This window comes from Manis javanica, chromosome 9 (assembly GCF_040802235.1).
Source record: "Manis javanica isolate MJ-LG chromosome 9, MJ_LKY, whole genome shotgun sequence".
NCBI lineage: Eukaryota > Metazoa > Chordata > Mammalia > Pholidota > Manidae > Manis > Manis javanica.
In genome coordinates, this window is record NC_133164.1 from 118,189,624 (window position 1) to 118,642,799 (window position 453,176).

Here is a 453,176-nt window from a genome sequence, read left to right on the forward strand (position 1 = left end):
ACCAGAAGCCTTACCAATAACATAGACAGTCAATTAACACAAACTTTGTATATGTATTATATACCACATTCTTACAATAAAGTAAGCTAGAGAAATGAAAATTCTTTTCAAATTGTTGCAAATCTGCCCCCAAATTTTCCACTAAATTTTTTTTAATCTGCATATATATGGATCTGTGCCATTCAAACCCACTTTTCAAAGGTCGACACTGTATATCAAATTTCTTTACCCATTCATCCATTGATGGACATTTGGGCTGTTTCCATCTTTTGGATATTGTGAATTGGGCTGCAATAAACATGCATGCACCTATTCTAATTTGTGTACCTGTTTTTAATTCTTTGGGATATATATATAAGAGTGGAATAAAGGGCTGTATGGAAATTCTGTGTTTATCTTCATGAGGAACTGCCAACTCTTTTCCACAGTGGCTGAATAATTTTGCACTCCCACTAGCAATGTAGAGGTGTTCCAATTCCCCACATCCTTTCCAACACCTGACATTGTCTGGATATTATTATTATTATCATTATTATCATGACGGAGACTGACACCTCTTTGAGGTATGGATTTACGTGTGCATTTCCCTAATGACTAATGACTGAGAAGCATCTTTCATGTGTTTGGTCATTTGAAATCTTCTTTGTAGAAATGTCTATTTGCATAGTTTGTCTATTATTTAATTAGGTTGTTGCTCATTTTGCGCTGAGTTGCAAGAGTTCACTTTATGTTCTGGATACTAGCCTCTAGCTAATAAAAGATGTGTAAATATTTTATCCCATTCTATAGGTGGACTTTTCAACTTCTTGACAGTGTCTGGTGCACAAAAGTTTTAATTTTGAGAAAATCCTATTTTTCTCTTTTTTCTTTTGTTGCTGTGGTTTTGGCATTATACCTAAGAATCCTGCCAAAGAGCTCTTTGATTTCATATTGCTATTTGTCTTATAGGACTTTAAATACCCTTTAAAAATGTTCTTCCTTCACCACCCAATTTCCAAAGACTATTTCTTTTTGCCCATTTTTCTTTGCTGGAAGTTATGTATTTCAAAGACTTCTCATTTAATTATTCCTGTCTTTTTAAATTATATATGCTTAAAAAATAGTGCCTCGTTCTTTAAATGACACCTGGGCCTTTAAGTTGAACATACTTACAATCATTTCCCTTTGGTCTGTGCCCACATCTTCTTCCTAGATCCTTTTTCAAACTCTTCTTGCTTAGGAAAGGTTTAACCTTCTTGGTGTTTTGTGTTTTTCCTGTCAAATTACAGTGTGGCTGTCATTAATCGACCTGTTCCCAGTCTTTCAGTGGCTGTGTTGACCAGGAAGCCATAGAACGAGGTGGAGAGAGCTCTGCAACATGAGAGAAAGCAGGATGGGATTTGGTGATTTTGTTTCTTTTTACTCAAACTTATTTTGTAGTTGCAGCATCTTTGTCTTCAGGCTGTGCTGAGGGTATGGTTTCATGTAGAATTTTACTTTTCTCTTGGTTTTACTTATGGTTTGAGAGGGATATTTTTGGAGATATGTAGCTCTGCTGGCACCATTATCCCCAGCTACTCAGAAGTCCTTCTTCAAACACATTTTTATGATATATTTGCAAATAAGATAGAGAAAATAGTTGGATGATATTACTGTTACCTGAATTCATAGTTATGTAATTCAAGTAGTATTGCTTCATGACCCATCTTATCCCAGAAGTACAGAATTAAAAAATCTAAGTTAAAATGAAGGTTTGGTTCACTTTCCCAGCGATTTCCTAGATTAAGGCAAAGGAAATGTGGAAGCATAGTGGAAAAAACAAGGTAAAAATACCCACTAGTGTCTCAGTGTGAGTTACAGAAATGACGACCAGGAGCCAGGCATTCTTTCTCTGACTGTAGTGTGTATCCATCCGTCTCCCATTTTCTTCCCTGCCTCCCTCCTGTTATCTTTTCTACTGTCCTTGTAGTAGTTAATTAGCAATTCAGATTTTAGGAAACTGAATGTTAAGTTGGCACTATGAATTTTAAGAGTAATCAACACAACTCAGAAAGATAATGGAATCATTATCTTCCTCAAAGATGGATGGAATGACCATTGGTATCTTGCATCTCCTCAGCTCAGGGAGGGAAGGTCTCCACTTGCACATAGTTTCATATTTTTAGATGCAAACATAATGATTTTTGTTGTATGAAAGTTCAGCTATGTATAGATGCTAAGTAGCCAAAAGAAGGTACACTGCCCATTAAATTACTGTCTCTAAGCTTCAACCCTCCAATTCTATGCTTGTTGAGTGAAATTGGGGCCACTGTGTGACTGGATCAGGCAAAGAATGGAAGCAAAGCCAGTGGGATACTACAGCCCCAGATCCTGCAGGCATGTGGACCACAGGAAGAATCTGACTTTTACTCAAAGTGCAATCAGGAACCACCGGGGAGTTTTGGGTGGAACAAATCCTCCGTGTGAACTCTAACCACACTCTGTATTGTCCATTTATGTGCAGAAACCTGTCTCCTAAGCTACCCAAACCCCCAACTCCATCTGCACCTTCCCCAGCCATTCCTTCATCAGTTTGATCTGCTAATTGGCTCTTCCACCACATTGGCAATCACTGTTTCTCCATGAACTTGGCTCATACAACTTGTTTTCTACATAGTTATAAAATAATTAATAGCTCTAAGAAGGAATATTTTCTTATACACCAACTATCTCCTTTGATGCTATGGTTTTGTTATTTCTCAGGCTATAAATGTCTGGGCAGAAGTCTGTTAAGACTGCCAAAATCCTCCCCCCAAAGCTGGTGATGTGCTGGGGAGAATCCACACGTCTCAGAGCAGATACAGAACCGAAAGCTTGAAAAACTACGCTTAAAGTCTGGCTTTCAGTTTGCAAGAAACTGAACGGTTTCTTACTACATTGCACCCTGGATTTAACTGTGGCTGAAGTGTTCATTACCTTTTCACGAGGCTTACACAACATAGGTTCCTTTTCCTTGAGTTCTTATTTCATTTATACTTCATTTATAATTAAAACAACAAACAAATAAATGCATTTTAACTCCTCTTCATTATAGACAAATTTGGCGTGCTTTTAGCAACAGGTAAAGGTAACAGTTGAGAATCTTAGCAATGAAAAAGTGTTTTTTCCATTTTCTTTCTTCTGCCACCCCTGGTATTTCCTTCTTACCATGAGAATTAAGTAACTCATCATTTACAGCCTTCAATTAGTTCTTCTGACACAATGAAAGCATGTGGTAAATCCTCTTAGGTAGAGTTCATAAATTTAACTGAAGCAAGCAGAAAATGTCTGTGGTAATTTTACCCCCTGAACCTTTCGAAAATGCTTTTCTAGTTTCTTCATGTATATTATTATTAAGGGTAAAATTCCTGAATTCTTTGTTGGCATGTTTCTAGTTTCAGGCAAAATAGCATATAATGTGCATTGGGCAAAATAGCATGTAAATGTGCAGATATTCAGAAGAGAAAAAGTATTTTTGAAATTTTCATGTGCATAATTAAGTCAGTCTTGAATTTGGAAATATTATTTATGTTGTAGTACAGGTCAATCCTAGTGTAGATAAGATTTTTTAAATCACACTAAATCAATTGATAGAATCCATAATAAACTTTATTTAATGATTGCAGAAGCTTCATACAGTATTTTCTGTTATCACTGGGGTAGTTTATATGTAAGTTGTTTGCAAATTATAAACTACTTTGCAAATGTTAATTATAAATTTGTTTCGGGAGTACCAGAAAAAAATTGTGCAAACCTGCAATAAAATACCTGTATTTTATTAAAGGTGAATGTATTTTAAATACATTACAATAATTTCCTGAAGGGACTTAAAAGAAACGTTTCTTCCCCTAAATAGTGAGGGAACCCTAATGGCCAAAGAACTGCGAGGACAAGTCCAGCTTGGCATAAATTAGTTTTATAAAGGGCCTTCTTCCGGAGAGGCGGACCACATTCAGGCAGCTGCTCTACTGAAGCTGCCACTGCCGTCCCCACCCATTAGGAGAGCTTTAACGGAGTTGGAGGGGCACTGTATGCAGGGATTCCACCATTGCAGGCAGCAAAGCAGGTAACTGGTGGAGTGTCTGCCTCTTGTATTGACTTTTTCCTTAGACACGCAGCTCTATACTCCTTGCGCCTCGCCCTTCCCTCCAGGAACATGGCCCAGCAACTTGATCCAAAATGTCATCACACTGGCTTGGCTTTGGGGGACCACCTATGCTATAATTTCCTTAAGAATCTTAGCTGAACAGTGGTCTCTGATAGATTTACATGCCGTAGTGAAGTGGTTAATCAGACTAAAAGCAATAAATATAAGAGCCAGAGAACCATCTGAGCTATGAGGTCTGTTGAGAATATAGAATTTCATTCTTTACTAGCTAAACTAGCACAAAATATAAAAGTGTCCAATCAGACTTGCACATATCAGAGATCTTGATATCCAGTATAAAGCTTTTCTAATGAATTCAAGGAAACAAACAGTCAAGAGACCTGGGTAAAACAAGGAAAGGTCTGGTACATCGGGGACTCTTTCCCTGGACCTAATTTCCCACATGGACAAGCTCTTTAGTCCAGAAAAAGAGATGAGAACTTTAAGGGAGATGATGCCTCTCAGACCAGAACAAATTTAGGTTAGCAAACATCTTTATTTTATACCCAGATATGCTTAGCTTATGTGTCATTTTCCAGAGAACTGTGCCTCATAAAGCTACACATTACAGTTGTGTTTATCGTAAGCAATCCTAAACCAGGACACCTTGATAGGAACATGACAGAGGTAGGGGCTCTCCGCCCAGTGTATATCTTGAGTTTATTTTTAAGGAGGTCTTCTTATCAGTGGGTTCACAAGGAAATTAGAGTTACTCACCATCTCTGTTTCATTGTAGCACCCCAACCCCTAGAAACCATTTTTTATGGTCTCTGCAGCTATTTAAATAAGCTACATGTTTTTGATGATGTGTCAGAATTCAACTGGTTAAAATAATTGATCTGAGTCCCTTTTGGAGAATAGAACTTTCTTTATCTTTTCAAATTTTTCTTCATTTCTTTATTCCTGTTGTTCCAATACATTTTCTGCCTCTTCTTTAATCTTTTTGTCAATCTTCACTTTCCTAAGTAATCATCCCTCTCAGCTATAATTCCAATTGAATCAGCATGAATTTTTTAAAAGTGATCTCTTAAAATTACTTTCGATCTCATTTTTATCTGTTTGTTTTGTCCTCTTTATTATTCTTCAGTTTTGCTTTTGTTTTTCTCTTTTATTTACACTGGATCAAACCAGCTAAAATTGGTTCTTTCAAAGAACAATTTTGTGGTTGTACGTTAAAGTATACTTATTTTTACTTTTTAATTTCTGTTTTATATTAATTCCTATCCATTACTTATTTTTAATTATTTTTAAGAGTAGGTTGTGCTATTCAATTTTGTATTAAATTTTATATCATGTTCAGAGAATAGATCTTTTTGATCTTACCTTTTTAGACTTCATTGTGTCTTTATTCCATGTCTAGTAAATTGCCAGTTGTTTCAATGTTTTTTGGAAATTAGGAAAAATTTGTTTTCTCTGTTAAGACCTAACTTTTCTCCACAGAATAGACACTGGTATATTGACAAGTAGATGTCCCACGTCACTTTAAAAATATGAAGTTAATTATTTTTCTGGCTTGGATTTTTAAACAAAGCTGACAATATCCTTTGTCCTCCCACTGAGAAAAAATGTCTACATAGTTGTAATACTAATTTAATTGTAAGATAATTGCTTTCTTGTTTCTTGTTTAAAACTTTTATTTTTTATGTGTAGGTCTGTGGGAGGGGGTCTTCTCACACACAACACCAAGCAATTCTTGAACAACAACAGGGTGTCACTTAACTCAATTCTGATACTATCTGCCCTGGGACAGCTCCAGATTCCCAGGTTAAGGGTCCGTCCTACAAGACTGCCCCCCTGCCTGGCTCCAGATGTGGGTCGCAAGCCCCAGGCAGTTCCCTATGCTTCTGACCTACCAGCTACAGACTGGAGGTTCCAACGACCTCCTCCTTGGGTGTGATTGACTTTCTAGAGCAGCTCACAGAACTTAGTGAAACACTTAACGTTTACCAGTTTAGTAAAGAATACCATAAAGGATGCAAATAATAGCCAGATGAAGAGAGACCTAGGGCAGACTCAGGAGAACACTTCGGTTTACCAGGGTAATAAAGGATACCTTTATTAAAAGAAACAAATTAACAAATTAACAGCCAGATGAAGAGAGACCTAGGGCAGGCTCCCAAATGAAGGCGCTTCTACCCTCGTGGAGCTTGGGGCCTGGCTCGGCGGCACGGGAAGCGTCCTGGCTCCCCAAGCATGGAAGCTCTGCCCTACTGAGCAGCGGCATCCAAGAGAGCAGGACGTTTGTCTAAGTTGTATTCGTGACTTCACCAGCTCTCTCCTCACTGGCTTAACACACAGTAAAAAAAAAATTTTATTTTTTATGTGAATTAAGTTAAAAAGCTGTTTCTCAATAATAACTTAGATTTAATGATACAGCTTCCTGATTTTTAGCATAGCCTATAGTTTCCCCTTGGATTTATTTTGCACATTAACGGAATCCATCCTGTCACCTTTTTACAGAAGTGGGATGTGACGGTAAATTTTGTGATTTTGTGTGTAGGAAGAAGTCATTTTCGGTCACTATCAGATGCTTATTTGGATAGCCAGAGAATGTTAGATTCCACATCATTTGCTCTCAGAACACCAACATTTTTCTCTAATATTCTGTACCACTAACAAGAACAGGAAATATATGCATTGAATATTGAGGAAGTCTTGTGAAATGAGTTAATGTGCAACCCATCTACAGCCTATCTCAAGCTCTACTTCCACTCTTACATGTACACATTCCCACCAACTCATATTTCATGCAGGCATCTTAAGGGATTCCAGCACACAGAATTTTGAAACCTCAAACCCCAACAGGAATAATGCATCATGTACATCTTAGCTGCTAACAGCACAGGCAGCTGAAGCCCAGATGCTCTCCCCCTAACTGCACAATGCTACATCAGGCCCCTGGGACGTAAATGCTGCCCTGAGGAAAATGCTGAATTGACCACCAACCACTACAATTTGAAAATAACACTCCTGCCATATTTGCAATAATTTTCATATATTGATTTGTGTTGTTTAATACTGGTGTTGCCTAACAGAATCTTAAACTTCATAAGAAACTGATAATAACTGTGATTATTTCCTGTTACGTTGTGTCCCTGGAATGTAGTGGGTGCTCAGAAAACCTTTAAGGGTTTTAACTGAAGAAACTAAATTGAACATTTTGTGAATGGTTTACTCAGAGAAACACAATGGCATTCAAAAAGCAAGATTCTCTGCATTAGGAAAAAACTTTTCTCAGCCAATGTCTGAATACAAAGTAGATGTTAAACATGTATTTTCATTGGACAAATTACTGACTTGCTTTTCAGTATAATGGGTGTTGTAAGTTGGCTGTCATTGAAAAAGTAAAGCAGATCAAGGTTTATGATGAACTAAATGTAGAGACACTCCTAGCCTATGTTCAGGCTACAGAATTCAGTGAGACCTTTAGCATTTACCATTATGGATGGTGCCAAAGATTTGATTGCAAACTGTTAGTGTTCTGGTCACCACCTGCTGCCACCTCCCTCCCTTCAGGAAAGATGACATATTTCAGGCAAATTTTTAGGTAGTAGTACACTACTTCACGCTTACCAGGTTCTGTGTCCGTCCCACAGGGTTAAAGCAGCAATGTTTCTTTCTTACTCTTTCTGTCCAACAGCATTCTTCTGGGGGCATCTGCTCTGGTTTATCTTCACGAGAACCTGTTCACGGAGCACACCTGCCTGGGTTCATTTGCTAAGGCTGCTGTAACAAAGTACCACAAGTTGGGTGCCTTAAAACAACATAAATTTATTGTGTCAAAGCTGTGGAGGCCAGTGGTCCACAGCCAAAGTATCACCAGGGTTGTATTCCCACTGAAACCTGCAAAGGGGGATCCCTTTTTGCCTTTTCTCATATCTGGTGTTTACTGGCAGGTGGTCCTTGGTGTTCTTTGGCTGTAGGCATGTCATATCCCTCCCACCTCTGTGTCAGTGGCACAGGGTACTCTGTCCTGTTTGTCTCTCTCTTCTCTTAAGGACAGCAGTCATCTTAGAATAGGCAGAGGACCACCTTACTCCAGCATGATCCCATTTTAACCCAACTAATTACATCTTACATCTACAATGATCCTATTTCCAAATAAGGTAGCATTTTGAGGTACTTGGGGTTGAAACTTCAACATACATTTTGTGGGGACATATTTCAACCCATAACACCATCCAAATGCTGATAGTTGCTGTTTCAGACTACGTATTTGCACCCCTCCACTGCCCAAGATTCATTTGTTGAAGCTTTAGCCCTCAATCTGATGGTATTTGAAGGTAAGGTCTTTAGAGGTAATTAGGTTTACATGTGGTCATGAGGATGGTGCCTCCATGATGGGATTCATGCTCCTGTAAGAAGAGGAAGAGAGAGATCTCTGTCTCTCTCTCTCCAGGAGAGACATCATTTCCTTTCTTTCTTTTTTTTAAATTCTTTATTAAGGTATTATTGATATACCCTCTTATGAAGGTTTCACATGAAAAAACAGTGTGGTTACTATATTTATCCATATTATCAAGTCCCTCCCCATACCCCATTGCAGTCACTGCCCATCAGTGTAGTAAGATGCCACAGATTCACTATTTGCCTTCTCTGTGCTACACTGTTTTCCCCGTGACCCTTCACACCATGTATACTAAACATAATACCCCTCAATCCCCACCCACCCTCCCCCACCCCTCCCCTTTGGTAACCGCTAGTCCCTTGAAGTCTGTGAGTCCGTTGCTGTTTTGTTCCTTCAGCTTTGCTTCGTTGTTATACTCCACAAATGAGGGAAATCATTTGGCACTGACATCATTTCCTTTCAATGTAAAACAATAATAGTCTTCATCTTAAACTTGAGTTTGTTTAGGCACCTTCAATGCTACCATCAATATTGCCTCAGACATGGTCAATATCCTGCCATAAGTCACTTAGATTTCCCACGAGTCTGCCGACACCCATGGGGAACCCTCAAGTTCTCACCTCCCTCACAAGGTCTTTCTGCGTCTCTGGTACCTGGAGCACTTGGCCAGACCACACACAGAGAGTCTCAGAACTTCTGGAGAGGAGCTGTGCCCTGGGCGGCAGCCCTGAGCCAGGGGGACAACAGTACACATGGCCCAGATTCCTCACCGCTCAAAGCCGTCATTCTGAGGCCAGTGCTACCTGGCTGTTCAGAGAGCCCCTGGGGCTGATCTCAGTGCCCTGGAAGGTTCTAGAGAGTCACCCCCTTTAAAACACCCCTGGTGGCCTCTCCACCCTCCATCCTCTTCTCCTACCTTTGCCTCCCACACTGGTATTTCCTGCTTATCCCTCTGTCTTTGATTGGGTCAGCTTTCAGGAGAACTGAGGTCAGAAAAATCTCAAAGCTTGGAATAATTGTGTGTGTGGAGACAAAACATTTTATTTTTTACTAAAAGGTATTAGATTACATTGCATTTACCTGAGTTTCTTTGTTCTTCTGAATATATTTGTATACATGTATACATACATGTATATGTGTACATATACATATATATTCATATTTGTATCATAAATCTCAATGTTTTTGCTCTGTGGCTTAAAATAATGTTTGCATTTAATGTACTGAGCACCTACTACAGAAGGAAACAGTGACTACCATACTTGAACTCATCAACCAAAATTTTTGGTTGAGAAATCATTTCTTTTTTACTCTCCAAAAATTATTTTGCAAGTAGTTGTGTGCAAACCCCTTTTTGTTTGATTTTTCTCAAATTTCATGTACCTTTTAACACTTTGCTTTGCCATTTGTAATTTTCTTGTGTTCTGCATTCAGGAGACCTCCAAGAATCTGCATTTCTTTGTGGAACTGTTAAAGCTGAAGTTGGAGAATACCCTCGGTGGTAGCTGTTCCTCAGTGGGGGAAGGTCATGCAATGTTTGGGGCAATGCTGCGTGTCACTCTACCTTGGCTCTTGATATTTTTCCATACTCAGCTCCCAGAGTTTCTTCTCAGTTGCCTGGGGACCAACAAGATCAGACATCCCTTATTGCAGATACAAATCTCTGCAGGTCAACCTCCTCCCAAGATCAATAACTTTGGATTCCTTCCCCAGTATTGCCCACCAATACTCTCCAGGCACTTAAGTATTCCACACAGGGACAAGAACTCTCTCCGAGAAACCCACAGGAAGGAGCCCAAAGCTTCACTTCCCTCTTCCAACCCTAAGCCTTGGCCAAATTTAGCCCAGAAGGTGAGAGGTTGGAGTGGAGAATGAAAGGGAAGATGGGTGAAAACGCGTTGGGCCAGCCTTGTCTCTTTGCACCCCTCTGGGGCCCTCTGGGCTTTTATGCCATTATCTTTGTTGTTTTGATTTTGGCTACATTTTCAGCAACTGATCTTCTCACCAGGGCATATAACATAGTTGTTAAGACACAGTCTCTGGAGTAGGATTACACGGATTTGAGTCACAGTTTATCTACTTACCTGTGTGATCCATACATCATAATTTCAACTAGATGCTTCTGTTCTCTCTTTGTACTATGATAATAGTGCTTACGGCTTAGACTTTCCCAGGGAAGGAAGATCGTTCAATAAAGACGGCACTTTTCACCAGATTCTAAACAGTATGAGCAGAGATTACAACTATGTTTGTCAAAACATCAAGTTATTATGGAAGGTAGATTGAAGTGTGTAGCTTGGCAAAAGACAGATGTCAAACAAACTTCGGAATTATGAACGCTCACTACCGTTTGCCAGAAAAATATGTCCTCACTAAGAATAGCTGGTTCCCAAAAGGAAAAAGGAGGGCAGAGCCGTGCTACGTGCCCCTCTTTATTTTTCCAAAGTTTACTAATTGTTTCCCAAGTTTGTCCACCTCTCTGTAGATGGAAAGAAGAAAGAACATGGTGTCTCTAACTTGTGTGATGAAAATCCCTCTTCATGGAAAGGAGAGAAAGCAGGTGATGGTTCTTCCCTCTCACGCTGAGAATTGCATCCATCTGAGACGGTGTCTGTTCTGAGAATTCTTTGTGCCTTTCATTCTTCCTGCTGTAAAGAGGAACTTGGGCTTCCATGACTTTGGAGATGAGCCAGTTATCGAGGCAACCGTATGTCCACCATCAGGAAGCTGCTTCTCTTAAGCCAAATGCAGGTCCCTCGGCTCCCCCACTGGGACCTCTGCTGCGAGACTCAGTCTCTCTCAGGCCTCTAACATGGGTGAGGAAAATACATGACTTGAATGAACTCCCCAGTCATCCCAGTTCCATTCTATTCCTTTCCTTATTCAACATTTCGTCCAGCCACACAGGATTCAAAGCCAACAGTAACACGAAATGCATAAAACACAATATATAAACTCCAGTTAAAAATATCAGCTGAGATATGCCCCTGACTTTAATCCTATGCAATTATACAATTCCCAGGAATAAATTAAAGGTCAAGCATGTAAACCCTTTTCAAATTAAAATCCAAAGGTAAATATTTTAAAGTAATTAAAGTCAATTATTTCACTCTTATAAGTTAAAAATCTAAAATCTGAACTTACGTTAAGTTTCAGAAAAAATTATCCTCCTGAATTTCTTACTCAGTTTCTTCTCATTCATGAACATTCTTGATGACCGCCTACGAGTGTGTTCCTCACAGCGGCTCGAGAGAGCTGAGGTTGTCTCTCATTCTAACGGGTGTGGTTCCTTCAGGGCCTGAAATCAGAGATACAAGGAATTCCTCCAGAGTTTCATGTCTATTAGTTTAAAAGGCTCATGAAACACTGAATATTATCAATTTGATGTGCCCATGCCCATAAAATTTGGAATCCAAGCCAATCACTAGCCCTGATCATAGTGACCTCAGGCAAAATCACATCCTAGAACTCAGTACATATTGTTCCCCAAATCCATAGCAGAAAGCAAGTGAAGGTGGGTCTCCAGGGGCTGGAGGTACCCAGTCCAGAATGATCTGTTATTCCGAGTGACATTTCTGTAACTCAGAATCCACGCTCTACAAATTTTCATGTCTTTGGAAGCAAAGTATTATTTTTGGTACTTTGTAATTGTTAAATCTGAAAGAAAGATGTTTTTATGCATCTATATACTACTTCATTCCCTGGCACTGAGGCTGTGAACTTCTGGGAAGCCTAAAAAATCCCAACAGAAAGGGCACCAGTCAAGAGATTGTATTTGTAATGTCTTCCTTTTACAACCCAAACTGAGCATTGCTATTTATGTCCTGACTCAAATATGTGTGACCCAGTGTTACACTGAGGTCAGCACCTTTCTGAGGCAGGATCTACTCCAATACCTCATTTGGGGTCAACTTCAATCCCATGAAACTCACTTGGTCCACATGCTTGTCTTTATGCCAGTACAATACTGCTTTAATTACTGGGTAATATATTTTGAAATAAGGAACTGTATCGTCTCCAGCTCTATTCTTTTTTTTAAAAAAAAACCGTTTTGGCTATTCAGAGTCTTTTGCAGTTTTATGTGAATTTTAGGATTTTTTTTTCTATTTCTTCTGTAATGAATGCCATTGAGATTTTGATAGGGATTGTATATTGAATCTGTAGATCATTTTGAGTAATACAGACTTTTCAACAACAATCCACGAACATGGGTTTTTTTCCACTTGTCTATTTTAAAATTTATTTCATTAATATTTTATAGTTTTCAGTTTACAAATCTTTCACCCCCTTGGTTAACTTCATTCATAAGGTGTTTTTTTCTAAACATGCTGCTGTAAAAGGGTTTACTTTTTTAAATTTCCTTTTCAGATAGCTCATTGTTGGTGTGAAGAAATGCCACTGATCTTTTCTATGTTGATTTTGTATTCTGCAACTTACTGAATTTATTTATCAGTTCTAATAGTTTTACTTTTGTTTTTGTTTTTGTTTACAGAGTCTTAAAGATTTTCTATATAAAAGATCGTGTCATCTGCAATGAGAGATAATTTTTTTTCACCATACTAATGGAATTGTCCTCGAAATATTTCTATAGAAGCGTAAACCCTAAAACAAATTGTTTAGTCAAATGGAAGTTAGTACTTTCCATAATTGGCTACACAATCATTTTGGATTATTTTATTATATGCCTAGAATTCAGTGTTAAAATCCTATTAATATATTCAACAACATTTCTTATTAAAAAGCCACTTGTCATCCTTCATCATGAAATCCTGAAACACAACCATGGTTATTTCTTAACAACGACATTGAAAACTCACTTGCGGAATACAAAGGTAGATCTGTAAGCATGGATGAGGCTGACTTTTGAAAAGTCTAGATAAACTTTTCCAGCTTAAAAATCAGCGGAGACCTTAGAAAACTGTCAAATCTAACATGGCCAAAGACCTCTAGTATGACAGAGAACTCTACTGTGGAAATGAATCTATCGAGCCACAGTTCTGACCTGACTTTATAAATGTTATATTAAACCCATAGAAAACAAGGGTTTTCTACCACCCTTTAATGATCTTCAGAATTGCTATAACAATCTTCTAACCCCTAATTTTAATCTTAGTATGTTATGTGTCATCATATAAATTGTCAAATGGGAAGCCGTGCAGCTTTCAGCCGGAATCATTGGCTGAATGCCGAGACGGAACTTTGTGGACATATATTCAAATGTGTGAAGAGAAGAGCAACTTTACTGGTCATATAGTTCATACCTGAGCTAACTGTATACCTGTGCATAATCGACCCCATCTCTCTTTCATCTAAACTATAATCTGGGCTTTATTTAGTTATCCATGCTTTACCACGTTAAGAATTGTAAACCACATTTTACTTTCTTTCCTTTTGAGTTTCTTAATAAGCAGTATCTCTTTAAGCCTCATTAAAGCATGTCTTTCTTACTCAGCTAACGTTCTTTCTCTGACTCGGGTTGTTTTTTATTTCTCTCTACCTTTTCTCTTCTTCTTTCCCATGTCTTTTCTTCTTTTGATTCCTTTTTTGTCTCGAAACCCCAGTAGAAACCAGCATTGATGATCCACCACGAATCCCAAGTGTGCTTGAGCTCAAAAGATGGTTCCCGTCTCCGCTAGCTCACACCCCACTTGGCCCGCAGGGAAGCTCAGACAGTGGTGGACGAAACCGTGTTTCTAGTTGATACGGATCAGCCAAAAGGACCATTTCTCAAATCCAGTGTGACAACTCCCACCTGTCATACAGCATCAGATTTTTGCCCTGACAAGTTCATTCTCAGATGCCTGTAAAAATCATCCTAAAATCAATATCCAGTTCATTTTAGTACTTGGCAGCAATGGTTTCCTTAAAATAACTTTCCAGAGGTTTTCACAAAATGATGAACATTTAGATCATGTTCAGAGTTTTTTTTTTTTGGTTTGTTAATTGATTTTTACTACCACAAAGTAACTTTTGCATTAAGCATCCATGCATGTAACTGTTACTCCCAGTTCTGTCATTTCCACATTTCCATAAATGACATGGTGGGGGGAGGTAAAAACGATTCTGTAATTTTAGTTTTAACATATGCAACCAGATTGCTTTCTCCAGCATTTTCTCTAAGTGCTAGTTCACCGCATTTTCTCTAGCAGTGTCTGAGAGGAATGGAGTGGCATGAATAAAGGGAGATGGATGCAAGTCATACAAGAGATGTATGTATCCAACATGTATCCAACCTGTTAGCCCGAAAGATGGAAGTTTGGTTTATTCTAAGTTAAAAATAAAGTATTGATGGGCTTTAAGCAGAGGAGTGACATGATTTTTAAGATACTACAAAAAACTCTAATTTAATTTGTGAGAAATGATTTTGGGAAGACAAGGGTAGAAGCAGAGAGGAAAGTATAATGAAAAATGATATATATTTCAATTATCTGGATTGTGAAGATACTTTGAAATGAGTTCCTAATATTATAGGAATCCTCTGAAATTTTTATTTGAAGCAGTTACACCAAAACTTCTGTTTAACCTGTGTAGAATATATCCTATATGCTTGTTTTTAATAAGTGGATTCCAAAATACATGTTCATAAAATATAAGAATGGTAAGTGAAAATAAATAAACAGGTGAAATGCATTAAACAGTACTTTTGGGAGCGTCTGCCCTGATATCCCAGTGGGAAAGAGATCTTCCCCTCTGTCATGCTCTTTCATATCAAGCATTCTGTTTTTATTTTTGATCATAACACTTCACTGATTTTGTAATTATATATTCATTTGCATTTTTATCAGTGCAGCATCCATCTTTCTATCAGACCCTGCCTCCATGTATGTCTTTCCCAGTGTATATAGCACAGTGAGAGGGGCAGGACAGATGATATACAAAAGTAAATATTAGCTAAATTAAAAAATCAATATTTATACTTGAGGACCACAGAGCAAAACCTATTTATCTTCATTTCCATTGCTCATACAGGAAGGCATTAGTGAGACACTTTCACTATCTAAATAAAAGAAATAACAGAATCTACCAATTTAGGAAGATATCTTATGCAAATTGATGTGTCATTCTATTTCATACAGTTGAATATATCAGCTTTGGGAAATAACTAATGCAGATGTATTTCCAACTGACATCATACTTGTGGTACATAGTCATTCCTTGATTATTATTTGCATATACTTTGTCTATCAAAATATAATTTATTTTCTAAATGACTTCTGCCTCCAGTCAGTGTTCTTCTAAACAGCTTGTCCAAATGGTTATAGGGAGATAGGAAATTATTATTGCATTTGAGAAGTAATTAGAAATTAAAATATATTGGATGTGGTACATGATGGAATTTAAGGGTGAGGAAGGAGTTCAAATGAATCTCTGCAAGAGTTAGATAGAGAATTTGGGAGTAGAAACTTTGCCTAAGAAGTCTGTCTGTAGCTAACAGGTTGGATAAGTTCACAATGTTGACATACCTTGGCTGCTTCCTGATGTTCTAAGGTGCTGTCATGAGATATGCCAAAAAAAAAAAAAAAAAAGGAAAGGGAATAGAATTTTGCCAAAGGAAGCTCCTTCTGCTATGGACTTCCATATAAATGACTGAAAACCCAACTGCACGTGTAACCCAAGAAACAAGACAGGGTTTTCTAAGAGCCGACCCACTCGCACAGATCTACTTAAGTGTATCTTCTATTTTCCCACATCTGTCATTTCACATGGCCCCAAGGTAACTGCCGTCAAATTGGTGGGGAGAGAGATGTGCAGACACATTCCCAGTAAACAAAAGGGGAGATTCATCAGGTTTCAGAACTACAGGTGTGATTAACTTCACGTAGAGCTTATTGAAAACAAGTCAACTTGAAGCCTACCGAAGTGTGAGGAAACTGCATTGACGCAGAAATTAGAAATCATTACAAAGACTGTATTTATTTCATTCTTAGAGTTACCTTCTGTACCATGCCTGCACCAGCCCTCAGGAGGTATCTGTCTTGGACTTCAGCTTAGAACACTGAGGGTAAACGACAAGGAAGAAGCCCCCAGAGTCTAGGAAGGACACCATAGAAGCAAGTTGCTCACAGACAGCGAAAGGAGAAGCTGGAGGAACCACCCAAGGAATCGGTGTTTGATTTGGTAACTGCCACAGGCCGCAAACTCGTTCTCCTTCCTCTTGCTTCTAACACCTGACCTCCTTCTCCAGGACCCTTGAGTCTGGTACTCATTGGTTTCCATTTCTTCATCCTAAGGTCTTGGTCTTTGCATAATCATAGATTTTTTTTGAATGATGTTGTAATAATAATTCCATCTCTTTTCATTAATTACTTGTTCAATGAATTTATAATTACAGCATCAATGCGTTTACTTTCCATTCAAAATATTTCCAAATTTTCTCCATTTTGGCATGTAAATTTCTCCTCTATTCTTTAGAGAATACTCAGAATTACTTATCTTAAAAATGCATTATTTGCTTGAAAATACATGTCTTTTCTGTTGCCTTCTCACAAAGTTCTTCTCACAGGCTCAGTGTGATAGGAAATACAAAGCAAGTTCAATTTTCATCTTGAATTTGGTCCCCAGACTTTTATTCAATATACATGTCCACTTTATGAAAATATTTTTTAAATGCACTTATACAAAGACCAGTAAAATTAATTACTATGGGAATAAGGTTTGCCATCCAATATGATCAAACACATGATTTAAAGGCTACTATGAGAAATTTCCTGTACCCAAATATTTTTCCCATAAGGAATATATTTACTTTGCTGCATTGCCTTCTGGGAAGAGGTGGAGCTTGTGCTCTGATGTAAGTCGCTGATATAAGAGGCTTTAGAAAGAAAGGACATTATAGATTCAGGGCAGTAGAAAATGTGATCCGAAGTGCCACATACTTTAAATACTGCTCTGAGTACGCACGCCTACTTCACAGCTGTGCCCCGATCTGCCTTTTTCCAGGCCTTCTCTTGAACTCTCAGTTCAATAAAGCCAGCCTTCCCGCCGCACCACCCCTCACACATGTTCCAGCTCTTTATCTTAACGTGACTTTTCTTATAGAGCAAGAGTTGCTTGGGAAAATATATTGTGGAAACAATTTTTTTTTAAAGTAAGGTGGCATTTAGAATTTATTTTCCACATTGACTGTAGCCAAAGGACAAATTCTAATCTTCCTCATAAACCGAAAGATGAAATGCCTTACTCCTTTTTATCATATTTTCATTTGGAAGAACAACAAGGCTAAATGTATTCACAATTTACTGCTCCCTTAAAGAAAGCAGTAATAGGCTTTCAGAAACAACCTTCAGAGCACACTTAAATACTTTAGCAACATTAAAGCACTCTGTTTCTTCCACTCTAATTTAATGCTTCTAGTATAAGAATTATCTCCAAGAATTATCCACATACAAATACTTTCATGTTGAATACTTCTATGTTAGTTACTGAATTAAGGCTCAATTAAATAAATAGGAATCCCTATTATGGGGCGGAATATTCTAGGTGCTAATTAAAATGCATGGAAGTCATTTATAAATTTTTTTAAATTGTATGAAGGCAGGAGAAATATAATAGGAGGAAAATATGTCACTTCTCTGTCTCAACATCAGCGCCAACCTTTCCCCTTCTCCTATTGCCCCCACTCATTTCTGCTCTGCATGGACATCTTGGATTCCCCAGTGTGCATATCTGAGAATCTGAAAAGACCATCTTCCCAGTTCGATCACACAGCCTTTTCCGGTGAGTCAGTGTGTGTGCCACAGCTGGTGTCACATCCACTCCTCTGAAGTTCTCCCGAATGAGCAAGTGCTGATGCATTTTCTTTCTTCTGTCCGCTTTCGAATTTCCATGTTCCTCATTTATTGCTTTTATAATTAAAAATTAAATGTGTGTGACACAACTGTTACTGGGAGGTCATGCTCAATGAGAATTATGGAAAGGCCAGTGTACTTTATGATTTTTCACAAAAAAATAAAGGGTCTAGGTAAACACCCCTGGTTCTGAGGACGCCCGTCCCCGCGGGAGAAGTGCAGCCGCAGGAGCACCCTGGACCCTCGAGTCTGAGTGGTTCTTCCCAGGGACGCAGGGCAAGAGGGCCGAGACACCCAGCCCTTCGCTGGGAGCGCCCTTCTCGTGAGCTGGGTTGTGCTAAGCTGGAGCAGAGGCTCCCACAGCCTCCTCCCCGTGGAGTCAGTCGGCCTGGAAAGACAGTGTGATGAGAAGGAAATGGGGGTGCGCAGTGGGGCAGATACGCCGAGACCTGACCACGTAACTCGGTTGAAACTCAGCTTTCCTATCAATTCGGTGGGGACAATAAAGCTTTTCTTATAAGATTTCCAGGGTAATTAAATGAGAAAGCAAAGAATGTGGGAAGCGGCCCCCAGTGACTGGCAGTTCCTTCCTCGGCCTCGTTTCCTTAGGGAAGGAATGGCAAGCCCGCCTTCGCTCCGTGGCAATGGGCCGAGTTGGCAGCAGAAATAATGAAAGGAAGAGAGCGGCAGGAAGAGCCGATGGAACAGCCGCGGCTGCAGGGCGGGTATGTGGGCCTCCAGGTAGGGCGCCGAGAAGCGGTGAGCGGGACATTCACCAGGCTGCATAGCAGGGATCGGAAACGGGTGCCGCCAGCTGAGAACGACAGGGCCGGGGGTGCCCTGGCGCGGCGGCAAAGACTGGCACCGTGTCGGGGACGTGACAACCTCCCCTTAAGAAAGACACAGAGTGTCACTGCCCAGAGGGGGCAGTGGCCACCGCACTGCAGCGGCCAGAGCAGCCGCAGCACGAGCTTGCTGCAGAAGAACCGCTGGGAGGGCACGGGGTGCCCCCCAAACCCCTGGGGTGGGCAGAGCATCCTCATTCCGCTTTTAGCCTAATGAGGCCTACAAACAGATCCAAGGTTATCAGAAATCATGTAAAAGCCATTTTTGTGACACTTAGCCTTTACCCAGGTAAGCTTTTAGCTGGGGAAGGATTGTAACTGCACAGTTATTTGTTGCTGAAGCAGATATTTGTCAGCTTTTGCTGTTCGTCCGGCATTCATTGCCCTGTCATGGTCAGCAAGTCAGTTTTCCCATGTTTCTAACTCTCTCCTTTATATGCAAATCCAAGTGCTTCTCTTCCTCTAGAGGAACCGAAGGGACAAATCTTCCTTAAAACTGGGTGAGGGAAGAAGTCAGGCAGTGCTATCTCCTTGTCTGGCAAAACATTGAGTCTTGAAACAGGGCTGCTAAAACCAAAGGAAAGATACTAATCTGAGAAGCAGGGTCTGAGGAGCCTGTTCTGACTAGAAGGGTGCCGGGCTTCATATCCCCGCATCACCTTGGTTCCTAACCATTATCACGACTCCCGGAGTTCTGGGAGCCCCGAGATATTGCCAGTAAATTCTGTCATGCTTGAATTAGCAAGAAGCGGTTCATGCTCTTGCGTTCAGTGCACCTCATCAGTGTACCATCCAGAACACACCGCGGGGAGAACTCTTGCCAGAAGCACGTAAATCGGGAAGGCAGCTTGCATGCATTCCCAGAACCAGCAGGGATTGGAAAATCACTGCCTTATGATGCAACCAATTCTATGTCCAGATTTATCTAATTTTTAAAAATCTCTTCCCAGTAGTATACTGAACTTTCTTTCCTGTCACATCTTAGTCAGTGAAAGATGAAATGGAAATGAGTAGGTTATTTGTGACTTACAAAATGAGACGTCACTGAACTTAAGAGACAGAAACTAAACTGCCAAGGGTTGGCCTGGGTGAGTGGCGTGGACGTAGAGGCGAGAGAAGCGAGTTGGTGACGTCAGAGAGAAAGGCGTGCTAGTGTGAGGAAGTGGCCAAACTCAAAGAGCTTCAAAAGGCAGTGAAAGCCAGTAGATTTGTAGGTAAGTTAGGAGTAGCTGATAGGGCTGGGCTGAGCAGCTGGAGGGGATAAAGAGGCAGAGGAATACAGATGCAGAAAAAAGCTCTGGTGAGCAGAACGGACCACCGTGTGGGGAAAACGGCATGACGAACAAGATCAATGAAGGTACAGGATACCAAAGGGATCTGAGAAACCCTTGTGAAATGTCTTTGAGTTTAGGAAGGTCTTCCATGAATTCATGGTCTGTAAGTGATCTGAGAAGCATCTAAAACAACCTCCCAATGAATGTGTGCATTTCTCCTTCAAAATTCCAGGGAAAGAGTCAAGCAGTTTCTTCCTGAAACCTCCATTGGTAGGAAAATACTATCTCATGAGATACTATAGATTGTTTCTGAACAGCTCCAATTGTAAATGGCTATAGTAAGTGAAGAAAAAAGTCCTTTCATATATTTTCCATCTATCTTTCCCAGTTTTATCCTCTAAGACCACAAACATTTCAATTTCTTTTTCAAACATTCTCTCCAAATTCTTACTCGAGGATAATTGTAATTCTTACTTGAGGGAAGGAAATCATTCAAACATATCTTTTAAAATATAACTGTGATTGATACAGTGAACCATTTCATTGGTATTTCCTTCCCCACAGTGTCCATACTTTCCATTTTTATAGACCACTCCATGTCCCTTGTTCATTATTTTCTTCGGTCATTCTTTTATTCATTCAGCAAATATTTATGGAGCACTTGTAATGTAATAGGCTATTCCCAACACTTGGGAAAACAGTGGTGAATAAGACACACAAGAATTTCTGCCCTCAGGGAACTGATATTTTAGTGAGAAAAACAAAACAAAACAAAATAACTAAAATTAGTAGTGTTTTAGATTGTGAAAACCATAAATTTAACTCAAAAGGAATCAAAGCATTCAAACTATTTCTGCCAATATCTTTATAGGATGTGTTAGATGGTTCTTGCAAGAGACATGAAGTAGGTACAGTTATTGTTATGTTACCGAGGAAAAACTAGCCTCGGAGAGATTAAATAACTGCCAGGGGACACCCAGCTTGTCAGCCAGTAAGCAGAGATGCAACGTTCAGCATCAGGTATCTGAGAACAAAGCCTATTGTGCACCATATTTGCATTAATACCAAACTCAGTATTAAGGGTTTTCATTATATGTATAGACAGCAAATGTTGCCAAATAAATTTTATCATCCACTGAAATGTCTGTGTACATATTCCATTTTGACTACTTGAGAAGAATTTCCTAATGACCCACTCATACATTTCTTGGATGAAAAGAAAATGTCCAATCTCTTATTTTTTGTAACAATTTTAATTTAACTGTTAGCATTTCATTTAGAAATTTTATACTAATATTTTATTAGTTGGTATTCTTATTTGCAAGAAACAAAACCTAACTATAGATCAGTTACGAGGAACTTGTCAGGAGGATATAGGGGACGCACAGAATGGTTGGGCGGCTGAAACCAGACTCATAAAACAGAAACCAAAGGAGATCCGATGGTAAGATAGCAAGTCACAACCCAAGGCAAACAGAAGGAGCAATCTTGTCCTTAAGCCGAAGTGCCTCCTCTGAAGGATGTCACCAAAAGATGCAAAATCCCCAGAGAGAATGTATTACTAGCCTAGCTTCAGTGTACGTCGTTCCTTCGATGATCTAGGAGACCCGTAGATGGGTTTGTGGAGCCTTGACTTTTCAAGGAGAGTCATGCCCTGGGAAAACCAAGCTCATTAAAACCATCCGCAAGGAGGGATTTCCCCACAGGGATCCTAACTGCTGATAGGGACAGGGCTGGAGACCAGATATCCATTGTCACCATAAATATCCCTTTAATTATGTTTCTTACAGTTTCTTTCCAGACTGTCCTAAAAAATATAAAATTAATAGCTATACAAAATATATTTGAACACTTTTTGTATTTATTTTCTCTAGCATCTTGTATAATATATGAATAAACAGTTTTTTTTTACCCCTGAAAGAACTTACCAACAAATTATCTGGTCTTAGATATGTGTTGGACTCATCAACAGATTACTGAGAAGTAATTCGGTGCTAACTTCTGCCATTTTAGCCACAGTAGTTGGTTTATTCCTTCAGACTGTACTTAAAAAAATGAGGCCTGGAACTATGTCTGTCTTTCTCACAGCTGTAGTCCCAGGGCTGAGGACAGTGTCCAGGCTATTATTGCTGTTAATTAATGATTTCAGTGAATGTATAACCTTAAGGCATCTTGATCATCTATCTATAGGGAAATGTTTCCATTCATTAAGTTGTTTGGCATAACTATTTTCTTTCATTAAAAATCATTATGTACTTTGCTTTATTTGCATTTCCAATATATAATTCATCTCCTTTTGATGATTAGAGCAGTGTTTTCAGAAAATAAACTCCTGGACTTCTTCAGTTTTACTATTTAGCTCCTTTTTCTTTATAAATACTTTCCTTACATTTGGTGTGATGATCCTTCTATTTTCCTTAACTTTAAATGGCACTTTAGTTGAATAATTAGTTTCTTTATTTCCACTCTTGAAGAAGAAAACCACTCGAGTAGAAATGCCAGGTTTAAATCCAGAGAGTTAAGGTGCATCAGAACTGTGTATTTAGAGCAGGTCACTTAACCACTCTGCTCCTTAGTTTCCTCATCCACAGAATGGTGATAAAACCTTGCAGGGCTCCTGTAAGGGAGAAATGAGTTAATACATGCAAAGTGCTTAGACGAGTTCCTGACACACAAACAAACCTCAGTAAGTTACGTACCATTTATTACCTTTTATTTTTAACAGTGACATCATTTATAACCATGGATGTGATCTCAGTAAAGCTTGGAACATATGACCCACAGTATTTTTATATAGCGTCCCTTCTTTATCCATTTTACATAGTCTATTGAAATGTAATTATTTCTTTGACCAAAGCAGTCTTCGATTTGTCTAAGAGTTGTCAAAAAAAAAAAAAAAGAGCAGTTGGAATTTAAGTATTTTGCTATTAATGTATAATTTTATTACTAGTCATTGCAAAATGTTGTTTATTTTTGTCTGATTTTTGCAAGTTTATTGATACTTTATAATTTCATGTCACATGTTATACAGTTTTTACTTTTTTTCCACTTATTGAGACATTTAACATTATCTAGAATATGATCACATTTGAATTACAAATGTCTTATGGATCTTCTGTAATTTTTATAAGGTATAAAATATGACATACATTTAGTGAAACAGTCCAAATTCACTTAAAGCCATAACTTTTGACAGTAATTCTTTTTATCTTTTAAAAATGATTCCCCTTTTTGTGATTCCCTGCCTTTTGTTTTATCTTCTGTCTTTGCTGGAAAGACTATTTTCAACCTCCTATCTTTTTCAGAGAACCGATACGATGAAGATCTTAAATTAATCTTAAAGAGCTCTAATATTCAAATAGCACTGAGTGAACTCAAGAAAGCAGAACACTTTGAATTTGTTCTTTCTCTACTTATCCACCATGGATCTGATGTGAAGGCATAAATGCAGAATAATCTTGAATGGCCGGGTGGTTTCACAGACATTTTCCAATTACCCTGTTTTCCTTTCTGTTGTCTGAATTAAATATTATACAATGCACCTGATACTTACTGGTGTTCTGGTAAAAACCTGCTCCAACCGATATTTTAAATTCAGAGAATAGGAGCAAGATGAGCTCTGACCCTTTCCTGACTCTCTTGTGTTGTATGAATCACAGGCCTAATGAGAAGGGACTGAAGAAGGAAGACATTGATGAGTCACTGGGCTCTGAAACCTTGGTGAGAAATCACCTCTCCGAGTCATGGTGTCTCAGGGGCTTGTCTGGGGCCCGTGGTGTGGTCTGTGCTATCTCCTGTGACTCATAAAGCTGGAAAGCCTGGCAGCCCCAGTGTATGTTGGGATACCCTCAGAGGGAAAAAAAACCCCAAAACTACCATTTCTTTTTCCTGTTTCATTGTTCGAATGCTCCTCAAGTACAAATGGTTTCCCCCTGATCTGAGTGTCTTTCATGGTGATACTGACTTACACTTGAAGTTAAAGTTTTAAGCTTCTATTTTATTCTTAATTTCTTTCTTTAATCCAGCTCTATTTTAATACATGAGATCTTCTCTTTATTTAGAATCAATATTCTCTTTCTTTTAAAAATATGTTGTAAACACCCTCCATAGGTAGCTTTGGCACACTTCACTTGGGTAGCTATTTCTATTTGTTTAGATGGCTCTCTATGTTCAAGGGCTCATACTGGATATGTTGAATTTTTCCCTCACACACACAAGATATCTGTGATATTTGTTTTAAGTGTGCAGTGAGAGTTAAATGCAGTCTTCAGTGAAGTGAATGTTCTTGCTCCCTCATCCTCTAAAAATTTTCCATCGATTCGTAATCATCGACATTACAAGTAATGCAGTTTGTAACAGGCTTTAACATTCTGCTACCTTCATTCAACTATCCCTTGATCATCATATCAGTTTTGTTTGTATTCGATACTGCTATAATTTTACCAAAGAAACTTGAGAAAAGATCAATGATTATCCAAACTCTTGCAGTTCACAGAACTTACAGGTTACAGAAATAAGACCCTAAATGAGACAATGCGATTTCAAATCCTATAGTGTTTGTTTCGTTCCAAGTTGCCTCTCTGTTGGATACATTGTCATTTTAAGCATAACACAGCAGATCTATATGGAACTATTAATAGTGTTATTTATTACACTAACATTGGTAATTAATGTATATACAACAGTCAAAGATCTGAGTATACAATATCTGTGAATAAACTAGAAAAAACATTTTGACTGCAATTAGTCATTTATATACTTCATCTGCTCAATTATATATACATTTGGACAAGTCATTAGATTGAAGTAAATAAGATACTTCAATAAAAGTTTATTTCTCGAAGTTGAAAACAATGATGATAGCTACAGAATAACATGTAGATGACATTGATTGTCTGATTCAAGATTTAATACCTAGAAACTTATGAGAGGATAAACACTGATACCAAAACAGTTCTTTAGGATAGAAGAAGACAACTGATATTCATCCCACGTAAGTGACATGAAGGGCACTGTGTCAGGGATGTCATATCACCTAATATTAATAGACATCTCTAAATTACTGACATTCATTTTTGTACACTGGAAAACACTGAGGCTTATGGAAGTTGTATTTTGTCTCACTCTGATGCTTATGCTATTTCTACAACAAAGTTTCAGAGATAAAATATGAGTGGCAGAGATAAACGATGTTTTGGCAAAATGGAGAAGAGGTTGAACGTCATATGTAAGAGTTAGCATCAAAGATTTTTTGAAGAAGCTATTAGAGACAGAACAGGGGTGTTAAAACCTTTATTATGGCCAAGACAGATCTCAAACACGGTGTCTACCAACTCCTAATGGGAAGTCAGACCTCAGGGGTTGTAGGACTCCAGCACAGGGAATTTGCTATCAATCATTCCTGTCCATGTTTTCTGTTTCAAGGTATTACGTGCATCATACTTCCCAACTGAAAACACTTCCCCTGATTTGGGTTCTTTTATATCTGTCATACTTCAAAATATCATTCCATTATAGGAAAATATCTGGATTAAAATAAAAATCCCTAGCATGTTGTAAACAAAACTGCTAGTTTTATGAAATTAGATATCTCTGGCTAAAAACTGAGGAGCTATTTCTGCAACTCCAACTGACTAAATAATTTTATTTTTCTTTAATTACAATGTAGCATTGTCAGGGGGGAAACATTGGTTTTAATTGGGGGAATTAATCAGTGAGTTATTTCTAGTAGATTAATTATGTGTGTTGGCCTTAAAAGACAAGAAAAGGAAAGGTATTCATTAGTGTGATGGAAAAGTACATTAAGCTTCTAAATTAATAAGGGAAAATTGAACAAATAAAAAACAGATGAAAGAGGGGATATTGGGAAAGTACAAAAATGTGTAAGAAATAATGAAATACACACAGATGCACACACATGGTATGGTACCTGAATGGGTTTAATTGATCATCAGTTCATACTTTCCTATAGTTGGTTTCACATGAAAATTAAAAATAATAATAAAGGAACATAAAAAGAATGAAATCTAGTTTAGTTATCATGTGTGAATTAAATGAAAACTTTCAAAATGTGTCAAAGAATGTTGTTAAAATGTAGAAATCTTCTGATTAAAAAAACCCACACACTTAAAGAAATTAAAAGGATGAAAATAAAGTTTGGAAAAGAGAAAATAAAGTTTGGAAAACCTAGCAAATGCAACAATAAAAGAGCATAGAGAGCAATGATTTTAGCAGGCATGCTTTGAAGAGCGCCAAAAGGTATAAAGGACATGAAGTGATTTCAAAGGCATAATATCTAAGGAATCTGTAAAATTAAAATATTTGAATGTAACAAACAATAGAGCAGCTTAAACACATAAACAGAATCTACTGATATGCAAAGAAAACAAACAGAAAGGAAATTATATTGAAAGAACTCAATGTATTTTTCTTAGAATGACACAGACATAAGGAAAATACGTACTCAGTTTAATAGATAATCACTGAACTTTTACCACATAAATACTTGGTCACAAACGAAAACCTTAGCAAATGTTTAGAAATAGAGATTTCTATTGGCTACATTTTCACAGTATATGCCAATAAATTTACTTCTAAATTTATAAATTCATTTGGCAAAAGTCAAGTTCCAAACATCTCCTCTCTAGAAAGCAATGACAGGAAGAATTTTCACAAGATCATCTGTGAAAAAAATGTATATATTGAATTATGTGAAACAAAAAACAACGTTGGGTGTTGACAGAATTGCAGATGGAAAGGGCCTCAGACCAATGACCATTGTCTCCCTTGAAGAAATGTTAAATTCTGAAGCTATGCAGTGAGGTTTGAAAAGTGTAGCCAAAAACTTCTAAAAACTAACATCAACTCCCTCACAATCTCACCAGTTTTTAGGAGTCAAAAACCCATGAAGTCTTTGAAAACACAGCAGGCAAGAAGGTGTTTAAAGCAATAGAGAAGGTGAAAGCAGCCATTTTTTTCTCTATAGGCATTTGGCTATATAGATACATCTGGAGACTGAGAATTATTTCTTGCTCCCAGCAGAGAGCCAGGGCAGTGGAAATGAGAAAGCAAGTGAAATTGTTGGAACTGTATGGGCCCTGAGTAACCAACTGCAGACTTGCAGGTGTTTCAAACACTATCTTTTCCTCCAAACATTTGTCATTTGATAAAACTCAACATCTGTGTGATAAAGTCAAATAGAAAACCAGTAGTGGAAACATCTTCTTAAGAAAGACTATTTATTAACATAACATCATAATTAATGTTGTAATTTTAAAAGATTTCCCCAAAGTGAGGAACCACACAAGGACGTCCAAGTTTATCAATTCTATTAAGTATTATTTGTTAGATCTTAACAAGTGCAAGAATAAGGATAAGAATGGGAGGAGAAAGAGGGAAATGGACATATGAATGGCAAGGAGGAAGTAAGACCATTTTTATTCAGAGTTAGTATGATTGTATATGTGGAAAACCCCAAATAATTTACAAATATACTACTAGATCCAATACTTGGATCTAGCAAGGTCAATATAAAATGTCAACTCTATTATTGTGTCCTAAAAATAAATTAAAAATGACATTTCAAAAAATGCCACTTATATTGGCATTAAAAACATCAAATATCAAGAAATAAATTTAAAGAAAGATACGAAGACCTCTACAATGAAAGCTATAAAGCATTCAGGTAACATAGTATATTCATTTAGTAGGGCTGCCATAATAAAGTACCACTGACCAGATGACTTAAACAACATAAATTCATTTCTCATAATTCTGGAGGTTAGTGATCTGAGATTGTGGTGTCTGTAGAATTGCTTTCCTCTGAGGCTTCTTTCCTTGGCTTCCAGATGATCATGTTCTCCTTGTATTTCCACATCATCTTCCCTGTGCACATGTCTATGTCCAAATTTCCTCATCTCACAAGCACACCAGTTCTACTGGATTAAACCCACATTAATGACCTCATTTTAATTTAGTTACCTCTTTAAAGATCCTATCCCCAAGCACAGTCACATTCCAAGGTATAGGGGAATTAGGTCTTCAATATAGGAATTTTGCAGGGGACACACTTAGCCTGAAACACATAATGAAACAATGGTGGAAATAAAAAGAGTGACAGAAGTATTCATATTTGGAGAAAACAGGAGAGAGTTGAAAGGTATGTGGTGTCAATGAGTCAAACATGTTTATCCTGAAAGAAAATAAATACTAGTTGAATTTAATTGAGAAATCAAGAAACAGTAATATAAGCATATCATTTAACAGTATGGAACAACCAATGACTAAAAATAAAATTCTCATTTAGATTAAAAAATGTAAAGGAACTGCTTTAGCCTCTTTCATTTAATATTGTTCCAGAAGTTATATCCATTGCAATAAAATAAAAAAAATATTACCGTAAAAATACTGAATAGGAGATATTATTTTTATTTGTAGAAGAAATACAAAAGAATCAACTTATAAGGAATTGTAAATAATAAGTGCTTTCTGTGATGTTTTAATAAGAGCATTTCTAAAATCTAATAAAATAATCAGTTTTAAATTTTAATAAAGGATATAATGTTATTTGTGATAACAAAAAAAGCACCAAAGAATAAACTTGAAATATATAAGCATGATGCTTATGGGGAAAACTGCAAAATTTTACTAAGGTGCATGACTTTGGAAAGAGAAAGCAAAGTTATGTTTCTGAATGGGAAAACCCAATATTTTAAATATATATACATTCACCCAATTTTTGATAAATGTAATTCATATGATTCCAAGCAAGTTCATTTGAAAATTTGTAGGAGAATAAGACTCTAATATCTCAAATTTTGAAAAAGAAAATAATAATACATGCCCTGGGGTGAAGAATGGACTTGCATTACCAGATGTTGATCCAATTATAAAAACAAAACGAATAAAAATTTATGGTTCTAAAATAAACTATTCTGTTCAGCTGAGTAGGAAGTACAAAAACAAAATATATCTTCCTTTTTAGTATGTAAATATTTAGGCAATTCAAATTCAATAACTGTGATTAAACCTTAGAAGAAATGTAGTCAAATCAGTACTACCTCCAATAAACATAAATGAATGAATTAAATATTTGAATATAACAATCTTCAATCACAAATGTTTTATAAAGATAGAGGTAGCTATCTGGAAGATGGTATGGATGTGGGGACCAACATAATTTGAATATCCCATGCCTCATACATAAACAAATACGGCAGCCGGATAAAAATGAAAAAACACACCTATACACAGTTTCCTTAATGAAACGAGGTGACGAGATACACAAGAGAACTGAATGTAAGGGAGGGAACGTCCAATCATCAACAGTAGCCAGCATCTCAGGGGAAAAGTGGTTGGGTAAGAGAAGCTAAGATAAATAGAAAGATCTCTGCCCTAAGAATCAAAACACTAAAATGTCCCCAAATAACACACCTTCAAAAGGAAGGGTCCCCACTAGGACTAGAGAGTTAGGGTGGAGCTTCAGATTTTTCAGGTGAATTTGTGGGAACTGAACTGTATATAGTGACATGAGTAGAGTTAAGTGGCCTGAGCTTTACTCTTTGGAAGTTAAAACCCCAGTTTGAAAACAAAACAAAGTAAAACCAACTCTTAGGAATAGAATAAAAATGAACCAGGGTAAGAATTCTGACTGTATGGGAAGAAGTAGATTCATATATAAGGGGGAGGAGACCTGAACAGGTAACTCTCAGAATGTCTTCAGAAGTGAATACACTGAGAAGCTTTATCTTTGACTATTTTGTGGTACATGAGAAGAAGGAGGTCAAGGGGTTTGTAACTCAGATTCTCCCTTGATAAACTAAACTTATCCCAATTCTTCAATTGGGGGAGACCCAATTCATCAAAAATGAGCACCAAAAAAGAACTGTGGTGTATTTTCTATTTCCATTGTTTTTGAGTTTGGTACATGGATTGGGTAATATTTTTAGATGGCTTCCATGAAGAAAGGGTATGGCCATTCTGCACATGAAGGGAAGGATGGAGAGAGTTCTGCAGAGCTAGGGAAGACATCCATTCTTTTGATAACCTAATCTTGGAAGTGACATCCCATCACTTCTGCCATACAGTATTTGTTAGAATTCATTCAAGAAATGCCACTCATACTCAAGGGGGAGGGATTACAAGGAGGTGGCAATCTTTATCATCCTTCTTAGAAGCTGCCTGCAATGGTCTGCCCAACGGATCCCACATACAAAATATGCTTACCCCCTCCCCAAGCCCCTCAATTTCTCATCCCATTGCAGCATGAGCTCAAAGGACAGACTCTGGTTCTATAAAACAGGTGCCGGTGTCAGAAGGTTCCTCAAGTGGAGTATCTTAGGTACAGTTTTTCAACTATGGATCGTGTTCTCCAACTGTAGACCTTTAAATCTCTGAGACAAGTAATCCATCTCCCACAATTCCAAACATGCAGTGGTGTGACAAGCACGGTACAGCAATGCACATTCCTGTTAAGAAGGGACTCAAGAAGGCACAGAGAGCATGAGTCCGTAACAATCCTGAAATCCAAATTGGAAAATGTTGGGAATTCCCATATTAGTTCTCAAGGTCAAGGAATATTTCTCTATGATTCTTGGCTCTTCCCTCTAGGCTCTGGGTTCCTCCCAAGGATCTCTTTCTGAGTTCACTCACATAGTTGTTAGGCAGCCTCAGAAAATCTTCCTCTAAGGTCATTCACAGTTATCTTTCCACAGGATTGCTTCATATTGTGGTAGCTGGTTTCTCCCAGAGCAAGCAATTCAATGAAAATCACCCAAGAGAGAAGTCATAGTCTTTTTATAACCTAATTTCTAAGGACACTTCATCACTTCTGCCATTCTGGTCACTAGAATGTAGTCAAAAAGTCCAGCCCACACCAGAAAGAGGAAACACACAGGACATCCTATCAAAAAAATGGGAATCTTTGGGGCCCAGTTTATTGGCTATTACAGCACTAGAAGTGTAAACTGTATGCTAATCTTGTGTAAGAAAAACAGAAATAGGAGCACATGTGTGTTTCCTTATACTATCAGAAAGAAACAGCGGAAGGATAAACCACAAACTAATAAAAATGATTTCCTTGAAAGATGCAGAAAACACAGAAGAAAGGAGAAAAATTGGAGCTATTTCTCTAATGTGCTTTGTTTGATAGGCTTGACACTGAAAGCTTCACATAATGAAAACCTCAAAAGAAAGGAAGCCATCTTTAAATGGTATGGAATCTCTTAACATTAATTGGAATTGGAGATATACATAAAAACTGAGTATTTTCCTCTTTTAATATATGTTTCTAAAATAAAAATATTTTGCTTCTTTGTTACTGAAAAGCTTAGAACCATTAACAAAAATAAAACCCTACTAATAAAATTACAGGAACTGAATTTCCTTTTACATTAGAATAAGCGAGGTTTCCTCAGAGAAGTAATGGATTCCAGGTCAGGAGTTGGAAATGTACAAGATGAGATGGGATATCTTGTGATCGATCACAACAAAACTATTAAAGTCCATGGGTACTTGATAAAACACAAAAATATCAATTGAAGCCAATTCCTCTGGCCAAGGCTGGGACAATTAAAACATCAAAAAGGATAATGACTGATAGATAGAAATCACATATACAAAGCTCCTTTTTCTGATGATTCTCAAAATGGAGCAGGGTTTCCTTTTGTGTTTGCTAGAATCCATTCAATATTTCTGAAAAATGTTTGATAAAGGCTAAAAAGCAATCATATTCTCTGCTCCTTTCATATAAGGAATCTATTTCAGGGCGATCCTGAAGTTTGCAAAGGAAAGTTTTGTTTTGTGAGAAAATGACTTATAAAATCATGTTAGAAAAATCACAATTTTACAATCCCTAGTGAAATAAGGTATCTATACAAGAATCACTGGTGGCTGAAAAACTATTAGGTGGAAGGCTGATAGAGCATTTTATAATGTATGGATCAGGCTGATGGCATTTGAAACCCTCTAATCAAAGAGACATTTTGCTCTTTTTGATGTGACTAGATGGCTATATACAGCAAATCTTATGAATTATTCTTGAGAAAAAGAACGTACTTACATTTCTTAGTCACATTACTAGTTAACAGAAAGTTTGAGGCTTATGTTTGATGATATTTGTCCAAATCCAGAATTGGTAAATGTACATGACAAGTAATCTCGTTCTTTCAAGGGGCAAACAAACAATGTAAGAGAGAGGTTAATGTGCTATAGGCACACACACACACACACACACACACACACACACACACACACACACACACTACTGTATCAGAAATTTAAGAAACAAAAGTAACTGTAGGGGAATATTTAAATAATCTTAGGGTATTATAAAGACCTACATAAGCATATGAACAAAGGCACAATCATTATATAATCATTAAAAGTCAGATTTAGGAACCATTCCTCACCTTAAGAAAACACTAAGATAGTTACTGAGGCAAAATTGTCTCTGGCTTCAAATGTCTCGCAACTGGCTTCTGGAAACAGATTATTATATGAACAATGGTGGAAATGAGTGGTCATGGAAATCATTGTGAGACTCCAAACCAATCTTGAAATTGCGGCTCTGCACCTAAACATCTCTAGGCCTCAGTTTCCTCAATTAAATGGCAAGTATTTTTTGCTGAATACATGGGGTTGCAAAACGGACTGAATTTAATAACGTATTTAAAGTATCTGCAAATCTAAACAATCTTCATATAAAAAAAAAAGATAGTAGCCATGTAGTATATGTAAGAGTTACACATGAGTGGAATAGACAACATGCCCCCAGGTATTTTGTAGGAGGTGAATCACACTGAGTTTTTGTAAGATTTCTGGGAAGGTCAGAGTTTGAGCTCATTCAAGGGTGACTAGAGGTCTTCCCATGTGAGTCTAAGTATCTGCCTCAAATAAGTATTGGCTGCGTAAATAAATGAATAGGAATGGTAAGCTGTTAAGAAAAGTTGAGTTTCCAGTGGGTTATATGGACACTAGATGGACACTCTTGCTAATGACAGGACAAAAACCACCCTTGGGGAGGCCATTTGGTTGGGGGAGGGGCATGCTGCTTTGTCTTCAAGCTTTTGTATTTTTTCTCCTCTCAATCAAGCAGTTTCCTTTCCTGCTTAGTATTATGTTCCTAATAGGGTTAATAACTTTTACCCGGAAACATGGAAAAATCAACATGATCTTTTGAACTGTTATTAAGTGACTCTATAAATAAAGGAGTCACATAAGATTTTCAATCTTTATACTTTTTAAAAAATTAGAAACATCCTAAGCCACTAGGTACTAAATATTCTTGCTTATAGCAAAAATCCATACATTGCCTCCAGCCAAAATCCAGTACCACTTTTCCAGTGGCATCTCACAAATATGAGATAAATTTTAAATTAAAATGTCTTTGCAATAGAAAATTGCCTACTTCTAAACGTCACGCGTTCCTACATTTGGGAGAGAAAGTTCTTCGTTGTTTTGTCCTTACAACTTGAACATTTCAATAAATCATTTACATCCACCGGTAATAGCTATGGTCTCCATTTCCGCTCCAAGATGAAAAGCCACCAGCCACTTTTAGCCACAGTTAACTCAGACGCGTGCATAAATCAACCCACTCGGGGCCTCGCTGCTTGCCGGCGAGGACGTGCGAAGGGCTGCCTCGGCTGACTGCTCGGGCTCCCTGGCGGCGGGGGGATCAGACACATGCGCACCGTTGGCCTCTTTGTTGCACCAGGAAGGGCTCGGCGGCGATCAGCGCTGCTAACCGGGCAAAGACCGGGAACGCGAGCGTGTGTTAGGGAATAAAAATGCACCGTGAACACGGCCACTGAAACAAACCATTCTTTCTCTCCCGATTGCCCCTGGTCGGGAGCATCCCCACAGCCCTTCCCCCGGGTCCAGGTGGGATGGGGCTGGAGAGCCCGGCGGGAGCAGCCGCGTGCCCGGAGCCCCACGCCGGGAGGGCGCTGGGGCCGCGGGGCCAGGCGCGGGCGGCGGACGGAGCTCGCGCCCGAGTCGCGAGTGATGGAGCGCGTCTCGCCAGCATCCTGGAGCGCCGCCGCCCCCGGGCCGGGGGGAGGGAGCGCACGGCGAGTCCGCCCGCCCCCCCGCCGCCCCTCCCCCGCGCCGGGGCGCCGCGCCGGTGCACCCCGGCCAGCCGTGCGCCGCCGAGCCGGGCGCCAGCCAGCGGGCGCTGCCGGGGGCGGCGGCGGAGGGGAGCACCGGCGCGCGGAGGCGGGCGCTGCTCGCGGCGCCGGCCGCCTCCCCGCCCGCGGCCGCCCCGCCACCCAGCCCGCGGCCGCGCCGGCGGGAGCTCGGGGCCCCGGGCGGCGGCGGGCTGCATGCGAGCGCGGCGCGCCTCTGGCGGCGCACGGCGGCTGTCGCCTCCGGGAAGCCGATCGCCGGGCGGACGGGCCCGCGCGCGCTCGCCATGGCCTCCAACTTTAACGACATAGTCAAGCAGGGCTACGTGAAGATCCGCAGCAGGAAGCTGGGGGTGAGTGGCGGGCCCGGCTGCCTCCTTCCCGGCGCCCGCGCGGCGCGGCCGAGGCTGGGGGGCGGGGAGGGGTGACCGCGCGGGGACGGGGCCCGGGGCCCGGGAGGGAGCCGGCCCCCGGCAGGGGCCCGCTTGTTGCTCGGCCGGCGGGGCGCCCGCCCCTGCCTCGGGGGCTCCGCACAGCCGGCGGAGGGCCCGGCCGCGCCTCGGTCCCGGTTTCTCTTGCGCGCGTGGCTGGCTTGGACCCGGGCTGAGAAGTCCTGTAGACGAAAGGGGTTGTCAGGGCCAGCATGAATGTGCCCGGCGGGGTTTTGTATACCGTGCAACCCACAGTGGTCTGTTCCCCAAAGTGTGCGCCTGTCGGGTGGAATCGCTGTGTGTGCGGGAGGCGGGCAGATGCTCCTGTGTGCGGACTGAGAGTCTCCATCATCGGTCCCCGTTTCCCGAGCCCGTTTCGGAATTCTTGATGCCCGAGCCGAGCCTCGCGTCCCCGCCGGCGATTGCCAGGGAGGTTAACGCGCCTGAGCAGCTAGCTGTGCACGGCAGGCGCCCTGGCCGCGTGCGCCCGGACAGGTGCACCTGCGCCCGCGTGCGGGCAGGTGTGTCCCCACGGCCGCCGACACGGGAGCGGTCGCGACAGCTAAGCTGATGGAGACCTTTCCATAGTTTTCCTTGAGAGATGCTCTGCCTGACTCGGGAGAGAAACAGTGTAGACCCCCCAGGGGGTCCAAAACTTGTCTAGTGACCGGACCATGAGGTAAGCGCGGCGCGCTGACGGTCTTCGAGGGCCTGGGGTGCGGACAGGAGGGGACAGGACAGAGGGGCGGGCACCGGGGCCGAGTGCCTCCCAGACTCGGCGGGCGTGGGGGCCGGTCGACGCGCAGGGGGCCGGGGCAGCGCGATGGGGGCTGGGCAGCCGGGCCCGAGCGGGTAGGGAAACTCGATCTGGGGAGCGAAAGCGCCCGCCTCCCGGATTCCCTGGGCGCCTCCCCGCCCCAGCGGTCCAGTTCTGCGGAGCTCCGGAGCCCGGGGCACAGCGGCCTGGAGCCGGCACAGTCCCTGAGCTCCCCGCGGGGTGCCAGATGCTCCAGTTTGGATGCGGGTAGGAGGGGGGAGAAGTTCGTTACTTTACTCATTTAAAAAAAGACAAATGATAAATATATCGTTAGAAAATTGAACCAACGTAGGGCAGAGTCCCCGAAAGGGCAAGGATCACCGTGCACCCAGAAGTCGCGCCGTCGGGAGTTGGTGGGCGCAGGTGTTGGGGCGGCAGGAGGGGACCAGGCAGACTGCGCCGCCTCTGCTCGGCTGCACGTAGAGGATGAAGACTGCACCCCAAGGACACGAGGGGTCCAGTCTCGAACTTGGGCAGATTTTTGCAAGGCGGGACTACAAACTGCATCCCTCCACCGCCCCACCCCCACCCCCCGCGCACTTTGCGCCCGGTGCGCTGCTGCGCGCCCCGCGGGGGTCAGAGGACAGGCGCGGGGGCAGACCCGCAGTCGGGCTGCTAGGGCCGCTCTGGGGGAGAGAAGAGCGCCTCGTGATTTTCCGGGAGATGAGGAAGAAGCCATGTGAAAAGCTGCAGTTGCCCAGGAGGCTGATGGCTTCTGACTGTAGGGACGCAGTGCTCAGACCTGTCACCCGCACAGCCACCAGCGGCGACAGGATGTGCGGAGCTAGAGCGGGAGGGGAGAACCATTTCAGGGACTTGCCCTTCGAAGCCCTTTGCTCGCCCACGGGCTGCTTGCTCATCATTCTCGCCCTCCCTTCTTCTTGGAATCCCAATTGTGTCTGACACCTCAGACATTATAAGCTGAGGGGTGATTCGGGTCCCCGGGGAGATGTGTATCTGCTGCCACAGAGTCACTGTGTACGTGAAAGTGAGACTGAGGAGTCACACTGAGAACGCTCCTCTCACGCACTTGGGGCCCTGGAGTCTAGGATTCCTCCTCCATTCCCCATCTGAGCTTTCCAGGATTTCGTACAATAGAAACTGAATGTGCGAACTAATTAAAAGACAGCATCCAAGGAAAAGGCACAGAGTGCTTTTAGGGAGCTGTGGCCTTAACAGCCTTCTACACGCCCTTTTAGACACCATTTCCCCCGAACATGTGTGCAAATGTATACGGTATTTACATTTCCAGTCTATCTTTCCATACTCAGTGTTTGGAGCAATGCCTTCAAAAAGGACAGCCTTCATAGAAAACAGTAAAAACATGTTTATCTACAGATTCACTGCTCTTTGTCTTCCATTGCTATTTGAGAAATGTGAGCTTAAGAGTTTGATAAAACAGTGTTGGTCTGTTTTAATGTTAAATCAAAATAAACTAAATTAACCTTGACTACTTTGGAGAATATTTTTATTTAAAAAACTTGAGAGACTTCCTATTCAGAATAGCCTAGTATTCAGAAGGATGGATTTAAATGACAAAACTTCACACAAATGGTTCTTTAAAGTTTTTTAGTAAGTTAAGTGGTTCTCATAAGTAAAACTAAACAAATGTGTACCTTAGAAATAAAAACGTATAGTCCTACTAAAAATCCTAGAAATAGGAACTGTGAACAATAAAATTACATTTTCATAGTTAATAATTCATGTTACTAACTTTATAGACTCAGAACTATAGACTTTTCCAAATAAAATTGTATTTTTAATTCACAAGATACATCATTATTCTTCTGCAGTTGATATTCAAAACTAAACTTCAAAATAAAAATAATTCTAATGAAATATGCCCCAATAGTTGGTTGTTACGTACAGAATTCATGCTTTCAAAAACCAAGTTTTAGAATAGTCTAAGGGGACAGAAAAGCCGGGTTTTAAGGCCAGTTGTATCAGGGATTATCATGGCATGAAAATATTTTGAGAGAATGTTCTAATGTATGCTAATGTATGCTTTGCCCCTCATTGGAAGCTCCGTCTGATGCTGAATGAGGGTAGAAAACCTTTCCTTCTTGCCCCTGGGGCAGTGGGCCAGCCCATGCAGAGGGGCTTCCAGTAGAAGTGGTGGAAGGCCATTTGCCATGTGATCCTTAGAGATTCCATAGCTGCCTGTTGAGGATAGTTCCTTAGCCAACTACTGGGGCCAAGTAGTAATTGTTTAAAATTTTTTTTCAAACGTTTGCTTTGCAATTTGTCTCATTAATCAGCTTTTCTTCCATTTGGGAAAAAAAAATTTTTTTTAAGTAGATAATATTTTCCTAAATTTCCCTCTTGTCCTTTAAAAATATGTTAATACATCGTGAAATTTTTAAAGGCATTACATCATTAAGACTATAAAGACATGACTCTGACAGTCATTTCTTTAAATCCTGTGTTAATTTTTCATTGTAACGTATTATTGTTTCTATGGATATATGGTTTTCCTTTGGCAGGATTTAGAAGCCCTTACAATGGTTTAGTCCCCCCTCTAGCCATCTTATCTGTTGCATGATTGGTACTATAATTCCTAAAGTACCATGTGGGTCAGTATTTTTTTTTTTAAGAAAAGGCATTGAAAACACTAATAAACCTAAAACAAAGCAAAAGTATGTTGATCGAGAACTGTTTTTCTCTTAGAATTTGCTATCTATTTTCTTCCGACCACTGATGGGTTAACTTTAGTTAGCAATTATAAAATATCCAAGGTGTCCTTGGTTTGCAGATGAATTAGGAACTCAACCACTGATACCATTAATAACTTCACACTTGGCTTATGGGCTATAATGTAGCAAAAGTAAATGCAACATTATGGAGTGACACCACCATCACCACCACTTTACAAATTGCAGACTGCTACAGTTTACTAATTCTAGACAGCCCTCACTTCGTTTACAAGGAATTCTATCCAAATATATCAATGTGCATTTCCACAGGCACCTTGTACAGAGACAAATAGCATTTTCTAAAATGTTAAAAAAATTATTCTCAAAGCCAGGTGAGGGATTGGTATTGATTTGTGTGGGTATCAGAGGAGTGTCTCAGGATAGAGTGCCATTTACACATTCAACAAACAGTCAAATGATTGTGGAGCATCTACTGTTTATTAGGCAGTATACACTGGTGTGGGGGGGGGGGTCTGTGAATATTCCAGATTGACACTGTGTTAACTGAGGGTCATTAACAATAAATACCTCCTGCATCACTACTACTCATGGTGCTTTAGGGCCAGGAAAGGTCACTGCCCCAACCTAGCTGTAAGGGAAACAGCAAAATGTTTTAACAACTTACTGTGTATTCAGTTACATTTTGCCATTCTGCTCTCTCTCTCCTTGATTAAAACCTCAAAACACTTTCATTCCTGGCTTGGTGATTATTGATCCTCTTCCTGTAAAGTCTTTGAGTTTTCCCACCCTTCCACAAACAGCTTTTCTCTAACGATGGAGCGGGAGTAGTTTTTCATGAGAGTTGTTCATGAAAACTTACCGCTTTATGGGAGTTCATTCATTAATATAAATGGGAATTTTTGTGTGTGCATTTGAATATAGTTTTGGTCTATTAGAGCATTTAAAAATTTCTCTGGTCTCCCAAATCTGTAGAAACCATTTTGTGAAGACTGATTACATCTTGTATGACATGCATTACCAATTTGCCAAGAATTAGATGCAGTAAATGTGTTTAAGATAATTTTGACCATTCAGAAGTTCAAAAGAACTTTCGGGATCATGACCGCGGATACGAATTCTCAGTTTAGGGATTTAAGATGTGAGATGTGGAAGTTGTATTGGGTGTGTTTAAGACTACTCTTTCTAGAATATTGCAGATCTTGAGTATTGCTTTCTGAAATGAATCTGTTATATTCAGAGTTATCTATCATTCCTTTCTTTCTCATTAAATGTGGATTTAAAATGTCTGAATATTCTGATTATTTGCACTGTTTTATTTTGGATATGGTTCATGGTGACTGTTACATATATATTTAACACTATGTGTACGTGCCAGTTATTTCTATATCTCTATATGTATAAGTAAATAGAGATACCTACAAAAGTCTTTGGTTCTTGGAATTTTAGAGGTGAAGATGATTGTGTATACCTTCTATTCAATTCCTGTGTATTAATTTATTTGCAACTGTATGTTTGTGTGTATGACATTTTAGGTATTCTTAGAAACTCCCATTATCTAAATTAGTGAGATGTTTTCCTTTTTTAAGAATCCCTCTGTGTCCATATGGGCATGCCTGATGTTCTTTGACTTTTCAAAACCTAAAGCTAAAAACCAAGAAATAAAAGGAAGCCTAATTGTAGAAATCAGACCCAGACATTTTGCTAGATTTTGATATTAAGTGATTATACCAACGTAGTACCTGGGGGCAGCCATTAAATCAGGGGTGAGATATAAAAGTTCACATCTCAGTTTTGATCTTGATAGATTTACACATGACTGCTGGCAAGGTGAACCTTAAAAGGTGACATTCCCTTGGATCACAAAGATTATACTCAGTACTTAGGGAAATCTCATGTGACTGAAATAAATTGTCAGTAGGATAATCATCAAGTGGTCAAATACCTTTGTAAAATTTACAATCCCAATTTCCACAGTGTCTTTCAAAAGTGCTCAATAATGGTTGATATTTTGGAGCAGTCTAAAACAACATGAAAAAGTAGTTTAATTTGAATCCTATGTATTTGAAAATAGCTGTCATCCTTTTGAAGAATTATTTTTGTAATGTGTTCTATTTGGATCATAATAGTCCATGTGAACACCATTGAGTAGGACTATTAAGTATTCATATTATTGGTCTGTTTCTATTTATATCCACTTCATTATAGAAACTCCAGAAGATAAAAAGCAAGCAATACAAACAAAATTAAAATTACCTATATTCTCACCACTTACAGATTATTGTAGATTTTGTAAATTTTGAAACACTAGTTTTAAGGAAAAAGTAATACCTACCTATCAAATGAGACAAATTAATTAGAAAAGAGGATACTATAATTTCTTCCCCCTCAGCTTTATTGCTCTTGCTTCACTTGCTCACAGTATATATTTTTCCTTCAGTTTTTGGTAACTTTGTCTAGAGATCTCAAGAATTCTAGACAGAGAACATTTTCATTAACTTTCTGCATTAACCTCTGTTAGTTTTGTTTGATGGTACAGAGCAGGATTATCCTCTGAGTAGTCATTTTCATATTGTAAAACTTCCTCAATGAAACTATGCACCTGTCAGTCAGATTGGGTAGAATAAGGAATATTTTGTTATTAGCAGAGATCAGAAATAAATTTAATAAAGAAACTATTCTTTCCTGCAGTTTGAAATTAATGGTGGTTGCAATTGTTGAACATGTGCACAATTTCTTGCCTGTTATCATACTGAATTCATTGTAAAAAACTTGACTAATATTTTGGCTTAACTGTACAATGACTCAGAGGTCAAACACATTAAGTCCAGCTTGAGACTTCATAATAGTAACATAATCATGTTGCATTTTTGTGTACCAGGCACTTTACAGCTAAGAAAGAATTTTCAAAAATATGATATAATTCTCCCAGCATGCTTTTGAAAGTATATTTAATCTTACTCCAATTTTATACTTATAATAAAATTCAAAAGAAGTAAAATGAATCAGCAAGAGCTACAGAAACACAGATTGGATTTGTGTGTGTGAATGTATGTGTTTACTCAAATCTAGGTTTTATAACTCCATGTTCAGTGTTATATCTACTAGCTTCTACTTTGCAGTATATTTAGGTAACAACATAGCTGTGTGTATGATTCAAAGGAAATGTTTGTCTTAAATTGATAACATAGTGTGAAGCTAATATCATTCACTTGACTCAACTTTCAGTTATATATATTTCAGACAGAAGTGCTATTATTGGTGGGTGGGAGGTGGCGGAAGTGGCTAATGGGGGTCTAAAGTAACAAACTACCAACTATAAGATAAATAACTTCTGGAGATGTAATGTACAGCATAATACTGTATTGTATATTTGAAAGTTGCTAACAAAGTAGATCATAAAGGTTCTCATCACAAGAAAAAAGAAACTATCACAAGAAATATGAAATTGTTTTCTCTGACCATCTGCTATTCTTTAAAATAGGTATGTATGTGTGTATGTATATATGTGTGTGTGTGCACATAGAGACATCTATATGTGCATGCATGGATGCATACATATATATGTTATATATTAAATAGTGTATATATAGATTCCAAATGACATGTTAGTGCTCATACATACTGAATTGCTATCCTCAAGAGAAGAAAATGTTCATAAAAATGTCTTAGTAGCATACAAGCTAAGTTTTTATTGTAGATATTGTTACATGTTCACATTCTTTGTTTGGAAAAAATATTTGATATTAGTCTAAAGCTGAAATTTAGCATATCTTTCAATAACTATAACTTTTACAGGTTGGCACCTGGTTAGAGAAAATCCTGTACTTCCCTGTTAATAGAACTCCTGTAAAATTTCTCACACACTATTCAAGAAAAAGAATACAAAGAATATATTTTACATATCTGAACTTGCTTTGAAAAAGTGCCTTTTCATTTCACTTACTGGGAGATAGGAGTACTTAAGGACCCAGGGGCTGAGCTGTAGGAAGTATCCATGTCATTTTACTGATGCTTTTATAGGCTTCATTATGCTCTAGAATCTCTAAGGTTTAGCTCTAAGTCTTCTAAATAAAAGTATGTCAAGTGCCAAACCATGGTGTTGAGTTTGACTATGTGAAATGCATTCTTCTATATATTTAAAATGACATCTGTTTAAAACTTTGAATGCTACTTAATGCACATACTGTTGCTTTCTAACACTTTGCATAATCCTCTTTATTACTTAGACCTGGGAAAAAAATGATTCTCCACCACGCCTGCATATTGGAGTTATCTATAGAGCTTGGGCTTTTCCTTCTTGGTGGTCGCTGGGTTTGGAGCATGGATATGCTTTTAAAGTTCCCCAGGGGTTTTTACTGTGATGTCAGGGCAGATAACTATTGCCATACAGTGGTGATTTGGTGGAAAATAAAATATTAGATTACTATAAACTACTAAATACATGGTTGTTAGTGCTAAGACATCTGAATTGGCATTCCTGAAATACAAAGTTAGTTGTCCAATAATCAATCACATAATATTAATTTACTGACAGTTGTTAATGCTTTATGGTGTGAACACAAAAGGGATAAAATGCAGATTTCTTTGCAGAAATTTACTTTTAAAATAATTTAGTGGGCTTAGGAAACTTCCCTAAGAATCGCATCATTGCGCATGTCATCTTTCCTGCTACCTGGCTGCTGTTCCTACCAGCACCGTGACCACTACCGAAACATTTCCCTTTCCTGACTTCTGTGTTCTAATCCAAGTCATTAAATACCAGGGCTGTTAGATTGTACTGAAGACTCAGTATGTTTTGAATGACGCTAAATTATTTTCCTTTTTGGAGATTCAGTGCTTCAGACTTTGTTAAAGAGCAAAACTCTACAGCTCGGAGCCAGTTTCATGTCCTTCACAGGTCTGGGTTTATGGTTACTGGTAGTATCTGCAGCACCTCTTTCCTGGTATCTAAGGGGTTGCTTTTGTTCTTTCTTTACTACTTGAGGAGGCAAGGTATAGATGGATGGGTGGGGAGAGAGAGAATTGAGGTAATATGTGGCCAATACATAGCGAGTCTAAGTAGGCAGCACCTGCTGTTGTTGTTTACAGAGAAAATGACCCCCAAGCTGAGAAGTCATGAATGAAGAAGGCTTTGGTAAGAATTCCACGCAGGAGGAGGAGCCTAAATAAGAACCTAAATAGGTTATTATTTAGGAAATAATAACCTAAATAATAACCTGGGTCTGGATGGTGTGGAGCATTGAGGTGAAGGTCCCGAGTAAAGGGGCTGGCAGTGTTCCAAGAACCCAGGACTTCCCTTACGCGTTTCACAGGGTTTAAATGTTTACTCTCAAATTAGCAACATCGCTGAATCGTGGGTGTATAGAAGGTATTGTACGGAAGTGGAACTTGATGAGGAAGCCAACTAGGGGTGAGTTGTGTATCTTGGAAAGGCACTGGGTAATTCAGTGACTGACTAACACCAACGTATATAGGAGTGTTTTTCTCCAGCACTGAGAAGAAATACATTTCTGCCTATTACTGTTTGCATCGAGAAGTTAGTTATTGGTTTTATTGTCGGCTTTTGAAAATCAGTCTTTTTTCCTCTGAGTGCTTTTGAATCTTCTTCCAAATATTGAGAGAGTGCTCCCACATTATCAGCTACAGATGCTGAAGACAGCAAATCATGCCGCATATTATAGGAGATCAAGTGCCAGAAATATGCTTTCCATTTGCTGTTAGGGCATGAGAACTGAGCTAGGTATTGCCAATTTCATAACCAGACTTTGAGTTAGTGGTAAAAAAAAGGTGATGCAAAGGAGAGACCTTCACAGGGGGTGACACAGTAGTCATTTCTACTGGATCAATTTACTGATGCAAAATCAGAAACAATGCAGACTGTTGCACCTAATGGTAGTGGTTTCATCAAGAAATTTTAGTGATTTTTTAAGGGATCAGTCATGATTATTTAATCTTGAACCTGGTTCTCCAGCCCACTGTTCCTAATTTGAAGTAATGAAAAGTTTAATAAATTACCTTCTGTCTAAATCAGCCAGTCTCAGCTTCTGTTACAACTAATAGCAATTAATACATCTACTGGATAAAATGCTATTATTGGAAGTGACCCACTTAAATTTTAGAAACAATATATTAAATAATAATTATTAAAGGAATTATATAGTTGTCTTTAACAATATATGTAGACACCATAATTAATTTTCTATTGTAGTCAATCCTCACTTGGATATTTAGAGCATCACTAGTTAATTATTCTTTTCACCAATGGCGGAGGGTAGGAACTTTGATGAAAGCATATATTTATACCACAGAATTAAGAAAATGTTTTTCTGAAAAAGGAATCCATACAAATATTCCTAATGAGTTTTTGGCAGAGATACCAAAACAATTCAATGAAGGAAAGGTACCTTTTCAACAAATGGACATCCCTAGGCAAAATGAAGGAATTTTAGCAGAAACCTCACACCTTGTAGCTATGAATAGATCATGAATTTACATGTAAAAAGTAAAACTATAAAATTTCATCCAAAATGTAGATGATGATCTCTGGGAACTAGGACTAGGCAGAGAGTTTACATCAAAGGCATGATTCATAAAAAGAAAAATTGATAAAACCTCATCAAAATTAAAAACTTTGGCTCTGTGAAAGAGTCTATTACGATGAAAAAAAGCTATAGACTGGGAACAACATTCAAAATGTACATATTATCTATAAAATAACTGGTATAAAAAACTTTTAAACATTATAGTAAAATTAAAAAACAACAATTCACCTAGAAAAGAGACAAAAGACATGAACTAACACTTCACCAAAGTTGATACACCAACAGCAAATAAGCACGTGAACAGATATTCAACACTCTTACCCATGAGGGAGATGCAAATTAAAACTCACCCTGAGAGAGATACCAATATACACTTATTGGAAAGGCTAAAATAAAAAACAATGACAATGCCAACTGCTGGCAAGAAGGCAGGAAAACTAGACCACTCATACAGTGCTGTTGGGAATGTGAAATGGTTCAGGCACTCTTGAAAACAAGTTTTCTGTTTCTCACACAAATGAATTATGCAACTGCTGTATGACCCATTGATTGCACTGCTGGACAGTCCCAGAGAAATGAGAACCTCTGTTCATACACAAACCTATACACAAGTGTTCATAGCAGCTTTATTTGAAATATCCCCAAACTAAAAACCAGCCAGATGTCCATCGTTGGATGAATGGTTAAAGAAACTGTAGTGCATGTCTGTCATGTAATACTAGCCAGCCACGAAGAGGACTAAAGTATTGATACACACAGTGATGAGTTGTGAGAGAATTACATAGAGGGAGTGAAAAGAACGTCCCCAAGAGGTTATGTGTGATTTCATTTGCATAACACTCTTCAGATTCAGAATGATGGAAGTGGAGAACAGGTTAGTAGCAGCCAGAGGTCATGGCTAGAGATGAGGACCTACCTCTTCTCTGTGGGGGTGCGGTGGTAAGGGGCAACATGAGGCATCCTTGTGGGGAAGGAAATGCTCTGTATCTTAACTGTATTAATGTTGATTTTGTGATTGTAATATTGGACTTAGCTTTATAAGAAGTTACCCTGGGGAAAACTGTGTCAGGGGTGTGCCGGGTAGCTCTGCACTACTTCTTAAAACTGCAATGGAACTAATTACCTCAAAATAAAAGTTTGATTAAAAAATGTAAGACGGGTGTCAAAGTGTAGCCCTTTTTTTTAACAAACGTAAGTGATTTTTTCGGGCACAGTTATAGTGGGAGTAATTTAAAGAGAGTGACCTTTAGCATCAGGCAGCCAGATTTAATTAGTCACTGCCAGATATACTTGTGTGACCGATGGGAAATTTCAAATACGTATGAGCCTCACTTTTTGTATTTGTAAAATGGGTTGTAAAACCTCATTGTGCTCCATGAACATTAAGTAAATATATTTTACAAGATGTAAAACAATGCTTAGTCTGTGATGCGTCAGACCCTTGAAAGAGTTTGTTGACAGATACCGCAGGCTCCCTGAGACAGCCCTTTGAAAAGGAACACACATGTTAGCAGCCCTCTGAACAAAGAAAGCATATTGTGAGTAATGCTGCAGTCAGTATGGGGATACAGATAATTCTTTGAGATCCTGATTTTACTTCCTTTGGATATATACCCAGAAGTGGAATTGCTGAATTATATGGTAGTTCTGTTTTTAAATTTTTGAGGACCTCCATGTTGTTCTCCACAGTGGCTCTACCAGTTTGTATTCTAAACAACACCGTACAGCGGTTCACTTTTCTCCACATCCTCTCCAATACTTGTTATTTGTTTTTTGATGATAGCCTTCTAAGGTGATATCTCACTGTGGTTTTGATTTGAATTTCTCTGATGATTGGTAATGTTGAGCACCTTTTCATGTACCTGTTGGCCATTGGCATGTCTTTGGAAAACAAAGTCCTCTGCCCATTTTTTAATTATTAGGTTTTTTGCTGTTCTGTTGTGTGAGGTGTTTATGTATTTTGGATATTAACCTTTGATCAGATAGATGTTTTGCAAATGTTTCCTCCCATTCCACAGGGGGCCTTTTCATTCTCTTGATGGTGTCCTTTGCTGTGCAGAGGCTTTTTAGTTTGCTGTAGTCTTCCTCTCTGAATTATAAAAACCATAAATGTTGATCATTTTGCAGTGGCAATTTAGTGTTCTCTGTGGAATGAGGTTTATATAAGCTGCATTTGCCCACAGGACACCTTAATTAACTAGGAGCCAAGTGGCTTGCACACTCCATCGACTCCAGAAGCAAACAGCAGTGCAAAACTTTTCCCTGCCTTTGACATGGAGCTGTAGGTGAGCGCCTTGTTCAGATCTTAGAAAACATCCTTACTTAGGAGAAGATAAAGTTCAGCAGCATATCAACAATAAAATTTCATTTTTTGTCTCCAGGAAAAGGTCACTTAGCTCTATTTCCATCCAAAAAGTGTCATTAGGTCTTCTGATGCTCAAGGTGGTATCGGGTTGCAGTTCCTTTTCACGTAGAAATATAAAGTATATAAATACACTTTATATATAAAGTAAATAAAGAGTAGAAAGTATATAAAGTCCCAAATAAAGTCTTTAAGTAGTTTCAGTTGTTATGCTCTTTGCTGACAGGTTTATTTCAGTTACTGGATAGAAAAATGAACGGGGAGCAATACAATTACTTAAAACAATGGCACAACGACACCTAAAGCATTTGGACATACACGATTTGTCCAGGGTCCAGAATCGACGATGAAGGAAATGCTGTTCTGCTGCGCATAGAATCTGTAACATATTTGGTACATTTTTTTCAATTAAAGAAAATCAAGGGTATATTAATATGTAATGTATATTAAGGATATATTAATATTAAATATATCAAGGATGAAGCAGTGCAAAGAAGTGAAAGAAGAACTGGCATTAAAACCTGCAAGCCCAGTGTGTACCATGTATAGGGGATAAAATGATGCATAAAACCCAGTGACAGCCTGGTATAAAAGAGAGCAATCAATAAATCTTTGCTAAATTAAGTAAAGTATACATTCAGAACTGTGCTAACCATGGGCTTGATTGACATGTACAGGAGTCATGCCTGGGGGCACTTCGTAGTTGCTCCCTTTGTGATCAGTTTTAGAAACACCAATTTATTTGCAATGCAAAGGCTGTCGGGTAGTATATCAGCCCGGAAGATGTCTTATATCTTACCTAAAAAATATGCTATTCAATGCTTTATTCTTACAAAATATCTATTTTTAAGGTCACCTAAAAACATTTTCTGGAAAGTCTTTGAGAAAGCATTACAATTTAGCTTCCTTAAGAACAAACCATATAATGACTAAAAAAATCCCAAAGTGCATTAGTTTTTTAGAGGGAATATGTCGTTTTGGTTTAAAAGTTACCTAAATTAAAACAAAAAGCTCTGCAGTGTTATCTTTAGATGTATTTCTTATTTTTGATGTTTCCTTTGTTGCAGTTGCTAGTTCGACTATTCCTTATGCATGTATTTATTGTTAATATTGATTGAAAAATTTCAATAATATAGAATTAGAACCTGCGGTCACTGTTTTCCAGCAAGAGGAATTTTCCATGAAAAATCATACCCACAACTTATGTTTTTATAGTATTTTACAGCTTAAAGCATGTTTTTACATATAGTCTCCCTCAAAGTAGCACACTCCTCAGGGGGCAAGGCAGAGATTTATACCTCTGGTCTTCATTTTATATTGGAAGACTGCGATTTTCAGGGAGGTGCGTTAACACACTGCGTCGAAGGCTCGGTTCTTCTACATGCATTTCTAGTGCCGTAAGATTCCTCTCCTAACTTCTGCACATGTTTTGAGGACAAGTGTATTCAATAGCATAGGATGCCTTTTTCTTATTAACCTATAAAAATTCTGGAGCTCCTACTTTACATAGATTTCCCCCCATATATAGTTGGGAACCATTTAATGCTTTGGTTCCAATGCTCAATCTCTGCCGAATGTCTCGATTCCTAATCTCAGAGGGGACGTCAGGAGGGCTTCCTCAGATCTCTTTATCACTTCCCGTGCAATGTGTGCAGTCTGCCAGCCCGCCTGCCCTAAGAACCGGGCCTCCCTCGCTCTAAATGACATCTGCTCAGCTGTCTTTATTTTTAAACATGAAAAACCTTCTCAAAATGATCCTATATGCACAAGTGTAATTCTGAAGAAGGCTTTCTGTCATCGTACTGGTGTTGATTTTAGGACGTGATTTTATGACGTGGAGTTGATCGATCCCCCTCTTCTACCAACGGCTTTATTGCTTTTGTCTTTGAAACAACTCTCCACAGACCCGTGCTTCAGGAAAACCCGGTATTTCAGATTATTGACATGATTTAAGCCTCTGCTTGAGAGTTCCAAACTGACCCTCCCCAGGGTCACTGCAAGCTGTAAAGAGGAGATAACATGCAGCCTGGCCAGACATGAGATGAGAGACACCCTTGGCACCGCCGTTTACCTATAGATACTGTTATTTCTGAACAACAGCACTGATTTGACTTGCCACAGTGAGGGAGGAATATCATTTTGGAATATTTTATATTTATTGTCACCTTTGGGATGCACACCTCTCTGTGCCTTCGCCAAAACTCTTTTCTGGGTTTTACATTTGATACCAAGTGGCACAGCACGATAGGACTTTAATCCAAGGCGATTAATTTGATTAAATATATTTTAGACATATTAGCCTGACGACAAAATGATGTGCATGAATTGACGCGCGGGAAGGGATGGGAACGGCCGGCGGTTGCTGGGGTGATGGTGCCTGGCCTGCACCTGCACTGGGCTGCTGTGCCTCCTCGCCTGGAGTGCCGGGCCTCCTGGTCTGTGCCTGACTAGCTCTTCTCTGTAATTCAAAATTTGAAAAAAAAAATGGCACTTCAGTTTGTGTCAGCTACCAGAATTCAGGCAGGCCACTCCGCCTTCCGGATCTTTTCCACGATATATACCTCGCCCATTTCCAGCCCAAAACACACGCCCTCTGCTTCTGATACCTGCTGTCACATCTGCAGGGCATCCCTGCCCCACTGCATCTCTCCCGGCTTCCGCTCCCCTCTACCCTCTCAGCGCCCACCATTGCAGAGTTCTCTAAATGGTCTGTGGTTTGAAATGCATCCTCTTTCCCAAAGAATCCTTGTTTAGTCCTCAGCCCTGTGGTTTTAGGCCCACTGCTCAAAAGACTTCTCTAAAGTAGACACTTTAAACTTCAATCTCACTTCCGTTCTCCAGATTTGCATGCCCAAATTTCTACGACACTTCTCCTGCTTACCTCTAGTGCACTTCAAGCCAAGGAGTCTAAATAGAACATAATATTTTTTCTTCACAAACCAGCCACTTCATCACATATAAATATATATAAGTAGATATTTTTATTAACACCGCCACTCATTTCAAAATGACTCAGAGTCACATCCAGAGACAACACTGGCTCTTGCCTTCCTGTGATTCACTATGAACAGCCCAGGGCCGCAGCCCCTTGGTGCTGCCTGGGAATGTCTGTGTCATCTGGGGTCTATTTCCAGTGGACATTCTGTTTCTGTAACTTTAGGCTGAAGTGTTGGCGAGACTTCCCAACGGTTCTTTTTTACTGCTTGCTCGATTATCCTTGTACTCCTGCCAGATTAATTTTCTAAATTTCAGTTTGAAGCATCTAATTCCTCCCTCTTAAAATTCCCCATGGTTTCTCATTACCTAGAGTATTAATGAAACTTAAACTTGTAATTCAAAGCTGTCTCCCATACCTTCCATTGTTTCATTTAGGTTTTTTAAATTATGCAATATTTCAAACATACTAGAAAAACAGAATCATATTACAAGCCACCATATGGGAACTGCCCATGTTTTACCAGTACTTTTTCTGGTTTGAATGAAGATAGAAGAATGTTGAGAGTTGAAGACCTGTTTGAAGCTCTTGCCATTAAAACATTCAACAGTTGTATTCAGGATTCATCTAGTTTGCTCATTTCAATAGTTGCATTGTCTTGTAGTGCATAAATAAACAATGCTTCCTCTGTTAATGGACATTTATGAGGTTTTTCCACTTTTTGCTATTATATAAACCATATAATTCTCTTCAATCACATGTGTCCAAGTTTCTCTGGGCTATATGGATAGAAGTAGAGTTATAGGTTTTTAAAACATGTACATTTTCACTTTATTAGATGTTTTCAGATTGATTACAAGTAATTGTTCTAATTTATAAGCTCAGAATTAAGGAAATGACAGACCTCTTATCACGTCCTCAGCAGCAATTGATATTGCCGTATTTCTTTAAAGTATGAAGTATTTCAAGCATACAGTAAATATAAAACTTCCCTGAAAAGGTAACATTTTGCCATATTTGCTTCAGATTTTTAAAAAATAAATAAAATGAATAATGTTGAAGTCCTTTGTGTATCCCAACACAGTAACTTCAGAAGTAAGCTTTATATGTTTATAATTCTATGAATAATTTTGTACATTGATTATATTTTTATATTTAATATATGGTGTTGTTTTGCGTACTTTCAGCTTTCAATAATTGGAAACATACATGTTGTGGCTTTCGGAAACATACTAGTTTTTGCTCAATATTATGTTTTGAGATTTAATCATTTTAATGGAGTTCCACGTTATTCATTTTACTCCTGCATACTATTGCATTGTAAAAATACTCCACAATTTATATTTTCTAGTGCAAATACACAAGAGTTTAAAAATTTTCTTTTATATGCTTAGAGATGGATTTGCTGGATATAGGATGGCACCTGCTTACTAAAGATTAGCAAATCATTGCCCGGATGGTATATACAAATGCACCCTCTCCTGAACTTGAGTGCCCTTTGCTGTGCTTCCTCCCCAACATCTGGTACTCTTAAGTGGACCTTTTTCCTCTCTTGGGTTAATGCATATTTTAAATTTACATTTTTTTCTGCAGTTTGAACACGTTGTCATATGATTACTGACCCACTGATGTTCCAGGTTTCCTAAATTACCTCTGCCCACTTTTCTATGTGATATTTTTTCTTAATGGTTTATAGGAATTCTAGCTATATTTTGAATAGTATTCCTTTGTACTTATACATTATACAGCTATCTTCTCTTATATTATGGCCTGCCTTTAAATTGCTTATGATTTGCTGTGTCTTAGTGATATTTTAAATTTAATGAAATCAATATCTATTATGTATGTGGCATGTACCTTTTATGTCTTATTTAAGAAGCCACTCCACACCATTAATGGAAAACCGGTCTTCTCTATTTTATTCTAGTGTGTTCAGTATTTCTAAATACCCTTCAATCAACCTGTAATTAATCCTTGTTTTAAGATTTACATTTGGAATCTGTTTCCACATGGATAGCCAACTTTTCACCAGTGTTTATGAAATATTCTTATCCATGAGCTCATTCAACAAGTTCAACTTTTGATGTTTTCATATATGTATTTCCAATATTTTGTTGTACTTACTTAATGCATTTTAACATTTTTACCGTTGTTTTGAGTGAAATTCTTTTTTTTTTTGTTTTAAATTAGATTTTCTAACTGGTTACTGCTGGTTTAGAGAAAAGCTGTTTTTGCATATCTTGTTCAAACACTGATTAATTGAGTATTGAATATATTGAGAGCTTGCTCTGTGCAGGCACTGTGTACGTGCCCAGGATACACGAGAGCAAAGAGCATGACCCTTACTTTCTTGGAGCACATCTAAGAAGGGGTCAAAAAGGTGAACATACGGTTGTCACACAAAGTCCCACACGCTTGCAAGGGGAGATGGTAAGAACGCTGTGAGGGAACGTTGAGAACCAAGAAGGCACCAGAAAGGTGGAGGCATCCAAGTTGGTTCTGATGGAAGAGGCAAGCCCACCAGGTGGGTGTGGAGGGAGGAGAGACCTGGCAGGGCAAAGGGACCTCGGAACGTCTGCAGCCATGAACCTCAAGGATTCCAGCACCACCCTGTATGTAAAGTGTCCGGACAGGCAGGGTCCGATTTTAGAAGACATTTAAAATCAGAGGTACTCAAATTCAGGAGAGGGTGCATTTGGGTATTACCATCTGGGAAAAGATTTGGCAGTATTTGGTAAGCAGGTGCCATCCTATACCCAGCAAATCCATCTCTGAGCAAATAAAAAAATTTTTTTAACTTGTGTATTTGCACTAGAATTTATAAATTGTGTAGTATTTATGCAAAGGAATAGCACGCAGGAGTCAAATGAATAATATGGAACTCCATCCGACCTTAACGCGCAGTCCTTTGGCTTTTAGAAGAGGATTTTCAGCAGGAAGTAATACAGTAACTATTCTGCATGTAAGACCCGGATTGGCAGGCGGGATGCTATTGACCAAAAGTGCGAAATAGAATCAGCCTGGGCAGCAAAGGTAGAGAACAGCTTTAGTGTCATATTCAGAATAGTGTCTTTTGTGTATTGCATGATTATGTGTAAATAGAGAAATATCCCCTTTCTGGCACTTAGATTATACATATTTATTCTATATAATATTTTTTATCCTACTCCCACTCGTTACAGTGCTGTTATTTAAGACCACTTAAAAAGTCATCTCATTTACAGAACTTTGTCTAGAATTCCTAAACAATATGTTATTTTCCCCCTCCTCCTTTAAATTATTTGTAGTGCTTTTTTCTTAGATTTCATTTTATTTTTTTGTCCATGAAATTAATTTTTCTCAATTATCCTATAGTCACATTTACTTTATAAGATAGTTTTAACTGATATGTATTCACGTAAACTTTGAATTTAAAATATTGTATTCATTGTATCACCATTAATGAAATTTTTTATTTCTAAAGAATAATTTTTTAAAAATGCAGTTCTTTAAGCAATCTCTAACCTGATAGTTGCCATTTTAAATCAAAATGATTCTGATTTAAAATGTTGAAAAACTATTTCTGCATTAGAATTAAAGAACTCACACAAATTATTAAACAATATACTTAATTTTCTGATTGTCTCTCCCTGACTGTATTTATCTATCTTTTTATTAAAGAATTGGGAAAGATTATCTTTATAACCATTTTAACTATAGCGTTCTATAATTATATATATTTATGTTTTTTTTTAATTCTGGAGAGAGTCTTTTCTGACCTAAAACTATAAATAGATTCTCCTACATTGCATTCTAATAGCTGCCAGTTTTAATTTTCTTATGTAGGTTTTTAATTCACTTTAAATAATTCTTTGTTAATGTGAGATAATGATCAAATTAATTTTCTAATTATCACTGGCCAATTTTCTCATCACTATTTGTTAAATAGTCTTCCCTTTTCCACTCACATTCAAAACTATTTTTTCCATACGCCAAGTCTCTCTGTTTGTTTAGATTATATCTGGGCTCCATTCTGTCCCATTGTTTTGTGGTCCAACCACTTTATCATTCCTCTCCATAATTTTCTAGGGTCTTTTAATCCTTTATTTTGTCATTTGCATTTTAGGATCTGTTATTAAGGTACATTAAAAACTTTGCTGAGATTTTAATTCTAATTTCATTGAGTTTTTAAGTTAGAAACACAATTATAATTGAGCTTTAGACATTATGTGACTCAGCTTCTTAATATTACAAATATGGAAATGAGAGCCCAAAGGAGTAAATTCAGATCGCCTATAAAAGCCATTTGAGTCTAAATTTCTATGGACCATGTTACTAAACATAAAGCATTGTAAAACATTGACTACCATTAAAAAATAATAAAGTGGAAAACAAGAAAATCTATGAAAATGAAGTATGCGTTAGTACAATGAATTGTTTAAAAAGACTGTCAAATATGATCATTTGAGTAAACATCTATGCGGATTCATTCATTTTGGAGATTATGAGATAGTTCACATTCTGATTATTTAATGACCCTTCCCACATCTAGGCATTCCTAATTCCCTCCAGTCTAATGTGTTTACCCAACTTTTAAACCTTTTTTCAGTTTGTTTAGAACTCTTAATGGCCCTTAGCTTAGTCTCCTGTTTATTATACTAATGTTTAAATTATATAAATCCCAAGAATACAGCGTCTATATAGAAGAGAATACAGAGTATGAAATATACAGCAGACTTTTATTCCAGCCCAGTGAATGGCAGGATCAATATTTACACTGCAAGATCATTTTTACTTTCTCACGGTAAAATACAGGGTCCCACAAATTTCAGTTTTCAATAGGAGTGCCACCTATTTTGTTTAACAAATCCCCTACTATTGGATTCCCCTCGTCCTCCTTTGTATAATTAATGTCTTATAAGTGGAATTGTCTGGCAAAAGTTATATACTTTGTAACTTTTAAGTTTCAGATAATTTTACACAAAAGGCTAACAGAAAACTCACAAAAACAGTACAGAGAATTCTGTAGACCCTTCAATCAGCTTTCTCTATGTTTATTTACATAATGCAGAGTAATTCTCTATCTTAATTTTTTTACTACATGTATTAAAAATAGTATCTTACATTTAAACATTGTAATTCTTTAAAACCATAGCTATTAAACCATAGGAACCTTTATAAATAAAAATAACCAAAGTACAGGAAACAAAAAAAGGAATTTGAAAATATATTACAATTAAACATATAGTCCATATAATAATTTAAAATTAGTGAAAATTTTTTCTAAAACTTATTCAACCAAACAAGTATATCATGGCAATTCTACTAAAATGGGTTAAAAGATACCAAATTGATACATAAAATGAGTGAAAAAGAGCTTTTCAATCTTTTCATATTTTTCAGACTTTCAGCTGTTCATACAAAATACTATTTTGAGAAAAGAGAGGGCACAGATCAGCAGATTTTTTATTTCAACAAGGTTTCAAAATGCAAAACCAATCATGTTCACAGTTTACCTCATTATTTAAATGCTGACTACTGGCAAAAAGTAATACATTTATTGGTGTTAATGCCTAGTAATTAGTGTCCAAAGTTTACAAGTTTAAGCTTTCCCCTTAAAAAGGTAAGAAAAAAAAAAGGATAAAAGCTACTAATGGAAGAAAACAAAATTTTATTGAAAACATAAAATAATACAATTTAAAAAATATTTCATTGAGAAACACTTCCTTGTGTTGTGCTTGAAGGACATAAAATGAGTTAGTTAAGCTAGAGTCACTTCCTAGGATTTCATAATTAAAGATAAAGTGAGTGTACATTTTTATTTTCTGGCCAAATAAGTGTTATTAAATCAAGGCTTTAAGGCTGTGGACGTGTCTATGTACCTTCAAAACACAGTGATTTGCTCATTTTAATGGTTTTGATTATTTCGAAGTCACAGAACTGGCAGCCTCTGAAACTGTGATGTGAGTAAAAATGTACATGCTGTCCCCTACCTCATTTAGTTGTATTTAAAGGGCTTGATTCTTTGTGCGCTAATGGGTTTGAGTCTAGTCTTGTTAATAAAATTTGAATTGATTTTTAAATTGAATAGAACACGTCCGAGGTTTCTAGATCTGTTAGGCGCTCTGTGCACTATGCTTATTAATGCTGGCTGAACAGTGCTCCACTTGAAGAATGGGCAGTAAAAACACCGTTAGAAAGCAGGTTTCCATTTACCTCCTTGAATTGTTTTGAGATTCAGTAAGGCATTTTTAAGTGTTTCATTGTTCAATTGAACGGCAAAATCTTAAGAGGTTTGTTATCTGAGCTTTCACTCAGATATTTTGCAAGAACCACTGACTCACCGTAATAGATATTTCAGGGCAAGTTGGAGATGTGTTTTAGGTGAGCCATTTTTTTAATATATTGCATCAAATTTTGTAAGTTAATTGTAATGGAATACAAATATTTTCAATTTTGATTAAAAAGCATATTTTAACCAAAATAACACCTTAAAATTACCACCAATAGATAGAGATAAACACATAGACATTCAAGTCTCATGCTTGAAAAGTAATGTGAGTCCTTGAAAATGTGAGACCCATTTCTTGGGAAGAGGTCCTATGCTGGTATCTTATTCTGAGTAGGACTGAGCAATATGTATACAGTTTCTGAGGCTTTGCTCTGTCTTGGTCTTATGTATACATGGCAGAGAAGAAACCAGATATTCTTTCCTTTTTAAAGACCTGGATATAGTTAGTTTGGAAATAAATGTAGTGTTTCTTCTCAAGAACTAGTTAAATATATAGTTACTTATATGACATTAAAATAACTAGAAAGAGCGCAATAGGCAAAAAACACATTTGGAATTTTGTCATCTATATTCCTGTGCACTTTTTCAACTCAGATTTCCTGTATACTCTTTTTCAACTCAGATTTCCTGTATACTGCAACGTTTTGCCAAAGCATAGCCCATGGCAGAAGAATATGATATGCACTGATTTTATAGTGCCAAATATAACTAGGTTTTCTATATAAAAACCACAGAGGATCATCAGCCCCCCTTTCCACGGTGCCTTTTAACTATTTCTCACTGACTTTTGAACTTCTTTTCTGAGCCTAAGTATGAGAGGTTGAGTGCAGTGGGCTGTGGAACTTCAGGAGGGTCTGGGTCTCCTTGTGGGAAGAGTGGAGACCAGCTCACAGCCAGGAGGAGCTGTGTCCGGCATATGCTTTCCAGTTTTTCATTCATTCCACAAATAGCTGTGGACTTCAGGCCCTTTGAATCCTCTTCATTAATGTTGTGCCGGGGACTCCCTGTGTGATCTTGGACAAACCATTAAACACTTTGAGCTCCTTATGAGAAAAATGAAGAAAATGATTCCCCTTAGGCCGGTGGAGAGGCTCAGGTACAGTGAAAGGAGATGATCTGTGCCACATGCATCATATGTGTGCGGCGATGTGCAAGGAGAAGGTTGGCCGGGATTGCTCTCGGGTGATGTCTGAAGAAGCCAAGAAGGTAGGACGGGTAGCGGGAGGAGCTGGTCCACTGCGGGCCCTGACACCAGGATGGATTGCAGAATGACGCAGAGGGGCCAGACCTGGTCCTGCTGCAGCCAGACCCCAGCCTCAGGCTGTGTCCCACCCCTTCAACGTCCAGTGGTTTTTTAAGTCCATGTCATCATCCATGTATCAGATACTTTCTTCTCTGCAGTCTATTGGAGGTACAAAGACAGAGGAGACATGGACCCTTCCCTTAAGGAGATCACATGGAACTGGTGGGGGTGGCCTAGTGAGCCAACTGTGGGTCTTGTAAAGCTCGTAATAAAATGAAGGTATGTTCTGTGCATCGGAGGGCACAGAAAAGGGCTTTTCCTTTAGGTTGTGGACATGGAGCAGAGTGAGCAGGGATTCCTTGAAATGTGGATCTTAAACTGGGGCTTTGTTTCCGTAATGTCTGGATTGATGATGAATTGGTGAGAAGTTCAAGTTGCCGAAAAGCATTAAATATTTGCACTTTAATGAATGTATTTAAAATATCCCTTTTTGCTTTTTTTTGGCTAAAATATTTCCAATTGATTATTATTTCTTTTCAAAGAATACATGTAGGTAAAAATACCTACAAGGAAAACTATATATGTTTTTAAGTATTTTCCTCTCTCTTGTTTAGTTTTGTCCTCCTGAGGTTTATTTACTCTTTGGGTTTTGTTCATATGTGCTTTTACTTAGATACATACAGACGATATTTAAGATAACTTAGTATCTCATCTTTTTTTCTCTGCTATGAACATTGACCAAGATAGCTTCTCCATCTTTTCTTCCTGATTTTTGCATTCTATCTAACTTGTTAGGGTTTTTAATTTTTACATCCTGTCTTGTAATTAATTTGTTCTACACCTTTTAAGACTTCAGTTGTATATTTAAGTCTGTGTGATATTTGCCATCATGACCTCTCCATTCTTAAATTCTTTACTTTGATAGGCATCCGGATTAGCTGGAGTTCATCACTAAATAGCTGTTTTCAAGAAAATATTACAAATAGTCATGACTATGTTCTCTGACCTAATGCACACTTGAGAATGTCTGCCTGGCACTTTTATACTTGTAAGATAACTTGGCTCCAAATATACCTCTTAGAGATACATATGTACATATCTTGTGTGTGTGTGTGTATGAATGCACATATATACACACATATATATATACACACATACACAGTGTATACAATACACACACAGTATGTATACACACACATGCACAATATATATTATATATATACACACACACAGAATATATATATATTTATATATATACACACTATATATACATATGCACAAACACAGACTTTTTCACTGAGACCCTTGTGGACATTGTGTCCACTATCTTCCAGCATTTATTATTTCTGTGGAGAAATTTGGTCTCTCAAGTATCTCCTCTTTTCTAAAAAATTGCCTTTTTACCTTGGATTTCCATTCTTGTTAAAAAACATATTTTGTTGGCATTGACTATAAAAAACATTGACCATGAAATGAAGAAAAAATGGACTTTATGTAAAATTGTGATCTTTGAAGAATAAAACAACTGTGTCTGATTGAAGCTTTAATACATGTACTGAGTGAATGGGTAGTAAAAGTCACCAGCTTCTTGAAGTATTTCACATTCCACTATGTGATTCTCAATCAGCTAGTTAAAAACTGACTATTTTAAGTTTTTGAAATTACAAAGAAAGAAAAACACTGATTAAACTTTTCCAATTAATTTTCTATACCTTCTTAGTCCTGGTAAATTTTGTGTGATTTTTAAAATTTGTATTAAATCAGTCCCAATGGTCAACATAAAGCACCCATCTATCAATATAGTTAAAGTAACATTTCATTGCAGTTACTATTTTAATACTGTGTTGCTGTCAAAAATGGTATGAAAAGTGTGACAAATACTCTCATAGCACTTAAATTTTGAAATTCAATAATTACGCTGTTCCCTTTCTGTCCGTCTTACTACCTTGTTCTAGGTTTTTCCCTTTCATGATCTCAATTCTTTGCTGTCTGTTGAAACATTTTTGCCATTGAAGACATTGGACAAGAGGAAATAAACTCAATAAGACATCTTTGTACATAACATCTATTGTACAACTGAAGTATGAATTACTTGTTTTGAACTATATTTCTTATAAAGAAAAATTTTCAAAGCCATACCAAACCTACCCCCAGTGACTCATTCATGCATGGCTGACATAGTTCACTTAAATTTACAAGATATTTCTGAATCAGAGGAATATATTCTTGGGCCCAACAGAACGTGCATTGGACAATGTAGCAATAACTAGAGATGTAAGTCTGTTGTTCTTTTTTATAATTGAAATATCAACAGCGTTAGGATGTAAGAATCATTGTTCTTTCAACAGCTGTTGTATGTGAGAAAACTGCAGGTGTTCTGTGATATAAAGAGAAGGCTTAGGTAAGAATAAAACACCAGTATGCATAATGCAACAGGGAATGATTTGAGTCCATAGAAAGACACAAGAGTATTTTGGATATTGAGAGAAAAGAACAAATTGTTCTGGCTGCAAGGAGGGCAGAGTTCAGAAAGATACTTTAGAAAGGGGATAACATTTAAGCTGGGGATTAAAATATGGTCACCCTGGGATATGCCAAGACATGGTAAGAGGACAAAATAAAGGATTCTGAGGATTTCGATAATCCTAAAGTGCGTATAAACCTTGCATAATTAATCTTTTATCTTGTGCTTTTTTTATTTTAACATCAATGTTATTTTCGACTGGTTTTTTTCTCTTTCCTTAAATGGGTGATTTGCTTATCTTATGAATATTAACAAAATTAATTGGAATTATCTTCATGTGCTTTTTATTTTTAAATCTTTAAGGATCCTTAATATGCTTTGCAGTTATTTTTCAGCAACAGAAATTTAATTTCTGCTTCATACTTTTTTGCTTGCTGATTATTGTCTTGAAGCCTCTTGTGTTTTCCCCTTGTAACAAGTATCACAATGTATCTGTGTGAATATTTTATTAATGGGTCTCTCTCCCATGAGATGCATGAGGTTAAGGACCACTTTCGTTATTCTTGCTACATTCTCATAGCAAAAGGCTGGCCCATCGCAACTGCTCAACAAATACTTTGTAAATTAATACACAAATAAATGGGGGGAAATGAATGTTCCTTTCACTCATTTTATCTATAAATAATGAAGATGATTCAATTTTTTTCATTTTGTAGAGAGAGAGAATACATATAGGGTGGTCTACCTCACCATGAATGTATCCATACATTCAGGGCATGATTTAATTTCTTTCAGAATAAAAAATTATACTTACAGGGAAACTATGGAGTTCTGAACATGATTTCCACATGTTGATTTTCAAAGATCACTGTATTTATAGATAAATTTTAGTGTCTGAATATGAAATTGACTACTCAGCAAATAACTAGAGACAGCCTTTAAGAGCCCCAGGGCGAACACCAAAGCAGAGGGGTTAAGGGTTCAACTGAAGTGTGATATTCAAGTAGCAGGACTGTCTTGGGTTTAGCCCCAGCTCCAGCACCCACTGGCAGTGCGACCTGGGGAAATGCATGTCTCTTCGTTCTCTACTTTTTTCCTTGGCAAAATGGTGTTGGGGTGATGATTAAGTGAGTTGAATTACATAAATCACTTAGAAATGTGATACAAGTAAAGTGCTATAAAAGTCTGTGAAATTACTATATTATTATAGGTGCCAGGGGGACCCAAATCTTCCAGCTACAGCAAATGTTAGGGAGGATGTGGATACATTGGAATTTTGGTACATTGCTGTTAGAGTATAAAATGGAGCAGCCGTTGTGTCAAACAGTTTGGAGTTTCCTCAAAATGTGAAACAGGGAATTCCTTAAAAAAGTGATACCACTCACACGTATATATTTAAAAGAATTTAAAAAGGTGTCACCAAAAACTCATACACATATTCATAGAAGCACTATTCACAATCACCAAAAGGCTGATGGGTTAGGATGGAGGTCACTCTTTCTAAGGCAGAGAAACCTGAATCCACACCTGCTTTTGGCATCCTATATCAGGATGTGTCCTGTCTGTTCCATTTGCTCCACATTCTGTTATCTGACTTGACTCCACTTGAGATAAGGTCTAAACTCCTATGCCTTTCTTTAAGACCATTCAGAATCTGTCTCTTGCTTGTCTTTCCAGCCTTTTCCTGCGAATATAGAAATAAAGATGGCAAGTTTATATGAATGGTAGCTCAAGAAATAATCATTGGAGGTCTATCAGGATGGCCGGATTATTTGTAAAGAACCAAAGAACACTTGTGAATATATGATGCCAGGTAACCATTGCCTTAGTAACTATGCAAAAAAGGCACCATATAGAGTTGATACAGTTTGTGGCCATTTTCCAAGAACGCATTTCCCAGTCACCCAGCCCTACACAGGAGCCATGCCTATTCTGTAATTGTTTCTCTGAGGTTCACTTGGTTAAAAGCCTCAGAGGGAAGAACTTGTCATTTTTATTTGTCTCCTCAGTGCTGAATGCCATGTTGGTTATTTTATTCTAAAAAAGAAGTACATATGTATTATGTATATTATATGCCAATATATATTTTATATGTAATGTGTTTGTTTTATATATATATATATATATATATGTATTTATTGAGGCCAAATCCACATAGTATAACATTAGCCATTTTAAAGTGTCTGATTCAGTGGAATTTAGTACATTCACAATGTAGCGCACCCATCATGTGTCTCTCGCTCCAATGCATTTTCATCGCTCCAAAGGAAAACCCTGTCCGACACCCAGACCTTCCCCACTGCACACTCCCCCAGGCCCCGGCAATCACCAGTCTGCTTTCTGCCTCTCTGGATTGACCCATTCTGGATATATAAATGAAATCATGCAATATGGGACTTTTTGGGTCCAGCCCTTTCGCTTAGCATAATGTTCTGGAGGTTCATCTATGTTTTAGCACGTCAGTATTTCATTTATGGCTGACTAACATTTCATTGTATGAATATGCCACACCTTGTTTGCCCATTTATCAGTTTGGGAACATTTGGTTTATTTACGCCTTTTGGTGGTTGTGAATAGTGTTTCTGCGAACCTGTGTACGAGTTTTTGGTGATACCTTTTTAAATTCTTTTAAATATATATGTATGAGTGGAATCACTTTTTTAAGGAATTCCCTGTTTCATATTTTGAGGAAACTCCAAACTGTTTGGCACAATGGCTGCTCCATTTTATATTCTACTAGCAATCTACAAAATTCCAGTTCATCCACATCCTCACTGTATTTGATACTTTCTTTGTTGTTACTGTGACTGTGATTGTGATTACGATGATGGCCATCTTAGTGGGTAAGTGGTATCTCCTTGTGGTTTCTGTTTCATTTCTCTGGTGACTAACATGTTGAGCATTGTTTCATGGACTTATTGGCCATTTCTATATCTTTGAAGAAATGCTTACTTACATTCTTTGCACATACCGGGGGATGTGGTTGTTTGTTTTTTGGCTGTTGGGTTGTAATGTTTCTTTATGTATCCTGGAACCTAGACCTTTAGCAGAAACATGACTTTGTCTTTTCACTTTCTGGATAATATGCTTTGATATACACACAAAAATTAATTTAAATAAGTCCAATTTTATGTCACTTGTGCTTTTGGTGTCATATGCAAGAATCCATTGCCAAATCCAGCAGGTTTACCCGTATGTTTTCTTCTAGTATTTTTGTACTTTGAAGTCTTACATTGGGTCATTGATTCATTTTAATTAATTTTTTCATATGGTGTGGGGTAGGAGTTCAATTTCATTCTTTACCAGTTGGATTTCTCATTGTTAAGCACCACTTCTTGAAGAGACTAATCTTTCCCCATTGAATAATCTTTGCACTGTTGTTGAAAATCAGTTGGCCACAGATGTGTGTGGATTTTTCTTTCTAGACTGTCTGTTCTATTTCATTGATCCATATGTCTATCCTTATGACAGCATCACACTGCTATGATTATTGTAGCTTTGCAGTAAGTTTTAAAATTGGGGAGTCCTCCAACTTCATTCTTTATCATGATTGTTTTGACTATCTGTAATTAAGTAACTGCAATTCTGTATGAATTTTGAATCATGAATTTCTGCAAAAGGCCAATAGGATTTTGATAGGAATTGCATGCATTATGTAGATAATTATGATTAATAGCAGCAGGTGGGGTATGGCCATTTTAACACTACTAACTTTTCTAATGAACATGGGATGTCTTTCCATTTATTTTGGTCTTCTTTATTTTGACAATATTTCATACTTTAAGCATACCAGTCTTACATCTCCTTGGTTAAGTTTATTCTTAAGTATTATATTTTGAGTGCTATTATAAAAGGAATTGTTTTCTTAATTTCATTTTCAGATTCTGCATTGCTAGTGTATAGAATACATATGAAAGTCTAGACATCCTGTGTTCATGGATTGTTCCAATGTTCATATTACCACAAGCAGTCTATAGGTTCAATGTAATCCCTATCAAATCCCAGACATTTTTTGTAAAAATAGAAGAAATAATTCTGCAATTCGTATGGAACCAGGAAAGACCACATGCAAATAACCAAATCAATCCTTAGAAAGAACAAAGCTGAAGGCATAATACTTCCTGATCTCAAAAGATGTTATGAGACTATAGTAACCAAAGCAGTATGATACTGGGATAAAAACTGACATATGACCAATGGAACAGCATAGGAAGCCCAGAAATAAATCCACACATATGAGGTCAATTCATTGTTAACAGTTATGACAGGAATATTCAATGTAGAAAGGACAGTCTCGCCAACATATGGTGCTGGGGAAACTAGTAGATACTCTTCTAACAATAATTGTAATGCCTCACAGGATTCCAGTCAGTCCCTGAACTCCATACTTTCTGGGTGAAAATTCATTTGATCTACTTTCTCTCTCAAGTTAGCACAAAACCTCTACACTGAGGTTCTGTATATTAATTTGTGTGTGTGTGTGTGTGTGTATAAAGTGAATGTTGCTTTAACTATCTTAATAGAAACATATAATTTATATGTATTATATATTCATATATTTAAGTATATGAATACTTAATATTATAAAATATCCCAATATGTTCATTTTCAAGTGCCTTCTCCTTTTTGGTGTGTGTGTCATACAATTAGAATAGTCACCATTGTATGTTGGGAGATATTTGATCAGTATAGCAGTTTGTTTTCACATAAGGATTTGAAGTGAGATCCATGGAGACTTGGGATTTTGATTGACAGGATGAGATGCAGAGAGCATTTTGGGGGTAAATGCCACAGCATAAAATGTAAAATACTGGCAATTCTTCATTTTCAGTACCTGCAGCAGTATTGACAAATGACTTACCACTTACATTCAAAAACCTAAATTATGGGCAATTTGAACTCATTTATCTTTTTTAAATCTACGCAAATAATGACATCAATCTTTTTTTCTCTAAAAGAATAAACTAGCTTAAAATGCCAATTCTCCAAAGAAATGTACACTGACTATAGTGTATCCAGATTAAAAAAACAGAATTTAAAGGCCAATTAAAGACTTCAAATGTGTTTGAAATAGAGGAGACACAGGATTTCAAATTTGTTTCCACCGTCTAGGAGTACACTCGCATTCAGACATCAGAGTTATGAATCCTACTTTCCATACCCAAATGTGCTTTTTTTAAAAAAAGATATTGAAACATTGTTTTTATTCAGAAATGTATTAAAAAATTCTTATGTTGAAGTACCATTTAATTTATTGTATTCCGAACTAAGTAAAGGAAACTTCCATAGTGACTGCAGTGCCTCGTATACTGTCTAGGGCTCATCAGTTTTCTGAATGGTTTGCACTTTCTCTCATTTTTAAATCTGCTCTTCAGGTTTTTTTCTTTCTCTCTTCGCTGTTCCTCATGTTACAGTAATTATTAATGGCCAACATTTATTGGATACTTACGTCCTCATCATTTCACCTTTCAAGTCACTTAATATTCCCCTTTCTTTTATTTGAGGAAAGCCGGGCATGTGGTTGGTGACTAGCAAATTCTAAAGCAAGGTTAAAGCCCAGCCTGGTCCCCGGAACGTGCGCGCAGCACCAGCCTGCCGCCTGCCTTTGGTGGTGATGCGCGCGGAGTCCCGTGTTCTGCCTGCATGTTTATGTTCTCTGGGACTAAGCATCTATCATTGGAGCCACAACTTTCCTGTCATTGAGCACAGGAAATAATATTTCATAATCCACATTCAGGAAAAAGAAATCTCAACCAGAAATACGGAACTTAGCTTACAACTGCTGCGAAGACAAACATTTTAGATAGTTTTCACGAAAGACTGTAACACTATGTTGATGTTTATATATGGATAAAAGTCACCAAATTTGGAGCTACTTTACTATGAATATGTTATTTGTGGTTAAAAATGAATTTTTCATACTTCTTTAATATCACTTACAGACTCCTTTTAAATACTCAGTTTATAATAATTCCTCTCATTATTCATTTTGATGTTTAAATCTTCCCTAGTGTGGCCGGTGAGAGCCTCTTCCAGCTTGCTTCTGGGTGTCCTCTTGACATTTCCCCATCAGATTTTACATACTTCCTGACTTTCTGGCATAGTATCTGAGGAGTGACAGGGAGAGGAGAAAGTTCTTCTACCAAAATATGACCAATAAAAATGCAAAGTGGGTGATAGAAATAGAAAAAAATAATGTTATTTTCCATTCACCAAATTAATAATTGAAGCACTCAGGTATCATCAACCTTTGGGTGAAATCAGGAAAGAAGCTTCCCATGACCAGCAGTGGGTCAAATGGTATTACAGATCCTGAGACACTTCAGAAACAAGGATACATGTAAATCAATAATAATATATCAATAATATAGTACATTAATAAAACATAAATGTATTAGCATACCTATATATTATATATATTAACATCAATAGGAAAGATACAAAAAAGTTTTATGCAAGTGAAAAATATACAGTCATACTTTATAGAAAAGACAGGATGGGCTCAATCAATGTATTTATACATAACTATGTTAATGTTTACATGTACACAGTACATATCCTCAAACAGTAATTAAATGTGAAGTCATTTATATCTTTTTATGGACAGTGAAGAAATTGCAGCAAACTTCATAGATATCTGGCAACCTCATTGGTATAAGAAAGTTATATGAACTGGCACCTTTGTGAATTTCTCACTTTCCAACTAAGCTGGTGGATCTGTGATTTTTTTAACTTGTACAGAACTTGTACAGAAATAGGAGCGTCCATCCTAAAAATGTTGTCTTCTTTTGATATTCCATAAACTTTGTTTTAAAAGCTCACTTCTGTCTTTCTTAAAAGTCTCATCCCAAGCCAGACCGTGGCCACGTTTGAATCCGCAGAGCGGCAGCACTTTCTACTTCACATTTGGTCCTTTTAATTTGCCGTGTGTGTGTGCGCGCGTGCGCACGGGCGCGCAAGAAATCCTGGTTTCCTCACAGCGTTGTGCTCACTCTCCCGTGTCTCTCGGTGTCATACCTGCCCCTCCTTTTACTTATGAACCACCTCCCCCTCTTCTTCTCTTGTCTGATAAGCTGCTAGTCACGTTTTTCCTGATCATCATTTTTCACGTAGTTAGGATATCTCTTCTTCTACATTATCTTCCTTGATATCCAACGGGTGCCATATTCCTGTCTGCTCACATATGACTCCGTGTTGTGTTGTGTTATGTGCTCTTATATTACGTTAGGTTATATTGTCTATTGATTCGTTGGTATTTCCCGTTACCCATAACGTTTGTGGAAGCAAGCCTCCTGTGTATGCTTTCGCCTGTGTTCTCAAGATCTAGCTCAAGCGCTGGCAGGTGGGAGCCACTCACTCCCCATTCGTAAAATGAAATGCTAGGTGTCGTTCTTCTTGCGTGGAACTGTTGTGTGTTGCTTGTGTGCACATGTGTCCTCAAACCTCTCCTTGCGCTATGATGGTTAAGAATATTCACGAAAAGTATCGGCAGACATCAGCTTTCCATGAATATTTTTAACACATTGTTGCTTCTTTCCTCTTTGGCATTAGAAGTTCTAAATGTCATGGGTATTCAAAGGTCTATTTATTCAATCCGTCCTTGTATATGATAGAAAGGCCCTGTCCTGTTTGTGGTAGGTTTTTGGTCTTTATTTTTATTAAAAAGCTTCAGAGAATTGCTTCGGCTTTAAAAACTGTTTTGACAGAGCCTTCATGTAGGGTATTAACCGATTAATCCTTTGGCTGGAAGCTTACAAACCCCTCAAATCTCTGCACAATTCAATAAATCCAGATTAATAGCATTTAAACATTGGAAAGGTGATTTCCCTTGGGAGCTTAAGCAATTATTTTAACTCCGTGCCCAAGTAACTCGAGCCGTCAAGAACGGTCCTACCTTTTCAATCCTCTGAGCCAGGAGGGGTGACTGTAGCCCTGACTGGTCTTGTTCCCTTGATCAGAGATTTCTTCTCGGCCTGGCCCTTGGAAGTCAGGCAGCGGCTAAGCGTCACGGAGCCGTGCCCCCACTCCCACGCCTGCTCTGCTTTCCTTCTCCTGGTGAAATGTCACCGTGACTGTCTATACGGAAATGGACAGCAGCATTTATAGGACGGCTGCTTGCTGGGGGCCTCTCCTGCTCTCCCCTCGCCCCCACTTAGAAATGTGTTCTGTTACTGAAACACTAAAGTTTTGTCATCCAACTAATGGAAACATTTAACTAACTTATTCCTGAATATAAATAAGTCTACAGAGCACTTGCCAGTTCTGTGTGTTACCAGTAATCTGCCTTTCACCGTCGTGTGTGTGTGTGCGTGTGTGCGTGTGTGTGTGTGTTCTAATCTAAATTGTGTCCTCTTAGATTTCATGCTACTGTGCCTGTATCATCAGGATGGTGCTTAGCAGCCTATTGACACCAAATAAAGCTTAAACTGTAATCATTGTAATTACTGCAGCTTTTGTTTGAAAATAGTATTTACTATAGACTTTTGTCAATATTTTTTCACTTCAGTTGCTTCCTCTTGTGTTTCTAGCACTGTGAACCCTGGACTTATAAAAGCACAAAGATCTGGGCCATCAAAAGACAGCGCAATTTGTAAAGGGCCCAGCGAGTCCTGGGCTTCAAACATAATTGTAAATTGTAGCACACTTAATGAGGATAATAGCCTAACCACATGAGTGTTGTTTTCATAAACATGTTTGCATAATGACAGACTCACATCTGAAAAGAAATCATCTAATCAATGTGAATTCCAGTAATTTGTCACATAGCCTGATGTGGGATTGACATTTTCTAAAAAACCTTTTTAGTTGAAAGCCTGTCTCAGGAGATTGTAAACAAGATGTGCCTCCTGGTGGAGGGGGCGTATTTATTTCTGCTGTTTAAATTTTTGTTATTATGGTCCACTTTCCTGTGCTTTAAAGGAGAAACCTATTCTCAGGGTTGGCTGCATCTTCATCTTCAGAAACGCTGACAGTTTGGTGCAACAGTTTGATATATTTTTTGAAATGGGACTTTATGTTAGTATCTTAGAACCTGAAGCGAATGCATAATGACGTTCCTATTTCATCATCTTCAGCCTCAGACAGACATGTTCAGTGAAGAATTTCACAGGGACAAAGATATATAATCTATAAAATTCTGCAGCTAAAACACAGAGGACATCTCATATTTGTCGAAACTCTTTGCAATTTGGATTAATTGTGAGCAAAGTCAGTCTGAGTGAATAATGTAAATCATGCAATACCTTCAAAGATGTATAGTAATATTACATAAAGTAAATCAGGGCTTGAGGGGTCTGCTTCTAAGAACCATAAAAAATATTAATCTCTATTTTTAAATTTCAGATCACACTTGTTAAAGTAAATGCTTTTCAAATATACTTCAAATTAGCTTTTATTTCAAATTATTTATGTTTCCTTGTACCATCTTTATAACTTAATTGGCGATTAAATACTTCTGCGCACTAAAGAAGTTAAACTTGACTTCATTCAATACAATTTCATGTTAATTAAATTCTAAAAGTTGTTGAACTCAAATATGGGAAAAACGATTGTAAACACATACACATACATAATGAAGCCAATTCATTAATTTTATTGTACAGCATGTTCAATTTCTAGCCTGGACTAGAGGATCTTTAATTTTCTAATATTAAAATAATGGAAAACAGATATTGATGGATTTATATCTTCATTTAAGACAGAACAAATTGAACTTGGCTTTTTGTAATTTCATGATATAACTCAAAGGACAAGCGAAATTCCTAATAAAATCATTCTGCTGGCTATAAAATTTAAATTTAATATAAAATTGTACCTATTTTCCTGCCTGTGAAAAGTTTTAAAAACAAACAGAAAAAGCAGGATGAAGAAGGAAGGATCCTCATCTTACTCAATGATCAGTTAACCACATACTTAGTGAGACGTAATCTTAAGGGGACAAAGATGAGAGAGAAGGGAAGGGAAGGAGGGGAGATGGACCAGGGGGGCAGGGGGAGGTGGGCCCTTCTCTTCTGTCTATGAAGTAGCCTCTGCTAATGAATAAGATACTGACACAAGGTGCTTTTATGTTGATGCTAGGGGAAATGAGGATTTTCTTTTCTATCTTTCACTTTCTTTCCTAATCCTTTCTTCATAAGTAGGAAAGAGGAAAGATCATGAAAGCACTCCAGGCCTAGAAGAGGTACGACCTCAAAGTGGCCACTAATTTTAATCTTACTGATTTTTTCTTTTTTTTTGGCAGAGATCCCTCTTCCCTGCCTGCTATTATACAGGCAAAATGTTAGCACATTATCTTATTTAATAATGTTATGAAGAGGAGGATGAGATTAATAAATGTGTGGAAAAATGATTAAAATATACTATATTCTATTATAGCTGCTAAAAGAAAAGAGGTTGTATGGCAATCACAGTAATTCCTAAAGTGACTGATAACTCAACGTGTGAGATCAGAGGACCATTTTTAAAAGATGAACATAAATGTAATACAAGAGGAAGTATTTACTTTAGCATGAATAAATAATTGTTTATGAACCAACCAAGTAAGAATTCTTTTTGATTCAGGAATGTGAAGAGGTCCAGTTCTGGAAGAAGTAAAATGCATGAAACATGAGTGGTTTCGAACACTGTTGCATAGTTTTTCAAGGAAATGCAGTTTTCTTTCCTCATCTGTGCCTCAGCAGAGCTGTATTTGACTCGTAATATTGTATAAATTGATAATTCTGCATCTTTTCTGTAAAGCTATCTAAAATTACAAACGTCAGTTTTTCTTATATCTCTTACATAATGGGGAACTGTGTTTTAAAAAAATTATCCTTCCATGTGCCACCGTATAATCACACACTTACTATATATCAGAATTACCCAAAAAGTCAGTGTAAATATGCAGTTTCTTGTATCATTTGTGTTAATGATTTTTATGAGGTACACATTAAGTGTTAGTCCTGGTGTTTACAATTAGTGTTGTGATATTTGCATTAGGAGTGATGGGCAACATAGTAACTGAAAGGATTTAAGAGAGGGTGATAGCGCCTTAATTGTACCATGAGTAACAGTATGGAAAAATCGCTTGCAGCTCTGAAAATCACTATGGCATGCGATAGGCAATGGTTTAATTTTGAAGTCGTTTTATTACATTTTCAAATGGAATGAAAATTCCCTGTGTTTCTTTTGTGTGTGCCTCATTATTAATTCATAATTTATCCTCCTTAAGGATTATCATGATTCATGTATCATTCCCTGGCTTGTGTTACATACACAGTTGCCATTATATAAAGGGGACAATTTCGTATTTCTCATTACAGTGGAATTGCTTTCCTTGTATATAGTAAAGGAGGCTTCTGTATTTCAGGAGGCAAATTATGAATACTTATTTAACAAATAGGAACATGTCACTGAGCAGATTCTCCCATTACATTTTGCTCCACTTAGAATTTGAAGCTCAGTTAAGCTCATCACATTAATAACACACACAATAAATTTGATCACCTCTATGCACCAGGTCTAGAGATAGGCAGTGACTATACCCTTGAGAAATATATGGGTTAGGAGATGGGATTTCTACTGCATTTCGTGTGTGTGTGTGTGTGTGTGTGTGTGTGTGTGTGTGTGTGTGTGTACGTGAGTGCATGGGCCAGGTGTCAGGCAACTAGACTCTATGACCTTAAGTGTACCAAAATGATCAAAACTAGCCAATCCTAGACTAGAGCCCCTGCCTGGTCTTGCCTCTCCCATGGGAGCCCTGCCGAAGGCTCTGGCCTGTTTCCCTCCCTCCTGCCTCTGCCTCCCAGCTACCCTGGTGCTTCCCCATGTGCCCCGCGTGTGCCCTGCCTCCTGCCTCCAGGACCTGGAGTATAACTGGCTTTGTTCCCCTGAGCCTCTCCTCCACCTCCTTAGTGGCTGCACCCGCAGTAGCTGCCCCATATATTCCCATCAGTTCATCTGTCCTCTCCGTCCTTTTCTGTGTATCTGAGAAGCGGAGATGAAGGTGGATAGAGAAACAGAAGCGGAAAGACATGAACTGTCTGACGTTTAATCTGACACACCGCAGGTCTGGGGCTGTTCGAGGTTTCAGCCGGAGCTGATGGTAGGATACAGGCACAGGTCTGAATGATCCAGGTGCTACCGTGCACAGGTGGGCCGGAGCCCTTGCTGGAATAGTTGGTGATGATGGAGGGGAAGGAACGTGAGTACAGAGACCAGCTGGAATACCAGGAGGCAAACACAGTCTGGGTAGGAATGGGGGTTTTGTGGCAACAAAATTGAAGGAACGACCTATGATACACTTCAGAGCAAGCGACATCAGGATTTGTTAACTACTTGAACATTTGGGACAAAGGAATGTGGGTGAGGAATCGTTTTTGAAGATGACATCTTTTCTATCTGGTAGATCTGAGGATAATGATGCCACTGAAGAAAACCCGGGTGTGGGATCTCAATGAGTTTGATATTGTTTATACTGACTTCACTGGAAAAGGGAAAGCAGTATGGAATGGCACCCAGAAGTTATGGAAAAGACCCCAATGAGTGACAACTAGTAATACAGATTTCTCTAGTGTTTGCTGAGTACTGATAATTTCATAAAGCCAGTAGATTTTACTTTGTTCTCTTATTAGTTTGCTCAATTAATTCTAGTTTTATATAGGTATAAGTAATAAAGGATTTTATCCTTATCCTTATTTTAAATAACAAGTACTTTAAATCCAAATTACTTTAATTTGTGTGTTTGCTTTGAAGGATGGAGAGAAAGAATAAAGTAGTAGAGATGGTCACTGAACTTTAGGGGGGTGGTTTTTGAAAATACATATAATTTATGAACTACTCCAGAAAGTTGTATGGAAAAGATGTTCAAAAAGGAGTAGAAAACAAAGCATAAGAAGTTTTTCATTCATTCAGCTCATAGCTGTGTAATTTCACTTATGTGCTGGAGTTAGAACCTTTGAGTTCTGTTCTCATAGAGTGGTAGGATGGAGACAGTGAATAAATAATTAACAAATAAATAAATAGATGAAGATCAATGCTGTCAAAGGATTTTATGTGTGATAAAATAGTGGGTTTAAGAAGGGCATTCTGAACTTAGGGAAACTTACTTGAGAAACCAAAAGGAAGCCAGTACAGTGTGATGGGAAAGACAGGGGAGATAAATCAACCAGGGCTTGTTGCTTGGATTTTATTGGAAGTTTTCCAAAAGAACACCAGACTGTTTTAAGCAGGGAATTGTCCTTACTTGACTCACATTTTTCCAAGATCTCTCTGGGTGCTGTGTTAAAAGTAGATGGGGATTGAGGGGTCAAGGAGAGAAAGGAATTGGGGAGACCCTTTAAGATGTGGTGCACTCTTATCATACCTGAGAGAAACCCTAATCAGTAAATGATGAATGCATGAATGAATGAATGAATGAATGGTCTTTTGCTTCTGGTATCTGAAACAGAGAACAGTTACTGGTTGAGTGGGAAATACAGAGAAACTTTCAAAACACCAGATGAAATCTTCCCATCCTCTTACTGACGAAATATTTCAGCCCATTTTTAATGGCAAGTTTCATGAGGTTTCTTTGTTGCCTCCATTTCATCATCACACTTACCTGACAGTGTTGATTATGGAATAAGAATAAGAATAAAATTATTATCGTACTACTTTACATTTCTTGGGCAGGGACTGTGATCAGTGTTTTACATGCATTATCTCATAATTTTCTCTAACAACCCTGTGAATTAGGAAACACAAATGTCCCCGTTTTACATATGAGGAAACTGAGGCATAACCTCACTGAAGAATGGTTTTTCCAATTCCTATTAAATAAAATCCAGAAATCAATATCAGAAAGCCACTTAGGATGCATCCCTCGCTTGACACTTAGGAGACAAGAAACACAGGCGAAGCCGGGTAATCAAGGGCCAGGTCCTGAGCAGGACACTCAGCCCAGAGACGTGGCTCTGCTCTCAGGGTGCTGCTCCAGTCTCAAGAGTGTCCCCATACTTAGGAAGCCCCCAGAGACTTGGGGTCTTTCGAAGAAAAGGTGGCAGGAGAATATTCTGGCCTTTGGGTCTTGGTTTCTGTGCAGCCCCTGTGATGGCGCTGCTGGGATTCACATGTTCTTGTTGTTGACACGTGTTCCTTCCACCCCTTCCTGGCTCCTGGGAGCTGCTCATCTGTATCCTTAGGCCCAGGAGGAGGGAGATCCTGGGTTACCTCTAGAAACTTCTTTTTTTTTGTCTTCTTTCCCATTGCCTCAACCAGAGGAATATTTGGGGAAAAAGCACACATTTGATCCCATTAGTTCTTCAAATAAATATATATTTTTCCCTTACCATTTGTCCTCGGTCAGCACATCTGGCCTAGAGGCAGACAAATTATCCAATTCACAAACTCCTTCGTAAGAAACAGGACTTCAGGCATTATTCTGATGGTGTTGTTTTCTGCCCTGTTATCCACGTTGAAGAGTCTCGTGCTGTTTGAAACCTCTGCAGACAGAAGTGCTGGCGCTGGCTTCCTCTGTTTCACAGCAGTATTAACGTATAAATCAGAAGGAAAGCACATTTTATGTTTACCTTATGTATTAGAATAAAAATTCAACAAGTACAGACTTGGGTGGGAAAAGGAAACAAATATTCCTTATGTGCCTAATGTAATCATGCTTTCCAACTCCAGGAAAAAAGTGCAAACTTGGTGCTTAGTTGCAATGAGGCTTGTCAGTTAGAATACAGGATCCGTGCTTCAGTTTGAATTTCAGATAAATGATGAATTTTTTCCTTAGTATGAATGAAGCCCATCCAATATTTCTATTTCTTTGCTACATCCTACAACCCTAATTATAACCTTTATTGCAAAATTATTTTCAGTCAAAAATTAAAAGGCCAGAAAACAAGGTGTTACAATGTCTCCGATTAGTTTACATGATTGTAATGAAGTGATGTTCCCTGACACAGTCCCTGTGGGTAGAAGGTCCTGTCGGGGTCACAGCCCTGCAGTCCACAGACTCGCCTACTTGTCAGCAGTGAGGTTCCCTCCAAATCACACTGTGTCTTCCATCTGTCCTTTGTCCTGGACCAGCGACTGTGAGTCTGTACTGGGCTCAACCAGAGCCCCCCATGTCCTTGCTAAGTAATATTCAAGGACTTGGGGTCCCTTCCATGTCACACACTTGCTGAGGGAAAAGAGATTCAATGTGGCTGTTGCATGTGTTCTCTTGTCTCTGATACTTGCTGGAACTATGTTAAATTGCTCTGGCCTCATAGCTTGCTGTGCAGTCCTCTCCAGAGTGGCCTCCTACAATCACCAGCGGTACCAGGGCACAGGCATGCCCCTCTTACTTTCAGCCCCCCTTCACCCCCTCTGGGCCTTTCTGCCACCCTGCCTGGTATTCACACTTAATGGGGGATCGGAGAAACAGGAATGCAGGGGAATTCTTCTGGGGTTGGAGGAAACCTCTGGAATCCTGCCTTGTTTTTCTGCCTGCTCTCTCTTCCTCCAGCAGAGGGGCAGCTCCCTGTCAGCAGTAATGGCCCCTGTATGCTGGCTTCCCTGTACCCCAGCAATGGCTTAATGCTTTGCTCTTGAGTGGTTAAATGGGCTTTTAAAAATGAGGGATATTTTTCTTTCCCAACATACCCAGGCTTTTAAGATTCAGTAAAAGTCAAAGAGAGCCAGCTTTAGGATGCTGTGACCCCTTTATTTCAGGCGGTATTATCCTTCCTGTTGAAGGGCTGAGAACTATGGCAGAAGCTTCATTACAATAGAATTTTCAGGAATTGAAAATATATTGCAAAATTGTTTTAAAAATCCTCCATAATACAGCCTTGATTATGAGTGTGGGTGTGGGTGTTCCTTCCTTCCCTACCTCTCTCTCCCTCTCTCATGTGCACATAAGTGCATTCCCTGCTCTTTTTTTGATGCTGTATAATTATGTGGCACAATTGTAAAAGCCACACAGCCCTCTAAATTTTAGAGAAATAGAAAATCATTTGAAAAGTTGAAGAACCCTGATACTAATTTTGAGATAAAAGGCAAACTCAGGCTGCTTTATTTTAATTGGAATAAGAAACATTCAGTTCATTTAGATTCATTCAGAAAAAAATGTTCTTAGATCTTTAACATTTTTACTTACAAGGAATTTGAATTTGACCATTGATATGGTTCCTTTGAGGTTTAATATATTCCAAGGGCCACTTCATTAGACTATGTGTTGAAACTCTTTTTAATTCCATCTTTCAGCCAACTTATATACAGCTCCCTGGGGAATGCGTACACCTTCTTTGGCAAGAAAATCTTTGGTCACAGCATAAGGAAAATAGTTCCAAGGGTTCCCAATTGTAGTATTTTATGGTCTGTGTACTCAGAGCTAGGGTAATTTTTGTCAAAAACAAAAACTAAAGTGATCTTGTAATTTTTGTCAATAACACAACTAATCTTTTCAGAAATACTACAGCCAATGATATTAATTATCTACAGGTAAAAACTTGATCCAGATCAAAAGGTGTGACAGAAAGAATTGTATAATTAAACACTAATGTGTCTATTCCAGATTTTCTTTTTTAAAGTTTATCTCAGGTAAAATTTAAATATAAAAACCCCTAAATAAAACTTGAAGTAGATAGACCTTTCACTCTTGAGTTCCATGTGAGCACATTTGTATTGAATTTTACATATTAAGGAAAAGTTCAGTAAACTAATACTAAAGAAGTAATGTAGCTAGTAAATAGCAATTGTGTACCTTGGTATTTTGATCTACTTTAGTATAAGAGGAAAATTATTTGTATACCGTATTCAACCATTTGGAAAAAAGAAACTGTCATTAAGTAGAAGATAATATTGGAATCTTATTTTCACTGGGAAAGTTGGAAAAACAAAAAGCATTTATCTTACCAAGAGTCAGTAGTTTATAAGTCATAAAGTAAAACTAAGCATTAGGATTAGGTCCTATGGAAATGCACTCATAGTGATCACAAATACCTACTTATTATTTGGTGATAATTGGCCCATAATAAGAGAGTAAAAAATGAAGTACTTTGAAATTAGAAGTATCCTGCAAACAAAAGCAGGGAACATTTATCACAGAATTGGCAAATAGTTTATTTTTATATTCTGAGGAGAGAGATTTGAGGTTTCTGTGCTGTTGAAAATTGCCTCTGACACCTTTGTATGTGAGTCCTCATTTAAATGACCCCAGCTTTATCTGAAATTGCGTTCCTGAAAAGAGGGAAGTGTGTCTCAGGGGCATAGTACTGAGCTAGATATGTGCTTGAATATTAGTTATTTTCCTTTGGACACAGCCAGCTCTTCTAGTAAATATGTAATAGCCATCCCTGTCTTGTTTTGCACTTGAAAAACTTAATTTTTCTCCATTCTCTTTTATAAATGATCTTCAGTTCCTACTAAACATTAAACAATATGCGCTACTGATCAGAAATACCAAACATTTTAAATTCAGCTCTCCACAGACAGTCTTTTGTGACTTTAATGTTACTGATTTGACCATTTGTCAATAGCAAGAGTTATCTTCTCATTGGTTTTCTTTAGTGCATAGGAAGTTTTTTTTCTAGATACATGCACATATATGATTTTTTCACATATGAAGAGTATATGTAACAGCAAGAAATTTTCTAGATCTTCTTAAACCGTGTCTCATAATGAATATGTTTCTGAGAACTCAGGATTTTTGTTCTTATTTTTCTCAAGAGTGGGACAGCAATCAGAGGGGTTCTTGGGAGGCACACAAAATTGTCTTTTTGTCAGTCAGGATTCCTGGAGGAAGCAGATGGCACCCTGAAAAGGGGGATTAGGGAAATCCTACTGTAGACAAGGCACCTATGGACGCGTTAAGAGAAGCCAGTGAGGCACATGAGAAAGTGAAAGTCAGCTTCTGCCGGCCTTAGCTCTGAGGGACAAGACGAGGGATTGGTGACCCTGTGGAGCTGAAGTTGACCCAGGGGCCACCCAGTGGAGTTGCTTTGGGGACTCAAGTGAAACCAGCTGGAAACCCAGAGAGCTGCTTTGCAGGCCTCGCAGATCCGCCTCTGTGATGCAGAGCAGCCGGAGAGCAGCAAGGGGGAGGGGCTCTGGAGGGGCCAAGGGAGCATATGGCAGCATCCCACTCTCACAGACACAGTAAGAGACGGCTTGGCATTACCAGCTCAAGTTGTGAGTATGTGGGTCTCATTAATGACCCTATCACGGAGTTTATTCGCGTACAGGCTTCATAAATAGGCTACCTGGAGGGTGAGAACAGTATTGTGCTTAAAGGTGGGGTTCCGTCTGTACAGTGATGACTCTGTGCATTGTTGTGTGTTTCGTAGAATGCACAGTAACCCTATCATTACTGAAATACAAATTTAAAGTTTGAAGCAAAGTTCAGAACTTTCTTCTTTGGTGAATCCTAGTGCCAGTAGGCTTTACCAAGGAGTGAAGGATATAGTGGTGGTGTCTTAAAAATGCTATGAGCTTAACAGTCCCCAAGCTTTTTCTAGATGTACAATTTTATGTTTTGTTTTCCTTTTTATCTGGACCACTTTGGTCCAGCATGGTTCCATGAGAGCTAAAATGTGAGAATGGAAGTCAATGAAGAATTCTAGACTAAGGAACCCAGAGAGGATGCATCAGCATAAGTTGACATGCAGTGTAGCAATAGCTACACGGTGCACCTCACAGTGGGTCAGAGTGAGTATGGAATGACTCCCACACCTTGCGCTCAGTATATAAGGGGTGTAGAGCCCTGGATGATGGTCGGTAGGAAATACAGAAGCGAGTTTTGAAGGGATCTGGAGCAGTAGGAATACAATCTTTTTCTCCACTTACATTTTGCTGAAGATATGTTTTCTTTAATACAGTCACCATAGTAAATCTTTAGAGATTTAATTTATGAGCTATTTGGAATGAAAATGGTCCATTAATACAAGTTAATATATGTGCATTAAAATATTCTTCTCCAGATAATTAATTCATTAACTTTGGTATGTTTTTACAAAGAAAAAGATGGGGGGAATACTCTGTCACTTATGGTATCAGTTAGAAGGGAATTATAATTAATTCCCATGAGGAGAAAAAAATTGGTACTCTTAAATATTGATATAAAAATAACTTAAGGAAATACTTGCAATTCATAAAGATTTTTGAATGAAGGATGACACTAACATTTCTTTCATATCTGCTCAGTCTCGTGCGTATGTGTTAGTGATCTAATTTTAATTTAATTATCAAAACTACTAAGAAATTTAGACATAAATCAAAAGGGAGCAAGTCAACTTCAAGAGTTATTAATAAATTGGCACACTCAAAGCTCATTTAATTCCTCAACATCTAAACTAATGAGATGGTACAGTCTATTTGTTGACTGACGTAATACGTAGCTGAACTCATTTTTATTAACCAAATATGCAACACCTGGAATGGTAAAATGTATTTCAATAGTCATGATACCTTTCCTCAAAAAAATTTTAACTTAAAAGCTGAATGATAAAGGTAAATTTTAAAATAATGGCTTGTGCTCTATGCTGTTGTTTTAAGTGTGCTTAATAAATCGGCAATTTGTAAGGTTAAAGCTAGTAAATACTACAAGTGGGAAACTGTTTCTTTTTTCTTTAACCCAAATTTCATCTAATTTTTGAGATAGTAAAATGTTAAAGATGTGAATATTAACAGACTATAGTCATGACAGGAATCTAACACATTTTTCATTTGTTAGTTATACATCCTTGATTATTTTATTGACGTGGGATAGCTCATCCAAAATTTCTGTAGTCTCTTCTATAATTAATATGATTCTCTGAATTTATATAATCAAACTAAAGCTAGTAACATATCTCGTTTGTTTGGTTAATTAAGCGTATCAGGTTTTTTTTGCAAATGCATGATAACTAGATATCCATATTAAAGTAAATAGATAACATCTTTAACTTCAAAAGCTTTAAAATCTGGGATGTAAAATATTGGTGCTTGTAAACAAGCAAATGACATCAAGGTAAGTGAAGAGCTTAATAAACAACTTCAAATGCTTGTAATTTTTTTTTGGACGTCTACCCTAAACATGTTGGCATTGAACTGGACAGAACCTTTGTGTTGTACTGTTTAAAAGCATCTCGTGGTAAGAAATGTCTTGAACATGAAACACATGTGGAAGAAGGTATGCCTTTCATATAATGGGTGTCAGGGTACAGTGTGAGGACTTGAAAATAGACACAGGCATATAGACCCAGGGACGGTAAGAATCCAGGTATGTGATACAGGTGATGGCAGGTTTGTAATTTTCAGATGGTTGAGTGGGATAGGGAGCTGTGCATGAGGAAAGCCCCACAGGACCCTCTGAAGGACTCACATGGGCCCAAGATGGTTGGATGGCCAGTCGCCCTCTGCCAGAGAAGCACAGCTTCTTACTTCCAAAGGCAGAACTGAAGGGAAGAAGATTCTCTTCCTCTTCTGGTATTGAGCACCGAAGGGCAAGGCTTCGGCAAAGGACTTGCAGGCCCCGGCCCAAATGAGAGCACAACTCCACCCATCAGATGTCTGAGTGAGGGGGAAAGAAATGGCCAAGGCCTTCTCATGGAGAGGTGAGATGCCCATCAGCCATGAGATGGAGATTTTAACCGTGCTGGACACAACTCTTCATAGCTGAAACTTACCCCAAAATTGGGCAGTCCACCCACCTGTTATAAGTGGAATGGGACATGAAAATTTGAATAAAACACATTTGGAGGAAAAGACTGAGGAGGAATTAAGTGCATCTATGTTTCTATGCCCGGGATTTAGGACAGTCAACATGCTCATTACGTGGATGATAGAAGGGATTCCGTTCTGGGGCTGAGGTCTTGTTAATATGCAGTCCCCACTGCCAAAAAAGGGGGATATGGTAAAATGGAAATGATGAAACAGATTTATAGTTCATAGCAGTATGAAAAGAATCCATTTTAAAAGTTTTGCTTTGCTTAGCTTATGCCTATCTCTGCTAGCTAGGTCTTTTTGTTTGAAAAATTATACTAGAAGATAAGGCACGTTATGAAAAAGGGTGAAATCCAAGAGTTGTACAAGAAATATGAATTATTTAAAAGAACCTCTAAAGATCTATTTACTAATTGCTGTCCTTTAATGATACAAGGCAGTCAAGTAGTTCTGAGGCCCCCTCTAAGAAGGCTTATTCTGTTTACAAAATGGAATCTCAGAAGACCACTCTCTTGGAAGGGATCTCAGGCAGCCTGGGTGGAATAGACCTCTGTCCTTCTGTAGAATTCTACCAGACTGGGCTAGTCACTTGCGGCTGCTTTCTTCTGATGCGTGCGTCTATTGGCTACTGCTCTTCAGAGTACTTTTCTCTTATTGGCTACAGGTCTTGCGAACTTGTGTAGCGGGAGAGTCTTTGCATCTCCTTTGTCCTCAGTAACTGCAGGTGATATTCAAACCACAGGGCGCTCTTCCTTCCTGACTGCACGCACGACTGCACAGGACACACTTGGTAAATGAAAATAATGCCTTAACAGCATCATAGGCTTTACTCACACGTGACATAGCACAATTGTAAAAAGACATCGGACAGACACTGATCTTCGTGTTTTATTCATACTTGCTGTAGAGTCTCTTTTCTAAAGTTAATTGCCTGCTTTTAATGATTAAAATTATATTTCTAGCCATAACCTGTATGCCAAATTAGGTTTGAGCATTTGATTAATATAAGTATTTACATCTTTTATTTTTCAAATAAATGTTTACTACTTAAAAATTAATCCTAACATTTACTTTATCTCCATTGTCAAAAACCAACAGGTTGATGGCTTTCTGCTCTTTGCTGACATCCTGTGACCTTAAAATATAGTTGACCCTTGCACAACATTGGGGCTAGAGACACTGACCTCTGTCAAACTTGAAAATCCACATATAACTTCTGAACCCCAGGAACTCTACTCATAGCCTACTGCTGACCGGATGCCTTACTGATAACATAAACAGTTGATGAACACATAGTGTGCATGTTGTATGTATTGTGCACACACATACATGCATAAAGTAAGGTAGAGAAAAGAAAACATCTTTTCAAATTGTCACAAGTATTTTTTTGAGAAAAATCACCAAAAATGTTTCCAATATATTTATTGAGAAAAGCCTTCATTTGAGTTGGACCTGTGCAGTTCAAATTTGCATTTTTTAAGGGTAAGCTGTATACCTAATTGCTGTTTGCTTAATTTGTAAACCTTAAGACCTGAGCCTTACCTCGAAAGACAAATCAAATAAGTCTCTAATAACCAAGATTTTCTTGTAAAATACTTTGATGAACTGTTTTATGTAATATGTGTGTGCTTCTTTAAAAAAAATCAGTCTCTCCACTGTAAGCTACTGAAATATTTATTTTATAGAAGGAATGCAAATAAATGTCCCAGCTTCATAAGTATGCATAGAGATACTCAGTTGATTTATTTTTGGTGATGGGAACAAAACCTAAATTTAGAAGCTATCTTTCTTTTACAGGGAAGTCCTAAAATACTTCAGACATTTTCGGCTTTTGTATTGTCTGTGTGTTCTATGGATTAAAGAATTAATATAGAAAAATCTAGAAGGATTTCAAGCTTTGTCCATCATCAGATAATATATTTTAAATATTTTTGTTTCTTCCTGACCCTTTAAAAACTAAACATATGAGAACTGTATTTTTGAAATAAGGATAAGGACTATAGTGATATGCAAATGTATACCTATATGTAGATATTAAAAAATAGGGAATTTGTGGAGCACCTGGAGGAGGAGATAGAATGACTCCAATAAATGATTAAGTCAGCACATTCTTGAAAGAGCTGTACTAGGCAGATGGCCGATGATCAATTTGTGTGTCACGTTGTCAAAAAGTAGTTAAAGAACAGGAGAATGTTATTAGGACAGAAGATCGCTGTTGTATTTGAAGAGTTGAAGTCATTATGTAACCTAAATGTCCTGGGTTGGTTAGGTGCCTGCACCGTGAGTTCAGTCAGCTGATCGAAGTGCCACCATGCTGTGAACGTGCCATTTGGAACAGGTGGTCTCCTTGGTTGTCATCACAACCAAGAATATTAAGGGACTGTAGGGTGTTGAATAGGCTCTTCATTATCTGAACTGAAGGTGACTTGACTTGCTGTTACCAATTAGCTGTGGTGTGGCCAGGAAATGTAGAGAGCAGCTGGAATGCTGGGTGAACAGTCTCTCCCACAGCAGAAGAGAGGTGATGGGGATGGGACACTGTTTATAACCTGAAAATGTTTTGCATCTGGTCCTTAGGTCAGTGTGTGTTCCATGGCTTGCTTTGTAGGCAGTGGACAAGTACAGATACCTTTTTATGGATGACTTTATTCTTAAACACATTGTTCACTCTATAGAATATATTGATATTCATTAGTGATGCTAACTGATCTAGCACAGTGGTTTTCACGTAGCATGCTTAGAACCCTAAAATATCTACAGAAGTGCTTTGGGAGTGATCTCAGCAGTAAAGGGAAAAACCAAGAGGGCAGGAATGTGGCCAGTCCCCAACCTCCATCCCCTAGAAAAGAGATCTCATCTATTTTATTCAGTGCAATTATGAGGAAGGTTTTGTTCCAAAACAAAGTTTCTGCTATTGAGAAATCATTTGAAAACCAATGCTATTTTACAAAACAAACACCAAACAAAAAAAACACTTCATACTTATCACTAAATTGATTTTAAGATCTATTATGAAAAGATGGAATTTGAGGTTCGTGACAACTGGCCCTTTTGAAATTTCAACAGACTGTGTTCACATACATTGTTTGAGGGGCTATTCTTAGCATGTGATTCCACCTGTGATAAATGTCTTCCTGTGTACTTGATGTTTGAGTATTTTAATCATCTACTTCTAGTCTTAGAATAAATTTGCTGATTCACAACATATATATATATATGAGTTGGGTTTTTCATGAAGTAATCAGTGGTGACAAAACTCTTAATCACACACAGAAAGAGCAGAAGTTATGAGAGTTTAACAATTTCATAGTAATGTATATTATAATAAACAGAAAATATAAAATTTTATATATATAAAAGATACCATAGTTAATAAAGGAAAAGGAATTGTAACAATGTAGTACTGCCTTTCAGTAACATGGATCAAAAGAGTTAAAATAATAAAATCTTATTAAAGCATCTATAATAGATTTTGAACAAGCCCTTAAAGGTAATTACCCTTTGAAAAGATTCCATTTCATTCATACCAAATGCATGAATTTTACTTTCATGTAAACTAGGGTATGTAAATATTTGACAGTGAAGTCTAAGTCATTGACAGAAATAACTGTAGTGCTGTTGGAGCCCTTGACATTTATTTCCCTTGGTAAACACATTTGTTTCCATTGTTTAAAATTTACAATATCCTGCAGATTAAAAGTCTAAAGATGGAAGAAAGTCAATTGATAAATAAATACAACGGCCTCTGGACTTTGAGGAAAATACTTTATATTTAGTATCTATTAGAAATCTCTTATTTTTCTCAAGTATGCATTTAATATGTTGAGCCACAAATATATTTAGGAATAAACTCAAAATATATTACTATAGGTAGAAGTTATGTGTAAGAAGGTAAAATGAATAAATTTGACAACCAGATAAATATTCAGATTTTTAGCCATTTTTTGCATATTGGCTAATAAGCAATTATCCAGTGACTTTTCTTAGCCTACTGAATTCCTTTAAGCCTAAGACAACTTTTTCGGCATCTAGGGAGGAGGCATGTAATGGCTAGGCCATGTCCCTTGGAATATTGACCCACATGGAACTGTTTATGAGAGTTATATGCCTGGGAAAACCAAGCCTCTGAAAAATAAGATAGCCCCAAATAACATAAAATCATTAGAAATAAAGAAAATATGACTTTGCTTTGCTTCTCTAATGCAGTGACATAAATGACTCCACAACTTAGAGGCTGAAAAGGATGATTTTAGTTTATTCAAATGTTGCCAAGATTGGAAAGGGCTTTTCTGGGTGGCTTGTTTGGATACCTTTTTATGGATGACTTTATTCTTAAACCCATTGTTCACTCCATAGAATACACTGATATTTCTTAGTGATGCTAACTGATCTAGCACAGTGGTTTTCAAATGGCATGCTTAGAACCCTAAAATATCTACAGAAGTGCTTCAGTGAATGTCAGCAGGATGGCTGAGGCTGGGGAGCGATTTACGAGATGCCTGGCTCCTTCCCTCACAAGCTGGTTGCCTTCTGGTGCCTCGATCCTTATGCTCTCCCCCTGCAGGCTCCTTGTCCAGGGCCTCTACCCGCGGCCCAGGCCCCTCGCAGCTTGGCATCCTGGTAGACTCACACCTTCACGTGCCAGCTGGCTCTCAGGAAGCAGGAGCAGCAGATCTCAGTCCGGCTCACTGCTGAGCCTGGGACTGGCAGGCTGATGGTCAGAGTGGTCAGAGGGGCCACCCAGCTCCCAGGAGGTGGAGAAACAGACTCCTTGTAATGCGAAGGAAGCAAGGTCACACTGCAGAATTTATGAGAAGGGCCATAGGATCGTGGCTGACTTTGTAAACTAAAATGCACAAGTTTTAATCTGAAAAAAATGTGTATTTTAGAAACTGACATTCTCCAGAAGGATGTGTCAAATAATGATCTATGGAGAAGCAAAGAAGTGAATAACTATTAATGCCATTTAATCAGACTTGACTGTGTAACCACCATATAGTGTGACAATGCAACATTGAGGAAATTGTGTGCTTGTCATTAGAAATATGAAAATTCCTGAAATAGACTTGAAATTAAGATTAGAAAACAGAGAGAGGACATTCAGATATGCATCTCAGTTTGAGGAGAGAGGATACCACTAACTCTACACTAACAGACTCTTATTCTAACGACTCTAGAATGAAATACACATTGTCAGGAAATTGGGTTTCAGGAAGCATCTGCCTAAACATCTTAGTCAATCCAGTCCATTCCTTGAGCCACGGGCTGAGGTGCTGCCTTGCTTGACCCCGGGGGCCACCGCTCCTGCCTCACCCTGTGGGGGTGCCTCCCAAATGCTTTTGCCAAAATTCCTTCTGGTCCCGGCACAGTCTGTGCCCCTTTCAGTCCAAAAACAGCCTCATGTTCCACTCACGTAGGGACCGTGTGCCTTAATTACCTTGGGCCACCCTAACAAAAATACTACCACCTGGGTGGCTTCAACAACAGACGTTTATTTCTCAGTATGGAGGCTGGGAAGTCCAAGATCAAGTGGGTTGCATGGAAGGTTCCATCAGGAGGCCTTTTGGGTGGCCTTCTGGGCCTGTAGGTGACCGCCATCCTCCTGTGTGTTCACATGACTTCTCTGGGCGCTCTTGGGAGAGAGAGGAAACAAGCTCTCCAACATTTTGTCTTAAAAGAGCACAAATCTCATCATGAGGGCCCCACCCTCATGGTCTCATCTAACCCTCGTTTCCTCCAAAGGCACCCAAGACATTGGGGATTTCGAGGAAAACAGGGAACAATTTGCTGGGTAAGCTCAACTAGAAACTGAGAAAAACAATTTGTCATTTGATAAATACCATTTAATTGGTTACCATCAGTTGTTCTCAAAAAAGACATGGTGTACACAAAGCACTCAGTAAACGTTAGCTGTTACTGGTAATAACAAGCACAATGACATGGGAATTTTTTTAATTAACTGAAGAATGTTACTGGTGCAGAACATCAAACGAGTTTATCTAGACTATTGCTAGATATTTGTCTTAACTGACTGATTTCTAGAGGAAATGAATAATCTTTATACTTAACTATCTTGATTGGTTCAATGCCCTTCACAGCAGAAAGTAAGCTAATTATTGAGGAATTCTATTGCTTATCATTTTCTGAGATAATAAATACATGTTTTGTGTACATTATACAATAGGCTTTTTGTGTGATGTTGAATTCTTCTTGGGAAAATAGCTGTAGGCATAGAGAGTGTTTTCTAGAAATTTGGTAGAACTACATGAGGCTAAATTTCAGATTCTGAAATGTCATCTCATTGTATTACATGTCCTTTGAATGCTATAATTATGATCATAAATTGGCAAAATGTTTAGCTCATCATCAGTGTACTTCCTAAAGAAGAACTAGGCGTCTGTGCTTGAATGTTAATTCCAGCCATGACTGAAGGTTTTCTAAATTGCAGTAATCATTTACCAGGGTATTAGTTTGCTTAAGACCTTGGACGTGAGGTTGTTCACTGTGTCTGTTGAGTTTGCATTTGTATAGAAGAGGTTGCCCTGGCATGTTTCAGAAATTTAACCATGCTATCTAAATATATAAATTATCTTTTTCTTTTGGCCAACTGGCTACACATTACTACTCAGTAAATGGCAATCAGTGCACAGAGAAACAAGGGAATATTAAGTATGGACATTTCCAAACTGAGAGCCCACAGAGATTTTTGGTGATATATTTGTTGGAAAGTGTTCATTCCCAAATCTATCTTTATTTTTTGCAGAGATAATCATATGCCAGCAGCAGGTAAGAAGCTGCAGAGAAGAGTGGTATGCATGTATAATTCTAATTATCTTATTTGGAGAGAAATACACCATGTAGAAAGAATGCATTTGTAATATTGAAAATACAGAGTAGGAATTATAAAAATCACAATATTGTTTACATGAGAGCATGGTGACACACATGTATTGATTTTAACCTCATGGATATCACACTCGATGGGAAATAGTGTTAGACACGTCACTTCCTTAAATAGCCAAGGGCAATAATGACATCAGAACAGAAACATTGGCACCATGTGGGAACTTGTTAGAGATGCAAATTTCCATTCCCATCCAGACCTACTGACTCAGAAACTGGGAGTGAAGTGCTAAAATCTGCTTTTTTATAAATATCTAGGTGATGTTAATGAATGCTAAAATGTGAGAGCCATTGCAAAGTGGCTAAGGATAACTGTTAAAATATGAACAGCAGCCAGTTCACAGTGATGAGTTTTGTCAAATGCACAGATAATAGACCCATTTTACTGGCTTCCAACTTCCTTAACCCAGCCTTACTTGTCTTTATAGCTATATAATCACTACCTGATGAATGCTTCCTCTGGAATATAATCTAGATGAGGGCAAGGACTATGTCTCCTCTATTGCTTGTTACCTCAGCACCTGAGACAGTGCCTGGTATATAGAAGGTAATTTAATACATATTTATTGAATGAATAAATTGCTGAGAGTTCAGTAATTTAAATAAACATTAAAATATGCTCATGATAATATTACCATCGATTAGTTTTTAAGATAAATACAGATAAATAGATGTGTTCACCTTTATTAATAATATGCAAACCTTGAATCAACTTGGAATATAAATTAATTTTAGTAATATAGTTTGACAAGTATAGTAAAATGTTATTTACTATTTAGAGTCTGTGTAGTGGGAAACCACCTTGTTCATAAATCTACACCTACCGTCAAGACAGGTGATGTGATTATTTTAAAGCATGTGCTTTAGAATTAGTTTGTAAAATGGAAAAATGTCAACAGACTGTTGTTTTGAGGGTGTGTGCTGAAGTGGGTTAGAGTACTGCCTTCACAAAAAGGATCCTCAAGACAGAAAGGCAGCCCTTACAAAATGGGGTGTTCAACCAAGATGCAGGTGATAAAAAGAGGTTGAAGTCATTGTGGTTAATAGCACTTCCATATAATTTCCAAAATGTCTTATTCACTAGCAACAAAATTAAATAGTACTTTAGACTTGGGCAGCTCTATTTTTTAGGACTAATTTTGTAGGACAGTTTGAGCATCTTCAAATTTATCACTTTTGAATGACCTTGAAAAATATTTCATGCTAACTTGATGCTACTGATTTATTTTAACTGGTTAGTGATCTAATCTGTGTAAATTGCTCACTAGATGATCAAGCTTAGAAGAAAAAAGTACAGTTTTCAAAATTTACATTGTAGTTGAAACAAGTACAACATATATCAGAACCTAATATCCTCCAATTATTTTTCACCTAAGGGTGTAATCTCAGAGTGAGTTGTCTAATCCAGCACCAATTAATGTCTTTTCCTCTCAAGGAATGGTACCTATGGAAAGTTGTGGCCCTCAAAATATAATCTTATTTGCTACAAAATGCCTGACTACAGTGGGACACATGGTTCCCCTTTAGGTTTTCCGACAAGTTTATAACCATGCACATCACAAGGGGATAAAGAAACACTTATGTCAATTGATGCAATGACTAATAAAAAAATTTCCCGGTAAAACAGCATGCTTTATACTTACACTGAATTCTTTAAGACATTTTTATAAATGTTAGAATATTAAGACTTCGATCCAGAGTTTAATAAATATAAAAATATGAAATGCTGGGTTCATTGTTATCATAATCAAATCCCTATCCTCTTTAATGTGGCGAGGGGGGAAGAGAAACAGGAGATTTGGAGCAGTTGTCTCCAACAATAGAGTAACATTTCTCCCTTAATATCTTCAAAAGAACCAAGGGAGCTGTTGTTTCGGAATTGCTTCTGTTTAATATTAAAATAGGTTGTTTTCCTAAAATTAAAGAGTGTCATCAGATGGACTTTTCTAGTGGTAAATTGGCTTAAAATGGATTGGTAATGTGCTAAATAAAAAGCTGCATTACTGGCCAACTTCCTACAAGTTATAGCATTGTCAATTACCGGAGCTGCGCTGGAGGGATATGATTTTTGCCTTGGAAAGGATGTTGAATTTGAATGCCTTTGGGAAACTTAGTGGAAAATATGCAGCAGATGAAGGTTCAGGAATCAACCCAAGAAAACTATGAAAGGGGAGGAGATAGTGCTCGGGAAGATTATTAAGAGAAGAACTCTGGGCTGAGAGCAGAATGAGGGGAGCCACTGATATTTCAAAAGCTGAGAAAGGAGAAATAATCCAGGAAGACAGAAATGAAGTAGCAAAGAAATACGAAGATTCTCAAAAGAGCTGAGATTCAAGGATGCCAACGGACTGAGCTTCAATGAGTTAGTGGTCAGAAGTGTCAAATGCAAAGGAGAGGCTCTTACAGCGTCTTGAGTTTACTAGAGACACAGCACAGTGTGTCACCACACTCCAACCCTAGGGAGAGAACAGTGGTCCTGGCGCAAGCTCACATTCCACGTTATTTATTGTGGAACAAAGAACCTCACGCTCTGCAGGTGTCACCTACCCGTGGTTGACCTGGGGATCTTAGTCAAAACATGGGCTTCATAAAGTAGCGTAAGTAATAATGTTACACATTAGTTTCGTCGGTGAAGCTGGTGGTGTTCAAGAGATGTTAGACTGCTGAAATGTTTTTAAAGGTACTCCTTGATAGAGTATAATAATATATCAGGTCTGCAATATGTGGTGGATGGAGCCCGTAGATCTGGGGAGGGGAAATCCCGGGGCAAATACCTAGCTGAAACCGAAGTCAGTCCAAGGGAAAAATAAAGTTTGAAACTCATTTATTGCTTACAAACATCTGTCCAGCGTTTCTCTCTGTCCTGCTGCCGCAGAAGTGAGTGAAGGTTCCCCCTACGCTCTGTGCTCCAGATAAGCCCTCTGTCACCCAGGTAATTACCCACTGATATGGAGATGAACTGCCTCTCTTCACCCCTTGGAAACACCTGTAGATACAGAGGTGCACTAAAGCCAGGTGAGAGATTCTGGAAATACTCCAATTTTAACCAAAAGCCAATGAATTTTGATTCTATAAATTGCCCTGTGTCTGGCTGTGAATTCCAAGGATTAGTCTTACTTGAAGCTTGCAAGGAGTATTGTCACATTTTTCTTAATTGAATCACTCATGCAAAAACAAGTTTCTGGATTGTTGGATTTCCCATTAATCTGCAATCTGCTTTATATGATTTTTTGTGTGTCTGCTTGCTAAAATACCTGTATAATAAATAGCTACATGTGGAAGAGATTTCAATCTGGGAAACTTTTATTTAACCTGAATATATGGCTATAGGAATCTCAAACATTAAAGCAGAGGTCATTATAAACTATCTTCTACAAAGAAACAAGGACTTGTGCATAACTAGCAGGCTTTCCAGTTCTTAGGTGAGCTGAGGACAAAATTGTGCATTGGAATTTTTAGTCTGGAGGCTGTTGTTGATATGTGCCAGGGAAGTTACATTGTTTTTATGGGAGCATCAATCTACCTGCAATTGACTAGGAGAAAATGAGAAGTCAGAAAGTGCTGAAAACGTCCAGGCTGAAAAAATCCCTCTTCTCATGGCCCCGTGTATTTGCTTTGTTTGATAAATAAAAGTATGTTTGAATTTTCCTTCATTGTAAGGTTGAAGAAAACAAAAAAATACTTAAAATCATAGACTTTAAAACAGGCACATTTTTAGACTATGTCTTAAAATAGCATAAATACTTGTTTTTCAGGTCCATATATGTGGTACCTTTAAACAATAATTTCCTTTGGGCTAAGGAGTCTCTCCACATTAAAATGCCACTACTTTAAGAAATATAAAATTGTAATTCCAGTTACAAAAAATAATTTTAAAATGTTGTTTGACAAGTATGTTGTCTGGTATTGAATTACATTTTTAAACCAATGTATATTGTATTCAAAGACAGAAAAAGGAGTGCATAGAGTCATTCTTTTTCCTGAACAATGGAAGCAAAGCTATATTCATATGTCTAGAACATTGTCTCAAGATAAAAACCTTTTGTAAACTAAAGAACTATTTAGGGTTCTCAATGACTTAGGTAATTTTTATAACAGCATCTTGAGTCATATCCTCCACATGAACTCAAAATGGAAAATTATAAAACAGTAGGTTTCCATGTCAAATATTAAGCTAATTACCAATCGAGGTGATAGCCACCTGTCTACTCTGAGAGTTGATTAGGTAAGTTTAATGCAGAGAACTGTCATTTCATCTAGGTAGCTAAGCAAATAGGCATGCTCCAAAAAAGAGTTTTAGAAATATGTGAAATAAAACGATGAATTAAGTTTAAACCTCTAAGTGAAATTGAAACTGTCCAAATTACCACATTTTATCTAACAAACTGTGAGCAAGGGGATGACACCCCAACTGCTTAAAACAAATGTAAAACTCTTTCTCACAAACACAATTTTTCATGAAATTAACAAAGAAAGTATATATGTAGATTTATATTGAAATGTGTGCCTCATATTTATCTGACTTTAGCTTCTGTTAGGCATATTTTAATGTTTGCTGTTATTTTTCTATACCCTGAGCAAGGGACTTATTAGACACACACAAACATTTTGCATCCAATGATATTATAAATGGAAAGAGGACATAATGGACAATATTCAAATATAAAAATGTATTATAGAGTTGAAAGTACTTATTCCTTAGCCATCCATTCAAGAAGAAATGTATTTGTTCTTTCTTAAATAAAAGTGACATCTTTCTTGTGTGTGTTTAATATATGAAATAACACTTTGTGATGGCTTAAACCTACCTTATGCTATTAAGACACAGGAGTAATTAAGATAAATTTCAAGGATTATTTATAAATCTTGTGCTCTAGGCCTTTGAGATTCCTCATGAGAAATAGTTAACAAATATGTTTTCCCCATTTTCCCACCAGGATCTCAATTTTATTACAATAAAGAGTTGATGGCTTTGAATGTGAAATTATGTAACAGAAAGAAACTAAATGTTTTCATACTGCCACACAGAAATGCTTGATTAATTCTCCCCCCCGCCAGGAACACATTCATAATTGTTCACTTAATAGATAAGTTCATATTTAAATAAACTATGACTGCTCCTATTTAAATGAAAGTCCCACAGAACTTTATTCTTGGGTGAACACAGCCAAGTTGCAATTATGCTACGGCTGAGGTTCTTGGGGGTGTTGAGTATTCATTGCCATAGCACATGGATTTGAAATGCTGTCTTTATTTCCAATCTTCAGAACAAAAAAATAGCACCAGCAGTTTTTTGCTCATAATGTTCGACTTGATCGAACTGCTCCACCTGCATGGTAGTTTCATTAAATCAGTGTCTCGGCACACAAGTCTAGACAAACGGTAATTTGGTGTAAATTTTATCCTAGGATTAGTCTCTGAGGAGTTTAATACTCTGACTTGCGTTTCATGAGCTTATTATTATTTTAGAGTCATTTGGCTAACATTTGAAAATTCTTGGAAACAAATGAATCCCAGAATTCTTATTAAATGCAGAGAGCAATAAAATATAGATTTATTATACTGAGTTGGAGCTGCTGGGTATTTTCTGTTTAATTCTTTATTACGTGTATATTTCTTTTTGATGCTATTGGAATTGTACAATGCTGCTTTTAGGTAGTATCAACCATTAAACAGTTGAAAATACCTTCCGTCACTTGAAAGAATGCCTTACCTCTCACTGATCATACCATCAATTTTGCGTTGGTGAATATGGTCTACTGTGTTTCTGTTAAGTTCTTCACTGATTGCTTTTAAAACATTCATGCCAAATAATTTTTGTAATGCGTGAAATGAGCTGGAGTTTTGTTGTTAAGCCTAGTTTGTTTAAACACCAAACACCGAGCCAATTATCTTACAACTTCTCTATGGTTTTCTGAATGGGAATTATTAAAGTGAATGTCGCCAATTCATATTTTACCCAAAATAGGTACTTTATGTTGGCCACAATACAAGGTATTAACATGTTTGAGATTATCTTTACTCAACATATAAAAAGTTTCCTGATTGTAAATTGGTAAAAAAAAAAAGAGGAAGAAAATCAAATTCAATGTAGTCAATTTGGTTAATCATTTCGGAAAAATGTATTAAACAATGAATTCCAACTCAAGGGGTTACATTATTTTAGTGATTTAAAAAATTGTTTTAGTTTTAATTTGCTTATTTTTGCTTTTTCTTCTCTTCCTTTCCTTTCTTTTTTGTTCATCTTCTCTCTCTCCTCCTCTCTCTTTGGCTAAATTATTTTGTTTTTGGACAAAATTATAAATGCTGCCATGTCATAGGTAAAGTTAAGTAGGGGAGTTGAGGAAGGATATGCATAATTCTGGCAACACTCCCTTATTTACGAAATAAAAAAGTAACATTAAAGCTTGTTAGCAGAGGAAGTGAAATTTTGAAGAGAGGTGATTTGAGCAAGCAGATGGTTCCATCCCTGTTTATTTACATTAAATGGTGCTTCATCTCTTTTACCCCCTATTATTACATATCTGTTCATAGCTGTGTGACTGTCTATGACCTCGAACCATCTTTCTCTCTTATCATCTGCTGTTTACTGTTGGCACGTTGCTCTCACGTGTTCTGACATTATTTTTTGTTGTTGGAATGCGTATCAGTCAGGAACCAGGCACAGATCTGTAATGCTTGGTGGGAGACTATTTCTTTTCAACTCTCTTGCTCTCAACCTTAATTTCGTTTGGGAGTTAAGATCTAATAACCACATGCGTAGGAACTAAAAGCAAGGAATTACAATGAGCAGCATATCCTGCAAAATATTAATCAATGAGGCTTGTTAATTGTCACATGTAAGTACCTTAATATCACTATTGAAACTATAGCTCTTTCATCAAGCTCTACTAAAATCTGGTTCTCTTGACCTTCATTCCAAATTAAGCATCCAGTAGGCTACAATTATTGCACCTATAATAACCCATATGACAATGTCAGATAAACCTGAGAAATAAGCTGGGTCGGTGCGGCATGGATGCAGAATGAGAGAGCGATTTGTTAGGTGATACCAGGTGAGCTACGCTTGGGCAGATGCAGCAGTTGAACCCCGTCAGTCACAGCAATGCCACAGGGAGCAGACACTAGTGATCGCTGCGGTCTCTGCACCCTCGCCTCACAGTGTTTGTGTTTCGAAGGCATTTTTCTTTTTATGGAAATCACATTGCATAGTTTCAGATAGGTCCACCTGGTCTCAGAGCTCCCCCAGCCTCATCCCCTGCAGAGACAGACACGAATGTGCCACTTGGGCCTGTCTAATCAAGATACTCTTTTCCGGGCATAGTATTTTATTCAAGTGTGACCATTTAGTTCAAGCCTGTTTATTGGAGTCTCCCCTTGGACTTTGCTCCTAAGCAACCAGAGAGTTTATTTTGATAATTGGGGAGAAAAAGAAAACTTAATGTAATGACAAACTGAGCTCTTCCTATTGTTTTAACAGCTGATATCATCTTCGATAAGTCAACTAATTTCTCCATGACTCATCTCCATCTGGGAAATTGAGGATTTGGTGTCAGTCAGTGGTTTCTATGATTATTATCCTTAAAAATGGTTATTTTATTTTAAAAAAACCCACTAGTATATGCATCCCAACTATCTTAATTTCCTTTAGCTCTCTTGCATGTTAGATGTCTTGCATTTCTTAACTATTTTTTAGTGCAAATTTATATCACTGGAGGTAATGCTAGGTAATTTTTTAACCTTATTTTCATTTTGCATCACACGTCTGGTTTTGTTAAATATGTGAAGCATAGTAGTAAAGTATTGTTGAATTTAATTTTGAGCTCTACTTTTTTTCATTTTTATAGATATAATTAAAGTAGAACAATAAAAGCATTTCACAAAAGTGATGCATGTTTCCATTTAAATATTTTATATTTTAACGAGATGTACTCAGTTCTGCTAATTTGTTTGTATTGAAAAAAATCAATACAAAATATTGAAAAGCTTAAATGAATTAAGTTCCTGCTAATATGTAACTCCGTGAGACATATACTCTGGCACACACATGCTCAGGTACCTGGAACATTCACCCACACTCCACGTACCATCAACCCCAGTACATTTTACCATGCTGCACTTACGAGAATCTAGTCACCCCCAGATACTGGAGATTTCCAGCAGTAAGTAGTCTCCAGAGAAAGAGAAAACCCTTTCTTTTCCAACCAACCACGCATTAGTAAAGAATAGCATATTCCTTTTAGGTTCAAAACTACATTATACTCTCTGATAAAAATATATGGAGACCTTTTCTATCATTTGACAATCTTGCATAGCAGGAGAGATTTTTGGCAATTTATGCATTATGGTAAAACTCTGGGGCGGCAAAGCAATGTAAAGGTAGTGTAGAGTTCATTCGAATGACACTTTAGGTGGGCTGAGATGCTTAGCAGTAAGTAAATGCAATGAATAAATAGTTCTTGCTTGCCAGGATCAACATAGTTCTTGGTATTATAAAACTGCAATATTATAATTTTATCCAAAAAAATGCTAAGCCTGTGAAAATACTATATATAATTAAAATGCTACTGTATTTCCTAAAAACTAAGCTCTTTTTAATAAAATACATCTCTCATTTCACATTAATATTTGACAGATTTAAATTTAACAAGTACTAAGTCCATCTTAAGATTTAAATATGTATTATCTATGGTTAGATTTTATTTAACTCTGTCAATGCATGTGAACTTACTGAATGTATATTTAAAGATACTATGTAACAGTCATTCAAGAATCAATACATGCAAAGAATGAAGTGCAACATACTTTTTCATTTAAATTTTTCCCCTTGAAATCTTCTTGCAATTACTTGATTACTTCAACTATGTAAATACTTGAAGTAGGTATATATGTATTATTTTAGTATTGATTTACCATATACTTTTTACTGGTCACTTTGAGATTAAAATACTGATTCAAACATAAGAATAAAGACTGAGGAAAGAAAGAAGGAAGAAAGAGCAGGAGCGAGTGAAGAAGAAAGAAATTTGTAGTATTTTAAAACAATGGTTTCCTTTGCTTTCATCTTGGAAATTGATGGTAAGAATTGCCTTAAGCGCTGTGTCTATTTTCACATCTCCATGTGCTGAATGTCCAAAAGGGAAGAAAGTGCCATTCCTAAAAATTTTAATAGACTGTTGTGTTGTAAAACTGTTTAGAAGTTAAATTAGTTCAGTGAATCCTACATTGTAATGAACAAACCTTGTAGTATATTCAGGACTTTTAAAATGAGAACTGAGGGCTCATGTAAGTCATATTGATGCCACTGTGGATAATAAACAAGTAGGGGTTTAGTGTATTAATTTCTACTGTGAGCAAAATCATGATGGATATCATTTGACCAGCAGGTATATTAATATTTCACACATCTTTCATCTTAAAAAATAAGGTATTTTTTTTGGAAGGGAATCAATTTCTATATCAAAATCAGGCCATAGTCCTTGACGTCCTTGACGGCAGTAAAGACAAACCCCCACGTAATTCTGCAGTACCTTGCCTTCCCCTTGGTAAACCACTCATGGGTGAAGTGCCCCATTTTCTTGGAAGACACAGGTCATCAGTGCTACTGTTCAGGCTTTGCAGGCAAAGCCATTTGACTCAACACTCATCTTTGTCCTCTGTCCTTAATCCCAGATTAATTAGAAGCTCTGCTCAGTTAATGGGATGACATGGTGGAAAATTGTTACAATGATTGATGATGAATCATTAACGCCTTCAGATTAGCTATTTGGATGTGGGATGCTCATGTTAACATTAGGGTGATGTCAGTCTTCATTTTTTTTCTTTCGAAGCCCTTACCCTAGTTTCACTACAACATTTAAAACACATGAGACAAGTATTTTTACATCAACGTTTTGTACAGTGGTCTGAGTCGTGATTTATTGTGTCTGTCATTTCTTCCTACACGTCTTTTAGACCACGGAGGCAAGAACAGCAAAGAGTTGCTGTGTAAATATTTGTAAGAAAGAGAAATTTCCCATGTGTTTGTGGTCAGAGAACCTTTGCATATAAAAGGCATGATGAGCTTTTTTCCCTGATTCTAAGGAGAACTGATAATAAATCCATCAGCCCGTCAGCTTCAGAGTTCGCTGATGGTCACTGGGTAACCCCCTTTTGGTTGCTGCTTCAGCGATCATTTGTCTTGTCTCCCTGTGCTTTTGAGCCATCTCAGGGTGTCATTATCACAAAGCCGGTGACATATGAAATAAACGAGGGATCCAGGCAAGAGCTAAAAAAGCATAAAAGCTATTTTAAATATTCTTTGTTTCTGCTACAGCTCAGATGAAACAAACAAAAAATAGACTGGGTTTGAAAAAGTAATGTCTAAACAGAGACAAAGGGAGAAAAATCAGAGAAGTCTAAAGAGAAATAACTCGGAACTGAGAAATATTTGGATACCAATCTTTTTACTTTCATTATAATTGAATAACTTTACTTTATGTCAGGACTTTTTTGGGGGAAAACCCTTTTCTGTTAAGACTAGACTCATAGAATAATAATAGATTCTCTGTCCCTAACGCCGCCCACCCCTCCACCCCTGTCATCTCTCTCTCTCTCTCTCTCAATCTGTGATCAAGTAAGTTTAGGAAATCTTATAGTTAAGGGAGTGTTGCATTATTGTAGACTTTTCAGTTTTCAAGCATGCTAGCACAAATTGTAAAGTTCTCATACAGATGTGTGGTCATTCATTTTTAAACTCTTTAGACCACAGATTATTTTCAGCAATACTCCCTTTAGCCTATGCTGTTTTGGTTTCTTTATTTAGAAAATGTTGATGAATGTTTACTTTTCTATGATTTTGTAATTCCTACCATGATTTCAATTTCTCTTCCGGAGAGGTTTACAAGAAACTTACAAATCTGTGTAAGTCATTAGTGGCATAACACAGGTACAAATAAAATCCTGAAATCAATAAAGTTCTGCATCTTCCATGGGTGACCCAAGGCGAATGACAGAAGCAGCACATGGGGAAAGAAATCAGCTTAACCTATAAGAATTATTTTATGAAAGGTGGATAATGAGTGAGACAAAGTGATAATATACTGAAATATTGGAATGGAATTTCTATATTGGCATTTTAACATTTATGTTTCATGAGTGATTCCCAGACAATTATCTTTCAGAAAATAAAACAGGAGGCATAATGTATATACCTTATTTGAAAAATAATGTATTGTCCATCTTTATCATCTGAAGAACCAAGCCTAAATTTAAACTCTCTAAAATTGGTTTAGTGTAATACATGTTGTGGAAATGATATATAGGGTTTATCCAAACTTTTCTATTTTGATTTTTTTTAAAACGCTTTATGCGATGGTTAAAAATATTTTCACTTTAATGGTTTTTTTCTTCAGTGGAAATATTGATCTGCTACCAAAGGAAATATTATTTTCTCTACACAAAGTTTTTGTCCCTGTCTCTTTGGTTTTATTTGTTTTGTTCATATGTTTTTGTACCTGAGCCAAGAAAATACTGCTTTGTCAGCACCAGTAATATGTGTGCTGCTGATAATGCTATGAAATCTCTTTTCCTTATATAATAATGCATATAGTCATCTGACCTTCAGCAAACATATGAACATAATCTGCAAATGCATTAGTTGAACATGATCTAAAAGCAAAACATTGACTTTGAAATTGATCTAAAGTTATTCCCAGTTCATACATTTACAGTCCAAATGTTTTCCCAATGACCAGCTCAATTTTTCAGAAATTGAGCTAGTGAAGAGATGATGTCTGTGAATGCACAGGAGCAAAGTCTAGTTCTATGACAAGAGATTTTGTCCATGGCTGTGTGCCTTACGAGGTGACTTGTATCCTAGAATGTGTGAGATGCATTGTGCTAAATTTGTTTTAAGAAACACTGATTTTGGCGGGAGCCAAGATGGCGGCGTGAGTAGAGCAGTGGAAATCTCCTCCCAAAAACACATAGAGCTATGAAAATATAACAAAGAAAAATCTTCCTAAAATAGAGACCACAGGACACAGGACAACATCCAGACCACATCCACACCTGCAAGAACCCAGCGCCTTGTGAAGGGGGTAAGATACAAGCCCCAGCCCGGCGGGACCCGAGCGCCCCTCCCCCCGGCTCCCGGCGGGTGGAGAGAAACCGGAGCAGTTTTTTTTTTGGCGAGCGCTTTTTGGAAGCCTTAGAGGGACGGGCCCCCGTTGCTGGGGAGGCGGGGTGGCGGGACCGGTGAGGAGGTGCCTGGGAACGGCGCCGGAGGACAAAGAATATCCCGCGTTTCTCCCTGCGAGACCTGGGGGCGGGTGCCTGAGACCGGTGCCTGAGGACGGAGGAGGTCGCGCGTTTTTCCCCTTTTTTTTTTTTTCTTCTCTTTTTGGCAAGCGCTTTTTGGAAGCCTTGAAGGGACGGGGACCCCAGTGCTAGGGAGGCACGGTGGCGGGACTGGTGAGCGGGTGGCTGGGACCGGCACCTGAGGACAAAGAATATCCCGCATTTTTCCCTGTGGGACCGGTGGGTGGGTGCCTGAGACCAGCACCTGAGGACGGAAGAAATCGCGCGTTTTTCCCCTTTTTTTTCTCTCTTTTTGCCAAGTGCTTTTTGGAAGCCTTGAAGGGACAGGGACCCCGGTGCTAGGGAGGCAGGGCGGCGGGACTGGTGAGCGGGTGCGTGGGACCAGTGCCTGAGGACCAAGAATATTGAGCGTTCCTTCCCTGCGGGACCGGTGGGTGGGTGCTTTTTGGAAGCCTTGAAAGGACAGGGACCCTGGTGCTAGGGAGACAGGGCAGCAGGACCAGTGCGCGGGTGCCTGGGACCGGCACCTGAGGAAAAAAAAAAAAATCGCGTGTTTTTTCTTTTTTTTTTCCTTTCTGTTCCCTCTCTCATTGTTGCTGTTGTTGTTTTGGTTTGGAGAGTGCTTTTTGGAAATCTTAAAGGGGCAGGACAGGTCACTTAGACCAGAAGCAGGGAATCTGGGGATCTCTGGGCACTCTAACCCCCTGGGCAGCAGGGAGCACAGAGGCCCCTTACGGAGATAAATAGTCTCCTGGCTGCTCCCCCTCTAACGGGGCTCCACCATTTTGGAGGAACAGCCCCAGCCAGGCCAAGCCCACAGCAACAGTGGAGATAAACCCCAAAGCAACTGGGCAGGAAGCAGAAGCCCTGTCTGCGCACAGCTGCCCAGCACAAGCCACTAGAGGTCGCTATTCTCCCAGGAAAAGGCTACAAACCAACAAGAAGGGAAGCTCTTCCAGCGGTCACTTGTACCAGCTCTGCAGACTATCTCTATCACCATGAAAAGGCAAAACTACAGGCAGACAAAGATCACAGAGACAACACCTGAGAAGGAGACAGACCTAACTAGTCCTCCTGAAAAAGAATTCAAAATAAAAATCATGAACATGCTGACAGAGATGCAGAAAAAAATGCAAGAGCAATGGGATGAGATGCAGAGAAAAATGCAAGAGCAGTGGGATGAGATGCAGAGAAAAATGCAAGAGCAGTGGGATGAAGTCCGGAAGGAGATCACAGATGTCAGGAAAGAGATCACAGAAGTGAAACAATCCCTGGAAGGATTTATAAGCAGAATGGATAAGATGCAAGAGGCCATTGAAGGAATAGAAGCCAGAGAACAGGAACGTATAGAAGCTGACATAGAGAGAGATAAAAGGATCTCCAGGAATGAAACAACACTAAGAGAAATATGTGACCAATACAAAAGGAAAAACATTCGTATTATAGGGATACCAGAAGAGGAAGAAAGAGGAAAAGGGATAGAAAGTGTCTTTGAAGAAATAATTGCTGAAAACTTCCCCAAACTGGGGGAGGAAATAATCGAACAGACCATGGAATTATACAGAACCCCCAACAGAAAGGATCCAAGGAGGACAACACCAAGACACATAATAATTAAAATGGCAAGGATCAAGGACAAGGAAAGAGTTTTAAAGGCAGCTAGAGAGAAAAAGGTCACCTATAAAGGAAAACCAATCAGGCTAACATCAGACTTCTCAACAGAAACCCTACAGGCCAGAAGAGAATGGCATGATATACTTAATGCAATGAAACAGAAGGGCCTTGAACCAAGGATACTGTATCCAGCACGACTATCATTTAAATATGATGGTGGGATCAAACAATTCCCAGACAAGCAAAAGCTGAGGGAATTTGCTTCCCACAAACCACCTCTACAGGGCATCCTACAGGGACTGCTCTAGATGGGAGCACCCCTAAAAAGAGCACAGAACAAAACACACAACATATGAAGAAGGGAGGAGGAGGAATAAGAAGGGAGAGAAGAAAAGACTCTCCAGACAGTGTATATAACAGCTCAATAAGCGAGCTAAGTTAGGCAGTAAGATACTAAAGAAGCTAACCTTGAACCTTTGGTAACCACGAATCTAAAGCCTGCAATGGCAATAAGTACATATCTTTCAATAGTCACCCTAAATGTAAATGGACTTAATGCACCAATCAAAAGACATAGAGTAATAGAATGGATAAAAAAGCAAGACCCATCTATATGCTGCTTACAAGAAACTCACCTTAAACCCAAAGATAAGCATAGACTAAAAGTCAAGGGATGGAAAAACATATTTCAGGCAAACAACAGTGAGAAGAAAGCAGGGGTTGCAGTACTAATATCAGACAAAATAGACTTCAAAACAAAGAAAGTAACAAGAGATAAAGAAGGCCACTACATAATGATAAAGGGCTTAGTCCAACAAGAGGATATAACCATTCTAAATATATATGCACCCAATACAGGAGCACCAGCATATGTGAAGCAAATACTAACAGAACTAAAGAGGGAAATAGACTGCAATGCATTCATTGTAGGAGACTTCAACACACCACTCACCCCAAAGGATAGATCCACCGGGCAGAAAATAAGTAAAGACACACAGGCACTGAACAACACACTAGAACAGATGGACCTAATAGACATCTATAGAACTTTACATCCAAAAGCAACAGGATATACATTCTTCTCAAGTGCACATGGAACATTCTCCAGAATAGACCACATACTAGCTCACAAAAAGAGCCTCAGTAAATTCCACAATATTGAAATTCTACCAACCAATTTTTCAGACCACAAAGGTATGAAAGTAGAAATAAATTCTACAAAGAAAACAAAAAGGCTCACAAACACATGGAGGCTTAACAACATGCTACTAAATAATCAATGGATCAATGAACAAATCAAAATAGAGATCAAGGAATATATAGAAACAAATGACAACAACAACACTAAGCCCCAACTTCTGTGGGATGCAGCGAAAGCAGTCTTAAGAGGAAAGTATATAGCAATCCAGGCACACTTGAAGAAGGAAGAACAATCCCAAATGAATAGTCTAACATCACAATTATTAAAACTGGAAAAAGAAGAACAAATGAGGCCTAAAGTCAGCAGGAGGAGGGACATAATAAAGATCAGAGAAGAAATAAACAAAATTGAGAAGAATAAAACAATAGCAAAAATCAACGAAACCAAGAGCTGGTTCTTTGAGAAAATAAACAAAATAGATAAGCCTCTAGCCCAACTTATTAAGAGAAAAAGAGAGTCAACACAAATCAACATAATCAGAAATGAGAATGGAAAAATCACGACAGACTCCACAGAAATACAAAGAATTATTAAAGACTACTATGAAAACCTATATGCCAACAAGCTGGAAAACCTAGAAGAAATGGACAACTTCCTAGAAAAATACAACCTCCCAAGACTGACCAAGGAAGAAACACAAAAGTTAAACAAACCAATTACAAGCAAAGAAATTGAAACAGTAATCAAAAAACTACCCAAGAACAAAACCCCGGGGCCGGACGGATTTACCTCGGAATTTTATCAGACACACAGAGAAGACATAATACCCATTCTCCTTAAAGTGTTCCACAAAATAGAAGAAGAGGGAATACTCCCAAACTCATTCTATGAAGCCAACATCACCCTAATACCAAAACCAGGCAAAGACCCCACCAAAAAAGAAAATTACAGACCAATATCCCTGATGAACGTAGATGCAAAAATACTCAATAAAATATTTGCAAACAGAATTCAACAGTATATCAAAAGGATCATACACCATGACCAAGTGGGGTTCATCCCAGGGATGCAAGGATGGTACAACATTCGAAAATCCATCAACATCATCCACCACATCAACAAAAAGAAAGACAAAAACCACATGATCATCTCCATAGATGCTGAAAAAGCATTTGACAAAATTCAACATCCATTCATGATAAAAACTCTCAGCAAAATGGGAATAGAGGGCAAGTACCTCAACATAATAAAGGCCATATATGATAAACCCACAGCCAGCATTATACTGAACAGCGAGAAGCTGAAAGCATTTCCACTGAGATCGGGAACCAGACAGGGATGCCCACTCTCCCCACTGTTATTTAACATAGTACTGGAGGTCCTAGCCACGGCAATCAGACAAAACAAAGAAATACAAGGAATCCAGATTGGTAAAGAAGAAGTTAAACTGTCACTATTTGCAGATGATATGATACTGTACATAAAAAACCCTAAAGACTCCACTCCAAAACTACTAGAACTGATATCGGAATACAGCAAAGTTGCAGGATACAAAATCAACACACAGAAATCTGTAGCTTTCCTATACACTAACAACGAATCAATAGAAAGAGAAATCAGGAAAACAATTCCATTCACCATTGCATCAAAAAGAATAAAATACCTAGGAATAAACCTAACCAAGGAAGTGAAAGACTTATACTCTGAAAACTACAAGTCACTCTTAAGAGAAATTAAAGGGGACACTAATAAATGGAAACTCATCCCATGCTCATGGCTAGGAAGAATTAATATCGTCAAAATGGCCATCCTGCCAAAAGCAATATACAAATTTGATGCAATCCCTCTCAAATTACCAGCAACATTCTTCAATGAATTGGAACAAATAATTCAAAAATTCATATGGAAACACCAAAGACCCCGAATAGCCAAAGCAATCCTGAAAAAGAAGAATAAAGTAGGGGGGATCTCACTCCCCAACTTCAAGCTCTACTACAAAGCCATAGTAATCAAGACAATTTGGTACTGGCACAAGAACAGAGCCACAGACCAGTGGAACAGATTAGAGACCCCAGAAATTAACCCAAACATATATGGTCAATTAATATTTGATAAAGGAGCCATGGACATACAATGGCAAAATGACAGTCTCTTCAACAGATGGTGCTGGCAAAACTGGACAGCTACATGTAGGAGAATGAAACTGGACCATTGTCTAACCCCATATACAAAGGTAAACTCAAAATGGATCAAAGATCTGAATGTAAGTCACGAAACCATTAAACTCTTGGAAAAAAACATAGGCAAAAACCTCTTAGACATAAACATGAGTGATCTCTTCTTGAACATATCTCCCCGGGCAAGGAAAACAACAGCAAAAATGAGCAAGTGGGACTACATTAAGCTGAAAAGCTTCTGTACAGCGAAAGACACCATCAATAGAACAAAAAGGAACCCTACAGTATGGGAGAATATATTTGAAAATGACAGATCTGATAAAGGCTTGACGTCCAGAATATATAAAGAGCTCACACGCCTCAACAAACAAAAAACAAATAACCCAATTAAAAAATGGGCAGAGGAACTGAACAGACAGTTCTCCAAAAAAGAAATACAGATGGCCAAGAGACACATGAAAAGATGCTCCACATCGCTAATTATCAGAGAAATGCAAATTAAAACTACAATGAGGTATCACCTCACACCAGTAAGGATAGCTGCCATCCAAAAGACAAACAACAACAAGTGTTGGCGAGGCTGTGGAGAAAGGGGAACCCTCCTACACTGCTGGTGGGAATGTAAATTAGTTCAACCATTGTGGAAAGCAGTATGGAGGTGCATCAAAATGCTCAAAACAGACCTACCATTTGACCCAGGAATTCCACTCCTAGGAATTTACCCTAAGAACGCAGCAATCAAGTTTGAGAAAGACAGATGCACTCCTATGTTTATCGCAGCACTATTTACAATAGCCAAGAATTGGAAGCAACCTAAATGTCCATCTGTAGATGAATGGATAAAGAAGATGTGGTACATATACACAATGGAATACTACTCAGCCATAAGAAGTGGAAAAATCCAACCATTTGCAGCAACATGGATGGAGCTGGAGAGTATTATGCTCAGTGAAATAAGCCAAGCGGAGAAAGAGAAATACCAAATGATTTCACTCATCTGAGGAGTATAGGAACAAAGGAAAAACTGAAGGAACAAAACAGCAGCAGAATTACAGAACCCAAAAATGGACTAACAGGTACCAAAGGGAAAGGAACTGGGGAGGATGGGGGGGCAGAGAGGGATAAGGGGGGGGAAGAAGAAGGGGGGTATTAAGATTAGCATGCATGGGGGGGAGGGAGAAAGGGGAGGGTGGGCTGCACAACACAGAGAGGACAAGTAGTGACTCTACCACATTTTGCTAAGCTGATGGACAGTAACCGTAATGTGGTTGTTAGGGGGGACCTGATATAGGGGAGAGCATAGTAAACATAGTATTCTTCAGGTAAGTGTAGATTAAAAATTTTAAAAAAAAAAAGAAAGAAAGAAAGAAAAGGGGGATTACTCCTTAACAGGATAAAACTATTGGTAAATCAAAGATCAACGCATGCTTTAAATATCCTTAATGTTGATCACTTAAAGGGTGTCAGATGATCAGCTATGGAGGTACTCTTTTCTGATAATATTCCTTTCTCTTAATTAAAAAAAAAAAAAAAAAAAGCAGTTACTGTGTGCTGACCTCCAATGAGTTCTGCACAGTGGTATAGAGGGCATGTCAAAGTGTGGGCAAAGGGTCTGTTTGTTTCTATGCAGAAGATCAAGGCCTAGCTTGGATACCCAGAAAATGAACTAAGATACGATATGAGGAGGAGCTTCCGGCATCAGCACTCTCTGGAGGACTCGTGCCGGGGGATGATCATCAAAAAGCCTCCACAGGGATCCGGACGATGCTGCGGTTGTGGCTGCATCCAGCCCACCGTCTCCTGGACTTGCCATAAGAAGGAGGAGGGAGATGTCTAGGCTGGCATGTGCATACAGTGAGACAACGAATTTGACTGGATCTGTACTGTTGGAACTCAACCAGGAGTTGGGAGGGGTGCAAGTTGTAGCACCCCAAAATCTCATGACTATAGACTATCTATGGTTAAAAGAACATATGGGATGTGAACAGATCCCAGAAATGGGCTGCTTTAATTTGTCTGATGGTTCAAATACAGTTGGAAAATATCCATCATATCATAGATAAATTTTCACAAATGCCTAGGGTGCCTAAATGGTTTTCTTGGCTTCACTGGAGATGGCTGGTAATTATAGATTTGCTTTGTTTATGTCACCGTATTCCTATTATGTCAATATGTGTGTGCAAATTAGTTAGTAGTTTAAAACCTATACATACTTAAGGTACTATACAAGAAGATATGTCAAAGAAATAATCAATCCTCCCAAGTTTCCTTCATATGCTACATCTATAGCTTTTCTTCTTCCTTCCTAATTACAAACTTTAAATAGAATTCGTGCCTCATATCGAATTTACCGAGTATCATAATTCCTCCAGGTGGTAAAGATACCTCGAGACAAGTGCTGGGCATAGAAGCCACAGGGCATAAATCTGCAAAGAAGTAAAAAGCTAACCTTTGCAAACAATATGGCTTCTCTCTCACTTACCAACTTTACATTTCCCTGTATGGCCCCGGAAGATGACTGGTTAGCCAGAGACGGGTAAGATTCCTCAAGGGAGGAACAACCTAAGACAGGCACAGTCGCAGGGGGGCCATCAGGTGAGAATTTGGGGATCAACAGAGGTGAGGCTCAGAACCTCACCCCCCCTGCTTTGAGAGAAATCTTCTGCATCCGTGGATGTCTTGCTGCCCTTGTCTAGCCTGGATTAATACTTAGTCCATAGGCACACACCTGATCATCTGATCATCTACATTTGCCTTCTTACAGCACTAAACTATGTTTTCTACCTTTATCTTGCATCTACCTACCACTTCAGCATTTTATTAAAAATAAAAATAATAATAATAATAGGAGAAATGTGGGATCAACATATAAATCAAGTACAAAAATCAAATGAATATTCATATTTGACCTGATGGTTTATAGGTCATATTGCATGATCAAAACCGAAAGTTTCTGTGATGACTGCCCTTGTACTGTTCACCATGTAAGAATTTATTCACTCTGTAAGAATTCGTTCACCATGTAAGAACTTGTTCGTTATGCTTCAGAAGATTGGAGACTGACGAGAATTAGGCTTGAGATGGATTAATGATTGTACATTGAGCATTGACCCCCCTATACTGAATTTTATTGTTGTTAACAACCATTTGATCAATAAATATGAGAGATGCCCTCTCAAAAAAAAAAAAAAAAAAAAAAAAAAAAAAAAAAAACTGAGGTCAGTCAAAGGGAGAAATAAAGTTTAAAACCCGTTTATTGATAAAAAAAAAAAAAAAAAAAAAAAAAAAAAAAAAAAATGCTAAGTAAATGCTTGCTAAACAAATTTTAAAATAAAGGATACAATACCTTTTATCATAAAAAAAAAAAAAAAAAAAAAAAAAAAAAAAAAAAAAGAAACACTGATTTTGAGAGTTTGTTACTATTTTAGTCAAATTGGAAATGCAGTCAAGTCTGTGTAAGAATTCAAATTGTGGAGGGAATTAATTATTGAAAATTAAGAACTTGAAAATTCTATTAGATCAAACAAACTAAATAAAAAAATGAAACAAGCAATATTTTCCAACTGTTTTGGGTATCATAACACCTTAGCAGAAAGTATATTTTATTAAACATTTTAGTTAATCACTTTATTAAGGATTATTCTTCTTTCATGTGATATTTTATGGAATTTAAAGCCTTGTTAATAACATTTCTATGGAGTCATTTGAAGCCATGCTGTCACTTTCACTGTACCACATGCCAATGTAAGTCACTACATTAAGTGATAATAAATTAGAGAGAGTGTGGACAATGGTATGAAGTATCTTATAGTTTTCTGGTTAAGGTCTAACTATTGTTTACCTTAAACAGTTACAATCACAAAGAGCTATTCAGACCATTCAGTGACTTTAGTATTTTAAAATTTTTATTTTGTAAAATAATGAAAAAGTTTCATTTGAAATAGAAAATAAAGTGAAGAATGTCTCATTTTGAAGCAGCAGACTTGATGGCTTTATTGTGTGAATTATGCAGAATTTCCATTTGAATTTTTTACATCAAACAGTCATCCAGTAGCCTGACACTATGAAGCAAAGTTTTGAAAATAGAAATGAATTCAATTGTGTTTAATTAATTTAGTTTGTTTCTAAAGAACCATGGGAAGTTTTTTTCTTGTATCAATTAGTATTATTTAATTTTTTTTCAATTCTCAATCATAGACTCCTTGTAATTACTAGTCAACTTTTATTGCTTTGCTTGCAAATTCAGTGGAGAGAGGAGAATACCATTTTGAATAAATTGATATCAAATGACACATTTTAGTGGAAAAAGAGACCTTAATTCTCATAGTATATATTTCATATAAATTACATTACATCTGAATTAGGTCAAGTAAGTCAAACAATGTATCTTACAATCCCTTTTAGGTAGATAACTGGAAATGACTAAATTTTGAAACCTAAAAACTACATAAGAAAAACTGTCTTTGCAAACTAATACTTGTTTCTAGTTTTGAGATAGACATAATATTATAATTTTTCTTCATTATGTGCAACAAAATGTAATTTATCTATGGTTAGCATTACTCCCAAATGCCAAATTATTCCAGTCTAGAAACTTAACATTTTTACATTTCAATTTAGCATGTATTTTTCTTTAGATTTAAAATTTTTAACCTTGATGTACAGGTGAAGAGTGTTTGGCATAATAATTTGGCATATTTCTGCAGGGTTTCTATTTTATATTGAAGGTTTGGGTGCAAGAGGCTTGTGACAGAAGAATGATTCTACTTGTGGCCAGGATCAGGGTGTGAAGGGAAAATCAATGAGTAAATTGTCCTACTGTTCTCTTGAACTCAAGTCCAGTATCTCTTTTCCATCTTCAGGGCATTTGGTCTGTGCAGGCTCACACCACCACCCTTGGCCATATCATTCACTGCACTGGGCTACTCTTCGTGATTGGAAACTTGGGCAATTATGTTTTCTGCAAAAGGCCAGATGGTAAATATTTTAGGCTTTGTGGGCCATAGAGTTTTGTCACAGCTACTCAATTGCCCCACTGTAACGTAAAGGCCACCTTAGACGGTGAGTGAATGAGTGAGCATGACTGCGTCCCAGTGAAACTATTTATGGACACTGAAATTAGAGTTTCATATAATTTTCACTCATCCTAAAAGAGTCTTCTTTCATTTCTTTTCAACCATGTAAAAATGTAAAGAACATTCTTAGTTCTGAGTCATGTGTAAGTCTGAACTGTGGCCTGTTTTTTGTATGGACCCTAATACAGGCACAATAAAGTTTGAGAAGCTGATCTGTTCATTTGGTCATATTTATAGAGATACGTCATTTCATAATAAATGTGTACATAGTCCTACTTCCCTTACTAAATTTTGATACCAGCTTTATTGAGATATAATTCACCCATCATACAATTCACCTATTCAGTGTGTACAATTCAGGAGTTTTTAGCATATTCACAGAATTGTGCATGAATCACCACAGTCAATTTTAGAACATTTTCATCACTACACACACACCAAAAAAAAGAACATTACATCCCATAACCATTGACAGTCACTGTCCATTTTCTCCCAATCCCCCCAACCTGGGCAACCACTGAGTAATGATTTTTATCGATTTGCTTGTTCTAGATATTTCATGCAAATGGAATCATACAATATATGGTCTTTTGTGACTCATTTTGTTCACTTGGTATCATGTTTTCAAGGTTCATCAATGTTGTACATGATTCTCTATTCCATTACTTTATGTTGCTGAATAATCTATTGTGTGGATATCCTACATTTTAACTATCCATTTGTCAGGTAATGGGCATCTAGGTAATGGGCAACTATCAATACTGCTACTATTATCATGTTCATATATGTTTTGTTGTTTTGTGTGGATATAGGTTTTCATTTCTCTTGTGTTTGTATATCCTTAAGTGTAGAATTGCTGAGTCTTATAGAAATTTTACTGAATCTCTTTTGTTAGTGATTTCTGATTTCATTCCATTGTAGTCTTAGAATTGAACCAGATCATACCGTTGCTAAACAGCAGAGCTCAGGTCTGTGACCCAGAGCGCTCTGCAGCCAAGCACTCTATTCTGCTGCCTGTGGTTCATCTTGTTTTCCTGTGACTTCAGGGTTATCGTTTATACTGTGGGAGTTGAGCAGACACCAGGTGTCTTAGTGACGGTAACACTTCTTAGGACCACTCGAAGCTGGCTTTGAGGGATATTGCTCGCCCCAAACCGGCGTGTAAATCTGTCAGGATCTGAAGCTGAGTGTAGGCTTTGCACACGTGAGGTGTGGTTCTAGGCAGGATGACCAGGGCAGCAGAGTTAAGTGAGAACCAAGAAGGATGAGACGTGTCCAAGAACATTGCGCTGGACAGAGTCAAACAGACCAGGGAGACTTTATCCAGATTACTGCAATGGGGAAAAGAGATTGAACTCAACTACTTGATGAAAAAATAGGATTTTTAAGCAGTGGGTGGGCTGGAAGAAAGGTAGTGAGGGCATTAAGAGGAGCTTGGTCAATGTGATAAGACTTTCAGCATTTGCTAATTGGTGCTTATGAAGTTAGACCCCTACCCTCCTACAGAGAGTAGAGATGGGGTCCTCCTATCTCTCTTAATGATTACATTTCAAATGGATGGCTCCCATGCCCTTGGGAAAGACATTCTTGAGAGAAAGATCTACATCTCAAAGAGGGAGAGAAAGAATTTGCAGTTGAAAGTTTTCTGAAGCCAAGGATCTAAGAAAACCAAGCTCAGAGACAAACTTCAGAAGTTTGGTCAAGCTGGCATGGGGAATGCTAACTCTGTTTGGGTCAGAAGTCACCCTAGTCCAAAATACATCCTTAAATCAGTGGATTCCAAGTGCATCAGCATCTCCTGGAGGCTTGTTGAAACATGTCACTGGGCTCCAGCCCCCAGGACTCTGATTCATAATTTGTTCCCGAGTGATGCCTAACAGAAGGTCTAATCACCACACGCTGGGGCCACGGCCCCAGAAGGCTATGTTCACGGCAGTTGGTTCACTCGCTTACCCTCACTGCGAGGGGTCGCACACAGACGCAGTCTAAACAGCTACAGCCTACACAGCTTTTCAAAGTTAATAAGAAAATTAATTGTCCAGGTACATGTAGGGTTTTTCAATGTAAATGATGGGAAATTATAGAAATACAGTAACTTTTTTGATGGATTCTTACATATAGCTCTGAATTGATGAATGTCATTTATGTATGCTTGCTGGTAACTTAACATTTTCATCTTTGTCTAAGCAGAAAATCAATATTGTATCACACAACGAAATTTCTGAAGAATATGATAGCTTTTCCTTTTTAATTTTTGCTGAAGGAATTTTAATTCGCTAGTCTTTACCCAACAGGTGTAAGTCCATTACCAACCAGTATTTCAATGAGTAAGTCCATTTATTTGTTTACTTTACTGTTTGAGAATTTCTTAAGTGAAGGACATTACCAGTCGTTAAGAGCCATTCATAAGCAGAACCCCTTATTTCTTAAAGATGTTTGAATTTCATAAATGAATTTTTCATTGGGAAGCTAACTTTCATCAGGAATACTTTTATAGGCTACTGGCACTCCTCGGGAGCAACCTGCTGATTTCACACCTTAATATTAATTTAAGCTGAGACCTTTGACATGTATGCCAAATTTAGTTTCTTAGTTGGCCACTAATAAACTCAAAACTTCTCACCCCGATGATGTCAGTATTTCCCTTGCCCCCTCTTTCTTCTATCATGTTCTCAATAACAAATTCACTAACGGCTCCCAGCACACGCAGATCATTTATTTCCCCATCTGTCCTCGTTCATCTCCGTCACTACCATTCCTTCCGTTCTCGTGAAAGCTCTCCACCATGTATCTCATCACTGGAGCCCCTGGACATCACCATCTGTATGGTCCTTTTCCTCTTCTTCAATGAAGCCTTAGCATTTCCATTCTCAGTAACATACTGTCATTATGTTGAGAACATTTAGATGCTCCTTTTAAAGGACATCTCATAAATTTCTATTGAAATGAGGTAATACTTGGGATCACGCTTTTCTGTCTGAACCACAACCTCTGGTCCCTTCTCCCAGTTTTACAGCCATGGGGATGGAGGGCATTTATCAAGATGTGTTGGCAGAGTTCTTAATATCATTTTCAGTCTACACACCAATACTTTTATGATTCTGTGCAAAACAATATCTGTTAACCACAGAAGGGGCATTTTTTTCATTTTATAAAAAAGTGAAAGTAGAAGTATTTCCTGCCCATTCTGTTCAGAACGAATTTAACTATTCAAAAGTCTAAGCATATAAATTAGGTAATGTTTTTCTTTAAATGAATATTGCTGTCATTATCTTTGAGATATTTATGGAAGTAAAATTGTTTTAAAAATCCAGTTTCAGTGGTGGTTAAATACTCATGAAAGTATACATTGTTTTCTCAGCAAACAGTGTTACGAGAAACAATCAATTTCAATGTCTCCTCTTTCGGGATCCTATAGATACACACAATCATTTTGAAAGGTGACATTTGCGATGCTCTGAAGAAATAAGGAGAAATAATGTTACAAGTTTGTTCTTTAAAAGAAAATCTCACATGTTTAGTTATATTTACTCCATATTTTATCCTCTTCCAGAAAAAGATGATGAATTACTAACACAAAACACTCAGTCCTCCACATTATGAGGAAACTGCTTCAAATTTGTGTTAAATTGTAAACTACATATGAAAATAAACTTACATATAAAAGTACTCATTACTGACAATTCCAGTATTAACTCAAAATGAGGACTGAAAATTATCCTTCTTTTACAACCATCTTCAATTGTGTCCTCATTATCTTCTAAAAAAATTATTTTTAGTGTGGCTTGTCATGCCTTCCATAATACAGAATAAAGCATGTCTAATGTTACACCAGCAGGTTTTCCTTTTCAGTCAAATTAAATAAAAATAAGGTACTAGGTATTATATCATGGAAGAGTATAAAAATGGAATATATTCATGTTATGCAAATATAATCATTAACCTGACAACTGTAGGAAAGGAACTTCTGTAATTGTCTTATTTGAATGACTAATGCTAGAGTTTATGTTAAAGTACATTCCATATGGACAAAATAATTATTTTCTTTGAAGTACCCAAAAGAAAAATAAAGTACTTAAATTTAAGGTATGAAGAATTCTAAACTTTAGAAATTTAGATCCTTACCAAATAAATTGGTTAATTTTCTGCTTTAAATTTCTCCCTTGGATCGAAGTCAAATTTGGTTTTTATACTTTCATAGAAATGTTTGATTAACAGCAGATCCTTGGTGACTGAAGGATGTGCAGAACCGCCCCAGATCCCTCTGTGTGTGTGTGTGTGTGTTTCTGTGTGTGTCTGTCTTTGCATTTGTATGTATGTGTGTGATTCAAAGAGTAGGTGGTTAAAGAATACCACTCATCCAGTTAGGTCAGCCTTGTTTAGATCTATTCTTTTAAGTTTTCTAAAGTAAGAAAAACCAGCTTTTGCCTGTGAACGTGACTTGCGGATGTATCAAATCTGATTATTATTACAGACATACACTCAAGAACTCCATTCTCCAGATACTTAGAGTAACTTAAAATAATTGGAAAGGCAGTTGAATGAAATGCAACATTATCTGTGGTTCTGTATGTTTCTGTGTACACCCGAATTACAGCAGTTAATTATTTCACAGTTGGTGTAGCTGATCTACATAGAACCGAGCCTTTTGTATCCATCTCTCAATACCCAGTGCCCTGCATCTGAGTTGTTTTTCAAAAAATGCTGGTATATTTTAATGTAAGGCAATCAAATTTATTTACTTAAGAGTATGTCAGCTTAGTCCCTTCTGAAAAGAAACTGGGGTAGTAAGGAACACTTAGGACAAATTTATATATGAATTAAACCTTTTATATGCTGAAACACATATAGACTCACACAGACAGTCTTGGCTTACTGCCATCTGAGTGGGCCATAATCCCTAAGTATAACTAGGGTATTTAGGAAAATGGTTTTAAGAAACATAAAATGCAATTTCCGTTCTAAGTAGTGTATTTATAAAGCAAAGAACCCAAATCTATAATGTAAGTCATATGCATGTGCCTTAGCCATTAAGCTCGAATTAAGTAACTCTAAAAGTCTAGGGTTCCCCAGAAACACACAAGCAAGTGAGCAATTCCTGTCATATTTGCTCCTAAATAAATTGGGAATATGAGCTCCTTTCCTTTTCCTTTATCTCTGATTGATTTCTGCCTTATTTCTTGGCCTGTCTACAGCGATAATCTCTAGCAAATATACCCATTAGCAGAATTGCTGCTCGTTGGGAATCTTAACTATATATGTTATAACAAATATCCAGTTTTCAAAATTGTTTGTACCACTTACACTATCTTCAGCAGTGTATTAGAGTTCCATCTCTTTTAAAAGCTTGTTTCAGTTGTTCTAGGTCACTTACACTTACATATAAATTTTAGAATGACCTTGACAATGTCTATTAAAAATTGTGCTGGGATTTTGATTATAGTTCTGTTGAATCTGTAGGAATTTGGAGAGGACATAGTGTATCTTTCCATTCGTATGATTCTTCTTTACTTCTGTCAAAAATGTAGTTTTCAGTATAGACATCTCTGGATTTTTTTATAACTAGTTTATGTTGCTTGCTATTATAAAAGTTACTCTTTCATTTTTTATATTTTATTTTCTAATTGGTAGTTGCTAGTACATAGAAATGAAGCCATTTTTGTATTTTACAATGTATTTTAAACATTGCCTTTAATATAGTTCAATTATGAGCTCTAGTTGGTTGTTCTTCGGGGATTTTAGAATTGTATAATCATTATGTCTTCAGTTTAAGTCTTCATATCAAAAGAGAAAAACCTGTACCTCATATTTCTGTGACATCTGACACAATTTTAGATTTGCAGAATTACCCAGAATACTATGTAGGGTTCTGGTTGGAATTACATTTATAGATTAGCGTGAGAACCTTTGTGAATCATTATACTGTCCATGTATCTCTTTACGTCCCTAGGACCTTAATATCTTTCAAAAAAGTTATTTTCTCCTTAATAGTCTTAATCACTTTTCTTAGATTTATTCATTCTGTTTTATGTTTTTCATGCCATTGTAAAACTTACAGAGCCCCCTTCCATTTTCCACGTCCTGTTGCTGTTGAGTTGGAAAGCAATTCTTATTACTGCACCTTACGGTTGGTTGACCTGCTGAAATAGCTGTAATTCTAATAACTTGATATGGATTCACTTGGTTTTTCACATGTAGACAATATAATTTCCACAAATAATGACAGTTTGGGTTTCTTTTACATTTTTTAACCCTTATATGTGTTTTCTTTTTTCTCAATTAGCAAACTTTGTTACACCTCTATGTATAAAGGAGACATTGCCAGCATGTTCCTGAATTTAAGGGTATTACTTCGGTTTTGTTATTAAATATAATGCTTGTGCTTTTTTCCTCAGCCAATATTAACAAATAAGTGTTTAGAGTTCTTCAGGTTTCCAAAGAGAAAAGAAAATGACTGAGAATGGGATCATTGAGATGAGCCTCACATTTCTGTATGAAACTTTGGGTTTCAGAAAATAATGTATCAACACCTGCAAAGTTCTGAGTGATAGGAAATATCCAGCATATATTATAATTGACCAAGTTATTTTTCAAATGTCAATGCAACAGACACATTTCTTTAACATGAGAGATCTTAGGAATTACAATGCCTAGAGAGACTTCCTCAAAAATAATAATGAAATACAAAATCCTGCCAAAAAATAAATGGAGGTGACATAGGGAAATGACAAGCGCCAGACTCAATATTTACATAATTAGCACAATGTCTTCCAAACCTCACACAGTTAAGCATTTACCAAAAAATTTAATGCAACCAAAGAGTAGATGAATGTAAAGCAGACCGTGGCCATACTCAAGGATATTAAGAACTCAAGGAATACACCTACAAACCCGTCTAAGAACAAATAACTTAGCAATAAAATCAGGTCCACTGAAACATGTATGGGTATAATTACCAAAGGAATAAAGAATCCATGGTAAAAGGTTTGGTAAACATTAAATCCCTTGATCTTTAATTTAGTCAATTATAAGCAGAATGCAAATTAAATGTCTTAGAATTTGATAGGCAAAAACATGGCTAATGAGATACAAACTGCTGAATATTGTTAAAATGAAAATATTAAATGAATCTTCTGCTCTTATTAAGTACAGTCTTAGTGAATATATCTCATTTTTAGAAAATTAACTCTATCCACCCATTTATCTATGTACATGTAGACAGAAACTATGTAGAATGTTGGTTATTTTAATAATTATAGTTATTTCCAGTTGGTGGAAGGCTTTTCTTCTTTGCATTTATATGGTATAATTAGTATAAATGTCATAATTTTTAGAAAAATCATCACATCATTATTCCTAATTACTCCTAAATGCAAGAAATGCAAGAAAACATGCCTCTTTCTTGCACGTTAATGTGTATATTCTTTGCATGATAATCTTGATGAATTAATTTAGGATATATGAACTTGATCTCTTGTCCATTCAATTACTAACCAACTAAGTGACACTGGACAGCTTCCTGAACCACCTGAGCCTCCTTAATTCTCTCCTGTAAAATAAGGGAGCTGCAGTAAATCACTAGTACGAGTCCCTTTAAAACAAAAACTTTTGTGATATATTGTGGAGACACAGGTTGTATCTCTGCCTTTCATCGTACAAATTTAGGAGGACATTTGAACTTTGGCCTTCTGTTTTCTGCCTCTCCTTTCGCCTGGCTTACTCAGTCTCCCACTCACCACTTCCCTTCATTCACCTTTTCCTCCCCAGGCTGTGTCGAGCACCCCTCTTTATCTCTGTCCACCCTGAGAACATGACTATCATGGCGCTTAATTCAGTGATGTGAATTATGTTTGTACATTGTCTGCCCTGCTTGACAAATTATTTCAAATCAAGATCAATTCATTATCCTATGCCCCAGTGCATACCACTGTGGCGTATATTAAGTGCTCTGTGAATATTTGTTGAGCTGAATGAATTACATATAGGAATCTATACACTCAACTAATTATGAGCGTTTACTATGAGCAAAGCACACTGGTAAGAGCTGGATTCTTCCTTTTTGTTCAGAACAGTGTATGAAATTTACACAGATATGCAAACTTATACTCCTGGTCTGATTTGAAGTTTTTGAACAAGGAATAATTTATGACCTCTATCTGGTAAACACGTTTCAAAGATATCATCAATATTACCTGTCCAAGATGCCGATAAAATCTCTTTTGCAGAGGGAATTCTCTCTGCTTTTATATGATTTTTATAACAGTATGTCTTAAAAATGTATTGACAGTATAGTCCAATATGTCTAAGATGTATCAGATATGGCTTCTAGTAAAAATAAGCTCCTTAGAAAGCTTTCTGTATTGTTATCTTTTTTCCAAAGGCATGATTGAAGGATTTTTAAAAAGGACTTGTATCTAAGCAGAGATTTTAAAATAAAACTGTCATGTTCAACTTGATGTTTTATGATAGCAACATATGAAAAATACTTCAAAGTTACAGGGCTATCATTATGTTATTGAAATACTAGGTAAATAGGCTCTTTGTCCATATATCTTCTTGGTTGGAAAAAAATGTATTTTGAGAGTAGAAATGTTATTTTGATATATGAAAACCTACATAGAAGATAAATGTGAAAAGTGTGAAGAAAGATAAGGCTTATAGCGAGTTGTGCGGCACTCAGGTTATAAGAGATCATGGTGGGGCTGGTGTCTAATTATTAGCATCATTCCTTTTAAGCAAGCTACACGTTACCTTTTATTTTTCACAACAGGAATGGTTAAAATAGGTACCTTTCCCATGCAAAATACTGTCCTTGGTCCTCCTAGGTTAGTAGAAAGTTTCCGTGAGCCTCAGTTGTATGATCTGTGCAAAGGAAATATTAGGAGTAGCTAATGCACGGTATTGGTGGGAGGATTCAGCGAGAGAGTGCTTGGTTTAGCACACTTGTTTAATGAGGATCAGCTGCTATTAGAAGTAAAGCTAACGGAGGGATCTTCTTGCCTCAGACTTTTCTCCTCATCAGACTAAACTACTCCTGTATCCAGCCACCATTCTCAACTATGATGTGACCATGGAGTCTTCAATGGCCGTCCATATGAAATGTCTTTAAAAGCTAAAATATCTCTATGAAACATTAAACACTTATTGATCACATTTTAATATCCCTTACAGCCAGATGAGGAATGGTTTCTGGTGCATAGTTGATAAACTGAGAAGTTTCTCCCATACTCTTATCTTGGTAGGCTCTACCCGTGAATCGTGCAGTGGAAACCAATTTTTAAAGTTCTTTTTGATATTTCTAGTTCTTCTGATTTATGGAGATCCAAAAAATATGGCTATACATTGTTAATTTTTCTTGCCCATACAAAAGGCATCCATGTGTGAAAACACATGAGTTTTTAGCATAAACATATTCTAGAGACATTTTCACATCAGTGCATAGAAAGCTTTCTTATTCTACTATATAGATGTGCCATAGTTTTCTTAACAAGATCCTTGTCAATGGATATTGGTGTTATTTCCAATTTTTTGCTATAATGTATGCACATAACATTGTTATGAATGCAGCTGTATCTCTGATGTAAATTTTAGAACGTGGGAATGATGGGTCAAAGTCACATACATTTAATTTTGATGTTGTTTCAAATTTAAAATGTTCATTACCCTTCCTGCATTGATTTGAGATGCCCACCTTTGTCATCATATACTCTTATTAGAATTTCTATTCTGTCTATTGCTCTGATTATTCAGGTGCATAACCACACTTTTAATTATTGGGGCATTATAGTATGTTTAAATACCTGTTAGGTCTCCTCTACATTACAAGTATTTTTTTTGAGCTTTTGGTTACTCCCTGTTTGGCCATAAGTTAGTGTGTCTAGTTGTAAAATAATAACTTAAGGTTTATTGCATTAAACATATTAACTAATATAGGAGAATTTATCTGCCACCACAAGCACACGTATCTTGCGTTAAATCATAGTTTATGTCCTCCAGAAATGTTCTTTTGTGGGACTTGGCATTTTTTTTAAGTATCTTTCTAGACTTTTTAACATTTATGTGACTACTGTAAACAGAGTTTATTCTCTTCCATCATACTTTCTAAATGATTGTTGTTTGTTATTTTAGGGTTTTCTGAAAACGTTGTAAACTCTCACCTTAGTGAAATGAATTCCCTGTGTTCTGCAATAGAATTCAGGTGGTTCTACTGTTTTTTATAATAATAATAATAATTTATAACTCTAAAACATGAGTTAATGCTTTCCACCAATATATATTGAGCCCTTATGGAAATGTATTGTGCAAGAAGTTGCTTAACATGGAAAGTTGAACTTTCCACAAGCATGCACTCCAATGGGAGCAATGGATCTTCAATATTATAATTCACAAAACAAAGGGGTAAAATAACTCTCGTGTTTGCAGCATACAGACCATAAGGACACAGAGACTGGGGGCATCATGAAGAACAGGCAGGCATGATCTGCCCAAAGCTTCCTCCCTTGAAAACCAAGTATTGATAGAAAAAAGTTATCAGATTGACAAAGTGTCAGAACGTCTGGAAAACACAAAGGCAGTGTTGAATGTATAGCACAGAGACGGTAGCTAACAGTACTGTGTACTTGAATTTTGCTGACAGGGTAGATCTGAAGTGTTCTCACAACAGCAACAGAAAAGAATAAGAAAAGCAATACCTATGTGAGGTGATGAACATATTATCTCAGTTCACAAAATCATTTCTCTTTTGTGAGACTAGATCATTTCACAAAATATAGACACATCAGAACATCAAGCTGTACAGCTTAAATATATACAAGTGTTGTCACTTGTACCTCGGTTAAAGCTGTTTTAAGAAAAAAAGAGTGTCAGCAAGAAGTTGTGAGTCCCTAGAGGGCTTGGTTTGATAGAGAGAAGAGATAGGGGCAGAGGCGGGGCTGAGGGGGATGTGGGAGGCTTTGCACACTTCCTTCTGAATTAAAATTCACCTGAGATGCAAGAATCCGTCAAATGTGTCATTGAATTGAGAAAAACGTTAGTATGATTATTTTGATGGCAACATACAGAATAGGTTAGATAGAAAGCAGAGATAGGAAGCCAATTTAGCAAACTATAGCAGTAATTTACTCTTGTGCTGGACTTTAAGAAAGATAACTTAATCTTTCTGCCTGAGAATCTGATTCTGTAAACTGGGGTAATTATTGCCTACCTTATTGCATTTCGGTATGGTTTAAAGTACGTTAATATTTGTAAATCCCAATTGTATGATCCCATAACAGTGGGGACCATAATAAGCTCTTTAGATACTAGCTGTTAGTATTGAAAGTCTAGATAGCTGCTATTATGTGACAGGAGAGATGCCCAAAATGTTGACCCCAGAGGAAACGCCAGGTTAAGCCACACAACTAAGATAATACAAAAAGCACCCAAATCTAATTATGTAGCTCTGAATAGAGGGACAATACATTTTATAAACAGCAGCCAAAATTTAACTGGGGAAAATGGTTGAAATAAAAATGTGAAGGAAATAAGAAACACTGTGTAGTTTTTGCAAAGAAATTTACTTTCTTTCTGAATGAGAACTCTTGCTCAGAACGTTTCATGTCAGGAGAGCTTTATACATTTGAAATCGGTCATCCTTTTGGCTGTTTCTTCCCCGGGTTTTCTAACTCCTGAACCTTTCATGTCTTTCTCCTACTGTGAGGTGAGAAGCTTCTGTTCAGCTGCTGAGCACGGATTAGTGCCCAAGGCCTCAGGGTGTTCTCACATACCATTTAGTTTAGATCTTGACATTTTCTTTTACTCCTTACTTTTTGTAAAGAAGTAATTTATCCCTGCACAAGATTTGTGTTCTTAAAATGAAAGGATACAACACTTGTCCAAAAGGGTATTTTCCAAACAGTCTGTCTGAGGACAAGAATCTAACTATAACTAAGCACATGGATTAAAGAGCTCAGCATTGGTTTAATCACAAACAAACCCAGTATTGGTCTTCAGGTTCCCCCAGTTTAGAAGAAGGAAAGTTTAGTTTCAGACCCTTTCTCTTTCCACTCTTTTCTTTTTTGGTGTCTCCTGACTGTTCGGTTTTCCAACGTGAAATGTTGGCAATTGAACCAATATTCTCAATGTATGAGAATAAATGGGTGATTCTCCTTCCCTGGTGGGCTTCCAATTCTCAAGAACAAAGACTTCCTGGTAGATGTTCAGGATCTGTTTCTCAGTGATTTAGATGAAAAGACGGTAAGGGGTGAGTTTGAGGAAGATGAGAAAGAGGCATTTCCCACACACAGGTGACTCTAAAAAAAGAATAGACAAAGCATATACACCACCCGGCACCACTGCAGCTCCATTTCTGTGTTTTTGGCATCCTTTCCCCAAACCCCAGGCACAAGCTTTCACCTCTGGAGAGGGTCAGCCTGTTCTCCTATTTTGGTGTAAGCTTTTCCAGCTTTAAAATCAATACATTAATGCTTTGCTTGTTTAAGGCTCAAAAGACATAATGCAAAAGGACATAATATAATTATAAACACAAGCTCTGGAACTAGATTATCAGGACTGGAATCCTATATCTCAGATACTGATTTTTTAAAAAAAAAACATTTCTGTGCCTTGTCACATGTAACACAATGGTAGCAATGTAGCCTAATGATGTTGTTTGATGGATGAAATGAGTTAATACATCTTAAAAATTTAGACCAATGTGTGGCCTGGAGCACATGCCCACCTTAGTAATTATAAAAGAGCATCTATGTATAAGGTACTGATGGATTCTTCCAATGGTTTTTAAGTCGGCACTGTGTTATGAATGAGTTTGGGGAGAAGAGAATAATGCAGCGACCTGTAAAGCATGGCTCCTTCTGGAAAGGAGATTAATTTTCAAAAGACAGCAAAGGAAAAATGATAAAGGAAAGCAGGGTAAAGAGATGTCCCTTTTGACTGGTCTCTCCACGAGAGAGGTAAGACTGAAGACAGGATTCAAAAGGTTTCTAAAGATTGTGAATTAAAAGATAAGAGAATTTCAGGTAAAGAATATGAGGCAAATAAAGAAGTGACAACAAATATATTCAGGAGGGTGATGAAGAGTAAACCAGTACAGTTTGAGGAGAGGATTTATAGAGATGTGACAATGTTTCACAAGAGTTTGGCATTCGTTCATGAAGGTTCTTGAACAGCAAGCTGCAGAACTTGATGAGAAGCTTTGAAAAGTTTGTTGCTATTGGTACATTTGTTTTTTGGTCCAAAGAGATATGTAACCAGGGCTGTCCTTTAGGACATTATTAGGGCAACAGTTTTTAAGTTGGAATAAAACAAATGTGACAGCAGGAGATCAGCTGGTTCCTAGAACAGTATTTTGTTAAGTGGGACTCCACTAGTTTTTATGAGTGAAAATGGGAAGTAAGGGAGATGCGTTATGCACGGGTGGTTAAATGCATTTGTCAACTAAATTGTTCAAAGGGATGAAAAGGTTTCAAAAGCTGCTGAAGAAAAAAACAGGAGGCAATCTAAGAAATGTGGTTTAACACATTACAGAGTAGGAATATAGTAAAACAAGGATATTATAAATAATAAAACCAAAAAATGAGATGATGAAAAGGTCAGATAGATCAGTAACCCCATAAATGTAAACAGATTTTGCACTTCTATTAATAAACAGAGGCCATAAACATAATGCCATAAAGAATACCCTATGAAACTGGTGAAACCAAAATAGGAAATTGACAAATTTGTTTAAATGAGAACTTCTGCATGAAAAATTAAGTTATATAAAAGTGAAATGTTAAACTACAAAATAGGGGAAGGGATTTCCAACTCTAAGGGATATAGGATTTAAAACTAAAATACATTAAAAAATTCCTACAAATCAAGCAAAAGCAAAAAAATTGCATCACATATATCAACAGAAAAAGCTCAGTCATATAATTGGAAATGAAAATTAGGTCTTACAATGTGTTATGATGTTTTACATTATTACTGCAAAATTTTAAATTAAAACCTAATAAATATGGCTTATGAAGGTATAAAAATACAGTACATATGTTAGTCTTTTATTAGGAGGATGCACATTAACTTTAAGATAATATGTTTAGTACATATATAAAAAAAATTTTAATTATTAGTGAAATTAGCTCTGAAATGTCTTTTAAATCATTGTCATTAACATTTTAATAATTCCTTAAATTTGTTATCAAATCTGGCAGCTGTTCATGGTGAATTGAAATAACAGTAACTTCAATTGTAATCAGCTTATTACCAGAAAACTCACATCAGTCAAAAACCAGAGTAGAATCCCTCATTAGAAATCAATGAATGTCACCAATGTATTTAAAGAGCAGCAGATTATCAGAGGCATTGAATAATTCTGTTTCAGGTTTTTACATTTCATTCAAGACAATTCCAAAGGTATGTAGACTTAAGCTAAGTTGATATACTAATTTGAAACAGAAGTAATAGAAATGCCTTCGCTCATTTGATCTTTTAAATACATTGAACTTGTAGTTTTTAAGAGGCAGCAGAAGGCTCGAAGTGTTGAGAAGCGAGGGAGAAATCAACATTAGAAGACTGCAAATTTCTATCATGAAACTGAAGTAGGATAATACATTTCACAAGAAAGATATAGTTAACACTGAGAAATTGTTCTAAAAGGTAAATTGGAAAGTATCCATTTTATAGGAAGACCTCAGTTTATTACTTTGTCAAGAGCAGTTTTGGTCATGCAGATATTTAAATGCCATATCAAACTCAATAAACTGATAACTAAACTCATGTCTCAGGTTTTCTGACAGTCACATAAATGTCATCATTCACTTAGAGCTGAAGGTGTAATAACTTAGATATGTCTTTTATTCATCTCTCCCTTCACTCATATTTAGTTCATAGTGAAATTCTAAATTTTTTCTGTGATGTTTCTCAACTTGGGTTCCTCTTCATCTCTCCACTGTCCTCAGCATAGGCTGAGTTGCCATCTCCTCTGGCATGAATGTACCGCTTATCTAATGAAAAATTTCTGTTTTCATAGTCATGTTGCTAGTGATCTAATATTCTTTTTTATTTTATTTTTATTTTTTTAATTTTGGTATCATTTAATGTACAATTATATGAGCAACATTATGGTTACTAGACTCCCCCATTATCAAGTTCCCACCACAAACCCCATTACAGACACTGTCCATCAGCGTAGTAAGATGCTGTAGAATCACTACCTGTCCCTGTGCTATCCTGCCCTCCCCGTGCCCCCCGCCCCTCACTACATTATGTGCGCTAATCATAATGCTCCTTTTTCCCCCTTATCCCTCCCTTCCCACCCATCCTACCCAGTCCCTTTGCCTTTATTAAATGTTAGTCCATTCTTGGGTTCTGTGAGTCTGGTCTAATGTTCTTTAAATACTATTTCTATAATATCAATCCTTTAATAACCTAACCATTGACTCCCATTTTCTGCTGAATCAGATGAAAATTCTCTTTGATTTTTAAGGTCCTCTACCATTAAATTTTTATTCTTCATTTCTTCCCTGGATGTGCTTTTTTTTTTTTAACTCAAGCCGTTCTCACTGTATCATAGGGGCACCTCCCTTGAGGGTTTTGCCCATAGACTTTGGGACGGTTTAAGTAAAGGAAGAGAAAAAAATCTATGGCAACACCAAGAGTTGAAGATTCTCTGATTAAAAATACAAAAATAAATGAAAACAAAAAACCAGGAAGAGAAATAAAATGAAGAGGAAATATTCTGAGCTTTGACTTGCACATTTGACTTTTACTTCCAGGTGAAAATGTCAGTTTGAAGCTGTGATTGTGAAACTCTTTGGGGATCAGGTCTTGACATGACTGAGCCCTGTTACTAACTTGGTCCATGAAATAAAAGCAAACTGGTTGTACATGGAATATGTTCACTGATTATTTCCACCTGTACAACTGACTGATAAATTAAACATGATGAATTTTATTGATATAAAGCCGAAGGATATTCTGACTTTAGAGAAACTAAAACCTAGCAGACATGGTTCTTTCCTGGAGACCTTGAGCAAAGGGAAGGGGTTTTTTGTTCCCTATCATGTCCATGGACTTTGGAGCTGGAAGACCATGATTGTCCTCTGGGGCTGTTATTGTTTCCAAAAGCTGCCACCTGCTTGGGGTACTGCTCAGTGGCCCACTCTGCAACTAGCACATTCATTTTGATCTTTCCAACTACATGAAATGAGAAAAGTGGAGATACATATTGCTCTTTAAGCATTTTTTTCAATGTTCATGGACAACAATATTTATATTTTGTGTTAAACAATGGTGAATAATGCAAAGCTCTCAAGTTACAAAGTTGGTGAAAACTTTCTCATAAAAACTGAACACTCATTGAATTATGCTCCTGTTGCTCCAGGGGGAAGGGTGTTCCTGGCTGGGGCGAATACCCTATGAAACTGGTGAAGCTGAAATAAGTCAAGGGAAAGGATAGGTTGGAGAAACTTGCATTGCTCACAGCTTGCTGGAATTTGCTGGCATCTCCTCCAGCCACTGCTCATGCTGTCCCCTGGCAGGCTCTCTGCTTGCTACCTGCCCCTTCGAGGGGGGAGCCCATTAGCAGATTTTTGGTGATGGTAGACACCAGACCAATTACGTACCAGGAATGGAGGAGAGGAGAGAATGGTCATTTCTCTCCACCCCTTGCTCCAGATTGTCCAGAGGTTCTGCAGTGGTAAACAGCTATTGATATATGAATGAACTAAGGCTAGGTGGGAGATTCTGGAAATTCTGCAATTTACCCCATAGCTGCAGTGAGAAAGGAAAGAAGTTTTAATTTTTTTGTCTTGTGATTTATACTTACATAGGCAAGTATTTAGACAGGCAGAGGTGAATACATATTTACGTTTATTATTTATATACATATGTGAACTGAAATTTTAAATATCAAAAAGGTGTAAGTACATATGCATGTCTATATAAATACGAATGGAGTGCCACAGGAGCACAAAGTGACAAGAGTGTGCCTCTGTCCCTCTCATTGCTCATGTCTCACTTTCTATCTTTGCATTTTTTTCAGTCACAGGTTATATAACCTAAAACAGGAAAGGCCAGTAAAAATAGTTTTAAAACAGCCCTTGAACTAGGGACACTGATTTGTACACCTTATGAGATGCCAGTGAGTTTTTTTCTAAATTAAGCTATTAGCTGAAATAAATATGTGTAGACTAGTGGATATTTAATAAAATACATCTCCAGCAATAATGTGCTCTTTTATACTGTGGCCTGCTTGAAGCTCCTTGTAACACCTTTATAATTACCTTTGACTCATTCTTAACTATTTCTAATAAATTCACAGTTGGAGAAAAACATTCTGTGCTTTATATTTATCAGAGAGCCACTGCATTTATTTCCAAGACTTTAGCAGACTAACTATGTCAGAGTCACTAGTGCATACAAAGGCGGATCCATGTGGGGAGATGGAACTCCAGCGGTCTGCACTCCCAGCTGGGCACACAGGGCCATCCAGCCACAGACACTGCGATTGGCAAAATGGTGATGGACAAAAGCTGCAAAGCTTACAGTTTAGAGGAGACATGTAGCTTGAAAAATCCAGGCATTTAATAGATATGAACCTGAAATATCCAGTATCCGCGTGGTCTGGCATATTCCTGGCCCTCTATGGCTGTGTTTAAAATTTGATTTATAGCTTTTAAGTGTTCTAAGTTGCCTGGTTAACATCTACCTTAACCGGCAGAACAAGTTGATGCTACATGGAGTTCTGAATCTTATTTCTGTCTTAAGCAAAGATCCTTCCCCACCTTAGCTCCCCCCGACCTTTCTGTGGACTCCTACTGCCCTTGCTCTGGGCCACTGCCCTCAGCTCCTGGGCCAGTTCAGGCAGGGCTGCACTTCCATCTCCACAGGGAAGCCCTCCTTCCTGGATGCCTGTGTCACCCTTCTCCCACCCCCTCGAGTGTGTAAATGGCCCCTGGGAGTGAGCGTGCTCTCACTATTCTCTCCATTGCACTTAACACCGTGGAAAAGCCTGTGTACCAATTCACGTATTTACCAACTGAGTACCACCTGTCTACCCCATTGAAACAAAAGTTCCAGGAGGCAGGAACTTTGTGTCCATAAGGGCAGAAACTTGGTTTTTGTTGTTTTTATTGTTTTAGTTTATTTGCTTGTTTTTAGTATTGCATCCACCAAATATTTTTGAATGAATTAACAGATGAATGGGAGTGATTCTGGTATTGTTATATATTTAACAGTGACTAAATATATTTAGCAGTATTGAAGCTCACACCTATATTGAAACAATAACAATAGCTAGAGCTATGTTCATTAGTGCATTAAGCTTAAATCTGTGTATTAAGTATTTTTTACCAAAACGAAGTGACTTTCAATAGTGCGGTACATAACTGGTGAAGGGATAAAGATTCAGGACTCAGCAACTGAAAATCCTCATGGTATAAGCCTGCAGGAGCTACTCCTGGATGGGCTTGGCTTTTTTATTTGTTATCTTGATATGTTCATCTGATAGGTAGTTTTATAAATAAATGATTAAACCTTATACCTCAAGTTCTCATTTTGTATATAGGATTTTACTTTCAGAAAGAAACACAAATATACGCTGCTCCAGATATGCCACTTTCTTCTGGGTTTTCTAAAATCTCCAGAAATGACATTTCTGTGACTCCCTTTAGTGCAGTGGACCCACTGGTTTGACAACTCCTGTAATCAGAAATTCTTCCAAGTTTTCAACCAAAATGCCATTTGAAGTGCAGAGTTCATTAGGCCAGCATCTGGGACCGAGTAAGCCCATTAAATCTGACTTTTGGTTAGGGTAAAGCTTGTGAATGAGTCCTGGCTAAATAACGTAATTATGGCTATGGACTAAAGCCAAGGAACTGCCATGTACTTCACAGTGAGTCTTACATGGAGAAAGGATGTCCTTTGTGTAACATCACCGTGAAAAGGAGAAAGCACTAAGGAGAAGAGATTGCTTTGAGGTAAAAGGGTTTTAATCGGAGGGAAAGGATTACGAGGGTATTTGATTACGGCAGGCAGGCTGGCTGGCTGGCTAACGCTGTGGAAAACCGAGGTGGTGGAGCAGCTGGGGATCCTGGGGGTTTCTGGAGTCTTGGCAGCAATGTGGAATTTTCTAGAAGGAAAATCTTCAGGGTATCCAGGGGCCTATTTGGTGAGACACAGACATGCTTAGGAGATAACTCTTATTGAGAAGGTGAATCAATTAATTCCTCAAATAGAGAAGTGACAGGGCAGGCAGGAGTGTCACCCGCGAAGGGACAGAACACGGGAAGGTCAGCCGCCTTGTGAGAGATCCGTTCTGTTGTAACCAGTGAGCGATTCCCTGTGCCTTTAGATGCCCTTGAAGAGCCAAGCAGTGTTTGCAAGATGGCACCATCTCCCCCACGTACTGCTAACGAAGGGCATTTATTTTGTCTCATAGGACAAAATAAAACTAAGGTCCCTCATTTCATTTATGTGGCACTTTCATATACTCAAAGAATCCCTATCTTTCATCTGTAAGCAAAGTAAAACCTATTCCTTAATTTTTTTCCTCAGAGGGGTGATTTCTTGATGGCCAGCAATGATTCTTGCGGCTCCTCTTTGGTACGTCCCCAGCACACTCACATAAAGGGTCAGTTCTAGAGCCCAGAGCAGAACAGAGCACACAGAGAAACGAGAGGCCGTGTCCTCACGGCCCCACCCTCCGTACGCTTCTGCTCCGCAGGTTTTTCAGAGTGCCGACGCCTGCTGAATTGGGCTTCACGTGGGCACTGAATGGCACTTCCAAATTCTCTGTGCCACAGCCCTTTTTATTATCTAATTCTATCACAAAGCAAATTATCTTTGAAAACTGTGAAAAACCCCACACAAGCTTTGCATTATAAGCATGTATTAAATGACTATTTTATTAAGTTTAAAAACTCAACTAGACATCTGATCAAAATATTACTAGTTTAAAACTAGGAAGAATTCCTATTATTTTTCCCAATAAATTATTTGTTTTAATCACTTTATGGTGAGATTTTTTTTTTAATTTGACTTTTGAAATATCAAAAATGACCTAAGACAGACAGAAGTTGAGGAAATTTATGCAAAATACCTGACCAGTAGTCTTTTAATCTGTCAAGGTCATGGAATGCAAAAAAAACAAGACTGAGAAGCTGCCAAAGATCAGAGGACACTAGGCAGATAGGACAAGTAAATTCACCGTAGGGTCCTGGATTGGATCCCAAACAGAGCAGGGCATTGGGCAAAAAAGCTGGCGATTTTCGAGTAGAATCTGTAGTTTAGTTAACAGCATTTTGGCAGTGTTAAATTCATAGTTTTGAAAAATGTACCATGGTTATTCAGGATGTTAATAATAGGGGAAGCTAGGTAAAGTCTATTTGGGAACTGCCTGCACTATTTTTGCAACTGTTTTATACATCTAAAATTACTCCAAAATAAAATAATAACTTAAGAGGCTTGGCTTGGTAAACAGTCTATTACATCAAGTCTTAAAAATCAGTTTTGTCTCTGTGTGGTTACCTCTGTAAATGCAGTAGCAAAAGGAGATAAGATACTACAGAAAATACCGAATCTATTTTTCCTTATTATCCATTATCAGGTTTACCTATCACAATATTGAGGGCCGACATGGAAATACTTACGCTTTCTAACTTCTGTTCAACTCACTTTTTAATAGAGAACAACTATAGTCACAGGGAACGGGCACTGCACTCAGGGAGTGTGTGTGTCTATTTCCATGAATATTACAAGGCTTCACTGGACATCACCATGGTTCCTGAGCTAGGAGCAAAAAAGTGCAAAAGGTGCAAGGAGAGGCCTTCCTCTGTCGGAAAAAACAAAAACCATATTACCAGGGATTTGGGTCACAGAGTCTTCCTACCCCAGCTAGGATTCTAAATCCATTGGTAAATAGCCAGGAGATAAATACTGATAATCTATATATATCCCACTTTGCAAATGATATTTTTATTTATCTGCCTCTTATCTCTCACATTTCTATTCATATTCATGTAACTGTTCTTCACTTCCACAATATTACTCCTGTGACAATTGCTTCTAAGAACCGCCACTATCTCTGCTTATAAAAATAAAATCTAAAAGTATTTGTCTTAGCTGCCATAACAAAATACCATAGACTGAGTGGCCTGAACAACAACCATTTGTTTTCTTATGGTTTGGAGATTAGAAGTCCAAGATTAAGGTGTCAGTATGATCAGATTCTGGGGAGAGCCCTTTCCCTGGCTTGCAGAAGGCCACTGTCTCACTGGGTGACTGCATGACCTCTTTGTTGTTAAAATGGGCAGAGAGTGAGTCAGTTCTCTGAAGCCTCTATTTAGAAGGACACCAATCCCAGCCTGAGGGCCACACCCTCGTGACCTAATCCTAATTACCTCCCAAATGCTTCATCTCCAACCTATGAGTTTAGGGGGGGACACAGTATAGTCCATGGCAGAGTCCCAAACCCAAGAATTTCAAGTAAGAATGTGTGGACTACATTTTAAACACCTGTGCAACTTTAAGAGATATACTGACCTTGACTTATAGATGAAGAAACTAGCTCTTAAAGAAGTTAAAATAACTCTTGCAGGACAAGACATTTAAAATAGCAATACCTGGACTAAATAGCAAGTGTTCTGACTAAAAACTGTGTTCTCAGATATTATAATAAAATACTCTCAACCCTAATATAAGGTTGTGGGATTTATAAAATGACTGAGTGAAGTGATTTATCCTATCCAAAAATTAACTCATGCTATGTGGTGGAAAGAGTAATTTTAGGAAATGAGTAAATTTGATATAATCTTTTTCTTTTTCTTTTAGCTGCATATTGATAAATATAAATAGCTGTATTAATAATATCCACACCATTCTGAAGTTAGCAGGAACTCACTTGTATTCAACAGAGTATTTAGGCAGTTTTGTCTACTGATATCATATATAACGTAACTCCCCTCATTTCTGGTATTATCCAAAACCTTTAAAGATATATTGGTACCAACAGTGATTTTTACATTTTACGTAAATACCCATTATGACTGCAGATGTGCTGAACAGTCTTCCCCTAAAGGGTGTTATATCTGTTTTGTATTGGACTAGCCTCTGTTCGCGATTCCTCTGTAAGGCACCGTGACATGAACTTTGTATGTTTCATTTATTTTTATTTTCACGACCACATGATCTGTGATATAGGCAGTGGGTTTTCCCCAAGTGAAGAGAAGGACACAAGCCTTGCCCCGATTTACACTTGGGGGTCTGAGCTGGGATTCCAAGTCCAGTCTTACTAGGTCTATAGTCCCTATATGGAGATCATTAATACATTTCTATTTATTTAAAAAAGTTCTTATACAGCACACTAATTGCTTTGAATGCAGAATATTTGGATCTGAATTTTGTTAGAACTACATGACCTTAGTAAAGAAGTGTGCCTACATATGACTGTCACATGCAGCATGTTGCACCTACTTTGTAAGTAAAAGGGGCTTGAGAAATGAGCTGACCCTTGTTAGAACCTTCTGGTCACTAGAACATGAGCCCATCTTGTTGACTCCACCCTCTGTCACATGAGGTACCTTCTTTGCTACATGACACTTTCAATACTGTGTCTAAGGTTGCACAGCTAGTTAAGGGCCAGAGCCACGAGGTAAACCCAGGTCTGTCTGATTCCAGAGTGTTGACTGAGAGGATGTGACCACAGGCTGACCCACCAGCTGGCTCTGGGCAGCCAGAATGTAATCCCTGCCCACTGTTCGACAGCAGGAGCTGTTTCCAAGGACACAGCCTTGAGAGAATAAGGGGTGCTGAGACCGTCAGGTGTTGAGACCGAATAGATGAATGGACCCAGTTAAGCCCTCTCTATAAATTCAAGGTTCTGGTGGGAGGGTGTGAAGATCTGCCCATTTTGCTACCACCATAACAAGGCTGCTTTGTAAGTCCCTGTGCTTGTTAACCTGCCATCTACCCATCTGGAATGGCCTGCCTCTTTCCTGGTCTCTCCCTACCCTCTGTGTATGGGGCTCAGTTTCAGATTTCATCTGGGAAGTTCCCAAGTTTGCCAACAAAAGCCTTATTAATTTCCCACAATACCAAACTATCTTTTCTTGTAGGTTTGTGTTTTCTAAATTTATTACTTAAATTTACTTAACATATAAGCACTTTTTATGAAGTTCACAAAGCATAATTTTACATTAAATAAACCCATGTAGAATTGAATTAAACACACCATATACTGATGTCATATTATAATCACTATTTGCACTGTATCATTTAAGTATTATTTTACCTTGGGGGTGGAGATCAGCAAGGAGCCAACAAATAAATAAATAAGTTAAACACAGTGTGCCCAACACAAGTGTGCAGAAAGAATACTGGGGGCCATGAAGGATTAATTTAATTCTGAATTTCTGGGCACATGGTTAGGAACCATGGACAGAGAAGGCATGCGTGTCAGGCTAGGAAGAGAGGGAGAGACCCGTGGATGTGGGCCAGAAGCTCAGGGTTGTCCCTCAGGGGCTTTTTGAAGCTACTGGCAAGGAGCTAGGACAGGTAGCAAGAGAAAAGCAAAGTGTGAATTTGCCTTATTATTCTGTTTATTCTGCTTTTAGCACCAGAGGCTTTTATGTGATCTGCCAGTGCCTTTTAATATGGGAAACACTGTCTTCTCAGGAATGAGAGACAAGGCACACTACGAAAGAATGGAATCATCTGGCCTGTGTTAGTCAAAAAGAGCATAGGATAGCAACTCTGCAGTTTAAATAAAGAAATAGAAGAGAAATCTAAGTTTCTGCAATTTCCTTCTATGAATTTCCTTATGGCTACAGAGAATGCATACTCCAGCAAAAAAAATGCTAAGTATTGAAATATAAAAGTTGTGGCCAATTAGTATTTTTAGACCTCTTCAACCACTGAAAGGAGGCTCATTTTCTTTCTTTGCCTTCAACACACCTGTGGAGAAGGATGGGCACCAGGTGACAATCAATCTCAAGGTCTGACATTAGTTACTGTTGTAAGATATGGGCAAAGTCTAGAGATGATGGTTTGTGTGTGTGGAAAGAGTGGCTCTGCTTTTCTTACCAAAGCTAAAGAGATGTGTGTTCAGGTGGAAGTGTGTTCAAATCCTGACACTGTCACTGTCTTTATCTTAAAATGGAAATAATGTACTTCATATGGTGGGTGTGAGGATTAAGTGGGTATGTACATTTTAAAATGTATTGCATGTAATAAGCATTTAATGAATGCTGGTTACCATAAAGATATAAAAGAAGAGACAGATGTGTCTATTATAAAAACATTGTCTGCTTTCTAAATTAATATGTATAAATATGCTTTTTAAAAAATTTAGTCCTACAAGATTGATTTTTAAATGTGATGTTTCTTCAAACATAGAATTTTGAGCTTTATGAAAGTGTTTAATCTTAGTAAAAAGTAACTGCATTAGCATGGAAAACAGAAAATTGTCACTAGGATGGTGAGAATAAATATTTTATATTTTATTGACATTGAGATAATTTAATTAAAGACAGTTGAAGCCAGCACATTGAGAATCTCATAACTTGAAATATTTTCTTAAAAAATTCATGTTTACATTAAATAGTTTTAAAAATTGCTGTAATTCTAACACATAGCATGGTTTCTGACTTAAAAACAATCTCTCTGTAAGTGCATTTAATAAAGTTTATTTCCAATGGATTAATTGAGTAAGTTCCTGATGGTACATAACTCGTGTAAAAAGTAGATAATAGGCTTCTTTTCATTGCTTTCAGATTTTCAGACGATGCTGGCTGGTTTTCAAGAAGGCTTCTAGTAAAGGACCCAGAAGGCTAGAAAAATTTCCGGATGAAAAGGCAGCGTATTTCAGAAACTTCCATAAGGTAAGTCACAGTCGTGGGAGTCACTGGGGAATAACGCGACTCTGGGCAACAACTTGTGGAGAATTTTCCTTTGATGGATGAAAACTGAAGAGGCAAAAATGCATGACCAGGATAAAATGTTGCTGTTCTGATAAAACGCAGAAGTTATTTTTCTCCTTTATTCGAATCATCTGCTGTAAATGCCAGTGGCACCTTTGCAAAATGAAAGACTCATTTTTATTGCTACTTTGCAAAATGAGATGACTCATAACTCACCCAGATCATTTTCCGAAGTGCTGAGTGGGCATTTCCCCTCTGCTCAGGTTAATTGTGCATTTGTTACTTCGATTTAAACTGTGGGCAATACTTAGGAGATAAAACTTTTGAGGCTGGCGTTAGCGGTGCTGAAGACACTGTCCCTGTACATGGTTTACAGCCTTAACCAGAGAGCCATCATCAAATATGCTGATGTGCTGAGATGTGGCATAAAATCTGTGAAGAAAATAATCCATTTCTTAAGATTTAAAAATATGTTAAGAAATAACCCTCAAATGATACTGAAGATGCTAGTTAAGGTTATCCTTGGGGATAATGTCAAAGCAGAGCTAAATATTTGGTAGTAAAAAGGAGGATTCATGAGCAGAACTCAGAACTGTGAAGGAGTATTGCTTGCTGGTAGAGGCCTATGTAAGGTTGGTACGGATTCCGATTCCACATTGATGATAATCCAGAGTAAGTTACCCTGACTGATGTAATGAATTTGTGGATTTATTTTATGTGACATATAGTTCTGATTTTCTCTTTTATAAAACATAGTCCCTGCCTGGGATTTAGGTGGGCAGGAGGGATAGATAGGCAGAGCACACAGAATTTTTAGGACGTGAAACTTCTCTGTATGATACTATAGGGAACTAATTAGTATAAGGCGCTAACTAATATTTGACTGTAACTATCATTATACATTTGTCCAAACCATAAGAATGCACACCAAAATTAACCTTACTGTAAATGATGGACTTTGGGTGATTACATTGTGTCCAAGCAGATTCATCCATTATAAAAAATGCCCCACTCTGGTGGGAGATGCTGATAATGGGGGAAATTGTACGTGTGGTAGCAGGGTGTGTGTGGGAAACCTCTACTTTCTACTCAGTATTGCTGTGAACCTAAAACTGCTGTAAAAACTAAAATCTATTAAAAATTGGCTATTCAACAATAATATGCTAACCAATTCTATTACACCAATAGCAAAAAGCTGTTTCTTTAAAACAGTGAGTTTAACGATATGTCTTAAAACATCATATAGTATACCTTAAACTTACATGTCATGTGTCAATTATATTTCAGTAATAGAGCTTGATTAAAAAAGAATCTTAATCACATTACACAGTGGGTAAGATATTTAGGCTCTATATTTAATGGCTGTGTGAACTTGCATAAGGTATTTAAATTCTATGTACCTAATTTTTCTCCTCTGACAGATTAAGATTATAATAGTGCCTACCAAAGAGGGTTATTGCAAGCACTAATTGTTACTATGGACATATAATGAGATTAAATATAACTGGATGTTGAGCATCTTTCATTTGCCTGTTGGCCATCTGCATGTCTTCTTTGGAAAATGTTCAGGTCCTCTGCTCATATTTTAATTGGATTATTTGTTTTCCTGGTGTTGAGTTGTATGAGTTCTTTATATGTTCTAGATATTAACCCCTGATCAGGTACGTCATTTGCAAATGTGTTCTCCCATTGAGGAGATTGCCTTTTCATTTCATTGATGGTTTCCTTTGCTGTGCAGAAGCTTTTCAGTTTGATACAGTTCCATTTGTTTATTTTTGCTTTGTTTCCCTTGCTTGGGGAGACATACATAGAACAAAATTGCCAGTATTTTCTATTAGGAGTTTTATGGTTTCAGGTCATTGTTGAGGTCCCAACACCATTTATTAAGAGACTGACTTTTTCCCATTGTATATCCTTGCCTCTTTTATATGTGGAATCTAAGAAAATAAAACAAACAAACAAACAAAACAGAAATAGACTCATAAATACAAAGAATATAGGGGAGGGGGCTTGGGAGACAGACAAAATAGGGGAAGGGGATAAAGAGGTACAAACTTCCAGTTATGAAATAAACGTGTCATGAGGGTGAAAAGTGCTGTATAGGGGATATAGTCAGTAATATAGTATATCTTTGGTTGGTGACAAATGGTACCCACTTATGGTGGGATTTTCATCATGTACAATTATGAAATCTCTATGTTGTACCCCTGAAGCCAACATAATATTGTACAGCAACTATACTCCCATAAAAAACGTAGCAAGAATAGGAAAGTGAAGAATAAAAAATATAACTAGATGTTATTAATACACAAAATTGTATTGCTAAGCACATAATTACTTACTTGGGCAGATGATAAGCTAGAGGAAAAGTTAGCCATCCTTAGTGTCTGTGAGATGTGATAGTGACTTGGATGAAGGGTGCTGGTATTGGAGGTGGAGGTCGCAAGGCAAACTTTGGATGTGATTTGTGAAAAATTGCCAGGATTTCCTTAGAATTAGATGTCAGGTGTCAGTGAAAGGTAGGACTCTGGGTGATTCATGATAAAGATGCGCTTGAGCAACAGAGATGTAAATGGTGCAGTCTCTGCAGATGGGGAAGACTAGAAGAGCAGGTATTGAGTAAAAACCACAAGCTCTCACTTTGTGTAGGTTAAATTTGAAGTGACTGCTAGGCATTCAGACTAAAATGCCAAGTAGTCCGTTAGATGAGCAGGTGCTGCAGGATGGAGGGGCAAGGTTAGTCCTGTGGCGGTGCTGCCACACTGAGGGTGCTGCGTTCTGCAGCGCTGAAGGCAGCGTCCTTGGGAGGGAAAGGCACAAGGGAACAGTAACGCTCCAACACTGCGACGACTGGCAGACGTGGAGGAGCCAGAACAGAAATCTGAGAAAGCAGGCAGGGAGCCGGGAAGAATAACGTGAAGAGTTAACTATTGGAGACCAAGAGAAAACTGTTTAAGAAGTTGAACAAGTGGTCATCTCCGTACCGGTTGAGAGCTTAAGGAGGATGACGAGGACCTACTGGACTTGCAGCACGGAGGTCTTTGATGGTTTGCCAACAGCTATGTCACAGCAACACGGGGACCAATTTCACGTGGAGAGGCTGACACAGGACGAGAGGTGAGGAAGAGACAGCTACGCAGGCCGTTTATTTCCAGTTTTGCTGTAAAACTAAGCCAAGGCGTGTAGGAGGTATGTTCTGAAAATATGGCATATATTGGTAGAACACCTGTATGCCAATGGGAATGATCTAGGAGACTGAAAATGTAACTAGAAGGTTCCTGTGTATAATTACGGGGTTTGGTCTTCCACAGCACCAAGGATTGTACATTTCAACAGAAAAGAAGGAATAGAATATGAGTATAGATATGAGTAGGATGGATAATACTTAATACTAGAAAACAATGGCTAACTCTTCCCAGACTTATGTGTGTGAGCTTCCTCTCTCCAGTCTGAAAATTAAGCAGCAAAAGACCATAAGGAACACAGCGAGAATAGGAATAGCTACTCTTGGTAAATAATGAAACACATGTCATCGATGGTTATTTGAAACTCCCTAAGGCTCTGTAATAACTTGATTCAGTAGAAGTGACACCTGAAATTCACCTTTCTCATGGCAGTGTTGTGAGGATTAAAGTTTTTACTATTGCAACTTGTTCTTCCTAGCATTTGGGAGACTAACCAGTCCTGATGGGGAAAAATAATTTGGGCATGACTCACCAGTAATAAGAAATCTTAAGGGTTGTTTTCAAGAAAGCATGTGAATGATCTTTCTTATTTGATTCTGTTTTAGAAGATGTGTTTAATGCTTCTAACTGGCGGTCTTATATGCAGGCTTTGGGAAAAAAGCACAAGTTTTCACTTTGTGTATACTAAGTTTCAAATGCTTATTAGGCATGCAAACCAAACTGTTTATGTCAATCTCACTACTCTTCTTTCTATAATCTTAAGTAGGTTCATGACCCTGATTATTGCTTTTTTTCTTAGAATGTACATCTAACATCTAGTGTTTTTTGGGATTCTCTTTTATCATCCTGTTATTATTATCATTATTATTCTGTTATTCTCTTCTATTATTCTATAATGCCATTCATCACTCAAATGTCATTTGTTCCACCTGGTCATCAAAATTGTATAGCCCCTGAGACTGAGAGATGGGGAAGCTCTTATTTATGTACTAGGGACAATAACTGTCCTACTCCTCCAGGACTTTGGGAACAGTAAACAGGGTACTATACAGGGACTTTGAAAAAGAGGGGGGCACTCAGTAAGTGCTGAGAGTAGTTATTAGTGTTTGAAGGATTTACGGTCCAAGGAAGGATCAAAATAGCCAACTACAGTGAAATATAATGGGGCGCAGAGTTCAGATAAAAAGTATAAGGGAAGAGTGAATTTTGCCACTGGAAATTAGGACTTTCAAGAGAAGCAGAGGGTTACTCTGTTTTGACAAAGCAAAATAATGGAGAGGACTGAATCATATGAGGACAAAAACGTGTAATTCTGTGTACTGAAAAGTCACGTTGCGTGGTGACTTAAATACAGTGTTGGCAAACCCTGACAGGAGGGCTGGTGTGCAGAAGATACTCCCGAATGAAGTGGGCGGGGCACACGGAGGGTTATGAAACCTTCACTCATGGGTTTAGTCTTCATCCTTCAAGCAAAAGAGAAGTTGTGAAGGGTTTTAAATGGTTTCTCCTATCTTCAAATACACATTTAGAAATAAATATTTTGTAACGCATCACATCAAATAAAGTGATAAGGAGACTATATACAGAGAATCAAGTTAACTGAATATCGTAATATTTCCATTTCCCCAAGATGGACAACAAAGTCCTGAATAAAGAGAAAGTGAATGGAAAGGAGATAGATTTTGGTGTTATTTTCCGTGTATAGTCATGTAGAATTAAAAAGAGCTGGTAACTATAGAGGGGATATCAAAGGAGAGGAGTAAGAGTTTATTACCTTTTTAAGATCAAGTGACCAATGAAGAAGGGTTATCTGCTCACAGGGACATGAACCGTGGAAGGTAGAACAATTTCCAGAGGTGAAGAAAAGAAGTCATTTTTGGCAAGTTAGATTAGGCACGTGTGGTATATTTAGGTAGATATATTCATTAAACAGTTAGAAACACAACCCAATGGTAGTGAAATTGCCCAGGAAATTTACTGAAGAGAATTAATATTAAGGTAGGTGTAATCAGTACCTCTCTGTGAAAGCCTAAACACAAAAGAAAACTCATTTCTCTGCAAGACATGGACTTTGGTACCAGCCCTGCAGTGACATCAAGCATATTTCACAGGCTTTTCAATTCTAGGTGTATCAAGAGTTCCAAACCGGAAAAAGTTGACACTTGACTGAAACAAACAGCAGATTCAGGAAGTGATAGAAAAACTTGCAAAGTGCCACTTGAATGAGGAACTGCTCTTAGAGTAAATGTTAAAATGCTAAGCATAAAATTTAGAGTGATTATCAAGACTCTAAATATACTCCTAAGTGAAAATTTTAATGATTCTAAAGAGAATTATTTTGCCAAAAAGAAAATCAATGCAGCAGCCCAATTTGAAAAAGACAGATGCACCCCTATGTTTATTACAGCACTATTTACAATAGCCAAGAAATGGAAGCAACCTAAGTGTCCATCAATAGATGAAGGGATAAAGAAGATGTGGTACATATACACAATGGAATACTATTCAGCCATAAGAAGAAAACAAATCCTACCATTTGCAACAACATGGATGGAGCTAGAGGGTATTATGCTCAGTGAAATAAGCCAGGCAGAGAAAGACAAGTACCAAGTGATTTCTCTCATATGTGGAGTATAAGAACAAAGAAAAACTGAAGGAACAAAACAGCAGCAGAATCACAGAACCCAAGAATGGACTAACAGTTACCAAACGGAAAGGGACTGGGGAGAATGGGAGGGAAGGGAGGGATAAGGGTGGGAAAAAGAAAGGGGGTATTATGATTAGCGTGTATAATGTGTGTTGGGGGGGCACAGGGAGGGCTGTGCAACACAGAGAAGACAAGTAGTGATACTACAGCATCTTACTAAGCTGATGGACAGTGACTGTAATGGGGTGTGTGGGGGGGGACTTGGTGAAGGGGAGAGCCTAGTAAACATAATGTTCTGCATGTAATTGTAGATTAATTATAACAAAAAAAATACATTTGCAGGAGGCAGAGTGGGGCAGTGGCAGGGCTATTGTCTTTGGGATATACCAGACCTAACTGAGTTCAAGCCTAAGTTCTACCATTACTAGCTAAATTATAAATAAATGATCATGTTATAAAAAAAATACATTTGCAGAGAGGAAGAAGTGAGAAGACAGACCTCACAGGCTGTGGGGCACCCCTCCGTAGGGGAAGGCGGGTTGTGTTCTCTGCAGGTCGGATGGTGACAGTTTGCCCAAGCCATAGGCAGGCAGCCATCAAGGCAGAAAAGCAATTGCAAATGTTCGTAATATTTTTATGCTGAAATGCACTCCTGCTCCTGCAAAATCAAGACCAAACTGTCACTTTTAATGGCTTTTTTCATTCATAAAACTATGAATCTTTTTTTTCAGAACTGAACCCTGGCAAAGCTATTAATTTCTGATAGTTCCCTCTGACCATCAGGGAAATAAAGGAAGATGCTCCTTATGGAAAAGGCATATTTTAAATCCTTGTTTTTCCTTGGGTAATTAATAGTCAATTCAAACATCGGATCTCTACAGTTGAAAAAAAATCCTTCATTTGCAAGATGGCTTAAAGAAATATACTAGTGTGGACTTCCCAAATCATTCTGTTTGTTAATGTTTAAATGCTTTAAACTTGCAATTAGTCAATTATTTTAATTTGCCCTCAAATCTGCTGCAGTGCTTACTAGCAATAAATCAAAATGATCAAATGAGTGAATTTTCCTAAGTGATGGACATCTGAATGATAAGCTAAGGACACAATAATTTTTTTTGCCAACTTTATGCTATGATCTATCTGGAACAGATATATTATAAAGCTTATGAGTATTAATGGTCTCATTTAGACATTTGATATGTTTACTGTGAGAGAGATCTTGCTGCATAAATCAATTTTTATATGAAACTGCTGTAAAGTGCTATATACTTTTTTTTTTTACTTCTGGTAGAAAGAAATTTGAAATTCAAATCACTAGCTACTGAAGGAAGTTATTAAAAATGCATTAGGGTTGAAAATGCAGCTGTATATAATTGTCATAACAGATATTCAAAACATATTTATCCTCAATGAAAACTAAACTAAAGCAATTTACAAAGAATCAGCTAATAAATTTTCCTTAATTTCCTAAGCAGATGAAAAAGAAACAGTTCATAGAAATTTTAATAAAATAAATATGAATGCTATCTGTAGGGAGGAAAATATAAATAGTATCCCTTAGAAGGATGAAGGGAAATAGATCTGTGTGAAATTCCAGTGATGACTACTATGGGATGTCAGAAAAGGTTCCTTGGGACCAATCTTACTTTTAAGTCCTCTTTAACCTGCCATTGAAAATATCATTTTATCCTATCTGCTTTACTCCTATTTGGAGTTGTCAGTATTTATCTTGATATAAAGTAAACATCTGAGCAAATTAGGAAGAAGATGAAGACATGCTTAGGAAAAACAGTTGCCTAGAAATATCGAATATCCTTAAGCAAAGAAACAAAATCATTTGTAAGCATGGAAACAGCACACGAGTACCGATGTGCTACGTTGAACATTTCGTTTTGCTTCTAGTGGCTGTAGGCTTGGATGAGCACACACTTATTGGGGTGTGAAAGGTGTTCCAAGGCTTGGTGTCTCTTAAAATACCTGTTGTAAATTCTCAGAGTAATAATCTGAGGCATTTCATCCATTCGTTCACTCGTTCATACATCCATCTGTAATCTTTTATCTTGAAGAGGTCTCAGTCTCTTGAACATAACCCTGGGAGAGTCACAGACTAATCCATGATTTTTGATTGACTGTCTTATTCATATTATCTGATCACATACTAGTCACTCAGGGAAGCCTCAAATAAATGGAATATGAAAAGATAGGAAGAAGGCGGAAATGCCGAAGGCGTGGTGCACTGTCTGCGCAGCATCTCTGGCAGATGTGAATGGGTTGTGAATGGGCAACTCTAAAGCCAGGGATTAGCAGGAGAGATAAGGTGTTAGGACCTTCAGATGGGCGGTCCGCAAAGTTGTGATCTCGGAATAATAGGGAACTCCCAAAGTTAAACTTGATCTCTGTAATATTTTCATCAAGATTCATTAAAGTTGTACACATCGATGGTATTGCCAACACGGTTCACTCTGTGCGGCTTAAGGATGCCACGCAAAGTCAGGATCACTCAGCAATCAGGATTTTTGTTTATAACCTTGTGCTCCAGAACAGATACCTGTTCACTGAGACTCTCAATCCTTAAGATTGATCTCGGCTTGACTGAGAGTGCACAGCAGTATGCTTTATGTTAACAAAATGCTATCTCGATTTCACTTTTTAAAACTATAGTGTGTGTGAGGCAATCACCCATAATGGTACTATATCAGAAAACACGTAGTATGATTTAAACAGTGTCTTTCTTTCACTTCCTATCTGTAAAATGCAAATAATATCGTAGTTCACAGAGTAAGATGATAATTTCATGTAAGATAATATGTAAAGTGTAAAACATCTATGTTCTACAAGTCTTCTCTGCTTCAGATTTCACACCTTTGAATCCAGGGAAATAATTCATACCAACATTAGAGAAATTTTGACACCAATTTGCATGATAAAGTAACTTGTAATTTCAAATAACATATTCTATGCAGTAAATCAGGTAGAAAAAGCATATTTGGTAGCACAACTCTGTTATGATTTCTGAAGGATCTTTACATTTATTTAATGTATTTAAATCTAATGTCCTTAATTATTATTTCAGAATATCATCAATGCATTTTTGGTTTTAAAACTCTCTTCTTTATCCATTAACAAATCTGGCAAACTGTGCAATATCTGACAGATGCAACAGGAGAAATGCTTATTGCATAACGTTCACTGAGGACAAATTGCTTTTCTGCCATTAATAAGTTATATATTATACCTCAAATATTGAATGCATATTAATTTATAACTTACAATTTGAAAAATATTAGTGAGAATTCATTCTTGAACCAATACTTTGTATCTCATAAATACGTAGCAACTTTTATTTGTGCTGTTTTATGTTTATTTCAAATGCATATAATATTTAAAAATGTTAAACACTCTTTACAGCTAATTCTTCTATTAAAAACAAATGTAAAATTCTGATAGATCATTAATAATCCCAGGTTACATAGCAACTACTTGCTTCAGAGTTCTTACAGGAGAAAAGTAAGATGCTGTTTGTTTAAATCAGTGGCCAGCAAACTTATCTGCAAAGGGCCAGATCATGAAAATTTTAGGCTCTGCAGATCACAGTATCTCTGCTGCAGTTCTTCAACACTACATAGGTAGTATATTAAACAGCCATAGACAGTATATAAACAAATGGCCATTCTGTGTTCTGATAAAACTTTATATAAAAAAAAGGTGGTAGACCAAATTTGACCCATGGTCATAGGTTGCCTACACCAGATTTTGATCACTGATAATTGAATTTTCTATTACTTGAAATAATATTTTTTAATTTATTTTGAATTAAAAAGCATAAGTAATCCTGGATATTATGTCTAGATGCTCTAAGTATTTAGGTAAACATTAGCTAAACATGGCTGGTAGTTGATTCATGGATCCCACCTAGAACTGATGTCCTCAGCTAAGGAAAGTAACCATAGTCTCTTTTAGCTTTTTGTACTCTTTGGAATAGAAATATAGTAATCATATCAATGCTCCTTTTCTGCTCTGTGTTCTTTACTTGAGGAACGTAATTGTTCCCATTAGTTAGGTTAAGAGGTATCATACACCAAGCCATAGAGAGCTGAGCTGAAGACCAATTCAGAGCATTGACAGGTTATAATAGTATTATAATTGTTAACAGAGATTGACCTGCTACAATTTCACACATCATTCAGTTGGCTTTTCTTTGGAAAGCGGATTTTCCTCCCTCCCTCCCTATTTATTTTTCTGGTGTGGTAGTACTCAGCTGCAGAGATTGAGTTAATCATATTAGTAAATGGCTGCTATCATCATCCCTTCCTATAATATTTGATTGATTAATTTTATTCCCATTCTTTAATCCTATTCATCTCTCCTCCTCCATAGATAATCACTACAATTAGTTTGGTGCAAAACTTTGTATGATTCTTGTAAATGTGTACTGTTGATTTCTTGAACATGTACTGCTTTGTTAATTCACTTAATTACTATTGCATTAAAACTTACTATGTGTCTTATGTTATTCATGCTGTTACGACTCTGAAGACCTGTTTGCCTTTCTGTATGTCCATCTCGCCAGGTGCTTCTCTGACTGGCTTATGATACCCCATAGTTTGCAGCCATTATATGTATTTTACTTTTCCATTTTCCTATGATAGAAACTAGATTTGCTAGCAACTTCTAATTACCTCAAATAATGCTGTGACTCAGACTTTTGTACTGTGTCTTTACAACCCAATGTGAGAAATTTTCTGGAATATATAAAAAGAACGAGATCATTGAGTTAAGGATATATGAATACTTAATTTAAATACGGGCCAGCAGATGGCTTTCCAGAATGAAGCTCCATTCCGCACACCTCCTGGGCTTGAGGTTCTGTATTCTCACATTCACACTGGTATTTTCCATTATTTATGAACTTTCCGAATCTAGTGAGAACAAAGTGATATTCGGTTGTGTTGTAACATGGATTTTTCTGTTCACAGTGAATTACAGAATTCTTCCTCTGCATGTTTGCTTTTGGGGTTTGTTCTTCCAGGAATTTCCTGATCATATCATTTGTCCGTTTTCCTACCAGAGTTCCTGTATTTTTCTTGCTCTTTTTTAAGGTTTGTTCATCTGTTGTAAACACTAGTCTTAGTTGAATCTTAGACATCGTCAATCTCTCTGCTGACATTACAGCGTCTTGCATTAAACAGAAAGCTGCATATTTGGATGCATTCAAATTTGTCATAAGTTGGGCTTCAGTCACTTTCTGTACGAAATACCTCCCACCTCAATCATCATGATGTATCCGCCTATGTTTTATTCAGTTAGCCTCATAGTTTTGCCTTTCATATTTTTGCCAGGTCCAGATTTGGATATGGAATTAGGAATTGCATTAAAAATACTCGGGGAGCTGGTTTCCACTAGCTCATTTATTAAGCCTTCTACCCTTTCAAATATTGTAATGGCATTTATTTTATGCACACACACGTTTTTCTCCAGTTTCTCTATTCTGTACCATCTACTTGCTCTTCTGCCACTAAAATACCATCGTCTTAGATCTGCGGTGTCATGCTGTGTCGTGACACTTGGTCAGGCAGCTGTTCCCCAAACCCACCTGGCTCTTATCCTCTCGAGATCCCTTAGCGACTTACCAGAGAACATGGAATGTCCTCTTTGCACTCAGCTTCTCTTTTAGGGTTTAAATTTTTCTCCAATGAAACTCCTAGATACTTTATCATTTTTTTTTATTATTGTGAAGGTATTGTTTTACTTTATTTTACAGTGAATAATTACTAGTGTAGAGAAATCCTGTTGGTTTTTTGTGGTGACTGTATTTGACCATATTACTGAATGCTTTTATTTTTGCTACTCGTTTCTATGAATTTATTTTTCTGTTTTTCTGTTAGCACTTCAATGTCAGTGATCACATTGCCCACAAATATTGATAGCTTCACTTACACCATTCCTTGTCTTTTTCCCTTTTTCCTTCCTCATTGTCCAAGACTTATGTCACATTAAAATATTGAGAGCACACCTCTGCCGTGTTTCCAGCAATAACTCGAATGTGTGCAGCACTTGTATGTGAAGTAAAATAAGTTTTGGTATATAACCTCTCAAGTAAAGAAAATTCTTTTCTGTTCTTGATATATTAACGGATTTTTTTTTTTTACTGTAAGAGATGTTGAACAATGATGTTATTTCTTTTGATCTGCTAGGGCAATCATGTGATTTTTCTCATTTTGTCTATCAATTTTAAGAAACATGTTCGGACACTTTGTGATGTTAAATATACTTTTATTCCTGCAATAACCTTACTTGCATGTTAGTATTTTCTTTCATTAGTAAGTAAAATACAGTCATATAATTGTTTGTATTTTTTTATATCTTATTTTAGAATCAAAGTTAGGTCAGACAGACTCAGAAAGCTGTGCAGCTTTTGCTTTTTTTCTGAACTATCTTGTAGAAGATATTAATTAACCATTCCTTGAAAGTTTGGTAAAACTCAATTATGAAAGAGCCTTGAAATGGGCTTTGGGAGATGAGTATATTGTTTAGTTCTAGTTTTTAATTTTTTTTGCCACCAATTTTGACATTTTGTACTTTACTAAATATATATATTTATGTCTTTTGTATATATACTATATATATATATATATAGTACATATATATGTCTTTTCATCTGTTTTCCAATTAGTTAGTATTCAGTTATTCACAGGCTTCCTATTAATGGCATTTTTAATCCAATTTTCCCTTTTTATCCTGTACTTGATTTCTCTCTATTCTCTTTCTTTTCTCTTTCATCTAAGTTCTCAGAAGTCTCTTTTATGAATCCTTTCAAATGGACCTTTTGCTTCTGTTAAACTTCACATTTTTTCTGTCATTTGATTTCTGCCCTTATCTTTATTATGACTTTATTTATAGAAATGATCCATTGCCTTTTTTTACCTCTTCAATTGAATGCCTAAATTCTTTTCAACTTTTCTTCTTCATGAAAAATATTTTTAAAGCCATATTTTTAGGCACTACTTTATCAGTGTGTCTCGAATTTTAGCATGTACTGTTTCATTTTCATTTAAACGTAAGAATTTTGAAACTTAGTTTCCCTTTTAACTCATATGGTATTAGAAATATGTTGTTTACTATTTATAGGTATGGAATATTTAATTATTCTATGTTTTATACATTTTTAATTCCATTGTGTTATGGGCATATAATGTAATTATATAATCTCATTCTTTTGAATTTACTAATACTTTTTATCTCCTGAAACTTGTTAAATTTTCATAAATAATCCAACTGTGCTAGGAAAAAAGTATCTATTTAGTTCATTGTTAAAGTAGATATGGGTATGTAGGTCTGAATAAGTAATATAAAATAGCTAGACTCTATTCTACTTTGCAGAACTTCCATGTCTTTGCTTCTCTGTGGAACTTATTTACTATTTAACCTTCTCATCAACTGTTGGATAATTTTGTTACCTGTGATTAGATTGTAATTTCTCCTTTATTCATGTTGGTTTGTATGACTTACTGAACAAAAATAAAAACCCCTTAGTTTTTGCAAAACCCCTTAGATTCATTGAGCTACTTTTAACATCTATGTAACCTTGCCTGCAAACCAAGTTCAGTGGGTTGTCTATGTAGCCATGATTTGAACTTGTGTACCATTCATACAAGGTTTTGACATGCAAGCTGTTTCTCTTGTGCTTTTCTGTTCTTGTTTCCAACAGGAACCTAGCTTCTGTCCCTTTTAAAGTTGATTTGAGTCGGCGAAGTTTGCACCTAATCATAGACTGTCTTTTGAACAGTTGAACAGCATTTTTACAACCAGGGCCCCTAGAGCTGTTGTCAAGTTTTTTTCATGCCATCACTATATCTTCTTTCTGTACTATTACCCTCTCGTATATAATAGAAGGCCAACCATCTTGGTCAACTCACAGTAATTCTTCCCAGCTGTCACATATATACAGGTGACATATAAGTTCTTTGTTCAACAGGTACCTAGTTCTATATTTTGATTACAGAAATGCCAAAAATAGAGTTCCAAAAAGCAGTTAGTGTAATGACCTGCTTAAATATTAGCCAAGAATTTCCTGATTCTTGTGAAAATTACCAACAAGTTGAAGATGAGAGAGCGTTTAAGACATTTTTGCATAGATGTTTGATTTGTTTGAAGAGCTCACACAGGAGACCCCTCCTAATTCCACTGCAGAAGAGAGTGGGAGCTGTCAAGTCCTCTCCCGTCTTCACCCTGGCATTTCAGGCTGATGGCAGGTCCCCTACAGGGATGGTTTTCTGTTCCCTGTGAATGTGCCCAAACCAGTGAAGACAAGTTATTTGTTGGCTACATATAGACTATAAACAAGGCAGACTATAAACAGAAAGGACCCAAACCTGTGCAGTGTTTGGAACTTCTCTGCTGGACCTTTAACTGCTTCTCTCCACATGGACATCCCCCAGGCTTAGTCACAGGGGCCCCAGTCAAGATGAGATTAAACATCCCAAGGCCCAGGAGTTCACCAGCTCAGCATCAGGTCAGCCTCACTGGCCAAATATTGAATTTTGCAAGAAGAGGCTTCGTGCTTTGTTACCACTGCACGTGGCCGGGAACCCCGGCCTGCCAGAGGTCACTGGCAGGGAGCACTTGCCTGAGTGGGCCTCCTCCCACCACGTGGTTGAGCATCAACCATCTGCCTGGACTCTTGGGGAACCACATTACAGAGCTCTGCGGACTTCGGATTAATCAAAAAAAAAAAGAAAAAGAAATAAAAAAAAAATTTAATGTCTTTAGATGGCTCAGCATTAATAGTATCCCTTGCTTTTTAAGCTACTAATACCTGATCAGAGAATGAGGCTATATACAACATTTGCATGATTTTTGTGTCATTCAAGACCTTAAATCAAGACTACTAACTTTATCACACAAATTGGGCTATATATCTTCAAGTAATCCTGTATGGTTGCATTCGTTTCAGAGGGGTGGCCTAACCAACTACCACAAACTTGGTGACTTAAAATCACAGAAATCTAGTCTCTCAGCCATTCTGGACATCAGAAGTGAAAAATCAAGGTGTTGCAGCAGGGTTGAATTTGCAGAGCCCCTGGGGGAGGCTCTGTGCTTGCCGTCTCCAGCCTCCTGCGGCTCCAAGGGTTCCTGGGCTGACAGCAGCTGAACTGCAACCTCTTCCTCTGCCTCAGCTGCCCCCACCTCACCCCTCCTCAGCGCTCTCTCTGCTCTTCTCATATAAGGACACTTGTCATTGGGTGTAGGACCCATTGAAGTGATCTCCTTTCAAGATCCTTAATTTAATTACATCTGCAAAGAGCCTTTTCCCAAATAAGGTCACAGTCACAGATTCAGGGGTTAGGATTTGGAAGTATCTTTTTTGAGGGACCAGTATGCAACCCATTACAATAACTGAGTTAATTTTGTACATCTTCTAAGGAAAGGGGTGGTAGCGGTATAGTCTCTGTTGTATCTGTAGTGAAGTTGTAGCTCTCAGAAGTAGGAACGGCGTTACAGCCGACTGAGCTGTTTCAGGTTTTTTGTTCTTATTCAGCGAAACATATTATTAGACAAGCTGCCTTCACACACAGGGAATGAGGGAGAAGTTGGAGGAGGAGGGAGAATAGAAAGGTGAAGAGAGGAGGGAGCGAAGGGGAGAGAAAGAAGTATATAGATTTCCTCTTTTAGTGCTTATTTTTCAATGCATTTTCTGCACTTCTTAGACCAAAAGAGAGATTATCTTCATATTGATAATAGACAATTTAGAAATAATTTAGAAGTGATAAGGTAATGAGGTTTCCTGGGATTTCTCCCACCATCCCTATGATCTGAGTCTATTTTGGAGTTCTCCTTTCTGTAACAACTTCTTGATTAGCCATTATTTGCCATTAATAAATCGCATGACTTTCAGAACAACAGCTATTGCTTTAGTTGGTGGAAAGAGCACTCCCCTGGGAAATCAGGAGTCACGGCCCTGATTCCAGTCATCACTTCAACTGTGTGGCGGCCACCCCGGTAGGGACAGCCATTTCTCATTGTTAAATGAAGTAAGCTCAGCTCTGTGTTTGCTTTATCAGTTAGAATGCTTTCGGCTGCAAGTAACAGAAGCCCCCATCAAACAACTTGCAGAAGAGCATTATCAAATCTGACAGCATGTCCAGAAAGACAAACTGGCTTCAGGATTGGTTGCTTCTATACCTCTCGCTCAAGAATGAATATTTGGGACCTGATTTTTTGTTTGGTTGTTTTTTGTTTTTGCTAGCTTTGCTCTGCCACCAAGGGCTGCCTTCATCTTTAGCCTGGTGGGATGACAGCTACAGCCCGTCTGAATTATGATGTCCTGAAAGGACAACATCCACTGGAGAAGAGCGCTGGATTTGTTCAGGCTCCCTTCAAATCAGCAAACATTGATCAGAAGCCACCGGAAAACTTCTGTCAACCTCATTAGTTGTAGTTAGGTCATATCCTCTTTCCTAAACTAATCGCAAGCAGGGAGATCACGCCCCAGGAATAACAAGTTCTGCCACGATACCAGGAGTGAGAGACGCCACCATTCAGAAAACTGAACAAAATCCGGCTCTGGTCAGAATGAAGGAGCTGGAAGAGTGCTGCCCAGGCAGCCAACAGACTATTATAGTTAGTTCCAAGTCTCATATGAGTTCATCCATAATTTATTTTCTAGATGATGCCTTTCATAATGTGGTCTAATATTTACGAGTCCTTAGATCTTTCAAGATACAAAAAACAAAGCTTGTAATTACTGATAATGAACATGTTGGGATAGCCAAATAGGAAACATTGGAGGGCCATGTCAGAGCACATAATATCTGTCACAGGGAACTTAAGGAGTTATACTGCTTTTTCCCAGTGGTACACATTCCTATTTCTCACCTATAGGAGACAAATATAAGGAAGCAGCTACTGAAAACTGATATAAATTCTATTGGAAAGAAGCCATTATAAAATTCCTTTAAAAATATTATCATCCAAATATTGGAGCATGCAATGTATAGGGTAATACCTGTAGAAAGTTACTATTGTGAAAGTTTAGGACTCAAACATAGAGAAGTTGAAATGTATTACTTGCAATTAAAAATATTCATTAAAATTCCCATCTTCTTTTCTTACTAGTGAATAAATACCCTCTATCTTAATAAAGTGAAGTTTTACTAAACTAGTCCCTAAAATATACCATTTTATTCTCAAAAATAAAAACTTGGACTTAAAGCAACTATAGAAAATTAGTAAAATACCAGGATTCATAAGAATTATTAGTAAAATTAATGAGTGCAATTTCTAATTTATGTGAATCATGTGAAAAACATCTGAACAGTAGCTGTTTCACTTTATAAAATATAATTAAGTTTAGAGAAAGAAATTGAACCTATCAATAGGCAGGTATCTCATCTCAATTTCCATGACAGTGAACTGATAAAAGGCACTTTAAAACTAAAAATAATTTCAGGAAATATGCTATTTTCACCTCAGTCCTTTGTCCATGTTTTAATTTGGTTAGCTGGGGGTTTTTTTTTTGCTATGGAGTCACATAACTTAATACATAGATCTGTATGCTGACAACTTTCATTGATGAAGGGCATTGAAGACCCAAAAGGAAAAATTCCATGTTCATCGATTAGAAGAAATAATATTGCTAAAATGTCTATCCTGCCCAAAGTGATACACAAATTCAATGCAATTGCTATCAAATTCCAATGGCATTTTTCAAAGAAGTAGAAAAAATCTAAAATTTGTGAACCACAAAAGACCCTGAACAGCCAGAGCAATCCTGAGAAAGAACAAAGCTTTGCACATCACACTTCTTCATTTTCAATTATATTATGAAGTAATCAAACAGTTATGATAATGACATAGAAACACACACATAGGCCAATGAAACAGAATAGAGAGCCCCCAAATAAACATGTGATGACAAAGCATACACGGTCAACTAATTTTTGGTGAGAGTGCCAAGAACACACCATGGGGAAAGAATAACCTTTTCAATACACGTTGGGAAGGCTGGATTTCCACACCGTACTCACAACATCCTCAAAAATCAACTCAAAATGGATTAAAGACTTAAACAAAAGACCTTAAACCACAAAACTCTTAGAAGAAAATATAGGATAAAAGCTCCTTGACTTTGATCTGTGCAATGATTTTATTTTTCTTGGTATAACACCAAAAGCTCAGTCAACAAAAGCAAAAATAAACAAGCGGGAATATAGTCATTGTATCCTTTACCATCATGCACTCGTCAGATAAGTAAATAAGCAAATACATATGCCAATTTTATTTTCATTTTACTTAAGAATGACCTTGATGAAACAATAAAAAATTATTGATTTTATGAAGTCTAGACCCTTAAGTATGTCCTTTTAAATAATTCTATTTGAAGAAATGGTAAGAACGCATAAAACACATCTGCTGCATACTGACTCGCAGTGGTCATCTCCAGGAGGAGTTCTTGTGTGACTGTTGAAGTTACAAGCAAAATAGCTAATTTTTTTTTCAAAGACACCTGCTTTAATGAAAGAATGATTGACAAACTATGATCCTTCAGACCTGGGTATTTGTCAGACTTTTTCTCAAAAATGAACTAAATGAACCTGGCTTCAAGGAAACAACTGGAAGTATTTATTAACAATGTTAAATTTAAGTTTTCAAAGTGAAAATTAAAACTTGGGAACCTTGTGTCTGCACTCATGAGCTTGACAACCTTCAGAATGTACAGAATTTTCTGCGGAAATCAGGGATGATATTAATGAATATTTTTATTGATAAAAAATATGGCAACATATGTAAGATCTTCATAACTCAGTGAATCAATATTTTCTCAGGGACCAAACATGGAAACAGGCCTAGGCTTTTAATGTAACAGTGTAAAAAGTGTATGACATGACTCCCCATAGCAATAACCTTTTAAGAAAACATCTGTGAAGTTTCGAGGTAGAATCATCTTTATTTTAAACATTTTTATTTTAAATAAGATATTTAAAAGATTTATAAATTTGTTTTGAATATATTAGTGAATTAAAAATATTCACATTATATATTGTATGGCAAAATGTATTTTTAATGTTTTCATTTTATAAAGCATTTAAAACCATTATTTTTAAATTATCCTCCTTTAGGAAACTACAATGTTACCTACTGTATGTTAAATCCATTTAGTACTAGGAGTGAAAGTGAGGATGAAAGAGTCAGAGCTATGTGATCGTGTCCAGAATTAATTATGATTCGAAATATTTTAAACATTATATTTTAAATAGGAGAGCAACAGTGCCAGAGACAGACGAACTCCGTAGAATAGCTGCTGGTATGATTTTATAACATTTCATAATTTCGCTTAACACTTGAACTTGCTAAGCAAGACGATCCGAGAAGCAGGATTTTATGCCCCTCACGGGTGTTCTGCTTTCCTGCACCTCTTTACTGTCCTAGGGCGCACGCTAGAGCAGATGGCATCACACCACCGATACACAGCCGAAAGGCCCGCACGTCCTGGAACCCAGTGTAACAGTGTCTGCTTGACGAGGTTATCTGCATTTCTGAATGCACACCTCACAGAAGAGCAGACACTTCGGCGGAAACGGATCATCCGTCAGATTGCCTGAGGCACCGGGGTTAGAATATGCCTCTGCTGCATTTTGCTAGGTTATCCATTAGTTTGTTTTGTTGATTTTTGCTATGAAAGGACAAAATGGATTCCAGAATGTGCTATTTTTTTTGTATTTGTAATTAAAAATACTTGGAAAAGGCCCTTGAGAAGCATAACACGTTTTTATGATTTTGTTTCACACAACTAGATATTATCATACGTCATGTAGCTTACATAGCAGCATAGCACTTTTATGCTCGCCTGACATAAATTGCATGAATTCCTAAGGAACACATGTCTTCATTGCTTTGAGACTATTTAAATTTGGTAAGATCTTTTGTTTAGTTATAATTCATAACACATAAAATGGTATCCCTTTTTCAAATATAACTTCGATTTATTATGTTAGAATAAAATTTGGTTTAAATATTATTTGAGTCAGTTATCAAATCATTTAAAATTTTAATACTCTAATTATTTGAGAATATGCTTTAGGTACTTTTACTATGATATGTGAATTATTGCTCCAAAAAAAAATTCTCATCTTTCTCCCTAGGATATTAATCCTCAGAAATAGTAAGATATTGGTGTCTAATTATTCTTTCCTGGAGGAAGAAATGAGTATTTCAGATATATTTCATATCTATATAAGTAGATATGAAATATATATGTATTTGTATGTGTATATATAGCATATGTATAAATACACATATGTATATATATGTATTTTTATATATGCATATATATGAAGTGAGCCTTTTTCCTTTATTTTACTTAAAAATCACTAATCTTACCAATTTTAATTTAATTTTGTGAGACAATTACAAGTAGAGAGAAAACCAAATGTGAAAAAGAATATTTTAAAATTACTTTTCCAACAAAGTGACAGAACTTTTCTGGACAACGTACCCAGCAATGGGCTTGTTGTTTTGTGAGGCTAGAGGTCTAGGTCACTACAGATTATAGAAGCAAATGTGACTAATAACATCAAGCTCTTTAAAAAGTGGTTACATAGTTTTTTTACAGATATGATTTTACATAATATGGGTACAAAAGTACAATTGATACTTTTAACTCTTCTATGCTATCATGTCCTAATAAACATCAGAGGTCTCATCTTCAAAAATGAAGGACCAAGATTTTAAAAATATATGAAATATATCTGCACATTTTTCTCCACTTAGAACACTTAGGGATTGATAGTGCTTCTAGTGTGGCATTGTGAGTCATGAATGCAATTAAGTATTTTCTCTTCAGCAAAATCCTTTACTTGCAGTTAAAGCATGTTTGATAAAGTGAAAAGCACTGAACATTGATCAAACAAGCCAAAAGTGGTAGCCTTATCAAAAACAAGGGAAATACCCCATTTCTGCCCACTCTAACCATCCTCTCCCATCTATCGGAGAAGACTGAGAAACATTTGTTAAGTTTACAGTCCAGAGCACAGGCTCCCCAAAACCTCAGACCTGATCGTAGGATGATAGAATACTTCCCCTCCCACCACACCTCACCACCACATTACTAAGGCCTATTTAAAACAGTTCCTTTTACCCAGTATGTCATATCTGGATATCAAGAAAAAATTACCAGTCATAGCAAAAGGAAAAAATACAATGTGAAGAACAGAGAAAGCATCAGAACTAGACATGCCAAGGATGCTGGAATTACCCAACAAGGAACTTAGAACAACTATGATTAAGCTCTATATGCTAAGAGCTCTAATGGATAAAGTAGACAGCATGTAAGAGTAGATGGCTGTGTAAGCAGAGAGATGGGAATTCTAAAGGAAAAAAATTAAAAACCTTTATCAGAAATGAAGAATGGACATGGCTAAGGACAGAATCTTTAGGGTAATCCTGGACGATACCTCAATGAAACCTCCAAAACTGAAAAGCAGAGAACAAAAACTGAAAAAAATGCCAGAATACCCAAAGAGTTTGGGACAACTACAAAAAGTGTAGTATATGCATAATGTGAAAACCAAGAAAAGAAGAGAGAAATCAATACAAAAAAATTCCCCAAATTAATGTCAGACACAAAACTGCAGATCCAGGAAACTCAATGAACACTAAGCTGAAAAAATGCCAAAAAAAAACAAAAACAAAATACTACATGTAGGCATGTAATTTTCAAACTATAGAAAATAAAAAATAAAAAAATCCTAAAAGAAGCCAGAGCTAAAAAAAAAATACATCTTACCTATAGAGGAACAAAGAATCACATCCATTTTTCCATCAGAAACCCTCCAAGCAAGAAAAAGTTGAGTGAAATACTTAATATGTTGAGATAAAAAAAAGAACCACAAACAAGAATACTGTACCCTGCAAAATTATCCTTCAAAAGTGAAGCAGAAGTTAAGATTTCATGAGATAAAATCAAGAGAACAGGTGCCAGTAGACCTACCTTTCAAGAAATGTTTTAAAAAGGTCCCTGAGAGAGAAAATAATATAGGTCAGACATCGGATCTATATAAACGAAGGAAGAGCATCAAAAAAGGAATAAGTGAAAGTAAACCAAAAACTTTTATTTTTCTTATTCTTAATTGATCTAACAGATAACAGTTTAAAATATATTAAATTTTGTATAATTTTATATATGTATCATATACATGTAGCATATACATATGCACATTTATATGATATATACACACATGTGCTTATATATATGAGAAAGAAATGACAGAAATAATTCAAGGGACGCAGGAAAAAAATCAGATTATTTTGTTATTAGGAACTCAAACCACAAATGAGGTGGGATAGTACGTATAGTTTGAAGGTAGACTTGGATTAGTTATAAATGTATATTTTAAATTCTAGGGCAACAACTAAAAAAAGTACAGCAGATAGCAAACAGAAAACTAACCAGTATGGCAGGTATTAATCCAACTGTATCAGTGATCACTTTGGGCATCACTTAAGAGACAGAGATTGTCCGAGGGTATCCAAAAACGAGACCCAACTCTACATTATCAAAAAGAAACCCACCTTAAATATAAAGACACATATAAATTAAAAGTAAATGGATGGAAATATATATATACCATGCTAACGTTAATCAGAGCCAAATAAGAGTAGCTATATTAATTTCAGACAGGGCAGATTTCAAAGCAAGGAAAGTTATCAGGGATGAAGAAGGGCATGATGTAGTGATAAATTGGTCAATCCTCCTAGAAGACACAACAATCTGAATGTGTGTACACCTAACAACAGAATGCCAAACATTGTGAGGCAAAAACTGATAGAGGTGCAGAGAGAAATAGATGCTTCCACCACCATAATTGGGTCTTCAACATCCCTTATTCAGAAATGGACAGATCCAGCACTGGAAAACTCAGTGAGGGCATAGCTGAACTCAACAGTACCGTCAGTCAACTGGGCATAACAGACATCAACCGATTTCACCATCAAAGAGCCTTATATGTTTTTCTCAGCTCCCATGGAACATTCACCAAGATACACCATGTTCAGGGCCACAATACATACCTTAAGAAATTTAAAAGAATTGAAATTATACAGCTATCAGGTCACAGTGGAATTAAACTAGAAATCAGTAACCAAAAAATACTTGGAAAAACCCCAAAATGTGGAGATGAAACATGATACTTCTAAGTAACACATGGGTCAAAGAAGTTTTTAAATATTTGAATTCATTGAAATTGACAGCAAACCTGTCAAATCTTTTATATTAGAAGAAATAATGACGTTCAACATGTTGAGAAGTGAACTTAAAAAATTAAGTCATACGTTAATAAGTTGCAGTGTTGTGTTGGCAGAGTACTTGAGGAAATAGATGTTTGTCCATGTGTATGGACTGTGGAGAAAAATAGAAGATGCAAAGATTATAGCAGAATGCGGACCCATAAGACTTTGGGAGCTAAAATGCATAAGTTTATTAAACATTTATTAGTTGCCAAATGGCTAACAAATTGTTAACTTGGGTCCACAGATCATGGATGGGCCTTGGTGAGGAAGTGAGAAGGGTGAGGGGAGTAGGGATAGATGGGCCTGTGTGTTTTTCTGGGAAGCCTGTCCACTGCTTATATTTAATGACTTCAAAATTTTTGTCATTTTGTCTGTCAGTAGACAAGTTCTATTGAATATGACTATAGTTCTACCAGGAACTTGCATGATGGGCAGTAGTAAGAATAGAGGTGCGATATTAAACCCAATCAATATTTAATAAATTTATTGAGAATATTCTACATGCCACACCCACTGTTGTTTGTGGAAGAAACAATTTTAATAGAAACACAGAGTTCTTGATTTCAGGGAGCTATTCTACTACATAATTTTTAGACTATTTCAAAGTTCAACAAACGATGTCCAAAACTGAGAGCGTAATAGAGGACATCTTTTTGTTCTGTATTGTTTTTGACTGTGGTTAATTAGAAATGAATACAAACATCCATTGGGAAGTGGTTTGAGAGAATGATAACTGATCATTTTGTTTAAGTGTTGTGGTGTATAATGTATATTGTACACTAAGTTAAAAACATTTTTCGTTTAAGGTAACTGAACTGCACAATATCAAAAATATAACCAGACTGCCTCGGGAGACAAAGAAGCATGCGGTGGCAATTATCTTTCATGATGAAACGTCAAAGACATTTGCCTGTGAGTCAGGTAAGCGATTATAGCCCTGTCTACAGCTTAGGAAAATTGGGTTTCTTTTGAGGTAAAAGCACAGACGGATTAAGATACACCGCTGAATAGATGGCTTACTGTGATGAGGATGTGCTGTAGTCTTGAGTGGGAAGTGCGACATATTGATTTCTACCGATGTTTTTGGTGCTTGTTTATTATCTGTCTGTGTCTGGATTTTGCTCCCAGGTGGTCTGAGGACTCTTAAAGTTTCCATTCAAGCTTGGAGAATTAAGTAAACAATGCCTGGGAGATGTTGTTAGGGCAAGCTTGTGACTTGCATTCTGGTCCTTACTGAAGTGTAGCTATAGGCGTTTTGTGAGGGTGGTGGGCAGTAATAATGCTGCCATGTAAAAGTGTGGTGACCCACAGCCTAAGTCCCCAGACATTTCAACACCGAACTTGGAGCAATTGGTTGCTGTCACGGATTCTCAGTACTACAGGTTAAATACACTTCAGGTTGAATTTTAGCATCCTAGTTCATAAAGCACTCTGACATCATTGAGACACAAGGCAGTTTATAGCTTCAAGTTGCAGTAGCCTTCATTTTTGAATCCCTGTTCTCTATAATATATTAGTTGGCTTATTATAGCTTTTTAAAGATTTTGCTCAATGAATTGGTGCATTCATTTTATAATGGATAGAAGCGAAAAACACTAGGGTTTGAGAAATGTGAATTTAAAATAATGGCTAAGTCTTTAGGAGAAGCTTTATTGAGTATTTTTAAAAAGGAAATAAACCTTATGGATTTAGAGTTTATAGGTATAATAACAGGTTACATTCCACTAAAACTGATTATGTCACTCGCCTAAATAAAATTGCTCACACCTCCTCACCTACATTTATCTTAGTTTTGATCAACTGAAATAGAATTTATCAGTGTGTTCCTCTCTCCTTGAATGCCTTTATCCCTTTTGCTGTAATTTTCTTTGCTTGTCATCTGACCTCATTTCATCATTTAAAGTTGACTTTTGGGCATTGCTTAGGAGTCTGCCATCTGGTAATATAAATCCCCATTTTGTAATAGAATCTATCCCGGCCTTGCGGATTCCATGTATTACTGTCCAGAAGTTTTTGTGCTTTCTTGTTCTCTGCCTTAAAACTATCTAGTTGTTCCACTTTTCTCTGAGCTCTTACATAATGCCTCATGTTAAAACTAATCGCAACTAGAAAATTGGTTTTCCAAAATGGATAAAATACAATAGTCGCTATTGTTTGTATGTTTCAATTTTCACTGTTCTTTTACATTTTTGAAATTGTGCTGAACCATACTGAGGATACATAGGAAACACTGGAATCTATTATTTCAGATAAGAATGATATTGAATTTTGTTTCTACATAATTCTGAAATTCAGACTCTTGAGTTGTAACCCACAAGCCTGAAAATAGATGCTTTAAAACTTTTTTGTGTGTAGTGGTTTCATGGTTCATGTAAGATTTTTGAGAAATGAAAGGTTCTTCATTAAAGAAAATGAACTTAATTTCCAAGAGAATTTCCTTACAATGAGACAGATTCAAACATAAACATAGAATACTTTTATTTGAGTTTCTAGCAAAGAATTTTCTACGAGCTTAAATTATGACTTATTTAAAGTCCTGTTTGGTTTTTTAAAACCACTTGTTAGGTGTAGATTCAGCAGTCCAGTTGAAGCTAATAGCCTAAGTGTTTAAGAAATGATGGTACAATTTTCAAAAGTTATCTTAACCTCATGGCACATGACAAAGGAAAGAAAGAAAATATTTAAAACACATAAACAAGGAACTTGAGTATTTTTGCTTGCAAATTAAATTTTTTAGCTAGATGTTAAGATCAGTAGTACATATCTGTTGGTAAGATGACAAAATTATATGGAAAAAAAAGACAGACTGTAAAGCAGTCACAGATGTGAAAATCAAAATACTAGTAAGGTTAAAGCTGAGATGAAAAGGTGCTCTCTCATTTGCTTCTAATGCAAATGCAGATCAAAGTGCATTCTCATAAAGAGTAGTGGGAAGGTGAATTGTTCCAATTATCTCTTCAACAAAACCGACAACTGCTAGTAAGCAAATATGCATACCCTTGACTTCTTTGGGAATCAGTTTGGGAACACAGCCCATATAAACATATGCACCAGTACCTGAGGATGTAGGTTTAAGTGAATTTTGTGCAATGACAACAAAATTGGAAATACATGACTGGCTGTGGAGAAAAGAGTTGAACAAATTATGGGATATTCTTATCATGAAATATTATACAGTCACTAGAAAGAATTCTAATGAAGCCAATTAACTTGAAGACATTTCCATGAAGCTTAGTGCTTCAAGCAAAACAACCAGCAGAGAAGTATATACTGAATCATACATTTTGCAAAAGCAATAATGACAGAAATAGTGCATTGTTTTAACAAGTATCACCCGGGTTGAGAGGAGATGATAATGAGATGGATGGAAAAGGAAGATGGGGGGAAAAGGCAAGCAGAAAGGAAAAGAAAATGAAATGAACAACAAAAAATACTCAGCACACAAAAAATACTTCCATTTATATGAAATTATGCATATGTGAACATGTCATGAGCATATCCAATTTTTTTAAAGTAAGTTAGTCATCAGGGAAATGCAAATTAAAATCATAGTAAAATATCACCATGTACGTATATCAGAATAGCTAAAAAAAAATTTTAAATGACACCACCAAATGCTTGTGAGGTTGCAGAGAAACTGGATCACTCATACATTGTTGATGGCAATGTAAAATGGTATAGCCACTCAGCTTCCTACAAAACTAAGCATATAATTATCCCTCAACTTAGCAAATGCACTCTTGGACATTTATCTCAGCAAACAACTAAGTTCACACACACACACACACACACACACACACACACACACACACACACACATACACACCTACCTGCATACAAATATACATAATAGCTTTGTTCATAATAGCCCCAAACTGGAAAGAACCCAGATGCCTTTCAACAAACTGTGGTTCACTCACACTATGAAATGCTCTCAGCAATAAAAAGGAACCAACTACAGATAGATGCAGCGACCTGGATAACTCTAAAGTGAATTATGCCAAGGAAAAAGAGCCACTCCCAAAAGATTACATACTCCATGATTCCATTTATATAACATCTGTGGAATGACACATTTTAGCAATGGAGTACTGACTAGTCGCCAGAGATCAGGAATGGGGCTGGGAGTGTGAGACGGGGCATATGTGGTCATAAGAGGGCAACGTGAACTTGTACTGGAACTGAGCAGTTAACCGTGATGGTGGTGGTGCATACACAAACCTACACTTGTGGTAAATCATAGAGTACCTAATACCCACAAATAAGTACATGTAAAACTGAGGAAATCTGAATAAGATCAGTAGACTATCAATGTAAATATCTTCCTTGTGACATTATAATTTGCAAACTGGTACCATTGAGGGAACTGGTCAAGGTGTACATAGGGTCTCTCTGTAGTGTTTCTCATGACTGCATGTACATCTACAATTATTTCATAAAATTTGCAATAAAAATAACATATCTGTAGCTATAATCTGCAAGGTCATCTCTGATGTGTTTTAAATTAAAAAATAGATAGAGTGTTGTAGGAGAAAAATGCTTGGTATTTGCTGACACAGTAGAGAAAGCGACATCAGTAATGACAAACAACAAAAATGATCCTGAGTGTGTGCCCGTGCAGCGTGTGTGCTTTATGGGCACAAAGAAACACGTGCGGGAGTACATAACCTGTGCACCTTGCTCCTCTGAATATGGAGCCCTGCAAGAGCTCCTGCAGCCGTCTCAGTGCCCCCTGTGCACACCCCACAATGCGAATGAATTTGTTGAATTAATGATTTAATGACTGTGCATAATTTCTATTGAAGTTTTGTTATGACGATGTATTTATCATTTTCCTTTTTCAAAGAGATCGTAGATTTTCAAAACAAGTTTTAGAGACTAACTTGGCAGCCCCGTGGAAAAAGCTGTTTAAGTTGCCAGAGAACAGCTTGTGTGTTTGTGATGGAGGAGTGCATGGTCATTGTGTGTGTGTGTGTGTGTGTGTGTGTGTGTGTGCCTCTGTGTGTATATATCGCCATGGCCCACCAGGTCTGCTGCAGTAACTCCACGAGGAAACATTGTTGAATATAAATGAGAATTTCCACAGTTCCTTGAAAAGAAAGCCCTTGTTCCTTGTTTTGAGTATGTTCAACCTCAAGCCAATGCCTAGTAAATGATGGAGCAGATGGTTTAGATGTTGGAAGCCCAGAGTTTGAGTAATAGATTCTGTTTACCTTCATTAGGGCTCAACTATGTCTGGCTCTGGCAGTAAAGAAAATCTGAAAATTTATCTCCAAATAATTTGAGGCAAATAGCATTTAAAGTCTGAACAACCTGATTAATTTCCTAAATAATTATTTGAAGCATTGAATTTATTCTCTGATACAATAGTTTTTATTATTTCTTCCACCCAAAATATGTAATGGACTATACATGAATGGAAGAAAGTCCTCAACATTAAAAATGAAAAAACATTTGTGTAAATCCCAAATCCCAATATATCCATATATTTATCAATAATATTTTTAAGTTTTGCATAAGTATTGCTTTGTACCTAAAAACACCTGGAGATTTGTTTATTATGTTCTGGTTTATTAATGTTATATTTCCCAAATTCTATATCATTATTTCTAAAAACATTATTTTCCAAAGTAACTTCTTTTCCCCATAACTTGCTTATTGGTCAGTAAGATGTATTTCTATCATACATTATTATTACTGATTGTTTCATGAAAAAAATATTTCCAGAGAAGTCTCTGTGGTTTTTGGCTTCTCAGGCTTCACATAATCTTTTCTACCATAAGTAAATCCAAAGAAGATGCAGTCAAAAATCACTCTTGAATTCAAAATGAAAGATAATAGGCATGCATTGAAGTCCTTATTTTGATGAGCACTTTTATTATATGCAACTATAAAATCTGTGTTGGCTCCAACCTGTGGCATAGAATATGTAACATTATAAATGAACTTGTACATCTGTGTCAAACCTCTAAACACTAGACAAAGAATCTGTTATTGGACTGAGATGAATAGAACCTGCTGTAACAGTCCAATTGCTATTGATTAATTTTATAGTAAGGAATATATATATATGTGTGTGTGTATTATTTCACTGGAAGTGTTTTTTTATTTTTTTAAAAAGCACTCCTATTTCCTAATTAGGAAATCCTTTAAACCATATAGATTAATTTTGGAAGGACTCAAACTATACTTAAGAATGAAGGAAAGGTCCCTCATACAAAGGTTATATACTTTAGGCACACACCCCAGATTATACAACTTTTCATGTTTGTGGTAATAAAGCTAATTTAATAGGACTAAGCCAGCAAAACAACTAGGAGATTTTAATGATTTTTCCATTGTATAGTCAAATATGACTTTAAATTCTTAAAATATAGTCTATATAACCCAAAATAAGAGCTGGTCTATATCTAGTAAAAAGGAGGAAATAAAATTTTATTGCATTTAAGAAGTCAAATAAGGGTGTGACATTAGAAAAATATATTCACTGCTGTTGCGCAGGGTTACATGGTCTGTGGATAAATAAAATACTTCAGTTTCAAGTGATGTCAGTCCAGAGCTTTTATGAGCAGTCCATTTACTTTAGGGATAACAGGAGACATTTCTGTTTACTGATTGTTCAGTACAAAAGACAACTTCAGTGAAGTTGGAACAACTTATATTTCTAGCTGACTCAGTCACTGGGGAATAGAATTGCTGGTTTATAACCATCTGGTTCTTAGCTATGCTGCTAAGAGATTTGGAAGAAATCATTAAAAAACAGAATCTAGTGGCCTTATGTGATCTGAAATGTGTTGAGATTTTGGAGTTACTTCTTTAGAGAAAGTGAAATGCTGTGTAACAGTGACAATGTAATGGCACCGAATTTTTAATGTTCTTTGCAGACTCACAATGAATAAAGATACCAAACCTTAAATTATACCCTCTCATAAAAAGACTAAATAAAATTGGTAACTTGGGCATGGTTTTGTAAGGTTAGTATGATCAACAAGTCAGAGACAGAACTGATTCGAGCAAAATTTTATGACTTCCTACCTTGCAGAGTCCCAGCACTGCTGTGTGGTGGAGGTAAGTGACATGGTCTGGAGAGTCCGTGGAGCGCAGTCCCTCCTTAGGCACCAAAATCATGGCTGAAGTGAGTTGACTCTACTTAGGATACATGTAGCTAATGCACCATACCTGAAAGAGGTTCTCTGATTTGGGACATTGGAAACAAAGAGTAATTAGTTTACTGTCAGAAGAAAATGCATAAGCTGATTAACAATTAATGTGAGTCTATGTCATGAGGTGTAACATGTATAATGTTGATGTATCCTGATGTAGCCACTCACTAAGGACTGATAAACTCTAGAAACTGATGTCTGAAAGATAAAATCTAGTATAGATCTGCAGAGCATTCTCTCTCTGCCCCAGTTCCAGCAGGGAGATCTTGCCTTTGAACTTTGTGAGCGGTAAGAAAAGCTGCCGCCTATTGGCTGGCCATCTGCTGCATCAGCACAATGTGTCATGTTGTTACTCTGTCCTCACACCCAATGCACTGCCCTTCCTGCTGGGCAGCCTCTGCCCATCATTTCACACAATGAAGCACGAGCTAACTCTTGTGCCCTTTGCCTGAGCCAAGCAAGCAAACTCCCTGAAAGTCAGTCAAGCTCCAGAAAGCACTTTACAACTAAATACTCTCTGTGCAAAATATCTTTCAAGTTTTATGAACAATTAACATAGAGTGTCAGCTGGAAAATGGTCAGAAAGGAGGTACCATTCCACATTCCTGTACATTCAGAAAATGTACTTCTGCTTTAGTTTTAGGATTTTCATAAAAAAATATTACCTTTGATGTGTCGTTCTAAAATTGTACCATATGCTACTCTGTTGTACAGAACTTCTCTCTACTAAGAAGTCAAACCATCTACAATTGGGTGCCAGACTTTTTGAAATTTTTGAAGCAGAAAAATGTTTGAATATTTTATGAGAAAAAAAATCCCGTTAAATTTGAAATGTTGAATGAGGACTTAAAAATTGAATATGTCTCTTAAGGTGTCAACTAATCACAGTACACTAAAAATACATAAGACTTTTTTATTTAAACTTTCTGGAGAATGTTTTAACAATTAAAATTCAATAGTTGCAATAGGCCTCAAGACTGAATTATTTGTTTTATGGATTTTTTTGACCAACTTACTATTCATATATTTGTAAAATATATACTATAAAAGGATTAGGATGAAGTCTTAGTACACAAAGCAGTGGTGGCACAAAATGGGGTGATATGATAAAAAGAGCTTATAATGGGTTGAATTATGTACCCCCCAAAAGATATATTCAAGTCCCAATACTTGTGACTTTGTTTGGGGACAGGATATTGACAGATGCAATCAAGTCAGGATGAGGTCATAGTTGATGAGAGTCAGATACAGAGTCGCAGATGAAACAGAGAGAAGAAAGCTGTGTGAAAATGAAGGCAGAGCTTGGAAAGATGAAGCCGTAACCAAGTAATACCGAGGATTTCCGACAACCTCCGGAAGCCAGGAGAGAGGCACGGAACAGATTCCCCAGACATCTGCAGATGTCTGGATTTTGGTCTTCCACCCTGTTAGAACCGTGGAAGAACAGATTTCTGTTGTTTTAAACCACCCAGCTTCCTCTGATAATTTATTATAATAGTCCTAGTACTAATACAGAACTCTTCTAAATCATGTTTTTTTTTTTAAATTCATTTCTGAAGGACTTTGAATGGGTTGCAACAGGTAAACAGAGAGAAAAAGGAATTCCGTGTACAAACGCAAACAAGAAATTGTGACTCAATTCCTCCATGTTTCTGAAGTAGTTTTGGGAGCAGAGGATGAAGAGTGGATGTGGCTGAGAGGGGTTTGAGTCTAGACTTTATTCAAATGTAAATGGAGCAAATTAAAGTTTTCTTTTTAAACTACAAATTACTTTTTCGGATTAGCAAGGTGATGTAGGCTTTCTGTCTCCAAAAAACACAAACAAGAGCTAAGTAAAATATAATAAACATTTAAATGCATAGTTCATCTTACAAAAAAGAAAAGAGATGCCACAAAAAAACTAAAATAAAGAGACTTTTTAAGAGGAGTAAATTGGAAATGGGAGCTGTGGTTCATATCTGTAATGAACACGGAACCCGCGTGCATCTGCACAGCTGAGACTGCAGCAAGAGACAGTGCCTCGACTTTTGCAAGTTGGATAAACAGGATTGAAAGATTTCAGTAAGAAGTGATTAAAGAAAAGAAAAACATCAAATGCAAGCAAAGAAAAATTGCCTGGGGACTTCCTCTTCTAGGATAGTCTTACGTGAAAATTTCGGTCCCACACCTGCCTTTAATGTCAATTTTCTATGCCACTGATACCACCTTCATAACCCTGGAGACTGAAAGCCCGGGAGTTTATCTGAAGTGGCCCAGCATTGGTAATTCTCCTGCAGTCAAACATGCTTTTCAGGATTTTCACATGCAACCTCTGAACCAGGGATTTGCCAGCAAAGATCACAAAAAACATAAGTGAACAAGTACCATGGAGTAAAAGTTAGAAAATAAACACATTTATTTATGAACATGATCATTGCAGTGCTTTTAATAAAAAAGAAAAATTCATGACTAATTGTTCATCAATTTATCATTGATTTAAGAAACAAAATAATTTGCAGCAATTTAAACTGATGATGTAAACTTGTATTTATTGACTTGAAAAAGTGGAGATCATATGTTAAGTGAAATGTGCAGTTTATAAAACGTACCATAAAATGATCCCAATATTTTGAACATACGTGTAAACACACACACATGTGTACACACACATACATGCACATACACACAAATGTACCTGTGTGTCATAAAGCGTAAAGTACTCACATCAGTGAGCTTGCCTGATTTATACTCTAAAAGTTGTTTAATTAATAGGCATTGATTTTTTTAAATATCATATATAGATAATATAAAAACACCTGTGAACCTATCAACCACCTTAAGAAATAAATAAATCAAAAGCAGTATAAATACATGATGTATGCTTTGCTATAATTATATAATCCCTAAAATTTTATAATGATTTCCATGTTTTCTATTTACTAAACACTTGTAACTTAATACTTTTATTATATTTATATTTGTAGAAATCATGGTTTATTGTTTTTTACATAATTTTGAAATCTATCTAAATATAGCATATTCTATTATTTGGCAAGTGGCCATTTTTCCTCATTGTCACATTTGTGGACTTACTCTACTTTGATAAATATGGCCCTTGTTCATTTATTTTATGTCATTACAGGGTTATACCATGTTGGATTTCTGGTAGCTAAGTTATATTCCTAAGATAAGTCCACTTACTGCAAGTTGGCATCTATCAGTGTAACTACATGATTCTTTTTCTTTTAAGAATTAACAGGATGAATTATATTAATATATTTCCTGCAAAGTCATGGTCAGGAGCACAGTCTAGAGCCAGACTGTCTGAGATGAGATCCAAAGACAATTTTACCTCATGGATTTATAATAAAGATTAATATCCAAAGATCAATGCCTAGCGCATGGCAAGCTTTTGACAAATGATAGTTAATATGAATCTGTATATTTGAAGAGTCAATTCCAATTGGACATATTGAAGCATTATTCATAATACACTTTTACATTCCATTTTCTGTAACCCACAGGATTTTCACAACTATATTCACAGATGAGACAGGTCTGCGAATTCCTTGTACTTTCTTAGACAGGGCTTGGCATCAGGATATTGTCAATGTTCATAAAGTGAATGCCAAGTGTTCCTACTTTTAAGCACTGGAGCAGTTTGAGAAACAGATAAAATATTATTTTAATGTTGCTTTTGAAAACATCTTAGCCTAGTATGTTTTTAAGAGATACTTGTTTACAAACTTCACGGCCACCCAGGCTTTTTACATCTATCTGAATGCATCGTGGGAATCTGACTCTCCTGGGGCCCTGTCCATATTATCCTGATTTTCGAATTCCTTTGTATGGGACCAGCCAAGACCACAGCCTGTGGTGTGGGCCGGGGTTCAAATGCTGGCTCCCCACTTTCCAGTGATATGTTTGGGATAAAGTGACTTTCCTTCCAGGTGCCTTGGCCTTGACATCTTCAAAAGGATGATTATAGAAAGTACACAAGTTGTCTGTCACCTAGCAGGGGGACTGGAGCTTATAAGGACCCTGCAGTGTTAGCTATTGTCACCATGTAACTTAATTTTCTATTCCCTTTCGTTTGTATACATGTTCTCTTCTCATTACTAATATTGTGTACTTGTGGGTCTCTTTCTTTTTCAACTATTCAGAGTCTTTAGGAATGGATATATTTTCCTGTTTTATTTTAGTAAATAAATATAAGGAAGCAAGGGAGAGAGTCAGGGAAGCTGGTTTTGCATGACTGGAAGGGACTTTAATGGTTGACAGTAGAGCTCAGGCTGGATAACTGACACGACTGAGGACATCAAGGCAGTGATTGAGTTTGAAAATAGGGTAGGATCGGCAGTGGAATGGCGATCTTGATGGAGGTCAAAGAGTGTTGGAATTGAGATACTGGATGGAATAAACTAGAAAGGTAGGAGATGCTAGTATGAGGTAGGAATGTGTGAAAATAGTTAATGAAAAAATGAGAACCTCAGCTATTTTCAAGTTTTTCTTACAGGAAATAGTTAATTCTTCAATAATAAAAGATGATACCTTGTACATACTGGTTTCACATAAAATATAAGTTGTTTCTTATCATGTGTTTGGAAACAAAGAATATGACCTTGAAATGTTTTTTAAATAACATAATTAAAAATTCACCTTATTGTATTTCTTGTGTTGGTTTCTTTGGAGGGTTTAATTTTGACAAAGAAATACATTAACCTAATTTTATGACTTACAAATACTCTACAGTAACAGGTTCTGTGTTAATTTGTTTTTTGAAGTTTTTAGTTTCAACAGATTTAGATGCCAAAAACATGTAGCACACAGTGTGCTTGTTAATGTGTTAAGAAAGATAACACAGGAAATCCCATTTAATTTTTAAACAAATCCTCTTTGTTTGTTGTGTTTTCTAGGCATGCACCTTCTTATTAGCTTATAAACCCATTGCCTTATTTTTATGACTTTCTCTAGTTCTACAAGGAGAAAAAATAGAGACTAGAGAATTAGATTTAAGTCCACAGTGTGATGACCTTTGTCTCCTGTGAATTCAGGCTTTGTATTATGGAAGCACATCATATTGACATCTGCAGCATTTGTTTTGATAACTCTAATTTCTTGGGTAGAATATATCACAAAGCTGCCTCTTAATGTCTACAGCCAAAAGCATTTTTCTTTAGTGTGTCACTGGAAATGCTATGAAATAAGCAATAGGATTTTGTGTTAAGTACTCTGTTGCCATTTGCTTCAGGCTATATTTTCCTGTCTTTAAATGTCCCACTTCTAACAACATAGCTGTGGTTCACTAAATCGCACTGAATTTGTTTATAAATAGTGAGGCAGATGTCAGCAGCAAATCAGATTTAATGCAGGTCACCGCGGCCTCCTTACATACAGGGCTTGCAGGCGTTAAAAGGAAATTGCAGAATGACACAAAGAAAATTGAGATTCAGAGACTTGGACAACTGGTAGCTGCAAAATCTGCTATTATTATTTAAGGGATCCAAATGTAAAACTAAAAACAATTATTAACCTTGAGACAAGTTCTCACTTAGGAACTTAAGGAAGATAAGAATTTATAGGAGTGTACCTGAATGAGAAGAGAGAAAAGTTATCAAGTCCACTACTACCACTGCTGAATGATATGAAATAGAATAAGCCCATTTGAGATGGAATGGCCATTTCCCCAATGCAACAACTCTTTGTTTATAGACTATAATTATTGTAGACACTCCACACATTATTATGTTCAGGGAACTTTTCCAGGATATGGAAAAGGTGATACAATCTACTTAGAGCACAACTGGGAAGTAGAATTCAACTGAGGTCTAAATAACTTATTGGACATCTGTGTTATCTGGATGATAATTGACCCATAATGTGCATAGGCACGTTTCCAGGAAAAGTTCTTTGTCTTCTAAGAAAGTGTAGCGCAATGGAAACAGATGAATCCAATTTAGCCAATTGTTAGCTCTGCGACTCTAGGCAAAATGCTAAATCCTCTAAAGGATGGTTACTAATATTTATCAAATACTTTTGTGAGTCTGGTCCTGTGCTCTACACTATGAATTCATTTAAATCTCGTAATAATTCTTACAAAATTGGGCCATTATTCCCATTTTAGAGGTGATGGAATGAAGACACAGAGAGACTGTGATGCTCAAATCAGTAAGCGCCAGAGCCAGGATGTGAATCCAGACCCTCCACTTCTAGCCACCATACAACATAGTCTTAGTGTTTTCACTTGCAAAAGGGAATGATTTATAGTGCTGTTGACAATTAGATGTGACAGACAGAAAGCCTCTGGCACTGAGTGAACCCTTAGTGAATGGCGACTACAATTATTTCGGCCTCAGGTACCTACCTCTTTTATCACATCTTGATGTAGAATGAGGAACAATGCCATCTCATTTTTTGGGCAGTTCTCATGTTCAGTAAATCTGAAAAGAGTTTCAGCAGTGAATGTTTTATTTATTGGCCTCTGAAATTCTCTCCCCTTTTTCTGAGTCTGTGTTTAGGTAAAGAGGTTAAAGGAAATTCAACATCATTATCAATCATCCTCTCAAACTACCCAGAGGTTTGGTGAGTCATCAGAAGTTTTCCTTCTACCTCTGATTAATTGAGAAAGACAAATGTCTAATTTTTAAATGTTCAAAATATACACTTTTTAAATATAAATTTTAAAGTACAGCACACTTTTGTAGCCACTTCTGTAACAACTACTAGCAACAAAGAAATAAAACCTGTCAAGTTGTAGTCCTTTGTAGTTGAAAAGCAGGTAGAAATCTAGAACTTCTCTGAACTTTTCTGCAATCAGAGAAAATGTCCTATTAATCATAATTCTTTGCAAAAAGTTGTTGGGTGTCACTTTTCACGAATACAAGTTCTCTCCTTTTAATCCTGCTCCACATACAATTAACCAAAAAGCTTAGCCAGAGATGAATTTCATGAGAGAATTACAGTCTGATTCTTTGTAGGGGCCATCTTTTCCATTTAATTAACTGGTTCCTAAGGATGTTTTCCCCTTAACAATGCTATTTTTATTTGTCACGCAATTTATAATGAAAACCCTAGCTTTTGAATCACTTGATATATATTCTAGAAGCAAGTTCTAACTTGCACGTATCAAATAGTGTTTCTGGGCACTGTTTTACTTCACGCTGCAGGGATTATACCTAATCTTATTAAATATGGCCTAAATTCTCCATCTGCATTTATGAGCAGTTTTGAAGATCAATGCTATTTTAAGCTCCTATACATCCCACTCATCTATAAAATTTAATTTTTAAGTGTTGCTATCAAAGTCATTATTAAAATATACCGAAGGCTGAAATACATTCTAGAAAAATTGGACTAGACCATTCTAGAAAACATCAGAAAACTACTTTTCTCCTATTTTTTTCTAGCACCTTCCGTGTCCTTATCACATAGGTAAATGAGGTAAATGTCCAGGTTGCCTTTTAAAAATACCATAAAGCACTGTAGTAGGTGACCTAAGAATGGCATGACTGGTGTCAAGACCAAATTGGAATTCACTTAAAGGTCACAAGTGGGAGTTGTTTTATTATATTTTCATGAGTCCAAATCCTAAGAGATACATGTTTTATGGCTGGAGAGTTAGTTTGTTTTATAATTTATCAGAGAAACACAATCTATGGCTTCATCAACTTCTCAGGTAGTGCATCTTGGAAGAGTGTGTCATGTTTAGTTGCTTTGGTTGATACATCTGCTCTTGAGAATAAATTCCACAGTCATGCACATACATCATAATGAGGGCCTCTTCACACCCAGCCCACCCTGCAGTTGACTCATTCTGTATGTTACTGATAATAAATATTTCTATTTGGTCCATAGGGTAAGGTCAATTGCGCATGCCACCTGTGTAGTTCAAACCCTGAACATAAGAAAAAGTGCTCAAGGCTTCTCAAATATATTTTTTTAAAGCAAGCATCTTAATTGCTTCAAAAGAGATGCAGATCATTAACTATGTCCTATGTCAGCAGCATCATTGGCATTTATCGTATCAGGTCTTCCACTCAGTCACATACAATATTGGGTCACTATCAGAAAATGTGCATAGGTTCAGGCTCAGTTACTGTGAAACCTGTTTAATTTTTTTTCTTTTCTTTTCTTTTTATTAAGGTATCATTGATATACACTCTTTCATGCCACCATCTTTAATCTCCCCAAAACCTGTTTAATTTTTGTTTCAAAAACATCATAAATACCATCTCCGAGAAAATAGTCACTAAAGAAGCAATGGAACAGTACAGAAGCCCACTGTGGCCTTCAGAGACCCAGCCAGTAGCATTATTTCTAAAATTTGGTCATTGTACAAGAGCTCAGATGGAAGTCTGCTAAGGTTTGGAATCCAAGATATTAAAAATGATTGTGGCTTATTTTTATATCATACAAGATCACCATATATTAAACTGGTTATTGACTTATTTCACATCTCACATACTGTACCTAATTAAAAGACTGGCAGTGTGACAGGCCCTTTACCTACATCTTTCTTGCTTCCTGAATGTGTCATTCTTTTTGAAAGACTTGTAATATAAATTTATTGTAATACTAATTTATTTAGAAGTAGACTAAAAAACAACATTAGGGCTTGGCATTGACCTGGTTAACAGTTTTATGTCGTGAACTGCAGTGGACTCAGTGTCCTGTGTGAGTTTCCATGGGGGATGGCCCTGTGGTGATGGAACTGTGTCCTTCACCTAAGGGACTGGAATTGAGGGTTGCCATGGAACTAGACAGGTCATGTCAACATGGCAGTAAGAAGAGAGAGTGGTACATAGCAGGAAGTTGCTGACACCCTGCCCCCTGTAGAATTAGACGTTGGTGTCCCTCATTTCCATCGAAGGCCTGGTCCCAAGGAGCTGTGCCCATCCTCAGGACTGGGCCTCCCATTCACGCCTTCCTTCGGAGCTGGAGCATCGGTAGGCCTCACCTCTTCAGCACACTTCCAGGAGAAGCTGACGCTGCATTTGATAGTAACTTTCAACAATTTCTCAATTCCTGATGCAAGCCCATTGGGTAATGCAAGTGCATATCCCCCTGGCATAGATCTACATACGAGCAGCAAGCAGCCAAAATGACTCCAAAGACCTACCCAAACCTTGATCATTGCAAAGAAGATGTTTCCAAGACTGACTGGAAAACGGATCCTGAGCTTCTTGACTCCGTTGCTCCTGTTATTGTGCCGCACTTCTTCGGAATGACAGAAAAAATTTTAAAAAGGGAATTAACCTCCCCCCATCCATCAAATTTTCATTCCTTTGGATTTTTTGAAACATCTAGTAGCATTTATGGGAAAATGTATTTTGCTTTAAAACTTTCTGCATGAGTGAGGAAAGCTATATATTTCTTCACATTCGGTCATTTATTATTCATGGAATCAGAACACAAATAGACTGTCAGAATATAGCCAAAGGGCTGAATTTAGACTAAGAAGCTTGCTGTTACCATGTAAAGTGTTATAAAAAAATTGAAATCATAATAATGGGGGGTGGATATAGACTTCTTCCCAAGGAAATGTCCCCAAGTTTCACAAAGCATTAATCATTATATTCATTTCTATTTCCAAAGCTCCAGGCATTATTTTGGGTTTCTTTGTTCTCTCTTGAATGGTCATATTATGCTCTGACTGCACGTATTGCATTGTACATTACAGATCTTTGTTGAATTCCCATGAAATGCTTCTGTAAAATGCTTTGGGTATTGCCAGACACTTTTTTGTGTTTTTCTGAAAAATATAAATTTATAGGCCTTTTCTTAGGATAGTTTCTTAAGGCTATGAAAAGTAGACATCCCCAAGTAACTTCAACATTTAGAAATGTAAGTAACTATAGGGTATCTTGGCAGCCTGGAGGAGTTTAACTCAAAGTGTTAACATTTAATGTTCAGGGTGGTATATCTGTTGTTGAATTAGGATGCATTTCTTTGCCAGGAAATTATTCCTATATTAATAAGGTGTCTCCAGCTATGTTTACTTTGAAAAAACAGTTCCCATCTTTGCATTTAAGCACATTTTTCAGTATCCCTCCTGGATCAAACACCAAGGAAACAGACAGAAGACCAAGACTATCTGAGAAACAATGTTTGCTAATTGTCTTTTTGGATGACAAAGTTTGATCATGAGTGATTTGGAGAAGGTACAGTGTTAATATATAAACACAGTGTCTTCTGAGGCTGCTAGAGAATTTCCAGGCAAGAAAATGCTGACAATAAATTGTGAGCAGAATTTGAGACATTGACGGATAATGTATGACTGGCCTTTAACGGGTAACATGGTAATTGACTACATACCCCTTGAAGCACCAGCTCTCATCACCCTCCATCCCTGCTCAGCCTCATCCAGCCACTTGGCTCAGATGCTGCAGATGGTCTTACACACAGACCAGCTGGCCCACCCATTGCCCAACACCCCCTGGGCTCTGTCATCATCACTGAGTGAAGAAAGGTCTCACCCAACCAATCCACTAGTCCTGTGGGCACCTGTCAGCGTAGCAAGAATACATCGCAGGTGATCCAGATGCACTTCTCCACAATATTATATGTTTGGTACCATGACTACACCCACAAGAGAAAATGGTAACTGACCCTTACAACCATCTGACTTGAAGACTACTGCTAACAAATGTACTGCTGTGCATCCATGTAGACAGTTTGTCCAAAAAACAGAAGCATTATCCTCTAGACTTCACATGCCTCTTCTTTGAAAACACTCTTGTCTATATAAACCCACTTATTTTGACTTCTAATCCTTTTTACCACTACCCCCTAATATTGACTCAGTTTGGAAATCCTTCTCTTGGTTGCACGATGAAACTTTGACTCATTCGGTGCCTTCAGCATTCAAGTAATATATTTTCTTGACTCCATGATTATTGAATAAATGCCAGTGTCCCCAACCCTAAATAGTTATCCTGGAAGTTAAAGAAATCTTTACCATTAACTCAGTAATTTAATAAGTACATCTGCATTTCCCTTGAGGATTTTGCAATAAAGTATAAAAACTTGTATACATTTTATCCCTTAAAAAAAAGTAGATTTGGTTCATTTGTCTTAGGAGAGTATGTTGTCCCAGCTAATAGCTGATAGAACTTCTGATGATAGTCAGCTGAGTGTAATGTATGATGTAATCAACAGGTAGATGTCCTGGTGTGTAGGGTTGGGGAATACTTTTGTGTATTTTCTAGTTCTTCTGAACTTTCCACTTGAGACCTTTAAAGTGGATTTTTTAAAATTTATGAAAGTCCTGTGTTCAGTTTTTTTCCCTCTAAAGTATTACTAAAATAATCTTCTTACTTCCAGGATTAGGTGTTCAGTTGCCTTGTTGAAAGATCCTTGTTTCAGAATACCGTGTATCAGATGGAACCGAGGGCCACATCCTCTCATAGGTATAAATTTTAAATATGAGAGTAACTTGATGGTCTCTGACAACTAAGATGACTGTAACAGTAGAAGCTGTCATCTTCTTACTTGGTAGCAAGATATTTGAAAGTAAGATCTCCTTGGGTATGGTTCTCAATATTTGGAAATGTACAGTTTTGGTAAGCCACTTTTTAGTATTTTATTTAAAAACAATATTGATAAATTCATAACTACACGCATTTTATAAATTCCTATACAATAAATATAAAAAGAATCATTTGGAGCAGAACAAAATAAATATTAGAATCCAGCTAACTGAAGAAGCAAACTGTAAGGTGACATTTTCTTTCCTCTGGTATTGCTCATAAACCATGATTACTCACACAAACTAGTTGGATCAGATACAGTCCCCCATAGCCACCACCAGCTCTCCAGTTGCCATGTTCTCAGAGCATCACAGGTCACATCGATTTCAGCCATGTCTTTCCTTCATTCAGCAGCAGTTACTAAGCTTATAGCTTTAAGTCGGAAATTTCACGGATGGCCCATGTACGAACTTTAGGAAATCCATATATTCCCCAACCTTTCATTTTTCTAAGGCTTTCATCAATTTGTTAAAAACTAATATTGTAATGAATAGTTGTCTTCCCAGTGTGGGTATAACACTCTTACAAAAATAATAATAGCTAACAACTATAAAGCACATGCTATTTATCAGTATGCTTCTAAGGCTTTGGCTTGGATTTACTTATTTTTCTCTGAATAATCATAGCAGTGAAGACCCTGTTTTATAGATGAAGAAATGGTTGTTAGTTGAAGAAATTGCCCAAGTTAAAACATCTAGTAAGTGACAGAGCTAGAATTTAGACCCAGAGACTCCTATCCAGTAATATATGTGGGTCATGGGGAAGGCAGTATGGCACGGAGAAGACAACTAGTGACTCTATAGCATCTCCCTACACTGATGGACAGTGGGGTGTGGTGGAGGGACTTGATAATATGAGTGAATGTTATAACCACAGTGTTACTCATGTGAAACCTTCATAAGAGTGTCTACCAATGATATCTTAATTTAAAAAAAAAAAAGTCAGTGCTGGTGACCATGAAGCTAAATGTCCTGAAAGTAAAGCGTGTCTGTCTTGCAGAATATATTCTTTCCTGTGGGTCTCCATCTCTCTGCTCCCAGACTACAGACCCTGCAGATTCTAGCTTGTCAGTTATTTTGGCCACAAGAGATTTTTATTGAACAGGGATTTTAAATTTAGTAAAATTAATTTAAAATGCATTTTTTTCTTTCTTTCTTTTTTTTTAAATTTAAACAGAGCCCATCTAAATGTTTTAACTAATTAAACACAACTATTTACTTATTGGATTAGAGGAAGGCATGTAACTAATCACTTAGTGATACCCAGAATGCCATTTTCACTCTTGAATTCTGGCATAATATGTGAAGACATGTCACAATGAGAGGTTATGTTGGAGAGGTGATAGTGAGAACATTTAACAAATAGTTCAACTTCTGTACTAAATATTGAATGGGGGGGTTGAGAATTTTAGATGTCTATCTTTGGCTTACCAATGGTTTTAGACTCTAAAAGAACAACAAAAAAGAACAAATAGGGGCAACTAATATTTCTTGAATGAGAAGACAGAAAAAACAGACTATTAATTTAGGAGTAACTTTGATCTGATCATAACTAGAGGAATTTAAGAAAGTTCTCTCCCAGCCAAAAAAGTACAGTATGTTTCAATATCCTCCCCTCTTGTAAAACAAGTCCAAATGTGAAACCTCTTAAGATGGAGTTAGATGACCTGAATTCAATGCCATGTCCAGCAAAGGGTAGTATTATGGCCTTGGGTAGACCAGCTGGGCGTTCAGGCTCGTCTCTAGATAGGGAATTGAAAGCCTCGTTCCCCTTTGTATCATGTGACCATAAGAACGAAGTGAAATTTTCCCTTTCGACAACTCTACGATACTCTGAGATGGTCCTGTGCTTCCGTCTACCATTTTAAATTCACATCCTCACCCAACCCCCCTCCCACCCCACAAAAGTCAAAGAACTGAGAATGCTTTTTGCCGTGTGCAAGGAAGTCTGGCCAAATGGTTGTAAAGGTACCTGATTTTTGGCCCAGCTCCTTCACTAACTGAGTTGTGACTGTAGCCTGTCAGTTAAGTTTTCCGGTTCTCAATTTCCTCCTGTGCAATACGGGTGAATTAAATCAAGTGATCTCCAATATGTATTCCTTTTCTATGAGTAATGAAGGGAAGAAAATTTGGTTCACCAGAACTAATTTTTTTATTGGTATTGATTCATCAATAAATATTTGCTGGCTGCCTATTCTTTACTTGGGGTTAAGAAACGATCAAGATGGATAAAACCCAGAGTTGGAGAACATTCTAGGTGGGGAGACAATGAACAGGTAAGCAAATGAATGTGTGACTTCAGATAGTAATATGTGCAATGAGCAAAACAAGGCAAGGTAAGACACTGGGAAGTGACTGAGACCGAGGGTACAGAGGCATTTTTCAGTGAGGTGTTCAGGGAAGACCTAAGATGGTGACAATTGAGCAGAGGCCTGATTTGAGCAAAGGAATCATCTCTGGGAAGAGCTAGAGATTCAGGAAGGGGCAACTGCAATCCCATGCAGCAAGATGGCAGGGCTGTGGGGAGGAGTAAGTAAGGGAGATAGCTGGAGGGATGGACAGGTCTGGGATCCTTCGGAGAACTTCTGTATATGGAGTGAGGAAGAAGTCAAGGTTCACTTTTTCCATACAGATGTGCTGTTGTTCCAATGCCATATATATATATTTTTATTAAACTATCATTGATAGACAATCTTATGAAGGTTTCACATGAGCAACATTGTGGTTTCAACATTCATCCATATTATCAAGTCCCCACCACATACCCCATTACAGTCACTGTCCATCAGTGTAGTAAGATGCTATAGAGTCACTACGTGTCTCCTCAGTGCTATCCTGCCTTTCCAGTGACCTACCTATATTTTGATTGCTAATTATAGTGCCCCTTAATCCTCTTCTCTCTCCCTCCCCACCCACCCTCCCCAACCACTTCTGTTTGGTAAGCACTAGTCCCTTCTTGGAGTCTGTGTCCGCTGCTATTTTGTTCCTTCAGTTGTGCATTGTTTTTATACTCCACAAATGAGTGAAATCATTTGGTACTTGTCTTTCTCAGCCTGGCTTACTTCACTGAGCATAATACCCTTTAGCTCCATCCATGGTGTTGCAAATCATGGATTTTTTCTTTTTATGGCAGAATAATATTCCATTGTATGTGTGTACCACATCTTCTTTATCCATTCATCTACTGATGGTCACTTAGGCTGCTTCCATATCTTGGCTATTGTAAATAGTGCTGCGATAAACACAGGGGTACATATGTCTTTTTCAACCAAGGATCTTGTTTTCTTTGGGTAAATTCCTAGGAGTGGAATTACTGGCTCAAATGGTATTTCTAATTTTAGCTTTTTGAGGAACATCCATATTGCTTTCCACAATGGTTGAACCAATTTACATTCCCACCAAAAGTGTAGGAGGGTTCCCCTTTCTCTGCATCCTCACCAGCATTTGTTGTTTCTTGTCTTTTGGATGTTGGCCATACTATTTGGCATGAGGTGATATCTTATTGTGGTTTTAATTTGCATTTTCCTAATGATCAGCAATGTGGAGCATCTTCTCATGTGCCTGTTGGCCATCCGAATTTCTCCTCTGGAGAAGTGTCTGTTCAGATCCTCCACCCATTTTTTTAATGGGGTTATTTGTTTTTTGGGTGTTGAGGCATCTGAGTTCTTTATATATTTTTTATGTTAATGCCTTATTGGATAAGTCATTTATGAATATATTCTCCCATACAGTAGGATGCTTTTTTGTTCTGCTGATGGTGCCCTTTGCTGTACAGAAGCTTTTAGTTTGATGTAGTCCTGCTGTTCCATTTTTTATTTTGTTTCCCTTGCCTGAGGGAGATGCGTTCAGGAAAAAGTTGCTAATGTTTATATTCAAGAGATTTTTGCTTATGTTTTTTTCTATGAATTTTATGGTTTAACATCTTATATTCAGGTGTTTGATCCATTTTGAGTTTACATTTGTGTATGGAGTTGGACAGTAATCCAGTTACATTCTCTTACATGCAGCTGTCCAGTTTTGCCAAAACCTGTTGTTGAGGGGGCTGTCATTTCCACATTGTATATCCATGCCTCCTTTATCAGATATTAATTGGCCATATATGTGTGGGTTTATATCTGGGCTATCTATTCTGTTTCATTGGTCTATGGGTCTGTTCTTGTGCCAGTACCAATTTGTCTTGATTACTGTAGCTTGGTAGTAGAACTTGAAGTTGGGGATCATAATCCCCCCAACTTTGTTCTTTCTCAGGATTACTTTGGTTAATCAGGGTCTTTTGTGGTTACATATGAATTTTAGAACTATTTGTTCTAGTTCATTGAAGAATGCTGTTGGTATTTTGATACAGTTTGCCCTGAATCTGTAGATTGCTTTAGGCAAGATGGCCATTTTGACAATATTAATTATTCTTATCCATGAGCATGGGATTTATTTCCATTTGTTGGTGTCTTCTTTAATTTCTCTCATGAATGTCTTATATTTTTCAGAGGATAGGTCTTTTGTCTCCTTGGTTAGGTTTATTCCTAGAAATTTTATTCTTTTTGATATAATTGTAAATAGAGTTGTTTTCTTTATTTCTCTTTCTGCTAATTCGTTGTTAGTATATAGGAATGCAACAGATTTCTGTGCATTAATTCTGTATCCTGCAACTTAGCTGAATTCAGTTATTAGTTCTAATAGTTTTTTAGTGGAGTCTTTAGGGTTTTCTATATATAATATCGTGTCATCTGCAAACAGTGACAGTTTAACTTCTTCCTTACCAGTTTGGACGCCTTTGATTTCTCTGTGTTGTCTGACTGCCGTGGTGAGGACCTCCAGCACTACGTCCAGTAAGAACTGTGAGAGTGGGCATCCTGCTCCAACACCGTATATTAAACAGACCCTCCTACTCTTTGAAATATATTATTAGGGCCTTAAGAAAATCCCATCAATTATCTGTGCATGGCTCCCTCTGCGGATGTTCTATTCTTCCCCCTTGATCTCTATGTCTATCTTTATACCAAAGCCACTTTGTCTTAATTACTTAGGGCTTTATTTATAGTGAGTCTTAAAAATTGGATAGGGTAAGTGCACTAACATTCATTTTTTCAAAAATTGCCTTGGCTGTTCTTACGCTTGTCAAACCACCATGGGTGGAGGTGCAGCTCCCTTGACTCCCCCATCCCACTGGCCTTCCCAAGTGCATCCTGTGCCAGCAATGAAATCCTGCATCATTTTTTACTTGCTCTCTTCTGAGGGACGTAATGCTAAGAAGAGTCAAAAAATCACACTAAAGTGACTAACGTCAATCAGATCCTCATTGCTATTTTGCCTTTGATTCATTTTGTATTGATTTCCTAGCATGCTGCCCACATCAGGTGCTGCAAAGCTGAAATGGTCTTAATGCTTAAACTACTTTTAATCAATTCTTAGCAGACTACTCCACCCACGACATGACGGATAGAATTAGGTATATTTCATTAATTTTTTATTGTCCTCAAATTTCTTCCCCTCTAAGTAACCCCCCCTCACTCCCTGTAACTTAATGCCTCATTATCCCCTCCTGTCTCTCTGTTCTTGGGCTTCTTCCTGTCGCCAGCAGCTCACGCACACCCGTCTCTCGTTCTAGCCACACCCACCAGCACCATGTGGGCTCCAGCTGATGTCGCCCAGGCAGGAGCTTCCCATGAACTCACTGTGTGGCTCTCACCCTGCCCCATGGCTTTCCTGTTGACACTAAGGTTTCAGAGACTGGGATCCTGACTGACATTCACGCTTGGCAACTGTCAAGTGCAGGGGCTGCTAACAGCCCATGTGTGCTCCTTCCCCCAGTGGGAGGTGGGAACCAGGGGTTCAACGTGCTGCTCTTTTTCTCGCTATGTGGATTGGCTTACGACATAGGTTTGATGGCATTTTCGAGGACAGCTCTGTCAGACGGAGAACCGCTGCACCCAGAGGTGGCCCTTTCCACAGTCCATCTCTGTACTGGCATTGCCTTTTCTCCTGCCTGCTGCACTCACTGCTCTGTCGGTGACTGGGTCTGCGGATGAAGTAGTATATATACGCCTTTGCTTCGAGCCTTGTTTTTGCAAACTACTTGTGCTGCCACAGAACCAGGAGTGGCTTTGGACAGCACATGCTCAGGATAGGGTTTAGGAATTGCATCAATGCCCTGACCAACAGCAGTGAGGATCAGATGCAAATGATAGCATCGTAGTTACTGAGACTAGGATGAGGTGCAGAGGGAAGCAGAGGTTGGGATTCTCAGCGGGGCCTGTCCAGACTTCCCCACCCACACAGGTGGTGCAATGTTACATTTAGCATCTCCCTCTGCTAAGAAACCATTCGGCTTCTTTGGCTTTTGGAAACATATTTCAGAATATTTTTCCAAGCCATTTCTTGATTTACTCGGAAGGTTGCCAGTTTTCAGTGGCATCCAGAGCCAGAAAGGCCTGTTCAGCCTGCGGCTGGGCACAGGCATTCCTGTGTCCAGAGCTGTGTGACCCAGCAGGTGTGATGGAGCTGCAGTGTCTGGTGTGTAAGACCTCTGACCACGGGCTCTGCAGAGCCCCAGTAGGAATTCTGCAGGGCAGAGACATAGCAGTCTGGAACAAGTTCCTACCCTTCATGGAGGACTGCTCTCTGTTTTTAAATTTCCCTGAGCATGATCCTGGCCTTAGGGAATAATTGTTGGAGCCCAGGGCACAAAGTGCCTGTGTGGCAGGAGCCACCCCTTGTGAGCTGGATATTAGTAAACCTACCAGATCATAAGGGGAGGTGGACTCACAGCAGTGCACTTTACGGTGGAAATATTCAGGATCAAGTCCTGACAGGTAGGGGATGACCCCAGACATCACAGGACAGGTGGCACAGATTCCCCCATCCCACATCTTTCTTGCCCTGGCACCTTTCTTTCAATCCATCTCTGTGGCCTTATGGAGGATTCTCTATGACCAACTAAAGGAGAAGAAAACGAACCAGGCATGGTTCACAAGTCAGTGAGCAAGATAAGTCTCTTCTAGTCAGGGTGGACATCTGCCACATTACAGCTTCACTCACGGGTGTCCCTGAATGACCAGATAGAGAAAAGTCTCCTCAGTGATCCTGGATGTTTGCCCCAGGCTCTGCTTTCTGGGGTAACACGGGCTAAGACACTTCCTTTAGGCCTTCAGACATTTGCATACTTTTGTTAGCCCTTCTACTGACTACATTTTAAAGTCACTTCACCACCTTTTGCAGCTCCCAGTAATTTCCCAAACCTTTGATCGGAGCTGCCAGAGATACTATGCATCACTCACAGTTCATGTTCCAGTTTGGCAAAACACGTACATTCATGCAAATGAAGCCTGGTTAAATGAAGTTCACAGTCATGTCATCTTAAAGACCAAAAGAGGTTGGAAAGGCAGAAACAGCCTGGGGAGTGAGGATGTGAGTAGGGAAGTGACTGAACTCTGATGTGATAGACAGTACGGTTCCAGGATGACACGTGTGTGTGTGTGTGTGTGTGTGTGTTAAAAAAACAGTTTGGCTTTAGTGCTGAATGGGAGAGCCCCCCTCCTCACCTCCAAGCCCCTCACGGGCTGTCTGGCATCTGGAGTCATTACCTGGAGCCTTCAGGAGAGAGCACCCCCCCACACACACACAGGCAGCCTCCTGGTCTGCCTGATAACCAGATTACTCTTGCCATTTTCACTTTCATTCTGTCATAAATCTACCTAACAGCCCACTGGTCATCATTATTTAAACTAGTGTTTCCTGTAGAAAAGAGGTCACAAGAGATGTTCAAGAAAGTGAATTGTCATGGTCATATGAGTTTGGGAAATACAATGTACTATGTCTTCCCTTTGGAAAATTCATCAGGCACATTTACATAACAAAGGCTTTAAAAAGAGTAAAAACACAATGAAAAGACACTTTTATCCTTATTGAATTCAGCAATTGCCAAACGTATGGGCCTGAACAACTCCAGTTTATCTTTGTTTTAACCACTCTTTCCCTGCAAATGTCTCATGGCCTCCTCTTCATTCAGGGGGGGAAAAAAGTGAAGTGATCACAATAATTTTGAAGTATTCATGTGGTACATTTTTGTTCACAGAATTTCACAATTCAAAGGGAACTTAGAGAACGTCTAAACTAGTGGTTCAGAAACATTTTAACACAAAAAATCATTTCACTTTAACCTCTCCCTATATACCCAAGTGTTAAAAGAAGTGTTCCACCTACCGTTTGGTAAGTAATCATGATTTTTCCTTTTTTATTCATCAAAGGGTTATTTAGCTACATTTCAAGGCCTTGATGAACGTAACTTAGATATTTACATTGTCGTGTTAGTAATACTTTCAGCAAAACATCGAAGGATCTTGACAGTTTAGTTGGCAAATGTTTTAAGATTTTAGGAAAAAAAATGACTTCTCATTTCTAAGATCTCCTATGTAGGAGATTCTATTTTAGCCTTGCTCCATTACTTACTAATAGCATGCTTTATTTTCAGAAAAGTTCCATGTCTTACCCAAGGCCCACTGCTCCTGGTAGAAAGAGACTATAACTTAGAGTTCCTAAATCCCTGATCAATAATCTTCCTATTGTCTTTGATGTTTCTCTACAGTAACGGTTGGTGGACTCTTTCTATTGAAAGCCAGCTAGTAAATATTTTAGGCTTTGTGGGTCACACATCTCTTGAAACTACTCAGCTTTGCAGTTGCATGACTGTGTTCTAATAAAATTTTATTTACAAAAGCAGGTGGCAGGCTGGGTTTGGCCCAGGAGCTGTAAAGTTGACCAGCTCCCCCTGCAGCATACCCAGCCACGCCCTTGCCTACTTCCAGGAGTCCCTTGGGGAAAACTACAGATTCCACTGTCTCTTCTATAATTCTGGTTTATGGTGAGGTCCAGAGATTTATTTGCTTTTCAAACACATTGGGTGATTTTTTTTTTCACGCCAAGGGACAAGTTTGGGAAACACTGATCTAGGGTATAGTTATTCTTCCCTTTGTTATATTAGAAAGCCACAAATATTTATTCCTAGTTTGAACTGATTAATACTAATTTTTCCAACGGTGTCAGTTCAGGGGTGAGTTAAAAGAACCTTAATATTTGGCTTCAGTTTGGATTAGCAGATTAATTTTATTCACATCATTGATTTGTGGTTTAATTTACATTCCTGATGTAGATATGAACTCTTAAATGATTTATTCCTGGTTCTTTTGTGGTTCTTCCATCACAGCAGCTCAAAAATAGATTGAGAATCATCCTCTAAAGGACCAGATGCTCGCCTAAGAAAATGTAAAATATATATATATACATATATATATATATGTCACAGGAAAGATGATGACTAGTCAGAAATGGGGTTTTATAAAGCAATTAAAAAGTAATCAACATTAATGTGATTACTTTTTAATTGCTTTATGTGGACAAGGAGTTATTCTCCCTTGATATTTATAATCCTGGGAGGTAGGCAGCTGTCTTCATTTTGTAGCTGAGAAAACTAGGGCTCAGATCACAGAGGTGGGAAATGGATTTGGGACATAAAGCCCAGGACTTTTACAGTTCCTAGTTCTGCGCCCTGTTGCCTGCAGTTGAGGAAGTGGGAATAAAAGAAAGATGGCAACTGAAACTAGCAAAAGACACAAACAAAGAAAAGCCTTTATCACAGTGTCCCTTTCTCCTGCCGTGTGAATTGAAGGAAACCCAAGACTCTTATGGGTACTTCTCCACTGTCCTGGGGGAAACTAAGAACCAAAGTTAGAAAAATATCTCTAAATGTCCTCCAACCCCATGACTGTCTTCGAGCAGATGCTTCAGAGCAGCGGAGGACCCAGTCAAGAGTCTGCCCTTGATGGGGGGCAGGAGGGGTTTGGGAGGAAGGACAGTGCTGTGAGCTCAGCAGAGCTGGCTCCCCTCCTGTTCCTTATAAAGGGTTCACTGTCCTCATCGCCCCTTTTCTTACCTGTCCTCTTACAAGACGCTATGGGATCCTAATGAGATGCCTTATGTATTTATTGTTTTATTCCCTACTAGTTAGGGACTAATCAAAGCATAACATCTAATGTATAGTAGTGACAAATGAATGCAAGAAAGAAGGAAGAAAAAGAGGACAGAGGGAGAAAGGGGAAGGAGAGACAGAGAGAAAGAAGAAGAAGGAAGATGAATGCCAGTGGGGCACAGGAGCGGTGTCTGCGTTATTAATGGGCCAAGGAGCACCTAATCGAGTTTCTCTACCCATTATATAACTCTTTCTTTCCTGCCCCTAAACTAAGCAAAAGTGGAATTATCTCCCCCAATGTCCTTTGTCCTCTTCTGCTTTTTGTGGCTGGGTCAAGGTCCTGTAAGTTAATGATGGGCATCTCCCAGGTAACCCTGGGCACCGTTGGCACAAGGTCCTTTCCTTAGTGATCATTTTAACTAGATTCCAGCCTCCCTCCTCATGTTGCCACACAGGCAAATGCTGGATTAACCCACAGCATAGTCCTAAGCAACACACAAGGCCTTTGTTATCACATTATCACCTAATAAAATCTGAATATTTTGGCTTTACCCAATGCTATTCTCTGATTGCCCACCGACTGAGAAATTGCTGTTCACAAACATGTCCAAAACGTCCCCTCAGGCTGGTGTTGCCACTCTTTTCCTTGTCGGTTCACTGTTTTTCCAAAAGATTCTCAAAAGCTGTCTCAAAGAAAATCGCACATCCTGAAGCTCCCTGTTCAGTTTGTTTTCCTGTTAAGTGATTTTTATCTCACAAGAGGAACAATTGTGTAAGAAGAGCACTTTGGAGTCAGAAAGACAGGGGCTCTTTGCTACACCCGGCTTGATGCTGCTGGACAGGTTGCCCAGCCCCTTGCAGCCTGCTTCCAAATCCGGACAGTCATTTCAGAGCTCAGGGGTGAGTTCATTTTTTCATACACAGCAGCAACTAACAAATGACCCAGCTTGTAGCCTGGAGTGACAGAAGCAGTAGCAAACTGGGAAAACAAGAGAGAGGTAGGGAGGGGAGAGTATGGGGAACGGGATGGCTGGATCATAGATGGGCTTCCATTTTTGTAGAATCATGACATTTAAAGTTTATTAAAGGAAATGGCAGAGTATCTTTCTTCAGTGTTATGACTAACAACACGCTAGAAAAATTTCCTACTCCAAAAACGTGTAAGAAATATAACCATAACCATCAGACATGCTTTCAGAAAGTTTTCCATTATTCTTCCCTTCTTAACAGTGAACTCTTCATCTGTTTTTAACAATGCTAACACCCCAGTAACAAAGTAGTATAATGGCACGTTAGCTCCTGTTTTAAAACATGTGCTTTCTGCTTATCTTCATAAAAAAACTAATGACAAAATAAGAAGTAGTGATAATGCTTTTCCACAAACAATTTCCACATAATCGTTGACTAGACCGATGGTGAAAATATTTAATGGAAGAATTTAATTGCATTTATTTTTATATTTGAACAATAACAATAGCACCTTATGCCAGCTGGTCACAAATCTCAACTGAGTGAAGTTACTGGGAGAATTAGATAAAAATTTAGAGTCTGAAGCTATCCCCAGAATTTAGTTTATTATATCTGGAACAAGACCTAAGCATTTACATTTTCAAAAAAACAGGTGCTTAAACCATAACAACAATTCAAGCTTTCTATTATTGTGCTTTTTCACACCTACCATAACCATTATTTGACTTGTGAGCTAGATGTCAGCTGCCCATACTAATTATAGTGCCTGGAAATCTCTGCAACGAGAATGCTGCCCCCAATGACTGTTACTTTAAAATGTGGTTTCTTGACTTGAATTTTCAACTAGCTCCTTAAAGAGAACAATGTTTAATGGCACAGCATCCTAAATTCCCCGACCTCCAGCGGCCAGCACAGCCATCCTTCCGCGTGCAAGCAACAGTGTGGAAAACGTGGGAAGCCTTCTGCAGCATGACTACCCGGGACGGGAAACTGTTCTTTTCTCCCCCTCTTACCACCCTCGGACTATTGAGAGCAAAGAGGACAGTACTTTTTTCTTATTTCTTTAGAGGCATTTAATAATCCATAAACTTTTTTATTTCAGAAAATAACAAACTTCAGAAAAGTTGAAGGAACAGAAATATGAAGAAATATGAATTATCTTTGAACTCAGAGGTTAATATATTGCAATATTTACCTTGTTTCTCTTTCCCTCTCTTTGCCTCTATTTACTTACCTCTCTGTACTTTGTAACTAAATTCTTGAAAATTGCAGATGTCGTGATAGGTATCCTAAATATATTTGTTACCTAATTAAAGAATCTTCTTTTACATAAATAAAGAGCACTATCACCCCAAAGACATTTAATACTGATAAAATAATACAGTCCCTATTCCATGTTTCCTTCCCCCCGAGACTGACCAGTAGCCATTTTTATTTTTTGCTCCAGATTTCCCTCTGGAATCACTCACTGCATTTGGCTGTCATCTCTACTCTCCTTTCATTTAGCTGAATCTACCTTGTTTTCTTTTCATTTCCCTTTTTCTTGTCTTTGTTTTGTCTTCCAAGATATTGACATTTTGGAAGAGTACAGGAATTTGTCTTTCACAATATCCCCTAACCTGGCTTTGTCACACTTTTTTTCCCTCAGATTGAACATTTTTCCAAGAATAACTCTGTAAGTGATGTTACATATTTCTCACAGCCTGATATTAGAAAGTATATAGTATCAGTTTGTCCCCTTACAGGTGTTGATAACTTTAGTCATGGATATGGTAGATTTTGCCAGATTTCCCTATTGTAAAAGTAAGTTGCCATTTGAAGTTAATACTCTTTTCCTTACAAACATTAACTCAGCAGATTAAGAACCTGTTGATGTACATTGCCTGAATCAAATAACTCACTGATAACTGTAAAACAGACATTCTAGCATTACTTCTGTTTGTTCAGGTAGCCTAGTGTGTAAAGAAGAGCTTTCCTCATTGCATATGTTTTTTTTTGTTTTCTGATTTTAATATCATTATGGACTCATGGATTCTTTTCAAACTCAATGAGTTATAAGCCATTACTGTTATTGTTTTCTTAATTGAAATTTTTATTGAAGTAATTGTACATTCGTATGCACCTATAAGAAATAACAGAGAGATCTCAATAGTTGCATTTTGCAAAATGATAGTATAATATCACTACTGGGATATTGATGTTAGAATTCCCCAGTCTTCAAGTTTTCTGAAACTTTTCCTCATTTGTGGTATGTGTTGTGTGTGTGAGTTTAGTATTAAGCACTTTTATCACCTGGGTAGGTTTGTGTATGTATATCCACTGTCACTGTCCAAATACTGGACAGCTCCAACACCTCAAGGATTGCTCCTGGTGCCTTTCATAACCACACCCAAGTCCGTCCCGCCCCTCCCCACTGCTGTCCCTTGCCCTTGGCATCTGCCCTGCACTTCTAAAATACTGTTCTTTCAAAATAGTACATAAATGGAATCATATGCTATATAATCTTTTGGGATTGTCATTTTTGTATTCAACAGAATTCCCTTGAATGTTTTTTGATACATTCTTGTAACCAGTGGAATGATATATCCATGCATGTATCAGAAGTTTGTTACATTTACTGCTGAGTATTCCATGGTGTGGATATACGAGAGTTTCTTTAACCATAGTCCGTTGAGGGACAATTTGGTTTCTAATTCTGGGCTATTACAAATAATGCTGCTATGAGCAATGATGTGCAGGTTTTATGGGACATAGATTTTCATTTTTTCTGGATAAAGGCTCAGGAGAGCCATTTGTGGATCATAGAAGGATGTGTTTAGTTTTTTAAAACTAAGAAACCGTCAGACTGGTTTCCAGAGTCCCTTTAAAATTTTACATTCCCATCAACATGTATTTTGCTTTGTAAACCAACCTGAAAATCTTTTTTATTTAATATACAAAATAGACCCTTTAAAATCATTGCTCTATCTGATCCAGTTGGTCTCTACTTTGTCATATTATTTTTTGTTCACTGTGTGCATTACATTGACCATTTTTCTTTCTCCAAATGATACCATTCCTTTTCTCTTTTTTTCGAGGGGGTTCTTTTGGGGAGTAATTAGAAAGGTTTGAATTTGTGTTATAGTTATAATATACAGTACCTAAATATACTAAACACTCAAATCCTTTGTTAACATTTATCTTCATTGGATAAAGCTTCTCCTCAAGGAGATTTCTGAGGACATTATTTTCTGAATTTTTTTCCATATTTAAAATGTATTCCTATGGCTTTTAAAGTTTAGAGACCCTTATACACTTTCATTCTTCGAGTCTTTCCTAGTTTGTGGTTGAGAAATCTGTTTCCAAACCATTTTTCTTTCCTTTGTAAGTGACTTAGTCTTTTTACCCGAAAGACATTTCTATTTATTCTTAAAATCCATAGTTTTACTAGAACATATCTAGGAATTGGTGGTTTTCTCAAACTTCCTGTTCACCATAGACTGTTTCACCATATAGATTCTAATTTCCTTACTTTTGAGCAAGTTTTCTTAGGTAAATACTAGTCCTGTTCTGTTATTTTCTCTTCTTCAGAGATTCCAATTATGCATATCTTAATTATGTTCTTATTTGTACATCTGTATCTATATTTTCTCCGTATTCGTTCCAAGATTTGACATTCTGATATCAGGCACTTGCTTCAGTCTTGTCTGCAGTCACCTGTTCGAGGGTGCTAAATGCAGATATGGCATTGTGTCACAGGCTTCCTCTGCCTTCTGGTTATTTTTTAAGAAAATAATTTTCCCCAGCTGATATGTGCCATCTCTTTTTCTAATTTCTTCCTTTCGGAGCTCTGTATGGGTGTTGACTCACTTTTCATTCATTATTAAATACTGCAGTTTCCAAAACATCGCAGTGAGAGCAGGGATACGGGCACTGAGTAGCTTCCCAGGCTTGATTCCTAAGGGCCTCTCCTTGTGGGTGTGCATTGGGTGGAGGAGGCCTGGTGGCTGCACGTCTGCTCATTTTAACTCTCTTTCATCTGTAGGAATATTGCTTTTTTGCCACTTGGTTACCTCCTTTCCTTTCCCTCCCAACCACTAAGAGGGGCTTCCCTCCACCTGGGCACAGGGCGCTCATGACACTGTCCCCGCCAGTCCTGCCCACTCTGAAGCCTTTTCCTTTGATGCCTCCACAGCCAGGGCTCTGTCTACCTGGTCACAAACCCACACATGTTATCTGTTTCTTCCCTTCAGGCTGGAAACCCCTCTCGTCCTGGGAGTGAACCACACAGTCTCTGTCCACCCCTCTCTCCATTTGTGGACTCCACAGCTGGTCTTCTACTTGGAGATGGTTTTCTGTTTTAAAAAATATACTTGTAAAATGAAGTGTATGGCATTGTTGTTTGTGGCTATGTTACAAGCATGTGGTTTTATTTGCTGCTCGGGTTGAGGGGTGTGATGTTGCAGCATGTGTGCAGAAATAAGGCAGCCACTTGTCATCTTATAGGAAACTGGACACCCCAAAGCCACCAGAGATGTTGGTTCAAAGCACATCGCGTCCAGTAGGTGATTGTGGAACTACGTGAAAATGCGGACAGACTGAGCTGTGAGATTTGAAATGCCACCAGGCTGAGTAAGACACCTCAGACACCTCAGACTTTAAGCAGAGGTGTGTGTACATGTGTGCACGTGTGTGTCCCTGGACTCACATAAACTTTTGGGCAGAATGCATGGAAAGGAGGAACAAAAAGCATTCAAAAGTCCTCAGTGACAGGGAAATGTGTCTCCTTCTGGTTTAAAGACTGTTCTGAGAACTGAAGTCCCATAGCTAGCTCCGTGCCATCAGGATGCGAATAGCTGACAGCAGCAGTGGTGAGGCGGAACACTGGTTGGGAGGCCGGGAGAGCCCCCTCTCTGACTGCAGGCAGGGACATGCCAAGTAGGCCTCTGCAGGTGAAAGCTGCCGTTTGCACCTCCCAAGGGGAATCGGAGTGAACTTACCTCTGCTCACCTGTTCGTGTACTGCTGTATTTTAGAACCAGTTTACAGTGACTAAGAGGCTATCAAATACTTGCTTAGGTTTAGAACCATCATGAAGCTAGACACCTCAGTTTTTTCTTTTTCTTGTTGAAAGCACACTCAAAATGTACCTTTTACCTTTTACTCCACAGATGTGCAAAAGGCAGCAGGGCCACATTCATATTGTTGTGAACACTTGAATTCCCTACGGTCATTTACTATAATAGTTGAGGTGATTATTAAAAAGAAAGAAATTCACAACATTATTGTGCTGAATATCAGAGCTTTGTCAGTTAGGTGCAAACCAAGATTATGATGTATTATGTCCTGACAAAACAAAGCAAAAAGGCACTTTTCCTTTCTCTTTTCCAGTGAAGGATTGAAAATGTTTTCAACATCCATTATTGAGCATTTGTGGAAATGACCTCTTACCAGGGAATTTAAGATCACAATAAATGGCATATTAATATCTCTAGAATAAGGAACAGAATTGTAAGATGTGAGGTATAAAAATGTGTGCCCTGAACATCCCCTCTTAACTGGTTGGTAGAACACCCATGCCTGGGATTCAGCAGTCCTGCGCAGGCAGCTTATCTTTGGCTGAGTGCCAGTCCATGTTCTCGGGCCTAGATAAAGTTTATAGAAAATAATCAGAACAGCCCCCTGTTGCCATCAGCAATAAAATAACTGTTTATGCAATTGGGAGCAGTAGTGAATTATTTTTTATTTCTTGATTCCTATGTAGAAGGTCAAATCCCTAGCCAATTTTGGATGTACATTATGAAAAAAAGGTCTATAAATTAGATAGAACATGAGCTGAATCTCACAAAGAGAGAAAGAGAGAGAGACATGGTTTGTGCTACTGAACACATAATCCCACTGGATGTGGTATTATTACAGCAGAGCATCCAGATGGCATATTCTTGAATCCTAATCATTCCCTAGCAAGCAAGTTTTCCTGATTTCTCTTACCAGCCACACAACTTCTCATTTGAGGAGCCTGTGAATGTGTCCCTCTGAGAACACACCCAAACACCAGGCATAGACAGACACTCGTATTTCTTTTTTAATGTCTGTCACTCATAAAATGTAAAAGGCTCATCTAATTATAGAAAAGAAAAATAGGAAATCTATATTCATTTTTTAAAGATACAACAAGGCTTTTCAGAAAGCCATTGTTTCTACAATGAAAACATCCGAAGAGAAATAATTCATGACTAAGCCAAGTCGCCTTGTCAGAAGTCTATAAAATGATGCACTTCCCTTTATAGCTGAATTTCCACAGATCCATGGCAATAAGGAGGAAACGGGTCTGTTAGTTTGGGATGGGTCCTGTGCTTTCATCCTCTTCTGCCAGGGGTGTGTCCACTTCTTTTACAATGAAGAAACTTAAGTTATCAGCTCAAAAGATAAGCTTAGAGCTTGGCAATTAATGTGTATTGCTGTGAGGAAATCCTTCTGCATAACTTTTTTTTAAATAGTTGAGTCACCACAAACTGTATGATTGCATAATTAGAGACTGCATAAACAAATCAATTGAAAATGGATTTGAACTAATGAGTTTAGTAAAGTGGCTTGATAAGATCAATATACAGAAATTAAGGACTTACTTATAAAGAAGCAACAAATATCTATAAAAGGTAGTGGAAACAAATTATTTCCAATGACAAATTCCTATAAAACTCCTAAGAGAAGACAAACTGAGAAATGTGCAAGACCGTAATAAAAAATATCTAGATCTTTATAGAACATCAAAGTTGTCAAATCTTCCTATATTGCCTCTTCATGTAATGCAATCCCAATAGAATTTCCCAAAAAAATAAAACTCGACTACTAATTCTAAAATAGATCTCATAGAACAGCATCCTTTTAGAGAGTTCCCTAAATGAAGCTTAGAGGCCCAGACATCACCATGTAGTGAGCATCCTTTCTAGGAATAGGTATACATATAGGATTAACACTCGGTTCCTATCGTCTGTTGTTCTTGGATAAAGGGTGTCGATGTGACAGGTAGCACGTGGGACAATAATTTCCCTATAAAATTCTCTTCTTGTTAAAAAAAATTTAGTTGGTTGAGTTCGTATCTCTGTAAAGAAAATATAGGGAATATGGTTTCTGGGTGAATCAAAGACTTTAATATACTTATAATTATAATATAATATACTTACAATGGGAGTTTCAACCTCTGAGCTAGGAGCTAGAGGGATGAGAATAGGTAGGAGGAGCCCCAGGTTCTGCTTATCCTAGAGTCTGCTGTAGAAAGTGGGCGGCGCCTCATTCACCCCCCATTGCAGGGTGAGCCAGCCAGGCAGAGGAAGGAACAATGCAGGAAATGCCTGGGTGTTACTTGATATGCATTTAATAAGGAATTAAAGAAAACTGAAAAGCTTTTCACAAATTTTACTCTTCTTGGCTTCCCGGATTTTCAGTGATATTTTGGTAAAAGTGTATCAGAAATGATCAGATCCAGTGAAGGAAAGTGGCCCTTGGTGTTGAACAGGAATAAAGTTTTCAGGGACGTAGGGTAAATAAGGTCTGGAGACCTGCCCGTAGATAACAGTACTGTGTTGTTCACTTACAAAGTTAGGACACTAGAGCTCATGTTAAGAGACAAATTTAGAAAAAAGGAAAAAGGAAATATTCAAGAATAAACAAGAAAATTGTGAAAAAGAATGAGAGGGAAGGGGAGACTTTCCCCACTGGATATCAAAACATACTATACCCATGATTAATCAAACGATGTTTTGAGAACACAGGAGGAGACAAATAGGCCAGTGACAGAATGAACAGCATAAAAGACTCATGAATATTGGAAACTTGGTGGATTGTGTATGTTAGGAAATCTGTTGATTTTCCCTTAAATATAAATCCATAAATTATTTAGGCATAGAATCCTAAATCAAAAATAATTTACTACACACACACACACACACACACACACACACACACACACACACACACATATATATATATATATATATGGTATGATAAATATTTATATTTATTAATGAAATGAGAGGTTTGGCTCTTTTATTACTATTCATCTTTTTAAAAAACTTCCAGCAAATTCATGTGTCTATTTAAAGGAGAAACTATATATAACAAGAAATTTATTTTTCCTTTTCTTTTTTTTCTTTTAAATTGAGGATTTGACATAACATCATATTAGTTTCAGGGGTAGAACTTAATGATTCAATGCTTGTATATAATGTGAAATGATAACCACAATAAGTCTAGTTAACATCTGTCACCACACATGGTTACAAAAAAAGGTTCTTTTGACCTTATAACTTTGAAGACATTTCCCCATTGCACACTTGCTTGTAGTGTTGCAGCTGAGATACCCTAAAGCCTTTTCTGAAAGGTGATCCTTGTATGTGGCATAGTTTTTCTCTCACCCAATGATTTCTGAACCATCATATTTGGTTCCAGGGCCCTCAATTAATGCCTTTGTTATTGGGCATTTTTACATTTTTCAGTATTATTTATATGAAAATTTCCTGTTAGTCTCAGTTCAGTGATTTGGGGACTTCTAATTATATATTGAGCCACTTTGACAGAGAGTCTAATTACTTTTTCATCCCCTATTTTTACCTCTTGGTCTATTTGTTTTACTTTCTGTAAAATTTTGATATTCTCAGTTTTGTCTTCCAACCCCTTAATTATTATTTTTTTTACTGCTGCCATTACTGTGCTTTTCATCATCTTCATTTTGCTTTGATTGCTCTATGTGCAACCTCCTGCCCATATTTTACTCACTGCAGTGTCTAAATGCCCTTCATCAGAGGAGTAGTTAAAATTTAGGTCCATTCAATACGGAATAGTCTCTAGCCACACACTCTCATGAAAAATTAAAAAAGAAATAGTCCTGGACTCAGTGTGCACTGATGTATATTGTCTACCAACAAAAATATACTGATAAACAAAGGAGTCTCTTCTTTTTTTGCCACAGAGTCAACAGAAGTCATCATTCTAGTACACTTCCCATTACACAGTAAACACGCACCTGCACCCATCCTCTCCACGAAGCTTCTTGTTATAACAGGGGAACCAAAATAAGGTCAGATCTCCACCTGTGCTCTTAGTCTTGCTACCTGCTTGCAGCACAAGGCATTTTTCTTACCTTTTATCCCATGTTAACCTAACTACTCCCTCAAACCTGGCTGTTTCCTGTAAGGTTTTAGGTATAGTCAAATTCTGTACACTTTTTTTCAAAACTTTTCCCCAGACTTCCCTATCAGACAGCCCTTATCTGTATCCAATTCTCCCTGAACTGGCTTGAGAGAATCAGCCCCTTCAAATCTATTTTCTGTTGTGTTTCTTCACAAAGAAGACTAAAAAAATCTCTCTGTGAGCTGCATTTGTTAAAGAAAATAAATATTTTGCAATCATTTTAGTATTCAGAATGCTGTTGATACCATAGAAAAAAAAGGAATTAGAAGTTAGCCTTAAAAAGGACTTGATTTAAAAACAAAAAGAACAAGGGGAGATTGGCCTCTGAGCACCATCAATGTCCACGTGATGCTCTCTGCTCTGACCGCCTTGTGCTCTGGCTGCCACGGGCAGGGAATGTGCATTCACTCACATCATATGCACATCGTGCGTACCTGGGCGTGCTTTCCTTTCACCACCACTGAACATCAGTGTGAGTAATTTTGCTTTCAGCCCCATCCATTAAACAAGAAGGGCTAGGATGGGGAGTGAATTCTTACATAATTTCTAGAGAGGCTGCTTTTTAAATTGACACTAAAAATATAAGAAGCACATATCTCATAAAATCTGGAATCAACTTTGAATTTTTTTCACATTTGTTTTAACTCTTGGTTTTGAAAAATGAACATTCCATATAAATATGAGACTTTAACTCACATGGGCCCACATTTCTTTACAAAAACATGCTAGTATGTAAAATACAACAATATTTTTTTACTACATAGCTAAGCATGAAGGAAGCAAAGATATTACTCTAGCTGCCAGAAGTTTCAAAAAGATCTATTTTGAATATTAAGAATAGTGGTTATATGCCAGTTCATGGTATTTTCAGACTCATGTATATTGCATAAGGATTGATGTCTGTATTTTTAGAGATTTACTAGAGAATTCTACTTTTGGCTATGTGAGATTAGATTTTTCACACCAATACTCCTGCTAACAACACATATAAACAATGGATAATGTGTTTTTGAAAATCATCTGTTTGAAGATATCTGAAAAATAAACATGTCAGTTGGATTTAGAGGAACCAAAATCCAGAATAGAAAACAAATGCATTTAGGTGAACCCCGACTTTGAGAACCCGACCATGAGTTGAATTTTTTGCCAACTCATAAATAACAGGTCCCAAAGGCTGATATGAAGGCAGAAAGAAGAGGCTATGAACAGATAGCTGAGAAGAGCTTTAGACAGTCTCATGCATGGAATTAGAAGACAAAAGTTGGAGTTAAGATAGCTACAAAGGCAACCAGGGTTTTATTGAGGGGACAAGATCCTAGAGAGAAGGAAGCATCAGGAATTAATCCTGATATTTGACTGCTTTGCTTCACAAGGCACCTATTGATGGTTAAGTAGGGTTGCGAAGCCAGGTTGAACATGGGGCTAGGAGAGCTTTCAATAGCCTCGTGATACTGGGAGTCAGATTTGGATGTCAAGGTCTACCAAGGAAGAGGCACCCTTGTAAGCATTCCAGATTCTGATTGGATCCTGAAGTTCTATACCCCAGGGATAAGGGCAAATTGTACATAAACCAGTCCTGGCAAAGACAGAGACCCAGATTTGAATCAGCTGAGTTGCAGACTGAATACATTTTGTATGTCTCAATCTACTTGCAAGAAGCTAATCTGAACCCTCTCTGGACAAAAACAACATCAAATTATCTCTGCAGTGTATCATATATACGTTCCTGCATTCAATCAGGTATCACCGATCATACCAAGAAAAGGAGCCAAGAGAAAAAACAGTCAATAAGAGCAGTACTATAAGCCAATACTGGAGTTAACTAATATACCAACACAGGAATTAAAATAACTATGATTAATATGCTCAAAACTTGAATGACAAGGTGGAAAATTTCAGGAGAGGACTGGATCCTATAAAAAGGAATCAAATGGGAATTCTGAAACATTAAAAATTAATTTAAGAATTTAATTAATAGATCTAATATCTGTTAAAACTAGCTCAAAAGTATATTAGTGAACTTAAAAATAGGTCACTAGAAATATCTAGACTGAACAAAGAGGGAAACAATAAAAACAACATAAATAAGAGTAAAATCTGAATAACATGCAGAGAAAAGACCTAACATGCATGTAACTGAGATTCTAGAAGTTAAAGAGAGAAAATATACATGCAAAAGAAACATCTGAAGAGACAATGGCTGAGAGTTTTCCAAATGTGACACAAGATTTCAAGGTACAGATTCAAGAGTTATTGAGTCCTGAACGAGGGATGGACACACAGAAATACACATACACACATAATTGTAAACATCAGCGGGGCAGGATATAGGACATTGACATTGCACCAACATGGAGGTAGGAGTCATGGACTTGAATTCCTTGCATAAAATCTGACTCTTCAAATTCTCTTCCCTTCTCAGAGAAAGGAACAATGCACCTTGACCTGATGCTCTGAGAAAGCACTGCAAAGAGCCAACTCTGGCTCAGAGGTGGGGTGCAGAAGAGGCTCACGCCACGTGCGGATGTAATGTACTAAACTCACTATTTGTTTAAGGAACAAATTCCAAGCTGATACTGACCTCAAAACTCACCCAGACTTGTTCACTGCTCTAAGGCTTTGAAAGAGGCATTATTGAAACTGTTTTGTTGAGAGGATTTAAGAATCTCAGGCTTACGAGATTTCCAGAGTAGAGAAAAACTTTCTGAAGGTGAGTTTACAATAAAACGGCACAAACCATGTGAATAAATCCATGAGAGAAAGTTAGCTGAGGAAAAAGGAAATTAGCATCCCCAGCATTGTAAATATAGGAAAAGTTTAAAAATATATATAAAATAATTATACTTACAATGAATAAATATGGTAAGAAAGAAATAGACATGATATTAGAAGGGCATAAAAATATAAAAAACATGTAAAATAAACTGCTAGAACTTCTAGCTATATTTTTTTAAAGCCATTGAAGAGGAAAAGATTGAATAAAATTACACCATCTGAGATTACTAGTGAATTAGATGAATTGGAGAAATCAGTGCAGCACAAAATATGAATAAATAAAAATACTAAGAAATTATTCTAAGATATGAAAGATAGAATTGAAAATGTCCAACATATGTCCAACATATATCTGATAGCATATCCAAGGTGAAAATTAAGTGTAAATAGAAGTAAAACTCAGTAATAGCTGGAAAAAAAATGAAGAAAGACATATCTTCTAGTGTTACATCAAACCAACAAGTGGACATATTATGTCAAATGTGCAAAATTAAATATAAAGAAAAAAATCTTAATAGCATTCCCAAAGAAAACCAGACTACTTTTAGTAAGAAATGACAGGCGAATAGATGACTCATTATTAGCAACAGTAGGCAGAGGATTCTAGAAAACTGTTTTCAAAATGCTGGAGAAAAATCACTGTCAAGTTAAATTATCATCCAAGGGTGAAGGAAAAAACACATTTTCAGAAATACAAAAACTAAGGAAATGTATTAACCTAAGTCTTCCCTAAAAAGTACTAAAAATACATTCTTTAGGAAGAAGGCAACTAAAAGCAAAAAGGAGGGGGATGTGAATGGCAACACAGTAGCATGATTAGGATGTGGGTGTGATGAGTCAGGCAATGCTGGGTAACTAAGAGCAAATCACTTCACTTCTCTGTGCCTCCATTTCTGAAGGAAGGTTTGACAAAATGGTCCATAAAAATCCTCATCAATATACACACCTCCCTGGTTTCTTAAAAGCGATCTCAAATTGGATTTAAAAATCTAGTTACAGACGTCTTACAAAATAAATGCACATAAAAATATGGACCCAGAGTGATAGAAAGGGATGGGAAGAGAGGACTCTCACGTGGTAGATTGCATCACTGTTTCCAATTATTGCCCACCTTTCTCTGTTAGATATTAAGCCTTCGTTTCCATTAATAATTGCCCTCATCAGTTAATGTGGGGGCAGTGAGGTGCCGCATCTGCAAGGTTGTGCCTTCGCGGTTCTGTCCTGCACCTGGAGACCCGGGTAAAGGCTGCCCTTTCGGCCTGGTCCCAGCGGGAGAGGGCCCGGGGCGGAGCTGAAGCTGACCTGCCTCCGACACGGTCAGGGGCAGGAAACCACCTTTCTGTTGCAGAACTCCTCTGAGAGGGCAGGGCTGTTCCTTACCACAGTGTAATCTAAGCAAAAGTTGGTTGATGCCGAAGAATGTAACCAGAAAAGCCCAAACTAGAGAAAGCTGATGCAATGGAATGAGACTTTTGAAGTTAAAATGCTTATTAGGAAAAGAATCGAATAGCCCTCAGCCCTTTACACCCAACAAAAGAGTCTCAGGACAGAAGCCAAACATTGATCACGGTTTTTTGATGTCAGACATTTCAGTGGGGGGGGGAGCTGACCCAGTCCACGAGGGAAATGACGAATCCACCGGTGCCTCGGGAGGTCTGCACCTACATCTGCTAGGTCTGGAATGAGCTCTGGGATTCTCTCTGACCCCAGATAAAAATTAACCGGACCCTTTTGTCCTGGATAAGAGCATTGCTGGGGTGGCTAAACGCCAGGACTTCACATGCTACACGCGTGCCCGGGGAAGCTTCTTCAAGCCTTGGGCCTCGGTTACATCATCTGCACAGTTGGGAAACTAGTGCCAAGACCGTGGCACCGGGAGGATGCTAACACGAGTCAGTGCACATGCATTCTCAGGGCGGTGTGGGCACCTAGTAAATATTTTACATAACAACTGTTTTCAATGATTAGATTAGAGGACCACTACTACTATTACTTTTGTTATTATTATTATTATTATTACAGTTCATGCTCATTTCATTTCAGAACAACACGAAAAAGACACCAGAGTCAAGAGCTGCCTTTTCTTTACTCATTTTCCTGATCGGTTCCCAGGAGCAGCTCCTGTATTCCTCCATTTATTGCACAAATCGAAAACAAATCTTTTGCTGGTGTCTGTTTATTCCTTCAGTATTCCAGAATACAGCACACGCTTATCGAGAGAGACCCAGAATGCTTAACTTTGGCACATAGGATTTCTTTTTCCAGTAAGGAAAAGAGTTCATTGGCAACTGGGTTTCCAATAATTCACCGTCTCGGTGCTCCTGGCTGACGCGACAGCAGCTATAGCGCCGAGGGTGCACTAAGGGCGGAACGCTGTCCCTTAGCAGCCGGTAGCGGAGAGCAGCTCTGCAGAGTCGCCGCAGAGTCGCAACATGCGTCTGGCTAATTCCCTCATGAGGGATCTGTTTTCTACTCTGAACATTCGGAAACACATTAAAACCAGTTGCACCCCGTTTGAGAACTTCCTTCCCTCTGCAATGAAGTGGTAGAGCTATGTAAACATTTCATCCCCGGTCTGGCTCTACTGCCATCAAACCCAGAGGTGAGGGGGTGGCACTGCCCCACTCCTAGCCCCCTCAGCCCCGCGGAGCTCTCTCTGCTCTCTCATTTGTTCAGAAGAAACAAGCAGCGCCCAGCTTTCCTATTGCATAAGGGAATTTTTTCAAAAATCACTGTTCACATTCACACGCGATCTTCCCAAGGAGGCACAGTCAAAACTTTGAGAAAAAAAATAGTGTCCAATAAGGCAGGAACACATTAAAACGAAGGCCATATGTCATTTTATAAAAGAAGATGAATCACGTAATAGTATGTTTCTGCATGGTGTATTTCTTTGTGTTTTTATTTAGGAATAAATTCCCTGAGAAATTGGACATTGCTCACATTCATCAATGGAATTTTGTCCATTAAGCAACCTTGAGATAAAGTCAAAGGCATTTTGGACATGAGCAAGCAGGTCATTACACATATGACTGGAGGACAGTGATCATGCGCAGGGGGGTTTCCAGCCGTGATGCGCTGTGGGATGTCTTGGAAAATAGCTAAAAGGGACCTTAATCTGAGTGGACCTGTAATTATTTGTTAGGATATTATCTCTCTTAACATTGAGTAAATGCTAGATTTTAAATATTGTTAGATGAACAAGCAGAAATCCTGGTGTTTCTAAGCGGTGAACCATAGAACCTATCGATGCAAATGATTTGGGGGAGTCACAGCTTTGCGGGGAGAGCAGGTAGGTACCTCTGCTGTGCCATCCAGCCCCCTCGTTGGGTCTGGTTGGAAGGTGCATGTCAGAAACAATCAATCATAACGCTGGCTGAGGGAACTCTGTGACTTCCTTCCTAAGGTCGCTTTTAACTCTTTTCACATGGTTTCTGTGCTTCTGAAACAAAATGCTGTGCAGGTGGTTTGGCATGTGCCTGAATTGTTCATATTTGCAGACAGAGCCTTTAATCAAAAGTTTTTGTTTCCTTTGCTATGTAGAGGAATAGGGTGTGATTTTCTGTTTGTATATTTATTTAAATAAAAATTAATGAATGTATATTCATCAACTTGTAAATTTTGACTCTAACATATAACATACAAATCTCAAAGAGGGTGACCAATTTGTCTCATTCTTTGTTTTAGGATAGTGTGTGCTGATGCAGGGTACTGACAATTTCTTTTCAGATTGGTCTAATGCAATCACTAAAATAATTTCATATTTCTTTCTCAAGTGATGCATTCATCAGGACTAAAATTTTTTCAAGGATCCCTCCTCAACTTAAATTGAGCAGATTTTGGAGCTTTCACAGGGTCCTTAGAAGCAATATATTCTTTTTCCTATTTATCCTGGAGCTATCTTAATCCATACTTGATATTTCTTACACTTGAGTTGCAAGTTCAACTGAGGAGAGAATAGATGTAGAAAGTCTAAGAGATAGAAGTGGCACAATAAAATTTATCCAATTACGTGCATAAGCACTTAATTACAGTGAAAAAAAAGAAGGATACCATTGGCATCTCCTAAGAAATTGAAGTTCAGAAATCCCAAAATACTTCCTCAGAAAGCCTTGTGGAAAGCAGGTCCCCTTCCCATGACTTCCTGTGATAACAACTTAAGGTTCCTTTCTGTGCAGTTTCAGGATAATAGTTCTAAAGTTGAGCTCACCCTTATCTGAGATGATGAAAACGGAGCATGTTAATGATCATCCAGTTAGCTTTGTTTTTCCTATCTAAAATCAGTGTTTATTAAAATACAGTTTAATTTACTGAGTTGATTTTTTAAAGTGAGGACAAACAAAACTACAACATAAAGGAAAAATAGAAAGCTTACATAAAATACGTTACATGGACTGTCACCAATCACTCCTAACTGTAAATACACTTTATGAATGTTTTCTTACTTGTCTGAATTGGAAATCTGAATTATACCCGCCTTGCGGCCACTCTAAAAAGCTGTGGACTTGTGGACTTAGCACAGGAATAAACAGTAATCAAAAGAGGGGTAACTATCCTGTTTTCCACTCAAATTCTTCTAAACAAACCCAGAATTTAATCTGTCTGATATTCAGTACTTGGATTCAGAACTCCAGAAGCTAATCTTCATTTTCTTCTGTCTCCCCTCTCCTGTTTCTCCCATAGTTCTGTTTGAGACTCTCACATTTTCGTCAGAATATACAATTCTCTTAGACACTTATAGCATGCTTGCTTTGATATAATCTACTGTTTTCTTTACCTCCATTTCTTATAAAGAAGTCTCTGTCCTTGAAAATGTTTTTCTCCTAGCCTACTTATAATACACTCCAAATCCTAGGGTTTTTCCTCCTGTTTATTTGGGTCTTCTACCTTAACATCTTTGTTGTGAGATGGATATTGTCTTTTAACAAACAGAAAGTATTTGAACACGGTTTCACATTGATCCATTTTAATCAAGTCAAATTTTGCATGAGTGTGCAACTATAGATTTCCAATGAGACTTTTAAAAGTCAGCTTGAAAATCTTTACTTTAGAAGAAAATCAACTATGATCTATAAATAAGCAGAATGGTAATGATTTCAAGATTAATCTCCTGTACCTTCCTATGCACCACTGTCCTGTTGCCGACTCTACGACGATCGAAGAGCCATCCTAAACTGATGGCTACAAAACCGATCTTCAAGCCAAGTTGTTAATAGTTGCTTTCATAGAAATACTTACTAAGGACAAATGGCTTGAAGCAATAGGACGATTCAACCTTCAAGGTGACATTTCTCATCTTCGCTCCAAAGCCAAACCATCCCTAAGCCGTTCGGAAATGATTTGCTGATACTTCCTCGCAACGGTGTTTCAGTTCCCAAGGGTCTTAAAAGGTAGTGCAGTTCATCACAAAAACAAGGGTGTGAAAGTCCACTTCTACCTGTAGATTCCACAGGAAAGTGTGTCTCTCTTGGGGACATAGTTAAGAGCTGGAATGGGTCGACCAATTCCTTCGGTTCCAGGGAAATCCCTAAACCGTGCTGTACCCTAAAGCCATTCTACATTCACCCCATCCTGCAGGTTCTGTGCTCCAGGTCCGTGAGTCCTACAGGTTTATTTTAAGATCTTGTAAGAGAAATTGGAAATAGCCGGTCATTTGAGAAGAGGAAGTCACTCAGCCCCAAATGCATCTGGACTAGGAAAAGTGGGTTCCATGGAGAGAGAATAATTGAATGGCCCATGTGTGATCCTCAGGCTGATGAGGACAGAACAGACACAACCATGGAGCACTGCTGATGGGGAAAAATTCAACGGAGAAGTTTTGCAGATGTATCGTTCTAAACAGCATTGGGGAATTTTGCTACTTTTTTCCCCAGGAACGTAATGTGTTTTGCACTGACTACAGTGGAGCTTTTAATTCAATCATGCTTTATTACTGGGCAATTATTTCCCTACAGTTTTCATCTGGTAAGCTCCCTTCTGAAATTCTTAGTAATTTAAAAAATGATTATATTTGCATGTTAAATGTTAAGGAAGGACATTTCAGTTTTGATCTGAATGTGACTAAAGGATATGGAACCAGAATAGCAAAAAAGAGTCTGCATTTTGGGGGTCTGATATGTTTCCCCCTGGTTATTGACTTCTGTCAAGTTGCCCTTTCCTGCTCTATAACCAAATCATGATTCCCAGTTCACGTTTTGGTCTTAGACTTAGACTTGTATCGCAGATCCATCCACCTGGGACTTCTCTCCCTCTCCCTAGCTCAGACCTGAGGAATGATGGGGGTGCACAATCTTTCTGTGATCTCCTCACCCCCAAAATTCTGGTTGCATGCTTGTATTTAGTCCTAAGGAAAGGAGGAGTAAAAAGGTGCCAGCACCTCTCTGGTTGGTCAGCCTGGCTGCCATGCTGTCTGGGATACCTGGGGTCTCTGTGTGGTAGGGTCTTTTGGGGGGACTTGTGGGCCCTTTGGGACATGCTGGAGATGCCCCCTCACTGCCCAGACCCAGCTGTGAGTGTACATGTGCTTCAGCTGCCTGCCCTCTGCTCATCTCTCTTCAGAACTTTCAGTTGCCAGCCAGCGCCAGAGGGCACCCCCTTGGGCTTCAGCAGGGTCTACGTGGGACACACTAAGTTCTCTAACTTCTGCCATCCGGTGTGTGGGATGCAGGCCTCCCCACAGTGCCACACTTTGCTCTCTTTCTAGTCTCCTCCTTCCCCTCATCAAATTGACAAGATGCAGCCCAGCACGTCTGCTGCGTAAGCGGATTTCCAACCAGGAGTGAACATCGTCCCGTCTCCCTGCGTGTCCTAGAGACACTACCGTCTCTAGCTCTCTTGCCATCCTCTCATCTCCACACATCTACACACAGGGATGCATATGAACCCACGTGCCCTTGGTGGGAGGGACGGAGAGTGGTTTCATGCCTTCTCTTTCAAAATTAGGGAGAGAAATGGCCCTCTCTCCGGCAGCCTAAACTGTACTCAGATAATTGCCTTTATTGTTATGGCTGTTGTTGTTTACTTCAGCATATGTGGGAAGGAATTACAATAAGAGAAGGCAACGAGCCTGTTCTTGTACCTCCCATTTTATGCAAATTTAATGTGAATGAGTATGGTAGCTCACTTGAGAATGCTTTTAGAATGTGGGGTATTTCGTTCTTTTCAGGTAGTAGCTTTACCTGGATCTAAATGCAGGAGGACAAATCCTACTTGACTGTATTATAAAGTTGACTTCAATTCCTTTTTTATATGAAATACATTTCCAATTTAGCCCATTTCATAAGCCATTGATTTAAAGGAGGATTGTTCAACAAATGCATTTTTAAATAAATTACTATGTAATATTTGAATTGGGAAACAAAGGTGAAATAAAGACTGAAATTTAAAATATGCTCTGCATCAACAAGGTATAGTAATTAATTTCACAATCAATTTGGAAATCCTTGTACTTCTTTTTTTACTTGAAAATAATCAGTTAGGTTTTTCATAGCTTCTGTATTTTTCATTCAAATCATTACTATGAAATAATTTTTCAGATCCATCTAAATACTTTTCTGCAAATAATATATTATCTTTATTTCTAGTGATGGGAAATTAATTTGAATATAATATTTATTATATGTTCTTATTTTGATGGTGGCTTTTGAAAAGCCATCTTTATGAGTTGCATAATACTTGACAATCATATGAATAGAACATACAAATCTTAACCATCATCTTGCTGCAAAATTATTAGGATAATTATCATTTTTATGCTTCTCATTATTTGTATTTTAACATCAGTGGTCCTTGTGCTTTCTTCTTTTATGAATGTATGAGTAGAATGAAAGAAGAATTCCAGGCCACAGAATAGTTCAAACCACTGGTCTGCTCTTCTTAGAGAGAAACAAACATGCTCATCATGTTCGTCCCATCTATGAATTACAGCCAGTGCCCATCTATGAATTAGAGCCAGTGCCCGCCTCTGAATTACAGCCAGTGCCCGCCTCTGAATTACAGCCAGTGCCCATCTCTGAATTACAGCCAGTGCTCACCCCATACACTCTCAGAGTGGCTCAAACTGTGTGGAATTAAAGGGAACGTTGTGGGAAACGTTATTGCTTTCTCATTCATTCAACAAATACTCAATGTGCCAGGCACCAAACTCCAAAGAAGAGAAAGTGCCATTTTACCATATGCCTAAAAGAGGATCCAGCTGCCAAGTGCACTGTGCAGAGGACTCCCGCTAACCATGCTGCTGGTCACCGAATACCCATCCAGTCTTCTTCCTAAGCACAGGATGCATCCACTCCTCCCCAAAGCACACAGCCAGTGTCTCATCCAGTCCTGAAATCCAGTCAATGTGCAATTGTCCCTACAGCAACTTCAGATGTGGCTCTTCATGGTAGAAACCAAAGCCCTCCCCACACACACCCTCCACCAGTGCACAGGGTGGCATGAGACAAATCCTGGTGCAGAGCCCTCCTACTGTGTGGAATGAGGCCTTTTCTTGATCAGGTACCAATTTTTCTCCATCTCAGTTCATTGTAACCTGAAACCTATGCTCTCACTTTCAGGGAGTTTCCCGATTTTCTTTCATCTGCCTTGATTTGACATGCAAAGTGAACATGGGGTATACACCTTATAAAGAAACATTCTATCACAGCTTTCTGCCCTAGAAGCTCGAGTGATCACCAGCTCTAAATAGCACCCAGGTTTGGGGGAGAGGCACCGTTGGTACCTTCCCCTTGAGCCATTTCTCCAAATGAACAGATACTCTGGGCAATGAACCCTAGGCTGGACCTTTACTCCAGGAATTGTCAGCCAAATTATTGCAGGTGACATTTTAACCAAATACTTCATCTCTGCATAACAGAGATCAGCATATTTCCTGTGCCCCGTGGAAGCTTCTCTGTCCCTTGCTGACTGACCATGAAGACAATGACACATTTTAAGATTTTTGTTGACAGAATCATCCACTTCCATTTTTAAATTCTATTAAATTCCATTTACCTTTTAAAATTAGGCAATCTAGGAGTATAACCATAAGAAACAAACCCAAAACCTGTGTCTTTACCCAACAAAGTTTTTTTTCTCACCCACACTGTGTGAATCTGTAGACTGGCGCTGTTAGTCATGGGCATGGGGAATCCAGACCGATGCAAACACTCTTTCGTTACTTGCTGTTGTATCACTGCATCAGTGAGGGAGGATAAAGAATCGTGCATGCGGCTCTAACAAGTTTCACACACAAGTGTCACGAGGAATTTCTGCTCATAGTTCATTGATCAAACCAGTGACTAAACCAGATGTTAATGGGTCAAGAAAGCACCATCACACTGTAAGCCCTGAAGGGAAAAACTGACAGACTTGGTGAACAGCACTAACCGCTGTTACAGAGCAGGTGACTAGAAGAAAGAGAGAGTTGTTAGGATACTACTTTCCAAGATAGGAAAATAAAATATGCAAATGTTAGAAAGTATGGAAAGGGTTAAAGTGGGAAATAGAATGACAGCATCCACTTCCTGCATCGAAGTGTTTCATGTTAGAAGTGGGAGTGACGGCTGCTATAGGAAGGTCATGAGGAAACTTTCATCTCAGCCCAGCACTAAGAAGGAAGCAGAAATGTAACAGTGGGAAGGGGAAGGAGTCATTTCTGAGAAATATTTTAATGTTACATGTGACAGTGGTTAATCTACAATAAGACTTCCTTGACTCTAAATGAGCCACCACAAATGCCTGACTCTGTCACTCCCTAATTTAATCCTTTCTACTGCTTCACTGTCCATTTCCATTAGAATATAAGCAAGAAAGAAGAGACTTTGTTTCTCTCCAGGACGTTAAATGGTGCTTTGCACATAATGGGGATAAAAATCATTGACTGATTGGATTGGGTGATATGAGATGGAAGGTATGGGATGAGTTAGACAACACAAGTCAAAGATGACCCCAGAGTTTGTCAGATTGACTAAGAAATAATTGCCTGCTGATGGCCCATAGTCTCCTCTAGGAAAAACCAGGAGGAAGACACCGGTTTGCTGTCCCTGTTCAACAGGGATTAGCTCCCACTCAGAGCCAGACCACCCTGTGAGGCCTTCATGGACAGTAATCAGGAAATATCTCACTGCCTTGGGAGTAAATCTGCCACCTGCAGGCTTCTCCATCAGCAGGAGCCACCAGGAAGCCCCAGACCACCATGTGCTTCCAGGAAGATACCCCCCCACCCTCTCTTCCTCTGATTCATCAATACTCTCAGCATGAGGCCACCAGAACTAATTATCAAACAAAAGTCTTGTTCTCACTTTCCCTCCAGCTATTGCGCCATCTCCTTCCCTTTATAAACCAAAAAATCTTCTGAATAAAATTGTCTATATTTACTGACTCCAATGTCTGTCTCTTCTATTTTTCCTTGCACCTATTCAGTCTTCTGTTTCCACCAATTTAACAATACCTTTCCTTATTAAGGTAACTAATGCCTTCCACATGGGTAAACTTTGTAGGCAGTTTTGCATTTCATATTACTTAAGCTTTGCTAGTATTTAAAAGTCATGTGATGATGTCTCCTTGTGGTTTTGATTTGCATTTCCCTGATGAATAGTGAGGTTGCGCACCTTTTCATGTACCTGGTGGTCATTTGTATATATTTGTATGTCTTCTTTGGAAAAATGTCTATTCAGGTTCTTTGCCCATTTTTTAATTGGGTTATTTGGTCTTCAGCTACTGAGTTGTATCAGTTCCTCATATGTTTTGGGTATTAACCCCTTGTTGGATATGTAGTTTGCAAATATTTCCATCCATTCCATAGGGTGCCTTTTCATTTTGTTGATGATTTCCTTTGCTGTGAAGAAGCTTTTTAGTTTGATGTGATCCCATGTGTTTATTTTGTTTTGTTACCTGAGTTTTTGGTATCAAATCCAGAGAATCATAGGCAAGACCAACATCAAGGATATCCTCTATGTTTTCTTGTAGTTTTAAGGTTTCACATCTTATGCTCATCTTCAATCCATTTTGAGTTGACTTTTGTGTACAGTGTAAGATAGGGCTCCAGTTTCATTCTTTGCATGTGGATATCCAGTTTTCCTAACACTATTTATTAAAGAGACTATCCTTTCCCCACTGCATATTTTTTATGCCTTTGCAGAAAACTAATTGACCATATATGCAATAGGTGAGAGATAATAAATGCTGGCCAGGATGTGGAACCCTGGCCACTTGTACACTGTTGGCAGGAATGTAAACTAGTTCAGCCACTATAGAAAATAGTACGGATATTACACAAGAAGTTAAAAGTAGAATTCCATATGATCCAGCAATCCCACTTCTGCTCAGACACCTGAAGGAAATGAAATCATTATCAAAGTACCTGTACTTCCATATGCATTGCAGTATTATTCATAGTGGCCAAGGTATGGAAAAACCTAAATGCCCGTTGATAGATGAATGGATAAAGAAAATAACACTTAAAAAAGAAGGTAATCCTGCTGTTTGTGACAACATGGGACCTTAAAAGCATTATGCCTAATGAAATAAGAATATTTCATATAAGCAAGACAAATACTGCCTGGTATCTTTAAATGTGGAATTAAAAGAACAAAAAGTTGAACTTAGAGAAACAGAATGAAGAAGGATTGCCAGGGACTGGACAGTGGAAAAAATGAGGAGAGGTTGATAATAGGGTACAAACTTCCAGTTCTAAGATGAATAAGGTCTTAAGATCTAATGGACAATATGGTGACCATATAGCTGATAATACTGCCTGTATAACTGAAATTTACTAACACAGTAGAACTTCAACGCTCCCATCAAAAAGCAAACAAAAGATTAAACATGTGAGATAACCAGCATTTTAACTTGATTTGGAGAATCCTTTCACAATATATTAAATCATCATTTTGTATACTTTATATATATTACAAATTTATTTGTCACTTTTACCTCAGTAAAGCTGAAAAATTATTATTTGTAAACTTGAAACAAAAAAATTATTATTTGTAACACTTGAAACCCTTGTTGCCATTGGCTTCCACCATATTATAGATTTTTGATTTCTTCTTCCTTGAATGTCTGTTCCTTTCTAAGCCTCCATTCCTCCTCTTATCCCAGATCTCTTACTGTAGAAGAAGCCCAGGTTTTAGCCCTTACATGTCTTCTCTTTTCTATCTACTTAAACTAGGTGGTGGTCTCATAGGGATACATGGCTTTAACTAGTGTCTATAGGCTGTAGACCCCCCAGTTACAAATCCACTCTGAACTTCTCTTCTGAACACCAGGCTTCTATATCCAATGACCTACTCATCTATCCATTTCTATACCTAATATGCATCTAAAACTTATTTCTAAAACTGAACTCTTATTTTCTTCCAAATCTGTTTATCCCCCAGTTTTCACCATCTCACAAGAAGACTGTTCCATTATCCAGTTGCACAGGCAAAAGTCTTTATATTCATATTTAATTTTGCTCTTTCCCTTATACTCCAAATACTTCAAGCTACTAAAATGTCGTAGGTTCTTCAGAATAGATCCTGAATCAAAACAATTCTCATCACCACCATGTCCACTCAGCTGGGACGTTGGTCCAAGCCACCTCTATCCTATGCTTGTTACCCATGTCCACAACTTCTCTCTGACCCTTTTTATGTCTATTTTTATGACAGTTCTATATTCTTACTTTGGCCAATGCCCCTTAATAGATTTCCATTTGAGTCTATTCTTCCTTTAGCACCTGGTGATTTTTTTTTTTCTGAGTTGTCTCTTTTTCTTCCACTTCTTTTCCAGATTCATTCCACTCTTAACTTTTCCTATCGCTGATTTTTTTTATATCCACAAATGCTTGCTTGAATATATTATTTCTGGGGTGTACATTTATCATTTTATTCTGCTTTATGTTATCATTTTTTGGTAATTGGGTGAGGTCAGAGGTGATTTTCCTACATTGATTTTAATTTGTCTGAATTTTCATGTCCCGAATCTCTGCAGTAGTTCTCTATGGACTTTTATTTCCTTTGCCGATTCTTAGGAATGGGATGTTTCTAAGAGTCCTAGTTCAATTCGGTTCTTTTCTGCTCTTGTAACAAGGTCCAGGTAGCACACCAAGCGTGTGTTTGTTTGTGTTGGTGGGTGGGGGAGGGATTCTCTCCTACTACAGTTACCTTTTGTCTTACAGGGTCCTGTATTTTCTGCTGTTTCTTCTTTTCTGCTCCCCGACTCAGTCGCTGAAGTCTTCCTTTTTGCCTTTTTTCTCTCTCGGAAGCTATGAAACTGGAAGACTATCCCTGAAAATCAGTTTCCCTCCCTAAACCCAGTGTGTCTTTTTACATCATGTTTGCCCTTTACATGATGTGGGGTCCTTTACCTGGTGCCTCCTTTCATATCCCTGCCCCGAAGGTCACACCCCCGACTGCCCAGTCCTCCCCTATTTAAGATTCAAGGCAGATGTCGTCCTGGTGATTGCTCCCTCTCCCTGCAGACCCTCTGCCCACCTCTCCTCTCTCTGCCCTGATGTTTTCCTGGTTGCCTCTTGCAGGTTCCGTGTTCTCTGTCCTGAGACTTCCCACCCAGTGCTAATGATAGTAAATCCTTCCTGATTATGTAATTTATTGAGCTTCAAGCTGATTTAATCACAGTGTTCCATGTGTATATATATATATACCCCACAACCAAGGTTTTTTGGATCACATCCCATTAAATTCATTTGCTTGCTTAGAGGTTTTCCTAGTAGAGGGGAATAGACTGTTTAACCTTCGTGTTTGTTCAGTTGCTGATATAACAAATAACCAGGCATAGCGGCTTTAAACAGCACAAATTTATGACCTCACAGGTCTGAAGGGCAGAAACCCAGCACCACTCTCACCAGGAAAACATCAAGGTGTTGGCAAGGCTGTGTTTCCTTCTGGAAGCTCTGGGGATGAACACACTTTAGTCTCCTCAGGGTCACTGGCCAAATTCAATCCCATGCTCAATATGAGACATTGTCAAATGTTCCTGTCATAAATCTGGCTATGTGTAGAGAAACGATTTAGAGCTCTATGTTTTTACACTTAGTATTAGATAATATTTTCATATTACACCACACATCTTTCCTCTACTCATTTTCTTCCCCCATTAGTCCCTCCCAAGCACCTCCTGGCTGTTGCATAGAGAGGAATTGCTTACCGGCCTTACGAGAACATGATTAGGAAAAGGTACTGACAGCAGCTCTTCTTCGGAAAGTTCCTTGCTTCGTAATTTGTCCTGTGAGAACCTTACAACATGTGAATCAAATATTCTGTAGGTATCGATGAAGAATTCCACACATTGGAAAAATTCCCACCCTGTTGGTGGCTTTTCATCTCAGAAATGCACTCACTCTCAGCTGGGCTTGCAAAGGATCCTTTCTACTCTTGCTTTTTTGTAATATTTGAATATACTGTTTCCATCTCCACAACATACACACACACACACACACACACACACACATACCATGCCATCATTTTTAGACTATTTGTAAGTGTTTTTTCTTATTTTCTCCAAATTGTTTTAAGCTCGAGTCATTTATATAAACCTCCATGTTAAAGTATATTGCAACAAATTCCAGCCAGGCTAAGAGCACCACATTTGATGGTTCTGTCATTTGCTGCTATTTGTCATTTGTTACGAGGATGAGCAGGGGCAATTTTCTCTTTGGTCACATCTGAGTGCCTAACCTTGCTGCAGAATGACGTGTGCTGTGCTGAATCCAAAAATGTACATGTTAACCTACTGTTAAATTAAGGAGAATAAGTTGTGACTATGTGCATAAAATAATAAACTAAGGTAGTAACTCATTTCCTTGGTTCTACATTGACCTTTTCTAACTTCTATTGCCATACATCTATAGAAAATAAAAATTTGATCAGGTGTTTATCACATATGGAATCAAAGGGAATTTATACAAGACTTCCATTTTGGCATAAATACTACTCTTTGGGTGAAAAGAAGAAGACGTCTTATTAAAATAAGAATCTATTGAATGGGAGATATTTTAGAATTACTGAAGCTTGGTAGGGAGCCATATTTGATATTTCTCCTTCCTCCCCAGTTCAGAGATCTCTGATCTAGACAGGCCAGCTGGGAATAGCAAAAGTTAAATGGAGATCCACTTAAATGGGGATGAACAGAGACCTCAAAACATCCAGAAAACGACTACGCTCCAGACCATCTGCATTTGGTTCTAAAGTTCACCTTAAATTTCTGGGAATTAACTGCAAATCACATCTACTTATTCATTCCACTTTTATTTATTAGTTTACATATCCAAGTGCTGCGCCAGGCCCAGAAGAGACTGAACCGTATCTCCTGTGCCCTTCTATCTTAAATGTATTGGTTGCAAAGGACAGACAAATAACTTGATGATATACAGGCACTATGATAAAAGTATGCACAGAGTCTTGGAGGAATACAGAGACATGGGTCGAAAGGCTAAGCTATGAATGTCATATTTGAACCAGTTTGAAAGGATTAGAAGGGGTGAGGGACTGTGAAAGGGAAAGTAAATAGATGGTCTCCCCCCTTGGAGAAGAAAACTGAATGTCCTCCACCTGGAAACTGACCAGTCCTACCAACCCTACTTCAACAGGGAAGGCCCCTCCCTGTGAGCTAATCAGAGACACACTCCTTCCATCTTTGCTGAAGCAAGTGATTTGGAACTAAGGATTTCTTGTCTTCCTACTACCGAAAAAGTAACAGAAAAAGAAAAGTCTATAAAACAACCACAAGGCCAGTTAAGCAGCAAGTATGTGCCAGTTTCTGAGAATGGAAGTCATCACTGCATCTATAAATTCCAAATGACAATAGGAGAGATCTGCACGTTCTTTGAGCAATAGCATGCGTGGAGGTATACTTTTCTTAACTTTGCAGCAAAGCATGTATTTAAGAAAACTCTAATACACATAAAAACAACATTTATTGCCAAATCATAGCAAATCTGCATAGAAGATAAGGATTAGGTATACTTAAGAAGTGCAAGGGTTGCTGCAGACAAAACAGGATTATTTTGCCCAAATATTCCTAAGGTTGTTAATAAAAGCTAAATCCAGTGAGGACTAAATACAATAATTTCTTATTGCCACACAAAACTAGTCATGCCTGCATCTTACAATCCATTAATACAGAATCGATTAAGTGCTGCTTTTATATGATTTGGGCTGATAGCCTATTTCACTGTTTTCAAACAGAGCTCATTTTGGACCATTTAACTTTCATGTCATTATCTTATGGCTGAAATTTAGTGAAAGTAATAAAGCTCTAATCATTTATTTAGCAAGCATTTATTAAGGGCCCACTAGGTAAAGACTTCTTCTGATGCAAAGGAATATAGCCATCCTCTCCCTACAATTCCTTTAAAAAGGGATGGAAAGGAGCTCAGAGCAGAGCCGCCCACCTCTGACTGTATTTCTGTTTTGCACTATGGCTGCACATCCTTCTCCCTTCCATTTGTCTCATAAGTCACTCATTTAGTTTAGTCTCTCTTCCCCCTTTATTCAATTATTCCCAAACATCTTTGAGTTTCTCTTTTAGAAATTACCTAATTTCTTCATTTAACTAATCCTACACATAATGAAAACTGTATTTGGGTTCCTGTTCTAGAAAAAAAGTGATTTGCCTGAACTGAATTTGAGCATAGCTGCATGCCCTCTGGAAAAGACATCTTCACGAACAAGCACTTCCACCATGAACGGAAAACCAGAACACACTGCAGAGCATTTTTATGCCTTTAATCCTCCATAAAGAAATTTAATTATTTACACACCATGTGTAGTAGAAGTTTGAAAGATAAAAGACAAAAGGCACAGAGCTTATGGGAAGATAAATATTTAAAAATACAGTGGATTCAGAATATAGCATTTGTGTTTAATCTCCATAGTTCTGCAAAAATACAATATGGAAAGGTGAAAGATGAAATGTAGTTCAGAGAAAAATGCTAGTTAAGTAATAAAGAAACAAAATAAATTAACACGCAATAAAAGATTAAAGGACTTGAATATTCAGAGTTTGGTACCGGAAGGGACTTAGCCGAGTTTGCCTAAGAAAGAACAAATGTAAAGCACGGCTATAATTTTTTGAAAGGCGACTATCAAAAATAGATTTTAAAAAACCAAAGCTAGTGCAATACTCAAACAAATTCACTTCATCTGCAGCAGAATGGTTAGATGGAGCATGCAGGCTACAGAGGCTAATACTTTTGAGATGAAGCTTTGGGGCTGATCTAATCGAACTAAATCCTACACAACCACGAAAACCACGGGCATGTCTGCCCGCCTCTCCAATTTCACTACATGAATGCGGGGCCGTTCCCAGGATGTCACCCTCACTGCCCTAGAGGTTCCCTTCTGCCTCGGCCCCTCTAAGCCCAGCCGGTTCCTCCGACACACACGCACTCACACGCAGACAGCCTCTCACTCATACACACACTGAAACGCATTGACACACAGTGACACACAAAACACACTAGCAAACGCATTCTGTCACACACATGCAGACACATACACATACAGATGCACACATATTCACACTGATACACATTCCACATGCACATAGACACATACACAGATACACACTCACACGCTCACACTCAAACACCCCCACCCCCACCCGCAGCCTTCCACCTGCCTGCTCTGCCGGCCTGGTGGGTCCCTTCTATGGTGCTCACCCTTTGCCAGAGCTCCCAGTTCCTGCAGGCCAAGCCAGCTGCCTCCAGATGCACCTGCCCACCCACCAGACCCTAAGATTATTGGGAACAGAAACGGTCTTCTCCACAGACCCCCACTAGCATGGTGTCTGGCTTACAGTGAGTGCACAGTGAGTGTTTCTTGAAAAAGAAACCAACCCTAGTGAGATCTGCTTTGTACTGATGTGTCTCTTGGTGTCTCCGTCTCTTTCTCCTCCCTCTTGTCTCTTTCTTTCTGAAATAGTTTACAGTTCAGTCATTAATGTGACTTTTTCAGCTCTATTTTTATTACTCTTGCTATTTCTATTCAGATGTGCTACGGCATTATGAGCATAAGACTGGTTGCAAAGGACGTCTTCACCTGCTGGTGGAAGCCCATGAGCACCTTTCTTAACGGTGGTGGGACACTTGCCCAGAATGCCACATGGAGTTCCCCGTGAAGGGGCTGGCCCTGACATCCCAGAAGCCCTTCACTGTGTGCTTGCTTTCTTTGTATCATTACATCCTGTGACAGAAGAGTCAGTAGAGGGAGGGAGTGACATATGTCTTTAACCTCTGGGCATGCACTGACTTAGTATTTAAAGGGAACATTGGCACAAAGGTGCTTTGTCATATTTAACATTTTAATTTTTACCCCAAAGAGTATATGAGATATTTCATCTCCATCTACAGAATACTGGTAATACCATCAGGCAGAGTCATGCAGACGAGATATAAATTGCACATGAATTTACTGGTGATTTTTAAATTGTGGAGTCCTGAGAAATACTCAAAACATTAAAATGTAAAAAGAAAATTTATAGTTATATCATCTCCCTTAGCAGAATGTCGAGGATTTCTAGAGGCTCAGTTTAAGGTTTTGATTTTTTTGTTAGAAAAGCTTTAAAAACTTTTATAAATTTTACATATCAAAGCTCATGTATCTGATGAAAATTATTTTCAATATATGCTATTGTTGCTCCTGTTAAATTTTCCTGTGAAGGCTGATATTCCTGCAATAGAAGAAAAAAATATTCTTTGGAAAGCTGTGAGCCTCAGCAAGTGGCTTCTATTAGGAGCCTTGTGACTGGGAAGGATCATTTTCTAGGTTCCTAAAGAAATGCCCCATCAGCCAGCCCCAGCTTCTGACTTCACCTGAGTGTGGGGCCAGGCTCACGTGAGAACCCACTTTCTCCTTGACCCAACTAAGTGGAATGTCTCTCATTACCAAGAAGATAACCCTGAAATATGCAAACCATACCTTTTGTAAAGAAAATGCCTTTCATGATTGGATATATGGAAACTACAATTTTCATTAGAATAGCATGGCACAGGATGGGCAGGGACTGCGTGCTCTTTCTCTTTATTTTCTAACAATATTTTATGGTTTCAGTAAAACTAAAAATAAATGACAAATTTGTCTTGACATCTCATTGATCAAACCTATTTTTGATGCTAAAGTGATGTGACTCAGCACAGGAAGAAAACATTACTCAGGTTTGATGGTGTTGATGGTGGAGCAGAGCAGTTGATATTCAAATCCCTTGAGTCATGCAAACCTGTCACAGAAAACTTCTTATGGGGAGTTTAAAATGCTAAGACAGAGGTTGAAATGTCATCCATGGAGAGAAACGAGAATTTGAAGGAAATCTTTATTAAGCTGTTCTAGTTCAGATTTATGCTATGTGAAGAAGCCAGAAATTTCTCTGGACAAGTATCAGGAGAGAGTTCTTAACCATTTTCTGTACAACAGTTTGGGGCTTGGCCTCAAATTTTCAACCTCATACTTTTTCAGATCTCTGTATATTAAAATACCTAGAAGATCTGGGTTCTAATTCTTTCTTGGTGCTGAACAATGATACAATAAGGGGCCCAGGTATGACACTAACCCTTAGCCCCCTCAGCCACACAGGGCTTAGGTTAGAATCAGATGCATTTATGTTTCTGAAAGCATTAGATACTACAAGTCTGTGAGATGTAAGATATTCTAATGTTTCATGCAAAGAAAACACCTGGGAATATAAAGAAGTGAGAGATAATCTGAGTAAAAAGAGTGATCTAATCAATATCTTAGGTAATTGGAGTTTTCTAAAGGGGAAAGTTACTTTAAATATCCTATCCTCAATTTTTTTAAGTAAGGATAGCTCATTTTTGATTCCTATGAAAGAAAAATGCAATTCAGAATGACTTGAGTATCAGACCTTCAACCCACCCAGATCTAAATCACATTCAGGAAACCATTGACTGGTTTATTCTAGTCTGACGGTTTTCAACTATTCATTAACATATTTTAATTTTATGTTTAACTGTTTTTTTTCTCAGTAATATACCTCCAAAATTTAAGTCTGTCTAGAATATGCTAGTCAGGAAACAAATACTCTCAGGGTATTTGTAAAAGAGATCAAGTAGTTTGGAATAACTTAAAATCACTTTAAAATAAAGCATTGCAACATCAAGCCATGGGAAATAATCGTGGGGATTATTATTTTTTTTCATTTAAATACAGCTTTTTTTGCTGTCTTACGGTGGATTTTTCACTCTGCCCACTGACCTGGGAAAGGGGTTCGGGAAGCATCCCCTCCCTTGGTTCTCACACCGTGTCGCCTGATTTCGGTGACCTGTGCTTGTTTTCAGAGCTGGAGGCCGAGGAGTGGTGCAAGCACCTCTGCGTGGAGTGTCTGGGGACCAGGCTGAACGACATCAGCCTCGGGGAGCCGGATCTCTTGGCGGCCGGGGTGCAGCGGGAGCAGAACGGTGAGCGTGAGCTGCTTGCTTCATTGTAAAGTGCGCCCCGGGCTGTAGAACCTCGAAGTTGGAAAGGACCTCAGAACCGCCGCAGTCCATTCCTTTGTGTGGCTGACTTCTGCTGCTGATTGTGGACGGAGCGATTGTGATCTTGTCACGACTCCTAAGGTCCTAGCCACCACCACTGCCTCAGAGCCCACTAAACTACTATTTTTTTTGTTTGCATCTGAGAAAAACAAGTTTTCCTCACACTAACTGATTATGCTTATGTATGGGCACCAAATATTGCCTGGGTCCATAGTTTTCAGAAAGTCACAAAGGTGTTTCCGTGGCCCTTTTCCAGCTTTCTGGCCATGTTCTGATTCCTCCCACGCTCTTGGATGCATCTCTCTGATGGGTTTTCTGAGAGCTCTGCTAACTACAGAACATCTGTAATCACGCTGCTTAAAGTACATGCTCACTCTCAGGTTAAGGAAAAAAATAAAAAACCAAAAAACCTACTGGTGAACGTTTGTCAAGTACTACCTAAAGGAAATAAAAAGAAAGCGAATAAATTAGGCTGTGGGTGGAAGCGTGCTGGTGTGAATTGTAGGCGAGCATGCTGGTGTGAACTGTATGCTTTCAACCTGGGCCTTGCATATGGTCACCATCCAAATGGGTGATGCGCTCCTTTGAGGTACCCTAATTTTTATTTTAATTTGATAATAGTGTTGAAGTAATTTGCCTAGAACATAAAGGGATATTTTTTCAGGTACATTTTTTAGGATTGGATGAACACAGAATTAAATGCCAGAGCCACAGAAGAAGTGCAGTCAGGTAGCCTGTCAAAGAGCCTTCTCAGGCCATAGTTTGAATGTAGGCTACTCCCCGTAATTAGCTCGGACAAGTTACTCACTCTCTTCCAATTTGTTCCCTAATACGTGAAAACTAATACTGTCTCAGGGTGCTGCCATGATGGTTAAGTGTGATAATATAAAATAAAGACTCGCTCTTTTACTTAGTTCAATTATTTTTAGAAGCACATGTTTTTTTAAGACAAACAAAAACAAAGAAATCAAAAAATAATTCCTACATATGCTTTACAGAAATTATAACATCCAGTCCATAAATACTTCTCTTAGAGCATTTTGCTTAATAATCCTGACTTCATACAAAGGGCTATATGTGTTTTTAAAAACACATTTTTTTTAATTTTATAAGGAATTATTTAGTTAGAGATGGTAGTTCATTCATTTAAATGAATCCCTGAAAGTACATTGTACCCTGTAGGAAATTGGCAGTGTTGCTTAAACACAACACAGACACACACACACACACACACACACTTCTGATGTTTAGTATTAAAAGGAAAATCCTTGAACGGAAGGATTATCTTTCCCCAAGAATCACCTTCCTCTTGGGTTGATTTCTCTCTTTGAACACCAGGCCCGTCCAGTCTGCGCACACTTTCTTTAAAGTGCTTCCTTAGGTCTAGGTAACTCTTGGCCCATTGAAGGCTAACTAAAACTTTTTAAATAGTCATGCATACTGTAGGAGGACAGGAAAACATACATCTCTACAGAGTATCAAGCCAACTCTACATCACTCGCTCAAAAATTCCGGTGTGTTGTGTATATTCATGCTGCCTGGAAGACACACACACACACACACACACACACACACATACACACACAGATTGGCATACTTGTTACTTGCATACCCCAATTTCTCACTTCCTAATTGACAGACTTCTCCCATAAATATGAGAATTCCATTTTAGGGATCCCTGAAATAAGTACACTGGTCTGTAAAAATCTCACGGTGAAGACAGAATGCTCTTTAGCCAGCCTGATCCCTCACCCAAACCTGGGCCCTGTCTTTGCCCTAGGGACCCACCTGTTCCTTAGACACTGTAACCGTTCATTTTATTCTGTGTAGGGAAAATATTTGTTGTCTCAGCTAGCTAATTTAAGTCTTTTAAAAACAGTATTATCTTTTAAGCTGTCCTCTCATGGCTTTCAATAACTATTTCAGATTCTTTGAACATAATGCCTCCTAGAATAAACGAAATCCTTCACTTCCTAACATGTTTGAAATCACTAATATGTACAGACTGGAATAAATCTTTTATGAAGGATTTGTCATTACAGATTTAGTTTCTTAAAGCATTAAGCATTTTAGTATTAAATTAATGCAATTTATTCCTCATCAGAGACATTATTTTCCTGTTGTATCAATGATGTGCTTGGCTTCCGCCTGAAATTTCTTCTAAGAGATGCGATACATACACATGCAGAATTGATGTGATAGGTTACATTACCATGGCACATGCTGATCTTGAGATGTCCTATCATCCTGGAAGGACTCAGAACTCAGTCTTGTCCACAGCACTTTTTTTTTTAACATTCAGAATTGCTACTTCTTCTTGTGTTTTTCTGACCCTTCATGCAGTTTGCCCTTATTTACTCTGAGACTAGCTAAGAATGAACATCTGTGCAAATAATTTTTAAAGGCATAATGTGTGTTGCAGAGATAAAAGTGATCATCGATTAAATTCTTTGCTGTAATCATCCTTATCTATTCTGTCAGCTGCTTTCATATCGACTCAGCATCCCACACAGTACAGAGGAAAGTAAGATAACACAAGCGCACACACCACACACAGGAGCGCAAACTCTTAGGCAGGTAACACTGCCTGCCACAAGAAAGCAGACATTTTGAACGTTAAATTCTTACAAATTTCAGAATCTTTACATCTTTCAGGAGCACTTCAGATGGCCTACACTGACCTTAGAAAGTATTCATGTATGCTGTTACAACCATAGCTATTTATAAAGGATCCATGATACATAATGGCAATTCTATAAAACAAATGTTACATGTTAATCATTAACAGCAGAAGTTAGCATCATAACCAGGAAGCAACTAATTAGAAGAAAATTTCTGCAGTTGCCCTTGGAAGTGGACTCAGAAGGTATGTCCAATTTGCTGTTGCTACAAGAGATCACCATCTGGAACGACATGGAAAAGTAACCTCAGACTTTCCATCCAGTTAATGCAGAGACAGATCAGAGGGTTTGTGTAGGACCTAGTGTGATGGCCTAGAATAGGCATAACTCTTACTTTTACCTTGAGAATGTGTATCACCTTTCTCCAGAACCAAAGCAGTACTCCAGTGTTATTCCTAAATCATCCACCTGGTGGCCACAGTAACCATGCCCCAAATCCCACTCAGACACCCTAGTATGTCCACCGTCTACCCATCAAACATTTCTGAGGCTATGATATATAAGAACTAAGCTGAGAAAATACAGAATTATACAAAATACGGTCATTACTTTTAGGAAGCTCACAGAGTAGTGAAGGAGACAAACCTAAACAAAGTGTATCAGTCATTGTTTTTTAAAGTAATGCTGTGTTATTGGTCAGAGTCCCAGGAGCACAGACCTGGAAGCATCTCTCTATTGTTCCTGCATAGGTGGGTGGAGTAGGGTCCAGCTGACTCAGGCTGCGTGCTGCTGAGCTTGGCTCTGAGCTGCAGGTGCGTTTCATGTCTGTTCCACGTGTCTCTCATCCTCCTTCCATGAACAGCTACCCAAGGTGTGCTCTCAAACAAAAATGCTAGGCAACAGCGCAAGCCCAAGCATACAGCACAGTTTAAGTCCCTGTGTGTGTCATGTCCACTGACATCCCATTGGACAAAGTGAACTATGGCCAAGCCAAAGTCAAGGGGCTCGGAAGTACACTCCACCTGTGAGGCCATAACATGGGTTAGAACATATGATCTAATAAGGAGAGGAAGTGATGAGTTGAGAAAATGTGATCCCATCTACCATATGAGGTATAATAAAATACAAAAATAGACGGAAAGCATTGTGATATAGGTATGATTCACTTCTAATCAGAGCAACCTAAGATGTTTTTGTTTTAAATTACTTTTCATTGCCCCGTATAAGCTTTCTCAGTCAGGCAAGTCTGTAATTGTTAATTCCTTCAATAGTTAAACCCAATATTAGCAGGACTTTACTCATGTGGAAAATGGCCATTTAATGACAAAACAATGACAACAGTAAAGATGGACCTCTTCCTCTCTTAAAGATCTTTTCCCTAGTTTTTTAAAAACTATATAGGGTGAAGCATGTTTACTCCTGTATGTAGTCTTTATAACCAGTAATGACTTTTTCGAGGCTTATTCATTTCTCCACAGGATAACACTGAACAAGACCAAATTTGCATGGGGAAAAGAACCTATGCATTCCTTTGTTTGAGCTTCTGAATGCCATCCATGTCCTCTAGTATATTCCAAAATGAGTTCCAGGAAATACTACTGCTATGAGGACATGCTCTCTGAAGTGAGGGAACCGGTGGGGTAATTTAATACTGTCACACTGTTGTGGGTTAAATCTTGTCTCCTCCAAAAGAGATATACCGAAGTCCTAACTCTAAGTACCTCAGAATGTGACCTCACGGAGATTATCAAATTTAAATGCTACCATTGGAATGAACCTTAATCCAATATGACAAACAGTATGTCCTTATAAACAGGGAAAATTTGGACACAGAGACAGACTCATACAGAGGGAAAATGGTATGTAAACCCACGGAGAGAAAACGGCCATGTGATTGTAGTGATGCATCTACAGCCCAGAAAGGCCAAGGAGAGAAAACGGCCATGTGATTGTAGTGATGCATCTACAGCCCAGAAAGGCCAAGGATTGCCAGCAGCGCCGGAAGTTAGAAGAGGCCAGGAAAGACTCTCCTGCCAGAGCTCTGGAGGGGACATGGCCCTGCCAGCACGTTGATTTCAGGCTTCTAGCCTCCAGAACTATGAGATTTTAATTTTCTACCCAGTTTTTGGCCATTTGTTACAGCAGCCCTAGGAAACTAATAACCTTATTTCATGCTCACCATATACATGAGCAGGGGAAAGCCACTGAGAAGTCCTGGAGTAAAGATCTAGTTTAACTTTTTCTAATGCAACATTTTCCAAACTCCCTTTACCTATGTGTCTTTTTCCTCACATGACACCTATTCATATCCTGTGGAACTTAATGTTCCATGAAACACATGTTTAAAAATGCTGATAGAATCAACAGGCGTGAGTATCTACAGGGAAAACTGAAAGGGGATGGTGATGGGGATGGGATCCCCTGGCAGGAATGAGATGACATCCGGGGATGCAGCACAAAGTCTTGAATGGGCCGAGCTATTTGCGTAGCCTTGCACTGCAGTGCTTTAACTTTATTACAGCATCGACATAGACACTGCATATAATTAAAAAACCAGTTTTCCCATATGGTCTCCAGTATGCCCTGCAACAGGATAAAGGTCAATGCCAAATGGCAGTAGGTGCTGCAGGAGCCAAAGATAGTTTGTAATGTTTCTCTTACCATTCTGCCAAATCTAAGCGATCTGTGTGTAATTCTAACCGTAGTGTCACAAAGTGAGACGCACTCTGCAGGAAACATTTTGAAACACCAAAGAACGTTGCCCTAAAACAGCCTCTCTACAAACATAGTGAGAAGAAACGCAGTGAGAAGAAATACAAATTTGCAGATTTCAAAAACATGCCTAGTTACGTGAAAGAAAAAGGCCTGGGGGAGAATGCGAAAGCCAGCATTGCTGGTCCTTGCCAGCGGCAGGCGGGAAGGAAAGGGCGACTCTGACATTGAGAGTCTCAGGCGGGCAGCAAGAGCCTTGCCCTTGGCCTTCCGTGGAAGTTTGGGTGGACAGAGACGCTCGCTTCTGTCTCCTCCTATAAACTGGAGGTTACACGTCAAGAGCAAAGACTAGAATTTGATCCTCCAAACTGGGTTTGATAATGAGCATAGGAAGAACAGTGGAGGGATGTCAGTAGAGCCCAGAGAAGGGATAAGAAGATAAGACAGCCTCAGTTGTCTCAAAACTGCATGTGGCACAAAGTGGGTGCCTATGCTTTCTGTGGGTCCAGATCGGACCCCAGATGCTATCTGGAAGCACGAGTTGTCATATTTACAGAAAAGCAAAGTGAAGTGACTTGACAGGGATCTGGGTGAGTACAAACTAGGTAGGAGGACCCGCGTCTCCTCTGCCGACCCCGCTTTCCACTCAGCCTCCATGTAAAGGGCCTGAGGAAGCGCAGACGTTGAACTTTGGTCAGAAACTGGGTTAAACGCATCCTCATTCGACAGAAAACAAACATACACACAAAGAAAAAAACAGAATCTTAATTGAATTCCATATATAATACCGCGATGTCATTTTTGATACACCCAAGGCTCTGAGGATCTGCGCTCTCCTGCTACAGTAGGACAAACTGTAGTACAGAGCATGGAGGTCAAACATGTCGTCTGACAAAACAGAAGCCGCCAAACAAATGTAGTCTGTCATGAAGCTCCCTTCCACGAACAAGCTATGGGGCTGCGGTCCACGTATGGAGGTTCCCTAAATCTCAGCTTCCTACCCTTGAGGATGGTAATGGCTGCACACGTCCGCAGCACGGTGAGGATGAACGAAAAGGCAGCATGCAAGCAGGGGGCACGGTGGCTGTCGGGGAAGGCGGCGTTTCCCTGGGATACCGGTGAGTGTCTCCGCCGCATTCACATCAAGCGCACGTTAGACAAGAACATTCTTGGGCCCACCCGCACGCACAGGGCAAACATCTCTGGGATTCGCGGCCAGACGTCTACAGCAACCTCAGTGACCCTACTGTGCCCTAGTGTTGAAAACCTGAGCCAATTAACTGACAATTACAATTGCCTTTGAAAAAAATCTACCAGCGATTTTAGGAATTGATCATTTTTTGTTAAAAGTTTAAAAAGTTAGTTTCACAATTATTGTGACATAAATTTAATCACAGTATCCTTTATTGTCTTAATACTTATTTATACTGTAGTGAGATCCACTTTTTTACTTCATATAGGTATTGCATGGCTTTTTTAAATCTTAATAAAAATCAGAGACTTATACTTCATTTCAGGATGTTTTAAATTGTATTATTTTCTGCTCTAATTCACTTACTAATCACTCATTACTTGCTTCACAGTTTTGAGTTTAATTGCAAGGTTTTTTTCCCAGATCTCTTGAGGTGGATATTTAGATCATTAATTTTGAACTTTTCACATTTAAAATACATTTTGTAAAGCTCTGCATTTTTCTTTTAGCACAGTTTAAAATCCTAATGGTAACAGTATCATTCCCAGAGTGCAGATCATAACATGTGTTAAAATTAAAGGGGAAAATGTTTTTAATTTACATCTGCCATAAGGCAAAAAAAAATTAAAGTATTATCTCTGATTATAGCCTTTATAAATAAAATTTAACATAGAATTTAAATTTCTGAGGTTCACTGGATAAAAATACTTGAAAGATACTAAAAGAAATGGTTAGGAACCATACAAAATAAAACAAGGCAATAATTTGAATATTTAAAATAAGGTATTAATAATTTGATAATAAATTGATAATTTTGAACAAATTAATGTTTATGAAAGCAGTTTTTCTCAGACTGGATTAAAAATAATCTAATTTTTTGCCATTTAATAAAGATTCAGATTACCTAAACTGACCCAAGAAAAAAATAGAAAAATCTGTCTCCATTAAAGAAGTTAAAATTATTATTACACAACTTTCCATGCACAAACTCCAATCCCATATAGTTGCACTGTTGAAGTCCAGCAAGCACTGCAGGCTAATATGTTCTATGCATAAACTCCTTTTAAAATTAGAATAATGGAATACTAAAGCATTACGTAAAAAAGATAATGCACCCTGATCAGCATTGGTATGTTTGAAATGCAAACCATCTCAGATATCAATCAATATGTCTTACTGTATTAAAAGATTAAGGGAAAAAATCATATGATCATGACAATTGATCCATAAAAAGCATTTATGATAAAATACAACATGCATTTATGGAAACAGCTCTAAAAAATCTAGGGGAAAAGAAAAACAAAAAAACCCAGGGGTAGAAGGAGACTTTCTCAAAGTAGTGAAACACATCAGTGAAAAACCTTCAGAAAATGTTATTCTTAAAGATAAAATATTGAATGCTTTCCTCATAAGGTTGGGAATAAGACAGAAGATATCCTCTTTTAGCCTTCTATTCAATGTTCTGCTTATTCTACTTACCGCCCTAATGACAAGAAAAGAAAGTAAAATCATAAAAATTGATAAAAGGAACTAGGATGCTAGGATTATGTACATGAACAACACTAAGGAATCGGTGAGAAGCAACACCGACTAAGTGAATCCAGGGATGTTACAGGATAAAAAGATGACATGCAAACGTGTATATGTGTAAACATTATGTAGCTATAACCTGGACAATTACAAAATAAAACATAAAATTATCATGTACAAAACCATCAAAAAATATCACATACTCAGGGATCGAACTGGCAAAATTTATAACCAGACCACTACAATAAAAACTGAATCTTGCTGACAGAAATTAAAAGAGATGTAAATAAATGGAGTGATAAACCATGTTCACAACTGGAATAGTCAATATTGTTAAGATGTCAGTTCTCCTCGAATTAACCTACAAATTCAGCACAATCCCAATAAAAATCATAGAAGTCGGACACTTTTTATGGAACTTGACAAGGTAGTTTAAAAATGCATTTGGAAGGCAAAGGACTGAGATGAGCCGAACTGCCTTGAAAAGGAAGAACCCTTCCCTAATTTCCGGACCTCTCGTAAGTGACAGCAATCAAGACAGAGGATAGATGAAATTGTCTATGGGACAGAATAGAAAAAACAATGATCCATACATATATGGATCAGTAATTTTTGACAAGAACCCCAAAGCCCTTTTTCATAAGCTTATTGGAAAGAAAAGGAGAATTTCTTTAATACATCGTTTTAGAGTGAGTAGATATCTATTTGGGAAACAATGAACCTCAGTCCCTACCTCACACCATACTCAGATACCAATTGCAGATGGATACAACTTTGGGATAAACTAAGATTTCTTATAGAAACCACTGAGAAAGAAAACTATAAAAAATACATAATTTGAGCTTCATCAAAATTCAATCCCATGTTCATCAAGAAAGCACCGTCAAAAAATTAAAAAGAAAATAAACAAAAAACAAAAATGGAAAGCTACAAAATAGGGAAAGATTAGTGATGTCTTGAGGCTGGACGCTACCAGATCGTAAGAGCCTACGAGAATAGGCGAAAATAACCTACAGTGTTAGCAATCAGGTCAGTGGTTGCCTCTGTCTCTGTGGGCATGCGCAGCTGGGAAATGGCATAAGGGAATTTCCTGGGAGACAGAAAAGTTGTGTCTTGGTATGTCTTTGTCAAAACTGAAAGAGCAATATAAGTAAGATAATGGACATTTCATTGCTTCAGTATAGTGTAAGTTCAGTATACCAGGTAATGTAAAAAATAAAATGCTAAGACTACTGTGAGAAAAGTAGAATAATTTTAATCTTCTTTCAATAACAAAAGACTCATTAGAAAAATTAAAACTATTTTCCACCTCCTGGACTTAGATACAGTCACAAACAAAATTAAGGAAAATCTGAGATGAAGTAATTGTTATAAACACAGTTAGAAAAATCCCTAGTATATAGAATTTTCTCAATCAACAAGAGATACAGTAAATGCAATTTTTAGAAAAATTTGGCAAAGGTTATTTATATAAATGAATATACAAAATCTACATTTTAATGGGAATGTATATTTGGTGAGGAATTTCTAGAAATCAATTTGGCAGTGTGCGATTCTTAAAAGAATTTATGGCATTAATCCAATGATTCAGATTTTAGTGCCCAATGTAAGTTAATAATCAAAGATATTAAAATGATCCAATATTTATAGACTAGAATAAAGTAAACCCTATGACTCAACACAAAATGAATGAATTACTCAGCAAATTGAGGTGAAAGTTTATTATTTTATTACAGCCTAATTTATATTAGAGAAAAGTTGGCTTAACTTCAGTATTCTTTGAATAGGTAATTATTAAGTAAAATATGGCATAGCTATACAGCAGAATATTACACATTTCACTAAAAATCATATCTCCAAGGAATATTTAATAGCATCTGAAAATTCTTATACTAAGTGCAATATAATGGGTTCAATACATTATATTAAGTATATGACATTAAATGGAACAATTGCATGTGCATATATTTATATATTAAGAATACATTGTATTTCTGTAAGGTATAAGGGCAGTTGAGTTTTGTGTTTTTTTTAAATGATTTTCTGTATTTCCTACAATGAACATGATTTACTTGGACGTGCAGGTAAAATGCCATCAACGGTCATTTCTTGTAAAAGGAAAGAAAGAAGAAGAGGGCAGGGAAGGAGGGGGGAAGAGAACTCTACAGGGATTGAAACATTGCTGGTATTTTTTTTAATGCTGTCAACTGATTCAAGGACGGCCAGTGCTCCAAATCACAGTGGCCAGTGAGCAGATGGCATCTGGCAACTGAATTTATGGCTTTTGCCCCATTATAATAAAGTAAATGTTGACAAATTTCAGCACTGTGGTGGAAATAGAATAACAATTTCTGAAGAGTTCCACAAGTTTTGACAAGCAGAAATCATGCTTTATAGGATTTCTGGTTTAATTGCATCACACAGACCTCAGGATGTGCAAATCTCGCTTTCTCAGGCTCCATTTCTGAAGTTGCTGAACTTGAAGGCTGACCACTGCACTATCCCAGCATTACAGAACTTTGGAGATAAGAATATGAAATTCAAAATGATCTTGAAAACACTTATATTATCTGGATACTATCTGGTTCTATTTAATTCTAAATACCTGGTTTTATTTAATTCTAGATATTATAAAATGAGTTTCAAAGATAAACAAACTTTAACTTTGTTTCGGTTAAAAACGAAGCAGGTAATATCAAAGGAATCAGTGGACCCAGTTTCCAGACAAATTCCAGATGAATGCTCATTAATAAATTCCAACACTCCTAAGTTATGTTCAGTTTTTCCAGTACCAGGATCTTGTGGACATGTTCATTAGTGCTTAATATTAGACCCATGACCCTGGTCCTTTGACTAAACATTTAGTAAACTGTTGATTGATTCAGTATTAATAGTAAAGTTTCATATTTTGAATTGAGCTGCAACAATTGTCGTATAGAGAGCACAGCGTGGGACTTTCTTACTATCTCAGAGCCATGGATGATGGGCGAAAAGCACCATGGGAGTCTGAAGAGCAGGTTGGAGGGGTAATTGAAGAGAATTCTTGGGAGGTTTTCAAAGGAGAAGGGCATACACGTGGGGGCACATCCCCTCTGAAGTACAGTGAAAGGGGACAGGCAGAGAACTGTCACAGAATTTGGGCCATTTGCCACACTGGGAATCTGAATCTCAACGCACCCAGGCTGGTGCCCAGGGGGCACCAGAGCAGTGAGATTTGGGGACAACCTTGAGTTTGCAGATGGAGTGACCTCAGTTCTCATTATGCTGAATCCTAGGGCAGGAGGCGGCCATGGCTGTTGATGATAGCCAGATATGGAGAGGGAGGTCGCCACTTCTGCATGTGATGTGACAACCAAGTTTGCGTCTTTCAATGAACTACCTGCTGAGGTCATCAGTTTAATTGAAACAGCATCTTCCACAAATACTGGGTTTTCTAATCACATGACATTTTGAGATTTTTAAAAAATTGATCCCTCTTGCCAGAAGATAATCTCAGTTGTCTTGAAGGTGGTTTTGGCCAGGAAATTATATATAGAGTAAGTCTAAATTTATGGAATAATTGGCTGATAAAACCAGCTAAGTGAATTCATATATTTGTGAATTAAATTATTTACAGCTATTACTAATGATTACATAACCAGTTTATATTTATGTATATATAATAGAGTTGATTACCAAGAAATAGTTGGAATATACACATCTTGAATTGTAAATTATCTTTCATATGCTTCCTTTCCTTCTGAGCCTCTCTCCCTCCTTTTGTTCTAATTGGCATATGGGCTCTTTTGTGCCAAATCAGTCATGAGTCTACTGGGCGGGATTCGTTTATTGAGCAGAGAATAGAGCATTCCTCATGGTTCCTCAGGGCTGCTACTTCCTCGGCAATATGCTAAAGTGAGTTTCACAGAGAACCGTTCTCAAAGCGTGGTCCCCAGCGGAACAGCAGCATCACGTCCCGAGAACAAGTGAGATGTCAATTTTCCGGCCCCAGCATGGACCTCCTGTACCAGAAACACTAAGAGAGGAGGAAGCCCAGCAATATATATGCTGTTTAAACAAGCCCCCGGGGGAATTTTGATACCCACAAAAGCCTGTAAACCAGTACTCTAAGCTGTAACAACCACATGGAGATTCTTAAATAAGAAAGTAGCGTGATTAGAGAGTGGCTTAAAACAACCGCCGGAAAGAATTATTTCACAAAAGTAAGCATTTTAAAAAGTCATTTTAGAGGAGCCATTTTTACCTACTCCATATTGAAATGGTCTTCCAATGGTGACCATAACAAATTTTAGTAAAACACGCTTTAGTTACTAAGGACATCGTATAACTTATTTATAGCGAATGCAGAAACTTTCCTTCTATTATATTGGAATTCAAAGAAGTATGATTTACTAGCGAACTTCATATACCACCCTCATCTTTATATGCCTAATTTTGTACTGAATTAAAGTAGTTTACTCTTTAACGGAACCTCAAATGCTTGGAAATCAGCATTAGAGAAAAATGGATTTTTGGATATTTAGAAGTTGAAAATAAAGTTTCTTGGAATAATTCCTTTTGTAAGATGCAAGAAATAGCTTCAAAAGGAAGGTCGGTGCTTTCTAAACCATAATTAAGGGGGCTTCACTTGAGCTGCTAGGTCACAGAGTGTGTTAAGACCGGGAAAGTGGAAGGAGGGCAAGAGAGAGGGGACGTCACCCCTGCTTTATTGCCTAGATCTGGCCCTGGAAGGACTCCTCCAGGGCAAGTTATCCAGTCACCTTGTATTTGTTTGTAAATGTGCCGCAGTAATATGTTGAGCTCTATATCACGTGAATCTTACTCAATTCACCTGCTCATTGTTTCCCAGCTTTCTCCAGTGTCCACTGTAATGGTTATGTTCCTTCTCTGTTTATTATTGCTGTGTTTTATCTGCTAACATTATAGCGCCCAGACATCTCAGTAAAAGTGTAATGGCTCTTCTGCATCCTCTTAATTCTCTGTAGGTTAAATGTAATGTTTCGTGTACCATCCATTTGAAGGACACTCAGTGTCAGGATTATTTTTTTATATGTTCTGTTTTTTTCCAAAGGCCAGACTATGGGTGTGACTTATCAAGGGTCAGTGTAGCCATAAGCAGCAGTAAGATTGGTTAAAGATGCTTATTTCAGTATTTTAGAAGAAGTGTTGTTATTTCCTGGCATTTTAGCAATGATCCTTTGGTTGCTATCTTAACAATCCGGAAGTGATGGTAAGGAAGGAATTTAGAGGAAAGTTTTCCCTTCTGCTTCTATGACGACAATATTTTCCCTATGCACAACCGACGCATGATCAGTGCCAGATGCAGAAGCTGCATCCCATCAAAAGGGTTTTGACCAAAGAAAAGGAGATCGCTGTTCAGGCATTATTGATATTCACGGTCACACTGTTGGGCCCAAGTTTCATTCATACTGCTAAATGAGATCACGTTCCTTTGATTTACTATGTGTAATCCCATTGGAGTGGGAACCGCAGTGGCAACGTAAGTGATGAATTAACGCTAAATGTTGATACCCGACTTGGTTGCACACAACTTTAAGATTTATGGATATATACATATATAAACTATACATATGTGCACACACATACACACACACATATATATATGGTTTTATTGCAGGTAATTAATGGGGCAAAGTTCTTCCTTCGTTTTTTAGCTAGACACTTTATCTCATTTTGTCCATTCTTTAGGGAATGAATGTGAAATCCATATACGTATTAATTTCATGGGTCAATAATCTAAGTAAATAATGAATCATTAGATTATTTTTATCAAAAATATCTAGGCACTTGAATGTAAGTATTGTCCATGGTGGTTACTAAATTTTAAGTTGTCATGTTCGAATTAAATTTAATCCATTTAGAAACGGAATTTTTTTTTTTTTTTTGCATCCGCAAACCCTGACTCTGCAAAATATAAGCCACAGTAAAGATTCTTTCTCTGTATTTTATAGACAATTCCATCTCAGCACCAGCGAGCATTCGGTGTTTAAGACCATGGCATTTTGATGGATGATAGCACATTCCTAAACATATCAGTCCTCTTCCAACTGCAGCTGGCACCATTATGCCTCTCAAAATAATTAATTCAACACTGCCTTTAAAGCACTATTTACAATTAAGTGCAAACTCACAAAGATGTATCTGCCAGTAATTCTTAAGCCTTTTGTTATCATGACTCATTACTTTTTTGTAATTTCTCAATTCTTGCAGCCCACATTCATCATGGAATATATCTATTTCATTCATACAGTTAGCCAGGATTTCTTGATGACTTACTATAAACCAAGAATATGGTGCTTGGAATTAGGGATATTTTATAGGGCACTTTATAGGTCATACCAAGTTGATTACCTCATATTTTTAAAATAAAGTTCATAACCTTATTTTTAAAAATACAGTGCATCTAATGCATTTAAATGGGGATCAAGGGCTGCAGAATTTTGCAGTAGCCTTTGAGATACACAAAAAGTTATAGAACTGGGTTTGGAATCATTGCCTAATCATTGGATTTTCAACATAGAGTATGCAGGAATGAAAGCCATTATGTATTTTTATTTTGCTTACCAAAACAATATCTAAAGTTCTGCAGCAGGCAGTAATGACTATCTGCAATTATTGTAGGCTGAATTTGACCTTAAATAACAGTGTGTCTTGAAAGTCAAAGTGTGCATTAAATACTCATTCCACAAAGGTGGAATTGAATAAATTCTTGCTTAAATTAAGTAAGACATTCCTTGTAGGAGTTGTATACATAATATCCACCTAAGATGTGTGAAGAAGCAGACAGTAAACACCATTTGTACAGAGACCCTGATTAGCTTTTACCTTTCTTTCCATTGTACAGCTTAACCATTCACTCCTGACAGGCAACAAAATGAGAATGCATGCAACAAAAACTTGTAGAATGAGTGAGTGAATGAATCAATGATTAAGAATATTTTAATCAACTCCATTCCTTGTCCACCAAATGGAAAAAGGTAGTGTTTTGCAGTGTATATTGATGTTACCAAGGCACATGCTTTTTAAAGGCTGTAGACAGTACAGAGTAATACAGTGCAGCCATAGAGTCATACCTCTTCGCTTAATTTTCTCCCTTCTTTGTTTCTTTGCAGAGAGATTCAATGTATATCTCATGCCTACACCAAATCTGGATATTTATGGCGAATGCACAATGCAGATCACTCATGAGAATATCTATCTCTGGGATATCCACAATGCCAAGGTCAAACTGGTGATGTGGCCTCTCAGCTCATTGAGGAGATATGGGCGGGACTCAACGTGGTTCACCTTTGAGTCAGGAAGGTAAGCTCCAAGTGCCAGGAGATGTGTGACAAATAGTCTCCCTCAAGGCAAGGGTTTGTCCACTGGTGCCTGTGATAACTGCTGTTTTTAAAAAGAGTAGAGATCACCAAATATATCATTTCTTCATATTCTTGTGGATAATCTGAATAAAAAGTGTTATTTCTATGGCAGTTTAATTACCCCATTAAAAAATGTCAGTCTCTTGCACTGGCATCAAACTAGGTGCTTAATTATTTCAATCATGCAATATATTTTACAACAGTATTGCAATACTGTATTTTTGGTGCAGTAGGACTCCCATAAATTCCAACATGTCTTTGCTGGCATTATTTTTGTGAGTTTTTTATAAGCAAACAATTTTGAAAGGAGTTTTATACAAAATTGTTTCAATATTACTTTTTGAGATAAATTTCCTGCAATATTCATTTACCCAGATGTTTATGTTCATAACAGTAGTTAAGTATAAATATTAATTCAGAATGACTGAAGAAATGTTGGCAAGTCTGCAATTTATGAAACGTGTAACTCAGAACTTTACATTTAGTATGTCAAGGCAAATATAGTGGCTTCTTCATCACAGCATATGGTTGGAATCCATAAATATCTGAAATGGATGCTTGCTTCATGAGCATTATTTACAGATCTGGGCTTAGACATGAGCTTCAACCAACTAAATCAATGTCTTTGGGCTATGACCCCTTTGTGATATTGTCACACATCCAAGATAAGTCTTAAGTTTAGGGATTCAATATAAGAGATGTTTGATATATCAGTCTTCACCCTGGGGACATAATTTATTGCATTCTGAAAATGAACCTGTGGTATTATAAGGTAGTTATTGTGAAGTTTTTGTACTTGATACAGCACTTTAAATTTCATAACTTTCTTCTTACAAAACTATTAAATATTAATTCAAGGTCAGATTCGAGTAATATCCATCTAGGGTAGACTATATGTCTTTTTAAATTTTAAGGAGAAAAAACAAAAAACCTGAGCTGAAGTAATTTTATAAGTTCGGAGCCCTTATACTCCAAGGTAATACTGAAGTCTCCACCACACTGATTTCTCTAAGGGCTTCCAATCCTGCCTCCGTTGTGGCCGTTGAGTTCACTCAGCCACCTAATGCTGTCTGTCTAGGGACTGAGAGTGTAACAGCAATGACATTCTAACTAACGAGTAGGAACTTAAAATTCTTACAAGAAAATTAATATTTTAGACATATATACTGTAAAAGTATATTGCTGTGACAAGGGGATTATAGCTTAGGGATTCACTGACCTAAACTTCATACTTTCTTTTTTTTACGAGACATAAAAGTTAGTGTGTGTAGAAGAAAAAGGATGGTTTATCTTCTTCGTCACTGAGCAACATAACCTCCCAGAATCCCCGCCCCTGGATCTGTTTCCTGGATGCTCCCATTTTCCTCTTTTCAGTTAATCAGTTTAACTACCAGGTCTGTCACCTCATTTCAGTAGGTATCTACTCAGGATTTTAAATAAGAAGGAAGGGTTTTTTTTTCTTTTATAGTGGTTATTGCAGAATTTTCATTCCATCTACACCTGGCCACCTTAGTTTTTAAGGATTTCTTGTTCCTTCAGAAACTCTTAGGGAACAACTGGCTTGTCACCAAAACATCAAACTACCCTACATGCAACTTGGCTTATCTGACAGTCTTAACTGGTCTTCTATGGTTTTGATGATTTTGAATAATTTTAAGATACATGAAAAAACAAAATATACCAGAATAGATAATGCTTATAATCCTCAAGGTTTTTCTGTTTTTGTTTTTGTTATTTTTGTTTTGTTGGTTTTAGAATGTATCTTTTTCTTTGTTCATCAGAATAACTTCTTAAAAAATAATGTCTAAAAATCATGTGACCCCCATACTCCTGTGTGCCCCTGGAATAAGAGAGAGCTAGATTTAGGTCACACCTCTGTGACTTATTAATAATTCAAGAGGGATCATGTGACTTCTCGGGCTTTCTGTTTTCTTCTCTGTAAAAGGGAATTATGATCTCTTCTTAAAGATTGGAGAGACTGAGTGAGTTTGTGAATATAAAACCGCACAGGGCACACTACGTATAGATATATATACATATGTAATGGGCATTTCAGAAATCACGATTACCTACTCAGAAATTATATAGTTTGCCTTTTTCTAGTGTCTGAATGAAGCTTCTATTTATTTCTGAAGAGCTCTCTTCCTAGAAAACTCTGCTAAAGTATATCTTCAGCCAAAAAAAAAAAGACACTGGAAAAGTGGGGATAGATAAACCAAGAAGAAAGCTTGGGAGAAGCTTGCATTCAAATGCTGAAGAGATCGTTATATGCTTGATGTCTAGAAATAAAAATCAGTATTACCTGTCATGAGTTAGGAACATGAGGGCAGGTGAAAAAGGTTGGCGCAGTAAGATTTTGTAGTACAAATAAAGGGAAGATAGTGACTGGCTATTTTTATACTAACTATTGCTGGGAGCATAATTTCATGGGTTAGTATGTATGTACTTCGGTGAAGAATCAGCAGACATACTAGAACTCTCTAATTTTTCATGTGTAATTCTTTGGAATGAATTTACACTCCAATATTATTGCCTGTGAAGAGCAATGAAATCAAACTTCCTTACCCTTAAAAATAGTGATAAAGGAATCTCAACAAAAAGCTACTAGAACGAAGAAGCAAATTTAGCAAGGTTGCGGCATATATATGGTCAATAGACAAAAATCAGCCTTACTTTATATACTAGCAATGAATATTTGGAAGGAAAAATTTTAATACCTCTTAAAATATCCTCAAAAATATGAAATATGTATAGGTTGATTTAACAAAATATGTGCTAGGCCTGTACATTGAAAACCACAAAATATGACTAAGAGAAATTAAAGAAGATCAAAATAAATGGAGTAATATACCACACTCCTGAATTAGAAGACTCCATATTGTTAAGATGGCAGTCCTCCTAAATCAATATACAGATTGAGCGCAATCCCAATAAAAAACCAACCAAACTTTTTATGAAGTAAGTGACAAGTTGATTCTAAAATGTTTTTGGAATTACAAGACTTAGAAGAGCTGAAACATACTTGGAAAAGAACATATTTGATGGATTTCCACTACCTGATTTTAAAACTTGCTATAAAGATACAATAATCAAGACAGTGTGATTCTGACATAAGGATAGACCTAATGATGAGTGGGATAGAATGAAGAGTTCAAAAATAAATACATGCATATATGGCCAATTAATTTTTTTAAATATGCTGAGAAAATGCAATGTGGAAAATAAACATATGGTGCTGGGATGACTGGACACCCACAAGGGAGGAAAATTAATCCCAGCTCTAATCTCACTGCTATGGACTGAATCATGCCCACCCCATTACCCCCCAAAAATTGTGTATGTTGAAGCCCTAATCATCAATGTGATGGTATTTGGAAATGGGACCTTTGAGGACAATTCAGTTGAAATGAGGTCATGAGAGTGGGACCTTCATGATCAAATTAATGTCCTTCTAAGAAAGACACCAGAAAACTTGTTCTCATTCTGTTTCCTGTCATGTGAGGACACAGGGAGATGGCCATCTATTAGCCAGGAAGAGAGTCCTCACCAGAAATGGACCCTGTCAGCACCTTGATCATGGACTTACTTCTACCGTCCAGAGCTGTGAGAAAATAAATTTCTGTTCTTTAAGCCACTTTTGTCTGTGGCACTTTGTTGTGTCCGCTCAAGCTGACAGGTCACATCTCCATACCTCCACATGGATATGGACCTAAATACAGAAGCTAAAATCATGAAACTCATAGAAGAAAATGTAGAAAAATATTTACAACCTTGAAATAAGCAAATATTTTTTAATATTACACCACAAGCACAAGCTATAGAAAAAAATATTGCTTAGTTGGTCCTCATCAAAATTAGCAACTTCTACTCTTCAAAAGACATTCTAAAGAAAATGAAAAGGCAAATCATAGACAGGGAAAAATATTTACAAAACATGTATCCAACAATGAGTTTTTATTCATAACCCTTAAAGAACTCTAACAACTGAAAATAAAAAACAAATAACCCATTAATATGATAGTCAAAAAAGATTTTGGACACGTTATAAAAGCAGCTGTACTGATGAATAATCCATGCAAGAAGATTCTCATCATCTTTAGTCATGAGGAAATACAGATTAAAACCACAGATACCAGTACATCCTGTCCTGTACCAACGAAATAAAACAAAAAACCCTGGTAGTGTCAAGGGAGATGGAGCAACTCAGACTCTTTCTCTTGGCTGATGTGAATGGAAAATGTAACACCACTTCAAGTAATCGTTTGGCATTATTTTGCAACAGGTGACAGATGATTTTACTCCTAGATATTTATGAAGCAAGCATGCAAAAGCAACATATAAATACTTAGGTGCATAGAGAGTCAAAGCAGATTTATTCTTAACAGTCAAAAACTGTAAACAATCAAAATGGCCATCAGTTCATGACGGGATACAATGGAATACTGCTTACCAATGACAAACAGTGTGGATGAATCTCAAAGACATTATTCTAAGCACTATGTATGATTCCATTTGTGGAAAATCCTACAACAGGCAAGACTGAATTCATAGTGACAGAAAGGCAATCAGTGGTTGCCTTGGGTGAGGAGTCGGGAGAGAAGGGGCTGCAAAAGAGTGCAAAGGAAATCTTAGGGGTGCTGACATTTGTCAAGACACACAAACTGTTTTAAAACTATTAGTATTATCAGACGCAATGATACCCCAGTGTTTTTAGTATGAAAAAAAATATGGGGAAAGAAACTAGAAGGAGATTTACTATTCTTATATTACATTCTCTCATAGTTTTTGAATGTTTGGCAATGAGCATTCATTACTTTTATAATAAAATATTTCCTCTGGAAAGAAGGGAAGGCCAAGGAAGGAGAGGGTTCCCTAAGCATGCTCTGAATGGGGTGTCTTGAAGTGGATACAACCAAGCCTTTATTTCTTGGTAGGTACAGTAAAGTCAGCAATTTGTTTTCATAATCTGGACAGGTGTTGCACTTTTTACATTTTCTTTGTAAATCTCCATTTTTCCTTAGTATTGAAATTTTGTTTAATACCTTTTATTGTATGATTAAAAGGTTAATACAGACTTTCAATGGAGAAGTTAGAAAGAAACCTTAAAATTATGCATAATTTCTCCATCTTAAGATAATTGCTCTTAAAATTTTGATGTACTTTTTCCCAAAATATTTTAAAATCAATATAAAGATATTTATCCTATATTTTCATTTAATATTATACTGAGAAGTAAACTCTGAGTCCTTTAAAAAAATCAAGATTCTTGATAAAGGCTGTATGGTATCTGAACATATGGCTGTGCCATAATTAATTTAACATCAAGATGTTTCCAAAATGAACTATTATAAATAAAGTCACACTGACCATCTGTGAAAAGATGTGCAAATCTCTGATTATTTTCTTAGCTAAGCCTTTTCAAGAAGAATAACTGGGTCAAAGTATGTGAACATTTTCAAGGTTCAGAATATAGCAAATTGCTTTCAAAAAAAGTAATATCCCTTATACCCTCTAATGGTGCAAAGAGAGTCTTCTTTTTGACCCCATATCCACAAGCATTAAGATGATGATTTAAGATGTTTCTATTTTGATCACAGACTTTGAGATCTCATTTCTTTCTTTTCTCTTGTTTGTTTCTTTACCTTTGTGACTGGAAGTTTGTCCTTGTGTTTTCTGTTCATTTGTATTTTTTCCTTGTCTGTCCTTGTGTTTTCTGTTCATTTGTAGTTTTTTTCCTTGTCTGAATTTGCATGCCCTTTGCCCTTTAATAATTGGGAAATTGTCCACTATCCTGTCCCTCAATTTTGTGAATTCCAAAATTATAAAGGCAGCCAAGGGCAGGAGGTTTTATCCGTACTTAATCCAGAGAAATAGAAGCAGGACATTGTGTCCTTGTGTCAGGGTTTGGGGGTTTGGGGGCTTGGGGTGGGGACACGGGCATGAGTGATGAGGACAATCCAAAGGACAGATTGGCAGGTGAGACTGGCCAGTCATCCTAGCAAACCTTGGGCTGAAGATTTTCTGGGTTTTAATTGATTAGCTTTTTGCACAAAGCATATCATTTGGTAGCAATTTTTAGCCATTTATTTATATTACTGCATGTACTGGAAAGTAATGAAATTGGATATGTCAAAATACTCTTTTTTCCCAGAAAGGCTTTTTTTCAAATATATTGTTAAATTCTACTGTACCAACAAAATATAAAAATGAAGAGTAGGAATGGACCTAGATCGTTCTTTCTGGAGGAACAAACCTTGTACATCTTCATAAATATAATCACGCACCATAAGCTTCAGGGAGCGCACAGCGAGTGCAGAAACGGAGAACACGGACCGGGAAGCTTTCAGTGAAAATCATCCTCAGAGAGGCGTGGCATTTGGGAGATGAATTCACAGTCTCACTCCAGTTTAGAGCAATTGCTCTTTTGCCACAGCAATTGTTAAGCTTGCATTTTAAGAATAAAAAACAACCAATTTGCCATGCAAGCTTATTTTCTCAAAAAGCCAGAAAAGATATCCAGACCTGCCGAAGAAGTCACAGGATTCATGATTGTGTGCGATTTTATCTTGTGAAAGACAAAATTACGTTTTTAACTTCTGATGTGGCATCTTCACTTCCTATAATCTCATAGTATAGTTGGGATGAATTCAAATCACTGCATAACAAAATTCAAGTGAGCCCTAAATCTTTTTTTATAAAATTCTTGTTCAAAAGATGACCTCCCATTTCAACACAATGTTTAATATAACAAAATACTTGCTTAATATATATGTTTTACTAACTTTGATAACTGCTTAGAGGCTGGGAAAAATGTGGTTACAGAGTTTTAACAATTGGAAATGTAAAACAATATTTAAATATTGCAATATGGTTCCTATGGGATGAGGGTTAATGGAAGCAAATGCTAGATGCACTATAATCAAGGATTCTGTGATGTCATAGACAGAATTAATTTATTCCTAAACAGTTTCTTGTTAACAAATGACAAGAGAAATCCTTCCTTTGCTAATGCATGACCAATTAGTTAAAAAGAAAGGCAAGACAGAGGGTTCTTTAATGTGATACAAAAACATAACACTCCCACCACCAAAAAAAGATAAACTGGAGTGCATCAAAATTTAAAGCTTAGCTCTGCAAAAAACACTTTTAAGGGAAAGAAAAGATTAGACAGATACGGAGAAAAGATTTGGAAGTCACATATCTGACAAAGTACTTGTATCCAGAAAATGTAAAAAGCTTCAAAATTCAGTAGTAAGAGAAAACACAACTTAATTTTTAAAATAGGCCAAAGATTTGAGCAGACATTTGACCAAAGAAGATACATGGTTGACCCACAGCCACAATAAAAGATGCCAAACCTAATATATCATTAGGGAAATACAAATTAAAACCCCACTGAGATACTACTATTATAATGGCTAAAATTAAAAAGAAAAATCTGACAATAGCAACTGATGACAAGAATGCATGGCAAATGGAACTCATATGTTGGTGGGAATGAAAAATAGTATCATTATTTTGGAAACCAACTGTCTTATATACATATAAACTTAACGTATATTTAGTGTATGACCAAGCAATCCTGATCAATAAAATAAAGATATATGTTCATACAAGTATTGAACATATTTGTACATTATGTTTAACTTGTACATTAAATTTTATAGCTATTTTATTCATCACTGCCCAATACTGGACAAACCCAATATCCTTCCATGAAAGGATTAACTGTGGTAATCCATAAATTACTCGGCAGTAAAAAGGAGCAATCAACTGATAAATGCAACAATGCAGATATATCACAAATGCATGATTCTGAAGGAAGCCAGATCCAAAAGACAGCATGTTCTGACTCCACTTCTGTGAAATTCTAGAAAAAGCAAAATTATAGGGATAGAAAAATATCGGTGACTTCCAGAAGGTGGGCTATAGAGAAGAAATGACTATGAAGAAACAACATAAGGGGATTGGGGGATAATGAAACTATTCTTTATCTTGATTGTGGTGGTGGATATGTAACTATACATTTGTCAACATAGGTGATCCTTGAGGACATTATGCTAATTGGAATACACCAATGACTAAAAAACAATTACTGTAAGATTTCACTTATATAAGTTGCTTAGAATAGTCAAGATCATAATAGAAATACAATGGTGGATGCCAGGGGCTAGGGGTAAGAAAATAGGGAGTTATTGTTTAATGGGTACAGATTTCAAATCATAAGATGAAAAGAGTTATGGGGATGGATAATGATGATGGTTGCACAATATTATGAATTTTAATATCATTAAGTGTATACCTAAAAATAGTTATAATAGCCAATGAAATATTGAAGAAAAAGAACAAAGTTAAAAGACTGACACTATCTGGCTTCAAGACTTGCAAATTAAGATAGTGTGGTATTAGTGAAAGAATAGACAAATAGATCAATGGATCAGAATACATAGCCCAGAAATAAACCCCATATAAATATGGCCAACTGATCTATGACAGAGGAGCAAAGGCCAGCCACTGAACACAGATCTTACACATTTCACAAAATTAACTAAAATATGAATAACAGACATAATATAAAATGTGAAGCTATAAAACTAAAAGATAACATACAATAATTCCTAGTTGACTTTGGATATGGCAGTAGCATTCTAGGTGCAACACCAAAGGTACAATCCATGAAAGAAATAATTGATAACCTGGACTACATTAAAATTAAAAACTTACACTCAGCAGGAGAAAATGCCAAGAAAATGAGAAGCGAGCCACAGACTGGGAGAACGTACTTGTGAAAGCTACACTGGATAAAGGACTGTGATCCAAAATATATAAAGAACTCTTAAAACTCAACAATAAGAAAACAAAGCCCCAAATGAAAAATGGGTCAAAAGACCTTAAAAGACATTTCACCAAAGAAGGTAATACAGATATACAGATGGCAAATAAGCTTACAAAATGATGTTTTATATTATATGTCATCAGGGAAATTGCATATTAAAGCAACAAGAGATACCATTACACTTAATATCATTAAGTGTATACCTAAAAATAGTTATAATAGCCACCTGTTAGAATAGCCAAAATCCAGAACACTGACAGCAGCAAATGCTGATGAAGATGTGGAGCAACAAGAACCATCATTCATTGCTGGTGGGAATGCAAAACAGTATACCACTTTAGAGGACAATTTGGCATTTTCTTACAAAACTAAACCTACTTTGACCATATGATCTAGCAATCACCCTCTCTGGTATTTATCCAAAGGAGTTTAAAATGTATGCCCACACAAAAGCCTGCATGTGATATATATAGTGGCTTTATTCATAATTCCAAAACTGGGAAGTAACCAAGATGCCCCTCAATAGGCAAATGGTTAAAAAAAAAATGTGGTACATCCAGATAATGGGCTATTTTTAAGCACCGAAAAGAAATGAACTATCAAGCCATGAAAAGATACGAAAGAACATTAAATGCATATTAGTAAGTGAAAAGCCAGTTTGAAAAGGTTACACATGGGATGATTCCAACTCTATGACATTTTGGAAAAGGCAACATGAAGAGACAGTGAGAAAGAGCCGTGATTGCCAGGGCTTGGAATCGTGGGATAAGTAGAGCACAGGACTTTTTAGGGCAGGGAAGGACTCCAGATGATGCCACATGGATGGGTTCACGTTATACTATCATCGAAACCCACAGGACTCACAGCACCAAGAGCGAACCTAATATAGACTCTGGACTCTGAGCAATAGTGGTATGTCAGTGTGGGTCCATCCATTGTGCCGAGTGTCCACTCTGGTGGGGGGGATATTGATACTGGGGGAGGCTGCACATGGGTGGGGTCAGGGGGTGCATGGGAAAATCTCTGTACCTTCCCTTCAATTTTGCTGTGAGCCTAAAACTGCTCTAAAAAAATTAAGTTTGAATAAAAGAAGTTACATTGCGCCCCTTAACTATATCTAATCTTTATTTGTCTATTATACCTCAGCGAAGCTGGGCAAAAAAGAAATCTAGGGTCTGGAAGTGCTGGAATGTATTTTTTGTTCTACCTTCTACGCTAACATCATTTCTGATTATCTAATACCTTTAAAAAGAGTATGGTACATTTCCATCATCTATTAGTAATTCCCCCTGGAAACAATGAACATCCATCACACAGATACTTCTTTTGACTTGCAACATGGAATCTGAGATGTATCAGGAAAGTTATGGTGGGAGAACACGTGTTTTTGCAGTACTGTTAAGATCTGGGTTAATATACTGGTTCTCCTATGTATTTGATCAAACTGATTTTCATCTTTGGGTCTTGTATCTCTCATTTGTGAAAATGAGGACCAAAATACCTATTTTGTAGCCTTTTGATAATGTCTGTGAGAATGAGCTGTTTGAAATGTGTTTAGTATTCAAAAATTATGAGACCGTTTTTCTTTTAATCTTTAACATCATCTAATCTGTTTCATTTGCTAATTGATATTATTTAGTGTAATAATTTTTTTTAATCAAACGGTCAGGAGCCTATAACATGGTGAAATCAAAGCAAACAAAAGTATTAAAAGGAAATATGGAAGAAAAGATCTTTTGAAACAGCTGATTTTGACACTATTTCAACATCCTTCACAACATACAGTTTTTTCTCTGTGCTTTTTTGTGGCTGCTTAAAAAACAGGTAATTCTAAATCTTTGAAGTTTAGTACAGTATAAGTCTAGCTTAAAATACACATCATGAATTATCATTATCATGTGTATGTATGTTGTGTGTCTGTAACAAAGACACTGATTAATTCACCATCTTTATCTAGAATTTATTCAACACCAAAAAAAACATAATCTTATAAATACAAAAGTAGCTATTATTTTTATTCTCTTCCTAGACTTATGTTGTGGAAAGTTTAACATTTGTCCAACAAAACTGGATGACTTTAGTGCACATGTATGGATCTTTTTTTTTTAAGTAAACAATTGCAATAAAAAAGGTAAAAAAATTAACTTTTGCCTCTTAGTAAAACTTCTGATAACTTGGCAGACTGCCTGACTAATGAGCTATGAGGCTGCAATGACATATACAAACTAAATATCAGAGGCTTAATTCTCTTTGTTGAATATAGGGAAAAGCTTCATCCCCTTTCAGAGAGCATTTACTTTAAGTAACTTTTCATAGTAAATACTTTCTTCTCTCTTTGAGATATATAAACATTTTTTTTAACTAAATAGGTATTTTGTCAGTTTTAAGACCCAGGTATGCCTTTCTCCAGGCCTCAGGAACCCTCTCTGAAATGTAAACATCAAAGGAGAGCGTGCACGGTAGGGGCCTGGTGTCAGGAGGCACCTTGCTCCAAATTGTAAAATTCCTTCTGTCATAAAGTTGTGAAGTTTTTTTTTTCCTCTGAAGAAAGCCAATTAGCTGACATAGATTGCCATTCCCATCACATGATGCTGTGTGACAAATGGTACTGTCAAGTCTTCTCATTTGAGACTAGCTTCTGTTTATCTTGAGAAATATATAGGTAGTGGTTTCTATCTGCTTGACTATAGAAAGTGTGAGATTTCTTGGTGTCTTTGCAATCTCAGCAAACTGCCTGTGATGTGCATCAACTTTCACTTTAATACATATAAACTAATAAGAATGTGTTCTTTCTCTACTACCGCTGTGGAGAGGATTTGGGGACTGGGAGATTTTGTTTTTAATTGTATTTCCCAACACCATCTGAGGGAGGGAGTTAGAAAACAAAACGTTAATGGTGTTTGTTAACTGGAAAGATAGTACAAAGAAAGGATTTCAGGAAAAAAATTGAGAAATTGCTAGCAAAAACGAAAGGGATTTGAAAAGCACAAAATCTTGCAAAACTGGAAAAGATAATTAGGTTGAGTTACCAAAGAGAAGGAGGTACAATTAAGAGAGTCTCTAAGTGACAAAAACAAGTTAAAACAGCCTCAAGAAAAAGAAGATTAAGTGGGTTGTCTCCACATCTTTTGCTAAAACTTCTCAATTTATTAAGTTATATCAAGGTAAAAAACAGCTTAAGGGTATGATACCTAGTATAATCTTTTAATTAGGTAAAAATGGCCCAGGGTGAAGAAGTGATTGATTGATAGTGTTCTTACAGAACTTAATAAAGTCAAGGTAGCTCCTGAAAATCAAAATAGAGTTTTTCTGGGAGCAATTTTCCCAGAAAAGATGATTACGGCAGAGACCATCATGCTTAAAAATACCTACCTACTCTCCTATTTACCTGCTGCCTTGTACTGAGGGGTTGGTCAGGGGAGTGCATGTGCGGTGGTGTTCTGACAATAAGCTTTTAATGAAAGTAACATACATTGCCTATGTGCCCAAGTATTTAAATGTCTTGTATAGCTGACTTGAGCTACCATAACAAAATGCCATTGATGGGTAGCTTAAACAACAGAAATTTATTTTTCACGCTTCTGGAGGCTGAGAAGTCCAAGACTTAAGTGCAGCCCGTTTGGTTCCTTGTGAGGCCTCTCTTCCCAGCTTGCAGACAGCTGCCTTCTCACCGTGTCCTCATATGGTGGAGAGGGAGGGACAGGAAACAAACTCTCTGGAGTCTCTTCTTATAAGGACACTAATCCTATTGGATCAGGGCCCCACCCTATGACCTCATTTAACCTTAATTACCTCCAGAAAGGCTCTATATGTCCAAATACAATCACATTGGGGGTGGAGGCTTCAACATATAAATTTGGAAGGGACACAGTTCAGTCCAGATCATGCCGGATAGATAATTTTCCAATCCTTTTACCTGATGTGGTTAACTCCAGTGGTCTGGTGTTGAGATGTCTGAGCCCCCAGATGGCAGCAGCCTACATTTCTGAATCCCTTTGCCTGGCTATTTGCCCAGACTCACTACAGACATAGCTGGTGTGAGAAATCAACCTTTGTTGTGTTAAGCCATTGAGATTTGCAGTTGGCATTGTTATTACTTTTTAAATTACACAGCATAATTTAACCTATTTTCCTAATACATAACCCTTCCGTGATTTTAATACCAATTCACTATGTCTCTTTTATTACATTCCTATATTATATTGTAATCATTGATTATCTGTCTCTCCAAGTACCCTGTGAGCTCGTTAAGAACCAGGATTGTGTGTCAGCAATCTCTGCTTCCCCAGTTCTTGTCAGGGTATTTGACAAATGATTAAAAGGATCCCAGAGAATAAATGGGGTCTTTGATGCCACAAACAAGATTTAAATCATAGATGTTCAATTAGGTTTTAGTTACCTGGCATAGGGAATAAGAAAGGCCTCCTCCTTGAAAATGTACATCAGGGATGTATGTGATATTTTAAAATCATGCATCTATAGAAATTCTTCCTTTAATTCCAAAGAAATAATACTAAAACAAAGCCTTTTAGGAAATTAGTGCCTTTTTCCCTCCTACCTCTAATGGTAAATCTCTCACTACTATAATACTGGGACTAGTTTTTTCCCCTAGGATAAAACATTAATTAAATGACTTAGGAAACAGTTCTTACAAAGAAATGGAGGCTCTGATCTTAATTTTTGCTCCATTAACTTTAAAGTTCAATACATTTTTATTGAACCCACACATACTTAGTGTGAATTGCTTTTCATTAATTGGTCTATAGGGATCCCGATGACAGTTTTGGCCTTCCTTTTAGGTTTTTTTATTCTCCTTCAGAAAGTTCCTAAACTTTAGTAATAGTCATTAAATCAAGGAGTGATTGCTGGAAACCAAGGGAGACAAATCAGCGGGGAGAAGTGTGACATTCCGGTTTGACGTCCTCCCCAGAGGGGGGCAGATCACCGGCCCCACCCATGAGACTCACAGCTTGCAGGACACCACTCCCGCTGGCTCCGTGGGAACAGAGCTATTTTTTTTATTTTTGACTCATTCATTCGAAAGATGCATGTATTTTAACATTTCTGAAGCTGGAGTATATTATATTACTATTATGATATATGGAACGGCATCACTCGTTGGCTGCTGCCAGGGCGTGGTGGTGAGGGACGTGCCATTGCCTGCACGCACACAGCCTTGTCATAGGTGCTCATGTCTTCCTCATTTTCACTGAGGTTCTGTGCAGTGTTTGTGCTCCACCCCTTGACTTTGGCTATATTTTGGTTTACTTGTAACTCTTCAGTGTGTTGGTCAAGAAACCTTTTAGGACCATTTGAAAAAAGAACATGAATCCTGGATGGTATCTAAATACTCACAATGAACACCTTCTGGTAGAGAAAGTGCACATCAACCAGCATAAAACGTGTAGAACAGGTGTCAGTGGTTTTGAAGGAAAACTTGAAGTCAAGAGCAGCATACTCCTTAATGAAGAAATGTGCACCACTAACTCCCCTGATGGCAAATTAAATGATCTTTTGTGGAAAAAGAAAGGTATTGGTAACTCTGGGTTGATTCACATGAGTTGGACTCTGCATGTGCAGAAGTTTGAGCAATTCCTCAGCTCAAGTATTTTACTTTTATTTTTGTGCATGTACATCTATGACAAATGAACCTAAGTTTTTCAACACATATGAAAGTTTTTAAGTGGTTAAAAGAAACATTGTACGATAGTACAGTTGGCATATTTTTCCTGTAGTGATATATAAAATGAGGATGGGTCTTATAATCTTGGTTTTCTATTTTACAGGAATAATAGTTATTTTGTTCATTTTATATGCCAGGCATTGGTGTAGGTGCTTGGGAAACCTTGGGGAACAAAGATCCCTATCTTCATGATGCTTACAGGCTATTGAGGAAGGACAGCAACAAAATAAATTAGTATAAACACACAAAAGATATCAGGTGTTGATGAGTATTATGGAGGGAGATAAAACAGTAAAGGGAGAAGCATGCTGCGATGGGTGCTACTTGACAGAGTGGCCAAACAAGGCCCCTTATGGACAGTGATATTTCAGTAGATGCCCGAAGGAAATAAGGAAGAACCTTTGTAGGTGGTTATTTGAGAAATAATATTGTTAGCAAGGCCGTGTCTGATCCAAAAGCCCAGCACTTGCGTATTTAAGACAGACAGTGTCACCAGAGCAGTATGTGAGGGAGATCTAGGAAATGACATCAGGTAAGTCGTGTGGACCAGGCCCAGCAGCATCTTTGGGGTTATTTTAAGGCCTTTGGGTTTTATTTTGAATGGAATGGGAAGCCATGGGGGGCTTGGGTCACGTGTGATCCAGTCTCACTCACATTGTAAAGGCGATCACTGCAGAATGGGATGGAGCCCAGACTACAGGGGAAAGGCTAGGACTCCGTAGCAATCCAGGCGAGAGATGGCAGACCAAAGGTGCAGCAGGGAGAAGAGAGGAGGTCTCCAGACTTTAAGTCAAAGTCTGGGCAGATGTGTAAAGTGAGAAACACACATTAATCATATATGACTTCAAGAATTGGTCCAAGTAACCAGAAAACTAGGATCACCTTTTACTGTAACAACAATATGGAAGGGTTTTGTAAAAGATTAGGTCGAAAATCAGGAGTTTGTATTCTGACGTGGTAAATCTGACATACCTCATAGGCTTCCGAGCGGAATTTCCAAAGGTGGCTACATATGTGTGCCTGGATATCAGGGGAGACTTCTGGACTAGAGAGATGAATTTGGGGGTTACTAGCATCTAGATTGACTTTAAAGTCATGCACTTGGAGGCTTCTGTGGATCTCCTTAAAAATCCAGTTTCCTAGAACCCTGAAGCAGAAAAATTTACTATTGATTTGAATATGAAGCCACAGGACCCTAAATTTAAATTAATTCTAGTGTCTCTAATAAAAAAAACTTTCCAGAAAACATTCACTTTCCTCCCCACCAATTATCTTATATTGTGGTATAGCTCATATGACATAAAATTTATAACCTCCACCATTTCTCAATAAAGGTATTAATGTTAGAGCTATTTTAAGTTTACAGAAAACCTAAAGGGAAGGTACAGAGAGTTTCCACATACACTGTCCCCGTACACCCACAGCCTCCTCCATTATCAACATCCTCCACCAAATGGAACATGTGTTCCAGGTGATGATTGCACATGGATATGTCATAATCACCTACAGCCCATAGTTTAGATTAGAGTTCACTCTTAGTACTGTACATTCTATGGGTTTGGACAAGTGGATAAGGACATGTATCCATTGTTACGGTATCATCCAGAGTATTTTCACTGCCCTAAAAATGCCCTGTGCTCTGCCCATTCATCCCCCCCATGACCAACCCCTAGCAACCATTGATCTTTTGACTATCTTCACAGTTTAATCTTTTCCAGACTCTCGCATAATTGGAACAGACAGTATGTAGCCTTTTGAGACTGGCTTCTTTCACTTAGTGATACGCCTTTAAGCTTCCTGCCTTCTCATTTCTTTTTAGCACTGAATAATATTCCGCTGTCTGGATGTGCCATCCACTTACTGCAGGACATCTTGATCCAAGGCAATTATGAATAAATCTGCTGTAAACATTCATGCACTCGTTTTTCATAGACATGAGTCTTCCACTCTTTTGAGTAAATATTAAGGAGCACAACTGCAAGATAATATTGCAAGAATATGTTTCATTTTGCTAAGATAACATCCAACTGTCTTCCAAAGTGGCTGTACCCATTCTGCATTCCTACCAGCAATGAATGAGAGCTCAGATAAACCGTAAAGGCCACATCTGTGTGTGTGTGTGTGTGTGTGTGTGTGTGTGTGTGTGTGTGTGTGTGTGTATTCTACCAAAGACACGTAAGCTCAATATCTGTAAACTGTATAATAGTTTGTTGGTTGGTTTAGTTTTATAACAGACTTAATTCACTTTGGTTTTTCTTGTGTAAAAACTATGGTGGCCACAGCTGAAGCCTGGGTCCTCTGCATGGAGACTCTGATGTGCATCTTTACAAGATGGCCAGTGAGCTCCTGGTCCACAGACTTGGTGAACACGGCCTCTTCCCAGAGGCCAGAGGCCAGAGAGCTTGGAGGTGGCATCAAAGGTGGCCTTGGAGAAGCTGCAGCAGGGACAGTGCAGCCCTGGCAGAGCTGTAGTAGCTAAAAGTACTGGCCATCAGCAGCATCTTGCTGGGCCTGCTGCCTCTGCGGTGAGGATGAGGCTGCAGCCTCGCCATGGGGGGACAATGGAGAACTTGGCCAGGATGATGGCCCTACTGATGGCAGTGGCTACCTCCCTGGGACACTTAATGCCCAGACTGACATGACCTTTGCAATCCCCATTTGGTGTTTTCTCGAAGAAGCTTTTTTTGTTCCTGCTTAGTTAAAAATCTATTCAACTATATTTTATATTGTTTACTAATATACTCCTATTACTATTAGCATATAATTGCAAATAGCATTACTTTTATATTACATATAATTACAAGTAGCACTATTAAAACTGAAGTAAATATTATATATCTTTTATTAAACATGCATATTCTACCAAAGCCTTTGGGCATGCCAAATAACTTTATATACATATATGTAGGAAGCTCACTTCTCCAGAAATCCATAGTACATGAAGTGCCAACAATAGCATTGTATTTTTTGTAATTCAATTGCAAATTGAAAAAGCAATAAGAAATATTGCTTTCAAAATATATGACATTCAGTTTGTCATTAAAACTGTAATTGGAAATTTAGAAACACTGCATGCAGGTGATCGCATGTAAAATACATTGGTCTTATACAGATGGTCACCAAGTTCCTGCTATTTGAGGGAAATAAGGTATGCCCAGCTCACAATCTGTCTGTAGCATGGTTAATCTGGTTTGGGGGAAGGCATGACAAAGAAATAAAGAGCAGAACTTGCTATGACTATAATATAAGGAGATCTAAACATCATAAATATTTTTGCTGAGTCAAGGAAAAAAGACTCAGAAGTGTGCAGCTGCTAAAAAGCCAGAAAATGTTCATCTCTGACCTCATCGCAACACAATGACATCAGAGAAAACTACTCTGGAAGGTGCATGGTTAAGGGCATGGGAATTGAAGATGGACATAAGCCAAAATTTTGGTCCCATCACTTACTGGAAGTGTAATTTTCAGGTGGAAATTACTGTTTCATGCATAAATTCCTATAGTTTAAAAACACAGGTTTAAATATAATATTTAAAGATCAAGGTGTTGAATCATTATTAGCCAGTAGCAGACTGTGAAGATGTTATTCTCTACATTTTTTATGTATCTTTATTTCTGTTGCACCTCTAACTAAAAAACTTTTAGGGCACAATCATTTCTTCTATTTATGTTAAGTGTTTTCCAGAGCTTCGGGTCTACGGAATGCGATTCCTTTGATACAAGGATCATATCCTGTGGGCCGATTTTGCTGAGACACCAGTTAGGAAGCTACAGCTTCAGGACCCATTTCTAATCAGAGGGGGTCTTTGCAGCCCGTTCATATATGTGATCAACATTCTTGTCATTTTACCCATATAAAATATTCATTTTTTCTTATTAAAATAAAAAGGCTGCCAGATTCATATAAATTTTGGGTCAGACAAAGCCTGGATCCGTACTACCTGTTCACTCCTGAATTATTTCCCCAGTAAGGGCGCTGGATTTGTATAATTACATCTACCTTCTCCATACCCCTTCCTTTCTAAATGGAATCCATAAAACTCCCTCCCAAGACGGTGGCCTGCGTCGGTATTCCGGCACCTCACCCGAAACATTGCTGCCCAGGTCACATAGGAATTTCACCCTCCATCTTGGCCCTTAACTTCGCAGCACTAGAGGTAAACCAGCCAAGATTAAGTCATAGACTCAGTAACGTCTCCCACTACGGAGAAGAGAGTTAAAGCTCCTGGCCTGTGATCCATTTCTCTCCAGGGGGACAGAAAGAAAGCAAGTGATCCAGTCTAACCTTGTAACCATGCTAGTGACCCCCTGGCAAACAGACAAATGATATTGCTGGGAACAGGTTCCCCAGCTACAGAATCTCTTAGAAGGATGCTCCTAGCTTAGGAATGCCTATGGCAAACGAACCTACAACCCATAAACTTAGGAGGCAGAACCTCCTAGAAAAGGCCACTTCAGCTAAATATTTGGAACACAAACTAAAGCTATTTTGTACCCCAAAGCTCCCTGCTGGGTGTCACGTCCTTTACTTAGGGACCTCATGCATCTGGGGCAGATAGTGCACATCTGCCAGAAGGGAGGCTCTGAGGAGCTGCCCTGTGTGACCCAGACCTCTTCCAGCTTTGCGTGCGCCCCTCAGTTTTGGGGAGATTTAATACCTAGTTGAAGCTCTGAACATTCTGACCCTTGGGTTGGCTCACCCCGTACACTCAAAAGTAGTTGACAAAATAAGTAAAATAAATTCAGAACAGAAATGATGATCCTTTAGTGTTCCTTATAAATGAGTATTCCCTAAATATAAATTGTTTTACCTATATACTGAGGTCAGACAAAAAAAATAATAAATTCATATAGATGTTTACTAACACCTAGTTGTATAAAAAGAGCTGAGACGATTTTGCAGTTCACCTTGATCATTAAATATTTAGCAATGTTTTTATATGATAAATATTTTATGTATGCACTGACATTCTCCAAAATGTGATGAGTGTATTTGTCAATACATAAAGAACTTGGGTAAGTTGAATTATTCTTTTGCTGGCTCACAGACTTACTCTAAGAATAACTGCATAAATTCAGTTACTACATGAATCAAGAAGGATTTGATATGAATAATACGTGTGTGCACTGGTCATGCCACAGAAACTCATTTTATATATTTATTTATTGATGTTATTTTTGTTGTAATAAATATAATTTGGAAAACACCAGGACAAAACAACTTCTTTTTATCTGACCAAATTTGGCACTTACAACATTATACATTCCTCACACTCAGGTCATGTGATGAAGTTTAGACAAGAATATGAAATTACAGCTGATTCTGAGTTAATGTTTCTTTGTGCAAGATATTAAACTCTGTGGAGCATCAGTTTCTTCATCTGAAAAGTAGAAATTAATTTTTCCCAGACCATGGGGGTGTTTTTAGAATTAAATGAGATAATGTACCTAGAAGAAATTATCACAGTGCCTGGCATGCAGTGAGCATGCAGTAAATGGGAGCCACAGTTATTACTAATTAGACCCGTTGATGTTGTTTTGTGAAATTTCCGGCAATTTCTGAACTTAAAGGACACTACAGATTTTTATTTTAAAAAAGAGACTAGAAATCAGGTCCCAGGGTTTTGCACATGAGTGCTGAATGAAGTAGCATTTGGCCTGACAAATGCTTTCAAACTAGAGGCATCTGTTTCCCAAACCTGACACCCTGTTCTGTGTGGCAGAACTGTCAATCAACTGCAAGGTTAACCTCAGGCCTGATAAGGAATGGAAAACACAACTTTTGATATTTGGCTTTGCAGATGAATAAGCTCTTCCAAACTCACAGTCTAAAAAAAGGAGTTTCTCTAGTTACATGTGAAAGACTCATGCTCCAATCGCTCTGTAAACGGATTGTATTTGAAACAAGTGAAATCACAGTTTGAGTTGGTCATGTAGGTGTGGAAAGCCCCCATTGAATTTTTTATTTGCTTTCCTATTAGCACTCTGAACCCATCTATTGCACATGCTATATTTGCATTCATTGTGTTACTATTAATACAGTAAAAAAACAGGAAATCCCCCCAAAAATTGGGGGTAGTATGGGAGATGGTAGGAATGGGGGAGCACAAATTCCTAGGATGATAACTGTGTTCTGAGTTTTGAATAGGTGGTAGTTATGCTGGTGTTTGCTTTCTGCTATGTTATTGAGCTCCACATTCCTATTTTATTTTATTTCATTTTCTTTATACAAGTTGTTCACAACTAAAAGCTTAATATGAAAATATTAAAATTATATTTTAAGAAATTTGTTATTTTTAGATATCAAAATTTTCTTAATCCTACTTAAGGATATTGAAAGATAGAACATAATGATTCTATAGTGCATATCTGTTAAAATATTTTGCTATTAAGATATCAGGCCAACTTTGAACTCATTACCTTTACCTTCTAATTTCTTAACTGTTAGGAAAATTTGCTGGGTACTAATATGATAACAAGCAGTTATGTCAGAAACAATTTGATGTTTGTATTTCACTGTTCACCCCATATTTACATGCATTTGCTTAAGACAATGAAGAAAGAGTCAGGTGAAAAGTAGAAAATCTTAACACAAAATGCATATCATTTAAATCTAAGTTACTCTTAGCACAGAATATCAAAGTTGATTCTTTCCTGAAGGATAGTCAGATAGGAGTGCATACAGTAGAAGGTCTTCCATACAGCTTTCACCATAATATACTTGCACATGATGCTAATCAAGTCATTTGTTTCTTCATATAGTCACAACATTTCAGCGACTGGGTTCTGGTTTTTGAAATAGAGTTAGCATGGTGATTTAATGGCCATGTTCCCTTAAAACACTGTATCTTGAAATCCAAACCAAAGCTTCAGAAGATTGACTGTAAGCCGCTCATCAAGAGTGACAATTTTAATAAAATGAATACAGTTTAAAACTAAAGAGGAAGAACCACCGAACTCCTCCGTGAAGGATCAAATACAACCAGAAAGGCAGGGTTTTCCTGTGTTCTTAGAAATGCCCTATATACAACCCACCCCAAAAGTGCACTTGTAAATTCAACTTTGACTTCCTTATACTTTTTGTTTTTAATGTTGCTCACGTTCACTAGCTCAAAGATTGCACATAAATCCCAGTCCTGGCCTTCATCAGGCCATAAGTAAAAGAGCCTGTCCTCACATACCTCGGATATTATTATACCAAGGTCTACGTTAAAGAGTTCTATCTGGTGTTATTGTCAGAAACTCACTTCAGTAAGTGTTGTGGAGTATACAACTGAAGTCCTTCTCTGAATGTCCCTTTCTCCAACAAGCACATGTATTCCTGGCACATACTAAGCACACAAAAAATAGTTCCTCAATTATTGACAGGTATTTGTAGCCTAAGTCAAATATTTATTGAAGAACATGAATGTTTAATTTTGGCTTACCTCTTCTTCGAATGGCAGACTTGATGGAGCCTCAGCAAGGTTCCAAGCCAGCTGGAGATCTGGACGAAACTGAACATAGAAATAAGTATCGGGTGTCAATAAAAATGTATCTATGACAATACAAACTATAAAACTTGGAAAAACAATGCTTTGCTTATCTAAAACAAAAAAAGTAAGTTTAATTTACTTTCCTTGGCCACATTATGCCATTGCATGCAGTACACGTTCAGGTGTATTCTCTGACTGCAATAAGCATGTTCAGCTCTCTGTCTTGACACTAGTCATCCATCAAAAAATGCTAATTATATTAGTTCTTTCCTAAGAAAAGGAAAGAACTCCCTTGACAGGAATTGTCAAAATGGAATGGAAGGCATTATTATGAATTTACTTAAAGTCTGTATTTTTTGATTGAGAGAATAAAATTAAAGAAAATAACCACCTAACCACCGAAGAATTATTTTCCTTGTGGTTACAAAAGACAACCTAAAAATATATAAATAAATAATGTCAACAGCTCTGTCTTTTTAAATAGAATGAAGTTAAGGGACAATGGAAAGTTTATTCTCTCTAGCGAGAACTATGAATATCCCATATAAAACCTGCGTGATCTGTCTTTAAACAAAGTGGCTTAATTTATGAGAGACTGTTTAGGCTGCAAAGGGTCAGTTCAAGGGAAAGTATAGGTTTGGGATATTATGGTAACTTGGGGAAAATGAAAAGCTCCCTCAGAAAAGATACGGTGTTATTTCAAACCTCTTTTTAACAGAGATCTTAATTCTCTATCATAAAATGAGATCATGTGTTTGGACCTATATCACTCTGGGTCACTGTTAAAGAGCGTTAATATTCTTAGTATGCTCTTCAGGGAAGAAAATTATGTTTTATGATTTTCACACTTTAACTTTTGAACTCTGGACTTATACTTATAAAAGAAGGTATTATCCAAGTAAGTTATTATTCTTATCTTCAAATGAGTGCCTTCAAACAGCCAGGCAGCCCCTCACTGCTAGAAAGGACATCAGCCTTGAATGGAAGCCTGACATGTGAGTCTGGACACATTTTCCCTTTGATCTGAAGCGAGGGAGACATTAATGGCTAAGCTTTAGAGACGACGATGATGTCTTCTCGCCAAAACGTCCATCTCTTTGGCACTTCTGTCAGAGACTTGGCAGGGACTAGAAGAACATATCTCTAATGCACTTAACATCTGATTTTAAAAATGCTCTTGAATATCTCAGTGTGGTCCTTATCACAATTTTCTGGAGGACCCATAAGGACTACCCTCTGGGAACTCATTCTCTCCAGGTAACCGTTGCTCAGGATAGAAACATATTATATTAGGGTAACATGTATTACCATATTGTTTGATTTAACTGAGGGCTAAACTTCCTGTCCCGAACACATGATTACATGGCCTTAGCTTCGATCTAGAGAGCCTCTTTGACCTAGCTTGTGAAGTCTTCTATGCCAAGGGCCTGGTGTATGTAAATTCTGTATTCTCTCTCTCTTAAGATGAGAGTCAGCAAAAACATTTCTCTTCTGCCATCTAATTTCTTCTTTTCAGGTTCCTTTAAATAATATTTTTTTTAATTTCTAATTTTAACTAATATGCAACTCCCAAAATCATCTGTTGACACACTTCTGACTTTGGAAACACATATGTTAAAAAATTTCCCCCTGCTTAACTTCCTGTGCCCTGTGCAGAATTGCTCCAGCTGCTGTGGACACGGAAACACATCTCCCTGAGATCTTCTCAGAGCACCAGTTTTCTGCCATCATAACAAACTGATAATCATATATGATAAAAAAAAAAACTCATTTATATGACACAATATTTTAAAATAATTTTTGTATTTGCCAAGAATGGTTCCATCAGCTATCTGCTGCTTTGTGACAAATCATCCAAAATTTAATGGCTAAAACAACAGCCATTTATATTCATGAGTCTGTACATCATCAGTTCTGCTCAACTGAACCGGGTTCCACTGATCTCGGTGGGCCTGATTGCTATTCTGCTGCCAGTTAGCAGCTTGGCTGGAGACGAGATGATCTACTGAGATGTCTCCTACTGGTCTAGAGGCCGGCTCAGTGACCAGGTGAGCATGACTGGGATGTGTTTCTCACCATCTGGCAGGCTACCTGGGCTTGTTCACACAGCAGCAGGCTTCCAAAGTGGCAAGCCAGGAACCTGGCTGGAGAAGCAACTCTGTAAGTTGCCCATCGTGTTTCATTTTCTATGTTCCCTTTGGCCAAAGCAAACCACAAAGTTGGCACAGAATCAAAGGCTGGAGGAAACTGCCACCCGTGGTGGGAGGAGCTTTAAAGGCCTGTTACAAGGGCATGAATGCCAGATAGGAAGTGGCTTGTGATTTTCCCATTCCGTTTTTGCATTCCACGAGAAATGGTACTGTGGATAGAGGGTGAGCTTTGACGTAAGTGCATAACGCCTGCCGAGTGGAAGCTTCGTAGGGGTACTGTTGCTCATCTTAGCAACCCTCTGACATGTACTGGACTGATATGAACTCCTTGCTTAGAAATGAGAAAACTGAGACTCAGAGAGATTAAATACCTTGTTAGAAATTAAGTTTAGGCCCAGCAATACAGAAATGACCTACTCAATGAATGAGGAAATGCAATGTGGGAATCAACGGGTGTGGGTATGATTAGGGCACAAACACGGTGGTGGAGCAGCCCAAGACTAGCAACAGAGAGCAGCTTTTACCACCCCAGGCCCAATAGAGCAGGGAAACCAGATCTAGAGAGAATTTGGGTCGTCTGAAGACAGACCCCTGGCAAATCCACAGAGCTGACACAGGACGGACAGAGGGGAACTTACCTCGACTGCTTGATCCCGCTCTACCTTCTGTCAATGCCCCGCATTGGCCAGAGCAGAAGGCAGACAAGCCTGGGCCTGTAGGAGTCAGCTTCCCGGGGCACAATGCCAGACACACATGCTGGAAAAGGATAGAGACAGGTGTCAGGGTACAAATAGCAATCAATACATTCAAAGTCACACACATAGTTAACACATCCAGAAAAGACACCCAGTGTACAGAGCCTGAATCCAGAACTCTCTTTTTTCCAACTAGAAGACTTAAGAGGTAATTATTAGACTTTTTTTGTGTGTGTGTTTGCATTAAGAGCAACATTATTCATATCACTAAAGTTAAATTCAGTCACATTTTTGTTAATTTAAATGTCAATAACAAATACTCAGCAAAAACATCTAAAATGACAGCACAGAATCCTGAGGGAATATATGTCATTGCTGTATTTACTAGTAAAACTGGTTCAAATGAACCCCACAACGATATAGAAAACCTAAAGAAATTAGAAATTTTCACTGAAAGAAACTGTTTTCTTACTCTTTGTGCCAAGGTCAACTGCCATGTTTTAAATAGAACTCCAGAGAAAAATACATTAAGTCACCCAAACTTAAAATCAGACACTAAGCCTCTCCATTTATTCCAGTCCTTATCAACTGTAAATATCTTTTGCATTTTCCCCTAAATATGCAGAAAGCTAACAGTAGGACTAGTAATGAGTTGTTTTGCCTGCAGTTCTACGTACATCATGCACACGCTCTACCACACCAAATATGCCAGAACTCGGCATAGGGGGAAGACAGCACAGCCCCCGAGAGCAGAACGAATTTCAAAAAAGGCAACATTACTAGCATTAGACAATCAGAACCTTCCACTGCGGGAGAAACAGGTTGGCAAACAACCTTTACGTGAACCAATGAAGGAGCAAGTATTTCTTATTCCCACCTCAAATACTGTCTGTGTTGGTAGAAGCAGAAGACAGGTCCTCCCTGTGGAAAGCTGCCCCCTTCCCAGGGGCAGCCGTTTTTCACAGGCAAATTCTCTGACGGGGACAATAGCTAGTTTGACAGCACATGCTCGCTCTGATTGGGCCTTGCGGATCACAGTTTGAGAACAGGAAACTCCATCTCCAAACACAGGAAGTGCATCCTCACCGGGGCAGTAGCAGAGGCGTTTGATATTCAAAAGCACAGCAAGGAAATACTGCCAAGCAGGATGGTTTAGCTCTCCAGACACTCTTGTGAAACCATCTGTCATGATTTCGCTAGCGCTGTCTTTCATTTCCCAGCCCTTGACGGTCTGCAAAGGGCTTTCACATTGTGATCCACATGGCAATCCTATAAGCTGTGTAAGGTGCGTAGTTTCATAGACCAGCCGCAGACACTGCAGGTCAGGGGACTTCTCCAAGGCCTTCCAGCCCTTTGGCTCCTCCTCCCTGTGTCTGCCCTGAACCCGCACACCTCCTGTCCTTGCACGCTCTCCTCATCCTTGTTAAATGCAACCTGATGCTGCCCAAGCTCTTAACCCTGGTCTCGAAACCATTACCACGTCCTTTGACGTCAATACTAACTGAAACAAAACAGAGATTTGCTTTTCAGTCTCCCTGGTTTTTGACCTTGCTAATTCCTTTCCCCTTGGCTCTGTAGGAAAATCTAATGAAAGCAGCAAAAGAAATAATCATGGGGAATTGAAATGAGGAGTCAATTCCTATGAAAAAAAAAGTATGAATTATATAAACATAAGATAACTTTATAGCTCAAGCATTTAGAATTGTAGACAACAGACAAATACAGAACATTATACAATTGAGATTCTATGACATCCTTACATGCCATAAGAAAAACAAAATCATAGAGATATGACTTAGCAGCAAATGATATTTTGTTCATAGGAAAGATAGCACTTAAAACGAGCACTTCACAGAGTTTTAACAACCAGAGAAGCTGAAAGGAATATTTTTCACTAAGATTGCTTTGATCCACAGGAGGTATTTACAGTATGCAGCCAAGGGCTTTGACCAATAAGAAAAATAAAATAAAATGTATACTGCTCGAACTCCCATCAGATTTCAAGGGTAAAAGTGTAAATTTCTCTCAACTACTTTCCTTATGGCATTTTTATTCCATTCTTTCCAACAGCTGGTACTGAGCTGAAATGGTAGAAAAGGTCATGGGAACTCCCACCTCCCTCAGTATTTCCTCCAGGCTGGGACCCAGCTCGAGGGGCTGCTGGGCAGAGAGTTCCTCTGTCTCTCCCTCTCTTCCTGGCCACGCGAGCAGACACTCTGAAGGCCCCTACAGGGACCAAGTTCTTAGATTAGCCACCTTGGCCACCTTACCCAGCTCTAGCCAAAATTATAAGGCATGTGAAGTTGGCATCATCAGTGACTTAGAATTTTCTCATCTTCTTTCTTCCTCGTGACCCACCAGGAAACAGTGTGTTCAGGCAGCCCTCTGGCCAGCAAAGCCAGCACTGCAGTGGCCTTCACTTCTAAAGGCTGGAAGTTGCCCTCTTCAGAAAAGCAAAACCCTATTTCTATAAATACTTCTCAGTTATATAAGTAATTAATTCATTCCTTCTAGCAGCTTCTTAACTCTCTGAAGGCATTTAATTAATGACTGAAGATATTTCTGGAAACAAGACAGACATGTATTTGGGTCCAGGCATGAAGCCGTGATGAACTGGGGGTGGTAAAATAAAAACTACTATAAAGAAGCATCAGAATTTTACTCATTTGCATAGCTTTTCCAAATCGCTCCCCATCAATGTGCAGCTATATACTGAGCCAGGCCAAGTGCCTAGCATACAGTGAATAACAGATCAATTTTGTTAAGTGAATAAAGAAGTTAATGAGAATTTCATCCTGTGAAAGGTTCTGTGTGACCCTTAGTTGTCTCCTACATTCAATGAAAGAGGAAACTCTCTGGGCCTGGACTTGTTCTAAAAGCACTAGTTTCAAACTCAAATATTCAGACATGTCACTTGGAGTGCTTATTTAAAACATGCACCCACTCCCCATTATTTGAAATCTCATGGACTCCAAACACATGAAACAAACTATACCTGGCATTAGACAAAATGGGACAGAGATCTGAAATTTCAGGAAGAGGCTACGCCCCTGCCAACATCTGCTCGCCTTCTGAGTCCCTCCACTGCTGAACACCTAACACCGATGTCATCACCCCGTGTCCCACAGTTGAAGTCACTGAACAGGGAGAATTGGGTCGCCTCACCTGCCTGTAGCCTAGCTGTCAGGGAAATGCAGTCAGTACACTCATCTGGGGCCATGAGCAGAATGAGCAAGGAGAGATCCATCTAGAATATTCTCTGAGAATGGGACTCTGATGATTATTTTTACCATTTAAAATAAATTGACCTCTTTGCTCTGTTCTGATCTTCACTCCCTCCTCTCTGGCTTCTGGGACCTTTTCTGTCCTCAGAATAGAGCTCGTGTTCACTGAAAGATGCCCCTATTTGAAGTCACTCTTCTGGACTCAGTCCTAGTTGGTTTTGGTCAGTCTGCTGAACCAAACCACCTCTCAAGACTGGGTGTGGTCAGTTCCCTGCAACAAAGCATGTGTGCTCTCTGGGTGAACCCTGATGACACACTAGATCATACTAGAATCAGGCTCCTTTTCACTTGCACTGTGGGCCCTAACTTGGCCTTTGTCATAGGAGCCAGTCTATCTTCCCTTCTGTCTCAGCCCTCCTGCTGCATTTGCTCTTCTCCAGCATAGAGAACCTCAGTACCTTCAGCTGACCTGCAGGGGAACGTGTGAGCCTTTCACATCAGGCACCCTGTGTTCAGTATTGTCCTCACAGCAGGACACCCAAAACTGGGCCTGACTGCCCAGGTGAGGCATTTGCTTTCTTAAGTCCTGTAGCAGATCCCTTGCACAGAGCTCAGCCCAACAAGTAACAGGACCCCTCATTCTTGCTGGAATTCATAAGAACCCTTTCTTCTGACTGTGGGGAAGAGAGACTGGACATAGGAGAAACCAACCCATTCTGGGTTTGTTTGGTTTTCTGCCTGGAGATTCCATGCCAGGCCAGGCTGGCCGCCTCTATCCTGTTATCACACAACAGGCATCTCAGGTTTGGCGGGCTGTCTGCTAGCCTCAGTACTTGGCTTTCATCGTTTGGGCTGCCAGGGGGCTGCAAGGGCCTGGCAGCAACATTGCCTCAGCTAAGCAGTGCCTGCTACCTGTTCCCCTCACTCCCAGGGCAGACATGGAGTGGAGCCACACTAACTGGCTGAGGTTTTCCACCTGGTTCTCTGTTGCAATGGCCCTGTCACTGAGCACTCTAGACTTTCCCCGTGGTTTTTCTTTAACTTCTTATTTGCTGCTTCTCTCTCCTTTTCTCTCCTTTTCTTTCTTTCCCTGTATTGCTTCTTCAGTTTCTTTCCAAGCATTAACCCCACCTGAGAGAGTGCTCCTTCACCTAACTCATACTGTCCCAATTCCAGGTGTGAAAGGATTCCAGTGCCCAAATACACCCTTCCCTGGTGACCCTTTCTTCAGGTGGACTCCTGAGGTGGCTGACAGCTAGGTCACCAGAACCCGTTCTGGCACATGTCATCCGAAAAGCTCAACATCTACGAACACATTTTTGGTTTTGCGTCTTTCTATGGTTTTCTGCCAAAGACAAGAGCCTCTTTAGTAATAACACCAATCAAAATAAAACACATTCAGTTCGCTATCCCTTCAAGTGATTGTAGTGGCCAGGAACGATACAGGAAAAAGTGTGGGCAGGAACTTGGGGAAAGTACTTTCCACACACATTCATGGAGACACTACAGGGCTGACCTGAACACTACATAAACATGAGATTTGCAGCAAATGAAAACCTCTGCCAGTGAGTTTTCACACACAAGGAAGTGAGGGTGTTACTATTTGAAACTGCAAATATTTCACAACTATATCTGGCTCAACAATTTAATGCAACTCGGTTGAGCAAAGGAAGTACAGACTCTTTATTCTCTATTTCGTATTTCTCATGAGCCCCCTGCCCAGTGAGAAGGAGGAAATTTTAACTGGCTCTTTTAAATTGTCATGTTTGGATGTCCCATGTTGGTGAGGTGCTGGTTTCCTCCCCCTTTTTTTCAGTTGATGTAGTTTGGTGTTTGAACATTCAACAGTCTTACAAGGCCGTATGTAGTAAAGGAACCTCAGTGGCAAGCACCACCTGGTCTGGTCAGTGCCAGACTGGCATCATCTGCTGATCTTAACCCTACCCATTGGCCTTCAGGGCAATGCCAGCACTTTCCCCTGGAACCACTAACCAAACACATTTTCCTCAATCTCAGAGTGTGCACACCCACTCTTCCCCAGCATAGGACTACGCAATTGTCTGCACAGTACCTCCTATACGCCCTGCATGCAAACGTAAGCTATGGGGGCTCAGAAGTGTAGCCTCTGGCTCACTCAACAAGATGTCAATGCACCAATTCCTGCTTTCTTCCGAATTTCCACTCAGGTGACATATCTGGATATACTCTTTCTCTACTTCTTATCCTTCCCACGGTGTCCCAGATCCAGGGGAACAGGGTCCTCTCTGTTCAGGGTCATGTCCTAATTTCTCTATAGCCATAATTTACAGTAAAACTCTGACTGAGTCATCTAGACCTGACTTTAGAAAAGTCATAAACATCTGCTACATAGAGACTTAAATCTTATTCTGAATTTCAGAAGCAAAATATTGACTTCATATTTCTTTTCCCATAATCGTTCTCCTCAAGGTAAATAAAAACTCTTAGCAGATTAGGGAGAAAGTCTCCACAATGTTTTCTCAGTAGAGAAGAAATACATAATACACTGAGAAACAACAACAAAATTTTCAGTTAGACTTGAAATCTTCTCTCGCCTTGATATCCAAGTCTTGCTGTGCTGAGAGGGCTGTGTTTGGGTTGGAGGAAATGGTGCCTTAGGTGCGATGGGCGGTATTTCTCTTATCTCTCCACTATAAACCAACTCAGAAAGTGAAAGTCTACATGGGTCTCAGCGGAAAGAGAACTATGAGCTATTTCCATATTGAAGCAAGAACAGAAACAGAAATAAATCCATCTTTTAAAATCTACTTTTCTCCATTCTTTTTTCTCTCAGCTGCCCACATGATCTTATGACAGGTCACTACAGGGATCTCACTCACCACTCTCAACCTCCCCAGAGTCGGGATGTCAAATTTCCACCTGCTTGGAGGGTGGGGGTACAAAGTTAAAAGGCAAAGATATGCCTGCTGTATGAGGCTTCTTTACAGAAACAGACTAATTGGAGTTTTATATATACAATTGGGATATATAAGGAATTGGCTCAGGTGACTGAGGGCCGAGGAGTCTCATTATTCAGTTGGCAAGCGGGAGGCCCAGGAGAGCTGGTGGTGTTAATTCCAGTCCAAGTGCAGGAGGACAGAAATGTCCCAGCTCAAAAATAGCTAAGCAGAGTGGAAGTCATTCTCCCTTACTACACGTTTTGTTGTATTAAGGCTTCTGGTGGATTGAGTGATGTCACCCACACTAGGGAGGGCAATTTGCTTTACTCTGTGTTCGATTCAAATGGTAATCTCAAAATGGAAACACCCTCACAGATACACCCAGAACAATGTTTAACTAAATATCTGGGAACCCCGTGGCCTAGTCAAGTTGACAAAGACATCCGACACACATGCCATGAGGAGCGGGCTGCTGCCTGTCAGGATGCGAGGGTTTCCAGGAGCAATCATGTGACTATTGAAGACTTATAAATGATGAACTGATCTGAAAGGGATGGAAATGAACCAGGGTATCAACTGCACGCTGAAGTCCCGACGTTCTTGTTTCATTGACCCCTGAGCGGTAAGATGGCTCCAGTGAGCTCCACTCTCTTTTCCCTCACATGGAAGTGACTGAGCAGGAAACCACAGCACCCAAGGCAACACCGAGGAAACACAACATAGTCAATTATGTTGTCGTGACAGCAGCTACCTTTCAAAATACAATAAATTGACGGAGTTTAAAGCAAACTAACCCCTTAAACGGAACTGTTAGTCAAACTTAGTTAGGAACTTCCGCATTTGAAAGAGACCTTATTAATCATGTAGCCGAACCTTCTTACTTTAAAAACAGGAATACTGAGACTCAAAAATGGGCATGATAGGATAAGGAATAATTTTTTTCATTTATGCCACTTCCATTTCACCTCTTTTTTAGAGCTTCCAGAACCACTGTCTCTTTTGTCATTTGCTTTGTTTCATGGCTTGTGTGTGGAAATCTAGACTTCACTTGAGGTAGACTGGATGCGAAGGTACAGCAGAGGCAGAGATGGAAAACTTGTTCAAACATTAAAAGGAACTGTATTCTCAGGAGTCAGCTCTCCTAAGAAACACTGCACTGTTTCTACCACATCATTTGTAAAACCAATCGGTGTTTGCCCTCAGCATCTGAGAATGACTTGTATTGTACCCTTTTACTGAGTGCCTTGATTTGAACATGGCAATAAAAGACTAAAAGTTGGACTTCATTAGTGATGTCACCTAAATATCTCCAGAGGAAATTTTAACCCAATACAGATAACCAGTTCCATAGTTCTTATTCTACAAAGTTTGTTCTTACACTATGTATTTCATATAATCATCTGTTCTGAGTTTTTAAATGAAAAGATATATATATAATGAGAACAAATGAAATTCATGAGTTAATATTTATTATTGATTTTGTTTTTAAATGTTGCCCAGAAGCTAATACAATGCCTGATGGCTTGTGATGCCCCCAAAAATGCCAATGAGTGAATAAATAGAGCTTAAGAAGAAAAGGCAAGACTTAATCAAAAAATCATGTATAATCTTAAATTTCATTTCTATTTTGGCTGTAGTTTAAACACTTTCCTCCATAGTCACTTGAGACACTGAAAGTTATCTTTAACATAATTTAAAAATTACCTTCATTAACTATAGTTAGAGCAAAGAGAAAATGAAAATGTAATTTGTAAACCCTGGTTACAGGCTCTTTGGCTCTGAGGAAGAGAATGATCTCACTTTAAGTTCCTCTAAAAATGGTGAAGAGGAACGTAACTCTTTTCTAATTCAGTGATTAAATAGTGGTAACTTGCATGTTAAACTATAAAATTTCCCAACCATAACTTGGCAGTCAAATTCACTTTAAAAGGGAAGTATAATTTCTGAATGATGGAATTTAAGCTTTCACTTGACTTGATTTGTTATTAACTCTTTTCCAGAAAGATAGGTTCAAGTATATATTGGTAGCTGCTTCATATGATATCCACACAGCCTCCCTCAAACAATTTAAAGATAGAACAAGTGTACATCAGCTGGAAACGTAAGAATGAATCCATTCTGTTTCCATTTTGACTGGCCTAGTCCACACAGAAAAATATACTAGCACTGTGGAATTGTTCTTGAAAAAATAAAAAGCTTCTCTCTTTTATTATTTTTTGTTAACAAGAACTACAAATTAAGACCTACCAGGTAGCCATCATACTGATAATTTTAAAGTCATTTCAGTCAGCAAACATTTATGGAGTTTATGAGGTGCTTTGGTGATGACACTTCGGTGTTAAGGATGTTGAAGCCCCGACCCTCAAGGAGAATCCAGTTTTTACAGTAAAGCCATCAGAGGTCTGTATATAGGATGATATAAAAGTAGCTGTAAATAATGATTTTTTCCACTAACAGTTCATAAACATATAACAGTATAATAATAATAATAATAATAATAATAATAATAATAATGGTAGTAATTTGTGAATATGTTTTGAGGTACTTAAATAGCAACTAAAGTCTCATGTCTTTATATCTTCACATAGTGGATTTTTCCATTTTTGAGGCAGCAAGGAAAGTAAATAATGGATATCTTTTCAAGGATTTACTAAAGTGAAAACTTCCCACTATGTCAGGGAGATTCGACTGGCTTTTCCGTTGAGTTGAGAAAACACAAGAGTATTTCAAAGTAAGAAAAATTAAATAGAATAGAATAACAACTTTGAAAATATCAGAAAAGATGGAGATATTTTCCTTAGCGTGATTGTGATTCAGCCATTACTGAGTACACAGGTGTAGGTGGAAGAATGGTAAAATTTTAGAACAAATTTATACCTTCGAGATCATTTAGATCACCTTTTTCATTAAAAAACTGAATTTATAGAGGATCAAAATGGCATTTCAGAAACCTAATTTTCAGCAGAGCCTGGACGAAAATCAAGATCTATTTATAGGCTCAGGTTTCTTGACTTGCTTGAGGGAAACCATTCTAGCCCTTGGTTACTAATAGTAAAATCAGCCAAGAACAGCCACCACGACTAGAGGAATCCGGGCAAGAGGCAACGAGGCTGGCAAATGTTCTGCCCTACTTCCTCCACACAGAGGACGTGACATGAAGTTGGGAGTGCAGGACGGTTTGATTCCAATTCGACTCTGTTACTGATTCACTGGTTGATTTACTTTAATGGGCTGTTTACTGGTATACCTGTTGAGGTCTATTTCTTGGGAACCTGATTGGAAAGAAAAGGGACAGTGGCAAAGAGGCAGAAAGCCTTTACAGTGTTTGATCCCAAGCCCGGTTCTAAGCTCTCTTGCTCCACTACAAAAAGTTCCACAATTCAAGAATTCTGCATGCTTTTCTGCTTCTCATCTTAAATGAATGAAATCTAATTTAGTGATAATGAGCTTGCCCTCCAAAATCACATGTCTAGGTTCAGATCACCTCTCAGCCATTTAAATTTTAAGGACCTTGGGACATTCTTTCACTTCCTAAGGACAGTGTTTTCTCCAATGGGATGCAGGAAGGGCCTTGTAGGGTGTTTAAAGCCCAAAAAGATCATGCACATGATGGGTTGAACACCGTGCTTGGCATAAATCGATGCTCAGTGAATGCTCTGTTATTATTCTCCTCATTGCTGTGACTGTTGTTATTTCAATTCACTACTAACCAAAATTCTGTAAACCTGGTCCTCATATGTGTGTCCTACACTGGAAAAGATTAAATGTGTGTATACATGTATATGTAGTGTTTGTGTGTATGCGTGTATGTGTCTAAAGCGGAAGGGAGACCCCTAATGATCAGTATAGCATTTTGCAAACATGAAGAGTGCTTGGTAAGCGACAGAGACTGAGCTAGAAACATTTTAAACACTGCATCTTCACAAAATCCCTGTGAGGACCCTTGCTTTAAAATTTAATGCTAATTTAATTTTAATTAATTAAATTCAATTAGTAAGTCAATAATATTCCTTTATTTAATTTGATCATTTACATAAGGAAAAACAGTGTGTCCCTCCCATACTTATATTCATCTGTCAGGTTCATTTCACCCCCAATGAACAACCTGGTCTCTAGTTTCTGGTGAATTCATCCAGCATTTAACGTACACATGAGCAGAGATGTTTGTAAGTTCTTCCCACACTTAGATTTTTTTTTTACAAAAAGGTTAGTACAGGATACATATTATTTTTACCTTGTTTTTTCATTTAGCAATATGTTTTATATATTTAACTATGTTAGTACTGTAGCAATAATAGTAGTAGTCCTATGATGAATAATAATAAAAACACGGACACTGTCTTAAGATTTACATATATTAATTCATTTAATACTGTAACAATGCTATGAAAAAAGTACCGACATTGTACTTGTTTTATAGATGAGAACTTATCAGTATTGTGAGTTTCAAACATCTTTCTCAGCTTTTATTCACCTTCAATAGCATTTATTTATTTGTTAAAAGATTTTTTTCAAAGGCAGATTCATCCATTTTTTTCTCTTGTCACTGTTTGCTGAGCTCACCACTTATAACTCCTTCCTCCTTCTTAGTTTATATTGGTATTCTTCCCTACTTCTTTTAGTATTTTTTTTTTCATTTGCTTTCTCTGAAATTTGTATCAGTGGAGGCAGAAACATAGATTCAAGTATTTTTCTCAATGACCCGTGTCCAATGCAGTTTATTGAAGAGTCCAGCTTTCCCCCACAGATTCCAGATTCCCTTATCATCACATATTTAACCCTCATATGCTTTGTGCCTATTTCTGGACTATCTATGGTATGGCTTGTGTCTGTCGGTCCATTTTGCTTTTAGTTTCTTCCCACAGGTCAAAGTCTGACTTGCCACAGCTCACAGACAGAAACTACGGACTGCTCATAGCTTCTAAGGGAAAGTCAAATGCCAGCATTTTTACATGACGATAAAGATTAAACTCTTAACAGAATAAAAGGGTTAATTGGTTTTAACTGCTCTGCAGAAAAGCTGTGCTTTTAAGAATTTCATTACTTTCTTTAATTAAACATTAAATTTTAAATATTGAATAAAAACACTACTGGGTTTTCAGGAAAGAGCTCCCGCTCTTCTCCATTGCCAAGAGTTTCGAGTTTCTGTGCCATGAAGGATATTCGGTCATTAAATACATATATACACAATATTGCATGACTTATAGTGAGAATGAAATTATGTAGCTGTGAAGACGGATGAAATTGCCAAGGTCTACAAGTTCATCTGTACTGAAATTGTATCTAAAGACCCACAGAGAATTGTTTAAAAGTAAAATGTTACCATGACTCTTGATTTGGTCAATTTAGTTTGCTTGTCCTTTAGAAGAATCACTTGAATTTTTAAGCCACCCTTTCATAAAGAGCTATGTTTGAGAGTTAAAGGTAGAAAAAGAAGGGCAGTGAGTGGTCTGACGCTTACATGGTAGGGGCTTTTTCTCGAGTGAAGCTGCCTCCAGCGCACCAGATGTTCGGGCCGTTCCTTCCCTTAAAGGAAAGTGTTGGAACCAAGCCCAGTGGTGCAGCTCACTTGGAGGAGTTCAGTGTCCTGTGAATTCATATGAATCTAGTTATTCCTCATTTATTAGGACACAGCAGAGACTACACTGGTCGTGCTGTCATCTCAGGCAATTCTGGGCATGATAAAGTGGGCCAGAGAAGGACAGGATACACTCCTAGATCCCTAGAAGAATGGAATTTGAAAAAGAGCCACTTAGGGAAAAAATTAGGAATTTTTAGATTTTTTACTGTATCAAACTATGTTGACAACCTTCCACATGCCGGTGGTCTTGAGGGAAGGGTCCCAGAGATCACCCTCAGGGGTGGGGATTCTCTAGAAAGACTCTCAAGATTCAGAAAAGGCAATGATACAAACAGTTATGGTTCATTTCAGTGAAAGGTACAGGTGAATATCAACCCAGGAAAGGCCAGCTGTGGGGTCTCCCTCCCAGGGCAGTCACGTGGGGACTGTTCTCCTGTGCTCAGTTCTCCCGGCAACGGTGTGGGACCGCACGTGTGAACTGTGGCTCAGCAGGGAAGCCAGTGCAGACCTGCGCGTCCAAAGTCTCTCCTGAGAATCTGTCTGTCACACAGGCACAGGTATCAGGGAATCGACCTCGGCTTCCACCAGAACAAAACGGGTACATTATTAGGATAAACTTCTCTGGTCAAACCGATAAAGCCCGGCTTAAGAACTGGGGCACACAAAACCTCTTCTCAGGCGGGGTATTTCAGAGGCTCAGAGGTTGTAGTCACGAAACTGGTCAAGGGACCTTCCCTAAGTCAGGCCTTTCTTTGGAATGAGCAGGGGTTGGGCAGCCGGGGCTTGCTGAATTAACCACTTTCTGCCCACTCTCACTTACCTTACTTCATTTAATTAAAAGAAAAAGAGAAATCTTGTGACAGCCTTATTGTCACTATTTTATAGAGGACGAATAAATAGGTAAAATGACTTGGCTCGGTTCACCCCCCTCGTGGCCCTACACTTCTCTGGGCTGGCACTTACCGAGGGGTATCATTCTTGGAATAATGTTTGCAAAGCCTCGAGGCAATGAACCAAGCCTATTTTTCCATCTTTTTCATCTCCACAGTCAAGACAGTGCCTGCTTATTGCACCAACTGGATAAATATGTGATATATGAATACGGTAGGCCATGACATGGTGGTTGAAATTTAAGCTCTTAGCTTTTAAATCCTCTACTATTATAATGTCCCTTATCACAATGTCAAAAACAAAAAGCAAAATCTGGAAATAAGTGTGTTAGTCCTACATACATCTTAGAATTTTTATGAGACTGTAGACTATTCCTTAAAGCTGAAAGCATCCTTAGAGATTATACTCTTTAACATTTTATTTTAGATAAGAACAAGTGTTAATTTTGTGCAATTACCTTGAGTATAAAGGGAGATGACATTTGTAATTGTCTATAAATTTAAATAGAATTCTTCCACGGAGTCAGGACAGACATGCAAAATATTGTCCATATTTTCACCTTTTCTCCAAATAAATGCAACTGAGGAACATGCATGCTGGTGGCAAGGGGGTCATAATATTCAGATGTAACTAGCACCTCTTAGTTCTTTTAGTATTTTTGTTCTTTTTGTCATATTTCTTCCTTTCTTAACTTATGTCACAGCCTTATGCTGCACAACTACTGCTGCAAATTTGTCCTCCTATGGGTCCCAAGGAGCATCTTCCCTTCCCCTCTGTTCACTGGTGGGAAGAGCCCTGCAGGTCGGTGCTTCTGCAGCTGCACCGTGCGTGTGAATCCCCAGGGCGTCCAGTCGGCTGGTCCGGCGTCCCGACGCCGGTGCTGCCGGGCCGAGGCCGGACCTTGAGCAGCAAGGCAGGAGCTGTCAGCAGCACTTCCCCTTTCACCTCCCGTCCTCCACGCCGCTGGCTTGCTGCCACAACACTGCTTCGACATGTGAGAAAACAGTCTCCACATCTGTTCCTGACCAGCCCCAAGAGACCATGTTTTAAAGAGCAGCCAGGGAGACGTACCCTGTCCATTCCAACACTACTGACAAAAGTTGTCCATAGGAGCCAATTTTACTGAAGAAGTTTGGCTTCAGCTTGGCTTTAAGCACCTGTGTTGAGGAAAAAACACCTTCTATCTAAATATTCTTTGTTTTTTTAGGATGGCATGTCTTAATTCCTTGCTTCTTGATCAAAGGATGAACTTTACAGTAGTTTTTATTTCAAAGGCTGGCAGAAAAAAAATCTTTTATGGGCTCTCAAACTCACTAGACAGAGTGACGTCCCAGGAAGAGGATATGTGTTGGACCTCTGCATCTCAATGACTGAGTGTGAAACAACTTGTGTCTTCATGATCTCATCTCTGAGGGCTAATAAGCAGTGTTCTTTCAGACCACAATAAACAAAAGTCAGTTGCAAACAAGAGGTGTCCCCTGCTTATCAATGGTTTTCCTGCCTCTGCTGTTGGACTTCTTTACTCCTCTGAATCAACAAAGAAAGCTCATTTGTTTCGCTTTGTGAAAATGTTTCATTTTCCCCCTAGACTTTCCATTTCACGCTGTCTGAATTTTATTAAGATCTCTTTCCCAGAAGCTAAGTGCTGGCTCTATGGGGCCCTAAGGGAGGGCAGTTGCAGCCTCTGTAATGTCTGAAGCCTCTTGAGACATTGCTTTTCTACTGAAAATTCTTGGGAGAATCGTAGGAAAGAATCCAAAATCATTCTGGTGCTTGAAGACAGAACACGGCCTCATGAACAGTTTGTGCAGATCTTTTGATGTTATAACCTGAAAACCAACAACACAGCAATCCACATAACAGCCAATATCTGAATAGTTAACATCGTATTGAAATTGAATAGGTCTTTCCAAAGGCCTCTACTTATTTTAAAACCTGCCTTAAAATATTTATTTAAAATATTTCTCATTTTAGAACTAGTCTTTGTTAATAAAAATTACATATAAAACTTATTTACTGTTACCTAACAAATTGTTAGTGGTTTTATTCCAATAAAAAGTTATATTTTAAGGTAGTATTTATAATTAAAAAATTGAAACAGAATTTGTATTCTATTTTTTTCCTCTGGAGTTGACATAATAACTTTTAATGTTATCCACTCTCAGAAATGACATGGTAATAGCTGTACAATAGTCCATCAGATAAAAATGCTATAAGTAAGCCAACTAAATCTCTACGGTGGATATTCGGATTATTCCATACTTTCTCTTTTTTTTAATTAATCAAATGCTCCACACTGAATGAGTGTTGTTACTATCTATCAACACAGAAAAAATGTTCTAGAACTATTGAGCATATTTGCTATGCTGTACTTTCCTCTCCATGACTGAGTTATATTATGAAATTTTGTGCTTCATCCCTTTCACCTATTTCACCTACTTCACATACTTTCTCTATGACAAAAATAGTAATAGCTAACACTTTTGAGCACTTAATATAAATTGAGCACTATAAATATTTTGCCTATCAAGTCTATCAGTTGCCATGAGGATCTGATGAGATGGGTAATATTACTTGTCCAGTGTTAGTGATGTGGACAGGAGATACAGGCAAGTTACTCAACTTGTCCAAGGTCTCCTTGTGGTAAGTGGCGGAGCTAAGTTCAAACCAAATATTCTCCTATGCAAACAGGTCTCTTGTATGCCATGTTGTTTCCTAGGCTGTACCACGATTTACCTGAGGATTACTCAGTTGAAATAAATGCTTCAGCCTGTGAATGCAAATCCAAAGACAAAAAAATGTATAGTGTTTTTAGTTCCTACTGCAATAAAGATAAAGTTGTAGATTTTTCTTAAGTTCTTTAAATTTCAAGAGCTATCAAGTCATGGAAGATCATGCTGAGATATCACAAATGTGGAAGTCCTGAAAGAAAACAATGATTTACTTTCATTCTTTAAATGCTGGTGAGACATGCACTGTAATGACCAATATCACTTGTATCTGTTCCTTTACACTGCTGTGAACTCTTCACCTTTGGAGGTCCAAGTGGACATGGATTTTCATCATCAGTCCTGTTGTCTTAGTACCATTTAAAGATGCATTTGTTGGTTAGTTTGGGCAAAGATGAACTTGCTTCGCTGACTCCTGTGAAGGTTGAGGGGGGTAATAGGGAAAGGGCTCTTTTACATGGAGGACTGCTTTAAGCTTGAACACGTGGAGACCCATCTCTTTCTCTATCTCTGTTCTCACAGAATGTGTGACACAGGAGAAGGACTGTTCACCTTTCAAACAAGGGAAGGAGAAATGATCTATCAGAAGGTCCATTCTGCGACACTGGCCATAGCTGAGCAACATGAAAGACTAATGCTAGAAATGGAGCAGAAGGCCCGGGTAAGGCTCCTTCTCCGGTGACCTGACAGCTGGGAAATGAGTGTCCCCGGAGGTCTGATGCACATCATGTGTGTGCGGGTCTGTCCATGTCAGCACCCTGATGTCCACCCTAACCCTGGCCCTGAGAGCTTGCCCCACTTACTGAATCCCATCCCCCCACACCAATTCAACATAAAACAAGGTATTTGGGGCCATAAACAAGGAGCTTGGCTTTCCATGTGTCTCCCTGACCTGCTGGCACAGTTACCCAAAGAGGAGTAGAGGGAATGAAATAGGAAGTAATGTTACTGCATATTTCCACGTATAGTTGGACAAGCAGAGATTCAAATATGAGCCCAAAATGACTCGGAAAATTAAGGTGCTAGAAGAAAGGATTCCACTTTTATTTCTGTCCTTGAGTTTCTGAAACTTCTACTTTCTGTACATGTTTCAGAGCCAGTAATAAAATGTTTGCAGAAGGAGTTGATACTGCTCACCAAAAGAATGTTTAGTTTATTATCCTGTCCCAGAACTATACTATAGTTTCAGGATCAAGCTAAGAAAGGATTTAGTAAAGAATCTGAAAGAGTAAATTTTACAAATACCTGGAAAAAAAGTTATAAACTTCTTTGAAAGGCAAACAATGGAATGATTACCAGCTATAATCTTAAGAGGTGAATAGTCTGTATTTCTTTAGGATCTATAGACATGCATAAGATTTCATCTATGAGAGGACAAGCGTAGCTTTCACAAATAGGTGGGTCAGTCACTGGAATATCGTTCATAATAGAATTATGAATGAAATTGACTAGAGTGTTTAAAGAGTACAGAGTTCTTTATCTAGTATTATATATGTTTTGATTTTTTTAATTCTCAATTACATAGTATTTCGAAATATAAAAGAAAACATAAGTAGTTTCATGAGTGATCTTACGTTATTCATATGCATTTCTAATCAATGGAATTTCTTAATGCAATACTATATAAACATTCGTATTTTTTTAAGATATTATTTAAAGAGCTTTCCTAGTACATAAGGGTCACAAGTGCAAATCACAGGACATTTGGACTCCCATGGGAATGAATGAGTAGGTTGAACATCAGTAGGATTATTTATATGAATGTGGGATTCACTGATGAGCATCAATAGCAGGTCGGTATGACTTCATCTTCTAGGGACAGTTAGGTTAAATTTTAATCATCACAACATTTATCTAATTTATAGGACATTTTCTAGTGGCTAAAATTCAGTGAAAAAATGTAACTACCAAATTTCAAATTATTTCAGAATCTCCTGAAGCTCATTTGCAAACAAAATTAACAACTGTGGTGTCACTTGATATTAACAGTTAGCAGTGTGTTTCTTTATTTATACTTGCTCTGAAAGTTGCATGAAAATGTTCCTTATTATGATGGTGATACATCTGTAGGAGTGATTTCGAATAATTATCGGATTTGAAATGTTTGTAAGGACACTAAATTGTTATCCCAACTGGCTAAATAATATCTTTCAATCCCTTTCAAGTAAATCTAACAGTTTTGTGCCAAAAAAATGTGCAAAAAAAAATTTAATTCACATTTACTATGGATGCTGTTATGTATTTATTGTGTCCTAGTCACTGAGAAGTAAGTCTAGGCGGTGGAGCCAAGCAGTTGCTGTTAAAGGGCTGAAGACAGTCGGTGACTTACTAAACCATCAAGCCGTCTACAGCTGGAAGGGCACGCCCCAGATCTGAGTGCTCAGAGCTAGAAGGGAGAGTGGGGCAGATGGTTAAATAGCAGCCTCAGTAGGTCTCAAGAAAGAAAACAAGTATTTACAGAAATAAAAAAATCGGCGCATACATGTAAATGGAGCGTTGGGTTTAATTTCAGAAATGATTACAGAGCTGTGCTTTCTCTGAAGGTCAGTACTAATAAAATTACTCCACGTCTGGTCAGTTCTTCAGAGTAAGCTAAACTGATGATGTTTTTCAGAGGAAATGCTTCAACTTGATAACTGCCAATTTCTCCAGATTCTGGGACCATACACAAAGATTTCCAGATCTCCCAGACAAAACGTTTTGTCTTTTAAGATCCCCCTCTATATGTACAAATCTTTCTTAAAAAAGTAGTTTCAGCAAGTATGAAACTACTTAAATACCCTCTGTCTAACTCTCAATCACTTATTTAAAATAAAATGAAGGCCTGTGCTATAAACTAAGCAAAAGTGACTTGGGAGTTGGAAAGGTATCAATAAACCTAAGATAGAAAAAATGTGGCATTTCATTTATTATGTATCTATAAAAAATAAGAAGATGACACTGCCCACTGGCTTTTGTTGTTAAAACTGGACCATGTGAGATTAATTGATCAGATAGATAATGTCCATATATTTTTAATGTGAACAAGATTTTACAGGATTAAATTACCAAAGAGCTATATAAGCAGTGAATGCCCCAAACATCTTGTTCAGGCAACTGAAGCACTTAATTTCATCCTTTTAAAGAGAGATGATTTAAAAATGTTACTGGCTTGTAGATAAACAAACTTGAATGAGAAATAATGTCTCAACAAGTCAACAACCATTTCCTAACTGTAAGAGAGAATTCAATATAATCTTTTGACATATTTGTGCAAAATCTTGTTTTGCTCTTACTACCTTCCTTCTTGGAGGGCACAAGAGTCAACGTATCTTGATGTATTTCCATAATCTAAGTTAGACAATGTTTCTATTCTTGCTTAAAGAATCGGGTATCTAGAAAAAATTCCCAGTGTAGTGAATAGAACGGCACATTTGTAATGCAAAGTGCTGAGTAAAAAAGAATCTGTTTAAATTGGTAAGACTGTTGAAGTGTATATTTTGATTTCCTTCACTGAGAAAGATAACAAGAATTAATTAATGTTGACTGCCTCAATTGAGTGGTTTTTAGCTAAAGGTTAGCCATTTCGTAACCATTGCAGGTGGTTTATGTGTTCCGCACTCACACAGTGGTATCGGGAATGCAGGAGAAGGGTTAGAAGGTTCCTTCTCTCCAGTGGCCCAGAATTTTATGGGATGGAGTAATTTGTCCTGCCCAGAGTAAGTGATCTCATCCTTTTAACTCCTTGAATATATCAAAAATTCCCCATGCCTTAATGTGACTAATTTAACCACTTTGCTAAAATAACACCATCACACAATTTTTGCTCAGACCCTTGTGACAATGGAAATGGATTACTTCCTTAGATAAATACATATTGGAAGGTCCTTATCAAACCTCCCTAAGGAAGGATTTCTGCAGGTCCAGAGGACACCCTTCCCCTTCTGCAAGCAGATGTGCAGCTTCAGCTTCTTGCTCTAAGGTCCAAATCAGAATCAGAAAATGGGCATAAAAAGGGATAGCCATCTTAAGTGGTCTCTGCATTTTCTTTACTTGCTAACTCCAAACCAGCCTTATTTTAAAAGAGTTTTGGTTTTGGGAACCCATGGAGTAATTAAGCACAATAGTAAATTCTTGAGTGGAGCTATTTCTGAGAGATTACTAAGATTCAAATATTTGATGAAATTATTATTCATTTTTAACTTCACTTAAATTCACCATAATTATGATTCCTCATCAGAAACCACATTGCAAATGTGCCCTTATGACAGCCTACTATGGTTGAGCAGAAGCTAAAATCCTCATAGCAAACAAGGCCTCAAATGCCCTGAAATAATTTAATTTTCCCAAGTCTGTTTTAGACACACACACACACACACACACACACACACACACACACAATATGAAAGAAATACTCTTTTTTAATTTGCTTTTTATGTTCTTAAACTTTACACATGTTATAAAATGCCCATAGGTAAGGAGCAACTGAGAACACATGAATGAAATTTTTTAAAAACAGATTTTTCCTGGTATCTTACCAAACATAAGTAAATAAAAGGAAGGGGAGGGTGGTCATTCTAATTTCTAGCCTTGTAACATTGCAGGTAATTTAAAAGCATACCACCAGATAGCCTCCCACAAACTTAAAGTGTGTCCTTCTAAAAACAGCATTTGGAATACTGCTATTTCCAGAAATTCCTGCCTCCTGGTCACCAGAAAACCTCTGTGCACAACTTAAGGGCAAATAGCATCCATGTTACTGAAAGAGCAGCAAGATAGTAGGGTGGCATCTAATGCCTAGAAAACAGCACCAGCAGGCTTGCTGAACACACTGCTGTCTAGTCCAATCAATGGTATCCCCTAAGCTCTGGTGGACAGGGGAAAAATGAGTAAGAGTCTCATGCAAAACTGCTTTCGTGGAAAACAAATAAGTGCCGCCTTTATTATTTGTCATTTGACATGTTCTTGTTACTAGAAACATGAAGAATAACAGCATGTTAAACTTAGACATTTAACAAACTAAAAACCCTTACTGTTCCAAAAACCATAAGACTTTTGAACAATCATCATTTGGAAAGAAATTATCCTACTTCCCTTTCTAATGTAAAATGAAAAGACATTTCTGATGAAGCAGCATTGTCTTACACTACCCACCTCTCTGGAGGCACGGAGGTGTGTGTCACTGGGCAAAACATGTCAGTGGAAGGCAGAGCAGAGGGGAGCACTGAATGGGGAGCAAAGGGGAGGCTAGTTTAATTGAAAACTAATTTAAATTGTGACATGAAATTAAATGTATCTGCCCTTCTAGAGTTATACGTTATCATAAAACTGACCCAACTATTGACTACTACAGCCCATGCATATTTTTTTTTGTCTATTTAAATAGTTTCATGAACAGGGAAATACTGTTGTATCGCATCAATTCTAAGATGCACATTTTTTTCACATTTCAACATCTCTCAAGTCAAATGTGAGTTACAGTGTAATTAGCAGCACTGTTCTTTCCTAGTGTTACATAAAATAATTTGTCTTTCAATTGATGACATCTTAGAGTGTGTAAAAAACTACATTTGATCTGAGAAGTATAAGACACTAAGTTGTCATTCCCAACTGTAGCTAAGTGGCCTTGAAGTCCCTTCAAGGACAGCTAACAAGGGCATGAGCACCATCAGCTCATTCATAATTTTTGGAGGAATAAGAAAGCCTCGTAGAATGGGCCCCATTCAAGGCAGTCTGGCCTCTCTTTTAGTGAAAGCGTTCTTCATACCCACATTTTATAGGAATCATTACCAGCTAGGAAAAAGAAAGCCCAAAACTAGTTTTCTTACACTGAAAATGTGGAGACTAGAAGTATCATACTCTAATGAGCAGTGTAGAAAAATGTTAACACTTTCTGCAATCTCTTTTCTTTCCTTGGTATATTTGTACAATTTTAGGAAATTCTAGGAAAAATTTAAATGTGTGATTTGTGATTGCAAATGGTATGGAATATCTAAATTATAGGAATAGGTGCTAATGAATTCATTCTTCAAAGTTCTCTTCATGGTCCTATTGCTCAGTATTATCAACTGGTAGTCATAAGACAAGTCTTCATTATTCCTGACAAAAATCAATTCCCTGATGGGAAATGTCATTCTCGTATTTGTGAAATTTTCTTAACTGATTGATAGACACTGACTGTAATGACACAACACAAGCTCAATTAGAACAAATTATTATAGTCGATAATTAAAGTGGGCTTGTGATTCTAATTAATAGTTCACTTACTGTTATTCCAGTTTCAGGACATTAAAGAAAATTTAGTCTCTAAATAAACACACAAACACAAAGAAAAATACATACTTCTGCATAAACACACATGTGAGTTGGAAATGGCAAGAAGGCAATGAGTGATTTTTCTATCAAGTGATGCTGTAACCCTAGATAATAGTAAAGATTTTTATATCAGTTTTTTCCTTAAAATTTGTTGTGAATACTCTTGATGTCACTAGATATTCACATATTTCAAAATCAAAAGATGGCAAACATTTTCTTTAAAACATTTATGAAAGTGAATGTCTTAATATATTATTCACATGGTTTTTATATTCATAGAGAAGCTCTGTAAACACATCTACTTATAGGAAGATGATAGATAATATCAAGAATATAAAGTTACTTAAAGGTATTACTAATTACAGATAAGAATGTTATGCAAAATATTTACATAGGTGTTTGTAATAATTTTATGTTACCCTGAAGCCCAGCTTTTTTCACACTCCATGGAAGTATTTTGGTCAATATGTTGCTTAAAATCTGGAAGAATAGCACCCATTTTGTTTCAAGTTTAATGAGAATAATATTCTACAAAGTCCAATTTTAAATGACATCTAGCAACTTCCATTAAATGACTGCATAAATGACACTGTATCTGTTAGTCTGATACAAACTCAGCAAGGTATCTTCTAATTCCTTTCCATTTATCTTGAATAAAATGGAAGATTAAGTGTGAGGTGTCCCCTATTGAAAATTAAGTCAACTCTGTAAGAAACCCATGGGCCATAAACCTTCAAATGTCAGAGGACTGTTTGAATGAATTCAAACAATGCAAGCTCAGCTGGCTGGAAGTCCCCAGGGTTTCCAATTCTATACAGTTTTCAAGTTTCATGAGCTCTTTTCCAAGAACAAATAACACTAAGTGTTCTCAAGTGGGACTGCACTTGTGTTCAACATGTCCTTATTAAGCAGTATGACATGTTTTTGGTACAAATGACATACACTGCACCTGTCACATTAGTGTGGTTCCTGACCACGTGTAGGTTCACAGAGCCTCTCCTCTGCAGTGTACCTCCCAAGCCAGGCCCTTCTAACTCACACGTACCAGGAAACATACGGATATGTCCATCCAAGATGAGGTATTTCTTACCTCTTCCTTGTGCAGAGAAAGCTGTGACTATCCCTTCCTGGCTTCTATTGTGTGTGTCCAAAACACACACACACACACACACACACACACACACACACACACACACACACACACACACACACACACATACCCTGCTACCAGCATTGCTCAGCTGTCTCTGGTCTGCATCTTGCCCTTCCCACCCACCCATATCGACCGTCATTCCTCATGTCCATATTTCTTGTGTTTTGTACTTCTATTCACCTCTTAGATCCAGATCGTCAGTCCTTTGATAGCTCAGTGTTGACAGAATACTATGTCTTGACCACCTACACACATAGACGCCTCTGGGCTAAGCCACTTCTCCCACACACTGGCGCAGAGAAAATGCAGCCATCTTCACAGAGCACTTCAGATGTGACAGACATTGTGCTTTGCACTCTAAAAGCCTTGTCTTAGAAAATAGTTGCAAAAACACTTGAGGTGAGTTGCATTAACTCCAATTTTGAGATAAGGACACACTGAATCTTCAGAAAAAAGTTTCAGTAGCTGGCCTGAGGTCATAGAACTGAGCAAGCTGTAGAGCTGCCATTTGATAACAAGTTTGCTGACGACAAAGCTCAGGTGCTTAACAGCTGTGACTGCATCGCACACACTGCGGTGCTCACTTTGAACCAAGAAAGGGCACTGGCATTCCTGCCACGGTCCGGGGGACTGACCCAGTTAGCGTGATTCTCTTATCTGTTCCCTGAGGAGGAGGGATCCAGTAACTTAGTTACGGTGAGGTGTGTGAAGTGGGAATGACATCACGGTCTTTGAAGCCTCGGAGACAGTTCACTGGCCATGTCGCCGTATTCTCCCTCTGAGCCTCCTTTGCCTTGTCTGTGAAGTTCACGGCATGTTTACAGACAATTTATGTGGATAGTGAGTGGGACAACATATGAAACCAGTTTGCACATTGCCAGGCACACAGAGAATGACTCATATACACTAATCTATACATGCTAACTTTTCCTCTCCCATTTGTACAGATATGTGTCTTGAATGCTAATACATCTTTACGTTTCTTAGGCAATACTTTGAGAGTTACAGACAGAAAGGAAAATTAATTTTAACAGTTTTTTTATACTGATGAATGTTATATAGGGGAACACAAGTTAGCATCTGTGGTTATCACAGGGGAGGCAGTCTCAAAACAGCAAAGGAAAAGCACAAAAGGCAGGAAGATGACCTAGATAATTTTATTTGGTGAAAGTAGGAAAAGGTGCTGGTAGCCAGTACCTTCACCAAAACCAGACAGCTGTCAGGATCTACCGACTTCTCGGCAACCTAGGTCCTCTCCGGATACAGGGCTGGACTGCTGAATGTGGTGACATGCTGGGGAGGGAGCTCATTTTGACCAGGAGAGATCAGCATCACGGTCTGAAGAGCAGTGGGCTCAGAAGTCAGGAGAAATGCTTTCCATGAGCGGTTCCATAGTTGGGATTTACCTTGAGCAAATCCCTGAATTTTCCTGGATTATGATTTCCATATGCGTAATGAGAACTGTTAAATTATCTAGGAAGCATTCAAATCTCCGATGACAGAGCCTGTGCACAGGGTTAGCTTGGGCTTCCTCAAACTATGGCAGCCTCAGAGCTCTCAGACTTGACTCAGAGTAAGTGCAGGGAAGAAGAAAGTGTCCTTAGAGCACATGCCTGAAACAGACATGATGTCATGTCTACTATACGTTACTGGTCAAAGCAATCACCAGTCAGCCCGGATTTAAGGGCATGGAACCTAGATGCCCCATTTCTGGATGCAGGCTTTTCAAGAATTGACAGCTACCATCAATCCTCCACAAAAAGTAATGCAACATTTAATACACTTTAAGATGCCACTCCACTTCCTTTTGGTAAAAAAAATACGTAAGTATAGAGCAGAAGCACAATTCTATTCTCGATGCTTCCACAGGTTATGTGGCCTTAGAAATATCTAATGCCTTAGCCTCCTGTTGTTTTTAAGAGGGATACTTCATCCTTACCTATCTGCCAGGAATTTTATGAGGCTTTAACTAGATAATATGAATGATTTCTGAACCAAATGCCAAGTAAAATGACTAAAAGACTATAAAGGTGTAGAATATTTGAATTCAGCTGAAAATAAGGAAAAGGTTTTATCCATACGTTGTAAATGCCCAGGAATTTCTACTAGACCAAGTGCAGAGGAAGCCAAGAAGAGATTAACGGATGATGAACACCATTTCTTGAAAAAGAAGCTCAGACTTTCCTGAAAAGTAGGGGGGATCAGTAACCTATTTATTTGGATGGGTGGTCTGAAACACTGGGATGGGGAGAACTTCTATAAATGGGGTTTAAAAATATACTAAAGAACGGGAAAATAAGTTACGAAACCATAAGACAGCCAGAAAGACAAAGCCTGGAAGCTTTGTATTTCCAAATACCATTTTCATGGATAAAATAATGCTTAAATACACATGAGGAAATGGGCAGAAATATGTTAATTAGTAATTTGAAATTCACACTTTCTTTCATATCTGATAAAGACTTAAAAATTGAACAAATATATAGAGAACTAAACACAGAGTGAATAGTACATGTATGTGTGTGTGGAGAAAGACTCTACATTAATTGCCAATCTTGTGAAGGACCTGTGAGACATATACAGAGATTGTTATAAGTTAGATAAAAATGAACTTCAATATATACCAACTACTCAGGCCACACTTTTTTATCACAGTGCATTATTATGTGGGTATTAATAAAATACGCACCAAAAAGCAGTATTTCAACAAAATACACACAAGCAATCTTCTGTATAAAGGAGGAAATAATGCCACAGTTATACAATTTAGGAAAGAATGACCTTTGTTCTACCTATGAAGTCATTGGGAGGTGCACAAAGTGGCATTCAGAAGCAAATTTTTTTCATTGATAAACAAATGATAATTTAAATACAAATATTCAATTCTATAAGATAGAAAAGAAGAAAACTTCAGAAAAATAGAAAGTGGAGATTAGGATAAAAGCGTCATATATAAGAAAACTGAAAAATGTAAATTCAAGTAAATTTAAAAAAACCAAATCTCTCTAAAAGACAAATTTTTAAATACATAAAAAGTTACCCAAAGTAAAAACCCTGGAAGAAAGCATTATCTGTGGGATCTGATCAGGAGACAAATCCGCCTTCTGCCCTGGAGAAAGACATTAACCTTCCCAGGCTGTTTGCTGTGCAAAAACATACGTGGATTGGCAGTAGGAACAACGGCCTTCACAAGCAATGCAGAGCTGTGAGGGATGCAGGAGAAACTGCATCCTGACATCTACCTTTTGAACCAAGTATTTTCAAAGACTTGGGGCAGTGGAGCAGAGGGTTGAAGCAGGAAATGGCATTTAAATCTCTCATTGGTATAAAAGAAATCTCAGCACTTAACAAATTAAAAAATAAATTTATTTACTTATATGTTGCCTAAATGGGGGTGAGCTGAAGCAGCCAACCTTTGTTTATATCTTCGTAAGAGTCTTCTAAAGATGAGGTTCTTTCTCATCAACTTGAGGACAGCACAGCTCTTATGTGTGTGGCGCTCAAATAAAGGCATTGACTAAATCTCCATGACACTCTTTGGGCTGAGATCATGCTCTCAGGCTGTGAGCTTTGTGAGATGGATAGTTGCAGCTCCCATCTTGTTTGATTTCTTGAAATACAGGAATTGCTTAGAAATGATCTCACAAAATCATGTTCGCTTTTGTATATGCAAATAGAGATGTGTTTGCAATATAAATACAAATTGCCCTGTATGTTTTTTGGCATACACGCTCTTATGATCATCAAAAGCCTCCAGGTCAAATTGGCAAATTGCTCTTTCAATTAAAAATGACTGTAGCATTTTAAACTTTATGTTTATCTTAATGCTTTTAATTGGATCATGATTATAATGTAAAAAGAGCAAAGGATGATTTCTATATGTCTTCTTACTGATCCCTCTTACCAAGAGAGGTTTTGTCAAGAATCTAAAATCAAAAACCAACAGAATTTTCATACAATGCTTGATATATTGCCACATTGTCATTGTACACTTCATAGAGGCCAAGTTATAGTACATTAAACTTAGCAAGAGAATTCAAAGTTGCTGCATAAATCAGATGGGTTCTATGTCATCTGATAGATTGCCAGTGATGCAAAATACTTGGCATTAGTTTGCTAGAGCTGCCATAACAAAAAGCCACAGATTTGATGGCTTAAGCAACAGACATTTATTTTCTCACAGTTCTGGTAGCTTAAGGCCAACATCAAGGCGCCAGCAGGGTCAGCTTCTCCTGAGGCTTCTCCTCAGCTTGTCGATGCCGCCTTCTCCCTGTGCCCCCGGTGCCCGTTCTTCTGTGCCCCTGCATTCCTGTATACCTATACCTAACCACTGTGAAGGCCCCGATTCCTAGTATAGTCACACAGGGAGATAGAGCTTCAGCTGGTGAATGTGGAGGGGAGCCAACTCAATCAATAACATACTCAGTAAGATATTTGGATGATGACCGATGAATGGACTCCGCAGTCTAGGAGACTTAAACATCCGAGAGGTGGTGAACAATATCTGCACCTTTGGCAGAGATCCTGAGAACATATTCGTTCACGGTTTCAAATACACATTCTCCACTTTTCTGCAATTAGACATTGAGGGAGAATAAAGAGAAACTATAGAAACAAAGGAAGAAACAGAAGGCTAAAGGGCTCCTAAAATCCAAAACAATGAAGATCATGATAAGTAGAAATGAGGAGAAAAAAACAATATAGGACAATACAGGTCAAAGTTTTATGGAGGAAACTTTTGTCAAGTGGCTTCCAGTTATTTGTTGCCAGCAAACAAAATATGTTTACTATGTTTCCATGGTGCTTAAGAGCGACCATTTGGGAAGAAGTGTGTTTACAGAAAAAGGAGGAGGAGGAAAAGTACTTGTATCAAATTCGGGGAAGATGAATTTATCTCTGAAGATCTATTGTATGCTAACTAATAAACTGTCCTATGTGAGAAAGAAGAATAAAGAGTAGAAAGAACTGTGATTGATATGAGATTCATTTTATGAATCAATGATGCTATTAATGGGTACTGCTGACACTAACTAAAGATTTGTGTGTTTAATTAAGTTTATGCCTCACATGAGAAATTGGCTGTAAAGGTCAAAGACCTTTTGTCCCAGTTTATTTCATACAATGAGCCCTGCCTCCATTCCTCACAGCAATGTGCATTTCGTGTGCATGTAGACGGCTCCTGGCATGCATGGCCCCACCCACAGAGATTCTCCAGCTGTCAGGGCTCGGGTAGAACCAGAAATGCCAGCCGGCTTCCCAAAGATTCTGCAAAGCACTGCCCTTTTGTTACCCCAAGATTGGCTTTTCCCCCAAACCCCCCCCTTATCCACCATGAGATGTGGTGTAGTTAGTGCATCTATTTTCACAGTAAGGGAAATTTTGAAATCCACTGAATTTTGGAAAACATAAAAATTGGATGCACCATTGCTCTTTGGAGCTATCTTTAAAAAGAAAAGATACCTTCAACAGGGCTAGGCTTTTAAGTCCACTGAGTAGGGCACTTCTGGGGCAAGATACAGTGATTCTAGAAATTCTGGCTTCTAAAAAGGTAAATCAGATAGATATGTTGAAGCTCTTTGGCTTCTTCTATTAAATGTAAAAACCTGTCAGTTTTATATGGCGTAGGGCCTGTTACAGCATATCGGGTACTTTCCTGACAGCACCTTCCACACAGGGGCAGGAGCAGGCGGGTATTAGGGGCAGAGGAGCTCAGGCAAGCAAGCCTCTAAGGCTACACTTGACAGGCTCCACCTCCCAGTTCTGCCAAGAGGCAGATTTTCAGGTGGAAATGTGAGATTTTATTGTTCAGGGGATTGCCCATTGCCTGTCAAAAGGTGAACATTTGCTCAGATTGCGTCTGAGAAGTGTGTACTAAAACCACATAAAACCATTTCTGGATGTTTTTTAAAACCTGGTGTGAGTCAATAAAAATAAATTTCTTTCTTGAAAATGCAGTGTAAAGTATTATTCTCTTTGAACTAATCACAAGCCTGAGCAGTGGATGTTGTATTGTGTGGATCTCGGCAGCTAACCTTAAAATTTATGTTTCAAGTAAGAAAATGTGCAACACTTATATCACAGAGCTTTTCAGGGGGAACACTTTTTTAATATGTGTGAGATGATGTCACAAGAGCAAAGAAAAAGATCCATTCGAGAAAAGAGCCACTGGGGGAGGGTAGGAGGCATCAGGAAAAATGGTAAGACACTGAAATGGGTAAAAACAATTAGTGAGATCCTGTGTTTGGCACCATTTGAGGATATCTGTTTCCGAAAGGGCTTGCACTTCCAATTTTTGAGCTATTTTATCATTTAGTCAGTTGTGGAAAGCTGATAGTAATGCAAATAATCCTTGTTCATAGGAATGCAAATAGACTTGTCTGGTGGGATACGATTGATTATTGTTCTGGCTATTTACCAGCATTCCTGATTGGCTATATGCCCATTGAATTCTCACTGGAAACAGTTGTACCATCTTTTTGTTCCTTCTTAATTTATGAGTGAGATTAAATAGTTTACAAGTGTTCATTTCATATGTTTTGTGTCATGATTTTATTTTTTAAAGTGATGCTTCAACAGCAAACTAGGCAGGTATCTATAACAGATTCTATTGAATGCCACCCACATTTAACCCACCAACTTTTGAAAGAGTGGATTTCAGTTTAATACTTGAAGTGAAGCCTGACACGCTTTCTTTTTCTTTCAGCTTCAGACAAGCTTGACTGAACCAATGACGTTATCCAAATCCATCTCTCTTCCTCGCAGTGCATACTGGCATCATATTACTCGTCAGAACAGTGTTGGTGAAATCTACAGTTTGCAAGGTAAGTGACTTTAAAATGATAAAATGGCACCTCCTTTGGCTTCACAGAATGGACAGAATTGCATACCTCCTGTATGCAGATTGCTCCACATTTGCATTGTGTGTGCTTTTCCTCTATTTCTATTTATCAGCTGTCACTGGCCACAGTGGGAGCCCTGAGATTTACAGCGGCTTTTCTAAAGCTATCACTTTGTAGACTCATGGTAAAAATTATTCCAAATACCATGGAGGGCTGAGGACTTAATCTGGCACAGGAACTTAACCAGCACATTATACAAAACATATTATCAGAAGCAAAATGGACCTAATACTAGGGTGTTTAATGTGTTTTAAAAAAAATTTCTTTCTTAGCATTTTTTTCTTAATAGGATTGAATATGTATTCAGGAGGCAGACTTCAGGCTCTCTAATAAAATATCCCATAAACCTGCTCACAGAAGTCTTAAAGTTTAGACAAAGTTTGACATAGGAACAACTTGGGAGGGTGCAGGGAAGGAAACAAGAGTCAGCAGTTCGCTTCTGAGTTCCCTAGTGATGAATGGCTGACCGTGCATGGGATGGCTTACGACATGAATCAGAGATCCACAGCAGGCATCCGATCAACAAAAGCAGAAACCTTGACTTCGGTGTTTTTCCTCCCGTTCCTTCCATATTGTCCAAAGATAATCTTATCCATGAGATATAATGTTCAGGTGCAAGCAGCTGACTAACAGTTGACCAAGACTGAAGGAAGCAGGAACTAATAGAAATAAAGCTAACAAAACAAAGCTGAGACACCCCCTGCCAAACATATTTTGAGTGCAATAATCTTAAACATAATAAGTACCAAATAACTATCTGGAGAATGTGGTTAGGCATTCAGTATATCTTTTCCTTTAATACCTTAACTACTGCTTGTGTTAACAAATGCTAAATATTAGGGAATAGCAAATCAAAACCACATGAGACACCACCTCACACCAGTCAGGATGGCCACTCTCCAAAAGATAAGAGCAAGTGTTGACAAGGATGTGGAGGGAAGAGAACCCTTCTATGCTGCTGGTGGGAATATAAATTGGTGCAGCCCCTGTGGAAAGCCATAGGGAAGTTCCTCAAAATACTAAAAATAAAAATACCATACAACCCAGTAATTCCACTTCTAGGAATTTACTCAAGAAAACAAAATGCCTGATTTGAAAAGATAAATGTGCCGTTGTATTTATCGCCACATTAATTACAACAGCCAAGATATGGAAGCAACCAGAGTGTCCCTCAATAAATGAATGGATAAAGAAGACGTGTACATATACACAATGGAATATTATTCATCCATAAAAAAGAAAGAAACCTTGCCACTGGCAACAACATGGATGGACCTAGAGAGTATTATGCTAAGTGAAACACGCCAGGCAGAGAAAGACAAATGCTGTCTTTCCCTTATATATGGAATTGAAAAACAAATCAAAACAAAATCAACTAAAATAGGAGTATACCCTATCTTGCCTGAGGATTTCAGTCCCAGGCAAGTTCACTATGGCTTCAGTGAGACCAAGAAAAGACAACGGAATGTTCTTGGGGTAAAAGGGTTTATACCCAGCTTTATAGGTTGAGAACTAGAGTCAAGTCTGCATTCAGCAGTCTGCAGGTCTGTAATTCACTCTGTCTCTGCCTCCTCCCAGGGCACTAGGCAGAGCTCTTTATATAGTGGCTCAGTCAATAATAGCTCATCACCTATGGGTATGGAAGCATTTGCCTAGCAGCAAGCTAGTTATATCAAGTAGTTTAGGGTCAGGTGAGGATCCTGACCATAGAAACTTCCATGTACCCCACAACCCATAGACACTAAGAAGTGACTAGTGGTTACTAGGTGAGAGAGGTTGGGGTGGGTGGGTGGGGAAGGTGAGGGGGATAAAAGAGGCACAAAAATCTCAATCATAATATTAAGTTGGTCATGGGGATAGTACAGCATGAAGAATATAAACAGTGGTTCTGTAACATCTTCCCATGTTGACAGTAATTGCACTAGTTGGGGTGAGAGTGTAATAATGTATGTAACTGTTGAACCACTGTGTTATATACTTAAAATCAATATAATATTGTATATAAACTATACTTCAATTAAAAAAATCAGTGCTAAATGTTTTGACAAAAAGGAAATATTTGTTACAAACTAATGGAAGTAGTATATTTTTAAAGCAATATTTCCTTGCCCGGGTTTCAAACCTAAACAAGTGGGATTTGATCAGTGGGAATTACTGATTAAAGATACATTCTGTGAGCAAAAGCACTCAGAACAATTTTAGTTACTTATTGAAGATAATTGTATTTTATATTTAAATCAACTCTCTTCTGGCCAACTTAACTATCTGTATTTAATAGGTAGTCATCCTTTTGTATTATTTGTATGAGAAAACTTTTAATACAATAAGAACTAGAGGACTGAGCGAAAAAAGGGGATATGACAATTTCAGGAATCAAAAAAAGGGGATCTACTTATTTTCTTCTTTTCCTCCACAAATGCCAACAACCATATCCTAAAATTGCCTGAGCCCTGATCTTATAACATTAATCTTCTTGTTTCTATGAGTAGACATGGTTAGAAAGCATTCTTTTAATATAAGATTGTTTTTATTTATACATAAACATAAAAATGTGTAAGTATTGTTTTAAAAAACTTCAACTAAGTAAATTTCACAGGTTTTACTGGCTTTATTCAATGGTTCACGAATTGAGCAGCATCTCATCTAGCAGAGAGAAAGGAGCTCGGAGGAGCTGAACAAGAGAAAAGACCTTTACAGACCGAAGGGAGCAGGGGCAGGGAAGTTATAGTAGCAAAAAGGGGCTTGGGTGCGGCAAGGTCACCTTTCTTCAGTGGATGTCAGGGTCTGTCAGGTGGATTATCTCACTAATGCTGACCAGGCAATCCCTAACTGTATTTAAGCGATTTAAGATTTTTCTATTTTCCCAATTGTACTTAGATGGATTAAGATTTTTGTTTCTGGAAGAGCTAAAACTGTAATTCAGTATTAAGTCTTGGGCTGGTGACAGTCTTAGCACAAGTAACTCTATTTTTGGTCTGTTTTCATGAGTTTAGCAATATTGAAATTCAATAGAAGAAAACAAACTATAGAATGTTTGATAAAATAAAGATCGTCAAATTTCTAAGCTAAAAGAAAGTGAGATATTAATACAAATAGGTAGGAGATAGGTTGGAACCAACATAATCGTAAGTGGGCTTTAACAAGGGTTTAGGCTATAATTCCGGCAAATAAAAGACTGTTGCCTTCATGGTGCACACAGGAAACTCTTTCTGGAGGGCTAAGATTTAGGTTGATACACAGGATCATATATCATTTCATATCAAGTTAACAAAAATAACAGAATACATTGAAATTTCTTCAAATTTCTCCAGATTCTCTTCTTGGAGGACAACGTTGATTTACACAATAAAACAGAACCAGTAACTGACTAGAAGAGTCTAGGCTTTATCTCACTAATTCTAGTTTCTAGCAAAAAAGTTAAGGGCTTAAAATGTGTCCTCAATTATGATGAACAATTTGCTTAGAGGTGCTCAATATCATATTCTTGTTATTTATTGTTCATTTTTGTGTGACAAAATTATCCACCAGCTAAGGTCATCATTGCAAATGAGGTAAATATAGAATACATTTGAGGGTGAACTACATTTCCCTACACCGTGGCTTGTTTGTGTATAATACATAGCTTAACACAATACATGTGGCCACTATATATGCCCCCTGTTTATGATTACATCATATAGAGAAATATATAAATATTTAGACAGATAATAGAGATAGATAGATAAGTAGATAATATATAGAGAGAGACAGATACAAACTTGTCAGTTATACTTTGACAGGGGTGACTTATTTTACTCTCCATTTGTTCTGTTGAGGAGGTCCTATTAAGCAGAGGACAAGAGACTTTTAATGATAATTTTTTGGGGGGTGTAATCTACATAGGCTACACCCTAAAGGAATCAGGCAGAATAAAAACTACTGAACCAAGAAGGAAGTAAAAATGGAAACACTGAACCTCAGCACCCCTTATGTACATCTACAGTTTTTCCCTCCAAATGTAATGTATTTACACGCGTGGCTATGTTGTATCTGGCTTCCTCAGACATGCCTCTTGGAGAGGTACCACCTCTTCTTTACAAAGAGGAGGATACAGTGACAGCGGTCATCACCCAGCTTCCAGAGTCAAAGGAAAAAAGCTGGGCAATGGCGGGTGTTAGATCCTCAAGTAAACCGCAGGGAGCAGTGAGAAATAAAAATATATTTTTAGAATTTTTTCATTGTATTTTTTTACATTCTAACTGAACCAGCTGAAATCAATATGAATTAATTTCAGCAGGCTTTCCCACTCACAAGGTAAAGGCGGAAAAGTTTTATATATTTAAAGTGTAATAGATTGGGATTCATTAATAAACAGCTCATGTCCTAAAATTTAAAAAAAATGTTCGTGGTGTGAAAACAAATCTATTCTGCATTAAGACTTACCTGTAACTTCAATTGCCTGTCAACCTCAAAACTGCACTTGGCTTGGTTTTACTGTATTCATTTATATCTGTTGTGTAACTACGGCAGCAAGGTACCCCCGGAAGGACTAGCGCACCAACACAGACACCCTGCATTTACTTTAATGTTCAGAAGAGAAGTGCAATATAATCTGCCAGTTCTCTCCATGCTGCTCCCAGAATGGTGCTCAGAAAATGTATGTTTTTATGGTTTCTCTATTATACGCTAGCTCTCCCGAGTCAGAAGATTGAGAAAATAAATGAGTAGCTTCAGCAAGTCCGAGGCGGCCAGCTAGTGTTTAAAATCTCTACCCCTAATGGCGTGTGATAGGTTATGTCATCTCTTCCTGCAGAAGTGATCAAAAAGACTTCCTTTTCTCGATTTCTGCCAGATAATAAGGATGACTGATTTGTATTAAAAGGTAATTTTCTACTTCTATCTCTCTAACTTGTGCATTTATGAAAAATGTTCGCGTCACAACACATTCCGGTGATGTTATCATTAGACTTAGGGAAACCTAAGAGGTCCAGGGAAAGAAACCTGTGAACTCCGCTCAAACGTAAGTGCTTTTAAAATGCAAATTCATTCACTATTGACAGAATTGTGATTTTAGTTTGAAGGCCTGCAGCAGAAAATGCATTAAGAGCCTGAGGAACACTTTTTAAAAAGGTGAAAGAAAGGGAGGGAGGAAGAGAAAAAGGAAAAGAACAAAACCTTTGAGGGGTCACAGTTTTCCTTTCGGCGGGGCTCTCACCTTGACTGTAGTCACGACATTTACATGACAGACTGTGTAGCAGGGCCTTACATCGGATTTGTGAAGATGGCAAAAGCGTTTACTGAAAATGACAAATCAAACTAGTGAAAAACCATGGTTGGGACCACGCCCCGGCGGGCACTCGCTGAGCCTCTGTTCAGTGCAAAAAGGAATTGGAAAAGGCGTTATAAAGGCTACGTAAGGGGGTGGCGCTGCTGCCTGTCTCCTGCCTGGGGAAAATTCTCAACCAGGACCACCAAGAAACAGTGTCCAGTGCCACCCGCAGCCTCTCCTGGGCAGCCCATCGGCGCCTCGGGTGAGCCCAGGTCCTTGTCAGCTTGTCCACCTCTACGACTTTGCACGCAGACGCCTGCTGCTGCTGGTCTCTATGTGGAGCCCAGGACCCGCTGTCACAGGCTGTGCATCCGTCCCTATGACCTGATAGTTGGGTTTCAGTCTCTCCACCTGCTGCCTTCTCTCTGGAAAAGTTCTTCCACACGCTGTGGGGAAGGGACGCTAAGAATGTAGGCTGAGAATGGCCCCCAGTGAACGGGTTTATAGGATTGAGTGCTGTCCTTAAACATCCCCCTATGCATTTAATCACTTATTTATTTATTTATTTATTTTTACACAAAATTATACGGGATATACTGTGACTCCTTTTTAAACAGCCTGCACAACGGCACTCTCTGAACCCAGGAAGATCCGGGGTGCCATTTGTCAAGGCGGTACCTTTTGGAGTTTTCCTTTCATGAACGCTGATTAATATTCAAACGCCGGCTCTGACTCGCCTCCCTGCCTCTGCCGGTGCGTCTCTAATTGAGCTCCAGCCCGCGGGTGCCAGCCCGCAGCACACCCGCTCACACAGGGGCACCACACCGCACGCTCGCCCAGGGGCGTCTGCGGCTCCAATTTCTCAGACGCACAGGATGCCAACAGGCGATTAGCATTAGAGATAACCTTCAGGGAACAGGGAACAGAGTTTTGACATAGATTAGGGAAGTAAATCAAAAGATTTACTTATTCTTTGCTCGGCTTCTTTACTGCCCATTCAGTTTCAAGTTCGCATCGTTTGTAAATCGCTTCCATTGAGGTCTTCTATTTAAATTTTCATTATAGCATGTTTTCCAAATTGCAAAGTTAATAAAAATAAAAGCTTCCAGTAACAATTTTAAAAAGAAACGAAAATTGTACCAATAGAGAGAAAGAACCTGCATCATATGTTCAAGCTACCATCTTCTTAGGATTCGGTCTGCACACCAGTGAACCAGTCGTGGCGGCCACTAGGCCCCAGATACATCACACGCTCTCCGCAAGAGCCAGGCGTGCTGGCGGTGATTGGGCAACAAGTCCCTTAAAAATATGAGCCATTTTCTAGAACAAGACTTTCTGTCTATTGAACCTTCTTTACGGACATTGACTGTATATCCTAACCTTAAGAAGGTAAGTCAAAGGCAGGAAATGCCTCCCTAGATATGTTTTCAGAGATAAATGAGTCGATTGCTCCTCAAAACGGAGACTATAAAAATGCCAGAAATAGTCTGACTATGAGACATTTCACACACCCTGACGTCATCATTCATCACTCCATCCCCGGGGCTCCCACCCACTTATGTGCAACTTTAATACATCCATGTATTTGTTTATCGACATGCTTCTTCCATAAGATGAAGAGTTTGGGGCTTCAAGTGATTTGTTTCATCCCCATACCTCAGCCAAATTTGGGGGTTCAATCATTGTGAAGAGAAGAGGTACTATCTGCAGAGGTTAAAATCCTGAGTTTGGGAGTTAAACGAACCTGAGTTTGAATATTAATTAATTTTACCACTGTTGAGTTATGTGACTTTGGGCAATTTACTTCATCCTTCTAAGCCTCGTTTTCCTCATCCCTAAAATGAGGATAATTGCACCTATCTTGGCACTTAAATGCGGTCATCCACATAAGGTATAATATTCCGTAATTATGAACCATTGCCAATATACTGAAGTAAATTAAATTTCCACTAAGGAGTTTCTTTCTCTGATGAAGGCAAACGCACTATCCTACTCCAATTTATTCTAGTATTTACTTTAAAGTATTAAAGAGTTTCTACCATGTGTGAGGAATTTCCCTTTGTTGTAAGGACTTAAGAAATGGTTTCTACTATTCAAAGTTCTAGAAAAACAAAATCTAACTCAAAACCTAACCCTATGTTCTTAATGACAGAAAAAATAATGTCAGTCTTCCCTCTTCAGTGTTTTTTTTTCCTTCGCATCAGTGAGTTTAAACAAGACACCAGCCCCCGGGCAGGTGAAGCCCTTCTCCCACGCCTTACATCTCTCAGCCCAGTAGCTCAAGGGAAATTGGACCCTGCTTTTTGGACCAAGCTGTCTGGAAGGACTTGTTCAGTTCAATGAAGGGGAGGTGCCCTCACTCTCACACCCAAGATCAACTCTTGCTAATTAGGTAACCCTGACTGACGAGAAGCCTTCCAAGAAATTTCTGCCTGATATCTCTCCTAATGTAGACTAGCCATTTTTTACTAACTATATTCTTCTTGAGCCAGTTATTACTAAACTCATTCTCTCATGGGATGCATTTTACTGCCTGGACCAGAGGAGAGGGGCAAGATTTTGATAATTCATGAAGTTCTTCTGATGCAGCACAGTGTAAAATATGAAGACAGCTCACGGGGTGAAATATAGCCAAGTCACCCATTTAATTACTGTTTACCAGATAGGTAAACGTAGCTAGGAAAAGATAGAAAACTCCGTTCCCAGATGTTACATTAGATTAGTGTGACCTACGATGGTTTCATTAAAATTAATTGTTTCACTCTCTTTAACTCAAGCCTGAAATTGAAGTTTCAGTTTCAGGCTTGAATGAAACCTAAAACCTGGTGTCTATACTTGGTGTTTCTCTGTCAAGCTCACCCCATCCAATTTTTAAAATATAATAGGTAATTTATTAAGTTCTATATTAGTCAAACATTTTTTATGGAAAATACATATTCTATTTTAGTCAGTAGGGAGTAAACGTAGTACATTAAATTAGTTCAGGGGAAAGTCAATAGAATCACTACAGAAGGGCAGGCGTGTTTGTCTTGAACATATGTGCACCTGCAGGCACGCACACACACACGGAGCCACCTGCCTCACTGCTGTCTCACCACATATTGCCTTCCAGAAAAACGTGCCGATTAGGCTGTGTTTCACAAATTAAGAACTACATACAAGAACGATTGCATAACCTGTGCTTGTGTCTGTAGCCCTCATAAGCACCATCCTGATTTAGTAGAAACTTTTCTTTGAGAACAGTTTATCCTTTATGAATTTATTTATAAAATATTTTAAATTTATCTAAAATTTTGGTAGTAAAATTAAGCATTGTTCTTAAATTCATAGTCACACAAAAAAAAACATTTTTTTTCTGGAAAAAAATAGAGTATAGTCAGTTTTATTTTCAAGCACATCTCTACATTAATGTTACAACTTCTTTAGGGGCACATTAAATAACTTGATGTACCTATAAATGAAAATCATAATATGCTATTCATTTCATAATCTACTGCCTATTTCCTGGGTCTCTGCACAGAATCTATCTTTCTGAAGGCAAGGAGACACTAAGAGTCAAGAAATCAGAGATTTCATCCCAGTTGAGTGATTTAACAGTCACCCAATTTTATTTAAGCACTTGTGATCTCCCCACTCAGCAAATGGGTACGAGTAGATTACTCACCTGGTATCGACAGAGAAATGCACGCTCTGAAGATCCAGTGAGGAAATAGAACATGTTGGAAAATTCTTCATAGGAAAGAAAGGAGGTTTCTTTTACACAATCTATGAACAAGATATTGTGCTGGGTAATATCACAAATATAATCTCATATAAACCACACAAAGTCCTGAGAAGGTAAAATGTTATGGATGCAGTTTTTATAGATGGAGACAGTTTGTTTCATTGTCAACTTAGCTTCTGTTTACTGAGCAAGTTACACCATGTCATGATGTATGATTTTCCCAACAACTGTCCAAGATAGATACTGTCATGGTCTCAGTTTGCAAATAAGGAGTTTCAATGCAAAAAAATAACTTGCCAAAAGACCAAGAGTAGGATTCTCAACCCACCCAGTATTAATTTTCTAGCTGGATAGCCGCCAGGCTAAGAAAGCTATGTAATTGACCCAGGGTGTGACAGAATTTAAGGCAAGATGGAATGAAACATTGGTAATTGCTCCCCTTCTGCCCAGGCGCATTCTCTTTGAACCATAATCAAGGTTTACAAGAATTATTCCTCCAGAAAGCAGGCAGGCAACAGCTATTCTCAAATGTGCTTTAAATGAGACAACCCAGATGGAAGCCATCTAAGCAATTTCTGGAAAATCTGGTCTTCAAAGTCAAGTCCTCTTAGGCTTGGGCACTGCTTTTAAGCTTTTCATAGAGCAGCCTTGCTCCTTTTGTGGAACAATTTAAAGCACATTGTGTATGTAAATTACTTGGTTTAACTCTTGAGAGTTGCCATTACTTTTCATTATTACTTTTCAAGCTTTTTAACCAAGTTTTACAGCAAGTTTAAATGTGTCTCCCTTAGTTCCAATTTCTTTAGAAGTGTCTTACTTTGGAGATTCAAAATCACTTTCCCAGTAGCAAATCCCTTTAATTTAATGCCCTTTCCTTCCTCCTAAGTATTTTCTTCTCTTTTCTTTAGGCATTAATGCTGACATGCAGAAAGAGCTGCCCTGTTGTGTTAGTATGTGTGTCTTCCATCACCAAAGTGCAAATGTCTTCTTAAGCAAGCTTTATTTTCCTTAAATAAGCAATTTTTATGTCTTCATTAAAAAGTGACATTTTTAAACTTAACGTAGTATTATTTCTGAAAACCTTCCCAAAGTCTGAGGAATAAATACGTAAAATGGAACTGAAATTAACACAGAAACTTTTAATTGCAAAATGAACACACCCTCATAGAGAAAAAGCAACAACAAATATGTGGATAAAAAAGTAACAATCAGCACTAATTTCACCATATATTTTTTACCTTTTGGAATATCAGTATAGAAATATAGGTAAAAATAGAAATTAAGATAGAATTCAAATATATTTATAAAATTAAAATCAGACTGCATATGATGCCATGTGTTCTGTGTTTAGGTGTTTTTGCTTCCGATATTTGTAAGATGAAAATAAAAAACATGAGTGCATGAAAGTGGAAGTTAATTTAGCAGTAGAAATAGGACAGTTTCTCGTGTGTGTGTGTGTGTGTGCGTGTGTAATCTGCCCCTCTATCGTAGTTCATTTATCTTCATATTTAAAAATCTCTTCCTTGGTTCCCCTCATGGTAAATGGTATTAGTGAGCCTGCAACTCCTGTAACATCCTTTAAACCTGGACTTCTGTCTGTGAATCTACCTATAATGTACTTTTCATATAGTCACAATTTTGTGAAAAATAATCTGAATCTATGATAACACCCTGTTTATTGTGCCATTACTGGAAGAAGAAAATACCTACTTTTAATCTGATTTGTATAAATGATTGTGTAATCATATAAATAACAGGACCTGAAAATGTGGACCCACCTTCCCATTTAAATACCAAATCTATCATATCTAAAATATATCATTATTTCTGAGAATAATTCTGAAATTATAATTAAAAGTTAAGAATATGCCTCAGTAATGTAGAAGAAGGAGTTTTTGCAGACACAATCTCTCTTTCTATAAAGAATAGAATGTTAAACAATATCTCCTGTGTATAAGAGTTTACTTATTATGTAGTTGAATCCATGCTAGGGGCTGATGACAAAATAGAGCTGAGATTTTAAGTAAGAGCCATGTGATCATGTTTAAGATTTCTGAAAGTACGCAGGATGGGAAGAGGTCTGTGTTTTTTATCTCTTGTTTTCCAGTGGACACAAAGATGTGAATATTTCTGGGCTCTCCGCTTCAGAGCCAGATGTAGTAGCTGTAGGATTTCTATCTTTAGCTTAGTGAGGTCTCCACTGATTTCTCTGCTCACCTTGTGACAGAGGGCCATTTGTTGGAAATATTGTGGTGTACTCTGTCTTTGCAATACCTGCAATCACTTTCAGTCACCAAGAGAAAATGCTCTGAAAATAGTTTCCTAATTCCAATTGGTCTTCTGCTCGTTCTCTTCAGAATGTTCAGAGGAGAATGTCAGAAGATGGTTTCCTTGACTTAAATAATTTGCAGTATTAGATGGGAGAATTTTTTCTTTAGTGCTAAAAATGAGTTTTTTCCAAAGGAAGAGTGAAGCACAAAGCTTTTAGTTCATAAGCCTAACTGTTTTGTTTTCTCCTGTGACATTTCATAGATTGCTTGAAGAAAATATACCCTTGAGTATATATCTAATACCTGTTTTCAAACTTCCTGCGTAAGGTGGCCACATAGCAGAAGTGAGGGAATATGTGCCCCTACAGGAGGTCCCAAATCAGCCCAATAAAAAGGGCAAATTATCCTTAAAGTCTCATCTTAAAATGTTATAATTGACCTCTGTTCTCCATAATCTATCCATGTGCATTTTAGACTAAATACATTCACCCTCAATGCCAAACTTCCTTCTGAGGGTATCTATACTCTTGTTCTAGTTTATTTATTAAATGAATGGACGTTCTTCTCCCATGAGAAGCTGCTGAGTCACCAGGCACCTCTAAGGTACCCTGAAATCCCCCCATGGCACAGCCCTCCTGGAGCGACTTCAGGAACAGGGGTTATACTTGCAACCCTCAAGTCTCACAAAAGTCTATATTTTATTGGACATTTCTATTTTTTCCCCTACAAAGTGCTAGCAAGCTTTAGAGTAACTGAGGGTAACGTGGGTCTCTCCTAGATTGAACTGACGGCCCTGAAATCCTCTTCTTCACAAAGCAGGTTAACCCCCGACATGGGGGCAGACCTGCACACCACCGAGCGTGCTAACCTGAGCAGGAACCTGGAAACCTCCTGAACCCTTCCCTCATCCACCCACACAGCGGTACAGCTCAGAAACACAGAGTAATGACTGACTGCCTGCCGAGGGTAGTCACAGCTTATCAGCATAAATGGACTCCCTGTAATGAGAAGAAATCGGTTTCGCTGACATTGTGTAGAGGAAGAGCCTTGGAATGGAAGCTTTCACCGTTATGGAACAAATAAAAATTAAGGAGTAGGGGGAGATTCAACATTAATGTTAAGTAAGCATATGATCCACTTAAACTCGGCACTTAAACAGTGAGTGAAGCTACCCCTGGGTCCTGACTGATCACTAGGAACCCTGGCCAAAGCAGTTGGCATCAGTGTGCATCAGTGCGATCACAGTGTGTAAACTGTGATCATAATGTCCCTCATGCACACCCATGTCAGTAACAGAATCACTAACAGGTGATGAAGGCGGGCTACTTGGTCAGAAATAGCTCTCATTTACTCCTGTAATATGCCCCAATTTGTGAATTAGGGACATAAAATATGGCTCCCTTTCTGGGTGTTTTCACTTTCAGCAAGGCTATCTCATGCAATAACGGAAGTGTTTTACTGCGGGGGCCTGAAGTACAGAAATAATGTGATTCACCATAGTACAAGGAAGTACACCACCTCAACTTATTTTAACACTGATAGCACTCCCAATAAACATTTCCTTAAAATGTGAAAGCGGTGACATTTACTGCAGTTCCATAAGGATAAACAATGTTTTGCTATTTTAAAAAAATTCTGTCAAATAAAAACCAAGACCATATATTTGGCTTACAAACATGCTCATAAATGTCCAAATGTATATGACAGTCATGAAAAATGAAGGCAGAACAGTCTTCACCCCTCAGATTCTGCACCCCCTCTTTCACTAGACTGATGAATGCTTCCCCATAGGCTTTATGTAAGTTATTACCTATTTGTCAAATAAATAATACATAGCACATATATATACATACACATACACACCCATATACACACACATATATACATACACACATACACATATGAAATACACATATGTATATATATAAATGTACACATACACATATATAGCATATATATAATATACATACACACATATATACACATGAAATATACATGTGTATGTGTGTATATCTATATGTACATATGTACACATATTATATACACATATGAAATGTAGCTTTATGAGTAAACTATGTATCTTATATAGGACTTACCTTTTAGGGATTTTTTTTGTTGCATTTTGTTCTTTCCATCCTAAAAATGTTTATATTATATCAGTACAGCTCCTTAAATTTTCACAAAGTGCTTACATTCTAAACAGAGAGGATGGATGACCATTATATTTGATCAGGGTGTGTGTGTGTGTGTGTGTGTGATATAACTAGAATCAAAAACAAACTAAATTATTATCTCTATATCTCATAGTAACCCAACCCAAGATACGAAGCCACCAATTTTAACTAAATACCTGTTATCATTTTGTTTTTTTTAATTTCAATTGAGATATAACATTGTGTAATTTTAAGGTATACATGCTGGTTTGGTCCACTTACATAGTGAGAAATGTTTAACACCTTCACCGACTCACATAATTACCATTTCTTTTTTTGTGGTAAGAGCATTTAAGATCTACTCTGAGCAATTTTCAAGTTAGTATTACAGTATTCTTAGCTACAGTCACCATGCTGTAGATTAGATCCCCAAAACTTATTCTTTGACAACAGGAAGTTTAACTGTACACCTGTTTTATATAATGGTAGTGGTAAGCAACTGAACACACTGAGTCTCAGAGCTGCCAAAAATAACATTTAAGGAACATTTATAAAGACCTACTTTGTAAGATTTATTTTCACAAAATTCACGTCAATTTACTAGTCAGATTCAATCATATTAAAGGTATTAAACCTAGTTTTTCCAAATCTAACTTGGGCTAACCACTAAGATTTCAGCTGGGACTATTTAAATCTCATGTTTTGAATAAATTAAAAACACTTTTTCCTCATAATTTGAATTTCCAGTAGGCATTGACCGCGCAGATCCCTACACAACTGTGAGCATATAGGGGAGGCCGCCATATGAGTCTGAGGAGATACCCTTTCTCCGATGCAAAGATGCTTATCCCCTGTGACGTCATGTGTGCAGCACTGAAAAGGCACCGCTGATTTTCCTTTGTCACTACAGAGTGGAGAAAGATCAGTGTCCTCAGAGTCCAACAGAGCACAGGTGAAACCCCAGTCCTCCATCACCTGTGATCAGAGATATTCGCAAGGAGAGGACGTGTCCTAGTCCAGCCGAAGAAGCTACCAGGGACTCTGCAACTTAAAAATTCGCTGTTGTTTTTGAGAACCTCATCATAAGATTTAGGAAGTGTTTATAACCGATTGTGCTTTCTAAATAAAGCACACTCTTTGCAAGAATGTTTTAAATCCCTTAAATTAACAATATGGAAGATACTTAGATCCTGGTTTTCTATATTTAGCAATATGCATAATAATGCAGTGTTGTCCTGCTTTTGTGACCCAGATCCTGGTATGCCAGAGAATCGTACCCACCCAGGACTCTCAGTCCTTTCAGCCTTGCCATTGCAGCACACTGCATGCTCATCCAAGGGTGTGTTGTCTGTGATGATTTTGGTAAACAATCCTCCAGGAAATAATTTCAAAATTATGCAAATTAGAGAAAAACAAGAAATAATAGTCTCCCTTGAGAATTAGTATAGTCTGTGAAAACAAGTAAAAGACTGTTAATCTCACTCATGGTCCCTTGAGACCCCCACCTTTCGTGTCAGTTGGGTCCCATCTCCATCTCTAGCCACCAAATGTGGCTGGTCCTCCTCAGGTGTGAGTAGCTCTATCAAATATGCAAGTACATTTCAGGTTGGTTTCTGCAAAGTATCTATTTTTTGTGGTGTTCTGGGGTTAGCGTTACCTCCTAACATAGATAAACATTTATGTTATTAGGCAAAGGAAAAAGTAATTATGTGGAGAATGAGTGCGTATTTTCAAAAGCATCAAAATATTGTTTTTTCATCATTCTGATTTTTCAGCTCCAAAATCCAGTGTTACTGTTTCTTTAAATGAGTGATCCTTTGGGTTAGGACTGTTGGCTGTAGAAATCATGAGAACATGTCATACTTTACAGACCGAAATTTTGTGCTCTGGAATTTCAGAAGAGATATGCCAAACAACTCGAGTAACATTTTACTCTTTGTCAGTTCATTCATCCTATGCTGTTGACAGATATGATGTAAAGTGTGTTGGTCTGGGTGTCGGGAAATTGGGTTTTCATCTCAGTCCTGTCATTAACTTCTTGAGCAAACTTGGATGAGTTGATTATTCTCTCTGGACTGCAGAGCTCTCTTGTAAACTACATACCAGATGATGGCCAAGGTCACCTACACTTAAAGATGTTTTGCCCTTCAACTCAGCTCATTCAGAATATGTTTTACAATAGCTATAGAAATCCTTTATCAAAACATGTGATGAAGGATATGAGGATATTTGTGTAAAAGTAAGAATCTATTTATTTTGAACTATCTATTTATTATGAAACGGTGTGTACAAACTCTTTGCAAAATTTAATAGTGATATACTGAAAGATGGCATGACTCAATTGCCAGAGAAAGTAGAAATTAAGACAAAAATCTTGCAACAACATTGCTTAATGTGAGAACAAGGGTCCAGTTGTCTAATGCTCGTGTTCATTTAACAAGTGTTTACTGAGCAAGGACTGTGCTGGGCAAAGTGCCAGGTGTTCTGCATAACGAAGTCCGTTCATTATACAAACTGATTCACTAGATGGCAGCATGTTTGGGGTTTTCCCCTTTGGGCAGGCAGGATAAATAGAAAGTCTTGCTGCACTCAAAGGGCTTTAATGAGAAGCTTTATCTGCTCCTAACAAGTGGGAAAGGAGAGCGCAACCACTCTATCTGTCCAGGCTTACATTTCCTCTGAGTAACCAAACCGCGGAAAGTGATCGTGGACCACGGAGGGAAGAGCCAGGCACCGAACCATAAACCCCAGTCATCCTGTAAGTGCGGGCCTGGGGCGCTTTCTAGAAGAATGAGCTTCCTGCCTGAGTGTTTCTTTCAGACAGAAGAGAAATGAAATGTCACAGCAATTATCTGGGCAGTGAACAGGGTAGGGAAAGCTGGCTGCAGCCAGAGTCCCAGTAACCGGATCCGGCAGAAACGGGTCCCAACGACTCCAGTCATTCCGAGGTGCGCCTAGTAATGATTGTGGGAGGCATGAGAAGAATCCTGGGAAAGGGGCTGGCAATGCACAGAGGGGTTTGGCTGGCTTCGTAGGGGTGCTTGGGAATCCACAGCCATAGTTTCTCCATAAATTCTGTCATTGAACACAAGGAAAAATTGTGCCCATGAGTTTTTCTGTGACGATATTCGCAGTGTTCTCCTTGCCCCCCACTCAGGTCTAATTATTTTAATATCTGTAAGTGTAACATGTGGATCTGGCAAAGATGCCAGCAATTTCTGCCTATTGACTTCCATGTGTACCCCAGCCTTGTAAGAGGTTGGCCCCATCTTTCACAAAACTTTGTCAGTCTGGAAGGTCTGTCAGCCTGACAGATGTTAACTTAAAAGTAGAATATGTTGTGTACAGTACATGACACAAATCAATTTTAAGAGAGACCAATCTTGTTCCTGAAGTAAAATTTAAAGAAAGGTTAAAGTCAATGGCAATTGTTGAATTCCCTATCGTGATGAATTTGGAAAGTGTACATGGCAAATTCAGAGCTAAATACTATTCCAGAGAAGGAAGGCCCAGTCAGAGTCCCAAACTATCAAACCAAATACAATAGCTCGTCAAGCTCATAGCCCTGTTTTCAGTAGCCGAGAATATTGAAACACTCTGGTGTTGTGTGACTCCTCCTAAGGGTTGCCCTGAGCAGAGAGTGCAGTTATAAGTCTGAGTGAACAAGTTTTTTAGTAAGATTCGTGAAAACAGCTCTTGTCGGATGACCTGACTCAGCTGGGCTATAGGGATTACTCTTTCTGGAAACTGCACCTGTTGATTTAGTAATGTCACAGATTATCTATTACTTCCAATTTTTAGCTTACCTCCTAATAGACATAACTACCTGTATTTATCTGAAAAGAATGAGAAACCTGTGATGTATGCCTGCACAAAACCTACCCCAGGGGACCCTCTCAACAACTGAAAGGAAAAAGACAAACTATTTAAAATTATTTGTTCGCACTGCTCAGGTATAATTCTACTAAGATTCTTTGGGAAAAGAGTTGTAGCCTTGTAATGGGAATGAAATGTCACCATCACTGTAGTCAGATAACGTTCCCCACTGAATGCATATTGGATGCGAAAACAATAAAACAGACAACTAGGAAAGGATGTCATTGCCTGCTTTGCTTTCACTCTCTTATGGTTTTTGTTCCATTTATCTGGAAACTATTTACCACGTGCTATATAAGCCACCTCCCACTTACTGAGTTGCCTCTCACAAGTAGCTTTTCGATTTTCATTCAGGAAACCCGTAACATTGCCAGAATGTCACCTCAGGATGTTAACATCTTGAAAGGAAAATAACCTTTAAAAAATCACCACATACATTAAGGCAGAATCTAAACAATAACAAAAAAGAAGAGGCAGGAATCTTCTGTTTTGTTAGTACTAGGGAAAAATAGCTCAATTTTTTTTAATGCATTGGTTTTTGAAAGAATATAATGAATAAACTGGATGCATGTCATTGTTAATGCAAATTTGTGTAAATAGGTTATCTTCTTCTTCTACTAAGACTTTATCACTGGTTCCCCGATTGGATATAATTTCCTTCTTTTTTGAACTGTGTTAACATTTCTTTCTTATATGACACTATTTTCTGGTTAGATTACAAATAGTATTATATAAAGTTTGTTCTCTATACTAGTTAGGGTGGAGTATCTTTTTCTTTCCTAACCATGTCTACCACTGTTATATATTCATTTCTTCTTTTTACCCATTCTTTCATCAAATATTTATTAAAGTAGGCAGTTGTGAACTACAAAATTATGGTCGCAGCTCCCATGTAAATTCCCTCTTTAAATATAATTCTTAATTCAGATTTTCATAATTTATCCTCCGAAGTTTTATATAGATTCATATAATAAACCACCTTGACTTATTTTAGTTTGTTTGCCCATGCAATTTATTTTTTATTGGATTGTAACTTACGTACAATGAAATGCACAGATCATAAGTTCAGATCTTTGAGGTTTAAAACCACATTTATATAACCACCATCTAAAACAAGATATAGAACATTTCCATCACCCTATAGAGTTCACTTGTACAGCTTTTTGTCATATTCCAGCACCTTCAATGTTTTTGTTTGCTTGATTGTCTTCTTTTTTCAGTTGGTAGCATTATACTGAGAGCTAGCTGAGAAAGCTTACCTCTTTTAAACCTGGGAACACCCAGCTTTGTTTTGTAAATAAAGAAAGGCATTAACTCTCACTTGCCTCTGAGCCCAAAAACCAACACAGAGGTTCTGACAAGCCCTTACCATTCTGAAATCACTGAGACTGTCCTTGCTGGAAAAAAGTGAAGAAGGTATAAAGTGTTTCTCCATCAACTTCCAGATGAAAAGAAAGATACATATACTTACTTAGCACTGTTTGAATAGCTCCAGTATTTTACTGATGGGCAACTAAGATCATGATGCTTATCATCGGTTTGCAAATAAACTCTGCAAATGAAACTATCGTAACAGCAAGTTTTGGTCATGGGACTTAGTGTAAAGGTTTTATCAGGCAGTATCAGCGTCCTGAGTAATCAGGCAGCTTCTGGCATTTGTGGGAGATGCAGCGTCCTAAAGCTGAGGTGCTGTCCTCGCCTGCGAATCCGTCATCCCAACGGTACCCTGAATGGCAGGGCTTCTGTTAGTAACCGTACATTCAGGGGCCCCAGTCTGGGAGATCATCAGCTGAGAAACCCGCTACACTCAACCACGCCACCCTGAGCCACGTGACTTTCATAGAAAAGCAAATAAAAGTAATTACAATAGTTCTCTTTCACGGGCTGGGGGTCAGTTCCCAGCATATACAATTTTAAGGCAACAAACTGAAATCAGCAGGAAAGGAACATTTGCGGTTCAGCCTATCTTTATGGAGTTATTTTTACTATTTTTAGTTTTTCTTTATTCTGTATGTGCTGTAAAAACACACTGCAGTGAAACAGTAAATGAAATCCAGAGCCACTAATCTGTGAATTTCCCCAATTTCGAAGTGTTCTAACATTTTTCTTTAGGTCCCCTGCTTACCAAATGGCTTCTCATTTTAAAATATATTCTATATTATAATTAGTTTCTGCTCTTCCCATTATGTTTTCAACTGCTTATAACAGAGAAGCTAAATCATTCCTACATTTATTTTGCCCCCATTTAGTTCCTCTTTTCAGAAATCACTTATGCTTCAGAAATTACCCATTATGTTTCTGGGAAAGATATTAAGTGCTATTCTTAAATATGATTCACCCAATGTACTTTATCTGTACACATGTCTAATAGGCTTGCTTTAACACAGAAAGCTTTGTTACTTTATTTTGTCAGAATTGATAATTTGGGGGGAAAGATTGACATGAATATTTTCACTTCTCCAGACTTTTTCTATTTTGACTCAATAACAAATTCAGAATGTTAGATTTTTTTTAATTATTAATGAAAATGGGCTCTAGAAAACATGGGGCATGTTTTTTTACCATGGTTCATTATCTCATGTCTACCATTTGTGGAACTCAACATACGAACTGTCCGGTCATTCTGGACAGTTCAGAAAGTTCATTACTAATATTTTGATGAAGTTTGTACTTCAGGAAATATGTGACTTTTTTCCTACACTACACTCTTTCCAAAGAACATGATTAATGACTTTTGAAATGTTCGTTTAATGGTTTTGTGGATACAACAAACATACCTTTGAAATTTTTCTCACTGGACAAAATGTATTTATTTACATCCTTGGCTTGGAAAGAACCACACTTTAAGACGTGAAATAGGGGATGCATTCTAGTTCTGTTATATCCGTGCATCAACCATGAAACTGCAGTCCCACAAGTTTGAGGTGGCATGTAGAAGAGAAATGAAGAAAAGAGCTTCTGCTCAAGATCAAATAACTGCTCCGCCACTTACAAGCATTCTGATCCCAGCTAAGTCATTTAACTTCTCTGTACTTTATCTTCATCTGTCAAATGAGCATTATAGTACTTAATGCATAAAGATACAAGGATTCAGGGACAGTATTTTTTTCTCCTAGACATTCAGTTTTTCCGATTTTCAGAGCTTTAGAATAGCACACGGAACACAGTATGGATTCAATTAATTATCAGTACTATTTTTACTCATTGGTCTAAGGCTCTTGTGATGGGCTGAATAATGCCTTCCAAAGATGTCCCCTTTGTGTCTTACTCTCCAGCAACTGGACAGTTGTTACCTCTCACAGCAAAGGGGCCTGGCAGGTACGATAGGTTTAGGGTCTGGAGATGGTGAGGCCACCCTGGATCATCCAGCTGGGCCCTGAACGTACCTCAAGCATTCTTAGAAGAGGCGGAAGGGGATTGGCTGGAGAAGCCGAGGGGGGAAAGGTGATGTGGTGGGGTCAGCACCCAAAACAGGAGGATGGCCTCTAGGAGCAGGAAAAGGGGAGGAAACTGACTCTCCCCTAAAGACTCTTCAGGGGAGGGTGACACTGCTGTCATTTTGTCCAGTGACATTTATTTCCGACTCTGGCCTCCAGAACTGCAAGCAAATAATTTGTGTTGTTTTAAGCCACTGAGTTTGTGGTCATTTGTTACAGCAGCAATAGGAAACCAATACAGTCACCCGACTAGATACTAAAGTTCCAGCATTATTACCACATCCCTGATGCCCTGGCTACTGGCTGTTTTGTTACATTACAGGCTAATCCGTAGGGGACATGACACGTTTTTGCTCACCGCCGTGCTAGAGAAGGCTGGACTCTTGTTTAATGGCTTTGCAAGTATCACATAGTTGGGAATTTTTTGTTTGTTTATTTTGCTATTAAATATCAAATTTTTTTTTCTTGTGATGAGAACTTGTAGTATATTTCCTCTCTTGGCAGCTCTCCCACACCTGACACGGCGTCATTCACCACAGTCACCGTGCTGTACATGCCATCGCAGGTACACAGTATGTATCTTGTTCCTGGAAGTCAAATGACTTCTTAAGCTTCCTCAGGAAATCTTAAGCCAAGATTTTTCATGTGCACACATCTTCTTGCTTGACCATCTCAAATAGTAATACAAACCACCATTTGGTATTGGGGTTACATGTCATGATTTTCCTCTCACCTTGACTTTGGTGAGGAGTAGCTATCAAAGGGAGTGTCTGCCAGGTTGGATAAAAATAAAGAATGGAGAAGTTCAGCAACAGGGTAAGGATCAAAATAAATTTCTGCTAAGAAAGGAAGGTGAGTCCCTTCAGTGTGGAAGCAGGGGCAGCTCCCAGGAACAAGCCCTGTAATGTCCTTTCCCTTCCAGACTGGGGGCCACTGGGGGAGTGGTCTGGACCCCACTCACCTAATGATTTTTAGGGTTAAGTGCTCTCAGTAAGACAGAATTGGCACAGCATATAGAGAGAGAGTTCCAGCACCTGTGGGTTACAATCTGATGGAGGCGTACGTACTGGGGAGCCGATAAACTCATCACCAAGGAAAAGTATTTTCACCTTAGAGGACAGAGGCTCACAGGCACAGAAGCAGGTGACTTTATGTCCCTTGTGAGGCCATTTTACAGAGGACAAGGGTTATAAGGCCCTCTTTGAGGCCACTGAGTTTCTATGAAAGAACTGAGTGATGAGACATAGATAAGAATAATGATGAAACAATCCATGAAAAACAAAACAAAGGTAGTCCTTTTTTAAATATAAAAGAGGTGGTGCCCCAATTTTGATTGAATCTGTTCCTATAGTTCAACAGAACCGTCACCGTTAACAGTGCTGAGAGACCTCTCATACCAATGTGGGGAGGGAAAAGATAAAAGTCAAGTAGGCCGTGAGTTTTCCAAATAGATTTTGTTCCAAATAAATCTTGGACGAATATAAAGTGTATATACGATCATGTTTGAGAACTGTCAATTAACAATTAACCTGGGCTCAAAGTTGGCAGGCCTAACTGAAACTTCTTAGGGTAGAAATATATGAATAAACCATTAAGAAAAGTAATCTGAATTGTGTCTGTCTTCAAATAAGTTTTTCATTTTACTGTTAAGGGAAGGAAAACTATAACAGTTTGCATTAATTATGAATTATTTGGTTTCAGAAACTAAGTTTATGTTGTAGGTATGTGTGTACTACAAAGGCAAAATAGATAACACGCATTACTGTTTGTTTTTCCTTCAAGATTTCTTGGGTGTATTTCAAAGTTTTAACTGAAATTTGTTTACAGACATTTAAATCACTTCATATCTGGTCTCTTTTTATTCCTCTAACCTAGTAGAGCCCCAGCCAAGAGAATTACTTTCTCTACTATAATTAATATAATAAATGATGTTTTTAATGGTATCCACAAATTCAGAAAATTAATTTTATTTGTATTTTCTTAGATAGTTTTGCTGCCAATAAATTCTTATTACAAGGCAGCTGAATAAAATAATAAAAGTTTTCAGAAGCCTGCTAATTCTATTTTTGGATTTGTGTTTTATGTTAAATTTTAGCCCATTGCAACTTTTAATAATGTAAAAGGTCAAATACTCTAGGCAATGCATTTTTCTCTGCACTAAATGCCACATTAATCTCAATATAATTAATGAGCTTACCCTGTATTTATTAAGCAGGAAAATAGGATTATTTCCCTCAGAACCCATGAACCTAGCAGAATAATAGATAAGAAACATAGATTTTGCAGCTGCTGCCCTGAGTAGAAACAAGCTATACAACCCAAATAAATTTATTTTTGTTGAATTTTCTGAGATCCAGAATTACAGTATAAATCCCATTTATCAATTACGGTAGTCCCATTATCATCAACCTTAAGGATCAATATTTTTTACAAGGCCAGGCTAGGTAATTGGAGATTCACACCACTAGACAGGTTATTGTATAACATTATTATGTTAAGTGACAAGCTCATTCAGGAATCAGACTGCATGCCAATTGGCTCTTAGGTCTCTACAAATTTCTAACATGTAAACACTAGCCATTCAGGTTCATCGTATATTCAAATGGAAAATAGAACCAATATGGGATTCATTCACATCAAGCTTTAGGCAGACTTGGTCAGGAGATGCTTGTGGGTGTATTATAAGCATACTCCATCTTAGCTGTTTATTGCAAGGGTGCCAAGCTACATCGCTTTATTGGCAGCTTCTTGGCAGTGACCATCACCTGTTCTCCCAATGGCAAATGACTAAAACTTAAGGGAATTTAGAAGATACGTAAGCCAGCAGTTCTTTAAGTGTGGTTCCCAAAGAGCAGCAGTCAGCATCCCCAGGGAACCTCGTAGAAATGCAAGTTCTTGGCCCCCACCCAAGACCTACTGAATTGGAAATTCTAGAGGTGGAGCCCTAGAATTTAGCAAAGCCTTTGGGTGATTCTGACAGATGCTTAAATTCCAAGGAACTCTGGCTTACTCTCTCCTTACTTGTGAGGGGCGAGAAGACACATTGCTGGACAGCGAAGTAAGAAACAACCTCACAACTCCTGCCTTCCCTAAGAATAATACTGCTGTCATTCATCAAGATGAACAGGTATTTATGGAACTTCTCCAATGTAATACACAAAGTTTCCAGTGTTACATACAAAGTTTCTGTCTTCATGGAGCCTACTTTCTAGAAGAGGAGATAAAAGAAAAAATATGTACATGTGCCATAGATTATAGAATATCAAAGAATGATGATGCTACAAAGAAAAATAAAGCAAAATAAAGAGAAAGTTACAGAAGGTGGAATCCTCAAGAGTGGTCAGAGAGGCCGTCTCCGTGTAATTTTGGGTTTATTGCTCCAGAGTTGCCACTTTTCCCTCAGGCTTTTATCTTGAGGATCTCAATACAACTGCAAAACATGTCCTTTCTCCCTGCACACTGTTTTCACCAACTAAATGAGCCCCAGCTAATAGGGATAATAATACTGTCTCTCCTCTATCAAAGATGTTTTGTGAAGATAAATCATATCACACTTATTTTGTCTTCTGAGAAATCTTTAAGAACAAAATGCCATGCAAAATGGAAGAATGGCCACACATCCTAGGTCAGACAGTTACCAACGGCAATGAATGAAGATGTTGACAGCAAGCTGGTGGCTGACAGCTTCCGAAGATCTGAAGGCAACAACCTCATGGCCTTTGACAGGCAAGTCCTTCCCCGCATGCACCTCCACAGGGGCCACATGCCTGAATGCCAACACTATCCTAGCTTGAAGAACTGACAGGAGAAATCCTAGGTCAAGGCACCCATACACTCTTGGTTTTTCAATGACACCTAATGAATAAATTGCTAAATGCCAAAATAACATAGAGGAAGGGACATCTGACTTGACTGAGAAGATAAGGTAGAGTCAAAGGCGTGGAAAGACAGTGTCAAGACCAGGATTCTAGTTCAGGCCTACATGACTTCAAAACATGCACCTGTGCCAAGGGCTCTCCTTTATTTCACAGATGAAGAAACTGAAGCTATGGAGACATTAAGTGACTTTGGAAGTTCTGAAGTTCATGGTTGTCCATTGCTTCAGGTGGAAATGTGGTGGGACCATAACGAGGGAGAAGTATAAACGCCATTCATGGGAAGCTGCTGCAGTGGGGTTTCCAGACTGAACTCAAGTCCTGGTTGGAATGTCAGAAACAACCATGAATGAAAGGCGGTGAGGATGCCAGAGCGCCATCTCCCGGTGCTTAGGAGTAGCTAGGAGCTGTCACTGACATTTCTAGTCTTCCTAATCCAGTAGAATATGATGGGAGAAGTCGAAGTAGAATTATGGTTTATGTCAAAGCCAAAAATATATATTAAAAAGAGAAAAATAAGCTCTCTGGAAACCTTGATGGATATTTTCTTTAGATGGAAATTATAGAAGATGTGGAGAAGGTGGCATCTTTTTTAATGGCAGAGTTGGACTTCATCGTGGGGATTAAATGGCAGAGCGGCGGATAGGAAAAGCTTCATCGTCAGACAGCTGACGGCCCCGCAGCCATGAAGCAGAGCGCGGGGGAGACCTTCGGGAGGGAGCAAACACACCGCCGGGACTCAGGCAGTCTGGGCTGGGACTCCACTTGAGCCGAAATAATCCCAGCAGTCATGCCAGCTCCTCCAGGTTGTTCCTCCAGGTTCCAAATGGGAGCACACCTTCCCTCTTATGTTTCAATGCTGTTTTAAGAATTAAAGGAAGTACTTACATGGTAAATACAGTGAAGCCTAAAAGCAATATGCCACCATATTACAAGTTTGATCAAACATGTGACCTATGGCCAAGGTGGTGTGACCCAGAAGGGAGCAACCACCGCAGAAGAGGACCAGGGGTGGCAGGTACTGGGAGAGGGCTCTGGGAGCAGGAGGGGGACGGGGGACCCCCAGGAGAAAGGATGGGACAGAACATGGCCTGCCACTTGGTGACCTTGAGAAAAACCAATAAAAATAGAAAAGCTGGTAAAAATACAGGAACCAGTCATGAGAAACAGATGCCAACTGGAAAGAGAAAGGAGAGTTAGCTAGACTGCATGTTCCTGATCAGAAAGCTGTAGTTCAACAGCCACGACAACAAAATGTGTATTCTTCAGGATACATCGGCCCTGCACATGGGCAGGGGTGGCCAGCAGCAGGGCAAAAAGTGGTGCTGTGGAAAATGAAGCCAATTGGCTCCAGGGGGCAGCAACTAGTGTTGGAGTGGCCAGATGAGAGGAAAGAGGTAAAATGGGGGCTCGGGAGGTTGTCATTTCTCTTCCCTAATAATTCTTCTGTAACCACTGCAGTCAGGTCTGACACCCATAAGAGGGAAACAAAGTGGGCCGGCCGCCCTGTTCCCTTCCCTGCCATCAGCGCAGAGATGTGCCCTGCAGCACGTTGCAGAAGCAGTGCGCCCGGGCAGGCGCGGCAGCCCTTAGAGAAAAGAGGTACAAAGGAGGGGGGGAGGCCACTCAGCTCAGAAGATCTGACACCCCTAAGGGGAAATGATCCGGCCATACGGGTACCTTGGCGTGGGACTCAGGGAAGGAGGGACAGAGAGCCCACAACCTCTGCCTCTGTTCATCCTCCTGTGGCCCTGTCTCAGGGCAACTAACGGGCACGTCTTCTGTGATTCGAAAGTCATCAAAGAAAAAAAATGCTTCGAAAAACAGTAATATATGATGGTGTTAACTGCTAAACTTAGCTTTGAAGCAATTAGCCGAGCACTGGAATAAGGTTTGACACATCACCAACGTCAGTATGCTGCAACTCCTTTTTACATTAAGGTCGTACTTTGGTGGAGGAGTACAGTGGCGGGAATAAATCATTTAAATACAAACAAATGAAGGGACAGGTGACAGAAAACCTCACCATTATCACATTTTAGGATGACCTCCATGGAATTTATGATACTTTACAGTTTGTGACCTAAAAACTAAAACTTCATAGGGTTCAATCTTATTTTTCTGTCCAGGTAGACAGACAGATACAGATATAGATATATATAATTTGAGTCTTTTCAATATTTGGTTAAAATTCTTTGTTTTAGTCTCATTTTCTGTCTCATTGATTAAATATACTTGTGTGAAAAATATTCTTCACAGTTGTAACTTATCCGACTGTATTTTGTATCCTATGTCTTATGTCTGCTAGGATTTATGAATCCTAGTTTCTATGGATACGATTATGTTATCCAAAAATAAAACATGATTTAGAAAAGGAATAGAGTCAAATATATTGATGACAATACCAGTTTTAGAAATACAATCAGACATCTTAATTCACCTCCATTGAGTGATATTTTTTAAAAGATAAAGGAAACCCCTGGATCTAGAAGACCATCCCCCCACCCCCACCCCCACTACTCCTGATTCGCGTGGTTGAAGAATCAGATTCCAGACACGAAAGCCTAGGGCACTGCCAGGCCCCTGTCCCGATCTTACGTGCTGGACGTCCAAGCGACAGCAGATGCTCCTGTATGACCCTCTGCCAACAGAATTTACCCTTTTATATCTCTTGTGCAATGTGTTCCTCTTCCCCAAAACAGGAACTGTGCATAAGGGAAGTTGTGACCACACATGTCATTATAAACGGACCCCTTCCCCATGCGCAAACTAGTGCAGTGACCGCACAGCCCAAAAGCAGATTTGCTGTGAATGAGATTATGTTTTGTGACCAGAATGTCTGGAGATTTGTTCCTTGGGGGAATCTTCCTGGTAATAAACATAAACAACTGATGGGTATAGAACATTTGCAGGAGTAAATGCTACAGAAAAACCTTTACTTGTTACCTCGTAACAAATACTTCCTACTTAGCCTAAGCCATGAGGTAGGTGTTACTATTATCCCCTGTTTGAAAAATGCAAAATGTGGGGCCTTTGAATGACTTCCAGTTAAAGGCCAACAGGGTTTAACCCAGATCAGTCCACAGGCAAGCCCTGTACTGTCCCTCAATTTTGTCCCCGTCGGAGGAGGTCAGATTGGAGCTGCTGGTGGTGACACAGCTCCTGAGCACTGTGTTAGGCAAACAGGCTTGGGGGCGAAGGCAGGGCTGCTGCACATCCCCCAGCGCCAGCGGCGGGTGGCATCTCAGCAAAGGCTGCGGCAGCATCTGCCATAGGACCCTGGGGACCACTCCCACGGGAAATTCTGCCTCTGGTGCTTTATTTACAGGGAGCAGAATCCTCACACACCCTTTTTTTTGCCCATGAAAGAGTAAGTAGACTCACAGCTTCAAGAAACACCCAAGGGTGTGCAAACTTAAACTTTTAAAGGTGCAACGTTTTAACTATTCTTGCAGAATGGGCTTCAGCTCTGACTGTAGTCCACTTGTTCACTGACTGTAGTCAGCTCTGAAGTCCACTTGGTCTGCTCCTTATTTCATCACAGGTCCCGTAGCCGGCCCTTCCGCCAACGCGCACGTCCTGACCTGACAACTCATCCGTGATCAGCACGACTGACCCTTTCGGATGTGTTCCATCTTTATTTAGTGAAAAGGTTCCATTTTTCTTCTTAATTAAGGGAAAAGATAATAATAAAAAATGGTCCTTAAAGGTCTTTGGCTCTAACATCACTGAAAAATATTTAGCACAGTCAGTTCTGTCTTAGCTCAGGCGGCCGTAACAAAATACCATAGACTGAGTGGCTACAAGGAGAGAAATCTATTTTCTCGGGGGTCTGGAGGCTGGAAGTCCGAGGCTGGGGTACTGGCAGGGCTGGGTCTGGGGGAGAGTTCTCTTCCTGGCTTGAAAAAGGCCATCCTCTAGCCATGGGCTCACAGTCCTGTCTGGTCAGAACCTCTCCCTTACGACCTCATTTATCCTAAGCACATCCTAAAAGCCTTAGCTCCAGACCATTCCTATCCAGGGTAAAAACTTCATCAAATGACTCTGGGGAGACACAGTTCAGAGCCTCAGGAGATAAATATTAGGAGACATTGCAAGCAATTGGTTTATATGGTTGCGCAGCTCACTGGACAAGCCCGAAACCCACAGGCCAGGCGCGAGGAGCAGCAAACCCGGCTTCTAGGGCAGGACTCGAAGCGGCTGTCCCCAGGCAATGTCACCAGGAAATCCTCAACACTGCCTTCCGTCTTCCACCTGACTGAATCAGGCCCACCTGCGTTATCCAGGATAATCCCCCTACATCTGTATTGTCTTCAGTCACACCTACAAAACACCTAGATTACTGTTTGATTGCATAACCGGCTGGCACTGTGTCAGGTTTACATGTGGAACCACCATCCTGGCTTATAAGCCTTCCCTTCACCCTGCAGAGGGCTAACAGGCACCACGTGAGACATGGGGCCACCTCTTGGCCAGAATGTTAACGGGGCCCTGGTCACCTAAGGAAGCCTCAGACGGGTCGTGAGCCTGGCATCTGGTGTAATCACAAGCCTCCAGGTGCCGCCAGTGAAATCTGAGCAGTAATTCTCCTCCGGTCTCCCCTTGCAAGGCCACCGGAAGGGCTCGGTGAGCCATGCACACAAAGATATTCTGAAAAAAATTCTTACACACATATAAGGGAGTTTTGTTTTTGCCACTGTTAGTGTTGGTATCAGAGAATGCGTGCATGTTATTCTGGGAACAAGGACTTCCTGGGGCACTTGGCAGCGGCTTCTTCACCAGAGTGAACTCCTGGCTCTCTGCTGCTTTCGCTGAGTTCCACATGTCTCTAAATTTAACCAGTGTCACTCAATTCGACCCATATCCTTATCTTAAATAGCCGTCTATTTCAGCATGTATTTTTCTCAACGGGTGAAATGAAGAAAAAAGTCTAGACAATTATTTCATTGATGCAGATTTTCAAATAATCGAAAATGTTGCTATTGCTTATCAAACAAGCAGCCCCTCAGAATTCAGCGATCCTGGCTGGAGAACGTGTGTGAACAGTCTCTTCCTCAGGAACTCACTGCAACTTGTCCAAGATCTATTTTCATTCCAAAACGTACAATCCCCTCTTGGGATGAGGAATGGGATTTCAGGCAATGATCTTAGCCACCAACTAGAACCCTGCTCCAATTCCCACACTGAAATCCCAAATCTCAGGTATCTAAATGAGCAAAACAATTATTATGCTTTGTGGTTTCTGCTACAAAGACAAATACATATACAAGTTTTATTTTATACATTTTTATATTTTTTACATTATTTATTTCTATTTTTTAGTATTGTATTTTATATATTTATGTTATATTATGCAGACATAGTGAATCTTTCTAAAGTAGTGAGTGTCAGTAGAAAGCAAAGAGCAGAATACCACGCATGATTATGCAAGTCATTGGTCAATTTTTCCCAATAATACACAATTCGATGCATGCCAAGCAAGACTCAAGCTGCCTCTGCACCTGGATCGGCTTCACTGGGCGCACAGACCAGCACAAAGAACGAAGAGCAGGAGGGATGGTTGACCTTCCATTTACCATTTTCACATCATGTGTCTTTCAATTCAGAAACTTAAAGATGTGCAAAATCGTACATTTAAACATACAGATGTGATATGTAAACATCACCAGAACCTATTGATATTAAACTAATAAAGCCAAATCATTTGAAAGTTTGTAAATATCAGAGCAACATGATCACCGGCCCTTCAGTTATCACATTGACACAGCTTTATCAGTTGAATCGGGTATCAACCATCCTGTGAAAATTACACGCGGTGGTTAAAATGGTCCAAAATCATGAGGCAAGTCAGTAATCGAACGTTACCGGATTCTCAACGTGTTCCCAAAACCCCTGCACCAGCCCTCCTGTGTGGGCCGCATTTCTCTGCTTTCCATCACGCATCCTAACAGTCAGAAACGGAGGATTCTGAAATACACGATGACTGCTTCTCCGTTCAGTTCAACTGTCCGTGCCAGGGGACAGAAAGAAACTATCTTAACAAAAGAACTCTGATGAGAGAGAGATTTGCCAGTGAATCATCCTTTGACTGTTGACCATCACAGTTTGTAAGCTATTTACCTTGTAATCTCTTTATTTTCTGTCTTTAAAGTGCCCTATTGTAGTGTAGCAACAGTCTGTTAGAGCAATTTTAAGGAGCAGCAAATCTTTGAGAACAATTTTCCATATTCAGAATTAAAGCATGCTTTACTGGTTTTTTTTTTTTAAACAAAAGCTCTAACAGGATAAAATCTTCATCCTAAAACCACAGGAATCAGTAATTTTCTCTGCTTTGTGTTTGTCTTAAAATAAATGTTTCTTTCTCCCCTGTGAAAATCAAATGAGCTCTTTGATATTTTTCCCATTTCGTCTTTATGTTGACAGCATGCTACTGGTCAAAAAAAAGAAAACAACTGAAGAAATGCCTCTCCCCATTACAACAATAGTAGCGACAAATATCTATCTGCCTTATGAGAAATAATTTAGCTAGTTTTCCTCAGGGAAATGGACTATCTTTGCTGGAAATTAATTTTGATTAATAATTATTTCAATTCTATGAAATTAAGAGGTAGGCCACTTGCCTAATTTTCTGTTCTCAAGTGAAAACATCTATGTTGATCCTTTCTTTCCCATGTATGTATCCTGGACCTACTCAGCTCTCTCTGGGAAACTGTCCTATTGGTCACATAAATTTCTTACTAGGACACAATGGATATTTCAGATAAGGAAGGATTTCACTGAAACAGCACAGTCTTTCTAAATAATGAGTAAATGTGAAATTCAACAAAAATTTGAGGGCACTATCCTTAATATCACTATTTATTAACATTGTCAAGAGCCATGAAGGGTCAGAGATTTTACTCTACATACAAGCTGGCAAGTTAGCCTGCCACACGTTCATGGATGCTGGCAGAAGACCTAAGACTCATGAGTCAGAGCTAAGGGTGTTTTATTACTCACAGCGAGAGCGTTAGGCAGAGGATCAGCATTCATGCTGGTTTCCGGAGTCCCAGTTCCCACAAGGTGGAACAATGATGGTCAGGTGACCTTTCCACGTGTTCATTGTGTTAAAGGAGAAGAACCTCAAGTTTAGGGAACCCCAATATTTTATAAGGGGAAGTAATCCTACCTGAATTTTGTCCCAAAGAGAGATGTTATCTTCGTTGTACCAAACAATTCTTCCCTTTGCTCCAGAAGGAAACACTGCTTCCATCTTCCAAGGCTTTTTGCTTTACAAATATCCTTGAAAACATAATCCAGAGCAAAGGCCGTTAGTGCCTCTACTCACCAAGCAGCAAACATGCAAGAGGCTCATGGAGGGTTGTCTGCCAGCAATTTGCCCTTTGGGGTCGTTTTTCCTCATTTTCTCACTAAACCCACATTTAGATTTAAATATCTTTTAAATTGCTACATTTGTTGAAGTCAGTGTATTAAAATGAAGCTAAACTTGATAATAGGGGGAGTCTCATAACCACAGTGTTGCTCATGTAATTGTACATTAATGATACCAAAATTAAAAATTAAAATAAAATAAAATGAAGCTAAAAAATTCATTTTCTTCTCATATTTATATCTATAGCATACATTTGACATCACATTTTGCCTTGTATTTTTATTTAAATGTTCATTTTTAAAAGGACTGTCATTTTACCACTAGCCAAGAACAGGCCACATAATTACATTATTTTGATTCAACAGGTAATTATTGACCATGAAAGATGAGCAAGGCAACATAGACGTAGCTGGACTTCTCCCTGCGTCCCATGCTGTCTGCACACAGAAGCGAGCTGGGCATGCATTTTTCATAGTTTCATCCATTAATATTCGTTGAGTGTCTGCTGTGAGCTTGGCATTTTGCAAGGCTCCAAAACCACAAAAGTAAGTTTCCTTTCCTCAAGTTCAGAATAAGCTCACAGAGGCGACACAAAGATAACGTGTTAAGAGATGAGATAGAGGTGAACAGATGGTATTAAGAAAACACGGTGAAGAGGCTCTTCCCTTGGACTGGGTGACCCAGTGGGGAGGCTTCTAGATGAATTCATAAATAAAAATAGGAATTAGCCTAGCAAGAGTCCAGTACACATGAGTGTGAGGGTGGACATGGACGGCGGAGCCCCTCCATGGGTCGGAGAGCCTGCTTTCTCCAGGAGCTCTAGCACATTTAAAGGGAGGCTGTTAGGGCAGAGGGTGGGAGCCAGAGGCTGGGCAGAGGTGAGCCAGAGATGTGAGCCCAACTCAAATCACAAAGACTTCTTGGGGTAGTTCCGAAATGTTGATACACACACATACGAAAGAATTGAAGGGTAGCAATCTGGTTAAAAGGAAGCCCTGGAAGTTTTGCCTTGATACCATGTTTGTAAGCAAAAGCAATGTGTTTATATAGATTTTTACTGGAGAGAACCTTCAGTACTATGCTAAGGTGTTTGCATTTATCCTAAAAATGTGTGGAGGGGAGAGATGTTCATGATCACTGGCAAAACTTGATGGGAGGAAAGTAGACAGAATTGTCAGGAAGACCAGGTGGCTATGGCCATAAAACTGATGAGAAATTCTAAGGCGAGGTATTACTACCTTTATTACTAGCATGAAAAAAAGAATGGATTCAAGAGGTTTTAAGGAAGTAGAATCTATAGGACATGATGACCGATGACAGCAGGGGTGCCCGGCTTCTCTGACATGGCTGTTAGGTTGACAGGTGACAGTGATGAAACGGTAAGAACAAGAGAAAGGGAAGTTTTGAGGGCAGGGAGGTAGGACGGGTTCAGCTCTGAAATGCTGCTTCTCCGTAACAGACAAGTTTTGGGTTCCGGTCATGCTCTCCTGTCCAGCTGATGAACGCCAAGTTGGAGAAGCCCAAGGTTTTCCTCATTTTAAAAACCTCTCATTCTTTGTCTATAGGTGACAGAGAATTCTGCAACTCTCACCTCCCCAGCTGTTGGGCTTCTCCATCCAAAAACTCCAAACCAACTCACTTTCTCCCCTCCATTTTTGGGGAAAAAAATCTCAAGTTGTCAAAACCTAGTTGTTTAGTACATTAAACAATATCCATAAATAAATTTCAAATAAAAGTTAACCAAATTGAAGGTTAATGAAATGTATTGGGATGTACTCTATGCACTGGTTTATTTACATTATCTTAATCTTCACAAATATGGGGTAGTTACTAGTATTTTTCTCATTTTACAGCTGATGAGGAACCTATGGCTTAACTTATAGAACAAGGACTCAAACTCCAGTTCCTCACACCCAGAAATATGTTCTTTAACATTTTCCCATGTTCCGCATACAATTTCCCTTCAAAATTTCTAAAAGACATAATGTTTTGCCATTTCAGTCTTGTTCCATTTAAATGTTCTAATGTTGTAACTCCACTCAAGGCTGAAGCCACGTAAGGTCTGTAAGCCTGGCAACACCAGCAATATTCAAGGGCCCACCTCCAGCTTAGGCCGCCAGGCATTTCTTTCCCAATGGGAAGGAATACATTCCTTATGCATCCAAACTTTTCTCTCTAACTTTGTTTCTAATTCCTTCCCAACTAAAGGAAATGGGACCTGTTTGATAGGGCCAAATTCATCTAATACTAGTACCAAACTCATAGGGCCAAATTGGTGTAATATTAGTCACCTATTTATTGGGTACCTATGAAATGTAATATCCTGTGCTAGAAACTTTACACACACCATCCCGTTAAATGCTCACACATGAGGTGTCACAAGCTTATTTTGCAGGCGATGAAGTTCAGAGTGGCTAAGGAGCTTGCCATGGTGCACACAGCTATGAAGTGACTGAACCTGACTTCAGACCACACCTGGGTGACGCTACGGCCACTTATGCGGGCTTGTAGCAATGACTCACATCTCAGGGCAGTGTTTCTAAAACTTACACATACACTTGAAAATATAATGAAGAAACAAGATGGGATAAAATATATACATAATATGTAATGTAAAATATATAAAATGAAAAATATAAAGTAATAAGAACACAGAAAACTTGAAAATAGAATAATGGCAGTTTTCATCTTTGGTGCCAACAATTGGCTTTCTTCAATCTGTTTGTAAAGTGCTATGAATAAGAGAAAGAGGAGGAGAAAGAGGAAAATAAAAGGAAGAGGAAGGAATTAACCATGAGGCAAGACTGTTCTTTCCTTTTACTGCCCTCCCGGGACCTTCTTTCTACAACTCTACTCGCAGCTCCTACGCGAACCTGTGTCCTTTGTCTTAGTCGCTACACTTCGCCGCTAACTTGCATTGTCACTTGACTGGATTTATGTTTGGAGTGAGCTGTCTACAAAAAAAAAAAAATGACATTTTAGGTCAAAACATATCTGACTGAGGACCAGAAAGTTCCATTACTACATGGTAGTGCCACTAACCTGACACAAAGAAATGGAATCAAAGCAACAAGATGGAAAATGCACTCCCATTGGGCAGACACGTCTCAAGTAAAACAAAGTTGCCTCTAAATTTTTTAAGTAAAGTAGTTTTCTGACCACATCATGCCCACCCACCACTACTGTCACAACCCCTCAGTGAACGCTGGCTGAAAGGTTAATGTGCAATTGGCACCTAATGAAAAAGATCAGTACCACCCTCCCTGGCAGAGCCCCATTAAAACTGAGGCTCCACGGGACTGAATGCTGTCAGGTTTTAGAGGAAGGAAACTAAGGATGTGATTTGTAGACTTGGTGTCAAAAATGACAAATGACCCTTTGCTTTAACTTAAATTTGCTTTTGTACTTAGGAAAAAAAATCTCCCAATTCAAACTATTTTCTTAAATTTCTTTGTAGTGTTTTATAATGTTGATTTTTGTCACTTACTTTTCAAGGTCTCTGTAATTTATTTTCATACATAATTAGATAAGAAAATAAACTACTATGTTTCTCCAAAGAACTAGCCAAACTTCTCAGTACCAGAATGTTTTAATTTGATAGAATTATAGATACTTATGTGCAGGTATAAAGGCATAAAGACATAAGCCAACATAAATCTGTGCTGTCTTTGACTTAATTCAGATGTAAAAAATTTAGCTTTTATATGATTTACCAATTTACATTAAGTCAATATTATTAACTATGTAAATATAAATGGTTCACATTCAAATATTTTTATGTTCTATGGCAGGAGTGAACACAGAGTGAATTTAGTAACACTAGGCAATTCATTGTCATGGACATAATCCAAGAACAATCCAGAGTGCTTATCTATCAATCATTACTTTCAAGATTTGGCATCCTACTCTATTAAGTGATTGTTAAATATAAAACTTAGCAATGGATAAAAACTAACATTTCTGACTTCTACAGTTATGAAATGGGAAATAAAACACATAAAGAGATATAGACCCTTGGGGAAAAAATAGTGAATATCCATAATCTCATAGCCAAGTAATATGCAATACAAATAATTCAGATAATCCTGTGCTCTTTTTTTTTTTTAGGAGAGCAAGGTACAGGCTTTTATTTATTATTTAGAAATAAAGTGTAAGGACAGAGCTCCCAGTTCACACCAGGAGGGGACAAGAGAGTCCTTATTCTGTGCTCTTTTGAAAACCAAGGAAAGGAAACTTAAAGGAAAGAAAAGATATGAGAACCACTTGCTTATAAAATATGTTTTTGTTTGCAAAATCATGACCTTTTCTTTGACCATTGTGGTAACTGTGGGGGAGAATTACCTTCTGGGGTCAGTGAAGAAGAGAACTGAGCCAGACATCTTGAATTACACGTTAGTGTCTGTGTACCCAAGAGAGAAAATAGGAGCAAGAATCCTGTAGAACTCCAGGTGGACTAAATAAATCAACATAAGTGAAACATCTGACCCTTCCTGGTACATTGTTAGTGCTCAGAAAATCTTACTGACCAGTTTCACTAAGAGCCAGATACTCTGCTACTTGATGTTTGATCACATTGAGTCAAAAGACTGGCCTCAGTCAATCCCCTCCATGCGCTGCCTGTTTTCAGTGAAAACAGTACAAGTCACATGATGTTGTAAAGGGGCAATTATCCTAAACAGACAATTTTAGACTTCTGACATTAGTACTTAATATGAAAAATTACTCATAAAAGTGTATTTCAATCTTCCATAGAGAGCAAAATAAAATAATTAAAAATTAAAAACTAACAGGGGGTCAAGATGATGGCTTTTATTGCCGCCTGCTGGGTACAATGATAATACAAAGCCTAATAAGATTGCAATTCCTACCTCGAAAAGTTATTTGGATTCTTTTGCAGTAGTTTCTCATGAAATAGCAGAAATGTCAACAGAATCTCTCCTTTGTCCTAGACTTCTTGAGTCCTTTTTCATGAATCTCAGGTCTCTTACCTCTATTACCTGGGTGTTGACAAATGCTAGTAGTGACATACGGCAATACTGACTCACCAGGAAATGCAAGAAGACTGTCTAGGTTTCAGATTTCCAGGTTCTGAAATTACTACATAGTTCACTGATTATATAATTCAGAACTTAGAATATTGCACTTAGACCAAGAACACTTGTCACTCTTTCTCAGTGACAGTGAACTTCTCAACACCCCAGCACACCAGCTCTTCTGGTTTCATTCTTAACTTGATCGGTTCCAGCAGTTTCCAACTCCCTCACAGACCTGGAACAACGCTGAGTAGTTGGAGAACATGGGGAAGAATTATAAGTAAATCCTAGGAAATGTAGATAAAACCAGAGGCTTCTTTTTATTGTTGCAGTTGCCCTTCATGAGAAAGTGTTGTATCCGTGGCTAAATTTTATCCATCAGATACATTGTAGTTGTCCCACTGAGTGAGCTTTCAAACAGCAGATCTGACCCAATTACTCACCTCCTTAAAATAATTGAAAAGCTCCTGTCATCTATTAAAAAATACATCCAGTCTACTAAGTAGGGTATAAGAATCTCTCCATGACGTGCCCACTTCCTACCTCCCAATTTCATCCGCTACCAGATGCCATGTGGGTTTTTATATTTCATCATCAGCATCAGAAGGACCTAATTCATAATGATGAGACACAGAGTCTGAAAGCTGTGACCGTTGGGCAATGTGGTTTTATATCAACAAAGGAAATACATACAAACATAAGAAGACAAAATTGTTTTCATGATGATCAGAATGTTTCCCAGATCTCTGAAAAATCGACCTAGTCAGCTATTAGAAGGAAAAGCCCTAGATAAATTTCTACACAGAATGAGATGAGAAATCAGATTTTTGTTGAGTCAAGCAAATTTTTTGACACATAATCCTCAAACTGACTTCAGAAGTTCTCAGACTAAATTTGAGCTTAACTTTATATCTATTACAGAATAAAACTGCTACATTACATGAAAACCTGATAGTAAATTTTAAACAATTTAATTAACATTCCTCATATTTAGTCTAAGCTTTTTGCAAACTTCCTTCTGTGTAAACTTATGTAAGATTAATTTTTTTCTGTAATATTTCTGTTATAACTCAAATCTCTGAGTATATATTTTGTAGGGAAGTCCCATTCTCATGGAAAACTGTTTCTTTGCATTAAATTTTTTAGAAAAGAATTATAGCCAATTAAAATTTTCCATTTCCACCTTAAGACATTCTCTTAAGGATGATCAGCTGATATATATATTCTTGTTATTGATTTGTAGGAGATTAATGTGACTTTTTAGTAAATTTACTCAAAAACCTCAAATTATAGTTCTGGAGATTTCTACCTGAACCGAGAGTCCTCTACTTCATTATCTTAAATAGTTAGTTGATTGCTAAAGCTAACAGTTCAAAAATGGAAACAGATATATCAATAAAGAATTTTGTTTTTATTAACATTATATTTAAAATTTTACAATAATCCTTGAAAAGATAAATGAAATATTTATAGTTCAAAAACTAAATATCTGAATTTTCAGTGTATAATATTTTCTCATTCCTCTTGTTGATAAATAGTAATTAATTTCCCTTTCATGTACTCTGTACTCCTCATATTATATTATGTTTCAACTTAGGTTATTCCATTTTAATATTTGCGATTTTATTGGCTGCCACAGATTGCTTATAAACTCCACAATTAGTCAAATGAATTCTGCTAACAGTTTTGCAAAGAGATCACAGTTGTAGAAAATTAATATCCCAGCAGGTAATTAGAATACAAGAGAAATTAAATGCAAACAACAGGAATAAATGAATGCTACATCAACCAGAATAACAGATATAAGACTATTTTTATTCTAGAGAATTTATGAAATGGTTATTAAAAATATAATTCTGTATTAAAAATATAATTCTATATTCTATATAAATTAAACCATTTTTAAGGCAAATTAATGTATAGACTACATTATGTTTGATATTTTTCAGTGTTAGAATGTTATTGCTAACCCACTTGTCTCTTTATAAATGTAGGCTGGTTAGTTACTACATAAAATTAAATGATATGCATTTTTTCCATTCAAACAATTCTAATTTTTAAAGACAAGAGTAAAGAATATTTAGATGACCACTTATGAAATAAGCAAAAAGGTCCATAGATTTGGGGGTGAAAATGCCACTATTAATAATAAGTTTAAGACTATATATTAAGAAAGGAGAGGGAGGAAGGAAAGGGAGAAGAAAAGCTTTCATAAATTAAAATTAGAGAAGTAGAATTTTTAAAATATAATTTAATAAGGTTGGAAGATAAGGTTAAACAAATCGCAAGTCTTCCACAAAATAAAGCAGCAAAAATAAGAGTGAAAATAGAAAAGACTGGGAAATTATAAGATCGGTGCAGCACTGGAACATAAATAATAGGTGGTCTAGAAAAGGACAACAGAAGTGTGGGGGGGAGGGGAGAGAGAAAAAGAGAGACAGGGAAGGAGGACAGAGGAAATGGGGGAGGGAAGTAATTAACAAAACATAATAATGATTCAGAAATATTTCCCAGAAATGAGAGACCTTGGTTCCTTGACTGAAAAAAATTCAAAATCTGCAACAATGCTCACCCCAAGACTCATCATCATGGAACTCATAACACCAGGAACAAATAAAAGTTACTGAAAATTCCAGAGACGACAAGAACAGGTGACAAAGAATCAGTGCCAGGCACTACTGCAAACACTTTACTTCTACCTCGGTAGCGAGTGGTTGCACCGATGAAGTGAGCTGCTAAGGGGTGTGCGTGCACCCCTGCTCTTAGCGCTATTACTGTTACACCAACACTCATGCACATCCTCTGACACTATGCGGTCATGTATTGACTCATTTAATACACAGCTCTATCAGTAGAAACCACTGGATTGCCATCATACACTTGTAGAAACTGAGGCACAGAGTAAAAAAGTAACTTTATGGGTGGCACCCAACTTGTACAAGATGCAGGTGGCACTCACACCCGGTAGTCTTCCTGCAGACCTAGCACTATTGACCTCTACATAACTCAGGGGCCCTTAACTTAGGGAATGATCCCAGATAGGTTCCCAATGTATCAGAGCTGAAGACAGCAGAAGAAATTTCTAAAAATATAAAAACAACTCATAAAATATTTTAATCTTGCGATGAGGAAAGGACACAAGACTCAGAAAACACAGACAGATGTGACTACAGAAAAAAATAAATATGCTATATACCAAAAGGAACAAGATAAAATTGTTCGCCCTTCAACTTAAGAAAAAAAAAATCTGACAATATCCAGATTTATCCAATGTTAAGAAAGACAGAGCTATTATACCCTCTAGGTGGGAATGTAAATTAGTGCAATGCAAATTAACAATTTATATCAAAAACTTGGCATAAAACAACAATTAAGTTTTAAATTTTTTTTTGACAGTTTGAAGGATAAAAAATTGCATGTCCTATTATTTTACGTAATCTTAAACCAAATTACATAATTTCACTGGCAAGTACAAATACCTCTCAGACCAAAGGACAACAAAATAATCTCTAGCAAAAGGAAAAGTGTCACCAGCATTGTCTTAAACCTCCTAATCTTTTTTATTTATTATAGCCTGCTATGAACTGAACTGTGTCCCCGCCCCCCAAAATTGTAGGTTGGAGCCCTAACCCCAAAGTGATTGCATTTGGAGATACAGGGCATTTAAAGAAGTACTTAAAGTTAAATGAGGTCATATGGGTGGGACCCGGATCCAATAGGAATAGTGTCCCCATAAGAAGAGGAAGAGACGGCCGAGAGCACACGGGGAGGAGGCGTGTGAGGACCGGCGAGAAGGCAGCCATCTGCAAGCCGAGGAGAGAAACCTCCCCAGAAACTAACCCGTCAGCACCTTGATGTTTCACTTCCGGGCTCCAGAACTATGAGGAAATTCATTTCTGTTGTTTAAGCCACCCAGTCTGTGGTACTTTGATGAGCCAGCCTAAGCCAAGACAAAATTCTACTTGCTTTAATGGTTTTTTGTTCTTTGACACCATTCTGTCAGTTCTTCAGTCAATTCTTTGGGACCTGGGTCATGAAAATTGGTCCTCCTTCCCCTCTGAAGCTCTGCTGCATCCTGAAGCAAGGTGGATGTTGACGAGTTCCAGGAGGAAATACAGCAACGTGTTCAGGACAAAGTGTTGGCCTCGGTTTCCAGCTGACCTAGACCTGCCGCTGCCCCACCATTAAACAGCCTGGCAAGCCGCAGAACACCTGCACATTTCAGTTTCGCTTTTTCCATACGTAAAATGGGGATATGCAATCTCACCTTATGGAATTGTGATGAGGACTTGTAAAAGTAGTACTTCTAGAGTATTTAGCTGAGGGTCTGTGTGGAATTGGTGCTCACTGAGCAGTGGTCAGTATATCCTGGCTTCTGCAAATCACTTTGTGTGTTGAAACCCATGTTTATTCCCCACTGGCTCATATGTGCTGAAGCTGAGCCTCCACACGCCCAGCAAATCTAGTCAAGGTCGTGGAGCTACTGGGGTCCCAGACTCTCCCCAGGAATGTCAGATTCACTTCCTAGCAGAGCACAAAGATCAAACCAAGATGACTAAACGTAGTTTGGTTTGAACTATAACTCAAATTAATTGACTAAAATTCAAATGTATCTTATTTGAATATATACAGAAGCGACGTGAACAGTGAGTCCTGGGCATTTTATGCATAACTAACATGTGGTAGGTTATTATTAAGATACGGTAGACAGCCCCATGTCACTCCTACCTCTAGTCTTGTTTCAGCTTCTTCCTAGCTGCCCGGTAAACATGCAAGTATTAAACACCCCATAAAAACCTTCTGGCCCCATTCTCTGCAGTGACAGTCCTTAGACACCTTGGTGGCGTCCCACACGTCATGTCCCCACTCTGCCCTCCAGTGCCCAGGCCTGACACACCTCTCCGTTTCCTCCCAGTGGCTGGAAACCCCTTGTCAAAGGAAGACACAGTGTCTCTCTGGGCTCTCTCGTTGTTGATGTCTCATGATGCAAACTGCTTCATTTAGGGTTTTTATCTGCTTTGTTTTGTTTTGTTCTATTATTTAAAGAGACAACACCTCTTCCTCTCTGAGATTCTAGCAAACAAATAAAACACATAAATTCAGATCAAGTAGCTTTACTGGAGCCATTGCTTCTTAGCAATTAATAACCACAAGTTTTATGGTTTGAGATCCTGCTGACTTCCTACAAAAACGATTTCCTTTATATTATATGTGAACAATACAATCGGTGTTACTAAGTCTAGAAAGTGAGAAGCCAGCAGAACGGGAATAACAGTGGTGATGGGGCCAGGAACGAGGTTCCTCTTAATTCCCCAGGAAGCAGAGGATGCTCATAGGTGCGGCCATTCGCCGTGTTTCTTCTGGTGTGATGTGACTCCCTGGTCCTGCGTGCCCAGTTAGCTGTCATTCTCTATGGCGTTTGGGCTTCTAGTTGATGACCGGCTTGAGTCTTTCATGATGCAGCAGGAAAGGTTTCCCTTGATGGCCAGAGCAACTTCACCTGGCCATGTATGCTATTTGTAGTTTTCTGGAATTGGGAGGAGTCATACAATTTTGTAAGAATAAAGTAAATGTTTTAAATGTCTCTTCAGCCAGTGTTTCCTCCTTTTCGGAAGTCAACTATGTTTCTCAGCCTGGGGTGTGTATACAGACCATGGGGAGAGGAGGGCAGGCGTGTGGTGTGAAGTGTTGTTTCAGAGTCTGCTTTACGCCACCAGGGAAACTGGATTATTTTTTTCCAGATTATCAATGTTACCTGAGATATGGGTAGAAAATATTATTTACTATGAAAACAAAAATGCACAGACCGTGGACTCGAAACCAAAATTCCAAAGGTCTTTTAAGATAGACTAACAGCCACTAACAAACTTGTTGCTTTTAATTGATAATGTCCCCACACATTCAGGGAACAGTTTCATTTGTCTTCAGGGGTTTATCTGGAGGAGAAGTTTAGGAACCGTTTCATAGAGTCTCTGTTTCATGGGGTGAACAGGTCTATTCCAGCAAGTTTTTAATTCAGACCACAAAGTGGATTTCTGTTCTCTTTTCATCAACAGTGCCTGAGGGCATAATTCAAATGAATGCTGAGAAAATGCATAATTATTTCTCTGTTGTTCTCATACTCAACTGTTGCCCAAATCAAACCAGCATTCATGAGGTCTTCATTTGTACAGTTCCGACTGAGGTGTATTACTCTAGTGATAAGTATTAAACAGCATCATTTGTGAGTTGGCTGTAAATAAGTGGTTGAGGTAAGAAAAAACATAACTTCCATTTAGAGGCTGGAAACTGGTCCTAGAGAAGATGGAGAATGCAAGGTGCCTTGAAAGAGTATGATTCAAAGCCAGTGAGGACAGCAGCGAGGGGGAGGAGAAAGTACAGACATGGCCCAGGACTGACAAGAATATGGGCTTGTCCAGCTGAGGGGGAGGAGAGAAAGCTAACATCTATTAGGTTTCCACCATCCCAGGTGTCTTCCTATATGTTGTTTCACTTATTCCTCAAAACACATCGGGAAAGAATGTTCTCTCTCTGCAGGAGGATGAGGCAGAGAGGGGCCGGTCGAGCTGCATCTGGAACTCTGGTCCGTTTCAGAACTCCGCAGGGGTGGTGACTGCACACCCTGCAGCAGAGGTCAGCTCTGCCGGCTGAACTGATGTGTCCAGTCTGTAGCACAGCTCTCCCCACCTCCACCGGCATCCTGCTCTCACCTTGGACGGAGCTGGCTGTGTGGACTCTCCATTCGCTGTCCACCATTGTCTATCCTTGCCTGACCATCATTGCCAAAGCAGCTTTTGAACCCTGGGAAGTCAGGGGGCGTGCTTCCCATTACGTTGTCTCCCCTGTGCAGCCTTGAACGGTTTTAGCAAGATGTTTGGCAAATATTAGTTGCATGATTGGATTTTTACACCCAAGATTCTAGGGTAAAACTGTGTGTGCCCAGGCAAAGACTCTTTTGAATTCATAACAAGTCTTAGCTTTTAGGCCAGAAGTAATATGAATTAAAGGCGTGCTCCAGCCTTGGTCTCTCTTAGGTATTTATAAAAAATGTTTTAAATAACAAGGTAAAACCAAACAAAGGAACATGGTCTTAATTAGAATTTCCCACTGGTTTGTGCTCATAAATGCCAGTATCTCCACTCCCGAAGGGGCTGTGAGTGATCATCTAGTCAATGGTAAGACCAAGAGGAAAAATTGCTCACATTTTTAGTTGATTTTTCTCCATATCAGAACCTTGCCATATAACGGTTCTTTACTGACCACCTCATATGGATGCCCTGCTGGAATGGATGGTGACGTCCTCTACCCGATTATGGTGACAGCACTTGACATGTTTGAATTCAATAATACTCACTGATTTCATGCTCAAATGAACCATATAACACCATCCATGTCATCCAGAATTGCAGATAAGGAATCTGAGAAGCCCAGAAACACAGTAAGTCTCATGAGCTGGTCACCCCTAGTGAGAGGCAGAGCAGCACGTAGCTGTGATGTTCTAGCTCTGACCGCACCCCCACCTTCCCCATTCTTCTGCCCGTTTGTTCCCAGCTTCACTTTTCCTCATTTGAGCATCAGGGTCCTCCAGGAAAGTCAAGACACACTCAGCTGAGACTTTGAGAATGTATGGAGGTGGACTGCTCACTGGGAGGGCTGGAGAGGTACGGAACCAGTAAGGAATTGTGAAGGGCGGGCTACCGCTGGCGGCTTGAGGGCCCTTAGGCTTGAAGGGGCAGGAGGGGGAAGGTGGCCAGGGGACCCTGGGAAAGAGGCAAGGCAGCAGAAAGGTCTGGAAGCTCAGGAGGCGGAGCTGGTGAACCCACAAAGCTGGTGGGCAGGGTGGGGCGGGAAGGCCCTCGGCCCTCTTCTCCCCTGAGCTGTCCATGTGGAGCCTTCATCCACAGAGAATGAGGCCAACGGTGCCTCTTAAAGCGATTTTTATCTTTAAAGCAAGATTTTGCTCTCACGGTTTTTAACATCAAGAAGTTCTATCGGTTTAATTAGTCTACTACCCAATTCACTTGTGATTCCTGCCTGGATTCCAAGCTTCAGACACTGCAAGGATATTTTCTGAATCACCAAACACACCTGCCCAGGAGACTGGCTAAGTGTGTGACCTTGCCCAGGAGAGGGGCAGCTGGGGACCGAGGCGGCGGGTCCCGTGCTTCTGTGTCAACCGACTGCCTTCCTGGATTCCTTGCCTTAGAGACGAGAAGAATCACCAAACTACATACTCCCCTTCCTTGGGGTGAAGAAGCACGCGCCCCGAAAGGGCAGAGCACCGCCGGCTCTATTTTTCTTCCCTCCCCGCTCAGCTCATCCATTAGATAATTATCCTTCTCAAGTGTGAGGAGTGACGGTGTGCTGGTTAAGGAGGACGGGAGGCCCTGGGAAGCTCACCTGACCCTCGGAGCGCGGGGTTTCTCCCTCGTGGTCGGCGCAGGGCCGCGGGTGGCGGTCACCCGTCCGCTCTGGCCTGCAGGTCACGGGGCTGCATGTGGGCTACCGAAAGCAGAGTTTCCTCACCGATGTTCTGTAAGACCCGGCGCTTGGCCGCAGAGAACACGAGGTTCCCCGTGGGGTCAGCGGCCGAGGAGGAGGGCCAGACCCCCAAGGCCGCTGCAGGCCGGGCCCGGCCCTCCGTCCCCCGCAGGCCTTGCCCTGCAGACTGGGGGTCCCTGGTGGGGTGCGTGCAGCCCGCCTGCCCAAACGGGCTTTAGGGAAGGGGGTCGCTGGCTGTTTGTATACTGACGGGATAAAACAAGCGACAGCCGCTCACAGGCTCTCCACCAAGGACAGTTTTTGGGGTGAAAAGCTTTTCTGCCCGCTCCCAAAGGTGGCGGATGGCAGGAGTCAGTGATCCCGAGGAAACTCACCCGGCTCCCGGGCGTCCAGAATCTCTGCCCAGACACACTCGCGGGGCACCCTGCGCCCCGAACGCGTGCGTAACTCACGGAGGAGCAAGGCACAGGGTGTCTCTGCTCTTCGGGTAAGAACGTCCATGCGCCCAGCGCCGGTCGCCGGGGGCCCGAGGGCTTCGCTTGGCTTTCCCGGTATCCCTAGGCCTCCCCGCGTCTGTTCCTCAGCTCGCTGTCCTTTGCTCCTTGTCCAGGTCACGGCTTCGCTGCGGCCAAGATGTCGCGCGCGCAGACCTTCCCCAGCTACGCGGCGGAGCAGAGCGAGGAGCCGGCGCAGCCCTTGACCCTGTCGCGCTCGAGCAGCTACGGGTTCAGCTACAGCTCCAGCCTCATCCAATGACACCGAGAGACCAGAGACAGTGCGCCCGCACCTGCTCGTGGGCCCCTTGCGCCCTCTGCCCCGCGGAGGACCGATTGCAGCAAACATTGAAATGGGTCGGGTCTGGCCCCAGTCCCAGTGGAAGGTTAAAAACCGGAGTTCGGCTTCCTGGATTCCGTGGCTAAGTCCTTTATTTATTGATTTTCTTGGGGGGAATCTGTGTTTTACAAAAATAGAGTCCAAATCGTATGAACAGTCATTTAAGTAAAATTTCTTTGGGTCTGGCAGTAGTAGCAGGAGCCTGGGCACCCCAGGAAGCTGCTGCACTGGGTGGTGGGCATTACCCCTGTGTCCTGGATGGCAGGTCTGTCCTTAGACATAATGGTGACCTGCCACAAACTGTGTGGCTTGGAAGGTTCTGACAGGGACGAATCCAGTAAGCTCTCCAAATGGCATCGTAACTCTCCATATAAATAAGCCCAATGTCAGGTAAGGGAACATGAAATTTACAAGACACCATTAAGCAGGGCCTAGTAGCTCTACTGTGTGTGTGTGTGTGTGTGTGTGTGTGTGTGTGTGTGTCTGAAGATAAATATAGATATGGATATTGCTACATCCATCTCTACCTAACAAGTATATATCAAACATATGCTGAGGGTGACAGGATATGCTCACTTAAATTGTTGAAAACTGTAATTTGGTGCATTCAAGTTAGGATTATTATGTTGAATAGCTATTTTTTAAAGTGCTGTACAAAAAACAAGGCTTCATATTAGCAAAAGTATTTATGTAGTCAAGTCTGCCTCTATGACAAATGTCAGTGAAAATGTGAGAAGGAGGAATGCCTTGGAAACAAAAGAACCCGACTCGCTGTCCTACACGTCTCCTCACCACATGCTGTCCGTCCCTTGTTGACAACGTTTCTCCCTTTGACCAACCCTCTGAGCTACGGGAGAAGATGGAGTGTGATGACTTATTGGCTTCCATTTAACCTCTAGAGAAAGAAGGATTCTAAATGAGCTTAAGAAAGAGATAAAAATACACTTTAAAAGAACTCAGCCATTTTGCAGGCAGAAGAATAACGGGCATAGGATTGTAGATACCAATTATTTAAAATTTTATAGCTGCCATTCTCTGAGAGCCATCAGGGGATTGTAATTTACTATGGAACCAGAATTTGCTGGGCTTTACTTTCCTTTTAATGAACATGGGTTGGCTGGGATTATAAGAGAAAATGGATGAAACACAATTTCTTTTTTCCATCACTGGCATCAGTGACAAACTTCCAAGGTTTAAAGGGAAGTGGTGATTTTCACATGAGCTGAGCGACTTTAGCAAATTTGGATCAACAAAAGATTTTTGGTCCTTGATTTTGGAGTTCACATGAGTAAAATTACAAATTATTCTGCCTGAATTATCTAATATAACACGCCCAAAACAGTCAGCTTGCAAATACTGCTAGGTGAATTTAAAGAATAATGAGACTGGGTCTGTTAGATGAAAACCTATTTTGTTTTTTTTTCTTAATAGAAATTTTTTTTAATTATCGAAGTTACAGTCTGTTGAAAGGGCATCTGTTTTGCTGATCTGTGGTAAGATTTTTTCATCACTATCCATAGCTTGAATGCAGATTGACCATTCATTTCAGAGAATTATTACTGAATAAACAAAGTTCCGAGTCCCTCCTTGCTAAATCTGCACTATAACAACTACCTAGACCCTCTGAATCTCTCAGATATGTATTAAAACTTCATCAAGATGCTAATCATAAGAGTTAATGTGGCTGTGAGAAATAATTATCCTAAGCTTTCAGGAATAAAAAGAAAATTACTCAAACCCTCTGCACTGTGAATTTTGCTGACACAGCAGAAAAGCAGTGACTGGTTCCTGGTGATGATCCAGCCCTCCCTAAAATCCTAGCTTTCAGGGTTAAAAACCTCTGAATTACTTCAGCACATGGCATTTTGCTTTTGAAATGCCATTAGTAAAACACACCAGAGCAACTCCCAGCTGAGACCATTTAGCACAGCTCCTGGTGGTGCTACGTTCAGAGCCAGCTGCTCACCATTCACTCAGTAGAGCTGTTGCTTGGAAACCACAAGTTTCTGCAAGGGACTTCTGGGGGTCCTGGTTCATGTCTCCACTTTATAATGTGCCGGAAGCATAGAGAGCAAGTCCAGGAGGGATTCTGCTAATTAGATGAGTCTGCTCTTGTGTCTGTTTGGTGGGAGACATAATACCTGGATGAAGTTGCTTCAAGAACACCCTTTGCTTGTGATCATTACCAGGGAGCATAACTGAGGGGGTTCCAAAGATCAGGCATAACCCCGGGCCAGTTCATTCTGAAAATGTCATAAAAAAAGTGTGCAAGAGAGAAATTTCTTCCCAAGTCTTTAACCCATCCTCATTACAATGAGAATAATGCTGTAAAATACCTCATGGTACATTTTTGGAGATTGATTCCAGCATATTCCTCCAACTGTACTTATAACTGTAGCTATGTCAAAAGTGCTAAATGAACAGATAGGAGAATTTATATTAGCCTAATATACTTGACATAAGGCAGTGCACAATGTGATAAAAATGACGAGCAGATAAATCTACAAAACCAAAGATGAAAAGTTACTGTGCCAGCCTCCTGGAACTTCATAAAACCACCTCCATGGGAGCAATTCCAATGGTCTGAGACACATATTCAACTCACCTGAGCTCATCAGTTTTTGGTTAAAGAGGCCTCTACATTTTGCAAGTCCTTTTCCTCCCTTCAGAAATTGTATTGTATCTTTAATGTACATGTAACTTTTTCATTCTGAAGGAGAAATGGCTATGAACCAAAGACATCTTGTGGCTCCTTCTGAAGGTGACTCCCGTGGGGTTCCCTCCAGCTTCAGACAGGTGAGTGAAGATGGTCACAGTTTTCTGCCAGGTTGGAGGAGAGAACAGATGGAGGAACCCAACACAGGCTGGGAAAGCTCTCTGAGAGCAGAGAATGCCTGCTTCCAGGTGTACCCATTTCATGGAAAAATTACAAGGGGATTTATTTTTTATGTCGCCAATTTTTCTTCTGACCATACACATGATCAACATGACATTATATTGAAAATATAGGCAAGTATAAATCTGACCCAAAGGTTTACTCTCCTGGTGGAAGAGAAAGAAAACGCATCTTTCACTGATTCTTTGAATGAAACTAGGCACTCAAAACTAACCTTATTTATTCAGATTGCAAATGTTTAGGAATCACTAGGTTCTGGCCACTGCCACAATTTGAAATTAATGAAATAAGAGATATATATTTACTTATGCATTAGGAAAGATGTTGTTTGATAGAGCATATGAAATAAAGTGAAACACATTTATTAAAAGTAAATCTTACCTTTTTTACCAAGTAGTAACTACAGTGCTAGGCTTAGTATCTTGTACAATTCTGTCTGAAAATCATTTTTCACCTATAAATGACCAACCACTAATACATTCTGTCCAATATAGAAACAGCAGACTGATAACTTTATACTGTTAATAGTTTCTACAGATCCAATTTATTGCATGTGGTATCTTTATAGTAGACATTAAAAATGTATCATAAAAATTGATGTCTGCCCCTGATGCTTTGGCCAGTATCTGAAAAAACATTGTAAAAAAGCATGAATACCCTTCCCCCCAGATTATTTGAGCCACTTACTAAAATTGGCCATTAATGCTACAGTGAAAACAAACTAAGCAAATTATATTCTTATAAAAAATTGTAGACCATTTTAGATTATTATAACACAGCACAATAAATGGGCAATATACATTCAGTGGAGCTGAGCTTCCGGCCTTTAACGCTGTGTTTTACAACAAATATTACATGAAAAACTACTCAAAGTGAAAATCATACATTTTTCTCCAACCATATTAACCTATCATGGCTATCAATATCTAGAATTTCAGATACATTAATAATATTTTATAATCCCCTGACCCAGCCTTCTCAAACAGATAAAAATTTGCAACTAGATATACATTTAATAATTATAATAATAGATGATATGCCACACAAATGATTTTTAGCCTATGAAACTTAAGGAAGTGCAGCTCACCATGGAGGTGGTACAGAGGACAGAAACTACTCAGGAGGGCAACAATTTAGATAAAATTATGAAGGCTGAAATGAAAGGTCCAGAGGAACATGAGGACTCTACTTCCTTAACATTCTAATCTCAGTTTCATGGCACAGACTCGGCCTTCTTTACTAGTCTCCCCTAGTTAGTACAAAGCAGGCCATCGGAAGAAGACATGAGCTCCATTATGTCTTGAAGGGACCACAAGACAGCACACAGAAGTCGGCTTCCTCGAGGTTAGTGAAAATGATCAAACACATATGAATGTGTAATAAACTCCGATGGCAAAATGTCTCTTCAGTAACATGAGGATCATTCTGGAACGGTCAACCTCATTTGAGGGTCAGCATGAAGATATATTAACAGTGACACCAGTTGGGGACTAAATGTGTTGGAAGAGATCAGCCGCTTCCTGTGCACATTCTCTGCAAATGTCTTTGAAACATGAATTCACCCTTTTCTACCCGAAACCACCACCCATCTTACTTTCTTGCTCAAAAACACATCGATCTTTGTTGATCATTCCTCCAGTTATTACGACAGATGGGGCATTGGATCGGTTACAGACTCCCATGGAAATACCGTGAGACGTTGCGCATGTTTTTCTAGACAGGCAGAATGCTAGCTAGCTCTAGAAGCAATCATGCAGAATAAAAGGTCGCGCTTTATGTCCTACTGAGCAGAAACCCAAAGCCCAGGGATGTTGTAATTTACTCAAAGGCAGAGGAACACGAATAGTTTCTCCGAGTCCCAGGATCCAGCGCCAAGAATGTTTCCTTGGCTCCGTCTTGTCTCCCAGTTAAACACTGTGGGAGCTGAGAGATGCCATAGGGCCTCTAAATCAACAGCCCCTTCCCCACATTTTTCAGATGTTCCTAACTCTTCCTGGACTCATCACCAACTATATCAACAGAAAGGCTTTACAGGGCAGTTCGCTAGACTTGTAGGTCATGAATGACGGGTGCAAGTTGTAATGTTGTCATCCAGTTGTTTGTTGGAAACCCACACTTAGGTGACAAACTAAACATTTTTAAAAAATTAAATAGGTGCATATGCTTTGTACTCCCACTTATTCATCATATTGTAGTTGTGGTTATCATTTAGGCGGCTCTTTATCACTCTTTAACACTTTTGTTTAATTATGCCATTTGTCACAATGTTGGTAGGTAATGACATCAGGGCTACTTTTTTTCGTGTGAACTTTAAGAAGTTTCCTTTTTCAACTGAAACTTGGGAGATGCCTTCTTTTACTAAAATACCACAAGTCAAGTTTTTACTCATACACTTCAGTAAGTAGGCAATTATTTAAATGAATTCAAGCTTAGATAAGAAATGATTACTAGATAATATGAAAACACATTTTACTTGTGATTTTCATACACTTTTCCCTAGTTTAAGATTTTTAATATCTTATGAATATTTAAAGGAGGGAAAATAAACATTTGTAATAGAAATATGTCAACTTCCTTCTAAAAATTCTGTTTAATAAGTTCTTATTTTACTTCATTTTCTATGCCTGCTGCCATAGTCCATATTCCATACTCTGGTTTTAAGAAGAATGAATGGATTTAAATTGTCTAACAGATTTTTGGGGCTAGTTTCAGTAGTTGATACAATTAACTTCCTCCACCTGCTCCCCGCTTTGAGGATGATTTTCGACTAAAGGAGGATATAAAATCAACCCTGTTTATAGACACAGAATCATATAGACACAGAATGGAGCAAGGTGTGTCCACTCTGAGCCTGTGGCCACGTGCATGTGGGAAGCTAATTGCTACCTTAGTTCACTCCAGTGACCCACAGCCTCATGAGATGTGCTTATTTTCAGGAATCCAAAATTTAAAAACCCACTTTCAGGAAAAGGAGATTGAGATGATGATTTAACTTTTTTCCAAAGTCACCACAGACTTTCTCTCAAAGAAAACACTGGAAGAGGGTTTTTATAGTCTTTCAATATTACTATTTGACAGAAGGGCTGAAAGGCAGGGAGAATGAAGGGTAAAATAATAGCGCATCTTGGTATTAAATATGAATCTGAAATTAACATGATACATGTCAAAATGAAATAAGTTAATCAATTTCATATTTACATATCTACTGCATAATTTAAGGAACAATACATATTCTTATCAAAATTATATTTATATATCTTTGGGTGTTGGGGGGGCAGTTCTAAATTTTTGTGAAGACCAAAAATAGAGAAGAGAGATTCTTTCCAGTCATAAGACACTGTGTCTTCTGTTATTATGGTTATGGCAGGCAGGATATAAGTCACAGCAACAAATCTGTCTACTCCTGACAATTACATGAGCAGGAAAGCCAGTGTCATCTTTACTGCAGATGACAGATGACCTCCCAGGATCTGCAGAGGCCCCCTTGTACCCTCTCCACAGAAGTCCTTTCTCAAACACACACATACACACACACACACACACAGTTTTTGACTTTCGACCCTCTCTATATGTCCTACTATTATCTTTTCCTTAGGTGCACACAGAATTATCCCATCTTTCAAATTCCTTATCCCTGTGAATCTTCAAAATATATTATGTGTCATATATTTGCTTTCTGTAAATTCTTTTAAATTAATTTATATATACTTTGTGATGTTGTATATTGTACATTATAAAGGAATGTTATTTGCTGTTGATTCAATATACTGTTTCTGTTCATTTTGATAAAAATGACTTTGAACGCTAGACCCTTGTTAAAAAATTAAATACCCATTACAAATTTGCTTCCATTGGAAACTATATGATATGACATACTTATTTTTAATCACGATCTATTCCAGATAGGTAATAATTTGGGGACATCTGTAATTAAATACTAGTTGAGCCACCTTTTGGAATGGAATGCAAAGGAATAGCTGTCCCTGGAAACTAAATGTAAATTTCTGGTGGAACAGAAATTATAATGAGGCAATAAAATTAGGAAATTAAATAATTTTTAAATCTGTGTGATTTTTCTTTCCCCTTAGCAAAAATACATGAAAATACAAGAATTATCTTCTTCTGAATTTGGAGTTTCTGTATCTCGGTCCTTAATAAACTTACTCTGTTGTTACTAATGTTTCACTCATAATTCTAATGAATTTAGAAATGATATTGCTACATAAAGGGTAATTTATAGTTAGGCAATATTAAAATTTCCTACATCATTTAAAAAAGGTAAAGTAGTCCAAGAATACTACTTTATACAACAATGCTATGTAACTGAGACTTCAAACATCTAAATTGATTATTTTGACCCATGAGTTATATAATATTGTTAATGCTGTGATATTATATGATTTCCTTACATTTTGATTATCATGTGATGGACTGTAAATGTGTAATTAAACAGAATTCTGACAATCATATTCTGCTAATCTTTCAAATGTCACTTATTCCTTCACTTATCGACTTGTTATTTTCAAAATAAATCAAAAGAAGGCCCTCGATTAAATGTAAGGTTACTAAGAATGACTGTGTGTTTCCAGCATTTTCCTAACTATAGCAGAACACAAGTTTTATTCGGTTGACCCTGGTTTGTGGAACCACAGAATATTAATATTGAAAATGACATTGACAGGTGACACTCTTATTTTCTAGGGATGTGACATCCAGAGTTTTTAAGGGGCTTTCACCACGTCACACAACTAGAAGACAGCTTTCCCTCCCGCCGCATGCTCCCCCCCAATAACCAAAGAAAGTTACTGAGAATGAACATTTGGTAACAAGGACTGAGCATCGGAAGGGGAGTGTGTGTGTGCGGCCCTGACCGCACTGGACATCAGTGATCGCTTCGTTATTTTCCTTCCTTGACACAGGACCCTTTATACACTTACATTTAGGTGTGTCTGGAAATACACTTACAGAATCTGCTCCTCAAACTTAAACTTTTTAAATGTTAGGTGGGCATTTCTTGTTGACTTAGTCAATTAATTTGTTAGCATTTTTCCTTTCACACAGCATGCCCTCAATGTGAAGTTTCTGTATTATCAGAGAAATAAAATCGTGGGAAGAAGCATGGCTCGAGCAGTCATAGCACTAAAGTGTCCGACTTCAGGCAGATCTGGTCAAAGGCACGAATTTGAAGAAAACAACGGTGAAAAACGCATGAGAGCTTTCAATTCTATGCAGCCAGTAAAAGCTTGGGAAGTGCTTAGAGTGGCAATGATGGTAAAAACACCTATTTTTTTCTAAATGCAGAATGAAATACAGCTTATTCTGGATATGAATTTTTTGTGCCACTTTCCGAACAAATTGATGTGAACTTGACGGATTTTTCTTTCTCTTTTTGTCACTGTGAAAACCGTGGGGGCTGTATCTACTGTGAAAGTGTCTTGATACAAAGTGCAAAGGTTCATATGAGTTTGGAGCTGACATCAAAGAAGATGTCTAGTAAATGCATGTCACAAGGCACAACCCGATGGGGATCACTCTGGTTTTGTGACATACAAAGGAAAGCAAAATCCAGCAACCCCCAGAGTGGCAAAACTGTTATCCTTACTTCCAAGGTAGTCAAAAAAAAATTAGACAAACTTACCTTATTTTGTTCTACCTATGGTGAATTATTAAAATATATGTTCGAGCAAAAACTGGATAGAATGTGTCAACATTCATGGAAATATGAATTATCCAAATATATGGGTGTTTCAGGAAATCAAGATGCAGATTTGTATGATCTCAAAGACCAGTCAACCACTGAATATTTATTGAGTGCTGGCTACCTACAAAACGTGAGTCAAGGGCATGCGACCTCTCCTGGCTCCTGGTTCGTGTGTCCTTTTATTTACTTTTGATACACAGCATCAGAAAGGGCCTCTGACAGCAAAAGGGTACATGGCTCTCAAGAGGAGAAGACGAGATGCTAGACGAAAGGGAAGGTGAGGGACCAGTCACGCCAGCTGCCTCCATCCCTGTCTCAAGGCTGTCTCTGAATTTCCCCCTTCCCCTCCCACCTCCTGCCCCACTCCCCTGAATAGTTATGCCCTGCTTTCTTTAGCCACCGGAAATTATTAGACAACATAATATAACATAACTCCAAAATGACCTCTTGCATAACGTATACATTTTTTAAACCACTTTTTCTAAAATTCCCTCATCCTCTCAAGACAAACTTGCACCTAAGACAAATACACACTCACCCTCCCTGTCTGTGTGGGTGTGGACTACAGCCTTCTGTTCTACGCAGCGTAAACTCTCCTGAGCATTCGCAAACTCTGGTTAGAGGGCAGCCAAAAGAAAAAAATACTATCTCAAAATTCAACTTAAAACACATTCATTGACTCTTCTAAGAGCTGGGAATTGAAAAATGAGTGAGATTCAGGCCCTCCTCTAAGGAGCTCACCATCTGGGGAAGCAGGATGCTCGCCATGCCACGCAGCAGGTTTATTCAGTCTAGTGCTGTTCAGCCAATGTCCCTTGACTTAGCCAATTCCTTTCTTGTGCCAATATCCATTTAAAAATATGTTTTAGGTAGTCTGCTGTCCTTCAGGTTTATAGTTGTTTTTTTTTTAACAACTACAACAGTATTTCAGAGGGCTAAATATAGAGTTAGAGCTTTATGTCCAGAAAATTAATACTAAAGCCGCTTGCCAGAAATAACCCATTTCACTCACACTAATGACAGTCCCCTCACCCTCAGCCACAGAATCCAAAGAGAAGGGCCGCAAAGAATATTGTGTGGCCGCTGCCCCAGCTCCCACCCTAAGCCCTCCTTGCCCACCTTGGCTGGCCCGCCGGAGAAGGAATGGCATTCCAGACCAGACGATTGAGAGCTCTGGCTGGGCAATGTGACTGAAATGAATTATTATAAATTTAGAAATTGCAAATGGGATAACTAGGTATTAGATAGGAAAGACTGCCCACTACTTGTTAAACTGTGCACAGCTTAGGCTGATTGGGGGTGACGTTTGATATCTCAGGCAAAATCAGCATTGCATATAGTACCAGTGTTCACTCTATTCATGAACAAAGTAGAATCGCATCCTTCATGTGACATCTGTCCTTCCTGACTCCTCAGTGGAGATGTAAAATGTATAGGTATCTAAGAGGCACTATACCTGAAAAGAGATGTTATACTGTGGTGTTTCATATTTTGAACCATAACATTTATACGCTATATGCAACCATGTATTTAAGTTGGGCTTGTGAGTGGGGTTTGGGGCATTATTTTTAATATATCAGAACATTGTGATGTCTCAAGTAGCTCAGGTCATTGCTGGTGGCTCTGGAGTCAAAGAGATCACATTTGAGGTTTTTTGTTCCTATCTACATACCATCTTCTCCCAGAAGCTTAAACGACATGAGAGTCTTACAATGATAACTGGTGGCTATGCTAATGCTTTTCCCTGACCTGAAAGAGGTGGTAACAGGTTCCGATAGTAGTGGGTTGTGTGGCTTTTAGTCTAACTCAATAGAAATGTTCAACCTCAACACCACTTCCATTAACATGGAAGAGAAAGAAGGGAGAGTTCGAGAAGAAACCATTGAATGGTACAGTCAGAAGAGCTCTGCAGTCTCGTGATGTGCGGACGCTGTGGACCACCGCGGTGTGGGCCTGCCTGTGATGTGAAAGGGACTCTTTCACGCATTCATAAAAGCATTTCACGAATTGCTGTTGTGTAACAGGTCCGCAGAAGGTAGAACTTTTTTCTTAAGTTGTCTTTCTGTTTTTCTTTATCCTTCTTTCCATTGCGTTTTCTTCCATAGAACCCTAATACTTATTAAATATGTATATATATAAACACGTTTGTATGTAAATGTGTGTATGTGTTCCTTGATTATGTTATTACTGCCTTCATTCCTCGTACCCATGGATTCCTCTAATTCTCATTTACCTTTTGTGCAACTAATCCCTAAAATAAATTAATATTGAGTACACGTGACCAGGGAAACACTTCCCTGTGACTCTGATTTCATTACGTTTTGGCCGAATCCCACACAAGGTCATTACCTCTGGAGCCTCACACAGTGGGTGTCACTGACAGTTCCTCTGACTTTGTTTTGTTAATTGAGGAGGCTTGACACGTCAGTGTCTTCTGGTGGCTGGAGATGGAATTTCTCTGTTATCTTTTGCTTCTTTTTGGACTAAAACTTTTATGAGCCCTGATGTTGATCTGAAAATAGTCGGGGAGCTGTGTACGATCTCTTGCTAAGCTTCAGATTGTATTCCATATTTTATTACTGTGCAATTATCTTATGCTATAAATATTTTATCCGGTAGATCTGTCATCATGAAAATGGACCAAAAAGCAGCCTGGAGCAGAGACAGCCAGATAGATGGTCAGACTCCAGTGTCAGGCCACCCTGGTGAAGCAGGTTAGGAGCAGAAGCAGACGGGAAGCCAAGAAAGCAGAAAATACACATATTAAAAGTGCATGAGGGGGACTTCCTGGGTTTACTGCCGACCCCTGAGGAGCTTGGGAGATGTCACTGCCATGATTGCATCTGCTTAACTGGAGCTGAAGCACTGGGACCATAACCGAGTGGGAATATTTAAATGGTGAGCCAGGGGAATTGTTGGCTTATGACTGTGGACTAATATGAGTGTGAGAAACTCATGGGGAGCATAGTCTGAGAGGGACCCACAATTCTGTGGACTTTCATTCAAGAAAACCCCAGATTCTCACCATGAGTATCCAAGAAATGTTCCCACATAGCTCTGGCAAGGGAAGGGGCAGGACCACCATTGTGAAATAACCCAAAATCCTTCTTGATCACAACGACCTACCCTCCAGAAGAAAGGACTTTGCCAGAACACAGCTCCTAATATTGCCAACAATTGGATAACTTATAAATGGGCCAGTTTCTTGAAAGAGAGAGAGTACCAAAACTCACATGTAAGGAGAAGTAGATAAACTGAGTAGGCCTATCTCTACGAAAGAAATTGAATCAATGAGTGATAACTTTCCAAAGTGAAAGTACCATTCTACCAAACATTTAAGGAAGAAATAATACCAACTCTCTACAATCTTTTCCAGAAAAAAAAAAAGTGGAGAGAACACTTCCTAACACATTATATGAAGTCAGCATTATCCTAACATCAAACCAGATGTAAAAATATTGCAAGAAAAGAAAAAACTATAGACAAATGTCTCCCATAAATTTAGATGAAAAAAAGATTAACAATGAAATATTAGCAACAAAATACTTGCAAACCAAATCCAACAATGTATACAAAAAATGTTTATGATCAATTGGGATTTATTCTAGTTACACAAGTTTGGTCCAACATTCAAAAATCAATAATGTCATCAACTACGTCAATAGGTTAACTAAGAAAAATCATATGATCATATCAATTGAATCAGAAAAGGCACTTGGCAAAGTACAGCATCCATTTATAATTTTTAAAAAATCCTTGGCAATCTAAGAATAGAAGGGAACTTTCTCAATTTGATAAAGAACATACGACAGAACACCTACAGTAACATCTTATTTAATGGTGAGTGAAGGCAAGAACACACCATCTCATCACTCCTATTCAACATTTTACTAGAAGTCCAAGCTACTGCAGTGAGACAAGGAAAGAAAATTCCTAAAGATTGGGGAGCAAGAAATGAAACTGTCTTTATTTACAGAAGATACAAATAGCATGTGGAAAAACTCCAAAGAATCTACTCAAAAAACCTCATAGAGCTAACAAGTAAGTACAGCAAAATAATAGGATGCAAAGTATACAATTATTATACATATTTGGTTAAATGTACACCTAAGGGCTTTAGATATATTTTTGCTGTTATGGTAAATGACATTGATTATTAAGTTTCAAATTCTGATTTTTCATTGCTGGTACACAGGAAAGCAACTGACTTTTTAAAATATATACTGATCTTTTATCCTGTTACCTTGCTTATAAAGGAGAAGCTTGTAAGAGGTCTCTGTGAAGCTGTAGCCGCTGGATAGTTATTATCTCTCAAACATACAGCGATGGCTGGGATGATTGTTGACTAACAGGGTCAGCAGCTAGGAGGGGCTGGACATGCAACAGAGGAGAGTAAAGACGAGCCACAGCTGCCAGGCTCGCTGCATCTGTCCATCAACACACTGACTGAAATGACCTACAGAGAGCGATGTCCAGTGCTCCATACCTCATGCAAGTTCCATTTTGGCCAATGCTAACCAACAACCACATAGAGAGGGAGGTTCTGGGAATTACAGACTAGAATCCTAATCATACTGGCAAAACAGTCTGGCACAGTTTCTCTGGATCTTTTTGCGTCAATTGTTAATTGGGACAATAACATTTACCTTACCGACATCTTAGACGTGTTTTAAGAACCAAATGGAAGAATATCAGAAAGAGCTCATGGTAGAGACATATAATGTTTTTTGTCAATAGCTTCAACTTTATAATAGAAGCCATTTATAAAGCCATTTATAATGGCTACTCAGAAGCCATTGAAGTAATGATCAGCCATGAAAAAGTCTAGAAAAGCTGGAACAGTTATCTACATCTCCAGAGGCCACTGAGACATCACATGTCTTTTAATATTTATTATGTGAGCTGAAAAAAGCAAAAGTTTCTTCTCATGATCTTCATATGATAAAAGTAAGATAAATCGTAACTGAAGTTACATTGAGAGCTGTAAAAAATTTTAACATTGAAACTAAATTGGAGAGCTTAAAGTCTTAACTAGTCATCTGACTAAAGAATAATGTTCTTATCACTAAAAGCACTTTTGAATACCTAGAATAAGAGTTGTAATGAATAAATGATTGAATAGGAAGGTCATCTTAAGAATAAATTCCAGAGAAATACAGAATCAGTTGAGATTATTTAAATTGTAAAAAGTGAAGACAGAAAGTTATCAGTTTCTCAAGTTTTATGTTTTACAAATCTGGTTTGGCCTCACCATTCAGGGACTTGGAGAATTTTGCTTTGATATTTAAAACTCAAAAGAATTTAGTCCATAAATGGCTTATTTGGCCACATGTAGAAGACTGGCCTTGCCTACACATTGCATTGCTTTCTTTCTTTAATAATATTTATTTCTGAAGGTCAAATGGTACTCAGTATAATTCTGTGCCATCTTCATTGGCAATTTTCCATGAAAAATATATAGAAGTCAACTTCTTACTTGGAATTCTGAAAGTAGAATGTTACAAAGAAATTGATATTTGGTGTAAAGATATATTTGTCTAGGCCTAAGATGCTGTTTTAAAAAAAAATCAATGAACTTGAGTAAAGAAGTCTAGGAAAATATGCAACACATCCATTATTTGAGAGATTGGTGAATCCTAATATCCAAATACAATCTCAATAACATTACTAAGAATGAACCACTGGCCGTTATTTCAAGACTACTACTTGAAAGTGTTGGTAATAGATAAATAACTAGAATTTATTTGTTTATTCACCAATTTATTCAAAAAAAAATCTTGGATGTATTTGGATACATCTGTAAATAATAAATTCAGCTATTATAGAAGGTCATTATATAAAATGTCTATTTAAAACTTGCCATTAAGAAAATTGTCACCTATTGAGTTGAGACATTTGTCAACGGTAGAAGTTCTTCTGCAACTTTGGGAAGAACACCATTTTGTATATGCTATTTGAAAAGTAAATTATACTCTTGCTACTTTATCAGTTGAAGGGGACAGATACCACTTCGTTGATATATGTAAGGGGCCCTGATTCTGGAATAAGTGAGGCAAATAAAATACGGTGTTCAGAACTCTGCACGTGTGGGGGAGTGGTGCCAGGTTCCCAGAGCACAGCTCTAACCAGAGAATCTGTGTTCTAAGTGGTAGCTGTGCTTCTGGCGGGTGAACCCCTAGAGTTGCCACATTTTCCCCCAGTTTTCTAAGCTTCTCCCATCCGTGTCCTGGAACTGCTATGAGCCACCCGTATCATTCAAACAAGTAAATTCTTTTTTCTAAAACATAGTGTGAAGTTGCAATGCTTACAACCAATACCCCGAACTTTTACAAAAATAAACCCAAATATAACAGGCTTCTTACCATTCCTTGTTCTGGGCACTGGTTAAATATGTGCAGTCTGGAGCATCATATCCTTTTGTACTAGCAAATTTTCTAGAATTGATCCCAGCATATGACCATCTCTCTCTTTCTGGATGAAGGGACACATCAGGATGAGAGCTATGCAGACAAAAGTCCCTGCTTGTTGGCCCCGAGGCAAAGTCCAAGGGCAACTTTTTTGGAAGATGAGATTGTTGGAATATCTGCTATGTCACAGAGGATCTGGAGAAATCATTTAGAGTATCACAAGTATGAGATAAATTTATAGTAAACACAAAAATAGCAAGCCAAAAGGGGACATGTATTAATTCTAGGTGGAGAGAAAGTTACGTCGGTAAGAAAACACAATCATTTTTACCATGTCATTCAGCTGAGAAGAGTGTTAACAAAGTCATAAAAAAAATAAAGAACCAATATTGAAATAAGCATTTTAATACAGATATTTTGGAAGGATGGGCACAAAAGAAAGGTATGCATATGTGGTGAGTTTGTGGAGAGGGACACTTCAAATTAAGAAAAATTGTCTAAAATTGGGGAAAAAAATCTAATAGTGATACAAGTGTGCTACTCAGAAAGCTAGAGAAAAATAATCAAAACAAGTGAAATTTGTTGCCTTAATGGAGGGAAAATGGGAAGGGCAGGAACTACTATTTTTTTTTTTGCAAAAAAAAACCTTGCACAGCATTCTCTGAACTACATAAGCTTATAAAATGCACCAATATTACTTTGAAATAGAAGTTACAAAGTGCCAGTGGTTTGAATCTTTTATGCATTTAACTCTTTATGTTAGTATTATTCTGTAGGAATTTTTCTCTAATATTCTTTGATGGCAGATGAAACTAATGATCATGGAGCACTGCATTTTATTCATTCAAACAACAGAATACAGTATGTCAAGACACACATTTGCATGCCCTACAAAACTTGGGAGTCTGAAATTACACAGGAACCTGGAAAAAATGTTCTAGAGAGAGTGACTAACTTACATTCAAATAGGAACAATGGGCAATAAATGGGGATTATTCTAGACATTTATCACCCAAACCCCCAAATTAGATCTTTTTTATAACACCTCACATGTAGTTAGTGCTATAAATCTGGAGAAACATAATATGCAAACTGGCCTGAAGATTTACAAAATTATCTTAGATGGAATTGCAGTTTATCCTAGAAGCCGCAGTTCTGCCTATTGGCCCACAAGCAACAGAAAAGTTTTTTAAGAAACCTCATTTTTATTTTTCAGAAAATGTGTAAAAGCCTAGAGACTTGGCTTAGAATAATTCCAACAAACAGACAAATGAAAAAATACATTACTTTATGAAAAATCTTGAGTGCAAAGCTCAGCACTTTCTAAATGCTGTATTCTAATAGTGGCCAAACTAATGATGACAATTAATGCTTTTATATGCTTATATTGTTTTATATTCTTCAAAGATATTTTCTTATCACTATTGTGGAAAGAAGCTAAACTCTATGCTCACAACTTAGCATTCCCACCTATAATTTATAAACATTTTCATTCCACAACATCTTCAATTTTGTTCAAATTTCATACAAGCAGTACAAAATATAGCATATTATTATAAATCAAGGAGAAGCATTTGACAACAGTGATTTCTAATTACAATTTGGACTCTACCAATTTGGAAAATCATGGCAATGCAGCTATAGTTTCTACTTAATACAGGTCTATATAAACCAACACAACTTTGATGTTTGCAATAAAAGCAAACTACCGAAGTTATTTTTATTTTATCTTATAAATTGATGATCAATGTATCTTAAATTGGCATGCAACATTTTAGTTATGAACTGAATTACTTTTAAAATTCTATAAATTTGAATATTTACTAAGCAAATATTATAGCCTCATTCACCTGCCTCCCAACCATATCTGCTCCCAACCATTGGAATATCTGCTATGTCACAGAGGATTTTATTTCTCTTTTCTGAGTGTGCATAAAGGCCTTGAAATAAATGTTTCAAGGTCTCTCTGATAATCATGTAATCAATATCTAGGCATTGTCGGTTAGTAAGATCCATTCTTTCCCTGACAAAACTGTGTACTCTATAATGACATTTAATAAAGTTACCTACCTGTCATCACACAGTGTTTCCCTTTAATTGGTTACTTTACTATAAATATGAAAACAATTGCATTCAAAGGAAACAAAGAATTTTACTTAAGGTATTATATATTGATATAAATTATGTAAATAAGAATCTTGGGAAGCATCTTGCTTCCTAAGTAGCACCTTGCAAAATAAACTTAACACATAATTTATTCCATCTGACTTTTTATTCTGCGGATCTGTTTTGCTCTATTTCCTTAGTAACAACCAGAATAGTAAATACAACTGATTAGGGTGGGAAATTCTTTCTATAAGTACATATACCATATAGTAGGTACAGTTATATATATATATATTAGGTAGAGTTATAAAACTCCAGTAAATTTGGTATAATAGTAAAGAGATTACACAAAAGTGCTGTGTTAAGTCAAGACGTCCTGAGAAAGAAAATGAACAGAATTTCATCTCAGTATAAGAGCTGAGAGTATAAAAGGATCAGCAGAGATGGTCAGAAAAATTTCAGCAGGACTTAGGAGAGTTCCCAATCCCTGAAAAAATCCTGAGATCTGCAGAGGAATACTATATAGAAAATAGGAAGGAGAGAGTAAATAGTTCTCATAAATATTTAAAGTGAGAGATTAAAAAAAAATTAAACACCATGGAAAAAGAGACAAGTTACAACTGGTCTGGAAGCTTCTCAACACTTAAATGGTTTGCCCCAAACGTCTCCATGAAACCATTAGTAAAACCACCAGGACAATGACATCTGGTGTACTGTGCACATCCCCTCCTCACACCCCTACGTTCTCTGTGCAAGTGAGATTTACATCGCCCCATACCACAATGGTAGGAATCTCTCACTTCTCACCCATATTAGTCATTGAGAATTTGCTTATCAAAATCTTCCAGAAAGTAGTATTTTGATTGTCTTCAACTTCAGGGAAAAGAAATCGTCCTTTATAAGTGATGCTAAGTCTGTTTCACCACACAAACTTGACTCAGTCATGGAAACTTTCATAGTTGCATCTGACACAGTTAACAAAACATTAGAGCCTTTTTCTCGTAAACTGCCTTCCAACTTTGTTACAGTATATTTGCAGAAGCACTTCAGGAATCCAGACATAAAGATCTTCAAGCACACCAAGTGGCAATGAGATCACTCTTCTTGCATGTACAGAAGTACGGCGGGGAAATGGTCACTTTAATTTTTTCCCTTCTGAATCAGGTAGGGACGGTCACAGTTTCTGCAATTGCATTATTTGGCACACATGGCACTTACGGCTAAAAAATCATAAAATAGCCACTGACTTGCTTAAAACTGTAAATTAGAGCTTGGACTTTGTCTTAGACAAGATGAGAATTTGATTTTGGTTGTCATGAAAGGTCTACAACTTTGGCACTAAATTTGTGATGGATCTTTTATAGATGAGTAACAAATATTTGACACATGAATGACCACTATATTTGGTGGTGATCATTGTGGTTCAAGGTGACTACAACCATTATTTAATGTCAGAAATAGTTTTCACTGTTTGCCAAATCTAGAATTTGGACAACGGCAGGCATGGTCTCTAACTGCTCTGTGGTGACACCACTTGGGTTGTCTTTGGCCAAACCATGAAGCAGGACAAGCTTCTCTCTGCATCTCCCCATTCTCTGATCCCCTTTCCTGCTTCCTTGGGCACCCCCAGTGCTTTTCCCCTCACTTTTCTAGCCTACCACCCTCTGCCACCACTTCAACTACCACTCCTTTTTCTTGTATTCTGATTTTGCATAATTGTTTTTTAGAAATACAGTAACAGCTAGGCGCCTGATCATTTTGACAAAATTCACATATTAAAAATAGTTCTCAGGAGTAGAAAAAGTAAGTTATTATTGAATGATCTACTCCATTATAAGGCAAAAATTCTATATGGACTCGGAGGTGAAGTTATTGGTGAATAGAAAGAAGAGATTTCGCTGTCACATTTACCTTCTTGATAAGCACTCTTCTGGACTATGCTGATGTGGCACATTCTAAGTGGGAAGAGCTTAGATGCACCCACGTATTCCCTCCTCATTGGTTAACAAGAGATGTCTTGGAACGTCACTGTGGTTCACGCTTGCTGGTAACCAGCCCAGGTTCCAGGCTCCCCTGCACCCTTTCTAACGAGACTCTGAATTTCCTAGTAATGTGCTTTGGCCCCACTCCTAGCCATAGAATGAACCCTTCATTGACTTAATCCATTTCATCCCCTCTGGCCATAATGCCTGTCTAATGAAGAACAAATAACCAAATTTGTTTGCTCTGCCAGAGAAGTAAGCTCTCTACCAGATAGAAACAAGGATCAGGAATCGCCAAGAGCTGTTAGCAGGATTCCTGGAACAAGGGGAAAGCCTGGACGAGAGTGAGGCTGACGCCAGGAAAGGGGGTCCAGCACTGCAGAAGCAGATCCAGAAATGGGTTAATGCCCAGTAGTAATTCTAGATGCAAAGCTGAGGCCTTGGTGAATGACTCTTGCCTGCAGCTTCATCTGTCCTGAATCGCTCACTTACATGATTCAGTAAGTCTCCGTTGATGAGAGTCAGGTTTTCTGAAACATTTCTGTTAAGAATGTTTAATTCTCTAGATAATGCAGTATGTTTCCTCTCAAAATAAATTCAGTCAACTTAGCCAGTATCCATGGTAGACACTGAGTAGTGGGGAAAAATTGCATAAAGATTCATGTACAGAACAGTCATGTAACTCTTCTCAGATCAGGGAGAAAACTTAGACTCTAGCCTTTGGTCTACGAGAGAAGGTTGGGTAGTTGACATAAACATCCTCTGTTGCACCATCTGATGGTTGATTGGTAGAGACGGGGCTTCTGTAGTTATTAGATGCCTAGAAAGACAGAAAAAGAGGAAGTCGATAATTCACTGCATTTCAGCAACCAGTAAGGACCCTCAAACAAATCTCTCCTCAATTCAACCGCAACATGGGTCGAATTTCTATGACAATCAATTTCACAAAACACTCAATTAACTGTATTGAACATTCTCTTCATCATCCTGAACTTGCTCTTCATCGCACTGAATGTGAAAAATCACATTCTTGACTTGCAGGGCTTGGAGCGAGATACAACAGGCGCCGAGTCCAGGCTTCTACGATGCGTCATGAGATGCCTGTGGAGATGTAGATGGCTCTCTCCCAATGTCAGGCTATTTTGGTGAAAACAATTATTCTCACTTTTAACATGGAAAATCTACTACAGTATTTTTCCATAGTCAGAACCCATTAATTTCTGTTGAATGAATGTCTTAATAAATAATACTTTTAAAGTACACAGTGTCTTGTCTTAAAAATAAATAACTGACCACATGAAAAGAAATTAACAAAATAAACTGACATTCACTTTCAAGAGGATGTTATACAGTCATTAATCTTCTGCATTCTAATTAAGTCATTTGACCATCTGTATGTGATAGAAAATACGTAGGTGTGCATAAAAGAGAGTCAAGACAGAGAGACATTGAGAAGAAGAGAAGAAGAGAGAAATAGAGGTCTTTCAGTAAGTAGTTTGGAAATTTAGATCGGTTTTCATGTTTGCGAAGAAAAAGGAAAAAGAAAGTGCTATTGTTACTTATATGGCCTGTCTAAAGAAACGTCTAAGAATCAAGTAGGTGTAACTTCTTTACCTTCCATAGTCCTACGTACTAACTTTATAATCACCATTCAAAATACCACTGTTCTGTAAAAACCTGAAAGAAGTTGAATACGTAATGAAGGAAGTTGCAAAGTTCCTTTATGCCTTTAAATTCACAGCAATATATTTGGCTTTGGATCGGCCTGAGTGGACAACAGCTAAGGACAAAGAAAAGACCCAAAAATCGTGTGCAACCGAGCACTGTATATACTGCATGCTGACGTGCAGATAGACAAGGTGAGACTTCTAGGGTCTTTGCAGTGGGTGCCGAGAAGCAGACCATTGCTTATTCAGAAAAAAAATTTTGTTTTACAAGGATTAACTCCTTCATAGAAGAAGAATGTTAGACTGATAGAATAAATAGATAATAAAGAAGTCTGAAGCACACATATTGTATTGCCAGAAACTTTACTTGATGTTTTGGCCATGTAGAGTTGAATTGCAAGTAATTAAATTGAAGAGAAATGGGGGTAAATTTAGATGACCTTTGGAGAGATATCTTATTGTAAAATTTTGTCGACAGAATAATATGTATTAAAAGAGTATATCTGGCCTATAGTAGAGACAATGAACATGAAAATAAGCATTCCTTTTTACAAGAAAACCCAGGAGGAATTTTCTACTCTCAGTTATACAATAAGGAGAAGAAGGTAGAGGAGGAAAATGCTACACGTCATCAGACCTTTGCAGCCCATCAGAGATCTGAGCAGCCACTGTTGATACATTAATATAACACAATAATGATAATAAGTATCAAAACATTGCATCCTTCTATGTGCCATGCTTCAGCTCTTTTATGCAGTTTGACTTAATCCTCACAATAACCTCTTGACAGAAAAATCATTAGGCCCTGTAGTGGGTCAGATAAAGTCCCCCCAAAACGTATTTCCTTCCCAGACCTACATAATGTGACCTTATTTGGAAATAGGGTTGTTGCAGAGTAATTAGTTAAGATGAGGTCATTACTGGAGTAAGGTGGGCCCTTAGTCCAATATGACTCATGTCCTTATAAGAAGAGGGAAAGAGGTAAGGTGCATTCTCACATATGCACACGCACACACAGGGAAGAATGCCATGGAAAAACAGAGATAGGAGGGATGTGCCTACAAGCCAAGGAATGCCAAGGATTGCCAACACCCAGCAGAAGCCAGGAGAGTAGCATAGAAGAGGTGCTCATCCCAAGAAAAAGCAGATCCTGCTGAGACCTTGATTTGGGGCTTCAACCTCCCAAACTGCGAGGGAATAGACTGCTGTCACTCTGAATCACCTACTTTGTGGTAATTTTGTTGTGACAACCCTAGGAAACTAACACAGATTTTGGTAATGCAGTGTTGATTACACGTCCATTTATGTTAATGTAAAGCAAACTTAGTTTCAAAGGGCATTCATAATAGGAGAACCATTCAGAATATAATTGTTTCTTCAAGTCGCTGGTATTTGAATTACAGGCTACTGCAAGGCCAGGTTATTAAAAGGAGAATGAAAATAAGGTTGCTAACTGCCAAAAGAACTTACTTTACAAGACATTTTTATGCACAAAAGGGAGAAAAAACAGTTCTGAGGAAATTTACCTTATTTTGTATATTCCAGGACTCTTCAAATAGGCCTCTTTTCTGTCTCGGTCTCCTTCTGAGAATACATATTCAGTAGAGGTGTTAAGACACTACACTCCGTTACTTCAAATACGCTATACCTCACCTGTACCCCAGCCCATACTTTCTTACTAAATTTATTGAAGTGGTAGCCCTAGGTACTTCATATATACTTACCTCAAATTCCATTGACCTAAAGTGTTTCATTTTATACACCTTTTCCAATGTGCTCACAGATGGTTATAGCATCTAAATGGGTATCTAACCGATGTACGTTAGCAATTAATCTCAGAGAGCTTACTAAGAATGGGTCCTAGTGGGTTACTGCATAAATGGCTTACTTCCTTCTCCAGATAATCTGGGTTTAGACAATTAAGACTTCTTTTAAAATGCTAATGGTGCAACTTCTTGGATGGCAGTGATAATATGACTGAGCTTTATAAAAACTTACAGGTGTTTTACTACACCATCTGTATAGATTACTTCATTTAGCTTTGATCAAAAACTATACTTAACAGTGAGAGAAGGACTACGTAGTTGGTTAGCGGTGGCGTTAGGATTCGGATCCACAGCCCTCTTGACTAAGAGGCTGTGCTGATTCTGGACTCACGCTGCCATGGCTCAGAGGATCATTTGGAGCCATACTGCTCAATAAACTCTCCACTGCTCCAATAACACCTGTAAAAATTCAGGGGGAATCTTTGAAGAGAAAATATAAGAGAAGAAAAGAGGCTACTCTAGTTCAGTGCAGAGGATAAAACTGCTCTATCCAAGTGTATGAAAACAGTGATGATGCGGATAGGATGACTATGTTTTTTCATCTCTCTAAAGAAAAGATTCTTCCTGAACCACAGAGGTGATCGGTCAGATTCACAAAGCCGAGTTTTTTCCTTCATGCAGAAAGATGGAGTTGTAATTCCTTCATGGAAAGTTTGAAAACCAGGCAAGCTGATTTCTTTCCAAGATAAGGTTGTTCAGTGATGGATGCCGACTCTCATGGTGTCTTCACTCTGGAATCTTCCTACTATGTCAACACAATCACAGACTTATCAAATGTGCATGTATTTGTTAACTTATGAAGTATTACTTAAAGAATTACTTCATTTACATATTTGATCTGTAAGTTTACTAAGTGCAAATCATGTCTCTCGGTGTTTTTTATATAAATTATTTACTCCTCAACAGAAATCTGTAATATAGATTCTATTATCTTCTTTTTATAAATGAACAAATGAGATATAGATCTATGGCCTTTGATTTTTTGTTAAACCACAGTTCATAAGCCTTGTTATATAATGTAGTTAACTTTCCCAAGTAGGTCCAAATATGTATGCATATAATAAATAAATATATCTATATATTTTTAACATAAGCTTAGAGTATAAGCCTAGTGATGAAGACAAGAGAACATGAACTTGGGGTCAGGTGATCTGCGCTTGATCTGTGTGCTGCAGTTATTTGCATCTCTAAAGTTCTGGCGTCTCATCTAAAGAAAGAAAAAATGTTGTGGCTATTCTAGGTTGTCTGACCCTCTGGTTTGCTTGATTCTGTGGCATTTCCCGGGGATGAGGGATTTCCAATGCTGAAACTGGGAGAGTCCAGGCAAACAAGGCACCCCCTCTGTTGTGAACATCCAAGCTGACAACAAACATAAAAACAAATGTCTAACATTTTGCTTCCTAAGTATTAAATTCCTTCCTACAAACACAGGGGTCAGCGTACAGACTGCATTTTGGCTCCCGTGGTGCTCACCGGTGCTACCCACTCCCGAGAGCCGGGTGCACCCGACAGTGTCACCGTGCTGATTTCCCGCTGGCAACGACACAAACTGGAAGCAGAGAAACTGCTTCCGATGCCTCGGCACACACAGGCCCCAGGCACTGGGTGTGAGGGGGTTCGCTTTCGCTCAGGCACACTGACTCCTCCTGGCTTCCCCCAGGTCAGGACCTCTGAAGAAGCAGGGCTGTTTTAGATGCTCGCTAGGACAGAGTTCTTAAGCCCGTGGGTCATTTTTCAAAACATTTCCATTCCAAATAACACCCACAAACTGAAACCTGCAGCAAGGTAGAAAGAACAAGTGCTTTTCCCTTTGTGATGTTTGGCCATGATTATGCATTTAAGTCCACTAATCTTTTCATCACAGCCAAGTGGGACAATATATGCTCCGGTTTGGTTTAGCCATTCATGTATGGGTTATGCATTTTCATGAAGTTAAGCCCGTCACGTCCTGCATCTGTGGCCCTGCAGAGATTCGTTGCGCCCGGGCCATGTTGCCGGCACTCGGGTGCCCTGCTGTCCTATCTGCCCTCGGTGCATTATTTAACAACCCAGTGAGGCAGGAGAGAAATCCTGCACGCCACTAACATCCTGGGGTCCTCGCCTCCGTTTGCTAATGTCTGACCAGGAAAAGGCTTGAGGGCAGCCCACGATGGAGAGGAAGGAAAAGCAACCGTTTCACATCACAATTAAATCAGACAAACGCTTATTGGCCATCCATTATTTGGAAAGATTAGTGCTAAATGCTACCAAACACTAAAAAATGAATATAACACAATCCCTGCCAGTATGAATCGAAGGGAAGACAAGCACTGAAAATGATTAAGCTACTAAGCAGGCTGTGAGGTGCAGCAGAGAGACGTACAGTGCGATTCCAGATGGTGACATCATGTCTATTTGCAGGGAGAGAACCAGGGCGGACCTCCCAGAGGGGACATGTGCCCCAGACTCTGAATGGGCCAGGAGGAAGACCACATATGGGCAAATAGCATTTCAGCGGCCTAGCAAATGGGAAGAGAGTCCGGTATGTTCACAGAATAACAGTTGCAGTTTTAACAAAATGTGTCAACATCAGAGTGTAACTAAAGTAGAAAGTTATCAGTGCACACTAGGCTGGGTTCAGACTAATTAGGCTGGCGGCAGAACAAAAGGCATCTTTGATCCAGGGCTGATGAGTGATGACATTATTCTGGTGAGAGTGGGAAGATGATGAAAGGTTTCAAACAGGAAGACGGCATGGCCAGTCTAGCTTTTAGAAGAGGAATGAGGGAGAATCAGATGGGTGAGAAAGAGGGGCCATACCGGGGAGCTGGGGTGCAGCCTGGAGAGTGTTACTAAGATCTGGTGAGTGGTGAGAAGAGTCTTCACAGACGGAGGGCCGGGGAGGTGCAGACAAGACACAGAGGCCTAGCAGAGGTCCTGCTGGTAAGCTCTCAGGCCCGCGCGTGGGGGAGGGGTGTGTGTGTGTGTGTGGGTGGGTGGGTGTTGTGTGTGGGTGCGTGTGCACGTGTGGTGGTGTTACTGAGGGAAGAGAAGCATGGAGATGGGTATACTCATTCACGCTACAAACATATACAGCCGACCCTTGTACAACAAGGGCTTGGGCTGTGCAGGTCCGCTTGTGTTTTTTTTTTCAATAAATATACTGTAAAACTTCCTGGATATTTACAACAATTTGAAAAAAATTGCAGATGAACTGCATAGCCTGGAAATATCAAAAACTTAAGAAAAAGGTATGTCATGAATGCATAAAATACATGTAGATACTAGTCTATTTTATTATTTACCACCATAAAATCAACAGTAGGCTGATAGTAGTTAAGTGTGGGGGGAGTCAAAAGTTATGTGCAGGTTTCTGACTGCACAGGGGTCGGCATCCCCAGCCTCTGAGCCGTTCTCGCGTCAGGTGTATCGTAAGTGCGCGCAGTGTGTCAGGCACTTGGAACGGTGACAGCGACAGTTTGGCCCTTCCCTCCCTTCAGAAGACAACACTTCGGTCAGAACACGAGGATAAGAGTAATTCCACCCCAAAATGATCACACCTAAGATTGCAACAAATACCTAATAAGTGAGCTGATGAATGTGGGACAGCGAGTCATCAAGAATATCCTAGAAAATCCCCCAGTGTGCCTCGGGACAGTGAGAGGCAGGAACTAGCAGGGGGCAAAAGACCACCTACCTTCTCTAAGGGGTCCCCTTCCAACCTCTTTCTCCCTCAATAATTTTTAATAATAGCACCTACATTACTGTATACAACCATTTAAAAGTATGCTGTTTGCTTGTTACAACATGTGCTCCATTTCATCTTCCCACCACTGTCAAAATAGATGTTTATTGAATGAATAAGCGAAGGCATTCTTACTGCTCAGCCCTGTCCCTCCTCTTCTCAGAATCCCTTTCTCCCTCTTTCTCTATCACATACACGTACCACCACCACCCCACTCTCGCCTGCCAGTCTTTTTTCCTTACAGGAGGAGGAAGGTGGGGAAGCAGACACAGCACAGGCACCAAGCAGTCGGCTGCCCAGAGGATAAACGCTTTGTGACCATGGGGACAGACTGCCAGCTCCCGGTAATTCTTAAATGAACTACTCTAGCTTTCTCCTCTAATATTATCACAACCATTTCTCCTCCCTATGGAAGCACAGACCTCAAAAAATGGTATGTGAGTGCCTGCGCAGCTTGACCAAGTTCCTTACCGAGAACCCTGAACATCACTCTGGGTAAACAAGATTCAGGATGAGTTGCAATACGCACCTGTTATAAGAAATGACAATGATGGTGGTAATTAGGATGACAAAGAGCAACAATAAAACTGTCCCTCCAGCCACGAAGAGGATATATTGGTTATCTGTTTTGCCTAGGAGGAAAAAAAAAATACATTAGAAATGAGGAATTCAGCTGTAGCCAGGGCAAAAGGAATGTGGGAAAATGAGGACAGAGCACATCCATCATCATAGAATAACAGTTTAAAACAAACAAAAAGTAGAATGAAATAAGGGGAAAAGACCATTTTTATTTTTGAATCTCCTGAAGATTTCTGACTCCTCACAGATTTTCCTTAGTTCCTTGATTCAGTTGGGTTTAACACCTTAAGAAAAACAAGAATAGAAAGAACACAAGCTCAAGACAGATCTATCACTTCATTCTAATAAACTCCCAATCTAATAAGATCAAGTATGTTATAGGAAAAAAAACTATAAAAATTATATACATAGATCCTTGTAGAAAAACTATACAAATAATACATAAATGAAGATCACTTCCTAAGTCTGATACATTATCTTCAATGCACAACAGAATACAAATCTGATGTTTATACAGAATTAATAAAATTTTGTTTAAGAAATATTTCCTACTCAGTTGGAGTTCATGATCAAAATAATCAGGGAAAAGTATCACTCTAACTCTGGGCCTAAATGGACCAACCAGCGGTCTGGGAATCTGCAAGGCTCCTCGGGGCTCCTTCACTATTCAGCCACTGGACCTCCGGCGAACTCCTGCACCGCCTCTGCACGCCTCTCTCCATCTGACAAGTGAGGGCGGTGCAGCAGTTCTCATTACATCACAGAATTGTGGTCAGACGTTAATGAGGCAATATTCAAATGAGCTATGAAATGAACTACCAGACAAACATCGCCTGCAGAGTGAGATCCCAATGAGGTCAGGGACCATTCTGTCTTTCAAATGCCCTCCTGCCCACGGGACACCTCACCACAGTGCCCCTTCAGAGGAGCGAGGAGCGGCCACTCCAGCACTAAGTGCCATCGGCAGGCATGGGACTGAGCTGAGACCTGGGCCTGGCTTTGCTGCCCTCTCTCTTTGGGACAGCAAACTTGCCTGTCACCCTGTAACTATGAGGGTAATACACCTTCCCAGCCTGGGGCAAAATACCTTTGCAGCCAAAATCAGTCAAAGGGAGAAATAAAGTGGGAGAACCCGTTTATTGCTTGCAAGCAGTTGTCCACTTCTGCTCGCCTGTATCTCTTGCAACCTGGCTGACAAAAAGGGACCCCACCCAACCTCTCTGGTTCAGATACATCCTCGTTCCCCCTTGTAATTACCTATTGATGGAGATGGACTACTTCTCTCACCCCCTTGGAAACACCTATTGATATAGGGATGCACTAAAGCCAGGCAAGAGATTCTGGAAATAGTACAATTTTACCCACACTCCCTTCCTGCAGGAAGGGGGCAGCCGATGGCAGAGACAGCACTGACACTAACTTAAGCTGAAATTAAAGCTTGAATGCTTGTACTGTGTTTCCCAGGCTTTCCAGAATCCTGCAACAAACTGAAAATCATGCTTTTCCCTGGATTCTTCCCAATGAAGACCCACTCTATAGCCGTAATTTTTTTTCATGATAAGAATTCAAAGTCTACATCCATTTGTTCTTTTGTAGGCTTTACTGAAAAGAGAAATTAAGTCAAGTAGTAAACATTATTTCTTTTTAAATCTGTTTAACTTATGAGGTGAATAAAAGTAGCACAACACATGAGCACTTCAAAGGCTTTGTACACAGAGTTCAAGAACGGCTTCCATCCACATGTGATGGGGAGATGGAAAACCAACCTGATTCAGAACAAAAATACATTCAAACACACAGGGGAGTTGACATTTTCCCCTCCTTAAATAAGAGATTAACCTTTTTTAAGCTCTTGGCACATTATGAAAACAAAATACCCAAAATTAATTTGCTTTATACCAGAAGACTATAAAAGAACCATACTTGCTACACTGAGATAATTTGAACACAGTGGATGCTAAGGTTAAATCTAACAGGAAATCATAGTGCCAATATGAAAGTTATGATTAAAAAAATTCATTGACAGTATTCTTGGGAAATTGTTTACTTTTTAAAATGCTATGTAGATCTTTATTACAGTAAAGAAAAATTCTGGGTAGATGAGAGATCTACATGTTTTCATGTAAACATTCAGGTTAGTGCCTTTAACATACACTTGCTATTAAGAAAAAGCTATATAAGACAATAAGAAAGATACACACTACTTATTAACAGAAAGCACTTACAGAATAAGTTTGTATAAAAGGAAGACTGTGGTGATATAGACCATCTCAAGCTCTGTTTGTGGGGATGGGTATGGGGGAAACAGCTACAACCTGTTTCAAGAAAGAAACCCTCTCACGAGGTGCCTGCACGCTTGATCCGTCACTTTATTCTAAAGAAATACTCAGAAATGTGAACAAGGAGTTTTGCAAAATATTTATAACATCACGAAGAAAATCCTTATAGCCACCAGTAGACATGAGCAAGACTACCCAGTGGAAATTTTCAAATGTAATTTGCACCAGAATCAGCTGGGGGCTTGTTAAGCACAGATTGCAGAGTCCCACCCTCAGTTTCTGACTCAGGAGGTCTCGGCGGGTCCAGAATTGGCAGCTCGCTTGCGAGGCCTACGATACTGGTCTGGGGCCCACTCTGAAAATCACAGCTCCAGATATCAGACCGGTGTGTGTGGCAAGACTCCAGTGAAACAAATCTGCTGACTGTAGATTCAAAGTTAAGTAAAATTTCAAAACAGAATTCACAACTGCACGTGCTACACCTCAATCAAGTACAGAACTTAGATGAAAAGAAGCCTGTAAGGCAACAATATGACTAAACTTTAAAGTGGTGATCTTCAGAGAGTAGACGTAAAGGGAATTGTTTCTTAGGCTTTTTGATATTTTCCAAACTTTCCAAATGATGTATTGCTTGTATTAGGAAAAAAAAGCACAGAAATTTAAAGGTGCTTAGAATAATCGCCAAATTTTAGTGGTTATATTTAAGGTACAAGGGTAGAGAGCTTCTCTGGAGAAGCACACTCACTATGCTTAAGAATTAAGTTGGCTTTTGACAAATCAAAAAGTCTAAAAAGTCTAGAGACCGAGAGATCTCTGAAATACAAGGGTTTTTGAGCTTTACACAGGCAACCAGAAAAGGGACTGAGTCCTGGGACAGGCAGTTTCTGCTCCACCGGCAGCAGGTTTGGGTGACAGAGACAACGTGTATATCCGACTCAGGAAATGGGGCGTTTATAAGGGCTCAAGAGAGTGCTTTAAATTCACATTGGCTGCAGATCGGGAAGGTGGGCTAATGCAAAGTGGTGGGGCCCTGGGGACAAGGGGCTAGTCCACAGAGAGGGCTCGTGGGCTGCTTGTTGACAAGGGTCAGACACTGGTCACACACAAGGGGATGCGGTGGTCCTGGGGTCCTTCTAGAAGCTTCTTGAAAGGACTTCCTCCAGGAGTGTGGAGTTCCTGGTTAGCTCTGCCCCGCTGCTACTGCCTGGTGCTGTTGTCTCATCTCTCCCTCTTTCTCCCATCTTTAAGTCACCTAATTTAGGACATTTCAGAAATTTTCCTTACCACTTTTTTTATTAAGCTCTAAATTATATGAATGAAGAAGTAGAAACGACTGAAAAGTATGGCCATTTGTTTCACACTGCACAATTACAGATCCAAACGTCAAATTCATTACTTCATGTGAAATACATTACCTTTCAACTCGCCTAGTAACAATTCATCTGTTGGAATCAATCTGTTTATTCACTCTTTTAACCCCGTTGTATTTCAAGGCATGCTAGGATTCTGGCATTATAGATAAACTGGTGGGTAAAAACAAATTTGGTCCTAAGAGAAAAACACTTAACTTGAGGAAAACTGTTTCTCTCCTCCCAAATTTCTGACACTGGCTGCCCCAGTGCTAACACAGAGCCCTCCACACAGGTGAAGGACTTAGTTCCCAAACACCCACCCCCTTCAGACTACAATCACAGTAAAGGCCGGCCGCCTCTGAGCATCCAGCCATGAAGCAGAGGTTCCCAGGACTGCGCCTCAGGTGATAATTCACTGTAACTGCTCACGGAATTCAGGGAAACTTACCGTTACTCACCACAACTGGTTTATTATAAAAGATACAACCTAAGAATAGCCAAGCGGAAGAGATGCATCAGGTAAGTTACTGGCAGGATGGTTGGGGGGTGGGGGGGCGGTCAGTGCACAAAGGGCTTCCGTGCCCTCCAGGGGTGTGCCACCCCCAGCGCACCTCCCTGTGTTCACCAACCTGAAAGCTCTCCGACCTTGTATTTAGGGCTTTTATGGAGGTTCCAACACATAGGCATGATTAATTAAAATAATTGGCCATTGGTGATTATTTCAATGCCCAGCCCTTCTCCCCTCTCCAGGGTCAGAGGGTGGGGCTAAAAGTTCCAACTGTCTAATCACATGGTTGATTCCCTGGCCACCAACCCGGCCCAGAAGCCAGCTAGGGGCTGTGAGCCCACAGTCACCTCATTAACATACAAGGCCATTGGTCCCTCTGCAGATTCCAAAGGCCTTAAAAGCTCTTGTGTCAGGAACAGGGGACTGAGACCAATGGTTATAGCAAAGAGGCTCCCTGTGCCCCTCTCTGAGGAAATCACAATGGTTTAGGATCTCTGTGGAAGGAACTGGGGGCAGAGACCAAACATTTATTTCTTACCATATCACAGTACCTGATTTCAGAAGCTTACATTATTTTGCAAGACCCTGAACGACTTAAAAACATGCATTCTCCAGTAAGAGATGAGGATAGAAACACGGGAGTCAGGTGGGGGTTCAGCCACACGCCAGAGATGTCACAAAACGGAGAAGCCAGCCCAGCGCCCATCCTGCTTCTCTCCTTTCAGTGCCCTCCCTGCCGCACTAGCACGCCCCATCTGTGCTTGGAACCAGGCTGGTGTGACCGCACAACCAGCTGGGCCCTGGGTGGCTGAAAACGAAAAGGAAGAGCAAAAGGGCAGAGATGTTTCAGGGAGCTAATCAATAGTTCATAACATCCACTTTTTCCGAAGTCCTGCTGACAGATCTTAGGTTGAGTGATGTCAGCCCTCAAGCCCCTCTCCTAAAGAAAGAAGAATTACTGTCTATTCTCAGCAAACACTTTTTTGCTGATTTTTTTCCCCAATTTCATCCTGATGCTGTGTTGATTCATAGGAGGACAAGAGTGTCATGAACCATAAAGCCATTATTTTCCCTCCCATCAAAAAGATAAATACAGTTAAAACAATTTAAAGCACGTCAGTGAGATATATAAATGAATAATTTACTACAGGATGGTGACCCTCCAGCCTACATTTCTACCAATGACAAGTATTTATGGCTGAGTTATAAACCCTTCGAAAGGCTCATGATAGAAATGCTGCCAGGTCCTTCCCTCAGCATGCTGCAGGCAGGAGCAGACAGTAATGTCTACTGTTTACCCTTTTGCAGAGTTTGGGTGGGATTAGGGAGCGAAGAAGTCTAGGAACTCAGAATCTAAATATCTGGCCCCAAAAGCATGCTAGAAAAAACCCACAGATCCTAACCCGCTAGCCAGTCCTGGGTAGGTCACAGTAGGTATCAGTTAAAGTTCCTCTTGCTTTCTTAGCTTATTTAAAAGAAAAGCAGAAATATTAGATCTCAGCAATATACACAGTGCATGAGTCCCCGCAGGGTAGAGGTGCCTGAGCCCATGGACTCCGGGTTATCACGTAGATTCTAATTTGTGTTGGAAATATCCAACCTTGGTCCCACTTTAGACACAGATTTGCCCAAAGAACTGAGATTGAGGAGAGAAGCCTTGGGGCCTCGTCCTATCTTCCAATTCTTTTCCCTGGAAGACTTCAGGGTGACACTTGACCTCCCACACACTTTTTTGGCAACTGCAAAATGATGACAAAAATCAACCATAAGTGTGGCTATGGGGCTCAGACTAACATTTTATTTACATACATTCAAAATTAAGTTTATATAAATAAGTCATTTCTATTCTTTTCCTGTTGAAATGTCTTATTGAACTAGTAAGACATAACAGAGGATGCTCGCTCCTGTAACTAGACTCATCTCCCTTGGGAAAAGCAGAGGTAATATTGACAAACATGTACCAAGCAACTGCGGAAGACCACTGGTAGGAATGGCAGCCTGAAGTTTGTTGAACTTCCCTGTATGCCTGAAATATGCATCAAGTGGATATCGGTATGGTAATATTATTCCAAGTTTTCAAAGGTTAACTTTCTTTGTGCAAATCAATTTCATACTCCTTGTATTTCAGAAACCTTTCCCTGTTTTATAGCAAAAAGGTCCTAGGGAATAAATTATTTTCAGAGAATAAAAGGACCGTGACATCAACCTCTACTCTTTCTTTTGAGAGAAGGACAATTCTTCCTTAAAATACAAGTACTACCAGAGTGTAACTGAGAAACGAAGACACAGAGAAGCTCAGTCATTGTGCTATAGCAAGCCAGGGAGGGAAGCGAGCTTCCAGCTCAGCGCTCAGATTCTGCTACAATGGTGTCGCCTCTCTCGCTGGAAAGTGGCTTCCCAGATGACTTAAGCACTCTAAGACTTTACAGCAGTTGAGAAACAGTCGAACACATGCTGTAAGGTGACCCTCCTCAGTATAGGATGACTGCATTAGCTGCTCTCTATATCATGACGTGTGTCGCGCTGTCCTGCGCACCACACTGCTCTGCCGCGGCTGGCGGGCACCAAGGGCACCTGATTGGGCACAGGAGGCACAGGGCTGGTGCAGAAAATTGTCAAGGCTGACTCCATCATATTAGATATCTCACCTCTTTTACCCAAATATTGCTTAATGTTGTATTTCTTGAGCATGTCCTTCACTTTTCATAAACATTGATTATTTCAAGGAGACTGTATTTGTGCATCCCGAGCCAGGATGCCAAGAACTGCACATATCTTGCTCACTTCCCTGGTGAATTAGCAGAACAGAGTTGATGCAGCGGGCCCAAGGCTGTTGTCCTTAGCCTGCTTCAAAGGCTGGCCCTCTGCCTAGGGTGCAGGCGCCTGGACTCTTGGAGCATTCCCATTGGGCGGTTTGCTGTGTCTGAGCTGCTTACGTCAACAGTGTGGCTATGGCTAGACCCTGCTTTCCTTCTGGGACGTCGCTCAGTCCCTCTGTCTTTGCCCTGTGAGCCTTTTCCCTGTGCTGATCGTTGTTTTCTATACTGCTGCTGTAATAATACGAGCCATCCTTTTGGACTGTAATCATCGAGGAACAGGGCCCCCAGCTCTCTGGGGGGGTAGGAGGCTGATGTCCGCAGGTGCCTTCCCCAAAGGCAGACACCTCCTGGTGGAAAGCGGTGAGTTCATTTTACCTTTGGATAAAGACAGCTTCCACTGAGGGTCACCCCACGTGCCAGGTGGCCCCTGGTGGGCTGTGTGTGACACACGGTGCCATCAAGTCCTCTACTTGAGGACTAGTTACTGTTTGCCTTGAGCACATATGTAATGAGCTGTATCTGCTTTGCTCTATAAAAGGTGAGATTTCTTTCTGTCTTTGCAATCTGTTAGCAGATTGCCTGTGATGCGTATCACAATTGTGGTTTAATGCTTATTCAATGAGAAAATTGTTTTCATTCTCTTCTACCTTTGTGGAGCAGTTTTCTGGGTAGGGAGGAGGGTTTTTCCTAATTATAATTCCCTAACACATTGTTATTATTACTGTTGTTTAGCCAAGTGTAGCTCTATATTATGGTGTCACCATTATGTTTATCCACTAGGACATAATAGGAAATTTTTCAAATGCTCTACTGAAATCAAAATAAACATTTTCCCCATGTAATAGAACACAGTAGGCATACCATACCATTCAAACATTGTTTATATTTCACTGTTCAAAATAGAGGCCTATAAATGTGAGAGAATGTAACTATTCAGAATATTTTAATATAGAAAGTAAAGCACTTTTTTTTTCTTGGGAGATTTTAGAGGTTAAGCTCTTGCTGTCCGTAAAGCTGGAGGAACTAGAATTTGGGTGGCTCATAACTCTGGCTCTGGGTTGTGTTGGGGACTCTGAGAAGATTCCTGGGAAGTTGCTCAAGGGAGTAGACTTTCTCAGTGGGCAAATCTGGTGAAGACCTTGGGGGCAGGTGCTTTGCAAGACCGAGAAGCTATGGGGTCGCTAAGCTATCACCAGTCCCCCTACTATGTTCCCGGTGTGGACTGACTACATCAGCCACCAGCATTCCCCTCCAGCCCCTACCACCTGCTATCCGACTTTGCCCATCCTTCGTGTGCTGTGTGGAAACCCTCTCTCACAGGACTCCATGATACCCACAGTCCCCAGCAAAGGGAACAAGTCAGTGGAGAGCCCCCCGCAGCCCCACACAGCACCTGTGATGACCTGAACAGACTACTAAGCACACAGAGATGGAAGAAAATATGGGAGGTCAAACTCCGTTCCTTTGCTTACACTTGCTGTATATGGGGTTTAATTTGAGATCTGGCCTTGCCTATCAACCTCCTAAAAGGAAGCCACAGGGCTCTGGAATTCTACCAAGCCAGCTTCTCTCGTGATGTACCTGTTGGCCATAGGAATGATTTTGTTCCCTTCCACTTGGAGCAGCAATTATGGTGCCATGGCTAAGAAAAGGAACTCCAAAGCTAGTCTGCCAGCTTTGACTCCCAGCCCCTCTCCTCACTAGCTGTGAAGCCTTGAATAAGGTCCACAACCTTCCCATGCCACCCTTTCCTCATTCATGAATATGTGGGTAATAACAGAGTTGTGGTGATAGCTAAATGAGTGTGACAGCTGAATCAGTGAATTCTCCGAGTGACCGGCACACATATATAAGCACTATATGTGAGCTCGTCATATAGTAGCCAAGACAAAGCCCTGTGACACTTAGTTCTTATAACTGTTAACTGATAACTTACCCCGTGGGCCCTTAGAAAACTTCAAAATTCAAACTATATGGCATTTATGAAGGCTTACGAATAAATGTGCTGCACATGTCATACAGATCATTTTAGAATATGAAACAGGCAGCAAGTTTTGGACTAAGCATTTACTTCCAAATATTCTATCCAATTTTAAATCATTTTACTTTTATAAATGTTTACTAAGTGCTGCACAAAACAGATGAAGGCCAGTGCCTGGCTTTAAGAAACAAAAGCTCTGGCAATAATTTCCAACTCTGCAGCGTTATGCTCTAGAGTTTAATTAGCCAACTGACCTCTCCTTTTAAAAATAGCCTGTGATTTAAATAGGAATTGCATGAGTATATTTCAAAGCTGATACTTTTATTTATTGGATCAGAGAGAGAAGACAGTAGTTAACATAAAACAACTTGTTTGTATTAAAGTGTTTGGGACTTGGCACATGTGATTTGGCACGAGTGTTTTTTTTATATGAGTATAAAATTGCCCCCACAGTCACATGTGCTTATTGAACATTCACCATATAGCAGAGTGAATAATGTGCTCACTGTTCCCCTTAGCAAACGTTCTCGGGTATCTTACTTCACAAATGTTCACACACACACACTAAGAGGGGAGAACTTTCCTCACTGCCTTGTGTGAGACACAGAGAACTGCAGGCATAGGACAGAGCCTACCTGCAACAGGACAATAATTCACACTTTGCAAGCATGTATTTGTATATTTGTGAACCTGCCTCCTTTGTGGCCCTGATTTGGGGGTCATGGGTTTACCCAGCCTGTCCTAGAGCTTCTCTGATATGAAGCCACAGAAAACATCCCACCCTTTGTCATGCACTCATCTCCTCTCAATATCCACTCCTCATGGGCCACCATCGCCATGATATTTTCATTCACTAGTTCACCATAGCTGAAGCCACTTCTCCGAGCCCACCGATCCAGCCGAGAGTGTTCACACTTCAACCCTGTATCTGTGAGAGGAATCTCTTCCTGTGGGTTAATCAAATGAAATGCCACTTACGTGTAAAGGATTATGAATGTCATTGTTACTTTTGAGTTCTAGCAAAAATGCAATAGATTAATTAATTCTGGAAATAAATTTTGGAGTGGCCAATTAAGGGTGTAAAGTATTTGTTTATTAAGGTTATCCAAGAACATTTCTCTGCTGAATAAATGTCTTTGAAAAACCTCTGAATCATTCAGTGCAGATAACTTAAAGATACATCTCTCCAAATGACAGATCTGTGCTTAACTTTCATTTCCCGTCATTTTAAACAGAATAGTCCTCTGCATACCTACTATGTCACCTTTGAATATTTGTCAAGAGTCAGGTCAGCACACTTTTGAAATACTTCAGTTGAAGGTGGAAGTAACTGTCTAATCAAATTGTAAAACTTAAGATTAGAATTCTATCCAGAATGAAATGCCATTAATATTATATGATGAACACATTTTTTCAAAATCTTAAGTAATTTTCTATTTGCCTTTGGGGAACACTTCACACAATCATCTATGTTCAGTTTCTAATAAGGTTCTGAGAGACAACAGCAAGCTTTTAACAATTCCTAGATGCTTTAAAAGAAAAATCTCATGACTGGAGTATAAATAGCTATCTTTCAGTTGAAGTCATTAGACAGGTCTCTCAAAGAAGTGTGGCCACAGATTTTTAAGTGGGAAGAAAATCAGTACATTTGTCTGAATTTGAACCCTTATCTGTACTCTGAGTTCCTAGGGAGAGGAAAACTTTAGAAAATTGTTTGAAATTCAGGCTGAGGATAAAGATCCACTTAGAGAAACTTAAATCAGTTGCTAGGAGTAGGTGCTTTCTAATACCACCAACTTACATTGTTTATAGCGGAGGTCAATTACAATTTGCTTTACATGTGTGAGCTAGCAACATACATGTAACAATGCTCCTTATGTAAGAGCATCATCAAATCAATTTAACATGAGCTCTTTCAACATTTCCTTCTCACTGATGTTATCCTGCTGATATTATTATCCAATTCAATATCATGTTTATCCACACAAATATGGTATATAAAAAAATGACTGTAGGCAAACATTCCAGTATTCTATGCCCTAGGAAAGATGAATGAATCAATACATGGGCTTACAAAACAAATTAACTGGCAGGTTGCATTTTTCTTTAATTCAATGTCCTGTAAAAGAACTGATTTAGGCAGAGGTAACTATAAAATACAATGACACAACAGAGGCGAGGCTCAGAACCTCCCCCCACCATTCTGAGAGAAATCTGCTGCATCCGTGGATGTTTTATTGCCCTTGTCTAGCTTGGATTAACACATAGTCTGCAGGCACACACCTGATCATCTACAATTGCTCTCTTACAACACTAAACTATGTTTTCTACCTTTATCTTGCATCTACCTACCACTTCAGTATTTTATTAAACATGATAATAATAAAGAGAGAAATGTGGGATCCACATATAAATCAAGTATAAAAATCAAACGAATATTCATATTTGAACTGACTGTTTATAGTTAATAATGCATGATCAGAACCGAAAGTTTCTGTGATGAATGCTCTTGTACTGTTCACCATGTAACTTATTCACTATGTAGGAATTTGTTCTCCATGTAAGAACTTGTTCATTATGCTTCAGAAGATTGGAGACTGATGAAAATTAGGCTTGGGGTGGATTAATGATTATACATTGAGCATTGAGTCCCCTATACAGAATTTTATTGTTGTTAACAACCATTTGATCAAAAAAAATAGGAGAGATGCCCTCACACACACAAAATAATAAATAAATAAATAAATAAATAATAAATAAATAAATAAAAATAAAATAAAGTACACACTTCCAATTGTAAAAGAAGTAAGTAACCGGGATGTAATGTATAGCATAAGGAATATAGTCAAAATATTGTGACAACTTGGTATGGTGATAGCGGGTACCTAGAATTATCATGTATATAAATGTTCAATCACTGTGTTGTACACCTGAAACTAATGTAATACTGTATGTCAACTACCCTTCAATAAAAAATAATTATCTAAAAAAAAATACAATGACATAATGGGCTATGATTGAGTAACCAACTCACTTATGATGCTGGAAATGGTATGCTTCATCTGGGTATCCAGTTATCACCCAGAATTTAAAAAGCATAACTAAATTGGGCTGAAAACTGCAATTAATCTGTTTCAGTAGAGGCTATTTTAACTTACAAGCAGTGACACTAATGCTTGGGATTCTGGTCCTGTGATTCTGTCATATAAATTAGCTGTCATGGACATTATTTTCTATGTAGGTAAAGAAAACAAAAGGCTGAAGTTCATCACACTATGTCATGGAAATGAACATATCTGACAGCCCAGTGCATGCCAGTTCAGACAGCTCCCACCCATGCCTATAATATTCAACATATTATAAATTCACAGGGGTAAGACAGAAGATTCTGGATTAATGAATCTCTAAAAAAAGAAAATCTCTTGTCTACAATCTGAAACTGTTCACTAAGGAGCAAAATGGTTGAATTTTAGCAGAATGACTTTATTTCTCTTCCTCAATATTCTCATAGTCCAACTCAGGAGCACAGAGTCCCCAAATCAGTAATGCCCACCAAGCCATCCATAGGCAAAATGTATGACCTATGGCCCTCTATCACTCCATGCTGTCTTTTTGCCAACCCTGCTTCACAGCAGAAATACAGGGGAAGATTCTCTTGGCTGTGATCCCACAATTTTTTAGTGAATACTTCTGTAATCTTCATGTGTAAACCCCATCCTCCAGGTCTGGTATCTAGCAATCATGCATCATTATATAAAATATGCAAAATACGGAACCTAAAGTTTTTGAAAGTTATAAATATAAACAAAGTTTGTGAAAATTTTCTCCCCAAACATTGCAGATCTTATGAGAGCTCAGGTTTCTTTAATCAGCAATCACTAAACCTCAAATGTTAGGTGGGATGAAAAAAATCTAGAAATCATTTAGCTAGAAAAGTTGAAAATAAAATGGACACAGCCCTCTCCTGGAGTACATAAAAATATTAATATACAAAAAAAATCATTCAAGAACACTTACTGAGCATATTCTGGAAAGATGCTTTGACAATTCTAAGCAGAGATGCTACAATGCCTCATCTCAAGTAATTTCTAACGTGAGGGTCTGAAGCATTGCAAACAGATGCAGTTCTTAAGCATACACGACTCATGAGTATACATTTCTAAGTTATAAAAGTTTGAGAAATTCAAGGTACTGAGCAGTTCGATGGCAGGGAAACAGTTTGGGCTTATGTGGAAAAATCTTGAGTGTGCAGAGATCTGAGTGAAACGCTGAAGTAAATGAGGTAAATTAGCAGGTTGGTCAGGAAGACAAGGAGGGAAGGCGTGACCGTCAAGGCACGGCAAGCAGAAGCTGGCACGCCAACCTGCCTAACAACGTCTCTGCCCCCTTGGCCAGGCCACCTTTGTGCCTGGCCATGCTGGTTGGGGGTCCATGGCCCGTCACCATGGCCTGTCACCAAGCCTGTCCCCCACCCAGCTTAGGTGTGCATCAGCCCAGAGGAAGGGACACCTTTTCTAATTTGCCTGCCCTGAGGAGGCACCGTTTGAGATTTGTCTGCCTGGAGTGGGCTCCTTTTTGTGGACTGTGTGTTGGTTGGGGGGTAGTCCAGTTTGGGAACTCCACCACTCATGCACTGGCTCCTGAAACTGACTCTTAACTAATCTCCTCTACCTCAAATTGCTCTTTTTTATTCTATATTCAACGATTTGACTTACACTTCCTTGAATATCATTTTGCTATCTTTGGCCACAGATTGGTATGGCTTTCACTGCTCTTCTGAGATCCAGAATTTCACCACTATCACGCAACTGGACCTGACTCCTACCCTGATCCGTAACTCGGCATCTCTGCACCAACCAGGGATTTGGATGCCGTCACCCACACACGACTCCCTTGTCCCTTCCCCCCTTGCACATTCTCTGTCACTCCCCCTGCCCTGTTTTGTCTCTTTCCTCTGCTCTGATCGGCAGTTGGAACTTGCTGGCTCTGCTGAGTGGCCTCATTAATGGCCGAAGTTTGGAGAAGGATGTGAGTGACTAAACATCTGCGGCCAATGGAAGCTTGTGCACAACTAGTCTCCTCCAGAAACTTTCTGAGAGAGATGATTTCATTCCGTTGATCCTCCCTCATTTCATTTTATTATCAATAAGCCCAAACCACAGTAGTCAGAAAATGTAGTTAATATTCAAAGACTCCCCAAACTCTTGCAGTGGAAACTAAAATACTTTTCTCATGACTAAGAAAAATTCAGGGGATATCAAGGGTCAAAAATTGGTTACTGTCAGTATACACAGTTTTCCCCCTGCTCCTTGCCTTTGGGGTCTAGACAAGTTTCAAACTCAGAAAAGTCAGTCTGGAACTATTCCCAGCTACTTCTAAGGTCCTGAGTGCAAAGGACGGGAGACAAGTATTTCTCTGCATTCAGTAAAGAAAGTCAGTAGTGAATTCAGGTTCCACTCTTGCTTCTGCCACCTTCCTACCCCATTCAAAATGATCTTGGTTGACACTGTGTCACCTTTCGGGTGACCTCTGGGTACCTGGTACCTGTCTGAAGATAAAGAAGGCAGGCAAAAGTCAGGGGAAGAACACTGCGTGTGTGTGAATATGAGAGTCCTGAGATCGCCCTTCTGCGTCCTGTAAAAGAAGTTGACGGGAGCCCAACCGAAGGATGCACGGCAGTGTATAGAATCTGCGTCGCTATCGCCTCTCCCTCGACAGCTGAAATAAATTAAGTCTGCTCCGCATCTTATAGCTGTCTCTCTGCTTTAATCTTCACATTGATTTTTACCCAAACAGCCTCAAGTCTTGAAATAATCAAATCACATCAGAGAAAATACAAGTGATCTGTTTTCATTTGTCCATCTGATTTCTTCATATTCGATCTTTATAGTTATTTTAAGACTCAGTTAAGCCATAATATACTGTCAACAGCTGTCATCTTCTGTCAATTATAAATGTGCTAAGGAGCCCATTTGAGGGTCTTCCAATCTGTGTCAAAAAGCCATTTTGCAAGTGTTCAAAATACATGGACACTAACAATACTGACCATTCCATTCCGTCGCCTTCACTTTTGCCACTGTTTATAGCTGTGTATAAAGAAAAGAGGTCGTTTGTACAAGAAACTTAGTCATGTTTGGTCAAGTGAAAGATATTTTATTAGGAAGAATTAAATAACTATACCTCCTAAAAATCTATTACCTCTTTCTTTATGATTTAAGGTATTTATAATAACTTTCAACATATAATGGACAATATCCTATTTCACATGTGTTTGAAAATGGTTCTTTTTGACTTTTTTTCTGAATAGAACCTTTTCTTGCTTTTCTCTCTGAGAGAAGATTAGTGTTACTGACAAATTTTATTCTGTTTCTAGCCATGTTTAAACATCAGTTCTATAAAAAAATGGTTTTGTTTTTGTTTTTAGGTAAATATATTTTGTACCTGAAGGAATGGAGTCAAATCTAAAGTGAAGAATCTGCTCCCCTTCCTCCCGCAAACATCCCCTCAGCCCTCTTTGGCATCAAGTTCTGCTAAGGAGGCCAGGCTCACCCACAGCACCCACCGTCGCGAAGGGTACAGAGAAAGCTTGCTGCGGCCCAGGGTGACCAGTGCGGGCAGCTGCCAGTCCCTGGCCGACGTCCTCCTGAGCTCACACAGAGGTGGGGGCTGCTGTCCATGCAGAGCCTTCTTTTTTTCCTTTCTGAGGCAGGAAGAAACATCAGCCTGCAGTGTAAATGGGGTCTATAGCGGAGGGCCAAATGCTAGGGAGCCTTGGCTCTGAAAGCCTGCATGCCAGCCAGGGCGCATGAGCTGGCAGAGAGCATCCGAATGAAAGGGAGCAAGATGGGTGGGTGATGCATGGGTGGGTGACAGATAGAAGGGAGGAGAAAGAAAGAAGGAAGGAAAGGGGAGAGTGAGAATAAACTGAAATAAGATTTCTGTCACCAGTAAAGATGAATTATATTCTCTGACATGCCCCTCTGAAGTGAGAAGACTCCCACGGCTTGGATGGCTTTCCTCCTCCGCTCAGCTGTAAGGCAGGCGTCTACACAGACTTCCACGGGCCTCGCTGCATTTGCACTTCAGTAAGTGAAAAATCAGTTTTCCTTATTCTCACACAGGTTTTGTGGGACCTGACGCTTAAACAATTTAGGGCTTCAATATGACACAGGAGACAAAGTACTAATACAAAATTAGTATTATTGAGCCTTGGGCGGAGCCTGCTCAGAGAAGAGGCCCTCAAGGTCAGCTTCAGTAGGTTCAAGGCTGGTCTGTTTCTGCTCCCAGGTCTGAAAACAGCCGTGGGAATCAGAGCGCCGATCTGGCAGTGGCGACCACATTATCAAACAGCTGTTAAATTCCACTCCACTCAACAACTGATTCAACAAATACCAACCTGGCACCATCTTGTTATTGCTGAGCAAACCGAAGAATTATAAAACCTAGTCACCATCATCAAAAAGTTTTAATGTAATTGAAAAAACTACAGTTAATACAGTTCGAACTTACTAGCTGTTGATAACTGTGTGTTTCAGACTTACTGAATTTTTTTTAAATTGCAGGTGGCAGATCAAGAAAATGAGCAAGATCTATTATTGTTAAATCTGTGATTTATAGATTAGCAAGATAAATACTAGATGCTAACTTTCAGTAACTGGCAACTTACCTAAATTCAATCATTGAAAAATACTTCGAATCTAAGTCATGAAAAGGATAACAGCAACCAATCCACAGAGGTTGGCTTTTTCCATTTTGATGGGAAGACATTCATCATCTACTCACCATCAGTGACGGTCAACCTCACCACGAAGCCTTCACCTTCCCCCGTGCTGGCCTGCAAGGAGCAGCGGTACAGTCCTGAGTCGGAGGCCACGAGGTGCGGCACAGTGATGGACATGCTCCCCATTCCCTGGTGGCAGCTGCTCAGGATCTGTCTTCGGTACTTGGAAATGTGACCTCTCCCTTGGGACAAGTTGCAGCTAGTCAACAGGTCAATCTGATGGGGCTGGATCTTCTCCCACATGACTTGTTGTACTGACCACTTCACTGGAAGCTGACAGGTGAGTGTGATGTTTTTTCCACGTTCTGACACCATGTGGCTATTTGATGGCACAGCTTTCTCAAAACTCTCTGAAATGAAGAAGCAAATGACCACACTTAGGTCCATGACTCTTTGGAAGTAAAGGTGACAGCCACTCAGAAGGGTCTCTCAAAATGATGGGTGATGTTATTTAACAGTCTTATTCCTTGTAATTGATACCGTGATAATGCATTTTATCATTATACCACATTTTTATAAGAAAAAGGCTTTTGAAAGTGGCTGGTACGTAAATAGAAAAGAGGATATGATTGTTCACACACACTCCCTGTTTTACTTGGTTAACCATGTAGCAAGAAACATAATCGAAACCCCTGGTGCTTTTCTTGGTAATGATCCTAGCAGGAGACTGGATTTCACAAGAATGTTCTGCAGTAATGCTGGGCTGGTGACTCAGACACCGACTTGAAATAAATATCCAGATTATAATCATACTGACTAAGACTTTACTGATCATAAAATAAATACCAAATCATTTTCATTGAATACATACATACGCTTATTTTTCAGATGTATAGATTATCTTATGCATTGATAGAGCAGAGACCCGTAGGTGATTTGAATTCCTGGGTGCCAAGAAAGTCCTCCATCATATTCCCACCTTCTTACCACCATAGCTGGAACACCTAGTACACAGCACTCAGTAAATAGCCACCAGATATCTAAATTGGCAGTTCCTCTAGTGTGACTCTAGGGGTCCCTGAATCCCTCTCTGAGATCTGCAAATGTAAGAACGGAAACTGTACAACTCCTAGAAGAAAACGTAGGGGGAAATTTCATGGCATTGGCCTTAGCAATGATCTCTTGGATATCATACCAAAAGCACAGAGAAGAGTGACTGCATCAACCTGGAGGATTCTGTGCAGCAAAGGAGACAATCAACAGAGAGAGAAAAGGGAATCCGCAGAATGGGAGGAAATATTTGCAAACCATCTATCTGGTAAGAGTTGACTTTCAAACTACATAAGGAATTCAATAGCAAAACAAATACAAAAACAAAATAAAAATAATTATCAAATCTAAGAAATAGATGAAAGACTTAAATAGGCATTTCTCGAAAGAAGAACAAATGGCCAGCAGATGCTGCTAATCATCAGGGAAATGCAAATCAAACCCACTGCGACAGATCGCCTCGGACTGTTCAGATGAGGGCTGTTTCTGTTTCTTTAAAAATGACAATTGTTGATGAGGATGTGGAGACACTGGAATCCACATAAACTGTTGGTAGGAATGTGAAATGGTGTAGCCTCTGTAAAACAGTACAGGGGTCCCCCCAAAAAATTAAAACCTGAACTGCTGTATGATCCAGCACTCCCACGTGTGGGTATTTACCCGGAGGAACTGTGATCCGGGCCTCAGAGTGGTATCAGCACTCGCGCGTTCCCTGCAGCGCCAGTCACCTGACATGGAGGTGCTTCCAAGATATGGAAGCAAACTGAACGTCCATTGATGGATGAATGGATAAAAAAAATGTGGTGCATACACACAATGGCATATTATTCAGCCTTAAAAAGGAAAGAGGTCCTGTAACATGAGACAACATAGGTGAACATGGAGGACATTATGCTAAGTGAAATAAGCCCAGCAAAGAAAGACAGTCTGGCAGGACCTCACTTAGGTGGTCAAACAAAGTCAAACTAAGAGAAGCAAAGAAGAGCATGCTGGCTGCCTGGGGCTTGGGAAGCAAGAAATGGGGAGTTGCTAACCAGTGGGTATAAATTTCTGTTGTGCAAGGTAAGTTCTAGAAATCTGCTGAACAACGTAGTGTCTTTAGTTACCAATACTATTTGTATACTTAAAAATCTATTTAAATTATAGATCTCACATTAAATGTTCTTACTACAATTTAAAAACAATTTTAAGAGTATCAAGGGATCCAAAGACAGTTTAATCACCTGATCTATAGAGAAAAAACTTCAGGAATTATTTTTTTAAATTACTGTAGCTCAGAGTGGTAAAAAGTTGATCTATTTAGTAGTTATGAGCACCTTTTTAATCTGAAAGCTTTATCGACAAGCAATTCTGACCTACTTCTTAAGGAGAAAAATGTACAACGGTGTCACCAACCACATGGACAGAAGACAAGAAATGCAGAAAAGCAAAAGAATATCTGTCACAGCCTCTCTGTGTCACAGATCTGCTCAGGGCTGGTCTGAGAGCCACTTTCTTGACTTCTAATCAAAGAAAAGAGAAGTCGAGAAGAGATGCCAGGAGAGGGAAGGAGAGGAGAGAAACCACGCAAATTAAGTCTAAAATACGTAAGTTTTCTATCTATACTAAATTAGAATACTATGTCTGTAATAGTTTCATCTCCACCCAAACTAACTTTTTTTTCTTTAACAAGTGGTTTCATGTGTCAAAACATAGTTGAAAAGAGGAAATCACAGGACTCCGGTTTCTCAATTTGTAATCATACAACCATTTACCAAAGTTAACACTCTGCCCACAAAACAGGCACTCAGGGAACGCTGTTCACCTCCACGTAATAAGGAAACACAAGGACAGGGAGAATAAAACAAGAAGGAAAGGGAGAAAATGAATAAGAAATGTAAAAAATGAAATAAAAGCTTAAAGGAAACTAATGAGAAATTAAAATCAAGACAGGGAAAGGAAGATGTGAGAAAAGAGAAAGAAATGAAGGACACAAATAAAAGTCTAAGTTAGATGCGAGCACACTGAGATGGGCAAATGAAAGGACATGTAAGAAATTTTAAAAAGGTAGAGAAACGCACTTACAGGTGCACCATGCTGGCTGCTGGGCTGCGGGAAGCAGGCTGGCCCCAGTCACTACTTTGATGTTCGTCTTCAGTGTAGGCTTTGTTTCCTCTGTGGGTGCCACCCTCCCCCAGTCTCATTGTAACCCAAACCTGCTCTCCAGAAGGGACCTGGGTCCTGCTGGCTGGGGTGGGGGTGAAGCGCTCTTCTCCGTTAGGAATTTGCACAGAGGGCAAACCCGAGAAGCAGTGGATACAATGACCAATGATCAGCGCCAGGTCTCAGCACCTCAGAGGGGTGGAGTTGTCCCTGGGGAGCAGGGGGCACAGGCTCCAGGGAAGGACCCAGACCCGGCTGCCAGCAGACCCCGCCCCAGAGGCAGGCAGCGCAGAAGCTCAGGGTGGCCAGCCCCAGGGAACCTTCCCTGATGAACAGAATGGTGAGCGGGCCGCAGATGGACACCAAGACCAGGCGAGGTCTGCGGAACCTGCCTTGCCGCGCATGCTGCTTGCTGCCGCTCCATCACCCAGTCCTCCTGTGGCGCACGTAAGGGGACGATGGAATGACCCTGAGAACAACTCCACATGTCCAAGAGGACTGGCATCCCTGCAACTGGGCAGCAAATCTGCTTGAAACAGGGATCAAATCAACAGCCCTGCTTGGTCAGATCTCGCCCCAGGGTTTCTAAAACACATGACAATTCTTACAACGTTTAAAATAGGCTAAAAATTACACAGCCAGAATTGCCTTAAGCTATCCATAGGAGCCCTACTATTACACCAGCCAATGAGAAGTGGGTAGAGTGCTAGCTTCCCATTCCCAACGGCCTGGACTCGGTACGTGTTCACTTGAGAACTTAAGTTCTAAAATCTCTTAACTAGAAAGTGTTCTGTGGAAGTGCAAAATACAAGTTTGACTGTGTGACTGTGACTAAGGACGTATTCTAAAGTGGCCTGGGATAAAGCTCTCAAAAATAAGCAAGCCGTTGCTGAGAGTAGATCTTCAAAGTTCTTATCACAAGAAAATTAAAAATTCTGTAACTATGCGTGGTGATGGATGTTAAGCAGACTTAGTGTGGTGATCGTTATGCAGTATAGACACACACTGAATCCTGACGCTGGGTGCCTGAGACTAAGATAGTGCTGCATGTCAATTATATCCCAATAATAAAGGGATCATAAATAAGTTAATTAAGTTTTAAAATAAAGCAAAAAAATAAGAAAAAAATGCAAGCAAAAGAAAGAGACACACAAATTCCCAATTACAAGCAGGCAACAGAGTTTAGAAAGGGGAGGACTGGTGATCTGGAGGTGCCCGGGGCGCGCGGGGGCAGGTGTACTGAGAGCAGGAAGGAGCACAGACGCAAAAGGCTGCACTTCCCACAGAGAACTCAGCCTCCCCCAGAGCTCTGCCTGCAACGGACACAATGGGAAAAGACACTTGTGGGGGACACTGAACTTTGGTGTCAAGTAGCTTCAAGCAGAACAGAGACAGAGCAAACCATGGCCTTGCATCAGGAACACAGCAGCGCTCCCAGTGAGCTCAGTTCTTCACTCCTGACCACCCTGCACACTCCCTGTAATGTGGCATTTCAAGCACAGAAGGCAAAGAAACCAGCATTTTTATAAAAAGTTGGAACGTTCCCAGGTGATGTCTGGGATATAGGGGTTGAACTGTCTCCCCAAAACTCATATGTTGAGGTCCTAACCCCACACCTCAGGATGGCACCTCACGCGGAAGTCCGGTCGTTGCAGATTAATTAGTGAAGATGAGGTCCCCCTGCAGCACAGTCGGCTGCATCCAACATGACTGGTGTCTGTATTCAAGGGAGAAATCGGGACGCAGACATGCACCCAGGGGGAATACCACCTGAAGACAAGGCAGAGACCAGGGTGACGTGTCCACAAGCTGAGAAGCACCAGCGACTTCCAGAAACCACCGGAAGCTAGGAGAGACCTAGAACAGATTCTCCCTCAGCCTGAGATGGAACCAACCCTGCGACCCCTCGACCTGGACTTCCAGCCTCCGTAACTGCAGGCAGCCCTAGCAGACCAACGCTGGGGGTGAGGGCTGCATCAGGCCGACACTTCGGGCACAATCTGCATCTCACCAGGACCAGTGGGCAGCAGCGAGGCCTCCCCGTTAGGGAAGTCAGTGGCCTTCACAAACCCCCTCTCCACACATTGCCATTTTCTGTCCTTGATTTAAAGTGCAGATAAAAGGTAAGGAAACCAAACAAGATAAAAATAAGCAACAAGATGGTTTGACTGAAAGTCACAGATAAAGTGGTAAGAATGAGCATTGTTTTAAGGGAGAAAAACACAACCTGACAAAGCCCTCACGGAGGCAGGCCAAGCAAGATCATACACTTAAATGAAAGAAGCAACTAGAATTGGGCAAGGATGGCAGATCAGAGATTTGGCCCAGAAAATACGCATTGGCAGAAGGTTCCCAGGGGTCCAAAATGCACTGGCCCTGCCTGGGCACCAAAGAGCAAAAGATTTGCCACTCAGGCCTGGGAGGATTTGTGGTTCGAATCCCGTGATTCAGAGTAACTCCTGTGGCCACGGGCCCTGGCCCCAGGCCCCAGGCCGCCTCCCTGGCAGCTTTGTGGGGCTTTCCAGAGACTGCAAATGTCTGTCTGAGGGGTGGCCACGGATCCTCCCACTGTAACCTTTGCTCACTGGTTTTAATTGCTAAAGAATAAATTTCAGTCTCTCTGTCATGGTATTATGAGCATGATACTTTTGATTTAAGTCGGTACCACAAGGTTTGTTGAAGTACATGAAAAACGTCTAGCTTTTGAGCAACACTGCAGTTTCTCCAAACCAGAAAAATAAATGATTCATGGGATATAAGAATTATAAATAGTATGGTTCTAAGGTCTTATAAAACCAAAAAATGGCAATATGGCCCATGAGCATCAGCTTATTTTCTACTAAAATGTTAGCAATAGGCATTTCAGATTTGGAAATCTAATGCAAACTTTCTGCATGGCAGCGTTTTACAGAAAAAAATATAAAAAAAAAACACTGACCTTGATAATCCCCTACTAGAAAATAGATTGTGTTAATGAATTGACCCTGAAGTTTGCATTAAACATTTTGTCTCAGATACTTCAAACACTTTCAACATATTTTGAAGCAAAACAATATATACCCTGGATGAGTCTTTACTCTGTGCTGGGGTTCAGTGTGCTACATATGCCAACACACTTAGTTCTCACGAATGACAGCCCAGAGATAAGTCGCCCGGCTGGTGGACAGTGGAGAAGGGAATCCCACCCCCGCAGGGGGCTCAAGGAGCCGCCCCGGAGCCAGGCGGCCATCCCATCCCTGTCTCTGTGCAGGGAGTTTCCTTTCCTTCCCTGCATCTGGGCCGGATTCCACAGAGGCAGAAGAGGCTCCCAGGAAGCCCTGTTCCTAAAAATCTAATTTTATCATGCCTTAAGTCCTATAATTAGAAATCAATTTCTTTACTTGTACTTGTTAAAATGTATGTAACAACCTCAGCTCCTGCAGGCACCAAGAGGCCAGTGTGAGGTTGTCCATCAGACTGCTGTCCAGTAGGAAGTAGTTTCAGGCAGATGAGGGGCCTGCAGCAGACCAGCTGCAGCAAAGGAGACTGAGAAAGCCAGGGCCAGCCTTTCACAGTCCTCCCTGGGAGCAAAGGGTAGCAGAGCAGAGTGAGTGCCTACAGGTGTGGGTGGGCTGAGGGGCCCAAGCCAGCAGACAGATTACAAGCAGCAGGCAATTAAATTTTACCTCTTTTGCTATTTATTCAACAAAGATTTCTGAGTATTGATATAAAGGCAAATAAGGTACAGTTCGTGTCTGGTAAGGAAGAGGGTGCAGGGGCCCTGAGCAGCTATCTGTCCTGCTCTTTAATCAAAGGTTTTCCACATAGTGTGTCAAAAAAAAAAAAAAAAATGTAGAGAGACACATTACCAGGTCATTGCACAAACAGAGCTTCGGAGGCTCCATGTCTGCAGAAAGGCTGCAATGCAAAGGTGTGAATTTGGTTCCTGGCTAACTAAAAGCCATATGCTATTGGCTGACTCTGGGTTCACCAATGTTTGTCAAAGGTTCTCTGACCAAATACAGTTATTTGCCCAAGGGAAATCTGCTGAGGGCACCAAATGCAATATACTCCATTAACTAAATAAATTCTGTGCAGTTAGAGCATCTTCTCCAGGTTCAATTTCCAACCTCTTACCACATTTTCTGCCCATCACTATTTATTCCAGTATCCATTGCAATATATTTCTTTAATATTTCCAGTTGGTTTTGTGAACAGATAAGTTGAACTTGGTAAAATATCTTACTTTACACTGGCCACAGTTAAGGAAGGCTAGGATTTCTCGGCACTTAGACTTCCAGACACTTGTGTTTTCCATAATGGGAGCACTTGATGAAGGGGAAGACTGGAGAGATGGGATCACCTGCTGGGGTCTCTCTGCACCAAGCCGCAACAGCCCCGTGATACGGGGAAGCCCCGAGGTTGCAAAGGGGGCGTCCTTGACTTAGACCCTGATCAGACGCCGTCGTGCTCCGTGCACAGCCCAGGGAACGCTTTGCCATGTGTGAGCACCCCAGCCCTATATACCTTCTCCCACCTGGCATCTGCCTCTCCTGGGTGGACTCAGGGCAGCTGACACCTGCTTTCCCTGGAAATCTAATGCCAGGGGACCCCTCCTCATTGACTGACAGGGGTGCGGGTCCTCTGCCCTGAGTGGGACAACCTCAGCATCGATGCCAAGTGAGCTGAATTAACCCATGGACTTGCCAGCCTCCCTCCTGTCCATCCCCAGCTCCTCTCAAGGCCTTTGCTGGCAACTACTTCCTAACATGGCCTTTTACATGCAGCTCCTCTCAAAGGCTGCTTCTGCGGAGGGTAACCTAAGGGGCACAGTCCTGGAGCTCGAGCACATTTACCCAGGACCTAGAATTTGTGTGCTGGGAGGAGGCCTCCAAAATGCCTTCCCCAGCAGGAGGGCAACTCTGCTGTCCCATCTCTCGTTCAAGGCCCGGCTGGTCTACTCCCCTCACAGGGCTGCTCACACCTGCCCACAGTCCCTGGCCGCTGAGTCCTAGGGCCATTCCTCTGTTCTTAACGTCTGATTGTGTAGAAAAAACTGCTACAGTTGCAAAATATCAACTGCTGTGTTTTCTACCTTACTTTTCTCAACTACACTGAGCTCCTTGGAGGCAGAAATAGTTTTTAAAATGTTCATTTGTGGCTTGCTATTCCACCGTGTTCCAAAAGTTTTCAAGGTAACTCATGAATTGTACTTATTTTAATCTCTGTAAACACCTTACATAATATCTTGAACATATTTGATGGCCCATAATACTTGCTAATTCATTACTTTGTCAGTAGGGGTTAGACTTGAGAACAGAAACAGGCACAGTGGAGCAGTGTTTAACCCACACAAAAGGAAAATGTGAGAGTTACCAGATGTTTCAACTAGACTATTTTAAAACACTTGCCTAAATGATCTAATTCTAACATTTCTTCACCCCAATCCTCACTGCACCCCAAACTACACCAGGCCGAAATCCAAACCTGGTCATCTGATCACCTCTGCTCTGTGAGGTTCACGTTTCCCATCGCGACGCAGGATAGAGTGTGCATTCCTTAGTAAGGTCCTTTATGCTCTTACCCCTGCCTTTTCTCCGGTCTCAGCTCCTACCAGACGCTATTGTACACTGATTCCCCAAGAACCGTATTCACATTTTTTATCTTGCTTTGGCCATCTCTTCTCCTGGAGTGCATCATATACTCCTTCCCCCAACTTCCAGGAAAATCCTGATTCCAGGAAACTATACTATGATGCCACCTTCTCAGAGGAAATATTTTCTTACTCATCCTAAGATAGTCCAACCACTCCCTCCTCTGTTTTACTTCTAACCTTCTGCTGTGTTCCCTTTTATTGGTTGCCGTTTCTCCCCATCCTACAAAACTCACAATACTTTACTGCTGTTACATCCCCAGCATGTATGATCTTAGCACAACACCAGGTGCCGTAAGGCGTTCCTGTATATTGTGGGATAAACCGATGAGAAACTTCTCTGAAGATGATGATGTGTACGTTCGGCAGATGGTCCCAGGAGACAAAAGTAATATTTTCTGGTCCAGGCCCTACATGACTTTGGCTCTTCATGCCCAGGTTTGCCCAAAAGAAGTGCACAAGGGGGCCACCCTCCTGGCACATCCCCTGGGCACCAGCCAGCAGTGCCGTGTTTACGGCTTCAATACCTTCTCTGCAAAGAGCTTCCGGTGCCTTTCAAACCACAGCAAGACCAGCAGTAGTGCTCACAACCTTCTGAGGTAGGAGAGGCTGAAGTTATTTAGTTCAAGCTATAATGAAATTAAAATGAAAAATATAACAATATTGAGAAACTGCTGTGACTGTGGCTTTGGGCAGGGATGGCTATAATCATGGGGTCCAGAAAAACAAGCCATCCAGAAAAGAGACAGAAAAACTGGTAGAAGGAGGAAAATGAGACATACCCGTGCTATTTATGTGAAATTTAAAGGAAATTCGGGATATATAAATAGGGAAAAAAAATGGGATGTGAAAAGAAAAAGGACCATGGGAACATTTTAGAAAATGGACTTACAGAGCTTAGAAAAGAAAAGAGTCCTTAGAAACAAAAGATAAATATGGTTAAAGGATTTGTTATTGCCACAGACCACAGGTCGGATTACTGTGCCCTTTAAGTTTCTCTTTTCTCAAAGTGGAAAGAAGACGGACTTGGCCACAGCCAGAAAACAAAATAAACTTTTACTTTCTAAAGTGGAAAACAGCCTGAAGCAATTTATGAAGAATTTCATTAATTCATGTTCATGCATTAAAGTATATGTTCATGCATTAAAGTATAAATTTTTTGTTAAGCACCTCACCTTATAGCAAAATTGGTAAACAGGTATCTTGCTTTCAGAGTGACAACTTCTACCATTAACTATTACATTTGGAGGGTGGGGTAAGTGCCAGCAGCAGCTGGCAAGGAGACCCCCTCTGGTGCCCTTGCCCACAGAGGTCCCATAGGCAAGCAGAGCCATGGTGGACAGAGAATGCTTCTCCCGGGGCCCGGGCGTTCTATCAAATGCTCAGCCTGTGTGTCATCAAACAAGGGGCAGGCCCTGTGGAGACAGAAGCTCAGACAGGCCGAGGGACCTGGGGGGCTGTACGCCTCCTCAGGGGAGGGGAAGAGGGGAAGGAAGATGCTTCTCACAAAGCATGAGAAAAAGAAATCGGCATTCAGTGCCTTCTCTCTAATGCCTACTGCTCTAAATGAAGTTTCTAGAAATAAAGTGAGCTGGGGAACTACACCACTGTCATTAGATACATTTCCAAAGTCGGGAAAGCTGTCTGGCTGTGATCGTATTTCCTTAGCATTATTTCAAAGCAATGATCGAAAGTATCCATTATTTATAATTCCGTCCAAGAGCTCAGCTTGTGGGGAAGTGCAAGTCTCCTGGCTCTGACTTTCTACCTTTCCACAGCGATATTCTGTATCCCATGCAGAGCAGCTCGTGGCTGGCTGTGCACCAGGCGAGCACACGCTAAGAAGCCTGGAAAGCGGCCGCATCCCCCTAGCCAACCCGGAGGGCTCCATGAGATCTATGCTGCCAGCCAACCACCCCTGGTGCCAGCGGCGATGAGAGGAGGAAGCTGGGGAGCTTAGTCCAGGCTCATTATCCCTACAAGAAATGGAGCTCCCGATGTACACCCAATGTCAGTATATTCACCAGGGCAAAAATATTTCTTTCTTGAGTTGAACCTGCAGTTGGCAATTCCTCGCTATGGCTGCTTCAGTGCCCGGTTTTCTCACTGAAGAGCTTCAGCGTTCAGCATTGTGTCAGGGCCTACGCACTGACCTCTCAGAGAAGCATTTCTACCAAAGAAAACTGGACGAGGAAGGAAGGTCACAGTAGACCAGACTCACTCCCTCGGATTGCCAGGGACAGCCAGGCCATCTCAGTGGCAGTTGGTTGTCACTCTGCCACTCTGATAAAACAGGAATGTCCGTGTGCCCTAAATTAGCTGACCCACACACGGCCACCAGCTGAGGACCTGCTGGACTTAAGACGATGGTCTGAGTTCTGGGACAAACTGAACAACCTTCAAAGGAATTACGATTCATATTTCAAGAGATCTTGACTCATCTGAAAGTAAACTGGTACAAGAAAATGTTCACAAAATATTTCTGAACGGTTTTAGATTACCCCAACATTTATTTAGGAAGTCTATTTCTGTTCAGTTTAGGTCAGGGGAAGATTTCACTTTGAAGTATTAGAACATTACCAGGAGGTGCTCATTTTGGAAACAGCACCATTGATGACAATGCCACCCGGGGTAACTGAGCCTTCCACAGCCTGTGTGCTCGGTGTCCAGGGTGGATCTACAGGGAGCCTCTCCATTTTGTCTCCTCACACAACAGGGCTTGGATATTTGCATATTAAATTGCAGGCTATCTTATTATACATTACTATTATTTTTCCTTTAAATCACACTTAAAGCATTTTCTTACTCTTTTGAAATTATATGTATAGGTAGTTTTCATCTTCTATTAATATGATTTCAAAATAGTTAATGGGATTTATAAACTTGATTATGAGGGAGGACATTGGCCCTGACAGGGTCCTGAACCCCTGCTACCTGCTCTAATCCGCTAGTAGCAGAGTAAGTGGGGATGCTCAGAAATGTACAGACATCTTAATAAATGGCCAAATAGCCTATATGATGTATTTATTTTTGTATCATTAATCTACAATTACATGAAGGACATTATGTTTACTAGGCTCCCCCCTTCACCAAGTCCCCCCCACATACCTCTTCACAGTCACTGTCCATCAGTGTAGTAAGATGCTGTAAAATCACTACTTGTCTTCTCTGTGTTGCACAGCCCTCCCCATGCCCCCCCACACTATTAGCATATATGATGTATTTTTAGCCTAATAAATGAATGCAATGTTTATACCAAAACCAAAGATCCCTGGGTGCTTTCTAGTGGGCTATCGATCTCCATTTGCTAGAATTCACCTAAAAGCCATATTAAACAAACTTGTAAATGCTGGAAGCAAAGATGAAATAGAAAAAGAAACAATTCTTTTTCAGATTACAGTTAGTTCTCCGACCTGCTGTTCGAAGTGAAGTCAGAGAGCACTTGGATAAGCGTGCCTCTTATGAAAGTACGTCCTATTGCTATGTGCCATTTCTTAGAAGCAGAAACTAATTGAAATGGTCAGTTCTGATATATTTAAACTCCATTTTGCTACTCCCCCTGGCCTTTTTACCTAGCCATAAACTTTTCCTCTAAATGAGGGTTGCTTGTTCCATTTCCCCGGCACAGTACACACTTCGCTCCAAAGTCCGCAGTTTAATTTCCACCTCCATAATTTTAAATATTTTCAAGTCATTATTTTACATTCTCCATTTTCCTCTAAAATTGTCTTCAGTAATGGCTTCCTAACCCCATTACCTTGGCATTACATTTATCACATTGATGGGTTTGCTTTTTAAAAGCAAAACAAAACAAAAAGCCATAAAATTGGGGGATGTGAGTCCAATCAGAGGCTGTGTCAGGGCCAGTGGTGCCGCTTACTGAGCTGCCCTACCGTGCTCCATCAAGGTGAGGTGCGTCACAGTCATGCTACATCATTTCAGAGGTGTATTGTGTAGAGTAACTGTTAAGAGAATAAAGCATCTTTTTTGCCTGTCCATAGATTCAATTGTATTCAACAGCAAAATCAATTTATTCACAGGCTTAAATTAGGCATCTAAATGATGTATATAAATAAATCGCCACTGGTTTAAGCAACCAGAAATAACCACCACGATGGGGATTTGTGAGTTGTTCATGTCACAGCACAAAAAACAAAAATCTCACTGCGTATTTCAAGAGAAGATTAATTTAGTGCATAGTTACTTTAAAAAAATATAGGATAAATAAAACAAAACCAACTTTAAATAATAGAAATGAAGAATACTATAGCCCTAGGGAAAAATTTAGTATGACATTGGCCATCCACCTATCCTTACTCTTCCTCTCCCCAAATATTATTTTAACTCTGAAAGTGAGCTATATCTTCTTAAAAAATTAAATAAAAGGTAGAAAAATAGGCTTTCAGACTAATCTGTATGAAATACAATATTTTTCAGAAAGCTGTGACTCATCAGCTCGCCAGTGATATGTTTGATTCATAGAGTAATGCAAAAAAATTTATTTTCTTGATTTTTAACAAGAGTCAAACCACAAAATTATATCTTTTGATGAGTCATTCTCTGTGAACTAGGGATCTACCTTTACATTCTGTAATGAGTCACATAAAGGATAAATCTACTGAGGACATCAACCACACTTCACTGCCTTTTGTATATAACAGAATAAATACCAGGAGAGATTTTTCAATTCAACATGTGTGCACAGTTGGCATTCATTAATTCTCATCAATTTAGCTTTAAGAGATGTTGAAATAACAGAAATACCTTTCTGCACGTGAATTCGGAGCCTCTGTGACCCAGTGCCCTTCTGACGCTCTCTAACTGGGTCAGCGCATCCCCACATGCCCTCCAGTCTTCCCTTGCCCGCCCCCTTCAGTTTAACTCACCTCTGCATTCTGTCACACTTCTTCCCAAAACCTGAAACCTGCCACTTCTCTGCATCCCACTCCTGCAGGCTCTTACTGTCGCTTCTCCCCAGGCTGTAGTAACTGCCTGGCGATTCTCCCAACGCCTGCCCACCTCACTTTCCTCTGCCCTCCATGCAGCCAGAGTGATCTGCAAAACATGAATCTGGCCCTGGAGTCCCCAGCTTGGAATTCTTGAATGCACATTCAAATCCTCTGTGATAGAATTCAGACTTCTTACTTAGCACACACCGTGAGACCCACGGGAGCTGGCCCCAGTGCTCCCGAGCTGGCTTTGACCCACCCTGCACCTTACCTACTCTCAGGACCTCTGACCTGCCACACACTCGGTCTTGCCTCTCAGGTCTAGGTAGGTGATGTTCCGCCCTCCCGGCGCCATCCTCCTGCCTTCCTTTCCCTACCTGTGGCTTTGCAGGCAGGCGTGGGTGCTCCCGTTCAGCTTTTCCCAGTCACTTCTCCTCCTCAGACCAGGCTCCCCACTTGATGCCCACGTTTTAATCTATATTTGCCTCTTCAATCACAGTGCTTCTCCTAAGCTGTGCCTCTCATATGATTGTTGATTTTTTTTTAAATATTCAGCAGAAGGATTTATGTCTTTTCTTACCTAATCTCCCAAGCCTGACTGTCTGAGGCAGCATCAGAAGGGACCTACTGTGCGCATACTGAGCCAAACGCAGACAGGAGCGTGCCTTGGGCCCCCGTACGGTGCGGAGCATTTACAGGTGGGTAAAATTTTAAAACTTCAGGTGAGCAAAACAAAGAAAATAAAAATTATCCATAATGTCAATCCCCCAAATAACAACAGTAAGTATCTCAGGGTTTATCCATTCAGTCATATACACATGACATTTTCTTTCTTATTAAAATAGCATCAGTTTGTTTCACAAACTACATATTTTTGTAACTTAACAATAATGCTTGAACAACTTTCCAAGACAGTTTTTGACACTGAGACGAGTTCATCTCAATTAAGCAAATCAACGCTTAGGAGTCCATGGTAAAGAGATTCGTGAGGCAACGCTTATGGGATCTAAATGGGAGCAGGACCTCTATGCCCTGCAGGAGCTTACAGAAAAAGTCACTTGCTTCAGTCACTAATTCAGCTTTAAAATATTTAATAAGGGCCTCATATGTGAGGGAGATTTAAAAAGATATTTTAGTGTTACAAGTGAAAAATAAGACAGACAGGTGTCTCTATCCTTACAGGGCTTATAAGCTAGTAAGGAAGCCCTGGGCTTCAACACAGCATAATAACACACACCAGGGTGCCACTGCGAGAGAAGCAGTGTGAAAGGGGTTGTGACCCAGGCAGAGAAGCAAGTCTTAACTGGACCTGAAGCAAAGTCACGCAGGTAGGGGTCCATCAAGCGTGCCTGAGGACACCCAACGCGAAGGGGAGATTCGTTGGAATACAGATGGAAAGTAAAGGTCGGGATGCTGGCCGGTGTGCGTGCACTTATTCACAGATTGAATGCTTTGGGCAGGACGGGAGACTGCAGGAAGGGGGAGCCGGCCACTGTGCTCTGTGTGGACATGGAAGCCATCAGAGGAGGCAGCAGGTAATGGCGAACCTGCCCAAAGGCTAGACATTGAAAGATGGAGAAGCCTTTGTGAAATCATGTACCTGCTGGTGGATCTGGCAACCAAAACAAGAGAAAAAAGCAAAAGGGAGAGAAATGTCAAACATAGAAAAAGTTACAACGGTTAATGTTTTGATGGGAGAGGCTTCAACCACTGCATCGAGTTAGTATCGGATGTGATCTCAGCTAATTTACCACCTCATTTCTCAAGATAACCAAAAATTTCCATTATGTTCAAGGTGAGGAAGGATATTGGAGAAATTCGAGCAATTCAAACATTCTAGAAAAGCTGCCAGGGAGTTTTTTTTTCAAGCATAGGAGAAAAAAAGTGATTGTGGCTACAGAGAAGAGCTAACTGACTGTGAAAGAAGCCTTGAACCGGGGAATTTTATCCCATAAGACAGAACATTTCATTCCACCGCAGTGTGTACAGGACCCCCTGGAGGGTAGACAAAGCCCTTCAATGCGTAGCAGCAACAGAAAGGGAGTGACTCCACTTTTTGAAAGAACTGAAGGAAAGAAAATGGTCTGAGTTTTAAGAATAAGTGTTGAAGAGACAAAGTCTATTATCTGTGTGTGAAATAAATGGCACATGGCAGAGCATCTTTTCATGCTATTTCGCTGAACAGTACAGGGCAGAATGGTCAACTTTAACAAAAATAATTGTTTACCATGACTGCTATGTAAATACTAGTAATAAGATATGTAGTTTGCTGAATAGTACCAGCCACTGCATGAGGATTTTAAAAACCTATGTCTTTTCAAAATAGAATAGATTTTTCCCTTAAGGAACGTGAACTATCCCCTTATCTTCATCTACTCTTTTATTGCTTATCCTACTGAGGCTCAAACCCACAGCTGGAAGTGGGGAGAACTGAGGGAGACCTCGGCTGCCTTGTTTCCCGTAGGACAGCTATCACACATCAGCTTATCCCTCTCCCTCTGCCGGCTCGGGTAACAGGGGGCCTCGTTGTCTCTTTGTTCTTCACATCTGTGACCCTCCACTTCACGTGTTTTAAAAACAGGAATTATCCATAGAAAACACATCCCCTATTACCTTCAACTGTTCATTTAGATACAAGATGAAAGAATGGGCCATGCAGTTTCTACTATATAATTACTTACTGGCCCACTAATACATCCCTTTCTTCATTTTTATATTATTTGAAAAATCTTAACTCTTTTCATTTTACTTTCATGAAAGATGTACCCTCTATATTTCTCTACACAGTGTTACTCATAATTCAAAAGAGAACAATTTTAGTTTATACTTCCTTCTGTGTTATTTTGCCAACTAATAACAATATTTAATACATATTAGGTGGTTGCAGATGTGGCAAACACTTTCCAGGCAATGTTCATTGAATCTCAAAACAACCCTACATTTTAGGCACTCTTCTTCTCATTTTAGAGATATGGCAACAAAACGTCATGGCTAGTAAAGGTAAGACCAGTACTTGAACTCTGAGATTTGATTCTGTTTCTGAACCAAAGAACCGAAGGCTCACTGAGTTCCAGACTAGTAGATGCATATTGTAGAGCATATGGTGGATCCTGCATCGACAATGGTGAATGGCTAAATCTGGGGCCCTTTAGATAAAGTGTGATCTCACTTCCCCAGTGTAAATCAGCTATGGGTGTCTGTCCTTTTTCCACCTACATACAACCAGTCACTGCTCTCTTAAGATGTATTTGTTTTGCAGGCTGAGATTATGGAAGCTTATATCCATCTTTCTTTCCTCTGGGAGGCCCTGCCAATCTGCTTGCAAACCCACCATCTCCACACCCCCAGCTGAGCGTGCCTCATGCAAGCGTGATCTATATCCACCTCTCTCTGCCCCAGCCTCTCTTCGCCACTCCCATCTCTGGTGCTCACCAGGTCACTCAAGGCCCTCACATATTCGACACTCATCCATTCCTCCACGTCTTCATGCAGGCTGTTTTGTCAGCTGGAATCTCCAAAACAGATTCACCCCAAAAACTTCCTCAAAGGTGATGATCTGTGAAGCCACCTGACAGTTTGCACCTTGTCATTTCCCCACTCTGGACATTTCTGTTAGAAGGTAACACATCTTATTGTGCCGTTAGACTGCGAGCAGCTCCAGTGCAGCAGTGGCTTCCTAACCTTAGAAGAGGACACTAATCTTTTTCCCTTTGCAATGTAATTTCATCAGTAAGTCGGCAGTCCCTCCTCCAGGCCTCGTCAGTGCGTGCGTGTCAGACACACCAGGCGGGAGACTCGTGAGGTCCTCCTTTACCTTGTCTTTCGATATGTCCTTACACAAGCTGTCTGCTCATTGGTCAATTTAAGTTACTGTAAGTCAAAGTCAAGGACACAGACATTATATGGCGCACACACTCCAAATTTTACCTGATGCTGTTGAATGTGATTTGCCTTCATGATATTCTTTATTCTTATCTCCAAAGGGACTCTTTTTCCCCAGGTTTTTTGTTTTTGTTTTGTTTGGGTGATGTGTGTGTGTGTCAATTAAAAATAAGATCTGTCTTTGGATAACTGCACTGCAGGGAGTCCTAGGAATCCTCACTGCTTTTATTACCCACTGTTACCAGTTACATCAAACACAAGAAATTCTCCATGATAAGCGACAAGTTGTCATTTACCAAATGGAGCACTAAAATGTATACATGACTGGAAACATAAACTTCCAGATGGTTTCTATAACAGCACTGGAGATGTGGCAAATATGTTGCAAAATGTATAATATGTTCTAAAAAGGGTAAGTATTATTATTCAAATATTGATATGGGCCTAATAAGAAATGAGAAATAATTGCATTGTCAAGAAGGGTCCTGAGTGTTTGCTGAATGTCTGTATTGTTTCACACTAAACACAGACTAGGATAAATGGGACAATTTGTGTTTAAGAGCCCAAGACCTGATCTAGAAATGCTGAGCTCCAAAGAATCTCAGACTTATCTTCCCAAATCCCATAAAGTCAGGAGACAGACACCAGGCCACTTCACACAGTGCTGAGGACACTGCCTGGGGAGGGGACCTGCACAGGCTGCCCGATTCCACCGCCAGGAGGCTTTACAGTGGGAAGAGCCATTCAAGTCAGAGGCACCCAGAGCAGCTCCTTGGGGGAAATGTGGGAACGAGATAGTAGAATACAACCCAGAGTTGAGAGGAAGGCTGGGGGGACCAGACTTGGAGGTGCAGGGCTGGAAATAAGGTGGGTTGCCGTTCTGACTGATTAGAACCCCAGCAAGCTCATGATTTTTCAAGTGTCTTCATAGCAACTGCTGAAAGGCTTTCCTGCTTGATCACCACCCCATCAGCTCTGGGATTTTTATAAATGTGTTGTTCCCTAATCTAGTCTCAATCCCCTTCCTTATCTGGGAACCAGCCAATAGAAATCATAACTTTATCTCCACAAACCCTGGAGGCCTAAAAATATCACACAGATTAATGGAAAACTTGCAAAAAAAATGACAAGCTTGATATAAGTGACACAGCTGATTCAGGGTGCAAAAAGTTAATCAATAAAAATAATGCAGTATTGTGCCTTCAGACTAGGGAAAAAAAACGTCTGCAGAAGATAGATACAGCGTCGTTTCTAACAGACAGCATACACAGAAATCATGTCTAAATAGACAGCTGCTATAGAAACTGCAGATTTTTACAAGGTGGACACAGGTTTCTTGGATTGGGCTACAGGCCTTCTACCCAGTACTATAAAAGCAAAAAGAACACATTACACTAAGAGGAGCAGACTTAAAAATTAAACTGGTAGACTCTTTAAAGTTACTACACTCTATCTTGAATTCCCCCTCTCAAAAGTTATGGACCCACTACATTTGGACTGCACATAAAACTGGTTCCTGAATTCACAAGAAATAAACATATATTGAAATGTATATCACACTATAGAATGGAATCAGTACACATGTTATGCACTTTGAAGCACCTGCCATGATTGAAATAACTCAAGGCAATTCTCTAGAGAGGCAAGTTAAGAAAAAAAAACATTGGAAATCTTGCATAATTACAAGTGGAAACAATAACAGAATGTAGTAAATATTCTGGTTAAAAAAGTATAAAAGATATAATTGAAAAGGTAAAAATCCCCAAAGAAACCCTAAGACTACTGAAAACACCTTTTTCAGAGTCCAGAGAAAATACATGCTGCAGATCTAAAGGGCTAGGTACTTAAAATAAAACCGCTTACGGCCAAGCGGGCCAAGTCCAAGGGCCACAGCAGGATGAAGGCATCGCCAGAAAACAAAGGCCATTCAGCTGGGGAGCACAATGCAGCCCAGAGGTACAAATAAGTAACGAGGCCAAAGAGTATTTGAAAAACATCTTACAAAAGACTCCAAAATCAAGGCCAAAAAGTTTTGAAATACATCTAAGAAAGAAAGGGAGAGAAACTTAATAGCACTTGAAAACAGCATCTGTGACAAAAGCATGTCAGACAATAAAGACAGAAAGACAAAGACACTTAAGGAATTAAGGAATTACTTGGTTTCATCAGGAAACTATCAATGAATTTCCAAAATTTTCTATTAGAACTAACTGGTTACTTTGAAGCTATAATGAACACCTTACCTGGAACTGGACAAAAATGACTTCCCTGGGAATAGGGAACCTCCACTCAAGAAGGTCTGTAGATCTTAGAAGACAACATGTTTGCAAGATGTGTGTCCAGTATTTACAAGTGTCTGCCAAGCTGCAGAACAACAATATTTCCAATGGCACCATCCAAAGTGTACAGGTCAAGAAACTGTAGCCACAGAGGCCCCCTCCTGTCCATAAAACTGGGGGCATGTGCTGACCCAGGGGCTTAGTGCATAACCGGGTATAAACTACGGTGTGCATTGCAGCATTATCTCTGCAAAGAAAAAGAATGCCCCACTCACCTCCTAGGATTTCCTGAGTAGGTGAATCTTGTGGCAAAGAGAACAGATAGATTAGTCTAAATATTTTCCAAACTTTTTTCTCCACTTTCTATCCACAGATCACCTAAAGCTTTGTTTCCCCTCTCCAAACTGGCTCCTGCCCATTTTCCCCACTGTTCAGAAACCAGGTGTCCTTCTTAACATCTCTTCCCTTATCTGCTTATCCAGTCACTTGCTGGATCCTGTCAATTCTACCTTCAAAACAGCTCTCGAACATGTGCCCTGCTCTCTGTCCCTGTTGCCCTGTTCTAGTCCAGTTACTGCTCTCCCCCATATGAATCACAATAGCCTCCAGCCCAGCCTCCCCACCCAGCCTTGCTCCCTGCCCTTCCCAACACAGTCAATCTAATCTCTGCCCTAGTCAAACCCTTCAGTAACTGCTTGGTCCCTGGCACACAGAACCTTGCTTGCCTCTTCACTTTCCCTGCTCATATTTTACATTTCAGTATAATGGGCTCCCACCTCAAACACCTCATGATCTCTCCTTAGTCTCTGGACCTTTGCACATGCTGTTCTACTGAAGGGAACATACCCATCCTGCTCCTTTAGCCAACAACTCCTTCTCCTTTTGTTGTCAGACGCTCCATCCCCCCGTTCAAGTTGAATGATGAGGAATGACCACTGTCATCCCAACAGCTCTAAGAGCCCCTGTGGGCTTTTATCCCATCAGAGTATTTTTCATGCAGTGATATACTATCTACTTCCCTCCCCTTCTAGTATGTAACCGAGATGCAGGCATGAACTCTATCATCTCATGCATCACAACTTCTCTAGCTCCTGATGGAGAGCCCAGCAAGTGGTAACTGCTTAATATGTGTTTGCAGAAACACCCCTGAAGTTTCAGACTAAGCAAGAATACCTAATTCCTCAGGGAACATGGAATGGGAACTCAATGGAGCCACTGTGCACTGAGCATCTGCTACATGCAGATATTTGCACAGGGCTGGGCATACATTATCTCATTAATCTGCAAGCCTGTTCCTAAAATAGATTATTGTTCCCACTCCATAGAAGAGTAAATGGACTCTCAAAAAAAATGAAGGGAATTCCCAAATGTCACAGGGCTTGTTAGAAGGGCTAACCCTGGTCTCAAAATTCTCTGTCAACAAATCCATCAAACAAAATATCTTTGTTCTTACTGAATGAAGACCAAAAGCAAAACAATAGAGAGAAGGAATTTCTCTAAATAGAAAATTCTTATCAGTGAAACCTCCCTTGAATGAATCCTGTAACTAAACTCACCACCATTTTATTGTGTAAAATTTTTAATTGTGCTAAAATATATATAACATAAAATTCACCATCTTACCCATTTTTTTCTATTGAAGTATAGTTGATACACAATCCTATATTGGTATCAAGTATACAGCACAGTGGTTTAACAGTTACCCACATTATTAAATCCTCACCCCAATTACTGCAGTTACTATCTGCTAGCACAGGAAGATGCTACAGAATCATTGGCTATATTCTCCACGCCATCCCCACGACCAACTTACATTATGATTGAGAATTTTTCTGCCCCTTTATCCCCCTCACTTCCCCCACCCACAGACCCCCACCCCTGTGGTACCCACCATTCACTTCTCGATGTCTCTGAGTCTATTGCTATATTATTCATTTTGTTTTGTTTTGTTTTTGTATTTTACAATAAGTGAAATCATATGGTATTTGTCTTTCTCCACCTGGCTTATTTCAATTAGCATAATACCTTCTAGGTACATCATGTTATTGCAAATGGCAGGATTTGTTTTTTATGGCTGAATAATATTCCATTGTATATATGTACCACATCTTCTTTATCCATTCATCTTTTGATGGACACTTTGGTTGCTTTCATATATTGGCTATTATAAATAATGTGGCAATAAGTATAGGGGTGCACATATCTTTTTGAATCAGGGATTTTGTGCTCTTCAGGTAAATTCCTAGAAGTGGAATTACTGGGTTATATGGTACTTTTAGTTTTAGTTTTAGTAATATGTAAGATAAACTACTTTTAAAATCTTAAAAGCATCAAATCTCTGACAAACAATGTGCTAATAGATTTCTATAGCAAAATCTGGCAAATGATACTAAACCATTCTGAGTGTTGAAATAACAAACTAGTAAGATGAAGTACCAAGGTATCTCAAAAAGCTATGAAATATGCAGAGAAGCAGTAGATACATTTCAATAAATGCCCCATGGAAAGAATATATTTAAGAAAAGTCTTCTCTACTACTTATTTTTTCAAATGAAGGTAGGTATAAAGAACCAAACTACACCAAAAATACTTCAAAAGTAGGTTTTCCAAATCTATATTACCACCCAGGAAAAGAACTTTATACTTCCTGGTGTGCAAACTAGTGGCCCCTGAGACCCATCTCATTTAAGTAGCACATTATCAGAAAATTAGAAATAGTGAGAAACATCTAGATGGACTGTCAATATTGACATGAATATTCTACTTGGCAGCATTGTCTAGTCTGAGTAGCAGATGCCTTTTTGTGACTAACACGTCCTTAAGATCTCCACAATCTCTGCTAAACCTCCTATTAAAAATACCTAAATATCTAAGATGAACTACCTTTAAAATCTTAAAAGCATCAACTCTCTGACAACATAGGAATCAACAGGAAAATCTAAAAGGAAATGAGAAACTAGGGAAAGAAGAAGGATGGTAGAAATCAGCTACTTTTACCCCAACCTCAGCCAGGCTAAGTGAACGTGAACTCCGAGCACACTTTGCAAATGTACTCAGACTTGGGAGCCTCACACAGCACAAGTGAGGCTGAAGTCAAAGCCCAGGGTCCTCCTGAGGTGGGGAATTGAAGAGAAGCCCCTCTTCCCGTTGGGACGTCTGAGGGCTATACCATCCTGGTAAAGATCATCTGGAGGTAATCCTGCCCTCATCCACATACCCAAGAGACTAAGGGAAAGAAAGAAAATCCTTGAGTAGTTGTAAGCACACATCAGTTCTCATGTGGACTTTTGGTCTTACTTCCCATCGCCTAGGGGCTCTGTAAAGTGTCAGTTTCAAGTAACCCAGGACCCAGCTCCTCTGTGAATGAAAGCCCCTTCATTCCAGTCCCAGAGAACTTCCTTTCATTATTTTTGCTGTCAAGTCAGTCCATTGTGACAGAACAAGGGATGACTTAACATTACTTTCCTAAGGAAATGAGAAGGGAAAGAAATCATTAGCCATGGAGTCCCTGCTTCTCAAAAACATAGACCTTATTTACTCATTCCCTCTTCTCGTCACAGCAAATAATAAACATCTATTCAATGGAGTTTAAAGGGTTTACAAAATTTTTAAATTTACTATTATCATCCTTCATCCAATAAAGCAGACTTTAATAACTCAAAATGTCATTCGAGCAACATGTTTTAACAAACTGCCTTTTTGTTAAATTCTCCTCTTTTCACTGAAAACATAATACAGGCATACCTTGGAGAGATCATGAGTTGACAATACACCCGATCACCCAGGAGCTCTGATGGAAATGGCTCCAGCCCCCAGGAGTAAAGCAGATATCACAATAAAGCAAGTCAGGTCAATTTTTTGGTTTCCCAGTTAATGTAAAAGTTGTTTCTGTTATGCTGTAATCTATTAAGTATGCAATAACACTGTATCTTAAAAAGTAATGTACAATACTTAAATTTAAAAATACTGCATTGCTGAGAAATGCTATCCATCATCCCAGCTTTCAGCCAGTCATAATCTTTCTGTTGGAGGAGGGGGTCTTGCCTTGATGTTCATGGCTGCTGACCAATCAGGGTGGCGGTGGTGGAAGGTTGAGGCGACCTGTGGCAACTTCTCAAACGAAGACAACAATGAACAAGTCTGCTGCCATTGACTGAATTTTCCTTTCACAAACAATTTCTCTGTAGCATGTGATGCTGTCTGATAGTATTTTACCCACGGTAGAGATTCTTTAGGAGTCAGTGCTCTCAAACCCGGCCACTGCTTTATCAGATAAGTCTACGTGATATTCTAAATCCTTTGTTGTCATTTCAACAGTCTTCACAGCATTTTGCATCTTCACGAGGAGTAGATTCTATCTTCAGAAACCACTCTCTTTGCTCATCCATAAGAAGCAACTCCTCATCCATTCAAGTTGTGTCATGAGATGCAGCAATTCCGTCACATCTTCACCTGCTCATTCTAGTTCTCCAGTTATTTGTACCACAATCTGTAGTCACTTTTTCCCCTGGAGTCTTGAAGCCCTCAAAGTCATCCATGAGGGTTGGAACCAACTTCTTCCAAATTCCTGTTAGCGATGGTATGACTTCCTCCCATGAATCATGAATATTCTCAAGGGTATCTAGAATTCTGAATCCTTTCCAGAAGGTTTTCAATTGACTTTTCAGATACCTCAGTGAAATTACTATTTATGGCAGCAACAGCCTTACTTAAATATATTCCTTAAATAAGACTTGAAAGTAAAAAAGTGCTTGTTGATCCACAGGCTGCAGAATAGATGTTGTGTTAGCAGGCATGAAAACAATTAATTTTGCATATCTCTATCAGAGCTCTTGGGTGGCCAGGTGCACTGTCAGTAATATTTTGAAAGGACTCTTTTTTTCTGGGAAGTAAGTCTCAACAGTGGGCTTAAAATATTCAGTAAACCATTTGTGCATGGATATGCTGTTGTCTAGGCTTTGTTCCATTTATAGAGCACAGATAGAACAGAGTTGGCATAATTCTTAGGGGCCCTGAGGTTTTCAGAATGGTCAATGGGTACCAGCTTCAACCAGAAGTCACCAGCTGCATTAGCCACTAACAAGAGTGGTCAGCCAGTCCTTTGAAGCTCTGAAGCCGGACATTGTCTTCAGTCTAGCTGTTCAAGTCATAAATGGCATCTTCTTCCAGTATAAGGCTATTTCATGGACACTGAGACTCTGTTGTTCAGTGTAGGCACCTTTATTTTCTTAGCTAGAATTTATGGATAACTTGCTGCAGCTTCTACATCAGCTTTTGCTGCTTCACCTGCACTTTTATGTTCCTGCGATGGCTTCTTTTCCTAAACCTCACGACCGAACCTCAGCCAGCTTCCACCTTCTCTTCTGCCGCTTCCTCACGGCTCTCAGCCTCCATGGAATTGAAGAGCATCAGGGCCTTGTTCTGAATCAGGCTTTGGCTAAGGGAACGTTGTGGCTGGTTTGGTCTTCTATCCAGAGCACAAACCTTCTACATATGAGCGAAAAGTCTGTTTCACTTTTCTACCTTTTGTGTGTTCACTGGGGTAGCACTTTTAATTTCCTTAAAGAATTTTCCCCTTGTATTCATAAGGTGGCTAACTGCTTGGCACAAGAGGCCTAAACTTTTGGGCAATCTGGGCTTTTGACATGCCTTCCTCACTTAGCTTAATCATTTCTAGCTTTTGATTTAAAAAAAGTGAGAGATGTGCAACTCTTCCTGTCATTTGAGCCCCATTATAGGGTTATTAGCTGACGTAATTTCCCTCTTGTCATGTCTCATGTCTCAGGGAAGAGGAAGGCCCTCGGATAGGGAGAGAGAAACCTGAGAACAGCCAGCTGGTGAAGAAGTCAGAACATACACCAACATTTATCCATTCAGTTCGTTGCCTTCTATGGGCGTGGCGTGTGTTGTCCCAAAACAATTACAAGAGTAATATGAAAAATCACTGATCACAGATCACAGTAGCAAATATAATAATAATGAAAATGTTTTAGCAGTAACCTTGCTTGATGCTGGGTTGCTGCAAACCTTCCATTTGTAGAAAAACACACTACACTTTGAACTTCAAACAAGCAAAGTGCAATAAGGTGAGGCATGCCTGTCAGCAGACAGGCTTAAGAATAAAAATTCAAACACTCTGAGCTCAAAGAAACACAGTGCCAGCAACTGGGAAGGTTCCCATCCTACTGAATGTTCGTCCTTTTAGGAACTGTTTCTAGGATTTAAGGAAAATAGAAGGAAGAAGTAACATAGTATTTAACTATGTTAAATAAACGTTCTTTACTTATATTTACTTACTTAAATGAGCAACTGTGTTTCTTGAAAGATAATAGAAAAATATTTTGAGAAATACTACATCATAAGCTAATGGGACAGACAAAACCGTCTCATTTGGGGACATACACTATTGTTGCCAAACTCTGTCCTCAGGGACAAGAGCCGAATCCCTGGCTGTTTCTCAGATGAAAAACAGTTTACTTCCAACTGTAGGATCCAGCCAGTAAAAGCAAATAAATGTGCTCTATCAGTGGAATGAATTAGGTGGATGATTTAAAACTTTCTGAAGTTTTGGGCTGTTTATGTCAAGAAGGAAACTGTCCTCTACACATAAAGAACACACACACACACACACACACACACACACACACACACACACACACCCTTTCACTAAGCTATTCAGGAAATGTCAATGTTGGTAATGTGCAGAATTTCTTGCCACCCAAGAAATGGGACAAATACGTTCTTAAGAGCTGGTCTGCTGAGATGAGAATGTTGTTTCTTAAGTATCCTGCTCATTAAGTGGGGCCTTTAAATGCTCACAGAATTCATGCCCAGACTTCGTGCTTATTGGCCACCATCATCACCCCACCAAAATCAGCAGGTATAACTCTTGTAAGGTATTCACAGTGCTATTAAATGTGAATATTGCATATCATAGCTCCATCCTTAGAAAGCTTTTTATGTCCATCTTCTATGGAATATGGACCTTTCTCTCTGGACAGATTATGAAGAAGACTGTATTTTTTAAAAAATGCAAATTGGTTAAATAGCTGAAGTCAGGGAAAATTTCCTCACATTGAGATGTACCGGATGGCAAATAATCTCTCAAAGGAAGTTCCAGAAGCCCCATCAGCTGAGTTACTTAATTAAAACTATTGTGAAGTAGAAGAGATGTTGCCCAGGGGAATAATTTCCCATTGATCCCTGAAGGATTGACTTGATAGTCTTAAAATTCTTAACAGTTTCAAAATCTTAAATGTCTTCAGAAATTTTCTCAGAGGAAAGGAAAAGTCACTGTGCTTGCAGCCTCCCCTCCCTGTAAAACCAAACAAAAACACAGCCAGCAACGGAGAGCTCGGGAAACAGGCCTTCCTCTCCGTGCTGAATAAACTGGCACAGGATGGCACTTGCTCAAAGAGAAAGCAGACGGAGAAGCCCTCAGCCTCGGCCAATGGAGAGCTTTACTTTTCCTGTCTTTCTTCAGCTACTTAGCTTTCATTTTGTTTGTTTTTAAAGACCCCCAAGTCCAGCATCTTTGTCTTACAAAATGCAAAAAATATCATTTTACCCTCAAGTCAACACCGATCTGTCAAGGAGCAAATTCCCGTAAGCACACCTTGACTCTACCTGCTAATCCTACACAGAAGTTTTCCAGAGAAGGTCCTGGAGGACAAGGCTTGGTTCTGCGTCTCTCAACCTCGGATGAGAGGAATTTAAAAAAAAAAGAAGACAGACGTCATGATGGTCCAGGGATGAGCCTCAACATATGTGGGCTGAGCATGTTCTAGTTCTTTGGACGGCTCGCTCACACTCGAAGCCACAATCCCCACCTATGCGAGCACCTCCACGCCCCGGACACCCACTCTGAAGAGGGAGCACGTCCCAGATACTGTGGTTGGCAGCCGTAGCGCTGCGGGGAGGAGCTGTGGTAACCAGCGGCAGATGAGGTGTGAGCTGTCTGGCCACTGAAAGTTAGAGGAAAACCCAAGAACTGTACCGGCTCCGGCTGTGCCATGACAATGAACTTCAGCTCTAGCTCATTTTCTAGAAATTCAGCCAAATGCACCCTCCCATATAGGGTCATCTTGGAAATACAAACAGCTGCTCAGGATGGCTAGGGTTTGTGGAAGTCAACGGATCGGTTGCTGCCAAGATCCCAGCCCACTTCGTCCCCTGCTCTGCACTGCCTGAGTGCATTTTTGAACGATCCCATTAAAGTCAGTTTTTATCTGGGTGTTGCTACAGCTCGTATGTGGAAAAGATCGGGTGGCATTTATACAGGTAGCTGAAGTAAGTGCAGAGAGACCTGGGTTTTGAGATGGGCAAACAGAAGCCACGATTCTCATAAAACCCAAACATGGCTGTGCTTGTACGTTTAACTTCATCAGCCATTTAATTGTTGAATTTAATTATGTATCTAAATCCAGCATTGTCTCTCTTTAGAGGGTTTTTCCCCCAACCTTTTTGATTATTGATTACAGAGCTTTTCCCCAAACCCCAAGAGCTGCATCTCATGGCGATATGTGCTCTCAGCAGGCTCCTCCCCGGCTTAGCAGAGGGAAAGCGAGGCAATACAAACAACCTTGGCATATAGGTTCTGCTAAGTCTCCACTTTGAGATTCCGTTAATTCCACCCTGAGAAGTGCAGTGAAACCTTGCTTTCCACGTGTCATAAAATGTTCTGTATCATCTGCCTTCTCTATATACTATTTCATCAAGGAGTTATATTTCTAAGTCTTTAAAGAGTTTGTTTCACCAGTTGACTATTTCTTAAGGGTACTAGCTAATATCTTTTTGCTTTCTTAAATGAAAAACTGCTGAAATCTAACAGTTTACAGAACCTCTTTTTATTATTTATGTTGTATGTGTACATGCAATTCTTCTGAAATACATACACACGCACACACACACACACACATAGATAGACAGAAAGGAAAACTTTTATGACATATTGCTGAGTGTGTAAAAATACACCTTAAGACAGAGCTTATGGCTTCATTCTCTAAACAACAGATTGAGACCTTTTATTTTTTAAATTTCTCCACCCCACATAGAATACAACTTCCAAGCGACAGAGATGCCTACGATGGGCAAAGCTGAAAGAACCCACACTAGGACTGTAAGATATAATTGCATATACATCCAGATTCCTATGCCTTTTGAAGCAAAAAGTCAACATGTTGAAGTTAAACCAACCCATGAATCGTAAACCAGAATAAACTGCACTAATTTTGATCAATTCTATGTGTTGGCTCAATTTGAGAAATATAGTGGTTGTTTTGGTTGATAGCTTTTTCAAAAAAACTGAAAACTACCTTGCAAAGTAGATTAAAGTAGAGCCAAAGCTATCTATTTTCTAGATGATATTTAAACCAATTCTCCTTAAATGCTACTCCACCAAGTTAACTTCTTTTTCCAGGGATCTACCCTGAGTTTTGTGGTTAAAGTAGATTCTACTCTGTGAACTACAGTAGCACTCGTCCTTTGCTTTAAATTGTAATTTGAGATGATACAACTTTTATCTCCATATGTATCTTTTAATACTCTTCCTTCTATTTAAAGCTAAAACCCATGTCTTTCTAGCTTCTAAACCACAAACATTATCTTGAATACCCTGACTTCCATGCCAAATCAGAATGAAGATGTCACCCTTAATTATCTTTACCTGCTCAAAAAATTACAGTTGCATCTTTCTCCAATTTCTGTTGGAAATTTAATAGATTTGAAAGTTCATAAAACATTTTTGAGACAAATGGGAAATAAAATGTCTGTGAGAAAAACACCATGACTGTGAACTCTGAAAACGCTTGTGTTCTTCCCATTTATGTCCCCTTCCTGCCTAGAATGTTCCTTTTTTTTTTTATGTTTTTGCCACACCTTTGTAACGCATTGCCTTATTTTGCATATTTCCCAACTTTAAAGGAATCATACTGTGTGTTTTTCTGTAACTTGCTTTTTCCTTCCAACATGATGTTCCTAAGATCGTCTGTTAGTGAGTATAGTGGTCATTTGTTCATTTTTATGCTATTATAACCATTGCTGCTGTCAACATTCTTAGGCATTCCTCTAATATGTGGGCAATCCCTAGGATACTTAATGGAGTGGAATTATTAGATTCTAGGATATGGGGTTCTTTAGCTAATATATCATTTTCCAAAATAGATGTGATAGTTAATCTTATCTGTTAATTTGGAGGATGTTTTGGATGAGATTAACTTAAACTGATGAATTTTGAGTAAGCAGATTGCCTTCCATAATGTGGGTGGGCCTCAAGCAATCAGTTCAAGGTCTGAATAGAACAAAACGACTGGCCTCCTGGGTGAGAGGGAACTCTCCAGCCAATGCCTTCTGACTTAATGTGCACCCTTGGCTCTCTTGAGCGCACCTGCGAGGCCAACCTGCAGATGGAAACTCACCGTCTCCACATCACATGAACTAATTCCTCATAATAAATCTCTCTATGTATACATACACATCCTATTGGTCTGGTTCTCAGGGAAGCCCTGATATTGCCAATACCAATAACATAATACATAGACCAATTTACACTCCTACCATCAGGGGCTAAGTATTCCCATCACAAACGCTATTTGTTCACCCTGCCCTTAAACTCTTCCCTTCCTAGAAGGCTTGTAGGTGATGAAGAAAACTGGTTTATTATGTGTCTCCCTCTGAAAAACATTTACTGGCTTCCTCTGGCCTACACTGCAGAAGGAAGGGCAAACTCCACTGGGCACAGCAGAATCGGGGCCGACCCAATGGTCCAGGCCCTCCTCTGGCATTCTGCTGCCCCGGTAGGCTTCAACTTCTCTTTTACACATAGAATCTACTGAGAAAACCTTGTTGGGACCCCAGCAGATCATCCATTGAGCCCCTTGCTGGTGCGGACCTGCTCACAGCTCCTTCCTGTCTGGCTCCCTCCCGGGGGGGACAGCCTTGGAGGCCAGGCTGAGCCCAGCACCCTGCTAGGGCTCTGTGCTCCCATCCAGTGGGCCCATTCTCTGGCGCTGCTCGGATCTCAAACGCCCCCTGGGCCCCTGCGTGCCATCAGTTCCTCCTGAGACACCCTCCTCTCTCTGTTCTCTCTCCTTCTTTCACCCAACCTATCTTAGAAAATCCCTCCAAGTCTTGAAGGGCGGGGACACCATGATCCCTTGGGCTTCCCTGTCCACTCTCTGGAGTCAAGCTCCCTTGCCTCTCATTTCTGACACCTTACAAATCTCGACTGGGTTCACCTGGGTGCTGTGACCTGGCAGCTCAGCGACCTTGGGTTAGTCAATGACCCTGAGTCTCGGTTTCTTCAGCTCCTTACTGAGAACACATCAGCTCTCCCACAGGACTCTGTAAGTATTCAGTGAGGTGACATCTGTTTCCTTCATACATGCCAGGCACCCAGTGAAGTGAGGTGGTGGAGTATTTAGGGTGGGCCACCCATGCTGGGGGACATTTCCACAATGTAACTACATTTGCTTTAACTGACAAGTAAGGCCAGAGACACGTGGGTTATAGTAATTTTCTCCACAACCCAATTTCCACCATAAACTCTGTTATGAAAGGGCTTTGAAGTGTTACCTCCCAAGTCACTGGGGCATATTTTCCATCAAAGCAAGAAAATAAATGCAGCCACTCTTCGCATTCAATTCTCTAAATCAGTTACTAATTAAGAAATGCGTGTTCTGAAATTAACACATATTTTAACATAATTTTGCATTAACAGACCATTTATCCAGAATACGACATCCAATTTGCTCTTCAACTCGGGGCTGAAAGCTGGGGGTTAGAGCAGTGGGTGGAAGGGGCATGCGAGGGCTGACGCCGTCTCATCTGAGGGTCCCTGTGGGCTCTGTGGCCCCCAAGCTGTTCCCTTCTGTCCTCTCATTGTGACTTTATCCAATGGGACACATACGATGTCTGACAACTTGGACAGATGACTAGATGGCACTGCACATCAGTGTCCTCACCCGTAAAACCAAGGTCACGTCTACATCCGAGTGTGCAGTGGGGGTTAAATGAGGCCTAAGGGGGATCCTGACCAGCTCCTCACACATCATCAGCGAGCAGCAAAGAGGAGAGATCAGCGTGTTTGGAGAACATGAAACTCAGTTCTATCATCCTTTCAAAGTTCTTACGATCTATTGCACAAGTTCAGATTTCTGGATTCCAGGTCCAGTCTTTACTGTTAAGAGTGTCAGCTCACCTTCACATCCTATATGTATGCAATAGTCATAGACCCTGATGTTCATAAAGCACACAGGCAAAGTTTTAAGTATATTTATGGGTAATTTTGAAATGCACCTATTACATTTTTTAAATCACTATCATTTTTAGTTTAAAAAAAATGAAGCTCATCTCACACCAGTAAGGATGGCGACCATCCAAAAGACAAACAACAACAAATGTTGGCGAGGCTGTGGAGAAAGGGGAACCCTCCTACACTGCTCGTGGGAATGTAAATTAGTTCAACCATTGTGGAAAGCAATATGGAGGTTCCTCAAAATGCTCAAAATAGAAAAACCATTTGACCCAGGAATTCCACTTCTAGGAATTTACCCTAAGAATGCAGCACTCCAGTTTGAAAAAGACAGATGCACCCCTATGTTTATCGCTGCACTATTTACAATAGCCAAGATATGGAAGCAACCTAAATGTCCATCAGTAGATGAATGAATAAAGAAAAGGTGGTATATATACACAATGGAATATTACTCAGCCATAAGGAAAAAACAGATCCTACCATTTGCAACAACATGGACGGAGCTAGAGGGTATTATGCTCAGTGAAATAAGCCAGGCGGAGAAAGACAAGTACCAAATGATTTCACTCGTATGTGGAGTATAAGAACAAAAGAAAACTGAAGGAACAAAACAGCAGCAGAAGCACAGAACCAAAGGGAAAGGGACTGGGGAGGATGGGTGGGAAGGGAGAGATAAGGGTGGGAAAAAAAGAAAGGGGGCTTTACGATTAGCATGTATAGAGTGGGGGTGGGGGGGCACGGGGAGGGCTGTGCAACACAGAGAAGACAAGTAGTGATTTTACAGCATCTTACTATGTTGATGGACAGTGACTGTGAATGGGGATGTGGGGGGGACTTGGTGAAGGGGGGAGCCTAGTAAACATAATGTCCTTCATGTAATTGTAGATTAATGATACCAAAATAAAATTTTTAAAAAAATGAAGCTCTTTAAATCGCAAAAATGAGTGCAATACTGTCACTGGCCTATTACCACAATCCATTCTTTAAAAATATAAATGACCACAAACAACAGGAACAGAAGACATTGAAGAATTTCATCGTGAAGAATTCAAACTGGCCGGACAGTCAGGCACCCCTTCTTATTTTGAATGAGGACTGAGAAGCTTGCCGTTGTTTCTGAAAATGCCCTGAGGCAGAGAGCTCCCTATTCGCATTCTCAAAAAATAATGAGAGCAACAAATCTGGGTGGTAAAAATAGGAAAACACTGCCAAGGTTGTTCATACGTGACACTAAAAGTCCTCCCTTGGTGTGACCACCACAATTTAGTTTCCAAATGACTTAGCTCTATCCACTACCCTAAATGTTCAGGAAAGGACAAACTACCTGCTTTCTTCTTCTTCTTCTTTAATAAAAATTGTATATACTTAAGGAATGCAACATGGTAATTTGATGCACACGCACACACATGTGTCGGGAAATGGTTACTATAGTCAAGCTACTTATCTTCTCCTCGTTTGGTTATGCTTTGTTTTTCAGTTTGTGGTGAGAGCACCTGAAATCTACTCTTAGCAACTTTCCAGTATTTAATACAATACCATTAACTGTAGTCACCAGGCTTTAGCTCTCTAGACCAATTCATCCCATGTAACTGAAACTCTGTACCCTTTGGCCACATGAGCTGCCATCTCCTCACCTTCCTGTCCCTCCTAACCACTGTCCTACCTGTTTAAGCCGGACTTGTTTGGGCCTTGGTGGCCAAGGCCACCTGTCGGGGAGCTCGCTCCACTTGAGGACCTGGCCAATTCTCACCTTCCCTTGCATGGCTAATCAAAAGTGGACTATACAAAACTTGCAAACACCATTGAATAGGTGTCTGCATGCAACAGCAAATGGGACTTGAGTGGCAAAATGGGATCTTTAATGAATATTTAACCAAAAAGATTTTGCTAACTGACACTCTGTAAGCCTCACCCACAAGTATTCTTGAGCTTAGTTGTGCCTAAAGAGAAGGGAAACCAAAAACATGGGAATTTTCCTTACCTCCTGACCCTTTGATATTCTTTATATAAGACTGTAAACTATTCTTTTATAATTAGTATACTATAATACTTACCCTTAAAAAGAAAGCACTCTACCAGATGTCACATAATGTGTTCGCCTCAGTGTCCATTTGGGATGTAATTTGAGAGACACCAGACAAGAAACACACAGGTCCAAATTATTTCCTTCCCTAGACTATCACTGACATCTAAAAATTTCATCCTTAGTCATTTTGTTTCAAAAGCATAGGAAACAATAATAGTGACCATAATACTACCTACCATTCTGACTACCATGGATGAAGTTCTTTAAATATATAACATGGTATTATTAGCTCAACTGATGGTTCAGGAACCTGAGATTCAGAGAGATCAGCAGCTAACATAAGGTTATACAGAAAGCAAAGCCTGGAAAACCCAGTGTCTCCGATATTCCACACCCATCCATGGGGCTACTGCTCACGGGACTAACTCACTAAGCACCAAACCCCAGAGCAGAAGATGCTTCCGGACATCATTCAGTTACTTCTGAAATGACAGCTCATGGTTTCTGAAGGGTCTTCTCCAGTGAGACTTGAAGCAGAAAGTGGAGTAAGCGCAGGAACCCTACCCAGGATTCACTAGGAAACCCGGATTCGGTGTTACAGAAGGGACTGCAAGCGTGCAGGAGCTGCAGCCAGGGTGGGGTGCCTAGCGGAAGGAACCAGGACCACACGCGCCACGATGAAGCACTGCCAGGGGGCTTCTGGCTCCTGACCCGGCTGCAGTCAGCACGAAGACAGTACAGAGCCCCTGCTCTCTCCCACTGCGTTCAAGTTCATGAGGCATTTCCACTCAGAAATGACAGCACATTAAGTAAAACGGGATGGATTCGTAGTATTATTTCTTTGAAACAGTATCATAGAAACTAGAAATGAAATTGGAAAACACTATAAAAATATGATAATAATAAACTAACCTGAGGTAGTTCCTACGTGGGCTTTATAGCATCGAATGTCATAGACGGTAAAGTGTCATAAAATGATAAATAAAATGTCCACTTACCAGATGGAACCACCCGTATGACCTTTTCCCAAGGCCCATGTGGGAACGTATGAAGAGAGCAAGAATAAAACCCGACATCAGCGTCTGAGGCATTGTTAAAGGACAGGGTCATATCATTAGGAGGTGGGGTTGCATTTAAAAAGTCAACCCGGCCGGCATAGGGCTCTCTTATGATCACACCGTAAGTAGGGCTGAAAATGGCTATGGACTCTTTCTCCGTTGTGTTGATTTTGAACCACTCCATCTGGGTTAAGGTGTCCATTGATGGATACACACATTCTAGAGTCATATTTTCGGCCAGTTTAACAGTTGTGTCCCAAAACATCTCTTCACACAGAGCTGAAATATACAACACATTATTTTCAGTTAGACTTGATGACTGAAACACCAAATAGATGTGTTAGGCTTATCGTAAGCTTTCTAAGACCTAGAGAAATAGTAAATTGAGATCATGGTAAAGGCTGATAGTTTCTACTTTAGTCAAAAAAATTTCCACTGCTGACAACTGGTATTTGTAACCTGTAGTTTTTTCTAAACAAGTGAGAAATTATCTAAGGCAATGGAAGAGCATTACAAATTCTGAATGTGTCACACTAGAAGACCAAAAAAAGGAGCACATTTTGAAAATGAAGACATTATCTTTACCTTTGTATACCTGAAGAAAAGCCAAGAGGAAAGTAAGATAATCCATCTCTGGAAACAACTTGGGAGGCTGGTCTATGAAAAAGACAATTTTCATAATGTTACATGCAGAGGTCCAGCACAATGCACTGTTTCCTTCCTCTCAGATATCATCAACAGTGTCTTCTTTCTCTGAAGTATGAACACAGGAAAAGGTCTTAGCTTCAAAGTCAGGTTTGCTCTCGTACAAAGACGAGCAGATTTAAATTGCTTCTCTCGGGGAAATAGCTTATTTTCAAGCTTTCATTTTCTACAAAGATTCATTCACTGAACACTCCCAGAGTGTGTTCTCTTGTGCCAAGCTCTGCTCCAGCTGATAAAGATACAAAAATAAATTTAAAAAAAATAAAAGAAGACAGTCCTTGCCATCATGGCACTTACATTCTAGTGGGAGGAGACTGAAACTATGGAAGTAAAAAATACAGCAAGTTATAGGTCGTAAGAGCAGAAAGAAAAAACAAGGCAGGCACGTAAGGATGGGAAGGGGAGCATTTGCCCTTTAGAAGGAAGGCCCCGTGAGTCTTCACTGAGAGCGTGAGCTGGAGGCAGAGACCCTCCAGGCCGGCGGGGGGAGCGTGGCTCAGGTTCACAGCCTCCCCAGCGTGGTTACTTCTCTCTCTCTGCTGACCTCTGGCATTTGCTTTGGGGGTGACAAAGGCCCACTGATGGCCCCCCAGGTATGAAAGTATCATGCATGCTCAGATCAAATGCAAATCTACTGTTTGCATTGATTTTTAAAAGGTTTTTATTTTGAAATAGTTACAGAGTCACAGGAATTTGAAAGACAGTTCAGAGGTGACCCGGGCGGCGTTCCCCAGCGCCCTCCATGGTTGCGCTGTATGTAAGTGCAGTACAATACCAAACCCAGCTGACTTCTGTAGTTCGTCACTGTTCCCTTTCCCTGTCATACACTAATAATTTGATAAAGAACTTGTTAGAAACATTTTACTGCATTGGTATAAAAATACATTACTGCCTCTATAGCAAGAAGAATTGTGTAAATATTTTTAGCCCCTGATGAGAGGGCCAAAATAAAAGGTGGGGAGAAGGGAGCACAAGTCACAAAAGACAATGTGCCAAAGACCAACTCAGAACCTCCCACGTGATTCAATGCAAAAGTTTATCAGGACGTGTCCAATACTCTGTATCAGCATCTAATCAGGCAACTTTTTCAGGAAACTTGGAATCAAGTATGCAATCAACAGTGTAATGATAACCAGAACAAAATAATAATGTGTACATACAGCAACGTATAGTGCTGCCTTCTGCTTGCATAGCATTCTATTCTCCAAAAGCTTCCCACATCCGTGACATTATTTGCGCCGTAACAGCGGTGGGATACAGCCAAATGAGGTATCTGTTATCTTTGTTCGGTAAGTAAGGTAATGAACACTTAGTCCAAAATTGTACTGAACTGTGCAAGGTGCCCTGCTTAAGCCCCAGAGACGCAAGCATGAGGAAGACATGGTCTCCATCCTCAAGTCATGCATAATATGCTGGGTCAGACTGATTGGAAGAGTAACTTATTATAATAAAACTCAATAATCTCCATACAAGTCATTTGAGCAAATTTCATGACAGCCCAGAGAGAAAACAATTCATCCTAATCGATTTGGGAAAGGGTTCATAGAAAAGGGCACCAGACGCTGGGCCTCCAACCTGAATAAGACTTTCCAAGTGGAGGAGAAGGAGAAGGAGGTAAAGGTGTGACCACTTGGTACATTTTGAGGAAATGGTGTGACACAGTCTAGGGGACAGGTAAGTGACAAAAAAGAAGGTGGGTCTGGATTGAAAGTGTCTTGAATGGCACCCAGAGGAGTTCAAACTCGGCCATCAGAAACCACAGCATCTTGCTTATACCTGTAACTCTGGTGTCAAGCATGGCCCTGGGACTGACACCTACGGCATAAATAACCACAGCTCCGAAAGGAGCACAGAGCCACAGAGCATCTTCTGGAGGCAGGTGCTGCGGAAGGTTTTGCCAGTTTGGAAGATAACCTGGGTCCCTGTGCAGAACAGGCTGAGTGACAAGGGCACTGAGAATTTATATCTGCATCAAAAAACTAATGTCATCCATCAAGTCTTAACTGTAGGACTTCGCCTTGACAGGTACTGACAGAAAATGAAACTATAAAACCTGAAGTAGAGCCATTCCCAAGAATTCCTAAGCAGTGCCCTCTTATCTGTGCCCCTGGCAGCCACAGCCACTGTGACCTGCCTCAGACCTGTGTCCCCTCATAAACACACACACACACACACACACACACACACACACACACACACACACTGCACCTGGAGTGACTTTGTGACAGACACTGTAAAGCCCATAAAGCCTAAAGAGTCTCTGGTCTTTCACAGAAAGTTATCCAACTCCTGGTCTAGTTGAAAAGACAGACATTAAATAAACAAACATACAAATAAATGTATATTGACAAAATACACTTTGTTAGGAAGAGAAGGGTGAGCATATTTGCAGAGAGAATAGCTGGGGTTAGCAGTCAGGAAGGACCCATTTAGGGGGTCCCTGGGAAATGCTCTAAAGAAGTGATGCTGAAACCTGAAGAACCAGTGGGTGTCAGCAAGGTGAAGAGAGCAGGTAGGTGTTAGAGCAAAGATAAGCAGTGCAGGTAGACAGGAGAACAGGCACATGAATCCAGAGCCCATTTGGGACTTGTTCAAAGTCATTGTAGCTGGAGCAAGTGCGGGAAGAGGGGACAGAAAATGACAGGAGATTAAACAGTGTAGACAGATGGATTGAGATTATGCTTGCCCATGTGGGCTTTCTGGTATGATGCTAAGAACAACTGGAAGTTATTGGGAGTTTTAGGCACCAGAATGGTATCTGATTTAAATTCTTAGAAAGGTAACTGAATATCATCCATTTCCTTTTCCTCACTCTTAGCAGAAACCTGACTTTGTTTAGGAATCTACTCTTCTCTCACCCGCCAAGATGTTATAACAAATCTAAGCAATTCCACTGACAATGGTGACGAACTGGGGGGGGAGGGAATAAGCGGTGGTGGTACACTACCCGCCATGAACTGAGTTTAGCCAATCAGAGTAAAGGAAATTATTTACAGTCCATGTCAGAAAGACTGGTCTCTCTCTCTCTCCCCCTCAGTGACTCCTTCCTTCCCTCCCTCTCCCCCATGCCCTCTCTCCTTGGAATCTAACCCTATGTGCACCAGTGACTGCAGGCAGCTCTCTTAAATAAAATCACCCTGAGGACAAAGAGGATTGCGGAGAGATGGGAAGAAACGGGTCTCAGATGGCGACACTGAGCTGCTGAATACACCAACTCTACAGGCTGAGTATCCTGGGTAAGATGATCAATTTCCGTATTTTATAAGCCAATTAGAAAATCAGTTTCTGTTACTGCCTCCATATACATCTGAACTGGTACAACTGTCCTGGCTGCTGCATGAAGACTAGATTGGAGAGAAGCAAAAAGGGACATCAGACTGTCAGGACACAGTTACTATAATCTAAGCAAGACAGGCTAGTGGCTTGGACTAGGCTGATTCCCACGGAAATGAGAGGGATTAATTGACTGGCAGGACATTATCTATTATCATATAAAGATACAACAATAATAGGCATCCTTAACTCCAAATGCCCCAGTCAGGGCTCAGTTAGGAAAACACAGCTCATAGCCCGCGGTTCAATAGAGGATATCTCATAAGACAAACCGTGGGAGAGGAGATACAGCCAAACGGGTGGGGAGACAGCTCAGAGAGGAGCACAAAGAGGAAGCCATCTCGGCCCTGGGGTCAGAGGGCCCAGAGGGGGCCAGGGCTGCCCGACTGAAGCTGGGGCCACAGAGGAAAGGTCAAGGAATGGATCCGTAAGAAAAGAGAATGATGGGTGAGGAAACTGATGCCCAGAGAACTTAAATCACCACCAGTTCAGGACATTTATGGAGAACATGCAGCTGATATTTATGACAGCCCACTCAGTGGTGAAGACTTGCCCTCTAAGATCAGAACAAGACAAGAACCTCATTTTCACCACCCATTTTCATAAAGTACGGGAAGTTGAAGTTTTAGAGCAATTAGACAAGTAGAAAAGCAACCAAACTGCAAGGGGAAAGGCAATCTACAAGTCCAGTGCAGCCCTTACCAACTCCCAATGGCTTTTTTTGCAGAGGTGGAAAAGCTGATTCTCAGATTCATAGAGAATGGGAAAGGCAGCTTGAAAAATAAAGAAAAAGTTGGAGGACTGAGACTTCTGCCTTTCAAAACTAAGTGCAACAGTAGAGTGATCAAAACAGTGTGGTGCTGGCATAAGGAAAGATATACAGACCAACAGAACTGAGAATCAAGACATAAACCCATACATCTAAGGCCAATTGAATTTCAACACAAGTGCCAACACCCTTTAAAGGGGGAAGAATAGTCTCTTCAGTAAATGGCATTGGGGTTAGATAGCCACATTCGAAAGAGTAGATATCACAAACTATGTACAAAATTAACTCCAATGGACCAGCAACCTAAATACAAGAGCTTAAACTATAAAACTTGTATAAGAAGACTGAGGGGCAAATCTTCATGACCTTGGATTTAGCAATGCATTCTTAGGTAGGACACCAAAGACATGGGCAACAATTTGACTTCATCAAAATTAAAAACTTTTGTGCACCAAAAGATGTTATCAATGAAGCAAAACCTTCAATTAATTAATTGAAGATAATGTAAAGAATGGGAGAAAATATTTGCAAATCATACATCCGAAAATGATCTAGTATCCAGAATAAAGAACTCTTGCAACTCAACCACACAAAGATAAACAATGCAATTTTAAAATGGGCAAAGGACGTGAATAGACATTCCTTCGAAGAATATATACAAATGGCTAATGCTTGAAAAGATGTTTGCTATCATTAGATGTTAGGGAAATGCATATCAAAACCACAGAGATACCACTTCACGCCCACTAGCATGGGTATAATAAAAAATAAGGAAAACAATAGTGTTGGCAAGTATGTAGAAAAATGGAAACCTTTGTGAATTGCCTGTGGGAATGTAAAATGGTGCAGCTGCTGTGGAAAACAGTTTGGCATTTCCTCAAAAGGTTGAACAGGATACTCATATGACCCAGCAATTCCACTCTGAGGTTTACAACCAAAAGAACTGAAAACAGGTACTCAAATACTTGAATGCCAATGTTCATAGCAACTCCATTCATAAGAGCCAGAAGGTGGAAACAACCCAAATGTCCAACAAGAGGAGACAGAACAAACAAATGTGGTATAGACATATAATGGAATAGTATACAACCACAAACAAGGCGAGGACTACTGATTCATGCTGTACCATGAATGAGCCTTGGAAACAGTATGCTGAGTGAAAGAAGCCGGACACAGCAGGTCAGATACTGTGTGAGCCCATTTATATGAAATGTCCAGAAAAGGGGAACCCACAGACAGAAAGCAGACTGGTGGTTGCATGGCGCTTGGGCTGGAGAAATGAAGAGTGACTACTTGAAGTGCAGAGTTTTCTTTGGGGCTGATGAAAATGGTCTGGAACTAAATAAAGGTGGCAGTTGCAAAACGTTGTGATGTACTAAATGCCACTGAATCACATACTTGAAAATGGTTAATTCTGTTATATGAATTGCACTTAAATTTAAAAAAATTACTTTCAGTGAATAGCAAGAGTCCAAATTCATCTCAGGTCTTTGCAGTTGTAGAAGGCACCACAGTTGCTCTTGGCCTTGTGCTTGTAGATGCCACTTGACCCACCGACGATTCTGGTCAGCAACTCAGACTGAGCCTCAGATACGTTCTAAGAACCGAGTCCAGGAGCACACTGCATGCCACAGCTTTGTAATAACAGCAGGAAATAAGTAATGTAAAAGAGCATAGCCCAGGTTGTTGGATAAATGATTTGTGATATAAAAAAACGTATTAAGTGCTTAAACAAATGCCAAAATACATGCATGGTGGGTGTGATGGGGGGTGGGGGTAGTCAGAGAAAGAAAGGAGGTAAGGGTTGGATAAGGGTGATAGAGGCTCAGGCAGACAGGTAAGAGGGACAGACGGACCAAGGTGTCTGCTGCAGTGCCCTGGCTATGGACTCTAAAAGAAGTTGGAGGTCATAGCACCTCCCGCTCTCAGCAGCTCCTACCACCAGCCCCCCAAGTGCACGCCCTCCCTTGGGAGAAGGAATCAGAGGTGAGGGGGGACTTGGGGAAGGGGGAACTAATGGACAGTACCTTGTGGTGACACTTCATCCCCAGGGCATTCAGAGCCAGCTTAAGTCCACAGCGAGAGACCAGAGGTGCACCTGCATTTCCAGCTGAATGAAACCCAGGGAGCCTGAGGTCACGGATCCGAGGGGAGGGGCAGAAAGACACGCCGCTGAAGATAAAGTCCAGCCTATGCATGAGCCCTATTTATCAACATCTAACCAAAGACAAATAGAGACTTGCTTGAGCTATTTTTGTTGTATAGGCAGCCATTTTTTGTATGATTTATGAAGGGATTTTGGCTTGAGGTTTTTTCTAATAGAGCTGTCTATATCAAAAAGCTTCATCCTCAAGGAAGTCATTAATCAAAATATTACTGGATTTCTCTACAGTTGAGCATGCCCCAGCTAACCACATAAGTATGAGTTCATCTCACAAGTTTGCCTTGGCCTGCGGCCTCCTGGGTGACCCGGCTGGGTGACAGTCTTCAGACACGCAGTTTCATTCTCTCAGGCTGTTCACGCAGCCACTTCCCCACCTCCTTGGCTTCAGCGCCTCCGTGCTCGGTAACGTGTTCTGCTTTCCCCAGTGTCACTGCCCTTTCGGAACATGGGGAGGATTCTCGTCTCTGCCCAGTTTCCCAAGCTCATGCTGCCACACCTGGCGGGTAGGGGGCGGAATCCGTCTCACACTCGCTCAGACAACTGTGACGTGCCGGAAAGCAGGGACTGCGAAGCAGAAAGCCCGGTGCTAGACTTGGTGAGGCAGGGCCTGGGGCTGGGAAGGCAGCAGGGCTGAGGCCCTCTGTGTCCTCCTTCTTTCAGATGCCAGAGCTGGACTGTGGGCCTCTGGCTGGGATGTCCCCGCTGCTGAGAGGCTTGGGCTTCAGCAAGACTTCAACGGGAGAATTGTTGTTGGGGCTTCTGCTCCCGGCCCCAAAAGATCCCCTTGGGAGACTCTTCCCAGTGAGGGACATGCGGGTTCCCTCAGGCCCTGACACGCTTGGAACTTCAGCAAACCCACAGACCTGGCCCTCAGGCCCCCCCCCTGAGGAGCCACAGAAAGTCACTTCTATTCAAAGCAGGTTCTCCAGTTTGGCCTCCATGGGGACCTTTACGACAGGGGTCCACAAACTCCGACCCATGGGCCCCATGCAGCCTGTATCTGATCTTTGTGAACAGATGGACTCGGCCATGCTCCCCACTAGTGGGCAGACACTGTCAGAGGCTGTTTCTGGTGCTACAAGGAGGAGTTGCGACAGACACCACATGGCCTACACGTGGCCTACAAAGCCAGAAACATTAGCTATCTGACACTTTACCAAAAAAGTTCACCAACCCTTGGGCAACATAATAAATATTTGCATACTGAACATAATTATTTAAGTTCATCCTTGCTGCGGTCTCTCTCGAAGGAGGAAGATTAAGCCTGATAGTCCAGAAACTGGTAAAATTAGCTCAATTCTACATTCTCAAGAACCATGTAGCAGACTTATAGATACAATTCTAGAAACAGACTGGAGAGAAAGGCTGAGCACCCTTCTCCTAGCCCATGCCCACCACTGGGTCCCAGGTTTATAGAGCATCAACCACCCAGCTGCTTCCCGTGGCTCTGTTTCATCTCCCTGTCACACCCCTTTGCCAACAGCCCCGCTCTTTTGCACACTAGTAAGTTTATGAGTGTGAAGTCAGCCATCTCCAGCCTTTTCTCTAGAAGGTCACTAACCTTGCGGTGTCAGTGCTGTGCCCGCTCGGACTTCACCCTTCCGGGTGCCATAGGCCGAGGGCTTCCTGTCTGCTGGTACTCCTCCGGGCGATCCCCACCCCTTCTTAACGCTGCAGGAGTGGCCGGGGCTGTTGTTCCCGGGCCTGACTGGTCCCCCGCTTTGAGCTCTGCATGCCCCCAGAGCCCCTTCAGGCAGGAGCTGAGGCAAACGGCAGAAATTTCATTAAGCAGAGCTTTTTGAAAGATTAAAACCAGTCAAGAGGGTACTTGCTTCTGGAAGCTTCTTTACCATTTTAGCTACTCACACTCACTCCAGTCTCAGACCCTCTCTTTCTCCCCACAAGAGTCTACAGTTTGAGAGGATGTATTTCTCATCTTCTGTTCAAACTCTAAATTGAAACCACACACAAAGAACTTGAAGCTGGTTACTTTGCCTTTTCTTCCCCATTTGTTCTCCTGCCAATCAAAGCACTTCACATTCAGAGGTCTGTTTCTCTGAGGTGCAGGGAGTGTGTTATCTCTGCTCATATCTAAGCCCGGTTCAATCTCACCCTCTAGGTTCGCCTTCTGGTTTTGTTTTATAACCTCCCATTTCTCTGACACAAAAAATGCACCAGGGGCTGCCTCCTAAGAACTGGTTAAACCACCAGGAAGGGCTGTGGCTGAGTTTGAGTTCCTGTAATTCACAGAAATACTAGGAAGGTCAGTTGGTGTCTGACAGAGAAAAAAGCACAGACTGGGGGCTGGCCTGCCCCCTACACTAGCTGTGCACCATGGATGCAGGGATGGGCTCTTTTGGGGGGCGCAGGTATGCCTGAAGGCATGCAGGAGGAAAATGAAATGCTGTCTTTCATCATGCAAATGCATTTGAGGGCTTACTAAGGGACAGAGGAAGCTGCCTAAACACTAACCACCTCATGTCACTCCCTTCAAGGCCCCACATCCTCAAAAGAGCATCCCATACTTTTTACTGACATTCAAGGCTGGACATGACTTACCTCTGCTGTTTTCCAATCTCATGTCTTACACTTTGCTCATTCCCACCCTCCACTCAGACCCTCCCTAATATTTCACAATTTGAGGAACATGTGCTGACAGGGTAGGGCCTTTGCACATGGAGTTCCTTCACCTTGACTTCTCTTGTCCTTCCATCCAGCAGGTCTCAGCCCAGACATCCCACAGAGGGTGATCTCCCCGAGTCCCCCAGGACCAGGGTAGGTATTCCCTTTGTACATTCCCTGAGAACCCAGATATACCCTCACTGAGACACTTATGACATCCTCTGTAATCGCCCATTTATTTGCTGCATTTCTTATTATAGCCTGTTAATCCCTTCAAGATGGGTATAAAGTCTCGTCAACTGCTGCCTCCACAGAGTCATGCACAGTGCCTGGCGCACAGCGGGTGTTCCATCAATGTTTGTTGAATGCAGGTGAAGCAATGACTTCTCCCTGTCAGGTCCCATAGCCTGTGCTCTGTACACCAATTACAATCTGACTACATCCTCTTTCCAGTGTGGGCTTTTTTCTTTTGCCTTCTTTTTCTGTTTCTTTAGTGAATAAGACAAAAAGAAGCCTTGATCTCAAGAGTGCATTGATTTTGCAGGACAAACCTAAAAATACTGTCCTGATTTGGGCCAACCTTTTTCAAAATGATCCAGGGGGCCCTAAAATGAACCTCAAACATTGAGTGAAACAGCTACTGTCTACGCAGATGATTCACATCGCATTGAATGAGAGAGCCTATTTTAACGGTCAGTGCCACTTACATCTATGGGGCCTAGGCTTGACAATTTGTTCTACCTACTCCCTGACTCACCAAATCCAGATTCATATATGCTAGGTGCCTCTCCCAAATTATTCTACCTTGTATCATCACTTCCCGGTTCACCATGCACATGAAAATACCCACACACATCGCCATCATCACATGTAGAGACAGTTTTCATTGTTTCTCTGGAGAGTCTGTCTCTTCAGGTTTCTTTAGGTTTCTTCTTGCGGCTCTTGAGATCTTACAATATAAAGCACCTACCACTTGGCTGTGTCCTTGCGGGGACATGGGTGCCCCAGTATCTCAGCCCCAGGAATGCAACGTGGGTCTCTTCAGCATGAAGCTATGTAATCTTTCTCAGCAAATAGGGGAAATGCTTGAAGATCACATGGTCCACAGTGACTCCCCAAACAAAGCAGAAGGACATCCTGAGACAAATGACCCCACCTTGTGCCTCCAGAGAATAGTCATCCTAACCGCGTTCCAGGCAGGAGAACAAGTGGGGGCAAAGACAAGGAAAACGAGTGGGGCAGAGTGGAGGTCACCTGCTGCTTACAGAGGTGAACCAAATGCCTCGCTCCAGCGTTTTTCAGTGGCCCTTATTAAGGGCCTTTTCAACAGTTTAGAGTCGCAGCGCTCCTTAACATGACCATTTATTGACAAAAATAGGAAACTCGGCTACAATCATCGCACCCCTGGACGAAGCGCTGCATTAGCTGCCTCCTGACTCTTATTCTCTAAGGTCACTGGGGCACCACCTCTGAGTTCTAACAAATGGTGAGTAATGGAAAAGCAAGTATTTATCTTGCCTTCTCGGTACAAATTTCATTTCAGGGTGACCTAAATTTCTCTTTAAAGAAAAACTCATTACTAAGTCAAAAAACAATCATAAATTTTTTTTAAAAAATCACTATTCTACAACTCTTATTAAAATAAGAGATTGAGACAACAGTTACTAGGAGCCTCATAATGAAATACGCTGCTGATTGGTGGTCCCTGAGCCCTCTGGCCAACCTTAACCTCCTGAAATGGCACAGACAGCGGGGGCCTCCTGAGGTGATGCAGTAGAAAACAGCACCATGTAGGAAGAACTGACCCTGGATCCAGTACAGCCTCTAAGGGGCCAGTGGTGCACATGAAAGACAGAAAACAGAAGAATGAGTTCAAGGGCACCATGAGGAAGCCATGAACTACATCTCAGAAAGCAAGAGATACTACAGGACAAAAGCCTTGGGTTTTTAATGAACAAAAGCAATTATGATTAACCTAAGAAAATATCACTTAATCCAGTAAATGCCAAAAAGGCACTTGATAATTTTAAATATCCTTTCCTGATAAAAACTCAGAGCAATTTTGGAATTTAATTAGTATAACAAAGAAAACTGATTGGAAACTAATGAAAGGCAGACTTGTTCATAAGACACCAGAGGAATATCGATTAAATTCCTAAATAAAACAAGGATGGCCACTATCACTGCTGACATTTAACACTGCTGTGGGAGCTTGAATGGATGTTACAGGTTAAACAATGGCAACCAAAGAGTAGGAACTGTAAATACGAATTATTTTGAAGTTACTATTATTTGTAGATAATCAACTGGGAGAATACAAAAGATTCCAATAAAAAAGAACTGATATAATGTGGGGGTGGGGAGCACGGGGGAGGGAGTATATATAACACAGAGAAGACAAGAAGTGGCTCTATAGCATCTTACTACACTGATGGACAGTGACTGTAATGGGGTATGTGGGAGGGACTTGATAATGGGGGGAGTCTAGCAGCCATAATGTGGCTCATGTAATTGTACATTAATGATACCAAAATAGAAAATTAAAAAACAAGTGGAGGGCCAGATTTGGCCTGTGGGCTATAGTTTGCCAACCCCTGTGGTCCAGAAAAAAAAAAAGAACTGATAATAAGTCAGGCAGAGAAACACAAATACCAAATGATTTCCCTCACTTGTGGAGTATAACAATGAAGCAAAACTGAAAGAACAAAACAGCAGCAGACTCACAGACTCCAAGAAGGGACTAGCAGTTACCAAATGGGAGGCTTAGGGGAGGGTGGGTGGTGAGGGAGGGAGAAGGGGATTAAAGGGCATTATGATTGGTGCACATGATGTGTGTGGGGGGGGTTCATGGGGAAGACAGTGTAGCTCAGAGAAGACACATAGGGACTCTGTGGCATCTTACTACACTTTTGGATAGTGACTTATTGGGGTATAGGGGGGACTCAGTAATAAGGGTGAATGTAATAACCACATTGTTTTTCTTGTAAAACCTTCATTAGAGTGTATATCAATGATACCTTAATATAAAAAAAAGAACTGATAAAAGAAGAAATAAGATGTGTAGCAAAATAATTTTATAAGATGCAAACAGCTATATTTTATGTCATGTCCAAAAGAATAGCAGAAAGTACACATATACAGGTATGTTGTATTCACATGTATATAACATATATTCATATACTCATACATATGAATGTATGAACTGGAAGGTGCCGCAAGAATCTGCAGCAATTATACAAAATCTGTAATTTCTATCAAGGGAAATACTCTAAGTCTTGAACAAATTGTATAAAGTCTTATATTTTTGGGCAGGTCAGGCTGTGGAAGACTTCCTGAACCTCTCACTGACAACACTCGTGAGAGACAGAGAAGCTCCCCTTGGAGGCAACTGGGGGCAGGTGTCCTCTGCACTTGGCATGGTTTGTGTCTATCAATGTTCACAGAATACAAATGTTCCTAACGAGCAAGGGCTTTCTTTAAATGCATAATAACAAAGTGCATTTTGAATAATAAAAAAAAATGGAGTAAGGCACCTTGCAGAACCAGATATTAAAATGTATTATAAAACTACATTAAACTGCTTTATTCTCCAGAATTCAGAAGCAGACCCAAAGAACCACCGATTTTCTAGGGTAGAGATGGAAATCTGCAAGTCTTTCATACAGTTGGATGAAAAATGGATGATCCTGGACAACCGCTACAAGTCAAGATCCAGGAGAACTCCCCCCCTGGGGCCCTGCTGCGCCAGCCCGGCCTCCACACCGCGTCTAACATACTGAGGCTCTCCAGCCGCTCGTGTTGGAGCATGAGCTCCATCGTCATGGCGTATCCATTCCATAAATATGCCCACTTTCCCTCTCCAGTAAGAAGATACTCAGATGTCACAGTACGCTGATGGGAATGGCAGCCATTTCAAACAATAAGAAACTGGAAACAAAGGAAGATTCGTTCACCAACAAGATCTTGAGGAATTACGCAGACACCTCCACAGGAGAAGCCCGGCAACAAGCACCCTGCGAGGCAGCCCCCCGAACATCCCCAGCGGAGCTGTCTTAGAGCTGAAGGCCCTGGAAGTGAGGGGTGTAGCATGTCCGATGGGGCCATTTACTCGAGTGGAACAAAAGTGAATAAATAACCCCTTACTTCATTAGGTGCACTCCGCCCTGTGAGAATGTTTCACCTTCTTTTCAACATTAACATCTAATTTTCTGTCACCCAGTGTTCTAGCCAATTAGGATCGGGCAGATACTTTACATGTGTGTGAAACGTTTTCTCATAATAATAAAGTTGCACTAAATAAAGTGTGATTAGCTCACCTAGAAAATGATTTTTCAGTAATGAGCTGACAGTGAATGGCGCCTCTGCAGATCACGTTGTCAGCTTCTTTTTAGTAAGTCCAGAATTACAGATTTTGGCATATGATAATGGTGACATTTTAGTTCAGTAGAGACACTGTGAGACTGAAGTCAGCTGCCACCCTCACAGTGCAGAGAGCTGCCATTCCCTGGGCAGGACCACCTCCACACACCCACATTAGGGTCTCTGCAGCTCGTGTCCAGCACAAAACCGAGGCCCTGCCAGATACCTTCTCACCATCAGAATTCAAATTTGAAGCTTGGGAATTCGAAGCAGGGGACCCGCAGGGCCACAAGACAGGAGGCCTGTAAGCTTGTGACCCCACTAATCCCAGCAGTAGTGCTGCGACCTGCCCACAGCTGCAGGCTGTCGGCACCAGCCCGCCCGGCAGCCCTGGGGGACCTGGTGCTGGCCCCACACACTGAGCAAGCTTCTCAGCGACCTGCTCTGTGTCCTGTCTCCTTTTAATAAATTGCTTCCTTCTCAGCTTCGAGGGGAGTACTTTGGGAATTTACAATTAAGACCCCTGATCACTACACTCACACACTCACACTTCAAATGTATTAATCATTTAAATAAGAAAAATGTTCTAAAAAAATTGGAGAATATGTTTTATAAGCCTGAGAATGGATATAAGGTTTTTGGTTTGAGACTATATATACACACACACACACACAATGTACATTACACCAAAGCCAGGGAAAATGTGGTAGATTTTCCTACACAAAACTTAAAACTCTGGCATGGCAAACATCACATACTAACAAAGCAAAAAGACAGGACAATCAGGAGAGGGATATATGAAAGTTATGAGGCTGAAGTATAATATTCTCTAAGTGTAAAGTGTTTAAACTGCAATGACAAAAATATGCCACAAATACCCAACAGAAAAACAGGCAATGAACAATAGACACTAATTCTCATAAGAAGGAATACAAGTAGAAAAACATTTTAAAAAATTATTTAATCTCACTGGTAATGATAAATGGAAATGAAAACAGTGACATACTAATTTTTGTATATCTAATATGCAAACATATAAATGAAAAGAATGATAGTGACCACTGTTACCAAGGGTGGAAACGTACACTGCCCGATGCTGTCGGCAGAGGTAGAAACAAGTAAGCAGTTTCTAAATGCCAGAGCTAAGCAATGTATATGCAAAATTTAACTTGTTATATCCTGTGACCCAACAAAGCTGCCTCAAAGATATTTATCCTACAGAAGAACAAGTTTAGCAAATTTAGCAAACATTTGTGTTTAAAACTGTGGAAGTGTTTATCACAGCATGATTGTTATTAATAAATTGGGAATGATCCGTTCGCTCAGCTCTAGCGGCCTGGTTAAATTAAGTGTGGTCAGTGCGAAGGAGGAGGTGCTCGGCTGCTGTCAGTGGTCATGCAGATCTGCAGTTAGACACGTGAAGCTTCTGTGCTACACTGAGAACTTTCTTCCATACACACACATGCCCATAAACATAAGACAACAATGAGCCGCTCCGGGGAACAGCCCCTGGAGCAGGAGCCCACTGCCTCTCACCTGGTCTGAGCACTGCCAGGGCCCCAGCCAGCCGCACCCACGACTCCGCTGCCTGCTCCGTTTAGGACCTTTCCTCTCCTGAGGGTCTCAAGGTTCCTGGGAAATAAATGCTTGCACAGACATTTTCAGACTCCTGACCTCGAGGATTAGAGCCGAGTAAGTGCTAGGTTCCCCTCTAGGAACTTGTTCCAAAGGACCCCAGGAAGCAGCGGACAGCCACGCTCCCTGGACGGACAGGGAACTTGCAGATATTCGCTATCTCTTCCCCCCAGCCGTCTCCCGGCAGAGGTCATTCCTTTCTGCTCCATACCCGGCATTACTTTGTGCTGTTGCTATTTGATAGCATTCCCTCTGCATTGTGGTTAGTTAGTGAGAGAGAGTGACCCCCCAGAAGCAGGAGTGGGGGCTTCACGGAGACTTGAGTTCAAGTCCTGACCCATCATGGACCACCTGCAGGGTCTCCAGCCCCCAGGACTGCGATGGCAGCACAGGGGCAGTTTAAAATAACTCCTCCTTTCTAAAACAGCACAAAACGCTTACATGCTTTTATTAAAATGGATTCTTGCTAGATATTTTCATTGCAAATTTCTGAACTTTTGTTGCTGCTGTCATGGTGGCTGTTCCCTGCTTTGCTGGTGCCCGGAGGACAGTCTGCAGCTGGTAAGGTTGGTTATGTTTGAGCTGTGTAGTCAGCGTTTACACCACAGTCACCGTCCCCAGAGGCCATCATCATGGCATGGGGCTTGGATTAGGGAAGGTCAGCTGCACAACGTGCCGCATCTTCCTGGAATTTGAGTCGAGAACGACTGTAATCTGATGTGGACAGGGTCCATCTCAGGCTCTCAGGGTGGCGCCGGTATGCACCTGGTTGGCCCGGTGCCTTTATTAACAGCCTCTCATTTCTCTCTCTCTTTATCTTAGTTTGGATGATAAACTTTTCGGTCACCCTATAAGGTTTCAGTCATCCTAAAAGCCATGCTTGTTAGCTGTGGGTCTGAAGTCCCATGTCCCAGAAACCCTTCAGCCCTGGACAAATCAGGACAGTCAGTCGCCATCAATCCGGCAGCGACCAGCCCACCTGGGCCCACATAGCGCCCGGCGCTGCACCCAGCCCAGCGCCCTCCAGCGGGGCCTCCGCGGGGTTGCCCAGGTCCGTCAGGAAGCTGCTGGCCACGCTGGCTCCCAGAGATGCAGGGCCAGAGCCACCACCCTCCTCCTCCCGGTACATACGGTCTCTTTGAAAGGGCACCGACCCTGTCCCAAGGGCCCCTGGGACCTGTGAGAGGCAGGCTGGGTCGGCCAGAAAAACAGTCCTTCTATTCCCTTACCTGAGGGCCCTGGGGGCCCACCCACTTTGCAGGTAAGCAGGTAAGCTGTGATCCCCTGAAGGCAAAATCATGCCCTGGGGTCTCTTTCATCCACTAGATAGAGAAGGAGCTGGCTCCTTTTTCAACATGAATAGATGAACCAATATATAAAGAAATACTTTACATTTCTTCTGAACTGATGCCACATCATATGTAAAATTGTGCCTTTTGTCTTAAGATCATCTGCTGTGTCTTATTTTTATCTGCCTCTGGATCCCCCAGCTTGAACCCGAGTTCCCCGAGTGCAGACGGCCTTTCCGCCTTGGATCAAGGGGGAACAACCTTCCCGGTTTGCACAGAACCAAACGGTTTTACAGGACTCGGTACTTCTGCTGCTGAAACCAGGGCCGTCCAGGCAAACCAGGTCACCCTAGCTGTGCCCCCAGTCCAACAGCAATGCCCAGCATGTAGCAGGTGTTCAATAAACAACAGTCATCTAACGATGATCCTAACTCTTACTTTGCAAGTTTATTTTTAGATTTAAAAGAGTAAGGAAAGGTTCCAAAATGCCTAACAGGAGCTAGATAAATATGAGTGTCATCCCAAAGGGGGCGTTCAAGGCTTCCTCCTGCCGGGCTCTCGGTCGGTCCCGGGGGCACAGGACGACGTGGCTGACCCGCTGTGCCTGCTCGGCTCCATGCGGGGCAGCACCGCCTCCTCTCCCACGCCTCCCTCTGCATTCCGGAGGCCGGAGCGCGGGGCGCCGCACTTAGGGGAGCCCTACAGGGCTGCAGGTTGGAGCGGCCAGCAAAGGGCGCTCACTTGCTGTCGGGAGATCAGAAGGGAGGCACGAGTGCATTTCTGCCGAACTGACATCACATCCTCCGTAAATTTATGCTTAGTGCTGCCCGTCAGCTGTGTGGGCTCTGCGGATAGGAGGCTGAGGCGGCCTCCCCACAGGGATCTGCCTGGAACCCCTCGCCCCATGGTCAAAGCCAACAACATGGCGATTCTCTCCCCGTTCTTCCCCAGTCGCATCGCCTGACCTCACGGTTCCAGAGATTAGAAAGTGGGCACAGCCGGGGACTCGTCATCCACCGACTACAATACCCAAAGATAAATTAACCGATTTCCTCCTTTCTTCCCAAAAGTTCTGACTGGTTTACTCAAACCTTTGTACTCCGCACAGAAATAAGCAGTGTTCCCTGGGAAATTCACTCAGTGCTCGGCGCTGTGGTTTGGTATCCTGAGGGCTGATGACAAAGACAGTTTGGGGGAAGAGATCATTAAAAAAGCAGCCTAGAAAGGAGGAAAATTTTAAGCTAAAGTTAAGCAATAAACAAACGCACACACGTTTCACTTATTTACCAAGGTACCGATTCATTAAAATATTTCTTGTTCAAATGTTTTTAGACTCATTACTTTCTGATAATGTAATCCTGGGCTCTGCTGGGTTTGCGACGGTTAGGACCCAAAGGCGCTAATCAAGCAAATGAGAAATAAGGTGAAAACAAAATGGATCTACATTCTAACTACAAATCAAGTCTAGGGTCGTGCATGCAAAGCGTGTCACCTTATACATGTGGCTCATCTGAAGTCCTCCCACTGAGTTCCTGTCGGCTTCTGTCTCTGCTCTTGCGGCCGAGTTACCTCTTCTCCGATTCTCTAAACTCTTTCTTTCTCCCTTCTGGTACCGCTTCTCTTCTCTGTCATGAGCACCTGCATGCCTTTTTCTCTCTGAATTGCCTCTGGGGAGCCGTTCTACCACGTCGGTGCCCTGGATAAACAGCCGAGGTGTCCCCGCGATGCACAGTCGCATCATTGGCATGATTTTCCTCCTGGCGCCACAGTGTGGTCGGACGGTTCCTTGACTGACGATGATCACATTTTAGTCTTTGGCATGAACACATGGAAACTCTTTATTTTCCTGTATCTATTAGAGCTACAAATTGAAAGGTCTATTATTTTTTTAGCTAGAATGCTAAAATCATCTGGCTTACACGTTAAAATATCCAGGACACACTTCGTTTGTGGAGGCTACAAAGCCCTTTTCCCTAATGCCAAGGCCCAACCTTGAGGCTGCCTGCAAGTTGTCTTTTTTAACCCCTCATATTCAGCCACCAAATATTGAAGAGCCCAGGAAAATATGTTTAAAAGCAACCTCTCCACCTGCAACCTCACCATCCTGGTCCTCAAAGCCTCGACATGGGGCCAGACTCACCTGCTCCTAACTCTTCCGACAACTGCCCTTGGGTCCATTTTCCTAATAACCACTTTTTGAGTAACAGCAGTTTTCTGAGCATCTCACCTAATCCTGCAACCAAACATACCTCAGGTAATAACTATTAGACGGTTACTGTGCCGACACTTCTCTAATGCTTCACATGTTTCACTCATTAACCCTTTTTAAAACCTTAAGAGAAGTTCTATTCTCACATCACCTCTGAGGAAACTGAGGCACAGAGCAGTTAAGTAGTTTGCCTAGTGCTCCCCACATCTTCTAGGTAGCAAAACAAAGACAAACATTTGAGCCCAGACATTTGACTATAGTATCCACATGTTTCACCTCAACACTCCACTGCCCAGCCAGGGGCTCAGATTTTTTTCCCTGCCCAACAGATAATAAAATGAGCCTTCAGCAGTTAGGAAACCTGCCTCAAGTTCCACGTGTAAAAGCCACCTTTCTTCTATGATATTCCCCAGGTCAGAAATTTTCATGAAAATATTACTTCCTATGACAATATTCCCCAAAATCAATCTTGCAATTACCAGGGACATTATGGAAAGTGTAGATTTCATGGATAAAGTAGATTGGGAAACTTTACACACTCTATTCCCCTTTTGGAAAATCAGTATCCCTCAATGCAGCATATTAAAGGAAGGCTCTAACAAGTCCAGCAATAAAGAAGCATATTGAACTTAGTTAAACCCACTGTTTCTCAAACTAGTTTGACTGTGAAATTAGGTTTTTAGGTATCTTTTATTAACATATGTCACAGAATGTACTTTAGATTTGAAGCAATTATGTAGCATTTTCTAAAGTATGTTTAGATTTGAATCTGTTGCATAACATTCTCCAAAACACCTAGGCTTCGTTTTCAGCCTCACACAGTCCACTCCCTTCTTTACCTGAGCAAAGTCACTCCTTGTTTGAAAAATTAAATCAATGTAATCCAATATATCAACAAATTAAAGAAGAATCACGTGATTACACTGATTGACACAGAAAAGGCATTTGACAAAAGTTGACACCCACTCACACTAAAACCCTTAGCAAGCAAGAAATAAAGGGGAATTATCTCAACTTGGTAATTTGCAAAAAATCTGTAACTAGAAGGACTGACTGCTTTTTCTCAAAGATTGGGGAAAACACAAGGTGGTCTACTCTCACCACTACTATACAACATAGCACTGGATGTGCTAGCAACTGAGATAAGGCAAGACAAAGAAATAAAGGCACACAAATTAGAAAAGGAGAAATAAGACTATTATTAACTGCAGAAGATATGATTGTCTATGCAGCAAACCCAAGAAATCTACATAATCTTCTAGAATAAGTGAGTTCAGCAAGAGTGCAGTATATAAGATCAACACCCCAAACCAATCGCATGTCCATATGTTAACAATAAACAAAGGGAAACCAAAATCAAAAATGTAATACCATTTACAATCACTCCAAATAAAATAAAAGGCTTAGGTATCTGGTACATCCATACCATGGGATTAAAGTATTGATACATGCAAAAACTTGGATGACTTAAAAACCTTAATTCTTCTGGGAGAGGAGGCTACATAGATCTGAAAGGACATGAGAAAGAGGGAGGCGGATGGACAGTGGGAAGGAAAGGAGGAATGAGACAATGGTTTACAAGCAGGCCTGGGGTCTGCCCCGGAGAGGCGATAACTGAAGTTAGAGGGGTGTGACGGCTTGGGGAAAGTACCCTGAGGAAAAAGAGCCGAAGAATGTTTAGTAAAACTAAACCAAAAATAGCATCAAACTAAACCCTAGACCCCAAATTTCTAAGGGTCCTTGAAAATTCAGAAGGCAGATCTTACGGTGGGTTCAAATTCTCAGAAATGAGAACCAGTTCTTAATTGAGTGGAAGTAAAAGTGAAACAAGCCCTTGTCACAAATGTTTTCAATCTGACAACCATTCTATAACAATAAATAGTATTTCTCTTCTATAAAATGAAGTACCAACGAGGTATGCTGTATAAGACCTGGAAATTAGGTAATAAACATTTAGTCATCCTAAAATGCTAGAATAATAAGGCTCCACAAGATATACACATACATGCACACGTACAGAATTCAAATACATGAAACGTCTCATTACTGAACCAAGCAGAGGGAAGGAAATTAGTGCCTTGCTTGCGTCCTTTGAGTATGGGATAGAAACACGTCAGCAGTCATTTTCTTTTTAATTTAACAATGTATTAACTTGATCTGTGCTCTTATCAGCTCTAAACAAAGGGAAGAGAGACCTATAACTTTCACTGGGCTGTAGAACAATAACACAATTCAAATTTTTCAGGGAGTGAGGCTGTGATGAGGCCAGGCCTGCAGAGTCCTCGGAGGCCGGGCTCCTACAAGGAGCAGCCAGCCGGCCAGGCCTGGAGCAGGTGTCCCGGCCCACGCCACCAGGTTAAGTGATCGGTCATAAGGTGTTTGTGTTGCTTGGCATTAATCTCTCTGTCTCTAGGCGTCTTCTCTAATTTCTTAAGTAACCCAAATGCAGCCATGAGCCGAGCTCGTTCTAAGATGCCCACTCATGTCAAGGTTAACTAAACAATAAGTGGTGTTTTCAGCGAGAGAGGTCTAGACCCTGGTAAAGTGAGTTGGCTCAACCATTGGACTTTATGGGTACAACGCTCTTACTTTGGTCCTGTCACCTGGAAATGAACACGTGTATATATTTGTCTCTATCCTGAGGACTGTGAACTGCTTAGCCAGGAGCTCTGTGTTCCACATCTTGGTGGCCCCAGACGGGAACAGAGTACGTGCTCAGTGTGCGCTGTGTGAACGCATGGCTCCATCCGGGGAGACGCACAGCAGCGCAGTACACAGCATTTTCTTTTTTTGGAGGTTTGAGACAGTGATGCTCAGAATCCCAGGTATGATTTAATAATAATGAAATCTGAGATATTCTGTCTTGATTATGACAGCAGGTCAAAGCCTTTTTAAAAACATTCTTCAATGACAAAAATGTTGGCAGTGAGAGCCTTTTGTTCGGAAGCATATGATTTCCCTCTTTCTTATTCTACCAATTTATTTATCAGTTTGTTTCCAAATCCTACCTCAATAATGCTTTTCTCCTATGCTATTTATATGTAACTGGAGTCGGAGACGAGAGCAGCCTTAAACTGAGTAGTGTATCAAAAAGATTTGCAAGCCCTAGGAACATATATTATCAAGTTTCACTCTGTGCATTTGTGACACATGAACTTTTTAAAAACCCATCACACAACATTATATAGCTTGAAAGGTAAACTAAAGGAATTGATTCTACAAAATCAATGAAATAAAAAGCCCCAAGTGACTATTTTTACAGTTTACAGTTCAAAAGGAAAAGAAAAACTTGCACTCTCAGGGCACATATCAAATCTTTGGTCTGCCCCTGTGGACAACAGGAAGGGGTGGTGTATATGATCAGCAAAATTTGGGTCATGCCTCTATAGCCACTAGAATCAATGTTGATTTTAATAAATGGTGCTGGGAAAACTAGGTATCAACATGCAAAAGAATGAAGTTGAACTCCTACCTTACACCACTCACAAAAATTGAAAGGATCAACGACTTACACATAAGATCTGAAGCCATAAAAATCCTACAAGAAAACACAGGGAAAAGCTCCTTGACCTTGGTCTTGGCAATGATTTTTGGGTATGATACCACAAGCACAAGCAACGGAAGCAAAAATAAGTGGGACAATATCAAGCCAGAAAAGTTCTGCATGGCAAAACATTCAACAAAATTAAAAGAAAACCTACCGAGTGGTAGAAAATATTTGCTAACATACATCTGAAATATATAAGAAACTCATGCAGCTCAACATCAAAAAATATCTGGTTAAAAAATGGGCAGAGGACATGAATAGACATTTTTCTAAAGAACACATAGAAATGGCTAACAAATCTTACTACACTGATGGACAGTGACAGCAGTGGGGTACGTGTGGGAGACTTGATAATATGGGTGAATGTCGTAACCACAATGTTGCTCATGTGAAACCTTCGTAAAATTGTACATCAATGATACCTTAATAAAAAAAAAGAAATGGCTAACAAGTACATGAAAAGATACTCAGTATCACTAATCAGTAGGGAAATACAAGTCAAAACCACAATGATATATTATCTCATACCTCTTAGAATGGCTATTATCTAAAAGACAAGACGTAACAAATACTGGTGAGGATATGGAGAAAAGGGAACCCTGGTGCACTGTCGTTGGGAATGTAAACTGATAAAGCCACAGTGGGAAATACTATGGAGGTTCCTTAAAAAATTAAATATAGAACTACCCTGCAACCCAGTAATGCCATTGCTGGATATATATCAAAAGAAGATGAAATTACTATCTTGAAGAGATGTATGCACTTCCATCTTCACTGTAGAATTATTCATAATAACCCAGATACAGAAACAACTTAAGTGTCCACTGATGGATGAGTGGATAAAGAAACTGAATAATACATGCCACACACACACACACACACACACACCACACCACACCACACAGTCTGGAAGATTATTCAACCATAAAAAGGAAAGAAATCCTGCAATTTGTGACAGTATGGACAGACCCTGAGGGCATCATGTTAAGTAAAATATGTCAGAAAGAGAAAGACAAAGACTGTAAGATCTCACTTACAGGTAGAATCTAAAAACACTGAACTGTAGAAACAGAGAGTAGAATGGTGGCAGCCAGAGTATAAGGGATGTGGGAAAAGGGAAGATGTTGGCCAAAGGGCACAAACTTTCAGTTATAAGCAACTAAGATCAAGGGTCTAATGTCAACATAATGACTACAGTTAATAATACCATATTATAAACTCAACAGTTGCTATGAGAATAGAGCTTTAATGTTCTCATCATAACAACCACCAACAGTAATTATGTGAAGTATAAGATGTGCTAATTAGCCTACTGTAGTAAAACATTTCAAAATATATACATGTATCAAATTTTCAAAAAAATCAATCCAAAATAGATTAAAGCTTAAACATAAGACCGGAAACCATAAAACTTTTCAAGACTGAATAATATTCCAGTGTGTGTGTGTGTGTGCACTACATTTTGTTTATCCATTCATCTGTTAATGAACATTATTTTTTACATCTTAGCTGTTCTTAATAGTACTGCAATGAACATGGGGAAGAAGAAAACAGAGGGGAAAAGTTCCAAAACATTGGTCTAAGCAATGATTTCTTGTATATATGACACCAAAAGCATACGTAACAAAATAAAAAATATACAAGTGGAAATACATCAAACTAAAAAGCTTCTGCACAACAAGGAAAATAACCAACAGAGTGAAAGGCGACCCACAGGATGAGAGAAAATATCTGCAAACCACATATCTAATAGGAATTACTATGCAGAATTTAAAAGGAAATTATATATAACACAAAAGCAAACAACCTCAAATAACTGAATGTAAAATATGGGCAAAGGACTTGAATAGACATTTCTTCAAAGAAGACTACAAATAGCCAACAAGTTTATGAAAGATGCTCAACACCACTAGTGATCAGGGAAATGCAAATCAAAGCCACAGTGAGATACCAGCCCGCGCCTGCTAGGACGGCCACTATCACAAAAACAAACATAAGAGCTGGCAAGGTTTTGGAGACACTGGAACCTGTGTGCACTGTTGATGGGAATGTAAAATGGTACAGCTACTATGGAAAACAGTATATAGCTTTCTCAAAATATTAAGGAACTACCATATGATCCAGCAATCCCACTTCTGGGTATTTATCCAAAAGAAATGAAATCAGGATCTCAGAGAGATATTAGAACTCCTGTGTTCACTGCAGTGCTATTCAGAATAGCTAAGATGTAAAAAATAATGTCCATCAACAGATGAATGGATAAACAAAATGTAGTACACACACATGCACACACACTGGAATATTATTCAGTCTTAAAAAGGCAGAAATCCTATAATATGAGATAACATGAATGAACCCTGAAAATACTATGCTAAGTGAAATAAGCCCATCTCAGGACAAAGGACTGCTGATGCAGTCAGCAGAGCATAGAAGCAGAAAGTAAAATGGTGGTGCCAGGGTTTAGGGGAAGAAGAAAATGGATAACTGATGTCAATGGGCATCAAGTTCCAAGATGAAACAGAGCTAGAGATCTGCTGTACAACATTGTATGTATATTTATCAAGACTACATTTTATACTTAAAACTTCGTTAGGAGAGGTATCATGTCATGCATTTTTTAAGCACAAGAAAGAAATTCTACCACTAAGATCCTACTAAGACTGCTATATATTATTGTTCTTTCATTTTGACTGTTCCATCGTATTCCATTGTGTAAATGGAATTATATAAACCGCTTATCCATTGACTCTCCTACTGATGGACAATGGAATGTTTCCAGGTTTTTACCACTGTAAAGAACACTGCTATTAACACTATTTATATATCTCTTGATGTTCAAGCATATTCCTTGAGTACATGTCTAAGAGTAAACCTACTAGATCATTATTTGTTGTAGTGTTCAACTCTAGGAAGTAATGCCAAATTGGCAATTACACCTTCCCCAGCAATGTATAAAGTTCTCCTGTGGATTTTTATCCTCTCCAATGTTTGTTATTAGACTTTGTCAGTCTGATTGTGGCCTCGATTGCTATTTCCCAAAATGAAAATGATGTTGAAGATCTTTCGTGTTTTGGCCATATGAGTTTCCTTTTCTTTGAAATGCCTGCTCATGATTCTTGCCTGTTTTTCCATTTGATTGTTCATGTTCTACTTGTTGAGTTGGGGAAGTTCTTTATATATTATTGATATGATCCATTGCGTATGGTGAAAATATTTCCTCCCACTTTGTAACTTATCTTTTCAATCTCTTTATGGTGCCTTAAAAATCAACTAAAGTTCTTAGTTTTTATGTATTAAACTTTTTCAATCTTCTCTATTATTTTCATTTTTTTCTTTTTAAAGAGACCTTTCCTAGCCCAAGGTCTAAAATATAGTATTGTTTTCTATGAAGAACGCTAATGTTTTATCTTTGACACATTAGTCCTGAAACTGATGTTCACAAATGTTGTGAAGAAGGAATCCAACTTCATCTTTTCCTATACGGTAACATTTTTTCTTATCCTATCAATCAAATTGTCCCTTCTTTCTTCATTACCAATCATGCCACTGTAGTCATGTATCAAACTTCCATTAAATGTTTTGCTTATCCCTGCACCCATATCAGTTTTAATTACCATAATGTCATAATTAGTTCTAATGGCTGGTAAGGCCAATCTTGTCTTCCTGCTGTCCCTCTTCAAAAACGTCCTGGCTATCTCAGATACTAGTTCTTTCATGTAGACTTCAAAATAATCTCATTGAATTCCACCAGGAATACCCTGTTGAAATTTTGACTGGAATTGTACTAAATTTGTCCATTAATTTGGAAGAATTGGCATTTAATGATGTAAAACAACCACCATTGTGCAACTCTGAGCTTCATGGATGTGGATTCAGAGAAAGCGCAGCAGGACAGTTCCTCACTCTCCCAGGCCATCCGGGGCCGAGCTGGGAAGACCGGAAGGTTGGGGGTGACCCTGTGGCCAGGAACTGGACTCATCTGAAGGCTTGTTCATTATTCACAAGTCTAGAGGTTGAAGTTGGCTGCCTGCTGTGGGTGTCATCCGGAACACCCACGTGTGCTCCTCTGTGGGGCTGCTTCGCCTTCTCACAGCACAGGAGCTTAGTGCCCGGAGAACCAGGGAGAGCTGGATTACCTTTTATGGTCTAACCTCAAAAGGCATGTAAGCATCACTTCTACCGCAGAATCATAGACCTGCCACTGGAGGGGAGAAGTAACAGTCACTCTAAGAAAAAGAAAGTGGGATAGGAGATATTGTTGTGGCTCTTTGGGAAACATTATCTGCTGTAGTCATGTATCAAACTTCCATTAACTGTGTTTTGCTTATCCCTGCACCCATATCAGTTTTCATTACCATAATGTCGTAATTAGTTCTAATGGCTGGTAAGGTCAATCTTGTCTTCCTGCTGTCCCTCTTCAAAAACGTCCTGGCTATCTCAGATACTAGTTCTTTCATGTAGACCTCAAAATAATCTCATCGAATTCCACCAAGAATACCCTGTTGAAATTTTGACTGAAATTTTCACATGTATCACTCTATATCTTCAAAATGTCTTAAGAAACTGTTGAAATTTTGACTATTCATATGTATCACTCTACATCTTCAAAAATGTCTTAATAAACATTTCTAATTTTCCCTGTGAAGATAGTGTTTTTATTTAAATTCCCTTCTTGTTACATTATATTCTCTATTATTATTATTATTATTGATGTCTTCTCTTCAGATGTGTTTTTAGATGCTTGTGATGTATAGAAATGCAACTAATTTAGAAGCTACCCACCTTGCTACACTCTGCTTTAAAATAATTTAAATTGTTTTGACTTCTTATGTAAATGATGATGCCATCTGCAAATAATACTTTCAGTTCTCCTTTCTCATCATTATGATTCTAGTCTATTTTTCTTATCTTATTGCACTGTGTAGGACTTCTAATAAAATTTGGATAACAATGTAATAGCAGGCCTCCTTGTGGCATTCTTTAATTGTAAGGGAATAAACACTACTCTTTCTCCATTTAGAATGATGCTGCTCTAAGTCTTTTAGACATAAGGAATTCCCTTCTAATTCTAATTCACTAAGAGATTTTTATCATTAATCATATACTGCTCCTACATCGACTAAGGTAATCACATAGATTTTTTCTTTATATATAGTCCATTTGATTTGCTAATAACATTGTTGAGGATTCTTGCCTCTATTCATGAGAGAAACAGGCCTGTACGTCTCCATTCTCATACTGTCTTGCTCTGGTTTTTGTAACATGGTTTTATTGGTTTCATAAAATTAAATGGTATTCTTCCCTCTTTTGCTATAATTGCAGTTGGAATAAAATTGGGATTGTCCTCATAATGCTTGTTAGAATTTGCCTATAAAACCAACTGCCTTGTGTTTTCTTTGTGGAAAGATTATAATCACCACTTTGATTTAATTTTTATCAGACCACTGAAGTTTATTACTTTTGAGGTCAATTACAGTAAATGATTATTTTCCCAAGATTTTTGTCCATTTCCTTTATGCTTTCAAATTTGAAAATGCTAGTACTATCTCTTTAATTTCTACCCTATCTCTACTTATGTCCCCTTTACATACACTGTAGTATTTGTGTATTTTTGCTTTTTCAGTTGATCATTTTCGGCAGATATTTGTTTACTGCTTTTTTTTCGAGAACCCATTTTTATTTTTGATTTTCTATATTGTAATGCCTTTGATGCTATTTCATTGACTTATGTTCAATTTTTTTCTTATCTTTTCAACTTAACTTAGGTTTATCATGGCTCATTAATTTGGGGGACCTTCCTCTCTTAGACAGATTTAAAGATAAAAATTTCTCAAGGATAAAACAGAAAGGTGAGAGAACTTTCATTTTTACGGCATCCCACAAGTCTTCATGTGCAGAGTTTTCACTATCATTCAGTAAATTTCCACTGTGGTTTCTGCTGTAACTTGTGGCTTATTTAGAAGTGTGTCTTTCAGTTTCCAAATGCACAAAGACACTTATCTTTTTGTTATTAAATTTTAACTTAATTACAGAGTAGTAATAGTTCTTGGTCTCTATGAACCTATTCTTTGAAATTTACTAAGCCTTTCTTGACTGCCAGATATTTTATGAATTGTAAATGCTTCATGTGGATTGAGGAAAAAAATGTGTTTTCTCTAATTCTTGACTGCAGAATGTTGCATATATCCATTAGATCAAACTTGACAACTGTTATTCAGATTTCTACCTTTTTTGAGTTATTACCTGTTTAACCTATTAAAAATCATGAGCATGTATTGAAACTATTCCTGTGATGCCAAATTTATTCATTTATCCCTGCAGTTCTGCCACTTTGTGAACCATATCTTTGGAGTTTTAGTAGATGCGTGTGTATTTAAACTTCTACATCTTCTTGATGAGCTGAATCTTTTTCATTATAGTGACCTTTTTCATCTCTACTTACAATTTTATTGTAAGATGAATTTTATTCTACGTTAATATGTTTCACTTTTATCACATTTGCTTTTTCATCCTTTCAACCTTGTAAACAGCATATAAATTTTTTAATTCAATCTTTCAAGTTTGTCTTTCACTTGTGAGTTCATTTATTTTTATTGATATATTTGGATGTGTTCTGTCATCTTATTCTTTCCACTTGTCCCCTTTTTACTGTTTTTCATCCTTTCTTACTTAAAAAAAGGGGGTCCCATCTGCATTCTCCACCCCAATATGGCATTCTTTTACATCCTTTGTTTTTCCCCTCCCTAACGTCCATCATGTTGGTATTATCTAAACTTGATTTTTTTCTAAATGAAGAACAATATGCACATAATAACATGTAATTTTTAAAACTTTCTACATAGTCGTAGACCTGTTACCACAACCTGGATGAAGAAATGAAACATAGATCAAGATATGGAAGCCAGATGGTTGCTTTGTGCCCTTTGCATTCAAAACACCCCCAAAGACTACCATTATTAGGAATGTCTGTCACCAGAGATTAGTTTTGCCTGTTAGTCATCTTCACATAAGAAGAATCACCCAGTAGGTTCTATTTTTGTGTCAGGCTTATTTTGCTCAATTTAATACTTTGACATTTATTTAAGATGTGTTTATCAGTATTTTAATTTTTATTGCTGAGCAATATTTCATTGCCTAAATATTCCACAACTTAAAAAAAATTTATTACCTTGTTGGGCATTCAGGTTATTTTGTTCTGGGTTATTATTCAATCATTTCTGGGTTGTTTTTTTTTTGCTTTTGATATTCTTAGATTTTGCAGTAAGTGTACATATGTATTTCTCCTTCCCTCTTTTTAGCTGTGAGCTTTCTAAATATTAATTTTAACTTTGTTTCCATTATTTCTTCAAGTATTTCTTTTCAATTTCATTCCTCTCCATTTTTGAGACTCCTGCCATCCAGATGTGAGCACTTCTATGTCTATCCTGCATACCTCCTAGTTTTGACATTTTTATTTTCTGTCCTATTTATTGATATTTTCTTCTTTCTCAAAGATTTCCTTAACCTTGATTCTAATTCATACTCATAACTCAGCTGTATCCACTCTCCAATTTGTCCTCCTGTAGTCTCTCTTGTAACTTTTACATTAGTCATACATAATATTTTCTTGTTCCTTTTGTTTCCTTATTTGGGTCATGTATTTTTTTATTTCTTTCTTCCTTGATCTCTTGCAATGCATTTATCTGGCTAATTAAAAATTCTTGGTTCATCTGTTTTAGTATTTCTGCTTCTTTTGGAAAATGTATTTCCAGCCTGTTCATTTCCCTTTGAAGTGGCTGTACTCCTCCAAGGTCATTATCTCGGCCAGGGAGCTCATTTCCCCCGGGGCTATAAGGCAAATACTCACAGTGTCGTCTGTATGAGCCTCAGGCAGCTCAAGGGTGGGGAGTGGTGGAAGCCCAGGGCACCAATTCATCAGTCAGTACTCCCCACCCCGACTCCAGAGACAACCCCCAGGTCTGTGAGAAGCAGGTGAGGAAGAGATTTCTGAGACTACAGTGCCGAGGCCTGGGGGTCTCAGGAGACAAGAACCTACAGTACCTGATGGAGCTCGTGGGGCACCACCTGTTTGCTCAGTACCTCACAAGTCCAGGGGTTCGCTCTTGCTGCCTAGGGTTTCCTCAACAGCACCCAAGACCAGAGACATGAATAGCCAGGGGCAGGAGCTGTTTTTCCCAAGGTGACAGTTGGGAGAAGCAAGAGCGGATGACCGGAAAGATCTGCTTTCCCTCACAGCCGCGCTGGGGCGCCTCCTGCCTGACACAAAGCACACCCCCGCCAGGACACGCAGCTGGTCCCGCAGCTCCCGCGACAGCAGCTTTCTCACCTCTCCATCCTGGGAGTGAATTCTGGGGAAGGATCAGCAGTCCTGCTGGTTCACGTGTTGGTCAGTCCCAGCCCAAACCCTTAAGTTCAGATCTCCAGATCATACAGAGTCAATACTGGGTACATTGGATCTACCAGTTTTGAGTCAGACTCTACACTTAAAACCTTCCCCGGCAGAATTCAACTCAGAATCAGGGCACAGGAGCTGTGGTGCCCTGACCCTGCACGGTCAGCTGTGCAGGTAAGAACTATGCACAGAGGATTTAAAGTGCCACGGTTACAGGTTTCACTCCCTTTGGCTATTGGACCAGTGGTGTTAACATCCCACTTCTTTTCCCCACTCCTCAATAATTCAAACTCTTATAGTTTCCTTTTGGCCTTCAGCACTGGCTCCCCTAAACCCCCCTCTCTCTGAGCAGAGCAGTGTCACATTTATTGTCAAAATCAGTTTAGTGTTGAAGTCAGATGATTACAGTGCCTGCTGCCGCCAAACGTGGGCACTAAGGAACAGGAACTGGAAAGGAGCTGACAAGTTACCTGTTGATCTGTGCTTTTCACACAGCATGTGGATGTAAACTGCCTCTGCCCGTTTTCCCACACTGCTGCCATTGCAGCTTATAGAATTTTCAGAATTCATGGTTCTATTTTTTTTCATTATTATTAAGGTATCTTTGATATACACTCTTATGAAGGTTTCACAAGAAAAACAATGTGGTTATTACATTCACCCTTATTTTGGAGCCCCCCCATATCCCATGGCGGTCACTGTCCGTCAGTGCAGTAAGATGCCACAGAGTCCCTATTTGTCTTCTCTGAGCTACACTGTCTTCCCCATGACCCCACACACACCATGTGCAACAATCATGATACCCCACCGTCCTCTTCTCTCTCCCTCCCCACCCACCCTCTCTCACCCCTCCCCTTTGGTAACCACTAGTCCCTTCTTGGAGTCTGTGAGTCTGCTGCTGTTTTGTTCCTTCAGTTTTGCTTCGTTGTTATACTCCACAAATGAAGGAAATCATTTTGTATTTGTCTTTCTCTGCCTGACTTATTTCACTGAGCATAACACCCTCTAGCTCCATTCATGTTGTTGCAAATGGTAGGATTTGTTTCTTTCTTATGGCTAAATAGTATTCCATTGTGTATATGTACCACATCTTCTTTATCCATTCATCTACTCATGGACACTTAGGTTGCTTCCATATCTTGGCTGTTGTAAATAGTGCTGTGATAAACACAGGGGTGGATATGTCTTTTTGAATCTGAGAAGTTGTATTCTTTGGGTAAATTCCTAGGAGTGGAATTTCTGTATTCAACGGTATTTCTATTTTTACTTTTTTGAGGAACCTCCAAATTGCTTTCAACCATTATTGAACTAGCTTACATTCCCACCAGCAGTGTAGGAGGGTTCCCCTTTCTCTGCATCCTCGCCAGCATTTGTTGTTCCTAGTCTTTTCTATGTTGGCCATCCTAACTGGTGTGAGGTGACATCTCGTTGTGGTTTTAATTTGCATTTCCCTGATGATGGTTCTATTTTTAAAAAGCTGACACCTACACTTATCCTTCCCAAAAGAATATCCCAAGTAAGACTCCTACTAAGCAATGGACCTTGAAGGTTTAGATCAGTATCTTCTTATGTAGCTGCTGATTATATTTTCAAACTGTGTCTAAAATATTGGGAGTTTTTTCCTCTTTCTCTACTCAACTGAAAAATATTCTCAGAATTTTGAAGTGTTTTAAAGCAGTGCTACTTGCTTCCATTCTTTATTTTTACAACTTAACAAAAACCTATTCTCATATAAGAAACTTACGGTTGTGCACATTTTGACAAAGCCAACAGAATTTTTAGCCTGATTTACACTATGAAATTCTGTAGCTTTTACTAATTAGTTTTCCCATATTCATTCATTCTTTCTTTCTTTCTTTCAAGTAAATATAAATTGAGCATCTGCTTTGTGCAAGACATTGTGAGAGACAAGAAATTACAAGCTCAGTCAAAAGTCATGTCTTTAAGCAGATGTGGGAACGATGACTGTATGCAAATCAGCGTATTACAAGAGAAAAAGAGCTAAGTGATATAAAAGCTTTTTTAAAAACCCACTAAACCGAATTAACTAAAACTGGTATGGAAACTCAAAGAGTAAAGAATTTCCTCCCGGCTGGGGAATCTGACACAGCTTCATGGGAGAGCTGACATTTTATCTTAGCGTTTGAAAACAGGCAGAAATGAAAACGTGAAGGTGGAGAGAGGTACGTCAGTAGAGGAAAGTTCAAGAATTGACTCACAGAGGGAGAAGAAAGGGCACAGACAGGCAAGCTAGAGGATGCAGAGGGTAAAGATGAATTGAGGAAAACAACCAAGCAAATACCTATATCCTCGAACCTCTGGCAAACTTTGTTTCTAACAATAGGGAGCCAGGCAAAGATTAACCAGAAAAACAGAAAAGAGGAACTTAAAAATTCCAAGAAATCTTAAAAGTTTATAGTGTAATGTAATCCCTCTTAATTGGCCACCATAGAATGAATTTGCTAAGATAGAACAATTTTCTCCATTCTGTCCACCGGGAGATACGATGGTCGATGCCAGAGCATGTGAGCGTGTGAAAGCATGGGTGCAGGGCCCAGGGGACGCCCGTCCAGCACGGGGCTCTCGGGCTCCCACGAGGAGCATTTCATGCTGACTGAGGTCTAGCTGTACTTGTTCCTCAACCATTAGTACCACTCAGACTTGTTACTAGAATTGAAGAATCTGGTTAAATAGTAATGACAGAAGTGAAAAGATAAATAATTATTTCTACAGGAACGAAGCTGAATGCTTTGCAAAGAGCCGGTAACAAAAAGTCAACAAATTGCTGTTGAATCTGATGTGGTAAGGTACCTGTGAAAAGAGTCAGAGGGTATAAATGTGGGAGAATTCCTGGATAAAATGGTAAAAAAAAAAAAAAATCTGGAAGACGTTGGGGTTTAGATTGCTTATTAAGTGTCTTAGTTTTTGCTCCTTTTCCAGAAACTAAAAATGGAAATTATCCACATGTATTAGGTGTGATTTATACCAAGAAGACTGTTAACACCAATGAAGAAGTGACCTTCAAAAAAGATCTCAGCCCTTAATGGAAAAACTGGATAATGAATACTTAACAGGTATTTGAAATATAAGATGTCATAGGTATATATATTCTTTAATTTTTAAATTAATTTTATTTTTAAATTTATTAATCAACCCATTTTTAGTTACTTTATGAGAATGACAGAGTCTGTTCAGACCACCTGTTCTGTCTTCCCAGCCATTTCTCCATGTTAAGCAGGTGGATTCTGACAGCCAAGGCTTCCGTGGTATGGGATAAAGGCCACACAGGGCATCTGGCTTCACACTGAGAAGTCATCTTTACTTCATTCTCTGACATTAATATTTCTAGTTCTAAATGCAACTAGAATTAATCACAATGTCTAAATGTTGTTCCAATAAATTCATTAAGCACCTAATCTCTTTCTTATATTTCATTTGGTAGGATAATACTTTTAACCCTACTTATATCACATTTTTCTCTTTAACTAGGATTTTGTCCCATGGGGCAGACAGGTGGTTGCTGTCCCTTCTTGAAGAGGCCTGTGTCACCATCCTTCACCTGCCTTGCAGCTCTAAGTGCCCATGTGACTGTGTTCTGTCCAAGAAGATGTGAGGGCAAGTTGTTGGACCAGTCCTTTGGGAAGGCTCCTTAAGAGGGCACCGGACAGCTGGGGACCTGGGGAGGTCCTTTTCTGCCCTTTTCCTCCTGGTACCCACAAGGCAACTTGCTGCAGGAAGCATGCACCAAGGACCGGACTACAGAGGGTGTGCACTGGACTCCGTGAGGACGCCCAGAGCCAGCGATTGTGCCCCAGGGCCTTTCTGGGTATGGGAGAACAGCAGCACAACAGAGAAAAGAAAAAAGAAACTCCTCTTTTGCTGAAACAATTTATTCTTCTGGACTTTTCCTCCTCTGTGCAAACATGGCTTTTCCTATCAGACATAGAAGATAACTTTAACCCAGGTATCATATCCATAGACTGACTCCCTGCATCCAATGTTTACGTATATCATCACAAAATGATTAAAAATAGTACTTTTCCATTTTATAATGTCTCTTTCCTTGGTAAGCCAAGGGTGGAGTGTCCTCACGGAGAATCTGAAGAAATCATGTTATCAGCATTTGCCCCGAACTGCAAGCACTCTGCTCCCAGAATGCCGAGTATCGCTGCCGAGATGAACCGAGGGGAACGCAGACACCCCAAGGTGCAGCCACGGTCAGACGTAACCCACAGGAAAAGACGCCACTGAGAAAGGAAAAATGCACGAAAGGAGTTTTTCCTTGAAGTCTACATTAAAACATATTTTTCTCTTGGCTTTCATCCAAAATTAGTTAAAATTTATTGAATGTTACCTTATGGATCTTTCGTGAAACATCATTTTAAAAGAGCAGATTTTTCTTTCTGAGGCAGGTTTCTCAAGCACAGAAGGAGCAGATGGAACACAGAGATGAACACGGTCGGGGACATTTAAAACGGCACCACGCTGAGCTCTTCGGGTCTCGACGCCAAACCTCAGAATCCCAGGGTCTTGGCAAAGTCTCCCGTACGTTTTGAGCCTCAGGGCCCAGCAAACTCACAGTCCCAGCTGATTTATCACTGTGGTTTTAAAATGAATTTCCTGTGAGGAGTAACTTTTAACTCTGAGTTCCCCAACTTCACAGAAATGACAGCATTTTCTCACCCATCCCACCTAACTGATCATAATAGATCCACAACAGGGACAAAGAGGAAAATGGCTCTTTCCAAACCAATGGATTATTTAAGCTAAGATTTATTTTTTGGTGCTGAAGTTATAATTCTTGTATTTTTCACTTTCACAAGTCAAGCTGAGAAAGAATAATATTTAATGAAGTCACACTCAATAGGGACAACCTCACAAGCAGAAGAATAAAATGTTCCAAGTCACCCAGGTGCCTTTAACACCTCTACACGGCGCTGTGCAAGGACGGTACGGGTTCTCCACAACCACTTGCTACGTGTCTGTGCCAGCAGGACTCACGATGTGAACGTGCATCTCCACTGGAAACTGATGGTCCTTCTGGAATGTGGGAACCTTCATCTTGACACCACCACCCTCTTCATAGCTCATCTCCCTCCCCAAAGGGATAGAAGGGCTGCAAGGGCACAAAAGCTTTCATACTATAATGAGACGTGAATTTCTGTATTCTTTGTAAGAATAATAATCACAGGTAACATCCAGGATTAATCATAGATAACCATGCACCGTGCTGGGCACCCTAACTGCTCCCCATCTTTCCAAGGCAGGCGTCCTTATCCCCAGTTACAGAGGAAGGAACGGCCTCAGGCTGTTCCGGGGACCCCCAGCTGCATGCGGTGAGCGCAGGGCCCTGCACCCTCAACACGCCGCGAGGTGCTCTCACTGTTGAGCACTGTAGGCCGAGCTGTACCGCCAAGAGCAGAAACCGAACCACTGTTCCCAGCCGTCAACCCGCCGAATCCGAGGGACATCACAGGCCAAGAGGCAGATCTCAGGAAATGGGCACCAAGTACAGACGTAGACTGATGATGGGAAATTAGTACAGATGGTAAATATATTTAACACCACAAAGGAAAATTGGTGAGCTGCAGTTAAATGTGAACGAATTCCACTTCCCATTCCACTTTTTATAGAAGGACAAATACATGCAGCCGCTCATTTTTGAACAGTAGGGGAGGCTCCGGCTAAGTCTCCCAACTATTTGAGTTGTTTCCTTCATCTTCAAAAGCAAAGGCTGCCTCCTCCCCTGAAATGCTGCAGGTCTGAATTCTGGGTCAGCATCTGCACCTTCTGGTTAAGCAGCACAGCCTTAGTGTGTATCCACAGCACACAGATACACACTAGCCCAACCACCAAAAAGGCCAGAAAATGTGAAATTTGGAGATCATGAGGCATGAACTAGTCCCCTACACCCGTTTTCTGGGTCTGTCTAAACTAGGGATAACTGATAGAAAAAAAACCCTTGACAAGCATTCAAGACACCCAGATTCGAGTCCTGATTCCATCAGCAAATAGTTAATGATGTTAAGCTATTTTCATGTTCTAGCCTGTTTTCTGTAAACTCAGGGGGATCAGTCAGTGGCTCTCAAGTCGGGTGCATGTCAAGACCAGCAGCAGAGCTTGCTAACAAGCCTCCTGGACACAGGCCTGATGCTGTGCTTCAGGGGCCCAGGGGCTGGTACTTCAACGAGCTTCCTGCGGGACTCGGATGGTGGTGGGTCCTCAAGGGAGCACCTGGCAGCTGCTGAAACAGCAGGCCAGTCATGTCAGGGACCACCTGCTTACCAGCTTTCCCACTAGCTGGCTGGACATAGCGGCAGAGACACAGATCGGAGAGTTGCTGGCCAGGACCCAGAACAGCACATGCCCCTGAGGTGCGTGTCCCTGGACACCAAGAGAGGAAGTGCAAGTTCTCCCAAAGTCATTGCCTCCCCCTTCCCCTGGGTGGTCCTTCCGGGCTTCAGCAGGTCACATCCCCGGGTGGTTCTGACCGCTGGACTACAAATACCCCTAGAGCTCACCTGGAGAGGGTCGGGAAAATGAACAATCACAATTCTTCCTGGTTCCAAAGGCACAAGGCAAAGCATACCCTGATTAGTCAACCCATCAATCAATCACAAAGGAACCACAAAGGAAATGATCATTTCCCTGAAGAGACCCAATTTTTGTAGAAAAACAGTGGTTTTCTCAATAAAACCCAAACACAAAGACAGGAATTTCAATGAGGAGGAAAAAAAGGCAATAGCATAGCAGCCCAGTGGCTTAGAAAGTGGTTTGAAAACTTGGGGCTGATGAGCAGTCATCCTGGTTCCAATCTCACAGCGGCCGCCGACAGGTCCCGAGCCCCGAGAGCCCCGGCTCGCTCCCCGCTGACCCAGGACGACGGGAGTACCACCGAGGAACGCAGACTAAGATAC

At 39.2% G+C, this 453,176-nt stretch overlaps 2 protein-coding genes and 3 long non-coding RNA genes across 8 annotated transcripts; 3 read left to right on the forward strand and 2 right to left on the reverse strand.

Moving 5' to 3' along the window:
* Positions 1–34,592: 34,592 nt before the first annotated feature.
* DOK6 (docking protein 6) lies at positions 34,593–343,838 on the forward strand. 2 transcript variants are annotated; one of them, XM_037000763.2, is made up of 8 exons: positions 34,593–34,875; positions 134,847–134,954; positions 158,918–159,032; positions 219,931–220,050; positions 235,317–235,506; positions 276,270–276,408; positions 289,898–290,015; positions 318,221–318,342. In XM_037000763.2, exons 1-8 carry the CDS (start codon positions 34,810–34,812, stop codon positions 318,262–318,264), a joined length of 900 nt encoding a protein of 299 aa, XP_036856658.1. In that variant the 5' UTR covers positions 34,593–34,809; the 3' UTR covers positions 318,265–318,342. The 2 variants fall into 2 exon arrangements, with proteins under 2 accessions (XP_036856658.1, XP_036856657.2); XM_037000762.2 differs by lacking the exon at positions 318,221–318,342 and adding an exon at positions 336,194–343,838 and having other exon boundaries at positions 34,595–34,875.
* Positions 135,432–336,187, reverse strand: LOC118968783 (uncharacterized). Its single transcript, XR_005056635.2, has 7 exons — positions 335,482–336,187; positions 321,845–321,957; positions 260,348–260,465; positions 257,512–257,580; positions 171,618–171,693; positions 165,147–165,304; positions 135,432–136,930 (listed from the first exon to the last, which is right to left on the reverse strand). It is a non-coding gene; the product is annotated as an uncharacterized lncRNA (long non-coding RNA).
* An 8,768-nt stretch (positions 343,839–352,606) lies between the features above and the next one.
* Positions 352,607–415,948, reverse strand: CD226 (CD226 molecule). 2 transcript variants are annotated; one of them, XM_017649649.3, is made up of 6 exons: positions 415,821–415,948; positions 415,176–415,514; positions 380,027–380,374; positions 363,256–363,358; positions 358,703–358,757; positions 352,607–356,329 (listed from the first exon to the last, which is right to left on the reverse strand). In XM_017649649.3, the coding sequence occupies exons 1-6, from the start codon at positions 415,912–415,914 to the stop codon at positions 356,216–356,218; spliced, it is 1,053 nt and encodes a 350-aa protein (XP_017505138.3). In that variant the 5' UTR covers positions 415,915–415,948; the 3' UTR covers positions 352,607–356,215. The 2 variants fall into 2 exon arrangements, with proteins under 2 accessions (XP_017505138.3, XP_073069308.1); XM_073213207.1 differs by having other exon boundaries at positions 358,703–358,760.
* Positions 367,714–380,029, forward strand: LOC118968786 (uncharacterized). 2 transcript variants are annotated; one of them, XR_012121274.1, is made up of 4 exons: positions 367,714–370,623; positions 378,669–378,903; positions 379,231–379,329; positions 379,532–380,029. It is a non-coding gene; the product is annotated as an uncharacterized lncRNA (long non-coding RNA). The 2 variants fall into 2 exon arrangements; XR_005056638.2 differs by having other exon boundaries at positions 379,807–380,029.
* Positions 380,181–429,346, forward strand: LOC140843463 (uncharacterized). Its single transcript, XR_012121276.1, has 3 exons — positions 380,181–380,304; positions 418,978–419,176; positions 428,422–429,346. It is a non-coding gene; the product is annotated as an uncharacterized lncRNA (long non-coding RNA).
* The last annotated feature ends 23,830 nt before the right edge of the window (positions 429,347–453,176 follow it).

What these genes read in the sequence shown, in the direction of transcription:
- DOK6 (XM_037000762.2), top strand. Translation starts at nt 34,810, where the DNA reads ATGGCCTCCAACTTTAACGACATAGTCAAGCAGGGCTACGTGAAGATC. An exon ending in GGTGCAGCGGGAGCAGAACG is followed by an intron (nt 220,051 to 235,316) that starts GTGAGCGTGAGC and finishes GTTTCTTTGCAG; the next exon opens with AGAGATTCAATGTATATCTC. An exon ending in TGAAATCTACAGTTTGCAAG is followed by an intron (nt 290,016 to 336,193) that starts GTAAGTGACTTT and finishes CTCCTTGTCCAG; the next exon opens with GTCACGGCTTCGCTGCGGCC.
- CD226 (XM_073213207.1), bottom strand. Translation starts at nt 415,914, where the DNA reads ATGAAAATTGTCTTTTTCATAGACCAGCCTCCCAAGTTGTTTCCAGAG. An exon ending in CATACGGGTGGTTCCATCTG is followed by an intron (nt 380,375 to 415,175) that starts GTAAGTGGACAT and finishes TCTTCATTTCAG; the next exon opens with AGAGTTTTGAGAAAGCTGTG. An exon ending in ATTGTCATTTCTTATAACAG is followed by an intron (nt 358,761 to 363,255) that starts GTGCGTATTGCA and finishes ATGTATTCTCAG; the next exon opens with AAGGAGACCGAGACAGAAAA.